The sequence below is a fragment of the Rhinolophus sinicus genome, linkage group LG14 (assembly GCF_036562045.2).
Source record: "Rhinolophus sinicus isolate RSC01 linkage group LG14, ASM3656204v1, whole genome shotgun sequence".
NCBI classification, from domain to species: domain Eukaryota; kingdom Metazoa; phylum Chordata; class Mammalia; order Chiroptera; family Rhinolophidae; genus Rhinolophus; species Rhinolophus sinicus.
Genome location: NC_133763.1, coordinates 52,576,007 through 53,093,997, shown reverse-complemented (window position 1 = coordinate 53,093,997; position 517,991 = coordinate 52,576,007). Strand labels below are relative to the sequence as shown.

At 49.3% G+C, this 517,991-nt stretch overlaps 28 protein-coding genes, 4 long non-coding RNA genes and 5 other non-coding genes across 130 annotated transcripts; 18 read left to right on the top strand and 19 right to left on the bottom strand.

Moving 5' to 3' along the window:
* Positions 1-9,277: 9,277 nt before the first annotated feature.
* Positions 9,278-53,273, bottom strand: IL6R (interleukin 6 receptor). Its single transcript, XM_019713304.2, has 10 exons — positions 52,846-53,273; positions 36,061-36,303; positions 34,973-35,096; positions 32,217-32,398; positions 31,776-31,942; positions 31,139-31,280; positions 21,144-21,196; positions 19,980-20,049; positions 17,929-18,019; positions 9,278-12,993 (listed from the first exon to the last, which is right to left on the bottom strand). The coding sequence occupies exons 1-10, from the start codon at positions 52,928-52,930 to the stop codon at positions 12,747-12,749; spliced, it is 1,404 nt and encodes a 467-aa protein (XP_019568863.2). The 5' UTR covers positions 52,931-53,273; the 3' UTR covers positions 9,278-12,746.
* LOC109435411 (uncharacterized) lies at positions 50,991-55,829 on the top strand. The gene is made up of 4 exons (XR_012491731.1): positions 50,991-51,389; positions 51,819-52,264; positions 52,527-52,732; positions 53,448-55,829. It is a non-coding gene; the product is annotated as an uncharacterized LOC109435411 (transcript).
* A 3,469-nt stretch (positions 55,830-59,298) lies between these two features.
* Positions 59,299-59,405, top strand: LOC141568704 (U6 spliceosomal RNA). Its single transcript, XR_012491929.1, has one exon. It is a non-coding gene; the product is annotated as a U6 spliceosomal RNA (small nuclear RNA).
* A 17,344-nt stretch (positions 59,406-76,749) lies between these two features.
* Positions 76,750-97,554, bottom strand: ATP8B2 (ATPase phospholipid transporting 8B2). Of its 5 annotated transcripts, none has more exons than XM_074318363.1 (29): positions 97,364-97,554; positions 96,417-96,526; positions 94,970-95,037; positions 92,761-92,819; positions 92,335-92,448; positions 92,109-92,207; positions 91,853-91,914; positions 91,685-91,757; positions 91,381-91,451; positions 91,063-91,142; positions 89,806-89,964; positions 89,470-89,558; positions 88,008-88,204; positions 84,967-85,175; positions 84,105-84,148; positions 83,173-83,338; positions 82,826-83,014; positions 82,557-82,672; positions 82,310-82,474; positions 82,114-82,225; positions 81,877-81,982; positions 81,654-81,798; positions 81,278-81,461; positions 80,894-81,117; positions 80,549-80,632; positions 80,000-80,245; positions 79,711-79,849; positions 77,824-77,954; positions 76,750-77,507 (listed from the first exon to the last, which is right to left on the bottom strand). In XM_074318363.1, coding segments are annotated over exons 2-29 (3,612 nt in total). In that variant the 5' UTR covers positions 96,419-96,526; positions 97,364-97,554; the 3' UTR covers positions 76,750-77,228. The 5 variants fall into 5 exon arrangements, with proteins under 5 accessions (XP_074174464.1, XP_074174465.1, XP_019568845.1 ...); XM_074318364.1 differs by having other exon boundaries at positions 96,465-96,526; XM_019713286.2 differs by lacking the exon at positions 96,417-96,526.
* A 181-nt stretch (positions 97,555-97,735) lies between these two features.
* Positions 97,736-101,253, bottom strand: AQP10 (aquaporin 10). The gene is made up of 6 exons (XM_074318776.1): positions 101,095-101,253; positions 100,594-100,720; positions 99,942-100,079; positions 99,711-99,829; positions 99,241-99,458; positions 97,736-98,780 (listed from the first exon to the last, which is right to left on the bottom strand). Exons 1-6 carry the CDS (start codon positions 101,185-101,187, stop codon positions 98,636-98,638), a joined length of 840 nt encoding a protein of 279 aa, XP_074174877.1. The 5' UTR covers positions 101,188-101,253; the 3' UTR covers positions 97,736-98,635.
* A 5,013-nt stretch (positions 101,254-106,266) lies between these two features.
* On the bottom strand, positions 106,267-110,818 carry HAX1 (HCLS1 associated protein X-1). Of its 7 annotated transcripts, XM_074318918.1 has the most exons (8): positions 110,367-110,504; positions 109,980-110,076; positions 109,404-109,663; positions 109,038-109,225; positions 108,533-108,584; positions 108,279-108,385; positions 108,069-108,159; positions 107,658-107,932 (listed from the first exon to the last, which is right to left on the bottom strand). In XM_074318918.1, exons 3-8 carry the CDS (start codon positions 109,636-109,638, stop codon positions 107,847-107,849), a joined length of 759 nt encoding a protein of 252 aa, XP_074175019.1. In that variant the 5' UTR covers positions 109,639-109,663; positions 109,980-110,076; positions 110,367-110,504; the 3' UTR covers positions 107,658-107,846. The 7 variants fall into 7 exon arrangements, with proteins under 7 accessions (XP_019568828.2, XP_074175022.1, XP_074175019.1 ...); XM_019713269.2 differs by lacking the exons at positions 107,658-107,932; positions 109,980-110,076 and adding an exon at positions 106,267-106,568 and having other exon boundaries at positions 110,367-110,531; XM_074318921.1 differs by lacking the exons at positions 107,658-107,932; positions 109,980-110,076; positions 110,367-110,504 and adding exons at positions 106,267-106,568; positions 110,195-110,328.
* Positions 110,809-114,169, top strand: LOC109435401 (uncharacterized). Its single transcript, XR_002135956.2, has 2 exons — positions 110,809-110,918; positions 113,725-114,169. It is a non-coding gene; the product is annotated as an uncharacterized LOC109435401 (long non-coding RNA).
* Positions 111,644-150,422, bottom strand: UBAP2L (ubiquitin associated protein 2 like). 38 transcript variants are annotated; one of them, XM_019713239.2, is made up of 29 exons: positions 150,294-150,422; positions 145,372-145,501; positions 144,055-144,132; positions 143,390-143,500; positions 139,432-139,633; positions 138,984-139,079; positions 138,600-138,645; positions 137,959-138,071; positions 135,991-136,050; positions 134,095-134,147; positions 132,411-132,496; positions 130,396-130,567; positions 127,824-128,031; positions 126,976-127,253; positions 126,650-126,822; positions 125,455-125,644; positions 124,693-124,747; positions 124,108-124,282; positions 123,697-123,769; positions 122,473-122,668; positions 122,284-122,372; positions 121,329-121,382; positions 120,762-120,843; positions 119,865-120,082; positions 119,347-119,452; positions 114,580-114,647; positions 113,532-113,729; positions 113,097-113,147; positions 111,644-112,277 (listed from the first exon to the last, which is right to left on the bottom strand). In XM_019713239.2, exons 2-29 carry the CDS (start codon positions 145,459-145,461, stop codon positions 112,182-112,184), a joined length of 3,417 nt encoding a protein of 1,138 aa, XP_019568798.2. In that variant the 5' UTR covers positions 145,462-145,501; positions 150,294-150,422; the 3' UTR covers positions 111,644-112,181. The 38 variants fall into 38 exon arrangements, with proteins under 38 accessions (XP_019568798.2, XP_074175003.1, XP_019568797.2 ...); XM_074318902.1 differs by having other exon boundaries at positions 127,833-128,031; positions 139,465-139,633; XM_019713238.2 differs by lacking the exon at positions 150,294-150,422 and adding an exon at positions 149,566-149,664.
* On the bottom strand, positions 120,924-121,061 carry LOC141568724 (small nucleolar RNA SNORA58). The gene has a single exon (XR_012491944.1). It is a non-coding gene; the product is annotated as a small nucleolar RNA SNORA58 (small nucleolar RNA).
* Positions 149,914-157,782, top strand: LTAP1 (lipid transport auxiliary protein 1). Of its 2 annotated transcripts, none has more exons than XM_019713270.2 (7): positions 149,914-150,197; positions 150,580-150,681; positions 153,980-154,097; positions 154,305-154,358; positions 154,969-155,135; positions 155,218-155,276; positions 156,865-157,782. In XM_019713270.2, exons 1-7 carry the CDS (start codon positions 150,132-150,134, stop codon positions 157,058-157,060), a joined length of 762 nt encoding a protein of 253 aa, XP_019568829.1. In that variant the 5' UTR covers positions 149,914-150,131; the 3' UTR covers positions 157,061-157,782. The 2 variants fall into 2 exon arrangements, with proteins under 2 accessions (XP_019568829.1, XP_019568830.1); XM_019713271.2 differs by having other exon boundaries at positions 155,218-155,230; positions 156,865-156,916.
* Positions 157,783-158,064: 282 nt separating this feature from the next.
* CFAP141 (cilia and flagella associated protein 141) lies at positions 158,065-161,231 on the top strand. The gene is made up of 4 exons (XM_019713272.2): positions 158,065-158,229; positions 158,548-158,588; positions 160,106-160,235; positions 160,806-161,231. The coding sequence occupies exons 1-4, from the start codon at positions 158,194-158,196 to the stop codon at positions 160,905-160,907; spliced, it is 309 nt and encodes a 102-aa protein (XP_019568831.2). The 5' UTR covers positions 158,065-158,193; the 3' UTR covers positions 160,908-161,231.
* Positions 161,232-167,888: 6,657 nt separating this feature from the next.
* Positions 167,889-192,506, top strand: TPM3 (tropomyosin 3). Of its 17 annotated transcripts, none has more exons than XM_019713290.2 (10): positions 167,891-168,048; positions 168,647-168,772; positions 178,382-178,515; positions 179,752-179,869; positions 179,983-180,053; positions 181,332-181,407; positions 182,044-182,106; positions 182,291-182,360; positions 183,350-183,428; positions 191,171-192,506. In XM_019713290.2, exons 1-10 carry the CDS (start codon positions 167,935-167,937, stop codon positions 191,172-191,174), a joined length of 855 nt encoding a protein of 284 aa, XP_019568849.1. In that variant the 5' UTR covers positions 167,891-167,934; the 3' UTR covers positions 191,175-192,506. The 17 variants fall into 17 exon arrangements, with proteins under 17 accessions (XP_074174777.1, XP_019568850.1, XP_019568849.1 ...); XM_019713287.2 differs by lacking the exon at positions 181,332-181,407 and adding an exon at positions 180,725-180,800 and having other exon boundaries at positions 167,896-168,048; XM_019713288.2 differs by lacking the exons at positions 181,332-181,407; positions 191,171-192,506 and adding exons at positions 180,725-180,800; positions 184,159-184,348 and having other exon boundaries at positions 167,896-168,048.
* On the bottom strand, positions 168,784-172,576 carry LOC141568517 (uncharacterized). Its single transcript, XR_012491672.1, has 4 exons — positions 172,462-172,576; positions 172,124-172,217; positions 170,669-170,765; positions 168,784-170,204 (listed from the first exon to the last, which is right to left on the bottom strand). It is a non-coding gene; the product is annotated as an uncharacterized LOC141568517 (long non-coding RNA).
* A 145-nt stretch (positions 192,507-192,651) lies between the features above and the next one.
* Positions 192,652-249,114, top strand: NUP210L (nucleoporin 210 like). The gene is made up of 40 exons (XM_019713312.2): positions 192,652-193,766; positions 195,301-195,437; positions 201,219-201,350; positions 202,264-202,357; positions 202,934-203,084; positions 204,289-204,421; positions 205,096-205,254; positions 205,766-205,834; positions 206,347-206,453; positions 206,541-206,681; positions 210,875-211,012; positions 211,484-211,639; positions 214,455-214,653; positions 216,073-216,218; positions 219,166-219,387; positions 220,619-220,792; positions 221,493-221,685; positions 224,486-224,574; positions 224,777-224,881; positions 225,184-225,285; positions 226,314-226,442; positions 226,777-226,904; positions 227,521-227,653; positions 229,217-229,279; positions 229,662-229,841; positions 230,209-230,289; positions 230,383-230,514; positions 232,639-232,797; positions 233,664-233,755; positions 234,599-234,773; positions 235,976-236,151; positions 236,652-236,869; positions 238,340-238,476; positions 241,175-241,301; positions 243,056-243,205; positions 244,972-245,222; positions 245,651-245,852; positions 247,860-247,961; positions 248,516-248,590; positions 248,679-249,114. The coding sequence occupies exons 1-40, from the start codon at positions 193,567-193,569 to the stop codon at positions 248,777-248,779; spliced, it is 5,658 nt and encodes a 1,885-aa protein (XP_019568871.2). The 5' UTR covers positions 192,652-193,566; the 3' UTR covers positions 248,780-249,114.
* On the top strand, positions 219,941-220,047 carry LOC141568711 (U6 spliceosomal RNA). The gene has a single exon (XR_012491935.1). It is a non-coding gene; the product is annotated as a U6 spliceosomal RNA (small nuclear RNA).
* A 97-nt stretch (positions 249,115-249,211) lies between the features above and the next one.
* On the bottom strand, positions 249,212-250,895 carry RPS27 (ribosomal protein S27). Its single transcript, XM_019713314.2, has 4 exons — positions 250,768-250,895; positions 250,358-250,466; positions 249,655-249,765; positions 249,212-249,297 (listed from the first exon to the last, which is right to left on the bottom strand). Exons 1-4 carry the CDS (start codon positions 250,771-250,773, stop codon positions 249,269-249,271), a joined length of 255 nt encoding a protein of 84 aa, XP_019568873.1. The 5' UTR covers positions 250,774-250,895; the 3' UTR covers positions 249,212-249,268.
* A 3,383-nt stretch (positions 250,896-254,278) lies between these two features.
* RAB13 (RAB13, member RAS oncogene family) lies at positions 254,279-258,262 on the top strand. Its single transcript, XM_019713212.2, has 8 exons — positions 254,279-254,537; positions 255,792-255,852; positions 256,702-256,762; positions 257,004-257,081; positions 257,164-257,253; positions 257,372-257,437; positions 257,538-257,588; positions 257,722-258,262. The coding sequence occupies exons 1-8, from the start codon at positions 254,414-254,416 to the stop codon at positions 257,794-257,796; spliced, it is 606 nt and encodes a 201-aa protein (XP_019568771.1). The 5' UTR covers positions 254,279-254,413; the 3' UTR covers positions 257,797-258,262.
* A 2,565-nt stretch (positions 258,263-260,827) lies between these two features.
* On the top strand, positions 260,828-263,563 carry JTB (jumping translocation breakpoint). Its single transcript, XM_019713330.2, has 5 exons — positions 260,828-261,862; positions 262,014-262,051; positions 262,260-262,342; positions 262,768-262,847; positions 263,241-263,563. Exons 1-5 carry the CDS (start codon positions 261,783-261,785, stop codon positions 263,395-263,397), a joined length of 438 nt encoding a protein of 145 aa, XP_019568889.1. The 5' UTR covers positions 260,828-261,782; the 3' UTR covers positions 263,398-263,563.
* A 415-nt stretch (positions 263,564-263,978) lies between these two features.
* On the bottom strand, positions 263,979-270,654 carry CREB3L4 (cAMP responsive element binding protein 3 like 4). Of its 9 annotated transcripts, none has more exons than XM_074318671.1 (11): positions 270,523-270,654; positions 267,780-267,954; positions 267,303-267,549; positions 267,028-267,149; positions 265,678-265,743; positions 265,465-265,560; positions 265,237-265,343; positions 265,046-265,114; positions 264,859-264,943; positions 264,583-264,679; positions 263,979-264,420 (listed from the first exon to the last, which is right to left on the bottom strand). In XM_074318671.1, the coding sequence occupies exons 2-11, from the start codon at positions 267,951-267,953 to the stop codon at positions 264,230-264,232; spliced, it is 1,254 nt and encodes a 417-aa protein (XP_074174772.1). In that variant the 5' UTR covers position 267,954; positions 270,523-270,654; the 3' UTR covers positions 263,979-264,229. The 9 variants fall into 9 exon arrangements, with proteins under 9 accessions (XP_074174772.1, XP_019568898.2, XP_074174767.1 ...); XM_019713339.2 differs by lacking the exon at positions 270,523-270,654 and adding an exon at positions 268,384-268,606; XM_074318666.1 differs by lacking the exon at positions 270,523-270,654 and adding an exon at positions 268,384-268,606 and having other exon boundaries at positions 265,465-265,557.
* An 820-nt stretch (positions 270,655-271,474) lies between these two features.
* Positions 271,475-275,450, top strand: SLC39A1 (solute carrier family 39 member 1). Of its 2 annotated transcripts, none has more exons than XM_019713328.2 (4): positions 271,475-271,592; positions 272,283-272,501; positions 272,646-272,776; positions 273,844-275,450. In XM_019713328.2, the coding sequence occupies exons 2-4, from the start codon at positions 272,315-272,317 to the stop codon at positions 274,498-274,500; spliced, it is 975 nt and encodes a 324-aa protein (XP_019568887.1). In that variant the 5' UTR covers positions 271,475-271,592; positions 272,283-272,314; the 3' UTR covers positions 274,501-275,450. The 2 variants fall into 2 exon arrangements, with proteins under 2 accessions (XP_019568887.1, XP_074174774.1); XM_074318673.1 differs by having other exon boundaries at positions 271,511-271,742.
* Positions 275,451-275,944: 494 nt separating this feature from the next.
* CRTC2 (CREB regulated transcription coactivator 2) lies at positions 275,945-285,200 on the top strand. 2 transcript variants are annotated; one of them, XM_074318827.1, is made up of 14 exons: positions 275,945-276,208; positions 278,914-279,015; positions 279,087-279,205; positions 279,714-279,773; positions 280,385-280,453; positions 280,598-280,701; positions 280,802-280,831; positions 281,003-281,067; positions 281,168-281,223; positions 281,346-281,590; positions 281,922-282,325; positions 283,521-283,790; positions 284,247-284,433; positions 284,564-285,200. In XM_074318827.1, exons 1-14 carry the CDS (start codon positions 276,056-276,058, stop codon positions 284,782-284,784), a joined length of 2,085 nt encoding a protein of 694 aa, XP_074174928.1. In that variant the 5' UTR covers positions 275,945-276,055; the 3' UTR covers positions 284,785-285,200. The 2 variants fall into 2 exon arrangements, with proteins under 2 accessions (XP_074174928.1, XP_074174929.1); XM_074318828.1 differs by lacking the exon at positions 275,945-276,208 and adding an exon at positions 276,356-276,492.
* A 978-nt stretch (positions 285,201-286,178) lies between these two features.
* On the top strand, positions 286,179-300,471 carry DENND4B (DENN domain containing 4B). 4 transcript variants are annotated; one of them, XM_074318826.1, is made up of 28 exons: positions 286,179-286,683; positions 288,494-288,833; positions 289,401-289,653; positions 289,902-289,971; positions 290,172-290,341; positions 290,413-290,657; positions 291,071-291,137; positions 291,232-291,290; positions 291,431-291,575; positions 291,835-292,010; positions 292,159-292,259; positions 292,641-292,856; positions 293,371-293,516; positions 293,854-293,993; positions 294,082-294,208; positions 294,588-294,794; positions 295,077-295,205; positions 295,958-296,129; positions 296,375-296,542; positions 296,790-297,178; positions 297,318-297,440; positions 297,603-297,772; positions 297,857-297,998; positions 298,185-298,421; positions 298,915-299,032; positions 299,122-299,287; positions 299,371-299,435; positions 299,534-300,471. In XM_074318826.1, exons 2-28 carry the CDS (start codon positions 288,517-288,519, stop codon positions 299,677-299,679), a joined length of 4,464 nt encoding a protein of 1,487 aa, XP_074174927.1. In that variant the 5' UTR covers positions 286,179-286,683; positions 288,494-288,516; the 3' UTR covers positions 299,680-300,471. The 4 variants fall into 4 exon arrangements, with proteins under 4 accessions (XP_074174927.1, XP_074174926.1, XP_019568867.2 ...); XM_074318825.1 differs by having other exon boundaries at positions 286,180-286,687; XM_019713308.2 differs by lacking the exon at positions 286,179-286,683 and adding an exon at positions 287,593-287,747.
* On the bottom strand, positions 296,108-305,836 carry LOC141568571 (uncharacterized). Its single transcript, XR_012491732.1, has 3 exons — positions 305,312-305,836; positions 300,824-301,907; positions 296,108-296,243 (listed from the first exon to the last, which is right to left on the bottom strand). It is a non-coding gene; the product is annotated as an uncharacterized LOC141568571 (long non-coding RNA).
* On the top strand, positions 304,307-378,646 carry GATAD2B (GATA zinc finger domain containing 2B). 3 transcript variants are annotated; one of them, XM_074318830.1, is made up of 12 exons: positions 304,401-304,529; positions 333,089-333,130; positions 361,620-361,955; positions 366,791-366,920; positions 368,144-368,275; positions 368,585-368,716; positions 369,176-369,346; positions 369,867-370,182; positions 371,202-371,404; positions 372,115-372,225; positions 372,379-372,496; positions 373,127-378,646. In XM_074318830.1, exons 3-12 carry the CDS (start codon positions 361,621-361,623, stop codon positions 373,258-373,260), a joined length of 1,782 nt encoding a protein of 593 aa, XP_074174931.1. In that variant the 5' UTR covers positions 304,401-304,529; positions 333,089-333,130; position 361,620; the 3' UTR covers positions 373,261-378,646. The 3 variants fall into 3 exon arrangements, with proteins under 3 accessions (XP_074174930.1, XP_074174932.1, XP_074174931.1); XM_074318829.1 differs by lacking the exon at positions 333,089-333,130 and having other exon boundaries at positions 304,307-304,529; XM_074318831.1 differs by lacking the exon at positions 333,089-333,130 and having other exon boundaries at positions 304,380-304,529; positions 369,870-370,182.
* A 117-nt stretch (positions 378,647-378,763) lies between these two features.
* On the bottom strand, positions 378,764-384,861 carry LOC109435373 (uncharacterized). The gene is made up of 8 exons (XM_074318637.1): positions 384,439-384,861; positions 383,842-383,967; positions 383,627-383,756; positions 382,820-382,906; positions 381,167-381,354; positions 380,966-381,073; positions 380,297-380,416; positions 378,764-380,207 (listed from the first exon to the last, which is right to left on the bottom strand). Exons 1-8 carry the CDS (start codon positions 384,859-384,861, stop codon positions 380,178-380,180), a joined length of 1,212 nt encoding a protein of 403 aa, XP_074174738.1. The 3' UTR covers positions 378,764-380,177.
* A 1,398-nt stretch (positions 384,862-386,259) lies between these two features.
* Positions 386,260-391,009, bottom strand: LOC141568640 (uncharacterized). The gene is made up of 3 exons (XR_012491829.1): positions 390,702-391,009; positions 386,739-386,908; positions 386,260-386,613 (listed from the first exon to the last, which is right to left on the bottom strand). It is a non-coding gene; the product is annotated as an uncharacterized LOC141568640 (long non-coding RNA).
* A 3,712-nt stretch (positions 391,010-394,721) lies between these two features.
* Positions 394,722-399,242, bottom strand: SLC27A3 (solute carrier family 27 member 3). The gene is made up of 10 exons (XM_074318993.1): positions 398,488-399,242; positions 397,936-398,145; positions 397,507-397,665; positions 396,915-397,039; positions 396,446-396,640; positions 396,243-396,333; positions 395,937-396,135; positions 395,611-395,708; positions 395,355-395,485; positions 394,722-395,050 (listed from the first exon to the last, which is right to left on the bottom strand). Exons 1-10 carry the CDS (start codon positions 399,101-399,103, stop codon positions 394,874-394,876), a joined length of 2,001 nt encoding a protein of 666 aa, XP_074175094.1. The 5' UTR covers positions 399,104-399,242; the 3' UTR covers positions 394,722-394,873.
* Positions 399,243-400,378: 1,136 nt separating this feature from the next.
* Positions 400,379-433,239, bottom strand: INTS3 (integrator complex subunit 3). The gene is made up of 30 exons (XM_019713280.2): positions 432,376-433,239; positions 425,708-425,791; positions 424,829-424,912; positions 420,277-420,390; positions 419,999-420,083; positions 418,578-418,644; positions 416,285-416,429; positions 415,246-415,375; positions 413,911-414,008; positions 412,382-412,573; positions 411,635-411,722; positions 411,156-411,235; positions 410,715-410,806; positions 410,302-410,408; positions 409,515-409,634; positions 409,148-409,277; positions 408,670-408,724; positions 408,363-408,466; positions 407,875-407,919; positions 407,564-407,683; positions 405,869-406,022; positions 404,905-404,973; positions 404,032-404,107; positions 403,545-403,658; positions 403,229-403,277; positions 402,118-402,285; positions 401,764-401,864; positions 401,563-401,635; positions 401,224-401,380; positions 400,379-401,124 (listed from the first exon to the last, which is right to left on the bottom strand). The coding sequence occupies exons 1-30, from the start codon at positions 432,517-432,519 to the stop codon at positions 401,047-401,049; spliced, it is 3,123 nt and encodes a 1,040-aa protein (XP_019568839.2). The 5' UTR covers positions 432,520-433,239; the 3' UTR covers positions 400,379-401,046.
* Positions 433,240-441,614: 8,375 nt separating this feature from the next.
* Positions 441,615-454,547, bottom strand: NPR1 (natriuretic peptide receptor 1). Of its 2 annotated transcripts, none has more exons than XM_019713318.2 (22): positions 453,350-454,547; positions 452,462-452,661; positions 451,942-452,055; positions 451,446-451,581; positions 450,986-451,077; positions 450,112-450,247; positions 449,813-449,897; positions 448,909-449,029; positions 448,416-448,490; positions 448,199-448,276; positions 447,688-447,792; positions 447,371-447,442; positions 447,112-447,268; positions 446,698-446,853; positions 446,268-446,436; positions 445,470-445,616; positions 445,264-445,387; positions 445,070-445,138; positions 444,622-444,796; positions 444,420-444,518; positions 442,715-442,806; positions 441,615-442,561 (listed from the first exon to the last, which is right to left on the bottom strand). In XM_019713318.2, exons 1-22 carry the CDS (start codon positions 454,062-454,064, stop codon positions 442,505-442,507), a joined length of 3,174 nt encoding a protein of 1,057 aa, XP_019568877.2. In that variant the 5' UTR covers positions 454,065-454,547; the 3' UTR covers positions 441,615-442,504. The 2 variants fall into 2 exon arrangements, with proteins under 2 accessions (XP_019568877.2, XP_074175093.1); XM_074318992.1 differs by having other exon boundaries at positions 447,371-447,445; positions 453,350-454,377.
* A 4,503-nt stretch (positions 454,548-459,050) lies between these two features.
* Positions 459,051-459,122, bottom strand: TRNAM-CAU (transfer RNA methionine (anticodon CAU)). Its single transcript has one exon. It is a non-coding gene; the product is annotated as a tRNA-Met (tRNA).
* A 235-nt stretch (positions 459,123-459,357) lies between these two features.
* On the top strand, positions 459,358-465,956 carry ILF2 (interleukin enhancer binding factor 2). The gene is made up of 14 exons (XM_019713327.2): positions 459,358-459,459; positions 460,174-460,233; positions 460,423-460,465; positions 460,930-461,034; positions 461,917-461,994; positions 462,282-462,384; positions 463,000-463,065; positions 463,372-463,488; positions 463,965-464,043; positions 464,298-464,385; positions 464,741-464,802; positions 464,875-464,989; positions 465,190-465,280; positions 465,429-465,956. Exons 1-14 carry the CDS (start codon positions 459,455-459,457, stop codon positions 465,587-465,589), a joined length of 1,173 nt encoding a protein of 390 aa, XP_019568886.1. The 5' UTR covers positions 459,358-459,454; the 3' UTR covers positions 465,590-465,956.
* Positions 465,957-466,435: 479 nt separating this feature from the next.
* On the bottom strand, positions 466,436-468,271 carry SNAPIN (SNAP associated protein). Of its 2 annotated transcripts, none has more exons than XM_019713203.2 (4): positions 468,067-468,271; positions 467,744-467,790; positions 467,391-467,554; positions 466,436-467,048 (listed from the first exon to the last, which is right to left on the bottom strand). In XM_019713203.2, the coding sequence occupies exons 1-4, from the start codon at positions 468,207-468,209 to the stop codon at positions 466,947-466,949; spliced, it is 456 nt and encodes a 151-aa protein (XP_019568762.2). In that variant the 5' UTR covers positions 468,210-468,271; the 3' UTR covers positions 466,436-466,946. The 2 variants fall into 2 exon arrangements, with proteins under 2 accessions (XP_019568762.2, XP_019568763.1); XM_019713204.2 differs by having other exon boundaries at positions 467,391-467,509; positions 468,067-468,269.
* Positions 468,272-475,701: 7,430 nt separating this feature from the next.
* Positions 475,702-485,016, bottom strand: CHTOP (chromatin target of PRMT1). Of its 6 annotated transcripts, XM_019713273.2 has the most exons (7): positions 484,708-485,016; positions 483,671-483,752; positions 482,189-482,342; positions 481,489-481,572; positions 479,455-479,641; positions 478,507-478,644; positions 475,702-476,879 (listed from the first exon to the last, which is right to left on the bottom strand). In XM_019713273.2, exons 2-7 carry the CDS (start codon positions 483,733-483,735, stop codon positions 476,674-476,676), a joined length of 834 nt encoding a protein of 277 aa, XP_019568832.2. In that variant the 5' UTR covers positions 483,736-483,752; positions 484,708-485,016; the 3' UTR covers positions 475,702-476,673. The 6 variants fall into 6 exon arrangements, with proteins under 6 accessions (XP_019568832.2, XP_019568837.2, XP_019568835.1 ...); XM_019713278.2 differs by lacking the exon at positions 478,507-478,644; XM_019713276.2 differs by lacking the exon at positions 481,489-481,572.
* A 955-nt stretch (positions 485,017-485,971) lies between these two features.
* Positions 485,972-489,571, bottom strand: S100A1 (S100 calcium binding protein A1). 2 transcript variants are annotated; one of them, XM_019713201.2, is made up of 3 exons: positions 489,419-489,571; positions 487,294-487,446; positions 485,972-486,296 (listed from the first exon to the last, which is right to left on the bottom strand). In XM_019713201.2, exons 2-3 carry the CDS (start codon positions 487,432-487,434, stop codon positions 486,153-486,155), a joined length of 285 nt encoding a protein of 94 aa, XP_019568760.1. In that variant the 5' UTR covers positions 487,435-487,446; positions 489,419-489,571; the 3' UTR covers positions 485,972-486,152. The 2 variants fall into 2 exon arrangements, with proteins under 2 accessions (XP_019568760.1, XP_019568761.1); XM_019713202.2 differs by having other exon boundaries at positions 487,294-487,457; positions 489,419-489,533.
* A 1,241-nt stretch (positions 489,572-490,812) lies between these two features.
* S100A13 (S100 calcium binding protein A13) lies at positions 490,813-500,447 on the top strand. 6 transcript variants are annotated; one of them, XM_019713323.2, is made up of 3 exons: positions 490,813-491,158; positions 492,075-492,253; positions 499,410-500,447. In XM_019713323.2, exons 2-3 carry the CDS (start codon positions 492,101-492,103, stop codon positions 499,551-499,553), a joined length of 297 nt encoding a protein of 98 aa, XP_019568882.1. In that variant the 5' UTR covers positions 490,813-491,158; positions 492,075-492,100; the 3' UTR covers positions 499,554-500,447. The 6 variants fall into 6 exon arrangements, with proteins under 6 accessions (XP_019568882.1, XP_074174578.1, XP_019568881.1 ...); XM_074318477.1 differs by having other exon boundaries at positions 491,978-492,253; XM_019713322.2 differs by having other exon boundaries at positions 490,829-491,158; positions 492,071-492,253.
* A 2,196-nt stretch (positions 500,448-502,643) lies between these two features.
* Positions 502,644-504,859, top strand: S100A14 (S100 calcium binding protein A14). Its single transcript, XM_019713326.2, has 4 exons — positions 502,644-502,813; positions 503,179-503,288; positions 503,718-503,864; positions 504,085-504,859. Exons 2-4 carry the CDS (start codon positions 503,259-503,261, stop codon positions 504,220-504,222), a joined length of 315 nt encoding a protein of 104 aa, XP_019568885.2. The 5' UTR covers positions 502,644-502,813; positions 503,179-503,258; the 3' UTR covers positions 504,223-504,859.
* Positions 504,860-505,720: 861 nt separating this feature from the next.
* S100A16 (S100 calcium binding protein A16) lies at positions 505,721-511,470 on the top strand. 2 transcript variants are annotated; one of them, XM_019713331.2, is made up of 3 exons: positions 505,721-505,886; positions 510,241-510,417; positions 510,704-511,470. In XM_019713331.2, exons 2-3 carry the CDS (start codon positions 510,265-510,267, stop codon positions 510,860-510,862), a joined length of 312 nt encoding a protein of 103 aa, XP_019568890.1. In that variant the 5' UTR covers positions 505,721-505,886; positions 510,241-510,264; the 3' UTR covers positions 510,863-511,470. The 2 variants fall into 2 exon arrangements, with proteins under 2 accessions (XP_019568890.1, XP_019568891.1); XM_019713332.2 differs by lacking the exon at positions 505,721-505,886 and adding an exon at positions 509,465-509,605.
* Positions 511,471-517,991: the final 6,521 nt, after the last annotated feature.

Here is a 517,991-nt window from a genome sequence, read left to right as displayed (position 1 = left end):
ATTTTACTATTATGATTTAGAGGCTAGAAAATATTTGCTTCATTATTCAGTTAAGATTACAGCCCAAGAGTTGTTTGATCTTTGATTTAAAAAAATTTGAGAGGAACTTTTTTCCACTGGATCCCGATGATTTTATGAATAAAGAGTGTTCTGTTCCTTAAGTGCTGATAGGACTTTGTTTTTCTGATAGGATTTTCTAAATGTGTATTGGTTCATGTACTATAGCTTGAGTACAAGTTTTTTATTTTTTTTTTATTTTTAGCATCCATAGTTCCAGTTCCATTCTACAAATATTTATTATCTTGCATATACAAATAATTCAGTTAAACTTATTTTTAGTTCAATATTCTAGAAATGAAACCTTATGTTTTACTTAAACGTATTCCACAAAGGAAATACAGCAGTTATCCCTGTTTTAATAAATACTAAAAAGCTTTGCAAAATTTTTCTTTGTGTACTAAATGATTTTTGGCCCATACCCAGCAACTGTGATGAATGTATAATGAAATAACATTTTGAAAGCAGACTTGATACATTAAGTATTTATTGAGCTTCTAGCAAATGCTCACTATTGTGCTTTTTCTAGACTGTTTTTCTGTGACAGTCATGCTGTTTTCTTTGTATAATTGGAAGTGGAGATGTGCAGTTTATTTATAGTCTAGTTCCTTTGCAATTGTACAGGAGGTTATAATAAGAAATAGAGTAAATGAGTAGAAGGAAGGTTAAACTGCTGTTTTCTTCTTCAGGTTGTGGCACAAGGTGACAAAAGCCAGGAAATTCACAGCTGGGTTGTGGCACAAAGAACCATATGTTCTGAAAACAATTAGGGCTAGTGGCGTTCCCCAGTGGCTCCCTTGGTAGCTGGTCTGAAGCCCTCTGACAGGTCTCCTCCCTCAGCTCCGAGTCACTTTGTTTTGAGACAAGTATTTTCCCCTAGTTCTCACTCTTGTGCATTAATTCTGTCTCCCAGACTATTTTCTGATTCTTTCTGGAGCGAATAATGTCTTCTGGCAAATCTGTGCTCGCTTGAATTTTGCATCCATCGAGCCTCCCATTCGTTTCTCTCTATCACACCCTTTTAAAAACTGCTCCGCTGCAGGTTACTGGGTGAGTTTATTTAGTTGGTTTATTTCAGGCCGTAAGAACAAAGGGTAAAGGGACTTTGGTGTTTACTTTGCTACTGTAGCTATTTCCATCAGGATGGATCCCAGCCTTTGGAGTTGTGTGTACTTAAATAAGTAGGACTAAAATAATGGAGAAATGTTAATAGCTGTACCAAAGGTAAATATTGATACACCTCCTCTCTGCTGGGGACAGACGTGTCCTTTCAAGTTATCCAAAGTACTTTCTTAAGAGGCATTTGTAATAAAAAGCCTTTATTCCTATTGTTTAAAGTCTCCATACTTGGCTAAATTGTTACTTCGTTTATTGGCCTCTGCCACAGAATAGGGACCTGAGTAGATGACGCTTTCTGACACAGATGGGAAAATAGTTCTAATCAGTTGCTTTTGAAATTAGGGTAGCCTTTCTATTCTGTTAACATGTCCTTTTAGTCAAAGGGTAATGCCTCATTTTCCCTTCTGTCCAGTGGGGGGAACCAAGATGTCGAGATATCATTTACTTTTTCCTCTGCGTCCTTCTAATACTCAGAATTTCCTTAATATTTTCTTCATAGAGGTCGCTCATTCATTAGTTGTCTCTCTTATTTTCCATAAAGAGCAGTATTTGGGCCTTAAGATCTCTTTAGAATTACTCTTCTTTATTCTCATCTCCAGTTTTTGCACCCCATTAACTTGGACTTGGAGAAGCTTGGCCTGCAGGGGACCTCAAGGAATCCACCTTAGTTTGTGGGCCTGTAGAAAGATAGCGATGGAGTGTTACTGCCATCTAACGGAAAGAGAGCAAACTGCAGTGGGAAAACGCACACATTCAAGGGAGGGTTTTCTAGAGCATTTCTGATACAGAGCGTCAAAAATGATGACACGGGCAGCAGCCGGATGGCTCAGTTGGTTAGGGCGCAAGCTCTGAACAACAGGGTTGCTGGTTTGATTCCCACATGGGCCAGTGAGCTGCGCCCTCCACAACTAGACTGAAGGCAAAGAGCTGCTGCTGAGCTGCCAGAGAGGCAGCCAGATGGCACAGTTGGTTAAAGCGTGAGCTCTCAACAAGGTTGCCAGTTCAATTCCCACATGGGATGTTGGACTGTGCCCGCGGCCACTAAGATTGAAAACAGCAACTGGACTTGGAGCTGAGCCGCGCCCTCCACAACTAGATTGAAGGACAACGACTTGGAGCTGATGGGCCCTGGAGAAACACACTGTTCCCCAATACTCCCCAGTAAAAAATTAAAAAAAAAAAAAAAAAGATGACACAGCAGTTGCCATCTTGAAATCTGTCTTTTCCCGCGGAAAGGGTGATTTGCAGCCTAATACAACTATCGTCATGAGGCCCCAGGACTGTGGCTGCATCATGTCATTTAGAATCTTGAATTATATTTTAATGAACATGCTGGCAACAGGTCACTGAGACGAGCATCTCATTTTGTGTAGTTCTTCCCCATTCAGTTACTTTGTCAGGGGGCTGCAACATTCTAAATATCAACTAATACATAGTTTTAACTTTTGAAAGTATTTGAAGGTTGTATGTAATACAGGGGCCTATCTGTAGAGCTTAGTAATTTATACCAGAAAGATTTTATAAAATGTCTGGATGTGTCGCAGTAGCCAGTATAGGCGGCATGGCCTCCTGAAGATGGTTTACTCTGAAGTGTAACTTTAAATAAACATTATTCCAAGAAAACCGTGTTTTTACTTGATCTGAGTTCTGAGAATCACCTCCCTTCGTAAAAAAACAAACAACAACAACAAAAAAACAAGAAAAACAACTTCCTGTGGTAATAGCTATAGCAGAGAGGGTCAAAAATGTCGTCTGCAATCATTGTTAATGAAATGTATAAATAAACCATGACTGAACATAACCAGTGGACCCGCTCGTAATCTTTTTCTCAATTTACCTTTAGAGCCCTTCTGTTATGTTTTCATTCCCAAATAAAAGAGTTACATGGTGAAGTTGTACTCTGTCTCTTTGGCCATCTTCTTCCTGAGTGAATAGACCTTGGTTGCTTTTGTTTTCGTCCCTGACGTGGCATCAGAGTTGTGCCTTTGGTTTTTGTGTGTTTTATCATTTGGTATTCCTACAGAGGCCCCAATCCCATCCACAGGATCCGATGCTGTCACCTGTTGTGAAGCTTGAAATCTGTATTTTTTTAAGCCTCTTCCAGGTGATTTTAATATCCAGCTATGGCCGAGAGTCACCCTTGGAAGTTTCCATGTAGTATAGAAGTACACAAATTCATTTGAGAGTTAGTAGGAGGCTAGAGTGTTGAGCTTTTGGACATCAAATGTTTAATTTCCGTTGAACATTTATATAAATTGCCACCAGGTGGTACAAGTACCCAGTGTTCTGCCCCATCTGTAGAAACGAAATAGGAAGTTTGCATTGACATGTTCACCTCACCCCTCCCAAGCGACTGAGTAATGGTTTTCAGAATTCAGGTTGAATACATGTTTTTCAGAGCCCAGGGTTTGGGGTGTTGAGTGTTGGATTCTGTCCCTGCAAAAGGCCGAGAGTTAAATAATGAGACTAGGCTCTTGCTGCCCACCAGGTGTGTTGCTAGACACATGCTTTGCCTACTGCGTTCTCTCGTTTTCATCCTCCACAATGCAGGGGGCCAGGTGGCAGCCTCATTTTTCAGACAAGGACACTGGTCCTGGGAACAATCAAATAACTTGTCCTGGGTCAGTCACAGGTAAGTGGCAGGTCCCAGATACAGCTGGCCTAATTCTAGAATGGCTCTGAGTGGATGATGCACCTATACCTTCCCTTTGAGAGGTGTACCTGGCCTGCAGAATTCTTCACATTGGAAGAATATAATTGGTCAAACTCGGGGGGTGAGGAGTAATAAACTAGCCACTTAGTTTTAGTTAGCAAGTGAAAAATAAAAAATATTCACAACAGCCAAGACGTGGGAGCAACCCAAAAAGCCCGAGTTGGGTTCACATAAGAAAGAACTTTCTACTTAAATCGACATTTCTCCAAAGAAGATACACAAATGGCCAATACGCACATGAAAAAATGCTCAACATCACTAATCATTATGAAAATGCAAATCCAAACCACAACACGACACCCATTAGGATGGCTATTATAAAAAAAAATAAGTGTTGACAAGGATATGAAGGAGTTGGAACCCTGTGTATTGCCAATAAGGATGTAAAACGCAGCCACTTGGAAAACAGTATAGTGGTTCCTAAAAAAATTAAAAATAGGAATTCCTCAAAAAGTTAAATATATTATGTAGCAATTCCACTTCTGGGTATATACTCAAAAGAACTGAGGTTGGCCGGTTGGGTCAGTGGTGAGAGCGCAGTGCTCGTAACACTGAGGTCGCCCGTTCCATTCCCACATGGGCCAGTGAGCTGCGTCCTCCACAATTAGATTGAAAAGAATTGAAAGGAGGGACCTGAACACATATTTGCACACCCCGGTTCACAGCAATAGCCAAAACGTGGAAGCAACCCAGGTGTCCATCCACAGGGGATCAGATAAACAAAATGCAATCTACACACACAATGGACCATCACTCAGCCTAAAACGGGAGGAAGTTCTGACACCGGCTACAACATGGATGAAGCTTGAGGACATGATACTGAATGAAATAAGCCGGTCACAAAAAGACAAACCCTGTGCGATTCCACTTACATGAGGTGCCTAGAGCAGTCACGTTGACAGAAACAGGAAGTAGAACCGTGGTCGCCAGGACCTGGGAGGAAGGGGAAATAGAGTTGTTGTTTAGCGGGTATAGGGTTTGAGCTTTGCGAGATGAAAACATTTCTGAGGTTCTTTACACAGCAGTGTGACTGTGCTACTATTATTGAACTGCACACTTAGAAAGGGTCACGATGGTAGATTTTAAGTTATGTGTCTTTTACCACAGGTAAAAAACAAAGCAGAATGCCAGTCTATTATTATCTTACAGTGAGAACGCATCTAGCAGACTGGACACACAGGTGGCCGTGTGAGCTCTCTCCCCAAAGAGGAACCTCGCAGACTTGGGGTAAAGGGGCAGGAACCAGGTTTAAGGGCTCCGTCTCCACAGCCAGGACGCCTTGTCTGAGGCCTGCCGGGCCATGCCCGCAGGCCTAGCATCCTTCCCCCCGCTTGGGAGAGGCCCGACGGTGGATCTGGGTAGTCTGGAGTCCTGTGGGACAACTGCAGCTCTGATAATCACATGATTATACGTTAAGGAGACTCACCCTGAGACAGGCGGCTTTTCATTTCCAAACTCCATCATCAGAATTCGTCTCCCACCTGGTGAATCATGCAATGTGAGTCACGCTCATCTTAATTCGAACTCGGAAATGCTTCCTACGTGACTCAAATGGCCTTCGTGATTCAAATTGCCTTCTGATTTACGTGCATAAGTAAACAGGATTACTACTTTGGATTAAGTGAGGGGAAGATCTATTACTTGTGCCTGTAAAAGCCAATCAGTTTATCAAGGTATCCATCAGTGGGTCGTTGACGGGTGAGAACCGTGGTTTACATTAAAGGATAGTGAAGAAACGGGCGTTTATATTCATTTTGGATTATTTCAAACGGTATGTTTGCAGAGTGCAACATTCCCCTACAATCCTTGCCCATTTTAAACTGGAGAACACCAAGCCTTTTTAAAGACGACGGCAATGAACCATTCTGTATCCAGCTTCAACAATGCCTGTTTCATAGCCACTTTCGTTTTCTCTGACCCCGACCTACTCTTGGCACTTTTTAATAAACAATTTTTCATAGGCAGTACAACATGGTTGAACTATTCCAAAATAGAAACATTATAACTGTTTTTAAAAAAAGCTTTCTTTAAGTGTGAAAACATACATGCTCATAAGAAAATATACACATACGCACAAAAGGAAAGAAAAAGAAGGAACCAATCTGGTCCTCAGTGGTTTCCCAGGGCTCTTAGAATGTTGCAAAATTACTCAACAGAGTGGGAGTCCGAGGCGGGGCCTGTCCCCCAGCCCCTGCCAGCATCTCTCCCTGTGTGTCACTCTCCACCTGGAATCTTCCTCCTCCGTCTTCACTCACCCACAATTCTGTCCCTTTCTTCCCTGAGCCGCTAAGACTGGATTTGTCATTCACTCCCAGGAACAGCATGTCCGCCTCTGCGTGGCTCCCGAGTGGACTGCCAGCATCTTGGGGGAAGGACCGGTTTCTCTCACACCCCACAGCAGCACTGGGGTTCAGAAAACATTCCTTGAATGACTCTCACCACCCAGAGAGAACCAGCACCTATGTGGGCGCCCCCGGGCACGCCTTTGTGAGCACTGACGCCCAGGGCTCAGCTTCCAGTCCCTGCTCACCCCAACAAGAGTCCAGGTCCATCTCCCCTTAGGGGCGAGTGGGCCAGGCCCCCACCCAGCGCAGGGCGAGGGCCCCTGGCCTGGGAAAAGGCTTGGAAAGAGAGGCCCACCCAGGTAGTCACTAGTGGCTGGGGGGCCTCTTGGCAGGGTCAAGAGCACCAGCCTGGGGGTCAGGCAAACCCATGTTTGGGGTCTCGTTCAGCCTCTTAAGTAGCTCGGGTGCCTGGAGCCCCATCTTTACCAATATGAGCCTCAGTGGCCACAAACGTACACAGGTGAAAACACTTACCTTGTTGTTAGGGTGAGGACGATTATCGTGTTTGCAAAGCACCCAGTGGAGGGTCCACAAATGGTAGCCATTGTTTTTCGCTAATTTTCACAGACCATCTTTACCCAAAGGGGACTGTGGACTCCTAGGTAACACAGTAGGCCCGTGGGGTAGCTCTTAGCTGCCCACAGGTCCCATTCCCAGTTCTGTGCCGCTGTAGAAACTGACTTCCAGCCCTGTGGCCTCCAGCACAGGGACCCTCAAAGCTGGCTGCACAGCAGGATCACCGGGGGGGGCTGCACCCTCCTGCAGACAGATATCGCAATTGTGATTCAAACAGACCTGTTCAAGGAATGACTCACTGAAGTAGCCCCAGTCCTGAAGTCTGAGGCCCCCCACCACACCCAGCTCCTCACAGAAACCATCGTGGTTCATAGCTACCTGAAGGGGTCATCACCTGGCCTGCCCCACATCCATCTGGGTGCTTACCTAGCTTTCCGGGGTCCTCACGAGACTGGACTGGAACCCCTGCTGAAGTGGCGGGTCCATTGTACACCTGTGTGTCTGTGCACCCTGCGGGATCCACATGCTGCCCGCATAACAGGACGGCCGTCCCCACTTCTCGCGTCATCAGTACTGGGCACTGCCCCACGCGTGTCCCTCTTACATGGCTCATCATTTAAACACCAGGGTGGGGGGGTGTGCAATGGGTGAAGGGGGTCAAAAGGTACAAATTTCCAATTATAAAATGACTAAATCACGGGGATGTGATGGACAGCACGATAACTATCATTAACGATGCTGAATTGCATATTTGAAAGTAGCCGGGAACGTGGATCTGGGCAGTTCTCAAGAAAAAAAAATTTATTATACCTGTGGTGACAGATGTTAACTGGGATCATTTCGCAGTAATATAAATATTGAATCATTATGTTGTACACCTGAAACTACATAATGCTATAGGTCAATTATACTTCAAAATAAAAACAAAAAATTAAAACGAAATAAAAACCAAAGACTACAATTGTCTTCCCAACGAATTCCGTTTCTTTAAAAAAATCATAATGAACTATGAAAATGCAGCTTGCCATCCCTCAGGAAGCTATTTTCCTGCGGATATTGGACGGCCTTACTAAGCAACTTGAAGTTCTCTTTGAAGAAACAGCTTTAACTGACTTGATTACGCACACCCATCGTATGCAGGTTTTATGATTTTACGGACAAACTTAATTTGATTCATGTTGGGGATTGTCACCTGAAACGGTTGCTATAAAAGAGGACAAAGTCGAGGGATTGTTACTATTCCTGTTTTGCTTTGTTTCCTACGGGGCGCATATCTGCAGAAGATTGGGACTTTCATAAAGAAACTAGGGGTTGGTCAGTATCAGGATGGTGCAGGGCTCGCTGTCACTGCTCACGATTGTTTTAAGCACCAGGCCACACAGCCAGCCCAGCAGGCCACTCTGCCTGTGGCGCTGCCCTGAGCCCAGCCCAGCCCCTGCACACAACACCTAAAGGCCTTTCACCAGCATCTCTCTGCTACTGCAGGGTGGCACACGGGCCTGCCTCTGGCCTGTACGCCCACAGAATTGTTGAAAGGTTTGGTCTCCTGCGCCTCAGTAAATATGGAAAATGCTTCCGTAAGTGACTGTTCCGGTAACTGCATGTTCCTGACCATCCTCTGCCAGATTCACCATCTGCTCTCCCAAATTCTTCTGGAAAGAGCGATGTCACCATGTCACCCTAAACGTGATGCTGTGGAGAAGAGCGAGCCAGCCACCTTCTTCCATTTGCTGCTTCTATGGCCACTCCTGAGCCCCCTCGGCACAGCCTCACCCCACGGGGGATATCTGTTTCCTGTGTTGCTTTCTGCAAGACAGGGACCCACCTCAATAAAAGACCCTCAGGGAGACAGTGAGTCCTGTAGGTGTGATCCTGTGGCCTTCCTCCAATGACCCGGGGTGTGGGGCCCTCACGGTTGGGACCTCACCTTCAACTTGTAGCCGGAGATACACAATTTCCAAGTATCGCTGAAACTTCCTCCACCACAGCCCTGAGCCAGAGGTCTGCACAGCGCATCTCACCCACACAGCTGCCCACATGGCTTCACTCTGTCTGGAAGATGTGGGCTGGCTGTGGCCCAAATGTTTCCTATCTAAGACCCTTTTCAACAGGGGACAGACTCTGGCAACCTGACGATCGAGAGCAGAGGGTTGCCTCTGTGATACTGTTAACCAGTCAACAGTCTTCCGGTGAATGACGGCCTTTCCTTTTCCTTCTTTCCTTCTACACGCCCCTCAGCTGGTAGTGATGGTTAACATAGCAGAAGCACCCACGCCCCTTCCAGAAACCCTAAGTCTCATTTTGGGAAATTCTTTCACAATTAGTGTCTTTTGAGAAACGGCTACTTATTTTTTAAATTTATCTGATATTTTCCAGAGGTAATTTCATCCTGCATTAAGGGGAGGCCCACCCCTAAATAGTCCTATTTAATTTTCAACCCATCTGTCCTCACTCCCATCCCTGCATGATTCAGGCATGTCTTTCCTTTAAATAACCCAGGTACCCAAAGCAGAATTATAATCTCAAGCATATTTTAGAAATTATTTATTTCAAACATTTACAATTTTCACTTTAAATGCAAAATAGCTGATACAAAGAAAAAATATTGAAAAACATACCATACTGACCCTTTGCCCCATATACAGACATTAGACTTTGGTATTTGCTTTTAAGTGATTAGGTAAAAACAAAATAAAATAAACCTAAAACTATTATTTCTCTCCAAAAAAACTAAAGTTGAGGTATTATATTTAACAGATATGTGACCCCCATCCAAAAATGGTTTCTCTATTAATTAACAGCCTTGCTACATGCTGTTCCAATTGTTCCCTTCTAAATAGTTCTTCGCTTGAGCATATGTTCATAAAACTGACAATGCTCCTTAATAATCATTAAGGTTGTCATAGAGACGGCTGGCGCCAGAGCACACCGAGGACACAATGCTGGAAGGACCTTTAGGGGTCACTCAGGAGCATCTGGCACAGAACCTGAACCAGCTGGCCTCCCGGCCACGGCGCCACTGCCCACAGTTACATGGGAAAGCTGGGCTCCATGCTCATCATCTAAAGGACACCAGTTGTCCCTGCTTCTCCAAGGTAAGACAAAATTCTCGTCAACTCCACCTGGAGCCAAATCCCACACTCCTCCCTGAGTCAACCTTAGATGAAGCGATATAGCTTAGCACCAAAGCAGCCAGGCAAGATATTCCTGAACATTCTGCAGAAAACCACAAACCATGACCACTCCCAGCCTTGCCCACCGGGCTCTGTTCACCACCAGGTGGGCTCCCACTCCCATTCCAGCAGCAGATTCCACACCTTGTAATGATGTCCCCCCAGCCCCGACAGGACGATAGGGAACCAGACACAATGTGAGTTCAGAGCCTAGGGTGCAAACCGCAGGGGCTCGGGATCCATCACAGCTAAGGGCTCTCAGAGTTACCACTGGCTTTGTGGACACAGCCAATGCTACCTCCTTGACATTTAAAAACAAACATTTCATTAATGCTACAAGAATTAATGACCACTTTCGACCTTGAACCAGCCTATTTTTAACTTTTCCCACCCAGCAGGATATGTTGTCATATTTAATATAAATTGTCGCCATCCCAACATTTCACATCTGGCTGCGTGGCAGCTTGCTACAGGTATTAGGTGAGTAACATCATCGTTGAGGATAAAAGGCAGCATGTGAACTGCAAAAACACAGGTAAGCATGACCTGTGGCCTAAAACACGTGGTCACGGACCATAGATTCCAGGACAGAGAAAGCTTAGGGTGTATACCTGTGTACCTATAGACCTGAGCAAGGTCTACCACCCGGAGAGGACAAATACCTTTCCTTCATTTACACTAGCTTATGAAAAAGAAAAGGGGAAAAAAACCCTCCTCAATACAAAAAAAAAAAAAAAAAAAAAGCAGTTCCGTAACAATAATAATGAAAGCAATAACAATTTGGAGATCAAAGCTGCCTAGCTCTCAGGGACCATGAGCTATCTAGATTTCACATCTCCCACTAGCACGTCTCCACCTGGCTTTGGTAATATTACATGTGGGTAAAACCTTATAAAGAGTTAAAGAACCGGGGATAGAGAATCACCCTTTCTCATGCAGATTCTTTTTTTTTTTTAAATATATATTTCCCTTTAACAGCAATTTTGCTGTTGTCAAAGAAACTTTAAAGAAAAAATTACCACCTGCCTGACTTCTGTCAACTTGAAAGTTGCCCACAGCAGCCAAACAGGGCCTGAAACTGACAGACAAAGCCCACAGTGAAAATCACTACTTGCTCAAGATAGTAACAGTTTGAACCCAGCAAACAGTAACTAAGACACGGGTGTCCATCTTTTTGCCACCTGTCGGGGGCTGATGGTTGTTTTCCTAAAAGGGCAGACTACTAGAAAAGTTTGTGATCTGGTCAATTTTGGGTGTGCGGTTACATCTGATTTTAATCAGAGCTTTATTCTGGGACACCTAGTAATACTTGAGGGTACTTGTCTGGGTAACCACTCACATCATTGAGTTTTCAAAGCCGAGGCAGAAGAGTGAACTGAAGTGGTTAGTGGCAGAGTCACAGCCTGGACATTTAGCCGGGGCTGCCAACCGAGCTGAGCTGAATGAAATACGAGGAACTAAATAAAAAGAGGAAGGCACTAAGGTGAGGGGTTTTTTGTTAATGAAACTCCCTCTGATAACCGAGCTGTCGGGGTGGGGATTTTCAACTGACCCTGCTGGGTAGTCATGGGAGGTCTGCTTCCCAGCAGCCACCGTCACCACCGGGAGCTGAGCACCATTTCCTTCACAGCCGCCTGGGGGAGTAGTGACAAACTCCTTTTCCCCTAAATTAGAGAAGAAGCAGACAGTTTTTTCACTTCTTAAGACAAAAACAAAATTTAGAATGAAACCAGAGTCTCTTCTCTAATAGGGGAACATTTTTTTCTCCTCCTCCTCATCACTTGACTCAAGTGTGTGCCAAGCGACTGTGCTCTGTCCCCTCCCACCCTGTTATTTATATACTGACTCTCAGCTAATATTGGATGGTCCGCCCTCACAAGATAAAAGCCAGTTCTTTAAAAACCAAATTAAAATACATTCTTGCCGAGTTCTTTTGTCTTTTCACATAAATATTATCTTCCCTAGTTTCTCAGGCTCAGGTGAAAACAAAATAAACAAACCCTAAGTAAAACGTTTTGATCTCACCAGTAGCGGGAGTCCTTCCCAAGCCAGTTCTCCTTTGTGGGGTGGGGGGAGGCACGGAGAATATTGGTTTTCAGAGGCTGCGTCCCCCTCAGCCTGGTTACTAGGAACGTGGAGACCCTGTCTCCACACCCCTCCTTCCTCTCAAGGGATCCAGAGAGGGAAGCTGAGCCAGTCTGTGGCTTCTGGATTCAGCAGGCGCCTAAGGTTAACTAACATTCACATTTAACAAAATGCTAATGAGGAACTAATTACAATTCCACTTCAAACCAGCAGGTCCTGAGATACTATTCACCCGCATCCCTGCAGCTGATTTTCAAGGGTGGGGAACAAAAGCAGTGAGAGCTGCCTCAGTCTGGGTCGTTGAAGAAAAGCTGTCCTTGGGCCCTGAAAAGTTGAACTGTGAAGGCACTTGCATTTCAAAAGTCTGAGCCAACAGGTGAAACCGTGCAGGTGGCCAGGAGATAGGCGACCGGGAGTCTTGGGCTGGAAATCCATCCCAGCTCCTGAGGGAGCAGCTTGTGGAGATATGTCCCCACCAAGCCCAGGGTGTCCAAGGCCTCCACAGCTGCTCTCCACATGGGACCTGAGTTCACTCTACCCCTTGAAGTAGGGCGTTCGGGGAAGGCTGGTTCAAGGACTCCACCACCTCTTCCTTCTGAACAGGCACGGCCCGTGTGGAACCTTCTGTAAGGCTCCATGCACCTGAGATGAGCTGGAGTGGCAGTGAGAAGCCAGCTCGTGTCCCTCACACAGTTTAGCAGGTCTGACACCCCAGGCGGCCCGGTGCCACCCGACTGGCTATCTGGGGAAGAAGTAATCTGTGTTGCTGACATCATAAGGGCTCTGGGGGCCCCTGGCATCTGGTTGGCTGTTCCTCGACGTGTTGTCCGACTCAAGACTGCTGGGCGACACTGGCGGGGAGATGAGGGGAACAAGCACCGGCGTGGGCTTGGGCCTCTCGGGGACCAGCTGACCCAAGGGGTACGGCGTGTACGTGCTCGTCCCACCTTCCTTCAGAGCCTGCAGCTGCCACATCTTCCTGAACCTTCACAAAGACACACAGAGACAAACCACACAGATGTTTAGTTCCCCCCGTGACGCACCCCAGTGAAAAACACTAACAGCTGTCTGGTGGCCTGGCAGCCCCCCGCTTTCGGGGCGAGACAACGTTCACGATGGATTTCGTCAGCTGTTTGTTTTTTTGTCACCAGGAGTTACAAGTACACGATGTGCTGAAGAGTTGGGGGTCTCAAAAACACCTCCAAGAGACTAGGGATGTATTGTCGGTCCAGTTTACAAATGGGGAAACTAAGGCATCAATGGCCGTACGTGTCCCTTTATGGAGCTGAAAATTACATTTGCCCTGATCCACATCAGCCCCAAATCCATTTGCTTATGAAAGAGAGAGAATTCTTTTAGTGGGGAAGGCAAACGGGCCTCTCAGTCCAACTGAGGCTGGCAGAAGGCAGCTAATTGGCAACTGCCATTTAACAGAGGGAGAAGGGCTGACCGCTCCCTCAGCAGCCCTCCTGTTCCTCCTGCTTCCATCATTCCCATCCTCCCCAATCCTCCCCCCACACTGGCAAGTTCTCACAGCCTCAGCCATGGGCACCATCTGGGCACAAGTGACTCATCTGACAGGAAAGTCTCTGTTCAACAGGAAGGAGATAGGCATCTCTCTGATCACAGCTTCGCTCACCCTGCTCGGCTCTGGGCCCAAAGCCATGGCTCAGTAACTGAGAAAAGTCACTTGACAGCCCAAAGAAAGATGAGATGGTGATAGTTATCTTCAAAGGTACAATCAGGTCTCCTTCCTGGAGGGGCCCTCCAACTGCGACTGTGCTAGGAGCCACTGCCTCCCACCGGGTCACTCCTGACTCACTTGCTGCCCAGTAACCCCACAGCGGGAGCGAGGGGGTCTCCCTTGGTCCCACCGAGTGTCAGTGACTCCAGGAAGGGCTGGGAGGGAGGAAGGGAAGCCAGTGTCAAAAACAAGAGTTTGGGGGTTTTCCTTGGCTTTCTTTTTATATCGACAGGCTATTCCTGTCCTTGTTATGATACATAATTGATAGTGGACTCCAAACCTGGCACTGGCCCTTAGCCTGTTATCCTAGTAGAATAAACAACCTGTCGAATGTTCCTGAGGGCTTCACCAGGCAGGCACTGCACAGCAAGGAAGCACAAGGAAGGGTCTTACTGGAGCTATGCTGGGTCCTTGGGTGGGATTCTCCTCCCACAGGAAAAGGCAGAGGACAGAGTCATTACACTCTGGATTCTGAAATACTCAGACCCTCCGACCCAGGAATTCCACTTCTGGGAATCTGCCCTAAGGAAATAACATAGCGATGGGAAAAGATTTATGCACAAAGATGTTCGGTGCAGTGTTATTTATAAAAGCAGAACCACCACCCAAATGCCCCGTGACAGGAGGCTGGTTAAGTGAACTCGGGTACACTTGCCTAATGGAGAAGTCTGCAGTTAATTAAAAGTGAGACTTACAAAGAATTTGTGATAATATGGGAAATGCTCATGTTATAATTCATGCTCCGTTTAATAGGCCAGACACAGAATAAGCATGGCTACATAAAAACAAACAAGAAACTATGCAGAGGAAAAAGACTCAGAGGAAATTCGTTAACTGTCACGTGCTCTTGAACTTGCTGCTGACTGCACGGCGGTGTTCACCTTGAGAAAAGCCATGGAACTGCACGTACACATAGGACGTGTACAGTTTTCTGAGTGTTCGTTGGACTGGTAACTCATTTATATTTTAAAAATTAACAGTGGCTGTCTTTGCACAGATATTTTTCTTCTTTCTGTTTGTACGTAGCAGATTGCCAGTATTTAGCAAATAATCATCTACCGAAAAAAAATTTAAGTCTCTGTTGACATTAGTTAACCCACAGGGAAAGTTTTTTCTGAAGCAACTGGATGGGTAACTGAGAAAGATGGGCTTTCCTCCTTTTGAAATACCGGGAGTAACAAAAAAATGTAGACACATGGCTTACATTCATCTTTTGTTATCAGTATATGTTGAGTATTACAATTTTAATACGGTTTTTTCCTTTCCTAAAATGTGTATACATTTTTTTTTGGCACCCTCTGTATTTTGAGGCGTGAATGAGACACTTTCTGAAAATCACTAACCTGAAGGGGCTTTGATACCATCCAGCCTGGGGGTGTCCACACCTGGCACGGCCCTGCCCTAGGTGGGGGTCTGAGCAGGGCCTGGGGCCCAGAGAGGCTGCCGAGCAGGTAGAAGGAACAACAGCTGAAGTCCCAGATTTCACTTATACCTCAGCCTCTTCCTTTGATCGACTTTGCATTATATGGGCTTCAGGATGTTTACTTAAAGAAAAGCGTCTACAGCTGAAAGAAATTTTTAAAAACATGCATAACAACCCTCACTTTTTTTTAGAAAATAAGACATAGAAACCTAGGGAGAGGAAGTGCTCCCCACTCCCAAGGCCACATGCTCCCCACTACCCAGGATGCCATGAAAGTCCCCCTGGCCTCCACCACGAAGGTGAGAGAGTGTGTGATTTTAAAATACTGGCATCAGATGGTACAGTCAATACAAAACGACTGAAATCACTGGCATATGCACATAGGACGTCCTCAGTCCGTTCTAGATAAATGTGCACAAAAGTCATTCTCTGCTATGAGAATCCTATTTTCCCAGGGCAGGGGAGCATCAAATAAAGAGAGACAACCGGTGGTGGGGCTTAAGGAGGAGAGTGGGGACAATTAGCCCCTGTAAGTCAGGACATCCGTTAAGCCGGTGGCATGATTTTTCCAACGGCACACTTCTATTGTTACCAAGTCTCAGTGACACTGGTGGAAAAATATTGAGGAAAATACTACGCTTTGCTTGAAACACCGAATGAATGTGTTAAAAAGAAAAACATGGCATCGTGGACGGGAAGGATGTCCCTGACGCTGCCACTCGTACTTGCCTCTGGTCATGTGGCCACCCCGATGGTGGCTGTGTGGCGGCCATTTTCACTCTCCCTGACTCCCACGGGACCCCAGAGTTTATACCCTGCTCGTGACGTGAGGGACTTTGGGAATAGAGGGGATTTTCATCACTTGAAAGAAGAGGCCTTTTCCCAAACAAATTTGCCTTATACGGGAGAAAATGGAAATTCACCAGGCTAGGAAATAAATTCCTGATATGTTCTCCGCACAGGGCACTGAGCCTCGAGGGAGTCAGACTGTGTAGCAACCAGCCAGTGTCACATCAGCAAACCAGGAGCGACGTGGCGCGTTCCCAACCTGACGCTTCTTGGCTGGTGGTTAACAGCCCAAGACGGCAGCACTTGTAAATGGTGCCATTGGCCAATGGTGGGCCTGCCTTTTAGCAGACAGCAGGCTAGCATGGTGGGCAGGGGCTCGCAGGCATGGCTTCCAGGCCTGGCTCTGCTGCTAACAGACCGTGTGTCCTCAGGTGAGTCACGTTAGATCTCAGGGCTGTTTCCCTTAGAAGGCAGGAGAAGACCCCTGAACGCTGGCAGGACTCTCTGCCCCAAAGGTATAAAAGACAGTGAGTTCTCAGTTTCTCCAAGGAGCCACGTCCACTCACTGGGAACCTCACCTTCTACACACCCTTTGGACACTTGCTCACTACTCCGCTGGGAAATCAAAATGGAAATAGCCCTGAACACAGCTGCATTGTCACCTTGCTAATCCTCCAACCAGACCACCTTGTGGTCAAGCTCTCCTAGGGTGACTGTGAGGACTGACTGAGCTAACGTGCGGAAATCTGTCTTCCGCCCCAAACACCGTCCAATACCACCTCTTACAGTCACCAACGAGTCTTGTGAAAGTTACACACAAGGTAAGAGAAAGGAAGCACAGAGTGACATTCCTCCAGTGTGTTACCATTGTAATTAACCACCAACCGAAGTCGGGGTCCAGCCTCACTCCTTTTAGGGCCTCAGCACATGCAAAAGTACAAGTTGCCACAGTAAAATCATGAATGCTGGAAGTTTCTTTATTGCCCATTCATTGGGAGCACTGTTGGCTGGTTTTTCTGAAAGCTTGGGAGTAAATGACAAAAAACAGTGACCAAACAGAGTGGGTGGGGGAGGAGAGATAGAGAGACTGGGAGGAAAGGGGCATGATGCTACAGCAGCCAGAGAGCCCACTTGGCCTAAGTGTTTCCCAACCATGGGCGGAAGAGAACACCACACAGAGCACGTAAAGGTGATCCACTACGTCTGCTTGTTTTGAGATGGAATATTCCTGGGGAGGCCTGGCCAGGCACCTCAGATCTACCTGGGCACACACTGGTACGTCTCACATGGCCCTTCAGCCATTGTAGCTTGTGGCTTTTGGAGGAGAGGCGAGGTTACATCCATGGCAACCCCAGCATGGAAGGGCTTTCTCCAGCGTCTTACACACACTCTCCCTCTGGCTTTTGCAACCAGGTTTTCCTGGTTCTCTGCCTCCCTCTCCGGCCGCTCCCCCTCCTCCTTCTTCTCTCCACCACGTTTCTGTGCTGGAACCCCGGAATGCCACAGGGCACGGGCATGGTTCTTATCCCCGTCCTCTGCCACGGCTCCAGCTACCCCCGACAGACAGCAACAATCAGAACTGTCTACCAAATGTGCCCACTGGGGGTTGTCACAGGCACCTCACACCCAGAGGTCCCCGAGTAGAACCGTCGTCTTCCCCTCAGTGGTTCTTCCTCCAGTGTTTCCAGTCGTAATGACACCACCTTCTGCCCAACTGCCAAAGCCAGAAGCCTGAGGGTCAGACGTGACTCTTCCCTGGCCCTCCTGCTCCTCACCTAACCTGCCATCAAATCATGTCGGTTCTACCTCTAAAACATACCTTGAATCATTCATGGCTCTCCAACCCATTGCCACCATCCTATCCCAGGCACCTCGAGCTCAGTAAGAAACGTGATGACAGCACAGGGCCACACCCTCCATTCCCCGCCCTCCCCCCCACCCCCGCCCCCCAGGACCCATCTCACCTCAGGATGACGGCGACACAGAGGAATGTTCCGAAGGCCAGGCTTCCTCCAGCCACCAGGAATGTGTACAGTGGTACCAGAGAAGCCGGCACTAGAAAAAAAGTAAGAGGAGGAGAAGCAGAAGGAAAAAACCACTCAGCTGGTTCTGTCGAAAGTCCCAGAGGAACCTCACCCCTGGAGGGGAAACAGCTCTACTCAGCAGCAGGCCACGGCTCTAGAACAGTCAGCCCGGCCTCATCTGACAGACCCCGGATTCTGCCACTTGGCAAGAGACACACCTCAAGTTCACAGCTTCTGAGCACCTGCGGCCAGCCACAGACTCCCACTAACTTTCAGAGTGGCTTTTCTAGTGGTGTTCAGCCTGCCCCCACAAGGCACAAAGGGGGGCAAGAAGCAGACAGCTTTGGGGACCTCACTGATGTCGGGGGCTCAGGAACTTTAAACCAAGTATTTGGGTGCAGTGTTCTCCATTGGGCTGTCATCTCTTGCCTGTCTCCCCACATGGTCCTCAAGCCCCAGCTGTGACCTTGACTGGTTTTTCCATACACCATGCTCTCTCCTCCCGGGCTCAGCACACGCGTTTCCCCATCTCCTCTTGAACACTGCCCACCTTCGCTGCACCCCTTTTCTGTCCAGTCCCTACTTGGCCTTTGGGTCAGCAGAAGAAAGGTCACTTCTTTTGAGCCGTGACCCCTACTCCAAGCTGGGTAAGTGCCCTCCTGGGTAATTTTCCAGCTCCATCTAGCATCAGAGCCTGCTGCAAGCAGGGACCAGGTGTGTCTCTTTCACTGTTCCTCCCGGCTGCTCACACGGTGCCTGGCCCAAAGCAAGCTCACCACCTTATCTCTGAATGAATGAAAGGGCAAACGAGCTTCCCAAGCAGCCATGTCCCTTCACAAAGGAGTCCTTCCTGTGGCTGCCAGAGAGGCACCCTGGACCGGACAGAAAGTCCATTTAAGCAAAACCAGGGACCCATCAAGAGCTTCATTGGTCATTCAGAGATTTCTAGGAGGTATCCAAGCGGACAGGTCAGCCAGGCAGTGGGTACGTGAGTCTGGGTCTCAGTGGGAAGGTCAGGGATGGAACTACAACTGTCCATCAACCCACAGATGCCCTTGAAGGACGTCTGGATGAGGTCGCCAGGGAGAATGGCTGGAGAAGACTCGGGGACCCCTCCTGCACAGTCACCCCTGAACTGCTGCCCCAACCTCCTGCCATTCCACCCACATCATTGAAGGTTCATTTCAAATGGCCTTGAACTTCCTGTGACTCCCCCAGCTACACATGCTCTTGAGTACCTATAGTTCATGTGCTTTAGCGAGGCCTCCCCTTTGGTTGGTACCGCGCTCTGCTCTCTGTCACAGTTACTCCTTTACCTGGTCAGCAGCGGGCCCGGGGACTGCAGAACCCTGGGGAGCGGGAATGCCTCAATTCTCTGAGTCCCCAGCCGAGCTGAGCTTAGCCCTGGGTACCTAGCAGGTCCGCCCTCCGTGCTCTACATGAGGGAGGGCTTTGCAGCCGGAGGGCACAGCTTGGGCAGCCAGCGCCAGGCGTGGAAAGGAATCTGCCCAGGCAATGAGGCTGAGGGCTTCCTCAGAAAGCCCATCAGCCGGCCATCAGAGCTGCACACAACTGCACCTTCGGGACCCCGTGAGCCCCGTACACATAGCAAAACCAACACAGCGCCTGTGGGCTTGTTCTCGTCAAATGTTGCTAAGTTTTCCTTGTCAGGCAGAGGGAGTCAGGGACACTGAAATCAAGGGCTCCCCAAACCAAGATTCCCCTCCAGGTGCGTTCCTTTTCCGATTCCAATCATGTTGTTTGCAGCACCTTCATGTGTGTCCTGGGCCAACTGTGACACAGGTCGCTGATTTGTCTCACCCTTCGTAGGGCCCACTCGTTATATCTTAGCGAACAGCACCAAACTTGGACAATGAGGTAATAAATGAATATTTCTGCCATTGGTCCTTTCCATTAAGCAGACGGGCCCTTTGCCAACATTCCCAGATCAGAAAGGACTGTCTGTGGAGACAAGCTTTCGTGCTCCTTACCTGGGATGCTTGTCGCATTTATAAATTCCTTGAAGAGAGTGCTTTCCTCCTCTTCATCAGTAGTAAGTGCCTAAAAAAGATATTCGTCAGCGGAAGCCCGGTTCTGCAGATGTCACAGTCTTCAGGAGGCAGCTCAGGTACCACCTCCAGCCCCTCCCTGACCCCCGAGGCATTCCTCTCGCTCTCTCCTGTACCCTCCAGTCCTGATCTGTCACTCTCAACTTTTGCACTATTATTCACATCATTTGCATCTACAGCTCGCCTACTCGAGGTGGGCATTTCTTCCCACCTGCCTCTCCACCAGGAGCTTCAGGGCACGGCACCGTCCCCAGTTGTCCTATGTCTGGTGCCCGGGCGCAGGAGCCACCACTTCCTGGATCCAAGCACAGGACTAGGTCTGTGACCTTGGGCGGATTTCTCAGCCCATGTGGCTGTCAGTTTCCCTCCCGCTCGGCACCGTGAATCTCAGTTCATGTGAGGACCAAATGAGACCGCGCGTGCTAGGCGCAGAGCCTAGCTCACCTTGCAGGTTCTCAGTCAGTGTCGGGTCCCCTATGCCCTGTTTCGGGGCTCTCTGGCCCCATGGGCCTGGACTTCACCCTGGGGTGCTCCCGCCATCCCGGACAGTCCGGCATTGACGGTGGGTAGGGTGCAGGACCCCGGATCCTCCCGGGAGGGCCCAGCTTCAGGAGCCGCTGAGCTCCCAGCCTAGCATTTGGGAATAAGGACCACAGAGGGGATGCCCATTGGGTGGGAAATTGGATTACTCAAGGATTTGTTAAGCAGTTTCAGGGGTAATCCTCTTTCCAGATCATTATGACACCAGGAGGCCACAGGAAAGCACTGCGCTCTGAGGAACTGAATCTGAGTCACACGCACACTGAGCCTAAGCCGCTAGAGCATCCTGAAGCTCAGAGCAGAGTGAGCAGCTGTGAGAGCCAGGCCAGCATCACCCCAGACTTCACAGGGGCCACAGCAGCCCTGGGATGGGGCAACGCTATCACCCCATTTGCTGAGGCTTAAAAAAGGATGTGTAACTTGCCACGGCCACATTTCTAGTAAGTGGCAGAGCTGGGGTTTGAACCAAATTCTGTCTGTTGCCAGCCCACAGCGCTAACCACTAGATGCTACTGCCCTGACCCTTTTACTAGAAAAAGAGCTCACCTGTGTGGAGGGGGACGCCTCCATCTTGGTCTCAGCTGGAGGACTGCTGGATTCTGGGGGGAGAAGAAATGTCATTATTAATGATTCATGGACCCCCAAGTCCTTTCTGATGGGCTGCAGATGCAGAATAAAGTTCATCACATTATTTAAAAGAGCATAATGTTTTGGGCCGGCCCAGCGGCTCAGGCGGTTAGAGCTCCATGCTCCTAACTCCGAAGGCTGCCAGTTTGATTCCCACATGGGCCAGTGGGCTCTCAACCACAAGGTTGCCACTTCAATTCCTTGAGTCCAGCAAGGGATGGTGGGCAGCGCCCCCTGCAATTAAGATTGAACACGGCACCTTGAGCTGAGCTGCCGCTGAGCTCCCAGATGGCTCAGTTGGTTGGAGCGCGTGCTCTCAACCACAAGGTTGCCGGTTCGACTGACTCCCGCAAGGGATGGTGGGCTGTGCCCCCTGCAACTAGTAATGGCAACTGGACCTGGAGCTGAGCTGCGCCCTCCACAACTAAGATTGAAAGCACAATCACAACAACTTGACTTGGAAAAAAGTCCTGGAAGTATACACTGTTCCCCAATACAGTCCTGTTCCCCTTCCCCAATAAAATCTTTAAAAAAATAAAAATAAAAGAGCATAATGTTGGAAATAACCAAATATCCAACCCTAAGGGATTAGCTGTATACATTATGATATAGACATATATTGCAATAGCCCCTAAAAGTATTTCAGAAAAATGTTGAGGATGTGCTGTAATGTTAAATAAAAAAATGCAAGGCAAGAAAGAGTTCACATAGGGCGGCTGGTTCGCCCAGTGGTTAGAGTGCAGTGCTAATAACACCAAGGTCGCTGGTTCAAGTCCCACTGGGGCCAGTGAGCTGTGCCCCCCACAACTAGATTGAAAAACAACGACTTGACATGGAGCTGATGGGTCCTGGAAAAACACACTGTCCCCCAATATTCCCCAATAAAAAATAAAAATAAATAAAAAGTTCATACGGTTTGAACACTATTGACAAGTTAATTACGATGGCTGTAGCTGCCCCTGCTGTATGACATATGGGACTGTTTTAAAAGAATAAATCCTGAGAGTTCTCATCACAAGGGGAACAGTTTTTTCCTTTTTTCTTTTACTCTTTCTTTTTATTGTTTCTATATGAGAAAATGGACATTAGCTGAACCTATCGCAATGATTTCACAATATATGTAAATCAAACCATCATGCCATATGCCTTAAACTTATACAGTGATGCATGGCAATTATTTCTCAATAAAACGGGGGAAAAATAATTAAATGAAAAATAATAAATATTTTGAAAAAACATTGTAATTTCCTTCTCTGCACCTTTTTGCAATAAAAAGTGTTTAACATAAATGAGTTCTTATCTGCCTGGGTGGGTTTAGTACACACTGACCTGGAAGGGATGTGGATCGGGCATCCTCCCCAGGCCCCTCCCCCTCCATGGGAACAGTGTGTCTACAGAAACCCCCAAGTCAGCAGAAGGCCAAGCATCAAAGTAAGAGTGTTGACCCAAAGACAGGCACAGCGGCAAACACAGGCCCAAGGGACCGGGAGCTGAGCTGTGACAGGCAATGGGGGCGGAATGCTCTGGATTTTAAAATATTTTCTGAAAAGTTCATCATTTTTCCATCAAGAACTTAAAAATACCAGAGAAAGCCTCCCTGAGCCAGGAATCGAATAACCAGCAACGGGGGGAGGAGAGGGTGACCCTGCTTCTGCTCCAGACAGAATTTCCAGCAGGAACATGCCATCCCCAGGAGGGGAGAAAACCACACACTGGCAGCCCTGGTGGGGACATGAGAGCTTGTTCAGTCTCCCTCCCCATCATACAGAGAAAACACAGAAGACCAGAGAGGGAGGGCAACTTGTCTAAGGTCACACAGCAAGTTAGCCCCGAATCAACTTAGAATCAAAGGAATGGAGCCTGTCTCTCATTCCTCTGTGTTCCTCCCAGCTGAGGACACTTCGACCCAGAACAGAAGGTGACTGAAGGATGAACAGAGGGTATGCAGGCACTAGAACGAAAGCTAAAACCAGGACATGGGGCAGTGCTACATAGAAAATATTGCTGACCTTGGAAGGTCATGCAGTCCAGTGGTTCCCAAACTCAGCCATGCTTGGCATCATTAGGTCCCATCCTTAACCTACGGCCTCATTCAGAATCTTGGGGATGGGACCCAGATATCAGGGTTTTTAAAAGCCCCCCCCCCCCAAACCTAGAGAGATGTTCCAGGAAGAAACAAAAACCTGTATAGTTTCTACCCTCAGCTCTGGCCCCCACCATGACAGGGGGTCCAGAGAAGGATGCTTAACCTTTGGCGGTAAATTTTATTCTGGTATTATCTCAAATAACCCAGGAATGTTACCAGAATGAATAAAGGTTTTCTAATGTAGAATAAAATGATATTCCATGACAAGACTTTTTAGAAATCTCCCTAGATGACCACATTTTGTCCCTTGAGATGGGAGGGACAACTTTTGCATCATTATTAATAATAATCATTTCCATTTTCCAGGTGAAGAAACTGGGTTTGACAGAAATAGCTTATAGGTTAATAATGCTAATAGCATACTAATAAAATATTACTAATATTTCTAGCAGCAACCTTTTGAGACTTACTATACACCAGTTCTGAGGGGTTTGTTAGCTTGTGCTATCATCTCATCTCACTCTCACAGCCTCTTGTGAGGAGGACACAATTATCCCAGTTTTACGAAGGCATTCTTTTCTGTTTAGGCAAAAGTGTTTTATATTTCTCCTCACGTATTTCACATTTCACTTCCGCTGGTATGTTGGGTGAAGAGGGGAAAGAGAAATAATTACCATTTCACTGGCCCCCTGTGCACCCAAGTGCCAGGGGACAGTGGTGGTGACAAAAGAACAGCCACAGTGATTGCGACACCTAACATTTATCGAGCACTTACTATGTGCCAGGACCATATTTACCACTTAATATGAATCGACTCATTTGATCCTCATAACAATACACTGAGATAGGTACTGTCATCATCCCCACTTTACCGATGGGGAAACTGAGGCACAGGGTGGTTCGATAACTTGTCCCAAGCTTTGTAAGAAATAAATGGTAAAGCTTTCTGGCTCCAAGAGTGATTATTTTTCCCCCTTTATTTTAAAAATCTTCTCTCGATTGAACGTTTCTAAAGATTCAGGGGCTGTATCTTCCTCATCTTGGTAAATTGAAAAGCTGCGTAGTCAGTAAAATTTAATTATGGAAAATCACTTGGGAAAAAAGACTATTGGAAACATTAACAGTGGTTGCTGTTATGTGTTTTCCTTGTATTAATATTTCCAAGGTTAGAAGATGTATTTTTATATTATAACAAGACAAATGAATAACCACTCCAATAAATGAGATTAATGGAAAACCACATGTGAGTTATGGTTTGTTTGGTGTTTTTATTCCCCACACATGAGTTTCTAAAACAAGAAACTTATGTCCCTTAGTTTGAGAATTGGTTTGGGTATGCTTGCTTGGGTTTTGGAATAGAGAAATCCAATATAAAATATGGCAGAGGCCTACCTATAAGATGTGTCACCTTGGTCAAGAACTTAACCTCTTTTAAACCTGTTTCCGCATTTCTTAGCATTCCTCCTATACGAATCACCTCGATCACATACTAAAAGGACCTAGCACTGACCCAGTACACAATATTTGTATAAAAACCGACCCAATTCTCAAGATTAAGAACAGAGAACATAACTTGTAATGTACAGCGGTGACCATAGTTAATATTGCAGTGTATATTTGAGTGATCCTAGTTCTCACCACAAGAAAAACATTGTGTAACACGTGGAGCAATGGATGTTAACCAAACTCACTGTTACGATCATTTCACAGCACACACAAATATCAAATCATGTTGCACACGGAAACTGCTACAATATTACATGTCAATTATATCTCAATAAAACTGGGGTGAGAGAGAAAAAGAACAGAGAACATAAAACATTATTTTTCTAAAAAAAAAAAGTTTAAAATTGTATATGATGACGTGAAGATACGGGCTACTGGGCGGGGCTGAGGGATTGGAGTACAGAGAGGAAAAATAGGGGTGGATTGAGAATTAAGAGGAAAAAGAAGGAAAAAGGAAGCCAGAGGGTAGCAGACGCATGAGGGAGCAAGGAGAGAGGGGTGAACCACAAAGCCAGACGCTCACAGGAAGTGGCGGGAGGACAGACAAGGAGACCCAGAAGCTGTGTGCCAGGCAGAGCTCCTGTTGTGAGTCTGCTCCCTCCCTCACTCGACTTTCACACCTCTCTTCACAGCCTGTAAGCCACTAAAGAGAAAGTGAACCACTGTTCCTCCATTTGAGCCAAAAAAAAAACCCTAAAACACCAAGAAACCTCATTGAGCAGCTGACAGTGTCCTGGGGAGACCGAACTGGCCTGCAGCTGGGGCCCATCGGACTGGGATGGTCTATAGACAAGTGTACAGGGGTGAGGCAGGGCAGTGTGGACTGCTGAGGGGTATGAGGTGCCACAATGGCCTTGCTTCGGGGCTTCTGCCCTGGCTTCATCCTCTCTCTTGTGAAATAATTAACAGTGATGGTAAATGACAATCGCTATGTTTTACTGAATTGTTTAATTTTACGTCCTTATTTAGCAAAATTAAACGTTGGTGACCTTATTTGGTCCCCAAAACTCTTTGTGAAATTTTACACACGTGTGAAATCCCACAGTCTAGGGACCTGTGAGCTATGCAGAGAGGTTGGGTTGGGCAGCGAGGACGTGGGAGGAGGTGACACGGAGATAAGCTGGACAGAAGACGTGGCATGAGGGCTGAAGGACACGCGTGCGGAGGTGCTGGGCCAGGTTCAGTCCAGCTGGAGGGAACGTGGTAAATGAGGGAGAGCCAGGCACAAGGGCCAGGGAGCAGGCAGCTGAGAAGGCCCTCTGCGCACGCTCAGGAGTTTGAACTTCCCCGGGGAAAGCCACGGGAGGCGTGGCTGTGGGCTGGGGAGTGACGGACAGGTTGGCAGTGATTTAGAAAGATGCCTGCAGCACTGGTGTGGACGGCTGTGCTTGCACACAGAGACGGGGGTCAGTTAGGAGGGGGTGTTGTAAAATGAACTCCCCCAGAATGGGATGGTTTGAGATGACAACATGTAGCTGCAGGGATCCAGACCAGGGAGACCCACCTTCCTGGAGGGTCCCTTAACACCCCAAAGGCCTTGCAAATGCAAACATTTAGCACCTCCTCCAGCCAGTGTGATTCCCAAGAATGGGTCTGCTCTGCTCGCCATCTGCCATCTGCCACTCGCGGTGCTAATCATCTTCTGGGCGTAGGTGAGCAGGGTATGAGACTGAGCGACAGGGATTTGTGAGGACCAAGGAATAACCCTCTCATGCCCGACGGGCTTTTCCCAGGCACTTTGCCCTAAGCTCGCTTTGCAAAGGGGCTCTCGGGGACCCCAGACTCGCTCGATGCCAGCCCTGTCCATACTGTCAGAGAGGATAAATCAGGGAGACCTACCCTGGCCAGGGCTGCTGACCAGCTGCCCTGCCGACATGTAACCCCTTCTTCCTGCCCTGACATCAGTGGCACATTCTCAATCAGTCACTGCAGCACGGCTGTCAGCAGTGGCCTGGCCCTGAGGGCTGGCAGGAGCCCCAGAGGTGGGACTCGGGGCCCCACCCTCATCCAGGGAACATCGCTGAGACCACAACATGTGTAGCGGCGGTGCCCCCGCCTCAAGGGGGCAGCACCCGCTGAAGTCCAGGCTCGTCAGCCCCCTCCCCCCACCCCTGTACCTCACTGGCAGGCAGGCCTTCCAAGGTGCCCAAAAGCCCTTCCCAAGGCCTGTCCCTCAGACCTCCCCCGCATACACCTGTGCTCCAGCCTCCCCTTGTCCACAGTCCATGCCTTGGCAGCTGCTGTTTCTTCTGCCCATAATCCCCATTCTAGCTGGGACACTCCTACACAGCCTCCAAGACACAACTCAAATGTCACCTCCTCCAAGAAGCTTTCCTGCTCTCCCTCAGCTGCCCAAGAACTGTCTGTTCCACAGCCTTATCACACTAGGTTACAATGAGATGCCCCCCAGCCAGCCCCCAGCACATTCTGTAACCACTGGGAAAGCTTGCTCAAAATACACACTCCACACCCCCCTCATTTCCAATTCAGCAGACCCAGGGTCATGGTAGCCAGGGTAGTGATTCTGGGGTGCTCACAGCCCCACCCTCTTCACCCCAAGCACCAACCAAAATGGCACTGTCATTGCTAATCCCCTACATTTGCAGTATGGGTTATTAGTTCTAAAGGACGTTTTTTCACTGGACTCCTAAAAACTCTCCGCAGGGGATCACATAGGCCATGTCCTGCCCACTTTACAGATGGCAAGACTGAGGCTCTGGGAGGTAAACTAACTTGACCAAGGTGATACAACCTGATTCCCAGGTCCAGTGTACTTCCATGACCTGGGCTGAGAGGCAGGGGCAGCCTGTCTGTCTGGGCAGCCAGAGCTGGAGGTCCTGGGGATCAGGAGACCCACTGATGCCGTATGAAGTGCACACACGTGTCCCAAACATCCAGGTAACTCCAGTCAGTAAAACAACCTAACCTTGTATCCTACCCTCCCTCTTATTTTCCAGAAGTGATCCCCAATTTCCAACCTAATCCTTCTTGCATCAGAGTCACCCAAGTTCCTCTTGTTCTGACCTCAGGGGAGAGGGAGCAGCTGGTTTCTCTCTCGGATATATCCACCACCAGCATTTTGAAGACCCAACCCCCCAAAACCACACATTACAGGATGGAGAGTTCAAACACTTTAGCTGCTTATGTGAGAAGACGCCAAGTGTTTGGCGTGAGGTCACATGGTCACTCTAGCAAGCACAGTGACCAGAGGCTGAAAAGCCACAGACTGTGCCCCTTCTGCTCTACCATCTTCCACTGGGGGTGGGACATCAACAATTTAAAGAGCAACATCCAGAAATGAGGCCAGGTGCGGGACAAGGTGATCAGACAGGTGAGAAACCCACAAGCCAGCCCATAAACAGCCTGGGAAACAGGTGCAGGTTCTCTGGGAATATTCCAGAAGCATTCAGAGAGCGCAGACTAGCAGACTTGTCATGGGTTACCCCAGAGAGCAAGACCCAGTGAGGCCAGAGTGGGTTCAAATAAGAAAGAACTTTCTACTTCCATAGAAATTTCTCCAAAGAAGATACACAAATGGCCAATATGCACATGAAAAGATGCTCAACATCACTATTCATTATGAAAATGCAAATCCAAACCACAAAACCACACCTTTTAGGATGGCAATTATAAAAAAAAAAAAAAACTAAAAAAAAAACCCAGAAAATAACAAGTGTTGGGGGCGATATGAAGGAATTGGAACCTGTGTATTGCCGACAGGAACGTAAAATGCTGCAGCCACTTGGAAAACAGCAGGGTGGTTCCTCAAAAAATCAAAAATAGAATTACCATATGATGTAGCAATTCTGCTTCTGGGTACATACTCAAAAGAATTGAAAGATGGGACCCGAACACATATTTGCACACTCCTGTTCACAGCGATAGCAAAAAGTGGAAGCAACCCAGGTGTCCATCCACAGGGGATCAGATAAACAAAATGCAGTCTACACACACAATGGAACATCACTCAGCCTAAAAAGGGAGGAAGTTCTGACACTGGCTACAACATGGATGAAGCTTGAGGACATGATACTGAATGAAATAAGCCGGTCACAAAAAGAAAAACCCTGTGCGATTCCACTTATATGAGGTGCCTAGAGCAGCCGAACTCATAGGAACAGAAAGCAGAATGGTGGTTGCCAGGGGCGGGGGAGGGGAGGAGGGCACCGTTAGTGTTTAACGGGGACAGAGTTTCAGTTTTGCAAGATGAAAAGAGTTCTGGAGATGGACGTTGGTGATGGTTGCACAAGGCAGTGTACTTAATGCCTGTGAACCGTATACTTCAAAATGGTTACGATGTAAAGTCTAAGTTATATATATTTTACTACAATTGAATTTTTTTTTTAAGAAAGAAAGAACTTTCTAACAAACACCGGATTTCTGGAAGCTGTCTGTGACCATCTAAATAAAGCGGCTGAGATAAAAGGAAAAGAGGTGTCAGCCCGTATCCAGAACATTCCCTCTGCACAATGCTGTCATGATTTTCTCCCCTGGCAAAGACTCCCAAGGCCATATTAATGTTTGACATTCAGCTAGTGTGTGGGCTGTGGCTCAAAGTGCATACAAATCAAAGACGACTAGGGACGAATCTCACGATCTAGCCTGAGATGTTATGATTTATTTAAATGGTCTTCTAAGTGAGATACAGTAGTTAGGCTTCCCTTCTCATCCAGGTCTTAGTAGGAAATAAGCTTTTGGGAAGAGGGTCCAGGAGAAAGCTGCCTCCACTCTTGATGGACAGGTGATGGGGAAATCACCAGCAAAGACCTGAGCCTGCACTTGACACTGTGTACATCCACTGAGAAGGACATCCTAAGCCCCAAGCCTGCTCCTCTGGCTCTCCTGGGACCAGACAGACAAGGACCCCAGACTGCAAAGCCAGGTTAGAGGAAAAGCCATCCCATCACAGCATCCACTCATCCATTGGGGGGTAAAAATGTGCAACCTACATAAAAGTCTTCTCCCCGGGACCACGGGTGGCAGAAAGGCCTGGACAATGGAGGTCATTTTTATCTTTTCCTTTTTATCTACACGCAGTAAATGGGCATTGTCATTTATTTTTAAATTGCCTGGTATTAAAGAATGGCCAATTTGGTTCGCTTCTGCAGTGCGGCTAAGGGGATCTGACACTGAAACAAGCCTGGAAGCCATTCTACAGTAAGAATAGTGGGAACCATGGAATGGGCTGCGACAAGGGGTAGTAAGCTCTCCGTCTCTGGAAGCATTCAAGCAGAGGCTGGGTGACCACAGTCTGGGTTGAGGTGAGACAGATTCCTGCACTGGGTCTAGGTCTGATCAATCCTAATTTTTCAGAGGAAGGAATCAAAAGATAATGTCTCACATTGTTTTCTCAGAAAAACACACAAAACAAAATAAAACAAAAACAGCCATTTTAGGCTGTTCGTCCGAGTTTAGGAAGGTACCAACAGAAGAAACAGAAACAGAAAGTCCAGCCACTTCCTTTAGAAAGCAGGACTCCAAATGGGACAGGGTGGGGCAAGCGACACTGGCTGTTATAAGCCCTTCTTTGCTTCTTGGCCTTGGGCTTGTAGTAATTGGATGAAAATTTGAAAAGTTAAAAAAATTCCCTTGGGGGAGAAAACATTCCCATGGGTTAATAAAAACATTAACCATGCAGTTACTAAACAATATATTTCCAAAAAATATTTAATAACATGGGAATGCTCACGATATTTTATATCATGTCTATAAAATCACACACACACACACTCACACACACTCACAGTACCTAGAAAAACTAAATGTTTACTAAAATGTTCTCACTGGTTTTCTCTAGGTGGTAAAAATACCGGTGATAATTACTCTTCATATTTTTTCTGGAATTTTCCACGGTCTATAACAGACTACTTTCAACAATTCCCCAAAGGCAATTATTATTACCTTGCACATCTTTCTAAAAATAAAAAGCATTAGTAAGTGTGATAAATTAAATATAGCTACACACTCTTTGCAACTTCTCCCACCAAGTTGTGAAATGACTTCCCGCAGCCGTGTTTCTGAGTTGGCCTCCTGGATGGTGACAAGCCACCCGGAGAACTGAGGGCCACAGCCACCTGCCGGAACCACCCGTCACACATGTGAGTGAGGCTGTCTGGGACCACGCAGGCCTGATACAGCTGCAGGGGGGACTCAGGCGACACCAGCACAAGAGTTGCCTCGCTGATTAATTTTCAAAACCTTGACCAGATCAATGGCTGCTATTCTCCCCGCCCCCGGAGTTTGGGGGTGACTTGTTACAGAGCAGCAGGTAACTGATACAGTAACAGAGCTAAAACATCCCTCCCACACCCTGGCACAGTACCTGTCCAGGGGGTGCCGGTGACCTCCGGGCTCCACTCGCTCCACTGACCATGGCCAAACTCCTCCTGGGCACGAAGCTGTACCACGTGCCTCATGCCGCTCAGGGCATCGTGGATAGTCCACCGATACAGAGGGTCCGTGACCTGAGGGCAAAGGTGCAGTGACTCTGGCTGGCCCCAGTGAGGCAGCTCCACAGAGCATAGATGTCACCCTGCCCTTCAGCTGGTCCAGTGCTGCCTCAGCTGGGCACAGACGCTCCAAAGGCTGACACCACCCCTGCAGCTCAGAGCGAGACAGGGTGCCCTCGAGGCCAGCACGGGCAGAAGCTGGACGTCACTGCCCCGCCCCTTGTGCTGTAGGGTGCTGCAGGCCACACCTGAGCCATGCTCGTAGTCCTACACTCCTCCCAGGCCACTGTCACCCTCACAAACAGCCTGTGAAGGGGAGGCTGACCCGGCATTATTATTCCCACTTATAAATGAGGCCACCAGAGTGCAGAAAGGCTCAGGAACTTCCCCAGCGCCATGCAGGGAATGCAGGGCAGGACCCCAAACCCAGGGTTTTCTTCCCAGTGCCCTCTCTACCAGCCCTGAGTGTCCAGGGGCACTGTTCTGTCCAGAAGGAAAAGGAGACTTTACCAGCAATGTCGTGAATGTCTTTGACCTCTCAGGCCGGTATCGGAGCTCAAAGTGCAGCCTGTAGAAATAGGAGTTCCAGGAGGGGGGGTCTTGCCAGGTGACACTGAGCCAGTGGGGGTTTTTGTCCACGAGGGTGACCTTGATGTTGGAGGGTGGGTCAGGTTGCACTGTGGGGAAAGGGTGCATGGCTTCTATGTGGCAGCAGGTGTGCTGCTGAGGAAAGACCCCCGGAAGCTATGCAGACCCCCAACAGCAGGACGACCCCCAGCCGCAGCCCACGGCCCTCATCAGACCTCTGGCATGGAAGGAAAGCCCCCCAGGCCCTCCAGCTCACCGAACCCCTGGCCCAGCCCCTCCCTGCCCCTGCCTGAAGCCCTGAGCAAGCAAAGGAGAGGGAAACAGCTGGAGGGTACAGAGGGCAGCCTGCAAGTGCGTACGTACAAATTTCGTAACCCTCAAATGATTGAGGTTTGCTGGTCTTGCTCCCAACATGGTTGGCGACGCACAGGGATACTATGTAGAAAGAGTTGTCCCCCTCCGGGACCAGCAACTGGCAGGAGAACTTCTTGGACTCCTGAGAATACAGGCATGGCTCCTGGAAGACCTTCAGAGGTGGGCGCTGACTGAAGGACACAGAAGAGCATGCTCTCAGCTTCCGCCCTTGCTCGGGAGGGGAGGGGAGGTGGGCAGCGGGGTCTGACCACCAGGGTGAATCCCGGCTCCACACTTAGCAGCCCTTGTGACTTTGAGTACATTATCTCCTGTGGGCCTGTTGGCTCACGTGAAAATGGGAATATGAACAGTACCCAGCTCATAGCGGGGTGTTAGGATGAATTGAAAACCGAGTGTCGAGCCTCTCGCTTAGCGCCTGGCACAGCGGGGCAGACGTACACTCAGCCAGGGCATGGGGGTCTGTGATGCACCTGGCTTCCTCCAGCTCCTGTGCGCTTGGCACGGCGTCGGCTGCAGAAATGAACCAAGACGCCCCATCCTGACCCTTCAGGCCTGCCTCAGACGACCAGGACAGCCAGGAGAAAGGCCATTCCACAAGCACACAGTGCTGAAGGGGTTCGTGAGGAGGTGGGAGCATTTCCGGCAGGGGAGCCCAGAGAACAAGTCTGGGTGACTGATGATATCTGAGGTGAGTCAGATGCCGTCCCACCTGGCCTGGGAGCCTGCGACTTCACCCACTGTGACAGGTGTGGGCATGTGAAGCTACGCAGCCACTCGCTCTCTGCTTCGGCTTTGAACACGAGGCCCAGGACCAACTCCTCCTGGACCTGCTCCAACCTTCGGGTAAGAGTTAGAGCCTCCCTCCCCCTCTCTCCCTCCCTCCAGTGCCATGCAGGCTTCCATCCCACCTAAGCCTAGGGAGGTGGGGTCCTCAGCCGGCTTACAGGTGTGTCCCCCTGGGGGGTTGGAAGGCAGGGCCCGTCTTGTTCGCAGGTGTGTCTCCCTCAGCCCTGGTACAGCACCAAGCCCAGCTGATGCTGACCTCAGCCAGCACGTGGGGAAAGCAGCACGGCCGTGAGGGTATGAACGTAAGCACACACCCAGCGGAGGAAGGCAGAACACGCAAAATCTCTTTCCAGGGGCCCGTTTCACCCCCAGCCTTCCCAGGGCCGGAGTGCGTTCTGGGGTCCCTGGGGCTCTCGCAGTCGCTCCCCACCCCACTTTCCTCACAGCTCAAGGCAGAGAGCCCAGAAGGAGGACAGAAGTGTCCAGGCGGCCCTGCGGCAGGAGGAGGGTGTGAGCCGAAATCCCCTCATCCTCCATCACTCTGGCTGTCAACACTCACTGCTCAGATTTTTTGCTACTCTGATGATTGACAGGTCAAACTCAAATAGAAAGATCTGGACTGAGGGCCCACTGACTGGGATGGAGACAGACCAAACTGCAGAAGCGTGTTGTTTTCAGCACCTCCCACCTGCACTACATCTGTGCCGAAACTCATCCCAGGTTCCCACTGTATCCCTGTCTCCTGGTGCTGCATTGACCCCAGACAGGTCTGACTTCCTGCCCACCCACCCCATCACTTCCTCTGAACTGCCATTGTAATGGGAAGAACCTGATCAGCTCACTGGGTCAAGATTCAGATTGCTCTTCCCCTCCCAGGCATATTTGCATATTCTTCAGAGCAACACCCAAAAGCTTTGTGTCCTCCATGAAATCCAAAAGACTGGATTGGATTCCTAGCAGAGCCACTACCTGGAGGACCTGAAACAAGTTAATCAATCTCTTCGAAGCTCAGTTTCTCTGTCTGTGAAAGGTGTGGATGAAAAAGGGGCCACAGACTGAACCCGACAAGCTCAGGGGAGACCTGCGTGGTGGGCCCTACAAACTCAGAGACAAAGAGTAACCAACCACACAGGATGGTCTGAACATCAAAATTCCTCACTAAGAGTGGGCCGTGGCAGGTAGTCCCATCCTAGGCCAGCAGCTTCTGTGACAAAGGTCAATCTTTCTTTACCTTTGAAACTGTCTGCCGTCTGTGCACCTAAGGTAACATACCATTGAAATGTCAGTCATCTCCGTCGGAGCAAAACCGCAGGCACCAGAGCACGAGACCACAGGGCCCTGCATTGTTATCTTTGGCCCCGCATGCCATCTCCATGTGCTGTAAATGGTACTAACTATCCTGCACTCACCATGTGAAAGAACTATGTGTCTCTCCCTTTTACTTTTTATCCAGTCCCAGAGGTCCCCCTTTGCTTTCTCCCGTCTCCCTAATCTACCGCCCCTGGATTCCACGTAACCCCCTCAGTCTCCTCCTTGGATTCTAATGCATGAAATATGCTGCAAAACTGCCATTCTCAGAACGTTTTCTCAATCCCTTGAGATTTTGCTTCCAGGCGATTGTCCTCAGATGGGCTCCGACAAACTCATAACAATTCTCTACAGGTTTGGACTTAGGATGACAAAAAACCAAGATAACACACACTTCTCCAGTAGCTATTGTGATAGCTAATAGGACACATATCCCAGCATCGTGACAGCACCAGCAAGCACTCAATGGACGTCTCAGTTCCTTCTCTCATTCCCTCCTCCTCACCCCTCAGCAATTATTTTCTAAGGATAAAACTGTGGAATCACTGGCTGGCCAGTCAGTCCCACTGGGCTCCTTTGAGAGCCCCACGCTCCACGGCCTCAGTACGGATGAGTGGACGTAAACACACAGCCTGGGCCAGGATACTTACAACTTCTTCACCAATAGCACGGCCTTGGTGGACGGGGAGGGGGCGCTGCTGGGGCTCCACTCACAGCTGACCTTGCTGATGGGGCTGCTCCGGAAGCAGGAGAGCTTGGGCTCCTCAGGAGGGGCTGGAAGAAGAGCACAGCAGGGGTGAGTAAGCTGCCTCACCTCCCTCTCCCTTCTCAGGGGAGCATTAGACTCAGCAACCACCACCCCACCCCCTTCCCCCAAGCCAGCAGTGACCCAGGACACCACAGCCACACACACATATAATTGTGGCTGGGAGATTGAAGGACCTCGGAGGCACCCAGGGGCTAACGTGTCTAAAGGGAGAGAGAAGCACCAAAATAATGGAGGCTTTGGAGTCCCACGGGCCTGCTTGTGTGGCCTGGGGCACATCCCAGCTTCTCTTCAGTGTCCTACTATAAGATTAAAGGAGGATAAATCATAATACTAATACTGCTTTCCCGCAGAGGCAGGGTCACTGGAGGGTGACATGAGACACCATGGAAGAAAGTGTCTCGGCAAACGGCCTGGCACGCAGGACATCTGGCTCTGACGTCTGCACTCGGATGGGGGGAGCCAAGGACCTGCTAGTTCTAAAGATAAAAATAGTTTGCTTGAGAGCTTCGTATGTGCTGTGCAGAGTTCTCAGTACCATACGTACATGTGCGAGTACACACACACACACACACACACACATGCACACACACACGCACACATGCTCATTTAATCTTTGCAGTCACTCTGAGATAAGGTGATAAAATGAACCTTATTTTACCAAAGAGGAGACTGAGGGACAGAGACGATAAGCTATGCAGGAGGTCGATTCAAACCCAGGCCTCCTCACTGGGAGCCCCACGCTACTAACCAATCCACCTCAAGTCCTAAGTGCACAAGGCCAGCTGGACAGTGTCCCCACCAGCCCAGATGTCACACAAGCAGGAAACTCCGCCAGTCTCTCTGGGCTTTTCCCCAAAATCCCGTGGCCAAGGAAATCATAGGAGTTTAAAGGGTCAGGCAGGGAATGTCTCCGGAATGCACAGAGCCTAGCAGGAAGCTGTCTCCAAAAGCTCGGAGGATGCAATTCACCTTCCACCAGCAGCTGCAAAGTCCCGATTTGGCGGCTGTTGTAGTAGCATGAATAGTTTCCAGAGTTGTTGGGCAGCGCAGACTTGAGGACAAAATTCCTTCCTGAGACAGACATTCCGTTGTGGGGAAAGATCGGGTAAGGACTGTCAAACCCCCAGACGACGCTGGCGTCCTCCTTCTCCACTGGGCAGGTCAGGTTAACGCGGACCCCAGGCCTGCTGACTATTACGTCTGTGTCCGCCTCTGTGGAGAGAGAAGACACTCAGTAAGGCCACAGCAAGCCGAGGAAGGAACTTCATTTCTGATTTGGGGAAGCCGCAATGGGCTTCAGTACTAAGCCTCTGCCTAGATTACGGCGATGGCCTGCCTATTGCCTCCCTGCCCCGGCCTTGGTGCTCTCCATCCAGCTGCCCCTGTGAGCCTTCGGAAGCTGCGATCTAACCATCCCACTCCTTTGATGAGCAAACCCTTTAAGGACCTGCCACTGTCCACAGCATGGAGCCCACGATTCAAAGAACAAGTACAGTTTTTTGGTTTTAGTATGGGTTATAGATTCATAGGTTGTAAGATATAAATTTTCTCCAATCCCCTTGGACTAATTTATGAACCAATCAATTAAATTAGCCTAACCAGCGGAGGGCACTGAGACCAGGGAATACAGCCAGTTTCACATGAAGCACAAATGGTCCTCTGGTAACAAACACACCTCTGGTAACCACAAATCTGATCTCTTTTTCTATGGGTTTGATTTTTTGTTTGGGGGAGTCTTTTAGATTCTACATATAAGTGAGATCACACAGTATTTGTCTTTCTCTGTCTGACTTATTTCACTTAACATAATGCCCTCAAGGTCCACCCATGATGTCACAAACGGCAAGATTTCCTTCTTTTTTATGGCTAAGTAATATTCCACTGTGTGGGCGAAAAAGGGGGCCACATACTAAACCCGACAAGCTCAGGGGAGGCTGCATGGCAGGCCCTACAAACTCAGAGACTGATAGTAACCACACAGGATAGTGTCAACGTAAAACGTCCTAACCAAATCGGGCCATGGCAGTAGCCACACCCTAGGCCTGCAGCTTCCTCGACAAAGTTCAATCTTTACCTTAAGTGAGCCTGACTATTGCCTTTTTGCATCTAGGATAACATACTCGTACCTTTGAAATGTCAGAGTCATCCCCTTTTCCAGACCCCTTAGGGCACAACTGCCAGCACCAGACCACAGAGCCCCTCACTATTATCTTGTCCCCCCATCTCCATCTTCTGTAAATGTTACTAACTATCCTGCACCCACAATGTGAAAGAACTATGTGTCTCTCCCTTTTACTTTTTATCCAATCCCAGGGGTCCCCCCTTGCTTTCTCCCGCCTCGCTAATCTATCACCCATGGATTTCATGTAACCCCCTTAGTCTCCCCTTTGATTCTAATGTATAAAATAAGCTGCAAACTGCCGTTCTCGGGAGCGTTTTCTCAATCCGTTGAGATTTTGCTTCCAGGCAGTGGTTGTCAGTGTGGTTCAAATAAACTCATAAAAAATCTCTGCAGGTTTGGACGTTTCTTACGTGGACAACTATACCACAAATACCACAAATTCTTTATCTATTCACCAGGCAATAGACACTTAGGTGGCTTCCATGTCTTGGCCATTGCAGTTAATACAACACACCTTTTGTACACAATACTGAAGAATATATTTCCAGCATTTCAGATACTGTTTTGAAACGTATTGTATACTATTGAGCACATGCAAATTAATACACCTCACGTACGTGAAAGTTATGAAGCACAAAACAACCCAAGCTGCTACCAACCTAACAACTAGCACAGTCATTGAAATTCCGCCTGCGTCTGCACCCTCCGCCTCCCCACCTACACAAAGTTACGTTCGGGATTATCACTCCCTTACTTTTAAAATAGGTTCACTACTCACAGATGCCTAATTTTTTCTTAATTTTGCTTGATTTTCAAGCTTTCTATAAGTGGTTTGTGTATAGTCTTCTGTGGCGTATTTTTGTCATTATGTTTCCACTGTCCATTTATGTGCAGGGATAGTTCATTCATTTTCACCACTGCTATGTGATATTCCATTGTGCAAGTCCAGTCGCTCATCCCCCAGTGAGCATGGTTTGGGCCATTTCCAGTATTTTGCTAATACCAAAGAGTGTGGCTATCAGCTTTCTCGCATGTGGCTTTCGGTGCATTTGCCCAAGTTTCCCTGAGTAGAACTGCTAGTCCTAACGTGTATGTATATCACACATGTTCCTTCATAACTGAACACACAGTCCAGTGTGTTTAAGCCTGATGGTGGCTGAGGCTCGCCACATCCAGTCCACATATGGATTTCCATCGGTGCCTGAATGGGGTTAAGTTTAGAGGACCCACTGACATATCTAAACACTGTATCAATAGTTTCACTTTTCCGTTTTCCACTTGATAAAGCAATGACAAGGATAAGACCTAACAAGGATATGAAGCTCATGCCCAAGTGGCCACCACTATAGGAACAAAGATGGAGACGCGGCCAAAATAGGACAGTCTACCGTGGAGTGGTCCCACCGTGCAGGGCTTCCAACATCCCTCCATCACCTGATGAGCGAAAATCAGAATTCACACGGCCGTACAGGAGCATCAGCAGACAGCGAACACAAGACAGGTCACATGAGCACGCAATAAGGGTCAAAGGGCATGGATGGCTCATCCCTCCCTTGGTACTTTTCCCACGGCACCGGCCTCGATTCTATATATCTCCCCATCCCCAGCTGACTACCAGACTGTGAGCGCCCGCTAGCACTCAGAGCTCAGCAGGTGGTCACTAAGTGTTTGTTTAATGTCAGGTGCCTGAAAGGTGCCCAGAGTCACGGCCTCCACATTGAAAACTCCCAGGAGCATGGTGGTCTAAGTGGGGTCCCCTCTGGTGACACAATGGACCGGCCCTAAATGGAGAGCAGAGAAGCCAGCCTTTCCCAACCAGGAGATGCTGGGGGAAAGAAAACATGCGCCTGGAGCCCAAGGGAGCTGTCTCTCTTCTGCTTCTGCTTTTGCCAGCTTCAGGAAATATGCTTCTCTGGTCACTTCCCTTACCCCTAGCTCAGATGGAAGCTCTTGCCATGTTTAGTGATGGCCTGAACAATAGCAGGGCTTGTTCTGCTCCTGCACTCACTAACAATGGCCAGAGCCTTCGGGTGGCTCAGAAAAACAGCAAAGAAGAGGACTTCATTTGTGTTCCACAAGAGCAGAGCTGCGGGAGCAGCAAAATGGCCACTTCCTCTGCCAAGAAAGTTAAGTAATGGTGTTCTCCAAAACTGAGTCATTTCTTTTTTAATGGAGAATGATTAATTATAAACCAGCCATTGGCAAGTATTGCCTGTCCCAACCCTTCTTCATAATATATTTCTTCTAGAGCCTGTGAACAACACTGTGTTACCTATGCTTTTAAAGCCACTATATGAAGGACGGTCATAAATACTCAGAGCAAAGACCACAAGAAAATAAATTTGCTAAAGTCAGAGTGGGCAGTGCTATCCCCTGACCCAAATCTCTGAGTCAGACCCCATGACACCCTCATGGGCAGATATGTGAAGAGAATGAAGTGACGTTGGCAGAATACCTCCTGGTACCTCTGCCCACCTGTCCGATGATGGGACGACAGGTATCTTTCTCTTCCTTTCAGCCTTCTGTAATTTTGAATTGTCTATAAGTTGCTTATATTATTCTTACAATGAATCTGTATATTTCAAACAAAGAAGCCTGGGTTTGTCCAAGTTATTACATCTAGGGTGGAGGGCGGAGGGCGGAGGGCGGAGGCAGAGCACAATGAATACAGGGAATGGGGGTGGGGTGAGGGTGTATTTTTCAGGACAAGCAGCTTCTGAGAGCACCTTCCAGGCCAGAGAGGGGTCACCGCCCCCCCACCTCCTTACCCCCACCCCCGACGCGCGCGCACACACACACACACACACACACACACACACAGCCTTGCAGCTCCGTGTTGTCACTTTCTTTGCACTCTACACCCTTAGCCCTCAGCTCGCCTGGCGTGACCCCTGGGGGGCACAAGGTCATTTTCACACTCCCACCCTGGGCAATAGGGGCAGGGCAGGGAGTGGCGGGCCCTGCACTCCCTGCCATTTAGCCACAAGCACAGTTTCCCATATGCACTTGAGCAATTGCGCAGCCGTCTGAGGCCAGGGTGGCAAGCCCGTGCCTGTCCCCTCCGTAAGAATTCAAGAATGCTTTCGTGCACCCTTCATGCTCAAGGCTGGAGATTCCTAATCCAGGAGAGAACCGATACCGTGTTTCCTCGAAAATAAGACCTAGCCAGACGATCAGCTCTAATGCGTTTTTTGGAGCAAACATTAATATAAGAGCCGGTATATTATATTATATTATATTATATTATATTATATTATATTATATTATATTATATTATATTATATTATATTAAAGACCCAGTCTTATATTACAGTAAAATAATAGAGCTCCAAAAGATGTATTAGAGCTGATTGTCCGGCTAGGTCTTATTTTGGGGGAAACAGGGTAGTTATTGAACATCAACTATGCACCGACTCTCCCGCTCACTTTTTCCATATTGTAATCTTGTTTAACCCCCCACAAAACCCATGGAAAACTTAAAACTACCTACACTACAGAGCACCCTGTGTCTCTGACATGTTGAGGGAGTTATGGGGCAGGGGGGGAGGGTGTAAATCATTCAAAAGGGGGAGGATCCTAGGGAACAGAGATTTGAGTTGGGCCTTGAGAAGTGAGTGGGAATTTGATAAATGGAGCCACAGGGAATGGCATTCTGTGAGGAGGGAACAGTGTGCAAAGAGAAATGAGAAGCCCAGGGAGGGCAGGTATCTGGTATCCTCCACGGGGTCAGGCCTGACTGCACACAGAGGTGTGTGCAAGCTGCCGACAGGATGTCACTCTGCTGCTTCCTTCTGTTTGTCTCCCAGGCACCTTGAGAATGAGCCAATTGCCCCCTGGGGCTTAGTACATCCTAAAGCCACACAGGGACAAGAGAGAGGGGCGAGGAGTGGGCAGCCAAGGACTGTGAGCCTTCTTCATTTCTACCAAGGCCAACGTCAGATGCAGGGTGGCAGTGCCCTTCCTCCCAGGCTCCCACAAAGCAGTGGGATTCAGCTGAGAGGACGAAAGCCCCTCACCTGGGACTGAGATCAGACCGTCTCCCTTCCTGAAACAAACCTCCCAAAAGCTGCTCCTGGATGGTCAATGCACTTGCTATCCAGCCTTGGGTTAGCCACTGGCTATTAACCAGGGTGGGAGTGGGGGGGTCGAGGTGGGGGGTGGGCTGACACCAGTGTGTGTCGTCAGAAGACCCGAGTTCTCTTGACTCGGGCAGCCCTGTGCACGTCACAGCCCCTGGCACAGTCCCAGTCCCCTCTCTGTGAGGTGGGGGTTCAGACTGTGACGAGAAGCGCCCTGCTGCCCCCTCCCCCCTGCAGCCTTGCATCTGCCCATGCAGGTCAGTGGTTCTCAAACGGCAGAAGGCACGTGTGTCTGTTCATCTCAGACAAGAGCCCAGCTTGAAAACATGATTAATCTATGGATTTATTATTCTAATAGTTAATGACGCTTGGAGAGAAGTGACAGCCAGGTCATCCCAGTGGCCTCAGACAAAACTATCTCCTACCCCTGGTGAGCTCCGGGGGAGAAATTCCCACAACCTCCCCGGCCTCCCATTCCTCAAGGGGCAGAGGGCTTAGGTCCTCATAACCCCTGGCAACCAATCCCACCCCCCCCCCACCTCTGCCTAATGCCCACAGAATTCCACTCCCTAGGGCACTAGGCCCCCACCATGGGGACGTCTTTCAAGCAGCCCAGCCCTGGGAGTGGGGTGCCTTCCCACTCTGGACCCAAGGTTGGGTGCCAGAAACCCAAACAGCTTTATTGTTTTTCTACTTTTTTCCCCTCCTCAAGTAAACTTGAAATGTCAACAACCAGAGAAAAACACGCACACAGAGACATATTTCTCAACTCTCTTGCAGCTTGCCGTGGCTCTTGCCAGCAAAAACAAGTTCAGCTTCCTGGTGGCGTTTATGTAAGTGGTGAACCAGCAGCCCAAGCACCACTGGGGACACGGGGCTTAGCGCACGACCGCTAATCCCCCGCCCTGGTTTCTGAGCTGGGACATGGTCCCGCTGGCTGCCGGCAGCTCAGCAGCTGGCAGCATAGGAGGTCTGCAGCCTGTTGGGTTCCAGGGACACAGGATTGCAGAAGGGGTCACAGAGGATGTAAAGGTCCTTTCTCAGAGAAAAGGGCCTTGATCTGAAAGGAGGTGACTATTGAGAAGTCTGCAGAAGAATGTGGGCACCTCATGTCCAAACGGAAACAAAGGCAGAATGGGCACAGGACAAGTTCCCAGAGTGCGTCTCCTCTCCCTACCCCCCCTATGGAAGGGCTGAAACCAATCCCCTGGCTTCCAGTGTAATCATCACAAGAATCACTTTCACTCGTTAGCAAGTATGGCCACATGCCCTGCGCTTTACTAGGAGCTCTCCACCCCTCACGACAATGCTGCTTGTCCCCCTTTCACTGTTGGGACAAAGAAGTTCAGAGAAGTTGAGGCACTTGGCCACATGCGCACAGCAGGTGCGGGAGGGAGTCTCATTGACTCCAGGTGAGCCTGGCCCAAGCCCCTCTCTCTCCTGGGGCCAGGTGCCTCTGTGCCTCACCCTCAGGCTCCCCTTTCTGTGCTGCCCACTACTCCCCCCCTTCCCCATTTCCTCTCCTCACACCTGTCTACCCTCCAGAGGCCCAGGTAAGGGAGTGAGCGCTGGGGGCGAGCCCTGCCACACCGAGCAGTGCCTTGGCAGGTTCTCTTATAAGGAGCCAAGAGCCAAGCACCCTGACCTTTCTCCCTCCAGCCTACACCAGCAGCACTCATAGGAAGAGGTATATTTTCCAAGTGCCCCCATCTCCGACTCCCAAAGTCACATTCTCACCATGTCACCCCTTCACGTCTTCCCCAAATCTCCAGAATGCCTTCCTCTGCCAATTAGGGAGAGGCCAGTCCACAGGCTCTAAGCCATGGCCGCTGCCAAGTTCAATAGCTCAGCACCACCACCGCCACCCCCCCGCCCCACCCTCCCTCTAATGTGTTTGTACTTCTGTACCTGCTTGTATTTGCCTTGTATTTGGTGGTGTCAGTATTTACCTTGGCGCTGCCTTCCTCTCCTTCCACACAGTGGCCTAGATACTACATGGAGACAGGCAGCCTTGGAGGCTCCTTTGGACCCATAAAAAGGTAATGTTGGCCTCTGACTCAGAGATCAGTGTGTGACCAACTCTTCAAGAGAAAAACATTTAATTCTCCCCTGACAGCATCAGAGACAATCAACTGGCCCGGACCCAGAAGGTCTAGCCTGGGTCACCTCTCAGAGATTATAAACTAATTAGAGGAAAAGATATCTAAGGCGGGCAAACAATCCAAGTCCCCCACCCCCACCACACTCCAGGAGCAGACTGAGAAATGGAGAGATTAAAGCACGACCGACCCACCGAGCAGGGCGCGGAGGAGGCACCATACACGGTCACACACAAGACTTGCATCCAGAGGGGCTGAGTTGGGGCTGCCATCACAGAGTGGGTGCTGAGCTAAGGGTCGCTCTTCTGGGACTGTAAGGACCCACCCATTTTCACAGATGAGTAGAACCAGGCCCTGAAGTCACACAACCAGTGTACAGGGTAGGGGGACTGGGCCCTGGGGCCATGGGACTCAGCCATGTTTACCCACAGCCTTCCCAGGAGAACAGCACGAAGGGGCCTGTCTTCCCCTCCGAACTCGGCCTCAGAGTCTAACCAGGAGCCTGACCCACATCAGGGACTTTTCTGTGATTGGGGGTGGGGGTGTTCAGGGGAAGAGTGAGAAGAAGGGACCTGATATACGCCCCCCCATCCCACCCCAAAACACCCCCTGCCCCCAGCTTTCAATCACCTACCCCTTTAGATATGAGGATGCAAAGCTAAAGATTAAAGATGCCCCAAAGTGGAGGCGTGGGAGGGAGTGACTGAAGGGAAACAAAAGGGGAGGTGCTGGGGCCGGTCCACTTCTGTTCATCTGACTGGTGGTTACGCAGATACACTCAGGCTGTGAAAATTCATCAAGCTGTCTGAATTTTGCTGAGCGCACTCTCAGCAAGTGTGCTACACTCCAGACACATTTTTACAAAGGGCCCAAAGTCCCCTTTCTCACAACTGCCTGAGCTCAAGCCCATGCCCCCGTGACTCCCCCCCACACACATGTGACCATGAGCTTGTGGACAAGCTTCACCATGAAGGCAGCAGCTCAGAATGGAAGAGCAGGTAGATACTTCTGGCCTCGGTGAAACTGGGAAAGCCAGGCTGCAGCCTTCCTGTCATTTCAGAATATGCCTTAAAGCTTGGTCAGGCTAATTTCCCTCTCATTCCTCAGCTTTTTCAGAATTGTCCTGGCTATCCTTGCTTACGTACTTTTCCATTTGAACTTTAGAATCAGCTTGTCTAGTTCAGGGGGGAAAAAAAAAAAGAAAAAGAAAAAAAAAAAAAAAGCCCTTTGGTATTTTTATTCGGATCAAGTAAAATTGAGAGATTAACTTAGGGAACACTAGCCTATTTATAATGCTGGGTCTTCCTATCTCAGAACGTGGTCGGTCTGTGTGGCTCATGATAAAGCCCCAGTAATTAAGAGTGCGGCACTGGCCCAAGAATAGACAAACAACACGATGGAAGAGACTAGAAAGTTCAAAAATAATAGTAACCAAAAATAACCTCGTCTACACCATAGAACTGTACACTTTAAAATGGCTAAGATGATCGATTTCACGCTATGTATGTATTACCACAATTAAAAAAATATATAGCTTAGTCCAACATACAGGTGCTATTCCAAGGTGCACAAGTTATGGATTACCTAACTTGATGTTCCCAACAGTCTATCTCTCAGAAGAGCAGGCTGGTTATACAGCCAATGAGGAATGAGCCTGGTTTCAAACCCAGGCAATTAGGCCCCAGAATTTGGGCCTTTATTCACTCTGCCGAGAAACAGTATAAAACCAAGTACATACAGTAATTTGGCAGATTTTAAAAGTGACTTTTAAAATCAGTGGGGGAAAGATTCAATAAACTATACAGGAACATTGGTTATCACTATGGAAAAAAGCTAGAGCCATACCTCAAACCTCACTCCATGATAAATCAAAATGGATCAAATATTTAAATGTAAAAAACTTTTAAAAGTACCAGAAAAAGGAAGTATCTTTCAAAATAATATTGGCATAAGGAAGACCACAGTAAGTATAATACGAAACCTAGAAGTCAGAAAAAAAACTGATAAATCCAACTACATTTTTTTAAAAGCTGCATGGCGAAAACTGTCCTCCACCAAAAAAAACACACCAAAAACAAATGACAAACTAGAAAAAACATTCACAACTCACATCATAGATAAAGGACTAAATGCCTTAATATGTTAAGAGCTATTAACAATAAAAGACCAATAATCCAATTTTTTAAAGATGAGCAATGAATAGAAATAGGCGGTTCACAGAAACAGATTACGCAAACGTCTCTTAAAAAATGGAAAAACCTGTACAGTCTCACGCAGATAAGATAAATGCAAATTAATTCCACACAGATGCCATTTTCTGTGTCGATAGCAGTTTAATAACACACTTTTGGCAATGATGTGGGACCATCCATTCTCTCTCTAATGGCTACCCCGAGTATGGGTTGGTGAAATTCCATTTTCTCCCCAAATTACAAACGCACGTGACCTTCAACCCATAGATGTCCCCTTCGAGGAATTTATCCCTCAGATGTGCTCGCACTCATCATACAGCAAGCGGCATATGCCAAGTTATTCCCTAAGTTTTCCCATTATGGAAAAACAGGAGACAACCAGATACCCAGCAAAAAGGGACCGAGTAAATAAACTTGGTGTGTCCATGCAACGAAATACCAAACCAATCACAGAACAAGTTCTTTGTTTAATAGAAAGAAGCAAACTCTTTCCTTAGTCCATTGGGTACAGTGGTCAATAGTTCAAGTCCTGGGGAGCGGCCGGTTAGCTCAGTTGGTTAGAGCACGGTGCTCTTAACAACAAGGTTGCCGGTTCGATCTCCACATGGGCCACTGTGAGCTGCACCCTTCACAACTAGATTGAAACAACGACTCGACTTGGAGCTGATGGGCCCTGGAAAAACACACTTTAAATAAAGTTAAAAAAAAAAACAGTGAGCCCCTGAAACTCCCTCTTAAAAAAAAAAAAAAAAAAGAGTTCAAGTCCGGGATTCAGACACACCCAAGTTCCAACCCTAGGTCAGCCATTTACTAGTAGCTGTGTGACCTTGGGCTACTTTTGCAACTTTCTTGGGCCTCATTTTTCCCATCCACAAAATGGAACTAATAATGATACTCACCTCAGAAATGTTGCTGTGAGGATGAATTAGATAATTAATGTTAAAACCCTAGACCTGTTTTCAGGACATAACTAATCGCTCAAAAAATGTAGGGATGGCCACTTGGCTCAGTGGTTAGAGCGCAGTGCTCATGACACCCAGATCTCAGGTTCGATTCCCACATGGGCCAGTGAGCTGCGCCCTCCACAACTAGATTGAAAACAACCACTTGACTTGGGGCTCATGGGTCCTGGAAAAACACACTGTTCCCCAATATCCCCCAATTAAAAATAAATAAATCAATAAAATAATTTTAAAAATTGAAAAAAAAGAAAAGGCCACGGACACTTCCAGGGGCAAAAGCAGAGCTGTCTGTGCCATACCAGTGGGCACGGTATTGGTGAGTATCTGATAAGGACACTTGGCAGAGAGATGACCTTGACATCCCTGTGCTTTGGGAAAGGTGGGAGTTAGTGACAAGATGTAGTGGAAAGAGCAAGGTTCAGAGCCTGGTCTGTGGTTTCCTTGCTGTGCAGTCTTGAGCTAGTTACTTCACCTCTCTGAACTTGTTTCCTCTCGCCTACTCAGAGACATTGCTTCAACAATTCTCACCTCTCTCTGTCAACTTGTGGTCTCTACTAGAGCATTTCCATCAGCAGACAAACATGCTGGTATTGCAGTTATCGTTTTGAAAATCCCGTTTCTTGACCCGACTCCTGCAGCCAACAAACACTCCATTTCTTTACTCCCCTTGACAGCTGAAATCCTCAAGAACAGCCAATTCCTGCCATCTCTGGTCCCCCTCTTCCCATTCTCTCATGAATCCGGCCTGTCAGCCTTTGGCTGCCACAGTTTCATGTCAAGGTCACTTCTGGTCATGTCTCAGTGGCCCTCTTGCCTAGCCTTGCGGCAGGTTTGCTCCCTCCCTTGTTTCCTCCCTCCTCCTGACACACTGTCCCCACTGGGTTTCCAGGACACCACCTCCCACGGTTTCCCCGACTTCACTGGTCTCACCTCGTCAGTCTCCTCCTCCTCTTGCAGCCTGAGGAGGTTAGGGTACCTCAGGGCTCAGGCTGGAGACCTCTTTCCTTCTCCCATCTACACTCTAGCCCTAGACGATCTCAGCCACTCTCACGGCTTGAAATGCCATCGGCCATCAGGTGACTCCCAAAGTCACGCCTCAAGCTCAGCCCTCATCCCCAGACTCCGGCCTCCTGTACCCAATACCTCAGCATCTTCTCTTGGTCGTCTCAACATGTCCAAACCTGACCTCTGACCTCCCCCTTCAACAAAACCTACTGGCCCTACAGCCTCCCCCATCCATGCAATGGTTCTGACACCCCCTCACACAGGCTGCTGTGAGGAGTGAATGAGACCACAGGTGCCCAGGCACAGACCCTAGCACAGTTTCATGCACACCCTTGGCACTCAATATGGTAACAATGTAACCATCATGTAGAGAGGTAAGACGGAAGGATGCTTTTAGGGGGAGCAGGAGGGGAACTGGCGACAGGTGCTGGGAGACCTCCTGGATGTGGGTGTCAGGGGCACACTCCTAAGGGCAGAGCCACAGGGCTGAGCTGGCAGGGGCAGGTGGGAGTGGGCGACCCTGCTGAAGTGCAGCTGAAAGTCAAGTCTGAACCCAGGAATGTGCCAGAAAAACCCCTGACTCTTGGGACCTCTTTGGGTCTCAAGGCCAGAGGAGAGAGTAAAGCACAGATTAACTACCCAAGAAAAGCTCCCCAAGTTTCACCAGCCAGCGGGTCTGAGAGTTATAAGGCTTTCTTTGCAATCTTCCCCTTGCACTCCAGCTCTAGACTTGTGGCTCAACCGCAGTTAATGACATTTAGCACTTTCTCATCCAGCTGGTGGAAGCCCAAGGGTGAAGTCTCTCCAGAGACAACCCAACATTCACCACGACGGGGGCACCTGTGTTCCCACCGAGGACTCCAGAATCTAACAGACCCTCAGGTAGCACCAGATTGTTAGACAAGGCAGGAATTTTCCTGTCCAAGACGGGCGAGACAAAAACATTCTGAGGCCTCCTAAATGAAACAGCAGGAAGAGACAGGAGAGGTTAACCAGCTAACAGCGACAGGGCAAAACCAACAAGACTGCTCACCTTCCCGAGTGTATGTTGGAGCATTGAGTTAACTTCCAGGTGGCTATTTCCACGATCATCTAAAAGGAACAGCCAGGCGCCAGTGACCCACTCGCTTCTGGTTGCGCACGAACTTTCCAGACTGTTGCCCACAGCCAATCCAGAGGCACAAAGCCTTCTTCCTCACCGACTGCGCCTGTCCCAGAACTAGCCCCGCCTTACCTTCTCCCACCCCCTTTATCGATAGCCAGCCTAAATTCCTCCAAAACAACTCGCACCTTTTTCCCCCAGACCTAGGGGATAAAAGCACCTGTGGAGGCCGGGATGGCACACGTGTTACCTGCTCCACCAGCCCCGCTGCCGGTGGTGCAGACGGTGCGCCCCGTGGCCTACGCCTCTTCAGGCTAGCATTTGGCTCAATAAACACTTTCAGAACAACTTTCGGCCATGAAAGCTTTTTGCTTAAAAGGCGTATAAGGAATCCCTTCTATTTCCTACAGGCCTTTTTATATATCATCTTCTCCGTGAGAACTGACTGGAAAACATCAACTCTACATGTCCCCTCAGCATATACACACGCAGCTCCTATCTCCCTCCCCTGCTTTAGTTTTCCTCCTTAGCATCAGTCACTATCACGTGATATATTGAATTTACGTCCCCACCAGAGTGGAGTGCCAAGGAGTGTCTGTCTTGCTCACCGCTGTATCTATAGCTCTAGGAATAGCGCCTGGAACACAGGAGGGGCTCGAAATAATGTTTTTCAAAAAAATGAATTCTAAGTTATACCCATTTAAGCACTTGCTCTGTGCTAGGCTTTTCTACACGCTGTATAATACCTTACTTAGCTCATTCCACCCTCATAACCCCCCGGGAGGTCGTCACCCTGTGGGGCAGTGTAATTATTTAGTTTTCCAGGCGAGGACAGTGAGTCTCCGAGAGGTAAATTCACTCACCTAAGCTCACATTAGTTCTACGTGGCAGGGCTCCAAAAGGTCTGCCTGGCTCCAAAGCCTTAGCCGTTACCTGTACAAGCTGAGCGTTGGTCAGGTGGACAAGAAAAGAAGGTCTGGAGAGGCATAAAGGAAGGAGCAGCAGAAAACCTCTGGACGCTCTAGACCAGCGCTGTCTAATAGAACTTTCTGCAATGCTGGACGCGCTCTAGATCTGTGTTGTCCAATACGGAGGCCACTAGGCATATGTGCTATTTAGCACTTGCTATGTGGCTGGTGCAACTAAGGAACTGTACTTTTAATTTGATTTCATGTTGTTTCCATTTAAATAGCCACACTTGGTAAGTAACTACCATTTAGAGAACAGAGCTGTACACTTTAAGACTGACTTAGAAAAGCTCAGATTGGTGACAGGAATGCTCTGGCTTGCTGCGTTGGTGGCCTTCAGGCCTGGTGGGACAGGGGATGAGGGCAGGGGTGCCTATTTACAGCTTTGAGTACCCGAGCCACTTTGTGTAAGCCTTACAAACAGCCCATGAGGGGAGGGTTTGTTTACTCAGTTCCAGGGGGAGACACTGAGGGTCACAGATGAGGTAATGAGGTCAGGGTCAGCGTATCTGCTGCCTTGGGGTCCTGGCCCTCAATCAGAGGAGCTTCCCTCCTCCACTCCCAGCCCCAGACCGTTTGTCCTGGGTAGTTGGTACTGAGTGGGACGGGTCCGAGAGCTGGGTTTCCTCAGTCGTCTCAGGGACTTACACTTGACCATTTTCAAGTTCCTTTAGGGTGGAGTCTGGGTGGCTGATCGCAGCTAGGCCCCATAGGCTTTTTCATGACCTCCATCAGTGTTCGCTGCAATGAATAAACAAGGGGTGGAGCCAAAGCAAGGAGAGGCTTCTGGCAACTAGAAGCCCACTGGGGGAGGGCCTGCGTTCAGTTCCTCAATCACACTGCCTGGCCAGTTATCCTCAAAGTTGCCAACCACAAGGGCATTTGTTGAAAAGGACATTTCCAGAGCCTCACTCCCAGATATTTCTCTTTGGTAAATCTGGGGCCAAGAATCGGCATTATTGTCAAGCCCCCACCCCCACCCCTAACACACACACACACACACACACACACACACACACACACACCAATTCTGATGCAACTAGACCCAGAACTACGGTTTGAGAAACACTGATTTCGAGTGCGGCTAAGAAAGCACTAAGCCCTGGGGGCAGGAGGAGGTGGCCCTAAAGGGAAGGTCAGAAGTTGAGACAAGATTGAGAGACCTAGAGGTGGCGCCGTGCATTGGAGAAGGCAGAAGGGACCTGAGGCACGCGTGGCCAGCACGCCCAGCTCGAGTCCCAGCTAGTCCAGGCCCCTAGATGGCAGGTCCACCTGAGCCCCTGGCCTGTGGGCAGGCAATGATCTCCAGGAAAGTGGGCCTCGGGCTCTGAGAGCCAGTGGACTTCCCCTCTAACCCAGCTCCACCGCTGCTACCCCTCGGCCCCTCACTTCTCCAAAGCGACATCGCATAGTCATTTGCTCCCATGCTTCCTGTGCAATGTCTTTATTTTTACTCTCAAGTTTGTGGGCTGAGTCTGTGTGGGTGTGAAAGGGGAGCTGGGTATTTTCTACTTCTCTGCATTTTCCTTCTGTACTGGGAGGGCTTTCACTTCCTCCCAAGCTCTCAGTTCTGCCTTTCACGGGCTGTCCAGGCCCTGAGACCACCTTGCGCGTCCCTCCGGAGCACCAGGGAATGGAGAACTGATGGCAGCTGCTGCCCCCCCGCCCCCCTGCCTGATGACCACTTAGGAGTGAGTGAGAGGAAGCGTCAGCTGCAGCAGTAACGGCCCTGGGGCAGGTGCCCTGGGTGTGGTGTGATAGCAACAGAGGTGGGCAGGGGAGTCTTACTCCCTCCTGGGCCATCCCTCGACCCCATGGTGGCCAAGCCCAGGCCTCCACTTCCCTTCCCTTGGATTCTTCTGCCTCAGGACTCAGCCAGCCAGGGGTGACCCTCAGCCTGCACCCAAGCACCCCCAGCTCTGACTGCGGGGCTAGTTCTAGATTTGGGAGTCTTGGGGATCTACTCCACGGCAGCTCAGGGCCACGGAGAGGTGAGCCTCCACCAACGGGGCCTACCAACCTCCAATCACAGCCTCTCGGAACCTCAGTCTCCTCTTTGGGACAAAGAATATTTAGATCCAGTGGCGAATTAGAAAACGTGTAAAGCACAGGAGGCCTCAAGCAGTTACAGCAGCTATAACTGGCAGGACTCATAAATGTGTGCCAAGAAAAGGAATCCCTTTACTTTCCTCCTCCAGGTACAAAGAACACAAACGTCCAGAAAGCTGAGAGTGGCAGGCACACCAGCCCTGGAGCATTACCTCCCAGCAGGAGATCAGGCTGGGTGATGGCCAGGAGGGCAGAGCTGTCTAACACTAAAAGCCAGAGCCACCGGTCTCCCCAGCCATCCGTTCCCAGAAGCCTACTGGCTGCCCCCTTGGTTTTCCCGCTATGTCTTCAAAGACGCCCTCGGACCGTAAAATAAACCTCTGGAGAAGCAGCTGCGGGGCTACACTGGAGGAGAGACTAGACATGCAGCTGGGCGCCTGGCCAGAGCCCGAGGAATGGCCTGGCTGCCGGGGCAGAGTACTGCCAACGGGAGCCAGTGCCCCCTGCCCTCTGCCTCACCCTCCTTCTCCCGCCTGGAAGGGGGGTCCATGTGTGCCAGCCCCAAGATGTCTCACTCTCTGGCAAGCCTCCCCAGGTAGGTTAAAAAATCCCAGGGCTGGGCACACAGCTTGTAGAGCTGGTGTCTGTGACGGGAGTGCAAGCAGAGGAGGGGGGTCGTGACTCAGCGCCGGTGATGTCAGTCCCTTCAGTCAGGGCACTGTCACCCACACTTAGAGCTGGGGGCTGAAGGGTGAGCCAGGCGAGGTGGCCCCCCCCCCAAGAGCTCGGGGTCAAGAGGGGAACCCTGGGCGGGAGCTCCACCCCGCTGGAGTAACCTGGGACGCAACTGTGTAAAGGCTCCTGGAGGCACTGGAAGGAGACCCGCGAGTCAGCTTTCGGAGAACACACCAAGACCGCAGGGAGCTTCCCGGCCACGGGGCAGCCACCAGCAAAGGTGCGGGACGCAGCAGGGGGCACGCGAGCCCCCGCCCGCGACGGCACAGCTGGGTCACCCGGAGCCCTCCCCTGTGCCTGCGGGGACCTCAGCTAGCCACAGAAAAAGGTAGCCGTCACCTCTCCTTCCCTCCCTCCAGCTGCCCGCTGTCTGCGGCGGCCACAGCGGTTTCCCCCACCCGCCAGCTGGCGCGGCCCTCCAGGTGCGCGCGAAGCCCTTACCCAGCACCGGGCAGGGCCCTGGGCCCACTGCCGCCCCAGGCGCAGACAGCAGGGCGGTGAGCAGCGCGCAGCGGACCGCCAGCATGCTTCCTCCTCGGCTAGTGGCCCGTGGTCCCAGGGTGGCAGGCGGGCGGATAATCGGCCGGGCGGCCGGGGCGGGGCGGGGCGGCGGGCGGGTTCAGGCCGGGAGAGCAGCCCCCATCCCCGGGGGGCCAGCGCTCGGCACGCCCAGCGAGTCCCCGAGCCCCGCGCCGCGCTCGGCTTGGCTCCCTCTGGCCGAGCTCGGTGTCAGTGCGACTTCCCACTTGCACGTGACTCAGAGCTGTGGACCGTCCTGGCAACGCAGGAAAACATTTGAGGAACTCGCGCTGAAGTGTCTCTCGGCCCCAGGGTGCTGTTACGAAAGCCCGAGCGATGGCGCAACAGCCCCGCGCCCCGGCCGACTGCAGGGGTGGCTTCCTGCCGCCGCACCTGAGCCCCAGGGCAGGCGACCCGAGCCGGGCGGGGGCGAGCTCGGCTGGGGCCCCTCGCCCCCGTTATTTTGATGAGAGGAGGAGACTTAGCCACCACTGGTCGGTTTTGATTTTTGGTTTCGTGAACAGGGTGAGTATTACGCTGCGAAAGGAACACTTGGAGAGCCCCGGAGGAGGCGATGTGCCTCTCCCCGTTACTGTACAGCAGCGCGTGCAGCCCGGTTGCCCCCCGGAATCACTCTCCCCCAGAGATCCTGATTTAATCGATCTGGGATGAGGCTTGTACCCTGGAAGACTGACTGCGGCACGGGCACCTTCCTTCCCGGTGCCCACCTGTGCCACAGGCTGCAGCACCAGCAAAGATCTGGGGGCTCTGGAGGCCAGCAGAGACCTGGGCTCCATTCAGAACCCTGCCTACTGTCTGTGACTGCTCTTCCAAGTCCCTGAGTTTTAGTTCCCTCATCTGTCAGAGAAAGAAAAAAAGTCTCTGCTCAGGAGATGGCATGGGTACACCTGACACAGGTCTGGGCCACAGGTGCTCAATCGACGTCAAAACCTGCGTGTCCACCCTCCTGATTTGATAGAAACTGGTACTTGGCTCACAGCCATGAAAGGGCCTACAAGGTTCCCCAGGGAGCCTGAGGCTGACAGGACGGCCTCAGAGCTCAGTCTGAAAGGAAAGAAAAGCACTGAAATAAGGTCTAGCCTGAGAAGCGTGTGGACCAGCCGCTGCTTAATTAGCACCGCGCTTTTCCATTTTGGGCTTCAGGCTGGTCCTCACCAGAATCAAGGTTCCTGGGGCAGCTGGAATGGGTGTGGCCTGGCAGGGGCCCCCACGTGGATAGGACCTGGCACCTAGGGACAGAGCTTCTGAAGTGCAGCTCTCAGACCTTTGCCTCTGGGTCTCTCTGTGGTAACCAACCATCAGCAGTGCCACACAGAACCAGGCACATGGCATGATACTCCCACCCCAAGAAGGCTGGTCTGGGTGGCTTTACTCCAGCCACGCCTGTGGAAGGCACCCGGGAGGGCAGTTCTTTGGGCTACCAGCAGCTCTGTCCTGCTGTTTAAATGGGGTTGCAGTTGGTTATATTTTAATAAAAATCTTTTTTAAAAATAAATTAATCAAATAAATTAATAAAACGGTGTGGCAGCAGGGCTGGAAGCTGGTTCCCACTGTGGTTGCTCCCTTCCCCTCTATTTGTGGCGGATGCAGACCTGAAAAGAATCAAAGGGGGACCACAGGTTGTCAACCTGAAACCAGAAAGCTGCAGAAATCCCTCTGCTCAGATAGGAGAGATTGAAAGAGAGATGTTGAAGGCCAAAAACAGATGTCTCAGTCCCCACCTGGCTGACCCCACCAAGGTGGGCCTCCCCCTGTCTAATCCCCTGGTGGGGAGGCTGTGTTCTGGAGTTCCCATCCCAGCTCTGCCACTTGCTGGGCTGTGTGACTTGGGAAAGCTACCAAACCTCTCTGAGCTCTATTTCCTTATTTTTAAGATAAGAGGAACACTGTGCAAATTATCGGTGTTGTCGTTCCAACGAGAAGATAGGGCCCATCTTTTTTCCTCAGCCTCATTTTCTGTATCTCCATGCTTTAAATATAATTGCCGTATTTTACTATGTATAATGAACACATTTTGGCCAAAATTTGTGAGGGAAAAATAAGAACGCGCATTATACATGGGTAGTACTAATTCCGCATCTACATAAATGTTAATTCTTTTATTTATGCCTATGAGTTAAAAGTGTAACTCTAGAAATCAATAATGATATCTGTGTGCAAAATAATACCCTGGGGGCAGCCAGATGGCTCAGTTGGTTACAACGTGAGCTCTCAACAGCAAGGTTGCAGGTTCAATTCCCCCATGGGATGGTGGGTTGCGCCCCCTGCAGCTAGGATTGTGAACAATGGTTCTCCTTAGAGCTGGGCTGCTGTGAGCAGCCGGAGGTCGACGTGACCTGCAGTGGGCTACCATGTGCTGCCATGAGTGGCTGGTGGACAGCGTGAGTGGCCAGCAGCCAGCGAGAGCTGCCGTGAGGTCCTGTGAGCCACCGACTAACAACTGGCAACCGACTGCCTCAGCCAGGGGGGAGCGCAAGGCTCATAATACCAGCATGGGCCAGGGAGCTGTGTCCTGCACAACCAGACTGAGAAACAACGGCTTGAACTGGAGGTGGGGGATGAAGGAAGGGGGAAGAAAATGGCAATTGGACTTGGAGCTGAGCTGCGACCTCTGCAACTAGATTGAAGGACAACGATGGGCCCTGGAGAAACACACTGTTCCCCAATATTCCCCAATAAAAAAAAATACTTTAAAATAATACCCTGGAATACAATCATCCGTTTCAGGTTACAATGACCAACTTGCAACAACAATGAGTTCTTGGCCTTCTATGAAGCATAAATATCGTCCATTTGTGACCAGTACATAAAATTTCTTGGACCATAATTATGTTAAAAAATAAATGCTAAAATTCCTCTATAATACAAAAAACAAGGACCTTAATGTACACAAATACAAATTTGAATTAAAACGAAAGATTTTTTTCCCTGAAGGTTTGGGCCAAAAACATGAGTGCACATTATACACGGCAAAATACGGTATGTTCCTACACTATTATTTACGGCTTCTCACCTCCATGCCTTTGTTCGTTATTCTCTCTGCTAGAAATTCCCTTCTTTGTCCTACACCCTACTCACCCTTAAGACTCGACTGGCATGACTTCTCCAGGAAGGCCCCTGGTCCCTTCCCTACTGCCCTGCCGCCCCGTCATACACAAGATCGGATCAAGTGGTCTCTGTGCTCCCTCAAAGCCCCTGCAGGTTTTGTTCACCCCATCTTCCCTGCCACACCACAAAGCTCAGCTCTGCTCCCCACTGCTGAGCAGGGCCTGGCACAGGGCAAGGGCCTTTTTGGGGCGTGTGGCCTCCCCATGGAGGACAGTCTGAGCAAGCTCTTGACCTCTGTGGAGCCCCATTTGAACTCTACACTACGTGGAGGTTTCAAATCCACGGGCCAACATTCCAGGCTTTGTTATGAAAAACACTGATAAGGAAGAAAACGTACTTGCGTGCAGTTCAGCCCGACCTGCCCTTGCCCAGACCTGGTTCTGATACCAGCACCCTTGGAGTCCCCGAGTCTCATACCTGGTTCCTTGTCCCCATGAAGGAAGAAGACTCAGGACCTGGATTTGGCTAGAGCCCCAGGGTGATCAGAGTGGAAATGAGAATGTCAGTCACCAGAAAACAGAACTGAGAGCCAGACCTGGCTGAAACCCCTGGGGCCGTGGATTTCCCTCCATGCATATGACTCCTCAGCCAGGGAACAAGGACTTTCCCCAGTGCCTTCTCTCGGGAACTGTGCTGTTTACCAAGTGCTTTCACACACGATCTCCTTTAAACTTCTTAACCCTGAGGGCTAGGAGATATTGTCTCCAATTTTCAGATGAGTAAACTGAGGCACGGAGAAGTGAAGTTCAAGGCTGCACAGCTGGGCACTGGCAGTTGTAGAGTGAGGTCTGGCTCCTGGCCCGGAACTCTCACGGAGGGAGGGGCACAGTGGGCACAGGACCAAGGACACTGCAGGACAGCTGTCTGCCCATCACAGCAGGCACTCCAGGATAGGTAGGCTGGGAGGGAAGAGCAGAACCTGGCACTTGCGAGGCCCTCTTCGTGGGCGTCCCAGACCCTCTGCCCTCAACCAGTGTGTGTTCCTGCAGTTGCCCTCTGTCTTCCCTAGAGGAGGAAACTCCAGGCTGGCATGGCTTTTTCTCGGGCTCCTTCCTGGCAAGCAAGTCCTCTGTCACCTTTGACCTGAAGAGATTAAGCCTCTTAAAGTCTGTGGCAGTCAGAGGTCTATTGGAAGCCCCATGGATACTTGTGTCCATTGTTTGAATCTCAAAGTACTTATTTATCATCAGCTCCTCATCCCTCCAGCCTCGAGATGAAGTGATTTGCCAAAGGTCAAAATCCCAGCCATACAGACTGAGCAGAGTCCTCTCTTTTTAATTCCCGCCCCCTCCAGGGTTGGGCTGATGAGTTAGGGCTATTCTCAACTGGGAGATTTAAAAACAATACATGGTGTTCTCTATTCACCGTTAGGGGCCATGGTAATCCTAAAAAGTGCAAGGGGTGGGGTGAGGTGGGGTAGCCATGCAGATCCCTCCCCTGGCCTCGGGCCCTGACTAATCAGTAATTACTAGAAGGTGCTCTTTATTCCCTGAAATCTTCCCCTTCTGTTCTCATCAGCCTGGGAGGAGGCCCATAGCATATGGCCCAGCTGAGGTGTAATATGGGGGCCCCTCAGCTCAGCAAAACTCAGTGTCCGAGGCCGCTGGCAACCCCCAGAATCAAGGCCCAGCCAGGGCTGGCACCCTCAGTCTGCCTGGGAAGACCTGTCCACTGTCACAGTGAGGGTGCAGCACCTCTAGCCTGGGAGGGCAGCGGTCAGGCCCCACTTGCCACCTGCAGCCCAGTTCCATCCCCTTTCTGCTCCATTTCCCATCACGTCACCAGCAGAGTTGACCCCCAGAAAAGGGGGATTTAGCACCATCCTCAGAAAGTGGTTATAAAATTTCTCCACTTCTTGTGATATTTATAGAATGTTATGATTTCGTAACTGTTTAAAAGCACTATTAAAATTAAATGCAGAATTACCACGTGATCCAGCAATGCCTTTTCTGGGTACATGCACAAAAGAATTGAAAGCAGGAGCTCAGACAGATATCTGTGCACCCATGGTCATAGCAGCGTTATTCACAACAGCCAAAAGGTGGAAGCGACCCCGTGTCCATCTGTGGATGAATGATAAAATGTGGTCTATTCAGCCTTCCAAGGGGAGGCAATTCTGACATATGCCACTGTCAACGTAAGAAACTTCCAAACCTGTAGAGAATTGTTATGAGTTTGTCTGAGACCATCTGGTGACAATCGCCTGGAAGCAAAATCTCAACGAATTGAGGAAACGCTCCCAAGAATGGCAGTTTTGCAGCTGATTTCATACATTAGAATCCAAGGAGAAGACTGGGGGGGGTTACATGGAATCCATGGGCGGTAGACTAGGGAGGCCAGAGAAAGCAAAGGGGGACCTCTGGGATTGGATAAAAAGTAAAAGGGAGAGACACATAGTTCCTTAATATTGTGGGTGCAGGATAGTTAGTAACATTTACAGCACATGGAGATGGCATGCGGGGCTCTGTGGTCTCGTGTTCTGGTGCCTGAAGCTGTGCCCTGACGGAGATGACTCTGACATTTCAAAGGTATGTTATCCTAGGTGCAAAAAGACAACAGACTGGCTCACATAAGGTAAAGACTGACTTTTGTCGAGGAAGCTACAAGCCTAGGACATCACTACCTGCCATGGCCTGCTTTTAGGTTAGGAATTTTTACCTTGAGACCGTCCTGTGTGGTTACGCTCAGTCTCTGAGTCTGTAGGGCCTGCGATGCAGCCTCCCCTGAGCTTGTTGGGTTTGGTATATGGCCCCTTCTTCATCCACACTACGACATGAATGAACCTTAAAGACATGCTAAGTGAAATAAGCCAGACACAAGAGGGCAAATATTGTATGAAAAACCAGAGTAGTCAAAGCTCACAGAGACAGAGGGCAGAATAGTGGTTGCAGGGGCCCTGGGGGGCAGACAGAAACGGGCATTAGCATTTAATGCATGGAGTTTCAGTTTGGCCAGATGAGAAGCGTTCTGGGACTGGATATCGTGGTGACGGTTGTACAACAATGTAGATGTACTCAATGCCACTGAGCTCTACACTATAAAATGGTAAATTTTACATTATGTATATTTTACTACATTTTTACAAAAGCATTACAATTATAAGATTAAAAAAGCTAGGAGCTTGAAAATTCAGATACACAAAATAGATGCATTATCGACTAGCTGGGGAAGGGGGAGTGACTCAGGTTATTAAAGGTTATAATATGAAATTCCTTCAGAGAGTAGGCTTTTAAAAATGCAATATACGTGCTCGCTTCAGCAGCACGTAGACTAAAATTGGAACGATACAGAGTAGATTAGCATGGCCCCTGTGCAAGGATGACAGGCAAATTCATGAAGCGTTCCATATTTTTAAAAAAAAATGCAATATACGATTTAATTCTAGGTACACAGACTCTGGAGCCAGACTGCTTGGGTTCAAATCCCAGCTCTACCACTTACTAGCTGTGTGTTCTTTGACAAGTTTTAACACCTCTGTGCTTCAGTGTCTCCATCTGTAAAATAAAGGAAATGAAAGTACCCTCAAGAGATTCTTTGTATAATTAAATTAGTTAACAGGTAACATGTTTATAGAATGCCCAGTGTATGGTAAGTCTTATATGAATGTTAAATAAAGGTAAATAAGGAAATTTTCCCCAAACACATTCTCTCTAGACAGAAGAGTCCATCTGAATATGTTTCTTTTTTAATTCTGGCTTGTGATATCACCCGTAAAATGAGTAGGTTGAAATAGAATTGGGTCATTGGCTGCTTTTGACGGCCACTTCTAGCTCAGTGGGTTTAACTGTGTTCTGATTAGAGAGCTGTTTACTAACAGACGTAACAGTTCCAGCTGCTGGGTTTGCTTCTGCTGTCAGCAGCAATCTCTTGTCCAAGCTGGGGCCGCTGCAGCAACTACCCCTATCTGCCATTTCATCTTTCCTGGAAGGTGTTCTAAACTTGGACTTCACGGGTACGCGTGAGCTGTTTATTCTTGCACTTCCCAGCAGAGGCTGCGTTACACTCTGGATGTTTGCAGAATGAGGGTTGAGTAATGATTACCCTTCACATCGCTGATATTTGCTTCTTTGCAGCCATTAGCTACTCTTTAGCAAGCATCTTTGGATGTGTAGCTATATATGTGTAGACACACGTGTATAAGCAGATTCCCGAGCCAAACTGCCTGAGTTCAAATCCAGCTCGGGCATTGACCAGCTGGGGGGACCTTGGACAATTGCTCAACCCCGCGGGTCACTCACTATAATTGACCTTGGAGCAGCCTTGGACAGGTTCATCATTCCTTCCTTCTTAATCCACTCTTGCCTTTTTTTTTCTTTTTTTTTTTTGCCATTTTATTTATTTTTTATTTTTATAATTTATTTTTTAAATTTATTGGGGTGACAATTGTTAGTAAAATTGCATAGATTTCAGGTGTACAATTCTGTATTACATCATCTATAAATCCCATTGTGTATTCACCACCCAGAGTCCGTTCTCCTTCCATCACCATATATTTGATCCTCTTGGCTTTTTTGACATCACACTTTCCTCTCACCTTCCCAGTCTCTTTTATAAGTTCTTCCTCTTCAACCTGATGTCTTAGTGTTGGAATTGCTCCCCAGGCCGCCTTTTCCTCCCAAACATTCTTTCCCGAGTCCATTTCCTCATTCCCACTGACTCTCAAATATTTCTCTTCAGCCCAGGCCTTTCTTTGGCACGTGTGGCCAGCACATACACCTGCCTACTTGGCACCTCCAATCTGAGGTCTCGTGCGTGCGTCTCAAACTTAGTGCGCCCAAAACTGAATCGTCGCCTTCTTCTCACTACGTGATGTCCCTCCTACATTCTCTGTCTCAGGGATTCGCTCCACCACTGGCCCATGTCACAAACTTAGGGGGCATCTTTAACTTCCTTCTCCTCTCCTGTCATCCAGTTCATTCAGCATCACTTCGACCTCCAGAATAAATCTCAAATCCATCTGCCTCTGCGCATTCACTGCTACCACACTAGTTCTATGCTACCATCTCTCTCGGACTTCTGAAATTGTGTCTTAACTGATTTCCGCTGTCCACGATTGCCCTTTCAATCTATCCTCCACACAGCTGCCAGAATGCTTTTTTAAAAAAATGCAAATTCAGGAGTCGGCCCAGTGGCTCAGAGGGTTAGAGCTCTGTGCTCCTAACTCCGAAGGCTGCTGGTTCAATTCCCACATGGGCCAGTGGGCTCTCAACCACAAGGTTGCTGGTTCGATTCCTCGAGTCCCGCAAGGGATGGTGGGCAGTGCCCCCTGCAACTAAGATTGAACACAGCACCTTGAGCTGAGCTGCCGCTGAGCTCCCAGATGGCTCAGTTGGTTGGAGTGTGTCCTCTCAACCACAAGGTTGCCGGTTCGACTCCCACAAGGCATGGTGGGCTCTGCCCCCTGCAACTAGCAGCGGCAACTGGACCTGGAGCTGAGCTGCGCCCTCCACAGCTAAGACTGAAAGGACAACAACTTGAAGCTGAACGGCATCCTCCACAACTAAGATTGAAAGGACAACAACGTGACTTGGAGAAAAGTCCTGGAAGTACACACTGTTCCCCAATAACGTCCTGTTCCCCTTCCCCAATAAAATCTTTTTAAAAAATGCAAATTCAATCAAGTCATGTGGCTGCTTAGAGCCTTCCATGCCTGCTCATAAGCACTGTTTTTGTCTAGTTATCACTGTACCTTCGGTGCATAAGGCAAGTTCCTGGCACAGAGTAGACACTCAATAAATATTTAGGCATGAATAAACAAATGAACGGTCACGACCTCTTTCAAGGAATCTTCGTTTCCATCAAAGTGGAAGAGGGAATGAAGGCCATCTATGGAAAGCCCACAGCTAACAACATACTTAATGGTGAAAGAATGAAAGCTTTCCCCCTAAATCAGAAACAAAACAAGGACTCTCACTTTTGCCACCTCTATTTGACATGGCCCTACATGTTCTAGCCGAAGCAATTAAGCCAGGAAAAGAAACTCAAGGCAGCCAAATCAGAAAGGAAGAAGTAAAGTTATCTCTGCTCAAATAAGATACATGATCTTATTTGTTTAGAAAATGCAAAAGAGTTCACCAAAACAACTGTTAGAGCTAATAAGTGAATTCAGCTAAGTTGCAAGATACAAAATTAACCCACAAAAATTGGTTGCATTTCTATTCACTAGCAATGAACAGTCAGAAAAGGAAACTAAGAAAACAATTCCATTTACAATGGCATCAGAAATGTGAAATACTTACAAATAAATTTAACCCACAAGGCAAAAGACTTGTACACTGAGAACTACAAAACACTGCTAAAAGAAATTACAGCCATAAATAAAGGGAAAGACCGCTTATGTCTTATGGTCCTGGACTGGGAGACAACATTGTTAAGATGGCAATACTATCCAAAGTGATCCACACATTCAATGCAAGCCCTATCAAAATCCAAATATCACTTTTTGAAGAAATAGAAAAACTCACTCTAAAAGTCATATGAAATCTCAAAGGATCCTGAATACACAAAAACAATCTTGAAAAAACAGGACAAAGTTGGAGAACTTTCGCTTTCTGATTTCAAAACTTACTATAAAGCTGCAGTAATTCAAAAAGTGTGGCACCAGCATAAGGACAGACATATAGACCAATAGGATAGACTACAGAGCCCAGAAATAAATCCTTACACATATGGTCAATTGATTTTTTTTTCAGCTTTATTGAGGTATAATTGATAGCTGCAATTGATTTTTGACAAGGACGGTCATTTTAACAAATGGTGCTGGGAAAACTGGATATCAACATGCAAATGAAAGAAGTTGGGTCTTTACCTTAGAGCATATACAAAAAAATTAACTCAAAATGTACCTAAGACCTAAACATAAGAGTTAAAACTATAAAACTCTTAGAAGAAAACGTGGAAAAATCTTCATGACATTGGATTTGGCAATGATTTCTTAGATATGACACAAAGCAAAAGCCAACAAAAGAAAAAAATAGATAAATTGAACTTCGTCAGATTTCCGTGTATCAGAGGACAGACGTATCAAGAGAATGAAAAGACAACCCATAGAATGAGGAAAAGTATTTGTAAATCATATATCTGATAAGGGATCAACATTCATAATATACTGTCTAAAGAACTCCTACAACTCAACAACAACAAGAAACAACCCAATTCAAAAATGGACAAAGGACTTAAACAGACATTTCTCTAGAAAAGATATACAAATGGCCACCAATGAAAAGACGCTCAACATCATTAGTCATTAGGGAAATGCAAACCCAAAGCACTTTACACCCACAAGGATGGCTATTAATAAAAAACCAAAAATAAGTGTTGATGAGGATATGGAGAAATTTGAGTCTTGGTGCACTGCTGACAGGAATGTAAAATGGTGCGACCTCTGTGAAAATGTGTAGGGGTTCCTCAAATACTAAACATAGACTTCCTATAGGATCCAGCAGTTCCACTCCTTGTATATACCCAGAAAGCTTGAAAGCAGGCATTTGACAGCTCCTTGTGTACCCATGTTCATTAGCAGGATTATTCATAATAGTAAGAGTTGACTGATGGCCTTCGAGGTGGATTTTTTCCTGCCTTTGGACTTGAACTGAAACTTTGGCTTTTTCCTTTGGCTTTGAGCCTGCTGGGCTTTGGACAGAACTGCCCCACTGACTCTCCTGGTTCTCAGACCTTCAGATTTTGACGGAACTACACATTGACTCTCCAGCGTCTCCAGCTTGCGAACTCACCCTGTGATCTTGGGACTTGTCCGCCTCTGTAATCACATGAGCCTATTCCTTACAATAAACATCTATTATGTATTATAATACATATATACGTAAAGAGATGTATTATGCACACATGTCGGATATATACGTCCATCCATATGAATATACCTATTTCGGAGATATATGTACATATATCTCCTGTTGGTTCCATTTCTCTGGAGAACTTTGACTAATACAGGCAGGAATGGAGGTGAGAAAAAATGACCATCATTAAAGGTGTGAGAGTTTGGGAATTCCTATTCACTTGAAAGGCAGCAGGGTCCTAGTGGACTTGACGCTAGGCTAGGCCTTCAAGGTACCGTCTCTATAGGTAGGTGTGGAAGGGTTAGAAAGGTGAGGGGGAAAAGGTAGAGAAAACTCCAGTATGAGCAAAGACCTGAAGACAGGAAAATTCGGGCGGCTTTTGAAAAACTGCACATCACAGCATAACATTTCATAGTTTTTTGCTTGTCTGCACACACCCTATTGAGTCATCACATTGGAAGGCACTGAAAGCTGGGACCCAAATGGATAATAAACTTGCCAAACATTTCACACAGCAAGTCATAAGCTGTTAGTTCCCACCCCAAACCCACGGCTTCTAGAGTTAAGTACAATCCATTCAAGACACTTCAAAATGCCTTTCCTTTCTCTTTCCCATAAGCCCTCCCCTGACATACTGCATTTCGTCCAAAGAAGGCTTGGGGTTTCCAGACAGAGCCCAGAAACATGGGTAGGTGGCAAATGACTTAGCCAAGCCCCAAAAAGCCAACTCTTAAGCTGCCAGCAGGAAAAGCTGAGAAGCAACCCCACAAAATCTTCCAAAGGCTCATGAACTGGCAGGTCTAAGGACCTCTGGAACTGAGGGTGTGTGTGTGTGAATAAGGAGGGGCAGCTGAAAGCAGTCTGAGAAGCAGATCTCCAGATCTCCTCCTTCCACTCTGTTACTGGGTTACTGTCCCCACTTACCCCCACAGATATCTGCAGGTTTTATCCCCTGGCAAGGGGAAAACAGAGGGTCTGCGAAGCGGGGGACACCAGGCCCATTTGGGATCAAAGGTGTGGTTTCTGAAGTGGAGGACGGCTTTTTGTGCGCAGTGCTGCACGTTGAGGCCACAGCTCTCTGCCTCCTTCCAGCAACCAGAATGCTGGTGGCCAGATCTTCTCTCTCCTGGAAGGAGACTGGTAGATTCTTCTCCAGGAAATCTGACTCACCAAGAGGAGAGACCTAAAGATCCAGACATTTGGGGATTCTCCCAGAAACGGCCCCATCCAGATACCCCGCCATACACAGAGCTTCCCACCAGCATTTTGGTTCCTGTGTCAGGTATCCCCCCCTTTTTCCTCCGTACCCCCCTCCACCTCACCCCTGCACTGGGAGGCTCCCAGGTATATGCAAGGTCCCGCACCCTCCAACTCCTGGTTGGTTTGGCCAGTGTGGGGCCCAGAAAGAAAACAGGAGGAAGGGAGGAGGTGAAGTCGGGCATTTCTTTTTCTGTTCCTCTCTGATGGGTCTCCTTAAGCTTCCCCTGTCTCTCAACCAAAGTTACAAGCCCTCCTCCCTACACTCTGCCTTTGTAAGCAGGCATTTTGTAAAAGAAATCCTCCTGGAATTATCTTCCTCTGAATGAGCCATATGTTTGTTTACTATTTATGATTGGGACCTAACTGATAGAGCCCCCCACCCCTCATAAGTGATCAGATAGCCAAGGGTTACCAGACAGTTGAGAAAAGCCGCAAGCATGGATGATAAAAACAAACAAACAAAAAACAGAATGAAAACCAACTTGCAGAAACAGAGTCAGTTTAGGAAGAAGACTTTTTAAGAAAAAGTATCATTAATATCCTCAGAGAGACACTAAAAGATAGTGAACCAGAAGTGGGATGCTATTTAAAAATAGAAAGAACATTAGGAGATCAAAACAAGAGCTCTTGGAAATGAAAACCATGAAAGCAGAAATTACAAACTCAGTAGAAGAGTTAAAAGATAAAGTTAAATGTTCCGAAAGATAGAGCAAAAAAAACAAGGAAATAGAAAGCAAAAGGAAAAGATAAAATTAGAAAAACAGTCCAAGAAGTACGCTGTTTGCATAATAAGACAGAGAAGAGAAAACAGAGAAGGAGAAACAATTCAAGAAGATTTCTCAGAAGGAAAGAACATGAGCTTTTGGCCTGAATGAGCCCACTGAGTGCCTATTACAGGGATGAAACCAGGGCCCCCCATCAGGGGACACTGAAGACAAAGAAAGAATTTGCAAACTTCCAGAGAGAGACAAAAAATAATAACCACAAAAGGACCCATGTGCCAGTTGTTCATGTATTGTTTCTCAGCTCCAAGTTCACCTTTTAAAACCTTCTTGGTGATCATGAATGGGGCTCTTTCAAGCATTTCTCCTTTTCAGTGAGTGCAATGTTACCCTTTTAGGTAGAAGTTGCTGGAGGGCCATTGCAGGAAGCAGGGGCTTTGCCTGCCCGCTCCAGCAGCTGCGCCGTAGGTCACAGGTGTGTCTCTGCCCCACCTCAGCGTCCTCCCACTGCTGTAACCCTCAGACAAGGACAGGGAGCCCGCCATGCCTACTGCACCAGCGCCCCCTCTGTGTGCCAAGCCATCGGCTGTGCTCACCTGTGCCCTGAAGAGTTGCTTCCTATTCTGGCCATCCACTGGGCTGCAGACACCATTTCCAGTGAGGTCTGACCCCCTGCTTTGGAGAAGGGTCCCTTCCAAGTTTCCTCTTCCTGAGGGAGAGCCCTCAGCCCTCGGGTACCAGAGTTCTCTTACACTTTATAACGATCCCTGTGTCATAGCCTAATACTTCTTTAGATTACACTTCCCTGTTTAAATCATGGTGCGGTCCTATGTCCTCATTACACCCAGACTGATACAACCAGGAATCAGAATGAGTTGGTCTCAATAGCGACCCCAGAAGAAAGAAGGCAACGGAACCATGCTTCTAGCATTGTGACGGGAAAGTATTCTCAACCTAGAATTCTATACCCAGCCAAAATGTGGATCATATATGAGGGTAGAATAGGGACACTTGAAATAAACCCTGGAGAGTTTGACTCTTCACACACAAATGAGGCCAACAACAAACAGAACAGGCCCATGGATTTGTAGGAGGGAGAAAGCTGCAGGAGAGGGACTCAGGCCCACCTGGGTGTGAGGGGGCTCCCACAGGAAGAACCAGCCTGCACACACCTATGTACAGAAACGCGTGGAGGTCTGCATCCACAGACAACGCGCAGCGGGACAGCCAACCATTTCCTCCTTGCTTTCAGAACCAGGCTCAGTCCTCCAGACACGCTTAGCTGTGGTTTATGAAGGGCCAAGATCACGGGGACTTTCCAGGGCCTTCCTTTCCCCTCCCCAGCCCTCTGCTCTCAGGGTCCCCAAGTCAAACAATCAAGATGCACATTTCCGCTTCCAGGCACCACACCCATCCCGTTCCTGAGGTGATGGAGGGGAGGGGGAGAACTCCCGAGTCATCGAATAGCTTGTGAAATGAAACAATCATGAACATACACAGTCATACACAAGTGGCCCTGTAAGATTATAATGAATTAAAAGCAAAAAGTCTGTTTGTGATGCTGAAAGAAAGAGCTGGACTTACTGCTAGCACTGGGTGGTTTAAATAGATGAGGAGACTCAGGGTCTGCTGCCCCCCACCAGGCGTCTGCCCGCAACTGGAGCCGCCTGAAGTTGTGCTTGTGGAGGGAGCTAGATAAGTGGGTTGGGGAGGAGGGGAGCCCGGGATCCCGCCTCCTCCCGCCCCTGCACGCACACAGGCACACACACTCACTTCCCTCCCTCCATTTCCCTTTCCGTTTCCCTCCCAGTCCTGTTCCCTCCCCACACCTCCCTTTCTCTCCCCTGCCCTCTCCCTTTTATTACTTCTCATCTCAAGCTTTAGGTCTCTGGGTCTCCTGCATCTCTGCTCTCCCTTTCTTTCCTCTTCTCTGCCTTCCCTCTCTCCCTTCCTCCCTGCTCTTGACATCTACACTCCTTCTTGTGGGGCCTCCCGCCACAGCCCACACCCCAGTGTCCCCGCCCCCCACCCTGTGATTTGACGTGAGTGTGTGGGGCTCTTGCCCTGCGCCCCACACTTCAAATGCCCCACGTTACACACACACACACACACACACACACACACACACCCCGGGCACTTGCCTGGTCGAAGTACTTGGCGAAAGGGAAGGAACGTGGTTCAGCTTGAGGACGTGTGCTGGGTGGCACAGGGGACACCTCTGTCTTGCTCCAGGTCGCGGCTGAGTAGGGGCGTGAGGTCTGGGAAATGATACAGCCATTTTGCTGCTCCGGGAGGAACCAACCTTGGGACTTTGCCCCCGGCACTACCACCACCCAAATGATAACCGGAGACAGCTGAGCTAAAGCCTGCTCACACACGGCTGTTTGGGTTTTTCCAATCCTCTAACCCAAAGTCAGCAAACCCTAGCACTTAGACCATGACAATCGCACTGAGCATTTGAGTACAGCATGTGATGGATGAATCTCACGAATGTAAAAGAAGCCAGACACACAATAGTACAGACTATATGATTCAATTTATAAAAACCGGCAAAACTGACCTATGGTGTGGGGGTCAAGACAAAGGCTACCTTTGGGGCGGTGGGGGGATAGTGTATCAGCCGGGCACAGGGAGATTTCCTGTGGTGCTTACATAGGTCGTTCACTTATTGGAGTTATTTCTAGATAATTGTTTTTGGAACTTGTTGTAAGTGGTACTTTTCTTCTTTTTAATACCTTTTTGTTGAAATATATTATCCACAGCCATGAACTGTAGTAATGTTAAGTGTATAGTTCAGTGAACTTTTGCACAGGCATGTATCCGTGAAAGCTCCACCCAGATCAAGATATAGGGTATTTCTAGCATCCCAGAAGGTTCTTGCCAATCCCATTCCCACAAAAGAGAAACCACTGCTCTGAGAGTGACTAGTGTTCGTTCTGCCTCTTCTTGATTTGGGCACAAATTAAGTCGTACAGAGTGTGATCTGTGGCGTCTGGTTTATCTTGTTCATCATAATGTCTGTGAGATTAATCCATGTTATTGCGTGCATCCACAGTTTATCTAGAAAGAATAAACTCACTGTGTGAATGTACAGTTTGTTTATCCAGTCTGTTGCTAGGCCTTGAACTGCTCTGATATTTTAGCTATTGTGCATAAAGCTGCTGTGATGTCTTTTGATGGACATATATGCATGTGTTTCTCTCACCTCGGAGTGAATTTCCTGGTTATCAACTCGGCGTACCATTAGCTTTCGTAGCTAGCTAGTTGTAGATACTGCCAAACAGTTTTCCAAGAGTACATGAGCCCGTTTTCAATCCCACCAGCAAGATATGAGAATTGCTTTACACCCTTGCCAACGCTTGGTATCACTGGTCTATTTAATTTTAGCCCTTTGTGTCGTTATGGTTTTAATTAACATTTCCCTATGGTCAAATATCTTTCACATGTTTATTGGTATTTTGCATGTCATCTTCTTTGAAATGCCCCCTCAAGTCTTAGGCTCATTTTTAAGTTGCATTATTTGTCTGTTTTCTTAATTATTTCTAGTTCTTTACATATTCTGACGTAAATTGTTTGTTGGATATGTGGAATGCAAATGTATTCTACCAGACTGAACATGAATTTTCACTCTCTTAGTGATGTCTTTTGATAAACAGGAGCTTTTCATTTGAATAAAATTTCTAGTTTATCAATATTTTAATGTTATGGTTAACACCTGCTTAAGAAATCTCTCTCTACCCCAAGGTCATAAAAATAGCCTTATTTTCTTAGAGAGGCTTTATTTTCTTTATTTTGGCCTATGACTCATTGTGAATTGATCTATTGTATACGGTGTGAGGTAGAGGTTGACATTTATTTTTTCCATACACATCTCATTGCTCCAGCACTATTTATTTGAAAGAACATCTGATTATCGATTGTACATAAAAATAGAAGCAATTTTTGTTTGACCTTGCAGTTGTAAACTTACTACTTCATTTATTATTAATAATAGTTTATCTGCAGATTCTTTTGGGTTTTCTGTGTACACAATCATGTCCGTCACAACGGGTTGCTGTCTTTCTTTCCAATGCTTGCAACTTTGCTTCTCTTTTTTTCATTTCTTGCATTGGCTACAGCCCCCAGAACAATATCGACTGGAAGTTATCACGGTGGCTAACCTCGTCTCATCCTCAACCTCAGAAAGAAAGCTTTCAATATTTCCCTATCAAGCGAAGGTGTGAGGTATAGGGTTTGTATCATACCCTGGATCCGTGTTAGGAAGTTTCCTTCTATTCCTCGATTTCTAACAGATTGTATTATGAATGGTAGAGCATTTTATCAAACACTTTTCTGTGTTTACTGAGCCAGCCATGTGCTTTCCTCACTTATTCTGTTAATGTGATGAGTTCGCGTGATATTCAACTCCTACAACCGTCTTGCTTTCCTAAAATGAACTGAAATTTGTTGTGATGGAGTAAGCTCCTCATATACAGAGGGTGCCCAAAAAATGTATACGCATTTTAAGAAAGGAAAAAAACTATTGGAATGGTAATACTCAATATATACAGATCACGAAAGATGAATCCAAGTCATGTGTATATGAATACATTTTTTTTGGCACCCCCGGTAGTGTTGGGATCCATTTGCGCCGTAAGTGACGAGTCAGAGGGGCCTAGGGACTTGCCTACTTGCAGTCCACAATGGCTCCTTCGAGACCAGTGCTACTCAAAGGCTGGTCTTCCCACTGCTGCCAGTCAGGAGGCTGGCTGCCTCTTGCAGGCCCCTTTGCACTCCCGTAAGTATGGAAAGCAAGCGCTAAGAAACTCTTATCACACCTTGACTCTGCTGCACCATCCAAGACCCTGACCATTCTCCATTTTCCAGGAATGCCCAGGTAATACATTGTGTCGCTTGTCCTAATGTGACTGAAATACATTGTAATTACAAAAGTATCAAGCTATCGCAGATTGAAAACTTAAAAAACTGGCGATTCACCAGAAGCACTGCTTAGATTCTGCCCTTTTCTGCCCCGATAGCTCCAAGCCCATCTCCAGTGTGTCTGCAGGCTGTGCCTCCGGCGTCCTCAGGTGGGCAGACCCCTCTGCCTGTGTGCACACCTGGCCCCATTTAGGTGGCCAGGAACTACTGCTCCGCCACGTGCAGACAGAGCTTTGGACTTGTGGCCACTTGTGTGCATGGACGGGGGAGGGGAGGGAGTGAGAAGAAGAAGGCAGCAGACTGAGGTTCGGGGAGCCACGGGGGGTTGAATTCTAAATCCTGGCCTTCCAAGGTGTTACGAAGATATATCTGTCAGGTAAGGGGACAGAGCACACTTTCACAGTGTGTTAACCTGACGGAGCAATGCCTCCATGCTAGGCAAGAGCTTTGCGGGCCTCTCGGTTACTTGCCCTGGGAGCCATCGATGTACCAGACAGGCCTGCCCCAGGCATCCCTGGATGGACCGCTGAGGAGCCCTTTGAACTGCACGCACTTTGTCAACGCGCATGAACATTTATTGCATAGCTTTCAAGGGGACCTGAGCCAATAGGATTAAGAACCACCAGCCAAGAATTTGCAAAACATCTGATAGAACAAGTTGGTCCGTCCCACTATACTAGGTCCAAAGACAGGGTCAAGGGCTGTCCTTTCCTCTTCTTGGTGTGGCGTTGGACCTGGAGAAGGTCGTCATCGGTGGCCAAGGTCTCCGGTGGTCTTCCTATATCTCCACAGAACAGACTTTGTGCGTTTCTAGGAGCCGCCCGCTTCCCCCCCCACCCCACCCCCGCAAGTGCTGTAGAAGCTGTTGCTTCCAAGCGTGGGCAGCAGCCCGCTTTTCTACCAATCCAGCGGGTAGGAGCCGAGGCCAGGATCGCCGCGCTCAGGAAGGGCGCCCCCTGCGGGCCGGGCCTGCAAATCCCGGGCGGTGGGCGGCACGGAAATCAGAGCCTGGAGGTGTCTTCCCGCGCGCGGTTGCCCAGGTCTGAACCCCTTGCGCAACAGCACCCCCTCCCAGGAGGCCAAGGTGGCGGGTGACAGGGAAGAGGTCCACCCCGGGCTCTGGCCGGCGCACCGCGGGGCTGCTGAGCGTGGGGAAGAGCGCAGAATGCGCAAGGAGTGGGGAGGGGAACGTGGTCCTTGCCTCCGCCTGGAGCCCCTCCTCACCGCCTGCAGGTCCTCCACTAAACCCGGGCGTCCTCTCCACCTCCGGCCAGTACTGGGCCCACGCAAGCCCCTGCTGGGCCCTGGGAGACAGAGAGGGTCCTTTCCAGGGTGGCGCGGCCTCACCCTGCAGTCATGGCAGCCTTGCAGATTTCTGCAGGCCTCAGGCTGTCCTAGCCTCGGGGACCTCCCATGTTATCTGTCCAGACACACTCCTTTCTTAAGGAGAAACACCCCATAACAGGTTTGTTGGTTGGTTGGTTATAGATCCTAGATCCTGGAAAATGGACCCAAAAGACCTCCCTTTCTCACTTCAACAGGATGAAGGTAGCACCACACCCTCCCCAGGGCCCAGCAGCTACTCTGCCCGGCAGCTCCCCGCGCCTTTCCGAGCACTGCAAAGCTTTCCAGTAAGTGTCGGGAGAGTCAGACAGGAGGTCAGCGGCTCCCACTGGGGTCAGGACACAGTCTTCAAGACAGGACGCTGAAGCCCCAGAGGACACTCTGCCTGAAGCCTAGAACAGACCGCCCTTTCTTTCGCTGGACATCGTCAGAGCCACCCCGCCGCCCCCGCCCCCACCCCTGACCTTAGCAGTAGCTCTCCAACCCCAAACTCTCCCCCACACAGTGAGGGAAACAGGCGCCGCCTTCCCAACTTTGTTCTGAGAACAGATAAGGGGGATTTCAGCTCCTCCCTTCGGCTACTAGCGCAGGGAACCTCCTAACAGCTGATCCCTCCTGACTGGAGAGCACAGTCCAGAGTCCTGGCTCCCTGTCCGACCCCAGCACCCTCGGCTCCTCCCCTTTCTCCTGCAGGACCGAGGAATGTGGGATGATTGAGTCTTTCTGGCAGAGGAACTGCTTTGTGTTTTGGTCCCAACCTAAACGGCTTCTCCTTGGGGCCAGAAATCCGTCTCTCATGACCCTGCGTGGGTCACAACCACTGGCTCAGGAACTAAATTGAGTCATTTAATTCATTTCATGCTCAATGTCAAGGAGGATGAACTACGTGACACGGAACGTGATGACGTCAGAGCCGTGTGCGGCTTTGCATCAGGGAAGACAGTGTGACGCTCACTGAACCAACCGGAGGACCGGGGAGGAGGCGCAGGCATTGGGGGAATAATGTTCACCTTGGGGCGCATTGGGTGTGAGGTGCCGGGGGTCGGCCACGTGGACGGGGCAGTGGGTGGCTGAATGCAGGGTCTAGACCATGGGGGAGGGGCAGAAGTCCAGCGTGGAGGTGAACAGTGGTGACTCTCCCTAATCTCATTCAAACCCTGGGTTTGGATGGGACCAAAGACCTGGCACAGACCAGCAAAGCCAAGATGGAACCTGATGGAGAAGGGCAGGGGAAGGTGCCCCAGGAAAGAAGGCTGAGAAGCAGCCAGAAGCCGTGGTCACACTAAGAGAAGGACTTTTTGTAAAAAGCCAGTGAAGGGCAGTTTCCAGGAGGAAGTGGCCAACTAAATCCAATGACTGAGGGACTGCAAGGAGGATCAGACCTGCGAGTGTCTGCTGGCTGGGGCCACACCGAGGTCAAAGGTGACTTCAGTGAAAGCGTTTCGGGGGTGGGTGAAGAAGGCGGCCTTCGGGGAGTGGAGTGAGAAAGACGATGGGGACAGGGACACAGCTCAGGAAGCAGTTTACAGGGGTGAGGAAGGGGGTAAGTGAGAAAAACCCCCAAGCACACAACTTGGTGAAGGGAAGCGAAGGGAGGACAGTGATGGAGCCTCGTGGAAGGAGCTGAGGTGGGAGGAGGGGCCCGGACACCAGCCGGCAGGGTGAGACTTGCAGGTGAAGGGGAAGCTGCAGAAGCTGTCTTCTCTGGGAAGTAGAAACAGAAACGTCCACTGGGCCGGTGGGCGGCGGTGGGGGGGGCGCGGAGGGAAGTGAAAGTGAGGAGTCAGGACTCAGTGAGGGGAGGACGTGCTGCTGGGCATGGAGCTTGGCTTCACACCCGACATCCTCTGAGCTGAGTTAGCAAAGAAATGAGGGCCCCAAGGAGCCAGGTGGCCGGGAGAAAAGGCAGGAGGCCGTAATATGTGGTAGGAGTCCCGGTGAGAGGCAGAACCGAGGAGAGGGAGGCTGAGACGCGGGACAGTGATGTTGCGGAGGTGGCACCGCTCCCAGGACACTGCTGCTGTCACAAGGAAGAACAAAGCAAGGGCATCGGACAGACCTCATCCACCGTCTCAGGAGGCACCGGAGTGATGGCGGAACAAGGGACCGAAGACGGTCAGACAAGTGCCCAGGTCCTCAGTGAAGGAAGGAGGAGATCGAGAGAATAACACGGGGGATGTGAGTGGCAGGACACTCAGAGGAAGCATGTTTCCGCAGAGATAGGAGAAAAAATGTCTGGAAGTGGCAAGGAGCATAAAAGCAATGCTGGCCCGTCCCCAGGTCTGTGCGGTGGGATCCTGGGTGAGCGGAGAGCTTCGGGGCTCGTTTCAGCAGGAGCAGGGGACAACTTTCGCTCCATGGCTGACTAGCATTTCATCTGTCCTCTGAAACCTATCTTGTAGGTCAGCTGTGGGGGGAAAGAGGGGACAGAAGCACAGGCGGTGCTGAAGGAGGGTCTGTCACTGGGCGAGAGAGGTGTCAGCACTCTGGTCAGGGAGCAAGATGGCAGGGACAAGGCTGGGAGACTAATCAGCCTCGAAAGATTAAGGCCCGTTTCTATGTCCGGGGGTAGGGGCCTGATGCCGGGTGCCACTTGCTGCCTGAGAACCAGGGTTCCAGAAAGACTCAGGCCAAAGGCTGGTTTGCACCCGGAGAGGCTCTTCCTGTGTGGAGGCAGGTCCCTGGTTGTGCCCTGGGGCTCTGTGATGTTGTCCCAGCCCTGGACCCTTCTCCTTACCAAGAAACTGATCTCTTCCCCGTGTCCGAGTTGAGCACCTACTTGGAATTCTAAAGAAAGAAGGGGAAGGAGAGGACTTGTCACTGTGACAGAAAAGACTGGTTAGGTCCGAGGGAGAAACCAGGCTGGGGGGGTGGGGAGAGTCAGCAGAAGCCCCTAGCCCCCAGCTGTCCTCACCCCACTCTCCCTTCCCTGGAGGGGAGCTCACCTTACCCGCTAACCTTAAGTCCTGCAGTCGTCTTTCAGACTCACCTCTATGAAGCCAGGAAGATGCATCGGTGAAGCCCATGCCAACGGGAAAGGTACAGGTGAAGGCAAACCTTATGTATTTACCTGGGACCTCCCCTCACACACACACCCATCTGGCGAGTGTTTTGAATGAGGTTGGCTTGTGTTTGGACAAGACAAACTGATCAAGGTCTTGAGCGGCCAGCCATCAGCTGAACACAACGTCCCAGTGGGGCCTCCCAGCACTGCCCACTGGCCCGTCTTCTCCCTGACACTGGGTGGGGCAGGTGTGCAAACAGAGGAGGGGCTAAACCCACCAGCCAGACTCCGTTTTCTCCACTCAATCCCATGTAACAAACAATTTCTGCCTTTCCTTTGACCATGACGCTTGGTTAAACATCAGAAAAGAGACAAATCACACACTTCTCAGAAATTGAAATTTTATAAAAAGGCATTTTTCTCTTATATCCATAAAATGATATAATTTTTGCAAGTATAGAAATGTGTCATAAATTATACAGAATGTTCCTTACTTACAGCTCAATGCAACTTGGTACTTTCCTCCCTCCCTAAAAAACGAGAGAGAACCAAAAAAATAATATATATAACTGTATATATATATATATATGTATATATATATAGATTTGTATTTATATAATATAGACAAACCAAATATGAAAAAAAAATCATTTCCTCTTTGGTATAAAAATCAGACTCTCCCCTTGAGAGACACACAAACAGACATGATGTTGGGTTTGTAAACTGTGGCCAAAGGGGGTTTCCCTGTCAAGCTTTCCCCTCCCCCATCCCCATCCCACCCACCCCACCTCACCACAGCCCGCCTGCTAGAACGTTCCAGATCTCTACACCCCATTCCCACCTCCCCACCAATGCTGCAGAGCCCCTCTGCTACCAAAGACCAGGGAAGAATTCTTCCCAAGACTGATCTGGTAGCAATGACCTTGGGAAACGCCTAATTTGGGGGAGAGCTCGCCTGGGGTGCACGATGATGAGCCCGGTCCAGACCAGGCTGGGCACTGACTACCCAGCACATGGACCCACCACCTCCTCCCATCTGCCGGGCAGGAGGGGTGGGACCCCTTGTTTACCAGAGGGGAGGCAGAGGCCAGCTTCCCCCTTCAGCCTGCCTCGGGTCCTGGGCTGTAAGTGCAGGAAAATGCCAGATGAGGAGGGGGAACGAAAGTCAAAAGGGACTCAGCAAGTGGTCTGGGGTCTAAATTTAAAACTAAACCAAACTTGTTTTTAGGACTACATTTCATACCCAGTTTTGGGCCACTGCAAATGACAGGGCCACTTGCCCCAGGCTCCAGCCCAATACCAGCAGGACTTATGGAATCCAGGAGTTGATATAGGAGCGTGCTGGGGGAGGGATAGCTCTTCACTCTCAAGGTGAGGAAGGAGACGGGACCAGACCCTCCTTTATACTCTCCCAACACCCTCTGGCTGACAGGCAGGCACCTCCTGCCTGGTCAGCCTCACGGTCTCACATCGGGACCTGCCACTGGAGGGCCAGCCCCAGCTGTGGCTCCGCCCAAATCACTCCACATCCAGCCAGGTGGGGGCGCCTGTGCGCCAGCGTCCTCTTCCCCAGCAGAGTTAAGACACCCACCACCACACAGAAGTCACACAGAGGCCTCCTCCACTTGCCAAATAAAAGACGAAACCAAAGTGGACACAAACACAAATCATGGAGAGACATACACAATGTGAGGGGCCCAGCGGCCCCAGCAGGCCTCTGGCTTCCCGGCGTGATACATTCTTGTGTAATTCAGGAACGGGGGCTCGAGGGCCCCTGGGGGGAGCGGGAGTAAAAAAAAAAAAATACAGAGACTGCAGTCTCCCCGTGGGTTCCCAGGCAAGGCCGGGACAGACCCAATCTCTCACAGTTTTTTCTCATTTTTGGTTCCACATCTGGTCCCCCACTGAGGCAGGTTCCTTCGGCCCAGCCCCTACTCTGCCCTCGGGGCCTGCCCCTTCGGCCCTCCTGGCTACTGGGAGGACCCTCGGTGGGGGACCAGCAGGACAGAGTCCACCAGGAAGATGGGACAGGCAAGGGACGAGGCCCGCAGTTCTTAGACGCGGTCCTGTCGGCGGCCGGCCTGCCCTTGGTGTTCTGAGCACTGGCGTTAGGCGTCCCATTCCCAGCCTTCACCCCTTGAGGGGCTTGTCGGCCCCTCCACTGGGGCTGCTGGCACTGTCACTCTTCTTCCGGCGCAGGCTCTCGATCCAGCTGGAGCTGGAGCGGGCGGTGAAGCTGGAGAGAGCCAGGGAGCTGAGCCGCATGTTTTTCCCAGACATGATGAGCTCCCCGAAGCCCTCCTGGTGGGAGAAGGCATAGCCCGAGCGCCGGGACCCTGTGCGCCCCACGCGTCGCAGGCAGCGGTGCTGGGCCTTGTGCTTCTTCCTCACCAGCTGGGTGTAGCGGACCTGATGGAGGGGACACAAGAGGAACCACTGTCAGTGTGGCAGGGTCACACACCACCATCATCACCACTGCCACCACCACCGCCACCGCCGCCACCACCACCACCACCGCTGCCGCCATCACCACCGCCACCACCGCCACCGCCGCCAGCCGCCACCACCACCGCCACCGCCACCACCACCACCGCCACCACCGCCACCGCCACCACCGCCACCACCACCACCACCACAGCTGCGAAGGGGGCTCGGAGCTCCAGGACGGAACATCCGGCCGCATGGGGTATCTAAGCCGGGGGCTGTGACACACCCAGTGTCTCACCGTGTCGGAGAGGTCCGGCTTCAGGTTTAGTTTGAGGAATCGAAAGGCAACCACAGGTAGGATGCAGACGACCGTGGTGAGCGCGATAGTCAGCCATACTGTGGGCTGGGCCAGGGTGTTCTGCGCGTTACCTGGGGACGCAGACGCATGGGCTCAGAGGCCTCACAGAGCAGACAGTTCATTTTTATCCCTGCCAGCCCGGCACACCCAGCCTCACAACCTCAGTCACCCTGGCTTCCTGCTCCTCCCTGCTCCCCAAATGCACATCTGACTCTAGCTCCAAATCTGACTCGAGCTCCAACTCTCCCCAGAACGTCAGACCTGCTTCTGGAACTGCCTCACCTGACATCTCTGTGGCACATCCAACAGGCATCTCATTCCACAAGGCCAAAAGCAAAACAAACGATTGCGTCCTCCACCCCAACCTTCCCCAGCTCAGGAAATGCCCCCCTCACTCAGCTGCTCCCATAAGAACCCTGACTTTGAATTCTCTCTCTCAAACCACTCATCCAATCCATTGGCTCCATTTTTCAAAACACCTACGGAATTCCAGCACTTTCCACGGTATTCCAAGCCATCGTCGTTTTCACCTGGATTACTGCTATAGCCACCTTTCTCTCTATACTTTATCATCCATAAAACAGTAAGCGTGATCCTCTAAAAACATAAATCAACTTATGGCATTTCCTTGCTCAAACCCTCCAATTGCTTCCTACCGCATTTAGATTAAAATTCCAAGTTCTTCCTTGGACCTAAATGGGCTTGAATGATCTGGACCAACTGTCATCTCCCTCTGCTCCACTGCCCCGGCCCTCCTCTCCCACCTCCACTTCCTACACACATGCACACGACACACACACACCACACACACTCCTCCACTGCCGACATCTTCGCAAGCCCCCACCTAAGGCTTCTGTATCCCTGTTCCTTCTTCCTAGATCACGCCTTCCCTTTATTCCGATTTCTCTGTGCCAGTGTCCCTTCTTCCAGAGGTCTTGGCTGACTACTCTTGTCCCTCTCTACCTACCCTGCCTGATGTTTTTATAGGACTTATTAGTTCCAGACGTTGTATCTGTTAACTTGTAAACTGTGTGTCTTCGTCACTGAAACATGAAACCCGGGAGGGTGAACTGCTACATCACAGCATCCGGAACAGTGGGACCAATAGCAGGGGTTCACCAAACACCCACGGGACGGAGAAATGAAAAGGTCTAAAGAAAAGGCCAAGACCTGCAAAGGCATCTCTCACCTCATGCTTCCTGCCAGCCCCACTGCCACCCACCACGGCCGCCCTGGCACCAGCTCCAAACAGCTATACACTCAGTCATACAGTAGCATCCTCGCTGGCCACCCACCACTGCCAGGTTCCTTCTTCTAAAGTGATCCTTGGATGCCATTCCCTCTCTCTCCTCAGGGTAAAAAAGAGAGAGAGAGGGAGGGAGGGAGACAGAGACAGAGACAGAGACAGAGAGAGAGAGACAGAGAGAGAGAGAGACAGAGACAGAGACAGATTCCTGGCAAGTCAGATGCAAAGCTCATTCTGGAATCTCCCTGCCGGATCCTGGCTCCACTCCCAGCAGCCTCCTGCGTGGGACGATCCCTCGCCACCCCACAAGCAGTCACTTTGCTGACCGTGACACCTGCCACCCCTTGCGGCCCTGACCTCACACAGCCTGGCAGGGCTATTCTTCACTCTTGGGGACATGGCAGCTCTCTGGGGGCGGTGCCCGGGTCACCTGCACCCAGCTGTCCCCCGGCCCCTTGAAGAATACCTGGCACATAGGAGGGTTGCACACATGTTCACCACATGCGGACTGGCTGCCTCCCTGCTAGTCCCAGAACAGGTGTGACTCCTCGGTGATGCAAGAGGAAGCCCCGGGGACTCACCCACAAACCGGAACTGGTTGGGAAACATGCTGAAGAGCCCGTTGCTATGCATGGCGAAGAGGATAGTGAAGTACACGGCCAGGCTGCCCCAGATGAAGAAGTGGTTGATGGCCGTCCAGTAGCCCGTGTCCAGCCCAATCTGCACAGAGCAGCAGCTGTCACGGCCAGCGGGGCTGTCACCCCCAAACCCCATCTCCTCCCAAGAACAGCACGCCGCGCCCAGAGCGGCCCCGGGGACAGAAGGCTTGCTCCTGGCAGAGGGGACGGCGGCCCCTGGACTGCTTCGTACCTGCACGCTGACCACAATGACCAGCGAGGTCGCCACGGTGACGGCGAAGGACTGGTAGTCAGCCAGCTGGGTGCCGTCATCGCGGGTGGCCTCGGCGAACACCCCGTAGGGGATGAAGAACATGAGCACGGAGGTGTAGATGCCCTGGGCGATGCAGATGAAGAACTCCCGCTTGTTGAACAGCAGGTTCAGCTGGCCAGGCTCGTATAGCTTCGGGTACTCCATGCTCCGCTGCTCAGGGACGTCCTGCCAGGGGAGGGAGGGCCGGGGGCACGCGCGGGGCTCAGACGCTGCCACTGTGACCCAGGACGGCGAAGGGCGGGCCCTGTCCCTGCTTCCTCCTTTCTACATCATTTGACAGCCAGATCCAACCTCCAGCAAACTGCCCCCCATCAGCCTTTGTCCAGCAGCGAGCGGAAGCAGCAGCCACACACTGCCCAGCGGGAAGAGCCGCCCCTCAGGGCACGTGTCACATGCTCACCGCCATCACTGTGACTCCTTCACAGCGGTGTCCTCCCCAACCCACGTGAGCGTCAAACACCCCCGTACCTGATCGAAGACCCCCATTGCCAGGACCGGGAGGGAGGTGTACACGATGTTGTAAAGGGTGATGAAATACTGGTCATAGACGGTCTGGAAAGAGAACAGCGAGCGACAGGAGTGAATGCTGGGTCCTCCTTCACCACAAGTCAGGCAGAGGCAGGCGGCCAATGTGCAGCCCCAAGGAATGTTCTGGAACTCCCTCTCCACTCCTTCAATGGGCGTTTTTATTTGTTTTTAATGCATGAACCTGACAAGAGCTAGGCCCCAGGGACTGAGCAGGGACCAGAACAAAGGCAGTCGCTGCCCTTCAGGAACTCAGACAGGCCCACCCGTGGGCCAGGAGCTCCGTACCTGGGCCGAGAAGCCGCAGAAGAAGCCGAACCAGAAGTGGACCATGGTGAAAGCAAAGTTCTTGTAGAAGAAATAGCAGAGGAACTTGCACATGCGCAGGTAGGACCAGCGCCCGTGCACCAGCAGGAGGCGCTGCAGGAACTTGAACTGTGAGAAGGAGTAATCTGAGGCCAGGACAGCCTGGATCCCTTCTTGCCCGCTGATACCCACACCAATGTGGGCCGCTGCAGAGACACGAGGGGACAAGAGGGTGACAACGGCCGCACACTTCAGAACAACCCCACCAGCGTACAGCCGCCCTGCCCCTCTAGACTGCCCTGATCCCCTGGCCCTTGTGGGCCCCTGTCCCCCACCCTCCCACCGGCCGACGCAGCCCACACTCACTTTTGATCATGCTGACATCATTGGCTCCGTCCCCGATGGCAAGTGTCACGGCCTTCTTGTACTTCTTCACCAGCTCCACCACTTGCGCCTTCTGCAAGGGGGTCACCCGGCAGCAGATGACAGCTTTACAGGCACAGGCCGTCTCCAGAAACTCCAGCTCCATGTCCGCCTCTAATGCGTGGGCCTGCAACCCAGAGAACCCTGAAGGAGCCCCGGCCTTCCGCAGGAGACCTGGGACTGAGTGCCACCTGGTCCCCTAAAGACCACAGCCCCTCGGAGGTGGAGGGGAAATGAGAACAAGACAAGACAGAAATGCCATTGAGAGAGAAGTGCTCTCCAGAAAGACACCACCCAAGCTGAGGATGGCGACACTCACCAGGCTGTGCCCGTTGATGACCAGGGCATATTCCCCAGCGACGGCTTCCAGGACAGACGTGAGCTTGGAAGAAGAAAGCTTCTCCTGGTAGGTGAAGCCGTTACCTACGGAGCGGGATGTGTCCATCATCTTCTCCCGGGCTTTCCTGTGGGGCAACGAGACCGTGGTCTCCCAGGCCAGGAGCGGGGACTCCAGCCCAACAGGCCCGGGCAGCCCCGCACACCTGAGCTCCTCCCGCACTTCCAGGACGGTGTGGCCTGTGACGATGAACACCTCTGTCATGTCGTCCGTCAGCATCTTACAGGAATAGCCGATGTTCACAGCCGTCTCTATGTAGAGAGGATGCACGTGCTATGGGCAGGCCCCCAACAAGGCCAGCACGCTGCTGCCTGATGGCCAAGGCTCACGCGGAGCCAGAACCCAGCGGGGCTGCAGTTCCCCGCGCCCTGGCGGCTCTCACCTTGCTTGTCTCCAGTCAGCACCCATATCTTGATGTTGGCCAGCGTCAGCAGGGCGATGGTCTCTGGAACCCCTTGCTGCAGCTTGTCCTCGATGGCCGTCGCACCTAGCAGCTGAAATACCCCACGGGTCCCTGGCACGAGAGTCCCAGGCACGAGCCGTCCTCTCCCACCCGGGACCCGCTCCACTGCCTGTACCATCATGTCGCTCTCGATCTCCTCGTAGACACTGGCCAGCCTGTCCTCCCGGTTGTCCAGGGCCAGGCTGGCCTGCAGTCGTCTGTCAGCCCAGTCTTCATAGTATTCTTCATCCAGGTCCTTATAGGCCAGTACCAGGGTCCTCAGCCCGTCCCCTGCATACTCCTGGGGGCAGAGCCAGCAGTCACCCCTGCCCCCACAACATGACAGCAGCAGAGCCCAAGGCCCCGCCCATCCTCACACCTACATTCAGGTGGTCAGTGGTGGTGTTGAGCAGCTCTTGGGTGGAGGGGTGCAGTCTATCCAGCAGGATGGTATCGGCCCCTTTGCAGTACAGTCGGATCTTCCCCTCTGGATTCCGCACTGGGAGCGAGGCAAGGGGGGGAAGTCCCAGAAAAACGCAGCAGGTCAAGACACCAACCTCAGCATATCACCAGGGCCACCCAGCACCCCTCAGCTAGCCAGGCCTGAATGCGCCCCGAGCCCCAAGTGCTGGCAGCCAGGTCCCGGCCTCACCTATGACCGACATCCGCTTGCGGATGTTGTTGAAATCCAGGATGGCCAGCAGCTGGTACGTGATGGCTGTGCCCATCTCGTGGACAGTGATGGTTTTGGGGGTACGAGAGCGGAACACGAAACCAAAGTTCCTGGCTGCGGTGACGAGGGCCCCCTCGTCCGGGGACTGCGCTTTATAGTACAGCTCCCCTGGGTGGGGAGGAAGAACACGAGAGGCTAAGTGGCCCTCCCTCAGCTCCCCCCGCGCCCCGTCCGGGAAGCCCCAGGCCGGCCGCACTACACAGCAGAGTCCAAGTTGAAAGGCACGGGTCAGGCAGGGGAGAGCACAGGCCAGCTCCGTGGCTCACCTTCGTTCTTTTCTTCTGACATGACAGTATGACACAGGGAGAGGAGGCGGAAGAACTCGTGAGTGTGGGGGTCCCCCGCCTTGACAGCCTCCAAGAGGGTGGGGTCCCAAAATAAGAACTTGTTGTCGGCCAGAGGATTGAAGGAGAAGTCGACGGGTTCAGGCCTCTGGGGCAGGTAAGAGGACAATTAGGAGAGTGGGCGGCCGGGCGGCCTCCCAGGGAAGGGCTGTCCCCGCCCTATTGTTCCCTGTCCTTCCCACTCTTGGTAGGCGTCTCCACTGTGGACCTCAACATTCCCACTGCTAAGTTATAGAAATAGTTTAACCACTATGCTGTGCGCCCGAGACTAATACCGAATGTCACCTGTCATTGAAAAAGAATAGAAGTAATAGTAATTAAAAATAAAAATTTTTAAAAAAACAAGGATCTGCCTAAGACAGAAGCAGGAAGTCAGAGTTAGAGAAGGGGACTGGATGATGGCGGCCGCGGCTGGAGCCATGGGGCCGGAAGCCAAGGACGGGGGACAGTTTCTAGAAGCTGCCGTAGAGGGGAATCGATTTTCCCCTGGAGACCCAGAAGGAACCAGCTCTGCAACCCCCGATGTGAGCAGGGGGAGAAAGTCCCAGAAAAACTCAGACAGGTGGCGACCCCCACCTCATCATATCACCAAGGGGCGCCCAGCACCCCTCACCACACACATATGACTCATTTTGGATTTTTGACCTTCAGAACTCTAAGATAACATGTCTGTGTTGTTTTAAAAGAAATACGTCAATTAAAGTGAAATTAAAAACAAAAACAAAAACAACTCCCTCTGCTCCCATCTCCTGACCAGACATCAAACACATCACTAACTCCACTGCTTGTTTCTGGTCAGGCGTCCGTTCTATGGTTAAGTGACACACAAAATATCAGTGGAGGCTGGATCTTACCTCTCCCAATTCAGCTTTGTGTCCCAGGACATCGAACACGTCCCCTACACACAGCAAGGACAGAGGAGAAGCAACATCAGGGCCAGGGTCCCCTCAGAGCAAGGGGAGAAACTGCAGCACAGAAACCCGCAACCCTAACCACTGAGCAAACGTCACACTGCTGAGGGGTGGGACACGCGGCACCAGGCACCCTGGATCCTCAGAACCCCAGAACTGAAAGTCACGGTCCCAAGACCCCCCAACAGCTCTCCTCCCAGGGAAGCTGCTAGTCCGCACAGGCTTCCCTGGGCTTCCCGCAGTGCCTTTCACCCCGTGGGCCTCCACAGCGACATGGCCTGACACACTGGCCAGAAGGCCCAGGTTAGTACAGAAAGCAGTTAGGAGAGGGACTCACTCTGCACAAAGGTCAGACGCCACACCCCCTGCCCCAAGCCATCCCAGCAGCTCAGACACAAGGCCATTGCCGCAGGGCCACACTGGAAAGACCATAGTCACATTCCAGAGACTCACAAGGCCCCTGCACAGCAACACAGGGAGATTCTAGCACTCCACCGGGGCAGCCAAGGTCCAACCTGGCCGTGACGCCCAGAGGCCAGTGTCTGGGGCTTCAGGTCAAACAGCCAAGGCGCTCCCCTACTGCCCGGAGCTGGGACCAGGGTGAGGGCGTCAGCAGAGGACAGGGAAGCTCGGTCGGTGTCTGCGTCTGGACACGGGATACAGACTGGACCCTTTCAAGGCCCCACGGAGCCCAGCAGGAAAGAAGTCAAAACCCAAATGTCAGGACAACTGTGGGGGCCCCAGTTCCTCTCTCTTTCCAGGCAAACTGCGAGCCGTCCCTCCCGGTGCCTGTGGCGCCACGTACCGTAGCTCCGGCCGTTGATGGAGCACTTGTTGAAGACCATGATGTTCTGGGTGAGAGTCCCCGTCTTGTCGGAGAAGATGTGCTCTACCTGGCCCAGCTCCTCGTTCAGCGTCGTAGTGCGAGCCTCTGCAGGCGTCCGCTTCTTTGCACAGAACATTTTCTTGTCCCAGTTGATGAAGTAGCTGTGGCCCAGGCGAATGACCTCCACACTGCACAGGGGACAGGCAGTAAGGCCGGGCGGGACGCGGAGGAGGTGCCCCCCCTCCCACGGGGCCTCCGCTGCAGGCCCTCCAGCTGGGACAGACGAGGACAGAGTGGACACCTAGGCTCAGGAACCTGGGGGGGTGGGAAGGGTGAGGGGAGCCTGAAGGTGGCCCGGCCACATACAGCCAGCACAGGAAGTCCCCAGCCCCGACCCTCTGATGCGCTCCAGATAAAAAGGTGCAAAGGACCTGGGCAGGTGGGACAGACAGCACAGGTGGAGGAGGAAGAAACAGGGACTGCAGACAAGGTACTTGACCACGTCTTACCTCAGGGCTAATAATACAGAAACCATGCAGAGAAAACAAGAGAAAATGCGAGAGGGAAGGGAGAGAAAAAAAGAGAGAAGTAATGAGGGTGCTGCATCTGCCACAGCCACACAGGCGCCACCACAAAGGGGGCCCCCAGTGGGGAGCGGAAGCTGAGAGGGCTCGAGTCCACCCTCCCTCTGACACGCTCCTCAGGACTCCACACCCCACTCTGTGGCTTTCAGAAAGAGCACGTGGCAAACTGAGATGCTGACTCTGGAAGGGGGGGACCTGACACTCTGGGAAATGACACCAATTCACAAGGGTGTGGTGCTTTCAACACCTCAGGGTCTGTTCACACCCTGCTTTGCCAGGTGATACCTTTGGGAAATGGACTGTCAGCGTTTCAGAAAGGACCCTGTGTTTAGGTCCAGTACAGCCAAGTGATGGGACCACATCTGGAACCCTGCTTCTGACCTGAGGCTGCTGTCAGGCTCCATCAACCAGGCAAAAACTGAGCTGGCTGGAAATAGCTCCATCGTCTTCTACCACTGAGCTGATCAAGCAGTTCCCCGCCTCCCCCAGACACACATGCTGTTCCCTTGATGAGACATAGAAAGAAAACTTTCTCAGGCATCTACCACTGGCTTGGACACAAAACACGCAGAGCAAAGCCCAAAGATGGAGAAAAAATTTGGCTGTGGGCAAGAAAGCATTTAAATAGTAAGGAAGAAATCATTTACAATGATAACAATACCTGTGCTATCACCCAGCACTTTAAGTTTTAAACTATTTTCTTTTTTTTTAAATAATTTATTTTTTTAATTTATTGGGGTGACAATTGTTAGTAAAATCACATAGATTTCAGGTGTACAATTCTGTATTACGTCATCTATAAATCCCATTGTGTGTTCACCACCCAGAATCAGTTCTCCTTCCATCACCATATATTTGATTAAACTATTTTCCAATCTAGTATCTTATATCAAGATGTCCCTTTGGAGAAGGTGGGCCAAGTATTATTATTCCCATTCTATATGAGAAAACCGAGGCCCCCAGCAACTGCGGAGTTGCCTGAGGTCACACGACTAATGAGAAGGCAGGACTAGCCCCCATCCTCTGAGTCCCAATGCTCTAGAACAACCCAGTCTGTACAGCCTCAGTACAGAAACACCATCTTCCATCTCTGCCATCAGTAGTACCGTGTTTCCCCCAAATAAGACCCAGCTGGACAATCAGCTCTAATCCGTCTTTTAGAGCAAAAATTAATATAAGACCCGGTCTTATTTTACTATAATATGAGACCGGGTCTTACATAATATAATACAATACCGGGTCTTATATTAATTTTTGCTCCAAAAGACGCATTAGAGCTGATTGTGCAGCTAGGTCTTATTTTCAGAGAAACAGGGTAAGATTCGGGGGCTAGTGGGAACATTGCAGGCTACCTGGGGAAGCTGTATGAACAAAAACATGACACGTGGGAAGAGTTCTGAGCGGCACCATAAAGCATTTCCTTAAAAATGTTGCAGGTCCCCTTGTCTCACTGCAAGGCGCTAAGTAGGAGAGAAAATTTCTCTCTCTGGCCAGTTCTTCCTCCCCCTCTGGCATCCCCACCATCCAGTTCAGCGTCAGTGGCCCAGGCCTGCTAACATCTCTTTGCCACAAGCAACCTTGAACCTATTCACGCATACCACTGCCTGCCAACACTTCTCAAAGTATCCTTTAGATTTTCTGTTTTTGTTTTTAAAGAATCCTTTAATGGTTTACTAAGGACGAAGGCCAGAGGCAAAGACGTAAGACCAACCACTAGGTTTCCAGCTCCCTACCCCACAGCCAAACTGTTCCCGCCCATTCCTAGGTCCCTAACTCCAAGCCTTTGTTCCTGGGCCTCTCCCCGGCTCCACTTGCACCCAACCCAGACACCACTCAAAGCCCGTGTTACAGACACCTCTTCAGAGATGTCCTCCCTGATTAACTGCTCCAGAACACATGCGCTTCCATCTGTCAGGGCACTTTGGGCCTCCCGCCTGGTATTGTGGTATCTCATACCATTTGTACCCGACCCCCCCCCCCCACAGGCCTACTTTTGAAGACAGAGGCCTCGTTCCACATCCCCGTATCCCCTTGCTGTCCACGTAAGTCTGTAGGTAGAATGACTTCTACAGGCCTTGTCCCCACTGTTTTACAACGTGTTGAGATTTTCCTTCCTCTGCTAGACCGTGGCTCCCGGAGGGAAAGCGAGCCATCCCAAACACAACTTCGTGTGTGACACGCACCTAGCGTGCTTCTCTGCACAAAGCTGGCATGCCATTAACCTGTGCCAAGGAAACCAATACGGTTTTCGTTCCCATACAGTCCAAAGGGCCAGGAAACCGAAGTGAGCTCTGCCCACGGAGATAATCAGGGGACATAAAGTGTTCACAGCACAGGAAGACGAGCACGTTGCGTTCCTTCCCCAGAAGTTCACCTTCCCAGACAAGGGACGCCGGCCCGCGGCCCACGCACGCTCCAGGCAGCGAAGGCGCATACCTGACATACAGCGATATGGGCACGACGGTGTTCAGGATGATGATGTAGGACCAGAAGGAGAGGAAGCCGGAGAAAAAGGCACTGTCCACGGCCTCGTCCCAGGGCAGGTACACCTGGAAACGCATCCCGACCTCATGCTCCCAGATGGCATTGCCAATGGCCAGGATCACCCCCATGCAGACCAGGAACCCAAAAATCTGCGGAAGAATGAGAAGCAGAAGCGAGCTTCCTACCTGAGCCGTCCAAAGCTCAGGCATCTTTAACAGGGTGGCACGCTCGAGGGGGAAGCGCCCAGAACTGGTGACAGACAGGTTCTAGTCTGGCCCCGACCCTCCGCTAGGGCTCCCGTCTGCATGACGGGGAAGCTGACACAGTTGTGTAGCTCCCAGTGCGACATCCTAGAACCCTTACGAGGCCTCAAAGTAGGGTGAGCTACTTTCAACATACCAAAGCAGCTTCCTGGATGGAAGTCACCCATCTACCCGACCTAGGCCTCCACAAGCCAACAACGATGCCAAGTGTCGGTCACGTTCACCATCTCATCCAGATTGCCCCTCCCCCTCCCCCCCGTTTTTTTTAAAACCAGAGAAACAAATTGTATTTCCATAAATGTATACTTCTTGATAGCCAAAAATCTTATAAAGCTTGGAGTCCTTGGGAAAGGATCCTAAGAAAGTTATGGAGGTTAAAAGAAAAAATTCGAGACCAGTCTGATTTCACACATCTCTTTGCAAACCGGCCTCGGCTCTTTAAGCTCTGGAACAAAACAGGAACCACCCTGGTGCCCAAGGACCAGCAGGGGGCGATGCGAGCCTCTGCCTGACACACACCAGCCTCCCTCAGGCTGGGTTTCTGCAAACCCTTTAAAGCCAGGGTGGAAACTGGCCCCCCAGCCTTCGCAAGCTGGCATGTAGGGGGCAGGCAGCAGGCAGTGGGGGTGTGAGCAGGGGAGGAGAGGAGGGAAGAAGAACCCGACAAGGAGCTCAAATTTCTAGCCAAACAAGAGAAGGATTCAGGAATCGCCAAAAAAACGAAAACAGAAACTTTTCCTTTGGGACCCTTCGCTCTTAGAAGTCAGGGGAAAAGACCCCATTCTCCATCCTCCAAATGGAAATTTTTCTTTTAACTCCCTCTCCGTCCCCGTGAAGGCCTCCTTGTCCTGGGCAAAAGCAAACAGGAGGTCACATGCTACACGAAGTCATCGTCGGAACTGGAATCCAGAGAAGGGAAGGCTTGTTTTAGCTTTCTTTAAGTTGTTGACTGACGCATGTTCCCAAGGTGTTTTAAAATAATATCTCCCAAGGCTAAAAGGAGCGTGAAATAAACACTGCCTTTGAGGGGCTGACCTGCCGGTGGCTTTAAAGCCAAAACCTGAAGCTTGGCTACTGAGCCGGGAGGAGAGGTGGGAGCAAAGGGAGAAACAGACAGGCCGGGCCAGAGCCCACGGGCCGGGAGGCCTTACCCAGAGCACCAGGGTGTTCATGAGGCGGTCAATACTTGTTCTCTTGAATTTCGTCCTGCCGCTGTTCTGCATCAGCTTAGTGTCAGGACCTAGAAAGGAAGCAGAAGGGCTGGGAAAGCCAAATAACCCATGTGCCTCCGGGCTCCTGCTGGGGTTCCCAGACTCAGGACATCAGGGTGGAAAGAGACGCCGGCTGGAGGAGAGGTTTGGTTTCAAGGCTGGTGAGTTGTTACCCCACACGCTGCACCAGCCCACGCAGCCTCCTCCCACGTGCCTGAGGACACCACGGCTGAGGCCAAGCCTTGCTCTTCTTTCTTTGGACCCCAGGAGGCTCACCTGCAAAGATGACCAGGCCGAAGCACCACTCGGTGTTTCGCAGCACGCAGCCCCGCAGCAGCATGTTCTGGTTGCTCAGAGGAAACTTGTTCTCCTTCCAGTAGAGGGCGCCACTGAATTTGTCCAGCTTGTTGTTGGGAGGCTCGCAGATCACTTCGCCTTAGGGAAAGGGAGACAGGAGTGCCTGGGGTCAAGGTGCAGTGTAAGCTTCACCCCAAGACGGCAAGACACAAAGAGCCCCTAAGGGAGACGGTGCTGGCACACGGCCCGTCCACACCCTGATGGTGGGTCTGTGGACTGACGCCACTTTGGAGGAAAGGAAACAGGCAACATGAACTGATACTAAAAGTACACACACCCTTGGACCCAGCAATCTACAGAAATAACGGCACAGATCACAAGGGTTTTTATTGAAGCATTATTTAAACAGCAGAAGACTGGGAACCACTGAATGATCAGGGAACTGTTGAATAAATTATGACATATCAATCCTACATAATAGTATACAACTATTAAAAAGACTGAGGTCAGGGGCGGCCGGATGGCTCAGTTGGTTAGAGCATAAGCTCTGAACAACAGGGTTGCTGGTTCGCTTCCCACATGGGCCAGTGAGCTGCGCCCTCCACAGCTGGATTGAAAGAGCAACAACTTGGACTGATGGGCCCTGGAGAAACACACTGTTCCCCAATATTCCTCAATAAATTAAAAAAAAAAAGACTGAGGTCAACTTCTTTAAAGTGATATGAGTGATAAGGTAACGGTGATGAATTTCATAGGTAGCGAAAGGCAGGTTGCAGAGATTTGGTTACAGTATGCTCCCGCTGATTTCTGTTCACATGTTTGTATCAACACAGAAAAGTGTAGATGAAAATACACCCAACTGCCAGTCGAACCGGCTCCCTAAGGACGGCAGAACTGGAGGGTGGGCGGGCGTTTTCCTATACGCACTGTACAGCTTGTCTTGTTAGATAGAAGGAGCATATATCACTATTCTGAACTGAACAAGAATAAGAAATAAAAAGCTGAAATTCTCCAATATGCACAATAAGGATGGAGCTATCAGCCGTGAAGATCTCTGGAAATGACCATCAATTCAAAAATGAGCGGTAGCCACCAGACATTCCTGACCCCCGCTCCCCCACCAAGAGTCCAGGACGCTGCATAAGCACAGCTACAGGCCAAAAGGACAGAGTGCAGTTTAAACCCCCAACCCAACCACTTCCTCTACCTGAGAGCGGCTTCTCTGAAGTTACTCACCATCGAACTTGGCAAGCTTGCTGATGTCTCCCAATTCCGAGGTGACTGCAATTGCCTGACGCACTTTCATGTTGGTCTCTCTGCAAAGGACAGTGTCCCTGAGTCCTGGCTCCCTTCCCTTCCTGTCCGTTCTACCTGGGAGCCCCTGACCATGGGGCATCACGGCCCCCATGCATTACTGGGTGAGCAATACTTCTACACACCCAAAGTCTTACCTAAAGTTTTCCAAAAGGTACACCCTCCACACCTTTCAAAATCAAGCTTTTTTTAGCCCTAAGGAGGCCGAAGGAGAGATGTGACACGGAGCACGCCACTTACCCATCGAGTTCTGCTGTCTCTATGTAACACAGCCCATGGGGCTCACTGCTGGAAAGGAGGAGGAGGTCCGCCTAGAGAGAAAACCCAGTGAAAAGCCAAAGACCCCGCCCTCCACCCCCCAAAGGCGTCTCTGATGAGCCCTCTTTCCACCAAGCATTCTCGGTTTGCTGAGCCCCAAGCACGTGAATGGCTAGAAAGGAGCCCGTGGCAAGCACACTAATATGACACGCAAGCTTCCCACTCAAAGCTTCCTTTCATGGGTGTTTAAGGGGCAACAGTAAGTCAGGAGACACTCATCCCTTACCGCCACAAACTGGTTATTTTCCAGCTTGATGATGTCACCAACACAGACATTCATCCACTGCTCCTGCTGGAGGCTGAGGCAATGAGAATGCGGGGAGGAGGTTGTCAGTGGCTGCAGATGCTCCCAGAGGACCCTCCCCAAAGCCCTCAGTCTCTGACAGACACTCACATTCCATTTATCAGCACCTGAGACTGACGGTTATTCACCTGGTTATCACTCTTGTGGCGGAACTGAAAAGAAGGAGACTAAGAAAGGTTAGGCACCTTCTCCTGCTCCACGGGACTTAGATGGCCAGTGGCAGGCAGAGCACGCTGGGTACCACCTGTTCACAGATCTGCTCTCCCCCTGCCCCGCCCCCCCGCCCCACTTCCCAGCCAAGATGTCTAGCTGGATGGGGTAATGGACGGCCGTGAACACAACTCACGTAGTCATCAGTGGCGTCTTTAACAGCTGTGATGGTGAGAACAAGGACCAAAGGCACGATGGTGGTGAACCAGGACAGGGAGGAGATCTGTGGGATCAGCTGAAAAGAGGAAAGAGAAGGCATGCCTCTGAGGCCCCATCCTGCGCCCTCTCCCGCCCTACACCTTTCTCTGCCTTCACTGTCTTTGGCTTTGTGAGTTGCCAGCGGTCAACCGTGGGTCACGTACCTGCAGAATGAGAAGGAACAGGAAGTAGGTGTTGGCAACTTCCTGGAACTGCTCAAACAGGTTGACAGGCAGGAAGGTGAGGATATTGTACTTGGAGGTCTTGATGCAGTTACTCTGTGGCCGTGGGAGAGAAGACAACGAGGCTGCCTCCTCCCCCCACGCTGCCCCAAACCTCTGCCCCCAAAGCCAGCAACCACAGGTGTGGGAGGGGGACCAAGCAGGAGAGAAGGGAGTCTCACGGGTCAGTCCGCTTCACTGACAGGTGAAGCCATGAAAAATTCAGCACGGTAGCAGATGGAGAGGGTGGCGAGGCCGCCTTCCCCTCCCCCAAGCAGGCTCCCATCCAGCCCCTCCCCCCAGCCTAGGCTGTGCCTCCCCTTTCCAGCTCAGGAGGAGGGTCCGCACAAGGAGTCTGGGGCCGCTCACCGCGTACTGAAATTTCTCGTTGTACTCCCGGTCATTGGCCCGCGCCCTCCTTTCTTCTTCTGCAACAGAACGGTGCTGCACTCAGGAGAAGCAGACTGAGGCCTGGCCTGGCACCGTGTCAGGCCCGCCCCACTCTGGGGGTCTTCCACTGGGGGCCCGTGGTTCTTTCCACCGTACACAGCTCTAAGGAATCAGCGCCACACCTGAGGTGTCACTAAATTCTTCCACCTCTCTCCACCAGCCTGACGGCTGGGCTCTGCAGGCATTACTCACAACACAGGACGCCTTCTTTCCTCCCCAATAACCAACCATCAAGGTCTTCCACTGGGGACACTCAGTTCCTCTCCCCATCCCTTTAATTAATACTTTAGGTACTCGTGGTCTTGGGAATCCCCAGAGGAAAGCAGCTGGAGCCACACAGCTTCCTACCCCTGGGAACCCCTGCAATTCCTGCCATAATGCTACCCTCCCCTAACCTGGGGGTAGGGTGGGTGGCAAGACGGAGGGTCACCGTGCCCTGGGACTGCTCTGCGGCAGCATCCCAGCCCCATGTGCGGTCCCTCTACAGGAGCCTCTGCTTGTCACATGTCGCCAGCAGTGGATTCTGACTGGCCCACAATGACATCACCTTATTTTAAAGCTCATCTTCAAGTAGAAGGGGGGGTCAGGGATATGGGTCATGCAGACTGAGACAGAGAGGCAGGAGGGAGGAATGCGATGCACTTGAAACAGTTGCTCTCTAACTGTAACCTTTCTCGCACCATCTGCACACATTTCCCCTACACAACACATTTGTCACTAACTGAGTCACAAATGAGCTACACCTGTCCTGAACCGCCGCAGATCTGGGACTGTAGGCCACCAAGTTCTGGGACAGAACACGGGGGTGTCCTGTGAAGGGTTCTCCGGCCCATCTCCCGAGGTCACCATGACCACAGGCTGAGGAAGGGCCCATCCTGGTTAGGCGGCCAACACAATGCCTTAAACCCGGCCTAGAAGCAAAGGCAGCATTTCACACGCCTCCCCTCACCCCCTCCGAAGACCCCTGCAGGGCACACTGCAGTATCAGAACCTGCCACCACAGCATCCTCTGCCTAACCAGAGAACTCCCTCCCGGCACTGTCACTTCACTCCCAGAAACTTCTCCAGAGGGAAGCCCTCTGGCTGAGACCCCTGCCCAGTCATGCAAAGGGAGAGTTAGGGACGGGACCCTTCGCAGCCAGGACCTCTGGGTCTGGAAAGGAGAGGTTCAGGGAAGGTTGGGGGAGGCTGAGGACAAGCGAATGTGAGGGTAGGCGAGGGAGAGTTCTGGGCTCGGGAGAGCTGCCTGTCGCTGCCTCCCGTTACCTGTCCCCCAAGAGGGTTTCTTTCGGCTCCAGGAGGGGGGCGCCCCGGCCCGGGCCCACTTCTCTGGCATCTCCTTGGGGACCGTCATGATCCCGGTTTGAGCGGGGGAGAGCGGACGGTCTGTCAGTCCGTCCTTGGGCTCAGCGGCGCCGATCGGGCGGCCCCCCGGGGAGGCACAGGAGCTGCGGCCGCTCAGAGGGGAGCCCCGGCCGTCGGGCGCGCGCCCCACCTGCAGCCCCGGCCATCCTCGCGGCCGCCCTCACCCGGGACGCCGCGCGCTCAGCTGCGCTGCACCCACCGCCCCCGAGTCCCGCGGACACCGCGCACTGAGCGGCCCCGAGCGCGGCGCGCACGCCCTGGGCTCCGCCCCCGCCCGCTCCGCGACTGCAGGGCCGCCGCCAGCCAGCGCCGCGTAGGCGAAAGCCCGCGCCCAGCCCCGCCTCCGCGCCCGGCCAATGCGGGTGAGGGGACTGCCGGCGTTGTCGGGGGCAACCGCTTTCGTCCCACCCCCACCCCCGCCCGCAGGAAGACCAAGACCGCGGGGTGATGAGAAAAGGAGGGGAGAACGGAGGGAGGAGACCAGGAGGTGTGAAGACGGAGGGGCGAATGGAAACACAGCTCCCCAGGGTTCCCAGGCCAGGGTTCCCCGGTGCGGGTCTGCGTGTTTGGGAGTGAGGGGCAGGTACTCAGCACCCGCCGGGGAAACCCAGCTCAGGGATCCAGGGGAAGAATTCGGTTTCCCAGGCTCCCCTAGGCTGGGTAGAGATTGCAATCTATCCTCCTTCAGACACACTCCCTTTGATCCCTGAGCCATAACACCCATTCTTGATAGTCCCAGAGACACCCCCACCTCCTGTCTTACCTGGGGGGCGCTTTTTTGCACACAGTGCCATCTCACCCAGCAAGGTCCCAGCAATCCCATGGGAGACCCTGCAGGAAGGTGACATGTGCGTGAGGTCAGGAAGCTGAGGGTGACCCTTCAGTCCCCTCTTCAGACTCCTCCTGAGTGCCCTCTTCTTCAGATCTGACCTTGCCCTCCCTCCCCGGCCTTCCCCCCTACACCCCACCAGCACTATTCTTACTGCCCTGATGGGCCCCTGAGAAAGACAGGACGTCCCCACCACCTCTCCCCGTGCCTCTTGGAGAACGTGAGAGGACTGACCGTGTACAAAACCCAAGATGTGCTGGGAAAGGCGGGGGCAGTGAGAGGAGGCCAGATATTGATGGGAGGGGCACAAGTACCCATCCCAGGGACAGGGGATGCCCCCGCATGCCCTCTTGGTGGCAATGAGTGGTGCCTGTGTTTGCTGGAAAGCAGAATATGCACCACAGGGTGGGGTTGAGGGAACACAGCCAGGAAACACCTGGCAGAGCATCAGGAAACAGGCTCCACCCTTCTCAAAACTTTACAATCCTCCCATCCCCCCACGACTGGGGCTCCCACTGTCACCTCCTCCAGGGGAGCTCACATTAGAATCATGGCCTTCACTTCCTGCATGCTGTCCCCAAACCACTTCCTCTAAGTCTGGGTCAGCCACCCTCTGGACAAGAAGAGGGGTCTTCCCACCCCCAGCGGGAGCTGTCCCTCTCCCTCCCAAGCCCAGTCAGGTCAGCACGGCAGTGGGTGCAGGCGCAAGGAGCATCAGTCAGATGGACCTCTGCTTCCTTCCATCTTCCCAGGTCCTTCCTTTCACCTAAAAAGGTAAAAGGTCTGGCTTACAAGACAGAGCCTCAGCCTGGCCCAAAGGAAACTGCCAGCCAGGTCTTGGGTTCTCTTGTCACCTCCTCTTTCTTTGTCTGGGTGGAAAACCTTCCTCCTCTTCGGTTCCCTGTCTCCAGCCTACTGGGCACACCCCACCAGCCTGTCAGCTCCAAGAGATACTAATTGCCTGTCTGCTCAACCTCTATAATTACAGACTCTGGCCACAACCAGTCACCCACACCAGTCCTCTCTTCACAAGCTCAGACGCTCTTCCTGGACCCCAGATCAGGCAATCCTGAAAGCCAGAAGTCCGTTTCCTCCCTGACCCTTCCCAACCCTGGCAGGCAAGGGTGCCTGTCTCAGGGAAAAAAACCTCATCCACATTTTAGAGATGCCAAGCCCTCCCTCAGGGCCCCCAGCCAGGGTCTCCACCCAGAATAGAGTGTGAGTCATGGAAGGGTGGGGTGCGAGGGGAGAGGTCAAAGGAGAGGATGCAAGGGTGGGCTTCTCAAGTCCCACAGCCAGCCCCACCCAGCCAGGGAGGCAACCAAGAAACCACAGATCCGGCCTTGGGTCCTAGCAAAGAGTTAATGAAGGAGCCACACACATGTTCAGGAGTCAGGAGTCTGGACACCGACCAGGAAAGTTCTTTTACCTCCAGGACCCTGGGGAGACTGAACGCTGGCTTGGCCCCAGACCTCATCCCCTCTGGGGGCCCTGGGAGGAAGGGAAAGGGAGGGCGAGACCTGAGAACAGGGACCCCTCTCACTTCTCCTTCCCAGTCTCACATAGTCTGTCAGGGCCATTAGCCACGTCGCCCTGCCCCAGCCCCCTCTGCAGCCACATTTGGGATAAAAATAGCTGCTCTGGGAAGAAGGCAATGGTCCACGGAGGAAAAGGCTCCTCCTGGAGGCCAGGCCCCTGCTCCCTTCCAGCCCAAACCCAGGAAGGCTGACCCCTCCTCTCAGAGGAGGCTGGCAGGGCTATCTGTGGGCCGCTCAGGGAGACAGCAGGCAGTGCAGTCCAAGACCCCCAGCTCACCTGCCACCGACACCACCCCGGGCCACCTTCCACGGCGAGGACAGAACCCAGGACTCACTCCCCAGACCTGAGCGCCCAGAGCTGCACCTCTCCGGCCCAGAGACGTCCACCTCACAGAGACAAAGCCTACCAGCCCCCAACTCCCTCTCCAGACACCCAAACCCTGGGACCCCAGTTACTCCTCTCAACCCAACTCTGTGGGCGGCTCTCCCCCCTCCGCTGCTCCGCTAGCTTCTCTTCCGCACGCCCGCGCCGCTTACCTGGTCTCCACGCGCCCCTTCAGCACCCCATCCTCCCATCTTGCAGACAGCCTTCCAATCCGCCCATGCTCCGGCACCCGGACACCCCCTGCTCTCCAGTCACTCCCTCCTCCGTCTCACTGGCTGCCGACTCCCTGTCCGGTCCTCCCCAACCCACACCCGCCTCCCGGCCCCTCCGGCCCCGAGCCCCAGTCCGCAGCCGCATCTGCCCTCCGCCCGCGCTCCGGGGCTGCCCCGCCTCGTCCGGCCTCACCTCAGCGCTCAGCGCTCGGCGCCCGCCCCGGCGGCCCCGTCCCGGCCATGCCGGGGGCTGGGGCGGGGGGCGCTCGGCTCGGCTCCCCGCGGGCTCCCGCCCCCCAGCTGCAGCCCCGCTCCCCCCGGGGCCTCGGCCCGCTACTTTGTGTCAGTTTCGGCCACGGCGGGGCGGAAGTGACGGAGATGGCGGGAGAGGGCGGGGGGCGGGAGGGGGTTTTGGGGAGAAGGAGGGGAGGCGGGAGTCGCCATCTTTGTGCGGGGCAGGGGGAGGGTCTTAACCCTTCCGGGGTCCCCACGGCGAGGCCGCGTGCCCGCCCCACCCACTGCCACCTCCATCCCGCCTCCAAACATCAATCAATCAAGGAGGCGAGACGGCTCCTGCTTTATTCGGCAGAAAGGGAACTGGAGAAAGCTGCCTTCCCCGCTAAAAGAGCGTCTTCTTCGGGGAGGGGCGCAGCGCCGGGGCAGCCGGGGCCAACGAGCATTTCCCTCAGCGCCGTCTCCCCTGAACCCCACTCAGTCCCCTCGCAGCCCTCTGTGTCTTGGCCTTCTCCCCTCGCCCTGGCTCATCTCGTCGTGCGGCATCGTCCTTGAATGACAAAGCCCGGTGTGTCTGGGACTGGGTCGTGCCTCCGTGTCCTCCGCCCTGCTCTCCGGGTCTCTAGGCGTTTGCACCGCTGTGTTCCACGGCCGGCCCTGTCCCGTCCCCCCCACCCCACCACGCCCCCTTGGTGGAGGCAGTTTCCCCACTCGTTCCTACTACCTGGGGGTGGCTGAATCTAGGGGCGGCGGCGCTAAGGTTACGAGAACTGGGACTCAGGCAGTGGGGACCAAGCTTTGGCGAAAGTCCCCGGGGTTATGCTCCCCCACAGGATGGTCGGCCCCCGCACCCTGCAGATTCCCACATCCTTCCCAGTCCGGCTTCCAGGGTGAGCACCCTCTGGCGGCTACTTTGAGGAAGTACGTTCCAGGAAGCCCGCGGGCTCCCAAACCCGGCTTGGGGAGCGGGGGATGAAGGCTTGGGTCCATGGACCATACCCTCCTCCCTGCGCAGGCAGCGTTCCCAGTTTAGTAGGAGGAAGCGATGCCTAGATGAGTAAACAGAAGCTGCGCAGGGCCTGGTGTCTTAATAAAGAGAAAGAATGTCTTGTCACCAAGCCTGGGTCTCTGGCCCTCCTCGGGGTCCATGAGGGAGGTGAGGGCTGTGGTGCCAGAATCATGGCTTACACTCTGGCATCTAAGCTGAGGCAGCCGTTTCCCAGTCTGAGGCTTAATGTTGCACCAACTCTAGATCCTGAACTGAGTCTGAGTCCTCAGGGTGATGCAGAGCCACCAGCAGCTGGTATGTCGCTGTGCCAAGGGTGGCCCCCACCAGAGGGGCCACCACAGGCACCCACCACCAGCCATTACCGGCACTGCAAGAGAAGGACAAAAGGGAGGTTATCAGGGCTGACTCCCTCAGACTTCCCCTGAAAGACTGGGAGCAATAACAAGCGCATCCCCTAAAGCAGTTCCGGGGGTGATCCACCCCAGGAAGAAGGTGTCTTGGCATCAAAACATAGTTCTTAGAGAGGAGCTGCCCCCAGGAGAACTTGGTCCAGCCTCTTGCCTTAGGGAATTACCTGAATATACCCATTTTGTTGATGAAGTCACTAACCCCCGAACAGCTAATATGAGTCCAGGAACACAACCTCTAAATCGTACTGTTTCAGTGAAAAAGGTGGAGGGGGGAAGAGGGAGTCAGGAAGAAAGGGAGAACTGGGGCTTAATGGAGAGTCCCAAGAAGCCAAGAGGAGAGAGCTGGGGACCCAGAGACAGCGCCCTGAGCAGGGGGCGGTGAGTGGAGGGACAGCACCAGGGGAGGCCATCACCCACCTGAAGACTTCAGGGCCCCAACCAGCCACGTAGGTGAAAAGCCGTGGGCCCAGGTCCCGGGCAGGGTTGAGTGGGAACCCACAGTTGGCACCCATGGATAGTCCGATGGTCAAGATCAGCAGCCCCACGGCCACGGGCTCCAGGCCTGCAGGCACTCCCTTGTTCCGTGTATCCAGGATGGCCAAGAGCCCCACCATCAGGACCCCGGTGCCCAGAACCTTGCAGGTGACAGAGGCGCAGGGACTCCCATCAGCTGCCCAATGCTCTATCTGCCCTCTCTCACCCAAACTGTCTGGGCCACCACCCCATGTCATCCGACTTTGTCCAACATAGGCAGCTGGGATGGGGAGGGGGTGCAAAGACAGGCCCAACCCTCCATCCCCTACCACCCAGAGCCTGAACAAGAGGCTGGGGCCCCAGAGGTCAGGGGCAAAGTTCTAGTCTCTCCCAGGTGTCCCCCTCACACGTACCTGGTCCAGGAAGCCGCCACTCAGGGTAAGATAGGGCGCAGGATAGGTGGCAAAGATGGAAGCTGTCTCCTTGGGGCCAGTCACTGTCAGGTTCCCACCTGTATAGTTCTGTAGGGCATCTGCAGGGGCGGGAGATGGGGGAACACCCAGGATTTCCATCTTTGCTCACTCAAAACTGTTCCAAGGATCCCCTGCCCACACATCGATGCCCTCACTGTTGTTTCCTGTTACCATAGTAGAGAGCATAGGTGGCTCCGGACGCACAGAAAGCAGACAGTAGCTGCACGAAGACGTAAATGGGGAGCTTGGCCCAGGGGAAATGTCCCAGGAGACAAAAGGCCAGGGAGACGGCTGGATTCAGGTGGGCCCCTTCAGGGATCAAGAAAAGAAAATCAGCATCCATCAAGCATCCCTGCCAGGCACTCACCAGGTAACACTGCTTCTCCTCCCCACTCTGAAGGCAGATGCTACTATTCCCATTATATAGATTAGGAAGCTGAGGCTCAAGGTTAAGCAACTTGTCAAGGTCATACAGTGAAGCCAAGGTTTGAACCTGGGACTGTCTGCTCTTTCCACCACAGCCCTTGTGTCTCAAGGCTCCGGGCAGGGGCAGCTGGTGGGGTCCTGAGCAAAGATGAACCCCAGAGGGCTTCAAGTAGGGGACACAAGATAGTGCCAACCCTTACTATTTTGTCATAGATCTTTGTCTAGGAGGATGGAGACACATAGAAGGAGGAGGGGCTGGATGGGGCCAAGTGCATAGCTCAGTCCAGGGCACCGGTCAAGCTCAAGGAGATAATATCCATGAATCACCTGTCACCGTACACCCACACTCACAGGCACAGTCCTACCCAGTCTAATAAGCAGGCCCCACCTTCCTCACCTGAAACGTTACCACCCACGTAGATGGCCAGCATAACGGCCAGAGAGCCAGCCAGAAACATGGTGAAGAAATTGCCTTTGGTTTCTCCACTGGTGACAGCCTGGGCCACAGCCCCCTGGGTGAAGAGCTGGTGGGGAGAGGGAAGGTGAGGAGCCAGAAATAGGGCGCCTGGTGGACCAACGGGGGACAGAGACTGGGAAGGCCAGGGGAGGGCCAAGAGAGACAACTTATGAATAAATTTGAGGGATCAGCACAGAAAGGAGAAAAGCAGAAAGAGGGAAGGGAGAAGAAATGGGAGAAGTGGAAGGAAAGGAAAGAAAGGAAAGGGGGGGGATGGAAAGGCAAAGGAATAAAGCTGAGGGAGTAGGAGAGGAATGCAAGAGACTGGAGGGGGGAAAAGAGGAAAGATGGAAGCAGGACACCCAGAGGAAGAGACAAGAACACCAGGAGGCACCCAAAACTTTTGCCCACTCCGTTTCCTTCCCCCATCACCCTGCCTACCATGAGCACAAACACGCCCAGAAACTCTGCCAGACACTGTCGGGCCAGGAGGTTTCGGATCCGGAGCCGGCCCTTGACTCCCGCTAGGGCCATGGTGAGGACACCTGTCTCTGGTCAGCGCTCCCTCGGTCTGCACAGGCACTCTGCTGCTACTCAGATACTGCCTGGCAGGGGAGAAGATAAGGAAAAGACTTTAAAACCAATTAATGAGCTCAGCTCTTGAACAGCAGCTCAGTGTATCCACATGAATCTAGGGAGTCTAGATAAAGGGAGAATGTCCACAAGGGCAGGCTCTGGGCACACGAAAGCCTGGAGTGCACCCCGCGCTGTCTCCTCCATCTCCGCTCCCCCTGGGAGTGGTCTCCTGCTGTGCTGACAGGTTGGGGAAAATCCCATGCTGCACACACCTGAGTTCTCTTGGTCCTTTTGCTCCCAGCCTGCAGATGAGGGTGTTGAGAGAGCCCCCGAATTCCCCAAGCCCACGCAGCTAGCTAATGGCTGAGTCTGAATTCAAATCCAGGTCTTCTGTCTCTCCATCTGCTATCCCACAATGCCTCTGATGTGGAAAGTGAAGCCTTTCCTCCAACTATTTGGAGGTTTGGAAAACTCAGTAGGCATCCAGAGAGACTGGGCTGAAGGCCGTAGGCTGCAGGAGGGAACCCCACGTGAGGAACACCTGGACATCCTTCACGCAGGTGCTCACCTTGATGACAGAATGACTGCTCTGGCTTTGTCCCCTGCCATGGCTCCAGAGGGCTTCGCACCCACGCGGAGCCCCCCCTGCCCTTCTCGGGATGTTGCCACTCTTATCCCGCATCCCATCCTAGGGCTTCACATCTCAAGCCTCCAACTAGATTAACTCAACTACCAATGGCGTTCTAGACACTGGAGAAACAGCGATGAACAAGACATAGTTCCTGCTCTCCCAGAGCTTACATCCTAGCAGGTGGAAACAGACAACATACACATGTTGAAAATCCTGGGTACAGTTTATGAGGTTCTTGAGAGCCGGGCCATGAAACGCCGTGGGCTCTAGCACAGTTCTGGGTGCACCTGTGTGCAATAATACTTCTTTACTGGGTTTCATGGCTACTGTGGTGCTCCCCCCAGGTCCCCTCTATGGGGCCAATGGACCCATTCCCCAGCGGCTGGGAATCTCAGACGCTGAGAGCACACAGCTGCTTCCCTCAGGGCAATGCTTTCTGTGGCAGGAAACTGTCTCACCCAAGGTTATTGCCCTGCTGTAGGGCCCATGACTGTTTGGTGCAGGGACCACTAAGATCTGATCTCGTCAGGATTTTTGGACAAAGGATTTGAATTAACACTGATAGCTGAGAACTCAAAGTTGGCAGCAACCAATTGCAACTCAAAGGATCAGGACTCACTTTACGGTGATACTCGCTTTATTGCACTGGCCTGGGACTGAACCCGCAATGTCTCCGAGGTCTGTCTGTATAGGTTTGCCTTTCCTGCCCAGAGGGTCTCAGCTAGTCCCATTCTGCAAGGACTCACAGTAAAAGGGGTGTGGCCGTGGGCATGTAACCAAAAAGTCTCCTGGTCTATGCTGCCCCATTCAGAGGCCACCAGTAGGACAGAGCAGTTTAATGGCCTCTTAATGACATAGATATGGTGCCAGCTTCAAGACAAAACCCTATGCGGATGGGGAACCACCCTCCAGGACACAACATATACCCTAAATCAATGACCGCTGTAAGATTCTGTGTCCCCAGGAAGTAGATTATGTGGGTCTGGGAATTCATTGTATGGGTCTAGGATAGAAATCAAGTAGCCTTCACTCACCTTCACTCACAGTGAACCAGGGGGGGAATTTGAGGTCTAGGGGTCCTAGAAACCAGACATGGAATTCTTCCTCGAAGGATCACAGTAAGAATCCTTTTGAACTTTGGAGTCTTTGCAGCAAGAGACAAGCAGGCAAGAAACAGAGTCGTCATACCTGTGACGGAGGACGGGGAACTGCAGCTACATGGGAGGCAGGAAGATTCTTGTGGCTTTCAGGTCACCCTCTCATGCTGTTCCCATGCTCAGTTTTAACAACAAAAAGGAGAGCAGCCAATCTGAGAAGTGCAAGGTAACCAAGGGCACCCTCCAGGGTGAAAGTCTGGAAGTCTGGGTTATCTGACTACCCAGCTGCCTGATCAGCAGAGGCACCTGCCAAAGGTGAGGGAAAGCTAGAACCACTGATACAGGATGGGGTAAGAGTCCACCAGAGGCTCAAAACCAATTGCAGCAGGAAAAGCTGTACTTTCCCACCAAACCTTCTCTTCAAGTTCCCCCAAGCAAGAAAACCAATCAGAATCCTAGAGGGGCTTTCCCCTCTGGCTAAACTAACCAATGGAGTATGGACCTGAGCAGTTCAAGTGGTGAACTGTAGTAGACGCCACAGTTCTTTGCCCAGACCCTCCTTTTAGGGTTGAGAGTCCATCTCCCAGCTGCTAGGGAGATACCTCAGCCACCTGGACGGGTCTCGCCCTCAGCAGGTTTGCCACAGTCAGTGATTGGCTGGTTCAGGGATGCAATGTCCTGGCCCCTTTGCCTTAATTTGGGACAACCCAGAAGAATGCTCTCTATCCAGATCTCCCCGTAGAATCCTAGGATCAGCTGACGACTGTCGCAACCAGTGTCAGTGACTCCCTCTGCTCAGTCCTGCTTTCTCCACGTCCCTAACGGTAGATCTCCCAGGGGCACTCGCAGACGGACCTTCTGCATGAAACTCTTCACTCCAGACTCGATGTCCAGGGGGACCCAATCTATGACTTTGTCTTCTCAACCCTACACACTTCCTTCCATCGGCCACGCTCCTTGAGCCCTTCAGGCTGAAGAACATCAGTCACCAGATCCCTCCTCTTCTCTCTCCTACCACTTTAAAGATGAAGGGTTACTTTTATTTTTGTAGTTACTAAAGTAATATGTGTTCATTATGCTTATGCCACACCCTCATGTCTCCAGGTGGAAGAAATTCTACTAGACCAGAGGTTCTCAACTAGGAGTACTATCCGAGAGAGAATTTTGGAAATTTGTGGAGGCAGGATTTTTGTTGTTTCACAGTGACGGTGGGGGAGTTCCATATAATTACCTGTCAGAAGCTAAATATGCTAAACATCCCACAAGATACACAACAGACTTAGATTCTATGTCCTATGTGACTTGAGAATGTCCCGCCACATGTACATATTGGTGAAAAGCTTGTTTGTAACGATGTGAGCCCAGATTCTGTTATATATAAACACACTGTGAGGACAGAGCCAGGAGTGCAGTTTCCAGGCTCTCGGCCTCACATAGAAAGGTGCTTGGCTCAGGTAGTAGACGGCCATCGACTGTGATTGGATGGCCATAAGCTGTGGCTAGTTGGCCGTCAGCTGTAACCAGTGAGCCATTGGCTACTAATATAATTGCTGTGGCTACACTAGCAGCAAAGGGAGGCTAGCAAGAAGATGGTGGCTGGGCTGGCAAGCGCGGATGCAGTTAGCATGGCGGGTTGCAGATCGTGTGGCTCCTGCCTCCTGTGTCTCCAACCCAGCTGCCAGTGAGAATATAGTGGTATGACTCCCCTACCTATGGCTCCATGGGTTTTCCTTTTTGGCCTCACCATATCCTGCATTCTTATGTGGGGAGCGGGACCAGAGATCCCACCTGACACCCTGTGTGACACATGGCATAGCAAGCAGGGTCCCCGCATGACACACAGTATTTTTTAGCAGCTTTAATGTATAGTGAATCTTCTAGGCATGCAATCATCATGTAAATTGAGGGAAGACAGTACTTAATTTTGTTTGGAACTGTAGCAAGGACAGGGCACCATTTCAGAAAAACCTGTTTCCATGGTTTTTTAAGGCCACGTTTTCTTGGTATTCGGGTGACCATGTGATATCTATATTGGTCAAGATGTTTCATTATGAATCAATTTCAGAACAGCTGAAACTAGCATGGATTTTCTCCTCCAATAGTGGGTGATTTCAAGAGGCCTATAGATGGTCTAAAGGGGTGTGGCAGTCAGGTCCTCAACTTTTAAAACTGACCCACCTGGTCTCCCTTCCAGAACAGGGCCCTACATTGAGGAGACACTGCTTGTCGATTTCCACAAAACAAATTTCCTAGCATTTTGATAGAAATTGTATTAAACCTATAGATAAATTTGGGCAAATGCTATCTCAACAATACTAAGTGTTCCAATCCAGGAACATGGTGTATCTCTTTTATTTAGATTTTATCTCAGCAATTTTTGTAGTTTTCAATGTTCCGCTTTTGCGCTTTTGTCAAAATTATTAAGTATTTTATTCTTTATTATGCTATTATGAACGGAATCGTTCCTTTAATTTCACATTCAGATTGTTGCCTATAGAAATACCAAAAAAATGTTGCATAGCGATCTTGTATCCTGAGACCTTGCTATACTTTTATTACTGCTATTAATTTTGTTGTTGTTGATTCCTTAGAATTTTTTTCTACACATACGGTTATGGCATCTATACCTAGTTTTACTTCTTCTTTTCCATTCCCTATCTTTCCTTTAATTTTCTGGCTTTATTGCACTAAGCTAGAACCTCCAGTACAATGCTGAACACAGGTGGTAAGAACAGATATCCTAGTTTTACTCCTAATTTTAGTTGGAAAAGCATCAATCCTTCACCATTAAATATGATGTTTGGTATAGGTCTTCATTGATACCCCTTTCATATCTAAAAATGTCTATTATACTCCCACATTAAATTCATAGTTTACTTGGGTATACAATTCTAGGTTGGAAAATAATTTCCCTCAGAATTTTAAAAGCAATGCTCCGTTGTCTTTTAATTTGTATTGCTGCTCAAGTTTGAGAACATTCTGATTCCTTATCCTCTGTATGTGATCTCCCTCTCTTCGCTCTCTCAGCATTTGGATTCTCCTGTGTCTCTAGTGTTCTGAAATTTTGTATGATGAACCTTGGGGTGGGTTTATTTTCATCCTTGGTATCTAGCATGTAGAGGGTCCTTTCAGGTTAGATAGTATCCTTCACTTCTGAGATATTTTGACTTATTTCATTGATGATTTTTATCATTCTGGTTTGGATGATTTATTTATATCATTTTAGTTTTCTTATCCGCCCCCCCCCCCCCAAACACACACCCCATTTTCTTGCTCTGTTATTAGGACTACATTGTTGGAGATCTCAACTTTGTCATTCAAGCCTTTTTATAGTTTTTCAATTCTGCCATAACATTTTTTTTTAACTCCCAGAAGTTTGTTCTGTTTCTCTTTTGTAGCATTCTGTTCGCGTTTTATGGATATATCATCTTATATTTCTAAGGACATTAAAGATTTATGTCCTTGCTGAATTTTCATCTTCTTGCACAGTCTCTGTTTCTTCCAAGTTGCTTCTTTTGTTTGTATAAGTCTCCATCCTTCATGTCGGAGGCTGTCCACAGAGGTCTGGTAATCTCTGGCTCCATTTATGTTTACAGTGGTACTCTAAAAAGCTGATTAAAAACATCAGTTGTATTCTTATATACTAGAAGAATTAAGAGAATTTTTTTTTTTAAGGTGGGAGGACTTGTTCTACTAAATACAACTTTTAAATAGTATTTAAATAGTATTTTTAAATAGTATTTAAAAGTGTGATATGGGCACAAAAATAGACAAATAGATTAATAGACGAGAGTAGAAAGACCAACACAGGGATATATATGTTGTGCGTGCGTGTATCTGTAATATCTGTACATCTATATTTGAATGTATTTTTCCAAGTGGAAATAAAATTGGTCCCCTAATTCATACCATACAGGAAGATCAATTTCAGGTGGATTTAAAAACCTGAACGTAAAAGGCAAAGCTATAAAAATTACTGAGAATAATAAAGGAGAGTATCTTTTAACCTTGGGTTAGAAGAGATTTCCAAAAGATATAAAGAGCACTAACCATAAATGAAAAGATTCATTTGAATATAGTAAATCAACTTTCGTTCATCAAAAGATGTAACAAAGGGAATGAAAAGACAAAATTTATTACTGTATCTTCCCTCCTTTGTTCTTCTTAAATGCCTCTTTAGAAAAATTTCTTTGTCATTTTAGTAGGATTTCCAGAGGAAACAGGTAAATAAATTTGTAAGATCTGCCACTCTAAACCATAGTGTTAAAAATTTTTTTTTAATGAGAAAAAGATCTGATAATGTTTGAGTTTAGTCATAGTTTCCCTAACATACATAAAAAAATAATAGCATAGCCAATAAAAGAAGAACTATTTGCTCATGTACTTCCTTAAGTTATCTCATGAACTATCCAATCCCACGCCAAGGGAGGCAGTTATCCCCTACACTTCCACACATCCTTTTTTTAGGAATCTGATGATGCATTGCCATCTAGAAATTCTCCTGGACTTACCTTTAGTTATCTTATCTCCTCTATAAGGAAAACTATTTTCTACTGGCACCTGACCTTTACTTATCAAATCAGGTTTTGGAAGTGGAATAACAAAATTAAACAAGGAGAAGGTTGTGGGTCAAGATAATTTGTGAAACCCTGGATGGTACTAAAAAGTGGAACAGTCTTGACAAAACCAAGATTGAGGAATTAGCATAAATAAAGGTTTTATTGGTCAGTTTGGGTGAGTGACATACTGACATACCCACAGTTCTACAGTTCACTATTCCACACACCCAAGAACCTGAGGTGGCAGGAGGAGAAGCTAAATAAGCCCACTGATGGTGAGCAGACAGTGGGAGGTGGAAAGAACCGGAAGGCCTCTGAGGGGTAACAAGGTTACTGGGACCGGAACCAACGGCCTAGGAATAAATCCAGGATGGAAAAGGCATCATCCAGGGCTGGAGGTGTTGGTGATTCTGGATCTAAGGAAGAAAGTGATACATACAGACACTCTAAATGAAAGAGACAGGGCAAATGAGAGGAATGATATTAAAGGGCAGAAGAATAAGTACCAAGGAACTAAAAGATGGACCACTTTGATTCACACTCTTCACTTACCATCTCTAGGGCTGCCGTCTGCTTCCTGATGGGTGACTGTGGTCTCTGTCCGGCCTTCACTGTCCACCACAGTTCGGCGCTCCTCTACTGTCTACAAGGAAAAGCCCCCACCATGTTTCTAACATCACTAAGGGTGAGTCTGCTGGTTTCTTTACTTAGATCACTCTTTCCAGGGCATCCAGTTCCCTTTACCCTTCTCTCCCAACTCACCCCATCTGGCCTAGTGATCTTGGTCACAGAGACGCTCTTGAAATAGGATTTGGGCTGGGGCTGCAGAACTGGGCCGAGGCCCTCCTGGGAAACCTTGGAATCAAGATCTAGAAGGGCAGAGAGAGGAAACAGGAAAGAAAGCGTCTAAGAAAAAGAAGGGGACAAGTGTGGCAGGAAGAAACTTCAGGGAGGGAGAACAGAGGGAACTCCTGAAGAACAGAGGGCTGGTAAATGTCCTCTCCCTCCAGACTCACCCTTATCCTCTCTGGCTCTAGAATGGGGGGTCACGGGCCACATATCATCAAACTGCAGAAGAAGCCAAAGTAGGTGATATGACACCTTTCACTCTGAAACTTGAGGAGTCACAGGAACCCAAACTATTCTCAAGTTCCAAAACCACCTTTCCCCAGGAGAGAGAATCCCATTCACAGCAGCTTTATTTACGCATCCCTTTCTCCTTCCTAGCTCTTTTATTTATCCTTCTTCCAAAAAAGGCTTCCTGAACTGATACTTTTCTGTCCTCCCCCCAACAATCCTGCCTTGTCCAAGAATCATACGGACCAGTGTTGTTGTTGTTTTTTAAGAAAAAGCAGAACTCCCATTTTCCATCAAAGAAAATCCTACAAGAAGCTTAGTATAGAAAACAGATAAATACACTAAGTAGAGGGCCTAGGATTCCAACCCAAGTCTGTCAGATTCCAACAAGGACAATTGCAGTGGTCTCCCACAGGGTCTCACTTCAAGCCCAGATGTACTCACCCTATGAAAAGGTCTCTGGGATCCCCAGTCTGGTGCTGCTTTGGGGGAGTCAGTTCTTGCATCACTCTCCAAGACCCCCCCAAAGATCCTGGGCTGGTGACTATCTGGATACTTAAGCATGGAGTCCCGAAGCGTCTGGCCCTCCTGCCGTCTCTCTCCAGGTATCTCTAACTCAGGACCTGGGAGTTCTGCAGAAAGGTGGCAGGTGGAGGCATGCTGGGGTGGGGAAGGACTTGAGACCTTTTAACTCCCCTTGAAATCATCAGTATTCGCTCACTTCCCACCCCCCAACTACTTTGCAGGCTCCTTATTTCACCCACCACCCCAGTAGAAACCACAGGTTCTCCCTTGGGGGCAGCCACACACCAGGACGACGGGCAGGCAAGGTCCAGGCCCCCATCTCACTGAAGATGTTATTGAAATCCCGTACAAGGTCATCAAAGCCGAAGTTATCGTGGAAACGCATTCCTCCTCCTGGGCTGAAGCTGAAGCCGAAGGCAAATTCCTCGGGGGGCTGGGGACCCTCAAACCTCGAGCTCCCATGGCCCCAGGAGGCTCCTTCTTCTTCCTCCTCATCATCCTCATCTTCATCTCGAGTCATCCCTCCGAAAAAGGGATCTCTGGGGCTGGGGGTGGAGGCAGATTAGCTACCAACATTTCAGCACTACTTAAACCATAAAATCAACTCATGGGTGGCAAAGTGGAAGGTAACAGGTGCCTAGGAAGCTGAGGTGAGGGTCAGAAGACTGGCCATCGGGGTTTGGTTTGATTTTAGTTTTTAATCAAAGTCAGTCCTCACCTGGAGGCTGCCCCCAGACACCTCCCCTGGCTTTTCTCGGGCGTCCCCCAGCTCCTCCCCTCTCCCAAGGTCGTGCTCACTTGCTCAGTCTTCTTACCCAGAGCCCCATCGTCTGCCCCCCGCCCCGGGCCCTGTTGCATCACCCCAGATGGGAGAGAGGCTTAAGCTGCCGTTTCTCCTCCTCTTAACGGCCGCTTGGGCTACTTCTCGGGGCGAGTGCTCAGTGTTGTGACTTCTCTCCTTTCCGCAGGAGTTGAAGGAATGGGGAAGAGGATGTTTTTCCAGAAATAGAGTATTAGGGGTCAAGCGCCGGTCAGAAGGGCCCCCCCCCCCGCGTCCGACCCAGACCCAGTCTCACCTCCTAGGTCTAGAAAGGCCGCAAAAGTCCCGAAAGAGGTCAAAGAGGCTCGTTCCCGCATTGGGATTCAACCAGCAAAGCCCACCCGAGGTCCATTCACACCTGGGGGTAGCTTGCGCTACGCTGTCCCCCGAAAAGACCACCCCCACGTCCGACCCAGACCCAGTCTCACCTCCGAGGTCCAGGAAAGCCGAAAAAGCCTCGAAAGAGGTCAAAGAGGCTCATTCCCGCCTTGGGATTCGAACCACCCACACCCACCCAGGGCCCATGCACCCCTGGGGGTAGCTTGCGCTACACTGTCGGGAACAGGCGCGTCAGGCTGCGCTGCCGGAAAGCAGGCCCGCGATCAGGACACTGTCGTAAAGCGACCGTGAGCGGCCGCGGGCGGGGGCGGGGCGGGCCTCGCACACGCGAAAGGCGCTCTGTGCGCCGCGCCTGCTTCCCGGGAGCGGCGTGGGCGCCGGGAAGTTCCGTGTCCCCGACCACCTGCCTTCTAAGCCGATTCTTCTTGCCGACGAGCCCAGGAAGGTATTTCGAGGGTTTGCCGACAGCCGTTGCCGGGTCGAGCCGCCAGAGGGCAGCCCGTCCGCGCACACGAGCGGCCCAGTCCCGGCCTCGCCGCACCGGGGACCGCCCGCCCGCCTCCCCTCGGAAGCCACCTCGCCCGTTTCCCGACTGACGCGCGTCTGAGGGGCGGACGAAGCATCGGGCCCAGCTCCCTCTAGTAAGCAACCCCCGGAGCGGAGGTGGACGCGGGGACGCGCACGCACTGCGCCGCTAAGGACTTTGTCGCCGAGTTTTCCTCCTCGTAGGCGCCACGCACCCGCAGGGGAAGGCTTGTGGGGGAGCGACGGACACTTAGCGCAGTCTTGGGAGGGAGAACCCGGGCTCGCGGTGTCCCCTGCCGTCACTGACCTGCGACGCCTCGCCCACCCGCCTCCCTTTCAGGGGGTGGACGCACCGGGGAGACGGAAGCGCCGGGCAGGCGGGAACCGCGGGCGCCTCCTCCCCCGAGAACGGGCCCCGGGCTGCTCTCCCAGCCAGCAGCCCGTCACCCTCCTTTCCAATCCGTTTGCCTGGACTCACCCATTATGCTTGGACTCTGCAAAGCCGTGTCTTGCAGCTCCTCCTCAGTCCTCTCCCTCCCGCCATCCCTGTTTACTGCCTGAAACCTGCTACAGGTGCAGCGGTTTGGGGAGGAAAGGAAGGTTTGTGCTGCATCTTTCCAGGCAACAGGCTGTGCAGTTCTTTGGGGAGAAGGGAAGGGAATCCCCTCGGGGCCAGACACTAGCACATTAAGGTCGGGAGCTCTGAAACGGTGAAGATTTCATTTTATTCCACTGCCTCCGGGGCCTGCTAGAGGCCTGGACGGGAGAGTAATGCTTATTCACCAGGCTGGTCCTCGAGGAGACTGAGGATGCCCTAGACGGAGCAAGAACGGGCAGAGGCTGAAGGTAGAGGTTTTCTTTTTATATATACAAGACACATTAATCCATTAAATTTGAGGACACAGTACAAAAAAAAACAAAACAAAAACAAAACACTTCAACTAATTCTGACAATGCTGTTCATATTCATGACGCCATTTTTTGTTGTTCTGTTTTGTTTCCTAATAATAAAGGAGGAGACATAGGGCTGTTGGGCTGATATATATTTGGGGGTCCCCCTCCCCACCTCACCCATACACCACCAGGGTGAACAGGAGAACGAAGGGCAGGGCCCACAGCAAAGTTTCATAATCTTGAATGCAAGGGGGAAGGAGAGGAACCCAAAAAAAAAAAAAGAGAGAAAATACAAATTCTATAATACATACAACAGAGTGGGGATGGTATGGGAATGGACAGACATGAAGCTGAGGCATGGGGTGGGCCACGGGGGGTGGGGGGCCGCAGAACCCCCCCACTCCTTTCTCTCTGATGTTGTTTCCACAGTTGCCAGGCTGAGGAGCCCTCTCAGAAGATGGGGCCAGGAGGAGAGGGTCAGGGCCTCAGTTGGCCCCCCAGCTGTAGCTGTTGTAGGCAGACTTGTTGCTCTGGGGCTTCTGCGGGATGGAGCTGGTCTGGCTACGTTGCCCGCTGCCCGTCTGCAGGGGAATGGGAGGATGATGGGGAGGAAAAAGGTGTCTAGTTAGTGGGACAAATTTGTGACATCTTCAGGTGGAGGTTTGGCTTCATCTTGCTCTCCCATTCCCCCTGCTTAGAAACTACCATGAAGCCTACTTCTCAACCACAGAAAATGTGGTTTGTATAACTGCTAGCGCACCTGACAACACAGCACTTTCAACCTTTAAATAAGGGAAAGGGGAAAAGAAGGGCAAGATACCTTTAGAGATGAGACAGTGCGTCAGTTCTACTCATTTCAATACCCGCCCACCCCGCCCCGAGAAAAGGCTGCTCTCTAGAGAGAATCGGGGCCTCTTGGAGATGAGTGATCACAGGTGATTGCTTTCACTTTCACTGATTCCCACAGGAAGGCCTCCATTTGGAAAGTTGTCTTTGAGAGCAAAGCCCTTATTCCAGCTCCCCAGCCACCACGGTGGAGGAGAGGTCACTCCCACCACCCCATGGCTCCCCACCCTACCACGTTTCACATCTGTGAGCCCATTTCAGGCAAGGCAGGAGAGACAGTCTGAGGCCCCAGGCTCCAGATGTTGCCCCAAGAATCCTTTCCATTCCGGTAACCAAGTGTTTCCAGAGTCAGGGAAGGGTGGAAAGAAAAAGAGGGCATTGAGGAGGGGAGGACGAGAGGAATGGGAGGCCAGAGAGCTCAGCAAGGTGTTTGTGTGTGTGTGTCCCGGTGTGTGACTGTGCAATCTTTTCTCTTCAAGTTCCCTGAGGCTGTGGTGGTGAAATGGGGGCTGAAAAGGAGTGGGTTCAAGCATATCATCATTCAGTTTCATTACCTGCTCCTCCTGCTGGCGCTGGCAACAGAGAATCATCTGCAAATATGGTAGCTGAGGCAGAACCAGGATATATGGAAAATAAAGGGACAAACTTTGACAAGAGAACTCCACCATTAGAAGGGAAAGCTATAATGTGAGGGAGGGGGAGGGCTGGGAGAGGTAAGAGGGGAGGTGTGACCCAGGTCTGACGGGAGGAGGACAAAGGCCCCAAAGGAACTGGGCAAAAAGGGTTTCACTCTGGCCCCTTCTCTGCTATCTCCTTTGCCGGCCACTCGTGTTATGTGCGCTTGTGTCTGTATGTGCTGTGTGCCCATGGCTGGCGCTGGGGAGACTGGGTGGAGGGTGGTGGTGAGGAAGGGTGAGAAAAGGAAAGGGGAGGCAGCTTTAAGGGATAGGAAGGAAGAGGAAGGGAGAGGAGAGAGGGAGGGTTATTACCTGGCCATCCTGCTGCAGGTGGTGGTGAAGGATCTGGGAGTGCGGCTGCTGATGGGGGGTCAGGATGTGCATAAAGGGGGCCGGTGGATAGGCAGCAGCTGTGGCCGGATTGATGGGCCCCCCACTCCCTAGGGCTGAGGGCAAGTTGAAGGAGGCAGCAGGAGTACCGGAATGAAAACCTTGTTTCTCAAAGGACTGCTGTCCGGGAGGACGGGAGAGAGAGCAGAGAAGGCATCAGCCGATGGACCCTTGGAATTTCTGAGCCCAGGCTCTCCCACCCTCAGCAAGCAGCTCGGTGTCACAGAACAGCGACCTGCCCTGTAATAGCTGTGTGAGCTCTCAGCCCTCGTGTTCTCGTACATAAAGCAGGTGCTGCCCACCTCTCAGTTGTAAGGACTAAACGAGAGGATGGAGGTGACAGCACTCTTATCGAATCTAATGTCACGTACGGGTACACAGTGAAATCTGCTGACTCCTCTTAGCACCCGCGCCTCTGGAGTTGGGCACAAGTGAGAACAACCTGGAGGTATTCCTGAGCGTTAACGGTCTTGGCCACGAAGCTCCACTGTAACTCCTGATACATTCTATTATTTATGGTGGCGGGAGAAGAAAGCAACACAATACAAATCTGTGGGTAATTCAACTGTCTCCCTCTACTTATTGAGTCGTCTCCTTTCCCACTCAGTTGTAGAGAGACTTACAAAGAATGCAATGAACTAGTTTCCCTTCATTCCACTCGTTCTCTTGGAAAATTATGAAAAGGCTGGGAGCGGGTAAGTAAAGGGCCAGGACAGTTGCACAAATCACATGACACAATCACCACGATTTTCCACACCTCATGCCTCCCTATAACATTTCTCGTTTTTTCCCCAGATGGCTAAATTTAAACTTTCTCAAGGAACTGAAGTCTAGACCATCCCTCTCTAGTAGGGTGGGTGTCCTGACGCCTCTCCTAGCGCTGTCCCAGCTCCCTGGACTTGTCATCGCCACTCCACCTCCTCTGTATCCACCTCTCTTTTTCCACTTGTACCCAGAGCCAGGCACCTACCTGGGTTTTGGAGTACACAGAACCCGAGATATCTGGCACGCCCGTGTTACTGGAGGTGACTGACACACCTGGGGGAGGAGGAAACAGACAGGAGGATTAGCTCACTAGCTGCCTGACCCCTCTCCCTGCAGCCTTTCTACCTCTAGCACTGCAAGGGGATTTTGGTCTGTTTTTCCAGCTTCAGGTCAGTCCTGAGGGATAAGAGCTCATGACACAAAGGCTCAGGAAGGGTTCTCTTTCCCTTTCCAGGTGTGTACTGGGTGTATGTGTGGGAGTGAGGTGTTTTTGGGGGGAGCAAGGGGATATAGCCAAACTGCACTGGCATATAGCTTTCAAAATATCTCAGTGGCAAAGCCCGACACGAATGGATTACACTTTTAATGTCCACATCAAATCAATCCACCCAAACTTCACTCAGTCCTGCTCCAGGACAGGTAGTCTGGCTCTTTCTGTTCACGAAGAGATACTTCTGGGCTCAAAGCCAGGATCTCACAGCCTAAGTACCAAAGGCACAGTCCAAGTCAACCTCAAAGAGCACCTGGCTTCGCAGAGCTTCAGCTCCCTCAGTCCAGCCTCTCCAGCCGTGGAGGTTCTAGGCTATATACTTAGGATTTAAAGAGATGGCACAGAGTGAATTTCCATTCACGCATTTTAAGGGGGAGGGGTAAGGAAGGCAGACAGGAATAGGCTATTTCCTACAGCCTAGGTGGAACACAAAATTCAAGTTATTCTAGTTTACCACTTTAGCTTCTCCACGAGATAAACACTCTGATCCACACTCTAACAATTTGCACAATTGTTTCCTGTTGAAAAACTCCCTACCCGCACTACAGCTTTAAGGAAACCAGAGTAATACAATCCCTCATTTTAAGCTGTACTCCTTAAACTGAAACACACATCCTCTACCTCCTGGGGTATGTGGCAATAGGTCAAGAAGATAGGAAAAAGCCAGCAGGTGAAGTAATCCAGCATCTTACTAGAGAAATTTTATGCAGAGATTTGAGGTGAAGTAATTCAAATTTAACTAGGAATTTAAAGCATGTTTTTTAAAGATAATATTCCGTCTCATGAAGTGAGATAAAATGAAACTTCAGAAAATCTTTCACTTCAGTCTATGTCCTTGGATCCTTATATGATGTTAGGAGCACTTTGACGGAAGAGTTTTCTAGAAGCACTAAAGGGACCAAACCACAAATGAGGAATCCTCCATTCACCCACAATTCAACAGCAACCCCCTTTCAAACTCCAGAACCCACGTCCTCCCGACGCCTAGCACAAAGGCAGTGGCACAAGCTAAGCCCACCTTAGCATCTTCCCAACAGAAGTGGAAACCCCTCCCACGTCAAAAGTCCACACAGTTCCAGGGAGGGGCAAACACCAACTAGGAAAAAGAAGAGAACTCCAGAAAGCAAGCACGAGAAAAGACTTCCCGTCGCCAGAATATCAACTCCACACTTTCAAGGAAAAGACTGGACAAGACACGAGCTAACGGAGCATTTTTCGCCCTTCCCGTTTCAAACCCCAGGTGCCCGTTTGGCATATCACTGGTAATAGGCCTAACTTTAAAAATAGGAGCTCTTTATGGAAAAGTCTAAGCTGATAAGGTTTGTATGGAAGGGCGGGGAGAAAGGTGGAACAGATGGTGTAAGGAGAACATTTCTGAGGGAAACAATAGACGATCGCTGTCTACTGCAAAGGCTCGGCCAGCTTGGTCATCCCACACAGATGGGAGAAATGGCTAACTGGACGCCCCGGGGGGTGGTAGGGAGGAATTGAGTTCCAATGTGCCCCTCCCTGGTCTCCTTCTTTCTATAGGCTGGACTAGCTAAAAACCAGCTTCTAGGCCAGAGGCCTTAACTTGGGTATTTGTTGAAGGGACTGGAAACGCAGGACAAGCGAGAATTCTTTGTGGTAACAGCCGTACTGGCCTTTGGGACACAAGGAAATAAAAGGTATTGGTTTCCCTACCTCCCCATTACCAGTTACTAGCTCCTCACACTAGAGTTCTCTTGCTTTCCTTCCCAATCAACCCCGTACCCCACAACCCCACACAGTGATACCAACACGATGGGAAGAAGCAAGAACCAACCTCTCCCAGTATGGCAGCCCCTGGAAAGTTGGTCACCCTCACGGGACAAAAATTACTCCAGAGGGCTGGGGACAAATAATAAAGTGGCACGCCTGGGTTCCCGATAACCACGGACACTGCTGTCACTGTCCAAGTTAAGTGTACGCAAAGGGCTGGTGTAAAGCACAGGAGTTGGACTGGGTGCGGATGAGAAGTCCCAGGCAAGATGTCTAACCAAACCTCTCCCACGCGTCTTTAGCTACACCCACAAGTGCACGACGACTAATAATCCACAATGCTGAAAAGCCATCGCGGGACAAAGAACAATGTGCCAGGCTAGCAGTTTCCACAGCCTGAGTCAACTAGCTGGTCTCTCAAGACTTTATCAGACCTCAAACAGCCACTGGTCTTGGGGAACCAACCAGATGTGGGAATGGAGCCTTGGAAGACACTTCCCCGACAACAGCTCTGAACACCATCTCTTCTGCCTTTCACCATGACATGACACTAAGCTGTTTTGTCCTTTCCCTTCTGCTTGTGTCAGAGGCACGGGGAAGATCTAAATGGAAAAGTGAAGAGCTACAATAAGCATGGAGAATCGGGGATTTTCTACAAATGGCTTTCTTTACCAACCAATCAACAGATTGGAAACAGACTATTTCCCCTCCCACCTCATAGCATCACCATACTGAAAAGTTACCAGTTCTGTGGCTATGCTGGGGTCTGATTGGAAAGGCCACCCTCCACCCTTCATCAGCTCAACATTGGCTCCTAGTGTCCAGAAAGACATGCACGGAAAGAACGCCAGAGTTAGCTAAAGAAATACCACAGTTTATTGAAGACTACAAATATTTGTGTTACAAGTTGGAACTACATGCCTTCCAGAATCAAAAGCAACAGCAGGTGTGTGCATTGATGCTTCGGAGGTGCTGCACCGCTTGAACTCGAAATGGGTAAGACAGGGCCAGACACATGGGGGAGAGGGAAACGGGGGGAGGGCAAGTTCAAAAGCCCAGAAGGAATCCACAACTCATTTCCCCAAGCCACGCAGGCCATGGCCCCAGCTCAGCAGGCTCTCCTCAGTGGTCTGGTTTCTGAAATAAGACTTCAGTGCAAATTTATACACACACACAAAACACAGCCCCCGGCCTTGGGCCAAATTAGCTCTCTGCCGTCCAGAAATGCTTGTAAGGGGGTGGATATTTTCTTCCTAAAAGGAATCAAATACATAAAAATAAATGAATTTAGAGGTTGATGAGGAATGGGATGACAAGAACCCTCTGTGGGGCTGGGAACTGGGGGTTCTCAAAAGGGCTGTTACAGAAAGTTTCTGAAATCTTAAGGGAGGTAAGGAGCTAAGATTTCCACAATCAGGTATGCTGTTCTCTTACGTTATCAGTCACCTGCCTCTGAAAATTCTTGAACCTGGTCCAGCTAAGACTTAAATCTAATACTCTCAGGATGGGGCCACTCCAAGTCAAAATGCTTCTAGTCCTTCCCACCAAGGATGAGGGTGCTTTTCCTCAGGGAGAGGGGTGGCCACAATCAGAGTGGGGCGGCTCAGGATTTCTCTGGTTTAAATCTCGCCCTGAGTCCTGACAGTTCCAAGCTCCACCTGGCTATTAGTTCCCAGACCTACTGCCCTCTGTTCTCAGCTCAGAGTTTCCCTATTATTGAAAACCTTGGGCAATTTACCCACACAGCCCACCCAAGGGTGAAGAACACAGATGCAGCTCTTTTGAAATCACCATGAAGCCATCAGTGAGCCAAGAATTTTGAAGGACAACCCTCCACCCCAAGCAACTGAACCACCTCCTCCTCATCCATGTTCATCTCCTGGTCACCGAGAAAAGTAGATGGAATTGTTTCTTCAAACTCCTCCTTCCTCTGCCCTCCAATAGTGGAGAGCAGGGGTCAGGAATGGGAGCAAGGGGCGGGTGAGCATCGTTGGGGTCAGGACCCATTCAGATGATTCCTACATTGCCCTCCTTGCCATCAGATGTGCAAATGGATTTTGCAAAGAGACCAGCCACACAAATGAAGGAACCTGAAGGTCCAATGCTCCCAGCCCAACTCTCACTCTACTGAATACAGGCCGACCTCGTTTTATTGCACCCCACAGGTGTTGCGTTTTTTAAAGAAAGTGAAGGCAAGACCCTCCAGCAGCAAAGCTTACGACCACTTCATTAGGGCGGTCTGGCAGCGAACCTGCCCCTCCAGGGTTCGCCTATACCCCCACCCTAGTCCTCCTCTCCATACCTTAGGTCTCCTAGCTAGGGAATGCAAAGGGGCTTCAGCCGAACACAGCATGCCAGCTAAGAACCCACCCGACCCCCGTTCAGTATGTTCCCTTCTGCACTGTCAGTACCATACACGGTAACACTTACCCCCACTGACCCCAGGAAAATCTTGGGGCCCCTTGCCCTGCTTTACACCCCAAGACTGGCGAGCCTGCACATGCGCATAGCCAACCCAGGGCATCCCTGTCGTGAGTGTGGACACGTGGTCTAGTACCAAGCTCCGCTGTCGGTGCTGCTCAGACAGCCCCCCCCCCCCCCCCCCAGTCGTCTAACTATCGCACGCAGAGCAGCGGCACACCCTCACCAACGCTGTTTTCTCAAGCACCACGTCTTCCTCCCTGAAACTCCTTGAAAACATCCCACAGACACCTCTGACAGCCGGGGTCAAGGTCAGCTTACCAGTGTTGTATCCATGAGACCCATATCCACTTGGCTGTTGGAAAGGGGTGGCTGATGCGTTCACACTGACATTCACACCATGCTGCTTGGAAGAGGTAGGAGCCACCTAGAGAGCAGAAAGGTCAGAGCGCAGTGAAATGGCAGCACACACCATCCACCCACCCCTTCTCCTCCAGGGGCTGCGCATTCAGAGGGCTCCCCATCCTGATGCAGGCTGACCAGTTTGCTTGGTGAAATGGGCTCCCTACTGAGCTTTCTGAAATCAACAGTGAGGGCAGGCAGCAGAAGACTGGAGGAAGGGAAAGGGGCAGTGGTGGCAGGGGACGAAGGACGTCTGAGGGAGCCAGCTGCACGCTGGCCTATTCCTGTCAGCTGATTCTAATCCCCATCCCAAGACCTCCACCTCCAGCCCCACCTCCAGCCCTGTTCTGCCTCAGCCATGACAAAGTCCTGGAAAGCAGCGGGGCCAGTTCCGGGCCAGGGCTCTCACCACAGAAAGACCACGGCCAGGTACTCACAGGAAACACCGCGGGCCCGTACTGGAAGGTGCTGGGGAGGCCCGGCACCCCCGTGTAGTAGGGCAGGCTGGTGTAACTGTAGCCAGGAGGCAGCGCCGGGTTCAGGAATGTCTGCTGCGTGGTGTGGTGAGTCTGCGTCTGGTTCTGCTGGGGTTGGGCCAAGGTTGTGGCCGGGGCCGGGGAGGAGGCATCCCCACGGCCGAACTTTGTGAGGTCACCTGTGACAGGAGAAGCAAAATGTACCTGCCTCTTCCACACACCAATGAACAATGACTACTTCTGCTTTCACATGATTCCAGGAAATCCTGGTAAAGGACCGTTCAAGTTCGATTCTTGGCAGCTCCACTGAGCACTGCAGCGCAGCGTCCAGCACTAGGCAAGCGCCATGGCTGAGGCGCCCAGAACCAAACTCCTGCGTGACTTCCCTGCCTACGCGTCTTCCTTCATCTCCCCACTCTTCCTCCACGGGGAACAAAAACAATGACCAGTCAGGACAAATAATGACAATAGGTCAGGCAACAAAAGGAGGCCCGTGGCCTAGTAAGGCAGCGAGACTGCCACTGAGAGTGGGGTACAGGAACAGAGAGGAGCAGAGGAAGCGAGGTCAGTTCAACCACTGTACTTCCTGGGAAAAGCTGAGGAAGGGCTGAGCAAAACCAAGTCAGCCCCCTTCCGACAGAGAAGATGTCATCTGGAATCCCAGGGAAAGTGAGATGAGCAGGAGCAAGTGCCCCAGACCCTTCTCTAGCAGGATTCTGAATCCACCAGTCCCGACCTCACAGCCAGTCGATACTGCTGCCCAAGACCTTAACTGAACTGGCCCCTCCTGCACCTCATCAGGTCTCTGCCACCAATGTCAACACAGTCCCCCTCTATTGAGCCCCGCCCCAGTCCTACCAGAGTAAGGGTTGCTGGCCAGGCTACCATCCCTCCCAGTCAGTGGCGTGGTGGGTGTGGGAAATGGGATGCTGTAGTAATCCTGGAAGAAAGAAGGAAAAGAGCAGAGACTCAATGTCACTCACTCCCCAGCATGACACCTCCACAGGGTGAGAAGCAGGAGAATGTTCGAGTAATGCCACTCATCCAGCCACTGAATAAGCTGGCTAGAGCTGGCACAAACTCCAAATGACTCTTGCATACACTGTCCCCCCTGCCTGGCCACGCACGAACAGTCAGGCAGGGTCTACGGGTATGCCCACGGGAAAACAGCACGGAAATCAGGGCCAGCAAGAGTCTCAAACCTCTAGACATCATCTCAGAGTCGGCTACTACTGAGAAAATCATCTTTCTGGAATTTGAAGTTTTGAAACATCCAGAAAGCATCCTGAGCGCTCCAGAGTACTCTGAGTTATAGATTATGTTAGAATGTGTTTACTTCAAAGATGCCCAAGTCTGACTTTTAAAAGTTACTTTCTGTTAGAACCACTCCCCAACCCCCTATATTCTGACATGTCTTAAACTTACCAATGGAAATCTCGTCTGAAGCATCTGCAAGTCATCATAGCCATATACTTGTGGCTGAAAGAGACAAGCACACAACACTCATGGGGACTGGTCGTGACAGCAGCAAACCAAGTTGCTAAGAGACAAGGTAAATCACCAGAACATTCACCCTCATTCTTAGAAAGAGCAGGAGATCATGGGAGGTCTTGGCGATTTCCCTGAGCTACACACTGATCCCACCCAGCGGGCCTCTGGGCGGCGGCGGCGGGCAGACACAAGTCACACACGAAAGCCTGCTGTTTCCTAGCCCGCCAGTCTCTCTCTTACAGCCGTCAATCTCCGGCATAAAATGTATCTCCCGCAGAACGGATTCCCATTTTACTCGTTTTCTCTAATGTCTGTCTGGGTACTAAGGGAGTGTTCTTACTCAAATGTGTAAAGTACTACTGGATGTTTCATCTGTACGATATTCATCTAGACTCTCTGAGAACAAGAACAAAAACTTAGTAATTCCCTTCATGTTAACAGGCACTGAATACACGAAGCTGACAGAAAACATATCCAGACCAAAGCTGTCACTGTCAGCCACCTGTTCGCAGATGGCCATAGACTGACCAGGTCAGAGCCAGCCAAGACCCTGAGACACAGGGAATCAATGCAACTAGAAAAAACAGTTGTCTATGAAACTGAAAGGGATTCCAGCTGGACACTCTGGCCTTTGGCTTCTGAGGCCCTGAATAAGTGTTTCAGACAGAAAATAAACAACAGGGAGGCTGGCCTCGGTTTAGTCCTTCCTTTCTAAAAACTGTCATTTTCCCCACAACTACGAAGATTAAAAACCTGTTTGCATTCATGTAACAAACCACTCATTTATTCTGTGTTTTAATGAGCCTTCCACCTGAAGCCAGAGCTGTAACGAGCAGCCATGCTATCTTCTCTCTTCCCCTGGTGGAGAAGGCCCTTCAGTCTCACTTACCGGGTAGGCATGTAACAGCCCCGGAGCCATGATATACGGATTAGGCAACAACGGCGGGACCCCAGGCGGGAGATTAGGAGGGGCTTTTCCTACAAGAGAAAGCACACTTTCATCCTGTCCCCCAGTTCCGTCGCCCCTTCTTCGCCCCAGGGGATGCCATCCATCCCGTTCGCAGGGAGGGAGGGCTACCTGAAGTTGTAGCGACTGAGCTTCGCGTCGAGGCCGTGACGGTGGAGTTGCTGCTCAGGCTGAGGCCCAGGCTACTGCCACTGCTGAGACTGGAGGGGACGCTGACCACCGGGGGAGGTGCAGACACTGTGCTGGCCGTGGTGGAGAAAGTGCTGGAGGAAGAATGGAGGTTCGCCTCGCTCTCCACGCTTGTGTGCTTCAAAAAGGGGGAGCGGTGCAGGAGAAAAGAAGGAAAACAGCCATTACCTAACAGGTCAGAAAGGACAGGCAACCCCTTCTGCTGCTGCTACCAGCATGAGGCAGAGGCAGTAACCAGGCTGCCCGTTGCCGTTAGTTAAAAGAAACCACTAAATCCTCTCTGGGTACACATCTCCCCAAGATTCATCTGGCAAGGATGGTCACGAAGGACCCACTGCATGTCATCTCCGTTCAGAAAAGCAGCAAACTGGGGACAAATTCCCCAGAAATGAATGCTGGCTGGCCAGCGAGGACACATAGATTGCATGTGAAAAACATATCCTAGCCGCCCCTCCTACACTCGTCTTCACTAGTTCAGCACAAGAGAGCAGTTCATGGGCTAGAAAAAAAGCACAGTTCTAATGAATTCAAACCTGAAACAGTGTATTTGGACAAAGAGACTCCTAAGAAAGCCTGAGCCCCTCATTATCTCCCCCTGGGCTTTTGGCAAACCAGACAGCGTTGCCCAGAATGGGTCCTTTTTAAGCTAGTTGTCTTTCTTACCATCTCAGAGTAATTCCACAAGTAGTTATTGTAAATCACAACAGTGAAACTAATTCTTTGACCCAAGTTCTCATCTGGCCTCTACTTTCACAGGATGCGCAGACTCACACAGATTATTTTCAGGACTCACGTTTAGCACATCCCAGACCAAGGGATGAGAACGGTTGTATCAGTTAGAATGTTCTTATAAAGCTTAGCATAGCATACAAAGCCCCAGACTCATGTTTTAAAAAAATCACGTAAAGATTCAGGAAAGTTACTTCCAGGGCTTTGAAAATTGGCCCACAGCTGTGCAATATTTCTGGGATTTTTCTGCCTCTTGGCTTCAAGCACCCTTTTTACTCCTCTCCTGCAAGCTCACATCAATGATCATTTTGCCACTTCATGAAGAGATTTTTCAAGAATCGCTTCTTGGATGAATCTTACGGCTGGATAGTTATAAGTATAGAAAGCACGTTTCCTCTTTTACAGCACGGTGCTTACCAAAAGAGTGGATGTTGAACTGCGCCCAGAAGATGTTGACGACGAAAGGGTGTTCTGCTGAGTAGATAACGTGCTGCAAGGAAAAAGAGGTTGCCATCAGCCACAGCGTTGGGCCGCCTGAAGCTTCTTCAGTCAAGAACACAGGCAAGGAAATTAGGCAGAATATGAGACCAAGGAGATCTGAGATCATCTGGTAAGCACAAGGGCCAGCCGGGATAGTAAGCAGTTAAAGCAAGAATGGATGCTGAAAAGGGAAAATAAGCCCCTTCTGTCTTCATTTCCCATAGCTTTTAGGTCATCCTCCACTTAACTAATGTGGTCTCTACCAGGTGGAGGGGATGAGATGGAACCCGAGAGCTCACACCAACTGCTACTCACCAACCCCAACCTGCAACCCTCACCCCAAATCACCTGCTGTGTTGTGTGGTGGTAGTATTTGGAATCTCCTCACTGTGGCTCAAGCCACCCAAGGAGGATGAGTGCTGACTGGTTGTCGTCAGTAAGGAAGCTGCAGATACCGTTTCACTGAGAGGAGGGATGCTAGATGTGGAAGGTGAGTCAGATTTCACTGCAGAGCTTGTAGCACCTGGAAATAAGGAAAGGAATCCACCTCAACAGAGGAAAAGGAGCATCTATGAGAAACAAAGAGATGACTACAGTCCTACACTGCCCCAAAGACAAGACTGTGAGCTACTTAATAATGGATCATTCGTGTTTAGGCAGAATCTTTTCTTTTTTTTTTTTTTAAACTCCATGCATCTCACAGCACTGATCTCATTTGTTCAGTGCAGTGAACCAAGGGGATCATTTTAAGAGAGAGAACCTGAAACTTAGGCTGGTTTGAGATTAAACAGCAGGGCAGAACCAAGCTGAGACCGGAACCAGAAGTTCTGATCACTGAGCCCGAGCTCTTTTTACTATAATCCAGGAAATGCATAAATCTTGAAAGAGGAGGAAAAACAAGACAACTGAGGAAAAAGCCTTGAGTACACTCACCTTCAACAGATTGCGTGGTCTGTAACTGTGTGGCCTGCACAGAACTGAAGCCATTCTGGTATAAAAAACAGGAATAAGAAACAGACAAACTCAAATAAATAGGTCAAGTTAGCACTGACAGACTCAGCTTGATTTCTATCAACAAACCTTTTAAACTCTACAAGTCAACCAAAGGCTTAACACGATGCAGACTATACAAACAACATAAAAACAAAATTCAAGAATAAGATAAACCAACTCTGTGTGACCGAAGGCAACAGATGGCAACCCCCAAATGCTGAAGAGACCCCGAACCCAAAATAGATACAGGAAAGGTCCATCTAGTGATCCCAGGGGGAGGGTGTGGGAGTGAGACCATTCAGCCAAGCCACCTACTGTGCTGGCTGCGTCTGAGTCACCCCACACCACCTCGTGCTTATTGCTGGCCCCTCACCAAGCCAAGACAGCGAGGTGGGCTCTACTGATATGCACCCAGACCGCTAGCAGTCACATCTTCCAAGAAGAGAAAACAGGTACTGAGACTGGTGCTACGAGCAAGACTGGATCTGCAGAGCAGAGAGAACAGTTTCCCAGCTCGGAGTCTCCAGGCTTGCTGGAAAGAACTTTTATTTATTTCACCAACCATGGAGATGTGTTTTCAGCTTCTCAGTCAGCACACTTCGAGGTGTCTCGGTACCATTTGTCAAGAAGTAAAATGCTCACATGAAAGGGACTTTGCCACCCTTGTCCTAACCACCACCCAGGGGCTTGTGAAGCCACTACCTTTGCCTGAGTCAGGTCCTTTTGGGGTGATGAAGAGATGGAGCTGGGGTACCGCCGAGTCTGTGTGGATCTCTGTTCATATAGAGGGCCCTGAGCGTTGTTTGGGGAGGTATAGGTTGTCGACTGAATTGGGCCACTCTGATAACCGGACTCCTGACTCTGGTTGGATGAAACTGTGGATGAAGATTCGCTGTGGGAATGGAGAAGGAAAATCTCAGAGAAATGAAATAAAGCAGATCCACTGACACTAAGGGAACAGTGGAAATCTACTACTAGACTACAATCAAAAAGAAAATTTCCAGCAACAAGTAAAAGAAACTGCCACCATCTCTTCCTAACAGGAGACATTTCCACATCCTAGAGCCAGGGATCTGAGTAAGAGAGGACTTCAAACACATTTTCAACTCTTAAAGGGAGAGCAATCCCTGTCCCTCTCCAGTCTGCTGTTACAAGAAAAGAGGCTAAACGTCAGTAGGAAGGCTACACTGCTCGGTCCCTTCACCATAACACGAACCCAAAGAACAGGAAAATCATCTCTTGCTCTTATTCCTTCTCAGGAATTCTGAGCTCCTGGCTCTCAAACACCCATTAAATGTAAGGCTACTGGCAGAACTCTCCTGAGAGAAACTTTTAAAATTCTCATATTCATTAATGACAATTATAATTCAGTAGATCTAGGCAAGGGCCGGACAGCTATATTTTTAAATTCTAAGGATCGAGAAGTATAGCCCAGTGCCCTGAAATGCCTCTAGGATTTTCTAACGCTGAGATGGCCCTCCCAGAGCAGTAGGAAAGGTTCCTTTCAATCTGTGTAATACTCGTGTATCAATGCTACCTCCTTCCTAGGAGACGCCCGTCATACCCTTCAAAGGCATGAGCCCCACACCAAAGGGCCAAAAGTATTTCCATCTGTGGAAGATGCCAATGTGCTTTCCATTAAGAGGCGCTGTACACACTGCACGAACTGTTCATGGCTCTTCTAGAAGGACCCAGGGGATGCATTTCTGTTCAGTTACAGATAATCCTAGTAAAATATTTTACAGTGCTAAAAAAAAAAAATGCTATAGTTGTCTACTTTTCTCTCACTCAGTCAGAGACTTGACCTCCCCCGAGTTCTAGAAACCATTAAGAAACTGAGAAAAGTGGTCAAGCCGAGTAAAAGAAGCCCTAATTATGACTGACGTTTCCTCTATACCTGGCCGTGCTGGTATAGAGGCTACTTGGAGCCTGGCTTGAAGAGGCGCTCGTGGTGGGGGTGGACTCATAGTCAGAAAGGACAGGCTCTGACCCAAACTGCAAAGCCCCAAACTGCAGGTTTAGCCCTGAGATATCTGCTGAGCCAGGCATCTCCACAGCCAGAGCAGGAATCTGTCAGGAAGAGGAAAGCCATGGATTACTGCAACCTTAGTGTGAGATGAATACAACTTTTGCTTCAAATTCTAAACTATACCCTTACAACTTCAATTCCCAAACCCTTCAGCCCTTTGCCCTAAGATAGTATCTATCAAAACGTTCAAGTACCTTAGAAGTCAAGGAGGCTTTCTTCTTCTGCTGTTTCAGTTTTTGCTGAGCCGGCTGAGGGCTGGAGGACTGGTTGTCTGAAGATCCAGGAGACATCTGTGGAGCCGAGGTGGATTTACTTGGCAGGGGAGAAGAGGGGGGCGGAGGTGCAGCTGTGGAGGTGGCCACAGCAGGCGGCTTCTCCTGAAGGAACACGTCCATCATGGCTGAAGATGGGGTGAAAGCCTGGCGCTTTGTAAAGGGGCTGTGCACTGTTGAATCATTTGGGTTCTTCAAATCTGCAAGACAAAACCCAGTAAGTATAAGGCCAGAGGTGCTGGGGAGCCGCAAGAAGATGCTCTTATCCTGCTCTAGAGCTATGAACTAGGCCCTCGGGAACCAGAACCTTGTGTGAACAGGTCCTTTTAAGGCTTAATCTCATTTCTATGGCGAAAATCACCAGATCATATTTGTTCTTACATACAGCCTAATTGCACCAACACTATTGCTTCGCTTGTGTAAGACAAGAATTCAGGAACCATCTGTGTTTGGAGTATGAAGTCCTGAAAGGGCCAAGTCCGTGAACCTTTTCAAAGGCACTATGCTGTTTTCAAACCCTAAAGATAAATCTAGGGCATCGCAAAAATCCCCAGGTCAATGGAAGATGGCAACTACGTATCGAGCTAGATTTGATTAAAAAATTTATAGCCTCAACCTTTTATCATTTCCCAGCTTTCTGAACTCAGCCTTTGTGACGAGGGGAGATCAGTGTGGGAAACTGTTCCCTTCTCCTCACGTGAGGACTGTCTCTACCCCCTACTCCTGCAGCAGTACCGCTCCCACACCTGGGAGTCCATCCCACTGCCCACCTTCCTCACCGTACTGCACCAGCGACGGGGACTGCGTGGTGGAGCCCATGTCCCAGGAGGATGAGGTGGGGGCTCCAGGCTGAGAGTGCTGCGCTGCCAGCTGAGCCAGGGCCTGGGCCGTCTTGAACTGCTCCAGGAACTGGGAGCCTGTGGTGCTGCCGCCCTTGGCTTCGCCGACATCACCAAATCCTTTCCCCAACATGCTCACCTGCAGAACAACACAGGATTAGAGACATCCACGGCCAGCTACTCAAAAAGACACTTATCCAGGGTGAGGGCCAGAGAAACGAGGTGAGTCAAGACTCATGTGTGTGTGTACAGCACAGTCCATTCAGAGCACAGTGTGTAGTCAGATGTCTAGATTCAAATCCTGGCTATGTAACTGCGGAAAAGTAATTTTCTGTACCTCATTTTCCTCGTCTGAAAACAGAAATAAAAGTAGGACCTTATAAAGTTGAGGGAGGATGAAACAAATAATGTATGTAAAGCATTTAATATGTACGTGGGACACAGCAGGTCCTCAAAAGCTATGAAAACTCATACTTATCATCACCACTTCCTCCTCCCTCCATCTCAGGGAGGCGCTCTAATGACCACAGGAATTTTCCCCCTTTTAAAGTTCTAAGTCAACCAATACTTGATTATTAAATTAACGTGAAGATAAAATTTCACTCAAGCCACTAAGGTCCTTGCCCTTTCCACTAACCAGCTCAAAAGGAACCAAAACCACAAACTGGAGCCTCACCTCAATGCTGCCAATAAGGAGCACAGAGGCAGACACCACCTTAGGGGCCGTCCCCACCTCTGCACCAGCCAACTGCACGAGTCCAGATGACGTGATTGTTTGCTGTGGGCATCCAAGTTCCACAGGGCAGTCATTGATAAGAAAGCAAATTTACTCTCAGTGCTTTTGGGGGATTCTCTCCATTCCCTACCACCAAATAAAACTACCGGCCCGATCCAGATGAACCATGAGGCCTTGACTCTTCTAAGAAGCCTCCAGGAGATTTAATCTCGTTCCTCAATCATATCAACATGATTGAGCAGTGCTTTCTTACACAAAACAAGTCTGTCCAACTCAAGGTAAGACAGTTTTCCTCACTTCAATCTATATCCTGAGATGAGACAAACAAAAACATGGGAAATTTAGTTGAAAGTATAGGATTGTGGCAGATGATTAACAAACATTCTGCAAGTGCCAAGCATTATATTAAAGACGTAGAAAATTACCCAATGTTCACATGTTGTACACAATAATAGGGGGCTCCTGTATTATTATTTACATGTTACATTTTAAGGGAAATTAATCCTCTAACGTTTACCATCAATGGAAAAGAAACATTAAATAGCATAGTGATTATATAGGTAATGAGAAAGAACAGTATAACACTATGCTTAGTTTAACATACCACATGACACACATTAAATAGAATACTGGGGTTAAGTGAAAGTAAGTTGAAAACTTTTAAAAGGCAATTAACGACATTTTCCAGTCACTTCTCTCAGGGGTTGATAGTTATTTCCTGATCTTCGTTTCACCCTCTTACGACCTTTGTCCCATTTTTAATCCCAACACTCTCCCTTTCACCTCTCCTACTTTGTCTGTCACCTTTCATATTATGGCAGAACATCAAACACCAAATCATTAACACAAAAAAACCACTTGAAGACAACAGTTAAAAACTGACCGAATTCTCCATTAGAGACTAGCTTAGCAGTTTTCTAGTTAAAATAATTTTTAATACTATAAACCTACTATTGGAAAAATAAAATTACACGCACACTGGGTCTCTTACCTCTTACAACTATAGTATCCCTCCACTAAAAAATAAAGACAGAAAAAGAAAGGCAAAGAGAAAAAAAAGAGAAAAAGCAATACTTCTTAAGATTTACTGACCTATAAGAAAATTGGTCCTTGTTTGGCTTAGTTAATGACCTTGAATTTTAAAAAATATTCTGAATCAACAAGTCATGTGCGGTTAAGTGTCCTAGGTTAGTTAATAAATACTACTACTGCCACCACATCCGCGTAGCTCTTATCCATTACCTTATCTTCCTACAGCTCTGTAAGACGGGCAGAGCCAGCACTCATGCCCACCTACAGAGAGAGGGACAAACAGCTAGGAAGTGGGCAGATTCCAGAAGACTGAGGGTTTTGAAAGCCTAATCCAGAACTGTCTGATCTAAATGAAAATATATGGCAACTCTGCTCTATCAAGAAATACGGAAACGCAACTCCCATCAAGGTTTAATTAGGACGACAAAAGGATTAAAATTGTTGATGTCATGAATTTTCTCTCCTCAAGTATAGCCAACGGTGTTCAGCACCATGAATGATGGAAACTCCTTCTTACTGGATTCAGCATGTCAGCAGCTGAGCCCTTAGAGGCTTAGCGCAGGGGCTCGGAGCTCTCCATGCCCTACTACCCAACTCAACGTCTCCACATGCAAGGCCGTTAGGACTGAGAGCACGCCCTCCCCTGCCCCAAACCTCTGACTGTCACTGGAATTGCTGTATGTATGTGCAGGGTGAGCAGGAAGTTTGCTGGGACGCGGCATGTTTCCTACTCACCATACTGTGATGAGAAAATGTGTTCCCCGAAGCAGGCTGAGAGATGGTACTCTGCTTCGAGTTACTGAACACCAGAGGCTGGGCAAGAGAAGGAGCCTGAGATGGATCCAGATTAGATGAATCATTCTCCATGGACGAGGGTGTCTTCCCCAACAGAACAGCAAGGTCAATTCTGGTGGAGGACACAGGGTCTTGATGAGTAATGAACGAACATTCTAGCACTCCTCAACATCCAACTCAGAGTTTGGTTAAAGCGAAGTCACTCCCCAAAAGCAGAGCCCTGAAATGCTTAATTTACTGAAAATAATCGATGTGTAAGAACCACTATAATATCTATGTTCTAATGATGTTGCAAACCATGTTAAATATTTTATTTTAGTAAAATGAATTTAATGAAATATCAAACGTTAACTTTAACATAGCAGCCCAATAATTGAACCAAAATTTACTAATTTTTACCCGATTTTTTAATACTGAATACCTGTCATTACGAGTATTTAATATGTAAAACCATATACTAGAATGCTGGCACCTTCAAGTGGCTTTGGAACAAGAAAGGTTTCGAAAAATTTTTCCCAACTTCTACAGAATTTCAAATTACTTATGCTATAATAAAAATACATATTTGGGCTTTGCTCCCCGTTTTTGGCATAGAGCTCCTGAAGCCCTGAGAATTTCCTGAGTGATAGCCTTTTGTAAATCATCAGCCCCTTTCAACCATGAGGTCACTCAAGGTGGGGCCTCCCACATGGCTGCAGAAGGGGATCTGGTGACCAGAAACACTAATATGATTAGAGGGTTGGAACGTTCAGCCCTACCACGCGCCACCCACTTCTAGGGAGGAGAACTGTGGACTGAATTCAATCACCAATGACTTAATCGATCATGACTATGTAACGAAACTTTGATAAAAAACTCTTGTACAATGAGACACAGTGAGCTTCTGGGTAGGTGACATATCAGAGTGCTGAGAGGGCGGCACACCCAGAGAGGGCATGGAAGCTCTGTGCCCTCCCCCCAGACCTGGCCCCTATGCATCTCTTCCATCTGGCTGTTCCTGGGTACTACTTATAATAAACAAGTAATAGCAAGTAAAATTCTCCTGAATCAGGCATTCTAGCAAATTTCTGAACCTGAGGAGGGGGCTGAGAACAGCCCAAGTTTGCAGTCGCTGGGAAGGTGTGTGGGCAGCCTGGGCATGCATTTGCAGCTGACCTCTGAAGCCAGGATGGTCCTGTGGGGCTGAGCCGTTAACGTGGATCTGTGCTAACTGTGGATAGTCAGTGTCAGAATTGAACTGAATTGTTGGACACCTAGTCGCTGTCAAGAGAATTGCAGAACTGGTGTGGAAAAGCGACAGTTATTTGGTGTCAGAAAACAATACACGTTACTTCCAGTAACGACATCCCTAGCATCCGAGCCCTATCACACTTCTGTTCAGGACCTTCTGAGTCAACAGCTATCATACCCAGGCGGAGACATAATCCAAGAGGTTTTCAGGGGATAGAAATATTCTCTGATGAATGAGTGCATCTTCCTCTACTGACGCCAATACCTAGGTTCAAGTTCTAAAAAGTTCATTAGCCAGATCCTAGGAGAAAAAATGATCACTATACTCAGTGGGCTCAGTGCACAAGTATCATTAATTATAAAGCAAGAGAAGAAACTATTGAATAGTTTGTAAATTCAGAAATAAGTGAAAACATTTCCACTGTAGTTTTCCTTTACCTGACTTACTGTTAAGATAATGCTAAGTTTTAATCAATGCCTGTGATGCTGACCTATGTAAAGGACTATTTTGGGGGAGAATCTTTAAATTGTAAAATATGGACTTCCATTCAGATTAACTAGTATCAACTCTGATAAACCTCTCAATCAACTAAAGAGGCACTTAATGTGATTTGGTCATCACTACCAACACCCTGGGAGCTTGGACAGGCCCAATGCCACTCTTCCTTACAGCTATGTCAGCAGATCCCTTTGGGAAAACATACTGAATTTTACCACACACTTGCCTCTGACCAGCAGTGATTGTCACATTCTCTGCAGGCAGAGGCACTGAAGACACATTAGAGGCAGTGAAGATCTTGGTCTCAGAAAGCTGGAAAACAGAGGAATTAGTCACTCCTGGTGTTAGGTAGGTTACAGTCAGAATCCTGGCATAGGTAAGGGGAATTCATCAAGAAAAAGGGAAGACCCTTAGAAGAGAAAACTACTCTGAGGAGTCCTGAACAGACTGACAAAGTATATGTGCTCTTCTACATATGCTCAATGATTTTATTGAAAGAGAAGGCAGAATTAAGAAACCCCCAAAAATAGTGGAGTCACATAATATGCACACTAAGCTTTACAGGAAGGTGAACACACCCACTAGACAGAGAAAACCCCTTTATAGTTTCCCATGAGTTCCCCATTCCCACATCTGCCCAAACCACACGTTTTCTTCCACTACCCTCTCAAAGAAAGGCAGATGACAGCCAAGATGAAGACGGAAATAAAAGAAGTTCATTCTTGGCTTTTGAGCAGTAAGGGTCCAAGTGCTGTTGAGTCAAGGTCTTTTCAGAGATCATTTTAACCACATGCAATTTTTGCCTGAATACTGACTTTATTACACCTAGTCTCTCCATTATAAAACACCAAAATTAGGTAAGCAATTATAAGGAATAATTCTTCACACTATTCAAAACCTGATTTGGTTTTGTGCTGACTTTGACTAAAATCTCTTCTCTGAAAACAGGAAACACACTCTCCCAAATGCATCATTCCCAAAAATGGCTTACACAGATGAGCCAAATCTTAGAAAACATTCACAAGGAAGTCCAGCTCAGCTACAACAGAAAATAACCATCCTCTAACGCTCATGCATCTGAAATTTTAAAAACTCAGGCGTAGCAACCAAAACAGTTTGACATATCATTTCCTCTTTCCATAAAAGCTGTCTTGCCTGAATATATCTGAGCATACGAATGTAGATTTAGAAAACGTGCAAATGGGAGTTCCCCCATGATTACTGAACACTTAATTCACAGCAAAAGCTTGACTTGACCAGGAATCAGCCAAGTTCTCTGACTTAGGTACTACCAGGGAACTCAGAGCTTGTTTACGTGCCCCGTGTGCCACGCATCAATGAGGTTGCCAAGTCGTGTCAAAGCTGGAAGATACCCAATTCTACATACTCATCTCAATCACAAAGTTGGGCTTCGAGTAACTTACAAGGGTTCCAGAGCCAACCAGATCATAACCTTGAGGACTTGGCGATTTAACTCTCACTTTGTACCCACCTTCAGGCCAATGACAGAACCACAAGCAATGCTTCACCGGGAACCAAACAGTCCAAGTGTTCCCAGCAGAGCCGTGCACAGCAGCAGCTGCACGCAACGCACTCCCTAGCTGCCTGCTCCCTGCCGCGCCCTACCCAACCGCCATCTCTGCCTGGGGTAAATCCGACAATCAGGTATTGGACTTACACAAGCGCACTTGCCCTTTCCATAGTCTGCTTCCACAGAGTCCTGTTCATGCCCAGCCTCCTTCATATAACATATGTGAAATGTTCTGGCTCAGAACACTATTTTGGATGTAAAAGTTTTGGATCAGAATCTTAAGGATGAATTTTGAGGTGTAGAAACACCCCCACTTTCTATCCCTAAACACCACTTAGGGATAGAAGGCACTAAAAAAAAATGACGTGGAAATACCTACATCTTCGTTCCAATCTTCAGTTCCCCACTCCTCCGTCGCCGTCCTCCATGCACCTGGGAATAAAGGAGAACAGTGGCTTTAAGCGCCAGTACAAAGTATGTGCAGAAAACACCGATCTATTAACATTTTTGGCAGCCAAAAGTGTAACCAGAATTTAGTAATCAGAAGGGATTCTTGGGCTTCAGAGGGAGGACAAGACTATTTAGAAAGGGATACCTGAGAACACCAGCGTTGAATTAAGATTATGCTTTCACAGCTTCTTTCAATCTTTGTTACATAGCTATACAGCAAAGAGCCAGAGCAAGACAAGGCGAGAGCGCGAGACCGCAAAGAACTCCCTGCTCCAGGCAATCTCCTAAGACACTCGGCCCTCTTAGTGTCAATTCAGTGAAACGGCAACAGCTAATTTAAACCAGAACAAAATTCCACCCATTTATCTGTTATAAGACAATACTACAGCAGAGATGCAGGCTGAAGATAGACGGCAGCAGTGGCAGAGGAACACAAATGGTTGCACACGATCGTGAAAGGGCAGTGAAGAAGGCAGGCTTGAAATCCATACTGAGGGCACTGAAAACTATCTGCTTCTGGAACTGAATTTCAAAATGCGTACTCAGCGCAAATTGATAATTCTCATTGGTTTAACTATAAGGCATCCCTCTGGACCTGCTCTTTTCTGAAGACACTGGACGAGACTGAAAAATCAAACGTGTGTGACAGTTACTGTCCTAACCACAGAGCAGGTGCAGGCTGACCTGTACACTCCCTCACGCTGGCAGTAATGAAGCTGGGACACAGTTTCTACGGGAGAAATCTGTAAGAATCAAACCCCCTTGCTCACTGCCCTTGTTGTGCTTCTCGTATACAGATCGCCTCAGACAGGGACACTGCCCTTTCTTAAGGAACGTGGGAGAGAGTTTCATTGAGAACTGGATTCTTCCCTTTAAGCAAAGGAGCACAGTAAGAAATCAGACCCTATCTATCTGTAGACAGGACAAGAACACTCCTCACTTATTTCCTTCTCTAGAACAACAGTATACACTGAATAACTCTTTAAGTCTTCTCTCCAAATGGAAAAAGCTTCTGACAAAAATGAAAGAAAGTCTGGCATTCAGGTATTATTTCATTGTCACTGAAGAGAAGTATTCTAACACCTACAAAATCCATCTGAAATTCTTCTAAACACTCAATAATGAAAAATCCTATTTCCTAGAGAAAAATATGATCATTATAATGCCGTTCCCAGTACAATGCTAAAATTACACCAGGGACATTCCAAACTACCTAACAATGACAATGTTCTTCAAATCAATCCGAAGGCCAATCTCAGTTTAGACAAGTTACAAACCACGTTCTCCTCTCCCTCTCCAGTGACACGGCTCTTCCTCCCTGCTGATATCCATCCCGCCCTGGCTAAATGGAACCCAGTATCTGGGTTAACACATACACACAATCCTAGAGCTGGAAGTGACCTGAGAATTTATCGACTATTGAAAGGCTACCTCTAAATGCAAGATTTTTTTCCTGCATTCTGGCAACTGTACCTGGGGTGGAAAAGAGCGTAAATTCCTAGCTGCTATTTTCCCATACAGGATATATGAAAACGACTGAGGAAGAGGTCTATATTAAAGAAGCATTATGGAACAGAAAGAATGCAAACGCTCTGAACAACAGATTAGGGTTTCCATTCCATCAGCAGAAAGCACAGTCAATGGCAATGTTAAATATTCATTAAATGAACAAAATTTTTAAGAAGCATAAACGGCCACAGAATATGTGAGAAAGAGCAGAAAGAGAAAAAGCAGGAAGACAGAAAAATGACATATCCACAGATATTTCAGTTCATAAAAATCTATAAAAATATCCGGGGCAGTTAGGCGCCTGGATGTATCATACCAGGAGCAGTCTGAAATTTTCGGGGATAATTTGACCCCTCAACCCCAATGAAATCATGTCCTGAAACAAAAAAGAAAAGAAAAGAAAAAACAACCAGTGAAATTTTGCTTGTGAATGAGAACATCTGCCCCCAATACACAATGCCCACTGTACCTGTGGATATTTTAAGGGTAGGTTTGAATTTCTTTTTAAATTAAAAAGGGAAATTGAGTTTTCTATCATGAAAACACAAAAAGAGATCATGCATGAAGGCAAGTTCGTATTGTGAAATTAACGATGATGGGAATGAAACTATATCCAACAAGATGACAGGAGCATTGCATAATTTTTCATTAGGTCACAAATCAGATTTCTGATTCTAGCTTCCCAAATCTGCTCAGTGGAAATAAACACACACCTCATCCATTCCTGTTTTTCCAACCAAATCCTGCTGAAAACAGCTACGGCTTGCAATCCAGGACTGGGACTCCATGCCTAATCCACAACTGAAAACAAATCCCTTAACTTCCTTCTATCATCATTTCTGCCAATGATAAAAAGCCAAAATAACCAAGAACAAAATAGAGCTCAAAAAACAGTAACTGTCATTATTCAGAATGCTACCACTGCCTCTACAAAGCCCTCAAGAGATGCATAAAGAGCAGTTCTAATGCCTCCAAAGTATATGAAGTTAAAACAGAAATGGTCAAGGGAACTCAAAAAATATCTATCTTGCCAGTAACTCAACTTTCGCCTCCACCAATGGGAAAGTTGGATTCAAAATGAATTTCTAAGACAGCTTGGTAAATAAAAAGCAAGTAACACTCACGACCCGAGGTGTAACATCTTGTGGACAGTAGATGAGAAGCTGTTTGTGCCAAAGCCCCTCCTACAGACAGAGTTAAAGATCACTGACCTTTAAAGGAGGCACGGCAAATTCAAATGGAAAAGGAATCAAAGAGCCAATTTCATGCTCTACTATTAGCTCACCCTCCTTTAGAAGAGAAAAACAGTCTGACTGTGTGTGTGCTGGCACAGCCAGGAGGTAGGTGATGTCTGACTGTGTGCTGGCACAGCCAGGAGGAGGTAGGTGATGTCTGACTGTGTGCTGGCTCAGCCAGGAGGAGGTAGGTATGTCTGACTGTGAGCTGGCTCAGCCAGGAGGAGGCAGCTGATCTCCTAAGAAGAAAGTACTCTGGAACTCAGAGGCACTCGTATTTAAAGCAGTGAAAGTATCTTTCACTCCCAAACCCATCTTGGTGCATCTCACAAGACTGACAAATCCTTCAACATATACAACCTATCGAGAATAAAGGCACCAAAGTCAGCTAACAAAAAAAGCAATTTTATTAAAATCCCATTAACACTCTACCACACCCAGAAGACTGTCCAAAAAAGAGAGTTAGAAAGTCTTGAGATTTCTTTCTTGCCCAGATATTGAGATTTCCCAAAAATGAAGGGAAAAAAGAAATTCCTAACTTGGTACCAGAAACAAACTGACAGTGGGCTTTAATTCTGGACCCTCTTCATCTCTACAAGTAGTGGCCTGATTAATTAATTCAAGATATCTTTTCAAAAGGCAAAGCTAGCTACCCTAACAGAAACACTAGGAAATACAAGTGAAGCTGATGGCAGCCACACAAAATAATGGGAAGAGCATGGGCTTGTAGAGTCAGACAATTCTGAGTTCAAATACTAGTCAATTTCATAACCATTCTTTCAGTTTAAGTTTTGTCATCTACAAAATGATGATAAATAATGTCTATTTCATAAAATAGTGACGAAGAGCAGGTGAAATAGCTTGTACAATGTGCCCACAGGCACATAGCAAGAGAACACACAGTAATTGTTATTTCTTTCTCCCCCATCTCTGCACCCAAAAACTTTTTCTCCACTTTTTAATGTGACTATAATCTCAAAAAAATAAATAAAAAATAAATGTGCTCAGGTTCCTAAGAGACAAGAAATGAATAATAAACAGTCACTCACTCGTCCCATCATCTGGCTCGAAGTGGCCAGTGTTGTTCCACGTACTGCCGCTATTATTGCCATAGTTATCATCAGTATTGGCTGGCTCTGCATAATCCGCTGGGTTAAAGGTTCTGGGGACGGGGCAGAAGTGAACAACAAAATAAAGTTTAAGAGTCTCTGACATCTAAGCAGCATCAGCAAATCTTAACTCAATCAGAATGTTGACTGTCTCTTTTCTAGTACAAATCAACCACGGCCCCTTTCTAGAATCCTGTATGTTGTCAACTTTCTCACTTGCCAGCCTACCTAAAGTTTCACAGCATAATCTCTCATTTTGGGTTAGAACACCAATAATCACAACAAAATCCACGTAAGTATTTTGGGAAGATAGCAGATGTATCATTCAAACGAAGCTATGAAATAGAGATAATGATCTGGTGGTAGATGCTTATCCCTAAAAAATAAGCCCTAAGTCTACACAACTTTAAATAGTTGTGTAAGTTGTGTAGATTAAATAGTCTAGACACCTTTCTGATCACATTTTGGTTAAGGCTGCCTACTATTATTATCCTCAGGATGTCAGGATATTAGCCACGCTATAATATTACAGTGATCCTTAGGGGAAAAACTTTTTTGGACAGTGGATCAATGAAACTTACCCCATCCCTTGAGCAGAAAACCTTCCTCCCCGCCTACCAGAGCCACCTAAGGAAAGAGAAAAAGAAAGAATTATTTTAGAACCCGATACAAAACTACCTTGCCAACTGAGGAAACTCTGGAATAGTGAGTGGCTGATATTGTCAGATGTTCTTTCTCTCTGTAGTGCATCAGTTAATATAACACAGTAGGACAATCATTACTCTTGACAGATTGTTCCTTTGCTGATCAAACTGCTGGGTCCTCAAGCAAATACAGTAACAGTAAAGACTAGAAGAAATGACACCCACCTTTTCTTCTCACTGCCCACTTAGCAATCTCCAGAATTTGCATGACGCCTCAACAATTAAAGTAACCAGACTCCATGTGAATTACAAATTAATCACCTCTGCCTCGTCCACGTCCTCTTCTCCCTCTTTCCGTGCCTCTTCCAGAAGGCCCTCCACTCTTGGTGCCATCTAATCCATTTTCCTGACCCCGAACTGGGGAAAGCAAAACACAGATGGTCAGAGCAGAGTCAACGGAACATATATAAATATATGACTGGTATGTATGTATGTTGGTGGGAAGGCGAAAACCAAAGAGAAAATGACTGGAAGGAGGGACAAGATGGTCACTAGGGGAATGGTGATAAACCACAACAGAGAGCTATCAAACAACTTCACAAATGACTACAGCATAATTTCAGGCCAAACTGGCTGTGGCTAGAAAAGGCTACATGTCAGAGATGCTAAGGTCTCAGACGATGGCAAGAGAAATCAAAAGGGTGACATAACGGTTATTAGGTCCAGCCTAGCAGGGCCCTGACATCCCTGAAATCTAGACATTACTGACCCACAGCTGGTTTTGTTAAAGCCCCATGCATACACTCTCGTCCACGGCTGGCACCTCTCCCGCGTCTTGGTGGCCCACCACGTCGCCGACTATAGTCTCTGTCCCGGTCTCGATTTTCTTTGCCTTCCTCGTTGGATTCCGTTTGGCCACCATCCTTCTGTCCTGAGACTCCCTTCTTCTTCCCGACCATCTCCCAGGAATGCTAAAGGAGGGCAGAGCATTCATATCCAGTCAATCCGGAGTGCTAGCAGGAAACCAGAGGCAAAAGCTGGGACAACTGTTAACCACTGTCCACTCAGCATCCACATCTCAGACACCCCTAGTTTACTTTGGTTTAAAGGGAGGGCCCAGATAGGACCTCAGGACTAATTTGATACCGATCACCTCAAAACTGAAGTCCTTTTTGTGGCAGAGGCGCTTCTAGCTAAGGGACGATTTCAGAAAGGCTCACCAAGATCCCTATCCAGTTCAGTCCCTTTTCACATTAGTCAAAGGACCTAGTTACTCATCCCTCGCTTTCAAATGTTTCCTGAGCTGAAGAAATGAATTTCCTTTGGTTTCAGTGACTTCCAACTTTTTATAGTCTTATTCATGACAAAGAAAAAAAAAAAGCTAAAAGTTTCTACAAGTTAACTTTGAATTCAGAATGTATAAGCAGCATTTGAGTCCTGGGCACATCCTCTAATCAAGCAACCAAGAATTTAGGAGGAAAACAACTACACCCACTTCCCCACCTTACCGCACCTCCAAATTTCCCTTACTTAAAAGACCAAATAGTCAAGAAGGCACAGCCCTGGGCCTGAGACACCTGACTACAGGAAGCCTTCCATTTCCGTTTCAAGTTTAATCCACTGCTTTCCCCTATACTTCCTAAACGATATAATCCAATTCAACTTTCCCCAATGCAGAACAATTTGTGATTCATTCCAGATTGCAGGCAGGAAAACTTGTGGTAAGGCAAATAAGCTCAACAGTCTTGCAAAACACTCATTCCTTAAGAAAATTAGTTTTATAAAGTTTTAAGCAAACATATAACTTGATTTACACTATTTTTTCAGAAGATATGTACAAATAAAAGTTCCAGGACAAACACCAACACTAACAAATCTTTACTAGTTATCATCTAACTCAAAGAACAACGACCCTGGTGATCAACAACAGCTATCTAATATCTAGTAACTTGCAAAACTACGGACCAGGTTAATATGAAATTAATGTTAATTTTCTCAGGGTTAATAATATTGTGGTCACATAAAAGAATACCCTTAAGGGAAGCATGCAGAAATATTTAGGGAATAAAATATTATAATGCCTACAACTTAATTCCAAATAATTCCAAGTGTCCATTAATGGATGAATGGATAAACAAAATGGGTATATACATGCCATATTTTGCCATGTATAACGCACACTTTTTTGCCCAAATTTGTGAGGGAAAGATAAGGGCGCGCGTTATACATGGGATAGTACTAATTCCATATCTATATAAATGTTTTTAACTATTTTATTTATGCTTATGAGTTAAAAGTATAACTCTGGAAATCAATAATATCCATATGTAAAACAATATTCTGGAATACAACAATCAGTTTTGTTGAACTTATGAGCATCTTGCAACGATGTAGTTCTTGGCCCTCTATGAAGCGTAAATATTGTAAATTTGTTATCAGTACATAAAATTTCTTTTATCTTGTATCTATTCTTGTGTTTTGTAATTATTTCATAAAATTTCTTGTACCACAATGTTAAGAAACAAATGCTAAAATTCCTTTATAATACAAAAAACAAGTACATCAATGTAAACAAACAAAAATTTGAATTAAAAAATTAACACAAAAGATTTTTTTCCCCCTGAAAGTTTGGGCCAAAAACGTGGGTGTGCTTTATACACAGCAAAATACAGTATATTGGATTATCCAGCCTTAAAAAGGAGTGGAATTCTGATACATGTCATAATATAAACCTTGAAAACATGCTAATTGAAATAGACACCAAAGGACAAATATTGTATAATTCTACTTATACAAGGTACCTAGATTAGGCAAATTCCTAGAAATAGGAAACAGAAGTTATCAGGAGCTGGCGGGAGGGGCAAATGGGGAATCACTATTTAATGGATATAGAAAATCCATTTTGGATTCAGTTTGGGAAAGGAGAAAGTTCTGGTAATACACAGCACTAAAGGTAGCACAACTGTATCAATATACTTAACACCACTGAATTATACACTTAAAAATGGTTCAAATGGTCAATTTCAAGTATATTTTACCACAATTTTAAAGTTTTTAAGTTCAAAAAAGGTAAATTTAAAATTATAGTAAAAGCGTATCTACGTATTCTAAAGTCTATAATAGTTCACGGAAGTAACAAGTTTTTAAAGAAATTAAGTATACACCTAGGACTCAGCAGCTCCCTGTTGCTTTCTCCAAACCCAAGCTGATTCCATATTATAGCTAGTGGGTCATTTTATGCTCACAATAGTTTCAATTCGTAAGTGATAGTAAGCCAAAGCTAAATCTGCATCAGAAATCCTGGAAACCAGACTTGAAACAGTCAGCCTTTAGTTTTTGCTAGTTTGTCTCAAACCTTAGCAAGTTTCAGAAACCTGTCACTGTCTCCCTCTACTTGTGTATGTCAGCTGCGGGCACTACATGAGTTCTACAAGGAAAGTGAATTACTATGATCTTCCCAAAGGTACCGTTAGTTTTCTGATATAATCTCGTCCACCCAAATACATCTAACATCCTTGGCAGCTGACTTTGCTTCCCGTTGGTTTCACTAGTAGCTAACTTACTAGTATGCAAAAGCATACATTCTCCAGTTTATTTTCTTTTTTGATACCGTGGAAGGTCAGACTTGTAGCACTAGGCAGAAGATGCTGGAAGGTGAAACAAAATGTGACTTGGGCAAAAAAATTCAGACATTTAAAAAGTAGGAGTAGTCCCCATCTCTTCCCCCACCCCAAAAATCTTGGGACAATTATGCTAGTGAACTCAAAATGAACTAAAGGCACTGTTACCTGATTATCTAGGCAATAATTTTCAAAATCAATGTCAAATCTAACCTAGGACCATACTTTTAAGAGAAAAAGCCACAAGTGAAAATTCAATGATTAAAAAATGTTTTCCACTATTATTTCCCATTATTCAAGGAAACTGACAAACCTCCACAACATTTAGCTATAAAGTGACACTGTAACATCAGTAAGTTGATCACTCTAAGGATAAACTCTGGTTATCTATCCCAACCAAAGGTTCCCACTGTAAGACCAAAAAAAATAATAAAGTTCTCTACTAAGCACTGCAGGAACATCCCAAAGGTTAGTAAGGCAGAATCCCTGTTATTAAGGGATTTACAATTTGGTACAGCGGTAACACAAGCACAAAAATACAGTATTCTCATTAAGTGGGAAGAGGAAGCGATGAAAGCAACTCTAAAGTCTAGGCCAAGACAGCCCCTATCATCTCCAGGGATGGTCGACAGGCTGTAAAATGTGTTTCTCTGCTACCTCAAAAAAATAAGTTCACACGACGAAAAGATATTGTAAAATGTAAAGATATTGATGGGACCGTCCTGAAATCAGAATCCAGTAGTGTGTGACTTTGCTCAATAGCAATAAAATAGGTGAGCACAAATCTTCCATGATTAGTCACTAAGGCTATGAAGTAGCACCTGTAATTCGGACTAACCCAGTCTTGAAAACAGTCACTAGCTTGGAATGAATAATTAATTCTAGGCCAATTAGAAGAGACCGATTTTATCTGTTTTTCTCCTGTTTATTGCTCATAAATTTTAAGTATTTGCAACCTGCAGGAAACAATATCCAAGGTAGTTCCAAGTTCTATTTGGAGAATAAGGTACTCTGCCTTAAGTTGAGTTACCCCACTTGCTATTTTTAGAGTATTACTAGCCTCTCAGCCAGGGACCCACTTTCTAGAACATTTTATTAGCACTCTACCGTATCTGGGTTTCCTTCCAGCAGTACATTGATGGCTCTGATGACATCTCCATTGCAGTCATGCAAAGCAATGACACATTCATCCTGGTTCTTGCCTGTGATATCAATCAACTGAAAGAGAAAGATCAGCAGCAATCATGAACAAGCTTGCACTCCCCACAAAAGGAAACTAGGTGAAGAACAGAAAAGAGAAAAAATACCAGCTAAGTTTGAAAGAACGAGGTTTAAAAAAGCAAAATATGCAGAATTTTGGTGTTCCAGTTCCAAAAGCAAAACATTAACACTTGTGCTCAAAATGATTTACATACAAAGCATCAAATAATAAAGCATCTAATAGAGAACCAAACGCAGAAACACATGAGCTTCAGCATACCATAAATTTCTACATTTCCTAGATGCCCCAACTGCTCAAAATTGCTATAAAATGGCATCAACAAAGTCATTCATTAAACAAAAAATTAAGACAAAACCTCTTTGAACAAGGTATCTGTCCAAAGGGGTACGGGAAATGAGACAATAAAAGCACTTATTAGCTTAACCTATCATATTTCAGGCCATAATTCTTTTAATACCTACAGTAGAAAACACCCTGGTAGGCAGCTATGTTATTTAACGATGCTTTTGTCCTGATGCCTTTTCCCACAGCTTACAGAAAATATACTCACTTGTTTCACCTTTTCCTCAAAGTCAGCATCATTATGGTCCGAAATCATCTGTGCAAGTCGAATTTGTTCTGCAGTAGCCTAAGAATTGAGACAAGTTGAAGAAAGTATGATCAAAAGACAACAGTTTAGAGAAATAGGAGGGACCTATACAGTCAATACCCACCCTATCTCCCACCCCAATTTCCTTCTTCTTCTTACAAATGACCAAGTAACAAAAGACTTACACCATTTAAGATGTTTAAATCAGCAAAATGATAAAAAACAAAGAGCAAAGTTGTCACTATCTCACTCTATAATCCCTTTCTCACCAATGTTCACCACGAAAGAGGCTTTCACACTGGGAACCACAGCACCACTTTGAAACATCTGCACTGTAATTCACATCAGTGTATGTGCAAAGTCACATGTGAACCATGTTCCTGTTTCTGCAACGACCAAAGCTGCCCTCCTCCTCTTAGACTGAGAATACCACAAGGTTTAGTCTGAGGATAAACTCAGCATATCTTCTGAGTATCCAGTCTGTGTTTGTAAGATACCACAAATTTTACTGTTCCAATTGAGACACTAAAGTACGTAAGTACTAAAAGTGTCCTAGAAATTCACTTGGAAGGAACAGTGAAAGAAAAACGAGTAAGAGAAAAGTTCTAGTCTTACATTTTCAATTTACCTGCCCATAACCAAATGGGAAGTTAATTCATTCACATTAAGTACTAACTAACACCAAACTGGTTATAGAAAATAGATCATATCTGAATTAAACTTAAAAACCCAACCCATAAACTTCAGTACCCAGGAAGCTAATTTACCCCTTAAAACTGAGCAATACTCTAGGGTGTCTCATTTGTTAATTCTGAGGGAACAGAATAAAGATGCTAACTCCTTGTGGAAAAGGGAAAATCAGATTAGGCTCAATGAGACCAGAGAGGAAAATAAAAGACAAGCTAGAGAAAAGAGCAAAAAAAAGGAGGAAAAGTGGAAAGACAAAGGTGGGCTAGAGAGATGTTAAGGTGGAAAGTCCAGGAAATAAGACATATGTTGCTAAAAAGCCCCGGATGAAAGAAGGGAAACGCTGTATTAGAGATACAAAGCATAACACCCATTCTTTCCAAACCTCATTAATCCAATATTAAACAACAAAAAGCAAGCGCGCTGTATCGCTGCATCCCAGCACGTCATTAACAATTATCAGGACCGAAGTAAAAAGAGGCAAGGACAGAAAAATAAAGAACCCAAATCAATAATCCAAAGCACAGAATGATGTTGCATTGGATGGAAACCAGTTATCAACCAGCAAGGTATATCCCTTGGGTTCTTTACCTGTGGCCGCTGCTTGTGCTGTGTCTGGTTTTGGTTTTGAGGTTGTTCCCAGTTTCCCCGGGCTCGGTTAGTGCCCACCGATGTCATCATTTACAGTATATACAAATAACAGTATTTACAAGGTAGAGTACTGAAAGATTAAAATAAAAAGAACAAATTTAGATGTTAAATGTGGGCAAAATGTTTTCAACCTCTTTCATCAGCACCTTCACCAAATACTTTCATTTCTTCAAAGAAACAAACCAGAGGATTCACCTGTTCTTCAGACGTGTTTAGCTTGATAAATTGCTTCAGGAACTATCGCTATTAATTCATTTTTGTATAACAAGAAATGTATAAAGCATATGTTAAGTGATGGCTTTATTTTTTTTTTTTAAAGTTATGGGCCCATTTTTATTACTTTTAAGCAGGTTTTGGGAAGTTTTGCTATCTTGATAGTAAGCAAAACAATGTTAATAATCAAAAGTCTTCTATATAGGTGGAAATATCTAAAGTCCCTTTGAAAGAAGGAAAGATAATCAGCAAAGCCTGTAAACAAAAGCCTTCCAGGAAGGGGATTAGTCTATACTCCAAACAAAAGAAATTTTAACTACTCAATCCACCCATGAAAGCAGCCTTACCTGCCTTACAACCATTTAACATAAATTGCATGTGACCTTCATCACTTGGAAAAGGACAAGCTCAAGTCTAGCCTCTTTCTCCCTCGTTTCTACCTCCCAGCATGCTATGGGGGCTTCCATAGTATTCCACAAGTCATGTATTGGCCCCAGTGATGCCCAGAATCTCAGTTCCCTGACTAGTAACTCCAACACTGCTTTTGCAGCTGCTTCTTTTGGTCCCCTAATCCACAGTTCCAAGAAACCAGAATTGCAATTACCCTCCACCACTCACCTTAATATACAGAGAATCCCAAATCCGCCCCAAACCCAAAGCATCTAGCACACAGTTTTATTTGGAAGAAAGGACTGCTGGGAAATCATTTTATACATATTATTGCTGGGCAAGATGACTTTGTTGAAGTCTTTAAAGAGACACAGAACACACAGGAGCTTCCCCAAACCAGAACAGGTTTTGTCATGACACTTTTAACAAGCAAGGGTTCTACTGAATTTTAAGTTCCCTTCATTCATACTTTGCTTTATAATGCAATCTCAGCTGCTGCATTTAGTAAATAAAGTCATTCACCACATGAAGCACTCAAAATAAGAGGTTACTTTGCACTGTCTTATGCCCTTCCAAAGAGTACAACTTTATACTTTTATGTTCTATATTTAATTTTTTTGGTTAATACTTTATACAGGGTAATTCTAGGCTGCCCAGAAGATACCGCTATATTTGAGGGAAAGGTAAGGTGAGCTTCTAAAGAAATATGCAAGGACTAACTATTAGGGAAGTAAATTTCACCTGTTTCTTGGGTCACAAGAAAGCTGACTTCCTTATGGATAAATTCTTTACCAAGTTGGGTTAACAGATTGCATAGGTCTTTGTTATTTGATGCCGTCATTAAGATCTAAGAGTTCTACATCCTCTGTCACCAAGAAAGTTTTCCAAAGAAACTTCAGGACTAATTTTTAACCATTACCTCTCCCCCTACACACATGTGCACACAAAGGCCTATAAATATTTCTAGCTAGTACAGGATTATTTGCTACATAGTCGACTATTTTCCCAGGCTGGCATAATATAGTCAAGTTAACAATTTACCAAAAAACAAACAAATAAAACAAAACAAAACACCAGTGTTGTTTAACCAAGTACTGCTGCATTCAAATCAAAGAGAAAAAAAAATTAAAACTAGAAGAAAACCATTATACATCCTAATTGGCTATAAGATGTAGTTTCTAATATGGGAATAACCACTCCTATAACTTACAAATATTGACTGCTTTCTACTCCACACGACTTCAATTTGTGAGCATGATTTATACTACAGATATGAACTGCATGAGCTATACGGACGATTGCATATACTGTACCAATCGATGTAAATATACGAAAAAGTCATCTTGAAAAGCCAGGTAATTAATCAGGAAAGGAAAAAAATAATCCTCCTGATTACTCTTGCTATAACTTCCATTTCTCTCTTACAAGTGCTTTGAAATGTGTGACTAAGAAAATGTTACCACCTCGATAGTAACAACACTGAGCAACAGGTAAGTTATCTGGGATGGATCACTGGAGGACACAGAATTAGTAGCCTTTTAGTAGCAAGCAGAGACACATACCCAGAGTTATCACAGTGGAGGCGAGGAATCTTGTTAGGTACTCTTTCTTAGAAAATAAAAATATTTAAGGGAAATAGGTGAGAAGTATTGGAGACCAAGGGAATAGTGTGGGAACAAATACCGGTTTCAACACAGGAGTGCCCTTGACCATTTTCTGAAAACCAGCTACTTAAAAAAATAGCCAGAGAAATTTTACAGAAAAAAATAAACAACACATATTTATTGAGTATCTACTAGGTGTCCAGTACTTGAGGAAATACAAAAGCAATTATGACTTGGTTGCTGCCCTCAGGGAGCTTACAATCTAATTTGAGAAACAATTCAGAAACTCTGAAGCTGGACTGGGGTTGGTAAGACTTGCTACCTCTAACAGAGCAACGAGTTCCCCTAAATGCTTCGTGGTAATGACCCCTGGGTCCCCTTCCCCATCAACTTGAAAGCAATTTTAAAAAAGACTAGTTCCCAGTTTGGACACATTTAACAAGGAGAGGCTTGAAAAATCAAAAACAAAACAGTGTATGTGAAGGCCTTTCACCATTAGTTTACTTGCCAGAAATACTTCCTGTTCACAACGGAAATAATTACTGGCATAGTCTAATCTTTAAGGACAATGGTGTGGGATCTCCAAGCAGTTTGATCACCCCGTACGCTGCCAAAACGGTTCAGTTCCCCGGTACCGCGGGTTGTCACCGACCCTCAGACCTCCCAGCAAGTCGCCTCAGATATCCCCAAGGCAGGATACGGGCGGTGGGAGGGGGATGGAGAGAAGACAAAAAGGGACATCTCCATCTAATGACCAGGGACAGGCAAAGGCAAAAACGACAACAATAACAACAAAAAGGCCTGTTACTGTGGTGTTTTTCTTTCCACAACATCCTACACCAGCGGTGGCTACATTTCAAGAACGGTGGAAAAGGAGCAGGCTCCTGCGTGTGACATCAGTTCGCAAAGCAATGGAGGGACTGCCCACAGGGTGCAGAGTCTTAAGAAATTTGGAATTCCTGTCCCATTATGAGAAGAGTGAACAAATACCCCAGGGCTCCGGTGACGTCCCCGAAGGCACAATGCACCCGACGGGGGCCTCCATGCCCAGCTCCCCGAAATAACAGAATGGCTGGGGGTACCCAGAACTACAGCGCGGACAACAAGAAGGGGAAGACAGCAGCAAAACAGACACTCCAGGAGCTGAAGCGGTGGGGAAGGAGGACGGGGACGAAGAGGAGCTGACAAAGAGGCTGGGAACGGAGAGGGGCCGCGAGCCCACGCGCGGAGGATGGGAGGCTCATCCCGCTCCGCGCCACATCGGGAGCGCACCGGGCCAATCGCCTCCTTACCTCCCACCCGGAACAATTTAATCCTCCGCACTCCAGACTGAGGGCCACATGGGGGAGTTTGGGGCAGCTCCACCCCATCGCCCGCCCTCCCCCACCCCCCGCCACCCCCAAACCAGGCCGGATCCGGATCAGAGGAGGCCCGCAGAGTGTTGGAAAGGGAGGAGGCCCCCTCGTCTTGTCCACAGACACCGGCCGGGGTAGGGAGACAGGGCCCCTACCTCAGGCGGGGCCCAGGCCTCGCTCGCTCGCGCTCTTTCTCGCTCTCCCCCACCTCAGGCTCTAGCCGCATGGCCCCCCCCTCCGGCTGCCCCAAGCCCCGCCCCGGCCACGCTCCCAAATCGAGGCCCCGGCTCTGGCGAGGCCCACTAGGCCGCGAACCCAACCATAAACAAAACCTCCGGCGGCCGACTCGAGGGGGGGGGCGCCAGGGCTCGCACGATTTGGGGGGGTGTACAGTGAGGAAACACGGTGTGGGGGGGCCTACCGAGGGTGGGGGATACGGCGAGGGTAGGAGAGAAAGGAGGGAGGGTAAAGGGGGTATCGCGGATTTAAAGGGGCCGCGGACAATACCCGGCCCCGCCGCGCTGCCGCTGCCGTCGCCGCCGTCGCCAACGCCGCTGCGCTCCCAACTTTACCTCAGTCTCCTCCACACTGACACCCCGGGCCGCGCCGCCCCTGTCACGTGATATAAGGTTCCCTCCTCCCCGCCCCCCTCCCTTCTTTTTCCTCTCGCGCTCGCTCTCGCGCCTTCCCCCTCCCACTTGCCTTCCTGCGTCCCTCAGCACGTGACGCGGAAAGGGACGCGCACGCAAGCGTGCGCGTGCCGCCTCGCCACGAGACACCTCATTCCGGCTCCGCGCGTCAGCCCCGCCTCCTCCGCGGCGGCCACGCCCCCCACGTGACGTACGGATGGCCTCCGCTTCCTCTCACTGGCGTAGTTCCGCGTCTCCGCGCTGGCCGCTCGCGGGTGCCATTGCCTGCCTGAGTCACGTGCTGAGGGGAAGCGGGAAGGCGTCGTTCTTCTTTCCTAGGCCCCCTCCCATCCGCCATGTTTTCCGGCCGGGTCAGCCTTGGTCTTTCCCCGTAAGGAAATGGCCGGGGAGCTTCAGAGAACCCAGGCGCCGTTGCCTCGGCGGAGCCCGGGCTGACGAGGCAGGGCAGCAGGGTACAGCGGAGCAGTTCTGCGCGGGGTGGGGCGGCCATGGCGTCCAGCAGTAACTGGCTCTCCGGGGTGAATGTCGTGCTGGTGATGGCCTACGGGAGCTTGGTGAGGCGATCCCCCACCCCTGTCCTGCTGTCGCGTCTGACCCAGTAGAGACCCTCCTCCTGAGCTGTGCCCCGTCTTCGTTCTCCACCCACTCACCTGCGCTTTTCTGGGCTTTGCCTGCCGTCCCAGGAGTACCTGGGAGCGTGTCAGCGACTCGGAGGGCCCCGCCCCCAGCCGAGAACCCTCCCTCCACACCCTCGGCGCAGACCCCCACGCCTCCGCGCTTCCCTGTATTCACCCCATTTCCGACCGCCTTGCTTCGCCCCACGTTACGCCCCTGACGCATCCCGGAGAGCCCGAGTCTGGGAATTTGAACTGCAGGCATGTGTTGTTTTTGTTACTGTTTTTGTACTCAAGACTTCTCTCATATTTTTTTGGACAGGTGTTTGTACTGCTCTTTATTTTTGTGAAGAGGCAAATCATGCGGTTTGCAATGAAATCCCGAAGGGGACCTCATGTCCCTGTGGGACACAATGCCCCCAAGGTAGGTCCTCAAGGCACGCGATAGACCTGGTTCTCCAGCTCTGTTAGGGCCCAGAATGAGATTTATTTTTTTTTGCCTTTAGAAGTGACTTTTATTCCCCCTCCTATTCCTTCCCCCCTTTCCTCGACCAGTTAACCACGTACTTACCTTAGTAGATTGACCAATAGCATCAGCTTAGGCCCAGGCTTACCTGCTCAGTGCTGTAGTTTACCCAGGAACGTGCGTTTTTGCATTTGCAGAATGAAAGGCTTGGATTAAGATTCACAAGTTTTGTGGTTCCCAGTTCAGCTTGAACTACCCAGTGTTTTCTGGTTTTTTTTGTTGTTTGTTTGCTTGTTTTTTAGGGTTTTTTTCAGGATGGGGTTAGGGTGGTTAGAATTAGCCCCAGCTCAATGAGAAGAGTTGCCTTTGCAAAACTTTAGATTTATAAGGGCTCCATAAACCAACGAGTTCCTACATCCATGTTAGAAACAAAGGGAAGTTTACCCAAAGACACATGGAAAGTGAATAACCAAGTGGTCTCTTTGTACTCTCTTAGGTAATGGCCTTCCTTTCCTTGCTGGAGTTATTTATCTACTGATGAAGTTTTATCTCTATCCCAAACTCCTTTCCAGAGTTCCATAATTATACATCCAAATGCCCACCTAACACTTAGATGTCTGTTAGGCATGCCAAACCTAACATGTGTAAAACAGAACTCTTGATGACCCACCACCACCTCCATCTTGCGGTTTCTTTCTAACATTTCTGGGGAAAAGGCACCTGTTAACTTACCGGTGTCCTTTTGTATGGCTCTCCCTTGATCTCTGGGATCCAGCTACACTGGTTGAATTTCCCGCTTTTACGTGTGTTACTGTGGCCTGGAATGATGTTCTGCTGGTCTTCACTCGACTAGCTCATTTGTTCTTTAGATCTTAGCTTAAATATCATGTCCTCCAAAGAGGAGTGCTTATTACCTATTTAAAGTACAGAGGTTCTCTTTGTATTCTCAGTCCCTTCATTTTTTCCTAGATAGTATTTTACCACGAATTGGTTTAATTTTCTATTTGCTTTATGCCTCTTGTCCTAAACTGAAAGCTTCGAGAAAGCAGGTGCCATACCAGTTTTGTTCACTGTAAACCGAGGGCCTACACATAGTAGGTAGTCAATTCCTTTTGAGTAAAAAGCAGCTTAGTGGGAGACCTAGAGCTAGTACCCAATTCTCTCAACTCCTAGACCAATGTTCTTTCATTAACTGGTGCTGTTAACCCTCCTCTCGTTCTTTGCTAAAATATTTCATGGAAAACCTCAAGGAAGATGTCATGGCCTGAACCATCCACTGTGCTCCTTCCACATTCCCACAGTTCTCCAAACGCCTGCTGCCTCCCATAAGGGGGCCATAGGTTTGGCTTCTAGTACATCATAAGCCAATCAAAACTGACTATGTAGGAGCTCCCTGGACTAGATGAGATCATGGTTCCTTTTGCTTTTAAAAATTTTCTCATCTAAATTCTCATCCATTTTTGGTGGAAGTATGAATTAGTTAAATCACTGTGGAAAGTAATCGGGCTCTATCTAGTAAGATTACTCATGTACCTAATCCACAGCCCAGCAATTCCACTGCTACCACAGAGAAATTAGTTTTTGCCCATGTGTACCAGAAAGTGTGTGCAAGAATATTTATACGTTGTAATATTTTAAAAAGAAAATCCAAATGTCCATTTGAAAATGGCTGTATGATATACAGAGGGTGCCAAAAAAATGTAGATACATTTTAAGAAAAAACTATTAAAATTGTGATATTCAATATATACCAATAACAAAAGATGGATACAAGTCACGTTTGACTTCTGCAACTACAAGAGGTGCTCAGAGTGCTTACCATCAGCGTCCAGACACTTCTGATTACGGTGAACTGCTTGAGAAACGACCAGTGTCCACTTGCATACGTTTTTTTGGCACCCCCGGTATTTGTATTCTGGAATACTATAAAGAATGAAAATAAACTGAAGATAAATATATGAACACAAATGAACCTGTAAAATATTTGTGAATGAAAAATTCAAGTTGCAAACATGAATGAATCTCAAAAACATGCTGAGTGAAAAAAAGCCATTCACAAAAGTGTATATACCGTATGATTCCATTCCATTTATGTGAAATTCTAGGACAGGAAGAGCTATATTGATAGAAAGCACATCAGTGTTGCCCAGGGCACAGGGAGAGATTGACTGCAAAGGGGTACGAAGAACATTTTGGGGCAATAGAAATATCTGTATCTTGATTGGAATGGTGGTTGAGTGGGTATATTCATTTGTCAAAGTTCATCAATCTACACACTTAAAATGGATGCAGTTTATTGCAGGTAAATTCACCCTCAAAGTCTATTTAAAAATTTGAAAGACAGGTTGCAGAGGAATTCAAAAAGTATTTTTTCATTTGTATAAAGTTTAAAATCAGGCAGAGTTAAGCATTTTGTTTAGGGCGATGTAATAAAACAAGAAAATTAAGACTTGACAAATTAAGATTAGGGGATTGCATTCCATCAGAGATAGGCACAGACGGCTTCAAAACCATTGGTAGTATTTCCATTCATTAAGTAGATGGTGGATTCAGGTGTTTATCTTAATGATTTTGATAACTAAAATGTATACATACATTGTATGTATTCTGTGTATGATCTGTTTCACAATGGAAGTTCCTAAAAAGTTACAAGGAGAAAGAATCTACTTGGTGTTCTGGCAATCATTCCTCTCAAGTAAGAGGTGAATGTGACAGTGGCTGTCAATATTACTAACAGTGGCTGCTTCTGGATAAGTGAGAGGTAACACCTTCAGTACTTTTTGGAATTTTATACCCTGGATGTGAATTACCTACTTAAAAAATTAAGTATACTCCACCAGGTAGGATAAGTCCCCAAACTATTAAAAGCCCTATGCAGGCCTCTGTAGGTTTTTAGAGTGGACCATGACTTCTGATTCCTGTCGATTTTTTCCCAGCTCAGGAAGTTCTTTATAACACCTCACCAAGAGTCCTCTAAATCCAGGTGAAAGTCAGAAACAATGTTGATGCTGTAGAGCTTGAAGGAATTCTGGCAGTTTAAAAGATCTGGCCTAGAGACACAGTTTGGAGAGGTTCTTAGAGAACCCAATCCCAGTCTTCCTTAAATTCTTGATTCTTATCTTGCAATTACATTAGCCAAATGAACATGTTCTCTGCTTGCCTTGTCTTAGTTGCTCATTAGCTCTGCTCCACTCCAAAGTGATGGGAAGCAGAGCACAGGGGAAGTGATTGTGTATTCTCTTCTCTACTTGGACAGGACTTAAAAGAGGAGATTGACATTCGACTATCCAGGGTCCAGGATATCAAGTATGAACCTCAGCTCCTTGCGGATGGCGATGCCAGGCTGCTACAGCTGGAAGCGCAGGGAAACCAGAGTATGTGGCCTGCTCTTGGAGAACACTGCAGGGAACAAGCTCGGAGTTCCTTTGCTCTCGGAGCTGTCACACAGCTGCTGGCAGACCCAGCAGCGGTGGTTCCTCTTCCTGGGTACATGACAGATGTGGGAGGCAGTTTGTGGGAGCTTGTGGGAGTTTGGAGAGACTTTGCAGGGCTATGCCTGAGACCGTTCTCTTTCTCCACAGACTGCTACAACTATCTGTACAGGATGAAAGCTTTGGATGCCATCCGCGCCTCTGGTGAGGGCTGCTTGACGGGGATCCCAAAAGATCAGCCGGGGAAGAGGGCGGAGCCCACGTCACGTGTGTTAGAATGTGTTCTTTCCACACATCCCTGGCTGGTGGGAATTTCCTAGACTCTCAATACGAGAGTCCTGTGTAACTCTTTTGCCTAAGAACATGATGTAGACAATTTACTTCTCCAGAGCTGGTTTTGTTCTTTATTTTCACGAACTGGATGGTTATAATTTGCTTGTTTTCCCACAAAAGACGAGTGGCATCTGCTTTTTCACTCACCCAAGATAGATGGTTCTTGGACTTTTTTTTATTTTTTTATTCTATGACCATTGTTGTATATGCTCTGTCTCTGCCAGAACAGCATCTTAAAGCCAGGATGGGAAAGTAGGAGGGTAAATAGGACGAAGACACTATCATGTGTCATTGGTATGGTTTACAGTTGTGTTACCACCACTAAATGATGATTGAGACACAGCTCTATACCTCTGGTCTTCTTAAGTCTTCAGAATTTCCCCCCCAGCTCAACTCATTGGACCCATTTCTAATTTTGGGAAATTAACTAGAAAGACTAACGAATGGGAGAAGGGGTATCATTGTGCTATTATCTCCTCAGAGATCCCATTTCATGCCGAAGGCCGGTATCCTCGTTCCTTAATGGGCAAGAATTTCCGCTCCTACCTGCTCGATCTTCGAAACACCAGTACACCTTTCAAGGGTGTGCGCAAGGCGCTCATTGATGCCCTGCTGGATGGCTATGAGACAGCCCGCTATGGGACAGGGGTGAGTGGGGGCCACTTGGTCCTCCAGGGCACTAAGGGGATCCCCAGACTGACAGCCTCACTGCTCCTTCCTCTCTCCCCAGGTCTTCGGCCAGAGTGAATACCTGCACTATCAGGAGGCCCTCAGTGAGCTGGCCGCTGTGTGAGTGCGAGGGGCACGTGTCCCGGCCTGGGGTGGGGAGGGCTGGGCTGTACAGCGCGGTGACCTTCGTAAGCAGTGTGGTCACCATCCAGAGATGTCAGCTCCTACACTGGCAGAGTTGCCTCTCACTCCCAGTGGAAAGCAGGTGCTGCTCTACAAGCCAGGAAGGGGGGCTGCCCCTGCCTTTGTGCTGCTTGGGTCTTTGGGGCCAGCTCAGTAAAGTGTCGGGGTCCCTGTGCCCTCCTTTTGTGGCTTGCTCTGATACAAGTAAGAATTAAATGCCACCCGTTTTTATTACCATTTAGAGCATTGGTAACCACGTCTGAAACGGGTCGTCGCTATAGAGTCAGCTGTTGAGTGTCTTGTTACAGGAGAAGAATCATGACTTTTGTCTGGGAACGTTTTAAACATGTGCTGACACAGGTAGCTTCATTATGTCGTTCCCTCGTATTAAGATGAAACGGTAAAGAGGAAAAGCCAATCTAGAACAAAAAGTTAGTTAACAGCCATGAAAAGAATACATCTGTTTCCTGCTGTGTTGAATATGAATCTTTCTCAAAAGATGAAGGGTGTATCTGTCCCGTCATCTCTCTGTCCCTAAAAATAAACCACCTTGTTCCTGAAGACCCAAGGTCCCAGTAAAAACTACTTAGAACACATGGGGAGAGGATGGAAAGGGGCATTGGGTCTAGAATTCAGGCAGGAGGCCCATTCAAAATTGTTTTCTTGAAAGGCAGATACTGTAAGATTCTACTACGTGAGCTGCCTAAAGTAGTCATATTCGTAGCGACAGAGTGATTATTGCCAGGGGCGGGCGGGAGGGAAGGGAGAGGAGGGAGTTGATTAATAGGTGAAGAGTTCGTTTTGCAAGATAAAAAGAATTCTGGAGACTAGCAGCACGACAGTGTGGATGTACTTAACACTACTGAACTATAAATATTTAAAAATGGTTAAGATGGTAAATTTTATGCTTTTATCACTTTTTTTTTTAATTTAGTCTCTTTGATTTCTAGTTACTAGAAAGGTTTAGTGGATATAATAAAAACAGTATAGGCTCTGAAATCTGACAAACTGAAGTTTGAATCCCAGCTCTCTGTCACTTGCTAGCTTTGTGACCTCAGGCAAGTTACTTAATGGACCCTCAGTTTCCTAAGCTGCAAAATGGGGGTGATACCACCATATAGGAATACTGGGATGTTAGGAAATTAGGTGTTAGTAAAGCACCAGATTTAATGTCCGAGTGTGGTAAGTACTCAGTAGTTCCTTTTATTATTATTTTTGGTATTCAGTTTCCAAGGGACTCTCTGGAGAGGACGTTAGTGGCATACACACATTAGGTGACTCAGCAAAATTAGAAGTTGTCTTTACGCATAGGGAAATGAAGAAAAGATTGAGCAGAGGCAGGGACTCTGGGAAAATTGGTTTCTCTGCTGTTTCTAAGCTACTAGGTGGGAGTTTAGTAACTGGTTTACAAGATAGGACAGAGACCGTTTATGGCTACAGCTGCATTTATGGAATGGATGAGCCTGGATTTGTATTCTCCCATTAGTCCTCACTCTGTCCATAACCTGTCCTCTCTATTCTTCAGGGTGAAAGCACGAAGTGGGAGCTCCCAGCGACAGCACCAGTCAGCAGCCAAAGACCTAACCCAGTCTCCCGAAGTCTCCCCCACAACCATCCAGGTGACATACCTCCCCTCCAGTCAGAAGAGTAAACGTGCCAAGCACTTCCTCGAGTTGAAGAGCTTCAAGGACAACTATAACACCCTGGAGAGCACTCTGTGATGGAGCCGAGGGACTACAGCGGCAGCCTGCCCGGTGGCCCTCAGGTCAGCTGGCTCAGCAGGCCCAGCCTGGATCAGCCGGACTCCCGTCGTCCAGAGCTCTTAGCGCTCATGCCCAGGGGTTCATTCTCCAGCCTTTCTTAGGGCCAGTTTCCAAACATCGGATAAGACTTTACTTGCCCTTGGTAGTACTTCTTTCTGGAGTTGAATTCAGATGTTTCTCTTAATGTTTCTGTCAAAGCTCCCTTAAAAATCCTCACTTGATTTTGATCGTAATTCATCTGCCCTTTTCCAAACTATAGATAATCCCAAGGGTGAGAGTTAGGGTGACATGGCTTGGTGTCTTCCGTATTACCCCTTTGTACATGGTTGAATGGGAGCCATTTGGGCTTGACACGTCCTAAGAGCTGATTGGTGGGAAAGGCAGACAGGAGCTGGTGGGGGTCAGGTGAGGCCTTGAGTGGCATGGAACACTACCTGTGCTGCACTTAAACCAGGACGTGTTCAACGTGAGCACAACGTCCCTGGCTGGCACGGCTCGTCCCTTCCACTTGCATTCCACACTGTTGTGCGTAAATTGAAAAGGGAGCGTTTTGACACCTGACATAATTCCATCCCCCCTCCTTTATTGGGGATACTGTGGGACAATGTGAAAAAATGGTCAGACCAACCAGTGGTTTGACTTTATAAATTGTTTAATAAAAGGATCAATTAGAAAATAAAGGCTCATGAGTCATTCCTTTACAGTTGCCCTATATAGTAAAACAGACATATGGTATGTTCTCTGCACCTGCCTGACCAGGTAGGGCGTTAGGATCCACCTCCAGAGAACTGGTAGGACTGTGGGTACCCTGGACCTGGGATCATATAAATACTCCTTGGGACCCCAGCAGAAGAACTCCTAAAATTGGGACTGTGGTCCTTGCTCCTAGAATTGCCCTAATCATTGATAGGCTGGAGAGCCAGGATTCCCTTCAGGTCTCCAGGGCAACGGGCCAGCTGACCAATCAACTACTAGGTATTGGGTCATTGTTGGAGGAGGGAATGTTGCTATGACTACTGAAACCTTGGTGACAACCAAACAGAAAAGAGCCTGCTCAGCCTCCCCAGACTGATTCAAGCAAGTCTGTAGACATGTCTGAGGAAAAGATAGCAGAGGTAGAAGAAGAGGTATGCAGAGTTGGAAGGAGGAGCTGGGTTGGAGGGGTTCCCTTGATGAAGTTTCGAGATCAGTTCACCAGGACTGGACCTCTTCCTGAGAGGCCATGGGAGTGGGAGACCACGTCTGGCACGTAATAGGTATTTGTGCCATCCCAAACCCTGCCTTTACTGTGACCCATTCCGAAAGGAGTAGCGCTCTCTTCCCACCTCCCCTAGGAAATTGGCCACTGCCTCTCAAAAGAGAAAGGTTGTATGTCCCCCACCAACAGGGTACTGGGGTGAAGTGCTGGAGATAAGGCAGATCAGCAGAAAGGCCTTTTCTTGCAGAGTTTTCAGAAGGCCCGGGGACTTAAGAAGATGGCTGACAGGTAATCTCTGCTTCTATTTCTCCCCTTACCTTTCAGCTTGACCTTTTCACCCTCCTGCTCTCCCTGAGCCACCTGCCGGCTCTGCTCTATCTTGGTAGGGGCTCATTGAGAAGGAAATGACTGGGGCCGGAAGCAGCCCTTGTTCTCACAAGCCCAGGGCAGCCTCCTCCTGCCACTGGGTTAGGCAACGTACCCTGGTTTTTACTGCCCCTTGCTGGACCATTCTCTGAAGGAAAATTGGAGCAAATTTTTGTTTTCATTTTTGTTTTTTTGAGGAGGATGCACATATTTGTTGCCTGGCATTGTACTAATCGCGTGGTAGGTGTGCAGTAAGGATTTGTTGGTATTTGTTGAATGAGGGAGAAGATTCCAGACTAGGCTGTGACCTACACCTGGGGAGCTTTTGGAAAACACATACTTAGGTCTTAACCCAGAAAATTCTGACTAAAATGGTCTGGGATTGGATAGGATAAGCCTGTTTTTTAAGGTTTCCAGGTTATACCCAGAGCTAGCAAAGACTGAGGTAACAAGAATGTGTATAGTTTTAGCGGGAGTCAAGACTGACGCAGCCTTTTTTACAAAAGCAGTTTGATGAAATCTGTGTAAATTTCACATATCCTTTGAACTGGCAACTCCTAGGAATTTACCTTAACATAATACATATCTTGAAAAGCACTAGTATATGCATACACAAGAGTGCATACACATGACAGCGTTGTTTATGAAAGTGAAAAAGCTAGAAACCACCCAGCTGGTTCAATGATGCTACAAAAATGCCCGGCAGCCTTTGAACAGAATGAAGCAAATCTCTGTGTGCTGATAGGGGAAATCCAAATGATTAAGTAATACTGCTTATATAAATGTATGATTTTATGTTTAAAAAAATTAAAAGCTATACTTGCTGGCATATGATAGAAAATTGTTCTGGAAAGATACACAAGAAACTAATAACTTTTTGAGAAGGATGGGGGCAGAAGAATGAAGCTTTCCCTTGCCATTTACTGTATTTCTGTATGTACTTAACTTCGTAGTCACCTGTCAAAAAAAAAAATACCTGGGTTTTGTTTTTTCAATCTCAGTAGGGTTTATCTGAGTGGAGGATACATACATACGGATGTATACATATGAATAATCCTTTTGCGTATTGAAAACCTTAACAGATCATTCCGGAATGTGTCTAGCCAGGGTTGAGGCTCACGGGCATAGTGGAAGGAATTAACCCTTAGACTGGATTTGATACTCAGGTCTGCCATTAAGTGACCTTGGGCAACTCACCTGAACTTTTAGTTTTCTTGTTTGTATAATGCAGAAATTAACATGACACAGTTTTCGTGATTAAATCACATAATGTACTTAATATATACAAGGTTCCAAGTCACTTCTAGTTACCCTTTCCTGGGGCTTGCAGTCTTCTGACACTGTCACAGAGGCCCTGATGAGGAAACAGCCTCACTGATGGGGTTTTTGTCTCTGCTCCTAACTAACCTGTTCAACCCCTCCCTCTACACCTGGGGCAGGTGGCGAAGTTCACACATTCACTGTCTGTGGCAGATGACATTGAGCCAGAGGAGAAACCCCTATGCCACCCTCAGGATGCAGGTCACCATGGCACAGGAGTTGGCCCTGGCCAACAAGCAGCTCTTGATGGTGAGTTCTGGACGGTAACCTGGAATCTCCCCACTACTGCCCGGACCTTTGCACACCAGGAGTCCCGAGCTCTTAGTCTCTGCCATTCCTCACCCATCTTATTTGCCTCTGCGATTTTCACTGTTACACCGGACAATAACTCCAAATACCAGAGCTCTTTTTCATTAAGTGATTCTTTGCATCCAGCTGCAGGTGGAACATTCCAGAATCCTAAAGTGCAGTCTAGTCCTTGCTCCTTTCATCTTGGTGAGACATAAAACTGCTTTAGTGCCCTGCCCCGGCCTTTCAGAACCTCTCCCTGGGGTCCTCAGTTCCTGTCATGTCACCATCTTTGTAGAGTTCCTGGTTCATGGGATGTTCTCTGCAAGTATTTGCTGAAGGTGGGGCTTCACCCCTGGAGAAAAACTCGGGTAGGCTTCTCCTCCAGTGTTCAGCCTGTACGCTACTGCCTAGCTTTATGTCACAGCTAAGTCCAGAGCCAAAACGGCAGTGATGGGCACGCAACCAGGGAGAGAATGAGCGGGTTACACAGAGGGCACGCGTCCCACTATATCCCGCCCTCCCCACCAGGTCCGGCAGGCCGCCCTGCACCAGCTCTTTGAGAAGGAGCATCGGCAGTACCAACAGGAACTAAATCAGATGGGCAAAGCCTTTTACGTGGAGAGACTCTGACGGCATCCGAAACACTGCCCTTCCCGTCTCACCGCGCCTGCTCACCTAGCCTTCTGGAGCCCCTACCACCTTGAATGTCCTTCCCAAAACACACCTGGGTCTAGTGACCTGCCCAGGACTTCAGATGGGACTCCCACTCTTAGCTTTGTCAGGTCAACCCCCTGATGCTATTAGGAAACAATCCATGACACAATGGTGAGAACAAGAGTGGCGCCTTGTGGTCAGAATGAGCTAAGCAGTGTTGATGTGAGTGGGGGGAGGTGAGGCGGAGAGATGGACAATGGGAGAGAATCCTGGTTTAACAAATAAAGAAAGCTAGCTTTAGACGTTCCAACTTAGACCCCTTGGCCCATGTTTTCCGCCCTAAGTGTTGATTTGCTCCAGCAGTGCTTATTCACAGCTGCCATAATACAGGTAGCTTTCTGGACTTGGCTCACCCCCTCTCAGATCTCACCTCCACTCATCTGTTCTGAATGTGGCTGTTAATCCATAGGAACTGGGGGGTTTGAGGCTCAAGAAGCGTGGATGTGAGGTTTGAGTCAGCCAGTTACTGGGAGACTTTGAGGTGGGTCTGAATTCCCACCTCTGCAAAATGACAGGGTTCCAAACTCCTACGCCTTCACGGGTCAGGCAGGTAATATAACAGACATAAGGAGTTGTAGGATTTATAGGGGACCAGAAAGAGCGTTAAATCTAAAGGCATTCAAAATTTGAAAACTACTGCAAAGGACTGACTAATCATATGCATCTACAGGCCACAGAGAACCTTCCTTTCCACTTTACATTCAAATGACATCCCAAACCAGAGAGACCCCCATTTTAAAAAAAGATTCCCATTCCCCAACCCCGCCCCTTTGGCCACCACCAGCTGCTTCTCTATAGCTGTGGAGAGACGCCATTTTGCAGCCTGTAACAGTGGCAGGACTACACCATCGTTCGATGTGATCCCCAGCGTACACACTTCCATGTTCTCTCACTTTGCCGTCTGCATCCAATTGGTCACTCATCCTTCCACAATGATCTTGACGTGCCCTCAGCTCCATGTGGCTGTCTCCACTGCAAAACACACTTTTTCTTTTACCCTTTCCCAAGTCCGTCTCCATACCTTAATATATATGTTTCATCTCAACTGTCAGGGCTTCTCCTTCCTTCTCTCCCTACATAACCCACAGATGAACAGAGAGAGGGAACAGGGTCCAGAGAGAACACGGGCTTGAAGTCAGGTGTGGGTTCAAAGTCGGGCTTTTCCGAATCGTGTCACCATGTGTAAGTTGCTTCCCTGAGGCTCAATTTCCTCTTCTGAAAATGGGGACAGTAATACCCATCTCATAGGATCATTAAGAGAATTAAAAATAACAAGCACAGGCAAGGATGTGGAGAAAAGGGAGGCCTCGTGCACTGTTGGTGGGAATGTAAATCAGTACAGCCACTGTGGAAAACAGGATGGAGGTTCCTCAAAATATTAAAAATAGAACTACCTTATGACCCAGCAAGTCCACTCCTGGGTATTTATCCAGAGAAAAGATCTGTGCACCCCTATGTTCATTGCAGCATGAGTTATACTAGCCAAGATGTGGAAGCAACCTAAGTGTCCATCAATGGACTATTGGAATAAAGAAGACGTGGGACATATGTACAGAGGAATATTAGTTGGCCATAAAACGAATGAACCTTACCACTTGCGACAACATGAATGGACCTAGAGGGTATTATGCTAAATGAAATAAGTCAGACAGAGAAAGACAAGTACCATATGATTTCGCTTAAATGGGGACTCTGAAGAACAGGATAAACAAACAAAATAGAAACAGACTCATAGATACCGAGAACAAACTGATGGTTGCCAGAGGGGAGGGGGTTGGGGGGCTGGGTGGAAAAGGGGAAGGGACTAGAAGTACAAATTGGTGGTTACAAAGTAGTCAGGGAGATGTAAAGTACAGCATAGGGAATATAGTCAATGAAATAGCAAAAACTACGTGTGGTGTCAGGTGGGTACAAGACTTATTGGGGGATCACTTCACAAATTGTATAAATGTCTTAACCACTCTGCTGTACACCTGAAATACTCTGAATGTCAACTGTAATTGAAAAATGAAAATTAAAAATATATATAAAAAAGAAATGATTATGCGATGTGAATAAACTCTTTTAGCAAACAACAGAAAATGAGGATTAAGTCACCTAATGCATGTAGAGAGGAAGCCCAGCGCTGGGCACACAGGATCCTCCCTTTGCCCCTCAGGAGATTTCTCAGTGACCCAGGCCCTTCAGACCCCCAGGTTGGCCCCCTTATGCCGTTCTCCATCCCCTGCCTGTCCCTCTCTGTCCCATATATCCATTCATCCTCCAGCCCCTCAGCCCTGCTTCCCAAGCCCTCTTCCCTTTAGTCGGTAACTACTCATGAGTTCTTACACCGAACAAGACGTGGCGCTCACAGGCTGGTGGGGAGCAATGGCAGGTATGGTGAGAGTTTTATAGGAGACAGAACCACGTGCATGCGGCCTGGTTTCGCCCCACAAACCTGAGACCAAGACCTGTTCCTTCTGCCTGTTCCCCCGCCCGCGGTGCCCTCGGTTCCTGCAGGTCCGTCTGGCTTTCACGTCTTTCGTCCTCCCTGTATCTGTCCCTGGCCGCCCTCCCCTCATACACGCGCAGTACGGCGTCGGGGGAACAGGCTTTCCCGCGACTGGTCTGGGCTGGACTCCTGGCTCTGTCACGTACTGCCTGTGTGGTCTTGAGCAAGTGGCTCTAACTTTCTGGTCGCAGTTCCTCACATGTACAATGGAGGTAACGTCTACCTGGTCGGGTTGCTGTGGGGATTAAAGAAAGCCTTGGCAGACAGGTGGCATGTACCGCCCATAAACAGTAACCCATTGATGTTTTCCTGCCGAAGGGAACCAAAGTTTTCCACTCAAATGTGCCTTTCAGGATATTGATTTTAAGCTGATTAGCATGAAACAAAAGACTCAGAAAGAACTTTTCACCCTCCCATTTTCCTACCTAAGAGATTCAGATGGAAAGACTGCTCCCGGAGGGAATTTTAGCATATTCACTTTAGCTTTCCATAGGGAGGACCCCAGCAGCTTGCCAGCTAGATCCCCCCCAGCCCCCCCCCATGTCACATTGTTTCTGGTTGCCTAGCAGGAATTTGTTTGTCACGTGTGGCGTGTGTCCCACGCTTTTCAGGGACCTGTAAATTGCCTGTTTTCCCATAGGAAATCCCAGACCCCTGCCTCCTTTTCCCCTTCGTCCATGACGGCATATAAACCTCAGCTGCCCAATGTTTCTGGTCTCGTCCTTATGGCATCCCCCACAATGCGCATTTGTATAATAAACTTTGGACATTTTCTTCTGTTAATCTGTCTCTATCAATTTGATTATTAGCCCAGCTAGAAGAACTTAGAAGGTGGGAGGAAAATTGTTTTTTTAAGCCCCCACCCTGCCCTATAATAGTTCTCCCTTTTATTGCGTCTCCATTACCTGACTGCCCCCCACTTCACACCACACTCCCTCATCAACCCCTTTTATTCCTCTTTCCTCTGTTCATTTGGACCCACGGCCTGATCCCCGACCTTGGCCTGTCTCCGCCCCCTCCCCCGGGCTTGTCAGTGCCAGGCTGGCTGCAGTATTGGCAGGCTGGCCCCCTACAGAGCACATCCCGCTGATCTTTCCGCCTGTCTGCCTGCTCTCATCACATCAGCTGAGGACTTCACCCCATCACACCCATCCAGTCCCTGTTCCCTCAGTGGCTGTGTCTTATGCAGCTCCCTGGCTCAGAAGGGCTTGCGTGGTCTTGTTGGAAATGGCTGCCTACAAGGTACTTCCAGGAGAACTAGAAAGCGTGCATCCGAGCCCATCTGATGTGTCTGCCTAGGTATGCCGCCAGTCCGTGTCCTAAGAGAGCTGTCTCCCCCACATCAACATCCCCGTCTCTGCCTCTGTGCCCCTCGTGCCCTAAACACTAAAGCCTCTCTCGTTTCTGCCAGTCCTGTCCTCCCAGCCTCTGGTTCTCCAAGGTGGTCAAGGGCTTGGAGGGGAAGAGTACGAAGGACAGTGAAAAAAATGAAAATTACACACTGAGAGCCCCAACGGAGTCAGGACACAAGACACCACCACAGGTGCCTTCCTTGGGGCTTGTGCACGTTTGTTCGTCTGCCCCTAAAGGCCAGGAACCACACACAGTAAGCGGGGCCTGGGGTGAGCGATCGATCTCTGTCAAGGGCACTGGAGTGGTACGTGTGTGTGTCCAGGCTAATGGGGACAAGGACACATGGAACGGGCCTGGGGGCTAAAGCAGAGCGCCCTCCCCCCACCCCCACCCTCCCCCCACCCTCAGTGCAGCTATAACGCCGGCTTCTTCCTGCCCCAGTCGAGGGAAGCATCTGCCTACCACATGACACCCAACAGACCTCATTCTCTTCAGAAGAAAAACCTCCCAGAAGGGAAGCAGCCTGGATCCCTGTGAGGGAGACCCTTCCTGAAGCCAGCCAGGGAGTTCTCGCTGTGCAAAGCCTCAGAAGAACAGGACAGTCCTGAGGACTGCAGGTCACTTCCTGGCAGCGGGACTTTCCTCCCTGACCCTCCATCTCCTAAAGGCTTAGTTGCAATTTGCCAGACAGGTGAGACCATACGTCTTCTGGAGCCTGGCCGTGCGACAGGTGGTGCTTCTCTTCTGGACATCCAGGGGTGACTTTAAAGACGGAGGCTGCCCAGAGGACATGGGCAGAAGGAGAGAAGGGCCAAGACGGTGGGAGGCAGCAGCCAAATATTCTAGACGTTTCTCATGCTACTGATGTGCCGTAAGAGGAGCAGGACCAGGATGGAGTCCGCTGGAAGGCCCTCAGCTGTCCTGTGGGGGTGCTCTGAAAAGGTTGGGGTTCTGTTGGAAGATTAAAGTAGGACGTGCACGCCCCCGCCCCCACCCCACCCCCAAAAAGCCTTGGGGCAGCTGGAAGGGAGTTGAGGAGAGCAGGTGGCACGGCTGACCGCTGACACGAGGAGCTGACACAGCCGAGCCTCTGGGTCGGGGCGTGACCTCAGGGGGAGAAGCTGCGTGGGAGCTTCTGGAAGGATGGGTGCCCGGACGTGGCGACCGGCCAGATAGTCTTCCTGGTTCAGGCCATCATGACCCAGCAAAGGCCAGGCACTGGTAGGAGACGAGCTGAAACACGATGGCACGAAGGGCAGTAGAGTGAGAGCCCGCCGTCTTAGGAGGAGCGAGCAGGGGTCAGTGCCCTTCTCCAAGGACACAGCTCTCCACCCAGCCGTGCTTGCTGTCTCCTGTCTCTGCTTTGGCCTTTCTCGGCCGTGGGGAGAAGCTCTCCTGCCTGCTTCTGTGTGATATGTTTGATATTGGGTTGTTTACTTAGGAACCAACTAAATGTCAAACGTATTCTTACAGCAGTGGGCAATGCGGCATCACACTCTTTCCAACCGCAACCTCTGGGGCTCTGGGGCGCCTGTCTTTGTTTCTGAACCTCTTCTTTCCAGCACCCCTTTGGGGAACAACCTCCATGGAGTTCAGTCTTAAGCTGGAGGGCTAGTGTGAGAGCAGGAGAGAGCTGGCATTTGAGTAGCAAACCTTCCTCTATTTCCCTTGTACTAAAAGGGATGTATCCCGATCTTCTTTTGTCCTTGTATTTTTCTCCTCCTTAGTCAATGCCTCCTCACGTTATTATCCGCTGCTTCCTGACCCTGGGAACCTCTCCATCCCTAGTCCCATAGTAGGGTCTTTGGTGTCTGCTTTCCTTCAGGAGTTCGCTGATTATCTATCTGCCTATCTGCCTCTAGCGACTGGGAGCTCGCAAGAGTGAACTCCGGTTTGGGCCTCTGCCCTGCTGGGGGTCCCAGTTACCCCATAGCCGGAGCTTCGTATTAACACTACCCATCTATCCTTGACAGAATGACTAATTAGAGCAATTTATATTCTCCCCTGATAGCCCTGGTCACCTTGAACAGTGCCCCCATCTCCACTGGCACATTCTCAGATGGTGTGGTGCTGGTGTACTGGGATCAACTGCCACCTGTCGGTAACAAAACTGTAAGGAGAAAAATGCCCAAGGCCTGGAACTAAGCTGGGGAGAAGAGCTGGTAATGATGATTTGGATGGGGGTGGGGGCGGGGGCCAGGATAGAGAACATGAAGGGAGCAGAGGGTGCGGAGAAGAGTAGAGAGCAGTACAGACCCTGGTCGGTGTGGATATCGACGTTCTATTCCCAGATCACTGTGGGGAAACTGAGGGCACAGTCCTGTCTGGATGACAGTGACTCGGCCTTGATTCTCTCCCCCACCCCACTTGAAGCTCTGGGCTGGCCTTCCAGATCCCAACCTCCCCCCTGTGCTCCGTCCCTGTGGCTCTTAAGCAGGAGGAATGATGTGTCCCTGCCAATTAGAGACTCTCAAAATAGCTCAGTAATTTGATCTGGGGATCGGGGGGAATTGTCAAGGATCATGAGTGACCTCCCGTCTAAACCGTTGCGCAAGCTCCCTGAAGACCAGGAATCAAAAGGTGAAACCCAAGCAGTGGGGTCTGACCAGCATCCAACACTGCGCAGGTGAGAGCAAGGCAACCGCTAAAGAGCAGCTAGGACCCTCAGGGCGAAAACTCTCCTAGGATGGCCGGAGTACCCTCTTCTGTTTCAGTGTTCTCCCTGCCCCTCTCCCTGCTCTTTTAAAACACCCATAGACCTTCCTGGAGTGAGTGTAAAATTTCAGGGTCATGGGGAGCCTCTCCCCTCCCCCACTTTCCATTGTCTAAAATCAGCCTCAGCTGTTCCCACATGTTTTCTCTGCTGGTGATGTCAGCCCATCAAAGTGTCTCACCCTGTGTCCCCCCCAGGAGAACAATGATGGGGTGGAGGCAGCCGGAAAGGCCATATTTGGAACAAGAGGTGGGACCATGAGCAGAGATAAAGGCTCAAGTCTGGGGGACTCCTCGTCACTCCGCAGCACCCCCTCCTTTCTCACTTGCCCTCGTCTCCAGTTCTCCAGCGTTCACAGGTGAGCTCACCCTCAGCCACTGCTTGCGATGGAGGCCATCAAGAAAAAGATGCAGATGCTAAAGCTGGACAAGGAGAATGCTCTGGACCGGGCAGAGCAAGCTGAGGCTGAGCAGAAGCAGGCGGAGGAAAGAAGTAAACAGGTGGGCCCTGGCACTGGTCCCCCTCACCTGTGGGGAGCAAGACTGGGCAGTGGAAGACAATCTTCATGGGAAAGGCAGTGACCACTGGGGCCGGTTCCTTTGGGTGGGAGGGATGTGTCTTCTGCACCAGCCTTGCTGGGTAGGCAGAGGACAACTAGGGTACCTGCCTCAGACTGCCTGTGTGACCTCGGGAGTCAGCAGCCCCTCCTGAGTCAGAGTGTGTCACAGTGGGAGTAGATCAGGTTTGGGGAGAACCCTTGATTTCTAGAAGAAAAGGTAGGGGCCTGGCATGCAGCATCTCTCTTCCCTTAAATGGAGCCCCAGGCATCTACGTCCTAAGATATTTACCATCCCAGGGTCTTAGATGAAAATCCAGCATGGCCTGATCATCTGAGGGTCAGAGATCACAGGGACAGGCCAAGGCCATAGCGTAACTCCTGGAGCAGCTGGCTGGAAATGACTGGACAGAGAGTGTGTCTTTCTGGGGAAGGTAAGATAGAAGCTTGGCTCAGGGGTCCGTCAGGGTTCGAGAGCCCAGGGTCTGAGCCTGCACTGTTGTATATGCATGTCTTGTGTGTGACTCTTGGGGTCCCTATAGCTGGAAGATGAGCTAGCGGCCATGCAGAAGAAGCTGAAAGGGACAGAAGATGAGCTGGACAAGTATTCTGAAGCTTTGAAGGATGCCCAGGAGAAGCTGGAGCTGGCAGAGAAGAAGGCAGCTGATGTGAGTATTAGGGAGATGGGGGGGTGGTTTCATCAACACACATAAGCTCTTCATGTTAATATGACTAAATTCCAAACACACTTGGACCCACACACACTTGTGGATTCACAGAACACAGACATAGATACACACATACATGTTTACATATAACTACGTGCTGGCATACCCTTGTCATGGCTTATACTTTCTTTCTTAAAGACACGTAGAAGTCTTGTTTTTGTCTTACCCCCAGCAATTTCAGTATCTTTCCCAAGACCTGGACAAAGGGAAGGGACTCAGGCCAGACTGCTATCACTTATCCCACCTCCTCCCCATGCCACATTCCTAGCTTTTGTGTCCCAGGCTTGGCACGTAGATAGGTGTATTAATAGGGAAACTCTCATCTCTCAACTGCCCAGCAAAGCCAGCTCAGGTTTCCTAATGGGACAGAGGAGGTCATGTTGACCTTGACCCTGTATGGGTTTATTTATCTTAACCAATGTGGACATCTGTCCTGATGCCAAGGAGATGCCATAGGAGCATTACCCATGGGGCAGCAGAGAAGACCTGCAGACAATGATAGACTGTGACAGAAATAAGAAGGACTCTTAGATGTTGGGTCATCTCAGAGGGTGAATATATCACCAACCACACCTTACTCTGTGACCGTGACTAAATTACGCAGCTTCTCTAGAGCCAAATTTTCCCATTTGAAAATGAAATCAATTCTCTTTTTCACTGTATTTTATCCCCTAATCCCCTACTTTCCTTCATCTTCAACCTTGAAGTTTCCCACAAAGATAAATGAGAGACGACATAGGGAAGCTTTTTGGAAAAAAAGTACCATAAGAACCTTCACAGTCACAACAGTGTGTCCTGCTGTTGATGGAAATGGTCGATTCGCAGCACTGAGTTAACAGGAAAATAGGGCCGTGTGTGTCTTCAAACCACCTGTGGCTTTGGAAAACAGCTGGAGAGACAGAGTGGGCCATTCACAAACATCTCTGGAGCCTCACATTTGGCCTCTCTGCTCTTAGGTTTCTGATCTCTTTGGCGTTGCACCTCTTTCGGTGGCCTGGGGAAGTGGTAAGAGTTGTTAAATGTTCCATGCCAGAGGTCAGGGACACAAAGCAGCTCATATGCATCGTATGTAGTCATAGTTTCCGAAAGGGTAGGCCACTGCAAATGATGAATTCTCCCTTCTTGGAAAACTGCATAAAACACAGGTTCCCCCTAGGGCTTTGGGCCAGTGCCTGATAGCCTGCTGGAGTGGCCTCACCTGGATTCCAGGTAAAGACGGATAGATCTCTGCGGGTCTAATAAACAGGCTTGGGGATCGTTACTGCTAACTGGCACAATGTCGGGTTAATAACAGTTCTGTGAGATGTTGGGTAACATCTCTGGGAAAGTCCTTGGGCTGAAACAGCTCGTATGTGGGCTTGAGGAGGTGTTTCTAGGAACAAAGAAGAGATCAAACAAGTCTAACCTGAGATCTTAGAAGAGAGAGCTCTTACACATAGAGGCTCTAAACAATATATAAAAGTTGGAAAGGTACAGGAATTTCCTGGGGATGAATTCCTGTCTGTCCTAAGCTGTTTTACACACATACACACACACACACACACGTCAACCCCCACCTAGGTTTACTCAGTATGTTCATTTATATATAGTATATCTCAAGGGAACATATATATGTTTCATGTATATATATATATACATATATATGTGCTTTATATGTGTTTTATATATATATATATGTTTTATATATATATATATATATATATATATATATATATATATATATATACACACATTCACCTAAAAGAAACTTCTCATATTTATATAGGAATCCACCAAAAACTATTTAAATATGTAAAGTGTGAGTTAAAAAAAAAAAAGCCATTCAACTTCTCTCACCTTTGTTAGCTTTCCCAACAAGTAAGTACCCTCAGAGATGTGCAGAACAAGAAACAGGAGAGGAAGGTTGAGGGCAGGAGGCACCAATCTGTTAGGCCTGGTGGGAGCAGGAAGAAAGGTTTCTTATCGCAAAGCGGGGTCAGCAAACTACCGCCTGTGGGGTAAATCCCGCCCAGCCTGAACTTGTGGAGTTTTATTGGAAGACTGCATCTTATTCATTACCATATTGTCTACTCTCTCCCTACAAGGGAATATTCTCCACACCCTATGGCCCCTGCACTGCCAGAAATATTGACTATCTGGACCTTTATAGAAAAATTTGCTGACTCCTGCCTCATAGGGTCAAAGAAAGTAAGTGAGGTGTTTACAGGAATTGGGGAAAGCACTGAATAAGGAGGAGGCAACAAGATTGAAAGTAGAGAGGAAGGGTCAAAGTCAACAGCAATGTAATATACGTATCTTTAGGGGGAGGGTGTCACAGCTCAGATTGTGCTCTTGAGATTAATAAACAGGTAAAGACAGCATTATTACTTTGATGTGGATTTAAAGGGCAGAGACGGGGGAGTCAATAACCACATGTTTACACAGGGAGTTCTGGTTATGAGAAGCCTTGCTGGAAAGCCTAGGATTGGCTAGGACTCCTTGAACAAAAAAGGTCAAGGTTACGGCAAGGTTAGTCCAAACTTCGTTTTTTTCCTCCCTGAGTTCGTTGAGGTCCTTTTTTTTTTTTAACTGTGGAAAAATATACATACCATAAAATTGACCATTTTAATTATTTTAAAGTGTACAGTTCAGCGGCAGTAAAAACACGCGCACTGTTGTGCAACCGTGTCTAAGGTCCTTTCAATACAAGATGAAATCAGAAGCTGATTAGGGTAAAGGAAGGGGAAAGAGGAATGCAATGGTTAGGGCAGAGAGTTACCGCACCTTTTTTAAGTAAGGGAGATGGGGAGAGGAGGGACGGACAGATACACCTGTCAATTTGTTGTATTGTTGGTTACCAGGAAAACAATAGCACTGGCCCCTATTCCGCCCACCCGTCGTGCTTTTAAGCTCTCAGGACTCAATCCACCCGTTTCCCGGGATCAAGAGATTATCTGTTCCCAACTACCAGCCTCAGGGATGCAGTGGCGCTCTCCACACTCCGTTGGTTTGTCTGAGACAAGGTCTGCTTCATCACTAGGGCAAAGGGAGGTACAATAGTGCCCCCTGCTGACCAGCACCCAGATGACAGTCTCATTTCTGCTTCCATAGGCTCTCTGACCAGCCTTTTCCAAAGACAGTTGGACAAATTCTTAGGCCACCAGGGTCGAGTTTCCTGAGGCTCAGAACCCTGCTCTTCCTTTCCACTTAGGTCCATAACTGATGCCACATAGAATAAGCATGTTGCCAATCAGCCCATCTCTTCCACCCCCATACTTGCCTTCATTGACTTTGAGATGGGAGAGAATCTACCTGAGCGGACTTTGGAAGGAGGTGGCAGCGTGGGGCTCTTTTGAAGGCGGCCCAGAAAGTCCAGGCTTTTCTTAGCAGCACCTGGTGTTGGAGCCTGTGTGGAACGGATGGAAGCAGAGGCTTGTAGGATAGTTACATTACGGAGGCTGCAGGATGCAGGATGACCCAGTGGCGGGTCAGCACTGGGGGAGTGAAGGGCCAAGGCGGGAGTGGAAGGGCAGCGCACGGGTAGCCAACCCTTAAGGGCAGCCTGCGGGGTTGGAGCGGCTGGACCGCCACGCGCCTTCCGGTTGCCATGGTAACCATCCCTCTTCCCAGCCCCGCCCCCCTTTACTGACCCCAGGGAAAGGCGCAAAGCCGTCGCCCGGGGCGACTGGGCGGCGCCGCCCTCGCTGCCCGCCGGGCTCCCTCCAGCGGCCGGCCTTCCCGCCTGCCTGGCGGTGCAGGGCGCCGCGGCGGCGGCGTCACATCCGGGCGGGCGGGTCAGTTCCGGTATTTCAGGGCGGAGCAGGCGGAAGTAGGGTGAGAAGCGGCTGCGGCGCCGAGCGGAGGAGGCAGGAAGCCGAGCGCGAGCAGGAGCTGGGTGGGCACCATGGCCGGGATCACCACCATCGAGGCGGTGAAGCGCAAGATCCAGGTCCTGCAGCAGCAGGCGGACGATGCGGAGGAGAGGGCCGAGCGCCTGCAGCGGGAGGTGGAGGGAGAAAGGCGGGCTCGGGAGCAGGTACGGAGAGGCGCGGCGAGGCGAGGCGCGTGAGAGCGGGGCAGGGGCTGGCGCAGCGGGGACCCGGAACGGGGTCCCTTTATTTGCCGTGGAGCACGGCCCGCAGGGGCCCGGCAGACTCGGAGACGAAGCTGCTGCCCAGAGGGTGGGTGGGGCTTGGCCTCAGTGGGACCCCCAGCGGGCGAGGGGCCACTGGGCGCTTGGGCGCGCCGGCTGGACCTCCGAAGGAGTTGAGCCTGCAGGGGCCTGGGGAGTGGTTCTCCTCCTGCTCTTCCAGCTCATTCATTCAGTGCTTCGGAGCCGGGCGCGGCCGGGGGGAGGGGCTCAGCGGCCTTTCCCTCCCCCACGTCCCCGGGCAGCGGGGGCGACTGCTTTCGTTTGAGGTTTCCGGCCCCAGGGGTAAGAGTAGGTAGGTGCTTCTCTGACCTGGGAGGAACCGGGCCGAACACACTGCGAATGGGTGGGGCTTGGGGGTGGGTGCCGCCGGAAAGCCCCCGGCTTGGCCTGCGCGCAGCTTTTCCGCTCCCTCCTCCTGCTCAGGAAATGAGGCAGCAGTCGGCCGAGAGGAAGCGCGGTGCCCTCCCTGGAGGGGTTGAGGCCACAGCACCGCCTCCCATCCTCCGGCCTGGGGCCCCTTCCTCTTGCGGGGAGCCCTTGCAACTGCTAAACCCCACTCTCTCGGTGGAGATGAAGCGAGAGGGGAGATGGTACTTCACTCCCTTCGTTGGTGCAAATGCAGGAGCCAAGCAAAATGTCTGACCCTACCCATGAGGACCTGGAAGGCAGGAATTCCTGCCACATTCAGGCCTTTATTGCTGAACTGTGATTGATCAGTGCGAGCTGAACCGGTTAAGGACACTTCTTCCAAGCAGAGCTGATAAGGGAGTGTGTGTGGCAGAGAATCGGATGGAGTGCCAACTTCTGTCCAGGTTTCTGATTGAGCAGCCGCACTGTGGTTGATGAAGACAGAATGCGTTCCCAGGGGGCTCCAGTTATCTTACTCTGCTACTTTCCCAGTTACCCACCAGTGTCTTTTTTTAAGTTCAGTAAATGTTTGGTCAACGGAAAGTTGGAACACAAAATGTTGATGGAATGAATGGTGATTCTTGAAACCACTTTCTGTTTGGAAGTGGTGGAGAGGCGTTTCAGTGAGCCATAAGATTTTCCAAGGTCTGGGGTGCAGTCTAGTGGGTGGAACTGATCTCCTGAGTTGAGGCTTTTTGGTTTTGGAGGCTGGAGAAGAAAGTAACTGCTACTAAAATGTGAAGACCTAATGAAAAGAACTCTTGTGGTTTGTTGGTATTCCCTGTTCTTTCCCTTGGTAAGTTTTTTTTCCTCCTTTTTGGCAGCTCCTCTGGGGAGTGGCTGAGAATGAATGTTTGGGGAGGGGGAAAGGTGGTGGGGGCAGCTGCCTTCCAGGTTAATACTTAAACATTGTTAAAATGTTCATTTCTTTTCATAACTGGGCTTGGCAATGCTGGGAGCTTGTCTGCCTCAGTCACCTTTTTCTCGGTGGACGTTTCCTCTGTTCATTATGCCAGTAACTTCTAATTGTCAATTCAAGTGAGATGGACTGGCTGGGTGACTGACTAGTGACACTTTCTCTCCTCCTTTGTTCTGGTGACCAGATCCCCTTAAAGGGGAAGACAGGATGGCTGAAGGCACTGGGGGTGGAGCTGCAGAGTCTTAGGCTCAACATCTAAGTATGGGCATCCTAGGAATACTTCTAGGATGGATCGATGTCGTGTGTGTCCCCCGACTCCCAGGGTTTGGTATTTGCCCTTGTAGAAAAGTCTGGTTCCTTTTTTCCACCCTTGGTGACTCTGGAATGATAGGCAGCAGAGAGAGCAATTTCAGTTTCTTAAGCTACTCCTCCCTCATTCAGAGCTTGTCATCTTTGCTTAGTGTGCTGTGGTCTAGTGAGGAAGTCCTCAGATGGGGAAGTAGGGTGATGGTTAAATATTGATGAAACCTAGTGTCTTCTACTCCCCAGCTTGAGGGAACCTAGTCTTTTGACTCTCTGCTATAGTGAACTTTGAACCCCCCCCCCAGGAGGGGGGTGTTTGGGCTACCTGTTACCCTCTTAAGACGCCTGGAATGTGGGTTTTGCAGGCTCCACCCTCTGGCACTCAGCACTCCCTGATGGTATCACATGCTATTAGTGGGATTGTCACTTAATGATTTCTTTGGTTGCTTTGTGTGAACATCCAACCCTGGTTGGGAAGCTGAATGAATCCAGAACTGAGACTGGAGTTCTGGGATCCATCTTTCCTGCTTTGGCCTGGGAGCTTGACCTTTTATAATGTAGCACCTTGTCAATTCCACTTTCAATTTTGGATCTCCTTTGTCGTCTTGCTAAATTTAAACAGCAGTCAGCAACATAATATTTAAATGCAGTCTTTTCCCTTTTTTTTTTTTTTTGATGTAACAATGGTGGTGGTCAAAATATGGATCACATAAAACTTACATTGTAACCACTTGTGAGTGTATAGTTTACCTTACCGCCTCTCCTATAACCTCTCTTCCCCTGGTGTTTGTCTCTTCTTTTTCTGGTCTAAAGGAACACGTTTACTGAGGGAGTGAGTGGGTTTCGAACCTATTCTCATATTCCTAGTCTCTGGAGGGGGTTAGGCTGCCTGACCATTGTGTGGCTCTCTCCTATATGTGGGGTCTGGAGGACTAAGCAGGCTTTATCACCTTTCCTTTGGTTTAGATTTGCTTTCCTGCTGATTACCTTTCTTTGCCTTCACACTGGAACACACACCTAAGGGAGAGGCAAATGGCCCTTTGCTCCTCATGCCTACGCTTAGACTCCACCTTTGTTTACTCTGGGGCTGATAGCTCTGCTTCCTTCCAGCTGGCCTCCCCCTTGTGAAATTTAAAGTCCCCAAGGGCACTGTATCTCGCTGGGTAGATACGTTTGTGAACACTGTGAAATGGAGCAGTCCTTCACCCACAGGGCTGAAGCCTAACTTCCATTACTCATTTCCTTTGAATTTCATCTGTGGCTTTTGTCTAAAACGAGAAACCCCAGGGTGGCAGGATGCCAGGTTTAGGCTAATCCCCTTCTGTCCTTGGCCCTGATCTGCCTCCAGTACCAGTGCCCTGTCAGTTTCTTGCCTTGAAGGGTGTGGTAGGCTTGGGGAACTTCCGCAGCATGAGGGATGGTAGTATTTTATAAAACCCAACTCATTTCACAGCTGAAGCCGTTGCCAGCCATCTTCTCATGCGACCGAATTGCTGCTGTTTCCCCTCCACTTGGGATCTTGGCTTCTTGAGCAGTGGAGAATCATATCATTACCGAAGGAAGGAAGGACCTCAGGGTGTATCCTCTAGGCTGGGCAGAGGTGGGTGGGCAGAAAGATCAAAACCACATCTGGGCATGCTAAATCTAGGACGATTAGAATCGCTGAAAGCTTCATGTTTCCCTTTCTGGTTTGCAGAAGTTGGCCCCACTCAATCTCTTGACACCACTGGTTCACAGGCCAGTTGTGTAGGTTCCGGCTAGAAGGGAAAGTCGGGTGTCTTCCTTCTCCCTTTAACCTTCCGCAACAAATCTTGGTTCTGCAAAGCTTCTGTTTTGTTGTAAAGAGAACTTTACAACATGGGAAGAGTTAAAAAAGAGAACAGCGACCACCCCCCCACCCCACAGGGTCTCAAGGCTTTTGCTGGGACTCCCGTCTTGGGTTCTGCTTTGGATACAGGCGTGGTTAATGTGTGCGTGCTCTTGTGAGGGCATCAAGATGTGCTTTCTCCTCCTCCCTTTTCAGCCTTGCGAAGAATTCTATTGTAAATGCTGATTTGTGGGAGAAACCGCCTGGGCCAGCTTGTTGCCATGGAAACAGCACCCCCTCCCCGCCCCCGTAGCCTGTTATCTTCTACTCCATTTGGGTAACTTAACTGGTGAGCTGGAAGGGGACTGAGATTTCATGAGCTTCCTCCAAATCTGGTTCCATTCTCTCTCTCTCTCTCTCTCTCTTTTTTTTTTTTTTTAAGTTCTAGGCATCTGAAGGGGAGGGTAAGACAAAGCACGCTGGCAGTGTCTCACAGTTCTTGCCTGATAGCCTGGCTTGCTCTTGTGAGCTTGAGTTTTTGAATTTGTGGGGTGAAGTGTGTGTTGTCCTGGGGACGGATGTCTGTTTTCCTGGAAGAGACAGGGCCAGAGAATACTTGTCTTGGTGGTATTTTAAATAGTATAGAGACACAAATGGTTTCGTCGTGATTTCAGCTTGTATGGATATTTTGATTTTATTTTCCTGTAGGCTGGTGGTTATAGCTCCCCCCGCCACACACACACACACACACGCACGCACGCACACGCAGTCCTTTGGACCTCCTATGTTTTTATGTGGATATTTTTGTGCCAGATAACCTGATTCTTATGGGCTATCCCCCTCCCCATAGGGGCTAGTGGCCCAGATTATTTCTATAGCTGCCCCCAGCCCTGACTGCCAAGGGGAAATCAGGGTAATAGAATTCAGGCACAATCTGGGCTGGAGAGGAGAGATCGTGTTTACCAAGCACTTGGATAAGCATCTGAACTGGGGAGCGTGCAGGCAGATTAAATTCTTCTATGGTGGCAGTCGGCGGACTTGCCACCAGGGAAGGTGTGGGGAGCGGAAAGGCTGTCATAGGAGGGAGGCCCTTCTACGTGTAGAATTCCTCCCCACGCGGCCGCTTCCTTTCCTTGTTTCTTATTCCATTAAGGCGTGGGATTTCTTGGACTCTAGCCTGTGTTTGATTGTGGGGTGCAGGCCAGGGAGAGGGTTGTCCTAAGCTGTACTGGAGGGTGAGGCTAATGCGGGGATAGAGGAACAGAAGAATCACAATTCAGAAATGTGGAGCCATGGACGAGACGTTCTCTTCCGCCCCCAGGTCTTTTTGTAATGGCATCAAAGCAAGTACCTTTAGCCAGAAGGAGCTCCTTGTCGTCAGCTTTAAAAGGTGGGGGTTGTGGGGAGCCAGTTGCAGCAATGGAGGTGGGCATCTCAGTGCACCAGTCTTTGGCTCTCTGGTCATGAAGCCTCTTCTGGAAAACAGTCTCTTGGCTGGTTGTCGTCCTGGTGTGTGAGGGTCGGGTCACCGGAGGGTTGACAACTTGAATTAGGCGGCAAATTAATGGATAACGCAAGATTGCCTCTTTAGGAAACCTGGCTTATTTATCGTCCCACTTTATGAGACACTTAGAAGAAAGCAGCTGAAGAATGAGACACACCTCCAAGCCAGAGCCCAGGGAGGAGTCCTTCCCTGGTCACCTTTTCTGACACTTGTGTATTCAGGAATTTGAACTGGGTCCAGAAAGGGGGTGGTACTAACTGACACTGGGCTGGGCAAGGAACTGAGTTTTCAGACGCTCTTCCTGTGGAACATAGGGGAGTTGGTTGATGGGAAAAGGGAGGAAGCGCGTGTATCACCACATCTGCTAGACTTGGGCCTCCTTCATGGTAGCCAGCCTCCGTCTTACTGTCATGGTTGGTCCTGCTCCTTTTCACTGGGTCTCTGCTTCCTTTTTTCATCCTTTCCCCCCCACGCAGGCTGAGGCGGAGGTGGCGTCCTTGAACCGTCGGATCCAGCTGGTTGAAGAGGAGCTGGATCGCGCCCAGGAGCGCCTGGCCACCGCCCTGCAAAAGCTGGAGGAAGCTGAGAAGGCTGCTGATGAGAGCGAGAGGTGTGTCCAGGGGCCTGGTGAAGTGGGCATGTCAGGAGGAGTCCGGAATGGCTCTGCTCAAGACTTCCTCACAGACCTGGTCTTCTCAGCAGTTACCTGTGTGACAGGGTCCTCTTTCCTTCTGTTCCGCCTCATTTCTCCACTTGAAGACAGACAGGGGAAGGGGCCTGGACCCTGTGACCCTTTTGTAATTGATGTTTCTGTATCAATGGACCTCCTGACTGATCCTTAAACAGTGCCATCAGGAAGGCTTCCACTTCGTGAAGCATCATAAACTTGTGAGATCAGTGCCCCTGCAGCCGTGGTTCTCAGAGGGAGACCCCAGACCCGCAGTACCTGGGAACCTGGGCGGAATGCAAGGTCTCCGCCCCTACCCCCGATCTAAGATCCAAGAAGCAGAAACTCGGGAGGTGGAGCCCAGCAGTCAGTGTTTTCTTTCAGAAGCTCGCTTGAGCCGGGCTGCGCCGTTAGAATCATGCGAGTGAGGAGTGGGGATCGTAAGGGAGTTGAGGAACATCAGAATGTCTGGATCCCACGCCAAGTTCCGAATCCACTGCAAGAGGGGCCTGGGCGTTGTTTTCTTGGAAGGTTCTCTGGTAATTTTAATGTGTGCCCATGTTGAGAACCGCAGCCCTCAAACCAAATCACAGCTCGTCTGTTGAAAATAGCCAGTTGGCTCCGTGCCACGTGTGAGCTAAGCTAGAACAAAGGTGTATGCCGACGTGCCTGGGATCACACCGAGGCTTCAGAATTCAAAATGCCCTGCTGGGCGGACGGTAACAGTGAGGAATTCATCCCGCTATGTGTGTGCTATGACAGAGCGGGTCTCAATCGTGGGAAGGGAGGGAAAGAAGCTGCAGAACAGTGCATATGGTTCCTTTAGGGGGTGGGAAGCGCGGGTGTGAGTGTTTGCATTTTATCTATAGATTACATTTCTGGAAGGGTTGTGAAGTATATTAACCTCTGATAAACAGGGCTAGAAGTGGAGAGACTTTTTGCTTTATGCCCTTAGACTACACCCTGAAACATTCAATTTCGTAACAAGTATGTATTATTTTTATAAGCAAAAGTTTAAAAGAAGTAATGGACGAGGGGTGCTGTGGGCATTCTTTTCGAGTGGAAAGCAGAGAGGAATGAAGGGCATTTTACAGGTGCAGTCCCGGGTCCCTTGGCGTGGAGCTGATGACATACTCCTCAAAGTGTCGCTGCCACATTTGTCCTTATTGTTTCTGACAGAGGTATGAAGGTCATTGAAAACCGAGCCTTAAAAGATGAAGAGAAGATGGAACTCCAGGAAATCCAACTCAAAGAAGCTAAGCACATTGCGGAAGAGGCAGACCGGAAGTACGAGGAGGTGAGGCACCGTGGGTGTGTTCCTCTCGTCGTGACACCGGCCTCCTGAAAAGACCCGTGAGAGGGAAACGGCTCCTTGGCTCCGCTCACCTGTACCTGCGTCTTCTCCCGTAGGTGGCTCGTAAGCTGGTGATTATTGAGGGAGACTTGGAACGCACAGAGGAACGTGCTGAACTGGCAGAGTCGTGAGTATCTCGCTCCCCAAATCTTGCCCTACACTCTGTCCCTTCCCCTTTGGCTTGGGCACTAATGCGAATGAGCTGGCATCCCTTCAACCTTGTTAAACAGAGCCTGGAGAGCGGGCATCACCTGTAGTGATTTTTTTTGGCCCTCCAAATGGCTTTGGGCTTTCTTACGCTCCCGAATGGTGACAGATGCCCAATGAGGTTGTCTTCTATCTTGCAGGGTGGGTTTTATAAGTTGAGGGGAAATCCAGACTAATAAGAAACGGTGAACCGTGAAGTGGAAGGAAGTGGAAGGCTCTACTGGTCCTTCCACCCGGGTTCTGTTTGTCTTTGAGGCATTGAAGTGGTTGTACTGACTTAAGATCTCCGTCTGTTTTTACCACTCTGCCAGTCTCCTGGGGAACTTAACTTAGGGCACAGGCAGGTGTGCACTGCCCCCCGCTGCCACCTCTGGGCCTTGTATAACAAAGTTAGTGCTGAGGCGTATGTATTTGTGCTTCCCTTGCGTTCTCTCCCAGACATGGCATATCACGACCATTGGTGTTCTCTTCCCATTTTTTGAAATTTTTTTTTTTTCCCATTTTGCTGCTTGTTTTCTTGCTGTGTTCCCTTTTGACCTTTCTCCCTCCCCGCACCCTGGCTTGTGCGATCCCCGTGACTTTCACTAACAGCCGTTGCCGAGAGATGGATGAGCAGATCAGACTGATGGACCAGAACCTGAAGTGTCTGAGTGCTGCTGAGGAAAAGGTACTAACCGCCGACCCCACAGAGAGGTTGTGTGTGTGGCGTGGTCTGGTTTTTGTTTCGCAGCTGCCTCCCCTCCACTGGTGGATTTGAATGCTTTCTCATCTCTCCATGGAATGCTCCACTCTTTTTCCACTTCTTGGCGTCTCTCATGTCTTCTTTCCTAGTTGCTTCCCTGCCTCTCCACAGGGTCTCTCCTCCCCTGGGGCAATTGGGGGGACGGTTGGGTTGGGCAGCCGTTCCCACCTGCCCCCCAGGTAGCAGTTACGACTCGTTCTGGTGATCTTTCTCAAGTGTCTCCTTCATTGGCCTCCAGACGTTGAGTCCCAGCCCCCAGGGTCCAGCTGCGGACGAAGTCCGAGGCGGAGGGAGGCGGGTTTCGGACTCAGGTCACCCGGGGCCTTCTCTTTTCCCCATGTACCTTTCAGCTCTCTCTACATACAGGCTCAATTCACGTCTGCATGTCTCTCTCCCTTTTTTTTTTCTCTCCTCTTCTTCCCTTTTCCTGTCCTGCGTTACGTAAACTATTCACAGTAAGTGTTCTGAGCTGGAGGAGGAGCTGAAGAATGTCACCAACAACCTCAAGTCTCTTGAGGCTCAGGCGGAGAAGGTAGGGGCTGGCCCCGCCCTGCCCTTGAGGACAGGCTGGAGAAACCCGGTCCTCCCAGATCCCTGAGAAGTGGGCTCTGTCTGTCTCTGCCTGCCTTCTGGGGTGAATGCTCATCCCTGTGGATTGCTGTAGTGAAAGTGACTTCCTGCCTCTCAGGCCTGGGGTCTCACTGTCCTCAGGTGGATTGTGCTATGCTTGTACGGTCCCCATGGGTCCTGACGGGGTTTCTAGCAGACAGATGGGGGCAACAGGTGGTATCAGGTCGAGACGTTCTGAGCAGTCGAGACATGACGTGTCTTTATCATCACGCGGGACTGTTTCAGCCATGTGGCTTTGGGGGTTCACTACAGCTACTGGTTCAGCAGGACAAAGGAAAAATGCCTCCCTGAGTTGGTCTGACGGAGCTCAAAGCTGAGGTCCCTCTTTAAAATGGGGGTATCCGGGTCCCTAAGGACACTGGTTTGTGGGTTTTAAGGACCTGTTGTCCAGAAACAGGCCTTGCTGTTTCTCGTGGACCTTTCGGCACATTAAATAAATGCAAGAGGATGTTCAGCGGAAGAGTAAACGTGGGGAGGGGGAGGTACTGTCTGTGTGAGTCATTTCTACTCTGACGTTTCTATTATGCTTCTCTTACAGTACTCTCAAAAAGAAGACAAATATGAGGAAGAGATAAAGATTCTTACCGATAAACTCAAGGAGGTGAGCTGAGGGGGTTATGGGGGGGACCCGGACATTTAGAGGTGTACAGGCCTTAATGGAGGCTGCGACTGGCTGGCTCTGGCCCTGAAAGGCGTAGAAGCAGGAGGTGGGAGAAATAGAGATTCTTCTCTTATTTGTCTTGTTCGTCTCTGATTCTGACTGGTTTCATATGTTCGTTCCGCAGGCAGAGACCCGGGCAGAGTTTGCTGAGAGGTCGGTAGCCAAGCTGGAAAAGACAATTGATGATTTGGAAGGTATGGAGCCTGGGAGAGGGATGAAGATGAAGACGTAGAGACCGTTCCCCTTTCCCTGGACACCAAAGGGAGTCAGTAGGGACTTGGCTTGCGTCCTGTGCCCTGTCCTCTGCCCCAAGTAGCTGAAGTGGGTCAAACCCAAGAATTGGGTTTTTACATTTCAGTCTTCTCCTTTTTAGAGAGAAGGAGGCTTTACCTAATATTCTGGAATTTGCATCCTTCCCTCGGCGGGAGGTCACTGGTCATGGCTGCATTTACTTCCAAGTGAGGAGTCTTAAATCTTGAGACTCTGGGTTGAGATGCTAGTCATGCTTTCAGAAGGCTGCAAGAACACGTGTCACCCCATGGCTGTTTGGCAGTTCCGTCCACCACTCAGGTTGTGGGGGGCCTCTCCAAGAGATGCCTCAGAACTGGCCGACGCCAGGCTTTTCTAAATACTTCCCTTCCCCACAATTTGGCAGTTGCATCCACTCTAACCAGGGGAAATGTACTTGGAGAACTCTGAAGTATGCTCCTTTGGTATACTCTGGGTAGCAGGGTAGTCTTACTGGGGGGGTGGGGGGGGCAGCCTGTAGAGCAGAGGGGCCAAGAATGCTGGTCACGCTTGGTAGCTAGTGAATTGTAGGAGTAGTGATGTGTCCTTTCTCCATTTTCTAGTTTTGTTCAAGTCAGCGTTATCACTGCTAGAAATTGGGTTAACTGGGTGGCAGTGGTCAACTCTTGAGTGCCTTGGTAATAGGAATTTCCAGTCATGACTATGCCCAGGTCCTCAACCCTTGTTGCATTCGATGAGAGGAGCAGGAAGTGGTCCAGGGGACAGTGGATCTGAAAGAGGCCAGTTATGGCTGCCAGTGTAGATACCCTCCTCACCATGGTATTAGACCCGCGGTCACACTTTCCCTATTTCTAATGATTCCCTCTTTTCATCTGCTTCTGATACCTTCCACTCTGTCCCCTCGTTCCTCCCTGTGGTTCCTGTGCCCGTCCAGATGAGCTCTATGCCCAGAAACTGAAGTACAAGGCCATTAGCGAGGAGCTGGACCACGCCCTCAATGACATGACCTCTATGTAACTATCTGACAGCCGAGCGGGGCTGGGACGTTGGCTTGTGGGTGGCGGGGGCAGAGCCTGCCTATTGTGCTTTGCGCTGACCATCTGGACACCAGGTTCTCCTCCACGCTTCTCTTTAAAATGTTGGTGCTGGTTACTTGTTGGCGAAAGCTGGAAAGGCAGTGAGTCTTAGATCAGTGGGAGAACCCTGATCTACATGTAATTTTTATTCCTAGTCCCTTCATTCCAACACTCTGATTTTTCTATTTGTTTCTCAAATGTAGTTTTCTCAGAAGGGATCCTGCCAAAGGCAGAATCATGTCATACAACGGAGGAATTAGGGCCCAGAGGATCCGTGTCTTGGGCCCTAACACTCCATAACAAAACTCAGACCTCCAGGGTGTGATTTCTGCCCTGATATTAAAGTTCAGGGGAATCACCCATGATTGGAAATATCAAAGTCACTGACGAATTCAATTTGATGCCCATATTTCAGCCCCAGAGCAAGCCAGGTAGTAAAAAGCACCCAAAAGAGTTGGCGACTTGACCTGTTTGCTGTGCACCCCGATCCTGGTGCTAACCTGCCTCTATCTTTCCCACTAACCCTGAAAAGAAGCCAACAGTTAGGTGGGCGGTCTGGCTCTTATTCCTATGCCGGCTCTTCCGTTTGCTCCTCTTTCTCTTCCAAGTTGCTGTGCAGATTGGTGCCGGTCCTTCTCACCTAGAGTCTCCTTACTTTTTCATACAGATAACTTCCCAGCGTTTCTGCTCTGTCCTGGATCTGCCCCTTTCCTCGGGGACCCCAACGCCCCACACTCGCTCTGGATTCCATTTGGGTCGGCCTGGCTGATCCCCAAAGCAGTAGGATGGGTGGGGGGACCACAAAGTAACTTATGTGTTCTCTTCCACCCCTACCCCCAATTAAAATGTTAAGTTGCTGGAAGCCTCATGCCACCCGGCATTTGTGTCATTGACAAAGCTGCTGTTTGTCCCTAAGAAGGAGCCTTGGGGGTACGGCGTGGGGAACAGCTATCATAGGCTCTCCCTCCTCTGACTTACGTCATCAAAGCCACTTTTGTGTGTGTCTGTTTTTTTCTTGACATTTAAACTTAACTGGTCTGAGTCTCGGTGTGGTGGCTTAGTCCTGGTTCCTTGGAATGGGGGCGCCAACCCTCCTACTCCAGCTGAAGGAGAGCATCCGAATCCTTTACTTCCAGGTTCTTGAGTTGTCCTGCCTGGAATGGCCCCACCCTCTCTTCAGGTTCTCCTGTGAGACAGTAGGATTGACAGACCAGTGAAGGGCCTCCCAGTACACCTTCTGTGCCCTCCTACCAGGGGTTCAGATGGGGCGTCTTCAGGACACCCTGTGGACCCAAGTACATTACCACTGAAACGGACTCATTATAGCATCCCAAGTCACAGGAAAGTACATACCCCAAGTCACAGAAAAACTTCATGTTTTCTTGGAACCTTTCTCACACATTTGAGGCTTACTATCATCTCCCTCCTTGTATGTGCTAGTGGGGTATTAAGTGATAAACGATTGTTGGAAAAATGAAAGCAAGCATGCCTATTCAAATGTGCACGAGGTGGTATTGGTGTAGTACACGCATTGATATGATAAATTTCTGCTAGTAAAATGGTTCCTGGTTTATATTATGGAATTAAATATCAGCGTTTTGGAAACTCCTATTCCAGTTTACACAGCAAAGATGGTGTAGGTGTCAGCTGTACTTATCTACCTAAGTACTCCTGTTTCTCACTAGAGTGCATATTTATAATTTTATTTTAAACTACAGGCAGGTGGAGAAGTTTTCCCTAATCTAAAACTTTAGGTCTCACTGAATTCAGGTTTATTTCTGTCCATAATATTTCTTCCTGCCTCGCAGCCTCTGAGATGACAGAAGTAATCAAAGATGGGGACACCATCCCTACTCTGAGGTTGCTCAGAATCTCATCGGAGAGAACGTATATATGTGTAAAGTTAGATGACGTGTGATGAAGTGCCACAAATAATAAGTAAAGTGTTGTGGGCACTCGGAGCGGGGAGGAGAGTGATTACGGTGGAGATGATCGGGGAAGATTCACGGCAGGAGGCACGTAATAGGTGCTCAATAAACATCCCAAAACTCGCCTCTTCGTTCTTTTTGGTTCCAGAAGATTGGATTTTTGACAAGCAGAGGTTGGTTGCGGTATAGTGGGTATTGAGTATTTTGGTCAAAAAGAAGCAAAAGGATAGCAGCATAGATAGAGATGGGAAGGGCACAGTAGCTGTAAAGGTAGCTTTAGGTGGACTAGGGGACAGACGTGTACTGAGAGCAGGCTGGGAGCCTTTATTTTGTAGGTGACGGGGATGCCACTGGAGATTTAGGACAAGGATGTGTTCTGGGCCAAGTAGCATATGAGAAGAGTTAATTTGGCAGCTGAGTCAAGAATATATTGGAAGGGGAGCAGATTAACAAAGTGACCCGTTGAAACCGTGATTCCCAAATTTCAGTCATTTGCATACCACTTGGGGGCTTTTGCCATAGTCACGTGCTGTCTCCATTCTTGTTTTCTTCAAATTTACTCGTTTTCAAATTTGTTTTGTGCTTACTCTACACAATGGTAATTTGGAATCAAAAGTTGGATGTGCGCTCAAGTTCACAAATATATACTGCTTGAAATCTTCTCACCTTCCACGGGCAGTGACTGGGCCACACTTTGGGAAATGCTGGGTTAGTTGACTGCAGTTTTCCCAGGGGTGGTAATCTGAACTAGGGTAATGGTGGAAGAGAGATGGCATTGAAGATGGTGTTTTGAAACCGTCTTCTCCCCCTTCCCCCCCTGCGAACCCCACATGTGAGGAGGACTGATTTGGAGCCCAGGAAAAGGGTATTAAAGGTGTTAGTGGGGTCATGTGATCCTAGTCTGGGGAGACAGGAAGGTAGAAAAACATATAGGTCTGAAAAACTGGCAGGTATCTAGCTGAAATAAAATCCTAGGGCTGGAGGAAGAGAGGTTGCTGTCAGATTTGGGGAGCCATAGGGCAACAGGCAGTTTAGGCCATGGGAGTATGTCAGAACCCTAAAAGACAGTTTCAAGTGTAAAAAGCATTAAGCAAAGGAAAATCTGTGGAGGGCGAAGCCAAATGGAACTGGTTGGAGGCCAGAAGAATGGGTGGCTTTGAAACTAAATGAAGGTCAGGGGCTGGATGATTTCCAGCGGTTCTCAACTTCAACAGGTTGAGAAGGAAGATGAGTGAAGGCGGGACATTGTCATTGACATTTTATTGATTTGAGGGGACATCTTGAGCGTTAAGATCAAGGGGAGGAGGCAAATTTCAAGGAGCTGAAGAGTGAATTGGTGGCAAGGAATAAAAGGCAAGAAGTACAGCCTAGAATTATCTGTCCAGCAGAATGTAGGGCAGTGACGTCTAGCACAGTGGCTGCTGGCCACATCTGGCTGTTGAGCACCCAGAATGAGGCTGGTATTACCCTGTTACTTACTTTTAGTGCATCTAAATTTTACAAGCCACATGTGACTAGTGGCTATTGCATTGAATAGTACGGGCCTGGATGTTTCAGGATTTGGGCAGAAGGAGTTGACAGAGAAAGGCTTCTTAGAGAGGAAAGAAGAGAGAATGGAGGAGAAAAATGTTAAATACTTCTGGTAGCTCCTGTCTTTCTTTCCCCGTGGGCATGACTGGTGTGAGCAACGGTAGAGACCAGCAAGCCGGGGAGCTGAGTGAAATCGGAAATACCATGTCATGTTAAATTCACTCTTTCAATTCAATGCCCTCTACCCCTGTACAAGCCGTCCTGTGATGCTTGAACCTGGACCAGCTTTGGGGATGGGGTCGAGTATCATTGGTAGTCTCAGTAAAATGTTGGACCTCTTAACGTTTGCCCCTTTTCTTAATTTCTAAGAAAGAACCACAGACCGATATGTCTATTTTTCACTTCCTCATTACTGTTGGAATGAAGAACAAATGTGGCTGGACCCCAAGTTACCCGATGGGTGGAACTGACCTGTTAACTTTGGGCAGCCTTATCTTAGCCTCACCCAATCTCTTTTACATGGTATGGGTTGAATACTCCCCAGCCTTAACATTGGGGGAAAGTAAATAAAGAAATGAAAAGCAAAATCTGTTCATTCTCCCTAATTCTTTGAGGCTTTAAAGCTGATGTACTTCCCTTTACCCTGAGGCCCTCCCCCTTTTCCGGTTACAGAATGAAATTGACCTGATTCAGACCAATGAAGCCTAAGCGATTGTTCCATGAGTTGTTCCCTAATTAATTAGGCAGGAGGCATGGCTAAAAGGAACATCAGACCCAACAGATTCTTTGGATTTCCTTTTTTTTGTTTTAGTTTGCTGTTATCAGGGAACCAAGAGCTTTAATGAGCTGGTATCTGATCCTGATACTTTAGTCACTAAAGATAGCAGTTAGAAACTTGACTTACTAAGTTCAAGGTGAGAGAACAACCACGTTTCTTTCCGACCTCATACAATTCTTAGGGAACTGCATTCTGGGATTTTTGAGGCAATGAAATGCTCCCACTTCTCTGTCTCTTTCTTCCCTAAATGGAACAAAACCCTCATTGATGAGGCAGTTTGGAGATGTAAGGTTCTGATTACACCTCCTTTCCAAGACAGTAGTGGGAGTCACACTAACTTGGATGTGGTTGCTACAGAGGCATCAGGCTGCTCATGGACTCTATGTAATATGACATCAGAAAGTTTAAGAAACGCAACACAGAGTTGAACCTCGGCTATTTGTCAGTTCCATTCCCAGGCCTTATGAATCTTAGGGACTAGTATAGTATTTCTCAATCAGTGGTAGACTTTTGTTAACATAGTCCAGGGTAATTCTGGGGTGTACAAAACAGTCCTACTTAATTGCTGTCACCTGCCTAGTAAATATCCGTAGGGCCCTCTAATTATTGTGACAAGTAAAACCTGCCTCCACACGTTTCCAAATTCCCCTCTGGGGCGAGAGGAGGGGCAGTATCATTCAGATTGAGGACCACTGGTTTAATAGGCAGTGCAATTTTTTAAAAGTTCACTCTTAATTTTTATCCCTTAATACAACTCTTACTTTTGGGTATTCCCTCCCAGGATATTTTTATCCATATGTGCTTTGTTTTGTTAGTATACATAAAGTGGCAAGTATTATTGGGACCATACGGGCCCCTGCTTCCAGGTGGAACTGGGGGAAAACCTCAGCCCAGAAGGCAAGGTGCCTGAGCAATGCCTACAGTCAGCCCACAGATGCAATTGATTTTAAGACAAAAGTTATTTTCATATTGAGGTCATGAGACCAATTCGAAACAGACTGTAAAACATGGGAAGAAACTTGTTTGTGAACTTCAGAGGCTTATACAGTAGTACTAGGGGTAGACTAGAAAGGAGTTTAGCCTCCCTATCCCCAAATTTCCATGACCCATGTGCTGGTCAGATGGATTTGGATTCTCCATACTCCCTTTTTAAGGTGTGCTCCAAGTAGAAAATCTTAGACAAAGCCAAGGGCATTGAGCACTTAACTACCTATATCAGGAATATTTTGGTTCTGAGAAACAGCTTAACAGTAGCTAAAATAAATACAAGGTTTATTTTTCTCACATAACAAAAAGTCTAGACTTGAGCGAGTGTGGCCTGATATAGCTGGATTTTCTGTGATTCTTTTGGCTTTTTCTCTTAAGGTTGAAACATGTACCTCTAATCATCACATCCATGTTCAAGGCAAGAAGGAAGGCTAAAGTTTTCCCAGACGCCCCCAGCAGGCTAGCCCCTGTATCTCATTGGCCAGAACTGGATCACGTGATCACCCTAGCTGCAAGGGAGGCTGGAAAAAAATAGGCTAGTCTTGATTGGCTTGTACCAGTAATTCACCTCTGGTGCTGGGCACACTGTTGACCCTAACAGGGTTGGGGTTCTTTTAGAAAAGGGGAAGTTGGATTTTGATTGAATAGGCCACTATGATGGATATATCCCAACACCTACAACAAGAAGCATTAGAAAGTGTAGGATTCAGTGGGTGGAGGCATGTTTGTCCCACTCTACCATTCATAATGCTGTATTGAGCGCTTTTACAGAAAAAGCATTCAACTGTTCACTTTGGTTCCTTTCAAATCCCGATTATTATATATGTATTTCTTATACGCCAACTGTATTCCTTCCTTTGCCCTGTTTCACTTGTCTCAGTTTCTCAACTGAGGGGATAAATGCTGTGAGGGAGATGTTTTTCCTCCCTCACAATGTCCTTCCAACTTGTCAGGACTTTTTAATTTTGTTCCTCTGTTGGTTTTTCCATCAACTGATTGACTCTTAACTGCCCTCTGTCTGAATCCTCCTAGCATCCATTCTGCCTTATAGATGCATGTTATATATGCCAGCTAGCTGAAATTCTCACAATTTTCATCTGGTACTCTACTAACCTTCCCTTTTTCTCTTTCTCCTCTTCTTTTTCCTCTTCTCTTGTTTTCTCTCCTCCCTGTTGCTGCTGCAGAGCGTCTCTACAGCCAACTTGAGCGAAACCGCCTGCTTTCTAGTGAACTGAAGCTAACGCTGCATGATCTGTGTGACTGATGGCAGGGAGCCCTGGTGCCCATTAAACCGAGCTTATTGCTCACACCACTGACCTGGACCCCAGCAAAAAGCTGATTGTCTTTTTAAAAGTTACTAAGTCGCCCTAAGCAAATTGCTTTTTAATTGGGGCAGTTAGAATATTGACTTCCTAAGAGCACCGTAAAGTGGGAGTTAGGTTAATACTGCTTTTCTATCCTTTTCCAAGAGATCTTGTGGGTGATGAAGGGAGGGACTTGAGTTTATAGTGAGAAAATCGGGGAGTGTTTTCTGTTATTTGCTGCTCTTGTGCACTGACTGTAGGATACGCTCCCTTGCATGGATGTTTTCTAACAATAAAAGGACTAACTTGACAAGATGTGGTAACTGCTTCATCTACTGGCCCAGCGATGGGCCCTTCTGACTGGGTGCACAAAAGGGAAGGAAAGGAAAAGGTCTGTGTGCCGTCACTTCCGAGTTGAAGATTTGAGTATTTTCCCCACTTCCCTAGAGCAGTGGTTTGATTGCTGGGTGGATTAAATTCTGATATTCAGCTGCTCATTTTCTTCCTGGCATTTTCCCTCTTGCTGCTTTTTCCTGGTTTTATGTTTAATTGTAAGTAACTGGCTAGACTGGACAATAACTGCAAAAATCTAATTTAAGGTTTTGCTTTACATGTATGTGTTTGGTTGTATTCTTGGCTTTGTTTTTTTTAGAGATGCTTTGACATAACGGGGGGAGGGGGCGTCATAGATTTATCCCACTAGTTCCTTTGCTCTACTTTTTGGGGAAAGCCTGTAGCACATGAGGCTCCTCCTGTACTTCTTTCAGGTTGAGATCTGACGTGTCTATCGGTAGAAAGATACCCACCCCTGTTCTCAATAGTCAAACCCCACGTAGGTGTGTCCTCGGGGCAAAGCCTAGAAGAATGGATGGATGTCTGATGCTTAGGAGCAGAACACCTCCGTCAGGCACTGAAAGCTGAAAGGCTTGGTTGGGTGAGGGAGGGAGAAGAAAGGACTGATAAGGTCCCCAACTCCCTCCCCCAGAAGTGTAGCAGCATCTGCAACTTCAGTAGGCGGGCTGGAGGCCCTGCAAACCAAGTGCCGCAATAGCTCACTTCTGTGGGTGAGAAGGCAGCTTTCCTGCAGTTCTCAGTGGGTAGACCTTGAGCTAACTTCTGGGTTTTGTAATGTTTCCCCTTTACCCCCACTAGATAAACTGAAATGCACCAAAGAGGAACACCTCTGTACACAACGGATGCTGGACCAGACTCTGCTTGACCTGAATGAGATGTAGAGCGCCCCCGTCCTGCCCTGCCGCTGCTCCTCCCTGTGACCCCGACCACCTGAGGCCAGCCTGCCCGAAGCTGACCTTTAAACTGAGGGCTGATCTTTAACTGGAAGGCTGCTTTGTCCTGTCGCTGCCTCCCACCCCTACCCCTGTGTCTTTTTCGCCAAACTGTCTCTGCCTCTCCCCAGAGAGTCTGGTTGGGCTAGAGGCCGAGTACCTTTGGGAACAACGTTGAAGGGAATGTGAGCACAATGCAAAGTGTCTTTAAAAGCATGTTGTGATATACACGTTTTATAATACCTTTTTTGTTGTTGACGTAGCCACCATTTGTAAAACATTCCAAATAATTCCACAGTTCTGAAGCATCGGTCTCACTTTTAGAAGGTAATTTTTCAGCGTAATGCATATTGTCTTCTCCGTAGAGAGGGAAAGAGGTATGGGCCTGCCTTGTAGGGAGCCAAATAGAACCCAGAGAAAAACTCTACAGTGGGGTACCTCATTGCTTTGTACAGAGTACCAGCCAAACCAGAAGGGTGATTCCAGGAGTTAGCAAAACAAAAGTGATGTTCAGGTTTTCAGCTTTAAGGTGTTTTGGGGCCTTTTTTTTCCTTTTTCATCAGAAGTGACCAAACAAAACAGTGTGATCTCTGTCTGGGACCAAATCCTTGTCCATTTCTACCTTCCCTTCCCAACAGATCACAGAATGGATCATGTGCCCTTTATATTGAGGGTGACCAGTTACTTAACTCTACTGCCTCCTTGAAAGAAAGAAAACAAAAATTATGTTTTTCTGCCACTGATTTAGCCATATGAAACTCATCTCATTACCCTTTTCTGGGTCTGAAGCTGCTGTCTCTAAAAGTGCCATCTCATTCGTGCTTTGTATCAGATAGTGCTGGAGAAATCTTGAATAGCTTATGTACAAAACTGTTTTTAAATTTTATATTATTTTGAAACTTTGCTTCTTTGGGGTTGGAGCACACTGGCTACCCCATCTGGCTGTGCGAGCTCTGCATACAGTTTGTGGTCTGGCCGTGCGCTGATCTTTAAAAGTTTGTTTCCGTACCCAGCACCCCTTTTTGGTGAGGTTTTGGTAAAGTCTGTTAGGTGTGCATTCTGCAGCTTATTGGCTTAAAATGTACTCTCCTTTGGTGTGGTCTCTTTGGGGGCCGATGGGAGAAAGAAAAACCAATAGTGCAACTGTTTTGATACTGAGAATTGACACGTGTCTTTTTAAAATAAAGAACCAGTCCCTCCAACCCTCAGACCTACTTGAGTTTTATTTATTAATCCAAATGTGCTTTTTCCGCAGGAACTATGAGGTTTGGGTTAAAAATCAAGATCTTTGTGGGTGGCAGCAGAAAGATTTAATGTAGAGCTTTGGAAGCAGATCAAAAAAACTGGGTCCAAAACTCGGCACTGAGATATTTCTAGTGTGTGTCCCGATATAAAACCATTTCGTTGCATCATCTGTAAAATGAAGAAATCATGTTTTATCACATAAATGTAAAGATTAGAAAGAATACTCATGGGCCAGCCCCTTTATACGTTACTTAATTTAACACTGGCATCTTTAGGGTGAGCTGTACATTTTTTACAACCGTATTCGTATAAACCAAAGTTTTATTAGGCTCTGTGCTCCTTAAACAACTTCAACAATATGTGATACTGATATATTCTATATGTGTGTGGTTTTAGTATACTGCCCCGAGACAGCCTTTGAGGTAATATTCTGTTGGATACTTGGAGAAAACAAGTTAATTTAACAAAAAGTGCACTCAGTATTTGCTTAGAGACGGGCTGTGTGAGGATAGCTTTCAAAGCTGCCTTTGAGACACCAATGCCTGGCATTTCCTGCACTCTGTCCTTGAGGCTGGACGTGAATCTGACATCGTAGTAAAAATGACAGCTCCCTTTACAACGTCCAGTTGTTTATACTCGAGACTGGAAAATTTTTCCGTTTGTAGGCATGGACCCATGCTGAATGGAAATTACTGAAAAAAGATTTTTGGCGGGGTGCGACCAGCTGCCAAATAAGGTAGGCAACAGGAGAAATGAAACTGGGAGAATTTAGTTTTGTTTTTTTTGCCTGCTTGTTTCTTACTATTAAAAAGATCTGCCATCCAATATGTAAGTGGGTGGCTGGGTTTGTGCCTAAAATTGCCGTAATGTTGGCTTGCTGGGGCATCGCATGAAATTCCCACAATTCCGAGCCAGGACGAGGCCCCGCCTCCTGCTGACGTTCCGCTCGCGGATTGGCTGACATAGGGGCTGAGGGCGTGGCCGTGGTTGAGCGGGAACCTGAACCCCGCAGTCGCCATGACTGGCTCTGGAGCCCCAACGCCCCGAGGCTCACGGCTGTTGTTGTGTCTACCTGTCCACCGCCTCCTGTTGCCGCTTCTGGGTTTGCTGGGGACCGTGGCCAACAAGCTTAACGTGCCCCAGGTGTTGCTACCCTTCAGCCGGGAGCCGGGCCGGGTGCCCTTCCTGCTGGAGGCGCAGCGGGGCTGCTACACCTGGTGAGGGGTGGGCGTCACAAGGGTGGGCGCCCCCACCCCGCCCAGTAAGGATGGGAGGGGCTCACCCAGCGTAAGACGCCACGGGAATGCTGCGTGGTCCTCGGTGCGGAGGGGCCTTCTCTGCAGGGAGGCGGGTGGGGTGTTGGGAGTGGCGTGGCCAGACCTTCCCGATGGGGCTGTCCTCGTGTGGGAGGGCGTCGGGTGATGTGGGGGCCTCATGAGGGGTGGCCACGATGGGACCCTGGCCTTGTCATTGTGTGCGTGTGTGTGTGTGTGTGTGTGATGGGAACGGTGGTCACTGGGAAGCAGCTATCGGGGCCCAGGGAAGCCGTGTGTTGGAGGCCGCAGGTGCTGGGGCTCCCCAATGTGGGGAACTTTCAATGTGAACAACGAGGAGTTCTCAAGGTCAGAGGAAATATATTTAGGAGCAGAGAGGCTCGGGTGTGAAGGTCCCCCCTAAGTAAGGTGGGGATTTTTGCTGTGATGGGATCTCAAAACCCAACTAACTGTTGTGTACTTAACTAAACACTTTGCATGTATCAACTCACAATTTTTGCAGTCTTGTGAAGTAAGTACTCTTACTCCCATTTTACATACGAGGGAACTCATACGAGGCTCAGAGACCATGAAGGATAAACTTCTTGTAATAGGAGAAGATTAATGTTGGGTGGAGATGAGGTCTGCCTAACGGAGGAGATGTTTCCGCCTAAATGAAGGTGCCCTCTGGCAGTGTGAGGACAAGGGCATGACTCCTCTCTGGGGCATGACTTTCTCACTGAGAATGGAAAGACACGATTTTCTGGTGGGAGAGGACCCAACAGTAGTTTGCGTGGTTACCTAAGGTGTGAGCAAACCTAATTGAAGTGGGCTCCAAGCTATCCGAGGGTTCATCCTACATGGAGTAGATTGTCCTGCACCATCTCCTAAGAGAAGCACTAAGGTTTGTTCAGAGTGGAAGAAGGTCATGTCCCATTTTATGAGGAAGTATAAGGGATTCACGCTTGTGAGATGACCCAGTGTGATGTTATTTCCTGACTGAGAAGGTGACGCAAGGAATCTTTCTAGCATGGAAAGCCATTGCATTCATCCATTCAAAAATATTAGTGATTTTTTTTTTAAATTGGACTCACACCTCATAATTTTGACAACGTTTCCATCTTAGATATCAGCAGCCCAATTTCTAGGATTAAAGGAAATTCATTTCTCGGTATGAGAAAGCCACATTTTCCATTATTGGAAACACAACTTCCATCCTATTTTTACACACTGAGGGAAGAATGTAACAATCTAATTTTAAATATTGAGGGAGGAGTGTAATACTCCTGTAACTTTGCTCATGGAATCATTGGGGAAAGATTCCATCTGATCAGTCTCTCCCACTTAAATCGAGTGGCTCTAAGTAATGTTTCTATTAAAGTCATCTAAATACACCTGGTAGTATGTAACATGAACAAACTGAAAGAATCTGTTCCACCAAAAGTTAATTTAACTCACTTATTCTCATTTCATACTCTTAAGCACTTTTTTCCGGCAGGCACTCCAGCCATCGTGATGCAGTAACTGTTGAGCCTTTGTACGAAAACGGCACCTTATGTTCCCAAAAGGCTGTGCTTATTACTGAATCTACCCAACCTATACGCCTCAGCAGTGTTATTCTTGCTCGAGAGATAGGTATGTTGAGAGAAAACACATTATGTAACAGTAAAATAATTGTGACATCCTATTCTGTGGCTTTTTTTTTTTTTTTTGAGAGGGTATATCTAGCACCTGGCATGGTGCCTAATACAGAGTGGAAACTCTAGTTGTTTGAATCGAGGAAGAAAGGAAGGAAATATTTATCAGAACTAGCTACGGTGTTGAGGTCTGAGATTGGTCTGGAGTGAGGCAAAAGGCAGCACAAAGAGCAGTACTTCCCACAGTGTGGTCTGTGAATATGTATCATCAGCATTGCTTGGGAGCTTGTTAGAAATGTAAATTTTCAGGCCCAACCTTAGTTCTGAATCTTGGGTGGGCCCAAAACAAGCTCTCTGGGTGACTCTCATACCCACTAATGTCTGGGAAGAACTACCCTGGTCTGTTTTAGAAATGCTATTTGTAGCCAAAACCAAAGCAGAGCTCTTTGTGTCTCTGAGTTTCTGGCACTTCATTGCCATATTTATGGGGCAGAAATATCTGTATGGCTTTTACATATTTTGGTAAATGATATACCTATACTGTTATTAAAGAGAAGAAGGTCAAGATGTTTGGTGTACCATATTTCACATGATTAAAGATGCCATCTATTGTAAAGCTATTTTTTATGTACCACTGTTATTTTATGTGACAAATTATGTTTTTCTTCATTTAGAATTTTTACTGTACACCTATTGAAGTCTTTGACTTAATTAGATGTTTATTTTTATTCTGCATCACTCTCGTGCCTAATAAAAAGGAAAGTATAAATAAGACAAACTGGTTAAGATATTCCTGAAACTACCTTAACATTTCTGCTTTATCTGAATCACTTTTTGCCTTGGAATCATCAACGTCTGTGTTTATTCCCACAGTATCTTCCTCTGTGCCACCAAGACTGTTTGTGATGCAGCATTTCTTAAAAGAATCAATTAAAAACAAAAACGCCTGAAAGCTGTAAGTATTGGACTCTTAATTGCAAATGGCTTTGCAGTTATATAGAGCTGATCTGTTTTTGTCTCCAGCTTTGGAAAGGATCCTAACACCACCTTTCCCACCCTGTCTACTTAACCATTTGGTTCCTAGGAGATAAAAAAAAAAAGTGTTTCACTGTTGTGCACCAGGTTTTCTTCCAACTGCTAATACCCATTCTACAAGTTTTGATGCTGGCCCTTTTCATGTTCTCACAACTATGTCATGATTCCTGCCTGGCCGACAGCAATTATAAGATGTCATCAGTCATAAAATCCCAATTTCAGGATGGTAAAATGTCAAAAAAATGAGTGTCTTAGAATCAATGAAATATGGTATAAGCTTCTCAAACATGAGATTCTTTGAGGACCACGTCATGCAGGCAGCTGCAATGGATAGAAAAGAATACCAAGGCCAGAAAAGAAGCGTTGCTTTGGTCCATTCCATGTGCTATTTTCAATGTAGTTACTCAAGTACATGAATTCATTCTGATGTCAAACGATTAATTCACACAATTGCTAGGAAAAATGTCAAATTGCGCTGTCAGCCTAATTTCATCTGACTTGTAAATATTCCAGAGTTAAGTATCTTTTAAATCAACCTTCCCAGTTTTGCTCTTAATACAATTGTGTACATAGATGATGGACTCTCCCAATGGTCAATGCCAGTCTGTCCTACCAGGTGCGTTTTTCACCTGATTGGGAACAGGTACTCTGGCATGGGAGTGGGGTGGGGGCAGGGAGGGAGGGGACAGTTTGAAAGGGAAGTGCCCACCTGAGAGAAATTGTCCATTCATTTGACAAATGTTTATGGAATTGCCTAGTAACTATAAGGCGTCTATAAAGGTAAAAATGTTGAAGCACCCCAGTGGTATTTAGGTACTTAGAATTGTGTTTGTTTGTGGTGATAGTGTAGTAAAGAAAATCAGTGGCTGTGACAGAGATGATGGATAGAGGTGAGAGACTTGAGGTGGGTGTACTCTATCTGGTAAGAGTGCTGGGTTTCTTTGGATTTTATTTTTGTTAGTTTTGTTTGGTTTTGACTAGGCGTTACCGCCCTTTGGTAAAACCTGCGAACAATATAGAAGCTTATAGACTGAAAAGTAAATCTTTCTCCAGTTTCATTTCTCCAAGAGGCAACCACTTCTCTGTATCCTTCCAGAGGTAGTCTATGAATATATGAATATGCCTTTTTGCAGTGTGAAATCTAGACTTTCAACCTTACGTACAGGACGGTAGAGGAATATTGGAGATAATTGTAGGTGGAAAAGCTCACATCGAGGATGAAGAATGGCTTTGGACAATTGGATGTTTCTTTTGGGGAGAGTGAAATGGGATGATCGGTACTTTCTGCACTGTGCTCAGCGTGTGGTTTAATAAACACTGATGGATTAGTTGCTGCAGTGGATTATAATTGTATTAGCAAGGGAGTTGATTTGGGAACTAGGATAGATATGAGAATCAGGGCCGCAGGAAACATTTGTCCTTTCTGCTCCCTCTTTTTTGTTGTTTTTGGCTCTGCATTCGTTTGGGTCTCTCAATCCCTGCTTCTTTCTCCTATTTTTGTTCTCCTTCCTTATTCATCTTCCTGGATCAACTCTCCTCCTGTCTATTTTCTTTCTTTGTTACCTCACTTTTGTATGGACCAGAAGTATACCCGAAGGAATAGACATATACATAAGAATATTATATTATTTAATAGAGTTATGTATTTCTTTAAAAGCAGGTAAGTAAAAAAAAAAAACACAGGTAAGTCAAGTGTTTGGTATTTTGCCTAATCACTCTCAATTTACTTATAAATCTCCCAGGTAATTTTTTTTTCTTTGTGGTCAGTGATCCTGTGTTGAAACGCTTTCTGCTATTGAAGTTTTCAGGTGGGTCAGCGCTGGTGCACAGAGCTTTTCATGCATGTGTTATGTAAGGTCATAGCTGTTTCTGTTCTGCCATTGCCCTATATATTTCTCCACAAAAGAAAGGGATTTAACTCCCCATTTAATCAGTGCTAGATTCCCGAATGCCTAATTCTTTAGTGTTTATTATCTAAGCTCACCCTTTTTCCTTCCTTTGCCACCCATGCAACACTTCCTAATAGTATATTCTACCAGCTGATCCTATGAGAGGTTCATACGCCTCTCATATTTTGGTCTTCAATTCTTTTAACGTCAGGTTCTATTCTTCAGTTGAATATTAATTCATTAGAATATTAATTTAAGTTGTTAAACATTTTATTTTAAAATAATTTTAGATTTACAGAAGAGGTGCAAAGATAGTACAAAGAGTTCCTGTATACCCTTCACCCAGTTTCCCCTGATGTCCCACCCAAGTCCCTCTTTCTTCTAGGAGCCAATCCAAGATACCACATTACTAAGCTAAGTTGTCACGGTTCCTTTGTCTCCTCTGATCTGTGACAGTTTCTGTTTTTCTTTGTCTTTCATGACCCTGACACTTTAAAGAGTGTTGGTCAGGTATTTTGTAGCATGTCTCGCAGTTTGGGTTTGTCTGATGTTTTCTCTTGATTAGACTGTTTTCTCTTGACTAGATTTTTAGGAAGAAGCTCATAGAAGTGAAAAGCCCTTCTCATTGCATTGTTTCGTGGCTGCCATGATATCCACACGATTGATCACTGCTGATGTTAACCTTGATCCCTTGGTTAGGGTTGCGTCTGTCGGGTTTCACTGTGAAGTCACCATTTTTCTCTGTCCACGTGCTAGTCACTAAAAATGATCACCACTTCCAGTCCACATTCAAAGGAAGAGAAATTAAGCTTCAGCTCCTGCAGGGAGGAGTGTCAAAGAATTTGTGGGCATAGTTAAAACCACCACAGTAATTAATATATATTTGGGGAAACACTTTGATATATCCTGTTTCTCTTTAAAGTTTCACCCACTGATTTTAACATTTCTTCATGAACCTTGCCTGTAGAAATTACTACTGTGGTATTTTAATGGTGATTTTCTTTTTCCCTCATTCCTTCCATACTTGTTAAATAGCATTCTTCTGTAAGGAAGATACCTTACATCTTACAGATAACTTCTCAATTATGTATTCATTCATTATACGTGAATGGATGTTTGTTTTGCTTTTGGTTTATAATCCAATACAATCATAATTTATTTTGTTAACTCCACTTTTTCCAGCCTTGGCAGTTGGGCGCTCTTTCATGTTGGCCCCTGTGTCCTTTGGATTTGCCCTCGTCTTAATTCACTAATTAACTCATTCATTCATTCATTTTAGTGCTTTCTTCGTTTTTATCACTGCAAGATGAGCCAGACACATCTTGTGTTTTCCCTGCCCAGCCATTTCCTCCAGGAATCCTGGTTCTTTTTGTTAGAGAACTATGTTTACAAAGCAAGGTGAGGATGGCAGTGTGCCTGTCACTACTGGAGTGTCACTGCCCTCTCAGCAGGGCTAGGAAATACACGTATATATACTACCCCACATAGACACACATGTTGGTATTTATTTCGGTATCTGTCTACATATGTATTAAAATAAATGTGAGCTAATACTGATTTCTTTGGTTCTAATCCTGCATCACAGGGTAACTTCTTTCTCTGACAGTGTGAAACCTGGCACTTATCATCTATAATCTATATTTTCTTATTTGGTGAAACCTAGTATAAATCTCAAGTGATTTCAGGATAATTGATTCCGTTTTTATGTTTCTTGTGAAAGTAAGTACAGCTTTCACTGCAGTAGCATATTTTGATGCTCCTTAGCCTTTTTTGAGGGGCATTTACCTGCATTATCTGATAAACACGCTCCTTCAATTTAAAAATTCCATAAACGCAGATTCACAGCTAGGGACAGAGTTTACCCCTGATGTCCATTAGTAATTTTGGGTATTACGGTGGTAGTTAATTTGCTTTTTGTTTCTTGAAGGTGAAGCTACAACTGAAAATGTATAATTACAACAGCAGAATTGGGTGGCTATGTAGTTCTCTAATACATGGTAAACGTGATAGGGAGGGAGGGAGAGAATATTGTTAAAAGACAGTACAAAACAATTTTTATTTCATCCTCATTCTGTACCATTTCAGTTTGTGTGTATGAATTTTGTTATGGCTTTATTGACTAGAACTCTAGTTGGGTCTAATACATGGTTCCCAGGCTTTTAAATCTCATGGTCCAGAGGGAAAAATAATTGAAAAAATAAAAATTTTTTGGCAGGACTGACATATGGTTGCTATCATTTTACTTTCATAAATACATTTGTAAAACTCTATTACCATAATTTCATAAAAGGAAAAACATTTTAACACTTCAAAAGATAGAATGTAAGCATAAAATATAGAGGGTGGGGGGGTGGGAGATGAGGGTAAGGGGGATCAAATATATGGTGATGGAAGGAGAACTGACTCTGGGTGGTGAACACACAATGGGATTTATAGATGATGTATTACAGAATTGTACACCTGAAATCTATGTAATTTTACTAACAATTGTCACCCCAATAAATTTTTAAAAACAGAAAAAAAAGAATAAAGTATATTCCATTAAAGTGGATAAGTTTAGTTACTCTCTATTTTAAAATTATTTTTCTCATTTTTCCATGGATGAATGAAAACATCATTCTAGACCAGTGTTTGGGAGCCAGTGGTCTAGTGTTTCTTATTATAAACAGAAGTTCTTGCATTTTGTTATTATGCTGTTTTCTTCCACAGGTTGAAAGCAACTGTTACAGCCTTTCTTTTTTTTTTTTTTTTGCCTTTCTTTTTCATACTATTTAGAATAAGCTTCTGAGTGTTTGAGCCATTTAATAGATTCATGACCCGTTGAATTAAATTCTCAGTGTTTGGGTTCATTGTAGTGACCGACCATGAGCTGCGCTGTGATGTTAAGGTTGATGTGATAAACAGCATTGAAATTATATCTCGGGCCCGGGAGCTCTATGTAGACGACTCACCCCTGGAACTGATGGTGAGGGCGCTGGACGCTGAAGGTAAAGAACTTCAGAGGATTCCACAAAATTACTTACAACACAGTAAAACTCCTTTGTGTTTAGTACCGGGAAACAGCAACCTGAGAGATAAAAATAGATTGGAAATGACATTTATTTTCTCAGATGAAGCTCATGTACATGAGGAATTAATAACTTTGAATGTAGTTCAATGCAATAGCTAATGCTTTCATAAAATTGTCCTGCTACCATTAATTGTTGGTTATCTCAGAAGTGTTCTTAAACATCCAACTTCTGCCATTTAGCTTCTGCTGATGGTCCCTTGATCAGCAATTAACATTTTTTGGAATTTATTGCGAGCCCTGTTTTGGTCAATCTACTTCCTATTGGCCAGGAGAATGAAATGTAAACCTGTGAAAAAGTTTCAGAATTTTATCTTTCTTGAGCCTGATTTTATATTGCGTTTAATATACTGTGCTAATGTTGTAATATGATATTCCAAACATTTAAATGTAGTGCCTCTTTCTAAACTATTTAGTAAAGAGTAACTTTTCAAATCTGAAAAATGGAAGTATTAGAAATATTCTAGAATCTCATTTTTATAAAAATTGTTGTTGAAGGGACCAGGATTTCGGCATTCCTGTCAACCCTGAGGTAGACTGTAAGCTGGCCTTTACGTAGAAAGAAACAGCAGAAGTGGCATAATTTTTGTCAATCAGAAATCAATCAGCTTGAGTCCTTTTTAGTTTCAGAAGCTTGTGTAGCACTAACACTTAGACTGTTTGTGCAGGGATCTTCTTAGTATATGTTTTCATTCATTACAAATTCATTTTCTATTTGTTAATGAAAGAGGCCTAAACATACTTTTCTCGTTAGGTTTCCCTTTCTTGTTAAAGATACCTGAATGTTTTTGAATATGTGATTCTGTCTTGTCTGCTTTCGGCTTGTTCTGCAGGAAATACTTTTAGTAGTTTGGCAAGAATGATGTTTGAATGGAGCGTTGCCCAGGATAACGAATCAGCAAAAGAAGAGCTGTCTAGCAAAATTAGGTAACCTTGAAACCAAACAAACCGTGTGACTTTGAAGGGGGCGTCTACCTTTGGGGCACACTGAATGGCAACTGTTTGTGTGGACCTTGATGCTCCTGTTGTCTGGACTTTTTTGGAGCAGTTAAATTCACCGTGGGGAAATGTCTTCAGTATAGTGTGGATATAGGCCACAGTAAGGTCTGGATGTAGGTACCTTTATGGTAGCTTCATTTGAGCCACTGCAAAGGAGTTCATGAACTCAGGATTAGACAGCTATTTGAGTCAGGTGTGTTTTCTGGCCGTTTTCTTGTTCAGGCTGTCTGCACAGGCCGAAATACAGTGAGTGGAAAATAGTGTGAAACTTTTGTCTTTAGTACCAAGAAAAAGCTCTTCGACGTTCCAGTTTTTAGTCCCACAACAGTTTTAGCCACAGGCACATTAAATATTTTTCTTCTGTCTAGTCCTTGGGAAAACAAATTTTAGAACTTTTTACATATATAGACATTTAAAGAGACTCTGCTTAAAGTCTCCCAGGGTCTTTTGGAAGAGGACTGATTGTTTGATTCTACTAGAAACAAACTTATTTTATCTCTTTAGGATTCTAAAATACTCTGAAGCAGAATATTCTCCCCCAGCCTATATAGCTGAGATGGAAAAAGAAGAGAAACAAGGAGACATAATTTTGGTGTCTGGGATTAGAACTGGTGCTGCTGTAGTAAAAGTTCGAATTTATGAACCATTCTATAAGGTAAAAAGTTTGTGCTATAAACTTTCATTTAATAGCCTCACCTACAGGAAATGTAGTTTCTTATGTTTATCTATAGTAGAAACCCTCTAACCTGATGTGATTTGGGCCAGTAGTTGATCGTTTAATTGAAAAAGTCAATTGAGGTAAACATACAAAAAAAAAAGTTTTCTTTCTTAACCATATTATTATCTAATTATAATTACAAATACAACTGGTGTTTTCTGTTAAAACATATAAATGCATTTTATTCACCAATCCTTTGGTGTAGGTCTAAGACCTTTCTTTGACCACGCCTTTGCTGGAAGAAATATGCATACTCTTTCTTACATAGATTACAATTTCTAGTTTCTCTTTTCATTTTCATTTTTCGTTTCATTTTATAGTCAAGTGAAAAATTAGACATGTGAAGCAATTTGAGTACGGACTTCTGTATTTTTCAAGGATTTTTTCCCCAATCTTTTACATTTTTCACCTACACCTAATTTGATAGCCGCACATTTTTGCAGCTTGTCTTGAACTCCTTTTCAAAATGTTTTAGAGTTTTTTGTAGAAACAACAGCTCTCTTTTTGCAATCATGGTTAATTTTTTTAATGGAATTATCATTAAAAGTGTAACTGGCACAAATAGGTTTGGGGAAAACAAATGTCTTTTGGTGAGTATTTAATGCAAGTATCAGGGACACCAGCGTGTAGACATCCTAGAGATCAGCTGCTCACCTTGTGTGGGTCAGCCTTCACAAGGATCCCTGTTCAACGGAACAGAGAGGAACATTCTGCAAAGTCCATTCGCTGGAGGTTCATTAAAAGAATTTCTGGCACAGCAATCGTCTTACCTTTTCTGTCATTTCAGCATACTTGTCTTTTTATTTACCTCCTTTTCTCCTTTAGGAGACTTGTCATTTTCTATTCTTGGTTTGAGTGACTTAGAAAATTAGTAAATGATTTAGAAAGTTAATATGGTATTCAGATTGATGATCATTTTTCTTTTTTTTTTGTACTTTTTTTCTTGCTTTTCTTTTTCATGATCATTTTTTAAGGCTAATTGAAATTATGACTTGTGATTAGGAAAGTATTTTTTAATCTTTATAAAATATTTTAGAAGAAACTTGTAAGAGATAAACTTTTAACAAGGAAGGTGGCCTTGAAGATTTTGCCTCAAGTTTGGAAACTTTGGGTTTTGTTTCTTTTTCCCTTCCTCTTTTAGAAAGTGGCAGCAGCATCGATCCGTCTGCTTGTTTTGGAGAATATATTTCTTATACCATCCCATGATATTTATCTCTTAGTAGGAGCATATATTAAATACCGAGTTGCAAAAATGGTTCAGGGAAGAGTGATAGGTAAGGTGATTTATCTTTTCCTAAGACTAACATTTCTCAAATCCTTTCTGCTGACAAAAGAAGCAACTCCACATGTATGCAAACTACTTTTTGTGTGTTTTCAGATTGTGTGGTATTCTTGCATTGCTGTACTAGAGCTAACAGTGCGCAGAGATGGTCCTCGTATCTTAATCAGATTAAATGCTATCGTTTGGCTGTGTAGCTCCCGCGGCCATAGACATCTGAATTCTCTATTAAAACAACAACCAAAAACTTACTAGCTTTTGTAGGGCAAGTGAAGAAACTTTACCGAAAGGGACTTGAACGATCTTTGCAAGGAAACTCAGTTCCTTAACTGAAAACCTAATACTCTATTGACCCCAAAAGTCCCATTGAGTTTAAAGAGTGTGCATTAACATGAATCCTTTCCTAACTTTCCTGTAGGGCTTCCTCCTGCTACTCTCAGTTCACTGGTTTGTAAGAAGACAGGCAGTGCCAACAACAAACTCATATGTTATCCCCAACTCCAAATGGCTGGCTACATGTAGAAATGCATCATAGTGGGAAGAAAATGAGAAGCAGATCATACTCTCACTTTGGCTTGCTTCTGATTTTCCTCTTATAATCCAACAATGCATCATTGTCTGTGGGAACGGTTGCTCACATTACATGTATGTATCTTTCATGTCTTACAGAGGTGGGATTTCCCCTGGAATATTATACACTGGAATTGCAAGACCATAGAGTTGCATATACTGAGTCTCTTTCTGGGAAAGTGGCTTTACTGGATGAGAAAACAGCCATGGTGACTGCCGTCCAACTGGGCCAAGCTAATCTTATCTTTGTCCATAAGAGTATCCTTTTGTTCACATTTGAGCTGCCAACCTGCCTTTCCCTGAGAAAACAGTTTGGTATTGAAGATTTGCTGCAGATAATAGAAAATGAATTAGTGGTTTTAAGAAAAGGGATGGCACGCTGTGCCCCTCCTTCCCCCTCGTCACCACTGTTCCATCCTTCAGCCAGAGACATGCCCCTTTGTCCTGCCTTCCATAGGGCTCCTATGTAAGAATTGATTCGGAGAAAAGATTCTGCACCTAAATGAATATTAAAAGCATGGAGCATGATCTTTTTTCTCTCATTCCATCTTCGTCAAATTTGAAATTCAAGAATACCTGATTCCCGTGATTACTGAGTCCCTCAGACTTTCCTCAGAAGCTTACACATTTAAGTTTTTCCTTTTCAAAGGATAGCAAAAGATAGAATTTTTTTTGGTGGGTTGTTACTATTTTTTTTTTTCCTTTCGTAGCTCACCGTTCTCTTTTCGACCAACTCTGGCTCATAAGATTTCCTTAAGCAAAAATGAAGATGTCCACATGCGATCTGTGTCCGGGCTCCCAAACTGCACCATATATGTTGTAGAACCTGGATTTTTAGGTATTTTGAGAGAATGGTTTTCTGAAAGCTAAATAGCTTAAACTATTTCACTAAAATGAATGCACTAAAAACTAGAGCGCGTCTTTAACTTTCATTTTAAGACCTAATTAATTTTTAAACTCACCCGTTGACATGTTTTCTCACATTGTTCTATTTAAATACTATCTGCAAAAGTGAAGCATCTTGAAACAGATTGTGAAAAAATATAAAGATCCACGTAATACAGTGTTAGGTTAGGAAAAGAGACTTGATACAAGGAAAAGGAATCCCGATGTCCTCAGGCCACACGAAACAACCAGTGTGACTGAAAGAAGCTAAAATCTTGCCTGACACGTTGTGAATGAGCACAATTGGGGTTTGGTTTTGTACAGATATAAGTGAGAGTGTTTATACCCGAGCTAAGTGAAGCCAGGATCTTTGAAACCCCAAATTATTATGCAATTTGATAGAGTGAACTAAAGGACCTACTTTGGAAGCTTTTCTAATGTTTTTGTTTCTTGATGTGTGTGTAGGTTTCACCGTCCAGCCTGGAGACCGGTGGAGTCTAGAGGTGGGGCAGGTGTACACCATTACAGTAGAAGTGTTTGATAAGAGCAGCACAAGGGTCTACATCTCAGATGTGAGTCTCTCGTTTGTATTTTCCTAGCCCCTTGTATGAAAAAAAAATCTCTTCAGGTTTGTTGTTGCTATGGGGCTGATTTTTCAGAATCTCAGGATTATGTCCCAGTTCCTCGCGGAGTACTTTGAAGAGCAGCTAACCACTGTGAATGGATCTTACCATGTAGTGAAAGCCCTGAAAGATGGCGTCGTGATGATAAATGCATCCTTGACCTCCATCATTTACCAGGTAGGACTTAAAGGGACGGTCTTGGAATCCTGAGGACACTGGTGAGCCTGGGCTGACTACTTGATTTGCAAGCAGACTGGTGGTATATCTCACCTTTATCTTTCACAAAAATAAAAAAGAAACGGATTGACAGGACACTTAGTTCACACCTCTTACATTTTCCGTTCCGGCCTTTGTTATTGCACATAGCTGTGTTTGTGGTCGTTGTGTATTTAATATCATTTGAGGTTCCTTTAAAAAATTATTTCATATGCACATTTCCAGGTGTCAGCAGCTCCACAGAGTACTTCCTTTCTATTCTAAAAACCCAAAGGGTTAATCCTGCCAATTTATTTAACCATGGCATCAACACTGAATTTTTGCATTATTTTCAGTTTTTTACTATTGCAAATGACATAACTGGGTATTTTTGTGTAACTTTTTTCCTTTTGATTAATTTTCATACGGTATGCTACCAGAAACAGAATTAATGAGTAAGGAGATAAGGAATGAATCAGTTTCTAATACCGCTAAAATATATTTTAACAGCCTGCCAAATTCGTTTCCCTCTCCCAAGCCTCCTTTTTCTCCACTTACCCTTTCACCCCGTTGTTTAAGACAAAAATCCCGAGAGTCGCCCTTGACGTTGCCCTCTCCCTCACCTTCTGTGCCAGGCCGGTTCTTCTAACAGTCTCTCAAGCCCGTTTCTAGCTGTCTCTCACCTGGACTTCCTCAGTAGCTTAACTGGGTATTCCTACCTCGAGTAGTGCCCCTGGCTGGAATGATATTCCCCACATCTTACAAATTATGTGTTTACTGTTTCAATTCCTTTGGTGGCTTCCCGTTGGCTTGAAGGTAAATGTTAAACTTCTCAACATGGTTTTATGAGACCCTCTTTGACAGATCACAAACTGGTGACCTGCAGACTATCTTGATTTGTAGTCTGATTTTTTTACTTTGTCATGTTTCTTTTTAATTGGGAAGTTTCAAATAAAACTCAAGATTTCTGATTCTTTATATTATATGAAAATGTGACAGTGACGAGCTAGAATAGATAGTAGCTATGCCATTTAAACTACACTTTTTAGCCGGCTGCGTTTCCTGACATTCCCTGTTATTTTCTACTTAGCTGAGTAAACCTGTTTCGGTTATCTGTTTGGTACCTGCAGACCTTTGAGTTTGTCACTCTACCGAAATGACCGGCCCCTGCCAACCTCTCAGACTCAGGTCTTGTCACTTCCGCTTTCTCACAGTCCAGCCACACTGAACTTTTCGTTTCTCGAAATGCCTTGTTCCTTTTTACCTCTAAGTTTTATTTTCATGTGTTTATTTTCATTTTTATAAACACATATAGTTCCTCTTTTGTCTGCAACACTTTCTCCCTACTCAGTGCATAAGTCCGGCTTAAACATCAGCTCCTCAGGCAGGTTTTCCCCTTTCGTATGTTCTCAGGGCTCCCTGCACTGCTTGGGTCATACTATTCATCATAGTTTATTGTTCTTATTTGCTTCCATCATCACATCATAAACTTCGAGGGCAATGACGTGTCTATTTTGCTCACCACTGTTGCCCTCACATATAATAGAATGAATGACATATAGTTGGTACAAATAAGTATTTGTTAAATGAATGGTGTTTGGCTCAGTTATGGTCAGGTATAGATCTACATTCATTATTAAAATAGATCCGTTTTTTTCAATAATATTTAACACGCAGTGATTTTTTATTTTATCCATTGTTATGGTACTTCTGGCAGTTCGATCTTATTCTGGAATCACTCTTCAATCCCACAGGTCTTACTCTGTAAAAAGTATTATGTTTTAAAAGCTGAACTCACCCTTACTCCTTTAAAAATTGTTTTTATTTTTGATATTTTTTTGCCTTAGCTCGACTGTTTCTCAAATTCAAATTTGGTCCGGAGATTTTAATTGACATCTATCATACTCTTAATTCAGTGAGGTTAGAGACAAGTCTTGAGTTTTACTAGTTTCCTTGGTATCTAGTCAAAAGTTCTCCCAGTTCTCCCAATAGTGACATCTTATATAACTGTAGTACAATAGAAAAATCAGAAAATTAACATTTGACCAATGCTATTGGACTTCAGACCTTAGTCAATTTTTTTATTAGTTTCAGGTGTACAAAGCAACATAATAGTTAGACATTTACATCCCTCATAAAGTGATAACACACCTCCCCCAATCTACTACCCCTCTGACATCTTATAAGGAAGTTATTACAATACAATTGACTACCTTCTTTATGCTGTACTCCACCTCCCGTGACTACACACACACACACACACACACACAGATGAGGTCGGACATTTAAGTACGCAAACCTCTCCTAGAAAAAGTGCTACATACCTCATTGCTGAATATCACTATGGTCACCTTCGAAGTAACTCCCCTTGGGAACCTATGCACCGATGCCAGTGCCTAGTCCACCCTTCAAAGCAATTTTGGAACTCTTTTTCTGGAATGGCCATCAGAGCTGTCATCGTATTACCCTTGATATCCTGAATGTTATCAAAATCTCTTCCTTTCAATATTTCCTTTCTGTTTGGATAAAGAAAGAAATCGCTGGGGACCAGATCAGGAGAGTAGGGAGGGTGTTCCAATATGGTTATGTGTTTACTGGCTAAAAACTCCCTCACAGACAGTGCCATGTGAGCTGGTGCAGTGTTGTGATGCAAGAGCCATGAGTTGTAGGCGAAAAGTTCAGGTTGTCTAACTTTTTCACGCAGCCTTTTCAGCACTTCCAAGTAGTAAACTTGGTTAACTGTTTGTCCAGTTGGTACAAATTCATAATGGATAATCCTTCTGATATCAAAAAAGGTTAGCAACATTGTTGCGACAAGTTTGCAAATTTAATTGTCAGACCTTGTGTGTGTGTGTGTGTGTGTGTGTGTGTGTGTGTGTGTGTATTACAGTTGACATACACTATTATTCTACATCAGCATCAGGTGTACAGCATATTGGTTAAGCATCGACACAGCCTATGAAGTGATCCCCCTGATAAGTCCAGTGCCCACCTGGCACCTACATAATCTATACAACACTGTTGATTATATTCCTCATACTGTATTTCACATCCCCGTGACGATACTGTGCCCACTAATTTGCTCGTTCTAATCCCTTCACATTCTCCTCCATCCCTTCCCCACTCCCATCTAGCAACCAGCAGTTTGTTTTTTCTATATCTCTGAGTCTATTTCTGTTTTGTTTGCTCATTTATTCTTTTCTTTAGATTCCACATGTAAGTGAGATCATATGGTATTTGTCTTTGTCAGTCTGAGTTATTTCACTTAGCATAATATTCCCAAGGTCCATCCATATTGTTGCAAATGGTAAGATTTCATTCTTTTTTACAGCTGAGCAATACTCCATTGTATAAATGTACAGTTCCTTTTTCCAGTCATCTATCGATGGGCCTTTCAGTTGTTTCCGTAGGTTGGCTATTGTGAATAGTGCTGCCACAAACATAGGGGTGGACCTTAGTCAGTTTTTACATATACTCGTGTGTGTGTGTGTGTGTGTGTGTGTGTAGGAGGTCTGTGCAATTTCTGCCCATGGATAGATTCATGTAACTGCACCATCATCCTGATATAGAACTGTTCCATCACCACAGAGGAAATCTTTGTACTATCCTGTTACAGTCACACCCATTCCTCCTGCCCCTTCCCTGTCCCCGGGCATTTGATCCCCCAAACCCTGCTCTTGGTTTTCAGCAGGAGAGGAATATCTTACCCCAGCATCTTTCATTTTTTGTATTTTTCAATTATAGTTGACATTCAATGTTATTTTATATTAGTTTCAGTACCCCAACATCTTTAAATGTTCTCTTTCTTTTCTTCTGAATAGCTGGTAACATCCCTTTGCCTTTACAGTTCATGTACTCAACTGATGGATGTCCAAGAGCCTTTCTGAAACTATGATTTCCTTCCCTGTGTTGATAAAACTCTTTTATTTCAGGAAATTTTACCACTTTCCCTGATTGTGATACTTATTTTGGGTCTAGCAAAATCCCTTTCATTATTATTGAACCATAGTAGCTTTGCTCTTTTAATGGATAGGAACATTTATTGTTTCTTTTATAAATAGAAACTGGATGAGTAATTCATTAGCACGCCATTTTGCTGATGTTTTTAATATGAACGTGTATCGTAAGAACAATCCTTATAAGATCTATTTTGCTCCTTTTCTCTGCTCTCATAGAATAAAAATATTCAGCCTATAAAGTTTCCAATCATACATCAGCAAGAAGTGAAGATTTATTTTCCCATCAAGCTTACACCCAGCTTTCTGACTTTTCCTCACCATCCTATGGGAATGTTATATCGTTATAAAGTGCAGGTATGGTGTCCTATAATAGGAGAATTCACAAAGAGGCAAGTTAGTTTCTCTGACAGCTTAATTTATTGAAATTTGGCTAATGTTAAATTTTATTTCCCCCCAATCCTAATAGTATAACTCAGTTTTGGGTGACAACCAGATCATGCTCTTGCATGCTGTCATCCCAATAAGGCTTAGTTTACGTTCTGTCGCTCTTCCGTATAGCCTTTCCTTATGAATTTTATAAAGTTTTTTCAAGCTCCCTTGTGCCCCTTTTTTGAATTTTGTGACATTGCCATTATTACAGAACCTCCTTTTAGCATTTCCCTCGCCCATTTCTACTATAGCTTCACAGTTTCTTCATGTGTCCAGAAATAATTTATTATATATTGTTGTTATTTTTTAAATGTTATTTTACCAGATTTTACGGCTTCACTTAAATTACATTTTTCCTCTTGTAGTAATTAAATGTAAGGCTGTATTTTTTCACAGGTACAAGGTGGCAGTGGCAATTTCACCTGGACCTCTTCTAATGAAACAGTGGCCATGGTAACCACAAAAGGAGTGGTAACGGCAGGTCAGGTCAGGGGCGACAGTACTATTTTGGCCCGAGATGTACAAAATCCCTTTCGATATGGAGAAATGAAGGTAAACAACTCTCCAGAGCACCTTCTTATCCCCCGAGACACTGCTGTCTAAATTTAAGTACAGTAACACATTTAAAAATTTTTCCTGGTCCAAACTGGCTGTTTAAAAATGATGCTCAAATTCAGTCTGGAAGTACATATTCCTTAAATATTCCTAGACCTGGGTTGAGTCCTGCTTCACTTAATAGCCAGTTATTTAATGTCTATGTTTCTTTATCTCTAAAATGGGGGTAATGATAGTCTCACCTCAAAAAGTTATTATCAGAATTAAACTAGATAACATTTACCCCAAGGCTTGGAATATAGTCAATAATTAATGTTATCTATTTTTATTATTGTATTTTGTTATTATTATCATATATATGACCTTTACAATAACTTTATTTCTAGTCTCATATTTTTGTTTGTCAATCTTGTTCCTAAAAGATTGAAAACTTTTTTTTCTGTATTATATAACCATTTTTCTGTTTTTCTCCCACTTTTGATGTATGTTAATATATATTATTCCCTGCAGGACTTAGCATTTTGAACATTTATTGAATAAATGGGCATTTAACTCCATACTAGGTATCGTAGGACATTTAAAGAAATATAATAACATATCCCTACTTTAAAGAATCTAAAGTCTAACTAGGAAGATATATTCGCGTGAAAAGTTAAGTAACATTTTAAGGAAATGATACGTGAGGTATTTTAAAGAAGTATATGATTGAGAGTTACTTGAATTGTGTAGTGAAAGTACTGTTAGTTTATAAGAGAAAAATCCTGTGGATGTGACTGGTTGGAGACTATCATGAAGAGATGGGAATTCAAACAGTCTTTGCTGGAGCCACACGGAGCCCTAAGGGTCAAACTCAACCTGCTGCCTTTCGGTAAATAAAGTCTGATCAGAGCACAGCCACCTTTGTTCATTTACGTATTGTCTATAGCTGCTTGCAAGTCCCAACTACAGAGTTGGGTAGTTGCCACAGAGACCTTGTGGCCTCCGAAAGCCTAAAATATTTGCGGTCTATCCTTTTACGGAAAACATTTGCTGACCCCTGCTGTAGACAGTAGGGAACCAACACAAGTTTTTAATAATGCCGATAATGTGGTAAAGTCTGTGTCTAGAAAGATACCTATTTTTACAGTCAGACGATAGCTGTGTTTCACACAAGGAACAAGAGATAGTTGCTGCTGCTGTATACTAGTAAAGTAAAAGGGACTGAAGGGGAAAGTGAAGGCACAGTGACCAGTTAACCTGAGCTAATGACATGGGATTGAGAAGAAAGGGGAGGGGACAAATTGAGGGTTGTTTTAGACTTAGCTTTAGTGAGATTTGATGCCCTGTGGGGTGGGAAAAAGTGAAAGATTTAAAGACACAGAGGTTTCTAGCTCTGGCAGCTGGGTGGATAGGAAGCACAAAAACAGGAAAAAGAAAAAGGATGGTGGTGAATCCAGCTTGGGGTACATTTAGTGTGATTCACCTGTGGAGCATCCAGGTGAGTGTTTGTAATTGGAAATAGGGGCTGAAGTACAATTGAAAGATTAGGACTGGAGAGAAATATTTCGTGTTATCAGCATTTGGTTGGTCATTGAAGTTTTGGAACTGGATAGATTTCTCAGGAAGGGCGCATAGAGTCAGAGGAAAAGATGTCACTCTAAGGGACATAAGCAGAGTAAGAGGAACTCACAGAAGAAACATGGAACGTGACAAAAAAGACTGCCTTAGTCTGTCCGGGCAGCTATAACAACATACCATAGGTTTATAAACAACAGACTTTATTTCTCGCAGATTTGGAGGCTAAGAAGTCCAAAATCAAGGCACCAGCAGATTCAGTGTCTGGTAAGGGAAAGCTTCCGGGTTCATAGACGGCTGTCTTTTTGCTGTCACCTGACATGGCTGAAGGGAGCTCTGTGGAGTCTCTTATAAAGGCAATAATCCCATTTATGAGGCCCCCCGCCCCCATGACTTATTCACCTCCCAAAGGTCTCACCTCCTGACACCGTTGAGATTTCAACATATGCCTTGTGAGGGGACACAGACTATCTTTAGGAGAGACAAAATAAAAGATATTTTCAAATATCAAGAAAGAGGAAATGCCAGCAAGTTTTTTTCTGCAAAAGGCCAGATAGTAAATATGTTAATGTTCATAGGCCACATGTAGTCTCTGTCTTATATTCTCCTTTGTTGTTGTTTTTTATCTTACAACTCTTTAAAAATGCAAAAACCTGGGTGGCTGGATGGCTCAGAGTGCAATCTCTGAACAGCAGGGTTGCCGGTTCGATTCCCCCATGAGCCAGTGAGCTATACCCTCCACAACTAGATTGAAGACAATGAGCTGCCGGAGGGGCAGCCTGATGGCTCAGCTGGTTAGAGTGCGTGCTCTTAACAGCAGGGTTGCGGGTTCAATTCCCGCAGGGGCTGGTGGGCTGCTGGACTTGGAGCTGTGCCCTCTGCAACAACTTGACTTGGAACTGATGGGCCCTGGAGAAACAGTTTCTCCAATGTTCCCCAATACATTTTTAAATAAATATGCAAAAACCATTCTTAGCTTTTACAAAAGCTAAGAAAATCTTTACACTGGCCATAATTTTCCAGACCTCTGCTGTGTGGTGTTAGATGCTCTAGAGAGATCGATTGATTAAGGAGTGAAATGAGTGACATGTTCAGTACCTCCCACACACACACACAAACACACACACACAGTATATAGTATGTTTTGTACATAAAACATACACATGTTCATGTATGCGTGTATTTAAATATTTAAGGAATGCTTTCTTCTAAGACTTTCCTAACATAATTTTCCTGAAAGATGAATTTCTCCTTCTAGGTTTATGTCCTGAAACTGAACAAAATGGAACTGTTACCATTTCACGCTGACACGGAGATTGGCCAGCTTATAGAAATCCCCATCGCCATGTACCATGTAAAGAAGGAGACCAAAGAGGCCATTGCATTCACTGACTGCTCTCATTTACCCTTGGATGTGACCATGGATAAGCAGGGAGTCTTTACTCTTCTCAACGAAGGTAAGAGGAGGCTTTTTATTTTCTCCTTTCTTTGCCTTGAATGAAAGAATGAATCATCAATTCAAAAACTACAAATTATCATCTAAATTCACATACTACCTTTCTTTACAACACTTTCATGTATTCTGTCAGCTGCCTTGTGGTAGATGTCACAATGTAATTTAGAAACAAAGGCACAGAAACTGAATAACGTCCCGAGTTCACTGTGGCGAGACGATGGCAGCTTTTAGATCATATTAAGGGCTTCTGTTTGCAGCCTCAGCTCTTTTCCTCTTCCTTCTTTAATATATATACCATGCTACTTTCTAAGAGGCATGTAGTGCTATTTAATATATGTATATATTAAATTTATTCAAAAAAAAGAAAATATATTTTTAATAACTAAAGAATATGAATAAGCTATTCATGAAGACTGACAGCATTTCCTGTTGTTGAACTTCATATTTGACCCTGATCACCATTTTTTTCCATCAGTGTTAATGACAGTAGTAGCAAGTCACATTTACTTAGCATTTACTATTCGCTGGGCTCTTGCCCGGAAGCCTTTTACCTATTAACTCATTCAGTTCTCGCCGTCCATCTGTAAGGCTGCCATCAACGCGGACTTCTCCCCTTGTCCTTGCTAATTATCCTGTACAGTAGCGCTCGCGTCTCTGTCCTCTCCCCTGTTCTCAGGGCATCTCCTAACTTTTAGGCCCCCATTACCTCTCACCTAGACTATAGCAATACCCTCCTAACTGTTCTTGCCTTTGATAGTCGCGGCTACCAGATGGATCTTCATGAAGCTCAACTTCAATATTACTTTTCCTGCTCAAAAATTTCGAGAGGCTTCTCATTGCCAGTGGAGTGGAGCCGAAATGCTTTTAGTTGAGTGTTCAAAGTCCTCCACAATATAAACCAACCTACGTTTCCTAACTTCATACGATGGCTTCTCATGTGCCTCTAGCTGAACCAGTTCCTTTAGTTTCAGTTTCCCATATAACTCCCTCGTGTACTCATTTGTATTTCTTTGTTCATTTGTCCGTTGGAGTTCCTCTGTTCTGCATGTCTAAACCTTCCTTGATCTCTCCAGCTAGAAGTAATCTTTGTTTTTTCCAGATTTTGTAATGCTTATAATTTTCTAATATTTCAGTTTCTGTAAATGTCCTCTCCCCTTCTAAACTATAGATACCTTGAGATTGGATCTTTGCTCGTATTTATATCCTCACTGTGCATAGAATTGTCTTACATGATATATGTCTGTTAATAAAAGGAACCGATTTTTATATCAATTTGATGTAAACAATTGGGGCCTAGTACTTAGTGTGTGAGATCAAGTTTTTTTTTTTAATGTATTAAAATCCTTTTATTTATATAGACTGATTTCCTTGAGAACTGACTGTCTATCACCCTACTGAAGTCGTGTTATTTGACCCACAGGCATTCAGAGACCCGGACCAAAGCACTGTTCCAGCACATACATAGCAGCCCAGTCTCTGGGCCACACTCTGGTGACAGTGCGTGTGACTGAATATGAAGAGTACTTAGAGAGCAGTGCCACCTTTGCTGCTTATGAGCCCCTAAAGGTGAGCTGTTTCGTGGTAAGGACCTGGCGTGTATTTCCACGGACCCCACTGTGTCCACTTAGACCTTCCTACCGCTCTGTGATCTCTACTGAAGATCAGTGATGTTTATGTTCTCCTCACTTACCACTCTCTCGTTTGTAGATCTCCAGCTCTCTCATCAAATCTGAGTGTCAGGAAGTTTACTCCCTCATTTTCTGCCCAGGAATAGCTTTACGTTGTATCAGCAAGGTTTCGATATTCCCCTTTCTTCTTTTTTAATGAGGTATATAAAATATTTAGAGTAAGGTACATAAAGTACACTAATCTTAAGGTACTATTTAAATTTTTACATATGCATATATTTCTGTCAGCACCAACCTGAATAAAATATAAAATAGGAATATACTCTCTTTTGAAGAACTCTGAAAGAAAACATTCTATCCTAGCAAGGGAAGCCAGTCATTTTTTACCCTTTGTACTTACGGATTTTCAGCACAATAGTTATTATTTTGGGCCCTAAGGATTGGTCCATTATAATTGGGACATTAGGACAGGTGATGGTTCAAAATAAAAGTAGACAGAGCCTGATATGCTTTTTACATATTTGATTCCTTTGGGAGATAAAACTTATGTCTACGCAATCGTGCTAATAGATACCGACAAATCCTATCTTAATACCACTTGGCATAAGGAGGCACCCATAGGGGGAAAGGTAGCACTAATGAAAGAAGCAAGGTAAGTTATTAATTTTAAAAAGACAACTTGCTCATTAAAATGTGCAATTAAGTTAGCCTCATTGCACATTGTGTAGCATAAGTGTTAAACAAATGGTTCAAATGTATTTCATTTGTTCTCTTAATTAATTGCCTAATTAAGTGAAAGTACTTGGCTGTGGTTCATTGTCATTTCATTAGTTTTTTTTTGCTTTTATCATTATCCAGAACCTTATTTCATATGTTGAGTGTCCACAAATCATCTGTCCCTTGAATAAAAACTAACCTTAAAGGAAAGGAAGTAAGATGACGATTTTCTTTTTCTACCTAGTATTTTAGTTAAATATTTCCCTTTACCTGCTGAAAAGAGAAATATATGTGCTACCTTTGTGCTCAATATTATGTTTCGGTACGTCTATGTATAGTTCTCAATTTGTCCTTTCACATATCACTCCAATCAGTGGATCTGATTAGTTTGGGCCTGTACATCTAGGAAAAGGGAGTAGTTTTTGTTCTGCTTCCTCCGGGAGGCCATCAATGCGCCTCTGACTAGTTTCCCTTTTTCAATTAGAGGCTCGTATGACTCTCCTCACTTGGCTGTGACGGGCCAGCCGCCACAAGTCGATCGGTTCCCGAATGGGGGAGTGGGAATGAATAAAAGACACTCTCACATATATGATGATGGCGATCGCGGACCTCAGTGATGCTGAAGCCACTAAGTTTATTTTACTGCACCCATATAAGCAGTTTGAGTATGTGCAAGTATGTATTAACATAACAAATGTAAATTCTTTAACTTTCACATAGAGGATACAAAATTCACTGAAACTCTCACAAGTAATTATCTTATCAATTGCCCTGATAGGCATCAGCCTTCTGTGTCCGGGAACTGGCCGTTCCCACCACATTCCTCAGCAGCTTACAAGCTCAAGCTCCCCCCAGGTGCAGGCAGAGACAATTGCCTCAGGGGGAGGGAAACAGATTAAGCATAAATGGAGCCATTCTGTAAAGCTTAGAGTCACCTGTAACCATGGCTCCCCACACTTGGCCTTTTTGTAACTCACACACTCTGCATCTCCTCCAACTCTGTCTTCACTAGACTGTGAGCTCCACTGTGAGACAGGACCTTATTTTTGAAATTTATTTTTTAATTATAGTTGACACACAACATTCTATTAGTTTCAAGTATAGAACAAAGTGATTAGACAGTTATATACAGGCAGGACATTATCTGGCTTTCTATTACCATATCCCAATGGGCCATCAGTGAATACTTGTTGAATTAAATTATATGTACGTTGTTTAAGAGAATACTGCCATTAGACATAGGAATGTTTAATTTTAATAGTATTCAATAATAAATATGACTGATTAGTATAGGAAAAAAATACTAAAGCATGAGCTGCTTACATTTTTAGAATGATTGCTTCAACTCTGTACTGTATTTTGTGACTTAGTCACTGTTGTAAACACTGTGCCATGCAAACATAACTCTGAGAACACTCTCCTTCCCCTAAAAGCCATTTCCTCATCCATAAATTGTATACGTACAACTCCTGTCTATACTGGAGTGAATAATGCCTGTCTGACTACCTCTTAGGTGAGAGTTCTTTGAGAAATAGCATGAAGTGTATGATGTATTATTTTTATATTTTTAGCGCAGAATTTCTTTGATACTTAGTAAAATACTCATTTAAATGCTTATTCAGTATTTATTCAATACCTTTTATGTGCACAGCATTGTAGTAAATCCCACTGAGGAATAGAAATTCTTTCTTCAAATTTAGGAATAAGATACTCTCTTCTCTTAAGAAGTTTGCATAACTAGAGAACGTAACAAGAATTATTAGACACAGACATATGAAACATTTGACACATTTCAGTAGCACTGAGAGATGAACAAGTGTACAAATGAGTGATAGAGACAAATACTGTAAGAGCTTAGAGGATGCAGGAGTGGGTGTGGTCTGGGATGACTGGACATAAATTAATGGATAAGGTGACAGATGAGTTAGGCCTGAATGATAGGTGGGATCTAACTTAGTACGGAGAGAGGAAAATGAAAGAAAAAAATTAAAAAAGAATTAGTACGGAGGGTAAGAAGCATTCCAAGTGAGAGGCATGATGTATGTGTGTCTTAGTGTGGGAATTAAGTCTAATGTCATTTTCAGTAGAGTCAGATAACCAGTTTTTCACTTTAGAAAACTGTTGAATTCCATAATCAATCAGGGATTAATTTTTTTACATGTCCTCAGGCTCTAAACCCTGTTGAAGTGGCCTTGGTGACATGGCAGTCTGTGAAGGAAATGGTCTTTGAAGGGGGCCCTCATGCATGGATCTTGGAGCCCTCCAGATTCTTCTTGGAGTTGAGCATGGAGAAGACAGAGAAAATTGAAATAACACAAGTCCGGCTGCCAGCTAAGAGAAAACAGAACCAGTACACCTACCGGGTTCTGTGCCTGGATTTAGGAGAACAAGTAGGAAGATGATATTTTTCTAACATTTCTTTTAGCAGTAATACTCCAAGTCTTTTGTGCTTCTAGCCATTCCTTTTCAGATTCTAACGGATTTAGTTATGGACTAGATAGGAAAATTCTAATTATTGATTAAAGTGTGTGTGTGTGTGTGTGTGTGTGTGTGTGTGTGTCTGTGTGTGTATCTTTTTTTAAAAGCTTACTGTCCTTTCAGTATACCCAAAGGTTTTGGTTTGCTCATCTGAAAATTCTAACAGTTCACTCACTAGAAGGTTCAAGATCTTTTTTGTAGCATTGAGCTTATTTTAGTCACTTTATCACTATAATTCATTTCCTTGTTGTCTAGACTGGAGGATATTTGGTTCCACCTCCAAGGGATTCGAGAAAGGGAAATTTGGTGTCAACTGTGTTTAGCAGTTGTTGTTTTTTTAAGATTTATTGGGGAATATTGGGGAATGGTGTTTCTCCAGGGCCCATCAGCTCCAAGTCGCTGTCCTTTAGTCTACCTGTGGAGGGTGCAGCTCACTGGCCATGTGGGAATCAAACCAGCAACCCTGTTGTTCAGAGCTCACACTCTACGCTAAAATTAGAATGATACAGAGAAGATAAGAATGGCCCCTGTGAAGGGATGACATGCAAATTCATGAAGTGTTCCATATTAAAACAAAACAGAACAAGACAAAACTAACAAAGGTTTGCAGTTTGACTGGTGTTGAGAATTCAGGGTATGACTGCAACACAACCCCACTAACCAGCCCACAGGGAATCAGTGAATGATTTTAACTTAATGAAAACTGCGTTATAACCTATTGAACTTCTTTAGTGAACTTTATTGTACATGTGGCTAGCTATTAGTAATTTCAGGCCATATTACCCCCTTTTGAAGCTCTCTAACTTCTTTTTATTTCCACATTCCATTATTCCTTAGTACTTCCACCAGACAAATTAGTTTTTCTACTCTTACCAATTGGTAACAAAAGATCTGGTGGAGAAAAAGATTGAATTAATCGGTCAGTTAGATTCTTTTCATGTTCCCTTTGTGTTCAGATTTCCATAATGCCCTGGTTCCTCTTAGCACAGATACTTAAGAACAGTGATGTCTTCAGGAATTTGCCTGATTATAAAATCCAAAGGGACTCGACACCAGAATTTGAATAGTGAGCACGTTTAGATTGGCGCGACTGATATCAAGTGTCTGCCCACAATTCTCTCCTGCTCTGGTGTTTCTTTAAAGGTTCTGACATTCCGAGTTGGGAACCACCCTAGCGTCCTGAACCCTAGTCCCGCCGTAGAAGTTGTGCAGGTCCGCTTCATATGTGCCCACCCTGCCAGCATGTCAGTAACCCCAGTGTACAAGGTGCCAGCTGGTGCCCAGCCATGCCCTCTCTCGCAGCACAGCAAGCAACTGGTAAGTTAGTTTCCACTCACTTGGCCCTTTTGTCTTCCATGCTTTAGAGAGAAATGGTCTGAAATACATCTTTTGTCTTATTAACGTTAAGGAAACTGTTTTATTTGTTACTCATTTTTGATAGTGTCTGAGAAGAAGTGATTAAACTCGATTAGAGTTGACAACAGTTAGTGACACTTAGTGACTTTGCTCACTGTACCTAGTCAGCTTATTGTTACTGCCATAGACAAGCGGATCTCTCTAAATAACTTCCAAGTGGTTTGGCTAATTTCCTTCCCTCCCAGATCTTTCATTAGCATTGTCAATACGTAGTAGAATTTACCTCCAGTTCAAACCCATCATGAAGAACAATGATCAGCAATAACACAGCTCATAGCTAGGTGCTTAGTGGGGTGTTCTCGTTCTTAGGAAATGCGTGCTGAAACATTCCGGGGTAAAGCGCCGTGCTTCGCAAAAAAAAAAAAAAAAAAGACACACAGAGGGTGGGAAAGTAGAGGGAGAGCTGGAGAAAGTAAATGGTGAATCTGGTGTTCAGTATCCTATTCTTTCAACAGATCTGTAGGCTTAAAAATTGAAAAGAAAAAAATTGGGAGAAAACATGATCCCTAGCTTCAGGGTTTTCTTACCAAGCTCCTTAAGCTATTGTTCTTTTCTTTTCTTTTCCCTTCTCTTCCCTTCTTTTCTTTTTATTTTAATGCAGATCCCTGTATCAAGCCTAAGGGACACAGTCCTAGAACTGGCAGTGTTTGATGAACATGGGAGGAAGTTCGATAATTTCAGTTCACTAAGGCTAGAATGGAAATCGTCAAATGAAACACTAGCCCATTTTGAAAATTATAATTCAGTGGAGATGGTCGCAAAGGGTGATGGTAGTGGGCAGACCTGGTTACACGGTATTGTGAACATTTACACATCCTTTCATATACATGGTTGTGTACTAAGTATTTCCTTATGGGTGACGTTTTATTTTAGATTTTATCTTACTCACCTTTCATCTTTGAGCTTTGTATTTTTTTAGAAAACATAAAGGTAGATTTCCTTGTTTGCAAAGCTAGGGTCTAAGGTCCAACAGTTCTCACAGAACATAAAAGTAAATTAATTTTTAAATGTATTGATTGCCTATTATTTGCCTATGATTATGGGAATATTATTCGTTTGTCAGCCTGTATTTATCGAGTGACTACTACATGTAAAACCCGCTGCTAGGCACTTGGAGATACAATGGTAAATGAAGATATAAATACTGTGACCACAGCCTCTGCCCTCACAGGCTTACAGTCTGATTGGGGGAGCCAGACTTTAAACATTCCAGCTGTGTTAGGTGTTTTGAAGGGCAAACGTGGGGTGCTTTAAGAGCTTGTAACAGGAGCACCTAACCTACTTCAGAACAGAGAAGGCTACCCTGAGAAGATAAGCTATGTGCTGAGGCCTGACAGGGCAGGGCGCTGGAAAGAGGAAACAGAAAGAACGAGCTGAGTAAGGAGAGAGGCTGACCGAGAGAGGAGGCCAGAGGCCTGGTGAGGTTCTAAGAGGGCAGCGAGGCCTCGTACACAGTCGCTCATCGAGCCTCTGCTTGTGTCACGTTGGCTGATGTCCACTCACCAAAGCTAGTCACCGGGCCAAAGCCAGCGTCAGGGTGGGTGAGGACCACTCAGGACACGGATACCAGCAGGTGTGCTTCACTGTGGGCCCTTAATTTAACAACCTACAACAATCAGTCCCCAAAGGGAAGACAGCAGTGGTACAGAGGGTAACAGGTTTCTGGCGTGAGCATTTAGATGGGTGGTGTAGCCAGCCGTTCGACGCAATAAGAAACCCCAGAGAAGGAGACATAAGATTTCGCCTTTTCCTTACCCACAGGGAACTTACACAGAACAAGAGCTTAGCTAGAGAACCTGACAACGCAATACTAATATGTAGATAATGCTGTAACAGTATAACACCAATGGTATGTACAGTTAGTGTAAAAAGCGATACAGAAGAGATGCTCCCTATATATATGTACCTTCTACCAATCAATTACCAAATACCATCAGTGTTACCTTCTGAATACTTTCTGGGTTCATCTCTCCCTCTCTAACTTCATCACTGATGTCCTCCCCACCTCCTCCTGCCCCCCTGCAGCAGCCGTCTGGCTGATCTCACTGTCTCTGCTTCTCTCTAAGCCTCCCTCCACACTGCTGTCCAGAATCATCTTTCTAAAATACTAATCTGCATCTCTCTCAAAATGATTCCTATCATTTTTGGCTACTATTTACTGAGCTCTTACGAAATGCCAGGTACTGCACTATGTACATCTTCTCATGTAATCCTTATAACAACCATGAGAGACCCGCATTATTATCCCAATTTTGTAAGTTTACTCATTCAACAAATGCTTATTGCGTTCTTACTATAGTCTAGGCACAGTTTGAGGCCCTGAGGTTATACGGTCAACAGATGAAGCGGCAGGCTCCCTGACATCAAAGCCTATGACCTTGATCACTGACTATACTGTCACCATGTTGTCTTCAGGGACTCGCGGTGTCCTTCAGGATAACAGTCATGTGTTGCAGCTCAACATACTGACCCTGCCTACATCTTTGGCTTCACCTCTCGTTACCACCCACCTACACTCTACGTTTTCTCATATTCACTGGCTTTAGATCCTTCACCATGACGAGGCTTGTCATACCTTTTTCCTTGGCATATGTTGTATGTTCTCTTTTCTTGCATCTTCACTGGATCACTAAAATTTTCCTCTAGTGATCCTAGGAGTTTTCTGTCCCTCTGTCGTCCCAATGTAAGGAAAGCATTCCTTCTTTTTGCTCCTATGTACACCGTGTATATGTGCTCTGTTTATACTTCTTTAACAGCACTTCCCACACAGTTGCCTGGCTGGTCTCTCTCTCAGTTGCCCTGTTAAATTGTGGGTTCCTTTGAAGGCCAGGATTGTGTTTCCTTCTTTCTCTTTATATCCAAATTACCTGGCATACTACCTAGCATATAGCAGGCCCTCAATAAATCTCTGTTCAGTGAATGAACGATGGAATGGATGTAGCATCGTGAGAAAATGCTTCACACTTTTAGGCATGACATCATATGTTGAAGATAAAATCAGAATTGACCTGCATAAAGTGGTGGGTTCATGTTAGTGACATTTTAAAAAAGAAAGGCAAAAAATGAATGAGTAGAAGCAGGGTCAGCTTACAGAAGGCTTCAAAAGTAGTTTAAGGAGTTTGAATTGTTCTAGTAAGGAATAGTTAGCCATTTAAAATTTTTGAGTAAGGGACCGACATGACATTTACATACACAAAATAGTTTAGGAGACTGAAAGTTCCCAAAGGACTCTCTTAATTTCTCACTTCCATTTTTAAAACAAACAAAAATTTCGCTATACATCCTTCTCAGCCTATTTTTGGACTCACAGACCCTTAGAAGTGGAATAATTATAGATTTTGCCTGGCCCCATCCCTCATTTAATAAAGGAACTGAGAAATAGAGTGATTGCCCAAGGTCACGTGGGAATATAGTGGCAGAATCAGCAGAAACACCCAGCTTTCTGGTTCTTGCGTATTTTCCCACTCAGTCCTTTTCTGTCCCTGCAATAAAACACCATTTGAAAAAAACTAAGGCAGAATTTGGTTTTCTGGAGACGCTTCCGTGCTCTCCGTGACATTGTTTTTCACAGGGTATTTTTCTGCATGTCTCCAGGTCATCAGCTTCTCAGAGCGCATCAGATAAAAGGGACGGTACATATTGGAGTCAATTTTGTGGGCTTTCCAGAGCAGAACAGTCCAAAGGCAAGTGGACATTGTTATATAAGAAACAACTGAAATTTAAGGCTCTTCTTCAGAAGGCGTTTGCAACTAATATAAATCTGGGCACTGAGCTCCTCTATCATTCTGTTGTCTTCGACACTTGAAAGAGTTCTGGAAGCTCCTCTCACTGAGCTGAGGAACTGGAAGTATATATTCACCTCTGTGGTTCTTACTGCCTTTCTAGGAACTTTCCGACTTGCCCAGATCTGCAGCCGTGGAGCTGCTCCTGGTGGAGGATGTCACTGTGTTGCCTCAGAATGCTACTATCTACAACCATCCTGATGTGAAGGTAGGAGCTGAACGGGTCTGCTTAAGTGGAATCGTGTCAGACGGAAGTGTGCTCAGCTATTAACATTCACAGTATAACAATTAACAAGCTCACGTACGTATTTAAAATCACGGATACGCGTATGCACATGAAGTAATTACCTGCAATATCCTTAGCAGTTATACTTTAATCATATTTTGTCTTTGGTCCATTGACCTGAATCTTCTAATCCCATACTCTTTCTTAGGTAGATAGAAGTTATTTTCTTTGAATTATTTATAAACCAAAGGGAATGGAATATTGTGTGTCTGATTGTTCCATAGGAAATATTTAGCCTTGTGGAAGGATCTGGTTATTTTTCAGTCAACAGCAGTGAGCAGAACGTTGTCACCATCACTTCCATGGAAGCAGAAAGTTCTGTCCAGGTGAGTTCGAGAGACATTCCCAGACTGGTGGGCTCAGGCCAAAGCCATTTTTAGGGGAATGGTCGGGAAAAATCCCATTATATGTCTCAAACTAGTTACAAAAGTAACATTTGTAAAAAAAAAAGTAACATTTGTTTCTTTTTCTTAACCTATATAGATTCTGCAACTAAAAATGAGGGTTTTTTGTTTTTCGTTTTTTTGTAACTAGCTGCAGTGCTGGGCAATTTTTGGTTCTGGTTGAGTTGAGACAGTAGGAGACATCTAATTATAAGATTTCCATTAAAAGAAGGTTCATTTCTATAAATTTCAAAGCACAAACTGTGCAGATAGTTAGATGTACTATTGACTTTATAACCTGAATATATGGTGTTTTCAGCCAGGAATTGACAACTCAAAGTTGTAAGCTGACTCCATACTCCGTACGCCAAGGGATTTGCTTTTAGTTGACTTGTAGTAATAAAAGTAATACATTGACATTTGTGAATCTCTCCTTTCTTTCTAAGAGCTCAGAGGAATTTAACTTACTTTAGTCATAATGTTTCTTTTTAAAAGGGAAGACTGAGGCACAGTGTGCAGGCAGAGCAAGTGAAAGTATGCTGTTGGGTGCTCGCTGTAGCACAAGAAGGAAAAACAAAAATCAGTCTGCCTGAGCTTTCTCCCTCACTGGCACCTGCAACAATGTAAATGGACTTGATTTTCTTCATGAAAACCTTTCCTTGGTCATGGTTAAGAGGCTATATGCATGTGTGGGATTCTGCTTGAATTCTATAAACTTAAATTCTGTTCCTTCTCAGTTAATACTTGTTAGGGGTGCACATTTTGCCATTAGCTAAAACATCACATTAGGGGGATATATACGAGTATATATTGTGCTATGCCTGAAACATGTACTGTGAGCTCATCAGAATTCTCATCACAAAAGAAATAAGATACTGTACTTTCTGCTTTGGATGAAAACAGTTGCTATGATTATGCTTGGAGCATGTTTGCTTCTCTACCCAGCCCAACTACCATCTCCTTCCTTCTAGTTAGTTCCGGTCCATCCTGGATTTCTCACCTTGGAGGTCTATGATCTGTGCTTGGCTTTCTTGGGTCCAGCAGTGGCCCATCTCACTGTGTCAGACATACAAGAGCTAGAGCTTGATCTGATTGATAAGGTGAGAGCTGTGTGCTTTGTCTCATGAATGAAGGAGGCCTCATTGCTACTCTCTAGTGTCACTTCACATAGTCTCTGCTCAGCTCCTGTGTATGTGTGTATACCAGGACCTTTGGTGATGGAATTGGAAATACCTGCCCTTAAAGAACACCAGTCCAACAGTAAACATGGTGAAGATAAAAATACAGTACACATAGATTAGTCTTCGTTGAACAAAGGCTGACCAGGAACATTTAGCACAAACAAAATAGTTTGCCAGCCTCCAAGGGTTAGACTGTCCTTGGTGAATGAGACGCCTCTACTAAAATTACCTTTTTTCTTCTTTTAACTACGAGGTTGAAATAGCTAAAACTGTGTTAGTAACTCTGAGGGTACTTGGCTCTTCCAAACGCCCATTCCAAAATAAATACTTCAGAAACATGGAGCTCACACTGCAGTCGGCTTCTGCCATTGTCACCCTGACGTGAGTACCAGTCAATGCTTCTTTCTCCCTGTGTTTAACACCATGAGAACCTCCCTCCTGGGCGCCTGGTCCGCTCTCCCTTAGGTTATTTCAGATTTTCCGCTTTCCTTTTTTGTCACAGAACCTTTCACCCCGTACTCTCTCTTCCCATGTTCAGCATCTAGAAAATTCCCCTTCCAGATTGTCAGATGTCTTGTTTTAGGGCTAAAATCACGGGTCTCATTAGTATTTCCATTTTATGAAACTTCTCCCTTGGAGGATACCCTTTGGGGGTGCTTCAGGCTGGTGGGCCTCACAAACCCTATGTAGAAGCAGAGGCACTAGTATTCCCCTCTGAGAAGGGAATTACAGGGATCCCAAGGCAGGGTAGTATTTGCAGTTTTGCCAGCCTGCATTTATATCAGCCTTATGCCTTTGGAGCCCTAGAACAAATTGTCCTTCGGGAGAGTCCTGTCATTGCTCTGAACTTTGTCTTGACTTCGGAAATTTATTTTCTGGCTGTTCCCTCAAACGAGAGTGAAAATGAGCATAAAACATTAGGTATCTTAGAAAGATGCATAACTGGCCATTCTTAAAACCAAATCTTTCTCACCTAAAAACATGTGGATCTCGGCAGGCTAATGGAGGAACAGGATGAATACTCTGCAAATTACATCCTTCGTGCCGTCACGATCGGGCAAACCACCCTTGTGGCCACGGCCAGGGACAAGGCGGGGAGAAAATTCACATCAGCTCCTCGGCAAATTGAAGTAAGGAAAAGATCTCATCCCAAAGTGGTGTACTTCATCTTATTTCACATTATTTATCTTTTTGTTTTCCGTTTGTACAAGTTGAAAATTATTTGGTTGAAAAAAAAAGATGTATTGTCTTAACACCTGCAGCAATATGTAATTTGGTTTTGGTTTTGGTTTTTCTGTATAAAAGTAATACCCTTCTTGTAGAAACTGGAAAGCAGAAAACAATATAAAGATGCAGAATGAAAATCACCTATAATTCCACTACTTATAGGCAACCACTATTAAGATTTCAGTGTATTTCCTTCACTTTTCTTCCCGATGCTTTTTTTTTTTTTAATTGGGGAAGGGGAACAGGACTTTATTGGGGAACAGTGTGTACTTCCAGAATTTTTTTCCAAGTCAAGCTGTTGTCCTTTCAGTCTTAGTTGTGGAGGGCACAGCTCAGCTCCAGGTCCAGTTGCTGTTGCTAGTTGCAGGGGGTCGAACCAGCAACCTTGTGGTTGAAAGGATGCGCTCCAACCAACTGAGCCATTCGGGAGCTCATCGGCAGCTCAGCTCAAGGTGCCGTGTTCAATCTTAGTTGCAGGGGGCGGAGCCCACCATCCCTTGCGGGACTTGAGCTGTTGAACCGGCAACCTTGTGGTTGAGAGCCCACTGGCCCATGTGGGAATCGAACCGGCAGCCTTCGGAGTTAGGAGCATGGAGCTCTAACTGCCTGAGCCACTGGGCCGGCCCCCGATGCTTATTTTAACATGGATGAATCATAGTGTTTTTTTCATCTTCATCTTCTATCACAAGTATTTTCTTGGGGCAGCCGGTTAGCTCAGTTGGTTAGAGCACGATGCTTGTAATAATACCAGGGTTGCTGGTTCGATCCCCGCATGGACCAGTGTGAGCTGCACCCTCCACAACTAGATTGAAACAATGATTTGACTTGGAGCTGATGTGTCCTGGAAAAACAGACTTAAAAATAAATAGAATTATGTCAGGACTTTTTTCAGTTGAATTTATTGTCTGTGTTTTATTCATATTTGGCTTTTTGAGACTTTAAAGATGATCAGCCTGCATTTATGTAACTTTTATAATTGATAATTACAATTTATTGTCAAGTCACAATAATAAACGTCCTTTTTCTCAGCAAAATAAATAAATAAATAAATAAATAAATTGTTTTTTAAAAAAAAGAAAAAGTATTTTCTTATGTCCTTAAAAACTGATTGTTGGCCATGTGTTGGTAATTGTTGAAGCCGGGGAGTAGGAATCTGAGAGTTCTTTATACTATTCTCTCTACTTTTATATATGTTTGGAAAAAGTAAAAGACACGTAATCGTAAACATTTTAATGGCCACTTTTATTCCAGCGAATGGATATGTAATCTTATTTAAGTATTCTCATTTAAGTAACATAATTTTTGGTATTATAAATGTATATTTATAAATAAAACAAAACACATGTGTTGGTGTATAATTGCATTGTACGTAATTAGGATTTTCCCCTTGGAATAAGCTGCATGGTCATTTGTTATGAAACTAACTCTAGGTAGTCACTCTTGTTTCTTTGGTTTTCTCCTTCAAGGTGTTTCCTCCATTCAAACTTGTTCCAGAGAAAATGACACTGATTCCAACTAACATGATGCAGGTGATCTTAAAGATAGAAACACAAGACTTCGCCTTTCTCCCCACCCCCCCTGCCCCAGCACGCACGCACACACACACACACACACACACACACACACACACACCTCTTCCTGTCACGTCCTCTCGTCTACTCCCAGTCAAGTACAACGATACAGAAGAAAAGTAGTATTTTCCCATTTCCATGATGAACGTAATACAAACCTCTTCGAGTCCCGTGGATCATTTGTAGCACTTCCGCTTGTTCTGCGTTTGCATTGATGGGGGATAAGCCTGTAGGGAAGTGGGGGAAGATGAAGATGGCAAGTTGTTTGGACAAAATATCAGGAACAGAGGTGTGACTTCTCCCCGTACTTCGGGCATTCACCGGTCTGTTTTAATTCCAGGTAATGTCTGACGGTGGCCCCCAGCCCCAGTCCATCATCCACTTCTCCATCAGTAATCAGACAGTGGCAGTTGTTAACAGGAGGGGACAAGTTACAGGGAAGATGGTTGGCACAGCTGTGCTCCGTGGCACGATCCAGACAGTGAACGAAGATACTGGCAAAGTGATCGTGTTTTCCCAGGTACTGGTTCTTTGTTCTGCTTGGCTTCTCCTCTTCCGTCTGGGAGCCATACTGGGAGGGGGGAGGGAGGAAGGATGAGGGGCGTGTCACCAGCCCAGGAAAGCCCTGTGAGTCTCCTCACCTGGCGTGCTCTTAACCAGGCATGGACATGGGTAATCTTCAGGGGGAAACCCACAGAGTTCTCGGCGTTGTCATAAGACAGAGTCTGTGTCCTCAGGGAATTGTCTAAAGGGCGAAAGCAAACCTGCTGTGGCAGGATTTCTGTTTGTCTTTGAGTGCCCCCCAACAATGCCAGACTAGTTATCCCCAACACCTCTGTGCAGCCAACACCCCCTCTTACTAAGCCGCTCCCCACGCTGTTGAGCAGGATGAAGTCCAAATTGAAGTCGTTCGATTAAGGGCTGTTAGGATCCTGGCAGCTGCCACTCGACTCGTCACAGCCACCCAGGTTGGTCTGATGACCCTGCTCTAGGTCTGGGTTTTGGACAGAGCCACGTGGGCAGTGGTCAGGGGACAGAGCACAAAACCTCTTTCTTTTCAGATGCCGGTTTACGTCATGGGGGTGACCGGTACCCAGACCCCTTTCTCCTTCAGCAACGCCAGCCCTGGGCTCACGTTCCACTGGTCCATGAGCAAGCGCGATGTACTGGATCTAGTGCCCAGGCATTCCGAGGTGGGCCTTCACCTGTGTGTTACGTTACCTTAGGGATCTTGTCATGACATTTATTTCATCAGAAGTTTTGGACTGACTCGCTTTCTAACTACATAACATTAGTACTTATCTCCTTTTTCTACTGTTCTATGAATGCTGGAAACATGTAACTCATAGGAGGCATCTAAGTGTGAGTACTCAGGCAGTGCTGTTGATTTTTAATATACTTCGCTAGAAAGAGCTCTTGAAAGCAGTGTTTCCTTTAAATAGTGCATCTGTTGGTACATGTGTGAGCAGATGAAGAGTTACATGAATGACACCATTATGAATATAAAATAGATGTACATAGAGTTTAAATATTACTATAATCTTTGGACATGTTCAGACACTTGATTACATTCAGAATCATGTTTGTGATGCATAATGAGCGTCGACATTACCAGCATGAAAGGGGGGTGCTGGGCACGCTCCCAGGCGCGCGCGCCGGGGGCGCTGTGGGTGCCCTGGGGCTGGTGTGGGCTACCCGCTGGCCTCGGAGTGTAAACTGAGTGCCTTGTGTCAAGAACGAATTTCAGAAGGTCCTCCACGGCTGCCGTGGGTGGTGCCGGCTCCTCCCAGCTGCGCGCCTCCCGCATCTGGATTGGCTGCAGCCCTCACGATAGACATGGGGGGGGAATCCGCAGTGCAGCTGAAGGCTCTGTGTTTGTGCAAAGGGCTATGCTGGGTAATACACAAAGCATTAAGCCGTCCTCTGATGCGGGGACAAGGAAAGGTGGGCCCTGCAGACAGACTTTGCCTAGTTCACACTATTGTTACCTGATCGTCAGCTTGGAATCCACCCATGGTGGTGTGGGGACAGTGGCAGCCACCTATGTCTGGGCTTTACCTTCAGAAGAAGGAAGCTGGGGCCAAGGTACCCAGTAGGTCACAGCTCAGTGGCCGTGAGAACAAAGAATTTGACCTTGGGAGACAACAGAGCAGTTAGAGGAAACTGGAATGAGGGCATATCTGGGGCCAGCTAACAGGAAAAGAGGGGGTCTGGGGAAAGTAAAGAATCTATTTGCAATCTTTCTAAGACACTCGAGATCTGTCACCTAGGGAAGGTGCGGTGGTTGGGTCTGCCTGCCCTGGGCTGCCCAGGCCTGGTCCTACTGGGCACCAAGGAGACATGGGAGAACTCTGCTCTGCGACTGGCCTGCGTTTTGGGAGCAACAAATAAGGATTGTGTGAAAGCGGGACGGTCTAGGCCTCAGCGAATGTTCTACCTCTCCCTTCCTCCAGTGCTCTTGCTAAAGCATCACTCTTTTCTCTAGCAGAAGAAATGGCTGGGAGCCACACAGAGCTCTCCCCTGCTCCAGGTCTGCATGGGCCACCTGGGTCATGACATAGGCCGTAGAAAGGTCTCCAGTGCCCCACGGTAGAGTTCCTGGACTGTGGTGTCACCATGTAGAGATTCACTTGGATCACACAATTGTAAACCTCATTCTTCTGCATAAGACTTTCTTCCAGACAAGTGGTTGAGATCTGTTGAGATTCCACAAAGGCAATGGAAACGTTTCTGGAGGGGAGAAGGGAAAGGTGATTTTTGGAACCTGGACTCTATGTAGAGTCAAGAGAGCGAGAAGGAAGGTGTGGGCTCTGGACACCAGGAGGGCAGGGGAGGTAGGACATGAACTGTGTGCCCTCCCAGGCCAGGAATGTGGCCAGGCCTAATCCTCATCCCGTCCAGACTAGCAAGGCGGGGCAGCAAGTGCGGAGAGGTCAGCGGGTTTTAGCAGAGTCCTCAAACAGGAGCTCCCTTCCTTTCTTGCTGCCCCTCTGAACTCCAGGAGTAGATTGCCCCGCTTCTCTCCCGTCTCAGGCTCTACTGTCTGCAAACCCCTTTCTTCATTTCCATTCTTCTCCTATCAATGAACTGACTCCGAGATAACAAGACTCTTCCAGAGGCTTGCTGGAAGTAATCAGGCCCTGCAAACAGAGGTTTGCATGAGGGGTGACCGCGTCGCTAAGATAGGAAAACAAGCCCTGGGACCCCAGCTCTTCTCAATAGCTGTCTCCAATGTACATTTTCCTTGCTGTTCTGACACAGAGGGAGGGGCAGTGTCCGTTCATGAGTGTTTCTCCATCCATCCCCTCGCTGTCTAGGTTTCTCTGCAGCTCCCAGGAGAGAATAACTTTGCCATGGTGATCCACACCAAAGCAGCTGGTCGGACCAGTGTCAAAGTCACCGTCTGCTGTCGGGACACTTCCTCTGGGCAGTTTGAGGGGAATTTGTTGGAACTGTCTGATGAAGTGCAGATCCTGGTAAGGTCCCCAACCGAAATCTTGTTTTTGTAGATCAAGGAGAAAAAGGTTGTATTCGCTTATCCTCCATCAAGAGCTTAGCCTGAATAGAGATTGGGAAGATGCTAGCGGGATCCCTGGTTTACAGTTTATAGGTTTATAGTTTCTAGATATTTTTCATTCCTGCTAATTGCCTCCATATAAGTATTGACATTAGAAACTATAGTACGTGAACACAGGATATGAACAGCATAATAACTAAAGTATGAATTCATGAGCCATTCCACCTAATACAGATATTATGATGCAGTCCACTTAGCTGGTTCATCAATAGAATGAAATTAAATGCTAACTTCCGGTAGGTATAAAGAATGTAAATAGTTTCTACGGTTGTTCTAAGGCTGAAAGCTAAATGGCCCTATTGTTTGTAGCATTCAAAAGAATAATGTATCTTTCGGGTGGGGCAAAAAATTTCTCTCCCTCTGAATCGGGGGCTGATTTTTTTCTTGGTGGGAGACCTACATAGTGCCCCTTGCTAATTTACCATTATAGGTTCTTTGTTCTCAAATCTCTTTTTGGGTACAGGAGATCAAGTGAGAAATTTCAAAATGATCTTATACTTAACATCTAAGTAGCACAGAGGCTGTATTAAGCGTAAACTTTGTCACGTGTCCAGTCCCTTGTCGTCAGAAGCAGGGCTAATATTAGGTTATATATTTTAGAACACCTGGATATGTTCTAAGTGCCTGACGCATTTTGGAAAGGAATGTTGTGGGACATTAGGCTAAACAGAAGGTAGGCAGACTGTTGATTTGTAGTTGTCCATGTGTGAGTAGAGGTCATTTGTCTTTTCCAGAAATGAGGAAAAAATTATTTTCTCATTATAGGTGTTCGAAAAACTCCATCTTTTCTATCCAGGGTACCAACCTGAGCAAATTCTAATGCCCATGAATTCTCAACTCAAACTTCATACCAACAGGTAAGGAGAGTGGAGAAGGGCAGGCCAGGTTCTAACTTCACCCTCAGTAAAACATTGCACATGAAAGAACTATTGCCAGCTAGGTGATTTTTCTAACTCACAGAGGTTTTTTTTTTCCAGTTGACGTGAAATTCACATAGCATACAATTATCCATTTCAAAGGGTACAATTCAGTGGTATTTAGCACATTCATAAAACTGGGTCACCGTCACCTCTGTCTAGTTCCAAAATAGTCTCATTACTACCAAAGGAGACTCATACCCATTAAGCAGTCACTCCCCGTTTCCCCTCCTCTCAGTCCTGGCAACACTAATCAGCTGTCTCTATGAATTGAACTCTTCTGTGTATTTCATATAAATGGAATCATACACTGTGATCTTTTGTGTTGGCCGCTTTCACTTAGCATAATGTTTTCAGGGTTCTTCCATGTCAAAGAATGTATCGTCACTTCATTCCTTTTTATGACTAAATTATATTCCATTGTATGGATGGACCACAGTTTGTTCATCCATCGGTGAACATTTTGGTCATTTTCACCTTTTGGCTACTGTGACTAGTGCCACTATGAACATTCATGTACAAGGATTTGTTTGAATCCTGTTTTCAGTTCTTTTTGCCGACTGTTTTTCAAATGATAAGCATATGGTAGGATTTGATTTTTAAAGAGAGAAGCATAATCCAAAGGCAGGCTTCTGCCTGAGGAACAAATGAGCACACAGCACAGGGAATGGCAAGCGTTGGCTCAGAGTACAGCCTCGAACAGTGGTCCTGGCAATCTCCACTCCTTTCTTCCTGGTCACACAGAGCCCCCAAGAGATGCCACTTGCTCCGTTTGTTCCCTAGGGAAGGGGCCGCCTTTGTGAGTTCCCGTGTTCTCAAGTGTTTCCCTAATTCATCTGTCATTGAGGAGAACGGCGAAGGGCTCCTGAAAGCTGGTTCCATTGCAGGTACTGCCGTGTTGGAAGTCACTTCTGTAGAACCTTTTGGAGTCAACCAAACAACCATAACTGGGGTTCAGGTGAGTTCAGGGATTTACTCATAAATAAATAGATGGAATGGAATGGCATGGCATGGCATGGCATGGATCATGGACTTCATAGGCAGATTTCCTGTTTTTAGGAACTAGAAACTTCTCTGAAAGTCAGAAATGAACTGTAAGATAGGAGAACAGTCTTGACATGATTCTAACCCACCAAATTAAAGTCCACTTTAGAGTCCTTGTTATAAAAGGAATTAGCCTCAAAGTGGTACGATTGTCTTCTGAGCAGCTTTGGCAAGATGATTGAGGTGGGAGAAGGGTGGAACTATTGCTATCAAAATTAGGCTTTGTTTTTACAACAGAAAAATTTAGAATTAGGAGATACCTCAGAGGTAAGTTTGTCTAACACAAGAAAATTTTTTAGGCATTAAACATCTAGTGTATTCCAGCCACTATGTTCGTCCTTTTATATATGTTTTCTCTTTTAATTACCACAAAAACCCTATGAGGTAGGTATCATTATCTCTATTAAACTGATGAGAAACCTGAGACCTGGAATGGTTCTATGAAGCTATGAAATGGTGAAGGTAGAATTCAAAGCTGGACTTCCCTTACTGCTATCATGGCTTATCTCTTAAAACAGTGCGAAAACACAATCTATGATATTCTTGATAAATGATCAACTACTTAACAATAAATATTGAGCACTGTGCACAAAAATAGATGAATTGCAGTCCTTTCCCCAAAATCTCCAGCTAACATTCCCTTAGCTTTAATAATTAAAAAGCTATTTCCTGGGTGGCCGGGTGGCTCCGTTGGTTAGAGCGTGAGCTCTTAACAACGGGGTTGCCAATTCAATCCCCACATGGGCCAGTGAGCTGCGCCCTCCACAACTAGACTGAAGGCAGCGAGCTCCCGCTGCACTTCCAGAGGGGCGGCTGGATGGCTCGGTTAACGGCCACTGGACTTGGAGCTGAGCTGCGCCCTCCATAACTAGATTGAAGGATAGTGATGGAGCTGATGGGTCCTGGAGAAACACACTGTTCCCCAATAAAATTTTTTTAAAAAAGCTATTTCCTATACTGTCGTATTTCTTTTTCACTCTGATTTAAGTCATCTCAAATCAAGAGCTAACTCTTTCCTATGAAGCACCATTTTGATCACTGATTGTCTCAGAATTTGGTGACAGCTCCTCTGCCATGCATCCTTCTCTGGACCAGGAGGTTTTGTCTCCCATACAGGTAGCACCAGTGACATACCTGCGCGTGAGTAGCCAACCCAAGCTGTACACAGCCCAAGGAAGGACCCTGTCAGCCTTTCCCTTGGGCATGTCTCTCACCTTCACTGTTCAGTTTTATAACAGCATCGGAGAGAAATTCCACACACACAACACCCAGCTTTACCTGGCTCTGAACAGGTATGGAAGTCAGGAGTGGTGCTGCCACTGGGGTAGAAACCCTGCCGCCTGCAGGTCGGGCTAGTGTTCCAAAGCAGACCCAGAAAGTCCCCCTCGTGTTCTGTCCTTGGACTCGGATCTGTTTCTTTCATTAAGATGGGGGGCGGGGGGAGGCAGGGAAGACCAGAATGGTATTAGTTGTTCAATGAAGAAAACTTCCAGCATATTTTGAATCTATCAAGTTCCAGTTCACAGAAAGCTCCCATATGAAGCTACTGGAGTATTATTATCAAAAAGCTGTACTGGGAAACATGTTTCCATTAAAAAGAAGCCTTACTGGGCACTATATACAGGAAGCTGATGGACTGGTCCCTGGCCCCTAGTTGCTTACTCTCCATTGTAGACTTCCTTCTGAAGTTTCGAGCTGTTGAATATAAAGTGTTGTAACAGGGTGTGCCCCCAGAACTCTTACCAACTGTTGTCTCTTTTCGGAGATTTGTGCCTTTCATGTCTACTTTCAGAGATGACCTGCTGCTTATCGGACCCAGGAATAAGAACTCTACGTACATGGCCCAGGCTGTGAACAGAGGGGTGACACTCGTGGGGCTCTGGGACCGGAGACATCCAGGCATGGCCGATTATATTCCTGTTGCTGTTGAGCATGCCATTGAACCAGACACCAAGCTGACCTTTGTCGGGGATGTCATCTGCTTCAGTACTCACCTCCTCAGCCAGAATGGTCTGCATCCCCCCTTCCTCGGCCTCAACACTGACAGAATTAGAACCCAACTCACCCCCTGGAGGACTTTTTCCAAATTAGTGAAAATCTGAGGGCCTCTCTGAGAAGGAAAATGTCTTTGTGTATTTTATTATTTTTCATGTTAACTGATAATTCTCAGTTTAATGCCCATTTCTCTCAGTAGCCAGCCAATTTATTATAGAAGTCAGCCAGGCATATTAATCAAGTGCCTATTGAATGCATAGCTCTATGCAATGTATTATGTAGACAGTGTAGGGTACCGTGCCTTCTCCACCCTTTCCAGCTTCTGAAGGAGGGTAATTGCTGAGTTGAAGAGCAGTAAAGGAGGAAATAAAAGGAAGGAATTATGTATATACTGTTTTGTGGGGCCCATTTGAACGCCTGACTCCTACGTATATCATCACGGTAATAAGGTTTAGCCTTGTACTGAGCTAAACTGTACTCTTGATCAGCAAAGCATTTCTGTCCTAAGAAGTACTATTGAGTTCAAGAAAATCAGCCTCTGGTTGCAAATGAGTGGCAATTCTCTGGACTTCCAGATGGCATATTCCAAAGCGGTACACACTGGCTGCGTGTATGCATCCCAATAATCCATACGTCCAAATAAGGCTGGCTTTGTCTTTGCATCCCATTCTGGGAAATCTGGGTACATGTGTTTGGGTTCAGTTATGTAATGTAGGACCTGGCTTAAACTTTAACTATACATCTTGGACTTGATGCACGGGAGCTCTGTTCCGCCTACGTCAAATCCTCCAGTCCTGTTACTTGCAAGCAACCACGACTAACATGTAATCTGGGGCCAGGGAGCTGACTCTGCTGTAAGGTTGCCAGAACTATAAGCCCATGGTTGTTAATCCCTTATCACTGAAGCAGAGGCTTTTTTACTCTCTTTTGCTGGGTTTTGTCAAGATTGTCCCTCTGTCTTTCATTCTGGAATTTTGGGGCGTCCCAAGTCCATGCCACTTTGGATGAGAAAGCAAAAGGGCCACATGCCAGGGTCAGTGATCTAACCTAACCTTCGGCATTCCTCTGCCACCTTAAGCCAAAGGAAACAAATCCTGTCTCCTGCCAGTTGTCACTTCCTTGCAGTCTTCCTGCTGGTGTCAATCCATAGCTCGAGCAGATGCATCCATAGCAGGGTCCACACAAAGGTTAATCAGACAGTTATCCCTATGTGTAAAGTGAGTTTTTAAGGAAAACGGGTACATCCTCCAATTAAGTGGCTCCTTGCATGATTCTGAAGGTCAGCAGTTATTTTGTTGGCATGATATGTGGAGGGGAACCGACCAGTCAGAAAACAAAGTTATCCTCAAAGCTGGGATTTCCTCCTGGTAAGAGATCTATCTCTGTGCTTGAATGGTCACTGGTTTGGAGTCTGAGTTAGGTTAGAGTGACCATCAACTTACATCAAAAGGTTGCAGCCAAGTGCTTTCTCTTGTCTTTTCCTAGGTGAACCGGGGACATGGATGATTTCCTCTGACAGTATTCTACAAACAGACATTGTCACTGGGGTGGGAGTGGCCAGGAATCCAGGGATAGCAACAATCTTTCACGACATCCCAGGAGTGGTGAGAACATATCGAGAGGTAAACCTAACACTACCAGGGCTGCAGAGACATGGGCAACTATTTCTATACATGGGGATATGCATATAGAAAACACATCCTAGGGAAAGAAACACATTCACATATCAAATATAAAGACAGCCAACAAACTTTATCGGGACATAAAGCGAAACAGTGATTCTTAACCAGAATGACTAGTCTGACTTATTTTAAAATATAAGTGGCATTGTGGCTACTGGTTGGTACTAGACTGTCGGACAAGGGTAGAAGCTGAGAGACCAGTTGGGGGGCTATTATTGCAGTGACCCAGGTGGGATACGATGGTGGATCAGGGTGGTAAAAGAGGAGGTAGTGAGAAGCTGATCAGATTCTAAATATATTTCATAGGTAGAACCAATAGAATTTACAGATGTTACATGTAGAGTGCGAGAGACTCAAGAATGACTTAAGGTTTTTGAACAACTAAAAAGTCAGAGTTTCCATCAACTGAAATGGAACGATTTTGGAAAGAAGATCAGGAGTTTTGGACATGTAAAATTGGGTATCTGTTAGTCAAATGGTTGGGGTAGATGGATATAAAATCTGAGATGTTGGCATAGAGATGATATTTAAAGCCATTAGATCACCAAGAGAACACGTGTACCTAGAGAAAAGCCTCCAGGACAAAGCTCTGGGGGCACTCCAATATTAATAGCTCTGAGAGAAGAGGAACCAAGAGACTTGTAAGAAATGACCAGTGAAGTGGGAGGAAAACCCAGAGATATTGGTGTCCCAGAAGCCAAGTGAAGAAAATTATTTCAAGAGGGAGGGAGTGACCAACCTTGTCAAATGCTATTGGTAGGTCAAGTAAACTGAAAACTGAGAAATGACTGGTTTTTTGCACTATGGAGACTGGTGACTGATGAGGAGCTTCAGTGGAGTGATGGGAGTGAAAGTTTGGAGAACTGGAAAAGAAGACTTGGAGACAGTGGATATAGGACAGCTTTTCGAGAAGTTGGAGTCAACAAACTCTTGTTTGTTGATGGTTCTTTAAAATGGGAGAAATAATGACTTAGGAATGTCCAGTGGAGAAGAAATATTTGATGTAGGAGTAGAGAGAACTGCTGACTGATAGTGACATGGGAGAACAGGTGGAGAAGTTGGCTTCATGAGGCCTTTTCTATTTCCCTCTTAATGCATGTAAAGTCTCTTTCCTCTGTGCTCGAAGAACTTGTTCCTCTTCTCAGTCCTCATATGTAACAGCTATCATTCTGAGTATCTACTATTGGCTTGGCATCTTTTTTCTTTTTTATAACCAGTACAACTATCATTTTTAATCTTTACAAACTCTGCAGTTAAGTATTGTCCAAATTTTATAGATGAGTAAATTGCCAAAAGAAATCTGCTTTCTTTTAAGAAGGTCACAGTCTAGTGGTGACATAATTACAGATAGATGGCATAATTACAACATAATTGATCCTGGCTTTATTAGTGGTATGTCAGAAATGCTCTTAGAATATGGAAGAAAGACACTAATTACACCTAGATATTGAGGCTAAATTTTTCAGAGGTGATAATTAAACGGAGTCTTGAGGATTAGGAATTTGTCTGGCAGGAAAAAAAGGGAGAAGGCTTTTTAGACTAAAGGCACAGATTGCAAAAGCAAATAAAAGTATATATTGTTTGAAGACCAATGAATAAATTAGGGTGGCTTCAGTTAAGTTTATAAGGTAGAAAGGGGAAATTGGATAACATCCAAAAAGAGAACTTGCATCAAGAGCAGATAAGAGGGTTGAGGACAGAGATCCCATGAGAGAGAGAACAAGTAGAAAGAGACTGAGAAGGGTCTAGCAAGGAGAAAGGGTGTCACAAAAGGCAAGAGAGGGAATGGGCTGTGGTGTCAAGAGGCTACAGAGAAGTCAAAAGGTCGTTTATATTCCAGTTTGTGTACTTTGCGGACTTTGTAAAATCCTCACTTCCTTATTCACCAACTAGCAGACACTCACTGAGGCCTGTTCTGTCAGCGATTGTGTCAGTGTTTATGTGTCTCATTGAAATACAAAGATGAGAAAGATAAAACTTCTCCCCTTCCTGAGCTCTTAATATAACTAACTTGGTTTTAAGGTCCTTGAATATTTGAAAAGTACAAAAAACTATGGTATACTGAGGAAACTGGACAGTATATTGCATTTAAATTGAAGATATTTGGGGGAAAAGAGTCATTATTATCACCATGTTCTCTGTAATCATTAAGCACTTACCTTACATACAAGACACAATACAGGATGCACAAAGATTAATTAGGGTTCTAAGTTAAAGAAATTTGGACTAATAGGAAAGATTTTAACAAGTATAAAAACACCTAAGATATAAGGCAAAAAACATTAGAGGTATCTTGAAAGAAACCAAAGTACTTTGAAGTTTTAGAAAAGGTTGAGATTATATGCAACTAAAGAGAGAGAGAAAACTTTCTAAAGAAGGTTGCAGTTGTCTTCAAAAGCATTTTAATAGGGAGTTATACAAAGAGAAGATATGTCAAAAGGAATAATGGACAAAGACCTCCTTTTAGAAAAAACATGTTATTTTCTTCTCATAAATGAAGATTGTTGTGGTTCTCAAATATGTGGTCGCTAGAAGGGTGACATGTGTGACAGATGCTTTTGGTTGAGTAGGTTACAAGGGAGGAGGAGGGAAGCCGTCTCAGGGCTCAGGCACAGATTTTCCTCTGGTTTGCTGACAGGTGGTTGTCAATGCATCATCAACGTTAACACTCAGCTATGACCTCAAGACTCACCTCACCAGCACCCCCAATTCAAATGTGTTCGAGCTCTTCATCACCATTGGCAGCAATGACGGCAACCTCAAAGGTCAGGAATCTCTTTAGAAGCGTGGGGGATCGTTCCCACCTTTCCATCCTCCAGCGGTGCATTTACCACTGTATTATTTCAAAATTGACTCCACCTTAATAAATAAATCATCTCAACCTCAGAAATTATAACTGGATTAAGGCTTTGAAATAGGCTCAACCTGGTCCCTTTTATCTTTCTAGTTATAACCCCGAGAACAGGAGGTGGCCTAAACCAAGCATTTCCAAACATGGCTCATGTTCAATGTTACCCAAGGAAATTTTTAAAAAATACACATTCTTAGGCTCCATCCAGAAATTTAATAAAGGTGGGATAGGGCCTAAGATACAATTCTTTTAAAGCTTCCCCAGATTTGTAAATTGGTGGACTAGGTGACACATCAAATGTTACTTGCTCAGCAAATTTACCTAGTGTGTTTTTCTTTTTTCGTTCTGTATTGGGCTATAATTTACTGTCAAAAAAAAAAAGGCAGAGGAAAGAAAACTAACTGAAGTTCCTAACTGATTCCAGTTGCTATGTTAGAAATTTTTATATATTTGATCTCATTTAACAATCTCATCATGCAGTAATTATCATTATTTTAAAGATGAGAACACTGAGTTGAAGAGCAAGTAATGTACAAGGTAAACAACCAGTTAGGGGCAAAAACGGTAGGAATGTCCCACTCCAAAGTCCATGTACATACTTTCATTCCTTGTTTTCTCTAAAGAACAAATTCCACATCTTTTCTTTTTTGGCCAAAAGAACATTCAAAACTAAGCAGAGAAGTCCAGAATATAATTACTGAATTACTGTCTATAAAACTTAGGATAATTGTCTATTATGTCAACTATAATTGAAAAATTAAATTAAAAACCTTAGGATAAATTTAACTCTAATTGCCTTTTTGTCCTTCAATATTTAAGCACTGAATGTACTTTCTTTTCACACTAGGTATTTAATCTTATAATCTATGCATAAATAAGAACATTCGATCTTGAAACTTTTCCAGGTTTTTTTTACAAAGTACTAAATGTTTCTTCATAGAATATTCACTTATTGCAGTCTACCTTATGATTTTAGACCGTAATATTTATTCCCACAAAATCTTTCTAAAACTACAACTTACTATGAACCTCATAAAACCATTCTTTTGATATTGCTGATAGTCTCCAAATGATGAGAACGGTCACTGGACTGCTGGTAGTTGCAAAAGAGCTTGAGCAAACTGAAACCATTAAGAAACTGTGCAGGGGGGCAGGTCCTGCTAATGGGATGCCAGGATGCCATCCACTGCAGCTGACCCAACCCTGGTGCCAGTCTATTTCTTGCTTGCTGTGTGGCTCCTGTGTAAGGCGTCACTTGTGATGAAGTTCTAGAGATCTTTGAGTTGTATTTAATCAGTTGTGGAAAACAAACGTTCTAGGGAAAAAAAGCTGCGTCCCAACTGTAGAGCTGTATTTGTAATAGCTGTCCAATTTCCCTGTAATCTTATTCTCACCGATGAATTCCAAAAACCTTTGAAAGACGACACCACCTCTCATATTGGTAACAGAAGCCCCACTATTGTCATCCACGAGCTGGCAGAGGCAAGGGTCTACTCTACTCCCACCTTGTTTGTAGCTGGAGCCAGCAGAGCTGGCAGGTAGACAGCCACAGCAAGTCAAGAGGAACTGACCCTTGTTTAGGGGGGGTTCATACCATATTGCCTCTATATACCGGTCTCTTTTTAAAATCCTTGTGACAAAGCTATTTACCTCTTTTCTGCTTGTTAGGATCCTGCACCCCAAGTCAAGCCCTGGCCATTACCACAGTACTTCTCCCGGAGACCCTCATGCTTTGCCATGTACAGTTTAGTAATACTTTGCTAGACATCCCAGCAAGTCAAGTCTTCCATGTCCATTCAGATTTCAGCATGGAGAAAGGTGGGTTCCACCAGATGAATGTTTCCCCCTTGTTTTCATGTTTGTACACTTGTCACTTTCGTATTGGATTGCATTTGTACTTCCCCCTCCCTCTAAAATTTATATATATGGAGAAAATGACGTGGGGATCTATAAGCCTATTAACCACAGGAACCCATAATTATTTTTTGTGAAAAGTTACCTAAACGATCATCAACACCATCACAGCTACCACTGCTACAGAATATGGACTCTCAACATTTTTGTTCAATCCATTCACTTTTTTCTTTATTAGTTTCCAGTGTACAAAACAACGTAATAGACATTTACACCCCTCACAAAGTGACAACCCCCTACCCCCAATCTACCACCCTTCTGACATCGCACATAACCACCAGTTCCACTGCACAGTGCAGCGGTCAGGCACATACACCGTCCATAAAGTGGTCTCCCCAATAAGACAAGGGTCCTTCAGATACCCCACAAAATTTTTACTGATTATACTCCCCAAACTGTCCATAATCCCATGGCAATTTTGTGGCCTGTTCATTTATTCTGCTCTTTAGTCAATCCATTCACTTTTACGGTATCTCTGCAATACCTTTCCATTATGTATGCTTTGCTCTAATTTAGTTTTGTTAGTTCCTATTATCCCTGTCAGGGCTTGGCTTAGTCTCATTCATCTTTTATCCCCAACAAGTAGCAGAGTGTTTGAATGTTCACTGAACTGAAGGCTAGTCCAAGCAGAATAGCACTGACAAGTGGCAAGTAGAGACAGACATGAGTTGGGATGACTTTATATAAATCACCTGATCTAAAGTGAGAGGATTCATGTCAAATGTAAATAGGACCGTGCTCCATCGTGAATTTCTACTCCAAAGCCAGGCAGTGTGAACGGCATGGGTGGTGAGGCCCACTCAGCAAACTGCTGAGCACCTAACAATGCCTGGGTGCAGGGCAGGCACTGGAGGTAGAGAGGAGCAGGGCAGGGCTTCCAGCCCTCACTGTCAGTTACACAGGTACCCATGGGACGGGTCCCAGCGCGGCAGAAAGGAGGAGTCTCCACGTCAAACCTGGGAGTTTCCGTAAGATTTTACAGAGGAAATGACCTTTGAAGGACGACTAGGCATGAGCTGTGACAGAACAGGACACTTCAGGCAATACAGACCCCGGAGAAGTTTTCAAAACTAAGATGAAAGCAGTTTTAATAAAGTATTTACTGGCAGCACATAGAATGGACAGAGAATGGGAGGCAAGGAGACTAGTAAATGGGGCCATTGCAATAATCCACGCATGAATTAATGTGGGTTTAGACTAGATAAGAGAATTAACAGCAGATGTCAGAGGCATTTCAAAGGTTGAGTTAGCAAGATTTGGAGAAATGACTGGCTAGAAGAATGAAGGAAAGAATGTCAAGACAGCTGAGATTTGAGCATGGGTAACTAAAAATATCACAGAAATAGAGGTGGTTTGATAGAAAGGGATGAAATCATGCTCAAAGCTTGCCTTTCACAAACCCTTTCCTGATGGAACCAACTACGTTCTGTCCCCTTAATTTCTGTTTGGACTGTATTAATACCCCGACCCGTTGATGTACCAATAACAGCATTCTTAAGAAGCAAGTTCAGTTGTGGGTTCCCTGAGACCGTTTTATTTGGTGGCCCAGTGTGTTAATACTGAATACTCAAACCCGAGCTCCCAGGTCTCCCTTTTTACTCCCTATCCTAATTCAGCTGGCTCAGTCGAGGCTCTGAACCTCCCTGCTCCGTTTTCCCGCTTTTCTTCAGGGGGTTACATCTGCCTCATCCAAGCTCGACCCCAGTCGGAGCAGCTGCTGCAAGGCCTCAGCACGGCTGACACCTCTGTCTATGTGTGGGCCACGCTAGTCAGTGAACAGAGCACGACCGGAATGCAAAGGGTCCTCATTCCTTTCATCCCAGCCTTTTCCATCAACCAGTCAGAACTGGTTCTTAGCCACAAACATGACATCGGGGAGATAAGAGTCCTGGGAGTGGACAGAGTTCTCGAGAAGCTTGAGGTATGTTAAGAACTGAACTGAAACAGATCAGTTTTGAAAAGATTTTTTTTCATTTCCAGTCCAAAAGTAGAGGAAGTTTCTGAATGACTTGATAAAATTCACTAGAGGAAATTCTTAAACAAAAGAAAATCTGTCCCTTTCACAATGCAGGACTCCCTGAATCCAAAACCTAGGTCATGAGCTGTCAGTCTGGAAGACAAGACCACAGCTCTTAAAACAATCTTTAGGATTCCAGCTTAAAACTTTTTTGAAGCTTATTCTCAGATCCCTTTTTTTCCCTTATCATTCAACACATCTAAGTGTGAAAAAGTAAATGACTTGTCGGTTAGCAGAACTAGAAATCAGGTGTCTTACTGGGTATAAGATTGTAATGTATTGATACAAAACTGGGTTTTCTTCTTTTAAACAAGTTCCCTTTTTTCTCCAAGGTCTTCCCCAGCTCCCCAGTTCTAGTGGTCTCTGGCCATCGGCGGTCTTCCCTGGCGCCTGGCCTTGCCATCTACCCTATAAGAGTGGTCAACTTCACTTCCCTCCAGCAGATGTCATCACCTGTTTTCATCAACATTTCCTGTGTGCTCACCAGTCAAAGTGAGGCTGTGCTAGTAAGAGCTATGAAGAAGTCTGGTGCAGGTGAGCAGTGGGGGCTCCTATTTTTAATCTAGGAGGAAAGAAGACAATGTATTATTCACAATTTAATGGGAAACAGCCACTTGACCGAGGCTACTCAAACTAACTGGGGCATGGATCCATTGTCCAAGCCGACCCAAAATATAATCTGCAGGTAGTTTTTATCACTAGGTATTTAACGTATATTTAATAGGCATGTTAGTTTAAGGCGAGCCTGTCAGCTTCATAAGTGTACCACTTATCAAACCTCTTGATGTTTCCTTTTCCTCAGAACTGTTTAGCAGAGCTTTTGGCATCAGGCAGAGGGCAAACGGTGGTTAACAAGTCTAGAACCAGGACTTACATAGATACCCGAGTCCCGATTCTAGTCGTCATTACCCAGCTTAGGAACAATGCCAAGTTTAGACGGGATGGGAACAGTTAGAGATGGCAGGAAACCCAGAGAACCAACCTCCTGGCATGTCACTCCCACTTGCCCATCTCTCAGGGGATACAGTCCTTAGTTATTGGGAATGACTTAGGCTGAACCCTTGTCCAGCTCCCAACAGGAGAATGGTGGTTTGTAGGAGCACCTGGTACGTACTGGTCAATATCCTAAGTGTATTTACATGCACTTTAATTCTCATAACTCGAACGGGCAGGTGTTCTTCCTGTTGTGAGGAGCTGAGGTCCCACGACTAGAAAGTGTTCGACTCCAATCTGTGCTCTATTTTAAATCTCGAATTCAGTGATTCTGAATCAACTCATTAGGAATACAGGCAACACCCATAATAGTATCAGCAATATGTGACTGTCACCAGTGGAATCTGCAGATCTTTTCATGTTCGAATTGTTACATAATTTTTCAAAATTACAGTAATCAGACCTGAAGCTAGACCTTTTTGTTACTAAAGCACGTTACTGTGTCACAAATGAGATTTTTCTATTAACTTTTGATATAATCGGTTTCCTTTATTCCTAGTATTTTTTACATTTAAAAACATTCTGATAGGCTTCAGATTGGCAAACAAAACAATGGTTAAGAATCCCTGTGGGTGGGACTGGCCAGACACAAACACCCAGCCCAACCTCCAGCTCCTTCACACAAGCCGAGTGCATACAGGCATATGCCAGGCATGGTCCCTACCACAAAAATCATGTGTAAGATGGGGCTCAACTGGGGAGCTAGGAATTAGTTCAGTGCAGACAGAACAGTGGGGTGTGAGAAAAGCTGATAATGTGCCTGTTTTATTCCGACTTTCAACAGTGGGAACTGACCATGGATTAGCAAGAGAATCTTTTTAGTATTCACACCTCAAGCAACCTCCAGTTGTTCAGGGTGAAGCAGTGTGTGAACAGTGTGAAACTGTGAAACAGTGGTGAGAGGTTTACGCAAGACTAGAGGGCCTACACTGGAAATGCAGACTAGGATCTAGATGAGGGCCTGGTGACAATTTATACGGGAAGGCCCAGAAACTCAGGCTGTTTGACAGGGAGGCGAGTTCCAGACACTGAGGAATTTGAAATAACCAAAGGCAGATGCCAAGCATGCTTCAAAGACGCGAGACTGAAGTTTTACAATGTGCCCCAGAAATCACATTCTGAGGGAAAGATACGGGGCCCCCACATTTAAGAGGTCATTGGGGACCCAAAGAAATGTTTCACAATAGGATTAGTCAGAAACACCATAGCTTGTCATAAGTTTGGTGAAGGGAAGCATGTCACCTGGACTTAAGAGTGCAGGCAAGGTAACAGGCATTTTAAAGGGGCGGAGGATTTAATTATTCTTTCCTTAGCTGAGGTGAAGAGGTTCAAGAATTGGGAGTTGATTACTTTGGAGACAGGAAAAAGCCAGAGAGGTGGAGCCAAGTATCATTTCTCTCTTTATTCTGGTTAAGAAGCTAAACCATTTCCTGGAAGGCTAGGTTCTGAGTGCTTCTGCTAGATGCTCTTAGGAGCACACAAGCTTTCAAGTGCAGTGTCTGCCCTGGGCGTTACTAAGTAACTGCCATCTCGTTCTGGCCAACGCAGACCAGTGTGAAGATTCAGATGTCCGGAAGTTCGTGGGTTCTTACCAGATCCTCCTCTACACCCTCTTTGCAGTGTTGGCATCAACAGCTTTCATCTTTCTAGGTAAGGAGTCCTTATATTCAGCACCGTGGACTTTGGACTTGGAAACTGCCTTCATTTCACAAACTAAATAAGGATGAAAATTAGTTGTTTATCACATCTGATTTGGGACAAGTAGTTGAAACTGATTTTAGCTGCCCTAGTTAGTCACCTGGTAGATTAAAGGTCCTGCTCAACTGACTATAACCAAAGAGCAGTAAACTGAAATGTGGCAAACAAATACCACTCAGAAGTGGAGGTCACTGCTAACCCTTGATAATGGCTATTTTTACTCATAGTCCCAGCTAGAGATGATTCAAGCAACGAAACACATACTGTTTTGTCCACACCTGCAGTTTCCCTATCTTTTAGCCAGAATGCAAAAGAAAATACCTAAAAAAAAAAAAAAAAAAAAACACCACTAAAAATAATTGATAGAAGTTTCCTAAGTATATTACTATGAAGTTATTTGAAGTATTACTCTCTGAATTTTAGTTGGCTTTGCCCCTCCCTCAGGGCTTTTCTCTAATGGAAACACATTGGCCTCTTGAGTGACTGCTCCCTTATTCTTTTTCCAGCCTACAATGCCTTCCTAAACAAGATACAGACAGTTCCAGTTGTTTACGTACCAACTCTGAGAACACCACAGCCAGGTAAAGAATTACCATCCTTATCACCTCAAAGCTCACATACCAGCATTTTATTCACCCATCACCTATCTCCCTCCCCATTTATTTCTAGGTTCTTACACCTCCCCCCATTCTCCCCCTCCCTTCCTGAGTCCACAACCCCCACCAGGCCAGAGTCGGCTGCAACACTGGCTATGGAGTATAAGGCACTGACCTCCACTTGGACAAGTCCCCGTAACTGTAGGAGCCTGGAGATTTCTAGCCCCAGGCCAGGAACCTAGCAACAACCTCTATACTCATAAGCAGCCCAACAAGGCTTCTGAGAACCAGAGATAAAGGCTCCTCAAACTGTTTTGTATTAAAGTGCTATGTTGGATTGTGTTTCAAAGATCAACTGTCAGTTCTTGTTTTTAATTCTAAGAAAACATAAAAGTGCAAGTATCCCACTTATATGGTAGATCACATTTTTTACACAAGCTTCGAAGAATTTACTCAGTGAGCCTAGGTGGACACAAATGTCCCAAATGGGCTTTTTAAAGTACTTGGCTACTTACTTGCCCCAAACGACTAGCAGTCCACTCTTCTGCTTGCCCTGAATACTTGAGGTAGGACCTTCCTAGCAGTAAAACAAGACAATAAACAGGATGTATCCAAAATGTGTTTATTGGGATGGGTCCCCACTCATCTTGACTCAGGGTGCTTTTAGTGCTGCTTCCTTCTGAAGGAGCACCCTGGAAGAAAAAGGTTCAGAGGTTAACTGACAGCAGCCTGCTTACCCTAGCCCACCCCCACAGATCAAAACACTGCCTGCTGGTACATTCACAGGAAAGCGACACCTCTTTCTCATCCCTTTGGCTATTACCTGGACCTTATTATCAGCTTCAGCTCATAAGAAGCCCCGTTTATCATCTTTTCATCCCAACTTTAGACAGTAGTTTTGAGATTAATATGTGGTTTCTAGTATTACTTTTGGGGGAAAAAACGATCAAATCCAACCCTCCTTATACAAGTCTGATTAATTTACATTGCACATGAGCCCTCTCACTAGAAGATTCAAAACCCAAAATGACATTTGTGAAACCATTTACCTTCTGTAAGCCTTGCTTTTCCTCCTGTAGGCTGACAGAGGACCGTGGAGCAGCCAACACACAAAACTACTGTTTGTGCGTGGCTAAAGACGGTGGTGATTTTATAGCATCCTGAAAAAAACACCAAGGGTTTTTTTCCATGCCTTTCCTCACTTGAAAGCATGCGATCATGTATTATCTGTTAAGACATGCATGTTACGTAAACTTTTGAAATTTATTATCCTAGTCTAAAACTTGGTTACCCGGCTCTAAGTCTACATTACAGCCAACTCAGAAGCCATCCGGACTACCTGCCCCCACCTATGGATTTTTGGTTACTGAGTGAGCGCCATCCTAGCGCCTTAAGAGAGAAAGGAGTGGAACCAACAATTATTCAGGGGTCGAAACCCAGAATCGTGGAAGAATGATCAGTACTAGGCCAACATACCCACCCCTTGGCTCCAGATTCAAGTCTATAAACGACCAAAGCAGAAGCCCAACACATCATCCCAGTTTCCTAACAACAAAACGTTAGGGTTTGTACACGGAGTTTCGATGGGGACTCACTCTGGATCGAATCTCCTAAAATGCAAAATTTTACCCATCCCGTACATCCGAGTTTTAGAAAATCGGGGCTTCTTCAAGGATACGGCACAGCTCACACTACACCCTTCCCAGTTCTCGGGTCCAGTGCTTCGCCGACCACCGCAAGCGGCGTCCTCACCTGGGCACTTCACGTCCATGAAGTAGGAATTGGGGCTCTGCACCAGGCGCTTCTTCTTGTGTTTCCTCTTCTCCTCTTCCGGAGACGGATGCAGCAGATCCTTAGCGAGCTAGGAAGGGCACAAACGCAGACATTTAGAAACCGACGGCGAAAGCGGGGAGTTGGAAAACAGCCCCCGCTGCCACACACCGGGGACAGCTCGCCCCTCGGGGCCCCGGGCGTCTGCGCAGCTGGGCCGCCATCTTATCTCCTCCCCGCTCCCGTCTACGCGGGGCCCCTGCGCGCCCCGCGGTTAGTGTCCCAGGAAGTGCGGGGGGCAAAGGAGGGCCCGCCGCGACCCGAAAGCAGCGGGAGGGGGGCGTGCGGACAGGAGAGCCAGATCGCCGCCGAAACCTGGCCGAGGAACTCACAGGCATGTTCTCGTGGGGAGGTCGTCACCGCCGGAAAGGAGCGAAAGCGGAAATCCTGCCCCTTATATCCGTCATCTGCAGGAAGTGACGCCTGGGCGCGCGGCCGCCATGTTGGGAAGGTCCTCGCGGGCCGTCTGCGGTGGGGCGAGGCGCGCGCTGCCATTTTCGGAAGGTCCTACACGATGGTCGTGACACAGACGTGTCCCCACGTTGACAGAACGAGCTTGCTGCCTTAAAAAGGAGAGCATTTGACCTCCATCAAGTTTCGTGCTGCCCTTTGACAGTCGGAACCTAATAAATAGGAACTGCCGAGGGAAACAGACCCAGCGATGCCGGACTTTTCAATTGGTTTAGTTTGCCTATTTTAAACAATTCAGAAATGTAAATATATAATAGTTCTCGTATTTCCCCCATCCCCAACTGGGGTTAAATTTATTGTCTCCTTCCCCATCGTTCCCTCTAATAATAATTACATCAGGCACTTAAAGGGCTTATTAGGTGCAGTGTTCTGACTGCTTTCCGTGTTAATCTTCACAACGACTCATCAGGTTGATAACTATTATTATGCACATTTTACAGATCAGGAAAGTGATGCACAGAGAAATTAAATAAATTATCCAAAATACTACTAAACTCCTTCCAAAACGGTTGTGCTGACTTACATCCCCGCACCCTTTCCCCCACGTTTTCACCAACACTGTCTTCCCAAGATTTCTCATCTTGGCAGCACTGACACCCTTGACAGGGAATAAGAAAGGAAAACTGAAGGTTGAAGCATCATCTTCTACAACAATAACCAAAGGTCTAGAATGTCCATTTGTCATAAAGGAGGAACGAGGGTGACCGAAATGGCACGGAGGGGATCTGGTTAATTCCGAAGGAAAGGGGTAGGGCGAGGCTTGTGAGTTCCGGTCAGGGACGAGCTGGTGCAAGTTTAACAACCGGCTCTGTGGAGGAAGGAGGGCCCTGATTTGTTGCCTTTGCTAGTTTCAATGGTGTAAATATTCCGGATGTGGCTGATTTCAAACTGCTAAGGTGACATCGTTAAACACAGAGTTGGTAAGAGGTATCCACAATCTGTTTTCACGAGCAGTTCATAAGAACTGGTTCCAGTATGTCAACAATTATTGGGGGAAAAAAATTTTTTTTAATTAAAAAAAAAAAAAGTTCCAACTCACTACTGATGGGCTGGTAAAACCTCTGAGAGAGTGACATTTAAGCTGAAATCTCAAAGATAAGGAGTCAACCATGCAACAATCTGGGGGGGAAAGCATTCGAGGCTGAAGGAAGAGCTTATGAATAGAAACCCCAAGGCCAGAATGAGCCTGCCACAACTGGGGGGGAAGCATTGCTGCCAGAGCTCCGAGAGCTATGGGGAGAGCACTACCTGGATGCCGTTCCGGTGGAAGCAGGTACACACCAGGGTGCGTTCATTTCAGGGAGGTGAGCGAGAATAAATCGCGGAGGGCGAACAGTTCCAAGCAAGATGAGAAGAACAAGAACTGATGGATTTTTATCCGAATAATCCATGAAAATTGAACAGTAATTTACAGGACTGGTGAGAAATGGTTTGGCCAAGTGAGGAGAGACAGAGAAGACTCAAGACTTGTGATACAGTTCGAAGACCTAATGGGATGTTCGCAGCTGCCGCCCTCACTCTCTCACACCAGACAACGCTACCTCTAGACGTAGATCCCCCAGCTGGAGCCAAAGGAGAAGAGGGCTAAGTAAGAAGGTCTCCATACCACGGCTCGTACAAACCGACTGCCGGCAAATCCACCAATGGAAAGCACTCAGGAAGCAACTGGCTCCAGGAGCCGCTCTCAAGAGTGCGCCCTCTACTGGAGGGGTGGAGAAACTTCATCGTTACGAACCTGGGACCTTGGCACTCCGTGAAATTAGTCATTGTCAAAGGTCCTCTGAAAGGTCTCTTTCGCACACTTCCCTTCCAGCGTCTGGTGCAAGAAATTGCTCAGGACTTCAAAACGGATCAGCACTTCCACAGTGCAACTACTGGTGCTTCGCAGGAGGCAAGTAAGGCCTGTCTGTTTGGCCTTTTTGACGACACCTTGTGCAAAAAAAACAGCTAGCACACAGCGTAGACAGAAAACGTGCTTAAGAATCCTCTATGATGGGAAATATTTCATTCTCTACAAAAAAAAAAATTCTCTTCTTCCTGTTATTGGTAGTTCTGAACGTTAGATATTTGTTTCCCATGGGGTCAAAAGATAACCTAAGTATATGATTGCAAGTGGAAAAGTCGGGGACAGAAATCAGATATTGGCAGTTTTTCCATTTTCATTTGTTTATGAATTTTTACTATCAATGCGGGGACATAAAGCATTGATGCAAGTCAAAATGTTTCAGTGAAAAGTTTCAACAGTTCAACTTTATAACAATTATAAATAGACCTGTTAATTTTTCCTGGACAATGCCAGCATTTGGACTTTTTAAAAACAAGTAAATTTCTTATTGATGGCAGCTAAAAAAGTAAATAAATAAAATAATGGGAGGTGAGAGAATGGACAAAAAGGGATTGAATACCCTTGTTTAAGAAGGAACAAACATGGGCACATAAGGTAATAGAGATAAGTGACAAAAGATACCTTCTCACAACCAGCGCACTATCTTTATACAAGGACGATTCCTCTGACCCCATTGGAAAAGCAGATATTCTGACTAATTTTTTCCAAAGGCAGAGATAAACTTGTTTCTTTATAGCCATGTTCTGCATACTTCAGCTTCCTGGTTGCCAAGGCTACGCATTCACAGCCGGTTCAGTAGGGTGCCAGGAGTGCCCCGGGGCTGTGTTAAAAGATCCACGTGTCATCGGAAGAATGAGACCAGACATTTGTACTCCTAATCTCTTTCTTTCTGAGCTGGCTTGTCAGAGAAATCACACACAGGGTCCCAGAAGGAGGAAGACTGTGGGGGGCGGGGGGGGGCGGGGGGGGGTAGGGTGCGGCTGATTCTATGGTGTAATTGTTAATTTTCATTCCGTTCCACCAGGGGGCAGACTGACTCAACAAACAACCTCCTACTCCCCGGCATCCCGCTTCTTTTCAAAAGGAGCTGGGATTCTCGAGCTAAGGGCTCGGAATTCTAACACCAGAATTCTAGAATTGTCCCCGAATGAATCTATCTTCCTTGACTAGCCCTCCCAAAAATCAGCCCCCAATTTTTGCCAACTCCCAGCGCCATCCCTGCCTTCACCTTTATCCCCCCCAAAACCTTTCCCTTCCTCCTAATTCCTCGAAAATTCCTCTTCCCCTGGTCATCTTGGTTAAACTTCTACTACCCTTCACCCCAGCCTCTCTGGCCTCAGACGGTAAGAATGAGGTCAAAACATAGAGGGGAAGGAGAGTAAGCAAAAACCTGTGGGAAACGGCGAGGGAGACAGGCCGTCCCAGGCTGCGAAGGGAAAGCCCAGGACGCAGAAGGCTGGGCTGCCTCCCCGGCCGGCCGAAGGGTGGGCGGGCAGGGGGTGGGGCCCAGAGGAGTGCCGCCTCTCTTTCCCGGAGCCTGGGCGGAGAGGCAGGAAAACTTCCTGGCCCGGCTCCGGGCGACTCTGTCTGCCAACCCTCCACTCCCGCCTACCAGTGCCCGGCGCTTCCCCACCCCTCCCCCGGCTCCCCCAGTGTCCGCCATGGCCAAAGCCTACGACCACCTCTTCAAGTTGCTGCTGATCGGGGACTCGGGGGTGGGCAAGACGTGTCTGATCATTCGCTTTGCAGAGGACAACTTCAACAGCACTTACATCTCCACCATCGGTGAGCCCGCTGGCCGTACCCCAGACCCCCCACGCCCTCATCCCCAGGCTCCTGGGTTACTAGTGGCCCCACCTCTCAGCCCTCTTAGAGTGAGGCTTCTAAACTCTGGTTCCTCTACCCCTGTGTCAGACCCATCCCCCATACATGCCTCTGGTTGGTACCCAAACCCCTCACCTTTCTGCAGCCTCCAGGCAACTTGGGTTGTGGTTCTTGGTACCATTCCTGTCCCTCGTGTCCCCAGATCCACGTGCACCCTTCCTTCTCTATGTCCCTCTCAGCTCCTCTTCCCCCACCCCACCCACCTAGAGCTCTTGATCTGCTCTCCACATTTCCTGTATTCCCTCTCCCTGACCATCTCTCTCCCAACTCTGCTCGCCTCTTTCTGCCCCGCTGACGTTCAGACTTGCCCACTGCATCCCCACCTTATCACGTACTCAGTCTCCTTGCCCCTCAATAGGGGGCGGGGAGGGTGGAACGGAGTGGTTGGCTGTGCGAGAGGGTGGCCCAAGGACTAGGATCATGAATATGCAGTTTGCCTGGTGAACAAGGTGGGGACGAGGGGACTTTTGGGGTCTCTGAGTCAGCCTGGTGACTCAGCCTCCTCTGTAGGGCTCCCAACAGGCTGGGGGAGGTGCCCAAGTTTCCACTAAGAACTCTGTCCCCTCCTCCCCTCTCATCTTTCTTAATCTCCTCTGGTCCGGGAAATAAGACCAGGAGAATCTCAGGACAATTCTGGTCAGAAAGGGGAAGGGAAAATGCCGGTTTCCTAGTTCAGCCTCAGGAGGGATCTTGTTTAGCTCCAGACTTTCTTGGTTGCAAGCCTGGCCTCCGAGTTAATTCACATAGACCGGCATCAGCTCGCTTTTTCCTCACTCTTTACCGGTGAGGACCAGGACAGTGGGTGGGTACTGAGAGTGAAGGGTTCTGGGAAAACAGAAGGGAAAAGGGGTCTGAAAGTAACACTTCAGGAGGACATGGACTGACTTGAGAGAGTTGTCAGCCTGAATGGCTGAGTGGACCCAAGGGCCTTAAGGACCTTGACTCTCCCTGCAGAATCCATAAAAATCTAAGTAGAAAACAGTGTGCTTGCTATACAAACACAGTTTTGAGAAGATTCTCCTGGTTTTACACTCCCACCAAGGTTGCTGGTCCGTTCCCCCCTCCCACCACACACGTCTGCGTGTGCACGCGCACACATACATATACACACACACACACTCATACACACATGTTAACTTCTGTGTTCACTCCCAGGAATTGATTTTAAGATCCGCACAGTGGAAATAGAAGGAAAGAAGATCAAACTGCAAGTCTGGTGAGTGACTCCCCCAGACTCCTAACCAGACTTTACCGTCTACCACCTACAACCCTTTTCTTTCTATGCTGCCTCATTCTCTCCTGTTCCCCATTGCTCCTTCCAGCACTTCTAATTATTTCTGTCATCTCACTCAGCTGTCCTTCCATCTCTTTCTGCTCACTCAACTATTGTTTCAGCTTTTTTGGTAACTGTTGCCTCGCCCGGCTCCAGAGCACTCTTTGAACTTGACAACGAATGTCTGTTGAACAACAATGTGCGGACAGGCTTTAAGCAGCTAAATAGCAAGTCACAGAATTAAGACTGTGAGGCTAGTGCTCTGTGTAAATTATGGAGAGCCCAGCCAGGCAGGTGGAGAAGGGAAGCTGGAGACCCTGAAGGTGTTTACGTGCTTCCAGGCTTCACGGTGGCATTACGATGCCAGAGATAAGAACAGACTGGTACAGATTCTGCTTCTGTCATAGGCTGACCTTCATGAGTTATTTAGCCTTCCCAAATCTGTTTTGTCATTTGTAAAATAGGGGCAATAAAACCTGTCTCACAAGGGTAGAACGAAGATTCCACAAAAGGACACATACATACTATACATATGAAATGACGCGTACACAGTGCTTGGCACAGAGGAAGCGTCCAAGGACTAAACCGGAGAGACCTTGTTTCTTAGGCCTCTGTCATCTCCCGTATTAGCCCGACTGCTGCATCCCTTTCCTCCTTTACTGTTTCCCGACTCTATTCCTTTCAGCCCTAGCATGTTGCAAAAGCTAAATTCTTAACTGGCGGGCGTGAGGGGAGTCTCTTTGGGAGAGCCCTTCCCTCTATGCTACCCCCTGAAATATTCCACCTTCTCAGGGACACAGCTGGCCAAGAGCGATTCAAGACGATAACTACTGCCTATTACCGTGGAGCCATGGTACGAAGTGTGGGTCTGGCCAAGGGATAAGGGCACGAGGCAATAAAGTGTAGGTTTATGAGTACCGAGAGGCAGGGGTTGGGGCAGGGACAAATGGGGGTGCACAGTGTGGGTTGCAGAGGGCCTCACATGGCCTAGTGGTTTGATTTGAGGATAAAACTTAGAGGGTCACTTAGAGGGCAATGGGAAGCCCAAAGGGGACGAGGGTCCCAAGCTCCTCTGTGAACTCTGCCATCCCCAGGGCATCATCCTGGTATACGACATCACAGATGAGAAATCCTTTGAGAATATTCAGAACTGGATGAAGAGCATCAAAGAGGTGAGGGCAGAACCTGGAGCATGACGGGCATTGTGAAGACGAGCAGGACCCAGCTTTACTGGTCTTACCCTTTTGCTCCCAGAATGCCTCCGCTGGGGTGGAGCGCCTCCTCCTGGGGAACAAGTGTGACATGGAAGCCAAGAGGAAGGTACAGAAGGAGCAGGCCGATAAGGTAAGGGCCAGCCTGGGCAGTGTTCTAGAACTGGCCTGGGAGGGCCACGATGAGGTCGGATGGCGGACGACTTGGCTGCTGCCCTTATCCAACTCTTCTTCCCATGTCCCCCCTCTAGTTGGCTCGGGAGCACGGAATCCGATTTTTCGAGACCAGTGCCAAATCCAGTATGAATGTGGATGAGGTGAGACACCCCCCCTCCCCACCCCCAAAGAGATGGTGTATTTGAAGACAGACTTATCCTTTTCTCCCGTCCGATCTGACCAACCTCCTTTCCTCGCTAGGCTTTCAGTTCCCTGGCCCGGGACATCTTGCTGAAAGGAAGCCGGAGATCGGTGAGTGGGTTCTGCTGGGCTGTGTTGGGTGGGGAGGGGGGGCAATGCTAAGACACCTCACGAGGGTGGGTCCCCTTCAAAGTCTGTAGCCTCAGACCCTGTCACCCTGACCCCTGTGCCCTTCTGCCTGTAGGGGAGCAGCAGCAAGCCCTCCACCACTGACCTGAAAACCTGTGACAAGAAGACCACCAAGTGCTCCCTGGGCTGACGACCCCTTGCTGCTGCCGACCCCGAGCCTGGAGGCTGAGCCTCAGGGAGGCGGGGCTGAGGGGCTGGGCGGGGAGAAGTAGCAGGTGGGGCTTGGAGGAGGGGAGATGGTACCTGGTGAAAGAATGGGGAGACAACGGAGAACAAAAGGAAGGGGAAGGAAAGAGGAAAAGAACAAAGGAGGTAGAATAGAGAGGGAAGAAGCCAAAAGGGAAAGAGTTGAGGAAGTGAAAGAAGGTGAGAAGGAGGTAGGAAGAGAGGGAGGAGGGAAGGAAGGGAGCCCTGCGCCTCAGCCCTTCCCTGGGTTTCCAGGGCAACTGTAAATGTAAACAAATGATTGATTCTGTTCTGGGATCAGGTTTTAGGGTCCTGTGAGAGGCTGGCTCAGCACCACTCTCTGAACATTTGGTCCTATCCTGTCACTGCCTGGTCTTTCTCAGTATTAAAGGCCACCATTTGCACAAGTGTCCCTGGTTTGGGTAACTTTCATCAGTGTTGGAGTCACTCTCTATTCATAAACCTAATTCCTGCCTCTAAGATGGCTGGGCTGCCTGAGTTCCTGAGCTGTTGAGGACTAGTCAAACAGCTCTCCCTTCCCCGGGGCTTAATTGATGAGGAAAACAGCAAGGAAAAGACTCTCTTGGGGCCGATCTAGTGGCTCAGGTGGTTGGAGCCGAGCTCCTAACTCCATGGTGGCTGGTTTGATTCCCACATGGGACAGTGAACTGCGCCCTCTACAGCTAAGATTGCAAACAACAGCTCTCCTTGGAGCTGGGCTGCCCTAAGCAGGCTCAGGTGAAGGCGGAAGGGGAAGAAAAACAAACAAAGAAAAAACTATATTAAAATTGTAATACTCAATGTATAGTGATAACAAAAGATGAATACAAGTCATGTGTAGACACTTAAAAAAAAAGATTCTGAACCTAGAATGGGGACATACTCTTTCCTTTATGGGGTTCAGAGGATCACTGTGGGCAGACCCTGGCCCAGGACATTCCAGAAGGATTTTTTTTTTTTTTTAAGAAGGACTCCTTTTTGGGCCTCCCCAGGGGGGTGACATCCCTAGCCTCAGCGCCATCGCAGAACCTAGTCTTGTTACCCAGTGATTTGTGCAAACATCTTTGATTCTGCAGCTGGTAGGCATTATTATCTTTTATAGATGAGGAGAATGAGACAGAAGAGGTTTACTTATTCATAAATACTTATTGAGCATCTACTATTTGCCAAGCACAGTGGTCGAGTTAACACAACCTTTGGGTGGCACTTACCCAAAGGACAAGTAAATTTGAACAGAAACAGGCCCTAACTACTGAATCACAGAGACAGAAGTATTGGCATGCAAAAGAACCACCACCAAAAAACTCAGGACACAGCCCCCTTCATCTTACACAATACTTTGTAAACAGCGGAATGATCTGACAGACTTGATCTCTTGTCAGGATAATGAAAATGTCAGATTGGTTCAGACATGATTCTGTGAGAAGTTTTATTCATGGATATGATGTCCCAGGTATTTCAGAAATCCCCGAGCCTGCCGTGTGGAAGTGGATGGCACAGCCCTGGTTAGTGCAAAGCCTTTTTCGTGCTGCTGTTTCTGCTGGTAAAAGACAACACTCAGAAAGAAGTCTGATGTTCTGGGAGAAAAACTTGCACATGGATTTGATAAATGTACTAAGCATCCAAGCTTTGGTGGGGTAATGTCCTCATCTGTGGCTTACGTTTGAGCTCTGTAGTCAACTACCCAGTGAGTTTCATTTGCTCGAGAGATGAGGAAAGACTTGCATTTTATGAATCCCAGGAAACCTGACATCATCATCATACCTCACAGCAGATACTGTAAAATTCCGTTTCAGCATCGAGATCCTACGCAGTTGCTCGGTATGGCTGTTGGATGTGAGATCTTAAGAAGATCTTGTCATGAAACAAGATAGAACGGGGTGAGGAGTAACGGAATACTAGATTTCAGCCCAAACTTTTTTTTTTTTTTAATTAAGTAGGAAAAGTCAATGTTGCAGTCACATGAGCCACATTTCTAGCGTTAGAGCTCACTGGTCATGTGTGGCTCATGGCTTCTGTACTGGATAGAGCACATATAGAACACTAAAAACATCACACACACTCTCACACAAAAAATCACAGAACGTTTTATTGGACAGCACTGGTGTTGGGGTGAGTTAGGAGGCCACTGCAGTAGTCTGGGGGGAAACAACAAGAACCGTAACACCGGCAGTGGAAATCGAGCGGGCGTGACATCTTGTCTCTTTAGAGCACTGTTTTGGTTGGCTTCTCACTGGTCAATTCAACTGAAGTCTGCTGTGGAAATCTCACTTTCATTGCGTGTTTGTGCGTGTTTAATACATACATACTTTTTATTATTAATTTCAGGTGTATCAAAACTTTCATTATAGCTAAAAACTACCGAGGAAAAACCCACACCCTACTTTCTGTAACTACAACTATTGACACATACACAGACAAACAAAGGAAAAACAGTCACAAGCAAAATTAAAGCTCAGCCTCAACCCGTTGTTTTTTTTTCTTCAACTCTCACCCAGTGATCTTTCCAATCTGATAGTTCCCGCTCTGAAGAAGCCAGCTTTAAGTCTGATGGGAAGACGGAATTTATGGGAAGTAGCATTAGATATACTGGTAATTCCAAAGTGCCCTCGCCCTTATGGCGGTGGGGGAGGGCAGCAGCTGTGGTCTCTGGGCTAGAAAGGCTGGTGGGGCGAAGACGAGCCGAGGTAAGAAAAAAATATGGGGAGCAGGATTACTGAGGATCAAAATGAGCTAAGTTTTGGATTTAAAAAGTATAAGAGGCGAGGCAATACGATTAGAGGAGAATAAGTGGTTTCATAAACATTTCATCTGCATCTCGACCAAAAAAAAAAAAATGCACGTTAGCATTTCCATTTTACCGGAGAGCCAGGTAACGTTCTCAAGGCACGTGGCTAATAAGCCCGAGAACCGAAGCTCAACACTTGCTGCGACTTCAAATCTCAGGCTCTCCTCATTGCACTAAGGATTATTCCATTACGTAGGAGCGAGGGAGAGCTGAGAGCGTTTGCGGCGGCCATTCAAGCACCAGTTCTGGGGAGTCACTTAGCCATCAACATGAGGGGTGACATCTGAGCAGAGCTGAGTGGGAGCCCAGAGACAGGGAAAGGCTTCACGTTCACGGGGGGGCTCCGGTGTTCCTGCTCCCGGAGGAAGGAGCAAGTCCCTGGACCGCCAACCCAGCTTCTCCCCTTGACCATCCGGGACGGGAAGGGTGCAATGGGTTAACAGGTCAGAAAGGCTGAAGCTTCGTGATAAATCTAAGGGTTTTACGGAAGGAGCCAATCCTGGAGCGCGACGTGTGGTTCCTTTTTACGTCTCGCTGCTCACCTAGCCCACAGGGGCAAACAAGGCGACAGCCCAGGGACAACGAACCGAGAACACAGCTCCGCCGCCGCCATTTCCTCAATTCCCGCAAGACTGCCAGGACCATAACACAACAGGGCACCGAGCCAACGGGCCGCAGCGACAGCCGATTCCCGGGAAGCAGCGCGCCGCGCCGCCAAGCCCTGAAGACTACAAAACCCAGCAGGCAACGCGCGCGCCTGCGCCTCCGCCGACCCCTCCCGGCTGGAAAACCTGGCCGGGGAGCTGGGCCCCACGCCCAGGAGCCGCCGCGGGGCAACATGGCCGCGCCGGGAGCGGAAGCGGAGGTGAGGGGGTTCTAGGGCCGCAGAGCCTCTCGCGAAGACCTGCGGGCCCGCACGAGGGAACTCACGGCCCTCGCCAACAAAGGCATTGGCTTTTCTCGCCGTGGCCATGGGCACGTTCCAATAGGGCCTGGGACCCGAGGCAACCCCAGCGTTTCGCAGCCTGACCTGGAGCCTCCCGGGCGGCTGCAGAGGAAAGCGCCGCTTCTGCGCTCAGACGGAGGCACGAGGCCAGACACGCAGGCCCCACCGTCCCGCCTGGTGCGACCCCGAGCACCCCATGCCTGCGGGCGCGGACACGCGTGGCCTCCCCCAGGGCCGCTACCTCTGGCTGCTCTGCGCTTTCGCCTTAACGCTCTGGTGAGGCGGGGATGAGGGCAGGGAAAGGGAGGGGACAGAGGTCCCGCCGTACCCGCCCCCGGGGATGAGGGAGCGCTTGTGCCTCCACCGCGGGGGGCGAGGGGTTCCCTCTTTTCTGATTTTTGCCCCCCTGTCCCTCTCACCGCTGCAGCCAAGCGGACGCCCCGGTGCAGGAGGAGAAGCTGTCAGGTGGGTGATGGTCTGGGAACCGGACGGCCCCGTAGTTTTGGTTGTGCGTTGTGGTGACATCCTGCCATATGTCGGGAGCGCAGGGAGCGCCGGGCGGCATCACGTGGAACGCGGGCATTCGGTGGTGCTGGGAAGTGCGGTGGGCAGAACCTTGGGGGGAAACACTTTCCGAATGAGGTCTGGGGCTGGCATGTCTCTCCCCTTTTAGTGAGCACCTCAAATTTGCCGTGCTGGATGGTGGAAGAGTTTGTGGTGGCAGAAGAGTGTGCCCCGTGTTCTAGCTTCCAGGCTGTGAGTATCTGTTTTCTCTCCCTTTTTTCTCACATCTAATCAGCCCCTACATCTGACGAAGTATGTCGTTGCATTGTCTTGCCATCTTTTTCCTTGCAGTCTCGGTGTGTGTCCAGATCTGAACCTGTCTTCCCCCCCGAAAATGTGCCCTTTTCTTTCCAAATTCGCGGCAGCATTCAGCTAATACCCACGTCCTGTTCATTTTGAATCCGCAGGCTCTGGAATCTGTCCCTGCCTCTCCTAGACCATTGCCCCTGAAGTAGTCTTTCAAACACATGTCCTAGTCACGCGGCATCCCCATCAGAACTCTCCCTTAGTTCTGTGGCCTGACAGCTCTGAGCCCCAGCATGTGGGCACCTGCCTGTTCTGAAAGGCAGTCTTTCTGCTTCTTCCTAACATGCGCTTTGGTCCTTTTCTCCTGGCAGAAAACCACCCCTGAGTGTGGTGCCACAGGCAATGTGGAGAAAATCACATGCAGCTTATCTAAGAAGAGTGAGTTCAAAAGGCAAGTGCTGTGTCTCTTCTAGAAACCTCTTAGGTCACCTTTGCTCCTATGACCTTAGGTAGACAGTTCCACCTCTTCCTCTTGGAGGTAGTGTGGCATATTGGAAAGGGGAAGGGATTTGGAGCCAAATTACTTCAACCCACATCCCACCTCTACTCCTTAGCGCTATGTTGTTGGCCATATTTTCTCATCGGTAAAATTGGTTAATACCAGCTCTGCTGATCTCACCAGAAAATAAGTGAAATGATATATTTGAGTGGGATTTATGTACTGAAACACATTAGAAGACTGCCTCTGGTTTCCTCTTTTCCCCTGGGATGTATCTTGGTTAGGAGATTGGAAGGAGAGGCCGTCTGGCCTTCCCTGGGAGTAACTGTTTCTTCCCGCCCCCAGCTGCCGCTCAGCTCTGATGGAACAACATTTATTCTGGAAATTTGAAGGGGCTGTCGTGGGTGTGGCCGTGGTCTTCGCTTGCCTTGTCATCATTCGTCAGCGACAGCTGGACAGAAAGGCTCTGGAGAAGGTCCGGAAGCAAATCGAGTCCATATAGCGACCTTCTACCGTTTTATATGGGTTTTAAAGACCTTCCCTCAGACAGAGAAGGTGGAACAGACTGACTCGTGCCCTTGGTTTTGGGGAACCTTGTGGTGGCACTCCTTGCTCCTGTCTTCGTCGTCTAGATCATTAATGAGCAGAATAAAAAGTATGAAATCGTTTCCTTCCCTACTGTAATTTGGTTTGAGGCAGGAAGTCATGGGGGCAGAGAGGGAAAGAGGGTGGTGGCTTTCAGCCTCAGTTTACCAAGTACCTGTGTTCCCCCTCTTCTACTACTTATTTAAAACTTCGGGGGCCGGCCCGGTGGCTCAGGCGGTTAGAGCTCCATGCTCCTAACTCAGAAGGCTGCCGGTTCGATTCCCACATGGGCCAGTGGGCTCTCAACCACAAGGTTGCCGGTTCGACTCCCGCAAGGGATGGTGGGCTGTGCCCCCTGCAACTAGTAACGGCAAGTGGATCTGGAGCTGCGCTGTGCCCTCCACAACTAAGATTGAAAGGACAGCAACTTGACTTGGAAAAAAGGCCTGGAGGTACACACTGTTCCCCAATAAAATCTTAAAAAAAATACTTCGGGGATATGATTTCAGCAAAAAAACTTTATTTCTCAGCAAAAACTTCTGTTTCCCCTCAACCCTATCTCCAGAGAAGAAATAAAGTCACAGATACATAAAAGTATTTGAGGTGCCCTCTCTCATAGGCAGACTGGGCCTCAGGGTACAGACATGTAGAGCGTCCGGATGTCACTCTGACCCCTGAGGCCTGAGTGGGAAGCTAGGATTCCTCGTGATGGGCGCTGGGCCAGGAGGTGTTCAACCCCCGTGAGAACTTCACATCTCATCTGCAAGCAGCACAGTTCTCACCTGCCTGCCGGGGCTGGTCTGCCCTCCCTTCTCAGGCAGTGTCCTTGTTGAGCCATTTGCACCCTTGGCCCCAGGTGGCCCCCCCAATCTGGACTCTACAACTGAGGTCTCCCAATCTTCTGTCATGTCCTTGTGAGTCAGGATATTTCGGGAAATCACTGTGGGATGAAGGAAAGGGCAGTAGTAGAGTGCTCCCTTGGGTGGGGGGCCTAGACAGCAGCGGCCGGCCCTCCCTCGCTCCCTCCCATTCCTTGAGGACCCTGGGGAGCAGACCCCTATTTGCTCACTAGATAAACAGGCTTTCCCTGCCCTCGCCTCACCTCCGCCAGGCTGGTAATCCTTAGGCCCGGCTTCTGTTAGACCTTGAAAGGGGCTGAAACTGGGCAGGATGATGAGAGCCAGGGAAAACAGAAGGATCTGGGAGGAAGCAAAGAGACACTTGGGCTGCGGGGACAGTGACAGTGACAGAAGGGAGCAGAGGGCAGCGGGGGTCATCAGGTGGGAAGGTCGGTATGGCTTAGGAGTGGGTACGGGGTCGGGGTCGGAAGTGGCAGCGGGTGGTGGAGGTGGGGGAGACGGGACTAGGCTGACGGTACCAGAACACATGTGCTGGTCTGGGCAGCTTTGTTGGAGGTCTGCGTGATGACCATCTGCAGCTGGCGGAGCTGAGTGACCAGGGAGCTGGCACAGGAGGGAGGCTGGGTTAGACCTGGGACCCAGGGCCCTCGCGAGCGGGGAGCTGGGTGCTGCACCTTCCCCAGCGCACACAATGCTTTCACTCACACGTTGTGCCTCTCCAGCGCCTGGACTTTTTCCTGTAGTTTCTGGTTCTGTGCAGAGCAGGCAGCCACCCTACGGAGTGTGCAAAGGTGGGACGGGGTTCTGCCATCGTGTGAGTCCCTGACCTTGCCTGCCTGCTAAGGAGGGGCCCAGACCTGGCCCTCGCGGAGGCGGAAGCGCGAGCCCAAGCGCACCTGCTCTCCAGTCCGTCGATGTACTCTTTCTTGCGCCGCCGACTGTCCTGCGCCGACTGCTTGTTGCGGATTTTCCTCCTGACCTTCTTCAGGACCCTCTCCTCTGCCTGGGGGCCCAGGCTGTGTCAGTCCCAGCCCTTAACCGCCCCCACCTTCCCTGTGATCCTGGCTCCTCAGAGGCCACGGTGGGGCCACTGGGTTGGAACACCCTTTGGGGAAGCCTGTTACCTTGGTGAGGGGCAGGTGAGAGGGCAGGGAAACCCCTTCCTGAACCAGCAGACGCTTCTCCTCATCCGTCAGGAACAAGGCCTGGCAGGGCAGCTGCTGGGGGACCGGAGCAGATGAGAGTGGTGAGAGAGTCACCCCGTTTCCAGCACCCAGGCCTCTCCCCCTGCATGCCTTCTAGAGAGTGTTTCCCATTTGCACTGAGAAATAACTAACCATGAAACGAGGTGAGGGTGGGGACCTGAATTCAGGCAGGCTCTGGATGATGCCCAAAGGGACCTCCTGAGGCGGAGAAGGGAGAGAGGAGGTGGTTTTGTCAGCCTTTGCCCACCGACTGGACCTCAGCACACTGAGCAAGCTAGGGAGAGCCTGTCCCCGGCCACATCTCCCCGGACCGTAGGGGTATTTGAAGAGGACGTGGAGTAACTCACTAAGGTAGGGTTTGCTTATGCTTACCGCAGGCAAATCACTCACTGTCAGCCATTACCTTCATTTGGCAGTGTGTTATCCCGACCACAGGGCGCTCCCTGGGGCAGCGGCCCACTCTCACCTAGGGGCTGAGCCCCACATTTCAGACGAAAGCTCTGTCCCCTCCCAACTCCCTAAGGGTAACCAGACTGACCAACTTCTCATAACAGAGCACTTGGAGAGGTTCATGGGAGCCCACCAATGGAGTGACTCGTTCTTTTTGGAAGATTTATGCTTCACCTTGTGACTTAAGAGGAATTTGCTTTTGCTTTTGCTTTCACTCCCTGAACCATTCCTTCTGCCTCTGCCTCTGCCTGGTCTCCCTTCTTGCCCTGTGACTATTTGGTGGAACTGTTAGAGGGGTGTCCCTCCCAAGCCTCCTAGTCAAAACCTCTGAGAATGAGGCCTGGGGTTTTTTTTTTTAAAGGACAGAACTATAAATTCCCCAGTGTTTTCAACGCACACTCAAGTTTAGAAGCATCAAATGTTTTAAGGTCCCTCAGCCCAAGATTCTGAGATGCTGGGCTCGGCTTCTGATCCCAGCTTCAATCCCAGATCGGCAGCAAGCCTAGAACCTGCTCCCTGCCTTTTGCACACAAGGAGTTCCTTCCAAGATAAAGGCAAGGCCCCCTCCTGTCTCCCACTGGAGGAACCAGCCCAGCCAGCCTTGGGAAGGCATGTGATATGTTCCCAGCTGCCCCAGGCAGAGGGTGCCTGCCGGACAGTGGTTCCAGTGGAAAGGTATTTGCAGTTGCTTCTCTGACACCCTATGCCCAGTGACCAGTTGGATTCCCAGGCGGCCTGTCCCATTTCCGCATCCTGACCCGAGGCTGAGACAATCCATAGCCCTGGCTGAGCAAACCACACCGAGTCCAGGCTTCTCCCTCACCCCACCTCCTGAATTGAGTCCTCGCCACCTTACCCCCCCCAAAGGTCTGTCTCCCTAGTCCTTTCCTGCTCTTAAATTGCCCACATCTCCCTGACCTTCAGGCCCAATGCCACAGCACTCAGGCATCAGTTTTCCCTCCCTGACCCCCACTGCGTGGGTATGTATGTGTGTATCAGGCAGGACTGGATCCAGCCAAGCCCGAGACTCACCAGGGTTGAAGGAGGCACTGGGTGTACAGCGCCTGCTCTGGGCATGATGTGGGCATGGACATCAAGGGGCAGCTCGCTGACCATGCAGGCATCCGGCACCATAAGTGGCGGGCTCCACTGATCTGAGGAGACAGGTGGCTGGGAGAAGAGTTGGCGGGTACACCCTGCTGGCAGCAGGGCCTGGGGAGTGGCACAGGCTGGGGAGACCCTCTTAACCGCAGGGCTAAGGCAGGATCTGAAGGGTCTTGGTCCCCTTCCCACAGAACAATACTGACCTAGCTGGATGGAGATGAGCCCTACAGCTGGCCCAGCTTCCCCCTGCATCCTCTCCAGGGCCCCGGCCTCATAGACAACCTCATAGAGGGTAGGGGAACTGGGAGCCTTGGCGGCAGGTGGACTGTCTGGGTGACCAGGGTCCTCGGAGATTTCACTGTCGCTGCCAGGAGATGCTTCTGAGCAGTACACTTCATTGGGGTCAATGAAAAGCTTCGGGAAATCTTCAGGCTCACTCTCCTGAAGACCCTGTATTAGAAGAGGGCATATGTGTGTACAGGGAAGAATTCTGCAAGTCCTTCCTGATATCAAACCTCGATCCTTCATACTTCAACTTAGTCCCTCCTGTTCTTGAACATGGAGATAGTTACTAGTTCACGTCTATTGTAGGAGCACTGTCTTCAGACCTCTGTCCAAGTGTGGGCTGAAACCTCTCAGAGCTGTGTCTTAACCCACACCCACTTCCATTTGTCACTCACACAGCCATGGCCCCCACTGGACTCCCAGGCTTGCAGCCCCTGTTCTTGCAGCCTAGTTACTGGGACCTCTGAAGGTGGACAGTGGAGTCCCCGCTCCAGGAAGGGTCCTGTTGAGAAGACATCATCCGGGGGCTCCAGCCACACATCCAGCAGGTCAGGGGTTCCGAAATCCATCCTGCGGGGAGGCATGTGGAGGTGTGGGGGAGAGCTGCAGGAGGATGATTGCTCCCCCCACAACAACACACACACACACACACAGATTCTGGGTTCCTCTCGCTCCCTCTTCCATTATCCCCCTTCCTCACCTGTGCAGCCCCTCACCTGTCACCTGGAGATTTCGCCTCGGGCCTTATCTCTGTGGTTCAGATGAACAGGCCCCCGGGGTATTACCTGTTCCGAAGAGCCCAGCCCTGCCAAGCCAGTCTAGCCCGCTGACCGTCCCAAACAGTACACCTTTTCTTCTCTCCAGGATCTCGCATCCTGGACCTGCCCAGCCAAACCCCGCCCCCAGCCTTACACTAGGAACATGGGTTGCACCTAGGCGGGAACCACGGTAGGGGCGCTGACTCTGGGGGTGAAGAGGCTGAGCGTCCAGGAACCAGACCTGAGGAAAACGTCTATAGACAGCCTCGCCCTTTCTGCCTCAGTTTCTCCTAGTGATAGCAAATCTTCCTGAGGGTTTGGTGTCTCTTCAGGGAAAGATAGAGATGGCTGTGACTGGAGCACAGGACGCTTGAGAGCCTGTTCTCCGGCCATCAATTTTATAAGAGGGAGACCACCGCAGGAATGAAAACAAAGGAAAAAGTCAACAGGATTGCTCAAGATTTACGGAGGTACGCCCCCTCCACCCCGCACCCCGTCGCGCCCTGCCCACACTTGAGTCTGATTGGAAGATGAAGATGTAGAGGTTTTGATGGGCAGGGCATTGAGCCAATGGAATTACCCTCTCGAGGCCCGCTCCGACGTAACTGGTCAGAATAGGCTGCCGGAGAGGGAGTGAGGCCAATCGGGCCGGAGCATTTATTTGTCCCGCGGGGATTGGGTTCCGCGGGACCAAACGGAGGAGGGGAAGAGCCAGATGACTCGTAGGGAAGGGGAAAGTTTCCGAGAGTGTGGGTAGCGGCTTGGTTTGGTTTCTCTTACCACGTGACTCGGAAGCCCAGGTTATTACCCAGGCGGGGAGTAAATAATCTGTTGACCCAAGTTAAGTGACAGAGCTTTGACTCAGCCGGCGGAAAGTCGCGCAATCGCGGGGTGTACAAATCCGTAATCTGTGCATTATGCTCTTAATGAAGAACAGCGGTTACACATACTCACTCACAGGACTGTTAACTAACGCAGGGACGCGGGTCTGGAAAACTACAAAATGTTAAAAAATCATTGGGGTGTGCTGTGGGAATTTGTCTTGTCGTTTACGTAAAATTCCCAACAACAGTGTATACCCTGCATTTGTATAGTTTACAAAATGTTTTCATACACATTGTTCTCTCATTTAATCCACAACAGTTCTGAGCTAGAGAGGGCAGGTAGTAGTTTACTAATTTTACCTATGAGAAGACAAAGATCTGTGACTGGAATGTAGTAATACCAAAACTCAAGATTTAAAAAAAAATTTTTTTTGCCTTGGTCTAGTGACTGATGACCCAGGAATTCACTTTAAATAAAATAATGGAGTTGTACTGATACAGGTATGATTTTCATCTGCCTGCCTCCCAGGTGTCCTTCAGATAAAAGGGAGCTGGGTGACTAAAGCAAGAAAGTTTGAGGTGTCGATCTGGAATTCAAATTGGTATCCTGTTGAAAATTTGAATTGGCTGAGAGTAATGACAGGAACAGGATCTAATATTTACTGAGTAGCTATTGCATGTTACTCAGATAATTCGCACAGAAAGTCACAGCTGGGAGAGAGAAGTTAAGTAACTTTCTCAAGGTTACTCTGTAAGTAGCTGAACAAAGATTTGGATGCCTGAGCCCATATCCTTTGTACTAAGCTATCTTGCTGGAGTTTTCTCAAATTTCTCAGCTCTGTCTTTCCTGCTCATCTCCCTGCGTCTTGCTCAAGTAATGAAAAGACAAAGCAGGCTTGGTAGATCAATGCCGAGCTCTGAGGAAAGGAGAGCTGTCCTTGATTAGATTTTTCCTAGAGCGAGAAAGGTTTCAAACTGCTTCCTTCAGGCTGCATGTGCAGAGATGATTAAGTGGAAAATACAGTCAGCTTCCATTAATGTTAGAAGTGGAAGGAAGCTTTGGTTATCATCTGCTAGTCTAACTTCCCTCTTCCAACCAACTTATCAAGCTCTGAAGAGGGAACATGATTTGCCTAAGATGAGACACCAAATTAAGGTATCGCGGGGACTAGTAGTACCCAGGTGTCCTGGCTCCCAATGCGTGATTCCTTGTTAATGTTACCAGTTATCAATAATCTGTCACAGACAGAAAGCATAATTTGTCACAAACCATAGAGCACACAATATTCTCTTAAATACTCTGGAGTCGCCTCTAACAGTAATTTTTATCTTTTAATTAAGAGATTAGAACAGCAATGATAATTATGACTAACTGATGAGACACCAGTACCCCATGTCACTTACATCCTGATCTTAAGAGTCCTATATGATTCCTTTCTCCTAGACCACCTCCCTCAAGACTCCCCATATTCCCCCTTTTCTTAAGGAAGTTACTTATCAGAGTCTTATCAGAGGCATCACTCTGTCCCTTCTTTAGGCAATGAGGCCTTTTTCACCTTTGCAAAAAGAACAGGTTGAGCCCCCTCCTTATGTTCCTCCGTTGCAGCCTACCCTCCCATGAGGCTAGAAGACGATTCTGGTAACACAGGATGTGGGCCAAGAGGATCCAGGTGAAAGAAACAGGGAAGGTCCTGGGCTGAAAATACCTTGGCACATTCAAAGAACACAAAACAGAAAGGAGGCCAGCAGGGCTGGAGGGAGAGGCCTTGGAGAGTTCTTGGAGATGAGTTTGGAGGGAACCCAAGCCAGATGCCTTGAGGCAACGGTAAGGATGGTAAGTTGGAGTGCGCTGGGGGAGAAGCGTTTCACTGACAGGGGTTTCAGCACCCCAAGAGCTGGGTCCCACCCCTTCTTTTCCCACTTCAAGAAGGCTGAAGGCTGTAGAGAAGTCAGCTCAGGCCACTGGCAATCAGGAAGGGATGATTTTCAAGAGAAGCCCTCTCTTTGCTGTTTCCCTTTTCCAATTCTGCCTTGTCTTTTTTTTCCTCTCTTGTGGGTGCTGGCGAGGTAAGTCAAGCATGGGAGTCAGTCCTAAAAAGGGAACGCTCTCCCTTTGGCGCCAAGGAGCCCAGAGGGGATCTTGGAGTCTTCCAAGAGATGGATAAAAACACTTCGGTCAAGACCAGGCAGGTACACTCAGAGGAGCAGGGCGGAAGACCTGCGAATGCGCGGTGGGTATGGGGCATCAGCCTTGTCCGAGGGGTTTCTAGCTTCCTCTTTTAGAAGAGGAAGGCCTGGCCTCTACTTTCCTACCGTCCAGCTCCGGCCTGTCGGACCCCCACCACAGCGCCCCAGGCCCGAAGCCTCTAAATCCTCTCTCCAGCCCCTTCCCTTGCTTTCGCGCACTCCCCGCTCGTCCCCGCCTCCGCCTTGCTCCTGCTGCCCGTCTCTGATTGGCCCTAGATCACGTCATTCGTTGTCTGGCCCCGCCCTCCAGGCGCAGTCATTGGCAGCAGGGGGCGGGTACGCAGAGGCTGTAGGGGGAGGAGGAGCGCTGGGGAGGGGGTGGGAATTCCCGAACGTAGGCCGGAACCCAGCGGGTGCCATGTAGTGAGACCCTCGCGAGGTGAGTGTGGCTCCCTGGGAGTGGGACCCGGGTCGGACATCCAGGCCTCCCGGGAGCCGGAGTTCCGGATCCCACATTCTTGTGCTTCGAGGGACGCTGGCGGCCTCGGACCCCGCCTCCCGAAGCCTGGACTTGCAGACGCCGCCCTCAGTTGGGTGTCAGCCGGTCCCGGGACCCCAGACTCCTAGGGCCCTTCTTTAGTTTTCTACCCCGACGTCCCAGCCTGTGGCCTGAAGCGGTCGCTCTCTCTTTCGGGGGAATGGCGCTGGGGAAACGGGAGCGGGAGAGTGATCCAGCACCCGACCTCGCCTTGTTCAGACGGTCCACGAAGCGCCCCGCGCGACATCTCTCCACAGCCCGGCACCCCCTTAGCTTCATCCGTTCCTTCCTAGAGGGGGCCTGGCCTGTACTTTCCTACAGGACCCCAGCTCCCTGGTTCTCGGGGCTCCAGGTGAAAGGGTCCTCGTGCCTCAGTTTGCCCCTTGCTAGGCCCCTGAATAAGTCACTTGGAAGGGATCAAGCGAGAGGGGAAAGAAGAATGTTCCCAGTACAGGAGTGGATGAGTCACACCGGGTCGGGGAAGGTCAGAAAGTGGCCGGGGTGAGGGAGCCGCATTTGGAGACCAGCTCTCCCCCTTTCCTTGGCCCCATGTTTCCTTCCATGACCATTCCCGCACTCCTGTCTTCCCAGGTCTGAGAGTCACCGGAGCTGCCGCAGCCACCATGGGGCCCTGGGGAGAGCCAGAGCTCCTGGTGTGGCGCCCCGAGGCCGTAGCCTCGGAGCCCCTAATGCCTGTGGGATTGGAGCTGAAGTTGGGGGCCCTGCTGCTCCTGCTGGTGCTGACTCTGGTGTGCAGTCTGGTCCCCATCTGTGTGCTGCGCCGGCCAGGAGCGAATCCTGAAGCCTCAGGTAAGCTTCTCCTTTCCCTGCTGCCATGGGGCTGAGGAAGATGACCCGAGGAGGGGAGGCAAGAGTGACCATTGCTTGGGTTGGGGTCGTGGGGTTGGGAGGGGTTCATTTGCTCATTCCCCTCTGTGCTTCACTCCTGCCCAGCCTCCCGCCAAAAAGTCCTGAGCCTAGTAAGCTGCTTTGCTGGGGGTGTCTTTCTGGCTACCTGTCTCCTGGACCTGTTGCCTGACTACCTGGCTGCCATAGATGAGGCCCTGGCAGCCCTGCACGTGACGGTGAGTGAGCATTGGCTGGCTGCACGTGGTGTATTCAACTGCACACCTCCAGGAGAGGTGGTGTGTATGGATCTCTTCTTGTGTCACTCCGTGTCATTGGCGTGTGACCCTATGAATTGTGACTTTTCGTCACAGGGCATAGGTCTTTCTGTGGGTTCCTTCCCCTAGTCCCTATGTGACCCCTATGTACCTTCTGAGACCGTGCAAGGAACCTGATGAGCAGGTGTGTGACCTAGTCTGTGGGTTTCTCACTTCCGGCCTCCAGGAAGTTATTGGCACTCCGAGAATCATCTTCACCCTCTTGCCACTTCCCCGAACGATTGGAAATAGAGGTCCCTACAGGCCTGGGAAGGGGAAGAGGCAACCCCAGGGGCCTGGCTTTGCTGACCAAAAAGGCTCAAGGAAGTAGGATGTGGGCAAGAGCAAGTCCAAAGTATGGGAAAGCGTCACGGGAAAAACGGAGACAGTTGGGTGGCGCGAGGCTCTTCCTCTAGTTCCCTAAGACTGAGGAAGTAACACTGGATGTAACCCTCTATGTGTCTGTGACTGACTGACCGGTGCCTCCTTGTGACCATGTGTAAGCCTGAGTGTCCCTGTGACAGTATGTGGCTCCATGTGTGGGCATTTGGGAAGGTGGGCCAATGTGTGACACTCTGTGTACGTCTACCTCAGTGACTCAACTGGGGATGGTTTTGTCCCTCACCCCCTGAAACATTCAGTTATGTCCAGACACATTTTGGTTGTCATATCTTAGGGAGGGAGGGCATTGCGCTGCTACTGGCATCTACTGGGTAGAAGCCAGGGACACAGGACAGCCCTCCCCAGCACAGAATTACGTAGCCCTAAATGTTACTAGTGACAAAGTTGAGAAATCTTGGTCTACATGTAACACTTGGGTGACACCAGAATCTGTGTGATTGTGTATCATTCTGTGTCTGTGTCACCAAGTGACTCTGAATCTTTGTGTGACTGACTGGCCCTGTGTCTGTGTGGGAGCCCAGGTCTAACGGGCTCCTCCCCATTCCTGGCCTGTCTCCCGAACTCCCTGCTGCCCGGTCTGCCCACAGCTCCAGTTCCCCCTACAAGAGTTCATCCTGGCCATGGGCTTCTTCCTGGTCCTGGTGATGGAGCAAATCACGCTGGCTTACAAGGAGCAGTCGGCGCCACCACCTCGAGAGGAGACGAGGGCTCTTCTGGGGACAGCGAATGGTGGGCCGCAGCACTGGCACGATGGGCCAGGCGTCCCCCCAGCAAGTGGAGCCCTGGCAGCCCCCTCTGCTCTGCGTGCCTGCGTCCTGGTCTTCTCCCTGGCCCTGCACTCGGTGTTCGAGGGGCTGGCAGTGGGGCTGCAGCGAGACCGGGCTCGGGCCATGGAGCTGTGCCTGGCTCTGCTGCTTCACAAAGGTGTCCTGGCAGTCAGCTTGTCCCTGCGGCTGCTGCAGAGCCACCTGCGAGCAAAGGTGGTGGCTGGCTGTGGCATTCTCTTCTCATGCATGACACCTCTGGGCATTGGGCTGGGTGCCGCTCTGGCAGAGTCGGCGGGGCCACTGCACCAGCTGGCCCAGTCTGTGCTGGAGGGCATGGCGGCTGGCACGTTTCTTTATATCACCTTCCTGGAAATCCTGCCCCAGGAGCTGGCCACTTCTGAGCAGAGGATCCTCAAGGTCATTCTGCTCCTATCAGGCTTTGCCCTACTCACTGGCCTGCTCTTCATCCAAGTCTAGGAGGCTCCAAGAGGAGCAGGGGAGGTTGGGTATGAGGTGCCCTTGACCCTCCTCCCCTCTTCAGGACTGGGGAAGGGAGGTATTGAGAACCAAAGAGTTCTCTGGGAGGTAGGGATGCAGCCTTTGCAACTATCTGACCAATGGAAGGGAGGTGGGCAGACGAGAGCCTGGCCCTGAGGCCCAAGGGACAAGGCATGGTCGAGTCACTAGAGACATGATCAAGGGACATTAGTATTGGGGAAGACACTGAGTGCTAGCTAGACTCGGGCAGACACTACACATAGGGACAAGCTGACACGGGGAGGCTGGAGGTGGGTACCTAGGTGTGGTGGGATGCAAGTATAGAGAGGCCAGAGTCAGCCATTCTGTGGTTCCTAGCCCATTTCAGCCCTGGCATTTGGAGTGGACCCCTCCTACTTTTCTTAGCTCCTATGCTCATATCTGTCTCCCTCTTCCCTTCTCCCAGGACACTAGTGCCAAGTGGCCTCTTCCTGCCAGCTTTGGTACCTTCTCTGGCTTCTCCAGTCCTGCTCACTCCTCTATTTTTAAAGTGCCAAATAAAATGCCCTCCGTCTTTCTCAAAGCACACTGATGGCACCTGCCCAGCACCTCCGTGAAGGGGGCCCTCTTGGTCTTTTAGTCCCAGGGCCTGGGGTGCTGGATTTTCTGGGTTGGGGTCGGGGGAGGGTTGGCAGAGCTGCAGGCCCCCATACCACTGCAACACCCTAGAAATACAGGACATGGACATGGTGCCCCTACCCAGATGATAAATACAGAGCTGCCAAAACTTTTTTATACCAGAGGAGCCCAAGGGGGAAGGGAAAGCCTCACTCTCCCGGGGTTATTTTTTGGGGAGGTAAGGCTGTGCATATGGCCATATTCTCTAGAATCTATTTTACTTACTGACCTGTTTTGGGACATGTTACCCAAATAAAAGATGTTTCTATACATTTGTGCAGTATCTGATTCGTTTGTCTTGGGAAAGGGGTGGGCATATGGCCAGCCTGGGAGGCCTGTCCCAGATGTTTACAGCTGTTTTTGTATCCCTGGTCTCACTGTTTTCACTAGGCCCTTCTCGTCCCTTTCCCCGAAGATGGACAAAATTTTCCCTCTTTCGTTTCTTCCTTCTTCCCTCCCTGTCTCCACCCCTTCCATTTCCTCCCGTTTTCCTTTCCTCTCTCCTTAATACCTCTTCCCTTCGCGTTCCTAGGCTCGGGACCAATTTAGAACTACTTTTCCCAGCTTGCCGTGCGCCGGGAGGAGCTAAGAGGGAGGAGCAAAGTCCCCAGTTCCCGGGGTCCACAGGGCTGCTGGGAAGTGGTGTCCGTTTCCTCTCCGTACTGCGTGACCGAGGCTGTGAGAGAGTCACGTAAACAAACTACAATTCCCGGCAGTCCTCGCGCGCCACAGGTCAGGACTAGGCTGGGGCCGGGTTCGCGGTGCTCGCTGAGGCGGCGGCGGCGGCGGCGGCTACGGCTGGAAGAGCCGGGCGGGAGCCCGCGGCAGAGGCCGTGGCTTGTGTTGGGAGGGTGGCGCGGGGGGACGGAGGAGGAAGATGGCGACGTCGGGGGCGAACGGGCCCGGCTCGGCCACGGCCTCAGCTTCCAATCCGCGCAAGTTTAGTGAGAAGATCGCGCTGCAGAAGCAGCGTCAGGCCGAGGAGACGGCGGCCTTCGAGGAGGTGATGATGGACATCGGCTCCACCCGGGTGAGGGGCCGCGCCGGGGAGCGGAACGGAGCGGAGCAATTACGGAGCGGGGAGCTGAGAGGCGGGGCGGGGGCGGGAGCCGCGGCGGAGGAGGCGGAACGGGGCAGCGGACGCCGCCGTCTGGGAGGCGCGGGTGGAGGGCCGAGGGGCAGGAAGACGGGTTTTGCGGGGAGAGGCCGGCACACCGGAGGGGCTGGGGGCTTGGGGACGACGGGGGGCTGAGAAAGTGAGGCGGGAGTGGGCAGAGAGCGGAGCGGTCCGCTGGAGCCCGGCGGAGGTCGGAGGTGGGTGGTCCTGGTGCATCCCTGAGCCCTCGGGGCTGCGGTGAAGCGTCCCCGGTGTGGGTTACGGGGCGGGGGGTGGCCTGCGGGCCCTGGCCTGGCTCCTCCGAGATGGCCCCTCCAACCTGGTCCCTCTGCTCTGTTGTGCCACTGTCGGCACTTCAGTGCCTCCGGGAAAGGGCCCCTTGAGTGGTTTGAACGGCAGCATTGGGTCTAGTGGGGCAGGAAGTCCCCTCCTGCGTCCCGTCCCTTTGCTTCCTTTTTCAAATACTTCTTGTGGTTTCCTGACGTGAATGAAGGTGAGGTCCATTGCTCACAGCCTGGTGGTGCTCGGTGTTTTGCTCTGGGAGCCTTGGAGAGAGAGAGGTAGGGCTTTGAGTCTCCAAAGCAAGACCCACTTGGCTACAGGCTGTGTGGAACCCGATGGTTTGCTGAGCCTTCTAGGGCAAGGGCTGCTCTGTGGGTCAGTTATGGGGTGGCCGGGAGGGTCTTCTCTGTGTAGGGAACATTCATTCCTAGGAGGTTCCAGAAAGAAGACATCCTGGCAGAGTTGCGTCTGAATCCCCTCTGGCCTTGCTTTCTGGCTCCCAGGACTGGATGTCAGAGGGAGCCAGGGGTGGGAGTTTGCCCAGCTGGTCTGCGGTCCTAATTTAGGGCCGCATTGTTCTCAAAACAGCAGGTGAGGCTATTGCAAGGATCCCGCATGGCAGGGAGCTGGAAGGAATTTCAGGGGAGATGGTGGAACATAAATACCACATTTCGAAGCGCTTGCTCCTGGTTTGACACCGATTGCATCTGTCTATGACTGTGACTGTGGTTGTATTTTTGTGTGATTCCCTTGCCTGTGTGAAGTCTTTTTTGTGTTTGTTTCCCCTTTGCGTCTCTAGAGACCATGTGTCCTAGTTTGTGGGAGTCAGAGCAGAGCGAGTTAGGTGGGGAAGCAAATTGTGTGTGTGTGTGTGTGTACACACGCGTGCCCCTAACCCCCGCTAACTGCCAGACTGGATCTAACTATTGACTGCTCCCCTGTAGGACCTTGTGATCATGGTGGGGGCAGAGGCAAGAAGGTGGGCCAGACACTGCCCTCCAGCTGACAGCAGAGGCCGGCCTGCCCTCTGGACTGTGATTCCAGCAGAGACCTGGTGGGGTCTTAGGGCTTCTTTGTGCAAACAAAGAAAGGCTGGGAGAGACTCAGAGCTGAAGCCTTCCATCTGTGGAGTGCCTTGGTCTGTCAAAAGGTCCCCTTCACCTACCTTGCCCCTAGCTTCTCCGCTGCACATAAAAAGCCATGGACTTACTTGGGTAGGACCTGGGGCCCCAAGAGTCTCAAGCCCTGGGGCTCAGCCTGTTTGGCCAGCTGGGAGGGCTCACGTGAGGAAGATGGTCTTGGGGGCCTATACTGCTGCAGACTGGGGTTGTCATATATATTATTAGCAGTCCTGATGTGGCCCAAAGGTCAGCAGAGCGCCCACTGAACTCACTGGGCTGGCCTCCTGGAACAGACAGTTCCGATGTCGGCCTATGCACCACCATGTGTCCCCGGGAGCTCTTAGAATTTACTCCTCATCAGCTGCCCTGGGTCTGTTTGGCTGATGGCAGTGGCTGAGCCTCTCACAGAGGGACATGAGATCGGTAATCAGGCTGAAACCATGCCAGGCTGAGGGATGTGGTGTCTCTCTCCAGTGCCAGACTTACCTACCCGAAGTGGTGATGAAACTAGGGAGCGGGCCCTGGCCCAGACTGGAGTGGGCTTCTGTGCCCTCGCCCACCTCCGTCCTCAGGCTTCCCTGCCCATTCAGGGGCCTCAGGACTGAGTAGAAGTATGGGCCTTGGTTTTGGCTCTGTTGTTCTATCTCTGAGAGCCATCGTTCCTTAGACGTTTAGTTCGGGAGGTGTGGGCTCTGGGTAGCCTTCCCGCGGCTGGGCAGAGCCAGAAGCCTGTGCCCTCCAGTGTGGGCAGGAAAGAGGCTCGTAGGAATGGCTCTGTGGCATCCACCTGTGGCCTTTCCCTCCTCTTCCAATTAGCCCTGGAAGTATCTGGAAGGGACAGCAGAGGTGCCTAATAGACATCCCTCCCAGGAGTTAACTCATGTGACTAGCCTGGGGGCTCCTGGTGGCCCCTGAGGGACTCTGTTGAGGCTGATGCCAACTGGGCCAGAGTGCCAGGCTCTGCCTGGCAGGGTGGTGCAGGCATTAGTGATGTGGATGAGGGTAGGCTGCAGAAGAGCGAGGCGGATCGCTTGTGCCAGGTCTCCGTGGACCTTTTCCCCAGCACTGTTTTCTTGTTTTTCTTTTTCTGGCAGATCTCTCAAAAGCAGCAGCCACAGTAGCATATCCTGGAGACAGGGATGGCGAGGGTGGCCAAAGGAACAGGAAGAGTGCTCAGGCCCTCCCTGACATTCCCATTTGCCCTTCATGTCTCAGTTGCAGGCCCAAAAACTGCGGCTGGCATACACGAGGAGCTCCCATTACGGTGGTTCTCTGCCAGACGTGAACCAGATCGGCTGTGGTCTGGTTGAGTTCCAGGTGAGTGGACAGCAGCCCGGGGGGCGCAGGCCCTTTGGCTGCTCCCCATTGACTCACCTGTGTTCTGGCAGAGCCCCCTCCACTCACCTCTGGACTCATCCCGGAGCACGCGGCACCATGGGCTGGTGGAACGGGTACAGCGAGACCCCCGAAGAATGGTGTCCCCCCTCCGTCGCTACCCCCGCCACATATCCTTCCCTGAGGGTTGGGGGAGTCTGGAGGGTGGTGGGTCAGGGGCTTTCCTTTACCTAGCCTCCCAGGGGTGACCGCTTGGCCCAAGTGTGGGCGCTGGGTCCTGTGCCAGGGAGCGGCTGCTCTGGGGCCGTGCCCTCCATCTCTGGCTGGTTCTCACTGTCCTTACTCAGCTTGCTCTTCACTGCTGGAGGCTGGGCTCCCTGACACGTCTTCTGCTAACGAGGGTTTGGTTCCCTCCCCCTTGCGTTTCTGCCTTAGCTTCCGGTCTCGGACCTCCTTACACCATCTCCCCAAGCTCTGCCCAGATACGCTCCTATCTTTTTCCAAATCTGCTGGGCCTGACTCTGTCCTCTTGCATTCTCTGACATGATTGTTGCCCCTTGTCAGGAGGAGAAAGGTATTTGTTACTTGAAACGCCCCATCTGGTGCCTTCCTTCTGCTCCTCCGGTCTCTCGCCCACCCAAGCTCGCCTCACTCTCTTCCTTAACTGGTGCTGTTCACATTGACAGCTCTCCCTACAGCCCTGCCTACTTGTCGCCCCCCCCGGAGTCCAGCTGGCGGAGGTGTGTGCGGGGCAGGCACATCCCCGGGCTGCTGTCTGACATGTCCTGGGTTGGGGTTGGGTTCGCTGCGCTAGGCTTTCCACAGTACCTCCTCCCCTAAGGGCAGGGCTGGGAGGGGTGGGGGCAGGTGGAGTAGGTGGTCAGAGTCCAGTCTTGGCTGTGTTGACACGGGTGGCCAAGCCTCCCAGTCCGACCAGGACAAGACCAATGGTAACTGGCTAGCTGGTGTGTGTATGTAAGGGGCGGGGGGAGAATGGCCGCCTCCTGTCACGAGTGGGTGCCAGATGTAGTGTCCTGGCACTCAGATTCCTGCCCCCTCCCCCTGTTCCTCTCATCCCTAATGCTCATACCTGGCCGAGCTGCTGGGCTTCCAAGATTCCCATTTAGCTTGTCCTGGCAGATAGAAGTTGAGAGTTTCCAGATCTGCTAGGTGGATTGGGGGAGAGGGTTCATGGGTCACAAGTATTAGGAGAACCAGAAAGAAAGAGACCTGGTCCTGGGTGCCCAGCCCTGCCCACCTCCACCTCGGCTGCCCCACATTTTCCAGCCCCCATGCCTGCCTTCTGGTCTGTTGCTGGCCGCCCTCCTCATGACTTTGTTTTTCACCCCAGGACAATGCCCTGGGGCAGTTTCCCTGCAGAGAAGGGGCAGTTGTTCCGATTGCCATCAGCGCTTAACAGGTGACGGCCCTGGCTTTCTTTAGGCCACATCCCTCCTGTCCAGTTCCTGGGCCCTCCTCCCCCACCTCCACCCTGGCCCAGCCCAGCTCATCTTTCCCCTGGTGAGGAGGGCATGGGGCCGGCTCACCTCCATTGCCCCCTCAGGACAAGCTCTGACTCTGCCCTTCACACGAGCGTGATGAACCCCAGCCCTCAGAACACTTATCCAGGCCCGGTACCCCCCAGCATCCTGCCTGGCCGCCGTGCAGGTAGGTGCCCATGTCCCAGGCTCGGGAGTAGCCGTGGAGCTTCAGTTTGAAGCAGGTGGGCAAGTGGGCACTGCAGCCAACTCCACTGCATCCTTTGCAGGTTATCTGGACGGTGAAATGGACTCCAAAGGTATGTGCTCCTCACCACTTGTGGGTACTAAGTGCCAGGGAGTTTCGGGGCTGGTGCTGGTGGCTTTGTGTGGGGCCAGGGAGCGGGGCTCCCTCCCGCCTGCCTCTGCCGCCTGTCCTGCCTTCCTGGCGCCCCCTCCATCTCTCTCATGACTGGTCTTTCTCTTTTAAGTCCCTGCTATTGAGGAGAACTTGCTGGATGACAAGCATCTGCTGAAGCCCTGGGACGCCAAGAAGGTGGGCGTGGCCCCCTCTCCGTGTTCTCTCCTCGGGCAGGTCTCCAGGGGCCTCCGCCGAGCCCTGTCCTCATTGTCCACGTGCTTCCTTCTCCCCTCAGCTCTCCTCCTCCTCTTCCTCCTCCCGACCTCGGTCCTGTGAAGTCCCTGGAATTAAGTAAGCACCTTTATGAGGTTGGCTGGGGGGTGCGGGAGGGAGGGGAGGGACCTGGGAGCTGAGCTCCGCCCCCTCGACCACTGCCCCTCCGCTTACGTCTTCCGTTTCCTCTCCTTCCCCAGCATCTTCCCATCTCCTGACCAGCCTGCCAATGTGCCTGTCCTCCCGCCTGCCATGAACACGGGAGGCTCCCTACCTGACCTCACCAACCTGCACTTTCCGCCCCCTCTGCCCACCCCCCTGGACCCAGAGGAGACAGCCTACCCCAGCCTGAGTGGGGCCAACAGTACCTCCAATCTGACCCACACCATGACCCACCTGGGCATCAGCGGAGGCCTGGGCCTGGGCCCGGGCTATGATGTACCAGGTGAGCGGCTGTCCTGGCTGGAGAGCCCGCGGGACGGGGGGCGGGAGCACCTGGGATCATCCAGGGACGGTTGGTACCTGTCCATCAACTGCACCCCAGGAGTCTCTCCCTTCATTGTTCTGCCGGTGAGCACGGGTAGGTGTGGGTTTTTCCTGGAAAGAAAATGGAGAGCAGCCCCCAAGTGGGCAGGGCCAACCTCACCGCCAGGGACAGTGTAGGAAGGACATCGTGTTGCCACTGCCATGGTCTGGTCACTGCTCCCCACGCTGGGCAGACGGGGCCCCATTCCCATAGTAATGTTGGCATCTCTGGTTTTTGTCTGTGCCTGCAGGACTCCATTCACCTCTCAGCCACCCGTCCTTGCAGTCCTCCCTAAGCAACCCCAACCTCCAGGCCTCCCTGAGCAGTCCTCAGCCCCAGCTCCAGGGCTCCCACAGTCACCCCTCCCTGCCCGCCTCCTCCTTGGCCCGCCACGCACTGCCCGGCACCTCCCTGGGTCACCCCTCGCTCAGTGCCCCAGCCCTCTCCTCCTCTACCTCCGCCTCCGCTTCCTCTCCTGTGCTGGGTGCCCCCCCTTACCCAGCTTCTACCCCTGGGGCCTCCCCCCGCCACCGCCGTGTGCCCCTCAGTCCCCTGAGTTTGCCCGCGGGCCCAGTCGACGCCAGAAGGCCCCAGCAGCAGCTGCCCAAACAGTTTTCGCCAACAATGTCACCCACTTTGTCTTCCATCACTCAGGTATGCGTGGCTGCCTTCCCCCGTGTCTGTCTCCTCCCCCTCCTTTCCTCCAGCACCTCTTCCGCTTCCCTCTGTCCTCCCCGTCTCGTCTGTCCCCTCCGTGCATCCTCGACCTGCCCCATCTCTTACCCAGCCCGTCTCCCGTTGGCTTCAGAGCGCAAACCCTGAGGCTGAGCTTTCTGGTTCGCGTCCTGGCTCCGCCTCTGACTAGCAGTGTCCTTGGACAGGGGTTTAGCTTCTGAGAGCCTCAGCGTCCTCCTTTGTAGAACAAGGATGGGCTTGTCAGGAGCCGAGGAGATCACATACGTCAAGCGCTCAGCACTGGGCCTCGCCCCGGCGCAGGCCTGCCGTGGGGTAGCTCGTCCTTTCCCTTTGCTGCCTTTCTTGTTCCTGTCCTTTTCTTGTCTTTGTCTCTCGTGCCTCCATCCTGTCCCATCCCCTCTCCCATTTCCCTTCCTTCCTTCATAGCTTCATGGACTCAGACGCTCAGATCATGGAGCCCAGTCCCTTCATTTTACACACGAGACGGGCCCAGAGGGAAAGTGACTTTCCCAAGTTCACACCGCGTGTTAGGGAGACTTGGGACCAGAGCGAAAAACTCTTAGTGTAGGGCTTTTCCTCAAAGTTAAAATTTTTGGCTCTTTCCTCCTTCCCCATCCTTTTTTTTTTTGCTCCCTTTGTACCCCCTCTCCTCTACCCTCCTTGCTCCTCCTCCTCCCCCATTGCCCGTCCCCGGAATGTGTGTTCTGTGTTCCATCTGACTCAGGCCCCCTTTTCTGGAGGAAACACTGAGGCCAGGCCAGCAGGGCTCTGCGTCGTGGAGCCTGGAGTGAACCTAACTTCCCTGCTTTCCTCCTTTTCCTTCCTTCCTCTCGCGGCCTCTGGCCTTTCCCGGGCTTTAGAATAGCAGTTCTCAAGTTCAGTGATTACTAAGAATTGTCAAAGCACCGAAGTGTAGGCATAGCTGACGTCTGGCCTGGATCCAGAATTATTCCTGTGTTCGCCTCACTCAGTCGCTTTCATTCTGATAAGCGGCATTCAGTCTTTGTGCCCAGTTCCCGGGATGCCCATGGGAATGTTGGCAGGTTTGTGTTGAGGATGGTTGCAGCTTCGGAGGGTGGGAAGCCTGACCAAGAGTTCCTCCTGGGGGCACCCCGAAAGGTAAGCTTCCCCCTTTTTCCTTGCTTCTCCTTAGGGCGTCCCCCTGGACACCAGTAAGCTGCCCACTGACCAGCGGCTGCCTCCATATCCGTACAGCCCCCCAAGTCTGGTTCTGCCTGGCCAGCCCCCCACCCCAAAGCCTGTACAGCAGCCAGGGCTGCCCCCTCCTGCCTGCTCAGTGCAGCCCTCGGGGGGGCAGCCCCCAGGCAGGCAGCCGCACTATGGGACACTGTACCCACCCAGCTCCAGTGGGCATGGGCAGCAGTCTTACCACCGGCCAATGAGTGACTTCAGCCTGGGGAACGTGAGTACCCGGGTCCCTAGCTCTGAAGCAGGGGAGGGGCCTCGTGGTATCGCTGGTGCCATCTCAGTTGGGACATCCAGGTGGGTGGGGCAGCTCCTCCCTCCCCCTGGGAACACAGCACTGCCGACTCAGGGCTCCTCTCTTCTGCACTTGAGCCCTCCTCCTGCCCCCGTCCCCCAGCTGTCTCTGCACAGCTTGTTCTTTGGGGCCTCCGGCTCTGACCCGTTGTCTTCCTCGCATGCACATGCTCGGTCCCAGCAGGTACGGTGCCCACACCCACTGGGGCCCATGCTTGCCTGTCACTCTGCTTGCTGCCATCTCGCTCGGTCTGCTTTTGTTTTGGGGGTGGGTTGGAGATTGTTGGGCCACGGGGATGTGTTAGCTGGGCTAGGCAGGGGCAGGCAGACACCCGTGTTCCAAGGCCCACTTCCTCAAGGTCTGTCTGTGTGTCCATAGCTGGAGCAGTTCGGCATGGAGAGCCCATCAACCAGCCTGGCATTGGATCCCGCTGGCTTTTCCGAAGGGTCTGGATTTTTAGGGGGTGAGGGACCAGTAGGTGGCCTCCAGGACCCCCATGCCCTCAACCACCAGAACTTGACCCACTGTTCCCGCCATGGCTCAGGGCCTAACATCATCCTCACAGGTGAGAGGTGTGGGTGGTGATGCAGGATGGAGGGAGGGAGACCCACATTCACTGGTACAGCAGGAAAATGGAGGGGTCCTGGCAGCTTCCCAGGGCATGAGGTGCTCACCCGTCTCGCCTGCCCACACAGGAGACTCCTCCCCGGGCTTCTCTAAGGAGATTGCAGCAGCCCTGGCCGGAGTGCCCGGCTTCGAGGTGTCAGCAGCTGGCTTGGAGCTGGGGCTGGGGCTGGAGGCGGAGCTGCACATGGAGCCCCTGGGCCTGGAAGGGCTCAACATGCTGAGCGACCCCTGTGCCCTGCTGCCCGATCCCGCTGTGGAGGACTCGTTCCGCAGTGACCGGCTGCAGTGAGGGCACGCGTCCCCATCCCTCTTCTAGGCCCCGTGCCCCATCACTGTCCCTTCCTCCCTCCCCCCGGCCAGTAGAGACTCCACTCTCTGCCCCCAGACCCTCTTTCTAACATGAATGAGACAAAGCAAGGGGTTGGTCCAGGTGGCCCCTGAGTTCTGCACAAGGGGTGGGCCTGGGGGAGGCCAAGGGGGGGTCTAAAGCACTTGTAACTTTGAACCGTCTGTCTGGAGGTCAGAGCCTGTTGGAGAAAGCAGGGGGGTAGAGGGGAGCCCCGGAGGCAGGGCTAGTCCGGATGCCTAGGGGTGGGCAGTGCCAGCCCCTCCTCACCACTCTTCCCCTTGCAATGGAGGAGAGAGCCAGAGTGGATATTATTTTTTATTAAATATATTATATGTTAATAAAAAAACCGTATTAAACTCGTGTGTGGTTGGCTACTGTTTTGGATACAGCTGGGGGTCTAGGGAAGGCTCGGGGCACAGGTCCTTTCATCTGTTAGGCTTTTTGCATCTTCTCAGCACCACTGTCATTTGGGGAGGGGCCCCCAGACTCAGAATGTAGACCGAGCTGTGGACATGGGGGTGCAGTGGATGTAAGTCCCCGTGGCAGCAGGGGTGCCCTCCCATCTGTCCAGGGGCTCGACTGGCCAGACAATCTGCTCTTCCTCAGCGCTGTGACCTGGCAGTGAGTCGGGTGAGGCCGCGACTGCTGGTTTGTCACAGGTCTGGTGGTGGGACCGTGACCCTGGCTTTCCCCTGGGGTAGCTGGCCTCAGTGCTCAGGCTCCCAAGGAGAGAGGCATTAACAGCTAATGACACCACGGAGACCCCTTCCTTCTGGCTCTTTCAGCCCAGAGGACCTAGAAGTTAGACAGGTGAGGTGGTACCTGGCCAGCCTCAGGTCTCAGGGAAGCTCGGAGGTCTCATTCCTGCCCGTTCACGGGGCTGGAATTCACCGTTCCCACTCCTCCACTCAGGCCTGGGGCAGATACTTGAGCACTAAGCATGTTCGGAAGAGGTTTCTTGTCTGGCTTGGGTCGCGAGCTCTCGGACCGGACCGTCGGAGCCTTGCCGGCGTCTCCCACTCCCAGCATAGTCGGAGGGTCGTGCCCCTCCTCAGTTGCCCCAGCTCTACTGCTCTAACACACCCTCCAGTCCTGGCCTGTCCTCTTCCTCTTTCCAAAGCGCTTGTCTTTTACAGAAAAGAGAACTGAGAGCTTCTGGCTTAGCCCGAAGGGAATGCAGTGTGCCCCAAACCTGGAAGTAGGGGGAGCCACCTGGGTCCCCGCAGCCTGGGCCTTCAGGGCCTTCACCCAGGCCTGCAAACCACATAAGCCTAGGGCCGAGGGCGGGACGGGGGCGGCCTTGGACTTCAGGGGCCGCCCCTGGTCAGTGTCCTGCTTCATCCGCTGAGCGGTGAGAAGCTGCTGGGGTGCAAGGGGCCCTCCCAGCCGCCAGGGGTCGCGCTGCAGGCGGCCGGGCGCTGGGCAGGCGCTGCCAGGGTCAAGGCGGCCGGGGAGGGGGGTGGGGGTGACTAGCGGCGCCCGCGGCCCCAAAGGGGGGGGTAGTGGGGGGAGCGGAGAAAGCGGGGCGCGCGGAGGAGCACCCGGTCCCCAGCGCGGCGGGAGCCGCAGCCCGAGCGAGCGCGCGGCCCGAGCGAGCGGCGCGGCAGCACAGTCCCCGCGTGGCGCAGCGCGGCGGGGACGCTGGGATCGCCCGGATCTCCGTCCACGGCTCCCTGCGTCCCGGCGCCCTCAGCTGCCTCTTCTTCCTTCCCTGGCCGCCCGGGCGGGAGCGGCGCCCAAGTCGGGTGCGCCATGTCCGGGGCCGGGTAGCCTGCCGCCCGCCAGCCCGCCCTCCGAGCCGCCCGCAGTGGGCCGGCCGGCCAGGGAGTCGCTGGGCAGGCAGGTAGGGGCCGGACCGGGCGGGGCGGCGGGCGGGGAAGGAAGGGAGGGGGTGCGGGTGGTCAGGGGAGGTCCCCCAGCTGTTCTCCGGCGCAGCACATCTGGTTCCGGTTCCTCTCTCCTGGGGAAGTGAAAGTGGAGGGGAGTTCGCTAGCTGTGCCCGGTGCCCTGCACCCCCTTGCTCCCGCGGGTCTGGAGCCCGAGCCCCCCTCCCGCTGACTCGGGTCACGCGGCGGCCGGCGCTGCTGCCGTCACGTCCCCAGCGGCCGGCGCACCCGTCCCCCGCGCTCCTGCCCCTTCCTCAGCAGCCTCCCGCTCGGCGCGCCCTCTGCCCCAGCCCGAACTTCCCTTGTGGGCTTGTGGGCGTTGGGACCCCGAGTGGCGCCCGTGCCCCTTGCCTTCCCCAGGGAGCAACGGCTGCCTTGTGCAGGGCTCTTCCCTGGCTGGGTGACGGAGGCTCGGGTGCACAGGTCCCGTGGATGGGGCCCACCTAAGGGCTCCTTCCTGCTGCCAGGGGCGTAGGGCGCCCATTCTCCTGCAGTGGATGAGGGGCTGTGCCCCAGGGCTAAATCAGGAGGCTGACGCTGACGCCTGACTTCACCTTCCAGACGTGGAGGCTAAATTTAGCTGGTGTCGGTGTGTGTGTGTGTCCAGAAGCCAGGTTAAGGAGAGAGCCAGCCTGTCCATGAGGTTCCTTTGTGACCCCTTCTCTGGGGAGGGTGGGAGTTTAAGTACATCCTGGAGCCAGTCTCAGCCTCCTCTGCTCTGCTTGGGGTCCTTCAGTCTGGTGTTCCACGTGGCACGATGCTGTGTTGGCACCAACACTCCCCACCCACAGACACCACCACCACCACACTTAGCACCATACACACACCCATAGTCTGACTTCCGCTGAGTTGTAGCTTCCCCTCCACTGTTCCAGGAAGTCACCTCCCTTCCCCTCTGAAGCGCCCCCCCCCCCACGCCTCCGCTGCAAGCCACCCACCAAGCTCTATCCCAGCTTCCGCAGCCTGGGACTCCCTGGGACCCTCGGGCTCCTCTCTGGGGTTGGGCCATGGAGGCAGGTGAGAACTCAGTTACTGAAGGCCTGTGGGGGGCCTGTTTCCATCTTTGGGCTCTGTGGAGGTCGGCATGGGGATGACGGGGACTGTCCCTCACAGCCAATTTTGTCCCCACTGGGGACGCCCAAGGATTGTGGAGGTGGGTGGGTTTTTGTCGGGTTAGTGGAATCAGGTGAGGAAAAAGGCCACTTGAGCCTGGTGTAAAGACACTAAAATGGATTTTGCAGGCTTTCCTGAAAACTTGTGGGGTCCTCCCAAAAGCCTAGAGGTGGGCTCTTTGAGAACGTTAGCTGGCTCATGTAGTTCTTAGGAGGTCATAATTACAGCAGGAAGGTCCGAAACCATTAAAAAACTGTAAGGATGGCATTATGTCATGGTCAGAATGAGTGATACCACTTCAGGCCGATCTGTTAGGACTGTGTAGGGAGTGAGGAGGGGTGGGGTCTATAAAAGGGATACAGAACCAATGGGACATCAGAGCCCAGGTTAGCTGTGTGTGGTGGAGTGGAGTTGGGGTTCTTTGAAGGGAGGGCTGGTACCACTGGGAGAGAGAGTCCTGGTCTCTCGGGAGCAGTGGGGGGCTGGGAGGGCCTGGTGATGTCACAGGCGGGAGAGTTCAAGATTGGCTGACCATTGATCCTGTCTTTCCTCGAAAGGACTAGGAAGAGGAGGGGAGTACCAGGCACCCTGGTTGCCATGGCAATGTCAGCCTTCCTTGGTTTATCTCACCCCCCACTTGACCATTCCAGATGCAGTAAATGAGGAAGGGGCCATGGCGGAGGAGCGGCCGCCCCGGCTGGTGGATTACTTCGTGATAGCTGGGCTTGCAGGGAACGGAGCACCCATCCCTGAGGAAACATGGGTTCCTGAACCCAGTGGGTCCCTGCGCCCACCCCGGCCGGCGGAGCCCATCACAGATGTGGCAGTCATCGCTAGGGCGCTGGGCGAGGAGGTGCCCCAGGGCTATACGTGCATCCAGACTTCCACCGGGGGCCACCCCTTGGAACTCAGTGCCGGGCTCCTGGGTGGAACCCAGCCTGTTGTTTGCTACCGCAGGGGCCGTGACAAGCCCCCCCTCGTGGAGCTAGGGTGTGTGCCCCTACCCGTGCTAGCACCAGGGGCGGCTGGGAGGGACTGTGGGGTGAGGCAGGGAGAGGTAGGGGTGAGGATAGGCAGTGGGAGTGGGAGGGCAGTGGGCTGGCTAGAGGCCAGGGAGAAAGGATGGAAATTGTATGTCTTAGTCTTCACACCGATTTGGGCTTGTGTTACTACTTACCAGCTGTGTGGTCTTGGACGGGTTCTGAGCCTCTCTGGGCTGTTTCCTCATCTGTAAAGGGGAGGAAATTATACCTCCTCATAGGGAGGTTGAGAGGTTAAATGAACAGACTTGGCCCCGCGTCAGGAAGTGGTAGCTTTTTTCTTAGCATTTATGAATGAGTATGAGCACATGGATGGCGTGTTGCTGACGGAGAAGCAGAGCCAGGGGCAGCCGGGGGCCAGGGTTCTGCAGGCAGAGTTCTGCCAGAAGTGGGCCGTGGGGCCAGGGTTTGATGAGGCTGAGGGTGCCAGGTAGGTGGGTAGCGCTGGGCAGGCAGGTCTAGCAGGTCTTTCTCCTCTGCCCCAAACGCGACATGTCTCTCTGCTCTGTGTGCCCAGGGTGTTGTACGAGGGGAAGGAACATCCCAAGCCTGGCTTCCAAGTGCTAGACACGACACCCTACAGCCACTCTGCCAACCTGGCCCCTCCAGGCCCTGGGCACCCCCGCACCTACCTCACTTACCGTCGGGCAGCAGAAGGGGCGGGGCTGCATGCCTTGGGCATCACTGACCTCTGCCTGGTGCTGCCCAGCAAGGGCGAGAGCACGCCTCATACTTACTGCCGACTGCCCCGCAACCTCAACCCTGGTATGGTGAGTGGGCTGGGGCCAAGCGCTGAGACCTGCACCGTCGGTGTGAGGGTGTGGGCACTGGGCACAAGGGCATCCCAGGCCCAAGGCCTCTAATGGCAGGGGTGGGCCCAGAGGGGGGACTGGTCTTGGGGGACTGGGATTAGGGGGAGTGCTAAAGACAAAAGGCCACTGAGGGGTGGGGGAGAAAATGGACCCTGGACACCTATGTTAGCTGTGTATCTGCTTGTCTCTTGCCATTTCCGGGGCAGTGGGGCCCAGCAGTGTACCTGTGCTACAAGGTGGGCCTGGCCAAGGCCAACACGCTGGTGTACGAGGCAGGTGAGTAGCCGTCTGGCCCTCCAAACCCTCGGCCCTCCCGGTGCTTCTGCCCTAGTGCTTTTTGGCCGGCACTGCCGGCGTCCCCAGAACTCACTTCCCTCTTGCCACTTGGCCCTTCTCTGGGATCCCCTGGTTCCTTCCCCTGGAGTTGATGGACCCTTCTCCTTTGGGGTTCCCGCCATGCTGTGCTGGGGGTGCAGAGCTGCTGGGCCGCTACCCAGAGAAGGACAATGAGACGTTCCAGCTGCCGGAGTCGGTGCCTGTCTTCTGCCTGCCCATGGGGGCCACTATCGAGTGCTGGCCGACCCAGACCAAGTACCCCGTGCCGGTCTTCTCTACCTTTGTGCTCACCGGCGCAGCTGGTGACAAGGTGGGTGTGTGAGTGTGGAAAGGGGCCTGGGCTGTGCAGGACCCGCCTGACGGCCCCTCTGCCCCCACCAGGTGTACGGTGCCGCCCTGCAGTTCTATGAGGCGTTCCCGAGGGAGAGGCTGTCTGAACGGCAGGCGCGGGCCCTGGGCCTGCTGAGCGCTGTGGAGCGGGGCCGGGCGCTGGGGGGCCGAGCGGTGCGCACGCGGCGCGCCATTGCCGTGCTGTCCCGCTGGCCTGCCTTCCCCGCCTTCCGCGCCTTCCTCACCTTCCTCTACCGCTATTCGGTCTCAGGCCCCCACCGCCTGCCCTTGGAAGCGTGAGCACGGCGCCCCGACACGGGGCGGGGTCACAGATCGGGGGAGGGGTCAAAGATCGATCGGGACGACCGGAGAGATGGAAGACACTAGGATGGAGCCTGGTGGGGGTGGGGGGCGGTTTACAGTCTGTCCATTGCCAAAGTGCCACTGGGCGAGGGGGCAGGGGGTCTGAAATCCAGTCTATAACTTGCTAGCTAAGTCCTGGCAAGGGCTGTGCGCGCCTCCGGGCTGTGCGTGCCCGGAGGGGATCTCTGCTGATCTGCATGAATTCCATCGGCGCTGTTGGCTGACACGGGTCTGGAGGCAGAGGTTGGGGAAGAATAAGGGCAGGTGACCCAGGAGAGCACATGTGGCGGTTGGAGAGGGGTAGGTCGGGGAGTCTGCCTCTGACCCGTACCCCTCTCTCCCCCAGGCACATCTCCCACTTCATTCTCAACGTCCCCTTCCCTTCCCCACAGAGACCGCGAATCCTGGTGCAGGTGAGGGCTGAGGCCCGGCTAGGGCTGGATGGGAGGAGGGCAGTTGGCAGGGGCAGCCTTCGTCATCCTGACCCCTGGCTCTTCTGCCTCCCAGATGTCTCCCTATGACAACCTGCTCCTCTGCCAGCCTGTGTCCTCACCCCTGCCCCTCAGGTAGGTGCCCAAGTCGGGGGAGCTTTGGTGACCAAAGACTTGGTAGAGGCCAGGCAGCGGGCATAGCTGTTTAGGACTGTGCCCAGGGACTAGGGAAGGGTCTCCTGGTGACCCGCCCCCTGCCCTGGCCTTGCCCACAGTGGTGCCAGCTTCCTGCAGCTGCTGCAGAGCCTGGGCCCTGAGCTGGCCATCACGCTGCTGCTGGCCGTGCTCACAGAACACAAGCTGCTAGTCCACTCGCTGCGGCCGGACCTGCTCACCAGCGTCTGCGAGGCCCTTGTCTCTGTGAGTGCCCCCCCAGCCAGCCTCCCCTAGGACGTTCTTTCGGGTGCCCCCACCTCTGCCTGAACCCTTCCCTGGGGCGGATCCCCCAGCCTTCTCCGTGGACACAGCCTACAGGGACATACAGCTTCCGTCCTGGGCTCTTCTTTGGAGGTCCCCTCCAGCAGGCACCCTCCCACCCAGGGCCATGACCTACCCCCCCACACGCCCCCCGCTGCTGTTCTGACCCCCTGCTCACGGGTCCCCACTCCTGGTGCCCCAGATGATCTTCCCGCTGCACTGGCAGTGCCCCTACATCCCGCTGTGCCCACTGGTGCTGGCTGATGTGCTCAGCGCCCCCGTGCCCTTTATCGTGGGCATTCACTCCAGCTACTTCGACCTGCACGACCCGCCTGCCGATGTCATCTGTGTTGACCTGGACACCAACACACTCTTCCAGTAAGAGGGTCCTTCTCATTCAAGGGGGCTGCCGGGAAGGGGCGTGAGGGCAGTGGATGGGGAGCTATCTGCTCTAAAGGAGCCTTGGGCGAAAGGTGGGGAGGCTGGTGGGAAGCCCCACAGCCCCTGCCTTCCACGTCTCTCACAGGATGGAGGAAAAGAAGCCCCTCTCCCCTCGGACCCTGCCCCGCAAACCCTACAAGGTTCTGCTGTCTACGCTGACAAAACTGTACCAGCAGCTGGATCAGAGTGAGAAGCCTGGGTGGGAGGCTGGGAACTGTCATTGACCTTAAACCTCCAGTTTGGGGGGCCCGTGGAGAGCTAGACTTTACCTGAGGGTTAGAGGAGTTAGGGTTTCGTTCGGTGGGAGTGAGGGGAATTCAAATCCCAGTGCCAGCAGGAGGGAGTGGCATACAATATGAATATTTCTGAGCATGTTGGGAAGGTCCAGCCTGTCACTGGGGAGGCTTGAAACTGTCAGCTAAGGGTAGCGTCAGTCCATCAATAGTGGTGCACGGTCAGTTAGCAGCGAGAGGTGGTCAGGCGGTGGTGCAGACGTGTGTGTGCAGGGTAGGGTTGGGGCAAGCCCTTGGGGCCTGGCCCTGAGTCTCAGGCCGCCCTGGTCCCCAGCCTACACTGGGCCCGAGGAGGAGGCGTCCCTAGAGTTCCTGCTGACAGATTACGAGGCTGTGTGCGGCCGCCGGGTCCGGCTGGAGCGCGAAGTGCAGGGAACTTTCCTCCGCTTCATGGCCTGTCTGCTGAAGGGCTACCGGAACTTCCTGCGCCCTCTCACCAAGGCACCCTCTGAGGGCTCTCACGATGTGGACAACCTCTTCAACCTGCAGGGTAAAGAAGGCCTGTCTCTTCTCTGCTTGGGGAGGGTGTCATGGGAGGGCTGGCCGGGGGCCTGGGACCACTCAGTTGCTTGTCTCTTCACTCAGCACACGTTTTTATGAGCACCAGCTTTGAGCCATACACTCTTCTGGGCTCAGGGGGAGTGAGGATACAAAGATAAAACGGCTGTGGCCCTGTCCTCTGGGAGCCCGGGCTTGGGTTGGGCACAGGGACGCCTGGGGTGAGCCACCCCCATAGGCAGAGGTCTCTTCGGGGACACGGGCCTTGGAGAAGCCCTGGTCTGAGGGAACGGCTACAGACAGATACCAGGAATCCCATGGGACATGGTGCTGGAGGAGCTGAGCCGGTCGGCTTGCTGTGGGGGTAGTTGTGCCAGAGGGGCCCAGGGATGATGCTTTGGTGGCCCAGGATACCAGCAGGCAGGGAGCAGGGAAGGGCTTCCGGCAGGGGTGGCTGTGGTGCAGAAGCCTGGCAGCCTTTGCCCTGGCCGTTCTCACCCCCTCAGGCTTCCTCAAGTCCCGGGAGCGCTCCAGCCACAAGCTGTACTCTCAGCTGCTGCACACGCAGATGTTCTCGCAGTTCATCGAGGAATGCTCCTTTGGCTCGGTCCGGCACGCCGCCCTCGAATTCTTTGACTCTTGCGTCGACAAGGTTTTGGGCATTGTCCTTTTGCTTCGTGCCCACTGCCCTCTGCTCTCCTCCGGGCTGTCTCTCTTACCCCAGGGCCACTAGAAGCCCAACTTTCCATCTCACTGGGGATGGGGATGGCGCCACTGGGGTTCTGCAGAGCGTGGCCTGTGTAGCCGCACCTGGCTGGCCTCCTCTGCGCCCCATCTCCCCCTGCGGACTCCCTCCCCCTCTGCATCTCCAGGGCCCGCTTGCTCCTGCCCCTGGGATGTGCCTTCTGGGCCGATGCCACCTTCTGGGTGCCCTGGCCCTGCTCTGTGCCCACTGCGCTGGTGCTCACAGTCTTCCCATCGTGCCCCAGGTCCACCCAGAGCAGGAGAAGCCAGAGCCCACGGCCTTAGTGGAGCTGGAAGAGCTGTCGGGAAGTGAGCTCACTGTCTTCATCACGCCTCCCGAGGAGCCCCCTGTGCCGGAGGGCAGCGAACCCTCTCCCCAGTACTGGTGAGAGCATCTTGTGCCCTCACTGGTCCCAGGCCACCCAGGCTGGCTTAGTGCCGACGGCTCCTGACGTGGCCTCTCCACCCTCCAGCTATGATGGGTTCCCTGAGCTACGGGCTGAGCTGTTTGAGTCTCCCCAAGAGCAAGCCGGGGCTCTTCCGGTGCCGGGCGTGTCCCGTAGTGCCCCCAGCAGTCCTGCCCCTCGCCGTACCATACAGGTAACCAGCAGGTGGGCCCCACAGGCTCCTGGCTGCCTGACGGCTGCTGCTTCACCTTCTTCGTCTGTCAGATGGGTTTAATAGTACTCAGCCCGTAAGGTGGTTCGGAGCTTTACGTGTGCCTGGCACAGGAAGCATTGGCTGTTGTACCTCTGTCACTGAGCGTCCTCGTCCTCTAAGCACTCTGGGGATCCAGGGCTGTGTCGCCTCTTCCACGGCACCTGCCCTGGGCTCTGGGGCTGATGCCTGCGTACAACAGCATCCCTCCTGCCCCTTCCAGGCACAGCCCCTTCCTCAGGGAGGGGGCTGCTTCTCACCATTTTAAGAACCCCCTGCCCTGGCGTTGTCGTCACCCAGGTGTGTCCCCTGCCCCACCTAGGAGATGAAGGTCGCTCAGAAGATGGCGCAGAAGTCGGCGGATGTGCCTGAGCTGTGGGCCCGGTGCCTGCTGGGGCACTGCTATGGCCTGTGGTTCCTGTGTCTGCCTGCCTACGTGCGGTCGGCACCCTCCCGGGTCCAGGCGCTGCACACGGCATACCACGTGCTGCGCCAGATGGAGAGCAGCAAGGTGGTGCGGCCCGACGAGGTGGGCCCCACGCTCGTTCCTGGGGGCTTGTACAGCCGTGGGGGCCGTGAGAGCGAGACTCACTGGAGACCAGGGGAGGCAGATGGGGGGGGGGGCACGGGCACAGGCCCCGGAGTCGGCAGGCGCCCAGGACACCCACTGAGCGCAGGGGCGTGGTGGGGGACAGCATCAGCGACTGGGGGGTGGCGGGGTCAGCAGGGCCCGGCCAGGCCTGGGAGAGCCGGGGGCTGCGGGAGGTGCCCGCGGAGACTCGTGCCCGCAGCCTGCGCCTGCCCCGCCCAGGTGTGCTACCGGATGCTCATGCAGCTGTGCTCGCACTACGGGCAGCCGGTGCTCTCTGTGCGGGTGATGCTGGACATGCGGCAGGCAGGCATTGTGCCCAACACCATCACCTACGGCTACTACAACAAGGTACTGCACTGGGGGCAGGGCGGGTGGCCGCTGTGCCAGCGGTGTGGGGGAGCGTGCCGATACCCGCTGCCCGCCCCTCCTCGGAGCTCGGCCGCGCGACCCAGCCAGGTCCTGGAAGCACTGCCGTCCGTGTGCTCCTCTGCTGTCTGAGCGCCTGCAGTGGGTTTTCTCACGCGCGGCTGCCCCGTTCTCGCAGCAGCCCTCACGGGGGTGGGCAGGTATTGCCACCTCCCAGGCAGAGCTGACAGATAGCCTGTGTGCCCGGGTACCTCTTACCTCGTTTTATCTTCACTGCAGTCCCCATCTTACAGACGCAGCGATGAGGTTGCAGAGTCAGTAACTTGGCCAGGGTCACAGGGTTAAGTTAGGAAGATACGATCATAGGCGTATCGGCGTCACCTGAATTCAGAACCTTAACTATGGCACTAAACCCCCTCCTGTTTTTTAGGTGAGGAAACTAAACACCAAAAAGACGAAATGATTTCTTCCAAGCCACGTAGTTTATAAGTGGCAGAGTCTGGATACAAATGAGCTCCCCTGCTTCTCCCCTTCCTCTAGACCCCCACAGAGGTGGCCACGGCCAGCCAACTGCCTCTTCTGGCCTTTAGCTCCTGACTGAGCCATTGGCACGATGGTCCTAGGCAGGAGGTCTGGAGGGGGAAGTTGTCCCTGGGGCTCCAAGACAGGCAGCGGGTGTCAGGCTGGGGTCAGGGTGTGGAAGTCGGCCATCCTGATGGGCCTGTGCTTGGCAGGCTGTGCTGGAGAGCAAGTGGCCGTCTGGTACACCGGGTGGGCGCCTGCGCTGGGCCAAGCTCCGGAACGTCGTCCTGGGGGCTGCCCAGTTTCGCCAGCCCTTGCGAGAACGGTGGCAGCAGCAGCAGCAGCAGCAGGTGGCAGCACGAGAGGCAGGCAGCTCCCAGACAGGTGGGCAGGGCTTGGTGCCACAGGCTTGGGGTTCAGGCAGGGAGAGGCATGGAGAGCTGGGGCTGGTCTAGTGTTTGGCACTGGCTCTTCTGGGGATGGATAAGCTACACGTGGCTGGTAACGAGAGAGGGGAAGTGGTTCCGGGAAGGAGCCCGACTCACCCAGGGCCATGCAAGGAGCTCTGTTTTGGAACAGGGGCTGGGTTTTGGGCTGGCTGCCTTTCAGCCCCTCCCTGGCCTTTACAGAGCCCTGTGTGGAGCACCCCTCCCCTACCCGCCCCCTTCAGCGTCAGACTACTTGGGCTGGCCGAACCCTGCGGGACCCGGCCTCACCCATGGGGCGCCTGGTGAAGAGTGGCAGCCTGGGCAGTGCCCGAGGGGCACAGCCCACAGTGGAGGCTGGCGTGGCCCACAGTGAGTGCGCTTGTCCGACCCATAGCCCAGTCAGCTTTCCTAACCACTTGCCAGTGCGAGCGGGGAAGACTAGAGCCAGGACGGAGGGGTGGCCTGTGGTGGGGACTGCAGACTCCGAGGGAACCTTGCCCACAATGCCGTCATGGTGGGGGTTGTGGTGCCAGAGTTTGTGCAGCCAGGAACCGCGTTACTCAATTTCTGGAGGACGGGCTGGGCTCCCTCTGCCCTGAGTGTTTTCTGCCCACAGTGATCGAGGCCTTGGGGGTGCTGGAGCCCCGAGAATCCCCTGTGCCCTGGCACGACGGAAGCCTCTCAGACTTGAGCCTGACTGGGGAGGAGCCGGCACCGGGAGGCAGCCCAGGGGACTCGGGCTCAGCCCTGAGTACCCAGTCCACTGAAGCCCTGGAAGGGCCAAGTGGCCGGGTGCCCAAGGCTGGTGGCCGGCAGGATGAGGCCAGCACCCCCCGACGAGGGCTGGGTGCCCGCCTCCAACAGCTGCTCACGCCATCCCGCCGCTCCCCTGCCTCTCGAGTTCCCCTACCTGAGCTGCCGGTCGACCTGCCTGCCGCAGCCCGCTGCAGCCCCTTGGACAGCCTGCTGCACCCCCGGGAGCGCCCTGGATCCACTGCCTCCGAGGTAGCCAGCAAGGGGAGGGGCCACACACTTCAGCACCCTGAGGCCTGGGGAGGGGCTGCTAGTGGGGAGAGTGCCAGGGAGGGCTGTGCGGGGTGGCTGAAGCTGGCATCCTGGTGACAAGACCCTCCTGTGATGGCAGAGCTCAGCCTCCCTGGGCAGTGAGTGGGACCTCTCAGAATCTTCTGTCAGCAGCCTGAGCCTTCGCCGGTCCTCAGAGCGCCTCACTGACCCCCCCGGATCCTCCCAGACACCTTCCCTGGAAGTGAGCGTGACCCCTGCCACACAGATGTGCCTGAGCCCACACACACACACACACACACACACCCTCCCCTGGGTCCAGGGCCCTGCAGGGGAGGTGGAGGGGGGCGGGGCTGGGGAAGGAGTCCCGGTGGGGACTTGCTTCCTGGGCTGGTCCTGCCTGCAGATTCTGCTGTCCAGCTGCTCCCTGTGCCGTTCCTGTGACTCGCTGGTGTATGACGAGGACATTATGGCTGGCTGGGCACCTGACGACTCCAACCTCAACACCACCTGCCCCTTCTGCAAAGGCCACTTCGTGCCCCTGCTCAGTGTCCAGACGTTTGACTCCCGACCCAGGTGCCAAGGCAGAGCAGGTGCTGCGGGTGGGACGGGGGAGGGGGTGGAGGTCCACGGGCCGACCCCTCCTGCTTCCCCCTGCAGTGCCTCCAGCCCCAAGCCTGCCCCTGCTGGTGCCAATGGCAGCAAAGATGCCCCTGTCCCTGGGGGCCCAGGCCCTGTGCTCAGTGACCGCATGTCCTGCCTTGCCCTGGATGAACCCCAGCTCTGCAACGGGCACATGGGGGTAAGGACTGGGCCAAAGGGGCATGGGAAATGGGCACGCGCTGCACTGTGGGAGACTCGGGGGTGCTGGGGAGAGATGGGCACGGAGGGCAAGGTGTCGGCCATGTGACTCAGTGGGAAAGAAGCGTGGCTCTGCAGATGGGCCACGGCACGTGCCCTCCGCTGCCCTCCCGTTTGTGCCCCACAGGGTGCCTCCCGGCAGGTGCAGGGCGGGGCGTGGGCGTACCTGAGCCCCCTGGTACTGCGGAAGGAGCTGGAGTCGCTGGTGGAGAACGAGGGCAGTGAGGTGCTGGCATTGCCTGAGCTGCCCGCTGCCCACCCCATCATCTTCTGGAACCTGCTGTGGTACTTCCAGCGGCTGCGCCTGCCCAGTATTCTGCCATGCCTGGTACTAGCCTCCTGCAATGGGTCCCCGCCCCCCCAGGTCAGTGCCCTCACGTGGTCCCTACTTCCGAGTGCTTCCCTCCTTGTCTCAGGCCTCTGTCCTTGCCGCTGCCCTAGAGCACAGGCTTTGGACTCGGGTGTACCTGGTCTGACTCCTGGCCCTTTCACGTCACTACTGAGCCTCAGTGTTGTCATCTGTAAAATGGCACAAGTGCTCCTCTCACAGGGCTGTTGTTAGCCGCCTTGTGTGGTGCCTGGAGCCCAGACAGTGACTGGTTATTGGTCGTCTGTCTGGCCCACCGCTATCTACTGAGCACCTACTAGGCTCCAGGCACAGCCTTTAGGTACTAGGAGTGTGGCAGATGACGAAACACGGGCCTCGCTCCCAAAGCTTGCGTGCTCGCGGGGTTCAGAGTGCCTTTCCCGCTTCGCCTCAGCTGTGTCCTGTCATGTCCCTCTGTCTCTGGGAGCATGGCATGTCCACGCCGTGTCCTCCGTGAGCCTCACTGTCTCCCTTCCCTCGGCCCCCGCAGGCCCCAACTCCTTGGCTCACACCTGACCCAGCGTCTGTGCAGGTGCGGCTGCTGTGGGATGTCCTGACCCCTGACCCCAACAGCTGCCCCCCTCTCTACGTGCTCTGGAGGACCCACAGTGAGTCTGCTATTCCCTAGGGTGGGGACGGGTGGGTGCCACGCCCAGAGCACTCAGTACTGCTGGCTACCTTCCTTCCTTTCACGCAGGCCAGACCCCCCAGCGGGTGGCATGGCCGGGCCCAGTACCTGAGTCCCTCAACCTGGATTTGCTGGAGTTGGTGCTGCGCTACGTCGGTCTCAATGAGGTGCACAAGGCTATAGGGCTCCTGCTGGAAACGCTAGAGCCCCCGCCCAGTGGCCTGCACCCCCAGAGGTATGCGGCCGCCCTGTGGGAGGGCGCCGGCCCTGCTGGGCTCTGCACCCCTTTCTCTCGCTCATGCCCCATCTCCACTCTAGGGGCATCTACCGTGAGCTCTTATTCCTGACGATGGCTGTCATGGGCAAGGACCACAAGGACATAGGTGAGGGGCAGGCAGGGGGCTGAGGCGTTTGGGGATCGGGGGCCAGGTGTGGGAGGTGGAATCCTTACATACTGACCTCCCTCCACCCTCTTCCGTAGTGACCTTCGACAAGAGGTACAAGTCTGCCTTTAACAAGCTGGCCAGCAGCATGGGCAAGGAAGAGCTGAGGCAGCGGCGGGCACAGATGCCCAGCCCCAAGGCCATTGATTGCCGAAAATATTTTGGAGCACCTCTGGAATGTTAGGGACCCTTAAGCTTCCCTCTCCGGCCTGGGGTGGGAGGCGAGGGAGAAAGGATTCCAGAGAGAAGCTGCTTCCCTGTTCCTTTCGTGAAGGAGTTGGGAACAGGCTGGGAAGCGTGCCCAGCCACAAGTTCCCCGTGGGGACAACCAGAAGAAGGACCCACTATTACCACAAATCCCAATCCCCTGTCTCCAGCCTGTCCGATATGCTTAAGCTGACGCTGGAGGAGGCCTGGGCGCAGTTGGCTCAGCTCTGTTCCTCCCCATCCTAGACCAGGAACTCGCCTCCAGGGTACCCACAGGCCTGCACGGCCCTGGTCGTTTTAGAAGTTTTTGTTTTAAAAAACAACTGGAAAGATACAGAGTGTCTGAGCCTTTGCCCTGAGTGGGGAGGGAGGGATGTCATTCCCTACCAAGGGTGGTCCCTCTCCCCTGGAATTGCTGAAGGAGTCCAAGGCTCCCCAGGCCTTTCTACCTTAGTGTTTGTATTTTATTTTAAATTATTTATTCTGGAGCCATAGCTCCCTTGCTTATGAGGTTCTGGATGGTGACAAAGAGAAGGGAGATGGGGCCCCACCGTCCGGAGGTTGGTAGCTCCTTGAAAGTCAGGAGGTGGGAGCTAGAGGCACCCTGAGCCCCCCTTAGGAAGGACTGGTGGCCCTCTCGTGCGAAGCCTTCGTGTCCACTCCTCCGTGGAAGGCCTCGGCCACCCAGGGCCGTGACTGTGCAATAAGGATGGTTCCTTGTGAAGTCTGGTTGGATGTAAAGACAGTAAAAGCTGCTTCTGTCTATTTCCTTCTGTCTCCTGATTCCTGGGTGTGAGGTAACGGGGGTGGGGGATTCCTTTTTCTCCCCTGGCTTCCCTTCCACCTTTCCATCCTGTGCAGCCTTCGGGCACACCCTGCTTTCCCCCACCAGGTCTGCTACGGGTCCCTTGAGGCACAGGGAGTTCTCAGAGCAGGAGCGGGTGAATCAATCCGGTGCTCGCTATGGCAGTGCCAGTCTGTGTGGCACTTCCGGCCCTCCCATACAATCACCCCTTGTCCCTCATCTGTACCCCACACAAAGGCTCCATTCTCTGGGGGCCCTGAGCTCATCTCTGCCTTCCCTCCTCTCCCCGGCTGCCCCCTCCCAGCTTTTCCAGTACCTCCACAGGGATGACGGCCCTCTCCCCAGTAGGTGGTGTTAGTGGCCCTCACGCGTGTGGCCCTGGCAGTCATCGGAGGCTCCTTGGCTGCCCTCACTGCAGTCAGTACTCTTCCAACCAGGGTCTGAGCCTGAGGACAGCACCGGGAAGATGGGGACAAAGAGTAAGGTCCTCGCTGCATGTGCTCCCCACGGGGACAGCCATCATTCTCCTAATTCCTTTGGCCTTTCTTTCCTGGCTAATGAAATAGACGCAGGAAACAACTCCTCACAGAGCTGCAAAACCAATTCCCAAAGGGAACTGGCCAACAAAACACGCCTGGGGAAGGAGGGCGGGCGTGTCAATGGAGGAAACAACTTCCAGGGGCCTTTCGTGCACATTCCTGAGGGTGAGGGCAGGACGAAGAGAGGTCCTACTTCTGAATTCTGGACCCGTCTCTGTCCCGTCTTGAGCATGGCAGGACACTTTTCCAGTGTCCCCGAGGAGCTGCACAGGAGGGAAGCAGGGGTTTCAGAAATGCTGTTTGGCCAGGGACTGGGCAATGCCTTTGTCAGAGGGGGACCCTCATGTCCCCCCAGGTTCTGGTCAGACTGCATTTCCTGGAATCAGCCACTGCCTTCCTGAAATCCTACGTTTCTGCTGAGTGTGGTGTACCCAGCAATAGGCTAAACCATCTAGAGCTACAACTGGGGCTCAGTCCTCACCTTACTAGGCCACAGCCTTACTGGGCTAGAGTGCCGCTTGGCTCACAAATAATAACGATAATCCTGCTCCCGGCTTATGCTTTCATCTTGGGGTTTCCTGCTAGAGGTCTACAGTCAGATGGACAGAACTACAGAATTCTTTGACCATGAGAGGATCTGGGAATTCTAGCAGCAAAGGACTCACCGTGGCATCTGACATCCCTCTGTCCTGTGGCCCAGGGAGCTGCATGAGGGGAAGGAAATGCATAGATTACCTGGCCCCATTTCTCTCCACGGACTTTAGCATGTCCAGGCTCGAGCATGATAAATTTGAGTTACATCTTGTCTCTGCCACTTCCAGTTTCACAACAGCTGTGCCTCAGTTTCTCCTCATCTGCAAGCTGGGGAGGTTGTTTAAAAGTTATATACTCTGCATGCAATGTGGAGCGTATGCAATACATGTTAGCTTCAAAAAGAAGACGGGAGTGGCCGGTTGGCTCAGTTGCTTAGAGCATGGTGCTAATAACACCCAGGGTACCGGTTCGATCCCCACGTCGGTCACTGGGAGCTGCACCCTCCTTAATAAAAACAACAACAAAAAGAAGACAAACACGTAGAGACTGCATAGGGCAACGGTCACATCCATTACCACAGGGGCTTCACTTGTCTTCCTTGGAGCTCAGTCACACCAGACTGAAAGTCTCCCTCCACGGCCTGACTTTAATTTTGTTGAAAGACATTTTCTCAGGCCTCACTAGCACCTTCCTGGGGCTGGACTCTCCCACCACGTTTCTCAGCTCTCCTTGCCGCCATGGAAGAGTGGCCTTTCAGACGGCAGAGAAACGACTGATGACGGGCAAAGCAGCAGGTTAGGGAAGGAGGACTGGACCTTCCACGAGGGCAGTGACTTCGTCTCATTTACTGTTACCCCCCAGCACACAGCCTAACACAATAGGCCCACTAACGTGTGTTCAATGAGTCAGTGAAAGCAGTAAAATTAGGGGTTCGCAGAGAACTGATTTTCAGTGTAATACAAGACAGTCCTAGAGGTACAACACCCATAGACGCTGACTTTAGAACTAAGAGGGTGAAACTTGGGAAAGTTGGGAAAACTCATAATAGTACGATTATGTTTATCGAGTATTTACTATCCTTGGCACTGTCCTGAGCATTTTAAATGGACTATTGGATAATCCTCGCAATGACCCTAGGAGCTAGGTACTCTTATCACTCATTCCTATTTCACCGATAGGGAAACTAGGGCACAGAGAATAGAGGTTAAGTAACTTGCACCCAAATCACACAACTGGGAGGAGGTAGAGCCAAGATCCAAACCCAGGCAGTCTGACTCCAGAGACCATGTTCTTCACCTGGACGTGATACTCGAACGAAACAGGTTTTTCTTTTCACACACGGACAATAAGAACTGGGGCCTGCCCCCGCATGTGTGTGTTCAGGGTCTCCCTGTGTCTTTATGTGGCCACGTCCTTCATGGGTTTCATGGCCATTGCACAGCATGGCTTCCAAATGATGTGAAAAACACGTCTAGGGCTTCTGGAACCAGTTGTTTCTGGGTTCACACCACTGCTGAGTCACTAATGAGCTGTGTGACCTTTGCAAGTTACCTAACCTCTCTGAGCCTGTTTCTTGACCTACCGGAGTTCAAATTACAGCTCTGCCATGTATCTGGTGTAACTTTGGGCAAAGTCGTTTGATCCGTGCCTCATTTTCCTCATCTGTGCAATGGGGAGAACAGTAATGACTCCACAGTGATGAGGAGTCAATAAGATAATCCACGTAAAGCTCTTAAAAGAATAAATAATGTACAGCAGACAGCCTCGCAGCCTCGTTCCCAAAACGTTAACTATTGTGATTCCCGCAACACACTCTGTGCTACTTGCTCCTTATCCTCGAGTTGCTGGAGAACAACACTTGGGGTAAATGCCCCGGAAACGCTAAGAAAGTTTAGGTGGGCCTGACTGCCTCAGGGAAGCAGGGGGCTGGCGAGGAGTCGGGCCTTGCGTGGATCAGGCGGCGTGGGCCGGGTGGGGGGCTGTTTCTCTCCCTACGGCTCAACCAGACCGGGCGGCCCCGGAGGAGCTCCGCGGGCTCTGCCCGCCGCCACTGCCCAGCAACCCGGCCGGCTGCCTTCTCCTCTGCTGTCGTGGTCTGGTCACGACAGGACCGCGCTCGGGGTACGAGGGAGACCAGGAAGCTCCCGGCCTGTGGCAGACGGGGACAGGCCACGCCCCACACAGACAGCAAGGCCCAGGCGCCTAAAGCTATTTCTATCGTGAAATTCAGGGGTTCTGTCGCGATGCAACCCCACCTAACGCAGAGCCCAGCGCCGCCCGCCAGTCTCCATCTTTAGAATTGGAAGACGGAGAACTGGCCAAAGGGGAATCCCGGTTTGGGGATACTGGGGTACGGCGGCTGCCTGGGGACCAAAACGTCTCTAAGGTAAAGTTGCAGCCTGAAGCGATTTTTTGACCCCCGACACTTAATGGGCTGCTGAAGACCCGGATGTGTCTGGGACTGGCCGAGGTACCCATTAACGCGCCCCCGCTAGACCATCCCCCTCCTCCGCTTAGGATTGGGTCTAAAGTACGCCAATCATCACTTCTCCAGCCACTCACTCTTCAAGGGTGGGGTGTAGTCCCGGCATCCCCTCTCTTATTGGTATGGCCGAGAAAAAGAGGGCGGGGAGGCCGGCTTAGGTCGCCCAATGGGCGTCGTGGCGTGTGGGGAAGGCGGAGCCGAGGCGCTTGGCAGCTGCCCAATCAGCGTCCTTGTTTGTGTGGTGCCGCCGCCGCCGGTGCAGCCGCCGCCGCCGCTGCCCCCGTCTGTACCGCAGTGTCTGCTCCGCCCGCCCGCCCCGGTCCGGCCCGCCCCCCTCCCCCACCCCCGCCCCTGGTCCCGTCAGCGGGGTCCGGAACCCACTGTGCCGTCGCCTCTTCCTTTTTCGACGCCTCCGCCGCCGCCTGAGGAGGCGAGCTCGCCGGGAGTTACACCGCCACCGCCAGGTGAGGAGCTCTGGCCTAGGCCAGCCTGGCCGCCCGCCCGCCCGGGGGCGGTGAGGAGCGAGGAAGGGAGGGAGGCTGGGAGGAGGCGGTGGTGGCGGAGGTGGGGGAAGGGAAAGGTGGAGGGGCGGGGGGAGGGGAAGCGCCCGCGAGCCGACGCCCGCCCGCGCGCCCCCGCCTTGCGTCCCCCTCCCCCCACCCGGCACCGCGCGCCCCCGCCTCGCGCTCCCCCTTCACCTCATCCCCTCCCCCCGCTCTGCGCGCGCGCCCCGGTCTTTCACTTCGGCCTTGCGCGCCCCCAGCTCGTGTCCCTTCATTCCTTCTCCTTTCACTCTTTCTCCCCTCCCTCGCGCCCCGTTTCCCCCGCCATCCCCGCTTTCACTCCACTGCCTCATGCCCGCCATGCTCCCCTCCTTTCCTCTCTAGCGCGCCCCCCCGTCAACTCTCTCCACCCCCAGTGGTGCCCTCGGGGTGCGGGGGCCGCTCCCTGCTTTCAGTCTTGGGTTTGGCGGCGGTTGGGCCACGCGGGGGGTCCCGAGGATGAAGGCAGCCCGGGGTGACGATCTTGATGTGGGAGAAGGGATCAGGAGCGCAGCGCCCGACCCCTTTATTTCGTCGTCCCCCGTTCCCCCGCCCTCCCGCAGGAGAAAGGGCTGGTCTCGGTCCGTGGGGGTACTTCTTCCCGTGGTGACGGGACCCCCCCGTCCTCACTGGGCTTCTGGGACACAGCGGGTCTGAGCCGTATCCCAGTTCAGTACCTGAGGGTCGATGGAACTAGAACTTACCCTTCCCTGACCAAGCCGGGACGTCGAGTACTTTTTGCTTCCCTGCTTCCCATTGAATCGAGGAGGTAGCCACTCCCGTGAGTGCGGCGGTTTGGGTGCCGTCCGCCGGCCCGGGACACCCCCCCCCCCCCATAAGGGTATGGTGGCTTCTTGACTCTTCCCCGGCGCCAACTTCCCTCCAAACACAAGTTGCGGGCTGGTGGGGCTGGCACTGAGGTGGAGAGGGAGGCGTTGGTGCTGGGTGGGGGGCCAGCTATCGACCTTCTCTTCTGCTGCTGTCACCTGGAGGACCAGGTAGCCTCCCAAGGACCAGTTTTCTCCTTTCTGATAAATGGAGGCTTGAAGGCCTTTTGTGTGCCTGTAAGAGACCCGGGAGATACTTAATAAATTTCCGCAAAGCACAAGAGCGGTGCTTTCAGGCCAGACTGCAACAGAGAGGTTGGGACTTGGCAGCGGCTGGAGTGGAAGCAGGTTTAACCCATCTCGGTGGGATGGGGGAAGAGCTGATGCTGTTGAGGTCTTGAAACGTTTTTCTTGGTAATCACTTATTTTTTGAATAGACAATGCACGCATGTGAGGCAGGTTGAAATCTTCCCCTCTCACCTCTGTCCTCCAGCCAACCAGCCCCCTCCCAGTGCAGATGGATTCCGATTGTTTTCTGGCAGCCGCATGGTGTCTATATATGTTGTTGTCTATATGTTGGAGATGAACCCATTTGGGAGTTTAGCGCTAACTTTATTGCTCTTTCTCTGATAAACTGACTCTTCCTACCAGTCTGATAACCGCTTGGAGTCATATTTTTGGTGCCAGCGCAGTCTTGATAGAGTACTGTCCTGGAGGAGCATTCCTGCTGATGCTCGGTGAGGGAGGAGGCTGCTCTGGAGCTGCTAACGGCGCTGCTATGGAGGGGTCAGTATATTGAGGGAAGGCCCACACCTGTTGGAAATGGTGCCGCTGCTTTTGTGACCGATACCCAGTCTCGGACTGTTCTGGGATGGGCTGGGTCAGGTAGCTTTCCTTGGGCTCTGGGGAAGATCTGAGTAGGAAGTTGATAGGAGCACTGATCTGGTAGTGCTGTCGCCCGTTCTCAGTTTAGTGGCAGTGATAGTCGTCTCGGCAGAGAGAAGTCGATCGGTACTAATCAGCAGGAATCAGAAGGCTGGACCTGGGGGCCGAGTGACCCAGTTTGAGAAGAGGTGAGGCTTGTGGACTTTTGTCCTGCCTGTTCCTTACTTGAGAACACTTTCCATGAGGTGAGGGTGATTTGTAGCTGACAGCAGCATCCATCTTTATGACGCTGTGGTTTGCTTCCCCTGTGTGTGATGTCTGTTAACTTCCTGTTTAGAGGCAGTCCGAGTAGGGTCTGAATAGAGACTGCACTGAGGTACTTGTCTGGGAACAGTGTTAACCAGGTTCTCTGAGCAGCCCTTCCCATCTGAGTTCTGGTGGTAACTTTTACTCTTGTGTTTAGCATAAGGCCACAGGGTGGTGGGGGAGGGAGATGGGAGAATTTGTTCTGAACTTCGTAGTCTTAAAAGTACGTTTAAGAAACCTGTGTGCTGCCCCCCCCCCCCGTTTTTTTTTTTTGTTTTTTTTTTTTGTTTTTTTTTTTTGAGCAAGTGTCTACTCCCCTCCACCTTTTCTTTTTCTGGCTGGGCCTGGCCAGACCTCCAGGTTGGGTTTTGGTTAGAGAACAGCAGTGTGGGAGAAGAGTCAGTGTGTTGGTGACATTATAGTATCCTGATCCTGTGCTAGGACCTCCGGATTCCTCCCAGCTTTAAACAGTATCTTGTATGTTGTGTGAAACCAGGCCTCTTGTTTCACTTTACTGACTTCTTCTTTCTTGCATCCTGCACCCCCCAAACTGGAGGTGCATGTGTAGGGGAACAGCACCTGTGCTGTCCTGGTCGCTGGACTCGAGCAGATTCTATGTTAGCCACCCCATCAGGAGTCATGCTGACAAGCACCCCTCTGCCCTCGGCTCAGAATGCTCATGTTGTTTGGCTCATTGAGAAAAGCCAAGCCAGCTTTGGTTGATTAAAACAGCTGCTGTAGAAATCGTAAGATCTGAACCACAACTGGGACCGAGAGACTTTGTTTTCCAGCTCCTTTGCAGTACTAAAAGCCCTGCATCATTACATATCAAGGCACTATAATAGCCAGGCATTTTCTGAGGCACTTTGGAGGGGAAGGGGAAAAAAAAAAGACACACACCCAGATTGACTATAAATCTAGTTCTGGCGTAAAGCTGTCCACCTCTTGCTCAGAAAAAAATCCAACCTATCAGACAATGCCACACAAAGTTTCAGTTCCCCTGCATTGGCTAAGCCTGGGAAAAGATAACATCAGGATGTTCAATTTCTGTTGAAAACTCCTGGCTTTTGGGGGGGAGCTTCTGTTAGCCGTATTATTTGGTTTATCGTCAGTAATCGCCATGATGCTTTTTCTGTAGGTACTGGTTGGGGATTTGGGTGGCTCCAGGGTCCATGAAGCAGAGCCTCCTACATTTGTGTAGAAACGACGAAAGCCCCTGAAGAAGAGTAGATCTGATTTGAAATGCTCCCTCCTCATGTTCCATCTTTTACTTTCTGTCTTATGGATATGTGAAATATTCCTGTACAGTTTAGGTTCATCCAGAAAGAAAGGACTGATCAGGGCCATTAAGGGCTTAACCTGTCTGACATAATTCATAGATGGTGTCTCCCTCAAAATTCTCTAATCTTTTCCATTGCCTTAAGTTGCCATCAACTGGCAAGAAACTATCCAGAGTTTTGGGTTATAGTACCAAAACCTACAGATGAGTAAGAACACATATTTTTATTACTTTTGAGGTATGAAGAGGTTGAATCCCAGACGTCAAAGAGTTGTAGTAATTGCAGAAACTTCTTTGACAGCGTAATTGTTATTAATACTAACCAGTAAACTATTAAAGGAAATGACATGACTTCCACATTTCTGAGCCATTATCGTGTTACTTTTGTATCTGGCTAGTACACATTTTTAAAATAATTCAGGTTACTGTTACTTGAACCTGAAAGTCATGCTTTAAGCCTTCTGATGAAAGCTTTCTTGATCTTGTCTCATTTGAGGGGAAGGTGGGATTTGTAATCTCCTGAAATATAGGTTGGAATGTCAGTAGGGTTTAGATTAGACATCAGGAGTAGTAAATTCCCATTATGGTTGTGAGGGGTTAGAATGGTAACTGGAGAGCGTGTGCATCTCTTACCTAGAAGGTATTTACAAAAATTCGCTTTTTGAGAGTATTTAAATTCAGACTTCCTAGGAGGGAGGTTGTGAGCTAGTAAGTGGAAAACTGGAATAGTAGAGCACAGGTGTAGAGAGTCTAGAAATCCTAGGTCAGATCCTAGCTTCTTTGGCACTTATTGGCTTTATGACTTTGTGTCAGGCTCATAGTTTTTGAACTCTCATTTCTCCCAGTCCTTAGAGTGGCCTGTAAGGTCTTACCTGATCTGCCTGCCCTTCCCCATCCCTTCTCTTTTTGATTATCATCCTCCCATTTGCTCACTCCATTCCGGTCACATTGACTTGTTTCTTAAATGTATCAGCCACACTCTTTATCTTAGGACCTTTGCACTAGCTAGTCCCTCTAGTGGGAAATAGCGAGTTTTTCCCACAGAGATAATACGAATGACTGATTTTTTCACCTTCAAGTTTTTGCTTAAATGTTATCTTTTCAATAAGATCTTATCCTACCCGTTTAAAATTTTACCTTCAACTCCCACCCTCACTCCTAATCCTTCCCTATTCTATTTTCCTTTTCATAGCCCAACTTTATAACATACTTACTTGTTACATTTATTGCTTTTTGGTTCCCCTCCTATTACATAAGGTCTATGAAGGCATGGATTTATTTTGGTATTTTGTTTAATGGCCAGTATAGTGCCTGGGATGTAGTTAAGACTCAAATATTTATTGATCACATAGGAATAACAACTGTTTTCCTAACCTCATGTTTGTTTATAACAAAAGTATGAAATGGGATAAGCATAATATGGCATCTTAAAATGTTTTGTGAACTTTAAAGCATTATACAAATAATGATAAAACAATCGCTTTCCCATTGACATAGTCAATAATACTTGGTTATTGAAAAAAATGTCCATGTATACAAATATTAAAATATCACTCCTAAATTCCAGCCCCTTATTTCCAGCTGTCTACTATGTGCTAGACAGAGCCACTTCTGTATTCCATTGGTACCTCAGACTCAACGTTTTTATGGTCTCTTCCCCTTCTTTGATTCACTGAGTCACCTAAGCCAAAAATATGAGCATCACTACCATTCTCTCTTCCTAATTCAGGCCCAAACAACTCTTACTTGGAATACTGCCATGAACTTAATAGTTCTCTCTGTTTTTGGTCTTGTTCCCTTTTAGACTCTTATCATATTGTCTTCAAAATGGTCTAACACAGAGATCTGATTATTGTCCTTCCCCTTCTCAAAAGTATTCAATAGCTTCCAATCACTTAAAGGTAAAATTTAAACTTTACATGGTATTCAATATTCAGAGGCCTTTACAATTTTGGCCTTTGCCTTTCTATCCAGCCTTACTTTTCTCGCTTACAGTTTATACATGAGAAAATAACAGTTCTTTTAGTTTCCAGATCAGCTTCCAAATTTCATTTCAAATGCTACTTTCTCTGGGAAGTCTTCCTGGCTTGCCCAAAGAGACTTAGTTATGCTTTCTTCTGTGCTCTCACTCTTAATTTATACATATTGCTTGTCTCCCCCCAGTGGTCTGTAAACATCCTGAAAGAGGATACTGTGTCTTTTTACTGTTGTGTCTCCAGTGCCTAGCGTGGTGGCTGTCTCCTGAAAGATATTTAAAAATATGAATAATCCTATGGGTTCAAAAATACTGCATACATTTAGAAGATGCCCCTTTTGTTATTTTCTGGGCACAGAAGAACAAGGTTGGAGTTTTCGTTCTGCCATTTATCATCTGTGTGACCTTAGTTGAGTCACTTGAAGTCTCCAAGCAGTAGTTTCCTGAACTCAGAAATGAGGACCAGTAGCTGCTGTATCTATTTCACAAGGTTTCTGTGTCAGTCAGAGGAGATTATGCATGTAAAAGGTGCTTTAGAAACCGCAAAGCGCTGGGCAGTTGTTAGTTATTACGAGCTGACGCAAGCAGAGCTTTTCTCACAATTCATCTTTCCTCATTGATGGGAGGCCCTTTCTATCACTGGAGCCACAAGTAGTCTTCTCCAATATGTGTCTGTTCATGCTGATCTGTTTTCATCAGCAGTGTAGTATACTCCTGTATGTCGTCTTAATGGGGGCAAATTTAGAGACTTTCCCAGCATCCCAGTGGATAAAAAACGTTGCAAAATTCTGAGAAGTTACACTTCTCAAGGAGTCTCCCAGTCATGAATTCTGTAATTTTTTATCCTCAGATTTCAAAGACATTTGCAACTTTTAAAACTTAAAAGGAATTTAAAAAATATCAATGTGAACTCATTTGTCCAGCGCTTTCTTTGTGTAAGGCTTTTGACTATTTTAATTCTTGCAGTAACTCTGGGAGGGAGTTTTTTTATAACCATTTTACAGATGAAAAAATTCAGTTCTTAGTCAGGTTGTCGTTTTGCTGGACTCTCACAGATTAAGAAAAGTGGTGAATCTACTATTATTTGGACAACTCTGCCTGACTCCAAAAGTTGTGATCTTACCATTCTCCTGACATTTCTCATAGAGTTTTGTTTTGCCTTTTCCAACAACAAAACCCAGGATGGTTCTCCTTAGTATTAATAGGTTTTACGTAGAAGAAGTTAATGTGGTCCAATAAGGCTTTGAACAGTCCTGGGCTAAGTTAACGTAGATTTCTTTACAGCGTGACACTTCCCAGAGCCTAGCATGTCTAAATATACAGTGTACCTTGGGAGTGGTAAAAGGATGGCCAAAGGATGCAGAGCTTCTCAAAATTACGTGACCATGGAAGAGCATCTTAGGGTACTAGCCATCTCACTGCGTGCTTTGAGAAGGCTCTGCTTGCTGTTCTGCTTCCCTGTACTTCCTCTGTGGGTTGATGGTTTTTAAAGGGTTGCAACTCTGGAATGGGGGAATTGACTGCTTTTGTGTGCTGGTTTTCCAGGGAACTAGTGTGGTGGCAGATATTTTTTTAGAAACTTCACTGATATGGAGGCTGCATTTCCCCCCCATGAATCTTCTAAGGCAAGTGGCACAGCTCATCCGGCTTGGCCCTCACCTTCATTGAGTTCCCAGGAGGATAACTGTAACTGAGCTCTGCCCCCCATCTTTCATCTAAGTGCTAGAAGCAGGGGAGTAAGGTTTCAACTTTGTGAGTGAGCAGAAACTCTTGAGCCAGGAGCAAGAAACCCTTCCTTTCTGTAAAGATGGTAATATCACACTAAGAAATCCGTAAAGCCCATCATTCTTTTTCTTCTGTGAGGCGTGCAGACAGACCTGGGGATCAGAGAGAAGAAACAGTACCTTTGATTTTTCGGTTTTTTAAAGGTGATATTTTGGTCTTAAAATAAAAACAAAACTTTGAGAAATCTGTATCACCTAAAGGCATAAAGTTTACCTGAATGGCATTCAATTCTGAATTCCAAACCTTTAGCTTGTAGTTGGAGCTCCCAGTGAAAAATACTAAAAATAGTTCCCCAATAGGATGTAACATTTTTTGGAGGGAGGGCAGTTTTCTAATCACTCTTTAACACTTATATGACTAGATTGATGTGTTGCTATTAAAGTAATCGCTGCTGCCCTGGGCAGGTTGGCTAGAAGACTCTATATTATGTTCTGTGGAAATTTGACGTGAATAGCACGACACTCTTCACATGTACTAGAGCTTGATCTGTAAGTGTCCATGAATAAATTAACGTTACTCTGATGCCATTCTTTCTCATTTTATAATTCAGGTAGTAAAGAATGCTCAGCGCCTCAGCTGAGTGCATTGTGAATTTGAAAGTTTTCTTTTTTAGAGTATTTTAAATCGAGATTTTTTTTGTCAAATGAACGGAAGCTAGAATACGGGTCTCTTGCTGCGCTAAGATACAATCCTAAGTTTTTATAGCCTGCATTTTTAACTCTTCATCTTCTTCTTGGAGAGCTGTTTCCCCGTTGATTTCTGTATAATGCATTAGTATTGAACTGCAGGCTTTCCAGGAATATAGGTGACTGCAAACGGATCTTTTTAGCTGGGTTTTACAGTGGATAGAAACGTCTTAAAAATAGCAAGTGCATCTTTAAAAAACCTTGAGGATTCAAAGGAACAAGATCTTTTTAGCCTAAATAATGATGTAAAATTTTTTTTGAGATCTAATGAATTATTATGCATAAATAGGTACCACCTGTTATGAACTTTTTTGCTTGTTGAGTGACCTTGGTACTCCCAAGGCCTTGATGTCTATCTGGTGTTAAATTGTAGCTTCCCAATTTTGTCAATTATAGGGTGGTAGACGTCACAAAGGGTATAAATAACCAAGGTTAGAATCTGGGCAGTCTTTATTTCCAAATTAAACTTTCTATTCTGTCTGGCTGAATAGCTGGTAATATTCACAGGAGAGAGTGAAATGCAATGTGATAAAGTTGTTTCAAAAACACAACCCTCTTTAAAGGGGTCTGTAGCTGCGTGTGACTTGTGCTGTCTTCTGGGTTCAGTTGGGTTGAGGGTGTGAAAAGGATGTATGAGGGGTGCTGTCCTGATGCAGAGAGTTACTAGAAGGCAGCGAGGTTTTTACTCATTGTTTTACAGCTTTATAAGTGTTTTACAGCTTTTATAAGTGTGCTGCCTAGACTGTCACATTAGCTTTTGCGGGGTATTCTGTAAAGCTGCGGTCGGTTGGTCTCTCTCTCCTTCCCTGTCTGTCTGTTTCAGAACCAGCCGTTCGCAGTGTTTGCATAAATTGAATTTTGGTGTCTGGATATGAGACAGTAGTCTAGTACTGATACTACGCTTAGTGTATATTTTTCACTTAATTGCTTGAAAGCTGTTCTTTGGTTAAACTATAATGACTTTTGGTTACTGGAAAAGTATAGCTCTGCAGTCACAAAGTCCTGGGTTCAAATTTCTACTCTACCACTTATTTGTTGTAAACCTTTTGCTTCTCTGTGCCTGGCATGTAGTAACTGTTCAGTAAATGTTAGACATTCTTATACAAGATAATGGTAAACCCAGCACATAGTTTGTGTGTGTGTGGTAAAATGTACATACATTTACCATTTCAACTATTTTAAGTGCACAGCTCCGGGGCAGTAAATACGTTCACATTGTTGTGCAAACATCACCACTATTCATCTCCAGAACTTTCTCATCTTCCCAATTTGAAATGCTGTCCCCATTAAAAAGTGCCCGTGTTTCCCTCCCCGAGCCCCTGGCAACTGCCATTCTACTTGCTGTGCAGTTGACCACTCCAGGTACCTCATATAAGTGGAATCATACAACAGCTGTCCTTCTGTGTTGTCGTCCTGGCTCAGTCCTGGCTCATTTCACGTCGCATGATGCCTTCAGGGTTCATGCGTGTTAGAGCCCTGGTCGAATTTCATTCCTTTTTAAAGGCTGAATAATATTCCAGTTTATGTACGAGAATATACCACATTTGGTTGATCTGTTTATCCATTAATGGCCACTGGGTTGTTTCTACCTTTTGGCTGTTGTGAGGAATGAATGCCTGCTATGAACATGAATGTACAGGTATCTGCGTTGAGTCCCTGTTTTCTGTTCTTCGGGTATATACTCAGCGTTGGAATTCCTGGACCAGATGGCAATTCTATGTTTAATATTTTGAGGAACTGCAATGCTGTGTTCTATACTGACTGTACCACTTACATTCCCATCAGCAATGTACAGGATTCCAATTTCTCTGTATCCTTGCCAACACTTATTTTCTGGTTTTTCGTTTTTATAAAAGCTATCCCAGTTGGCGTGAAGTGGTATCTCGTTGTGGTTTTTGTTTGCATTTCTCTAATGATTAGTGATGTTGAGTATCTTTTCATGTGCTTGTCATTTGTGTATCTTCTTTGGAAAAACGTCTATTCAAGTCCTTGCCCATTTTTTGTCTTGTTTTATTTTTTAAATTAAATTACATTTATTTTTATTTTGCAGTACAGTTGCCATTCAATATTATGTTAGTTTCAGGTATACAGCAGAGTGGCTAGACATTGATATAACTTAGAAGTGGTCCCCCTGATAAGCCTAGTGCCCACCTGGCACCACACGTGGTCAGTCACCACAGTATTCTTGACTATGTTCCTATGCTGTGCTTTACATCTCTGTGACTGCCAAGTTGTACTTCTTAATCCCTTCACCTTTTTCAGCCCGCAACCCCCTCCCATCTGGCAACCATCAGCTTGTTCTCTGTATGACTATGTTTCTGTTTTGTTTGTTCATTTATTTTGTTTTTTAGATTTCACATATAACTGAAATCATATGGTATTTGTCTTTCTCTGACATTTCACTTAGCGTAATACTCTCTAGATCCATCCATATTGTCACAATTTTATGGAGGAGTAATGCTCCATTGTATAAATGTACCACGCCATCTTCCCTTTTTTTAAAGATTTTTATTGGGGAAGGGGAACAGGACTTTATTGGGGAACAGTGTGTACTTCCAGGACTTTTTTCCAAGTCACGTTGTTGTCCTTTCAGTCTTAGTTGTGGAGGATGCCGTTCAGCTTCAAGTTGTTGTCCTTTCAGTCTTAGCTGTGGAGGGCACAGCTCAGCTCCAGGTCCAGTTGCCCTTGCTAGCTGTAGGGGGTGCAGCCCACCATCCCTTGCGGGAGTCGAACCGGCAACCTTGTGGTTGAGAGCACGCGCTCCAACCAACTGAGCCATCCGGGAGCTCAGTGGCAGCTCAGCTCAAGGTGCCATGTTCAATCTTTAGTTGCAGGGGGCGCTGCCCACCATCCCTTGTGGGACTCGAGGAGTGGAACTGGCAACCTTGTGGTTGAGAGCCCACTAGCCCATGTGGGAATCAAACTGGCAGCCTTCAGAGTCAGGAGCATGGAGCTCCAACCGCCTGAGCCACTGGGCCGGCCCCCCCCTTTTTTATTTAAAGAGGGCGCAGCTCTAAGTGGCCTATATGGGAATCGAACCCAGCAACCTTGGTGTTAGTAACAACGTGCTCTCACCAACTGAGCTAACCTGTACCATGCCTTCTTTATCCAATCATCTCCCATTTTTTACTTGGGTTGTTTGGTTTTTTGTTGTTAAGTGGTAGTTCTTTATGTATTCTGGATATTAATCGTTTATCAGATAGGGATTTACAAATATTTTCTCCCATTTTGTGAGTTACCTTTTTACTCTATTGACAGTGTCCTTTAATGCACAAAAGTTTTTAATTTTGATGATAGCAAATTTGTTTCTCTTTTGTGGCCTGAGTTTTTTGGTGTCATATTCAAGAAATTGTTGCCAAATCCAATGTCATGAAGCTTCTGCACCCTTATGTTTTTCTCTAGGAGTTTTATAGTTTTAATTATTACACTTGGTCTTTGATCCAGTTTGAGTTAATTTTTGTATATGCTGTAAGGAAAGGATCCAATTTCATTCTTTCATATATGGATATCCAGTTTTTACAGCATTATTTATTGAAAAGACATTCTGTTCTCCATTGAGTGGTCTTGACACCCTTGTTGAAAATCATTTGCCCATATACGCAAGGGTTTATTTTTGGGCTCTCCATTCTGTTCCATTGACCTGTATGTATGTCTTTATTACCACACCATTTTGATTATTGGAGCTTTGTAGTTAAGTTTTGTAATCAAGTAGTGTGAGTTCTCTGACTGTTCTTTTTCAATATTGTTTTGGCTATTTGGGGTCCCTTGAGATGCCATATGAATTTTAGGCTGGGTTTTTCTGTTTACATGCTTTTTTATATTGGGCCAAACAATATAAAACTAATCAGAATGCAATTCTGTTATTACATTATGGCTGCTCATTCCTGTCGTAGTTTTTATTTCACCTAGCTCCTGGGATCACAGTATTTTATGACATTAGAATCAAGGTTACTCCAAATATCTTGTTCTTGTAAATGAATTATATTGTTGTGGTTGGAACATTTTATTTTTGAAAGTTTGGTTCAAATTTTTTTTTTAAAGTCAAGATATACAGTGAAAAGTTTCTCATCATTGTTTCTCACCTGCCTAGTTTTAAACACCATCACTGTTATTCCTTTTATCATTTCAGTGTACATACACACACACACACACACACACACACACACGCAAATACGGATTTATTTTTAGTTTTTGTTCTTTTTACACAAAAGGTAGCATGGTTTTCCACATACTGCTTTTGTCCACTTAATAACATAGAAAAAAAATTCAAATCTGTATATAGAGAATTTACTTACTCTTTAAATTTTAATGGTGAAAAATCTTTTAATGGATATCAGAACTTCATTAGGAATAACATTTGGGTTTATAGCTGTGCACCTTTCATATTGCCTACAAGTCTTGCTATTTAGTGACTTTTCATTGCTGTTACTCGCTAAGTCAACAATAAATAGCATAATTTGAGTCCTACTGGGTTATTAAACTTAATTTAGGAATGCTGATTACTTAGTTCATGAATTCTGTTTTGTAATTTCATCTGTAGTCCTAACTCCCAAATTCTGTCAGAAAATCTGATCAGTGATAACGGGGTTATTTTTTCCGATTCCTGAGGTACAGAGCGGAGATAGTTTTCTCTGTCTTAGGCTGCTTCAGACTAGGAAAATGACAGGTAATTGTTCTGATAAAGAGAAAACTTGGGTCTCTAGTCTTGTGGTGTGTTCCCCCCCCCATTAGTGCTCTGTTTACTTTGTATCCACTTAAATCCACTGATATTGGGAACTGAAAAGGCCTGACCATTAATCCTTTCACAGAACATTGGTTGTACACTTAACTATGTCAAAAACATACATAGGTGTTGTAGAGTACACGAAGATAAATGCCAGCCTCAGTCCTCAAGAAGATACATAATCCAGAAGAGGAGAGAAGACATATATCAAAATAACTGTAATACTAGATGCAATATGTTTATAAATTAAGTAACCGGCATATTAGGAACCAGTGTCTCTTAAGTAGGAATGGTATCTTTATTTACCATTTTTTACAACTCGGGTTGGAGTGAGAGACACTTACCAAATCCTGAAAATTCTACTTTCAAAATCTCTATTCTATTCATTTGTTTCCCAACTTCTCTTGCTTTAATTTTAGCTATTGTGATTGCTTGCCCATATCCTTTTAATATCTTGGGTATGTTTTTAATAATAACTAACACTTAATTGGGCTTTTCTATGTGCCAGGCACTGTTCTCAGCACTTGACATTAATTAACTTCTTTAATCCTTAACAAATACTCTAAAGGTAGATGCTGTTATCTTTCCCATTTTACAAATGAAAAAAAACTGAGTGGCAGAGAGATTAGCCTAAGGTCACTCACATATCTAATAAGTACAAGTGCTAAGATACAGTATTAGGAAGTCTGACTCTTAAGCTCAAACTCTCGCGTGTTATTCTGTACTCTTACCTGTGTATGTGTGTATGTTTATACATATACATGATACATGCGTCTGTCATTGTTTTAACAGCTGTATAGAATTTCATTGTATGAGTATAAATTGTTTAATCTGTTCCCTCTGAGGAACATTCAGGATGTTTTGTGTGTGCGTGCACGCGTGCTGTAATAACCAGGGTTCCAGTGAAACATCTTACTTCTTGTTGATGTAAGAAACGTCCAGATCTGTCGAGAATTTTTATAAGAGTTTATTTGATCCAAAACTGACGACAGTTGCCAGGGAGCAAGATCCAAATGCTTTGGAGAACGACAGTTTTGCAGTTTCTTTTATGCATTTGAAATTAAGGCGGGAATGTAAGGAAGATTATATAAAGGTGGGAGAAAGCAAGGTGGGAACTGGATTACAGGATAGTTAAGAAGATGTGCCCTCTTGAGGGTGGTTATTTCAATGGTGTGTTAACCTAAATACACAGAAAGGATGGACAGGGATAGCTTAAGGCAAAGATAGCCTTTTACTAAAGAAGTCATATGCCTGGGGCATGACAACCCACCGTGACCTGCCGTTAGGAATTACGATTAGATCACTCTGTGAAGTTTCTTTCCATAGAACTCCTTTTTTTGTCCACAGTCTTTATATATTTTATTATATATTATATCTGTAGGTAAAATTTCTAGAAATACAATTACTGGAGCAAAGGGCTTGTACATTTAAAATTTTGTTAGAGTATTAAATTATCCTCCAAAAATTTGTATCAATTTATATTCACACCAATACGCTATGAGTTTCTAATGCAACTTAATTTAAATCTAAATTTGAGGGAAATAGTCTGGCTGGACAGTGATAAGAACTGTCTTCCAGAATCTTTAGGAACACTTACATCGTACCTTATTAGCATTTCCTTTCTTAAAAGCAAGTATCTTGGAATTTTGATTATTGGCCTTGTGACTATAGCTAATTGTTGGAAAGAGGAGTAGGCATCTTAACAGAAAAATTTTCATCTTTAAAATGTCCCTCAAACCTCTCAATTGTTAATCTAAATGTAAAAATTTGGATAAATTGATTTCTTGTCACCACAGTCTTTATGAATCAGGACAGCAGCAGGAGTGGCGCGTGTGCAGGCCTCAGTTGACTGCTTCCACGGAAACTCCGTTCTCGAGTGGTGTTCACTCCCGGGAGGCAGAGCAGAGAGGCGGCACTGCCACTCGCAGGGTCCTGTTGTCAGGGAATGGGGGTGTTAAGATGATGGTAAATGCCTTCTACGACTTCAGGCTTTCTTTCTGACTAGTTTTCCTTAGCAGTGGGTCACTTACTTATATTCTTCCGTATCCCCTTTTTCTGCTTTTACAATGGAGATGATTTGTTTTATTCAGTAGATTGAAATTTTGTTTAGTGAATTTGGAACTCACTGGTAGGATTCACCTGCCCTGAGTAGGGGGGTGGGGTTACCTTTGATGATACCGCGACCCCACACACGTTTCTTCTTTTATCCCATATTCAGGGCCTACTGTCAGGAGTAAAAGGAAACACACTTAGTTTTCATAAACATTCTTAAAGAGTGACAGGAAATTTGACTAATTCAAGGGCATGAAATGTGTTCAAAGTTACCATCTCCTTTGAGATTAGTAAAAGAGCATTGGAAGCTGTTTCATTAATTTATTGTTGGTGGTATTGTCTTGCTTAATTCTTATTCAGGAAGTCTGTCATTTTTACTTCCAAGGAGCAAAGCTTGACTTCTGGGCCTGTTAATATCAGTTCTCTGAAGTTTCGGTTTACTAAGTAAGGTATTTCCTTCTGTTGACTGACCAATAGAGTTAGACCCACTGCTCATCTTTGCTTTCTTTCTGCTTGACACTGGGGTTTTGGAAAAGAAACCGAAAGCTTCACTTGTCTTATCATCACTACTGACCTGTTTGTAGTGTAAGCCTGGATGAAGGAGCTTCTAACTTTAAAATGTTGAAAGCTTAACGATTCTGACATTTGGGGTGAAATTTATTCCTAAGAGTTTTTCTTTATTTTTCAGCTTAACAAGAAGTATCTTGGAATAAACCTTAATGAAGGGGAAAGGATTTCTCTTCCATTTACTTAAATTAAAGCCTTCACATTCGCCATTTTTTGGATACACTTAGGGTCACTTTTGAGACCTCACTAGAGAAAGAGAGATAACATCAATAAAGAGAGAGTCCTAGAGTCCATGAAAGTAAAAACTCCACGGAGGGAGGAATTTTGTCTTATTTGCTATGGTAGCCCTGTATTAAGAACAATGCTTACTACATAATATGTGATTAATTTGTTGAGTGAACAGGGAATTGAAAACCTCATGTGGTGTGTACTCATACTCGGCATTCTGTACGTCATTTCAGGTGACTGTGTCAACTTGGATAAAAATCAAAGGTAATGTTGAAAAAAGGGAGTTGCAAAGGAATCTATATGTATAATAGTACCATAATTTTTTTAACTTGCAAAACAATACAGTATTTTTTTATATAGACATACCTGCACACAAAGTAAAAGTTATTTGAAAGAGCGTGGCAGTGATAAGCAATCGAGCTCAGTAGAGGGGTTACCTTTGAGGAGAAGAGGTAGGGAACTGGGATTGGAATAGTTACTAAGAGAATTTCAGTTTTATTTGTGATGTTTTATTTCTTAAACTAGATAATAGTAAGTGGTTGTTATAATACTCTGAATACTCTTTTGTAAATTTGAAATGTTGGGTAAAAATAAATGAGAGTTTAGATCAGGGGTCAGCAGATAAGGGCTGATGGGCCACATTTTGCTTGCTGCCTGTTTTCATCCAGCCTGTGAGCTAAGGATTATGCATGGCTTTTATAGTTTTAAATGGTTGAAAAAGCACCAGAAAGATATTTCATGATACGCAAAAATTATACAAAGTTCCTATTTTGGTGTCTATAAATAGTTTCATTGGAAGTAACCATACTTATACTTTACACACTACCTACAGCTGCTTTCACAGTGCTACAGTGTCAGGAGTTAGTAGTCACCACAAAGCTAAGGCCCCCAGCGCCTGAAATAGTTACTATCTGGTCCTTTACAGAAAACAGCCAATCTATGGAGTAAGTGGATTCTGGTCCTACGTAGATTAATAGTAGTGTAACTGGACAAATGAGCTATTATATGGTGGATACTTTTAATAAGTTGGAGACAGTTAGCCCCAGAATTCCCCCCCCCCTCTTCCTCCTCTCCAGAATGTTTTTTAAAAGAACTTCTTAATCAGAGGAAAATCAGCCAGATAGGGACGTTCATGGAAGGTGGTTGCCCATTAGTTGTTTCATCTTGTTGAATAAGGTTACATCTTTAACTTGCTTGTTTTTAAAGTTCCTGATTGTAATTTGACCCTGGGTATATGACAGTTTTAAATACTTACCAGAGCTGTGTAATTTGGGATTGAGATTTTATTAGCTTATTTCTTTTTTCCCAACAATTTTCAGCTAACTAGCAGCACTTTAAAGGAATATAATATTTGAATGAGCAAACACACAAAGTCACTGAAGTAAGGGCATCTGTTTCAGCAATCGTTGTTTTAGTTTTAACATGTATTAAACTTTGGCCAAACACTTAGCTTTGGGAACTTAACATACGAGTAGTGATTTGAATCCATTACAATAGAGCTGGCATTTTTTAAAGACATAGGGCTGGGTCCCTATAGAAGAAATTTTTCTTAAGTAGATACTTCCACTTCAGAGCAACATAATGTAGTTTTGATTATTTGTAGAAAAATACTGTATTTCCCTGAGAAGCACTAATCTCTCCCGTGCGCTCCGTTGGGTAGCCTGAGACCCTGGGCGGCAGCAGTGGAGGAAGTGATCCTGTTTGAGGTAGTACAGCTGCCTTCTGTTCTCCGTCTCTCTGGGCTGTGTGAGATGGTTCTGTTCTTATCACACTAGAAGAAAAGGAAAAGGCAAAATCCGATGATTTGAGTGCTCTTTGTCTTTTCTTTCTTATAAAGTGTTTTAAGAGATATTTTAGTTTTGAAAGCCATAGCCACAGTATTTTAATGAGCTGAAAGTGTTTGCTTAGCCACTTTTCTCTTTTTAAAAGATCCTTCAGAAAGGTATCTTAACAAAGTTGCCCTGGATTTAAAAAGCAATGAAATGTAAACTATCTAGTCAGATGACATTTTTTTCTCTAAGAAATTTATGGCTGTGTAAGTAGAACATCTGAAGAGCTTCTAAGCTCCTCTAGAGTTAATGTTTCAGTCAATAGGGGAACTGCTTTCTTGGCCTGCAAACTTTTCTATCCACTCTCAAAGACCCACAAGCCACTCTCGTTTTTATGGTCCCTCGTATTTTTTTTTTTTTTCCAGATTATCCCCTTTATCTGTCCTACTTGTTGGAGTAGAGAATTCTGTTCTTGCTTGAGTGGTGCTTTGGCTTGGGCATAGGCGACTGTCTTGCTATTATATTACCGTGCTTCCCCGAAAATAAGGCCTAGCTGGATCATCAGCTCTAATGCGTCTTCTGGAGCAAAAATTCATATGAGACCTGGTATTATATTATATTTTAGTATATTATATTAATTATATTATACCTGGCCTTACATTACGACCGGGTCTTACATTAATTTTTGCTCCAAAAGACACATTAGAGCTGATGGTCCGGCTAGGTCTTATTTTCAGGGAAACACGGTAGTAGCTAATACATTTTCATGCCTGATCTCATGCAGACCTCTTTAATGCTATGCAGAGATTTTCTTGTTAGAGAGGTTTTCGAAGAGTCTTTTTTAACTTCCAAAAGGTATGACAGTCTCAGTGAACAGGATACGTGACCCTGACCTCAGATGTGCTTATCAGTCTTAGAAAGCTTTATGGGTAAAAAGGAATGGCTAACTAACTGGAGCTGCATGGCTGAAGGAAGGACCTGAATACTGTCACGTATCTCGAACTCAAGGGTGAATCGTTTCAGTATCAAGAAGTATTTAGGGACTTGTCTCCCTGCCCCTCAGGTGTCTTGGTTCTGCACCTCTTGCACCTGATTTCTAGCAGCATTGAGGCAAGGAATACCAGTCTGTTGCTTATCAGTTTTTGTTTTGTTGAGTTTTTTGGTAAACTTTTTTTTTTAAACTGAGTTATGATATACATACAGAAAAGTTTTATACGGTGACATAGGCAGAGATATAGAAGATTACCTCCACCCAGAAGCTCTTTTCATGCCCCACTCCCAGAGGTAACCACTATTCTGACTTCCTCTGGTGGTGTTTGTTCAGCTACAGGCCTGAAACTGTTTGTAATCGCCCCAGACCTCCTTGTGGGCGGTCGTGTTGTTGTTTACTCTAATGTGATTGTTCGCAGCTGGGAGGATTTTGCCCCCCAGAGGACAGTTGGCTGTGTACCGGGACATTTTTGGTTCTCAAAACTGGAGGGTTGAGCCGGCCCGGTGGCTCAGGTGGTTGGAGCTCTGTGCTCCTAACTCCGAAGGCTGCCGGTTCAATTCCCACATGGGCCAGTGGGCTCTCAACCACAAGGTTGCCGGTTCAACTCCTCGAGTCCTGCAAGAGATGGTGGGCAGCGCCCCCTGCAACTAAGATTGAACAGGGCACCTTGAGCTGAGCTGCCACTGAGCTCCCGGATGGCTCAGTTGGTTGGAGTGCGTGCTCTCAACCACAAGGTTGCCGGTTCGACTCGCGCAAGGGATGGTGGGCAGCGCCCCCTGCAACTAGAAAATGGCAACTGGACCTGGAGCTGAGCTGCGCCCTCCACAACTAAGATTGAAAGGACAACAACTTGAAGCTGAACGGCACCCTCCACAACTAAGATTGAAAGGACAACAACTTGACTTGGAAAAAAGTCCTGGAAGTACACACTGTTCCCCAATACAGCCCTGTTCCCCTTCCCCAATAAAAAAAAATCTTAAAAAACAACAACAACGAAAAGAAACTGGAGGGTTGGGGTGCTACTGGCATCTAGTGTGTAGAGGCCAGAGGTGCTGCGAAGCATCCTACCGTGCCCAGGACAGCTTCCTGCAACAAAGAATTATCTGGCCCCAAGTGTTAGTTAATAGTACGGAGGTTGACAGATCCTGTTTTGATAGCGAGGGCCTGTTAAGTGATCATGACAAAAAGTGATGACGCATTAAATTGTTGTAAACCTGTTCTGCTTCTGAAAATCTTGTGAGAAATCATCACAATTCTCTCTTTGCAGAGAACTTTTTCCCCCCACTATTGATATTTTTTAATTTATTGGCGTGACATTGGTTAATAAAATTACAGATGTTTCAGGTATACAATTCTTTTTGTTTCTCTTTAAGATTTTTATTAAAATATAGTCACAAACAATTTGTCTTAGTTTCAGGTACATCATAGTTATTCAACAGTACCCGCCTGGCACTATACAGAGTTACTACCACAGTATTGATTATATTCCCTATGCTAAAGAAGTGATCACCGTGATAAGTCTGCAGGGAACTATTTTTTGTTGTTTTTGTTTGTTTTTTTAAGGAGGGTGCAACTCACAGTGGCCCACGCAGGGATCGAACTGGTAACCTTGGTGTTATCAGCGCCACGCCACCCCTGCAGGGAACTCTTAAGGGCAGATTTCTTTTTTTTTTTTTTTTTTTTAAGGGAGTTTTTTTTTTTTTTTTTTTTTTTTAATTTTTACTGGGGAATATTGGGGAACAGTGTGTTTCTCTAGGGCCCCTCAGCACCAAGTCGTTGGCCTTCAACCTGGTTGTGGAGGGCGCAGCTCACTGGCCCATGTGGGAATCGAACTGGCAACCCTGATGTTCAGAACTCACGCCCTAACCAACTGAGCTATCTGGCCACCCAAGGGGCAGACTTCTTAAGGTGAATATGTACTGCCTGGTAAATGATAAGCCTCTGCCTAGTGTACCAGATCCTACCAGCAGTCCCAGATCTTTGTCCCTGAATTGAACAAAAGTGATACCTTTTGTCCTAGAGGCAAATCTCAGCTGATGGCCTGCAAAAAGCTCCCCTAGGTGAAATCCTGACCAGGCAAATTTTCCCCTTTGGACTGTTTTTTTTTGTGTGTTTTTGTAAACTTTGTGTTTAATTTTATTTTGTTTTAAGTGTGTTTTTCCAGGACCCATCAGCTCCAAGTCAAGTAGTTGTTTCAATCTAGTTGTGAAGGGCACAGCTCTCAGTGGGCCATGTGGGGATTGAACTAGCAACCTTTTTAAAAGAGCACCGTGCTCTAACCAACTGAGCTAACTGACTACCCAAACATACAATACCCTTTTTTAAAAAAAGTAGACTTTATTTTTTTAGAGCAATTTTATTTTTATTTTTATTTTTATTTTTTTAAATATATTAAGGAGAGCACAGCTCACAGTGGCCCATGCAGGGACTGAACCAGTAAGGACTGTTTTTAGATATAGTTTCAGAGCACTTTGTCCACTCTTGCATGAATATGTTCTCCTCTCATTACAGTAAAGAAGGTTCTTTGCAAGTTACTGGATGAAATACATATCTTATCCTGGGCCCACTTTGATGCCCAGATTCTTGTTTTTGTTGCTGTACAGGAGTGATGAGTGTTCAAAATGCCCCCATTGGAATATTCCATCCATCAATTCTGATCTTAAACGTCTTGATTATTTACAAGTCTGAGCACATATGTTAGTGTAACCCTGTACAGTATTGACAATTCTAGGTGAGTAGTATTGCTTTGACCCTGAAAAACCCCTTTAACTTTTAGTATATTTGGTATTTGCTCAGCTAGGTCTTTTTTCCTAAATCTCCCTAGGGTTTCCAGGCGGGAATTCTTGCCCGTTCTCAGAAATTTTTTTCGCTTTTCCGTTCCCGAATCCCGAGATATAAACTGTTCTCTGTTCTCCACGAAGAATCATTTCCACGAAGTGACGGCCGAGACTACCAACCACCTGGATTCAAGGAGCCGATTTTCCCACCAACTTTTCTCGGGATTCTGGAACGGGAAAGCAAAAACAATTCCTGAGAAAGGGCGAGAATTCCTGCCTGGAAACCCTAGGTCTCCCATCTTCCACCTAAAGGTTAAATGTAGAACCTCTGCATACTATTGTAATTGCCTGGTCACTGAGCTTCCTGTTGAGATTCCTGCTGATCCTGGGAGCCCTGTCTCTTCTTTTCCTTGTACAGATACGTCTTTTAAAATTAGGTTAAGTTCAACTAGTATATTTATTTTTAAAGTTTATGAAATTTTTGGATAGGTAATGTGTGTACATAGTGCAGTATTCACAGTTGAAAAAAGGATTTCAATAAAACAGGAATTCTCTGGAGGCAGAACTTAGATCTGTTTCTTGGTACCTTTCTACAGATAATCCAGGCATTGTAAATTTAAATTGACTTTTCTTCTTTTTTTAAACTTCTTTATTCTGAATAATTTAAAATGCACACACAAATAGAGTATAGAACGAGCTTCCAAGGACCTACCAATAAACTTCAAACATATCAACATTTTGCCATTCTTTACAGTTAATTTTAATGTTGAAAATAGGGAACATATTTTGAACATATGTAAAATTTAGTAACATGAAAGTTTATTTTAAATTTGACAATCACACATGTATCACTTTTCTCTTTCCAGATCTTTCCTTTTATATTGGCCTCCATTTTTCTCAGTGTCATATGAGGAGATAATTGTGTGGTTGTCCTGAAGTTCTGGTAACTGGATGCCTCCTGAGTCAACTAAGATTGTCACAGAAGTCTGAGTGAAGTGAATTCTGAACTTGGCCAGTCAGGACAGTAGGCTAGATTCCAGAGTGATGTCTCCGCCTGTGGTCATCAGTAGGGAGATCTAGTTCTAGCATAGCCTGGTGAACATAAGAAGCCAGTGTAATTATTAAAGTGGGGGATAGCTAAAAAGGTTTATGGAAGTTATTGACTGTGTAGTTGTGATAATTATTTTCTTAGAGTCTCTCTCTCTTTTTTTCTGGTTGGAGACTTTTTAAAGTTAGAAATTGAGTGGAATATCACCAGCATACAGAGGTAGCTGGCTTTTTTGCGGGGGAGGTGGGGGGGGCTTTGTTTTTTATTTCAGAGGACCATGAAAGTTCAGAGCAATCTTCACAACAGAAATGAAAGATGAGAAGCTTTATGTAAACTACCTGAAGCTGTGAGTGAGGCTGCTCATAGACCAGGGACTCTATCAGGGAAGCTAGACAAGGAGGCACACTGCTGGGCACTTAGGGACAGCAAAAAGCCAAGTGCTTAGAAAGCCTGTGACGGAACAGCAATATGACTACTAAAACACGACTTTCTCTGCTGCTTCTGTGGCACTTAGTTAATGACAGGTGTTAGCCCATTGAGATGTTCGAGTTGACTTTTGTTTTTCAGAAAAGTATGAACATTTGTGACTTTCCTGAAAAGAACTTGCTGTCCCTACAAAGATACAGGAAAGGTACCAATAGGAGAGAATGAAAATAGTCAGCAGTCAGGTATTACCAAAGAAGATGTCCTCAGGCCTGATGGCTGGGAACCAGCAGCATGCTGCTGATGCAAGGGTGGGACTAGGTTAGGGATTCAAGACTGCCCTGGCTGGGTACCTGCTGGAGTCGCTTTGTCCTTTGGAAGAGAAGAAATACAATTTTGTAGATGTTAAAGACTGATGATCTAGATGATTTTCATGTCGCCTAGGGATACGCAGTGGAATTCTCCAGTGCCCTTGGGAAAGTAAACCACCCTTCGAGGAAAGACTGGTCTAGAAACATTTTGTGCCACATCAGAGATGAAATAGTTGATGTAATTTACTTCCTCTATTTCTATATGGTGATTAAGTCAGTGAGAGTAGGGTATTGACGGTAATTTTTTATGCTTATTTGCAATACTTGAGTCAGTACAGGTCTTTATGGCCTCTGTAACAATCTTACTTCCTGTAAACCCAGAAGTAGTGAACACATTGAGGAATGCTACTTTGAGAAAAAAGTACGTACTCCCTAATTTAAATGCTGTCTCACTCAGGATGGGGAGTCTCGCTCTCATTTCCTCTTGTACCTGTTTAAGACCCAGTCCATATTCTGCTGTGTAAGGCAGTGTACTTAGTTTTTATTTTACTTTAACCAAAACTTTAATAAATACATCCTCCTAATTAGTGGTAGATGCTTTAGTATCAATCAATCGGTCACTAATTTATAACTCCCAAGAAATTGAAGATTGATTTCCCCCACTTTAAAATAGAAGTTATTCTATTTCAGCTAATGAGCACAAATCACCTGTTTCTAGAGACTAATCCATACATTATTTTGGAAGTACCGTGTTTCCTTGAAAATAAAACCTAACAAGACAATCAGCTCTAATGCGTCTTTTGGAGCAAAAATTAATATAAGACCCGGTCTTATTTTACTATTATATAAGACCTGGTCTTATATAATAATATAATATAATATATTATAATATAAGACCATGTATAATATAATATAATATAATATAATATAATATAATATAATATAATATATAATAACGGGTCTTATTTTACTGTAAGACCGGTTATAATATAATACAATACAATATAATACTGGGTCTTAAATTAGTTTTTGCCCCAAAAGACGCATTAAAGGTGATTGTCTGGCTAGGTCTTATTTTTGGGGAGCACGGTAATTCCCAATTTGTGTATAATGCACTGGGAAAGCAAAATGGTGTTCTTTGTAGAACACTCTGATTACATGGTGTACCATTTCTAAATATGTGGAGAGGAACTCCCATCTCCTAGGAATTAACTTCTTTTAACTAGTTGAGCTTTTCTGCACTTAATGAAGAAAGGGAAGCTTATCGATCATAGGAATGGGGCCCTGCTGTTCTATGACCTGCTTTGTTGTAGCAATTTTGAGATGTCATGAGCTGAGTTCTCCAAATAGCCCCATTGAAAACAGAACTATAGGGAGTTTGCAGGAGAGCACTGAAAGGTAAGCTTCAGCTTTCTCTGGGAGGGCAGGGGAGCACCAGGAAATAGCTTGTGAATTGTATACGAAGTAATCTAAGTATAGGTGATAATTTTTAAGTTGGCTTTTTGAAAAATAGATTTAATTTTTCAATAGTGGTTCTTACTTTGATCCACTTGTTCTCTGAGCCCAAGGATATATGTTAAAATCGGCGCAAAAAATTTAGCAAGTTACTTACAAAATTTGTGAGGAGCAAAGGGGACTGACTGTATAGTTTTTGCAAATTTATTTCTGCTATTGCTGAGTTGTTTTTAAGTTTTTGATTCAGTGAAGTTCATATTTCTTTTGTAGGACCTTCAAGCTTTTAATTATAATTAAATTGAGTTCTGTTGCTGAGCCCAGGTAGATAATCACCTCCTTCCTTATGGTGGTTACCCTTTATGATTTACCTTCCCAGACATCTTATCTGTCAGATCTCTTTTTTACATATCTTGACTGTGTATATTTATTAGCCTTTCAAAAGAAGTCTTGGATGAAATCTTTTATGAGTAGAAATCATGCATGTCTGTCAGAGTTTATATTTTTGACTTCAATTGTATTTGGCTAATATTTTCTTTAATCCAGTGGGTTAGAGTGGAGATTGGCAAGGCAAGTCTAGTAAACTGGGCTGTGGACTTTGGGCCAAGAAATACTTTCGTCCTCATGATTCAGCCCGCGTATACAATTGTTAGCTGAATGAGCGACTTAATGGTAGTTTGCCGTGTATAATGTGCACTTTTTTGGGCCCAAATTTGTGAGGGAAAAATAAGGATGTGCATTATACATAGGATAGTACTAATTCCTTACCTATGTAAATGTTTTTAATTCTTTTATTTATGCTTATGAGTTAAAAGTATAACTCTATAAATCAATAATGATAATCCATATGCAAATAATAATACCTTGGAATACAATCATCGGTTTTGTTGAATTTAGGATGAACTTGCAACAACGAAGAGTTCTTGGCCTTTTATGATGTGTAAATATCATAAATTTGTTACCGGCACATAAAGTTTCTTGTACCTTGTATCTGTTCTTGTGTTTTGTAATTATTTGTTACATAAAATTTCTTGTACCATAATATGTTAAAAAAATAAATGCAAAAATTCCTTTATAATACAAACAACAAGTACCTAAATGTAAACAAATAATATTTTGAATTAAAAATTAAAATGAAAGATTTTTTCCCCCCTTAAAGTTTGGACCAAAAACGTGGGTGCGTGTTATACATGGGACCGCATTATACTTGGCAAAATATGGTAATTCAAATTTCTTTTTTTTTTTAAAGATTTTATTGGGGGAAGGGGAACAGGACTTTATTGGGGAACAGTGTGTACTTCCAGGACTTTTTTCCAAGTCACGTTGTTGTCCTTTCAATCTTAGTTGTGGAGGGTGCCGTTCAGCTTCAAGTTGTCCTTTCAGTCTTAGCTGTGGAGGGCGCAGCTCAGCTCCAGGTCCAGTTGCCGTTGCTAGTTGCAGGGGGCACAGCCCACCATCCCTTGCTGGAGTCAAACCGGCAACCTTGTGGTTGAGAGGACGCGCTCCAACCAACTGAGCCATCCGGGAGCTCAGTGGCAGCTCAGCTCAAGGTGCCGAGTTCAATCTTAGTTGCAGGGGGCAGAGCCCACCATCCCTTGTGGGACTCGAGGAGTTGAACCAGCAACCTTGTGGTTGAGAGCCCACTGGCCCATGTGGGAATTGAACCGGCAGCCTTCGGAGTTAGGAGCACGGAGCTCCAACCGCCTGAGCCACTGGGCCGCCCCCTGCTAATTTCTTAATACCACCAAGTTAATTTTCATATCTATAAAACGGGAAAAGGACCTACCTTCCTGGTTTGTTGTGTGGATTAAATAAATGTTTAGTGCATCAAATGCTTAGTAAATGTTAGATATTCTTTTTCTTAAAGAATTTTATATCCTTTAGAGCAGAGGTGCCCAAACTTTTTTCAACGTTTTTCACCAAGGGCCATATGTGGTAAAATACACAAACAGCCGGGCCACTCACTAGAGGTGAAGTACATATTGCCTCACCTGGTTTATTTAAGTAAACTAAATATATTTTTGGAATTTGCTGCGGGCCAATTAACAATGGATTGCAGACCACAGTTGGCCCGCGGGCCACAGTTTTGACACCCCTGCTTTAGAGCATCAGCAGTTTTCAGGTCACACAATTAAGCACCTTTGATTTTGGATGGTGATGATTTAGCTGAAAAGAGCAGGGTTGCTGGCTACCATATAGTTCTTAATTTCCCAGGATCCTGAGGAAAAATACCTGTTGGTCTGAGAGCATCTCCGGTGCCTACGGACTGCTAATTACTCTGCGGAGGCAGGTAGTGTAGTAAACAGACAGTGTACTGCCTTAGCCTGTGTGACGTTGGAGAATTAATCATGCGAATGGTAATCGCTACCGACAGCATAATTGTGTTTCATATTATCTTAAAGACTGATAAACATTGACCAGTGTTTAAATGCAGTCAGATGTATTTAGTGGACTTAAGTGGGCATGCTCTCGGAATGATTGTAAAAAGATAATCTTCCTTATCCTGATTAAACATAGAAATATTGAGCTTCAGTTTGAAATTCATAGTTGGTCTCTTGTGGAAATATTTTGAGTAAGAGGAAAATGGATTATTTTCTTTGCCCCATTTATCACAGATGTCATGTTTTCCTTTATCTCCTGAAATGATAGCAGTACCTAGGTCTGAGGCCCTGATGCAGTCCTACTAAGTGCAACTTGCTGTGACCGAGGTGGTACGGCATGAACCACTTGAAGCTTAGCTTGGGCATAGATGTAGGGTTTCCTTTGTAGTTTTAAATTACTGACTGCCTTATGCCAGCGACCAATACTGGCTATTTCAGGTTTAGCTCAGTATTCGTTTTCTTAAAATTGAAGTTAATAGTAGATTGTTCAGAAAAACTTTTACTTACAAATTAATACCTTCAGGTAAAGTGTAGATTACTTTTCTCCATATTTTCTAGACTTAGAAGCTTTAAAAGCAAGTGTTGTGAGAGATTCTGATGGAGTTAGTACAATTATTTGAGTTTCAGAGGTTTGGATGAGGCAAGCATTTGGGGTGGTATATTGATAGATACCAATGGAAAAGTAAGGAAATCTCCCCTGCTCCTTGTTATTCAGTGATACTGTTTATAAAGAACTTATTTCCTAAAACAGACAAAGATTCTAGTGCTAAAGGTCCCCAGCCAATAGGTCCCCAAAACAGTTACCACTGTCTTGCCTCATTGGTTTGCTTGGATTTCTTCCCCCCAGTTTCTGACTCTTATTCAGTACTTTTGGGAAATGAAAACTACTTATGAAGTGATTGGAGACATTTGCTCTAAAAAGAAAAAGGAAAGTTAACCAGGAGACCAGACTCAGATATGTCTAGAATCTTGATCTGTCTGTGGAATGGCATGTAGGATGTGTGTGGAAAATGGTTCCTGGTGGGTAAGGAGTTTGCTGGAATATGAAAAGGGAAGAAGTTCTAGCTGGGACACAGAAAGGTGTAATGATACTGTAACCATACTATGGCTGCTATGGCTGGGCGGAGGCCATTTAAAAAATTTATTAATTTTTATATTGTGGTGAATATGTACTTAATAGGGGCCTAAGCCGTTTGTATCGAGTGCATCTACTGTCATGAGTGCTTTGCTGTGAAACCTGGCTGAGTTGTGTTACATGTGGAGTCAGCTGCCCTGCCTGAGTGGAACGGAGTCAGATACCTACCTGTGGGACAGCTTCGGGAAAAAAATCTTTAGGGAACACTGTTCCATGGCTGTCTGTTCCTTAGCACGAGCAATAGGGATCAAGAAAAGGAGCTTGGTTGGCAGTAGGTCTTCGTGGTGCACTTTTTTTTTTTTTTTTTTAATTTAAAGTGTGTTTTGGTATTATTGATGCTGTGATTTCCTGTCTTGGATGTTGGCTTTGGAAACTAAACAGTTAAAGCATCATGATTTGAGAGGAAACTAGCTCACATGAATGAAGGCAAAGTTTGGCACTAGGCCAGAAAAAATGGGGGGGGGTATAGTTAGGGTGGGGAGACTGACTTTTGTACCACAAATGACTTTAAAAAATTAAGAGATAATTCCATGTCCTGAGGTTATAAACCGGCTACAACTGGTTTTTCTCCCCCCCTCCCCTGCCCCCGCTAGGCATCATGGGTAAAAGTAAGCATCCCCCTGTTTCTTTTGTTTAATATAACAGTACGCCATGTGATTGGCAGGGCAGTGCCCGCTTGGAGACTGGGTTTGTGCAGGTCTCTCAAGGGGGCTGGCACGTATGGGGCCGCCCCTGTGTCGTAGAAAGAGCTTCTCTTACGATAGAAAAGAAAAAGGGAACCTCCCCCCTCCTCCCAAAAAACCTCCAAACCAAAACCTAAATCCATCTCTTATTCCTTCTTTTCCTTCTTTTTTCTGTTTCCCCCCTTTTCTTGTCTCCAGCTTTCCTGGCAGCTAGAGGCGGGAGCAGAAAAATGTATACCTGTAAGTACTTTTAACTGTCTTCCCCACCCCTTTCTTTTTCTAAAAGCAGAAACTCAAAATTGCTGAGTTCTTCACAGCCTTTTTCCTGACTATGTGTAGGTGATGAGCTGAGATTTCTGATGGGATTGAAGTAATAAATGCTATTGCTTTTTAAAATTTGTTTTCGAGTAATTGTGTCTTGTACAAAGCTCTTTTCCATTCGGACCCTCGACCCTTCTGCTGCATCCTTTTGCTGTGATGGTCTCTGGCTTCTAGTTTTCTTCGAGCTGAGGCTGTAAGAGGAATGTTACGCTAAGGTTTTCTTTTTCTCTCTCTCTCTTTTTTTTTTAATTTCTTTTGTCTGTGGCAATGATGGTTCTAGTTCCCGCTTACCCTCACTAACCCCCCCCACCCCCTTCTCCATGTCAGCTCCAACCCTGCTCTGTGAATGGAGTCAACCAGCTGACTGAGTGCTGGCATCATGCCAGGGGCTGCAAAGCAATGAGAATGTGCGCGCGCTCGCGTGTGTAAGTATATACAGAACACAAAGGGAAAGGCCTGCAGTCTAGGAAATCACAGGCTATTATATAAGGAAGTCTGCGTCATCTCTGCTTACTTGGGCTGATGGACAAGGGAAAGGCTTAGGGCGAGGAAAATACCCTTTTGACACGCACACTTTTTTCCTTGCTGTCTTTAAAAAACACACCATATTTGTGTTGTGGCAATATGAGAGAGCGCGCGTCGGTTCCAGTGGGAGTGACCGTGTTCCTAGTGGAAGTGGTGGTGACTCTTGGGAGCTGCAGCAGTGCGTTCTGAGCTGCCCCCCTTCAGAGCTGGGTTTGCTTGACGAAGAGGAGGAGGGGTGTCGAGAAGAGAAATGCCTCCTGGATTTAACAGCTGTAATTTTTTTAAGATACTTTTTTTTTTTCTCCCCCAAACTGTTTCTAATCATTCAGGGTTGCTAAGGGTACAGGAGTAGGTGGGCAAGGGAGTGCTCTTACCGAGAAGCAAAGAGCCGGAAAATAGAGCAAAAACATATCTCTTAGTTACCCTTTGAGTTCCCCTCCTTTTTCTCTTTTCTTGTTCTATTTAGTATGTTGTAAAAATGCCGTATTCTCCCCTGCCGTCTGCTGCAGAGTTAGAGATGTACAAAAGGTAAGTCAAACAGCACGTGGGAGGAAGGGAAAATTAGAGACCTCAGCTTCCAGACGTTGCATCTGTCAGAATGTTGGGATTCAGTTGGAATGATTGTATCTTTCATTGGTCATTAGGAGCTCAACATTCATTTAGAAATTATACTTCAATTTACCAGGGTGCCTTTTTTCTTAACTTCTCTTCATGTGCTTCCCAGGTGTGGTACATATGTGAAGCAGCTCTTGTGTTAGGTGGAAATGTGAAATAAAGTATATTAGTGGGTAAAAGAGGGTCATACTGTACAGTTGTTCTACAAGAGTTCATTTTTGCCCATGTCTGACCGTTGAGAATAATGGCGCTGATACGCAGTGATTAGGTATGGGGAGTTTGGGGTGGCAGGGAACTTTTTTGAACTAGTTTATCCTATAGTAAGAGATGTCAGGTTGTAGTCTAGAGGTAGCTTCTTAATTCAGTCTTTTGTAGCTTGTTGTTGTAGCCTATGAATTTGTGTTCTGGCCACATTTTCACAAGCAAAAATCATTGAATATATGTATATTTTCCCCTTTGGTATGTGTGTTTTGGTGCAAGTGTTAGGAAGTGTGTATGAGGTCATGCTTTCTAGAAGGCTTGCTGGATGGGATTTACCAGAGTGGCTGGCCTGCTCATTCCCTAGCTGCCCAGTTATTTCCCCACCCCCAGTAGCTAGGGCTCATTTTTCCCAGTTTCCTTTGTAAGCGAATTCAGGGAGATCATTTCTCAGTCAGTTAAATACTAGAAGACGACAGCGACAGTCCAGCCTAGCTCAAACCTAAAGGCTAGATAAAGGTACATTGCGAGTTGTGAGATTCCCTAGTTCTTGGAAGTAATAATTATGCTTTTGAGTTGCTATTATCTTCTTATACTGTTATTTGGTAATGCCATGGGAACCAGCCATTTTACCTGTATGTGTGGTATTGTCATGTTTAACCGCTTACACTGGTTTACATTAAATACAAAGGGAAGGGAAGATGTAAGGCTTATTTCATTCCTTAACCTTCAAAGATCTTTCACAGGATTTACTTTCAACTTTTCTTTTGGTGCCTGGAAGCAGATTAGTGGGAATAATTTTATGGTTAGATAGTTATAATCAGTGAGGCATAAATTAGCACATTCTATTAGTGGACAGATTTTTCTTCTTGTTTTCCTTTTTGCTTAATTCTCATAGGCCCTTGTTACTGTTTAGGAGTGTTTGAAGAGTAGTTTTGAAGGGTGCATGAAATCTGCCCTTTGACCACCTGTGTCCCCTTCACTGTGGTATCACCTGTTTTAAATGATGTCTGACAGATTTCCTTTGGTACGTGTCAGAACTTTTGTACTGACTTAGATTGTTATAATATGCTAGTATAACAATGTTACATTTGTGCTGACCTCTAAGGTGACAGTGGGGAAGGGCCGCGTCCCTCCTAACTCGTTGGCTTTGCAGGCAGCACGTCTTGTCACATGGAAGCATGGCCTTTCTGGTGCGTGTTCCTAAACAGTATGTCACTTAAAGCAAGATCACCTAGGCTTTTCCATTCAAGGATGTGAGCCAAGGTTTGTGTAGTAACCTCAGTGATACCGAAAAAATACTGTAAGAGCAAGTAAACAACAGTGGTCTGCCTGTTTTTATTTAGAATTACGATCTTACCAGCTTGGATCAAAAAACCAGAAGGACAGAATAGGTAGATGGTGTAGTGTGATGGTTAAGAAGATGGCCCTTGCAGTAAGAAAGACCTGTGTTTGAATCAGACTTAGCCATTTACACACCATGAGGCCTTGGAAAGTTACTTATTTTATTTGTTCTAAAGGAAGAATTATTTAAATTATTAAAGCCCTTTTTCAAAAGGCTTAAATAAGATAATGTGTTGTAAAGCACTTTAGCACAGTTCCTAGCAAATAATAAGAGCTCAGTGAATGTCAGCTGCTGTTAGTAATATTGCTCACTGTTGGGCTTGTTTACTGCTGTTTTCAATGTTCTTCTCAGTGTCTTTTGGCCAGTCTGTGGCTGTCTACTTTTTTTACTCTTGGGAGATCTTTTTGAGTTAGACTGGATTGATTGACCTATATGTTGGAAGAGTCTGTGTCAGGAATCAACAAACTACAGCCACGGCCTGGTTTTGTAAATAAAGTTTTATTGGAAATAGCCACGCTCATTTGCTTATTGAGTAGCTTGTCCACAAAGTCTAAAATATTTACTATCTGGCCTTTTACAGAAAATGTTTCCAGACCCCTGATCTAGATCAAAAGTCTTTTTCCTAGAGGAGTGAGCCAGGAAGCAAACTCTAGAAATCAAAAGGGAAGTAATTAAAATAGACCAGAAGGAATTAATCATTTCAGATTTGTAGGAATGGGATTTTGTCGCCTGGGGAGTAGTAGAAAGAGGGTCCACTGACGTAGCTGAGACCAGTTAGGTGAGGAAAAGTACGTGCCATTCGGAATTGGTTAGGCGGTAATAGTCCTGTGTAGTCTGTCAGGGGCGCTCCATAGTAGTGGGCACTAAAGAGAAATGCAAAGAGGAAAGGTGCACTGCCAAGTAGTTTACATTAAATCTAGAGAATAGTATTAAGTGGTGGGTTACCTGTTAAATAAGTGTATTAGACTGGGATAGCAGTTTTCAAAGTATGGTCTGTGGACTCCCGGGGATCCCCTAGCCCCTTTCAGGGAGCCTTGAGATCAAACTACTTGAATACAAAGGCATTATTTGCCTTTTTCACTATGTTGACATTTGCACTGAAGATCCAAAAGCAATAGTGAGGAAAACTGCTGGTGCCTTAGCACAAATCAAAGCATTAGCACCAAACTGTACAAATAGTCATTGTACTTTTCATTGTCATGCAGTTTAAACTTGCAGTTAAAAAAGATCCAGTTTCACTAGGAATATTCTTGATGAAGTTGTAAAAATGAATTTTATTTAATCTTGACACTTCAGAACATGGTTCTGAATATTTTGTGTGATAAAACGGGAAATACTCATTACACACTTTAGTGCTACATATTGAAGTAAAATGGTTGTCGCAAGGAGAGTACGAGTGCGTTTCAGGCTAACCAGCTGCTTTCTTCGCAGAGCACTGTTTTTACTTGAGGAAAGAATAATCAGTGTTGGGGCGGCCGGCTAGCTCAGCTGGTTAGAGCGCGGTGCTCTTAACCACAAGGTCGCTGGTTCGATCCCCACATGGGCCACTGTGAGCTGCGCCCTCCACAACTAGACTGAAACAACTACTTGACTTGGAGCTGATGGGTCCTGGAAAAACACTTAAATAAATAAAACGTTTAAAAAAAAAAAAGAATCAGTGAGCTGTGGTCTTTAGCTTTAGGTATTTGGCAAACATATTCTTGAAAAATTTAAAGGAAAACAACTGACTGTGTTCGTGCCCAGTGGTAAAATTCAAATAAATATTAAACCATGAGTTTTACAGCTTCCCAGGACTTAAATACTTTCCTGATGAGATTAGTGGTGATATCAACAAATGTGATTTTTTAAAAAATATTATATAATAAAATGGGTCAACATTTGATAACGACATGACTTTGTGGACCAGAATTTTCCAAATGGCCAAAGCTTGATGTAACAAAATCAGTTTTGGGCAAAAGAGCCATTCAAAGTGTAAGATAGACCAGTGGATTTTAATGTAACGGTATGATATAGTTTCACATTGCATGTAACCTTTAGAAAGTACTGTGTTGGTTTTTAACTTGAGGTAAAATTCACATAACATGTAATTAACCAATTCGGTGGCATTTGGTATATTCACAATGTTGTGCCCCCACCACCTAAATCAAATTCCAAAACATTTTCCTCTCTCCGAAAGGAAACCTGTACGCAATAAGCAGTCACTCCCTAGTTCTCTCGGCATCTAGCAACCGCTGAGCTGCTTTCTGTCTCGATGGATTTGTCTGTTCTGGACACTTCACATTAAATGGAGCCATGCAACGTGTGACCTTTTGTGTCTGGCTGTTTCACTTAGCATAATATTTTTGAGATTCATCCACGTTGTACCATCTATCAGTCAGTACTTTATTTCTTTTTGTACCTGAATAATATTCCACTGTAGGAATACAGCAGTCCTCGAATAACAATGTTTCACTATAATGTTGATGAGGAAAAAAATTGATTTTGATTTCCAGCCCGGGCCACTGTGTGGAGTTGGCATGTGTGGGTTTTGTCTGGGGACTCCAGTTTCCTCCCACATCCCAAAGATGCGCACGTTAGGTGAATAGGGGGGTGTACATTGTCCCCCCCGAGTGGGTGTGGGTGTGAGGGCACCCTGCGAAGAAGGGCATCCTGTCCAGGGTTGGCTTCCGCCATCCCGGTGACCCTGAACAGGAGTAAGTGGGTTGGAAGAGAATTATCTTGTTTTTATTAATCTTTCTTAAATGTACATATAGCTCACATCTATTTCAATGTGTAATATTAGAAGTGTTTTGGGTCTTAATTTAGAAGTTTGGTGATGTTTTTGTGACCAGAAATACGCCATAGGAACTTAATTCTTGTTTATATCAATTAGCCTGAAGTAAAATTGGTTTTGTTATAAGGTTGCAATTTCCAAGAACCTATTGATAATAATGTTAAGTGAGGCCTTACTAGATGCCACATTTTTAAAATCCATTCATCAGTTGATGGACATTTGGGTTGTTTCTACCTTTTTGTCTATTGTGAATAGTGCCGCTATGAACCTTTTTGTATAAGTTTTTGTTTAAATACCTGTTTTCAGTTCTTTTGGGTATTTATTAATGGAATTCCTGGGTCCTGTGATAATTCTGTTTTTGATTATTCTAACTTTTTGAGGACCCACCAAACTATTTTCCAAAGCAGCTGTACCACTTTACACTTCTACCAGTTGTGTACTAGATTTCCACTTGGTCCACATCGTTGCCAACACTTGTTATTTTCTTTCTTTTTGATTACAGCCGTCCTAGTGGGTGTGAAGTGGTAGCTCATTGTTTTGATTTGCTCTAATGACTAATGAGGTTGAGCGCCTTTTCACATGTGTGTTGGCTGTTAGTATACCTTCTTTGGGTAAATGTCTGTTAATGTCCTTTGCCCACATGTATTGAGTTTTGAGTATATCAAAGACAAATGATCATTTGGATCATTTGAAAAGACATGATCATTTGAAAGGACTATCAGAATACCCATCTCTGGTATCAGTATGAACTCATGAGTTTTAATACATACACATGTTTCTGCACACATATGCACACACAGATACAAAAATAGGTACGGAGTGTGCGTGCACATACTCGTACATATGTTTCCTTGTTCTGAAGGACTTGGGGGCAACGGCATCACCATGACAGTGAGCACACTTGGGTGGCACCAGGTCTTGGTTTTCAAATGCTGTTCTCCTGTAAAAGGAAGCCAAGCTTGGAGAAATGACTGGGAGAGGAAAAAAATCGGATGGACCTGAAACATGTGGGTGCAGAAAGGAATGACACGCTAAAAAGATGACGGGGGCCAGGCCAGCCTGAAGGGGTCCCAGTGACGAGATCTGGGACAATTTTAAGAACAAAATAAGTAGTGATAGTAATGGGTTATAATCCATGGGATAAAATAAATATTCACAAGTCCATGCGGCTATAAATAAATATTTGAATGAATGAATAAATAAATGGGAGGAGAGGGACAGCTGTTTATTACAGTAAAATTCAAATTAATAAATATAGAAGGAGTGATGGAAACATTAATCAATACTACAGTAATAACTCCCGGCAGGAATTGTCCATGGATGCTGAAATTAGTGGGTGGAAGCTTGATACAAAATGGTATGTTGCACAGCCTCAAACTGTCTTCCCATAATAACTTTTCGGTGGAGCTGCCTGGCAGACACGACCTTGGTCAACTGATTAAACTTAGCATAAAGCACAGTGCAACATAGTGATAGCATGTACTTCCTGAAATGATTCACCAGGAGGGGAACATTGTGATCTTCTCGCCAAAAATACATAATCTCATTCTAATCGTGAAGAGACATGTGGGAAACCCACATTGAGGGGCATTTTATGAAAGAACTGACCAGTACTCTTCGAATTGTGAAGGTGAAGAAAGACGAAGGAAGTCACAGATTGGAAGAGAGCAAATAGACATGACAATTAAATACAATGTGGGATTGTGGCTTGTATCCTGGGTCTGAAAAGGATATTAGTAGGAAAACGGGCAAAATTTGAATAAGGCTTGTAGAGTAGTAGTAAATATATTGTATCGTCGCTGTGTGTTGCCTGGTGTCAGTGATCGTACTGTGGTTATATACGATGTTAACATCAGGGGAGCGGGATGAAGAGTGTGTGGGACTTTTCTGAACTATTTCTGCAGTTTTTCTGTAAGTTTAAAATTATTTTTGAACTGAAAAAGTTTTTTAAAATAATGAGTTCAATCATTAAAGACTTCAAATTAAAAAAATACTCTTCCTTTTCTAACTACAGTACACATCAGTGTAAGACCAGATTTTTTTCCATATACTTCAACTAAAACAACATATTGCAGCAGATTGAATGCAGAAGCAGCTATGAGAATCCAGCTGTCTTTCATTAAGCCAGACATTAATGAGATTTGCAAAAATGTAAAATAATGCCACTCTTTTCACTAAATTATTCTCTTTTTTTGGAAAATAGTTATTTTTATAAAGGATATGTTATTTATGTTAACATGGAATGTGGGCTTATTTTTTTAATGAATTAATAGTTTTAAAATTCTGTTTTTATTTCTGACATGCCTGCTATTGATAGCTCTCGCCACAAACAAGATCTCTTTGGAGTCCTTGACTTTTTAGGAGTGTCTTCTGAAAGGGATCTTGAGACCAGAAAGTTTTGAGAACTGGGAGAGGGTACCCAACAGCTGCAACAAAAACCCAAAATACAATGACTCCAGCAAAATAGTGCTTTTTTCATGTAATTGCCTGAGGTGAGTGGTTCTTCTTCTCCTGTGGTTCCATGTGGTGATTCAGGGATTCAGGTTCTTCTACACTGATTTTTCTGCTGATCCCTAGGACAGTGGTTCTGACACTTGCGTGTGCATCAGGGTCACAGGGCTTGTTAAAACACAGTTCCTAATCCCTGTCCCCAGGATTTCTGATCCATGGGTCTGGGGCATGGGGCTCGAGAGTTCTTTATTTCATTGGCAAGAGTTGAGCCTAACAATCAGCAAGGGAAGCTAGGAAATAAATATATAGTATAACTGAACATCTGTGTGGCCAGCACTTCAGTACTACAGAAGAAGGGGAGAATTGATTTTTTTAAATTGGGGAATATTGGTGAACAGTGTGTTTTTCCAGGACCCATCAGCTCCAAGTCTTCGTTTTCAATCTAGTTGTGGAGGGTGCAGCTCACTGGCCCATGTGGGAATTGAACCAGCGACCTTGGTGTTATGAGCACTGTGCTCTAACCAACTGAGCCATCCAGCCTCCCGAAGGAGAGTTTTTTTCTTTTTTAAAGATTTTATTGGGGAAGGGGAACAGGACTTTATTGGGGAACAGTGTGTACTTCCAGGACTTTTTTTTCCAAGTCAAGTTGTTGTCCCTTCAATCTTAGTTGTGGAGGGTGCTGTTCAGCTTCAAGTTGTTGTCCTTTCAGTCTTAGTTGTGGAGGGCGCAGCTCAGCTCCAGGTCCAGTTGCCGTTTTCTAGTTGCAGGGGGCGCAGCCCACCATCCCTTGCGGGAGTCGAACCGGCAAACTTGTGGTTGAGAACCCACTGGCCCATGTGGGAATCAAACCAGCAGCCTTCGGAGTTAGGAGCATGGAGCTCTAACCTCCTGAGCCACTGGGCCGGCCTGAGAGTTAATTTTGATGGGCAGTGAGCAACAGGTATCATCAAGACATTGGAAGAGTAAGTACGTGGATAGGATTAATTAACTAGGAAATAGGTTTTATCACGTAAAGAATAGAAATTTACTTAGAAGTGTGGCAAGGGAAGTTCTAGGAGGGTGGTATATGCAAATACAGAAATGAGATTGTCTTTGGAAAATAGGGACAGTAACTGGGTTAGGAGGGCAGAGTAGAGGAGGCCAGGCAGTAAGTAATAATGGAAGGTACTATAACATATTGCAAGAAGGCTTATTAGATTTATATGATAAAGTGAAGCAGCAAGAAGCCAGCTAAGAAGCCGGTCTCTCCAGTGTACGGGTGTTCAGGTTCTCTGCTGGTGATGCTCTGTGTTATTTTCCCACTCTAAATTATCATCCCCAAATCCATTTTAGGGGTTCTTCGTGCCTTGGTGTTTGTTAATTACACAAGTATGTGTATCTCATCCACAACTTGCCCTAAGACCTCCCTTGGACCACAGATCCAAATGAAAAATGGGAAGCCAAAACTTAGCTGAGTACCTGCAGTAGGGTGGGAATATTGTACAGGATTTGAGGCTTCTTGCTTTAGAAATGGGAAGATGTTTATGTACCGAATACCCATCAGAAATTTCCATCTAGCAAGAAGGCTGAATAATCCTGAAATAGTAGAAATGAATCAGTTCTGCCCTTGAAATTAGAATTCTGTAGCATTTGCTCCATCTTACGCCCCTTCCAGAACAGCACACAGATGAAAGGTCCAGATGTTCATTGAACAAATAATTATTGAGTGATTGTTTAAGTGCTGGGAACATATCTGAGAACTCTGGATATGTCTGTCGGTGAACAAAGTGGACAGGTCCCTCTTTAGAGTTTAAAATGTAGTGGGAGAAGGAAACAGACAATAAGCAAATATATATACACTATGTCAGAAAAAAGAAGTTAGGGTTTAGGTGAAAGGACTAACGTACCTTTGTTTTCAGTATAGGAAGTCAGTTTAAATAGAACCTAAGAAGGGCTTAAAACAGATTTTAATGCAATGTGTCATATCTAATTTTTTACAGCTTTAATTTGGAGAAGTAAGTCTTGGCTCAGCAGGGAGTTGATAAAAGTGAATTGTACTTTTTGGGGCCCCTCCTCTGCTTTCTTTACAGGCTCATTAATGCTTTGTAGCAGCTTTAGTGATGCTCTGGCCAGTGTCTTCTATAGTTGTGTCTGGTTTTCTCTGATTTGCCAGATTGTTTCTAACCTTTGATTGATACTCTTGCCAGATACATTGTAGTATAATGAGCACTTACTGTAGCGTCTGGTAAGCCCTGCAGGTTTCTATCCTGGATAGAGGTCAGGGTGGTCCCTCCTGGTTCCATGTTATCTAAATCTCCTCTTAATGAGAAATGGTTACTAGAGCTTAGATAGCTGCAGGGATTCATACTGTCTGGAGCCCTAGCCACACCCTTTTCTATTCCAGCAATTGCTGAATGCCAGAGATAGCTACTTTTCAGAGTAGGGAAGCAGCCTCTAAGATGACCCAATAAAATGGTACATTTGGAGATACTTTCACTCTTTGTAGCATCTAACCTGAAACCTATTCTGTAGCCATTTTGTTTTCCCTTGGGCTTTAACTCCCATTTGAGAAATTTGTTTCACAGTTTGGTTTGCGCATGTGTGAGTTTCTTTAGGGAACTGAAATAGAGAGCTTACATGTTTGGAAAGTCCAGTTAATCGCTGGGACCGATTGGCAGTAGGAAGCAGTAGGTAGCTTGGGAAGGAGCTCAGCTGTCGGGCTTGCACTGGGGTAGGTCAGAGAGGAGCAGACAGGGCCGCAGCTCCGCGAGCTTTGCCAGTACCGGAAGTGCCGTCTGCAGTGTGGTGGGAGGCAGAGCGGGGCGTCCCGACACGCAGTCGCGGGTACGGGGCACGAACCCACTAGTCTCCGAAGCACTTTTGAGATAGAAATTTGTTATGATTGTTTTGTGCCTTTAAAGTACAGGAATTGGCATCAGAGAAACTTTATTAGGCCTATTCTTTGTGGAATAAATATCTAGCTAGGCTGCTACTTATAACAGTCTCCCTTCTCTGTTATGACTAATTTAGTACTGCACAGAGCTATGAATATTGTTGAGGGATGTTTTGAAGAAATTTTTGTGAGGCCAAAGACTTGTGTGAAATTTTCCTAAGGCTTGTATTGTAGATCATTGCTGTTTCCCTGTCGTGACCACCTCCCAGCTCTTGTTTCCTCAAAGTACAAAAATGTGATTGTCCTCACAGGCCACTCAATTCACATGCCTCCGGCTTTATTAGTCTGATTATGAGAGTATGAACCTGGTAAATGGTTGGTTTATGTGCTGCTGCTTTCCTGTGGCAGACAGTAATTGGGTAAGTCTCTACTGACAGGACACTACGCTACAGGTGACTGCCGCCAATAAAATGAAGCTGGCATGAGCATTGAAACCCAGTTACCATCCTTGGTGTGGGGAAAGCGGCGAGACCTGTTTCAGTCATGACTCCTGTTTACTGTGTGACCTTGGCCAAGTTTATTTCGTCTTTTTGAGTCTCAGTTACTTCATTCCTAGGATGGAGTGATATGGACTCCATAGGAATGTTCTGAGAATTAAATGAAATTCTGTGGTTCTTGGCCACAGTTTTGGTACTCAGCCATCACTTAAATGTTATTCTCCTTTTTCCTCTTTCCTCTGCTCTTTGCCCCCAGTACACACCTTATTACTTTCCTTCCTGTTGAAGTGCACTTCCCACAACGTTTTTCACATTTGTGTGATGAATGTATCCCTTGAAAAATGGCTTATCTGAGAAGAGGCTCTCCTGGATGTGTCTGTATGAAATGCACCTAGAGAGCGTGTTTACAGAGCAGTGAGAAGGGTCACAACCATGCAGAGCTCTGCTCTGCTATTGCCCACTGGTATTAATGCCCTGGTAGGAAACAGGAAAAGGAATTATTTGTTCTCTCTTTATCAATACAGTTAACCCTTGAACAGCACATGGGTTGGGGCACAGTCAAACATCCAAATATAACTTTTGACTCCCCCAAAACTTAAGTCGTCCTCGATATCCCTGGAGTTTGGTTCCAGGACCCCCAACAGATACCAAAATCTATGGATGCTCATGTCGCCTGTATAAAATGGTGTAGAACAATGCACACAGTCAGACCTCCGCACCTGGGGTTCCCAGCTTTGGATCGAAAATGCTGTTTTCAGCCCACAGTTGGTAGAATCAATGGATGCGGAAACCTGGGGACATGGAGGGCCAACTGTATGTTTATTGAAAACAATTCACGTCAAAGTGGACCCATGCAGTTCAAGCCCATGTTCAAGGGTCACTTGTACTAGTTTAAAAGTGTTCCTAAGGAAAGCCTATGTTTGTTCCACTTTGTATAAAGAAAAATGGACAGTTAAGTTCTGAAGGAGGTTGGAAAAACGTGGTGAACTCCTATGCCCTTTGTTTAATATACACTCTGGAGATTGCTTACTTTCCTGTTTCTTTTGTGAAAGTTTGAAGCAATCATTCTTAAACTATAGAATGCCTGATAATCACCAGGAAAACATGGTAAAATAAAGATTCCTTGGTCCCACTCTAAGAAATTCCAGTTTATTTGAGATGGACCTGGGAAGATGCATTTTAAATACATATCTGAAGTAATTCTGATGTAGGTGGTTTAAAATGATACTTCTAGAAACATTGGTTTAAAGTAAAAGAAAAACGACGGAACTAAACTTATTGGGCTCCATCCATGGGTCACACATTCGTGTACATCGTCCTCCATAGCGGCACTTCTCTAAACTTGCTGTGGTGAAGGACCAGTTTTTTGCTTTGTTTTCTAATATAGCAGAGACCAATACTTTTGTAAATACAATGAAATGAATTGCTAGAGAAGAGAATAAAAAGGATACACAAAATACAAGCCCAGTATTTTTTGTTAGATTTAACAGGCATAAAATGGCCCTGTCTAATTAAAAGTATCTAAACGCTTCCTGTCAACTTCTGTGCTTAGTACCAAACAGTTCATGGACCAGCAGCAACAGCCCATGGGCCACACGTGCAGTAACATTGCTTTCTGGAAAATGAAAATGCTTTTGTGCTGAAACTGGCAAGCTGGCAATCTAGTCTCTTCCGCAAGACCCAGGAAGGCTGATTTCTTCATCAGTAACATTGAGACAGTTTTCCTACTTTGCCTATCTTATAGGGGTGTTATGAGGATCGTATAAACTATAATGTATGTGAAAGTACTTTGCAAACTAAAACAACGAATGCAAGTTTTACTAATCATCACAAACATTCATTGAACATACTATTGAGCAGGGACTTTGTCAGCAGCGCGGGATGTAGAGCTTCACTGTTCAGTTGCGTATTTGCCACATACGGTCGGCAGTCTGCAGAGCTGGTTCAAGTCCAGCTTCGTAGACATTTTTCTAGACTCGTGCAGTCTTGCTCTGAACTCCAGTAGCAATCGTATATTTTTAAAATATATAACTGAGTAGTGTTTCTTTGTAATGTCTGAAATAAGAACTGTTTGAGGGTGTATAGCGTATTTCTCTAAAAAAAATATGCTGGAAGCATCTTGGAGGCAGGCACCCTTTTGAGTTGAAGTTCTGGGTACCCCTTGTGTGTGGGTCCTTTCCTGTTACCCCTTCTCCCAACTGGCTCCCCGCTCAGGCTTGCCACTCCACTCCATACCCTTCCTCTCCTCTGTCAAGCTCCTCTTCTCAGAGTGTTTGCAGGAGTTAGAGATCCTTCAAGCCAGGAGGGGGCATGGAAGTTTCATAGATAGGGTGACATTTACTCTCCGGACAGACACGAGTAAAGGTGAAACGAACATTGTTACTCACTGTGAGGGGACAGCAGGTATAAACTGGGACTGTCCCGTGCAAACTAGGGTACATTGTCACCCTAGTCATAAAAGAAGTGTCTTTGTATAATCTTAAAGCAAGAGCTGGAGGATTGACTACGTAAAGAAAAGGGTACCTAGAAAGGCTTGGAAGCGTGAAAGAAGACATCGGTGTGCCTCGCCCTGAAATGCTTGGTGGCAGGAGTAGCAGAAGGTGAGGCTGCAAAGGCACATTGGAACGCGGTGATGTGGGGACCTGTCGTAGGTGATGGGAAGTCTTTGATATTAACGATGGGATGGCATGATGTGCTTTTTTTTTTAAGATCTATGGAAGATAAATGGGGGTGGGGGTGGGGTGGACCTGACATACTGAGACCACAAAGTCATTTAAGGTATTTGCTATAGATCAGGAGAGAAAAGATGATATCCTGAACTGAGGGATGGTGGAAAAGGTTGGCAAGAATCCAGAGGTATTTCCATCTTTAGAGATACTTAGATTCGTGGGAGAAGAGGCGCTTGGCTTCCAGAATACCACACACAGCTGGTTTCTCCCTGCGTCACGGACCTTGCCTCAGACTTACTTGCCAGGTGTTCTCTTCACTTTGTAAAAGTCGGAGTAGCCACAGAACTCAGTCCTCAGACCGCTTCTCTGTTCACTCACTTTTTAAATGTTTGTCTGCCCTCACGACTCTAAATTCTGTCTGTATGTTTATGGCTCCTGAGTTTGTATCTTCATCCCAAACTCTCTTCTTAACTCTAGGATTATGTCTGATAGGCATTTCAGACTTACCATGTGAAAACGCCCCTTTTCATTTTCATTCCAAACATGGCAAGTTCACCATTTTCACAAAAGGCATCACCGTTCACGGGTGCAGAGGGAAGAGCCCCGGGGTCATCCTTGCTGCTCTTTCTCAGGTTTCACGTCAGGACGCCAGCATCGCTTGTGGCCTTTCTTTCAAGGCATATCCGAACTGAGTCTTGTGATTCAAGACCACACGTGATCCGGCCCTGGGTTCCCTCTCCTGCCTCATTTCCTTCCGCTGGATGTGTCACTTCATCACCACCTTTTTATTGTCGTTCTGTACATACTAAGCACAGACTCAGGCAGTGTTCTTGCTGGTCCCTCCTCCTGTTGTGTTTCTCCCGGATACATGCATAGCTCACTTCCTCGCTGAGCTCAGATGGGCTCTTTACACAGGACTTTGCAACTGCCTTTAAAAATAGGCTTTTCCCATATCTAATACTCTGTGTCTCCTTCCTAGGCCTGTTTTCAAGGTGTCTGTCACTACGACTTCACGTGTGTGTATTACTTACTGTCTTTGCCCCACTAGAATATTAAGTCCATGAGGATAGACTGTTCGATATTGTATCCTCAGTGCCCAGAATAATTCTAATAATAGTAGTAGGTATTTCATAAATACTGTATTTTATGGAATCTGAGATGGCATTGATTTTAAGATGCATCAATATTTTATGAGCTAATACGAAAGAAAAGATGCTGTCGATTGTTAGATGCTATTGATTACAGGATAAAGCCTGATACCAGGTTAAAATCGGGGAAACTATGTATAGTAGAGTCTATGAAAAAATTGTATGTGGAAGGAGTCATCTCACATGACTTCAGGGTTTCTAACTTGGTCAGAGGGAGTGATGGTGTGTATTATAAACATGGAATGCAAGAGAAGGAATGAGATTGGTAACGGAGAGGGTACCTCCTCACGTTAGTGTAACCCACGAGGCAGAAGCGAGAAGAGTCATGTAGGAAGGGGAAGAAATCAGACCTGCCTCGTCTGGGACCTAGATTCTGCTCTTGAGCGCCTCCGCGTTTAGCTTCTTACTACTAGGCCCTTCTCTATTTGAGGGTGAACACACCTCCAGGTTTCTGGTTACTCTGTGGTCCGTGCCTTCACCCTCGCTTTACTTGTATGTCTTACATGCTACGTGCGGTGCTTCAAAACTGAGTGATTTGAGGAGCTTCTGCCCTTGACCCCTTCAGTGAGACAGAGGTTCTTACTTCCTCCGACCTCCTTTCTGTGTTGTTGGATTACCTAATTTGGAGTTATTTAAAGTATTACATGGGAGTGGATAGGTTTTAGACCTCTCGCTGATTGATACCTCCCAGTGGCAGAAAGCAAACCAGGAATTCCCTTTTCTTCAAGTATAAGACTGGGTGACGGTTTTAGCGTTTCCTGTTTGCACATGTCAAAAGGATTTATTTACCAGGACTATCCTATTCTGAACCCCGTAGATTTCTGTAGTCTGAATTCCCTATCTCTCTCCTTCCTTTGTACCACTCCACTTTCTGACTTGAATAGAGTGAATTCGGTGACTAACCTTTACACATTTTATCAACATGAAAATGTTATCAGGTGCAGCTAGTTTTATTAATGCCTGTGTAGAAGAAGGGATCTTTCTTCTCTGAGAGGACAGACACTGTGGCAAAGGCAGCCAGAGCCACGTTTACTTTTTAAAGTTGTATTTATAAAGAATTATAAAGCATACTATTTATTCCTTTTTAAATGTAAAAACAAGACACTGAGGAGTCCAGATTTCTTAAATGATGTGCTTTTCCCCCAAGGCAATTAGTAGGATTGTGACAACTAACATAGAGAAGGCTCTCACTCTTCAGGTGAGACCCGTCATCAGCACGTATAGAGCAGCTTCACCCCCGGCAAACAGCAAACCCAGCAGGTAACCAGATCCGCAGCGCCAGGCGGGCTGCATGCGCCTCCCTATTTAATATTGCTGCTCAGTTGAATGTCACACATTATCCTGTTCTTCCGCCACATTACTGTCCTGTTCTTTGTGGTCAAATTTAAAGGCTTCCTTTTGAGAAAGGAGTCTGTTCTCTTTCTTTCTTTCTTTTTTTTTAATGAAAAAAATAACTTTTCAATTTAAAAAAATTGAAAATGTTTAACTATGTAGCATATACATATTTTTCCTGAACCATTTCAACAAAAGTTTTATATTTTACCTCTAAATACTGAAGACGCCTGTGTTAGGCAGAGTAATGCCCCTCCCCCCAAGATGTCCACATCCTAGTTTCCAGAACCTGTGAACATGTTAGTTGCATGGCAAGGGGGAATTGAGATAGCAGGTGCATTTAAGGTTGCTGATCAGCTGACCTTAAAATAGGGAGATTATTTGGGATTATCCAGGTGGGCCCCGTATAAATCACAAGGGTTCTAAAAATGGAAAAAGGCAGAAGAGAGTCAGAAAGATGGCAGCATGAGGAAGAGTGGGCTTTGGTTTGAAGATGGAGAAATGGCCAAGAGCCAAGGGAAGCAGGCAGTTTCTAGATGGAAAAGGAAAGAAAATGGATTATCCTCTAAAAACTCCACAAGGAATATGGAAGCCTTGCCGATGCCCTGAATTTAGCCCAGTGAGAGCCATTTCAGCTTCTGACTTCCACTGTAGGATAACAGATTTGTGTTGCTTAAGCCAAGTTTGTGGTCATTGGTTAAAGCAGAATACAGTTGCTTCTCCATAAAATGACAATTTCCTATTCAACCACAATACCATTATCACACCTAACAAAATTAACAAGTTCCCTAATATTCTCTAATATAGCCAGTTCACTGGAAATTTCCCCAGTTGTTCTCCATAATATTTTTTGTAGCTTTTCTTTTTAAACCGAGATCCAGTCAGATACAATGCATTGCACTTGGTATGTCTGTAAATGTCTCTTAATCTACAACAGTCTTCACTCCCTCTGCCTTTTTTATATCAACATTTGAAGAAACCAGGCTCATTGATTTGCAACATGTTCTACATTGTAGATTTGTCAGATTGTTTCCATATGGTATCAATTAGCTTGTTCTCTGATTCTCTGTATTTTCTGTAAACTGGACTTCAGTGTAAAGGTTATGTTTTTGGCAAAAACACCTCATGTGGGGAGATACTGTGTACTTCATACTATATCACATGAGGAGGTACGTAGTACCCAGTTGTCTCACTGTTCGCACTGCCAAGTTTAATCTCTGGGTATAGGTGACAGCAAGATCTCTCCATTGTTGAGGTATATTTTCCTCTTTGCAATTAGTAGTCTGTGGAGTTATTTTGTTTATTTTAAGCTGGGATACCTATCTGCTCTGAAAAGATACTGAACTAGTTATTATGAAAATAAATGGTAAGCTTCCAGGCCATCATTTTTGAGTCTGGAGTATGACAGATCAAATAACCTTAAAACTTTGCATTTTCATTAAAAGGCACCTAGTAATACTGGATAAAATATAACAAACTTAAGAGAAAAAAAAACAAATTTCCTTTTAAATGCATATCTGAGCCTGAAAGTAGTGAGGAAAATCCTCAGGGGCCACAAATGAAAGGGTAACTGAAAATGAGCAGCGTGCATGTGATTTAATGCTGTGGCATGCGTGGCGCTTCTGGAAGCCCTTCTGGTCTTAGTAACCGAAAGACTTGATTCTCATGCTCAGGAGGGGTCCAGAGACCACGCATTAGGCCTGATGGAGCCGAGGCAGAGAGGAGAATCCCGTAGAAAGCTGGGAGCCTTACAGGCTCCTGCTCAGGGAAAGGAGATGACCATAAAAAATTCCATCCCGGGTGGCCAGTGAGCTCAGGTGGTTAGAGCGCGGTGCTGATGACACCACGGTGGCTGGTTCCATCCACACATGGGCAAGTGTGGGCTGCGCATTCCTTTAAAAAAAAAAAAAATCCATCTCCTAGTTCAAGGAAACTTTTCTGTCTCAGCCTGGGCTCTGACTAGGGGTGACTGGGAATAGCCCCTGGAAATGTAAGTATGGGCCTGCTCACATATGGGTTTAAATTATTTTCATCTGAAATTCCCCAAGCCAAGAAATGAAAAAAAAATTATTCAGAACCCTTTCTACCCTTGGGGTAACTGGCAGAAACATATGAAAAACTGCTTTGGCGGAACAGATCCACAATCTGAGCCACACAGGATTCCCAGTGAAGGCAAGGCTCACAATTAAAAAGTGACCAAAAGCACAGGAAAACAATTCGTTTACCATGAACAATAGTCACAGATATAAAAAGCAGCAGGAACTGAGAACTTCAGATAATAGATCCATCCACTGTAATCCGTAAAATAAGTATATGAAAACTATTAAATGCAAGAATTTGAAAAGAGAAGAAAAAATATTTTGGGGGAGACACATTTTTAAAAAGAACCAAGTAGAATATCTAAAAATACAGATTATGGTCCTCTGTTCAGGTATTTCTGTGGGACATATTACGGGCCAAGCGCTGAATAGAAAACAAAACAAAACCCAAGGAACATACATTTAGTGGGTGGGAGACACCAACCAATCCAAACATAATATACCATGTTTCCCCGAAAATAAGACCTAGCCGGACCATCAGCTCTAATGCGTCTTTTAGAGCAAAAATTAATATAAGACCCGGTCTTATGTTAGCTAAGACCCGGTCTTTAGTAAAATAAGGTGGGTCTTATTAACTTTTGCTCCAAAAGACGCATTAGAGCTGATTGTCTGGCTAGGTCTTACTTTCCGGGAAACGGTATCAGGTGGTAATAATTACCATGAAGAGTAAATAAAGCATTTTAAGGGAGTGACAGAGTAATGATGAAAAGTGCTATGTTTTGGGTTGGTTTGTTATGCATTAGGGAAAGGCTCTCCGAGATCGAAAGAAGGGAGCAAACCATGTGCTATGGGGGAGAACGAGGAGGCTAAAATGACTGGGAAGTGTGTGATGGGCGGGCAGTAAGGAAATATGAAGTCAGACTGTGTGGGGCCTTACGGACTGTGGTCAAGACTCAGGATGCTATTCTGATGTACAAATGACCCCAACATTTAGTAACTTAGAACAGTGTTTTATTGTGCTCTTGGATTCTGTCGGCCAGGAATGAATTTAAATCAGGCACGGCAATGGTGGCTTTCTGCATCACAGTGTCTGGGGCTGCACTGGAGAAGATGCAAGAACTGGGAAGACGTGTTAGTGGGGCCCTGGAAGCATCTGAGGGCTCGTTCACTTAATTTCTGGTGCCCGGGCTGCAGTAACTCAGCCATCTGAAGGACTGCCATCTGAAGTGTCCACATGTGACCTCTCCCTGAAGCTTTGCTGGCCTTGGGTAGGTAGGTGTCCTTCTCAGGAAGCAGTTCAGGCCTCCAGCCTTCAGTGCTCCAGCAGATGAGGCAGAAGCTGCGTGGTTTTTATGACCCAGTGGCAGAAGTCAGCCGGCACTGCTTCTGCTGTCCTCTACTGCTTGAAGCAGGCACAGACCCGCCCCGCTTCCGCAAGAGGACATTGACCCCCACCTCTTGATGTGAAGAGTTTCAAAGAATATTGGGGGACATTGCAAACCACCACAGATGCCATTAAAGCATTTTGAGGAAAGGAGTTGAAATGATCTGACTTAAATCTTAGAAAGATCATTCTGGTTTCTGTATGGATCATAGACTGAAGAGGAGCATGCGTGGAAGCAGAGTTTAAAGAAGGATGTCAGTGGTCCAGGCAGGAGACGATGGCTTGGGCTGGACTAAGATGATGACGTGAACGTGGTGAGAAGGGGTCAGATTTAAAATCTACATGAAAGATAGTGCTGACAGTTGACAGGTGGAATGCGTGTCCGGTGTGAGGAAAAGGAACCAGGAATGACTCCAGAGTGTTTGGTTTTGAGCAGTTGGTTGCATGGTGGTGACGTTTACTGAGGTGGGTAGGAAACACTTGTGGAAGAGAAAGTTTTTATCTGTGGAGTTCAGGAATTCAGTTGTGGACATAATTTCATAAAATGTCTCTTAGACACCCAAATGGAGGTGTCAGGCAGCTGAATATAGAGAGAGAAGATTAGAGGAGAGATGAGGGCTCGGAACATACATTTGAGGATGAGCGTAGCGAGGCTATTCCAAGCCATAGGAATGGAGTAGAGGAGCTGATGTGGGGAGTGAGTGCAAATGAAGGAAAAGTGCAAGACTGAGCCCAAGGGCACTCCTGCAGTTAGAAGTTAGGACGATGAGAAGAAACTGGTCAAGGAGAGTAAGACCATATGGCCATGAAGATACACAGATGGCCAACAGATAACAGGAAAAGGCCCTCAACATCACTGATTGTCAGGGAAACGCAAATCAAAACCACAGTGAGACACCATCTCACACCCTGTCGGATGGCTGGTACCAAGAGGACAAGAAGTGAGGGCTGGGGAAAAGGGAGCCCTCCTGCACTGTTGGTGGGCTTGCAAATTGGTGCAGCCACTGTGGAAAACACTATGACGGTTCCTCAAAAATTAAAAATAAAACTACGATACGATCCAGTAATTCCTCTTCTGGGTATTTATCTGAAGGAAACGAAAATACTAACTGGAAAAGATGTGCCTGAGTTCTTTGCTGCAGTATTTACAGTAGCCAAGACATGCAAGCAACCTAAGTGTCCACGGTAGATGAATGGGTGAATACACAACAAACACACACGAATATTAGCCATAAAAAAGAAGGCTGTTTTGCCATTTGTGACAAAACGGATGGACCTTGAGGGCATTTATGCTAAGTGAAATAAGTCAGGAAGAAGCACAGAACAAGCAAGGTAGTACAATGAACAGAATACGGTAGAAATAAAACCAGATATATTAGTAATCGTGATAACTGGAAATGGACTAAACTAGCCCGCAGAAGAAACAGGTTATCTGACTGAATGGAAAAACAAATCCAGGTTGATACTGTCAGGAAGGCAGGGATGGTGAAGTGAAGAATGGAAAGAAACGTTCTAGGCAATACTAAGCAGAAAGTTGGTGTCCCGATACTAATAGCAGACAAAATCATCTTCGAGGCCGTAATCAGGGGAACTTTTTAGATACAAATAAGTACAAATTGTAAAGGAGAAGATTGGTAAACGAAGTTTAAAATGACTTGTTTTTGAAAGACATTTTGCCAGGTATGGTGTTCTAGGTTGTCAGGTTTTTTTCTTTCAGTATTTTAAAGATGTTGCTGTCTTCTCTTGTGCATTGTTTCCAACAAAAAATCTGACGTGTTGTTCTTATCTTCATATAACGTGTTACCACCCCCACCCCTTCCCCAGTGCTTTTAAGATTTTGTTGTAGTTTTGAGCCATTTCATTATGACATCCCTTGGTATAGTTTTCTTTGTTTCTTGAATTTCTTGGATTTGTATGTTTGTAGTTTTCATTGTTTATTCATTTTTGGCCATGATTTCTTCATATATTTTTTTGTCTACTCTCTCTCTCCATTCTTTGAGGGACGCCAGTTACCTGTGTATTAGGCAGCTTAAAGTTGTCCCTTAGTCCCCTGATGCTCTTCTTATTTATTTATTTTTTTGTTTGATTTTGGATGATTTTTTTTGCTGTGTCTTCTAGTTCACTAATCTTTTTTTTCTGTAATATCAAACGTGCTGTTAATAACGTCCATTGTATTTTTTAAACATCTTTATTGAGATATATTTCACATATCATAAAATCCACCCATTTAAGTGTACATTTCAGTGGTTATAGTATATTCATTCACAGAGTTGTGCAGCTATCACCACAATCTAAGATTAGAACATTCTCATCACCCAAAAAAGAAACCCTCTACCCTTTAGCAGTTATTCCCCATTTTGCCCAGCCCCTCAGACCTAGGTAACCACTAACCTACCTTCTGTTTCCATTCTATTCCAAACCTATTCTAGACTCTTCATATAAACGGAATCATACAATATATTGCCTTTTATGACCTGGCTTCCTTCGCTTAGCGTAATGTTTCAAGGTTCTTCTATGTTGTGACACATATCAGTGCTTTTACTTTTCATGAATGTAGAATATTCCACTGTATGGATATACACCACATTTGTTTATTCATCAGTTGATGGGCATTTGGGTTGTTTCCAATTTTGGCTATTGTGAATAATGCTGCTGCTACGAACATTCATATACAAATTTTTTCAGTTCTGTTGGGTAGATAGCTAGCAGTGGAATTGCTGGGTCATCCAGTAACTCTGTTTCACTTTGTGAGGAACTGCCAACTTCAGCTCTTTTCCATTTTCCATTCCCACCAGCAGTGTGTGGAAGATTCCAGTTTCTCATCATGCTCCTCAAAACTTATATCTAGCTGGCTTTTTAAAAATTATAGCCATCTTTCTGCATTCTCAGGTCTGTGGTATTCTGTCATTTTTGAAATCTAGCTGATTTGTCTCTCAACACACTCACCTCCATCTCTTCTCTTCAGTTCAGGAACCTGCCTGGCTCCACCTCATTTCCCCCTCCCCACACCATGTTCTAGAAGCTCTCTTAAGGCAATAAACGAGGGTAGTTGTAGGACTCATCTCATTTGTTTCTTGTCCCTCTGGGATCACTGTCCTTTGTTGCCTGATGTCCATATCCAGTGTCTTGAAACCCTTGGTTCATGTATTTTGTTGGTTTTGTTGTTGTTGTTGTTGTTACTTCAGGTGGGAGGGTAAATCCAGCCTGTGTACATCATCTTGGCTAGAAGTGGAAATGGCAGCATTGATTTAACATCTATTAGGTTGATGCAAAAGTAATTGCAGTTTTTGCAATTATTTTTAACCTTTTAAACAACAGTTACTTTTGTACCAACCTAATACAAACTGATGCCTAAATGTTGAACTAGAGGATGGATTATTAAATTGTGTATTTTGCTATGGAGTTCTACACACCAGTTAAAAAAAATGAACTAGAACGTTATGCATTTATCTGGGTAAATTTTAAATATTAAAAAATTAAATATTGATAAGCAAAATAAAAAAGGATGTGTATAAGAGCTACTTAAAAAATGTAATTTATAAAAACACAAACTATACTGTATTATTTATGGATATATATGAAATAAACTTATAAAAATATTCATGAGAATGATAATGCCTAATAATGCCTTTCTCTGGGAGGGAAGGAGGGAAGGTCGAGAATAGTTTGAGGGTGAAGTTATACAGGGTTATACAGGGTGCTTCAACTGTATCTGTAATGTTTAATTTCACTAAAAATAAATTTGGAAGCCACATATATGACAAATGACTAGTGTCTAGAATATGTAAAGAACTCTCAAGATTCAACAGTAAAAAACCAAACAATTCAGTTAGAACATGGGCAAAAAACTTGAACAGAAGTTTCACAAAAGAGGATTTACAGATGGCAATAAACACAGAACAATGGTCACATCGCCAGCCATTGGGGAGATGCGAACTAAAACCACAGTGAGGCATCACGATGCACCTGTCAGAATGGCTCAAGTGAAAAACAGTGACAACGGCAAATGCTAGTGAGGGAGGATATGGAGAAACTGGACTTTCTAAACATTGCTTGTGGGAATGGAGGGTGGTACACTACTCTGGAAAACAGACTGGCAGTTGCTTACAAAACTAAATATTCATTTGCCATATGACTCAGCAGTCACACTCTTGGGCATTTATCCCAGATAAACGAAAACTTACGTTCCTATAGAAATTTGTGAATGTTTGTAGCAGCTTTATTTGTTACAGCAGAAAACTAGAAACACCTCAGTTGTCCTTCAACAGGTGAGTAGATGTGCCTCATCCATATACGGCCCACGCATCCACTGTAAAAAGGAACAGACTTGGTACAGGCCACACAGGGTGGCTCTCAAGGGAGTTACACTGAGTGGAAAAACCAGTTCCAGAGTTGTATACTGTATATGATTCCAGTCATATAATAGTTTTGAAAAGACAGAAATTTAGATCTGGAAAACAGATTAGTGCTCACCAAAGTTTGGGGTGTGCTTGGGTGGCTGGGGGTTGGGGAGGGAGATGGGGTCATAGAGGAGGAGCGTGGGGGGTCCTTAAGGTGATGGAACTGTTCTGTATGCTGCCTGTGGTGGGTAGGTGAGCCTGCAGGTGTGATATTGTGGAGAACTGAATACACACGAATACAGGTAAACTGGGGCAATCGGAATAATAGCTGTAGATTGCATCCGTGTTAATGTCCTGCTCATGGTATCGTGATTGTTTGGCAGGAGGTTACTGTTGGGGGAAGGAAGCTAGGTAAAGGGTACATGGACTCTTTCTGTATTATTTCTTAAAACTTCATATGAACGTATAATTATCTCAAAATAAAAAACCAAATTAAAACATAAAATAGGGACAAGATATTAAGATTTGACCTTTGTTTTTTATCCTCTGTACTTACTTCCATGCTTGAACTATTTTATAATGAGGAGAACACGCAGTCCCTTCAATGTGTACAGCAATAAAACTCTCAGCTGTCCATTGCAGCCATTCGGAGGATGGGTCAGAGGGAGAGAAATCGGTAAGAAAAAATAGTGGAAACAAGAAATGAAAATATAGTGGAATCTTTAAGGAACAGAATAAACAAAACAAATAGACTCAGAGATATAGGGGGAAAAACTGCTGGTTGCTAGACGGGATGGGGGCATGGGGGAGAAGGTAAAGGGATTAGAAAGAGCAAATTAGTGGCCACAGTATCGTCACGGGGATGTGAAATACAGTATGAGGAATATAATCAACAGTGTTGTATAGATTATGTAGGTGCCAGGTGGGCACTGGACTTACCAGGGGGATCACTTCATAGGCTGTGTAGATGCCTGACCACTGCGCCGTACACCTGAGGCTGAAGTGGAATAACATTCAACGTCAGCTGTAATTATATATATATAGTCACGGGATGTGGAGTACAGCGTAGGGAATAGAGTCGGTGGAATTGTAACAGCTGTATACGATGTCAGAGGGGTAGTAGATTGGGGGGGTTTTCACTGTGTGAGGGGTGTAAATTTCTAGCTATTACATTGTTTTGTACACCTGAAACTAATAAAAAATAGTTTTTGCTTATTAATTTTCTGAGAAAGATGTATTTTTTTAACGCAAGTACTTTTATTGCTACTTAGAATTTTGAAACCAACATACTTTTTTAAAACTCATTTTTTATGTGTTAAAGAAATACTGTTTTGCTTTGTAAGGACTGCTTTGTCTTGTTCAGTATAAAAACTGAGAACTCCTCTTGAAGTAACATGGTTATTAAGACTATTGCTACTTTAAACTTTTAAAGTCATGTTTTATTATTATACGCTTACATTTCATCTTTTTTGAGGATTGGAGGATTTTTATCTTAGCTGACAATTTAAATTTCTGGTACTCCTCTGATGTGATAAGGTGAGAACAAGTACAAAGCACCTTGTACATTGCTTGGTAAATAGCAGGCAGGCAGTAGGTGAGAATCCATTTTGCTCACGCTCTCTCCCGCCACTCACTTCCCTCAGGCTCCCCTGAGGGTTTTTGCAGACTTGGATTTTGGTGTGGCAGCTAACAGAGTCGAAAACGTGGCAAGCATGGGTCTAGAGCTGCGTTCCCACCTGGCCATTCTTACCTTTTACAACAGTCGACAGTACATGTGAAACTGGGCATGTTTTTACTGTAATTGTTAGACACAATTAACTACTCTCTCCTTGAAACTCTGCTTTGATGTGTTTACATGTCATGCTTTCCTAGTTTTTCCTTAGCTCTCTGACCAGCTAACCCTTAAATGTAGGTTTGGCATGGTTCTCTCTTTGGCCCTTTTCCTTCTGATTATATATACATCTTTTCCTGGGTTGTTTCACTCATCCTCATATATTACTTGAATTACCTCCTTTTCGTGTTCAAATATTTATCTCCAATTCTGGCCAGAGCTTGAGCTCTTTTGCTTGTGTGCCATGTATCCACCTTTCTATCGGACAGCTTCACCTTGATTTCACAGTGGCACTTCTAACAGTTTTCTGTTAGCATATTTTCAGTTAGGGAGCAGAAAACCCAGCTCGCACTGACGTAAGGGCATTTATTGGCCTATGTAACAAGAACCCAGAGACTAGCTTTAGGGTAGGTGGATCTGGTGGCGCAGCTGTATAATTAGCTCCCATCTCAGTGCCTGCTGCAATGAGCTGCCTTCCTCCTGGTCACAAGGTGGCTGCCAGCAGCAACACGCCAGGGCTGCATATTTTCTCCCTCACGCTCGGAGGAATTGTCTGGACTTGGTGACTTAGGTTTAAAAGTCAGGAAAAGTCGAGGATGATCTCCAGGCTTTAGCTTTTGCCTCTGGATGAGTTGGAGTCTCTTCACTGAAATACAAGGAAGAGAAGCAGAATATAGGAAGGCAGAGAAAATGCGTTGTGTGAACTTCCAGGCGTGTAGTTACCTGCGTGCACATCTATCTTCTATCCCAGTGAAGTTGTTTAAAGTCAGTTACCTAGTCTTTTTTTCACCTTTATTCTTAGCACCTAACCCGGAACTTGGCATATAGTATGTACTTAATATTTGGGGTTGTGGGGAATGCAGGGATGGATGGATGTGTGAGCACGTGACTGTACAACACTGCTTCCTAAGGTTGTCTCCCTCTGAGCAGGGAGATGTACTGAATCGTAAGTTTTTGACATGAACAGGACCAGCGCTGGAATTCTAGATTCACTATGTAAAGCTTTGCAGTCTTGGGATAGTTGATTTGACACTTTTTCCCACCTGTTAAAGTAGGGACAATACCTCTTAGTAATTTGTTGAGAAGAAGTTAAAGAAGAACACATGATAAAGTGCCTAGTAGCATGTTGGGCTTTTAAGTAGCTACTTAAGAAATGTTAGCTGTTACCACTGGTAGCCCAGAAGAAACCAGAAAGGTTGGCGAGGCTTTAAAAGACAACATACAACATTCATTTTACAGAATTTTTGTTTTGCTTCTTGTAGAGGAATTTTCGTGTGACAAGTTTACCTCGAATATTATTTTTACAGCTTTATTGGAGTATAATTTAAGTATGATTCAGTGATTTTATTTTTTTAGTAAATTTACAGAGTGTGCAGCTATCACCACAGTCCAGTTTTAGAATACTTCCGTCACCCTAAAAAGGTCGCTTGTGCCATTTTTAATCAGTCTCTGCTACACTGGATTTTTAAAAAAATTTTATTGTGGCAAAATGTATGTAGTACTTTCTAAGCGCCCATTTTTACAGATGAAATTGAGACTTGGGGAGGTAAAGTAACTTATTAAATATTTGTCCTTGTAAAAGTAAGTAGCAGTTTGAACCTATGTTTCTATGACTCAAAAATTTTTCTTTCCACTGCCTCATTGCTATTTCCTACCAGGAAAACAGCCCTGGATATAAAAGTGTTGCAGAAATTCTGCATTTAGATTTTGTTAGTGTAAAAAAACAAAGTGAGAAGGAAGGGAAAATAATAATTAGCTTGCCTTTAATAATTTTGCTGCCTGAGTAAATATTACCTCGTATCAGCCTAAGCACCTGAGTTCTTCATTCAGCAAAGCCCAGTATCTCATGATACTGAAGCTGGATCTGTATACAACAGGTCAGACAACAGTGGGCCCCTCTGATCCTTGCTGTGTCCAGACAACTGAGGCTTGCTGTCAGGTGCCTTTGTCTGATCATCTTTCTCATAGTTCTCCATTCGCAAGATGGGCCAATTTAAGACAGTGTGTGTGACCGGAGGACCTTACCATTCATGAGTCTTTTTCCAGGAGACAAATTTGATCTGAGAGTAAAACCAAAGTGTCTGACTTTGAGCATGCGTGCACAAAAAGCCAGTCACAGAAGAATGTTTTCTTTATGAGAGATATAGGCTCTTAATGGACCATCCAGGTGAGGGTGGTGTTTGGTTTCAGGAATCTATCCAGTAAAGACCTCAGCGACGAGGCAGTGTTTGTAGTTTCAGTTTCTAGGAAGATACAGGGAGGGTGGAAAGTTAACTTTGAACGTCCATGTGTATGTCTGTGATTCTTCGTACCTTTGCCACTCCTGCTCTTTCTCTGCGGACTGTGTAAGGGACTTACTCTGCTCTGACGCGTCGTTTTCTTTCCGCAGGATGGATAGAATGACAGAAGATGCTCTTCGCCTGAACCTGTTAAAGCGGAGCCTGGACCCTGCAGATGAGCGAGACGATGTCCTGGCCAAGCGGCTGAAAATGGAGGGGCACGAGGCCATGGAGCGCCTGAAAATGTTGGCACTGCTCAAACGGAAGGATTTGGCAAATCTTGAGGTGCCGCACGAGTTACCCACCAAGCAGGATGGCAGTGGCGTCAAGGGCTACGAGGAGAAGCTCAATGGGAACCTGCGGCCTCATGGAGACAGCAGGACGGCCGGACGGCCCGGCAAAGAGAACATCAGTGATGAGCCCGTGGACATGAGCGCCAGGCGGAGGTAGGGCCCGGCCCGCTGCCGCCAGCGACAGGGCTGCTCGCAGCCTAGGCCTGGGCAAGGGAACGCATTCCCAGGAGGGGGTGTTTCTCATCCTAAACTTTCTTGAAAGAAGACATATCTGTGCCATCTGGCTTGACCCTGAATTCCTCTCATTCATTTCCTGTTGAAACCAGGTGCTTCAGACATGGCTTAGCACACAGAGAAGCAGCGTTCTCACCCGTAAGATAAAGTGGCCGTTTCTGGATAGAGGAGGCACGTAGAGCTGATACCCCAATTACAAGGGAGTTAATAGGCGCGTTCACTGTCATCTTAGGGCTAGATCATGCCAGGAGTTTTAGGATGTATTTATTGTGGAGTCCCAGCTTCTATTACATCAGAAAACATGGGCCCAGCTTTTCTTTTGTCAACAAGGAAATTATCTTCATGTGGTAATTCTGCATAATCTTGCTTCATTTGTGCCACTTTCCCCAACCCCCACATATGCATACACATTTGCTTGTGCATGTACAAGGTGTGATCAAACAATACGGTGAATGTTTAAATTAAAGAAATGATTACAGTAAAAGACACACTGCCATTAATCCCTCTCAAAATACTCCCCCTCACTTCAAACACACACACCCATCATTCTTGCCACTTTCTGGAGCAGTTCTGGAAGTCCTCTATCATGAGTGTCTTCAGTTGCTCTGTTGTGGCTGCCTCGATGTCCTGAATCATTTTGACTTTGGGGAAGAGCCAGAAGTCGCATGGTGCCAGATCTGGTGACTAAGGTGGATGAGGACACACCGTAATGCTTTTATTTGACAGAAATTGCCAAACCAGAAGCGATGTGTGACATGGAGCTTTTCTGTTGTGATCACAAAATACAGTGAATGCTGCTGCCGAGTGCCATCCAACGGAAAGGCAGGGATCTTCCACATGGGAAGCAGCACGTGGAACCTTAGTGACAGTGTGTGACAAGTTTCAACTTATTTGGTGCAGTCAGTCGGGTGTGAGCTACGGTTGAGAGAAGGTGTGTTTTAAAGTGTGCTGTAAATCGTCCTCCATCATGACAACACTCCATGTCACACATCACTTCTGGTACGGCAGTTTCTGTCAAAAACATTACAGTGTGTCCTCTTCCACCTGATTCACCGGATCTGACACCCTGTGACTTCTGGCCCTTCCCCAAAGTCAGAATGATTCAGGACATCGAGGCAGCCAGTTTCATGAGCAACTAAAGACACTCATGAAACAGGATTTCCAGAACTGCTCCAAAAAGGGGCAGGAATGATGGGATGAGAGTGTTTGAAGTGAGGGGAGGGTATTTTGAGGGGGATTAATGGCAATGTGTCTTTTACTGTAATAAATTTTTTTTATTTAAACATTCACCATATTGTTTGATCACACCTCGTACACTCATGCTTGTGTTTGCTCTCACGCACACAACACAAGCACACATGTTCACAGGCCTTTTTTCTGGTGTCTGTCAAAGTCGAGTACTTGGAACAGCGGAGCACACACTAAGAAGAGGTTCCTGGAACTGGCTGAGGGTAGAACCTGCCTCAACCGTGAATCCAGGATAGACAAACCTTAGTTTTAAGAACATTCAGTTTATTACGGTTCAGAAACAGCTGATAGGCGTGAGAAGGACTCTTCGCTGTTCAGTTGCTCTCCAGTGGACTTGGTCCTAGAATTTTTCCAAAGCAGGATCTTTAAGGAGCTGGACTGATGGAGAAAGAAGAAGAAAGGAGCAGTGGCTTCCTTTACCCACTTTTTAATGTTTACTGGCTAGTATTATCCTACGGTTAGCTTTTAAAAAAAAACAACAAAAAAAACCCAGTGAGGGAACATTGTTCTTGGTATAGCATTAAAATCCCTTAGGACATTTCAGATACATTCCCTAGTGGTCCTGGAAGAAGAAGAAAATCTTGAAAGCTGTAGGTGGTGTCGGCAGAATATTGTGAAAGTAGATTGATCCTTAGGTCCTTGGTGCAAAGGGAGTAGATGAATGAGATCACGCACCTGCAGCCCTCTTGCCCCAGAATTACCCTTTCCCTTTGGGGGTTAGTGACTCGTTTGGCTTTGTTGGGGAGGAAGAGGAGGAAAAATGTTAGGTGGAGTCCTCATGTCCCAAATTGGAACTGAAAATGCATTTTCATAGAAAAATTGTTACACAGTTTGGTAAAAGCTCATTAGTGCTATTGGAAGTGTGCAATATCACAGATAAATTCTGTGTTAAAGAGTCAGACTACCCTGAAAACCCTACCATTGCTTTTATTTTAGAGGGCTAAACTTTTGAAAGTTGATCCTCTAGAAACTGGGAGTTGTTTTTAAGGGTCACCAGGAAAAGAGGCTTTATGTAAACCATCTAGATCCCCATTCTACTTGGAAAAATAGGTCTATTGGCCCATTGTAGGTCCTCTTCTTCCCTTTCACCAGCTACACGGACAGTTATTTATTTCCACTCAGCTCCAAGCTTTTTATAAGAGGCATAAGATTGATAGACCGCTCAGAAAGAACAGCAGTGGCTTAGTTGATATGGATAAAAGGAGGAAAGAATTTAAAAGCAGAAAAAAGGAAGAGCTTCTGACATGATAGCTATATCATAGCCCAACTATCATTTCCCCCCCTCATTTGGGCAAGTTATATCTGTGAAATAAGGTATGGATGAAACCAGTACTGCTTATATTTTGGAATGCTAGAGAGAAACGGCAGTTTTCTTTCTGTTTTTACTACTGGGTTAAGGATTAGGCATTTTACAGCTTCTGGGGATCTGCCAGTCTGAGTCACAAGTGATGTCAGCAGCAAGTGCGGCTTTTAATAATGTCTAACAGGTAGCGTTTCATACTTAGGAACACCAAATATTGTAAGTCAGATGTATGTTAAGGAAAGTAGCCAAATAATTTCTATCCTTGGAAAGTTTGATAAATGTGGCCAGAATCCCAGATCAAAGTTTTAAAAAATCGATGAATTAAATTTGACTTGGGCTTAGTTTTACCTGTGCTGTCTATTTAATGTGGGTCTGATTATATCTGGGAATGAAATATCATTTAGGGTTGTTCTCAGATGCAGCTTCCGGAATAAAGGCCACACCAGAATCTCCATCCAGGTTTGTCTCTGCCTGTCCTGTTGCTGGGCACTCTCTACGCAGTAGGTGGCACTCATTTGAGCAAAGACGGATTCCTTAGCTTACAAGTAATCTGTGACCAGAGTGGTAAACATTAGGGAATCAAGTAGAAGGAGTAGAAATCTACCAGAACTCAAAATTGTTCCCCCATGTCAGTGGTAGGGATGGTGGGGGGATGAAGGGGTACGGAAATGGTGAAGTCACCTAAGAAATGAAATCAAATGCTTTATTTAGGCCTGACCATTCCTCTGGGAGCTTGAGGTTAGAGAATAAATGGTTCTTTTCTCCCTCTAGTGGCTTCTTTTTCTGTAACCCCACCTTCTCAGCCTGCTGTGACCAGTTATAAAGAAATTCAGATGGATTTAATAGCTCCAGGACAGTCTTTCTTATTATTCTGTCCCCTTCTTCTATTTCCTCAGCTAAATTTGGTTGATTTTCGCCCCTCACTTTTACCCTATTGAGAAATTGAATGCCTGTCCCAACCACCCAGGGTGCCTTGTTTAAAAGGTGCATGTGCCAACAGCAGCTGGGCTAAGAGGCCCTCAGAAGTGGTAAAGAGGCTCTCAGGAGTCACGATCTGTGCCTGTGAAGAGTTTGAGCTACATGTTTAAATAAGACCTAAAACACAGTGCTTTAGACCCATGTAGTCCAAGCTACTGTGAAGCTCTCAAGGAAGTAGGGTCTGGGAAGAAGACAACTTTGAGTTAAGAAATTAGAGGAGACTGAGTGTTGAACCCCAACATGATACATAGATGATGTGTTACAGAATTGTCTGCTTGAAACCTATGTAACTTTACTAACAGGGGTCACCCCAATACACTTTAATTTAAAAAATAAAGAAAAAAATTAGAGGAGATGAAGAGGATATGGTCACTGATTTGGGAACCTACGTCAATTAGAATTTCTAGGATTCTTGTTACCCAGGCCTTAAGCAGTGAGTGCCATTTTTTATCCTCTTAGAGTTGTTTACTAAACAGGCTCTGGAAAGCCAATGTGGAGGCATAGATTTCAAACTCATTTCTAAACAGTTTCTTTCGAGGGAAGGTGCTAAGTAGAACTCTGGCAAGTAGATGCAGATTCCGTATATTTAGTCCTGGAGTTTCAGTCCTCCAGAAGGTGGGAGACACTCTGCGTGGCACTGTCCATCCCCTCAAGCCCATGGCAGCAGGACCTTCTTGTGCCTTAACCCTGAACAAGAGAGACTCCCAGTGGAGTTGTCATATAACCTCCTTTCTTGTCAGTCCTCAGGTAGCCGGGACCAGGCTACTGGTCTAATGAGCTGCCTCCTTAGCAACAGATCACCTGTACCGGGGTGGGCAGCTTAGGCTTTACTGCCTTTGCCCTCTTCCCGGGCCACTCTGGCCATTTTCTCCTGGAGCCCCTGCGTAACTAATGAGACAACCCAAAGCACAGTGAGCTGAAGGGAAAACACTTAGAATTTTGATGTTAGTGTGATAAGAGCACTCATCTCTTATTTCCATATCTGACACCAGTGTCTTTGTCGCCTCTGTGAGGAATTTAGATGGGAAACGTACTTTTACTGAGGTTTCAGCATCACATCTTGGTGTCTTCTTTATTCCAGGACTTGAGTTCTCTGCCTTCCCCTGGGTGAGTCGGGACAGACCTAAGCTCCCTTGGATTTCTTTGTCCAGTGTAGAAAAGTCGTTTCTTAAGCTTTTCTATGAACCTTCACAGTTGGTAATAACTTAATTTTTTCCTTGTCTAGTGAGCCAGATCGAGGAAGGCTAACTCCATCCCCCGACGTCATTGTTTTGTCTGATAACGAAGCTTCCAGTCCCCGTTCCAGCTCCCGAATGGAAGAAAGACTCAAAGCAGCCAACCTAGAGATGTTTAAGGTAAAGGAAGAAAGACAGATGGGGGCGGGGGGGTTCTTGGGCCTCCTCTTCTCTTTATTCTGTCGGAGTCCCAGTCTTTTCTTTATGGTTTACTTTTTGGATCTAGATAACTACCCATTGATGAAACTTTATCAGTAACTCTCAAGCTCAAGGGTGTGCTCTTCCAGAGGAACTGTTAGAATCCAGTGCAGAAGGTCGTTTGGAAAAGCGTATTCAATATAGTGTATCTTTGGAAAATGAAAACAAGACTTCATCATTCAAGTCACATGAAATAAACTCCTGGCTGGATGGATTCCTTCCCTGTTCTCCCAGGTTTCCGAATGTGGAGGGATGCCTAAATTTTTATCTGTACCTAGAGGAAACATGGCTGAAAAAGATTTAGAAACATTACTTTAAAGGAAGGAAATGTCTTTCTTTGGCCATTCTTATATTTTGCCAGGAATCTGGTTGATGAGCATTTGTGTGGTCTCGTTTCATTCTGTAAGCATTTTTTGAGTATAGCAAATCCTTCAATAGCATCGTTTTGTTCAGTGTCATTTCCTTACAGTGTTAATAAGGGGGGAAAAAAAACTTCCGTTTCCATCCGGGGCCAGTGTCTATGTGGAGTTGGCATGTCCACCCCATGTCTGTGTGGGTTTTCTCCAGGGATTCCAGTTTCCTCCCACACCCCAAAGATGCACGCGTTAGGCTAAGAGGCGTGTATACACCGTCCCCTCTGAGTGGGTGTGGGTCCCACTGTCCAGAGATAGACTCCGGCCACGTGCAGCCCTAAAGTGGAATAAGCCAGTTGAAAATAATGGTCTTATTTGTTTGTATTAATCTTTCGTAAATGTATATGTAGCTCACATTTCTTTCAGTATTCAATATTAGAAGTGTTTTGGTATTTATTTAGAAGTTTTGTGATGCTTTTGTGACCAGAAATATGTCTTAAGAACTTAACTCTTGTTTATATCAATTAACCTGTGGCAAAATTGGCTTCATTCTATGTCATTTCACTTAAAGTCACAGTTTCCGAGAACGATTGATGACTTTAAGTGAGGACTTACTGTGCCTCCTGAATACCAGGCCCTGTGCCAGACCCCAAGGACACAAAGATAACAGTGCCATCAACACTTGTGCTTCTTGTGGAATATGAAGGTTTCAGACCTAAAAGAAGGGGTCATCTTATGAGACGGGACTCCGGGCACCTGCTGCCCTAGCTGACCGTCTCCATGTTTCCTTAGGGGAAGGGCATTGAGGAGCGGCAGCAGCTCATCAAGCAGCTGAGGGACGAGCTGCGGCTGGAAGAGGCCCGCCTGGTGCTGCTCAAGAAGCTGAGACAGAGTCAGCTGCAGAAGGAGAACGTGGTACAGAAGGTGAGACGCCCAGTGGTAAGGGGCTGGGGGAGGAGAGGAAACTGCCTGGAGAAGGGGCTGCTGGGGACGCGCAGCTGGGTGGCTTAACTCTTCTGTTGTTTCAGGGTTCTTAAGTCTAGGAGTAGCGAGTTTCTAATCTTCAGCCTTAATTGTGGAAACTTTGATTCTTTTTTCTCATGTTTCCTCCTGGTCAATAAGAGCTCACACTGACAAAGAATTTGAAAAGTCTAGAAAGTCTAGAAGTACACCAGATTTCTACCTCTGACTATTAGCCTTTTCCACTGTCTCATTTCCTCTTCTCTCTCCCAGACTCCAGTTGTACAGAATGCAGCATCTATTGTTCAGCCATCTCCTGCCCATGTGGGACAACAGGGCCTATCCAAGCTTCCCTCCCGGCCTGGGGCCCAAGGGGTCGAACCTCAGAATTTGAGAACATTACAGGTATGGGACCCATAGTGAGATCTCAGCGTCAAAGGGCCCTGTTTATCCTCTCTCTGTGATGGGGCTTCTGTGAAGATTCTAGAAGAACCCAGCTATGACAGAGGGGTTATCACTACAGATAGTCCTGTTGGTCCTTTATGGCATGATGCAGTCTGCAAGAGAAGGATGAATAACCCTCATCTCGCCAGTGTGGTTTTTCTTATCTAGAGAGTGTTTCCAGCTTAGCCCTTTTCTTATAGGGTCAGATAGCTTAGACCAAAAACAGCCCGGGGATTCCAAGCCATTCATAGGGTTACAGCGACGGTAGAGTGATCTCGTAGATCATTAGACAAAATTACTAAGTCTGACTGTGTTTCTGTGTTTCTACTTAGCTATGTATTATAGGCAATGCTTTCTCTTTAGCATTTTGAGGGGCATTTACCACTTAGGACTAGTTCTTTTCCTCTTCTTCCCCTTCAGGGTCACAGTGTTATCCGTTCAGCGACCAATACCACCCTCCCACACATGCTGATGTCTCAACGTGTGATTGCACCAAACCCAGCCCAGCTACAGGGCCAGCGGGGCCCGCCTAAGCCTGGCCTCGTCCGCACCACAACACCCAATATGAATCCCGCCATCAATTACCAGCCGGTAAGAACAGCCCTGAGTGGAAACAAAGAAATCCTTTATTTGCTTTCCCTGTTGAAAGGACCGTAGATTTGACAGTTTCGGACAAAGAGATGCTCTAGGACAACAGGCTAACTTTGGTGGAGCTTGGACAGCTGTCCCCGAAGTCGAAGCATTGAGAATTCTAGGAAAGTAGCAGTGGGAAGAGAGGTTGCACAGCAGACAGCAGTGAGCTAAATCTGCCCAGAAGAAAGCGATCGAGGGTCCTAGGGAATAAGAAGTAACAGATGTGTGACAACAGGCAGCCCCGATCTTTATTTTTCCCTTAGCAGTTTCAGCTCAGAGCTGCTAGCATCCTCCTTTCCTACATGCTGGAGTTTGTTCCCTTACAGGGAAGACGTGAAGACGTTGCACACCTCCTGTTTCTGTCTGAGTTTGGGGACACTCAGCAGTGCAGACTAGGATCAAACAGTTTTCTGCTGCCAAAGCCAAGAATCAGTCCTTCCCACACTCCCCCACTGACCCCACACTCCCTCTGTTTCAGCAGTCAAGTTCTTCTGTCCCCTGTCAGCGCACGACGTCCTCTGCCATCTATATGAACCTTGCCTCCCACATCCAGCCAGGGACCGTGAACAGAGTGTCCTCACCACTTCCTAGCCCCGGCGCCATGACCGACGCAGCCAACTCGCAGGCTGCGGCCAAACTTGCTCTTCGCAAACAGCTGGAAAAGACGCTCCTGGAGATTCCACCCCCCAAACCTCCTGCCCCCTTGCTGCACTTCCTGCCCAGTGCAGCCAATAGCGAGTTCATCTACATGGTGGGCTTGGAAGAGGTCGTGCAGAGCGTCATCGACAGCCAAGGTAGGCCGTGTCTCCTGGTCCATCTTCGTAGCTTAGCAAGAGCTTGGCAGGCCTGATTGCTTGATGGCAGAGCATCGCAGGGCACAGGTCCTAGTAAACACCTCTCCTTAGGTGGCCACACTGCCCCTCACTTCTTACCCAGAGGCTGCCTGGGAGCAGCATATCAGCAGAGCTGTGTATCTTCTGTGTGTCTTCGGCTTAATATTTTTATTGTGAATTTTGTATATCTTGTATAGTTTTTGCAGGATATTGTTTAGTTTTTTAAAAATGGTACTTAGCATGATGCATGCAAAATTTGATGACTAGGACACTTATTTTTAATGTCAGTGTTTATGGGGCGTTGTGCTGCACTGTTGTATTCATTCCCTGCCGTTGGCGTGAACTTGTAGGTGAGAAAATAGACATTATATTATGACTACGTAAAAGCTTGTAAACCAGCACTGCACCAGACAACGAAGTATTAGCAGCATACAGTCTGAACTACCAGAAGTTACTGTGCCTGAATTTCCAAACGTACGGACTTAGGGGAACACCTGACAGTAAAGTGCCGAAAGGGCTCGGTATTGGCTAGAAACAGATCCCAACGTGAATAATTTAGACACTGATAACTCAGATTATTAACATGTGTGACAAGAATGAGTGTGGTCTGAGGTGGAGATGCCAGGAAGCTAAAGTATTGGCTGAGTCAGGCGGAGTCCTTGAACTCTGAATTGACACTTACTCTCTTCTCATTGTAACACAATAGGAAATCAGAAAACGTGGGTTCTTGTCCCAGCTTTGTCAGTTAGGAGCTGTGTTTCTTAGACTTAGTTTCCTCATTTGTAAATGGGGATGGTACTCTCCAAATTCACTAAAGTAATGTTGTCACAATCAAAGGAAATAAAAGGCTTTTATAAGCTATAGAGGGTTCTTTTTGTAATACAGCAGAATAAACTCCAGGAAAAACATTCATTTGGTGAAGAGAAACGAGAGAGGGAGGAAATGTGAAACCGCTGACTATTCTTTTTGTTGGCATCTAGGCAAAAGCTGTGCCTCCCTTCTGCGGGTCGAACCCTTTGTTTGTGCCCAGTGCCGCACAGACTTCACCCCTCACTGGAAGCAGGAGAAGAATGGGAAGATTCTCTGTGAGCAGTGCATGACCTCCAACCAGAAGAAGGCGCTGAAGGCCGAGCACACCAACCGGCTGAAGAACGCTTTTGTTAAAGCCCTACAGCAGGAGCAGGTCAGCAGTCGGACTTCTCCCCAGCTGCTTCCAGGGGGGCTTTGCCCAGAAGGTGGTTCCCTGTAGCTCAGAGGAGTGTGTGTGATCCCACAGTCCTGGGGAGCTCGGCTTCTAGAACCTGGAGGCTCGGTTCCGGTGTCTTCCTCCTTACCATTCTGTCCTTCCCGGTTCTGTGTGATTGTTTCTGATTGGGTAAAAGCACACTGAGTGCTACATAGTGGCCGAAGTTAGGGGAGAGCGACAGAGGGCTTGATACGCTTGGCTTTTCCCGAATAGCACTGAAGAAATCCTTCTACTCTCGGCCTCATTTCCTCCTCAAACAAACAGATTTGGATGGAGGGGTTTGTATTTGCATTAGAAATCTCTTTGAGAGAAGGAATTATCTGCAGTCCACCTATGACAGAAATGACAAAGAAAAGGGTAGAAGCCTCAGTAACTCCTTAGCCTGAATGACACAGGTAGCTCATCGACTCCCCAGGTCTCTCGCCCACGTCTGAGCGCTCCCTTCCCTGGAGAGAGGGACTCCTTAGCCAGCGAAGCATGTTGGCTGCTTGTGACAGAGCTCTTAAAGCACCTACCCCACCAAACCCTTTTGCCTTTCCCATATCCTTGCAACTAGCTGGCAACATTAGAGGCAAGACGACCTCTAGGTTTTCTGGTTAGGAAATTGGGTCCTGTCCTGCCCACCCTGACCTGATGACTCCCAACAGGAAATTGAGCAGCGACTACAGCAGCAGGCAGCCCTCTCCCCCACTACGGCGCCCGCTGTGTCCAGTGTCAGTAAACAGGAGACCATAATGAGACATCACACGCTTCGACAGGTGAGCATTTCTCTCGAAGGTTTGTCAGCCATTTATCCCAACTTGGTTTTTCTCCTGCGGGAAGTCACCCCACCCTTCTGCCTCCCGTGACCCTGCTGCCCCTAAACCTTCCTCACGGCAGAGTCGTGATACACTGTCTCCTCGTCACTGCAGGCTCCACAGCCCCAGAGCAGCCTCCAGCGCGGCATCCCCACCTCTGCCCGGTCCATGCTTTCCAACTTTGCACAGGCCCCCCAGCTGTCTGTGCCAGGGGGCCTCCTCGGCATGCCAGGTAAGAAGGGCGAGGCAGACGCGCTTCTGTAGTAGCCCCTCTAGGTGAATCGTCCTTTTCTTTTGTTTCATGCTTTCTTTAGGTCCTGCTCCTCTCACTCTTTTGTTATTGCCAAATGTTCGCTAAATTCCTGTTACACGCCAGGCACAGTGCACTAGGGTTTTGGTGGTGAAAATGACACAGTCGCTGCCGTTAGAAGTGTAATGTCTGATCTGCCCCCCCGGTGGGCATCGGTTGTTGATCGCTTCGGCCAGACCAGCAGTTCCCCTGTCCGTCCGTCCTCCGGGGCCGCTTCTCCACCGCCAGCAGCCCCGCAGCCAAAGCAGACACAGTGGTTGCATCTGTTCGTCGTGGTTATTTCTCTCGCCATGGTTTTCTCTGACTCTCCTGTACCCTCAGGACGCCATGTTCGTTATTCCTGATGGGATCATAGTTGATTCCGTGATTCCACATAGGAAGGCTGCTTTCCCTGAAGCTCGAGAGCAGCAGTAAAGCCTGACAAGTGTAGACAGGAGGAGGCCGCTCCTGGCGTCTCCTCCCACCTCCAGCCCTGCAGCCCCAGGCGAGTGCAGAAGCAGGCTGCGTTTCCTCTCTGAATACCTGCCCCCCACTTTTGTCTCCTGGGTCTAGGTGTCAACATTGCGTACTTGAACACTGGCATCGGAGGACACAAAGCCCCCAGCCTGGCAGACCGACAGCGGGAGTACCTGTTAGACATGATTCCTCCCCGGTCTATATCGCAGTCCATCAGTGGGCAGAAATAACGCCTGGTCCACTTGTGCTGCCCCAACCCGAATCCTGTACCCCACCCACCCCCATTGCCCCAACTTCCGTCGCATGCAGTGCCTGTACTGGTGCCTACCATACACGGAAAACAAAACAGAAAAACAGAAGACAAAAAATAGGAATCAACAAGAAAATACACGCCCCGCCCCGCCCCTCCCGCTGTTCCGTACCGCCTGCCGTCTGTCTGTCTGCACTCTTCACTTCGGTTTTCTCTCTCAGTGAGGTGGAGCTTCACCTCTGATAGATGAGGTCCTGGGGAGACATCTAAGCCCTCTGACGTGTGTTTCCAAAGTTTGTTTTTACGCTGTAATTATTATTCTCGTTTTTAATGATGTGTGTGTCCTCCCTTTGTTTTCAGTGGACGGTTAAACCTTTTTATTTTCCCTTTCCCCCAATATTTTTCTTCTTCGCTTTCTTTTTTTCGTAGACACAAATGACATGCAGTTAAATGATAGCGTTGTAGTAGGGTCCCCAGCTGCCACGTGGGGCGTGACTAGGAGTGTCAGGGCGGAAGTTCTTATGCACTTAACCTGGGGGCAGGGGTGGGGGGAGGTGGTGGGATCAGCCGAGGAGGAACAGCACAGTCGCTGTGGGGTCTCTGGAGGCAGCGTTTGGCATTGAAGTTGGGCTCTAAGAATGAAGGGAGAGAGCCTGGAGGGAGAAGCTTTAAGACTTACCCACCCTGGAATTGACCCGGAGAGAAGGGGGAGGAAGGGGCTCGTCTTCCGGTGATGAGCGGACATTGAGCCACTGCGACCGAGCAGGCCCTGGCCTTCTGGACGCCGGGGGAGGGAGACTGGTCCTGACCCCAGGGACAGACGGACGTCTATTCCAGGCCAACTAGCCCAAAAGAAGTCTTTCATCTTATTTTCTTGTAAACATTTCCCCCACCCCACTGCTTTGTTTTCATCCTAAGCTGCTCTGGTGACGCAGCCCCTTTGTACCACTGAGGGTGGTGCTCCTGGCCGGAGTGTGCTGGGCGTCCTCGCGTTGGATGGACGTGAGTGAGTGAGGGAGTTAGATAAAAAGGCAGGATCCAGAGGAAGCAGGGGCTGTTCTGTCCCGACAGCTGGCGCTCACATCTGTCCCTTCACCCTCTGGGAGCGAGGAGGGCCCACCCTGACTGGCTGCAGACTGCCTCTGCCAGGAAGGCGGCTGTCTTCCCCCACCCTGAATTCTAGTAATTTTGCTTTTTTGTTTGTTTTTAGTTTTTTCTTAAGCGCTACTAATGTAGAGAATGAATTGAATTGTGCAATGTTGCTGTTCTGGGGGTGGGGGACGTCAGCCTCCCGTTTGCCCACACTGCGGGAGGAGGGGGCCGGGGCTGTTTCTGAGGCAGGGGAGGCCCCGAAAGGCAGGGCTCTCCTCGCTGTGCTCACCTGCCTGTCCAGCTCTAGAAGCTGCCGAGGGCGAGGGCGGCGTAGTCTCGGCAGAGAGGCATGAAGAGGAGTTGAACGTTTGGCCCTTGAGAGCCACCTGGGGAAATTCCCTCTTTTATTTTTTAAAATGAAATAATTGTTTTAAAGAAGGCACTTTTAAAACGAACACACACAAACCGCACACCCTCCCCGTGAAGTTTGGGGAGGGAGGAGGAGCTGCAATCAGGCTCAGTTCTCCCCACTCCGGCCTCTGCTCCCCGGACCGGAGCCACTGGGGGTGATTTATACTGGCCCTACGGGCCTTCCTGGCTTTTCTCTTTCCTCCCTCCCCAATTCATTGAGCACTTAATAAAGGAGCAGAGATGCAGCCTGCGTCTGGCTCCCCCAGTGGCGAAATGATCTGGAAGCTGGACACCAGTGACAGGTAGTGATGGGTCGTTTGGAGTATTTTTCTGGGGAATGTGGTGCCCCTGACTGTAAGTGGTGGGACAGGGAGGGTGGGTTAATGGAACTGGGTGTGGGATTATTTTAAAATTATATATATATATATAAAGATATATTCTTACATCTTTTCTTTGCCCTCTGTGCTTTGAAAGCACTGGATAAATCGTTTGGTTTTGCTTTTCTCTCTTCCATGAAATTGGAAGCTTTTTTTAAAAAATATTTTCCCTATAAGTCATCTTGCCTTGTGGCATATCTGTCTAGCCTCTTCTCCCCTCCCCCATGATGAAGTGCCATTTCTGTTACGTCTCTCCTCCCCCAGCTCAGAGGTGCTCAGAGGTACGAGGTCCCCAAGTTTGTCAGTTGAGATTAAAAGTAAGGAACAGAGAATGTGCAATACCGTCTGGCTGGGGCCGTCCCTGCCTGGACCTGAATCCCTTCCCTGGGAGCCAGGCCCCCTTTGAATGGGGTTTGGAGGTAGAGGTGTGAGAGTCGGCTGGTGGGGAAGGAAGCCTGCAGCTGCGCACCTGCCAAGGTGCCAAGGCCACGGGCAGCCGTGCGGCCTTCCCTGTTCTAATCCCCTCAGGGTCGGTGACAGGCTGCTTGTTGATTAGTAGAGCTCCGTGACCTTTTGCTCAGTCGCTGAGGTTTAATTTCTTAGCCTCTTTCCCCGTTTTCGTATCCTTCCCAGGGATCAGTGATGGGGGTGAGGTTTCCCTAATCATGGTAAAGTATTCGCCTTCCCCCTCCCTCCTTCCCTCCCTCTCTCTTGTCCTTTTGTCTTCCCATTTCTCTCCTGTTTCATCACCGATTGCCTTGTGTCCCCAAGTCTATCAGTGCTGCCCATCCCCAGGCCTCGGGCCCCACAGACACTAAACCTTATGCTCTAAAGACAGGAGGAAAGAGCCTCTGTTCAGAGGTACCCTTCACCCCTAGAGCTCTGAAGCTCGGGGGGATAGAGCGAGGACCCCACTATTTGCCTGGCCTCCTCTATCCCCAGAGGCTCTGAAAGTAGCAGCTGTGGACGGTGGCTGACTCCCCAGAGGCCTGACGCGGGCAGAAGCGTGGGAAGGTTGGGTACAGCTGCGGGACACGGGTCCTCATTTGTCCGTTGTGTTTGTCGTTTGACCAGAGCATCTGGACTTCCTCCATCCATGGAATAAGTATTTTTTCTACATTTTTGGATGTATGTATGGTAGACAATTTTTTTTTAAGACACAGATAAATGTTTTCCTGCTTTGGTTACCTTTCCTTTCCCCTTTAAAAGGAATTAGCTGTAGAACTGCTTTGTAAAGATGCTTCTTGATATTTTACTTTTGTTCCTTTCCCCCAACCACCCCCTTTTCTCCCCGTTCCTCCAGAAGGCATAACCCTTCTCTCCACCCCACCCCCACCCGTCCTAGGCTCCCTCCCCTTCCAACAAGACCTTCATTAGCTTATGATACTTGCTGCCGAGATGTTATAACAAGGACTCATTCGTGTATATAAGCTATTTCTTGATCCATTTAAAAGGAATTGTACATTGTGTAGAAAAAAAAAAAAAAAACTGAAAAAGAGAAAAAAAAGCCCTAGCCATGGATATTGTGAAACTGTGTTATGTCATTTTGTAATGTGCCCGTTTGTGTATGATCCGTGCAAAAGGGTTTCTGGGGAAGGGGCGGGGGTAGGGAGGCAGGGCTGTGGAGGGTGGGTGGGGGAGTGGGCCGGGCCCAGCACTGAGACGGGCAGCTGCTCCAACCCCACCCTCCTTAGAGATGCCACCTCCCCCACCACCCACCCCTCATTTGTGCCTTGCCTCCCCACCCTGGAGAGTCCCTCCGGGTCACCAGCACTGCCTTGGCAGAGCCCACTCCCTCCCCTAACCTGCCCACCCTCTCTGCCCCCCAGCATTAGGTTGATACTGTGGGGAAGTGCTGGGGGGAGGTAGCCAAGGAATGGGGCAGCTCCCGGGGGCATTGAAACCAAGTATTATTATGAATTGTAATTGTATTTGCACTGTTTTTTTCCTCTGATTGCATCAGCATATATACAATATACCTATATAACAAAATTCAGTGTCAAGCTTTCTTATGCAAGGGATTTCCCCCACCCCGCCCCTCACCTCCCAGAAAAGAACCTAGTTCCCTGGGCCTTCGAGGGTGGATTGTCAGGGGATGATAGAAAGAAAGGACTTGAACAAGTCATTCTAAGACACCCTCACCAGCTGCACAGTGTGAGGCTTCGTACGCTGGGGTGAGGCTGGGCTCTTGTGAAAGCCAAGGTTCCGAGTCCAGACAGGAGAGGAGAAAGAACCACGACCTGGGGGGGGCGGGGGGGCCACAGTCTGGAGACTGAGCGTCTAGTCTCAGCCTCTCCTACTAACTGGCTATGGTAGGCTTAGTGGGCTGGGTCTGTTATCTGTGAAATGACGGTGGAAATCATCTGGCCACCGAGTTAATTCTGTCCTCCCTTCCCCAACCGACAGACCTGAACAGCTTGACATGAGAAAAGTGTCGGGAGGAAACCGGGGTGACTGCCGTGTTTCCCCAAAACTAAAACCCAGCTCTAATGCATCTTTTGGAGCAAAAAATTAATATAAGCCCCGGTCTTATATTAACTTTTGCTCCAAAAGATGCATTAGAGCTGATGGTCCAGCTAAGTTTTATTTCTGGGGAAACACGGGAGCGCTGAGGTGCTTGCAGTGTGACGTGCCCTTGGAGAGCCGCCAGGCAGGCCCCACCGTTCCGCTTGGGGGAAGGCAGCAGAGTGATAGCTAGGACGTGGGGCAGGCCTGGGACATCTTTGCCCTCACACCTCCAGGCGGGCATCTGAGGGCAGGGACCAGGCCGCAGCCCCCAGGCCCCCCTCACAAGCAGCCACCGGACCCTTAAGGGTGGTTGGCCAGTGAAGGCCCAGGTTGGTGGTTTAGTGACGTCCACCCTTTGTGAGCTACACGATGTGGGACTTCCCTGTCACCTTGGTGACACAGTAGGAGAGCTCAGATACAGTCACATCTTGTCTCCTTCCCTGTATCTCATCTGAACCCCCTAAGGCAGCTGTCACACACGGCCTGTCTCCTTGAGGGGCCCCATTTCCCCACAGCCTGAGCCGAGCACCCCCACTTACTAGGTTCTTGGCTGCCAACGCCTGGAGAGGAGGAGACGGTGAAGGGTGAGGCCCTGGGAGGGTGGAAGGACAGACGGGTGGGGGTGGGGAGCAGGGCGGGGTGGGGAATGGCCTTCTCGGTGGGGTGGGTGGGAGGGGACAGACCCTTTTGCACAACTCTCTTTTAAGTTTCCTTTTTTTTTTTTTTTTTTAATTTAACTCATTCTAATTTTCTGCATTGTGTTTGGGAATTAAAATGAAAAAACTAAGACCAATAGAAACTGGTTTTCAAAAAGGCAGATACACTCCCATCTGTTTCAGATGCTGCTGCGCGTGTCAGCAGCAAGCGATTCAAATAATAAGCTAATTTTTGGAGAAAGGATTAAAAGAAAAAAAAACTTTGTAATATTTATCACTTGCAAGCTATGTTTAATAAAGAAAGGAATGGTTTCTAAGCTTCCCTGTGGCTGTGCTTCAGTGGTGGTGTGGTGGGGGAATTGCAGGGGTGCTGTGGCTCGTGCTCCCTACCGTCAGTGGGGTCCCTTTGGTTTGTACCCTTTTTGTCAGTTGTGATGAAGACTTAAAGCCCTTACCTGCTTCTGTCTCGTCCCCTCCACCCTGACGTGGAGCCAGTGTCCCCACTCTGGTGACCTGCTGACAGAAGGTCTAAGGTAGCAGGAAGGAGGCCGGCTGGCACCGCCCTTCTCTTAGCAAACTGCAGGTGACAGCCTTGCCCGATGCGGCACCCCTGGGAGACCTGCAACTCCCCCCGTTTTCCTTTCAACCAGAACATTCACCAGACCCTACTTCCTTTTCCATTTTTGTTTTTTATTTCCAACAAAGGCCAGGCCCACAGAGGAGAGGATGTCCTTTTTTGCAGGCCTGGAGTTTGGGGCTGCCCTAACCTGTCGGCCCCCTGCCACCTCCTAAAGCTGCTGCTGCCCCACAGGCACAGCAGCTGTGCAGGGGCAGGGCCCAGCCCTGCTCCAGTCATTGGTACTAGCTTCGCCCCACAAGAGCGCAGGGGAGACAATGCTTGGGGCCCCCTAAGCCCTGGGTTTTCCTTCCTCCAAGATCCGTCTTTTTGGCACAATACTGGACAGCCCTGGAGGAAGAGGCTGGCTGAGGGAGCGCCTGGGGCTTTGGCTTTAGGGGTGGTAGAGCTGGGCGAGGAGGAGGCGGGGAGGTGGGGGTCTGGGTGCCATGGGCTGGCAGAGGGAGGGTTGGGGGGGAGGTGTTCCTTGGACACCTAGGATTGAGGGGAACAGATGGCTAGGGTGCTCCACAGCCCCTGTGCTCGCTCTACAAGGGATTCAGGCACCAGAACCCCAACTCAGACTAACACATTTCCTTTCAAAACAGCAGTCAAATGGGGGGGTGCCCCTGAGCAGGGCCATGCTGTGGGTCAGAAAAGGGCAGGCGGGTATTTGGTTGCTCAGAGAAGCAGCTTTGCAAGCTCAGAAGTTCAGGGCTCTTGTGTTGGGACAAGGGGACAAGGAACTAGGTGCCCACCTGCCCACAAGGAGTGCCCGTTCCTGGGCCAGACCTCAGCTTGGGCATGGGGAGAGACAAACGGATTTCACATGAGGGATTCTGGCTGAGGTGGAGGTGGTGACAGAGCCCCCTGCCCTGCCTCCCCCTTTGGGGGGAACCCTTAAAGCTACAGACCTTTGGGTCAGTTCACATTTGGATCAAGAGAACATACTGGATGGGGTTATGACATGGCTGGAGTGATGGGACGGGTAACTGCCCACTGAGTAGGCTCAGTTTGAAGTTATTTGGTGTGAGGAGGACACACCCCCCCCCCATTTGTTGTGGAGGGAAGAACACACCCTCTTCTCTCTCCCTGTGCTTAGGCCCGCCCCTTCCCCGGAGAGGCGCTAAAGGACCTTTGGTTCTTTCCTGACTCTGGGGTGGCAGGGACAGGTGAGGTAGGTACTTTGGTGGGGCCAGAGATAGTGGCACCTGGGAGGAAGCCAGCTTGGAGGGCCCTAGGCCGAGGGTGGCTGCTCCGCGGTCACCTGGGGAGGATGGCGGTGGTCAGGCCCGGGCCCCAGGGCCTCGGGCACACCACTTTCCCACCCGCTCCCCTCACGTGAATCCCCCTCACCTGGGTGATGAGTTCGATCTTCTCCCCCGGCTTCCCTCTGTTCACAGCCTGGCCTCGACAGCCCGCAACTCTGTCCGAGGCAGCCTGAAGCACTGCCGGGACCCCTGTCTGCAGAGGACGCTGCCCAGACAGGAAGAGTCAGCGCCACGACCTGCCTGGGGCCTCCAGCCCGCCATCCCGCTCCATTGTCCCAGGGATGGAGAGGCTGGGCCCACTTCACCTGTCCTCTTCCCGCCAGGCCTCCGGGTCCTGGTACCACAGCTCTGAGGAGAACTGCCCCCCCTCGGCCTCAGTCTCCTCATCTGTAAAGTGGACTCGTGATGGATAAGGGCGTTGGCTTGCACAGTTGTGCAGGCTGTCCTTCTAGCACTTTCTCCATTAGCCATCCTGGCCCTTACCTATGTCTCCAGCCCAGGAGGAGGCAGAGGAGGCAGACGATGATGGCAGCCAGGCCCACATGCACGCCCACCACTACCCCGGGCAGTGGGCTGCTCTCATCCCGGCTGCATGAGCACTCAGCTTGGGACTCTGTGGACACAGGCCCATCTGTCAGAGGAGCCATGTGGGGCAGAGCCTAGCCCCTCCTCCCTGAAGCCTGACAGCCACAGGTCTTAGGGGAGGGACCTCCTCCGACCCAGGCCTATGACCCTCTTACTGGACCCCACTCACCAGTGGTGACCAGGGGCACATCACGCAAAGAGACAAAGCATGCACTGCTGTCACCATCGCCATTGCCATTGAATGCTTGCAGCTTGATCTCGTAGAGGGCGGCTGGCTCTGTGGGGAGCGGGAGAGTGAAGGGAATGGGCCTTCCCGGGCCAGGAAGCTCAGTGCCTGGGCCCAGACCACAGAAGAGGGTTCAGGCCTCACCCAGATGTGTGTAGAGGAAGGAGCTGACATTGCTAGGCAGGAGCAGGGGCCCCTCAAAGTGGGCAGCCGGCAGTTGCGGTGGAAAAGTTTGAAGCCCTGGATGGGCCCCGGCTGGGGTGGCGGCTGCCAGGAGGCCTGCACGGAGGTAGCATTGAGCACCGTGGTGGAGAAGCCCAGCGCGGCGGGGGCTGTGGAGGAAACGGGATGAGCCGGTTGGCAGCCCGTCTGCCCGAAGCCAGGGGCTCTGCAGGGCCAGAGGGGCTGACTCGCCGCTGCCCGTGGTGGAGGCGTGGATGGACGCGCCTTCGCCGAGCAGGCCCGCAGCTGGATGGAGGAGGCTGTGTCCGGCTCCAGGCTGGAGAAGACATGCTCAAAGGTGCCTCTGCCCACAGCCTCTTGGCGCCTCGGGCCGGCTGGCTCTAGGAGCAGAGTGGCTTAGCGACTGAGCAGCCCTCTCCCTCGTCACGTCCACCCCCACCCCGCGCAGTAGGCATGAAGCCCTTCCTGGTGCCCAGCTGGAGAGCAGGCACGGGCTGCAGAAGTTGGAGCTGGGATGAGAAAGGGCCAAGGAACACAGGAAGCATCGGAGGACCAGAGGCCAGCGAGCGTCCCCACAGGCCTGGGGCCACAGAGTGAGGGGCTCGCCCAGGGACATAACAGCCCGGGGGGGGGGGCTGGGACCAGGGACTCCTGCCCAGCCACCCACACCCACCTCCCACAGGCCGGAGGGGCAGCGCATAGCCCATGACAGCCCTGTCGGAGGGGGGCGCTTCCCAGGACACTCCAATGGCAGAGCTGGAGAGAGCCATTGCCTGAAGGCCCCTGGGGGCAGGGGGTGGCTCCGGGTCCCGTCACAGCCAGGCGGGCACTGGCCTGGTTGGAGCCCGTAGAGTTCTCTGCCACACACTGGTAGATGGCCTCGTCCTCAGTGGAGACCCTCACCAGCATGAGCGTGCTAGGAAAGACCTGGCAGACCTGCACACCTCTCCCGCCACCGTGAGCAGCTTGCGATCCGGGCGGTTCTGTCTCCCGGGGCCGCCCCAGGGAGAGGCCAGCCCCAGGCGAGCGCTTTAGGAGTGGACGGTTTGCATCCTGGTCCCAGCTGCTGTCCCTGGGGAAGAGCCCACACTGACTCCAGCCCCTTTCTGCCAACCCTCTATTACTGGTGGTTCCTCTGCTCTCCTCCTGACCTGCCTGAAGTGCTCTGGCCATTCATTTCCCTGCCTCTGTGGGCAGCGGGATGGAGGACCATGCCGCCCAATAGCCCGGCATCCGGCCCGGAGCGCAGAGCGTTCTCATCCCGCCGGGCCCTCCTGCCCCAGGTGGTTGATGGGAACCGGAAGTGGGGGCCGGAGGGACACCACCCCCACCCCCACCCCCACCCCCGGGGCTCCCCAGCTCTCAGGGAGGAGCCCCGCATCCCCACTCTTTGCTTTCAGTTTCTAAGTCGGTTCCAGGTCAGAGACACGACAGCTCCCGCCCCTCCCCTTGCAATCTTCAATTTAAAAATTGTACATCCTTTGGTGAAATTTTGTCAGAAATGTTTTGAAAGTGTGTGCGGGGGCGCCCTGATGCTGCCCCAAGGCTCACTTGTCATGTCCACTCCGGCGCCCTCTCGTGGTCGGTCCCGGCTGCGGCGGCCGCGCGCCTCACCTGTCCCCTGCCAGGCACCAGCTCCCAGAGGCTCTGCTGCGACGCTCACTCTGGGCACGAAACTCTCCTGCTCCACTCGGCCTGCATCTGGGGTCGTCTTGGGTGTTTCAGCTCAGGTACGGAGCTATTTTTGTCCTCACCGCAATGAGAGTTGCACACGCACACTCACGTGTACACACACGTGCACGTACACACACAGAGACACGCACACTCACACACACACACACAGCCGCACCCAGGCATCCCCTCCCAGCCGAGACACAGGCTGACTCTGAGCCCCCCCTACTCGAAACCCATCAAGGGCTCTGGCTCAAGTCCCAACCCCTTTTCACGCTGGGCCTGGCCCCCACGGACGCGGTGGTGCCAATTCTGCCCCGTGTGCGCTCCAGCAGCATGGAGCTGCCTGCATGGGCCGTCCTCTCTCACCCTGTGCTCTGCACAAGGAAATGACAGGACTGCCACCCCCTCCACCTTCCCGGCCGTGGCCACCTCTCTCCACTCACCTTCACCACCCAGCATGGGTGAGCTTCCTCGCAAAGCCCCAGACCACCGTGGCCCACAGGCCAAGGCTGGGTTAGGGGCCCTGTCCCGGGTTCCCACAGCCCCTCCGTCTCTACTAGCATGGGAGCTCCGGGAAGCCAGGGGCCCGGCCTACTGGGTCGGCTTACTGCTGCCCTCCCCCACCCAGCACAGGGCCTCCAAATGTCTGCTTCACAAAGTCTCTGGCCACTGAACACCTCATCGGCCATACCCCCTCCCAGGGCGCCAGCTGCCCAGTGCCCGCTGGTTGCCCTGGTCCTTGCTTACCGCTTAAGGTCAGCCGGGCATCCTGGCTGTGGCGGGTGTTAGCCACGTTGTGGGCCATGCAGCGGTAGGTGCCCACGTCAGCCGGGCTCACGCTGGTGATGAGAAGGATGCCACCAGGCAGCAGTGTGACCTGAGAATGCAGAGGTCAGGGCTCCACGCCGTGCCCTGGCGCCCAGCCTGCCACCCCGCCACACTCCCGGCTGGTGCTCACACACCGGCGGTCGGCAGTGCTCAGGGCTGTGCCGTGCTCCCAGGAAATGGACGGCTCCGGCACCCCCCAGATCAGGCACTGGAAGCGGGCGACTCCACGGACTCCGGGTGTCGGTGGAAGCGGGACAGACCTAGGGCACAGGGACCAGCTGAGCCCCCAGAGCCCCCCCTGGGCTTTGCCCCAGCAGCTCTGTCCCAGAGCCCCGCCCCCCCTTGGTGCCCACGTCTGCCACTTCCTATGCAATCCTGCAATCTCGTGTCTGCGACTTTTGTGGGCCATAAGCACTTTGCCTTCCTCCATAAAAAAGCATTTAAAGTATCATTTTACAATTGCATTGGTAAAGGACAAATATAATCCAAGCTAGACTCCTTATTATATATACATCACTTTGTTTATTTTTTTTCCTGCTGGTTTTAAAGAAATTAGAAGTGAAACATTTCTGTGGGCCCCTGGAAGACCCCTGGGCCCTGGGCACTGTGCACGCGGTCGAATGGCTAAGTCGGCACTGCCCAGGCCCACAGCTTGATGCCCCGTGGGTGCCTTCTGTGGGTGCCCCTGTGCACTCTCATCCCCCAACCCCAGAAGCAGCCTGGTCACTTACTTGCCAGCTGGACCCGGGCCCGCCGCTCACCAGCAGCCCGCAGCAATTCTGGACCACACAGTGGTACTCCTGCGCAGGGGAAGGCAGCGGCGTTGGGGGGCCCCAGCGGCCAGGCGCAGGGAGCCATCCGGCATCAGGGTGGCGCTGCTGTCCTTGGCCAGGGCCAGCCCGCACGAAGGCCAGCTCAGAGCCTTTAGCACAGCCTGTGGGGACAGCCAGTGAGGCCTGGCCATGGCAGCCTCCTGCGGCCCACCGCCTCCCCCTCCAGCCTGGGTGAAGGGTGAGAAGGCAGCACTTCACTTTGGGGGACCTTGGGGCAGCAAGGGAGAAGCAGGCAGGGGAGCAAGGCTGGCAGTCTGAGGAGCACGCCCTGGCGGTCACTGTCCGGCGGGGCTGGTGGCACAGCCCCTGGCTGGCCACCATGATTGATGGTGTCTTTCAGCCAGGCCCTGGCCACGGGGCGGGGGCGGGGTGAGCACAATGTGGAGGTCAGGGGCCCAGGCGTGGGCATTGTCTCCCCGGGGACAATGGGGCTGCCCCCTCCCTCCTCGCCAGCCCTCCTGCCTGTGTGCCCGCAGGGTCAGCTTCCCAGGACTCCTGGCTCTCCCCCTACCCCTCCTCCTGCCAGGACCCCGGCCCCTGAGTAGGGAAGGAACCTTTTTACGTACACACACTCATTCCCAGACACACACACTTACACTACAAATCCTAACCTCACACACCACCCCACCTTCTAGACACAGACAGACAGGTTCCATCCCAGACACAGAGGACACAAACTCATGTCACATACTGATGTCCCTACAGGGCTCAGTCACAGATACACAAACACAGGGCAACAGGCCCAGAAATGCCTGGGCAGAGCCGTGAACCCAGAGGCATGGCCCTCAGGCCAGTCACACTGTATAACAGCCTGTGAGGCCGGGACCTGCCCCACAGGTAGGGGTGGATGGGTGGGCAGAGAGGGGCCTCAGACGGGCCAGAACCCACAAGCTCAGGGCTTCCCCAGCCGCAGTACCTCAGGGACTCTGGGGAAACAAATGTCTTGGTCCCTTCCTCTCCAAGACCCTCTTCCCGACAGCCCCTTGTTGGCGCTCAGAACATGACCTCAGCTCCCCTTCCAGCTGGCACCGCCTGGGCACTGCAGCCAGTCCCGGCTCCCCAGCGGCTGTCCCCCCACACAGCTCTTTCCTGCACACGCATGCCTGCCCCCTCGCTCCCCCACTTTGCTCCCTCATTCTCCCCCCCATGGCTTCCCCCTTATTCTCCCATCTAGTCTCCCACCCAGTCTCCCCCAGTTCTCCACCATCCCCCGCAGGCCCCAGCCCCTTACCCCAATCTCGGAGCAGCAGTGGCAGAAGCAGCAGCAGCCCCATGTCCCCACGGGCCCAGCCCCCTCAGGCTGGGCTACTTCCCAAGCAGCCCTGGTCTTCTGCCTTCAGCCTGGGGGGCCCCTGGACTGTGGGCATTCCCCCCCACACCCTGGGGGCACAGTATGGGGGCTCTGACCTTGTTTTGGGGAGCCTGGGATCTGGGGGCCTGAGGTGTGGGGTAGAGGCTGGAGCCTGCTGCCCTTCGTCTGTCCTCTCGGGAACTGGGTCTCCCTCTGCTTTCAGCCTGAGCCCCTCCCCAACCCCACCCCCTCTGTCCCCTCCTCCCAGGGCCAAGACCCAGACGCTGAGACAATTGGGGCGGGTGAAAGGGAAGGGGGCGGGGGCCAATGAGAGCAGGGCAAAGTTGGGGGGTCAAGCCCGCCCCTTTCCCAGCCTCCAGAATCCTCTCCCAGCCCATCAGACCCACCCTGACTCCCGCTCTAACTGAACGCATGAGAGTGAAGTTCTAGGGCAGTTGGGGCACCTGCTCCCCTGAGCCCATCGCTGGGGATCCAGGTCCTGGCCAGGGGTGGCTTGGAGTCTGATTTGGGCGTCTCGGGGAGGGGCGCAGATCCCACCCTCCTTGCAGGGTCGCTGTCCTAGGTGCTGAGCCAGGGCCCAGTGTGTGTGTGGGGGGGCACATCCCTTAGTTTGGTCATGGCCCTGGCAGCCCCCTCACCACTCATAGTGTCACTTTCCAAAGCTGTTCTCTCTATTCTTGTCAGGACAATGGATTGGGGCCAGCAGGGACCGGGAGGCGGCCAGCCGGTGGGAGATGGGGACCCAGCCTCCACGCCCCATCCTGCAGAGAAGAAAGAGGCTCAGACCCCTCCCCTTACCCAGTTGACCATCTAAATCATGCAAAAAGGGGGGCTCCTTTCGTCAAAGGAGCCTGGGACCCAGAAAGGCACTGACTTTAAGACTCACTATTTCTGTAGGACCCCTTCTCCAAATGGCTTTGAGAATTTGATGAAAGCCTCCTCCAACCTCCACCAAGGAGACAGCTGGTCCCGCGAGCACTTGCATATGGCCCTGAGCCCCAGGCTGGGAAGTGCTGTCCCAGGGGTACTGTCCTGCAGGGACTCAACTCCCGCTCCCTGCACAAGAACGCAGGATATGGTCAGGCCAAAAAGGAACAACAGAGCCAAAGATAGGGGTTCGTACCACTATATTCTCAATGGCGGCTGATCAAAATGCAAAAGCAAACACCTGCCAGTACCCCAACGAGGGGTCTTCCTGCACCTCAGTCTCACTGACGGCAGGGTGAGAAAAAGGAAGTATGATCCACAGGAGCTGCAATCCACCATCCGCACTTGCTAACCCCACTTGCTAGCTGCCATCTATGGCTAGCGTAGCCACGGCAGTTATATCAGTGGCTAATGGCTCACTGGTTACAGCTGACGGCCAACTAGTCACAGCTGATGGCCATCTACTACCCGAGCCAGCACCTTTCCACGTGAGACCAAGAGCCTGAAAACTGTTCTCTGGGACTCTGTCCCCACAGGTACAGTCCCTAGTAGCCTTGAGGGTCAGGAAATGCTGACAGAAAAGCGTTGCTGAGAGCTGCCTCTCTATTCTTCCCTCCCCAACAATTAACAGCGGCCTGACCCTGAGCAGCCCAGGCTTTTCTGGAAGGTCTCCCAGGCAGATGAAATCCTCCCAGCACTCCCCTAGCACACCTGGGCGTTGTCACAGCTCTCTCTCCTGGGAGCTAGATCTCTCTCCATACTCTTTTTTTCAACAGCATAATGGCCCCTGAGCGGATCAGCCCTGGAACCAATGACTAGGTTAGGTTACTTGGCAAAGGAGGGGGTGGGGGGGGCACCAAGGTTGCAGATGGAATTACGTTGGTTAATCAGCTGACTTTTTTGGTTTGTTTTTAATTTTATTGGGGAAGGGGAACAGGACTTTATTGGGGAACAGTGTGTACTTCCAGGACTTCTTCCAAGTCAAGTTGTTGTCCTTTCAGTCTTAGTTGTGGAGGGTGCTGTTCAGCTCCAGGTCCAGTTGCCGTTGCTAGTTGCAGGGGGCACAGCCACCATCCCTTGTGGGAGTCGAACCAGCAACCTTGTGGCTGAGAGGATGCGCTCCAACCAACTGAGCCATCCGGGAGGCAGCTCAGCTCAGCTCAAGGTGCCATGTTAAATTTTAGTTGCAGGGGGCGCTGCCCACCATCCCTTGTGGGACTCGAGGAGTTGAACCGGCTACCTTGTGGTTGAGACCCCACTGGCCCATGTGGGAATCGAACCGGCAGCCTTCGGAGTTAGTAGCATGGAGCTCTAACCACCTGAGCCACCGGGCCGGCCCCTCAGCTGACTTTAAAGTAAAAGATGATCCTGGGTTACCCAGGTGGGCTCAATGTAATCACAAGGGTCCTTAAAAGTGGAAGAGGCCGGCAGAAGTCGGGGAGTGGGGGTCAGAGTGATGTGATACAAGAAGGACCCATCTGGCTGCTGCTGACTTTGAAGGCGAAGGAAGCAGAGAGCCAAAGAATGGGGGTGACCCCTGGACTGGGAAAGGCAAAGAATGGATTGTCCCCTAGGAGCCCCCAGGAGGACAGCAGGCCTGCCCACACCTTGTTTTCACCCAGACACCTGTGTCTGAAGTCCAACCCACAGAGCTGTGAGCTAATATATTTGTGTTGCTTGGAGCCATTCCATCTGTGGTCATGTGACAGCAGCAAATAGAAAACACTACATGGTCCCTCTCTCTTCTCTCTGACATTGTCACTCCGTGACGTTTGATTTCACATCTGCTGGTTTGTGGTGTGTGTCCCCTCCACTGGAATGTGACTTCCACGAGGACAGGGCCTTTGTGTGTCCCCCGCTGTGTGCCCAAAGCCCGAAGCATGGGACATTTGTTAAGGAGAAGATGGAAGAAGAGCCCACCACCTTGCAAACTGACGCCCAGATCCCTCTCCGCTCTGTGCCTCGTCCCTTTTCTGAATCCCGGAGCGGCCGCCCCACTGCAAACCCAAGGCCACAGCCTTCCTGAGGGTCTTAGGCCCCAGGGCTGTCCCTTTGCCTCTTCCCTAAGGCCACCTGAGCCTGCCCTCATCACTTGTCACCCTGCACAGTCCCTCTGGTTCTCTAATTGAGAACACCCCCCTTACATGTCACTGAGTTGCTGGAGAGGATGGAGACCTTTTCCAGCAGAATTACCGGGACTCTGGGTCATTTGCTTTCTCTAGTGTTGTTGGCTGTGTTCCTTACAATTGGATGGTGGCCCTGGGGGGACTCAGCGTCCTTACAGGGAGGACAACTTCACAGGTGGTGCTGTGTGCTGCACAATGCATCTCGTCAGGAGATATGCCATATCTGGTGGTCCCGCATTAGTGACACTAAGACAGAGTGGGGGCTTCGGGTGGTGACACCCTGATCCCTCCATTGTAAAATTCATCTAATCATTTTATTCAATGATGATAATTGCCTGACTCAATTATTTCATTAGGGGACACAAAACGGTGATTTCCCAGTTCTATCATTCCTTTCTCATGGGTTAAATGAAAGTCTTTTGTAAAGAACTTTCCCTCATCAACTAGGACAATTTGGTAACTCTGAAATACAAGTCCCACAGGGACAAATGCTTAGTTCTTTGCTTTAACTGCTGGCGTTGGTGCTCTATGCGTGAGTGTCTCGCCCTCTGTTTCCCTTTATCCTCATGCCCTTTTAGTACCACTCTGAAGCCCTACATGTTCTCTATGCAATGTTTCAAGTGCATCCATTAATCCTTTTTGACATTCAGCTTCCTAGGCAGTGGGAGCTCTGTGTCCTTTTGATATCCTGGCTTTCTGGCATGAGATGCCTCAAGGCTTATCCTGAGTATTTCCTGCTCCAGACCTGGAATCAACCCTTCCTCCCAGGACATCGCATTGCTGTTGATGGGCCCTTGCTTCTAGGCTTTTTCAGTGAAATACAAGATTTTTACTCCACTTATTTTAGACTTATAGCTTTTTTCTTGCTCTGGAAACAGTGACTCCTAATACGTGTGTTATTATAAAAATATCCCGTAACATAGTTTCAAATAATAACACCAATATTACTAACAAGTATACTACCCAATGAAATGTAACACATTTTTATCTGCCCTTAAGGAAAAACTAACTCTTGCAGCATTCTCCTTGAACAAAAATAGATAAACTGTACTTCAACATTTAAAACCTTTGTGTTTCAAAGGACACTATTGAGCAAGTGAAAAAAACAACCCACAGAATGAGAGAAAATATTTGCAAACCATATATCTGACAAGGAACTTGAGTCCAGCACATATCCAACAGTAAAAAGGCAAATAACCCAATTACCAAACAAGGAAAGAATTTGAATAGATATTCATTTCTCCAAAAAAAATAAATGCCAGTAAGCACAAGGAAAGATGTTCAACCTCATTAGCCATCACGGAAATGCAAATGAAACCCATAATAAGATACCACATCACACCCACTAGGATTGCTATAGTCGAAAGACAAATAATTTGAGTGTCGGTGAGGATGTAGAAAAATTGGAACTCTTGCACGTTGCTGGTGGGAATGTAAAACGGTGCAGCCACTGTGCAAAACAGTGGCAATTCCTCACACAGATAAACAGAATTTCTGTAAGACCCAGCAATTCCATTCCTAGCTACACACCCAAGAGAACTGAAAATCTATGTCCACACGAAAGCTTGTGCATGGACGTTTGTAGAGTATTATTCAAATAGTCAAAAGTGGAAACGGCCCAAATTCCATTAGTTGCTGAATAGACGAACAAATTATGGTGTGTACATTCAAAAGAATATTATTCAGCCATGAAAAGGAATAGGGTACTGATTCCTCAACCGGGGTGAACCTCAAAAACATGGTGCTACGTGAAAGTCACAACACAAAAAAGTTTACACACTGTATGTTCCACTTACATGAAAAGTCCAGAACAGATAAATCCATAGAGACAGAATGTCGCTTGGTAGTTGTCAGGAGCTTGGGGGGAGGGGACAACGCAGAGTGACTGCTAATGGGGTTTCTTTTGGGTGTTGCAATGTTCTCAATAGATAGTGGCTATGGTTGCACAAATGTATGAATCCACTGAAAACCGAACTTTAAATTTTAAAAAGGTCAGTTTTATGGTCTATGAATTAGCTCCAAAAAAAAATTACTAATCTCCGCCCCCCAGTTGGCCCTAGAGGCCGGAAGAGGAGAAGCCAGGTACCGGGGCCTCGCCCCCCCATCTTTCTTTTGGTTTCAGCGGGAGCCGGGAGCGCAGCGGCGGTGCCCCAGTGCGCAGGCGCCGTGCTGGTGGGCGGCGCGGAGGCTCGCCCCGCCCACGCAGGATGACTCCTCCCACCTTCCCGCCTCCCTCACACGCGGACGTGGCGGCGCGGGGAAGGAGTCGGCTGCTGGCGGGTTAGGGCCTTTCCCCACCTAGTGGTCCCGAGCGGTGCCGGGCGGCTGGGAGCGTCCTGCCAGGCCCCGCGGGAGCGGTCACAAGCGTCCCCCGGGGCCTCCCCGCGCCACGGGCCGAGGCGGGCTCCCTCCCCTGTGCGTGGGAAGCTGCCGCCGCGGGCCGGAGGGCCCGGGCCCGAGGGCAGGCGTCACAGGGGTTCCGTCCAGGGCCACCCACTAACTAGTTCGTGCTTTGGAGGCCATACGGACTCTGTCACTACCCATCTCTGCTTTTGTAGCACAGGAGACAACATACGATGGAATGAGTTTAACGTGTCCTAGTAAAACTACCCGTGGACGCTGAAATCTGAATCCCATATAATTTTCACGTGTCTTGAACTATTCGTCTTTTGATTTCTTAAACCATGGGAAAATATCAAACCGTTCTTAGTCCTCTGGCTGTAAAACAAAACAGGCAGCGTTTTTGTGACCCCAGTGTCCCTTTTCCGGCGCCTCTATTTGTTGAGGACGCGTGGACTAGGTACCCTAGGGATCCACAGACAGAGCGGAGAACACGGCTGTGATTCCAGGGCAGGGCAGGGAGACAGAGCTCTCTGGTCCGCCGCCCTCCCACCCGGTGTCCCAAAGTGGTTGACCAGTCTCCTGAGAGGGAACTGACCCCTGAGAACCAACCTATTTTATCTTTGCTGACTATCTCATAATTCCATTTTAATTTACTTCCAATTTTTTGTTTGTTTTTTGTTTTAAGCAAAAAATCCTAATTCTTTGAAAATTTATTTTATTTTTGACTGTGGTATTTGGAAAACCGAATTCTTTTGGATCAGAAGTGTGCCTTCGTAGCTCTCAATTCCTACCACTATGTAGCTGTAGCCTCTGTGACAAAGCTGGTTCAGAGAGCTGAGGGTCGGCCTGCAGGACGGAATGCCAGCCCCCCACCTGGCTCCGCTCATTGGACAACAGTCCCTCCAGCAGGCCTTGCTCAAGCGCTGCTGTGTACGGATCAGGCGTCATATAGCACAACTGAAGCGTGACACCTGGTATTTGTGGGTCAGTAGAGTGAGGAGTGGGGACAGGGTGTAGGCCAGCACTGTTCAGCAGAAATAGAGCGTGGCTCATATGTAATTCTAAATTTTCTAGTAGCCACGTTTATAAAGTAAAAATAAGCAAGTGAAATGCATTTAGATATATTTATTGAACTCAATCCATCCGAACTAATATTTCAACACGTAAGCAATAGAAAACAATTATTAGAGAAATATTTGGATTCTCTTTTTGGTACTAAGTCTGTACTGTGTCGTTTATACTTACAGATAAGCCACATTTCAAGCACTCGATAGGTGCTGTGGTTAGCGGTTGCCATGTTGGATGGTGCAGATTTACAGCAAATGAAACAAGAATTGTGGGGGAAAGGACTTGGTGTGTGATTCCACAAGGGAGGAGGTGGCTGCTGTCACGCAGGGACTCAGATCCCGCTCCCCGCACAAGAACGCAGGACATGGTGAGGCCAAAAAGGAACACCCACGGAGCCATAGGGGAGTCATATGCTCCCTGGCGGCTGGGTTGGAGACACAGGAAGCAGGAGCCACACAATCTGTAACCTGCCGTCCGCTTCTCCGCCAACCAATCAATAACCAACCCCCTAGCATAGCCATGGCAGTTATATTAGTGGCTAATGGCTAACTGGTTACAGCTGATGGCCAACTAGTCACAGATGATCTACTAGCCAAGCCAGCACCTTTCCACGTCAGACCGAGAGCCTGGAAACTGCTCTCTGGGACTCTGTCCCCACAGCTGCTCAGCTCAGTCCTGGGAAACCTGGTGAGTTAAGGTTGTAAGGGGGCAGCTGCAGTCAGTAGCGTGCCAGCCAAATGACAAAGCTACGCACCCCACCCCATGCCAGCCACCCCCAGGCAAACCCTGTTAGACTCTTCCTGGCAGATTAGAAGTGAGCAGAATGAGCTAAATCCCACATTTATGGGTGTGTGAAGACGTCACCTACACCTCACTGTGTGTCTCAATTATCGTGTTTCCCTCAAATAAGACCTAGCCAATCAGCGCTAATGCATCTTTTGGAGCAAAAATTAATGACTCGATATTTATGTTACATTACATTGCATTACGTTACATTATATTATACAGACCCGGTCTTATTTTATTATAAATAAATATTATAAATAAGACACCGGGTCTTATACTAATTTTTGCTCTAACAGACGCATTAGAGCTGATTGTCCAGCTAGGTCTTATTTTGGGGGAAACCCTAGTCTGTCGGTGACACAGCACTGGGGTTGTTGGTGGAGGTTGGGGCAAGGTGTACGTTTTGGAAGAGGAGGGTTTCCCATAGGGATTCAAAGTTGGTGGTGGGGTGCATCCCCCCGACCTTGGAAGGGGAAAGACAACCCAAGGGAAAGTAGGAGAAAATGTCAGAGTTTCATCATTTCAAGCTTTTAGATGATTAACTTTCCCCCCCTTTCTTCCGCCTCCCCCCCCACTTGGGTTCAAGCCGTTGTTTCTCAGTCTAGTTGTGTAGGACACAGCTCCCTGGCCCATGCTGGTGTTATGGGCCTCGCGCTCCCCCCCGGCTGAGGCAGTCAGTTGCCGGTCGTCAGTTGGCCACTCATGGCAGCTCACGGCAGCTCTCGCCGGGCTGCCGGCCACTCACGATGGCTGCCGATTGCTCATGGCAGCCCACGGTAGCCCACAGGCAACTCACGCCAACCTCCAGCTGCTCACAGCAGCCCAGCTCCAGGGAGAGCTGTTGTTCACAATCTTAGCTGTAGAGGGCGCAGCTCACTGGCCCATGTGGGAATGGAACCGGCGACCTCAGAGTACGGCGCTCCACCCACCTGAGCCACCAGGCACACCCTGATTAACTTTTTTGATGCCTTCTTCCTTTGGATCCCACCATCCCCCCTGCTACCGCACACACACATGCACTCTGAGCCCTGCTCCAAGGAGAGGGCTTCAGGCAAACTCTTCCCCAGAACCTGGTGGGCCCCAACCCGAGCAGCTGCTTCTGGGAACATATGACTAAGATTAGGTAAAATTGGAAACATCTGAGTTGGGGAAGCTACATGGCCCGCCCTCCCCTCGCTGTCTTATCAGACACAGCTGTGAAGGAGGACTTTTAGAGTACCCTTTTCCCCAAAACCAAACCTTTGTTTTGCCTGGTTGAGACTTTTCCCCCCAGCCCCACCGCCCCTGAATCAGTGGAGACGGTTTGGCTGACCAAGGGAGCAGCATTTCTGTGCCTTGGTCCATCTCTGCCACTTGAGCCAACCCCTGGGGGCCTGCAGCTCCCCAGAGAGCAGTGGGGGCCCTGCATTCAGGGAGTAAAACCGGGACCGGATACACACAAGCACAGACAGACATCAGTCACCAGGGTTCTCCGAGGACAAGGATCACCCGGGGTCACCTGAGAGGAAAAACACTGAGGTCCAGGCACACGCAGTCAGGGCAGGAGGGCCCGGGCTCTGTGCCAAGGGCAAGCGTCCGGGGGAAAAGCAGTTCCACAGACAGACACAGAAGACCGGTACTGGAGAGCAGAAAGACAGAGCGAGACTGGCTCCAGCGCCATTTATTACAAAAGAATGATTACAAATCTGGTAGAGAAAAGATCCCTGACAGTCCCGGGGCACCTGCCCTGTCCCCACCCCAGATGCCCCTCCCTCAAGCTGGGGCAGGGCTCTTAGATGCGAAGGTCCCCAGCCAGCAGGGCTGTGTACCGGGCAGCCGTGAGGGGCAGGTAGGCGCCCCCGGCCAGGTCCAGAACGTAGAGCGGGTCAGACAGAGCACTGGGGTCAAAGCCCTCCTTCGCCATCCGAACCTTCTGCTGCTTGAAGGTCTCTGTGGTGGCCAGAGACTCCTGGGGAGGGCGCATCAAAGAGAGGTGAAGGAAAGGGCACAGCGCTGGTGGGTGGGTGGCTGGGGGCTCAGGTAAGTTGCCTGAATTTTGTCCAGGGGCAGGTACGAGGTCAGGGTCTAGGGGACAGGGTGACAGGGAAGGCTCAGGCTGAGAACGAGGGGTGGGCAGCAGGTGTCTGGGAAGGTGTGAAGGCGCTGTTCTTTCTCTTCAGAGTGTATTATGTGGGGGGCCCTTTCTGGGGTCAGGGAGCCATTAACTGCTGCGTATATGTGGGGTGGGGGTCACAGAAGGAGTGGCTGGTTACCTGCAGCCTTAGGAACCGAGGCCAGGCATAAGGTGGCAAGTTCTCAGAAACATGGGTGTAGAGCTGCCCAAGGTCCAAAGAGTGGGGGGGACGCGGAACCAGGGCTGCCATTCCAGCTCTGCCTTCGTGTCCTGGGTGGGGGGTGGGGAGAGGCTCAGCGGCAGTGGCTGACCACGAGGCCTCTGTTCCCTGTGCCCGTTGTACCAATTCAGGGAGGCAGGATGGGTATCCCCCCACACCTCCCACGCCCGGGCACCTGGCACGGTGACTCCATAGACGTTCACCTCCTGGAGAAAATCCAGGGCCTCCAGGGCCTCGGCCACCTCGGTCGTGGCCACGTTCTCTCCCTTCCACCTGCCAGAGAGCAGAGATTTGAAGGGAGTCAGGAGTTAGGGTCTCGTGACGTGGGTGGGGAGAGATAGGTCAGGGATGAGGGCAGGGTGCCTGGGCCACAGGGAGGCAGCAGGTCTGAGAGTTTAGATGAGGAGCTGGGCTGGGGCAGGCGATGAAGGGGCAGAGGTTTAGGGGGCTCGGGTCACGGAGGTCGGATGCCCAAGGAGTGGGAAACGTAGGGACAGATACCTGAAGGTGTCCCCAGTGCGGTCATGGAAGCGAAGGAAGCCTTGGTCATCGCAGACCAACAGGTCCCCAGTGTTGAAGAAAACATCCCCCGGCCGGAAGACGTCCTTCAGCAGCTTCCCCTGGGCCAGCTCTGGCCCCCCAGCGTAGCCCAGGAACGGTGACTGCTGGGTCACGGGAGCCACCAGCAGCCCTGGCTCACCTGGCAGAGTCACGGGGGTCAGGGGTGGCCTTGCCTGGAGCCCTCACTTCCCAGGGCCCATCCTCCCGTGCCAGCCTCACCACCCCGTTCACCACACGAGCACGAACCTGGAGTTGTGGCCACACAGTGCCCTCGGGTGTCCCGAAACGGCTCTCCTGTGGTGACATCATAGCGAATCAAAGAGAAGGGGAAGACATGCTGGGGAAGGGAGGCCCACGCACTGGGTCATTTCGGTTGCCTGAGCCCCTCCCCAGCAGCCCCCCCACACACACTGTTCCACAGGGTTCCCAGTTTCCTCCCTGCCTCTCACCTTGTAGAGCCAGGAAGCACGGCCCACGGCGCCCTGCTGTCCTGTGTAGTTGAAAGTGGCCACGTTGCCCTCTGTCAGTCCGTATGTCTCCAGCACCTGCAGGGGCCCGAAGCGCCGTATGAACCGCTCCCAGGTGTCTGGGCGCAGCCCGCTGCCCACCGCCAGCCGGACCTTGTGCCCACGTTCTGCCTGGTTCTGAGGATTGCAGAGGGACAGGGGCTTCAACATCAAGATGCCAGCTCCCCAAAGGAATGGCCCATTTTCCCGCTGCCCAGAAACCCTCTCCACTGTGACCCCTCAGACGCCCCAGTCATCACAGGCCCCACTGTCCCGGCCCCAACCCACCCTGCCATTTTCTTCTCTTTGCTGCCTCTCCCTCCAAACCCCAGACAACTGTCAGCGTCTCTGTCAACTACTGCAAGCCTGCACCCCCGCCTCGGTGGCTCTGCCCAGCGTGGTGCCCACGCACCGGGGGCTGGTTGACAAGGTAGCGGCACAACTCTCCGATGTACTGGAACACTGTCACCCCGTGCTCCTGGCAGTCCTCCCAAAACTGACCAGCCGAGAACTTGGACTTCAGCACCACTGTGGCCCCTGCCGGAAGCCGGGAGGGAGGGGAAGGAAGGAGGTGAGGTTAAGGGCAGCTGCCGTGTGACATTCTCTCGTTCAGGGGGCTGGCCAAGGGGGCCTCTTCCTTTCCCACCTGTGCCTCAGAGGTGAGTGCCCCTTCCTCTCTCCATCCCCAAACGGTCCACCCTTGTCCCCTACCCCAAGCCCCCACCCTGTCCTGCATTTGCCTCCTCCTGGGCGACACTCCCAGCCCTCCCCACCCCCTGCCCCCGCCCCTGGAATGGGGAGTTCCATGAACCCCGTGGCCTCCTTAGTCTGCAGGCCCATTGCACCAGGGGCTCCTGGAGAGCAGGGCCTGCCTGCTCCTTGCTCGGGGGGTTCTCCCAGAAGGACTCAGGAGCACTCCAGGTGAGCACCCCGGCAGGTGCTTACTAACTGCTTGCAGGAAGAAACACCTGCAGGACTGAAGGGGGCTGTTGGGGGACACTGACCGATGCCCAAGCAGCCCACTATGCCCAGCAGGGAGCCAGACATGTGGTAGAGCGGGAGGGCCAGGTAGATCACGTCCTCCTGCCGGGCGCCACACAGCTGGTAGAAGCCCTGGCACTGCAGGACCTTCAGGTGACTGATCCGAGCAGCCTTGGGGAGGCCTGGGGGCGGGGGAGACCAGGGACGGGGCTCAGCTCAGAGCCCTGCCTCCCTCTTTGCGCCTGCTGGGTTTCCTACAGAAAGAGGCAGAGGCAAGGCTGTCCTGGAAACGTGGGAAGTCCGGGGAGGTGGGAGAATATATATGGCCGCTGGGATCAGTATCCCCACTGGGGGTTTTGCTGCGGGGTGGGGCTGGGGGCTGAGCAGGTCCCAGGTCCCTGCCCTTCCCCTGTCTGAGTTTCTGGGAGGTAAGCATGGTGTCCTGGCCTCACCGGTGGTGCCCGAGGTGAAGATGTACAGGCACGTGTCCATCACACTCTGGGGGGCAGACAGGTACCCAGGCACCGGCTCATCCACTTCGGCAGACAGCTCAGCCAGCAAGTCGCTGATTCCCGCAGGATGCGTCTCCGGGCCTGCAGCCCACAGGCGGAGCCCCATGGCTCTTAAGGCCGGCAGATCTGCTTCCAGGGACTCCACGAACTCTGGATGCGGTGGGAAAGCACAGCTCCGCTTCTCTGCCTGCCGCCACCCACAAGCCTTCCCCACCCCTTAGCTTATTTGCACCGCCCTCCCCCCACCCCGCGGCCCGCCCCACTGCTCTTGGATGCGCGTGAAGAGTATAAACATCCCATCACGGGCCTGGGACCTCAAGCCCAGGGAATCCTTGGGGCACCGAAGACCCAGCTCCATCCATTCGCAAACCAGAAACGTATCCCCACCCTTTGCGAACCCCAGTGAGAGCTCTGTGCCCAGCCCTTCTGCCCCTCGGACACGCCCCTTTCCTGCAGGCCCCGCCCCGCCCCGCCGGGGCGCTCCGGCCTTACCTGGCGCCAGGACCAGCGCGCGAGCGCCGCAGCTGCGGAGGCAGTGCAGTAGGGGTCCCCGGCGCAGGGCGCTGGGCACAAAGGCCGTGCGCAGGCCGGCCTTGGCCAACCCGAACCACAGCCACAGGAACTCCGCGCAGGCAGGGAGAAGCAGCGCCACGGTGTCTCCGGGTGCCAGAGGGGCCGCGACATCCCCTTCCCACGCGGCCCGCGCCGCGCCGCTTCCGGCCGCCCGCTCGCCCTCCCGGGCGCCACCCGCGCCGCCGCCGCCACCCGGGCCCCCGTCCCAGCCCCGAGCGCGCAGGAAGGCGCGCGCCGCCCGGTTGCTTTGGCGCTCGGCCTCGGCGTAGCTGAAGCGCCGCGCGCCCTGGATGAGGAAGGTGTGCGCGGGCCGCTGGCGGGCCAGCTGTGCGAGGCGCCAGGCCAGGCTGCAGCCCCCCTCGGGACTCTGCGGGTCGGCCGCGGCCGCGGCCAAGGCGCGCGCTCGGAGCGTGCGTTTGCAGCGTAGGGCGCGCACCGCGAAGGCCACGTCGGCTGCGAGCCAGCGCCACTGGGGCCAGAGGCGCAGCAGCAGCGGCAGCAGCAACAGCAGGGGCAGCAGCAGGAGAGCAGCCATGTGCCCTGTTCCGCGACCCGGCGCCGTCTGGCCCCGGCCGCTCGCAGCCAGTCCTGATACTCGCTTCCGAAAAACTGGGGCTGCTCGTTCTGGATCTGAGACTGCTCCTTCCCGGGAGCGCGCGTGCGCTGGCACACGCCCCTTCCCCCCTGGAGCAGAGCGGCGGGGCTGGGGGCGGCCCCCGCACTCCCGGCCTCCCCACCCCTACGCTCCGCCCTGGGCGCGCTCCCTCCTGACTGCTCGCGCCCGCACCCCTGGGCGGTGCGCCTGCCTCCCCTCGATCCCGGGGTCATCTCCCGTTTTAGGTTCCTTCGCCTCAAGGGCGGTGTAGGCTTCTGGCTGGACTTTGGCGTCCAGGTCTGCGAGCCAGGGCGTTTGGATCGAAGTCCATCCTCCTCCTTCTATCCCTTTCGCCTCCGGGGCTGGAGGGTGCCACTGTCGTCTCCCAAGAAACCAAGAACTCGGCCCCTTGCCCGTTTGACGCTGCAAGTCCCGGCACGGTAGCCAGACCCATGCCCGCCCTCCAGCTGCCTGCAGCCAGCAGCAGCAGCAGCAGCCCCAGCGGATGGGTGGGGGCCGCGCGCTAAGTAGGGGAAAGGTGGAGGCCCAGCCAGCCAGATTTCTGGAGGGGCCACGCGGAGACTCCTCCCTTTGGAAAGGGTGCTGTAATCGGGCAGGCCGGCCAATGCTTTCCATCCCGGTTTTAATTGGGGCAGAGGAAACGGGAAGGAGAGAGGAAGGAAAGGCCGCCTCCAGCAGTTTACTTTCAAAGGAAGGAGAAGGTTTGAGGGAGGGAGAACCTGGATTCTGAGACAGATTTGCAGGCTGAGTAGGCGCTGTCTGCATTCAGCCCTGCTTCACTCGTCTCCTCAGCTGGCCACGCAGCCCCTGGGTCCGCGTGGGGACAAGGGCCTAGCCAAGTTCTTTCTGCTGGTACAGACTGGAAGAGGGGCCTTCTCCCTGGTTGCTGAACTCGCCCTGCACTTGGTCCCCTGGTAGCTGGCAAGCACACGGCCTTACTAAACGGAGGTTAAGTACCAGTTTGTGGAAGCCTCGAGCTTCTGGAGAGATGAGTAAGGACAGACCTTGGCATCAATTTCTGCCCGGACAGGTCAGTGCCTGGCTGTGGTGGCCAGTGGCAGCTGGAAGGACAGGGTGGGTGGCAAAACCAAGCCCCCGCCCCCACATTCATACAAGGGGGGTGGGCCACAAGGGCAAAGGGGGAAGTTGTGAAGCCACAGGGGGTGCCAATGAAATTGAGATGAACGCAAAGGGTACATGGGGGCAGCAACTGACACAAAACAGATGCTGGCTTGTTTTATTATCATTTAAAAACAACTTTTAAAACACGATTATCTCTGCCAAAAAAACAAAAAACAAAGTGGGACCATTTGACAGTTCTGAGGAACATGTCTGGGACTCTGGCCCAGCTTGAGGTGCCCACCTCAGGCCAACACAAGCCTCCAGGGCACAGCAGGTACCAGGGCACAGCAGGTAGGGCTGTGGCCTCCCTCTCACGTTCCTTCCTGAACACTGTGGCACTGGCCCCAGGGAGAGGAACAGGCACCCGGCCATTCAATGCCCATTTCATAAAATGCCTGTTCAGAGCAAATCAAGACCTGGAGGGGAAGTCGCGAGGGACACCCACGCACTCGAGTCTTTCCTCTCATCCCAGGATCGCTGCCCCTTTCCCATTTCTCCTTTTGGTTGAAACAGATCTTTGGGAGGCGGGGGACGGGGGCCTTGCACAGCCTCTGGCTCCCGGGGAAGCCAAGCAGCAGTGTAACGGGGCGGGGCCCCGGGGGGGAGGGGCGGGGGCTGCACGGCAGCTTTTCAGGCTTCCCACCAGTGAGTGTTGGGTGGGGGAGGCTGTTTCCCTAGCAGCCCCCCAGCCCCTGGGGAACCTGATTCACCGAGGAGGGGAGGGCAGTCCAGCAGGGGCCTCAGTCACTGTCGGAGCCCACCGCAGAGGACCCCTTCCGTTTCCGCTTGGCGGGCTTCGGTTTTGTGTCTTCCTCCTCCTGGAAGAGATGGAAGGGGTCACCAGCCGGGACGAGCGCTGCCCCATTCCACCTGCACCCCATGCTCCCTGTGCCCCTGTGCCCTGGCGGGGGTCTCACCGAGGCACTGCTGGAACCCGACTCTTCCTCAGCGTTGGGGGGCTGTGTGGCGTTCTTTCGACTTCGGGGGCTGGACAGAGCCGCTTTTCGCCGGCTTTTGGGCGGCTTGGTGGAGGAGTCCTCGTAGTCCTCGGCCAGGGAGAAGAGGTCGCTGAACCTGAGGGAACGGAGAGCGAGCTGTCGGAGTGGGGGCCTCATTCCTCTGGTGCCCCCATCCTTTTCTCGGTCCCATGCCCGGGTCTCTCTCCAACCCCATGGGCTTGCTGGTCATTAAGCTTGTGTCTGGAGCAGGCCCCCCCAGGCCTTCCCCCAGCACTTCCCAAGGCCAAGGAGCCTCACTTCATCTTGTGGGCTTCGTCACAGCTCGCCTGGACGTGCTGCAGAGCCTGGAGAATTGGGGTCTGGCTGAAAACTAGGGGGAAGGAAAGGAGAGCAGTCAGCTGTCTGGGAGCACACAGCGCCCAAAGGGGCCCCTCCCGCCCCGTCCCCACCGGCTCCAGCGGCCGGCGGAGCGCGGGCAGTCCCGCCGGGAGGGCGTACAGTTCTGCTTGGTGTTGGTCAGGTTGAGGCGCAGGCTGTCCAGGTGCTCCAGGATCTGCTCCAGAGTCAGCTGGGCCAGCTTGCTGCTGGAGCTCCGCAGGCTGTGGGCAAGTCAGAAGCGGAGTGAGGGCTCCGGAGTGCAGGACCCCCCCCCCCCATCACCACCACCAGGGTCTCTCCTGAAGACACAGCCCTTACTGGGAGGAGAGCCAGGGCAGGGACCAGCCACAGGGCACTGGGAAGAGGGCAAGGGCCAGTGGTCCTGCCCGCCAAGAGTGGCAGGCCACTAGATGTCGCCCACAAGCCAGGTGGGGCGGATGGATGCGTGGGGGGGCTGGCGGCGGAGGGTCCCACCTCTGCCTCTTGCGTGGGAGGCTGTTGTTCTTGATGAGAAGGGACTTGATGTGCTCGGCCAGCAGCTCGTCGTGCCTCATGCACCAGTGCCGCAGGATGCTGGTGGTGAACTGGTCGTCGGGGTGGCAGGGCCGGCTCAGCACCATCTTCACCATCTCCTCGCTGGGCCTGGGGAAGTGGCAGGAGCAGTGGGCACCGGAACCGCAGGCGCTCTCCCGGGTACTCATTTCCTAACGCCCAGCCTGCCCCACCCTTGCCCCACGCGAGTCCTGCAGCAGCTTCCTGCTCTCACATCCCTCTCCCTCTTCTCTGTGGGCCCAGGAATGCCTGGTTTCATCCTTTGCGGAAGCCAGGAGACAAGAAGTGAGATTCTTTAGTTTCTGTGCTAGAAGGTGCGTGCATGCACGTGTGGGGAAGGAAGCCACCGAATCTCCCCGCTTTGCCCAAAATAGTCCGGAAATGGGTCAGGGAGGCAAAGGGACAGCACGTGGTGCGTGAGCACGGCCCTGCCCAGCAGAGCTGTGGGCCACCCTGGCACGGGAAAAGGGCTGGGAAGACCCAGCCCGCACGGCCCCCCAACCTTCCCCTTCCTTTAGGACGCTCTGTACCATTTCTAGTGTCTCAGGCAAGAGGAGAAAAGGTGGAAGGAAGGCGAGAAGGTAGGAAGGAAAAGACACAGCTGTTGCCCCGTTTGTGTGGGGCTGTTGGAAAAGTGCCAGTGATGGGGGGAGGGGCCCTACCCCTGGCAGGAAGCACAGCAGGTTGAGGGAGGAGGTGGTGGTGAGCCCTGGGCTCTAACCCCTTCTCCTCTTGGATTAGCCCGTGGCCCCAGGAGTATGGGGGAGGGGAGGAGGCAGGAGCCACCGGGATTAGAACTGCTGCGGCAGCAGGAAGCAGGGATGTCCGGTCCCCACCTCCCAGGGCAGCTCCTGGTGGGCAGGGGGGTAAAGTCGAGAGGAAGCCCAGGTCCCAGGGGAGCTGCCTATTTGTAAATCACTTTGGGGGAAGGGCAGAATGAGCCCACGTCCACAATAGAAGAAACCACGGCCAAAGGGGCGGGCCTGAAGCCCTTTACGCGGCCCATCTCTTGGCGTGCTGGACTGGAACTCACTTCTCTCTCCGGAGCTGAAGCAGAAGGCAGGACAGGGCCTCTGGGTGCTCTGTGGGGAGGGAGACGCCATTCAGGAGAAGGTGTACCTCCAGGAAGGACAGCCCCTCCCCAGCCCTATAGACAGACCCCCAGCTCCTGGCTCAGAGGGCCTGCGGCCTCAGCTGAGAGCAGGAGGGCCACAGGGAGCCCGCCTTCCCGCACGCACGGCCCTGTAGTGAGAAGGGGGGCGGTGGCTCTGGGCTCATCCAGAAGCCTAGAGGCCTCCGCTGGGCCGGGGTGTCCCACCCCCAGGCTCCCCACGCACAGCCCCACTCACCCTTGTACTTGAGGTGCTGCAGGATGGGGATGATGGTCTCCAGGGGGATGTTGTGCGCCAGGAAGAGCTGCCAGGCACAGTACTGCTCAAAGGTTTCCCAGTCCAGGCTCTGGACTGTGGGCAGAGGAGACAGTTATCTCCCCCGTCTCCCCCCTCGTCACCCCCCCGGCTGATCCACTGCCCACCAGCTCCCACAGCAGGGCTGGCACAGAGATGCTTCCGAAGCCTCCCTTTCCACACCGAGCACACCCAAAGCCTCCACATGCTGCTGCAGTCAGTCCCATCCGCCCTCCGCCCTCAGGCTGCAGGTCCAACGCTCTCTCCGTATCGCAGAACAAGAAACAGATCGGGGAGACGGGGCCCAGAACCACACAGCGGGTGGAGTGCCGCTCTCGCCCCTCAGCCCCAGAACCAGCTTTCCTGTTTCTAAGGAGTACACAAGGCTGCCCCCACGCCCCCAGGGGACCTGAAGGGTTTGCTCACTCACTGAGGATGTTGAGTACTGAGTCTTTGCGAAACATGACCAGGTTCCCCATCATCACATGGCAGACCAGCTCCTGGAGCTGAGGACGAGGAGGCAGACCCATTGATTATAAAAGAGACCAGGAAACTCGTATGGAAGGAGAAGCAGGAGGGCTTGTACGGGGAAAATCAGAGGAAGTGAAAACCTAGTTTAAAGGGATAGGGAGGAAATGGTGTGTGATGGATGCTGGGGTCTCTGAAGGATAAAGCCGTCTGAGTGGTAACCACAGGCCTATTTGGAGCAAACATAGTTAGGGAAAAGCACCTGCCATGCTCTGACGGCAGGAGAATGGACAACCTGGCCATAGTCTGGGCCTCTGACCCATCCCAGGCTGTGCCCAAGGAGGAGGGAAGGGCTATGCGAGGCCGAGCTCTGGCCTACAGGTGTGAGGAAGAGGAAAGCAAAGGCAGGACTCTGGAGTGCTCGACTTCCTCCTTCAAGGACGGGGCCGCTGAGTGGAGAGGAGGAACAGAAATGGGTGCCAGTTCAGGCCTGAGAATGGGCCTGAGCAGAGCTGCTGCTTCTTAGGGACCTCTGCGTGGTGGAAAGGTCACACAGAAATGGTCTGGCCATTTCATCCTGAGTCAAGGGAAAGGCTGGTTGAGAGCAAAAACCAATCCTTTGCTGTCGCCATGGAACGGAAGCGCCCAAAGACTATGGAGAAGGGGGACCCCCAGAGGGACTGGCGGCCCAGCGTGCCTCTCCGGGGTTCGGCTGTGCTTCCCAGCCCCTGGCCTAACGCGTTCATAGCGGCTCAGGAGCGGCTGGGGCTCCCCTTCTGAGGCCCCATTTCCCCAGTCCTGCCCCCAGGCCTCGGGATGACAGCTGGGCGCTCACCTGTGCAGAGTCGATGACGGCCACGATCATATTCAGCAGCTCCCCACTCCGCAAGGTCTCATCTGGAAACTGGAGAGAAGAGGGGAGGTAGGGCAGGGGCCAGGGCGCAGCCCGTGCTTGCATCTCACATGCTCAGGGGGCTGGGGCAGCTGGACAGGGCCCGAGGCAAAGGCCCAGCAGTCCTGAAGCTGGGCAGCTGGCCCGTGAAGAGCCGGGCTGTTATCGGTGAGTACAGCAGGGGACCCAGGCAGGGACAAAGCTGGGGCCCCAAGGGAATGGATGTGACCATGAGTCCTGTGTGGGTGAGGTGACGACACGCATGGCAGCTCTAAAGGGGGTGTAGAGAGTGAGTGTTTAGGGCGCGTGAGGGGTGTGGGCAGGACCCCTTCTGGGGAGGCCAGTTCACCGGGGAGGAAACTGCCATCCTGGGCACCGGCACCCCTCCTCCCTCCAGCTTCTGGCTGAGATCACAGTCCCCCGGTCACGCCCACACCCCACGCCCTGATTTCCCAGTTCCTGGGAACTTTCGCCAAGAGGAGGAAGAGCTGATACGTCCTCTTCTGTCCCAGTTCCTAGAGAAGACTGCGAGTGCGCTGGGGAAGCAAACGCTGAGTCTGCGCTCGAGGCCCTGGGCTTGGGCAACCAACCATTAGAGAGAATCTAGGGTGAGCCGTCGGCTGGCCCTGGGGCTCGGATCTGTGACTGCGGATCTGGTTGGGGGACCCATCCTGGGTTCAGAGGAGCCGCGCGAAGAGGCCCAGACCCAACTCACACCACAGACAAGGCACAGCACAGGAACTTGGCGGGTTTCAGACATTGTTCCCCTTTAGTAAGGAGAGGTGGAGGCGGGACGACTGTGGTGTAGGAAGAAATGACCCTCCAAGGCCATGGGGGGGTGAGGGGGGCTGGCTGTGGGCACTGAGACGGGAGCACCCTGCCCCCGCCACGCAGGCAGAGCGCTGACCTCGGTGTAGATGGAGGGCGTGAGATGGCACAGCAGCCGGACGTCGTCCTCCTGGCAGGCCTTCATGTCCATCATCAAGCACGTGTGCAGGTCGCCCAGCTGGGTGGCCTGGGCAAACGACTCGTACAGGTTCATCTTCCCTGCGGCAGCTTTGCTGCAAGACCAGCCGGACCTCAGGCAGCAGCCGGGCCTCAGGCCACAGCCGGGCCTCAGGCCGCAGCCGGGCCTCAGGCCGCAGCTGGGCCTCAGCACCCCGCCTCCCACCTCGCCATGGGCCCCCCGGGAATCCCTCTGCTGCCTGAGACCCCGGGGCTGATCTCTCTCTCGGACGCACTCTCCTTCCTGCTGGTCCTTCCCCAGTGCCCCTGGCAGGGCTCTGACCGTCAGGAAGCTACTAACTGGTGACAGTCAGCACAGGAGACGGGGCTCAGGCGAGGCTGGAGAAAGCGTGCCCGCCTGCCTTCTGGGCCATGAGCGATGAGGACACCTACGTCACAACATGTACAAAACTTAACTCAAAGTGGGTGAGAGGCCTCCACGTAAAAACTAAAACTACACACGTCTTAGAAGAACACCAAGCGTTCATCTTCATGACACCAAACGCACAAGTGACAAAAACAAAGGGAAGTGGACTTCATCAGAATTTGAAACTTGTAAGTTTCGAAGAATGCCACCAAGAATGTGAAAAGACAACCCACAGAATGGGAGAAAATACATGCAAACCATATAGTTGATCAGGGGATCTGTACCCAGAATATGTAAAGAATTGTTAAAAATCAACCATTAATAGGACAAATAACCCAATTAAAAACAGGAGACAATTTCAACAGACATTTCTCCAAAGAAAATATGCAAATGCCCAATAAGCACGTGACATGAGCCACCCACATCATGAGCCACCAAAACCAGTGAGACACCACTTCACACCCATGAGGATGGCCGTCATCAAAAAGCCAGAAACAGAGAAAGTGTGGAGAAATTAGAACTCTCACACGCTGCTGCTGGTGGGAATGTAAAGTGATTGCGCTCACTTTGGAAAATATCTTGGCAGTTCCTCACAAATTTAAAAACAGAGTTACCATCTGACCCACTGCTAGGTGTATACCGAGGAAAACTGAAAACATTTCCATGCAAAAACTTGTACATGAATATTCATGGCAGCTCTATGCACAACAGACAAACAAGTGGAAACCTAAGTGTCCATCGTTGAGTGAATGGGTAACACACACGACGGTGCGTCCACACAGTGGAGTATTACTCGGTCCTAAAAACGGAACGGAGCACCGAGACATGCTACAAGGGCATAAACCTCAAAAACACGCTAAGTGAAAACAGCCCGTCACGAAAAATCACACTGGTTGATGCCAGTGATATGAAACACCCAGAATGAGTAAATCTACAGACAGAAAGCACATCAGTGGCTGACAGGGCTGGTGGAAGGGAGAACGGGCAAGTGACTGCTAATGGGCACGGGTTTCTTTGCAGGCTGATAAAAATATTCTAAATTAGAGCACGGTGACAGTGACACAACTTTGTGAATATTCTGAAAACCACTGAATTGCACGTTAAAGCTTTTACTAAAAAAAAGAACACAGGGAAGGCCCTGGTGATGCCAGCCAAGGGTGAGAGAGTCAGCGTACGCTGGCCACGCTCTCCAGGTGCTTCCTGAGCCTTCTGGCATGTGGGGACCCTCACCTGGCTCTCAGGTAGTACAGCAGGTGGTAGCCAATCTTGGGCTGCTTCTGATACAGCTCGGAGAGAAGGTCCAGGAGCAGAGAGAAGCTGCTGTTGTCCTCCTGCATCTGGCACAGGTTCCTGGAGGTGGGGATGGGGCAGGCAGCTCCCTAGGGCACATGCTCCTAGGCAGCCGGGGGAGGCGTGGCTCTCTGTGCCCGCTGCACACCCCGTCCTTCCTGGAAAGGGAGTCCCATCACCAGGACAGGAGCGTGTGTGTGCCAGAGGGAGGAGGGGTGGCAGGGCAGTGCCCCCGACAGCAGGGCGCTTACCTAAATATCAGGTAGAGAGGCTTCCCCACAGACTCCTCCAGAGACCTGCAAGAGGAAGGTGATGTGAGATCCCACTTAAGGGACAGGCTGGGCTGCAGGCAGGCGTGTGGCGACCCGCACGCGGCCATGTGCTGGCCGGCTCCTGTGTGAACCACAGGTAAGCGCCCTGTGGCCCTGGAAACTGGTTACAGAGGAGGCAGTGTCCTAGTGTGGATCCACATCCGGGCTGTCACTGTCATTTCAAGGGAGATGCCTGCCCTTCGGGGCGGGTCCAGGGCACAAGACATGGGGTGCTAGCCCCCTGCCCCAGGATGCTCGGCGCTCAGCAGGCCACAGGAAACCCTTGTTTAAATGGGTCAGTACATGGGAGAATAAAAATATGCCAACAGGTTCTTCGTCTCAAGTGCACAGCAAGGGGCCCACTGGACTGGACTCTAAGAGCCATGCTGGCTCCGCGAGGCCGGGGTGGTTGGGGGGCTGAGCCTTACTCCTCCGTGAGCTCCTCGGGCAGCACCTCCCCCCGGAAGTGGGCCTTGAAGAGCTCCTGCAGGCAGGACGCCAGCACAGACAGCTGCTCCGCGTCGAAGTCTTCCTGCGTGGAGGACACCGGGGGGTCAGTGCCGGCCGGGCCCTCCTGCCCCGCTGCCTGGGCCCCGTCAGCGTCCACCTCAGGGTCACCCCGGCCCTCCCCAGCAGAGGGGCCCATGTGGGTGGGGGAAGGAGGGGCCAGCTGCCTGGGGGCTCGCAGCTGGGCAGGCCGGCTGCTGCCCCCCCGAGGCGGCGGGGGGTCCTTACCTCCAGGACCTGGTCCACGATTTCCTGCATGACCTCACACTGGGCCTCCGTATCACTGCACGCAGACGTGAGAGGAAATGTCAAGGCCGTAAGGGACAGCACAGGGCAGGACACATGCCCAGGAGAGTGTGCACACACACCAGCACACGTCACACGGCCAAGCCAAGGGGCTCTGTGGGAGGCCGGGCTTGGGGCAGACCCTGCTGCTCTCTGGACAGAGGCCCATAGAGAAGGGGCATCCCCCCATCCTGCTCCGGATCTCAGAGGCTCCTCTCCTCCGAGCCTACCGAGTGAGAAGCCGGGGTGCTGGGGAACAAGGCGGCCCCACTCCCAGCCCACACCCCCCAACCTAAACTGCGGAAGGCACCTCGCATGCAGCTTCAACTATCAGTGCAAACGCCAGCCTCCGGCCCCTCAGCAGGCACCAGGTGGAGAGCCCGGCTGGACCTCCCGGGTGGGGAGCAGGGGCCGCACTCACCTGCCCTTCTGCAGCTGGAGCACCTTGTCCCTCAGGGACTCGTCCAGCTGGTCAAGGAAAGGGGTGATATCGACCGGCTCCTCCACCACCGTCTCCTTGATAGGGTGGAAGCGAAACTCTCTCTTCTTTCCTGAAGGAGTAGGTAGGAGAGAAGTCACTGCCCAGCCCTGGGCGCCGGCGGCCTTCCCCTGGGCGTGTGCCTGGCCGGCCCAGGGGCCACCCGCTCCGTTCCTCGGGCCTCAGAGCCAGATACAGGGCTCTGTGCCCTGGTGTTTTCCAGCACCACCAACAAAGCTCACTGACAGGCCGCCCCTGCCAACAGGTCCCCGGGCCCGACGCGCCCTGACGCCGGGGCCGCCAGCCTCACCTTTGCTGTTGAGATCCTCCTCGTCGTCACTGAAGGCTGCCTCTGCGTTGTCATAGCAACTCTCATCCTTGTCTGACATGTGGTTGTCCATTTCCATGGAAACTGGCTCCTCAATTTTGACTTGGGAATAAAGAAAGACAAGCCATCTGACGGCCTGCTGCTCCTCTAACCCGCCCCCCGCTCACGGAGGAGGAGGACGGGGGGCAGGTGAGAGACCAAGGAGTTCACGACCTAAGTGGAGTATGGACCCTGCGGGGGCGAAGGTCTTATGCTCAGGACCCTCCAGGATTGGGGGGGGGGGCGGTTCTGCCGGGAAGAACACGGCACAGGCCACAGCTCCTCTGTGCTCAGCTCAGAACCAGCGAGGAGATAAGACCAAGGACAGTCCCACGTGCCCTTTACTTTAAAACCAAGTCGGGACGTTTGGCTTGGCTTAACCCCTGCCCTCCAACAATAAAAAGTGTGTGTCTGGAATTGGAGCAAGACCTGAGAATGGTCACCTTCCACCAGGGCCAGGGCCGAGGGAAGAGGCGAGGGGACAAGGCTAAAGGGAGGTAAACACATTCCACGGATGCCTCTACCTACTGGGGTTAAGACAGTGAGAGATTAGCGAAAGGCAGGTAAGATTAGATGGAGAGGGAGAAGCGAGGAAGATGACACGAAAATGCACACTGGGGAAGGAGCACCAAGTGGACGGTGTCCGACAGACGGAGAGCTGCACAGAGACGGCTCAGCCCTGACGGTCGCCACCCTCTCGCGAAGCCGGCGGAGTGGGAGGGCCCCGTACCTTCCACAGGGGGGCTAGGCGAACTGCAGAACTCAGGGAACTTCTCCCTCAGCATTGCCCGCAGCTCCTTGTCCAATTTAGGGTTGTCAAACAGAGGAGCCAAATGCCTGGGGGGCAGGAATGAAGGTGGACATCAGAGCCCCTCAGTCCGAGCTCAGCAGAGGTACAGCAATGGGTCTGAGCCTGACCGGTACACCGGGCTGCACACAGATCACCGCACAGGGGCACCGGGGGACAGAGGCGTTTGAAGCCCTGTATAATGCGGTGGCAGGAAGGACAGTCCTCTAAGAGGCAAGAGTGCTTTTCCCTCCTCTCGGGGTACAGGGGCAATGGTGGTGCGGCAATGTCTGGAAAAGCCTGAGCCACCGAAACATGAGAAAACAACCCGCCCCGCTCACAGACACAGTGCTTACGCCAACACGCGTTTCTCCACGATGTGGTTGAGGGAGGAAAAGACGCCATGCCGCACGTGGGCCTCCAGAGGCGGGGAAAAGTTGGGGATGATCTGGAGGGGCGGGGAGAGAACACAGCGCTTTCCATCCAGAGTTCTGCTGAACTAGGGCCAAAAGCTGCTTTGGTTTTGATTGGGAACAGCGGGGAGTGAGGCTGCAGAAAGGACTGGAACGTTCCTGAACATTCCAGCCTGAAATGGGAAACCGAGGGGACCCAGCCGTTCCTCAGGGCGACTGGATTGTTGTCAGCATCACCCCTGAGGCTGACAAGCTCCACGGAGACATGGAAAGACGCAAGCGCAGCAGTGGGACCACGTCTGCTCCCCGTCAAGGGGCACTGGTTAGAGGGGACACTCGTAGAGGCTCAGTCAGGCCTGAGGAGGAGAGGCTGGTGGCACTTACACGGCACATGAAGTCCAGGAGTGTGGCGGTGATGGCTGGGTGGGGCTTCATGGAGTGATGCATGACGAGGATGGCCGGCTCTGGGGACATGGAATTAAGGGCCCCCGCCTCAGAGTCTGTCCCCGCTCCACAAGCCAAGCCATCGTATATATGAACGGCTGAGAACATGTGTGTCCCGGCCCCCATTCCCACTGAACCAGCCCCAGAACAGCTGGAAGCGCTCGTGCCCGCCCCCCGGTCCCCAGCGCTCAGCCTGGAGGAGGGAGGCAGCAGGAGAGGCCGCATGTGCTGCAGCCTGCCCACCCCCACTGCGCAGCCCCCTGCGCCCCCAGCCCGAGCACCAGCCCACGCGGAGGAGAGGGTGCAGGATCGCTGGGCCTCATCAAAGCAACTTTCCTTCGAGGTCAAGGGGGCAGGGGCAGGGACAGGGACAGCGGCGCTGCCCCATGACGTACGGCGCGGCCGGCGCGGGCACACACCTATGTTCATAATACTGTCCTTCTCCGGGCTAAAGAACAGCCAGTCGTAAAACAAGGCCAGCTTGGCGTTCGAGGCGGCGACGTTTGACTGGAAGACAGAGGGCGCAAGGACGGGCTTCATCACCCAGCTCCCTTCCCTGCGGCCCCAGGCGGCCCCAGCGCCAGGACACTGCTCCATTTACGAAATCCGGTTCCGAGTGACCTAGGGTGGACCCCTCAGCGTGCGGGGCACCCAAGTCTGTAAACAAGTGTGAGGCCCCTGTGGTCTCACCAACCCAAGGGTCCGCACATCCAGAACACACCCTGGTCCCATAAGGGGGCACACCTGGGCCTGGGGGTCCCTGGTCACCCCTGAGCTGAGACAGCACTGGTCTGAGCCCTTGCTGGGCTCCCCAGGAAACTCCTGAAGGGGAGACCCCAGGAAAAACCTGTTGTTACAGCTGAATCAGCACATTCCAGGGACCCAGTCAGGAGGGGGAGGGGAGCCTCCAGAGGAGGTCAGAGGGCAACTAGATGCCAGAGTGCAGAGTGTCCCACCCCGCTGCTGATTCACTACGAAGGGACGTATCCAAAGCTGATGCCAAGGGCATGGCAGTGAGACATCTGAGGAGCAGAGCCCATGTGGTTTCTGGAAGCGGGGACGCCTAGGAGCCCAGGCTTGGGGACTGGCAGTAACAGTGCAGACGAACCTGTTCAACCCCAAACCCAGATGGGAAGTAGCCTCGACCCCACGGCCCTGCCTCTCACCGTGCATGTCGTCAGCAGCCAACCAATGATGGCCCAGCGGGGCAGGATGTCTGAACTCAGCACTTCATTTGAAGGGTGGACCACCCCACAGATGTAGCGGATGAGGTCACAGCGCAGAGACTGGCTGTCTGGGGTTGACAGGTACTGGCGCTGGAACCAATCCTGGTACCGCTTCTGCTGACCAAACCGCACCTGGGGGAGTGGACGTGGGAACAAGAAACGTGGAAGGGAGGCTGGGGTCTCCGGGCAGAGCAAAATGAGCGCCATTCAACTCGAGGCTTGACTAGACCTCAGCTTCTCCCCGCAATTCAGCCAGTAACTCAGTCTCTCTCAAGACTTCCTGATTCAAATATCCTTTCATTATAAAAGGTGCTGGCAGCCACGTGCCGGTGGTGCATTCCGTCTTGCCACCGACCTGATGTGACGTTTACCCCTGCCCACTCCTGGCGCCTCTGCTAACTCTCCAGGCACGAGCACAGTCTGTTCCTTTCTCGAGCTACTTGTGAACAGCAAGGAATGTTCCTGGAGAACGAGAGCTGTGCCCGCTCCCCCCTCAGCACCGACCGACGGCTTTCTGACACAAGTAACCTAGCAGGCTCACTGCCCGAGGTCCACGGACTCTCCCAACCTTCCCGCAGCAAGTCCTCCACAACGGACGCGACGTGGTTACAAAGGGCAGCACGAATGAAGGACCCCAGTCTGGGTTTCCTCTTCTGATGCCCAAATTCAACCAACACAGAGAGCAGAAAGGTGTAAAAAAAAACCCCAAAAACATCTAGACCAACACCATCCAACAGAACTTTCTGCAAATGTAGCGCCTGCAGCCGGGGTACTGCATCTTTCATTTTACTTAGTTTAACTATTTCAATCGGCCGGGGGCCACCACGTGGGACAGCGCAGGTCCCATGGTTCTCCTGCACGACCTGGGAAACTGGAAGTCGGCTGGAGCAGGGGTTGCCTACTGCCAGACTGGCTGCAGAGCTGCTGCCTGGAAATTCTGTGAAAAATACAGAACTGCCAGTGTGTTTCTCTGAAAGAGGGGGACCCAAGAAGAGCTATTTTTCACATGCTCTGCAATTCTGACACCAGTCAGCCACGTTTGGAAACCAAAAGGCAGCTCTTCCTGAGAGCTCATGGTTCACCTGGAGAAACTGGGTTTCCCAGAATGGACACCCTCACTGCCCCTTTTAGCACAGTTCGCAGTCGTCAGTTACATTATTTGTACACAGCTACTGGTTTAATGGCTGCTTTAGACAGACTGATGTTCCACAAGAGCTGGAATTGTCTCTCTCTTATTCAACACTGTATCCCCTGCTCTTTTTTTAAAGTAATTTTTTATCTTGCAATTGCAGCTGACATACAATATTCTATTAGTCTCGGGTGTATGTGCCCCCAACCTGAGCACCATGCCCAATGCCAGGTGGAGCGGGGTGGGGCGCCCCCCTGACCTCGATGGGGACAGGTGGGCAGGCTGAAGGCAGCAGCCCGGCCTGCGCCTGTGACTCCGCCTGCTGCACAGGCGAGCTTACCCTGGAGGTCATGAAGAGGAGCTTCGTCTCCATGTCTGGGGTCAGACGACACGCTAGGAATTTTCGGGATGTTCTTGACTGAAGAAGCTGCAGGATACCTGGACCAAGCGTGGAAAGGAAGAGAAAAGTAAGCAGCCTGAGGACCGGGAGGAATGGAAAGCAGGGGCCTGGGCCAGGTACTGACGGCCAGTGGTCTTGCTCATGAGGAAATTCTAAGACCAAGAGAGGTGGCGCCTTGGTGCTGCTGGGGCGCTAAGCAGCAGATGTGTCTGGTCCAGCCGCCTCCTTCCTGGGGCCCACGGGTGTTCGTTCTCTTCTGCTGGCCAGCCAGGGCCTCCACTCGGTTATTCCCGCTGGCCACATGTGGGAGGTGAGGGGGATACGGGCAACCCTCGCCTCTCTTCCTGATGGTCCTCACTGGGTCCTGGGATCAGTGCGGGGCTGTGGCCCAGGCCCGAGCTCTGGAGTCCATGTCCTGCCTGACACTTACTAGCTGTGTGGTCTTGGGCCAAGTATTATATTACACTTAATCTCCTTGAACCACGTTCTTTACCTGCAGACGTGGAAAGTAAAACGTCCATCTTACAGGGAAGCCTTGGGGATTAAATGGGTTAACACACACGTGCCTAGCACACAGTAGGCCCTCAAAACAACTCAATCACATTGAATTTAAGAGCATGTAAGGGAGAACTTGGCCCTCTTCTTTCCTGACTGCCCCGGTCCTAGACTGCTGCTACACACACACGCGCACACACACGTGTTGGAGGTGGTGTGGGGAGCAAAGCTACAGTTACTGCTCAGACCACAAGCAGGACCCGGGGAGGGGGAGAGGGAGGTGGGAAGGAGCTTGTCAGGGGAGGCACACTGAGCCTCCTTCCCTCCCCCAGAGGGGATTCTGACCCAGCTGGACCCTTGGAATCCAGAGGCAAGACTGCTTCCAGAAGGAGCATTCTCTATGGGACTAATTCCAGCCCCTCTGCTGACTCAGGCTCACGAGCTGACCTCTCACTCCCCTGCTGGAAAATGGTCATTAGCTCACCTCCGGAGCCAAACAGCTGCCGGCGAGGAGGAGGAGGTCCCGTTCCCTGCCTCCCTTTTTCTTAGGAGTACTGACGGCTGGAGCCTGCCAAGCAGGGGCTGTCTGGGAGCCACATGGATTGTTCTGCACATCTGCCATTCCCATGTACAGCTGTCCTTGGCAGAGCCTGCCCGGTCCCAGGCTTCCTATATTTGACTGCCAAAGCCTCTCCTACCCAGCATCCTCTGCCCTCTTGATTCGAGCAGTAAACACACTGACCTCCCACCTCTCAAGGACAGGATGCCTCCCTTCCTTACCTGTGAACTGAGGACTCAAGGCCTGAGGGTTATGGATGATATCTTTCCAAAGCAGCTCAAATTCTGGTATCCTGGCAACATTCTGAAGTAGCCTTACGAGGTCCCGGCCAATCATCAAACATTCCATGAACTTGATTGGGGGAGGGGGCACGGACAGGAAAGGGAATGAGAGCACGGACTGTTACCTGCTGCAGGGAGGGCAAAGCACAGCGTGTTCTAGGGAGGGGAGGACAGAGGGGCGAAGGGATTATACGGCTTCTTCTGGAACCAAAGGACTGGCTCCTAGCTGTCCAGGGGAGAGAGGCTGGGGACTGGCGACAGCAGAAGTTACTGGACAGCGCTGAAGCCCTGGGCTTTCCACATTAGTCTACTGCCCTCTCCTCCAGAACTGTTTCCAGCCAGGTCAGAAGAGACTAAGATTCTAAAAGGAAAGGACTGGCAAACTGAGCCCCAGACATCTTACCCCCAAACTCACTCAGTCCAATGGAACATTCTGTGGTAACGGAAATAATCTGTATCTGTGCTGCCCAAAGGGCTAAAGTGGCTCATAAGCACTGAAAATGTGGCTCAGTCAGCTAAGGAACTAAATGTAAAAATGCTATCTAATCTTAATTAGTTTTCATTTAAATTGCCACATGTGGCTGGCGTCTACTGCACGAGCCCAGCCCTAGGGTCGTTTACCCCTGGGAGATGTGGCAGTGGGCCATTCATAAGGTCACCTGACCAGGGCCATTACCCAGGTGGGTAGGTGCAGAGGAAGACCACACTGGGCACGCAAGGACAGCCTGTGCCTGTGGTGACAAGTGTCCATGCAGATGAGCAGGACAGTCCCTAGGTAGCCAGAGCAACAAGCGGCATTTCTGGGGAGTAGCCGGTTTCACACTGATCCCCCACCCTTCCGCCCCCATCTGTCAGGATGATGGAAAACACCGGCCCCTGGCCCCTGCGTCTCGCCAACGTGACCTCACAGGCGCAGGTGGCTGCACAGAGCGTCCACGGGGGGCCGTCCTGGGCTGCAGCCCCAGACGCTCGTCCTCACCCGTTCCCGCAGCAGCGAGATGCAGAAGTCCACCTCCTTCTGCCGCAGGGACTGCAGCTGGGCGGTCCCGTGGTGGTCCACGACCAGGCGGAGGTACGTGTACACGGCCATTGCGATGAGGATACTGCTCTTCAGCACCCACTCCCTGCGGGGACGGAGGAGCCACCTGCACGTCGGCCCTGCGCCCCTCCGCGCGCCCGGCTCAGGGCCTGAGGGTGCTGTCGCCATCTAGGGCTATTGGCTGGCTGGGCAGGGGACGACTTCCTGCTCCTGCCCCAGGTGCCCAGGAAAGGTCAATGCGGAACGGAAGCCTTTCTCTTTACCACACAGCTCCTGGCTTCCACTGAAACCGCTCTGTTTGTGACTCACGCTTTCACACACTGACAGAGCGCTTCTCAGGTGCCACACTGTGTCAGGTACTAGGGACAGAAATAAACCAGAGCTTCCTCCCCGGTCAGACAGCGGGGGTGGGGGTGTAAGTGTCCCGAAGTCAGCGGTTCCTAAGTGAGGTCCGCGGACGGCTGGGTACCCTGGCGGTTTTAAACACACTGCGCGGGCCCTCCCACCATGCTTCTCACTCGCAGCCACCGTGCCACAACGTTCCCCGGGCTCTCTCCAGCCACGGGTTCCACTCCCAGACTCTGAGTCACCTGCCCTAAATCACAATCTGAAAAGAACAAGATTTGGGACGCAAAGCCCATTTTCCCAGGAGTTGCAGATGTCCCTGGGGGAAAGGGGGCAATGAAAGAATTGTGTGTGCCCTGCTGCTTTACAAGGGGAGAAATACACAGTGGGGAGAGTCCGAAACACCAAGGCTGTCACCAAGTGCCCAAACTGGGGCCTTGTCTCCCCCAACAAATAGTTTGTAATGGCTTTGGCACCGCTGCTGGAAGGAGGGAACCAGAGGAAGAAAGTTTAATTAATCCAACCAGGCAACATCCTGATTCCGGAAAAGTGCTCAAGCCACCTAATTAAGAGACTTTGGCCCTTTCCTTTCACAGAAGGAAAGCAATAGCCAGGGACACTGGGGAGGGTCCCCCTCCCCCGCCTGCTACCCTGTAATTCCGTAGCCCTAGAGACACTGGGGAGGGAGGGAGACGGAGGGCGTGGCAGAAGACAGTTTTCAACTTCCAGGGACTCAGTGGCACCCAAGGATGGGAGGGTTTTGGAGAACAGGTGGGGCAGTTCCCTGACACTCGTACAGAGACTGCCTAAGGGAGGGAGATTCAGCTTTAAGGTATGGGACAAGTATCCGACAGCAGGAACAAAGTGAGAACAGTCACTTTTGAGGATGATTGCTAGCAGAGATGACGAGCATATCTGACTCCTGGGGTGGGATAATGAAGAGAAACAGGAAAGGGAGACCCTCTGAGCCAGGACGCCAGAAAGGCACAGCGACCTCAGAGAAGCAGAGGCCTGGCAAGAAATGGCGAGGCTCTCGTGCTGAGCAACGGAAGACATGTCCCCAGCTGCCGCGGACGTCCATGCCCAGGGCACTAGGTGGCACTGCACAGCACACCTGGCACAGCTCTCAAGCTGGGGCAGAGCACAGAGCACAGCCTCCTCTTCCTCGAGTGTGACTAAGGAGGGGGGCCATTCTGCGGAAGCGCAGGAGACTGGTTGCTATTAGCATCTCGATCCTTTGACCACTATGGGGTCCCCCCGCAGGGCTGGACTCTGAAACCACGCATCTGGAAGTCTGAGGCCACGAGACCAGGAGGAAGGCCTTACCCCCACCCAAGTTCAGCTCTCATCAACTTTCTGGTCCTCTGATGGGGAAGGGGCTAAATCAGCAAGAAAACCCAACAGGGCCCCTTATGCCCCCCTCTCCCCCACTGGAGCCTCCAAGCCCCACGTGCAAACTCGAGCAGAAATCCATTACCTCCTCACTCCCACTGCCCCCCGGGCCACTTCGACAAAAGGGGAGTAGGGGACGGATGGAAAGTCTTGGAAGGGAGAAAAGGGGTACCTGCCAGGCCTGGGCACTTGGCTGGCCCCACTCTGCTGAGCTCATGCTCCCCTCGCTCCCCCCAAAGACAAACATTCCAAGGAGGTCTGGATCAAAAATAAACCCTTATCAGATGAAACGCGTTTTTCCTGGGCTCTGAGATATTTCAGGAAGACCTTCGTTCCCACTCCTTCATCCCTGGGGCCACACTAGGCACTCACTCCTCCCCTCGTCTCCCTCATCCGCCTCCGCGTCTCCACCTAAGGTGTTTGGGGCCACCGAACGTCCTCACACACCCGTTTCACCCGTTTCCCACCCTCACCCGCCTTCCACAGGGCGCTCTACCTCTGCTCCGTCAGGATATCCAGAACACTCTCCGCCAGCCAAATATTCTTTGCTGTAACATCCCCGCCTGGTCAAAGGGGGAGAAAACAGAGAATCAGAAAGACTAATTAGCAACTCCAATCATCCAATCCATTTCTGCACCCGTCCCGCTGGTCAATCCTAACTGGTGTCCCATCACTGAGGTTCTGAGTGCTGGAAAAACTGCCCATTGTTCTGCCAGGCGTTCAAGTTTCCCCCTTGGCCTCCAGAGAGAAGAGAAAGGAAGGTTCTGGATTTTTCCAGAAACCAAAGCTGCAACTTTTCCACAGACTGGGGTTGGGAGTGGGACTACTGCGCCCCTCGAAAGAGAATGTCTGTGAAGGAGACATGAAAAGCCCACAGCTGGACAGAAAGGATGCTTTCCGCACAGGCCTGAGAGACGCAGTTGTCTGGTTACAGCTGCACTGCAGCCTCTGCACGTCTCAAATCCTGTGTCAGGCTCATGACAGGCCGAGGGTTTCTTGTTTCCAGGCATCAGTCTACGGTGCTAGCTAGGGCACTTCCTGGGGCAGGATTAACATGCAGCAGCGCCAGCCCAAAGCCTTAGGATGGGAAGTGGGGACTGGCAGTGCCAAACAGGGAAGCAAATGCCAGCAGAGTGGATAAAAGTAGCCAGGGCAAGGCTGTGTCTTGCCCCAGGTCCTAATTTAAAAATTCCATGTTCACATAGTCACACATCACATACATTAAGGTTTATACGCATCAAAACAGGCGTATCAGCGTTATATAAAACAGAGGAAACAAAGAACCAGTGGGCAAGGGGAGACAGAGAGACAGGGACATTTTCAAACACACGCATGCGATCTGGTGCGTAGGCGAGGCGGCAGGGCCAGGCCTCTGGGATTCGCCGTGGCTCCAACAGACGCCACCAATGCCAAGAAGATAATAAAACCTAAATGTCAGGGTCTGTTCTCTGACATGGTTCGTCCCTCAAACTGGCCCTAATCAGATGTCATAGTTATTAGAGAGCAAGAGCTCAGAAACGGGGGTGGAGGCAGGGAACATGTCTGGGTTTCTGAGAGCGTAATGTGATGAGAACTAATTATTTGCCCTCACTTCTCTCCCCATTCTTTCCAGACCCTTCCTGATCCAATACACCATGAAACCCCACCCACAGTGAGGCCTGGCGAACACAGGCCAACTATTGTACGTCAGGCCCCGAGTCTGGCAGGAAGGAGAATGAGGCAGGGCCCACTGCTTCAAAAGGCCCCCAGTGATTTTCCAAGTTCTATCTGCAACGTAAGTGGCCAGGAGGCGCCTGCATACGGAGCAGAGTCTACGTGACCCAGGAAGGGAGTCCCTCGGGCACCCAGTCAGGCCCATGGCCTGGATTTGGTCTCTGGGCTCCTCTTTCTTCTCTGAGCTCTTGTCATCAAACTCACCGGCAATCTGCTTCATGAATGTCATGCAAACACCATCGGCTCCCAGAACCCCACTCTTCACTAGTTCCCGTACCAACCACACCAACTGAAGGAGAGAGGAAAAGACAGATGAAGAAAAGTGCCTTGGAACCCGAGAACGGGGCTAATCCAATCACATCACAGCCCAGGTGCACAAAGGCAGGGAGAGCTCTGTCAGCCCCGGTCCTTCCATCCGGGTCCCCAGGAGAGGCTCCGCCCTCTGCCACACCTCTGAGCTGCTCTCTCTGCTCTGGCCTTACCTGGGTACGGCAGGTATCCTGCAACTTCAAGTACTTCTCCATGAGGACCTGGTTGATTTTATTCAGGACGAGATTCATGCCGTCGCGACTCACCAGAGCCAAGTCCCGGTAACACTGTGAGGACAGAGCTTTGTGAGTGGAAGGTGGGCTCTGGTGAGTCCCAACTTGCCACTCTGGAGGCTGTCCTTCCACGGGGCTCCTCCGCCCCAAACCTACCCCTTGCGCAGTGACATGGCGGGAGGGGCCGAGCTCCTCTAATAGGCAGAAAAGCCTGCTAAGTAAGAAAGGCGCCCTGCCCCCCATCTCCCTTCGTAGGAAGTACCACAGTGATGCCACAAGCTGAGCAGAACCGGGTGGAGGCCGGCCATCTGCTTTTCATCTGCTAGTAAAAGGTCACCGTAGAACGGGCTTGGTTGAACAGGCTGGAAAGGCCCCCAAAGAAGTGTTGAAACCTGCACTGACCCAGCCAGATGAAGCAAAGGGCTAGGAGTAGGAAGGGAAGACGAGGCCCCGGAAAGAAAGGGCAGAACCGCACTGAACTTTCTTAACTGAATGTCTTCCTTCTTTTCTCTGGGCTGCCCTTGGCTTCTGCCAAGTATTGGAAAAGGAGGGGTCCTTAAGCATCCCCACCCCTGGAGGAGGTGAGGGAGGCAGGCCAATTCCCTGCGGGTTCTTGCTTCCCCTCCCCCCAGAGACCAGCCTCCTGGAGAGCACCTTAGGGGCCTCATTAGCAACCTCCTTAGCCTGCTGTGCTCTGTGCTGTCAGGGTCTCGGCACCAAGGGCAAAACTAGGGAGGCAGCACCCCACGACCTCAGACGGCCGGTACAGGGGGGGCACCAACCAGAACAGCAAGTGCAAAGGCTAAACGCACTGGCATCGTGTGGGCACTTCGTACTGTACGCATTGTCACATTTGAATCATGTGACAACTCTTTGAAAGAGCTACTATTTATTCTCTATTTTTACAGATGAGGAAACGGGCACAGAGAGGGTCACATAATTCGACGCAGGCCACACAGGAGATGAGAGGAAGACCCAGGATTCAAGCCCAGGCGGCCCAGGTCTGGATCCCGTGCTCTTAACCTCCCTGCACCACGGTTACAAACAACCCAAAGGACGGATGCAGGTTTCCGGTGGCCTTGAGCGCGCTACATTTCTAACCTCTTTCATCTAAGTGCTCAGAAGAGAAGTTGTCCTCAAGACCAGCTGCTGCCTGGCCTTGGCGTGACAAGGGGCTACGAGCAGATTAGCTCCTGTCACTTCCTCTAGCATCTATTGTCCTTGAGTCAAACTCATTAATCTGATGAAAATACCCACACTTGAGAATCTCCCAGGTGTCACAAACCTTTCAGATGCTAAGGAGAAGTTCATTACCGTCTGACTCCATGGGGGGAGGGCTGGGAGGTCAAAAGTGTAAGCAGGGAAACAAGGAAGAGATAAGGGAACCCAGAGTGTTGGGAGCTCCTGCAGAGGCGTGACACAGAATGGCAGGGACATGAGGGAGGGAGAGGCAGAAGGAAAATCTTATGTCGCGCCCAAGAGAGACACCACGGATCAGAGGAGAGCCCCGTCTGTTCAAACAAAGCAGCAATCCAGAAAGGCAGAAGAGAACCAGGACCCGGAAGCAGGACGCATCTCTCGGAGACACAGGGTCAGGTGAGGGCAGCAGATACCGTCCGCGTCCGCCCGATGTCCTCCTCCAGCTGGGACCCTGTCAACCACAACTGCTGGTAACACGTGGCAGCTGGGTACTAGGGCTATCATATTCCTTACGTTGCCAGTGGTCTCACCAACCTGTGCCAGTTTGCTGACCGGCTCGGAAGGTACACAGACGGGGAAAGAAACTCAGTGGGGAACAGAGAAAAGAAGCAGAGTCCCCACAGAAAGTAGGGTGGCAGGATGGACTGAGCCAGCACACCTGTTCTGACAGCGACCGCCTGGGGAGGAGGGGCTCCAGCCTAGGCCCCCACACCCCCGCCTCCTTTCTGGAGCTGCTGCGGAGGGAAGTACTGGGTCGAGAAGGATCAAGAAGGGCCAGGGCCTGGGTCCTGAAGCCCTGGATGGAGACCTTGGCGAGAATGTCAGGCCCTTCCCTCTGTGTGCGGACTGCGAGAGCCTGCGTGGAAGCTACGGCCTCCAGCTTAGCCTCCCTGCTCACCACAGGCCCCCGGCCAGGCCTGCTCCCAGCTACTCAGACATCAAACAGGAAATAAATAAGCTCAAAGAATATAAACATTGGTAGGACTTGCCAAGAGGACACATGCCAAGTCAAGAAGGTACAAATGGAACAAAAGTCACTCTCGGCCAATACCGGACCTGTCTCCTGCTGGGTTCTCTTGCCCAATCCAGCCTCGTCCCACCCACAGGAGTCCCGCTGAGCCTGCCTGCCAGTCCTGAGCACACTTCTCATGTGTTCCAGACTCAGTTTCTGCGAGCACCCTCGGCATCGCCCCCCCCCCCCCCCCGTGAAGAAGCAGGAACAAACAAATCTCCATCCATCCTGAGGTGTCAGTGCTAGAGACAGAAGTAACCCCAGAGAAACCCTTAGAAGCACGCCCCTTGTTTCAGCTGCCGCCTAAAACAATGATTAGGACCCATCCTCATCAGCAGCGCCACCTAAACTCCTGCAGGACACAGGTATTTTGTGACACCACCACCCTTTGGGGGAAAAGGATCAGCGCGCAGACCCCACCATCCTGACCTGGCTGACGGTCTCTCACTCAGTCACGGACACTTCCTCACTCGCCTAAAACTGTGTCTCCTATTTCCCCACCTCCACCCCCTTCGTCTGAAGGCCTGACCTGGGAGCTTGACCCCCAGGAGGCTCCCAGGTGGGGGGTTTACTTGGAAACCTGTAGCAGGTGAACATAACCCTGGTGCAGCCGTCAACAGCAACGAGACCCCAGGTGAGGCCTCGGGCCGCCATGATGAGGCTGTTATGGGACAAGAAGGAGGCGAGGGGCTCCGGCGCCTTGGCGTGACTGGATGGCCACGTACGGGACGTCATCGGCACGCCCAGGGCAGAGCCCTGAGGCCTCTCACTGCCAGGCCAGAACAGCCCACACCCCGGCCCCACTGGGCTTTACCCCAGCTGATTCCAATGCCACCTGAACCAAAACACCAGCGGGCAAGGCCACCTCGCAGTGACATGACTAAATGAGGTGTTAACTGCATTTATAAAAAGTCACCCTAGAGAAAATTAAACCTCAACCCCCCACCTCTACACCCCCATCTTGGTCAACAATTTCTTTAAAACGGGCTGGACTGGCTCGCATCCCTGTTTACCACCACCAAACTGGAGGTCGTCGTTTGCCTTCGAGGATCCTGCTGGTAAATTCAGCATAAAATTGAAATGCCAATTCAACAAACGAGGTCCCAGCCCAGAAGTGGCCTGTGAAACCAAGGACTGGTGACTACTGGCTGCCCCCATCGCCTGCGCCCCCCACACCAGCTGGCATCAGAGGAGGACAGACACATCAGCTTGCGACGCCTGCAAGTGCTTGCCCTGAGGTCACGTCAAGCAGCTCTGCCAGGGGGCCCTGGGTGTCCTGTGCTTGTCCTGAGAATGCGTCTTCTTTGGTATTCCTTGTACAAATGGCAACGTCTCTGACCGCCAGTCACCTGACAGGTAAACGGGGAGCACGTGGGGAGAGGGGCAGAGCCACCCGTCTCATACGGCTTTGTGGGAGGATCAAATGACAGCCTGTCTGGACAGAGCCTAACACAACGCTGGGCACAGAGCCCACGTGTCCCCTTCCGCACCCCGTTGCCCAGGGAAGGGCCAGAGAGAATATGGAACCCCCACTCCGAGTTCTTCTCTCTTAGTGCCGCACCGCTAATGCCAGAGACCACACGCTTCTAAACCACCACGCCAAGACTCAAAGGGCACAGAATGGCTGGGAAGGGGAAATGTGGAGGCGCCAAAGGCAGAATTTTGCTACGTTATTACAGAAAGAACAGAATCCAGAGAGCTCGTCCCTCACCTCAAGGAAGGACACCACTGAAAATATTCCACGTGAAGGAGACTCTGTCTGTGGAGCGCCCCACACGCGCTTTCACACCGCTCTCCTCGGGGGCTCTGATCCGGGTCCTCCAGTGTCCCCTCGTCACTGCACTGTCCCTGCAGCCTTAGTGAACGCTCCGCTCGCTCGCTTGCATCCTATCTGCAGCTGTGCTAAGCCTGCCTTCTCTTGCCCTGCCAGGAATGGGCCCTGCAAACTCCTCTGGATACGAACCACCATCGGACTTGGTCACAGTTGTTCCGTTCTCTGGATTAAATCCCAACTCTTTTAGCCTGGACGCATACATCTAAAATGTGAAACTCTTTCAGTGTTTTTTTACACTGGCAACTGCCTTCTCTTGCCCTTTAGCACCAGAATCCAGAGAGAGAGAAAGGAATTCAGTCAGAGTGACTGCTCACTGCGTAGACAGGGAGCGGTAACCACCCTGAGAGGACCAGGCGGCCCAGCTCTGGTCACAGGGCCAGGTACGAGGCACCACGTAGTCCCAGCTCATACTGACAAGGCCGGGGGTCCCCAGCAGCGCGTCTTACCTTCTGCGCTTGGGCAGGTTCAGTGAGGACCAGGGTGAAGAGGCCCAGGCAGACTTCCTCGTGTTGGGGGGGACCTTTGCACACCTGGGACACAGGGAAGGAAAAAAAACGAGTTGTCACTCATAGGAGCAAAGCTCTTGAGGGCAGTTTCCCCCAGAAAACATGGGCCTCCTGCCTAACCTGCAAAGGAGAATCATCAACTCCAAAATCTGATAACTTCCTTCTCTTAACAGGGATGGGACATGTTTCAGGGGCAAGGAGGAAGGCAGGACGGACCCGTATTGGTTTCTCCAAGGCTGGATGCAGGCCAAGGGCAGACAAGTGTAAGTGTTTAAAATGGAAGAAAAATCCTCCTCCACCCCTTGACTAGACTATAACAGCCCTCGGCAGAGAGGGAGCTGCAAAGAGTCAGTCATGGAGAACCACGCACACCCACGGCCAAGACCGTGGGCAAACCACTGAACCGCTGCCACTGGTAAGGTGAAGACACAACAAGAATAGCTGACTACTGGTAAGTAGGTAACACTTACCAGACATTCATCACGTACTATTATTCTAAGTCCTTTACACGCACTCTTTCAATTCCTTTCAACCTCACAGACTGATTAGGAAATGTAAAATATGGGAGGATTGGCAAAGAAAAAAGTCACTAAAGTCACTAGAGAACTGTGAGTTACTTTGTGAAGTTGTTATTTCAAGACGTCTCAGGCTCCAAGAGATGGACCCCACAGGGGGAGACAGGGGCCCAGAGGCCTGGCTCAGGGAGCGCAGACGCTGACCTCAGTCCCCTCACGCCTAGCCACTGCAGTCTCCATCCAGCAGGTCATGTCTCAGAGCTTTCAGAGAAGCAGCCGTGGGACGGGGGAGCCTCATACTCACATAGGCATTAAGGGCGTCATTGGCCTCTCTCTCTGAGACCCCAGTAGTCATCGATGTCACAATGCTCATACATCTTTCCAACCTCTGCGAAAGGGGGAAAAAAATTAAGAGTATGTCACACCAGTAAAGTTAGAAAAGAAGTTCCACAAAGTAAAAAAAAAACAAAAAAAAACAGTATCTCACGCCACTACCTACGAAGTACTTCTGGCCCCAAAGAAGTTTTCAAAAATTCCAACCTCATCATATCTCTAGATCTAGCTCCCAGTTAATAAGTCAGTTCAGGGACATAATCAGCAAAACCCAGAAGGTGGAAAACACGACAGGTGGCTTGGTTTCTTTGATACATAAATTGCAATGAAAAAAAGCAGGGAGGGAGAAGCCCACATATTAAAAGATAAATACCTACGTAATAAACAGAGAAAGGAAGGCCCCTCCTTACAGTGGCATGTCAACTAATAAATGCAGAAGGAATGACAGGGGTGGTAAAGAATGCAGGCAAATATCATCAATGGATGCTAAAACCAGAAGTAAAACTTACACAAGCAAGAAGGTATGTACATAGGTTCAAAACACTTATTAATTACAAAGGGAAAACAGAACCGCAGGAAATCCTGGAGGACACCACCTGAACCAAATGACCAAAGCTAATGTCCCCAAGAATGAGACAAACTGACACCTGACACTACACGCCTCCAATGGGCGGCACTGAGAAGGCTGTAACACCGCTTCTACGGTTTTCTTGACAAAAATGCGTCTCAGTCGCATCATGAAGAAATTTCAGACAATCCAAACTGGAAGATATTCTACAAAATAACTGGCCTGTCAAAGTGTTTAAGGTCATGAAAGACAAAACTGGACTAAGAGCTGTTTCAGATTAAAGAATGAAAGAGACAGTACACAGACTAGGACTGTGATAGACATTTTTGGGATAACCGCTAACACTGGAGTATGTGCTACAAATCAGACAATAGTAACATACCACTGTTAAAACGTTTAACCTTGATAGTAGCACAGTGGTTAGTAACAGAAGACCCTTGTTCTTAGGAAATCCACACTAAAGTATGTAAATCTCAAGTGACATTGCGGCTGCGATTTACTCCCAAAAGGCAAAGATAATATTGTACACAGAGAAAGACGCCGACAAAGCAAATGTGAGTTACTGGTGACTCTGGGTGAAGAACACATGAGAGCTCTATACGTTATCATTTGTCTCTAAGCTTCAAATTATTTTTAAAAGTTATTAAAAAATTAAACAGATGTATCAACCGAACGCAACGGGTGGTCCTTGTCTGATTACTGATTTCAACAAACCAATTATAAAAAGAACTTACGAGACAATCAAGAGAAATTCGAGCACTGAATATTACATTGAGGAATTATTGTTACTATTTCGAGGTGTGGTCTCGTGGCTGTTACAGAAAAGTCCTCCTCTCTCAGGCACATATATGAAGTGCCTACAGATGAAACGATGTATCTTGGATGGGCTTCGACACAGTCCAGACTGGGGGAGAACACAGATTGCCACCTGCCGATAAGCACTGAAGCAGAGTGATGCTTACACAGCAGTTCTACTATTCTCTCTACTTTTTAATGTTTGAAATGTCTCCTCAAAGAAGATAAAAACAAACTTAAGGAAACTGGAGTGTGAGGAAAGAAAAGGACCAATGGAGAACAAAAGGCCAAAGCAAAAAGTGCCAGCAGTGTCTCGTCACACAGGGTAAGGGGGCAGCTGCATTCCAGCCCGTCCAGCAGCCACTCCGGCTGCACAGGCAGCTCTCACACGGCCTGTGCTCCACATCCGGTAGACACGCGTCACTGGTCCCCGGTCCCCGTGCCAAAGCCGTACTTATGCTAAATACTGACAAGATGCTGACAAAATGCATCTCATATTAAGTCAGTGGGCCTCTCTGTGATCACCACCTAAACTACTTCCTGAGTCTTTTATCTTGAGAATAAACCCAAAAACCTTTCAAGGAAAATCACTTCCCACAACGTAGCTACTGGCCAAACAGGGCCAAACAGGGCAGCGGTTTGCTTCCCCCGACCCTCCAGGTCATCCCACAAAATCTTGCTGAGACCTGGTTCTACTACAGCCCTCGGAGGACAAATAGGATGATGGAAGCGAGACCCTGGGACGAGGCAGCCACATTTCTCCTGGGACCCTCACCCCTGGCGAAGAGTGCAGGGTGACACGGGGCAGAGAGGCTGAAGGCAAGGCGCTGCCACAGCCACACCTCAACCTAAAGCAGGCCCGAAGCCACTGGGGTTTGGCGGTATCACAACTTCAACACCCGGCAGCAGGTCTGACTACGCCTCCAATTAGGTCAGACCAGCTGCCTGGCCTCCTTCACCGGCACCTGCCACCTGCGTACTTGTGAACAGGAGCTGTGAGGTGGGTCACAGGAAAGCTGGGCTGTGACTCTCAGCCCACCCCGCCCACAGCGCCGAGGTCCATCATTACCCAGGCTCACTCCTGTACGATAAGGGGAGGGAGGAAACCCCCAGGTTGCATTTTCTCTTCTTAAACTTCAGCCCTCAGCACCCACGATATCGACCAATGATGGGGCATCAGTGCCTGCAGCCACCAGGGCCGCACTGTTTGTGCTGGCAGTTCTGGGGCGCCCTCCTCGCCCTGCCTGGGCTAACAAGCAGTTTCAGAGCGGAGGGAGACGGGCGAGAAGCAGCAGTACAGCATCCCTGAGTTCCAGACGGGGCTTCCTCCTCGAAGGAAGGAACCTGCCAACCGATGCACCAGGCAAACAGCAGCCAGCCAGTGAGCAAACTGACAACAGAAACCGCCCCCCCACTTGCCGGCCTTGGGCTAACCCTGGGGAGTTTCCCAGCCTCTCCAAACTCGGGTTTTGTCATGTGCACACAGAGATAAAGCCTGTATCAGGAGCTTGCTCTGAGGATGACAGGAGGTAACCTCCGTGAAAGACGGAACACACGGCCTCCGTGGGATCAGAACCGATTCGCTTGGTGAGGAGGCTCAGCAAGGGCACAGCTCATCTGTAAGGACCAGAGCACCCCACAGCCTCCACACTCCTGAAAACAGCCCTGCTCCTGCCGGGCGCAGGTCACTGACCGGCCAAAGAGCTCCCCCTCCCCCCTCCCCCCTGTAAACTCTTGCCTTCTAGGAGAGGAAAGGGGAGAGGAGAGGGAAGGAGGCCTGACCACCGCCTGCACCCCGATCCTCGTGCAGAGCCAGCTACACAGCTCTCCCTGCCGGCTGGCTGAGTCTCAGCTGTGACGTAACAGACCCCGGACTGAGGCAATTCTATGGGTCACTGCCCAGTCAAGAAGTGGCCTCCTGGAACAGGGAGGCCCAGCTAAGGAGGTGGGAAGTGGGAGAGGCCAGAAGTTGGACGCGTGGATGAAAGCAGTGGGGAAAGAAGCACGAGGGCCAGTCCTTCCCAGGCAGCAGGAGTACAGAAGACGTGCTCTCCCCCACTACAGGAACGGCTTTTCCAAACGGGGATGGGAGAACCAATTACAAGTCATTTGGGTTGACAGAAGGACTGCACCCCCTCAAAGAGGGCCAGATCCCCACAATCAAGGAGCAGTACCCCTCGCCCCCGAGTCTCGGGGCTCTTAGTAAAGCTGGAATCGTGTGTGTAGTTGCTGACAGCTGCGTGGAATGGCCGTGCTCCGAGTAAGCCCTCCACACAGCACCTTGGGAGCTGAGTAAATATTTACCATCTCCAGGAGCTTCTGAATTAATTTTTCTAGTACTAAGAGACCTGGCCATGGTTTCCATGACAGCAGCAGCAGGTGGAGTAGCAGCGGAGGGGGAGGTGGCCCTCCAGTTTGCCAGTATATATACAAATACACGTCCCTGAAGCTGGGGGGCTGATGTCAGAGGGCGCCCGCTCACCTCTCAGTTCCCCCTCCCTCAGCCAGGTGAATACACAGTCTGGTAAAAAGTGTGTGTGAAATACTCCCCTCTTACGGGAAGTCAGTGATGGCCTTGAAGGACTAAATTCCTCCATTTCAGAAAAAGATACGATCCAACCTGCAAAATCCCAAGGATCCACGTTAGCAAAGTTACTGAACACACTGCGTTCCAAGCATTCTACAAGTTAGAGACACCTGTGCATGAAATGAGGCTTTAAGGGGGGGGGAAGTTAGAGATGACGCAAAGCACATTCCCTAGAGATCTGGCCCCGACAAGGTAGGAATTCCTCCCTGGAGAAAAGCTGGGAGGGGCATCCCTCCAACCACAGGCAACCCTGAGGCCTGTCCACAGCTTAAGAGCAAGTGCTGGCTTGTTGGGGCCACAGCTCCCGCCTTCAGCTGACTCCCCAGTGGACCAGGTCCTTCTCGGCAGAGGGACGACCAAGAGCTGTGAAGACTCGTGAGACTAAGAGCTACGTGTCCTAAACGCCTCCAATCGGGCACTATTTTTATCTCATTCCTCACATGGGGATGGGGATGGACAAGACGTCCCTCTTCAAAGAGAGGAACAGGGCCAAGGAGAAGAAAGGCGACAACACGGTCCCTTGGGTAGAACTCACGGTCCCCCACCCGTGCTTCGTACTCCAGACGCCTAAAGGGCCTTTTCTCACCATGCCAACTCCAGGTTCCCCAGTCTCATCACTACCCTGACCAGCTTTTGTTCTTTTAACCTTCCAGTGGGTGTGTTAACTGAGTCTTTCCATAGTAAGCTCTGGAAGGCAGACCTTGGGTCTCCCTCATCCTACCTTCCTATTACACTCAGCGCACAGGAAGCTCAGAAAACTAGCTCTGAGCTCCTGGGCAATAGATAGGCCTGCGTTGGAAAATAACCAAGCCAGAACAAGCCGAGATCAGTCAGTCAACGTCAGGAGTTGATAACTTCTGTGTGCAGAGCTCTGTGGGGAGACACGGCGGAGGAAGCCAGTGAGTCCTGCCCTTAGAGACACTCTGGTCTAAAGGGAAACACACGTAGGATTAAAAACAGAATGGCAAGGCTTGCTGGAAAATTCAAATGCAAAGGACAAAAGGGCAAAGAAGGGAAGGGAGAGCCCAAGACATGCTGGGAAAACTCAACACCAAGGATAGCAGAGAAAAAAAGAGACCCTCTCTCGCCCTTCTCCCTGGAAACAGTTGAAAGTTCACGCTCAGACAGTCCAAAAAAGCAAGAAAATAAATGCTTCCTCTCTTTTGTGGTCCCCTCCTGCCCTATCACTTCGTTTACTAGCAAACACGTCACTGCTCAGAGGAACAGGTTGCTGTACTGCTCTGTGGCACAAATTAGAGCAGCGGCAGGATGACCCTTCGGGCCATCAGGGTGGGAAATCCAACCTTTGGGGTCTCTTCCCCTCCACGCAAACTGGTAGAGGGATCAAAGGCAGTCAGCTGCTTTCTTTCTACAGTTCCAGAGCTCCAGTACTAGAACACAGGGCTCAATGAGAACTTTGACAATGACCGTGGCCATTTCCAAAAAAGTGGGTAATTGAAACTGCCAGGCAATCCTCAAGTCATTTTTACTTGTTTTGAGAATACCTTATTTTTAGAAGCGCTGTGTATGTCCCTAATTATATCCACCTTAGCTGATAAAAACAACAGCAGAAAACAAACTGATGCATCTGAAAGCACACAGAATTATGGGGGAGACGCAGGATGGGAAGCCAGTCTGCCAGTAGACATCTGCTGACAGATACTCTGCAAAATTGCTACCCAGCCACCTCTTAATCCACTAAGTTTGTTTTTCGTATGTTCCACCATCTTCTGACTGAGCCAACATTTTTTTCCAACCTAAATGATGAATTCCACCTATCTGCCTGCCCACGCTCTAATATCTGATGAGGGCAGTGACAAAGTTAGAAACAGGGAAATGGCCAGTGAACTTACTCACCCTGCCCCTGCACAACCACTGAGTTGAATGTCTTAGGTCTTAGAACAGTTCAACAGTCCCGACCCGGCTCTGGGTCACATATTCCTAAGTGGGTCTCTCGGTGTGTGGCAGTGAAGACAGACACATGATCAACTCTGGGTTGTCAGGGACAGGGCGAGGGGAGGGTCGGCGACCTCCTAGTCTGAAATCCCCGCTCAGGTCCATTTTCATGGCCTCGCTGCACCCTCTTTCTCAGCATCTCTGTGTTTGTGCCCCCTTTTGTGTTCTGAAGGACAGTCCCTGAGGGCCCACTCACGCCCTCACCCACTGATGTAGTTGATTCTAACTAAACACCACTCACTTTCGGTAAGACTGCAATCATTCTAAACACCCAGGTGACACCACTGGCAGTTGACTGTGTCCACATGGGGTCAAGACTGTAACCGGGGTCCAAGGTCTGCTGCGAGATCCTGTCCGCCCCAAACACACACACACACACACACACACACAAATACATTACTTCTCAACTCAATAGATGACCTACATCTGAAACATTAAGGATAGCTGTGGCCTGTGTGTGGAAAAGAATGTGAAAATGAATCCGGCCGACCTGGATGCTGCACCCCTTCCTCATCGACACCCCCACCCATGTTCACGCGCGTGGCTGCTGTTGCTATGACAACCTGTCCAGGAAGTTGGCCCACACTTCTTCCTCCAGGAGCAGGAAGTCTGGAGCAGTGTTTGTGCTGCCTTAGAAAAAACGTGAAGGCCTCCCCCCCCCCACCCCCGTATCCGCTCCAGCATCCCTCCTCAACCCAGTTTCTTAACTCCCTTCCCCACCCCCCACACCTACCTCCTCTAACTCATCCTTGGCATCCAAACTGGTGGAAAGTAGCAGCCTCCCCCCTCCTGGGGCTCCTGCTCCCGCTCCTCCTCCACCTCCCGCTGCTCCCGAAGCAGCTGCTGCTGCTGCCCCCTTTCCCTTCTGTAACTCCATGGCTGCGGCCGGGAGACGGGAAAGGGCCGGGGAGTGGGCCGGTGGGAAGGCCTGGAAATGGGGAGCTCTGGGGTGCCAGGGACAGGGGGCGAGGGGCTAGTGGGGGCGGGGAGGGAAAGGGCCCCGGCCGCTGCGCTCCTCCCCGCTCCCCGCGAGGCCGCGCCGGTGGCGGCGGCGAAGGCGGACGGCCTCCGGTCCTGCCCCCGAGCGGCAGCGCCGAGGAGAAGCCGCCAGCTCCTGAACACGCTGGGGAAGGGTCTGCGCCCCTGTGGGCCGGGCAGCAGCGGCCTCCGGCCCCGGGGAAGCGGGGGGGGCCCCTTCTGGCTCTGACCCTCAGCGAAGTCGGGAAAACCTTAAGTTTCTGCTCAGGAGGTGGGCGAAAGAGGAGTCCTGCCCCGAAGTACGGGCTAGGACACCTTCCTGGTTGGTGCCTCAAGGCTTGGGCTGCGAGGTTCCTTAGGGTCCGGCCCCGGGGGGGAGGGGGAGGCAGTGAGCGCTATGGGAGGGCACCGAGGACCAGCTTCTCCCTACACCACACAGAGGCGGCCATGGTGGAAGGGCGGGGGGTGGGAAGGCTGAGGGCGACGGCGGGGGAGGGGAGGAACCGCGGAGCCCCGCGCCGGAAGTGAGCCGTCGCGGTCCCCGGCCTCCGCCAATGGCGGCTTCCGCGGTGGCGCTGAGTCTCAAAGCACTAGGCGGACGACGGCCTTTTCCTCGGCTGCCAATGGTATTGAGGCGAAGAGACACCGATCTGATGGACAGCTAGGATGCCCAATCGCGTCTCTTGTTTGCTCGCGGGGGCGGGACGGGCCGACTTCCCGGAGGTGGGGTGGGAGTGCGAGGTGATGGGGAGGAGCGAGGCTGCGCCTGCGTGCGCTCAGGCGCACGCGCGGTGCTGGCGTTCGCCCTTGTTTCCTCCCTCCATCTGGAGCTTGGGTGGGTAGAGAAATCCGGGAACTGTCCCTGGGTGGCTTTGGGAACCCCCAAGCCCAGCTACTAATTGGCCGTGTAGGGCGAGAGAGCGGCGCTCTATCCCTAAGCAGCCCCGGAGCAAACGCCATCAGATGTTACGGAGCCAGTTCCCAGAGCTGAGGGTGCATCACACAAGTGTATCTGCTCACGCGTGCAGTTGTTAGCTAGACGTTGAAAAACAGAAATGCATGGACCCACTTGTCCAAATTGAGTTGTGCCAACACTAGATCTTGCGAAATGTCACTAAGTGACGGAGTATCTGTCACTGAAGACATTCTACTCTCAGCCGTAGCCCAGATCTATTTTGAGTGCAGTGTAACCTTGATTGCATGAGTCCCTTTATACTTTCTGGTTCCCCATCTGTATCTCAGTAGCATTTTCCATTTTTTCAGGAGCACTGTAGGATTGTCTTACAGATCCAAAGACATCAAATTTCACTATTTAAAAAAAATCCATATCTCAGACTTTATATAAAATGGAGACAAGGTCTTTGAGACTCATGGGAGTGAGCTCACTTTTTAAACTGGAAAACACTGTACAGATGTTAGCACCACAGGTGACCCTATCTCTACACTTGGCTTAGCATTTTAACTATACATACACTTGCTGAAGTGGTCCTTTAAGTTGACTCATTCATTCTTTTATTATATATTAGCATAATATATACGTTAGACAAGTCATTTTGACTTTCTGCAAATTATTTTACCCTTAAATTAGGAAGGGGCTTGGCTGATCTCTAAATACCCTTCCAGCTCTGGAAGTTCTGTTGAGTATGCTTTGAATTCCTTCAAAGTCAAAGCACTGCATTAGCCATGAAGAATATAAACTTAAGTCATTACAATAACTTTACTATGGGTCACTGGAAACACAAAGATATATTGTGAAAAAAGAAAAGTAAGGCTTAGAACCCCATATCTGTGCTTCTATTTATGTGTGGGTTTTTTAAAGTGGGAACTGGGGGAATGTATAAGTATACATTTGTAAATACAGAGACTGTCTCTGGAAGCATACACAAAACCCCCTGTAATTGTTGTCTCTGGGTAGGAGACTGGATGACTGGGAGATGGAGTGGGAAACTTACACTTTATATGCTTTGATGGTTTAAGATGTCTTGTGAGCAACATGGTGGTGGCCTACAAGCCGAGAGAAGGGGCCTCAGAATGAAACCTTTGCTAGCACCTTGACCTTGGACTTCCCAGCCTCCAGAACTGTGAGAAATAAATGTCTGTTGTTTAAGCCACCCAGTCTATGGTATTTTGTTATGGGCGCCCAAGCAGATAATACAGCTAGGATCTGAGACCCAAGGAATCTGGTCCCAGGGCAAGCACACTTCACCCCTACATCATACTGCCTTTTTATTAATACAAAGTAGAAAATGGAGTGGTGATTTGGAAATTTTTAACGTTTATAATTTTGTAGTTGTTTTTGTTAAACTCACTACAATGTACATGTATTATTTTTTAAATTAAAAAGTCCAAACGGGTGGCCGGTTAGCTCAGTGGGTTAGAGCACGGTGCTCTTAACAACAAGGTTGCCGGTTTGATCCCCGCATGGGCCACTGTGAGCTGCGTCCTCCACAACTAGATTGAAACAACTATTTGACTTGGAGCTGATGGGTCCTGGAAAAACACATTTAAAATAAATAAAATAAAATCCAAACAGGTCAAGAACAAAAGAAAAGATTTATGGATAAATAAAAGCATCTTTACTGTAATAAACTCCAAAAAACTGATAACGCTTTAATTCAAAGCACCTAGTTCTAAACCTAACACACGTGAAATCTTAAATAATCTAAATAATTACAAACAAGTGAATAAGTATTTGGGAATGTTGATTCACTACTCATTATTAGAAAGGCTTCTGGAAGCTCTAGATTGTCCTCCTAATTGCTTTATCTGGGTTAGTGTCAGTATTTGTCCCCAGCAACCCAAGAGCAGAAGCTTGTTATTTTTGACATTCATTCTTCTTTTTTTTTTTTTTTTTTGACATTCATTCTTTTTTTCTCCCAGATTCAATGAGTCACTAAAGGGCTCTTGAGTTTTTCTTAGAAATGTCTCTGGAATTTATCCCTCTCTCGCCAATACTATCTATAATATATATCTCCTTAGGGATTACAATGGATTTCCAAATCATTCAACATGCTGCCACTTCTCTAATTTTACTAAACTATCCTCTCAGATACCTTCTAAATTCTCAAATCCTCCCATCTTATCTGACTCATCCCTACCTAAGCAACATATTCTCCCAAGACTTATTTTAATTTCTGTAATTTAAAAAGAACTGTGTAAGTAATAAAAACTCATTATGACAATTCAAACATCAAAGTAGAAATGAACCCTCTTTTTCCCCCTTCACCCCATTCTCACTTCTGAGTCATCAATGTTACCAATATGTTGTATAACCTTTTCTATTTTTTCAAACATGCATAAACACACATCCACATGTGCATAGTTTATTTCTTTGGTTGGTTGTTTTCATTTGGTTTTTGAACAAAAATGAGATTATGTTCTACAAATTCTGCTTCTTGCCTTTTAAAATTAACATTTATATCCTGGCCTTTTTTTTTTTTTTCAAATCAAAACATGGAGCTCTACTAGCTTCATAATAGTTTCCTCCTGTCCCCTGGAGAACTTCAGCTCTACCCTGATTCTGTCCCTATCCAGTTGAGTTCCATAACAAAGGACCTTCCAGGTCAAAATCCAACCTGTCTAGAAGACAATTGAGTTTACAAATAGCAAGTTTTGGGGGGAGGGAGGCTACAGTTTTATTATTAATAAGAATAAAATAATAAGGCCTTAGAATCAAGAAGAACAAAAGATGCACAATGCCACAGAAAGTTCCTCCATCAAAGAACAATCCAGTGCCCAGTGATCCTGAGTGGGTTCGGGTTGTGACAATGGTGGAAACTCCCTGCCTCAGACAGAATGAATTAAAGAAAGGATTAGGGTAAAGACTAGAAAGCTAATGCTTATAAAATCTACAGAAAAGATAAAGCTGAGACTACCAGCTAGTAGACTGAATTATCAGATAGCATAGAAAAAGTTCTTGATGGGATAACAGAATTAACTAAATAACTAAATATAACCAGAAGACATTTATAGTGATACATGTGCTTATTTACATGACATGCCTAGGCCTTATTCCAGAAAGGATTGAAAGCAAATGGGGTTAAATGTGAGCTCCTGGAATTAATTTTTAAAAATTAGTGAAGTGGGATAGGCAAAGATTTCTTAGATAAATTGGACTTAGTTAAAATTAAGAACTGTCCATTTAAAGACTCCGTTAAGAGAGTAAAAGACAAGCCATGGACTGGGAGAAAATATTTATAATGTACATATCTAACAAAGGACATGTAACCAGTGTGTGTGTGTGTGTGTGTGTGTGTGTGTGTGTGTGTGTGTCTGTCTATCTATCTATCTATCTATCTACATAGAGAGAGAGATTGAGAGAGAAAAAACATAGTAATGTGTAAACTGGTAAATACAGTCAAAGGGTGCACAGTTCTTTAGACACTGTCACCAGCATTCTCTCTGCCCAAGCTTCAATAAAACTTTCCTCACTTTCCTACTTTTCTGAGTCTTGTGAATTCTTTCCCATTCTGCGAATGACCAGGGGTAATTCTACACCAATACAAGACATGGAAGTGACCTCTGTGTCAATTGATCGTTGAATGGATCAACCCAATCTGATACATTTGGATACTTGTCAGCTTTTTGAAATTTGTTGTAATTTATTTTCACATTCTAATATTTATTTCATACCTAATTTTGTATTCTTTTTCTTAAAGAGGACCCACCACACTGTATAAGCTTCAGGACTCACAAAACCTGATCCACCCTGGGTGGGGCCCAGCGGGAGACGGACACTGAGGAGATAGTAAACCGGTGTCATGGAGTTTTTAGATAGAAATACTGTGCTTTGTGTGACATAACCCTCCTCTTCCCCATCTCTTGTATGAAATCTTTAGTAAAATAGGTATTTTTCACTTTAGAATTTAACAGAGACCAGGATGGGAGAGGCTTGGATTCACAGCGGCAATGTGAGAGAAACTGTGTGAAAGTGAGGGGGGTGGAGGTGCTGTATGTGTGTCCACAAGTTCCACAATAGCCCATTGTGTGACAGAGGCAGGGAGGTGACAGGTACCTGCTCTTTGCTGTCCTCAGATGGCACCTGCACAGATTCTGCTCCAGATGTGGAAGCAGGTTGTCAAAGGGACATTGACATACTAGGGCGAACCCACAGGAGTTCACCCAGGATGAATGGTAAAGAGTTTGTAGTCAGATCTTGGAGAAATCTCTAAAGAAACTAGTGATGTTACGTTGTTGAGAGTCCAACAGGTGGGGGTGGGGGGTGGGATGGGGGGAGAGTGCAGCAGGCACTGCTGCTGGAAGAGAGCGGAGACTTGTGGGTAGCTAGAAGGGAAATCCTAGGACGAACAGAAGCGGTGAGAGGAGGACTGGCATTTCAATAAATGTAAAGGGAGTTTATATTAAACACTCAAATCAACCAATATACAATTCACATTGGAAATACGTTCATCAAATGTTAATATTTCAATGGCAGAATTTTAGGTGACTTTTATTTCTTCTCTGTACCTGTTTGTATAAGTGTGTGTCATTTCTAAAAAAACAATAAAGACATTAGTCTTTAAAAAAGTCTCTATTCAATATATCTGGTCTCCAAAGCCCCAATTCAGCTACTGAAATACCTCTTCCCTTGCTTCTTCTCTCGACTATCTCACAAGTGGGTTTAGTTCATCCTGAGCTTCACAATTTCTATAAAAACTCAGTTCAAAGCTCAGCAAAACAAAGATGCACCTTCCTTAGGTGGCAAGCCCCATTGTCGATAAACAGAACGATTCCCTCAAAAGGAATTCTACTGATGGAAATATCTCCATCTTCTTGTCAGGAAGAATATTCCAATTACAGCCAGTGAAAAATAGAATGGTCTGAGTTCTAAGTCCCTGAAAGTTTCCCAGTAGAACATGGAAGAATACACAGATATTTTAAAAAGATTTCGGCCCTGGATGGGCAGCTGGACGCACAACCTCTACTTTTTCTTCTTAAGATTTTTAGTTCTCAAGAGTACCTTTTATCAAGGGGTCTGAGCATGAGCTGCGTGTCACTTCCAACTTTTTTCCGAACAGCAGGAGCGCCTTATATGTAGCATTATGGTTGCATAATGGTCTTGATAACACTAGCAAATACTTATCTCGTTCTTAATGCCTGCCAGTCAGCATCCTAAGCATGTACTGGGAAGAATTGACTCACGTAATCCTCAAAGCGACCCTATGAGGTAGGTCTTCTGATCATTTCCATGTTACAGAGCAGAACACTGAGTCCTCGAGAAGTGGAGGGATTTGCCCAAGATTACGCGGATTACGAAGGGCACAGCTGAGATTTGCTTCCAGGCAGGCTGTCTCCAGAGTTAGCCTCTAAACCAACATCACACCGCCTCTCACTTGATAGAGGTTTGAAAGTGCTCCAGTTCTGAACACAGAGATCTCGGTGGTACCCTGGCCTGGCTCCGGCCTGCTGGGACTCGGGTGGGCTGAGGCAGGACAAGCTGACCTTGACCATGGGACATACCAGCAGCCAAGGTATGCCATGTGTGGGCCACATTTGAAAGCCCAAGGCAGAGAGTAATGGTGGATAGTTGCATCACGTGCAGAAGGGCTGCCACAGGGATCACCAGATGTACTTGATTGTGGAATCTTTGCTATGGGTATGTTCTTAAATGGCAACCAGCTCAGCCACTCACGGGTGGAGCAGTGTGTAATAGGGACCTGGGTGGGTGGGGGTGTTTCCTATCTGGACCCCCTCACTAAAGCTGGGGTTAGCAGCACAACCAAATGGGTTCCTGCCTCCCCACCTCTCCTCTTCCTGTGGTTTCCCCTTTCCCAGCATCCTTCCCTCTGCTTTGTGCGCCACCAGATTCATCAGCATCCTAACCCTTCATCTTGGCGATAAACACCTCGTCTGTAACCCTACTTGCCTTCCAACTCAACGAGATTAAATCTCCCTGGACAGCATTAGGTATTGTTTTTATGGTTAATTTATTTATTTTTATATTTTTACAGCTCTTGAAATTTAATTAAAAGATGACTTTCGGGCTGCAAAACGGGCCCCCGCTGCTAATTCGATTCCACGGATCTGTCCTGAAAGGAATAAATCATTTTTAAAAAATTATTACTAAATGTACTGCTATAATAAATAAATTATCCAAGCTCTTGACGTAGAAAAAAGAGGGGGTGAGGGAGGCTAGTTGTCTTCTTCCCTTAGCTCTTTTTCCAGGCCCGTCTTGTGCAAGGCTGGTTGGGCTGGGGTTCCCTCCACACTCGTCCACAGTGGGCCCTCCTACCCACAGCTGGGCCTCAGCTGGGCCCTCCTACCCTCAGCTGCCCGCCTGCCCCCACCTCCAAGGGTGTCACGTGGGCTGATGAGATAACGTATGTGAAAGCCTTTGTCAACTTCAAGGCACCATCGAATGCCAACGATGACTGTTGTTATTATTCCTATCATACTCCAGGGAAACCCCCGTTGACCCCCCCATGCCTCCCAGACCGACGAAGCAGGACAGCCGGGAAACTGCGAGGCCAGACTGCCCCTCCCGCGTGGGCGCGGCTCCTGGCGCAGACCCGGCTCCTCGACTTGCAGGGCAGGCGCGATGGCTGCCCTCGGACCCCGCCACCCCTCCGTAATGGCTTTCCCAGTTCTTCCTGGCTTCAGGGGCCTTCCTCCGGAAGGAAACCTCCTCAGGTCCAGTGAAAGTTCTCGAGCTGTGAAATCATCCAGTCCGAAGGCCTCTCCTCGAGCCCCTGGCCCAGCGCGCCTTCCCACCCCCTACCCTCCACCCCAGTCTCGGCTGCAGTGGAGCCGGGCTGCCCCGGAAGGATCTGACCCGCAATTTCCTGCAATTGTCTCACTGAAGCTCCCGCCCCCCTTCCCTACTTCGGGCCTCCCCTCCCCAAAGCCCCAGTCTGGCCAGGCCAGCCCCCAGCGCCATCTAACTGGCTAGGCCCCTCCGTTCACTTTGGCACACCCACTCTCTCCTGGGGGGCTCTCCAGTAGCCTTGGGAGGAAGAATGGGGGCCTGGGAGTCAACATGGCCACCAGGGTCCCCCAGGAAGGTGAGCGTGCTGTGGTTACCAGGGCAACCATCCCTGCCTTGGGCCTACCGAGTGCTATTCGGCTGAGGAGGGCGAGGACTTGACCAGGCCAGCTCCCTTTCTCAATAAATCAAATCTGACTGAGGCCAAAAACGGGGGACAGGGAGCACAGAACACCAGGAAGGGTCACTGGACAAGAGAGATCCCCCGATATCCTTTCTTCACCCCAGACCACCTCTTGCGCACCAGGGAGCACAGCCCAGAAGGCAGGCCTCCCAGCCGCCCACTCCTGCCCACTCCTACCTCGAGGTCCTACTGGGTGTGGACTCCAGGAAGAGGCTTGGGGAGGTGGGAGGAGGGGCTTGTCTGCACTTGATGGATGGCACTGAAGAAATGTCTGGCACTTTCTTTCCCCATGGGGGAGGTGAAGCTGTAGCCACCTCTCCCCCTCTGCATTCCTGCCTGCCTGCTCAGGAAGGGGGTGGGGTGGGCGGCTGGAGCGGGGACAGGACGGCCCTTTGCCCGGCTGGCTGAGAGTCATTTTGCAAAGATCACTCCCATTTGTCACCACTGGCATGGGAATGGAGGGGCGTGTGGACAATCACCAAATCTCAACTGAGGTGAAAAGGGATCCATATTTTCCCATCCTCATTCCTCCTTCTTGGCTCCCAGGCCTCCTAGGACGGGAGGTGCCAGAACTCTCCATTTGGTCCACACCCCCTTCCTGCTGTATGCCAGGCATTGGGTAATACAGCCATCCTCAAAGTGGGGCCACAGACCCTGGGGGTCCCCAAGACCCTCTCGGGATGGGTGAGGCCAAAATGTTCATCCTTCCACTAATACGTGATTTGCCTTATTTGCACTGAGGACACGAAAGCAATGGGGGTAAAACTGCTGGTGTCTTAACGTAAATCAAGGCAGCAGACCAGACTAGTCACTGCAAGCTTCATTACCACAGACTGGCAGTTAAAAAAAAAAGCCAGTTTCTCTTAAGAATGTCCTTGATAAAGCAGTGAAAGGTTATGAACATGATAAGTTTATTATATCAATCGTTACTTTAAATGAGTTAATAGGGCTTGTTTTAATTTGTAATGTGGTCTATAGCGATAGATACAACCCATAAACAAAAGCTCTTTGGGGCCCTCAGTAACTCTTAAGGGTGGAAATGAGTCGTTAGCCCAAAAGTGCCGGCACTGCTGGGGTGATTCCTAGGCTGTGACACTGGGTCCTTAGGGTTGAATGGGAATTGCAGCCCTTTCAGGTACCGCTTTCTCAGCTTGAGAAACTGTCTTATCTGACGTAGATGGTGGACACCATGGCTGTATCTCCCGGCAACCCTCTCTCCCTCCAGAAGAGACACTGTCACTGGAATCAAGATTTTAATGGTGTCCGTTCACAGGAGAAGCAAGGCGTACAGGCCTGCAGCCCCTGCGTGGCACCCTCTCCCCTGAGCACTGTATCCAGTGTTGGGTGGGGAGACACAGGGGGGTGTTTGTGCCCATGGGGGCCAAGCCAGATGTGGACTCCCTCACCCCCTAGATTCACCTCTACTCCCCTTTCCTATTCCCCCTAAGGTGGCTCGTCCCCCTCCCCATAAAGTCACAGTATAGCAAGGCTGAGGGAGGAGGGCCCAGGCATCCACACCCCAGCCTGGCCCGAGTCGGGGCAGACAGTGGGTTTGTGGGCCTACATGTGTGCCCCGGTCCTGAGCGCCTCATCTCCCCCACACCAGTCCTCTTTCAGAGGTAACAGGTGGTGTGTCCACTGAGGTCAGCACACCTGACCTGCTCAAACCACTTCCCCGAATCTTTGGCAATGGGGGGGCTGCTGGGGGTGAGGCGGAGGCCTGGCACCTCTGGCACCGGGAAGGGAGGTGCGGAAGGCCAGGAAGGGACGCGGTCAGCCTCAGGTGCTGTTGTCCCGCTCCCCCAGGAGCCAGTAGGTGCGAACTCTGCCTTTGCCCTGGAAGGAAAAGAAGAGGAAGTTGGCATGGGAGCAGAACGCCCACTTTCCCAAATGATGGGAGTGGGGTTGGCTGCTTGAGGAGGGGCCTGGGGGAAGGGAACCCCCTCTGGGGCCCCAAGGGGTGGTGAGGGCAGGGGCTTCCTTCTCTACCTTCATTTCTACATCCCCTCGAAGCTCCAGCTCGAATTCACCAAACTCTTCCAGGACGGCCTTGGTCTCAGAAGACAAGTGGATCTTCAGGGCTGAGTAGGACAGGGAAGAAGAAAGGAAGGTGAGGGATGCAAGAGAAGGGAGCAGGGGAAATCTGGGACTGTGAGGGTAGAAAAACGCTCTCCCTTCCTCCTTTTGGCCCAGGAAGCCTCCTAATTCAGAGTCCAACCCCTTCCACGTGGTATTTGACCATACTAGCCCCTCCCTTCGAACTCGAAAGCTGTGCCCTCCATCCTGGTAGAGCTATTTCAACTTACATGAATTCAAACTAAGTACAGTTAAAAATCCGGTGCCTCAGTGACACGACCCCATTTCCAGTGATCAATAGCCTCCTGTGACAGAGGCTACCACACTGGACAGCACAGATGACCGGATATTCCCATCGCTGCGGGAAGTTCTGTTGGACAGCACTCGAGAGCGTGTCACCAGGCTTTAGACAGACAGTGTGGCACAGCGGTGAGGGGCTCAGACTGGATCCTGCTCTGCCTAGTACGAACCACAGCTTGGGCACTGGCGTAGGGCAGTCACGTACCCTCTCTGTGCCTTGTTTTCCTAGCCTGTAGAATGCTGATAGCGACAGTGCCCATCTCAGTCCGGCACGCGGGAAGCATTCCATCAGTGGTGGCTGTCACTGTAACTTAACTCACTGCCCTCATTTTCTGGCCTTGGGAGTGGGGGGTGGGGGTGGATCTCAGACCCAGGCCTCTTGACTCCTGACCAGGTGGCCCCACTCCCCTCCACTGACCTCCCTCTGAACTTGTCCCCACCTCTCCTGGGGTCTGCAGCACAGTGGCCTTGCTCTGTCATTGAGCATGTTTCTGAGAACATGCTCCTTGAGGACTGGACCTCAGTGAGGGGTTTTCTCCTACCCCGATGGCCCCAAACAGTGCCCAGGGAATCTGCTGAACCAGAGCCCTTCTCCTGCCATGAGGCTTGGATGGGCTCTGCATGGCCCCTCAGCTAACTGGGGGTCTGGGACGCTTTTGTGCCCCAGGGCCTGGCTCTTGGTAGTAGCTCAGTAAATGTTCACTGGATTGAATTGTGTTGAACACAGCAGAAGGGTGGGAGAGCAACAGGAAGTAAGGCCAAGGGAAGAGGTGGGAGCAAGTGTTTATTAAGTCCCTACTGTGTGCCAGGGGCTGTGCTAGGTTGTTTACAACCTGAGAGAGGCACCACCTTGCAGATAAACAGCAGAGGCTCAGACAACTTGAATGAAAATTATGTGCTCCTCATATAATTGGGCTTTCTCACAGCAGTGAGATAGATACTTCGTTTCGCTTGTGCAGGTGAGGCTCAGGGAGGTGTAGCAAATTGACACCCCACTGGGTCAGCATTAGAGCTGAGAGTCACGCCCTTTCCACAGCCAAGAGGAGCACAGGGGCCCAAAAAGTGGACTTCCTGCTGGGAACTGGTGACCATTGCCCTGGGAAGACTTTCCAAACATCTGTCAAGAGAAGGCAGCTAGGGTCTGAGTCAATGATTAGATTCAAGGCGATCTGGCAAGGTTGAACGCTTAGGAGCAGGAGCCTGGGAGGGGAGAGGGCTAGGAGCTGGGACAGGTGCTGCACAGACACAAACGGGCCTTGGGAGCTTTGGGCTCCGGCTACTGTGCCCTCCCATCCCGTCTAGGGAGCGGCCACCATACCTTCCCCATTAGACTCCATTCTCGAGGCGGTGTTGACTGTGTCCCCAAAGAGACAGTAGCGGGGCATCTTCAGCCCTACCACACCGGCACACACAGGTCCTGGAGGGGCGGGAGGTGGGACCTGAGGCCGGTGGGAGGGGCCAAGCCTCCTCTCCTCGGCTCCAGCCTTGCGGAGCCCCTCCCCGCGCCGTCGGCGCCGCACCTGTGTGGATGCCAATGCGCAGGCGCAGCTGCTCCTGCGGCCGGTGGCGGATGCGGAAAGAGCGCACCGCGTCCAGCAGCGCCAGGGCCATGCGGGCCACCTCGCGGGCGTGCAGCCGCCCGTTCCGCACGGGGAGCCCCGACACCACCATGTAGGCGTCGCCGATCGTCTCCACCTGTGAGGGCGGCGAGAGCTGGAACTTTGTCTTTCCTGTACCGCCCCCAACACCTGTGCAATGTCATTCTGTCCCCCCATCCGCTTGCCGCTGTCTCTCCTCACGTCCCATCCCCTGCGCGGTTTCTCTGCCTGCTCGGTCTCCCTTGACACGGTCTCTGTCCATGTCCCTTGGTCTCCTTTCCTAAAGATTCTATGTCATTCTGCCCTGCACCTTCGTCTGACCCTGTCCTGGAGTCTGTCTGTCCCTTCGCATCCCCATTTCCATCCTCACCTTGTACACGTCGAAGTTGTCTATAACAGCATCAAAGCACGTGTACAGGTCATTGAGTAGGGTCACCACCTGGAAGGGAAGAGAGCCAAAGGGGCAGGGAGTTAGGGACCCCCCCTGGGCTTGGGTGGGAAAAGTGGAGATGCTAAGCCAAGCACACCTGCCTGAGCTTCACCTGCGGCTGCGCCCCGACTCACCTGCATGGGCGTGCTCTCCGCCGACAGGGCTGTGAAACCCACAATGTCACTGAAGTAGATAGTAACACTGTCAAAGGCTTCGGCCTGGACCGTCTCCCCACGCTTCAGCTGCTCAGCCACTGAGCTGAGGGGTCAGGGGTCAGAGGGTGAGGTGGGGCCGCACGGGGCATGAGGCAGGCCGGGCAGGCAGGGGCAGACGCACTCACTGAGGCAGAATCTGGTAGAGCAGGGCCTCGGCCTTGCGCTTCTCCTCCAGGTAGGCCTGGGTGCGCTCCTCGACCAGCTCCTCCAGGTTGTTGGCGTACTGCTCCATGCGGGACAGCAGGTTGTCCAGGATGTTGGTGCTGTGCTCCCTGGGGGGGGGAGGGCGTGAGAAGGGCAGCGCACCCCGCGCACCCAGGCGGAAGGTCAGCCCCCCAGCTGCCCTGGGGACCCTAGAGAAGGTCGTGTTGGGGGCACAGCAGGATGGGGTGGCAGGGGAAAGGGTAGCAGGAAAGTTGGGTGCACCTCCCAGACATCACTGCGAAGCCCAAATCTTCCCGCATCCTGGCTCTTTAGTTCAACTTGGTTGAACACGGTAAGTTGGGAGGAGGCTCAAAGGGACAGGGATCAACTGAGAACAGCGGGAGGGAGGCTGGCGGGGTGTGTGGAGGCCCTGGGCCTCAGGGGGACTCATGGGGTGGGGGCTCAAAGAGGGGGAGCCCCTGTGGGAGGCAGAGAGGCGGGAGGGGAGGAGGCCCCATTGACTGCACACCACTGAAGTCGTGGGGGGCTGGGCAGGGAGGGTGTGGGGTGGCAGGGTTGGTGGAGGAGAGGGTTATGCTATGTAGGGGGTTGCGGGGACATCTGGGTGGCATGCTAGTCCCAAAGGGGACTGTGAGCCTGGTGGCTGCAGTAGGCTCGGTAAGGGGGACTGTCAGTGGCTCCCTCTGCCACTGCCACATGAGACTTAAGGGGGGCATGCGGTGGTGGAGGGGCAGGGGAGGCTGGGGGGCTCCAGCCACCTGTTAAACCTGCGCAGCACCAGGCGGATCTGCTGGAAGGGCGGCCGCTCCTGGGGGTCCTCTGCCCAGCACCACTGCATCAGGTGGCCCAGGTCCTCCAGGTGATTCTGCAAGGCCACGGAGGGCCGGAAGGGGGGCTGCTCACCCCGCGTCACGCGCTCGATGATCTCTGTGTGGTGGGGAGAGGGGCTGAGGGTCACAGTCAGCCAAGGGCCTGAGAGCCAGGGTGGGGAGCCCAGGACCAGCACGGGGCAGGCGGGCCCCGCAGGGAACTGGGCCAGTCACGTGTCAGGACCACTGGCCGCAAGGGAGCCGTGGGTGGGGGCTGAGCTTCCCACAAGGAAGGTGTGGCATTTCCACGGGTCCCGCTCTCTGGGGATGGGGTTAGTTGAGACTGTGGTGCGGCGAGGGGACAACATGGCCCTCTCACCTTTGGGGCTGAGGTCCAACCCTTCCACGTGGAAGACGCCACACCTCAGGGCAATCTCCTGAAGGATAATCCCAAAGCTGTACACGTCCCCAGCCTGGGAGCCCCGGGCAGGGGGCGAGGCCATCCGAAGGAGCTCAGGGGCTGTCCACAGCTTCTCTGCGGGGCAGAGGTCGGGAGTCACAGGGTGAAGGGCCCAGAGCTAAAGGATGTGGCTAGAAGATGTGACGGGCACAGAACTGGAGACAACCACACTGCGTGGTAGAGCTGGAAGAGGCCTGGAGACCCCTTCATCTGCATCCCCATTCTACTGATGAATAAACTGAGTCAGGAAAGGTGCACCCAAGCCCACAGAGGCCAGGCATGGATTGGTTTCCCGGCTGGGCTGGGCTGGGGGCAGGGTGGGTCTGGGCTCACTGGCGTAGAGGGTGTGTCCTTGCTCTGTCTCGGGGTTCCTGAAGCTCTCCAGCCCATAATCAGTGATCTTGAGTACAAAGCGCCCATCGACCACGCAGTTGGATGACTTGAGGTTCCCATGGGAGCAAATGGCCCCGTTGTGTAGAAACAGCATACCCTGGGGAATGTGGGAGTCAGGGGATTGGCCATGAGAGGGCCCTCCGATTCCGGCCAGAGGAGAAGCACGCCTACGCCCCACGCATGGCTCTCCTGGACATACCTTAACGATGTCATTGGTCAGGGAATACCGGAACATCCAGTCCAGATTGATGCTTTCATTCTCCAGAATGTCCTGCTGGGCGCTGAGAGTCAGACATGTGCCCTGCAGTCCCCCGAGGAGGAGTGCAGGGGTCCTACTGCCAGAAACCGGCAGACCAGGACAAAGCTTTGGATTTACTCTAAAGCCACCGCGCTCGCCCCACACAGGCCACATAAAGGTCAGGAAGAGGGAGAGGCTTGCCTGGGTCAGACAGCCAGGCAGGGTCAGAGTCAGGGCTAGACCCAGGCAGGTTTCCTGACACCCGTTTGTCCCCTCACCTGTAGGCTCCCACGGGGACAGTACTCTGTGAGGATACAGATGTTGGGGGGATCGGTGCAGGCACCCACAAACCTGGTCAGGTGTTCATTCTGCACGTCCCGCATCTGTAGGTGGGAGCCAGTGTCAGGAGCCTGGCAGAGACCTCACTACTCACCAAGTGGTCCCCCTCCCTCAGGGACCCCCGCACTCTCCTTATTCCCTATTCATTCTCCATAAGCATTCTAGGACCTTTCCTGGTGATTCCCACCCACGTCCTTTGGCCCACCTTCCCCCAGAATCTGTTCCCTGCTCCCTCTGCCTCCTAAGCCCTCCATCGCCGGGGGCATCGAGGATGGACCCTGGAGGACCTTCCTGCAGGATATATCTCCAGTCTTCCCCCCCTCACCTGTGCGCCCCTCCTCCCACCCACAATATGCAAGGGCCCATCCCAGGGTAACCAGTTCTGGTGGCCAACCCTCTGTGTCCCCCCAGGACCCCTTGGCAGGCCACTGCCTCACTCCCCAACATTACATGCTTCAGTTCAAAGAGGACTTTTCTTGTCAGCTCAATGCGTTTGCGGTTCACACGTTTCACAGCCACGAGGTTGCCCTGGGCAAGGAATGGAGCCGGTCACTGTGAGGAGACAGCCCAGTGCCCAGGGGACTCCAGCTGCTCCTGACCCCCCACCCCTGACTCCCAGATCCTCTCCAGTCTGTCAGAACACACCTGCCCAGGTCCCTATGCCCACCTTATAATACGCTGTCTTGGCGAAGACCTGGAACTGGCCCTCTGTGGTGAGCAGGGAGCCATAATTGGAGCCTCTCTGAAGGAGAACAGGAGGGATGGTCAGCCCAGGGGCCCCACGTGAGCCCAGCTCTCCCTCCTGCTGCTCTGAGCTCTGGTCCTCACTACCTGCCTTCTCTCTCTGTCATCCTGCCTCTCGTTCCGCACCATGAAACCCTCTCATTTACTTTTTGTTGTTGTTGTTTTAAATGTAGTTTCTCATATACTATCTTCAACCTTTGAAAGAGCCCTGAGGGAGGCTGTATAGATGTAACCACTATCTGAGGTCGGCTCAGAGAAGGGCGGTGACTCGCCCAAGGTCACGCAGCAAGTGAAGGCAGAGCTGGGACTAGAACCCTGCTCCCTGCTCCTTGTTATAAGAACACACTCCCCGGCAGGCACTGCCCCCTCCCCCGTCCCCCGCTCTCCCCCATACCCCCCAACACCAGTGTCCTTACCCCACTCAAGGTCAGCCGGCTGCCCGCACTCCGCAGGTGTCTCTCCAGGCTGGTCGGCTGCAGGTCCTCCCAGCGCACCCGCCACAGCTCCGAGGCCAGTTCCTTCTCCAGCTGCATCTTCCTGGGGCATGAAACCTACGTCTGAGCAGGTCTGCGCCCCTGACCAGGCCAGGGGTGCTGTGCCCGCAGCCCCTTCTGGGAACCCTGGGACCACTGCTTGTGCTGAGACAGCCCCACTGCAGATGGGGGACTGTCCCCTGCGTTGAGAGTCAGGCGGCTTGGGTGAAATCCTGCCTCCCTGGGACCTTGGGGTAGTTACTTCATTTTGCTGAGTCTCACGTCTTCATGTCCAATGTCCTCATTTGGAAACTGGGGACCTCAGTATTTATTTTAAACCATTGTTATAAGAATACACTTATAAGAAAAGAAATGCTGTGCGTGGAGGTGCCTGCACGTGGTCTACGCTCGACCAGCCCTGATTTTCTCCCCTCCCTCCTTCCTTCCCTGTGTCGGTAACTTTTGCACTTTCGTTTCAGCCCCACTGGAAGGCAGGAACGGGCTCCTTTGTCTCTCTGGAGGGCTCTCCATCCTGCTCAGCTAACGGGCCCAGCCCCAAGGGGTCTGAATGAACCATTGCTCCCATCCAGTTGGCAGAAGTAGGAAGGAAGGATGAGCCAGCCCACTGCCAACCCACAGCCCCGTGATGCTACTCCCCCAAGCGCTCTGCTCCTCTGGTCCCCACGCCCCGTTTCCTCCTCCTCTCTTCCCTGGTTCCTAAGGCTTTTGAGGCTCTTGTCCCCCATCTCCCTTGGCCTTGCCTCAGCTGTCCCCTCCCCCCTTCTCCCTTCCCCGCTGTTGGTTCTCCAGGTGTCCCCGCCTCACTCACCCTCACCCGAAGGCTCACCTGTAGATGAAGATGGAAACGATGAGAATGCTGAGCAGGGAGACGCTGCCCACCAACGCCAGCGCCTCGAGGACGGAGAAGTGGGCTGTGGGAGAGAGTTCGAGTTGCAGCAAGAGACATTTTGGTTAGACAGCAGGAGGGAGAACCTTCTCACAGTCCACCAGTGAACTAGGATGATGGACAAAGGGAAGACAAGGGCAGGAGGAGGGAGTCTCTCTGGAAGATTCTCAGTGCGGGACAGGAGAACCTATCTGACGCCCCATGGGTGGATGGAGGCCTGGATGGCAGGGGGCAGGCACCTTGGTTGCAGTCTGGGTGCTCGTTGTCAAAGCCGCATTTGGGGATGTCAGGAGGCGGGTACCCCAGGGGCCAGTTCAGTGTCCGTCCTGACACAGCCTCCAGCTCTTGAGAAGCCCCATTGTAGTTCAGCACGACCTGTGGGAGGAGGGCGGCAGTGGGGGCAAGGCAAGGCCTGTTGGGGTCCTCCTGTCCAGTGGAGCAGTCCTGCCTCCTACCTGCCCCACCTACCCGTCTCTGCTTCCAGGGCCCACATGTGGGCTGTCAACTATTTACCAAGCCCCTGCTGTGAGTGGATACAGACCTCATACCCATGCCCCATGTCATCAGAGTGGGAAAACTTGAAAACTCCTCAAGGGGAAAAAAAAATCCACATGGAAAAAACTCCATATAGAACCCAGCCCTGCCCTCAGGGAGTTTATACTCTTGGGCTGAAGTGGATAGAAAACAGGAAAAGGCAGTGTTCTCCGTCCACATTCCCGGGGCCTAATCCGTGTACCCCTCCTCCAGGAAGCCTTCCCTGGATCATCTGCTCCTTGGCGCCTGTGCTCAGCCGCTTCCTGTTCCTGATTGCAGTTACACGCATAATGTGCGTCCATCTGGGCCCTCGGTTGCCCTGTCTCTGCTGGGATGCATCCTGCCTACCTTAGGAGACACCGGACTTCCTGAGGCTGAGCTGTGCTCTTTTCTCAGTCATGGGGTTCCCTAAGGATACTGCCTGTTAGTCCCTATGGTCTGGTTGGTCCCCCAGACAGGAGTGGGTCTCTTTTATCCAGGGGTCTCCGTAAGATAAGTGACCAAGCACGGTAGGGTGAGCACAGAACAGACAGAGGCCCAGGCTGTGGGGGAGCACTGCCTTCTGGGGCACAGCCTTACCCTGAAGGTGGCAGTCCCAGGGTCCATATCCCAGAGGGAGAAGTCGGTCTCTCGGTCTCCATTGCTGTCTATTTTCAGGTATCCTGTCACACCTGGAGGCATGGAGGAAGGTGGCTGTGTTTTGAGGGAGTGGAAGGAGGTTCAGGGACAACCCCCCACCTCATCTCCATCCCTTGATCGTGGCTGCCTTGCCCATTCCATATGGAATGATAATAAAAGGGACAGACACTTCAGCAGCAGGAATGATGGGGGTTGGACACTTCGAAGGACTTCTCGAGGGAGCTCGGGAGAAGGGAGGGGCAGCTGGGCCTAAAGGAAGTTGTGGTGGCTCCTTGTAGAAGAGAGGAAAGGACTGGCGTGGGCCGTGGGCGAGCCCTGTGCGGCAGGACAAGAGGCTCCTCATGGCCTCCTGCTTGGGGCATCCCAAGGCGGCCCATTCTTGTCACCTCCAGGCCCTGACCTTGGAAGCTCCGGTTCCACATCCGCTGCGTGATTCCCTCCCCGTCGGTGACCGTTCCCCCATGTGCCAGAGTCTCCGTCACTGCCTGGATATAGAGCAGGAGCCCGTCGTGGAAGGATGCTGGGATGATATTCACCTGCAGGGGCGAACAGAGCCTGGCTGGGGTGGGACACGTGAAGGGCACAGTGGGCGCGGTGGGGAAGGGAATGGAGGTGCTGGAAGCCGGGAGGAAGAGGATGGGAGACACTGCCTGACGGATTTTACTACTAATGAGATGCCTCCGCCTTTGCCACCGCTTCTGAATCGCGTGAGGCAGGTAGGCAGGACAAAGCACCCCCATGTTACTGATGAGGACGTGAGGTTCAGAGGTTGAATAACTTGTTAACCCCCCCCCCCCCAGAAACAATGGGAAGGGAAACCTGGGACTACTGGGATGGCAGAGGGCCATGGAGAAGGGGCTGGAGGCCCACTGGAGGGTCCCAGGACCTGCTCCTACCAGGCCATCCTCCACGGTGAAGTTGAACTGCTCACGGGCCACACGCTTCAGCTGCTGCAGGAACTGCAAGTACTCGGGGTTGTCTGGCTCTTTATACGTAATGATTTTGGCAGCCTGAGGAGGGGTCAGTAGGCACGGGTGAGCTGGGGGCTGACCTGTTCTCCCAGGACCCTGGGACCCACTCCCGGAGCGGCAGCTCTGCTTAGCTCAAGGTCACACTGGACCCTACGCCCGCCCCGTGAGGTGATGCCTGCTCTAACGCAGGAGAGCCAATGGGACGGCTTCTCCAAGTCCTGTCGGTCTGCAGGACTCGCACCTCCTTCCACCGCAAGGCCATTCCCAAATCTTTTTTGCTTCCTGGCTCTGAGTCCCCGGCCCCCTGTCCTTTGTCATCCAACTCCCTGGAGCATCAAGAACCTCTTTTTTGGGGATCCTTTTAGACACCGAGGCACCCACTGCCCAGACACTACGTGCCACCAGCTGGGAGTCCCACAGCCCAGCTTCCCACCTGGACACTCACCTGAAAGGCCTGGTGGGCTCTGACATCCTGCCCGTCCCCTCTCTCCCAAGGCCTGTGGGGGTCAAGGCCATGTGCACCTTGCAGGCTTTGCCCGAAGAGGTCCAGGTGGAAGAAAACATAGTCCCCCCCACTCAGGCCGGCTTCCACGGCCATGAGCATCAGAGTTCTGAAGGCGTCTGGGGAGCTGCAGACGTAGATAACTGGGGAGGAAGAGGACAGTCAGACAGCCGCCGAGGTCCCGGGGGCAGGGGGTACTCTTCCGGTGGAGAAGCTGGGGCTTCCAGGGGGACGTTCTGAGACCCTGGGGTAGTTCAGTGAACTTCTGTCTCAGTCCAGGCTGTGGCAGGCGAAAGAGGGCGATGGGTGGGAGGCGGAGGTGGGAGGCGAGAAGGAGCAGAGATCGGGACAGTGGGAACAGCAGAGCCGAAGGTGGGGATGGTGGGGTCAGGAGGGGTGGAGGAGGGAGAGGAGGGCCAGCTGGAGAGGGGACTGGAGAGAAGCGCGTGTGTGGGAGTAAGTGGAGGAAGAGATGGAGGAGGGGAGGAGGCCGTTGGGAAGAGACAGAAAATGGGCGAGAAAACAGGGATGGGAGCTAAGCCAGGACCTACTAAGTGCCAGGGCGGCAGCAGGCATCCCCCCCTCCTGTTAACTCCGGAAGAACCGGTGGGCAGGTGGTGGGGCAGTCGGGGAGGTGAGGAGACAGGGAGCGTGGGAACGACAAGAGGGGGATGGAGAAAGAGAGGGAAATAGCAACTCAGAGGTGGGACGGGCCGAGGAGGCTGAGACCGGAGTGAGGAGCCGCGAGGAGGAGGAGGAGGAGGCAGGCAGGCGGGAGCAGAGAGGGCTGCAGGCGCTGGGGCGCCGCGGCGGCCCCGGGGGCGCTGTCACCTCGGCCCTTGTGCTGCACCGTCTGCAGAAGCTTGGCGTAGTGGTCGAGGTCGCCCTCGGCGAACTCCATGTGCTCCACCGTGATGTTGAGGTGGCTGCGGAGCCGCAAGAACAGCCCCTCCACGACGAAGAAGCAGGGCTGGTCGTCGCCCGGCCGGTAGCCGTAGAGCACGAGCGCGCGGTGCTCCCAGCCCAGCCGTCGGTGCAGCGTCGCCACGCAGTCGCCCAGCTTGGCGTAGGTGGGCCCGGCGCGGGTGGTCAGCGCGTACTCGTCCTTGGCCCCGAAGCCCTGCGCCGGGGCGCCGGCCGTCAGCAGGGGCACCCGCCAGTGCGCGGTGAAGCGCCCCACCGGGGCGGCGGCGTACACGCAGCCGGGGCCCAGGAACACCGCCGGCTGGTGCTCAAACTTGAGATCCACGGCGGTCAGCGGCGCGGCGGTGTCGGAGCAGACGCCCCGCGCGTCCTCGCTGCTGCCCAGCACCGTGCGGACCGTCCAGCCCGGCAGCAAGTCGGGCCGAGCCTTCACCCCGGCCAGGGCCAGTGCCACGGCCGGGCCCACGCGCGCCCACGACCACGGATACGACGTGTTGACCAGCGGCAGCAGCACGGCCACCGTCAGGTTGCTCGCGTGGCTGCCCGGGAGCAGTAACAGCAGCGGCGGCAGAAGCAGCGGCAGGAGCCGGCGGGCGCCGGTGGGGTCCGCGGGGCGCTGCATGACCTCAGCGGGCACCGGGGCAGGCAGGCGCTCCCACCATGGCCTCCGCCGTCCGCTCGGGCTCAGGGCGCGCCCCGGTGGGAGGGGGGCGGAGCGGGGCGGGGGCGCCCACCCGGGAACCCGCTGTCCACTCCAGCTGCGACGGTCACGGCCCGGAGCGCTCGGGGCGCGCGGCGGGAGGGAGGGCGGGCGGACCCCCGGCTGGGCGCGCGCAGGCGGGGTGCGCCGAGGGCTCTGCGGAGCAGGTGGGCGCGAGAAGGGGAGCGCGGCAGCCCAGGGGACCCGAGTGAGCGAGAACGTGTGCGTGTGCGTGTGTTAGGAGGGAGAAAGAGAGAGCGCTTGCTCGCGCTGCGGGGAGAAGGTGGGAGAGGGCGCGAGGGAGGGAAAGGGGAGCGAGCGTCGTGAGTGCGGGAGCGCTGCCCCAGCGAGTGAGCCAGAAGCGGCGTCCGGCCGGCCCAAGTCTCCGGCGGCCCGGGGGGAACTGGGGAGGACCCGAGCCAAGCTGCGAACCCTCCCTCCCGGCCGCTTCCCCTCCCAGAAACGGTGACAGCAGAGCCAATCCCGGATCTTTAACTCTTTCCTTCCTGCCCCCAAGTGGCGGGCTCTCCCCTGCCCACAGCCCGCGCGCTGCCCCGAGACTCTGTCCCCGCTTCTGGGCCACCCAGTGTCTGCCCCCCTCAGAGAGGCGGCCCTGGCCGACCGGGCTCCGGGATGGGAAGGAGAACTGAATAGAGAAGAGTTTGGGAGCCACCGGGGGCGTCTTGCGCCCACATCTTGTCCTTCTTTCTTACCTGGTCCCGTCGGGGGAAGAGAGAAAGACTGTTGGTTTGGGATCTCTCGGCAGGACAAGGTGTGAGTGTGTGGATGTGTGTACGTGGGGGTGGGACAGGAGGGTGACGCGTTTCTGGAAAAGACGTTCAAGCAGGGGAGCCCTGGGACCCGGGGATCCAGGCCATCTAGGATCGCCCCACCCCACCCCGCCCGCCCCAGGGAGCGGATCCGCGGAGTAAAAGGACCCGGTGGAAGGATGAAGTTAACTCTTTAGTTCCCAAATGGTTGTAGGCAAGGGAGGGAGAGCTTGAGGGTGTCTGGAGGGGGGAAGAGGTGTGACCTCAGGGCCGCTCCGGGAATGTGACTGTGTGCGTGTGTTTTGTGTTGAGAAGGATTGTTAAAATGGGGTTCGTGGTGGTGGTGGGAGATGGTGTTGAAAATGACCAGGAGAGGCGTAATTTGGGGAGAAGGTTTGGGGGCACTTGACCGCTGGGCCGCAGGGCGGGACCGCTGTGGAATCCGTCTGCCCTCTAACGGTCAACAGGCGTCATTGACAGTATTTTGCCTCCAACCTCGCCAAACCTGCGCCTGGGCAGGACCCAAGGTCCCCAAACTTCCTTGGTTTTGCAAACAGTTCCAGGGGACCTCGTACGGGTTAAGCACCAGCTAGATGCTGAGGGCAAAAGAGAGAAATATATGTAGTCCGTACCTTTGAGGAGCTCTATTTGGGATAAATAACCATAATGTAATATCGTTAAGCACCAAAACAGAGAGATGGGATACACTGCATTGAGGCCCAGGTGAGCATTATTTTGCCTGCATCGGAGCCAAGAAAATCTCTCAAGAGAAATAATTAAACAAGGGTAGAAGAATGAGAAAGGTATTTTGTGTAGAGAGAGAAGAATACTGAAGTACGTTTTCTGTATATGGAATATTAGGAGAATTTTGAATATAATTATGGTCTAGAGCAAACGGTAGCCATGGACCAACTTCAGATGGCGGGCATGTGTTGTTTGGCTTCCATTCTCATACACACACACACACACACACACACACACACACTTAATTTAGTTGCCCACGCTTAAAAGCCAGCGTATGGTACATGAATATTTGGAGTTCTGGCTTGTCTTGAAATATTGCAGAGCTGGTAAGGTAGGTCCTGCATCTCTCCCTGAATCGTCAGCTGGAACCACGTACCCCTTACCTCCTTGAGATGTTTAGTTTATCACGGTTCTTATCCACCCTGTTTACTCATTGTCATTACTGGCTGCAGTTTCTGTTTACAACCCTGATGTAGGATGTAAGATGTTGGAATGACCTGGGAAGAGATGTCTTTGTTCTGTTAGTGGGGCTCCAGATTCCATAGACGTAGATAGGAGATTGGGATATATATATATATATATTTTTTAAGAAAACAGTTTTATTGAGATATAATAACACAATAAACTGTACGTATTTAATGTATCTACAATTTGATGAGTTTGGACATGCTTACACACCCATGAAACCATTACCACAATGTCTAGGTAATAAACATACCCATCACTTCTAAAAGTTTCCTTGTGTCTTTGTGTGTGTGTGTGTGCATGTGAAGAACACTTAACATGAGGTCTACCCTCTTAAATGTTTAAACGCATAAGACAGTATTATTGACTATAGGGAGTAGTTTTGTAAGTAGAATCAACGGGACTTCAGGAAGAGAAGACAGTATACAAATAACTGAAGTCTAGGTGACATTGACCCATTCGTTGAAAAGCTGAAGAAGCAGGTTTTTGGGGAGATTGTAATGATTTTAGTTTACGGGGTTTGAGGTGCCTATAGATACCCAGGTGGAGGTGTCCAATAGGTCCTTGAATTAGTGGAGCTGGAGCTCAGAAGAAAAGACTGGACTAGAAATCTAATTTAGTAATTGAGCTCCTCCATCAGCAATAGTGGACTAAATAATGTGTCTAATCCCTGAGCTGAAGACAACTAAAATGTTGGATGAAATCTTTTAAAAATCAAAGCACTAGTAAGATAGTGAGGAATTATTGGTGTGAGAGCAGGAAAGGACAGGAAAATAGAGAGGTGAGCCCAGCAGTGGGACTGCTTTTATCCTGGGGCCATTTTCTGGTCCGCATTGGTGGCGGAAAATAGGCTGTGTGGGGCAAGTGAGACAAAAGTAGGCGTCCAAATGTCCCTAAGGGTGAGAACCCTGGTAAACCACTGTCCTATTTGGGGTTAGGTTCCTGGAAGGCTGCACTCCTAGGGAAAAACTAAGAGTAGGTGGAAAATCCAGCTCCAAAATATTCAAAAACCAAAATTCAGAACCAATTGATGAGTTTCACAGCAAGTTAGACCCCACTGAGGATCGAGTAATGAATCAGAAGGACAGAAGAAATGACCCAGAATGAAGCGTGGATAAAAAGGAATGAAAAACATACGAGAGAGTTAGAGGCATAGAGGATAGCATGAGAAAGTCTGAAACACCTTTATTTGGAGCCCAGGACAGAGGGAAATAATAGGATAGAAGTCATATGTAAACAGATAATGGCTGAGAAACTTGAAAAGTGAGTGAACTACATCAAGCCACAGATTCAAGTTCAACAAACCTCAAATAAGATGAAAAAAAAATCCATATTTAGATCCATTGGAGTGAAACTGCAGGAAATTAAATAAAAAATAAAGCCTTTAAAATAGAAAAACGTATTGAGTACCCTCAAAGGTGCAGCCATTAAGATTGACAACTTTTTTTCCACAGTAAAAATGGAAGCCATAGACAGTAAAAGAATATTGTAAATGTGCTGAAAGAAAATTAGTCCCATCTAGAAACCGATACCCAGAGAAAAAATGTCCTTCAAAAACAAAGGTGACATAAAGACATTCAGACAAACCAAAACCAAGAAAATTAGCCACCGGCAGAGGGGTACTTATTGTCAAGCAGAAGGAACATTATTCCAGATGAACGGTGAATGGTTGGAGTTGCAGGAAGGAATAAAGAGCGTTAGCAATGGTAAATCTAAAGGACCACAAATTTAACTAATAAGCGTTAATGCCTTGTGAGATTGAAAATATATAATTTAAATTCTGTGCACATATACCTTACACCTACCAAGAGAAACGAATGCATCTGACCACAAGAATCTTGTACACAAATGTTCATAGCTTTAGTCATAATGGCCTCAAACTGGAAACAACCCAAATGTGTCTGCCTGTGTCTCAACCAGTTGGAGGTCCTGAATTCATCAAAAGGAGAAAGGACAAACAAACTATAGTGTATTTATGCTACTCATAATGCGACTCATAAATTAAAAAATTAATTGCTGATAAATGCAAAACCCTGGAAGAATCTTGAAACGTGTCAAGCAAAAGAAGCGAGGCAGAAAAAGAGTACAAACACTCTGAGTCTATTTAAGTGAAGGTCCAGAACAGACAACATTCATCTATGATAATAGAAATCGGAAGTGATTGTCTCTGTGGGCGGGGCAAAGGGGTAGGAACCAACTTTCTGAAGGGATAAAAATTTCTTTATGTTGATCTGGTGGTGGTTACATGGACGGACTACATCACTCAAAGTTTCTCGAGCTGTAGGCTTAAGATCTGTGCATTTTGTTGTAGTAAATTAGACATCAATAAAGTACCTTAAAGAATTACACAACAGCAATAGTATATAATTCTGGAGGGAGTAATGGTGGTAAATAGAATTCAATTATTCCTGCATTTCTCACGAAGACGGTAAAAGTATTACATAAAATTAGACTTTGCTAAATTAAGGATGCACGTTGTAATCTTTAGGGTAACCAACTAAAAGAGTAGAAAAAGAGTGTGTAACTTTCAATGAACAGAGACTGGGAGGTAATAATAGTGCAAAAGAAGGAGGCAAGTAGGGAAGAGAAAGGTTACAGGAGGGACAACGTACATAGTAATATGACTGATTTAAATGCAAATACAGTATCTACGTATATGTGGCGGTTAAAACCTCCTATAAGGGTGAAATCCGTCAGTTTGTAGAGAGAGGGAAGAGAGATGGGGGGAAACTGGGCAACGGGGATGGGTCTGGCCCTTCCGTCCTTAGTAATTCCCTGCTCTTTTTCTGAGACCTGTATTTCACTTGCTAATGGTAAGAACAGCTTCTCCAGGCTGATTTTTAGAGGCAGAAAAAAGTAGAAAGTGGTGTTTACACTTACTGAAGAAATTAAAGCTTCTACGGTATATGAGGGGGGAAAAAACATCCGATAGCAGAGGATGGTTTCGATCCATCGACCTCTGGGTTATGGGCCCAGCACGCTTCCGCTGCGCCACTCTGCTATCTGAGAACTTGCTCGCTCAAAACACTTATAGAAAGCGCTCTGCGTGGTCTCTCGCACAGCTTTTTATAATGCCATCTAGCGTCTGGTGAGAAAAATTGTCTTCCTTTATCAAGTCTACTCTTATTGGCTAGTTCCTGACACACAGGCGTGTTTTATTGGCTCCTAGGGCGGCTTGCCAGAGTACACCAATAGGCGTAAGCGGAGGATTAAGGCGGGAGCCAATCACGCCGCAGTTTGTTGGGACACGCCGGCGAGCCGCCTCTCAGTTCTCGGTTTCTCCCCGGCGAGGGGCGGTTGGAGTGGTCTCCATTGTTCGGGGTTTGGGACGCCATGAGGTGAGGGCGCTGGGTTCCTCTGGGAGCGTTTGGGGTATTTGACCCAACTTTGGGGAGGTGGGCCGATAGGAGCCGGGGGACCTGGAGGGACCACGTGTCTGGGGGCTGCCCTAACACTGAGAAGTCGGGGTCGGGGCGAGGGGGAGGTCGGAGGCCGCGGAGGCGGGGAAAGCTGGCCTGGGATGGGGGTGGGGCCCAGGCGTGGGGGGCGGGATCGACGCCTGTCGCTGAGGGCTCAGGGGAGGGGGTGTCCTCACATCCCAGGGGAGCGCCTCGCTTCCCCCCATCTGGGCTGGGAAGGCTGGGACGTGCGCCTTCATCCTCAGTGCCAAGTGCTTGACTGCATATGCCCGGGGAACGCTTTGCTACGTTGGTGAATAAATGAGCGGTCCCTCGAGTCTCAGAAGCATTAGGGTTGGCGTGTCCCAGGCATCATGGGGTATTTCTCACAGGGGTCGATGTGTGAGCCCCGCCATCCTTTGGTGTCGGTTGTGATTAAATCATCCAGAACGAGGGCACGGGGGTGAGGCTGGGCATGTGGAGTGGGGAGAAGTCAGGCGGGCGCCAAGCACGGAGGGGGGGGTTCTTGGCTCCCAAAGGAGAGTTCAGGGCGATGGACGCAGGCTACCTTGAAATGATATGACCGGTCGTATGGTGGAGTGACATTTTTAACGAGGCCAAAAACAAGTTCAAGTCTATTTTTGTGTCTTCTAGGGGTGACAGAGGCCGAGGTCGAGGTGGGCGCTTTGGCTCCAGAGGAGGCCCAGGAGGAGGGTGAGTGCCAGCTTTAACCTCTTTGCTCTGGTTACTTTCTATGACAGTCACCTAAATAAGGAGTTTGGGGTGGCCTAATACCTGCTTTTGTGCTGTGTGGTTCAGAAACAAAGTCAAAGGAGTTGGGCCCGTTATGCTAAGTCGCTTGATTTCTGTGGTTCCTAATTTGGGTGGTTTTTCTTGTTTTAGGTTCAGGCCATTTGTGCCACACATCCCATTTGATTTCTACTTGGTGAGTACCATAGCCCCTGGTCACCCGTTGACATAGAAATGGAGCCTGGACACTTTTCACTTGTAGTTCCCTGGAGCCCAGCATCTCCCTGTAAATGAAGTCAAATGGTGGTTGCAGTAGGAAAAAAGATTAGTGAATGGAGTTGGGGTGTTGAGTCAGCTGTGTGTTGCTTACATGCAAAAACAGTGTAGCAGGGTGGGTAAGATCTGTGGCTACTGTTGCCAGTGACATGATTGTAGTCTTTGTTCTGAATGTTAATTGTATCTCTGGCTTATCTGTTATTATAAAAGTAGTGACAGCTTCGATTATGGCTATTCCCTCCAGCTTGTATCCTTGTTTCAGCATCTTAAGGAGTAAAAACAAGTGTTGTAGAATTTCCTATTTTTATTCTATTGTAGCAACAGAAAAACCACCTCTCCTATTGGTTTTGAGAGATAGCACATAGTTGTTTATTTCTGATTTAGTGTGAAATGGCCTTCCCCCGGGTCAAGCCAGCGCCTGATGAAACTTCCTTCAGTGAGGCCTTGTTGAAGAGGAATCAGGACCTTGCTCCTAATTCTGCTGAACAGGTATATTCTTTTGGCTTCTTCCTGAGATTTCACTAAGAAAGCCAGAGAAGTGAATAGCTACTGGTGAGGTTACTGTGATCAGAGCCCACACTCCACAGAGGGTTCACGGCGGTCCCCTCTTACACTGGGGATAACTTCCAAGACCCCACTGGCTGCCTGAAACCATGGATAGTACTGGACCCTATATACACCATCTTTTTTCCTATACATACATACCTATGCTAAAATGTAATTTATAAATGAGGCACAGTAAGGGGTTAACAATAATAGAACAGCTATAATATACCATAATAAAAGTTACATGAATGTGATATCTCAAAATACCTTATTATACTGTTCTTACTCTTCTTGTGATGATGTGAGATGATACGCGCCTACATGATGAAGGCGAATGGTGAACGACTGAGGCACTGGCGTGGCCTTAGGCTGCTATGGAGAGGGCTCCTGGCCGGGAGCGAATGTAGTGTGGATATGCTGGACCAGGGATGATTCACAGTGCGCCATTGAAAACTTAGGAATTGTTTGTTTGTGGAATTTTCCGTTTAATATTTTTGGACAACAGTTGACTGGGTAACAAACCACATAAAGCAAAACTGGATGAGGGGGGAGCAACTGATTGTTCTCCTTCTCATTGTGGGTGGAGGGAGAGTGCCAGATGAATATTCATATAAACAGTTACAGATGTGTTCATATTTTTATTGGGGAATCTATGAGATCAAACAGTTGTTGTCTTCTGCAATATTCAAGGCCAGAGAGTCAGTGTTTTGAAAGCACAATGTGGGAACTGACTCAGCTTGCATGGAAAGGATTAGGAGGAAGATTCAAACTGAGAAGTAGCTTGTAATTTGTCACCGTAGCTTATTTTTGTTTCCTGGTTTTCAGGCTTCTATCCTTTCTCTGGTGACAAAAATAAACAATGTGATTGACAACTTGATTGTGGCTCCAGGGACATTTGAAGTGGTGAGTTTCTGATGACCCAGTCTAGTTGTAGGGCAGCCTTGGTAGTATGGAAATTTCATTGGCTCCTAAGTGCAATGGAATTCCTTTGTGGGACTGCTCTTGGGACAAGACTTACATCGTTATCAGCTAGCCACGATGTATCAGGCTTTTCTTGTGGTTTTTGGGATATGATTTGGCCTCTGCAGCTTCTAAGTCTGGGTGATAAAATGCTGTGTTGTAGTTGAGTCTGGAAAGGAAGTAGGCAGTCTTTTCACTTCTTTTTCCCCCTGAAATCCTTCTTCCAACAGCAAATTGAAGAAGTCCGACAGGTGGGATCATATAAAAAGGGAACAATGACTACGGGACACAACGTGGCTGACCTGGTGGTCATCCTAAAGATCCTGCCGACGTGTGAGTGTGTTTCTCTGGCCACGGGAGCAGACACAGTGGTCGGGCTGGAGGCAGAGGGGTCTCTAAAACCCCAATTTCTTTTGAGAAAGGCTGGAAGACAAATGGGAAACTTCTTTTTTTTTAATGTATGTGGGTAATAAGGGACAAGCTGGAGTGTGTGTCTGAAAGAATGTATGGCCAGTTACTATCAGGCAGTGGTTCCCCACGGGGGGTCATTTTGCTGCCACCTTGCATTCCACCCCCCACCACCACCACCAGGGACGTTTGGCAGTGTCTGGAGACGTTTTGGGGCTACTGGCATCAAGGGGATAGAGGCCAGGGATGCTGCTGAGCATCCTACAGGGTACAAGGTTGACCTTCCCCCTCATTCCCCAAAGAAAGACTGATCCAGCTCAAAATGGCATTAGTGCCACCCCCCTGTAGAAAAGGGTATGGGCACAGCAGGAGCTGTGCCGTGCCTTCCAATTCCTCCGTCCAGGCTAGCTTCCCCTTCTTCTGTTGCTTGCCCTTACTCCAGCCTTGAAGATGGGGCAGAAATCAGTGCAGAGTAGCTTAAAGATACATAGAAAGTCTGTGTAATAATTATTATGTTCGTTACCTCTTTTTCTCTCCTAGTGGAAGCTGTAGCTGCCCTAGGGAACAAAGTCGTGGAAAGCCTAAGAGCACAGGATCCTTCTGAAGGTTTGAGTTTGTTGCTGAACATGTATTTAGTGGCCATAGGAGCCAGGTGTGTAATTATTAATGTAAGTACACGCTTAACAGTCAGGTCAGGCTAGAAGGAAGCGTGGATGACGTTTTCCGTTGGGGAAGTTCTGGCAGCGCCCTCCAGCATTCAGAATTATCTGCCTTACTTTTCAAACTCCATTCTAAATCCTCCCCCTGGACTCATGCTGCTTTTTAAAAACCTCTCTGTACCCCCAGCCTGGATTTACCTGTGGTCATCTAATGGAAATGGGAGAGCTAGAGCTTTTGGTTTTTCGTTTTCAGTTTTGACCATGCTGACCAATGAAACTGGCTTTGAGATTAGTTCTTCTGACGCCACGGTGAAGATTCTCATTACAACAGTGCCACCCAATCTCCGAAAACTGGACCCAGAACTCCATTGTTAGTCCTTTTTTTTCCATTGCTGGGAAATTTGGGGGAAATTCAAAACATAGTATAAAGTTGCTGTTGAGTTTACTTAGCTTGTTGCTACAGCACGTGAAACCTGCTGGGGCCGCCGTTTCCCCAGACTCTGCTGTCTCCTGTCATTCAGAGGCAGCTTTGCCCGCTTGCTAGTGAAATTGTCAAAGACAAGATGGCCAGGAAAGCAGTTTAAGGATTTCAGAAGGATTGAGGAAATGTTTATGGAGGGCGTAGGCTTTGGGCGAAAATCATGGATCTTGTATGCTTCTAGATGTGGTTTGGGGGAGGCGTGAGTTTTGGACAAGTGATGTGCTGATCTGAGAACATGGGGAGGTTTAAGGAATTACATTATCCTGCCCTTTTTCCAAAATACTGGACTACAGCAGGGGGGTTGAATTGCTTGCTTCGTAATAACAGTAAGTGTCTCGTCGTGGCCTGTTGTGCTTCTCCCCCAGTGGATATCAAGGTGTTGCAGAGTGCCTTAGCGGCCATCCGACATGCCCGCTGGTTTGAGGAAAATGCTTCTCAGTCCACGTGAGTCCCTCCCTCCCTATTTCCGGTAACCTAACCCTTCTAACTGCCGTGCATAGCAGGGTACCCTCACACTGCCTGTGACAGCCCTTTTTTGGCTCCAGTCTTCTGTCTGGATTTTGAGTCTCACCTTAAGCAAACAAATTTAAATGGAGAGAAAGGAGAGAGCACGGAGTTAGAAATCGCTTCAGCCCTGGCGCTCAGGTGTGCAGGCATCTGACCGAATCCCTTTCCACTGCTGGGCCTCTTCCCTGCAGAGTGAAAGTTCTCATCAGGCTGCTGAAGGACCTGAGGATCCGCTTTCCTGGCTTCGAGCCCCTCACACCCTGGATCCTTGACCTGCTCGTAAGTAACGGAGGCAGTGGGGTTCCTGAGCGTCCCTCTGGGTCGTTCCTCTGACGGCTGCCAGAAGCTGAAGCTCGGTGAAGCTTAAAAGCAGTCTCATGGGGGGGATGAGTAATCCAGTCAAGACTGAGTTACCCCCTCCCTGGGTTGTCGGAGTAGGCCCTGAGTAGGCATTACTGCCCCTTTGCGTTTTCCTTAGCGCTGTCGTTTCATCAGTGTGATGATGGAGAGAACGGGCTGGGTGAACAGTCACTCGGCGAGCCCTCCTTGACGTTTCCCTCCTGATGTTGAGCTTTTTGTTTGTTTAGCGATCGGTTGCCACTCTGTGCACGCCGACAGATCTGCTCTCTTCCAGGGCCACTATGCTGTGATGAACAACCCCACCAGGCAGCCTCTGGCCCTGAACGTGGCCTACAGGTACAGCGTCTTGGGGCTCGGGGCGGGGTGGTAGCTGTCGTGTGTGTCCTTTACTACCTCCGTCTGTTTCAGGCGTTGCCTGCAGATCCTGGCTGCAGGCCTGTTCCTGCCGGGGTCCATGGGCATCACGGACCCCTGTGAGAGCGGCAACTTCCGAGTACACACGGTCATGACTCTGGAACAGCAGGTACTGGGACAACTCTCAAGTGCTGTGTGGTGCTCCTGGTCAGAAGGCAAAGGGAATGTGCTCTTCAGGGGTCCAAGATTTGGGGGTTCTCACATATTTTGGCCTTGAAATTAAAAGTTGTCTTCATCTCTGTTTTCATGAAAATGTTGTTCAAATAAAGTATTTAAATTCTCATTTACCCTCGCTTTGCTCTCCTTCAGGACATGGTCTGCTACACAGCTCAGACTCTGGTCCGAATCCTCTCGCATGGTGGCTTTAGGAAGATCCTTGGCCAGGAGGGTGATGCCAGCTGTGAGTGACCGCTGTGGGTCGGGCTCTGTAGGGTACTCGGGTCTACCAGGCAGCTCGGCACTAGTCAGATGGCTTCGTGTTTCTCCTGTCTTCATCGTGACTTGTACACTGGGCTACTTGTCTGAAATCACCTTTTTTCCTCTTCTAGATCTTGCTTCTGAAATATCTACTTGGGATGGCGTGATAGTGACACCTTCAGAAAAGGCTTATGAGAAGCCACCAGAGAAGAAGGAAGGCGAGGAAGAGGAAGAAAACACAGAAGAACCACCTCAAGGGGAGGAGGAGGAAAGCATGGAGACTCAGGAGTGACCGTCCCTGCTCTTCAGCCCCTTTCGTACCCAAGGGGAAGACTGGAGCCTAAGTTAACTGCCACTGGGCTTTCTATGGTGGCAATTCCGATGGATGGGGAAACAGGAGGGAAAGTGAAAGTAAACACTATGGAAGGAAGTGTCACGCCACTGAGTTCTGATACTGGCTTAGCAGCCAGAAGTCTCCCATCCATAGTGAAGCAGGATACCAACTTTTCCTCCTAATACTGTAGTAGAATCCCGAGCTCTTGGAAACATCAACCAGTACTTTGTTGTTGAGATCTTGTGCACTGTTCATGTCTGAATTTTTTTTTTTCCTAAGAAAAATTATTAAAGTACTTCCTAGTAGGGTTGTTTTTTCCTTGGCATCTGGTCTTTTTTACTTTCTGTACTCTTCACTGAAAATGATGCTCGAGGGCCAACCCAGTGGTTCAGGTGTTTGGAGCGCTGTGCTCCTAATGCCGAGGTCGCTGGATCAATTCTCACATGGGCCAGTGAGCTACGCCCTCTACAGCTAAGATTGTGAACGACAGCTCTCCCTGGAGCTGGGCTGCCGTGAGTGGCCAGCTGCTGTGAGTGGCGGACTGAGACTGGCTGCCTCAGCTGGGGGAGAGCGCAAGGCTAAGCATGGGCTAAGGAATAGCATGGGCTAAGGAGCTGTGTCCTACACAACTAGACTGAGAAACAACGGCTTGAACCGGAGTGGAGGGGGGGAGGCGAAAGGGGGAAAACTAGTAACTCGAGTCTTCACTGTAAACACTAGATCACAATTTGAAGTATTTTAATTAAAGTATGAAAAAAATCTTGGAACCTTTCCGTTATACCAGAGTCGACTAGAATACTGTAATACTGTTTAAGCATTTATTGAACGAATGTAATGGTTCTAGCAAGACTGCTACTGTATTCAAGCCAGTGAAACCAACAAAATAGGGTAGATGGGTCATTCACCTTGACTGCCTACCCTCTCCAAATCCTCAGTGTAGACAGGAAAATGAGATCACAGCGGACACGCTGCCCAAGCCCCAACAAACAGCCATGTAACAGAAAGCCCCTCCCTGGTTAACTAGGCTTGAAGAAGGTAGAGGTGGGCCTTGAGCACGTAGCTTTAAAAAACTCAAACGTAGCGGCCTCAGCTCATTCTTGGAAGCAAGAGCTGTAATAAATCCTTTAGGATCCCGAGTCCTGTACACAGGTTTCTTTGGATCCCGACATAAATGGGTAAGACCCTAAGTGCTTCAAACACAAACCATAGGACTGCCTTTCGATGTTCCAAGGTTTGCAGGGTGTCCTGGAGGTACTGAGGCAGCCAGGAAATAGTACTTGTGCTATCCTGAGGCCATGGGCCCACTGCTGGTCTCTTACTTGCTTGGGGAACCAGGGGGATAGACTCCTGAATCCAGCATTGCCCTCCTTCGGGCTGTTTCCTTGGCAACACTGTGGTTTAGCCGCCTCAGGCGTTCCTACAAGACAAGATTTGGACTCTTACTAACTGCTCTGTGAAAGGCTTTGGAGCTCACTGTCAGCGAGATGCTGGAAAACATTGTAGGTTTGTTCCATCTCCACGTAGGTCTTCTAACGTATATAAGAATGTAAATAACGGCATGGTCAAATGGGTGTTGAGAATCTGGGGTACTATTATGGCAGACACTAATTTAGTCGATAACTCCTTTTCCCCAAGACTTAAAAAATTACGACTTTCATTGTGTTGGGGACTTCAAGAGATCCCTTGAAAATGAGAGAAAAACCCTGAGAGCTTATAAAGCAGAGCAAACAATCACACTGTCGGTAGGAAATCCTTTTACCTGGGCATTCTGTAGAATGTTGTTGACCAAGACAACTCGTCGCCGGGCATTTAGGAGCTTCTTCACATACGGGTCGAGATCCAGGGCCACTTTCTGATCCTCATTGATACGGCACAGTTCTGGGGATGGAAGTAAGGGGCGACCAACACCTACTGGCTCGTTTGCTGTTCTTTGGCCAAGGAGGCTAGTTAACGGGATGGAAAACACTCTTGCACCCCCACGGGCCCGTCACCAGAAACCTGAGTCAGCCAGCAGCGCTGTGCTGGAAGGGAGTGACAGAAACCCAGCCCAGGATGGCAAACACAAGGTCCTGAACGTGAGATGGCGGCTTCCGCGTACGCGGGGATGCTTACCGGTAGCTAGGTTATCGATCTGTTCCCGGAGCTCCACCTGGCTCTCCCTGCAAAGAGGCACAAGGCCTAGACGGTCAGCCAATGAGAACGCAAGAAACCTGTTTCCCTAGGGTTTGCCCAGCGCTGAGAAAAGCCGGCCCCACGCCCCAGCCCACGCCCCTCCCCGCGGCTTCCACCGTCCGCCAGCCGCCAATCAGGTTCCCAAGTGTATTCCGAGTCCCGGCAGAACGCCCGCAGGAAGCCACCTTAGCCCCGCCCCCGCCCCGCCCCTACTAAGCCGAACCGAACCGAGTGGCCCCGCCCCGATCTCCCTTTTCGGGCACCTGACGGCGTGGACGTGAGAGTCTAGCTGCTGCACCGCCGGTCGCAGGAACTCCAGGAGCCCCTCGGCGAAGAGGTCGCGGCCCGCGGGCCCTGCCACCGGGGTTCCAGCCCCGGACACAGCGGCGGAACCAGACCCGGCCATCACGAACTGCCCTGACGCCCGGAACCTGCCGCGAGGGCCGCCGGGAACAGAAGCCCCGCTGAAGTGCCCCGCGAGGGGGCGCCCGGGAAATGCCGCTCCGGCCCAGGCTCTGGGGCTTCTGGGAAATGGAGTCTCTGGAGCTGGGTGGGGGGGTCCTGGGCCTCAGCGCTCCCAGGAGTTGTAGTTCTTCATAGGCCTTGAAGTGGAGGGGTTTGAATATCCCGACTTAAGGAGCTGGGGGAAGGAACCGTTTTGTGGCGAGGGTGCTTTTGTTTTCTCCAAAGGTGAAGAACAAATTTTTTGTTTGTTTAAGATTTTATTGGGGAAGGGGAGCAGGACTTTATTGGGGAACAGTGTGTACTTCTAGGACTTTTTTCCAAGTCAAGTTGTTGTCCTTTCAATCTTAGTTGTGGAGGGTGCAGCTCAGCTCCAGGTCCAGTTGCCGTTGCTAGTTGCAGGGGGCACTGCCCACCATCCCTTGCGGGAGTTGAGAAGTTGCACTGACAACCTTGTGGTTGAGAGCCCACTGGCCCACATGGGAATCCAACCGGCAGCCTTCAGTGGGAATTGAACCAGCAGCCTTCAGGAGTTAGGAGCATGGAGCTCTAACCATCTGAGCCACCGGGCTGGCCCCAAACAAATTCTTATATCCCCAGTTGTCCATAGCCTTCCTATGTAAACTTCATGAGAGAACCAGATTATATTCATAGTATAGTTTTATATTTCTAAATTTTTAATGGCACTAAAATGTGTACAAAACTGCATGAATATTAGCCTTAAAAAGGAATGAAATTTTACTACTTGTTGCAATATGGATTAACCTTGAAAACGTTATGCTAAGTGAAATAAGCCAGACACAAAAGGACAAATACATTTTGAGTCCACTTCTATGAGGTACCTAGAGTAGTTAAATTTATGGAGATAAAATATGGTTTTATCTCTATCAGATCAGTGTTGCCAGAGACTGTGGTGAAGGGGGAATGGGGAGTTACTGTTTAAAGGGTAGTTTCAGTGTGGGGTGAGTAGTGGTGACGGTTGTGCAATAAAATGAATTTACTTAATGCCATACTTACACTTAAAAATGGTTAAAGAGGTAAATTTTGTTGTGTATTTTGCCACAGTAAAAAAAAAAAATTAAACCTGCATGTATTTTCACTTTTTCTTCCTTCAAAAAATTTCCTTAGTTTTGTTTCATTTTTATGGCTTTTGAGTAAGTTTACATCGCTTGTTGAATTATCAGCAAGGGGCACAGGCACAGCCCTCTGTGTTCCAGTGGCTCACAATTCTGTGCATGCAGAAATGCTCCTGGAGGGCAAAGGGGTCCACAGAGATTGCTGACCCCAACAAAGAAGACACCTACTGTGGCTAACCGGGCTCAAATCTGGAGTCCAGCCACCAGTGATAGTTATGCTTTAGGTAGAAGCTTGCACTAAACTGCCTGCCTGTACTGTGTTCTTGCTTTCTGAACCAGCCCTTATAAAAGAATTGCTGGAATTATATTTCAACCAATAGGACTGAGGTTTTTCCTGTCCAATCAGAACTGTGCAGCTATCTCCTCCCCACCTCAATTAGCATGTTTACTGACTAATCAGAGCGGCTCTATTCTGACCAATCGGGACAATGCCTTTTGGACCAATAGAACTGTGCAAATTTGGAGTCTTCATTTGCATGAGGACAGACCAGTCAGGGACCAGGAGTGGGGACGTCTCTCTATATAAAAGTCAGCTCCCCTTTGGCTTGGGAACTCTCCCTTGCCACAGAGAACTGGAGACTCTGTTTGCCAGCTTTGAGCTGAAACACCAAAGACATCTCATTAGAACAGAGCAGAGCTGTCCAGCAAAAGAGGCGCCTTGCCCAAGGGCCCAAGGGCCTAAGGGCCTAAGGGCCATCATACTATTCCACAGTCATGCTGCCTTGTAATTGAGCTGTTCTGTAGCAGCCACGCTGTGCCACAGAGCTGTTGGCACCCCAAGTTGGAGATCCCTGTTGGCTTTGAATTGGTGCCAGCGACCATTGCTTGACAAGATAAATGGGCACCAGAGTGTTTAGCCTTGAGCTTCATCCTCAGGAATAAAGGACATGTTTAAATCACTGGAAGAGTGGTGGTCAGCAGCTCTAAACCCCAACTGTGATACCTTTTAAAGCCTTGTACAGTTGTTTATTGCGTTTGTTTCCCTGTGTCTTTCAGGTGATTAGAGGTGGAACTCTCAGGAGAGGCTGGGAACTTACGTTGGGAGTAAGCAAGGAAGCTGGTAGCTGGGCAACTGCAGCCAGCGTCACAGACCTTTAGAAGAGGTAGCCCAGGGGATTGAAGGCGGTGACAGCGTTGAAAGAAAAAGGGCCAAGTCCTTGAGGCCTGTGTTAGTGAGAAAGAAAGAGGGATGGCCTGGGCTGGGAAAGGAAGCTGATGGCCCCCAAGTTATGCCACAGTCCTCCCTTTCAGGTCTTTGAAATCGGGCTGTCAGATTTAGAAAACAAAAAACCCTGGAATTTGAATTTCAGATAAACCATTTTTTGGTATAAGCATTTTATCTGGTAATCCTACTTAGAAGGCTAGTTCTCCGAGGAACATTGTTCTGTTCTGTTTTATTCTTTTCACTCCTTATCACCTCGCGTTAGCTCTTATCTCTCATGAAGGCATCACAGCAGCCTCCTGACTGATCTTGCTTCCAGTGTCTACTCTCCAGGTCCGTCTGCATTCTCAAATACCAGTCAGATTACATAATAACCTTGCTCAGAGAAAGTAAGTGCTGAAGGGACTTTCCTTGGTTCCTTGGACCACTCCGTGAGAGACACTGGGCAAGGGTCTTACAGAAACCCTGAGGTTTGATAACAGGTTGAAGGCCAGTGCTGCCTCAATTATTCATTCTCTAAACACTTATCAAATTCTAGGCATCATGACACAAGGTATTCAGTGCAAAACGCCCCTCCCTCCTCCCTGCTGGCACCTGTATCACATTGCAGTGGCCCTCTACTCCTTGGCTTTTCCAGAAAGGCTGAAGGAGACGCAGGTCGTAAGAACTCCCCTCTCTTCTGCCTCCCATCTCCCCAGCCCCTGGGTGGTGCTTAGGTTGCCCTGCCTGCTCCTTGCTGGTGACCTGAAGGTGGGTCCGAGTAGGTCCAGGCGGAAACTGTAGAACAGCTGTTCTGCCTCAGACAGTACAGCCACACAGTGCCCTCTGCCCGGCAGGCTAGCTTTACCTTACACCCAATGAGGAGCCTGGGTGGGGCAGAGGGTCCTTCCCGTGGTGGTGGGTGGGGGGGGCACAGAACGGTTATCTGGTAATGGCTCTAACTGGGGAGGAGGATCTGAGAGACTTCTTAGGGCCTGTCAGGTCCAGGTAAGGGACATGGATTTTCTGGTCCAACCTGCTTTCTGGGAAGTCTGAACTTTGGGGAGCCCTACAGTGTTTTAGTGGCAGAGCTGAAGGGGGCAGTAGTAGTGGAGGGAGGGGGGAGGGTTGGCAGGTGGGAGGCCTGAGATTCCAGCCAGTTTAGCAATTGGTACTCTCCACCTCCGCCATCGGCAGTCTCTGGTCAGCAAGGGAGCGGAGGCTGAGGGTGGGGCCCTGGCCTGGGCAGCACTGGAAGCGCCTCTTTTATCTTTCTTGTCGAGGTTTCCCCATCTTCTCTATTTGCTGACCTGGCTTTCCCCGTGTTTTTGGTTCAAGTCCCAAATTCAACCAAGTAAATGTGAAGATCTAACTGGCTTTACTGATTCCTAAGTCTAATGAGTCAAGCAACACTCCATCTAGCAACTGAGCTAGAACGGCGCCTCCAGGGCTTGTACAAAATGGAGGGTTTTATAGACAGAAAGACGGTGGGACAGGAAAGGTTAAGAGTGGATTATTTCAGGCAAGGTCACCTTCCCTGAGGGGATGGTAGGGGTCTCAACAAGCAGATTATCTCACTAGTGTGGACCAGCGAATTCCAGACTGACTGGTTTAAACTTCCACCCCTGGGAGAGGCTGAAACTGCAATTAGGTATTAAATTGTGGTTTGGTGATGTGACCTCACAAAAGTGAATCCACTCTGGCCAGTTTTTTTTCCAACACCTCCAACAAGCAAATCTCAGACACCAGCTGCATGTCTGAGAACGCAACTCAATTCTGACATTATTTACCTGGGAGCCCGCCAGGCAGGAGCAGCAGACCCTACTGGGCGAGGGTTCCGCCCTGTAAGACACCCCCTCACCCTCACTCCACTGCAGATGCCAGGTGAAAGTCCAGGTTGTTACCTGTGCGTCTAACCTACTGGCTCTGTCAGAGGTTCCCATGACCCCCTCCTTGGGTTTCATTCATTTGCTAGAGCAGCTCACAAAAGTGAGACAAACATTTTACTCACTAGATGACCAGTTTATTGTAACAGGATATAACTCAGGAGCAGCCAGATAGACGTGCACAGGGAAAAGAATGGGGACAGGGGACAGAGCTGTCATGCCATCTCCAGCGGCGCTACTCTCCTCAAATGTCCATGCGTTCACCAACCGGAAGCTCTTCAAGCCTGTCCACTTGGGTTTTTATAGAGGCTTCATTACACAGGCACGGTTGACGAAATCATTGAACGTGGGTGATTGAACTCAACCTCCTTCCCCTCTCCCCTCCCTGGAGGTTGGGACTCCAAGTCCCAACTCTTTACTTGCAAGGCTGGTTCTCCTGGGAAGCAGCCCCCATCTTTAGGAGGAGTCCAAACGCACCTCCATCTCTAGCCCCTTCCCCCTCCCCCGAGGTGTGGGGGTGGGACTGTCAATTCCAACCTTTCATCACCAGGTTGGCTTCACTGGCAACCAGCCCTCATCCTCAGGTTACTGCATCAACACAACGCAAACACCATCATCCCCTTGATCAGGACATTCCACAGGTTTTAGGAGCTCTGTGCAAGGAACAGGGCTGAAGACCAAATATAGACGTGTCATAAGCCACTTATCACACCATAGACCTGTTTAGATCTTAAGCTGATAATCACCTTACACTAAAGGATAAAGAAATAAATCAAGCCCAAATGGAGAATCGAGTGGTCAAACTTGAGGCTCTGCTAGAAATAAATACTTATTAAAGGGTCTTAGAGTTTGCACACGGGGCACACAGCGAGGCAAGAGAAGACTTCTCAGAGTAACAAAGTACCTTCCTGAAAATGATCAGGCCTGCATTCTTAGCCCTAGGATTGGTGCAGGGTGGCTGTCAATCAGACTGACGTCAGGCGGCCTGCAAGGTGGGCACTAGGAGGGGTGGATAATGGATGCCAAGTGGTCTGCATGCCTGAGTCCATGGGGTCACCAGAGGGCTACCTGGAGTCCACGTGTCTATCCAGGCACCTGCACAGGACTGGACAGTTCAAAAAGTTCAAGTTCCCAGGCTGGCGAGAACAATGGAGTCTTTCCTCAGGCCTCGCCCGTCATGATGTTGATAATTTCAGCAGCTTGATTAAAGTGACTCCATTTTCTGTTCCCTAGTCTCACTCTTGCCTCCTGAAGCCTCCACTGCCCGGGCCGGCTGGCTTGCCAGCCCTGTGAGGTAAGAGGCCTACGCCTGGGGGCCGCTGCCACCACCACAGCTCCCAGAATATTCCTGGGACTGTCTCCCCTTCACACTCACCCACTTTTCCCTGGTGTCCACACAACCTGCTCTTTTAGGCCTGGGTACTTTTCTATTTGCTATGCTCCACTCGGGGTATTCTTCTGCCTTCTGTTAAGCTTTCCTTTGACTTTCGAGGCCCATTTGTCAGTCCCTTCTCTATGCTCCCAGTGCCCTTCCAGCAACGCCTTGTTGGTGCCTGTACAGCAAGCCCTATGCAGATGACGGCTGGCCCAGGAGCCAGGCCACTCTCTTTCCCACCCCACCCGGGACACACCAGCCTCTGACGCTGGAACTGCAGTGAAGCAGGTGGGGCTGGAGGGCACTTGCTCGTTCCCACTGCTGGGAATGGATTCTAAGGTGAGGGAGCAGGAATAGGGGAGAAGGGGGAGGGGGCTCAGACCCCAGTGGCCACCGCGTGCCCATCTCCACCAGGTCCCTCCAGCCCCCAACCCGCCGGATGCCTCAAGGTCCCCTAATCAGCAGGTGCCTCAGTGTTTTCATAGTAGATTCAGATTCTAGAAACTGCAGCCCCAACGTGGTCTGCGCTCACTCCATTGCCAGTGGAGTTAGTGCAAGGCGCAGGTGTAGAGGACACGGGGCAAGTCCTTTTGGACAGCCCCCCGTGGGCGCAAGAGGAGGGGGTGGGACCGGACGCACCTGGGTAGGGGGCCCCTGAGCTGGAAGAGGCTGCCCTAGCAGAGAACAGCTAACGCACACCCAGCACCTTGGGGAGTCCTTCTCAAAGGCCCCCCGGATTCTGGCCCCAGCTTCTCCTCCTTAGCCTTGGGGGTAGAGGGTGTCCTGAAATAAATCCCCCCCAGAATTCCACCAGTGGACGGAGAGGTGGTGCTGGGAGGGAGGCTTCAGTGCCAGACAGTGCCCCACCTTTTCCAGACCCCCTCCTGGAATCTTACCAAGAGTAGGGCGATCTTCACATCAGACAGACCGGACTCCTATGGCTGGGTGGCCCCTGCCCCCAAGCCCAGTTAGGTCCTTTTCTTACAGAGGATCTAGCTGCGGTGGCCCCAAAGCCACCAGATACAGAAAGGCTAGTGCTAGGTAAAAAGGTAAGTTATATTTGGGGGAACATACTCTTTAGGAGCCTTGAGGGAGGGGAGAGGGCTGGAGGGGGACCCCAGGGATGGGTCACCCCAGGTGTGCGCTGCAAGAGGCTAAAGACCGCAATCACCTGCAGCTCCGTCTCTTCCCAAAGGTTTTCTGGAGGCGCTGGATGCCTGATGTAAGGCAGCCGCGCAGAGGGCGTGAGGTGGCACGGGAAAGCCTGCCCACTGCCTCCCTCACAGGAGTCTGGGGGCTGCTGAAGATACCTTCACAACAGGCATTGCCCACACAAAAATACCTTTCAAAATTCCTTCTAATGAAAGGTTATAAACACCAGCTGGGGCTGCAGCCCTGCACCCGCACAGCCCGTTCTTGTAGGAGGTAATTACAGTACCGACACACAGAGGCCGGGTCAGCTTGGTTCCGGCCTCTACCCCACTCGGCCTTCCAGGCTCTCCCTCCTACGGGACCAAGCACAGCTCTTGCTGCACAAGCCCACGGTGAGCACAGCAGCCTGCACGACACACGACCTCCCCGCAGCGCAGGGTCAGGCAGCTAGCTAGCTCACCGGAAACTGGCGTGGTTGCAGGTGGCAAGCTTCTTTGCCCTTTAACAGCAGAGGGGAAAGGGAAACCACTGCGAGGGTCCAGGACCCTGAGCTTTAATGGGCCCAAAGGTTGACACATGACTGGGGTTCGTTTTTCTGCAAGCCTTACTCGAAGGCACCATCCTCCCTGCTCCGAATTTTAATATAACCCATGAAAAGGATCCAGGTCTACGAGGGGTATATCAAGATACTGTTATAATGGCGACAGCATTTCAAAGAGCCCAAGAAATAAAGAGAAAGTCCTGGCTGGATTTGAGAGAACGATTTCTTGTTATAATAAACCAGAAATACAAGATTCCACTGAAACTGGAACAGCTGACAGAATATGGCTGAACTTAAACCTTCAAGAGAAATAGGGTCAAACAAAGCCAACGTGCGGGGAAACCCAAGACTGGTCTGAGATCAACATCAAGGGCAACCGTCTTCGCATGGGTCTCTCCTGACCCCGCCCCAGCAGGCATCTGCCATCGTCCTCCCACCCCGTCCCTTAACCAATGACGTTCCCCCCAGCGCAGATGTTCATCCAACCCCCCGGCCCCCCAGGACACCATGCAAAGACAAGAGGCGAGCGAGCAGTATTACTCTAGGGCAGGAAAAGTGCACACCCCCAACCCAGCACACGTCATTGCTGTCAATGGACACGGCAGCCACGTCAGTCCAATCACAGCTGCTTTCACGGGACCTGCTGCGTGGCCCTGTAACCAGGTCCACATTCCTACTTGACTACAACATGCACAGGGCGGGAGGCACTTCTGAACTCCATTTTCTGAACACTTCCATGAGGCCTAGTCTGCGATGTAGGTAGAACAGAAGTGTAGCTCACGGAACCGGGGGATTAGGGCGGGACCCTGACGGGCTCTTTCTGGGACTTTTCCAGAAATGTTAGAATGTCAGAACAATGACAGGTGAGGGGAGGCAGAGGGGGGAAAATGGTGTCCTAGCCGCAAGGCTGACATACTCAGATTCAAAAAGAAGTGTGGGTGAAGGGAAAAACAAACAAACAAAACCCCCAAACAACAAAACAACAATCCAAGTCGGGGAAAAAAGGGTTTCATACAACATAGTATCAAAATGTAAAAGGAACACGCTAAACGCACAAACTGGTGGCAAGTCCACAGCCTGTTGTGGTAGGTCCTTCCAGCGTCAGTCGGGGTCACCTGGAGGTTACGTACAGCCTGGTCACTTGAACAAGAGTCTCTCACAGGCGGGCAGACAGGCTTCAGTCATTGGCTTCAGGGTCTGTCTGTGCCATGTAGGCGTCCAACTCGGCATCCAGGTGTCCTTTCGTCTTCGACATGTACGCATCCAACTGGTTGTCCAGCTGCTCCTTCGTCAGTACCGGGCGGGCCAGGCCACCTCTCCCTCGTCCACGTCCACGTCCTCGGCCTCCAAAGCCCCCTCTTCCCCGACCTATCACACCCCGACCTGGCCCAAGGGAAAAAAAGACAGTTACCAGTAGGTTTAATGGGTGCTCTAGCAAACGCCCCTCAGAGCAGTGGGGCCTAGCTGAGAGGCTGAGGGCAGGGCAGAGGAGAAATCTGGAGAAACAGGAAACACGGGGTAGCAAGCAACACACGGAAAGCACACAGTGAACCCCTCGTGTAACGCTCATCTCTAAATGCCACTTCAATTTTATTCTATCAACAAAGGGGACGGACATTTAAAAAAATCTCCATCTTTCCTAAAACAAATTATCTGAAGTTTGAGACCCACTATAAATTCATAAAGTATATCACAGATGGGTCACCCACTTAGTAAGATAGGGAGGAGACAAGAAGGGCACAGAGCAACAGGGACGTGAAGCGAGACAGTTTTCAAATGAAGTTTTACTGGAGATCTTTTTGGAAAATTAGCTCCCTTCCCCTCCAACTTATCAAACCTAATGAGCTCGTGAGCTGACCCCACGTCAGGAGTTACTCTGACACAGGGACAATGCAGGCAGATGGGGAAAAACATTCAGTAATCCCAGCCACTTCCATTTCTGATTCTAGTTGCGGCGTAACAATCAGGGTGATCTGAGAGGTGGTTTCAATTCACTTAAGAAAACATACCCAGCTTTCTGAAAAGGGACTTTAGACCCTCCCCCCCCGCCCCACGTGTTGTCTCTCAGAAACCAAGTCAAGATAATTTGGAAACATACTATTTCATCCTGAAACCCCAACTAGCTTGTACTTCACTCAGTACGGCAAGGAACATATAAGGGGAGAAGAAAACAAGCTCTCGGTTAGCCAATGTGCTTTCCTAACAGCTGTTATCCCTGGGCAACTTCAAGGTCATAAATTATGGAAGACCCACCACACACTTTAGAAGGACCAAGCCAGTATACACAGGGGCTAAGAGAGTAAGCTTTCTTTGTCTTGGACAGGTGTTGTTGGGAATTTCCCACTAGGCGCCAAGTCAGAAAATTCCCAGGACATTTGGCGTTTTAACAGCAGCAACACCATTAACCTCTTCCAGAGGGTCCTGAGTTCACCAGACCAACACCACTGAGTCTCAAAGGTAAGCCTATCAGCCAGTCAGTCAGTGAAGTGACTCGGCAGCATCTTGCTTTCTGCCTTCATCAGTCACTTCTGGGGCTCCAAGGACACCAACTTGACCTGGCATTTACTTGGTTTCAAAGTCAATACCCAGCTCCAAGTCTCACCATCCCCTGACGGCTTCACTTGTGCACACCTCCTTCTCGATTCTTAGACTCAAAGTGGGGCTTGGAGTTATGGGGTGGGGGGGGTGTGGCGGGGGGCGGGACAGAGCGTGGTCAAATGCCAACTGACCACTGGCATTTTAACAGTACAATTTCAATTCACAAGAGCCTGGAAGATGACTGCATCAAACCTGGCTCTGTAACATGCACCTGACTAGCTACTGGAAAACCCACGACAGACTTTCGCACTATCAGCACGTGAATTTAGGAATTAAGCCAGTTTCAAAAAAACAAAACAAGACAAACAAATAAGCCTGCCTGTGACTTGAAGCTGTGCAGAAAGGTGGCTCTGAGTTTTGAAGGGAGAGAAATAAGGGGGAAGCTCTTCTCTGAAGTTGGTGGCTGACTAACCTCTACCACCGATTCCTCCACGACCCATAGCTCCACGCCCTAGGCCCCCTCTCCCAGGACCTCCACGACCTCGGACACCACCTCTTCTTAAGCCCATTCGGGGAGCTACGGCTCGTCCACCTCGGAGCAGGTTTTGACCTTGGAGAGGAGGCATACAATGTATATGCAGGTAAATCCAAGAGAGACAAAGTAGATTCTAACCAAAGGAAGGCGGTGAGGGTTAAATGAGTTAATTCAGGTAATTTTTAGGTTGGGTGGGGCAAGCGGCACACTGGGTATGAACAGATCAAGGTGGCTCTTTATTCAATCAATTCAGTTAAGTCTGATCCAAATCTTTTCGGAAGAAGCTGGGAGTTAAGGTAATTAGTAAATGCATACATTTAATAAGTATCTATTGAACAATCAGAGAGGTGCCTAACATGGTAGACTTAAAACAAATGATATGGTTCCTGCTCGATACATTCTTGCAAGGGACAAGTATACAGGGTAACAATGTAACAGTGCCCCGGATGTAACAGAGCTCAGTGCTAGGGAACAACTTGTCCTTTTTGTTTTTTTAAAAAACAGATGTAACGGTATTTCACTAGCACCAGGAAAAGAGACGACTGGTTAAGATACAGGCCAACAGGCCAAGTTTCTCAGGTTTGACTCATTTCTAGAACTTGAATGTGCTGTGATTCAAGCAGCAGCAGGGTGTTTTCACGTGGGATGGAGATGACATGAGTTACCTGTTCTTACGCGGGTCACACAGCCTTTGCCCACTGCACATTATCAGAAAAGGAATGGTGTTGATAAGGACATGCAGCACTATTAAAACATGTGATTTCCACAGTTATCAATATATTTTACAAGTCCAGGCTTAAAGATGTTAAACAAATGTGTCCGTAAGCAGCCCGAGAGAAAAGGAAAGGGGTGGCACCTGACAGTGAGCAGGCACACAGCACTGACCTCGGAGCGACATCCCGCCCCTAAGTAGGGTTCTCGTGGCACGTCCCCCACGGAGTCCTCCTCTGGGCAAGCCTCTCTGGATTATGGGCAGGCCTCGTCCTCCGATCGCTCCCCTGGCCAGGGCCCCTATGGGCCGGCCTAACCGTGCCTGGATGTTACTCTTACCCAGGCGTTGCTTTAAGCTCTTCTGGAAGAAAAGGTGTTGGGGATTGAGATCAAAAAAGCAATCCAGCAGGGTTTGGCATCTCAAAGTGCAGAGAAAAAGAAGCAAGTGAGATGTCTACGTGGAGGCAGGTAAACTTGCTGCAGGTGTCATAGGATCCTAAACTGGAAGCGAGCCTTCGCCTCCGAACATGGCATAAAAGCAGAATTCTGATCCAGAGCTTCTAAGAAGCTTGAGTGCGGTCCCATGAAATTGGCGTCACCATAAAGTCCCTCACTAGTTTGGCTACAGAAGTCACACACCACTATTGGGAACTCGATTTTAGTAAGAACACTGTGTATTTCACATCCTGGACTCGGTTGCTTTTGAACCACAGGTCGACAATGACACGCCTCGATCCATACCTGCCCAAGGACTACCACTGTCTTCAACGGCTTACTCAACCACCACAGGAAGTTCATCACTCTGGGCCAAATTTAAAGTACAAGTTCATCTGAATTCTTGTGACTTAAGAACAAGATTTGATTTCTCAAAGAGGCCAGTGTGTTCCATTTTTCCTCTGAGTATCTATCTCCAGATGGTCCACTTTTTACCTTAAGATGTAAATAAACACAAGAAAGTCAAACCTCCTTTCCTTGCAGTTCATTAAACAGCCACACTTCTTTGTCTACCCTTGCAAAGGGCTCCATTCAGCCAGTATCATGTCCTTTAATTCAAAATAAACATGTAACTCAAATGTATTTCCATAGAGCGCCAGCCAAACTTGCAACAGAATTAAGACAGGTGAGCTATAATCACAAAACTCAGGGCCACGCTTGAGGACAAAGACATTTTCCAATAATCTGTCCCTCAAAGAGAAACTATAAAGACCACGTTCCAAAGAATCAAATTCCTTCAAAGGCAAAGGTGACTGCAGCCTTGAACACAATCAAGGTCTCAGCAAACCTGTTTCTCCTATAAAGCCATCAGTCGCTATGAGTGAAAATCCATTCTGTGTATCCTGAGGCTTCACTGTAAGTGACCGCTAAGGGCTTCTTTTGCAACCGTATTAAGTTACCATTAGTCTTGTAGCACAGGATCATAAACTGCTTCCAATCGGGGCAGGCTCTGAACGTTCGACACCTCGTGTTGGTGTAACCAATCAGAAAAGCCTGTCACATCTCTCCCGGTAGCACACAATTATGAGGTCAGGACTTCATTCTACATGTCACTTGCGTTCAGTATCCTGACTATATTCTCCCAAGATCGGAGCTCTAAGGGGACAATGTACAGTGCTTAGAAGTGCTTCCTTCCCAATCCTGACTTGCCACCAATACTGGCCTCTAACATTGACAGGAAGCTTACGGATGTCCACCATACCATCCAGTTTCCCCTCCAGAGCTACGCTGTATCTGCTAGTGACCAGCCACTGGCCACACGTGGCTCTTCAAATGACAAGTTAAAAATAAAGAAAGAAAAGCTCCATTACACGGGCCAGGTTTTGAGTGCTCACAAGTGCCATGTGGCCAGTGGCCAGCGCACAGATACAGAACCCTTCCACCATTGTAGCAGGTCACACTGGATGGCGCTGCTCTGCAAGCTACTTTTTGCACAGCACGTATTTAAAGCTTCTTGTTGAAATGAAAGGTCCTTTGGAATGATTTCTCAGACATCTTCAGCAATTTCTTATATTTACTCTTGGAAAACTGTGGTGCCTTTCACTGCTTTCCTAACTCAGGACGAATGCAGGCACTCCACGGCTTAAGGAAGCTGAAGCAGACGACCGTGTTTATTTTTGGTCAGCGAGCCCAGTGGTTCGGGGTGGGGGTGGGGTTATATTTAACTGCCGAATTGATGCACAGCCATGCAGTGCTACCAGGTCAAGTCCTTACAGTTGCATGGCACCGCCCTCCAGACGCCCAGCCACAGCGTGGACATATCCTTCCATAGCCACTGTCCGCACTTGCATATAAAGTCTATGAATAATAAAGAGCAGGTTTTATTTCAGGTCTGAATAGGATTATCTCTTACCGGAAATTTGAAAGAGAACCCACTAACTCTTCAATTAATTACTCAGTGCTCTTGCTCTACTTTACTGACAAAACTCGAGGTGCTGTGGAGATGAGGGTCACCTTACTTATTTTAGCATTGAAAACCACTGATAAGGCCATTCATTCAGACTCCCTAGACTAGGGGACAAAGAATAAAATTATTTCTCTAATTTGTAAGTCATTTAACAGGGAATAAAGGATTTTTTTTTTTTGAAGATCATTTAAAACAAACCAGAATTTCTTTGTGGAAAGAGGCAGCAAATTTACTCTATGGGCGAAGGATCAGAAAACAAGAGATTAACACTCATTGATAACATAGAAACAGGCCACACTGATGGCAAACCCCCTAAAAGAGAAAGACAACAAAAAGTTACTCATTGGTACCTGCCAAATGGGAGTTCTCTGAACTTCTCTCCCCCAGAGAAGTTTCAGCTTTTGCCCTGAGCCACCTTGTAACCATCCATCAGGTCCTGAGAGGCTCAGGGAACTGCCTGTCAGAGCTCACCAGCTGCTTCTGGAGTGGTATGACCCATCCTCTCACCTGCTTAAGTTTTAATGCTGCCTGGACAGAGGGTCTATTCTCCATCTGCTGGGCCAGTCTTCTGTTTCTGGCACTGGCTAGCTGCTGCTGTTGCTGCATCGAAGCCCGAATATTCACTGGCATCGGCTGTTTGTTCTTCAGCATATTAGTAAAGCTTCAAGGTCGAACAAAATGGATGTTTAAATAAAAGCTTTATTACAAAACATTTATTGGCATTTTCATGGCTTGCTAGACCAGGAGCTCCAGATCCCACGAACTTTTAAGTAAAGTGGTACTTAGATCAAGGCTGATGTGGGTTAAAGACTCCTCTGCTTCCACAAACTTGCAAGAATCAGAAACTGAGAAATGCAGCTAAGTGCAGCACATTCAATCAAGTGATAACAAGGGCTCAGGTAACGGCTGAGAGAGGTGGAAGGTATGAAAAACACGCAATAAGCAGATATGATGACAACATGAGACAGAAGATGGAGTTTCAAAGACAAACAAAGAAAGCCAAAACCTTGGGAGACCTGAGGGTGCATTTTAAGGGCAAATATATGGGCCTAGAGCACCTTTGAAGCCCATGGGAATAATGCACTCATAAATTACATGAGCACACCACATGCTCCTGTTTGTTCACTCAGTAACATGTGAACATGCAGAATTAGTGTATCATACCCTAGGAGACAAGGCGAAGCACATATGCTTCAGAAAAGGAAAACATAAATATTAAGTAAATCTTTCTGTGGTCTAATATCAACTTAACAAATCACTGGTCAAAGGCACTCAACGAACAAAGCTCTGAGACAGAAGCTGCCTTTTAATACCTTCATCTTCTTAGTCTCAAGTGATTACTTTTTCTAATTTCAAGTGTTTACTTCTGAAAAGTTAGATTTGTTCAATTGTTCAAGAGCTTGTGAAGACACTCTTCTATTATTCTTGTACAGGTAAGTTTAATGGCATGGAAGAGAAAACACTTAACTGCAAAAGAATCCAAAACAAAACAAACTCAAAGCAGAATGCAAAGAAGGTGAAATGGAGCAAAAGCAAGTGCCTCTTACAAGGCCCAAGAATGGCGTTCAAGGGCCTTTGGACATATTCACGGCTTGCTACCTGCCTCTTACAGGCCAGACACAACACTGCTGGCCTTGGACGGGGCAGCAAGCTGGCTGCAGGCCGCAGCCTGGGTACCGTGCTACCGAGCTGCACCATCCCTGTGTCAATGTTAAAAACGTGAAGAAAAGGGAGGGTGTGAGGAGTCTTTTTAAAATACATCCCACCAGACAAATATTTCAGACAGCTTAACATGAAAATCTACTGATAAGGGGTTTTGAAACAACCGCCCAATTTGCTTTGTGTAGCACATAAGATGCAACTAAGAACAGAGGTCTGTAGCCTTCTGTTGGTATTTAGTTTAAAACCGGCTTTTGTGCATTGGACCCCAGGGCCAATTTAAGTAATGTTTTCTTATGAACGAGCTGAAGTTGCTGTTGGCTGCCTCACCGCTCATTTAGAGACATCTTGGTGGTGCTTTTTAGCACAACTTTCGGCGCTGACGGTGCAGCCATCTTCAAATCCCGGTAATCTACAAAGGACAATGGGCAGAATGAGCACATCACAGTAACAACGACCTCACTTCTGCGAGGGCCAAAGGGCCCAAAGCAACAGCGGCTGAAAAGGCCCGTATCCACAGCTATTTAAGAGCACACGCCCAACGCATTCCAGGTGCTTACATTTGTAAATGATCTCAAACCACCGCCCTCAAAGACCACACAGGACAAGCAAGTACCAGCCAAAGCCTCCAAAATGGCAGACCTAGCTCAAGGAAGTGGAAGACTTTGGCTTTTCACGTCGCGTGGGCCTTCTCGCCCTTGGCTGCAAGGAGCGTTTAGAAACATTTAGAATCCTGGGCCCAAACCAATTTAACCACAATCTCTGGTGGGAAGGTCTGTGGATCAGAAATTGGAAGGGAAGAAAAAAAAAAAGGCCACCTCCGTGCTTCCCATGTGCGGCCAAGATCGGGTACCACTGATCTAGAGAAATGATACGGGCAGACCTAATTCCAAAACTGGCTTTCGGCTCCAAAATCAAGCAGGGGCCTTAGCAAGGGACTGGGGACCTGGAAGAGGGGGCAGGGAAGGTTTCCTAACTGGGCCTTCCCCCGGGACTCAGCTCCCAGAGAGCGCGCTACAAACATTAACCCCAAAGCCGCCGTTGCTTTCCCACGACCCCCCAAGTCCCGGGGTCCTCAGTTTCCATCTCCCCACCATCTCACAGCCCTGGCAAGGCAGCCGACTGCTCAGCCGGCCAAGCCATCCTGCTTTCCATCGCTACCAAACCCCGACCTTTCCCTCCCAGCGCTCCCGCCACGAGGCTGCAGCGCAGGCCCGCCCCCGCGCGCTCCCCGCGGCTCCGCCCCCTCCCCGGGGCCGCCGCACGCCGGCGCCCCATCTGCTCCCACCTCCCACGGCTGCGCGGCCGCCGGCCCCTTCCGCTCCGCTCCCCAACCCCGTCCCCTCCTTGTCACCGCAGAGACGTACCGAGGGCAAAGGACGCCAGTGCTCCTCCCGGGGCTGCCACCACGGCTGCGGCAGGCGGGCCGGGGGCCGGCCGAACCTGAGTTGACGGCGGAGGGGCTCGCGTTCGCTTGCTGGGCGGTTGGTTAGATGCGTAAGCGGTACGTTGCTAGGTTAGTTCGTTCTTGTTGGCCGGCTGTCTGGTCGGCTGCTCCGCCTGCTCGCCCGGCCTGCCCTTCCCTGCCTTCCGTCGCTACCACCGCAAGCCGCTGCCGCCAACTCCCGCTCCGAGTCCAAACAAAATGGCCGCCACGCCCAGTGCGGAGTGGGACCGGCTAAAATGGCGTCGACGCAATTACGTCAGGCGACAGGCCGACGCACAGCTAGTGGGCGGGAAGATGTGTGTTACGCCTGCGCGGGGGTCGGGGAGGAGCCCCAAGGAGAAGGCGGGGCTTCAGCCGTCGCCCCTTCCGAGAGCCCGCAGTGCTCCGCCCACGAAGGGGCGTGGCCAACGGCCTCGCAGTTGGGTCCTGCGGGGCTTTGCGTTCGAGACGGGGTTGCCGGTAACCTCTAGGTCCGCTCCGAGCGTGTTCGGTGCGGATGCAGCACATGCTCGTATTGCCTCGCGCGCCTGCCCGACCCTCAGTCTAAGGCAGACCGTCCAAAATGTTTTACCTGGGACTTGTTAAATCCTTATTTGGTGACGACCTTTGCGTGCCTGTTGCCCCTCCCACGTGCTCCCTCCCCATCTGCCATCCATGTGGCTTTTGATGATGACATATATGGGACTTTTGTAATGCTTGCGTACACAATAAAAGGATAAAATGTCTGAAGAATGAATGAATGAATGAATGAATGAATGAATACATCTTCAGCCCTCCCTCCACCCCGCACACGCCCATCAGGGTTCTTTCCTTTTCCTTCCTAGCAGCATGTGTGCGTGTTTAATGGTCTGGCGTCCTCACTGGACTTGAGGAGAAGGGTCTGTTTGTTCTGTCCACCGTTGTATCCCCAGTTCCTACTCAATATCTAGCACATGGCAGATCCTCGAAATACTCTTTGAAGGTTGAGGGAAAATTCTTTTTCTGGCTTTGTAGCCGAGAAGCTAATGTCTCCTCCACTTCCAGCTGGTATCTTGAACCCCTGGACCTTCCCGGGGCCTTGAATATTCCTCGAGTAGGAAGATGTAATGGTCCTTTGACCGCTCTCCAAATAAGATCCAAGCCCGAATAAGGCAAATTGGGAGGGATCACACCCCGTTCCGGAGCCCAAAGGAAGGACAACAGACTGGCGAGAGAGAAGCCTTTAATGAAAGAGTCGTAGGCCTGGCCCACTACTCTTGCGCCCTTGTTGGAGGGTAGGCAAGGGTGGGACTGTGGGGAGCGGGGCGCGGGGTGAGGGGGAAGCAGAGTACAGGGGCAGGGGTGGCAGGGGAGAGGGGAAGGGCGCTGCCCACTGGGGCTGTCTGCTCAGCTGTTCTCCCAGAAGAAGTTGTTACAGGCCACCGTGAGGGCAGCCACCAGCACCACGTACTCCTGGAAGTCCACCTCCCCGTCTCCGTTCTCATCCAGCTCCTTCATCACCTTGTCCACCGCGTCCGCGTCCTTCTGGGCCTGTGAAGGGAGATGGGCAGGCAGGTGTATAGAGATGGATGGCACCGAGTTAGAACCAAGGGGGGGTGATTGATTGGGGAGCAGGCGGCAGAGCTGAGCAAGAGGGAGTGCTACATCTAATTAGGGGACGCTTCTGCTGCCTTCCTCAAAACTAACAAACACTGTGACGTCCTGTGGCCTATACAGTAAGCACCTCAACGAGGCAGAGTTATATCAATGTATCATCTGTTGAGCGCCTACAGTGGACAAGCACTACACTAGGAGCTTTATAAGCATTGTCTCGTTTAATTCTAACACAAATAGCATGAAGTAGGTTTCATTATTCCCGTTCTAGAGAAGAAACAAATAGACAGTTGGTGGTTAAATAATGTGTCCAAAGTCACACAGCTAGAGTGAGCGTGGCAGCGCCCAAGCTTGAGCCCAGGTCTAATAAGACCTCAGAGCTGGTGCACTTGCTACCGGCTTCTCCTTCAGCCTGTTCTTCTGCATCCTTCCCTGCAGTCGGAACTACTGAGCTGCTCCATACTCTTCTTTCTGCCGTGCTTTTATTCATGCAGACGCCTCCACCTAAAATGTCCATTTTCATCCTAATCATTTTCCACTGGAAACCTATGGCTCAAGTGTCGCCTCTGTGGAGAAGCCATCCCACTTCAGTCAGGTTACTGTTCTCCCAGAATCCTTCCTGGCACCTCTGTCAAGGCTCTGTGTGTTTCCTGGTGTCCAAATTTTACTTTCAAGTGTCAATCTTCCCTTTCTAGACTGTGAGCCTTGTTATGGATGTATCTACACAGGCCCTGGTCCTTGACAGATGGTCACTAACTCGGGGCATTTTGGCTTGAACCAGGAGTAGGGGAGCCTGGAAAAACCCAGGAGAGAAGCCTGGGAGAGGAAGGAGATGGTTGGGCTGAGCTGGGGTGAGGTGGGGAAATGGCAGGGAGGTGCCCGCTCTGCCCCCAGCCCTTGCCCGCTCCACCCGATACCCCCACCCTGCACTCACATCCAGGAAGCCGGAGAGTTCCGTCTGCAGCAGCTCCTTCAGCTCCTTCTTGCTCAGCTTATACTTGTCCCCTTCCTTGCCCGAGTGGGTGTGGAACACGTTGATGAGAGTCTCCATCGCCGTCTCCAGCTCAGACCCCATCTCGAAGCTCACCTATGCACCCCCCACCATGGAAGTGAGCAGGGGACCATGCTCAGGATATCTGGGCTTGGGGTGAAGGGAGCCCTCAGGCCTGGTCCAGGTCCCACAGCCCAAATAGCCATGAGATTGGAGCTCCATCACCATGTACCTTTCAGTGGGATCCTAAAATGTAGGGGACCCCAAACAGGTCTAAGTCCAGACCTGTTCTGTGTGTCCCTCCATCCAAACCCCCACCAGAGGGAGTCAGAGTTTGGGGCATGGAGGTGGAACAGCTGGAGCAGGGCTGGCTCTAGAGGCCTGCAGTGGACCCTGCAGAGTCTCCTGGCTGGCTGCACAGATTCTGATGAGGGTGTGGCAGGCAGGCAGGCAGGCAGGGGTGGTCACAGGACCCAGCCAGGCTTCCTCTGGCTCTATTTTTACCCTGAATCTTGCCTGCCTAGTATAGCCAAGCTCTGCGGTTGGAGGTGGTGGGCTGGGCTCCTGTCTACAGACTTGACTCTGTTGCCCACTCCTGGCAAGGAGTCAGTCTGGTGCCCTCGGTCAGCCTGATGGAGAGGGTGGCAGCCTGAGTGGGCGGCCCAAGGGTCATGGGAAGGAGGTCTCATTGCCTCTGAGCTTCCTATCAGCAAATGGGGCATCTTTTGGTACCTCAACTCTGTTCTCTCCTGAGCATGGCCCTTCCCGGGGGTATGTCTCTAGCTTGGTTCCTTTTACTTTTCCGCAGAGTTAGCCCTTCCATTGGGTGGTGGTGGGAAGGGACAGGAATGTCTGAGGCTTTTCCCTGGAGCTAGAGCTTCTGGGGAGGGGAAGAGACCCGTGAGGCCTTGTCGCTGCTGCTAGCTACTCCCACCCTCCAGGCCCAGCCTGGTTGAAGTGGGGACAGTGGCAGCAGGGAGAACGGGGTTGGTACGTATTGGGGGAGACAAAGGGCCGAGTGCATGAGTCCTCTGAGTTCAAGGGGCTGGGAGAGAGGGGGAGAAAAATGGAGGGGTCTGTTGAGGAGAGGGGACTGCCAAGCCAGGGGGCCTCTTTCTCTCTGTCTTGGGACATTCAGCCCGACCATGGCCTCAGGGGGCAGCTCAGGTGTCTTAGATCAGGTGTCCCCATCCTTCCCCAGGCCTGAGGGGCTGGACAATGGGCCCTGATCAGATGACATCCCAGCTCTTCAATGGGGCCCTTGTGAGTGTCACCTGAACTCCGGACATGAGAAGTGGTTGTCACAGAGACATGGGGGAGATGGAACCCAAGCCGGGGCTGATGGAGGGGATAAGGGGCCTGCGAGGGAGGGGCGCTGGTGGCTCAGTTACCGGCCCCATCCAGGACGGGCACCTGGGGGTTGCCTGGAGCGCTCCAGCAGCCAAGCATTTCATGTGGGGGCAATCCTGAGAAGACCTCGGTCGGGAGGGGGCAGGTGGGAAAACAAAGAGAAAAGAATGGGGGAAAGAGGAGTCTGGAGGTCTGGGCCAAGAAAGAGGAGGAGGAAAGAGTTGGGAGTGGGTACCATACCCGAGTGCCCCTCTTCCTGATGTCACATGGCCCATGCTCCACCACCCCCAGACCTCCCTGGGCCCTGAGCTCTTGGCAAGGCTGGGTGGGGGAGGCAGAGCAGCTGCTCCATTTGTCCTCTCAAGCTTATCCCACCGGAAGTGAGCCAAGCGCTGAGACCCTTCCCCAGCTCCTGGGAGGTTGAGGGAGGCTTGGGAGGGCACTGGAGGGCTTCGTGGTAGGAGGGCCTGATCTGGGAGCTTAGTGGCTGGGCTCCTCATTGGCTTCCTCATTCACTGAGTTTCTAGATCTCTCTGACCTTTACTTGTCTCCCCTCACCACTTTCTAAACCCTGTCTCCCCCAAGTCCCATATTGCTGTCACTCGAACTCATCCCAACCCTCAGTATACCACAATGCCATCGTCCCCAGATTCTTGGAGCCCCGCTGAAGTCCCTTTTCCCCCAGGCTGGCCAGGGCAGGATGGGGTGGGATACTCACTGTCAGCCTGGGCCTGAGGTGGGAGCAGGTTCTGGACAGACAGACGAGGCTGCAAATGTGGCTCCCAGAGCTGTGTGTGGAGACCTGTCTTCAGTCGTCCTTCCCCCGCTGACCCCCCTCCCCACTGGCTCCACCCCTTCACAGATAGACACCCAGTGGGGCAAGGGGCCAGGAGTGGACAGAGGCGCCCTCTGTCTCCTGGGCTGGAACAAGCTGCCCTGTGTCCTCTTCTCCAGCCTCGGTTGCCTCCCCCCTACTGCTGGGCCCCAACAGGCAGGCCCTGGAGGAAGGGAGGTGGGAAAGGTCCTGGGAAGGGCACTGAGACACCCCCTACCCCCCGCAGTACCCGGCTGTGGCCAGCTAGGCCAGGAGGGGTGGAGGCCGCTGTGAGCTCTCAGTGAATAATTCAATCTTGGGAGTCACCCTTAGAAGTTTCAGTGTGAGACCCCACTGAGGGATTTCAATACAGGGTCCCCTCGATGGGGATGGAGATAAAAAAGGGGCGACAGACTGAACCTGACAAGCTCAGGGGAGGCTACATGGCAGGCCCTACAAACTCAGAGACAGGGAGTAACCACACAGGATGGTATGAACATCAAAATTCCTCACTAAAAGCTCGTCATGGCAGGTAGTCCCATCCTAGGCCTGTAACTTTCTTGACAGAGGTCAATCTTTACCTTAAGTGAGCCTGACTATTTCCTTTTTGCATCTAAGATAACATACCTTTAAAATGTCAGCGTAATCTCCTTTTCCAGACCCCCAGGGCACAACCTCCCACCAGGGCACAGACCACAGAACCCTTCACTGTGTTACCTTGTCCTTCCCCCCCACACACATACCGTCTCCATGTGCTGTAAATGGTACTAACTCTCCTGCACCCACAATGTGAAAGCACTATGTGTCTCTCCCTTTTACTTTTTACCCAATCCCAGAGGTCCCCCTTTGCTTTCTCCCGTCTCCCTAATCTACCGCCCATGGATTCCACGTAACCCCCTCAGTCTCCTCCTTGGATTCTAATGTATGAAATAAGCTGCAAAACAGACATTCTCGGGAGCATTTTCTCAATCCGTTGAGATTTTGCCTTCAGGCAATTATCAGTTTGGTTCAGTTAAACACATAAAAATGCTCTACAGGTTTGGAAATTTCTATGTCAACAGGGGTCTTAAGTCTGATCCCCCTATTTGTGGGGCCTTGGTTTGGGCTCCTCTGAAGGGGTCTTGGGCTTCAGGGTCCTTTGAGAGATCTCGTTCAGTGATGTGGTGTTTCTTAGCCTGGGAGTCTCAGTTCTGAGCGAGCTCGTGCAGTTGGCTCTTTCAATCAATCTGCAGTCACCTCCTGCAGGCCCCTCCCGCGTCCCCATCACACACACTCCTGATTAGATGTTGGGGTGTGGTGGGGCAGAGGCTCCCCATATTGGGAGGGATAGGACTCTCGGCCCTGGCTGCGTGGAATCTGGCCCGGCAGCTCCAGGCAGATCCCCACCCCCACCTCCCGACCAAGTGGGGGCACATGCGGGCTGGGCTGAGGGGCTGGGGTTCCAGGCGGGTTTCCGGACGCTGGTCGCTGGGAGCTGGGCGGGATGGGGGCGCCAGGCGAGATTGGGCGTCTCCTCTCTCCACAATCAACTAGGAAACCTGAAACCTCCGAGCTTGGGAGGGGCCCTCGCCTCCCTGCCCAGCGCTTATAAACCTCAGCCCTGCGGCAACCGCGTGTTGCACCCCATCTCTGTGACTTCCCGTGGTGAGTCGTGTCCCCCTAATTCTGGGGGGAACCCGGGGAGCCCTTTTCCTCCCTGGACTCCCAGGTCCCGCCCCTGGAGCCAGCTCAGACTGGGATTCAGGAAGTAGTTTGGGGAGATCCGACCGCAGTCCCCGGGGGAGTAAAGTGGGGGTGCGGTGGCGGGAGGCAGAAAACGGAGGATGAGTTGGCATGTCCCTTTCCTCCAGCCTGTCCCCTGGGGCTGTGTGTGCCGGGACCAAGCCCTTCCTGGGTGCCCGGTGCCGGCTGTCGGCAAGGCCCAACCAGGACCCGTGGCGCAGGGAGACAGGGGCGGGAGGTCTGCAGGATCCTGGGCTCAGCCCCGGCCCTGCTGGGAGGGAGGCGGGGAAGGACCACCGGAGGCTGTGTCTGTCAGACAGAGCCAGCCTTGACCACGGCTGGGCGTTTGCCAGACCACGGCTGCTCTCCTGGGAGGAGCAGGCGGGTGGAGACCCAGGTCTTCACACAAACAAGCTTTGGAGACAAACAACCTCCTGACCCTTTGAGGCTGGGTGAGATTCCAAGCAACGGCCCTGTTGCTGAACCCTACAGAGGGGCCAGGAGACTGAGAGGCTTCCTAACGGGACCCTCACATTGAAAGCCTCCTCCCGGACAGAGGGGTCTCCAGAGTGAGGGACCATCACAGAGGGGTCCCTAAGACATAGGCATTTCAAAAGGACCCCTAGATTGTGAGATCTAGAGAGGAAGGGGTTTCTGGAATGAACACTCCTTTCCCCACCTGCACTGAGGTACTCCCTGCCCCAAGCTTCAACCCTGTCCGCTTGTTCCTTCTCCATAAAGCCTTCTCCAGGCAGAAGCCGGAGGTAGCAACCCAGGGCAGGGGCACTGTGGCCTGTCCTGAGTCTCCCTTTCTCTCCTCCCCGCTCCCGCAAGTCAGCCGGTGAGGACATCAGCTCCACCCTAATGGCAGCAGAGCCACTGACTGAGCTGGAGACGGCCATCGAGACAGTGGTCACCACCTTCTTCACCTTTGCAGGACGGGAGGGCCGTAAGGGCAGCCTCAGCGTCAATGAGTTTAAGGAACTGGCCACTCAACAGTTGCCTCACCTGCTCAAGGTAGGTGGGGGCCCCTGGGCCCGAGATTTTAGGAGACAGTGGCTGTGGGACATTGTGTACGTGACGTGATATTGCTGGGGACGATAATGTGACCACAGGTGTGTTGTGGAGAAAGGTGTGGGTGGCTGCATGTGTAAGTGGTTCTGGCTGTTCTTGCCAAGTATGTGTGTGTACATCTCGGTAACAGTGTCTGTGTGAGGGGAAGTGTGTTATTGGGCTTTGTGCTCCATCAGATAATGCTGTTGGGTTCCTGTGTCTGCTCTGTGCCTCTCTGATCTCATTTGCCTAACAGAGGACGGGACCCAGAGCTGGCTTCCAGGAGGTTCGTAAACCATCAGAGCTAGACGGAGGCCGAGAGAAAACATATCCACATTCCCCATTTCACATATAAGGAAACTGAGGCCCCGCTGTGGGAAGGGATTTGTTAAAAATAAAAACACGGCCAAATGTATGGAGTCAGGATCTCAGGGTGGGAGAGACCTGTAAATGATCCGAGGTTACGTCCCACCCTCTCTGGGAATCCCCTCAGTGCGCCTGGCTGGGTCCCCCCTTCTCTCCTCGGGGGACCGAGTAGGGATTTAAATTTCATCCCCTTTGGGTTGGGCATTATCCCAGGTGACTAAGTTTCTTTTACATCCTTCCTGAACATTCACAGGCACATAAAAGTGTGTGAAGATGGGTGTAAAAACAAAAAACAAGTGACTCTCTGAAACTCAGTCTTTTTCATCCGCAAAATCCCTACCTCCTTAGGCTTCCCTGACTTGTCCCATCCTCTCCTCACAGGAAACTCCAGGCTCTCTCCTGAAGGTACAGCACTCCCAGTAGCCTCGTCAAATAGTGACTGGTTTTGAATAATATTGAATGTCAACTATAATTAAACATATATATGTGTGTATAGTCACGGGATGTGGAGTACAGCGTAGGGAACAGTCAATGGAATTGTCACAGCTGTATACGATGGCAGACGGATAGTGGATTGGGGGGTTATCACTTTGTAAGGGGTACAAATGTCTAACTATTACATTGTTTTGTACACCTGAAACTAATGATACTATTCAAATATAGTGACTGTTTTATCTTCCTCTGCGTGTTGAAATGCAGGAAGTGACCTCTGCTTTTCATTGCTGCTTCCAGACCTTAGTTTTTTTCTTCTTCCTAAGATGCCCAGCTCCTTGGAAGCTCAGGTACCACCTGCCTTCCTTATAGCTCTTCAGTTCCTGGCTTACGGTTTTCCTTCTCATCACTGCTGCTCTCACTATCCTCAGCCTTCCACACAGACAGCTCAGCCAACACCTGGCCCTTTCAATTTCTCAAACTCATCACTTCCAAAGATTGTCGTCCTGCATCTCAGCATCCCACTCCTCTGCTCATGCTCCAGATCTTGGTATGACCAAAATAACGCACCTCTTCCAAGATCTCAATTTCTAACCTCGTTTTCTCTATCTTCCATGTCATTCCAGTTCTGTTCCTCTGTAGGGCAGTGAAAAGGTGAAAATGAATTTTCCTCCTACCTTTCTTAAGTTCAGGCTGGAATCATAATCAAATTGACATGAGACCGATTGACAGGAGAAAATACCCACACGTATTAAGCATGTACACACGAGGGTTCCATAAGAATATGGGTCCCAAGGACACTTTGGGTGGTTGATGCTTAGATACCATTCTGGAGCTAAGGAGAAGGTGGCGGGTGTGGTTTGGAACCTAAAAGGGCAGGAAGGCAGTTCCCATGGAGATGGAAGAGCAAATGAATGTCTGTTGGGCCAGCTTTCACATGGGACACAGTCACACACTAGTTCATATCCTGGAGCAGGTCTTCCATCTAAATTCTTCTGGGAAGCAAGAGGGAAGGCCAAAGGTTTTTCCTGAGTCTCGTTTCTTGAAAAGAACCAGCTTAGATACTCAATATCTGTCCCAAAAGGCATATTTTGGAGCGCCAACTCTGCTTCCCTCACCTCTTTCTAGCTCCTCCACTGCAGCATTTTCTTGACTCCCTATTATTTTTTCCATCTTCTATCTTTATGTCTCGAGTTTTCATTTCACCTCTTACTTACCTGGGTTCTAAGGCTCATCATTTATTATAACCACTCCCACAACTCCCTTGATTCGGTTTTTTTCTGTCCTTGTTTTTTGGCACAATCCCAACCCAGCTTAAAGCCAACATTTCACCTCCAGTAACTTGTTGGTTGAATCCACCGTTCTGTACCTCCACTTCTAGAGCTGAATCTGGCTGGAGAAAAAGGCACCGCCGTGTTCATTTGTCTCACTTTAAATCTATAACCACAAACCCCTCAGCGATGCCTGCCAATTCTACATTTCCCTGGTCGATTCATTGACCAGCTTTTTCAGATGATTGTTTCACAACTTTTCCTTTCTCCTCAAACTCTAGTACTTCTTTCCACATTCTCCCTCTCACTGAGAAGAAAATAAGAGCAATCAGGAAGCTTCTGTGTTCCTTCACCCAAATCCACCAAACACATACCCCGCCTTTCATCCCTGTCTGCTGCCAAGGCCATACCCTTCACTGGTGCCCTGGATCTCATCCCTTCTCACCTACTTAAAGACTTTAACCCTTTCAGTTCTTCCCCCCTCTCTTGCATCATCAAAATTTCCCTCTGTACTGGATTGTTCTGATCAGTTTCCAAATACACTGTAATATCTCCCATCTTAAAAACAAAACAAACAAACAAAAAAAACTCCCTTGACCCTGTAACTCCCTCTAGCTATGCCTTATATCTCTGCTTCCCTTTTGTAGCAAAACTTCTCAAAAGCATAAGAGTTATTTATACTGACTGTCTCCACTTTTCCTCTCCTGGTCCAGAATGCTCACCCCTGCCCCTAGCCTAGGTGTTTGCTCGGCTTATTCCTCATTTAACTCATCTTTTTGCTCAAATGGCAAATCCTTTGCATGGCCTTCACTACTGAATACAAATACCACCTCCCTGTGCTCTATTCCTTTACCTTACTTTATTTTCTTTCAGAACACTTCCATCACAACTTGACCTCCACTATATACATATATGTTACCAAGAATGTAAGTCCTGTGAGGAAAGGAGTCTGATCACTCTTTTATCTGTACTTAGAGCAGTGTCTGACTCTTAATAGGTGCTCAATAAAATATTGAAGGGTGAGTGAGAGAGTAAAAAAGTTGTAAGAAAAGCATACGTTGTTGAGTGAGAGAATGAATAAATGCATTTTACCTACTGTTCTATAAATAGCTTTTTAAAAATGTAACAGTTGTTGGGAGGGGAAAAGTTCCCATTTCCCCCTCTTAGTTCTTTTGGTTGTTCTAATAATCACATTGACATGAGACAGATAAACAAGAGAAAAATGACCGGATTTAGTTACGTATGTACATACGGGGGGTTCTATCAGATTACGGGGCCCAAGTTCAAATTGGGCAGTTAAAGCTCAGGTGCCATCTTGAGCTGAAGAGAAAGTGGGGGTTGCAGTTTGGGACTTCAATGGGAAGGAAAGCAGTTAACATGGAGCTAGAAAAATAAATGTTTGGTAAATAAGTGTTTGCTGGGCCATCTCTAACCATGGGACATAGAGGACTTTTACCCAATGGGCCTTGCTCGGTTCCTCCCTGTCTGTCACACACTAGTTCATATTAACTATAGTTATCTATGATGACAGCTCCCTTCCTGAAGCAGGACCTCCATCTAAAATCTTTTAGGCATGTAGGGGAATAGTCAAAGGTTCTTTCTCGGTCTTTTGTTTCTTAAAAATAACCAGCTTAAAATAATCAATATCCCTAAAAAGGCACATTTTGAGGTGGCCGACTCTGCTCCCCCTTACAGGGCATATAGGATATTTTTCCCTTAAAAAAAATGAAGCACCGTATTCCAAGATAGGTTAACACACATTTATGTAGCCTATTCTCTATTGATGGAGTTTTCTCTTATGTCCATTTTCCCCATTTTGCAAACATCCTTGTTTATATATTTTTACAAACTTGAGGGAAGCTATCTGCATAGGGTAAATGCCTGAGAGTAGAAATACTGCCTCAAAAGGCGTGTATATTTTTAATTTTATGAATGTCTGTTTCCCCATGTCCTTGCCCAAACTGGGTCTTATCAAGCTTTTAATTCTTGCCAATCTAATATGTGAAAATGATACTTTTTTCTGAGTTATACTATTTCTTTAATTCTTAGTGAAATAGAGCATTTATATATATATATATATTAATTGGGGAATATTGGGGAGCAGTGTGTTTTTCCAGGACCCATCAGCTCCAAATCAAGTTGTTGTTTCAATCTAGTTGTGGAGGGTGCAGCTCACAGTGGCCCATGTGGGAATCGAACCAGCGACCTTGGTGTTATGAGCACTGCACTCTAACTAACTGAGCCAACTGGCTGCCCTAAAAAATATTTTTGATGGACATGTATATTGGTTTCTCTGGGAACTGCTTGTTTATTTCTTTTATCAAAGAGTTTTTCTTTTTCATATTGATTTATTATAGCTCTTTATAGAATGAAGAAATTAGCTTTTGTCTATTATGTGTGTTGCAAATATTTTCCCCTAATTTGCCCTTTGTCCTTTGACTTTGTTTTTTGGTAGTTTTTACCATACAGAATATAAAACATTTTTATGTAGTCAAATTACCAAACTTTTCCTGAATGGCTTCTGTGTTTTATGCCATGCTTAGAAAGGTTTTGCTCAATTTAACATATTAAAAAAAACAAAAACAAAAAAACCCAGAATTGATTTCATTGTTAAAATTTTCCTACTGATGTGAAATACCAACTTGAATATTTATTCAATTCCCATGTGTATCTTGGGTCTCTTTATTCTGTTTCATTCATCTGTTTATTGTTTATTTAGTAACAACCTCATTTACCATTGTTTCATAATATGCTGTAATACTTGTAAGGTTGTTTCTTTCTCATTATTCTTACTTTTCAGAATTTCACTGGTGGATTTCACATGTTAATTTTTCACGAAGAATGTTAGTAACATTTAATCATGTTAAAAAGAATCCTGTAGATTGTTAATTGGGATCATGCAAATTTATTTTAGGGAAAATTGACATCTTTATAGATGTCAATTTCTCCCTGAAAAAACAAAGTATGTTTTCTTATTTCTTCAAGGATTTTTTTTTGTATTAAATAAGTGGCCTGAGAGCCAATTTCCAACATTGAGAGTTTGCCTCATTAGCATAACAAAAGACGTCTTCATCATCACTCTCAACACTTAGGAAATTCCAAAAGACCACATATACCAGGGGCGCCAAAAAATATATATACGCATGACTTGTATTCATCTTTTGTTATCAGGATATATTGAGCATTACAATTTTAATACAGTATTTATCCTTTCTTAAAATGTATATACATATTTTTTGGCACCCTCTGTCTATATATATATATAAGAATTATATGTTGGTCGTCTGAATGACCAAATATATTTCTTATAAATCATAATATTGCATATATCCTTCAGTTCAGTTTTCTTCATAAAAGCTTAATAGATTTCTACATTTATGCCTAAGTGCTTTATTTTATTTTTTCCTAGTTTAAATGGGATCTTTCTTCTTATGGTCTCTAATTGATTGGTGCTCATATACCTAAAAGGCATTGGTTTTTGTGAATTAATATTGTAACCAGACACTTTATCGTTTCTACTAGTTTTTTTTTCTTTTTTGGAGAGGGAAGAAATACAGAATAGTGGTTAAGAGCATAAGCTCTGAGTCAGACAATATAGTTCAAGTGCAGGCTCTAACTTGTCATCCCTAGTTAGTAATTTAGTCTTTGAGAGCCTCAATTTCTCATCTGTGAAATGGACCTGTAACAATACCTCTGTTGTTGAACTGGTCTTGCATTTATTCAATCAATATTTATTGAGCACCTACTCTTCCTGTCCTGATGCTGTCCTAGGCTTTGGGTGACAGTGGTGACCAAGCACCTGCTACGTGCTGGACCTTCTCCCCGGCAGTGGCATTATAGTGGCGACCAAGATGGACACCGTCCCTGCGCTCATGGAATCTTTCATTCCAGCAGATTCTGAACATTAATGGAAGTCCAGCGTGTACTGTGTCCCAAGCTTAATGCTTGGACCAGTCAGCGTCCTTAAGTGCTTACACTTGTTGAAATGTTAGCCATTGTCCTTTTTGTTTTTTTTCCCCGGGTATACAACGATATACTTGCTAATAAGAGATTAATGTACCTCTTCTTTCCTAATACTTGTACCTTTTATTTCTTTTTTTTGACTAATTGTAAGTTTTTTTCTCTCTCCCAATACAAGGCTACACTAGGCATCTTTGCCGCCACTGGCAATGCTTACAGGATTCTACAATTAAGCATGACTGTGGCTTTAAAAAAGTTCTTTAGCTCTTCTATGAATTACAGACTTGGCAAGTCTTCTCTGCCTTCATCCAAATGTTGATTCAAATTTTGGCATCAAGCTGTGCCTGAGGCTCCCCTCCCTGGTTTGACATCTCTGCATTGTTCAACATTCAACTTTTTGGTTGTGCTTGTTTATCTGGCAACAAATCCTTTGATCGTGATGGTCCAGCTTACAGTATCCTTTGATTTCACAGGCCTGTGTGAGAGACTTCATCAAGGGACCCCTAGAAAACCAAATACCTTGTGTCTTTGCCATTCCCTGGATCTACCAGGCTAGTGACCCAGCTGGAAAAATGAGAAGACATCAGGGTTATGCAAACAAATAGCCAAGTGCTGTGAACTTCTGCTTTCTGTGAAGGAGGAGGGTGGCCTGAGAAGGCGCTGAGCGTGGTCGGAGTGGGTCCGTGCCTCCAAGTGTTGTTGGGCAAACCCCAGGGCTGGCATAGTGGTGTGCTGGAGCCCACCTGTACTTGCGTGCAGGTGAGGGCCCGTCGTGTACATCTCTTCCAGCTCTGCATTCAGTGACATGTTTGTGATTCATAATCCGCCTTGGTGGGAGTATTTACACCCACGAGTATTTACATGGTGGCAAACACTACGAATCGGGTCCCCCTCCTCCCTGTGCTGTTGTCCCTTGGAGTTGGGTACCACGGCCGCACTGTGTTGGGGCTGCAGCCTCGTCCTGAAGGTGTGGGACAGGTCCTCGTGTTCTCTGAGGGAAGGGAATGGCGACTGGCAGTTCTTCCCTCTCTCCCTGTCTCAAGAAGCCTTGTGTCTGTCTAACCCTACCCTTCCCTTTGGTGTCTCCTCAGGATGTGGGCTCCTTAGATGAAAAGATGAAGAGCTTGGATGTGAATCAGGACTCAGAGCTCAAGTTCAGCGAGTACTGGAGACTGATTGGGGAGCTGGCCAAGGAGATCAGGAAAGAGAAGGCCCACGAAATCCGGAAGAAATAAAGCCAGCAGGCCAGGATGGGGCGGGCGGGGCAGGGCAGGGCAGGGCCCCACTCTCCCCAAACACAGCCTCATCCTTGAAACACAAATGTTTCTTATTCCCACCCCACCTCGATTTCTTCTCTTGAGACTAGCGGGTGGGAAAGCTCTGCCCTGACCTGAGAGTGGGCCCGAAAATTACGAGCTCTTTGAGGACCACAAGTGTTGTTCATCTTCAAATATTCTGCAGCATCTAGCGCTTGGTCTTGCATAAGGTAGGTGCTCAATAAATTGTGGATGAAAAAAGGGCCACAGACTAAACCTGACAAGGAGAGAGAGGCCTGCATGGCGGGCCCTACAAACACAGAGACAGAGAGTAACCACACAGGACGGTCTCAGTGTAAAAACTCCTAACTAAAAGTGGGTCATGGCAGGTTGTCCCGTCTGAGGCCTGTAGCTTCCTGGACAAAAGGTCAGTCTTTACCTTACGTGAGCCTGTCTAACGCCTTTTTGCATCTAAGAGAACATACCTTTGAAATGTCAGAGTCATCCCCTTTTCCAGACCGCTCAGGGCAAAACTGCAGGCACCAGACCACAGACCAGAGGCCCTTGTTATTTGGTGGCCCTACATGCCATCTCCATGTGCTGTAAACGTTATCGTCTGTCCTGCGCCCACAATGTAAAAGAACTGTGTGTCTCTCCCTTTTGCTTTTTATCCCATCCCAAGTCCCCCTTTGCTCTCTCCCGCCTCCCTAATCTGCCACCCATGGATTCCACGTAACCCCCTCAGTCTCTTTGATTCTAATGTGTGAAATAAGTTGCAAAACTGCTAATCTTGGGAGCATTTTCCTAATCTGTTGGATTTTTGCTTCCTGGTGATTCATCAGTTTGGCTCAAATAAACTCGTATAAGACTTTTTCTTAGGCTGGATGTCCTTTCTTCGACAAATGAAATGGTTGATGAATGAATATATAAAAGGTAGAGACAGATCTCTGGGGCAGGCGCCTCCTGGGACTCGGGGCACGGTCTTGGCTCCCACTTCTCTGGCCCCTGGGGCTTGTGTCGTTGGATGATAATGGTCGCAGTGAGCCGCATTGAGGGCTTGCTATGTGTCAGGCACGGTGCTCAACATTTTCTTGCATTATCTTAGTTAATTCTCACAGCCCTTCGAGGTAGATTCTATTTTTAAGTCCTGTATTAAAGAGGAGGGAACATATTTTAGGCAGGTGAAGTCACAAAGACAGGAACAGGTAGGACTGGGTTGAAATTCCAAAGCCTCTGATGAGCTGGCATCCTCTCTGGATGGGCGCTGGTGACACTGAACCTTCCTCCCCGCCCTCCCTGCGGTGCAGGGGTGAAGAGAAGGATGGACACAGGTTCCAGGACTGGGGTGAGGGTGGCGGAAGTGCTGCAGGAAACAACATTGGAGCGCCTTGGGGGTGCTGTCCCTGGCCTCGGCCTGAGGGGCATGTGGTTTGCGCTGCCCGCCACCAGAGGGAGCAGGGGCAGGGCAGCCCCAGCCCAGTGGGTGCTGCCTTCCAGGGGCTGGCACTGCCTACCAGCAGGTGTGCATTTGGGCAGCTGTTACTCCCCAGGAACATTTAGGCTGAGACAAGCTCCCCACCTCACCCCATGAAAGGGTCCTCAATTGAGAGGCCACACAGGGGCCTCAGGATGAGGCGCTTTTGGAGAAGCCCTCAGACAGGTCTGTCAGAGGAACTCTCTGAATGAGATACTCTTGGAAGGACCCTTCCTTGAGACACTCACAGATGCCTCTCGTTGAGACCCCAAGTGCAGGGGAGCCCGAGAAGGAGACGCGGAGAGGGGCATTGGGAGGGGTCACCTCAAAATAGAAGCACAAAGTGAGCGGCCACAAGCCTTTACTGGGGATCCAAAGAATAGCTCTTCTGGAAGCACCGACTTAGGCAGAAACCCAGTGTTCTGATGGGGGTGAAGGCAAAGCGCATTTATGAGAAAGGGAAGGGGAATAATTACATGACTGGAAGGAAAGAATTTTTATGGGTGTCAATAAGCCGAGAAGGAATTTCCATCGGTGCCGATACGCTGACACAGAGATGCCGATTACAGGGAAGGCCTTTAATTTTCAGTCGTCAAGGCTGCTTTCGTGCCATCTTTGCAAACAGTGTCTGTGATACAATGCTTGCTGCTTTAGGCCCAGTCCAAAGGTTATTTTGCCCTGTTTTAACATTCTGAAGGCTCAAGGAGTCAGACAAACGAGGCAGTTCCTCTGGGAAGGCGGCTCCCAATCAGTTTTGAAGTGGCTCCATTTATGGGATTTTTTACAGGAGGTATGCTCTGGTCTCAGAGCTTAGAAAAGGAGCCGAGGAGCCCCACGCCCGCCCGGCCTTGCCCTGACCCCCTGCCCTTCTCCCTTCCTCCTTCCCATCAGGTGAGGAGGCCGGTGGGGTGGGGCAGCTGGACCTGCCCCCTGGGATGTCGTCCTGTGTGTGCTGTGGACTGGCTGGGTTAGGGAAGCCGTGGGGCTCTGAGGGAGGAAGGAGCAGGCAGCCCGACCAGTTTGGAGAGGTCATTAGCTGCCAGATAACTCGCTGGGCTCGCGCATGTGTGCTCTGGTTGAGGGGAGCCAAGGGGAAGCCAGGACAGCGCCCAGCCCGGCCCCTTCAGCAGGTTGCCCTGCTCAGGCCCCCCCCCCCCCCCCCCCCAGTGAGTCCTCGTTCATCTCTTTGCCATCAGGAGTGAGCAAGGCTGGGGTCGGGGATCTGGGCAGGCTTGGTTGTCGCTATCCCAGTCGGCCTTGGCGGAAGGCGTGTGTGTGTGACACATCAAACTACAGAGAGAGATCCCTGGGGACGTCTCTCGACCCACACACATGTCCCTCATTCCCTGTGCCACACACCCTGCCTTGATCAGCTTCTGCTTCTTTCTGGTTGTTGACTCAGGGCCCCTCCACGTCCCTGCCCTGCAATTCCTCTAGCTTGCCCCCACAGCCCTCCCTTTCTCCCTTCCCCACCTCCCCTCCCCTCTCTGTCCTCTCAACTCTGCAGGCTGGTCCGGAGCCAGGGTCATCCCAGACCCAGCCCTCCACAGCTCCCTTCTCCCGTGGTAGGGGTGGGGGCGGGCTGTGGAGCTCTGGCCAGTGGAGGGTGGGGCCTACTCAGCTGGCTCACAGCCCAGGCGGCTGCAATCGCAGGGGTGGCTTAGGGATGAGGCCCAGCCCCCTGTCTCCCCTCCCTTCCCCCAGGTATAAGTGCTGAGCTCAGGTGAGCTGGCTCCTCCTGTCTTGTCTCAGCAGCTGCCGGCAGGTAAGGAGACCCGGGGCTTTTCCCCCAAGTGGGCTGCCCCCTGTTCAGGGGGCGCGCTTAGCCTTCCCTACCCTAGTCTGCCAGGGAAAGGGCTGGGGGCCAGGCCCTGGAGGCTGGCGTGTGTGTAGGGGGTGGTTGGAGGAGGACGAAGAGTGAAGCTAAGGTGAGGCCCAAGAGAGTCCCTCTGAGTGGGTTGGCCTGGGGGTTGTGACTTCAGGTCCTGGAGCCTGGGTGGGGATGGGGCCTTGTGTGGAGTTGGCCCTGATCCCTCGGATAAGGCCAGAGTATCTGGGGTGGGGCCAAATGGGGTAGTTGAGAAAGAAATGCTGAACTCTCCCCTCACCTTGGCCTCCCGGCTCCTCTAGGCAGATCATGAACCATCGGCCCCTCCTGGGCAGGCTGTAGGACACCACAAGTCACCAAAGGACCAAGCACGCCGGGCACCATGGGACAGTGTCGGTCAGCCAATGCCGAGGTGGGCCCATTCATTCCCTTCCCACACTGCTCTCCTCCACCCTAAGCGTCGTCTTCCCCCATTGACTTCAGCCCCTTACCTTGGCCTTGGCCTGTCCCCCAGACCCTGCCTATGAGACCTGAACCCCCTTCCACGCAGGGTGATGCAGATGGAGCCCTCCCAGGAAGAGATGCCTGGGCCACGTGCTGAGACCTGCCCTGCCCGGGGAGGGGAGGCCAGGGCTGGCAGGGAGAAAGCCTTGCCCAACCTGTGGCTCCGGGCAGAGGCCAGCGGGGTGAGGGGGCTGGAGTCTGGGCTCTGGAGTGGGCGGGAGCCCATGTGTCTTGCAGCTGCCTTCCGCCCTGTTGGCCCGGCCAGGCCCCTGGGGAAGCAGGCTGTCATAGGGCGGGGTGGAGCCTCCCTGACCTGGGTGATGTCCCTTGTCCTCAGGATGCCCAGGAGTTCAGTGACGTGGAGAGGGCCATTGAGACCCTCATCAAGAACTTCCACCAGTACTCGGTGGAGGGAGGGAAGGAGACGCTGACCCCCTCCGAGCTACGGGACCTGGTCACCCAGCAGCTGCCCCACCTCATGCCGGTACTGAGGGGGTGACCCTGCCCCAGGCACAACCTGATTTCCCAAGCAAGTGCTCCAAGACCCCTCTCACAGGGCCACGGACCCTGGCACTAGCGACTCCTGGCCCTTCCCCTCCCACTGCCAGCGAGGCTCGGGTCCTGCTCCCTACCCCTGGGCAGGGCCGGGTGGGGAGATTGGAAGGTGCCGTCTTGCTGAGCTGTGGTGTCTTCCCTCCTCTCAGAGCAACTGTGGGCTGGAAGAGAGAATTGCCAACCTGGGCAACTGCGAGGACTCTACACTGCAGTTTGGGAGCTTCTGGGAGCTGATTGGAGAAGCAGCCAAGAGCGTGAAGCTGGAGTGCCCCACCCGGGGGAGCTGAAAACCTTCCCCTGCAATTGTTGGGGGGATGTTGGGAAAAGGGGACCTTACAGACTGGGGGCCTGGAAATAAAACTCCTCTCTCCACCACCATCACTATTCCCCAGCCCACACCTGCCTCACCTCTGCAAGGTTCAGGTGCATCGCAGCCCTTCCTGGGGTCCCTGCTCTTCATCCTGGGGACCTCTGTGAACCCAGTGGGCTCAGGAGGCCCCACCGGGGGGGAGGCTCAGGGGGCGGGTTGGGGCCTGGGATGCTGGAGGGGTGAGGACGGTGGAAAGGCCACGTCATTTGGTAGTGGGGCCAGGGCAGAGAGGAGCTGGGCTATGGGAAATGATTTGATAGGGCTGGATATTTGGTATTAAAAAAGGTCTCGGAGACCCTACCCCTTCTAATCTCTCCCCCAACCTGAACTAGCTGTCTGTCCAGTGCTATGTCTTCCTGCCTTCAGCTCTGCCCCTGCCACCTCCCAGGACTGTCCTTGGGCTAGGGCAGGGGACGTGAGACAGCAGGGGGGCGGTGGGACAGGCTGAGGAGGGTGTGACCTTGGGAGTGAGAGGACCAGCTGGGTGCTTGGGCATTTACAGAATGATGGTGGTTTTGTATCATTTGATTAATAAAACAATGCAAAAAGTGAAAGATGTCTTGACACCCCCTACCCCCCCACCCTGTGTCCATGGTGAGGGGTGGTTTGGGGTGAATGGCAGAGTCATCAGGTGGCCTGAGAACAGTGCAAGTGAATAGGGACCTACTTTTCCCCATGGCTTTGGGTTGAGGATAGTACCAGGCCCAAAAGGTGGAAGATCTGGTCCTCTGGGAGGGACAAGCTTCTCTTCACCGGTGGGCTGACCTCTGATAGGAGACGGCATGAGTGCACACCTGGGGAAAGGATGGGAACTCAGCTGTGCTGGAGCCTGGCTAAAGCAGGTCAAGGGGAATGGAGGCTGATGGCCTGCGTGTGAATCCCAGCTCTGCCACTTAGTGCCTTTGGAACCGTGGGCATGATTGAATCAGTCTCCTCATCTATGAAATGGGGATATTAATAGCACTTCCCCTACAGGGTCCATTGCTGCACATGACAGGTCCCAGCGATGGGGGTCAGGAGCTGGGCTGGCCTGGAGATGGAAGCCCAGGGGCCAGTCTGGTCCCTGGTGTCTGCCTTCTGACTCGAGCCCGCAGAAATTGGGCATTACTCCTGAAATCCCAAGGGCAAGGAAGTTTTGTGGCCAGCCAGGCTGGCCTGGAATGCTAACTGAACTTGTCTGTTTGGGGTCCCTGAAACTGAGCTCCCAGTGACCCAGGTGAGAAGGGCAGGTGACTGTCCTTCCCTTCCTTTCTCCATGGGGTAGGTTCTGTCAGGCCCTGCGGGGCTAGGAGGGTGGGGTTGGGGGAGTGCCAGCTTCTACCACTCCCTCTGGGGTGGGGGCGGAGGGGTGTTAAAAAAGGTGTGTATCCCTTTAACAAGGGCCCAACCCCAGGGCCAAGTCAAGAGGGAGCTCAGTCACTACCTCCCCACCGAGCCAGCTCAGCCAGGCAGGGAAGGAGGGAGTGGGACACTGGGCCTGCAGGGAGGAGTCCTGTCTGGGCTGAGCCGGGGTTGCAGCTTCGTGGTGCCAGAGCCCAAGCCCCAGAGCCGTGCTGGAGAGGAGGTGGACCGAGGAGGCAGGTGAGCACCCCAGGCCCGCTGGAGAGGCCCCACAGGCTTGGGGGGCCAGGAGAAGGGGCAGTGAGGGGGGCTGCCGGAGGCCGGGCAGAAAGGTTTCCTTAATTGTTAACTTTCCCCAAAGATCGGTTTGCCAATGGAGAGTTCTGGTGGGATTGGGGGCGGGAGAGGCCTGCAGAGGAATGGACGGAGTGGTGAGACCCCCTCCCAGCCTAGCAGCTGCCTGGGCTCCTCTCCAGGGGTTGGGCCTCTGGGCAGGGCTGTCAGGGACTTTGCCCGCAGCTGCTCCGATCCCCAAACAGAAAAAGGGTAAACGTGTGCTGGTGGGGGGTGAGGGTGGTCAGACCCTGGGCACAGGCCTTGCTGGGCTCTGGGAACTGTGTCCTGGGAGAGGTGACGGGGTCCAGGAAGAGCCAGGGAGGACCCAGGAAGCCTGAGAGCCGGAAGACAGGCACTGAGGTGGCTTCTCTGCACCTCAGGACACAGGGAGGTCCCTGGACGCAGGCCATGTGCTCTGAGAGCTGTTTCCCTGGGAGGGCGGACGAGACCCAGAGGAACTGGATGACACCCCGGGGGAGCCTGGGAGCTCCGGGAGAGGGGCCTGGAGCCTGGGCAGCTTCCTCTGTACCCCAGGACCCAGGCAGGTTCTGGCTTGACTGGCTTTGTTTAGTGGAGCATTTGCCCTATAGAAGCGTTCCCTGTCGGCCCTACAGGGTGGGGGTGAGGACCGGGGTGCTGGTAAGTGGGGCTCAGACTTTCCCCATCCACAAGTAAACAGGTCTCTAGGTGCTGGGGAGGCCAGGGGCTGCCGTATGTGTGTCTACACCAAACTCGGCTGGAAAAAAATTCCAGACAACTTCACTTGTCTGGAAAAAATTTCAGGGGAGCAAGCTTTATCCTCCGAAAACACAAGGGGTGGAAGGTAGTAAATGGGTTACCCAAGCAGGGGGGGATCAAGAATGGCAGAATTCCTCGCTTTCTGTGTACATCAGGAGTCTTGTGAGGGTCAGGAAGGGTGAGGCAAGGCCACTTGTGTGAGATAGTTGCCTCTGGAACGGGGAAAAGAGCATGAGACGCAGAAGGAGCAGAGACAGGGGCTGTGGAGGCTGACAGATGAATTTGAAATAGCCTTGCAGATAGAGAGTGGCGTTGCCAGCCCACTTCGGGTTGCACCTTCCCTGCATATCGAAGGCAGCTGGGACAAGCGAGTGAAGAAGGAAATGAATGGACGTGAGCACATGAGTTAGTGAATGAGTGAGTAAGCAAATGAGTGGTGAATAAATGAGTGAACAAATGTGTGGTAGATGGAAGGGACCCAGCGCATGCCAAACTGAGGCTTGAGAGAGGGCTGGGTGCTAGAGAGGACGGCGACTAGGAGGGCTAGGAGAGCCCAGGGACATACCCCAACACTTGGAAACAATGGAAGACTCGGGAAGCACATGTGGAGGTGGGAAGAGACGGTGATTTTTGGAGGGTGTGCTGGATAGTCAGGGCTCCAGGTTGAAGTGGATGAGAGAGTCGAGATAGGGGCTGGTTGGGAAGCACTTGGAGGGGTGGGGCCCAGAAACTGGGGGTGGGAGGGCAGGGCTGGCGTGGCTGAGATCCAGGTGCATGTTATCAGGGCAATTTGGGCTTTTGGAGAAGTCAGCAAGCTGGGCTGAGGTGGGCGCAGTGGGTGGGCTGGGGATGTGGGGATGGGGGCCTCTTGACTACTCGGTGATGAATCAGGCAACGAGAAGACAATGAGAGCTTTGGGGGAGGGTTGAGGGCTCCAGGTGAGAGGGCCCCTTGGAGAACAAGTGTTCCCCCCATTCCCACTTTTTGGGAAGGCTCCAATGTACATGTCGGGCACCTGTCCCCAGCTCTCAGGCCAGAATCTACCTACGGCTAAGTCAATGCAGGGCCTACCCCCTGATAGGACAACACGTTGTCCCCCCACAAACCCCATGCTTGGGGACCCTCTGGCCTGGTTGGTGGGAGGACCAGGCAGCTGGCTGTGGCATGGATATAGTGGGAAAGCTTGTCTCCTGGTCCCAGGGGAGGGAGGATGGGCTGGAGAGGGTAGGGACACCTGACCATCCCACTCTGACATCCTTGTCCAGGCGTGTTTCTAGCGGTGTCCATTTGACTAGAAGGTGAGGGACGGACTATTGGGGGGCCTGGGAATGGAAACCCAGAGCTGTAGAAGCTACCTCTCTGGGGTGATCACACAGCTGACAGCAGGTAGCTGACTGTCTCCTGGGTGCTCACCTGGGCCTTGCCTGCTTGACCACCAGAGGCCAAATAGGGGCTGGCGCGTGGTGTCAAGGAAGGGCGGGAGGTTCTCCTGGTCAGAGAAACAAGACTTCAAGAAGGCAGGTGGTGGGAGAGTTGGGTGGGCCTGGGGCAGGCGCACGTGTGGCACACCACCCCCAAAACTGCTCTCTTTCCCTTTTTTCTTCCTATTTCCCACAAAATTCGTCACTCAGGGAAAGGGCAGGGATGGTTAAGGGTGGGGGTATTCTCTGAACTCTCTCCCCACTTGCAAAGCTTGGTTGAGAGTAGACTTGGCACAACCTTTGCTGAAATGCGTTCAGCTTTCAAATTCCCAGGAACGACTGTCATGACCCAAGGGCAGCAGAGCAGACAGTTCAGGGATTGAGAAGAACAATTATCTGTCCTCATTTGTGAATGTTAGAGTGTTTGTATGAAAGTCTTACACACGTACAAACAGTGAACCACACGGCTACACACTTGATAAATAAAGAGTAGGAAAAAGAATATGGTTTCCTGTGATACTGGTTCCATGCTTATCCTTCTGGCCACGGACCAGGGGAGAGAAGGGCAGGATTCTTCGTCAGAAATGCCCCAGCCTGCCTCCTCTCCCTCTCGGCTCTCCTCCCTTCCTGCACCCTGGCCTAGTCTCATGCTTACTTCAGAAAATGCTTTGCAAAAGAAAAATCTTAGAAGGCTGGTCAGGGGCTTTGGACACCTGGCATCAGGGCTGGCAGGAAGTGGAGCATTAATAGAAACCTACTTTGAGCAGAGCTTTGGGCTGGGCCATGCAAGGTAGGGGAGATGCAGAGATTAAAAGCAGGGAGGTGGTACAGTCAGGATTTTAAAAAGATGGTCCCAAGGCCGAGAGTCTTTCTGTTTGTTTAGTTCAGAAAACACGATGACTGTGTCATAAACCCTCTCCTTGCTTCCAGGAATGTCTGGAGTCTGGGGAGACAAGACCCAAGAAGACCAGTTAGTGGGCCCCAGGGAAGGAGGGCACCGAGGGCAGGGGTCAGGGCAGGCTTTAGCAGGCGGAGAGGGCAAGGCAGCGGGCATGGGACGAGGACAGCCACGAGGGGATTAGAGAGCAGGGGGCAGGGCAGAGGCTGCCGTGGGGCCTGGCGAAGCACACCTCCCTTCCAAATAGAGCTGTGGGCGTCCGGGCCTGGACGGCGGCTGTGCCTACCTTCCCTTGCCAGGCCCGGATGGGCAGGGTGGCTGCAGCTCATTCCTGGGCTTGGGGGCGGGAGGGGAGGTTCATTTGCCAGGGTTCACTTGGGGGGGCTCTGGGCATGGGCGGCGACTCACAGTGGATCCGCCTGCTCCCTCATATCCTGTTGTTCAGAAGGCTGTATCCGCTGGGATGTGAGTGTCTTTGTCTTGGGGCCAGGGGGTGACTGTGGCCTTGGGCTGGCCGCTGGCTGGCTGTCTCCAGCTGGGGCAGACCGGGCCTGGCTCCTCCTTAGGTAATGGGGTGAGGGATTCTTGGGTCCTGCTGTATATTTCAGGGTGGGCATGAGGGAGGCGAGGCTGGGGGAGTGTGACTGGGGGCCCGCAGAACGTCATACTCAATGGATAGGGCATTGTCCTGAGATGCTGGCCTCGTTGCCCTGGTGCCTGGCTGAAGGGACTGCGGAGGGCTGCGGTCTCTGCCTCCTGCTTTGTTGCCTGGCGCTGGGGTCTCAGCCAGTCTTGGTGGGGGACAAGGGCTCCGGCCCCTCCAGCCCCCTGGCTCATCCTAACAGTTCCTGGCAGTTTGTCCCCAGGGCCGGGGACCTGGGTGGGCCAGGTGTGCAGAGGGCGGAGGGCTGGGCACTCACTCTCCTCTTCCCACGGGAGCCTCTTGCTCTCTCTGGGACTCTGACAAGCCCAGTGCCTGGGGCTGGGGAAGGACCTGGAGAACCTGTTAGGCGGTTGAGCTGGGGGACACCTGCATTAGAGGAACCACATAACTCTCATTCCAGGGCCACCCCCACGCCCACCCTGACCCTCCCTTTCCTTGCCTCCTCCCTCCAGCCTGGGGGGGCCACGGGGGGTGCGGGGGTGGGAGGAGTTTGGGCCTGTGGGGTCTCTTCTCATGTGGGCTTCTCCTGGGAGCCAGGCCCCGTGGGAGTCAGGCAGTGAGATGGAGGACAGCTACACGGAGCTGGAGAGGGCGGTCGTGATCCTGGTGGAAAACTTCTACAAATACGTGTCTAAGCACAGCCTGGTCAAGAACAAGATCAGTAAGAGCAGCTTCCGAAAGATGCTTCAGAAAGAGCTCAACCACATGCTGACGGTACGGCCCCCACACATGCCTTGTGTCTCCCAGGCCCCGAAGCCCTTGTGCTCTCAGGGCGGCCTCTGTCCTTTCAGAGTTACACACACTATAGGGCCTCGACCTGGCCCAGGCAGCTGTCCTGGGGGGTTCGTGGAGGGGGGCGCAGGCCGGAGCCAGTGAAGACTCGGCTCCCATTTACCAGGGGCAGCAGCTGCCAGGCCCGATCCTGGGCCTCCGCCGAGGTCCTGCCTGGGGCTCAGTGGGGCTGCCGCTCTCAACATTGCTGATGCTGCTTCCTCCCCAGGACACCGGGAACCGCAAGGCTGCTGACAAGCTCATCCAGAACCTGGACGCCAACCACGACGGCCGTATCAGCTTCGACGAGTACTGGACCTTAATAGGCGGCATTACCAGCCCCATCGCCAACCTCATCCGCCAGCAGGAGCAGCAGAGCGGCAGCTAGAGGACCCGCCACCGTCCCTTCAGGGCACTGTCCCGATGCCCAGCCCCTCTTGCTCTCCCCAGGATCCTTCCTCAGCCTCCTGCCCACCCAGGCCCCACCCTCACTTCTCCCTCCAGACCTTCTCCTGACCCTTGCTGAACAGGGGGAGGGGGTGATGTCAGGGTCCCTTTGTGAACATCTCAGTCTGGGGGTGCCTCCCTAAGGGTCTCAGTCCCTGGAGCCAGCAGGCCCTGGGGGCCCCTCTGTGAGATCTCAGTGCTGTTTGGGGACCCCAAGAATTTCCTCAGTTCATCCCCTCTTCCAACAGCTGGTGTTCCTGCCTGATTCTGAGTTTCTCCAACCTCCAGAGGTCAGCTCGCCGCCCTAGGTTTTCCTGCTCCTGGCGGCAGCAGCAGACACCTCTCCCCTCCCGCCCCAGCCCCCGTGCTCGGCAGAGACTTCCAGGAGCTGCCTTTCGGCTGCCTCTGGGTCTGGGAACAGCTAAGCAGGGTTGAGCCCCCTCCCTCCTGCTCAGTCACTGAAGCATGGCAGTAAAGGCTGGATTTGCAATTTGTATCCCTCACCTGGCCCCTATGTGATGCTCATTAAAACCTTTCCACTCCCTGTCACCTCCTCGAGCTTGCTGGTCTTTTCCCTGGGCCCCTGAAGCAAGGGAGACTCTCGCAGAGAGACCGGAGGACAGAGAAAGAAAGAAGTAGAATCCCTGGATCTCAGCAGGTGCTGTCAGCCCTGGGCCAGCAGCTCCCTCCCTTCTGGTCCAAAAGGCCCACCATCTCCGGGGCCTCCTAGCCCAGACTCAGACTCAATCAGCTTCCAGGCACACAGTGTGTCTCGTTTAGGCCTCAGTGCAATTCTGTGAGACAGGGGCCCTGACGGTCAGTCTTGAGCCATGAGTTATGCTGAGGCCCTGAATCGTCGTCACCAACAGATTATTCTAACACACAGGGAAGGTGATGGGATGGGAAAGTGGGTACAAGGAGAGCAGTGTGGGAGGCCAGAGTTGGAACCGGGCGGGGAAAGGAAAGCATGACTGGTAGCAGCTGGAGGGAACCATGCCAGCTCCTCTGTGTCTCCCCTGCTCTTGCATGGCTCCTTGGGAAGGAGAGGAACGGCAGCAAGCCCAGCCTGCAGGGCTCTGCACCCCTGGTTTCCAACCCAGGGCAGTGTGTCCCTCAAGGTTGCAGACTGTTCAAAAGATGCACAGAGAGTTACGGGAATCCATTTGGATCTCCTGAACCTGCTCTGCCTCAGCACAGGCCTGCGGTTACGGCAGCAGGCCGGTCTCCCCACCTCCTTCACAGCACCCCTTCTCCAGTTAAAAGTGACTGAATGGTGAAGAGCTCCTTCGTCCTTAGGGGAGGGGGGATGCATGTTATAACTGGGGTAAAAAAGAACCATCACAAGTTTACTCTCTTGTGGGGGCAGAGCCCCAGAAAGTAGTTTACAGGCTCTCGGCCTCACGTGGAAGGGTGCTGGCTGGGGTAGTAGATGGCCATCAGCTGGGGCTGGTTGGCCGTCAGCTGTAGCCATTGAGCCATTAGCCACTAATATAACTGCTGCGGCTACGAAGGAAGAAGAGAGAGAGAATGGGGGCTAGCAAGAAGATGGCGGCTGGGCTGGCAAGTGTGGATGGCGGTTTGCGGACAGTGTGGATCCAGCCTCCAGTGAGAGTATAGTGCCGCCAGAGAGAATATAGTGGTATGACTCCCCTACCTATGGCTCCGTGGGTGTTCCTTTTTGGCCTCACCATATCCTGCGTTCTTGTGTGGGGAGCGGAGACCCCGCAGGCTGCCCTACACGACACTCTTCACACATTTTAAGTGTATGTTACAGTGTGGTTAACTATGTTCGTTGTACAGCCGAGCTCCAGAACGTTTTCGTTCTGCACGACTGCCCTCCCCCAGCCCCGGCAACCATTCTACTTCTGTTTCTATGAGTTTGACTGTTTTAGACACCTCATGTAAGTGGGATTACGCAGTGTCCATCTTAGTTTATTTCACTTCAGCTGAATCTCAGCAGGTGCCTCTGTAGTTTACAGATTGTTTTGAGCTACAGACCCTGGACCCTGTGAGCTCAAGAGAAACGTCTGCCCCTCCCTTAATTACCTAGAAGAACTTGAATTAGGGGTCTTCCCATAATAAGACATTATCACAGAAAACCTCTTCTGGCGTATCTGTAGGGCAGGGCAAACTTCTATTGATGAAGCATCTGCTCTTCTTACCAACCTGCAGTGACCGTTTGATGCCCCCAAGGCCTCTTACCCCATCTCTAGCTCAGGGTGTCTTATATACTCACGTTCCTTTTCTGTCTCTGAACCTTTTGTGCATGTGGGACCTCTGACTCTCGCAGGAATGCGGGGTTCCCATACCCACGTGCATATTAACTTTGGTTATTGTATCTTACTAATCTGTCTCGTGTCTATTTGGTTACTAGACCAGCCAAAAGAACCTTGAGGTTGGAGGAAAGTTTCTTCCTCCCCCACATTATCACATTTATATTATATACGTTTAAATGGATGAGGGAGGGCATCAAACCATTGTGATGTTTACATTTCATCAAGCACACGTTTAAAACAGTCCTAATGATTTTATTTAAAAATGTCACAATAGCAAAAGCAATTCAGAAAGTATACCCTCTGCCATGACTTACACTTACCACAAAAATCTTAGTTGCCAACATGAAATACATGCGAGGCAGTACATAGTTTTGTTTTATTTTTCCAAAATTCCTTTAGGGAGGACAGAAGCAACCCCCAGGAAGACAGACCATTGCCTTAGAGAGCCCCAGAGTCGCCCTGAGTGAAGGGTGAGGTCACCTGGGAAAGCTGTGGAGGAGGGATGAGCCATCCCATGGAGGAGGTGTGAGCGATCCCATGTGATATCCCCGAGGCAATTCCTTCCTGCCTCATCCCTTCCAATGACTGGCTCCTCATTTTCCAGTCCTCCACACTGAGCCCCTCTTAGAAAGGGTGGGGGGTAGAGGGGGAGCGGAGTGGGGAGTCGGTGGGCCAACCCCAGCCCTATTCCTCAGGACCTGCTCCCTGCCTCCTTGAGAGAAGGGGCTGTGCTCCCTTCACCGCTCTCGTCTGTGTCCGGAGTCCTGCATTCCATCTGCCAAGACTTCAGCACAGCTGGCAGGAAATGAAAGGTTGTGTGACCCCCATTAGAGGCCTGTTTCTAGGCGGTCTAAGCTCAAGCCCAGAGAGCTAGGGAGGACACTGCACTTGGGTAGAGGTCAGAGAAACTTAACAGCAGACAAGGCTTGGGCTTCAGGGCCTAGCGCCAAAGAGGCCCCAAAGGGACGAAAGCTGCCACTGCAGGGTCAGGCAGCTCAGCCTGAGGCTCCCTGGGGAGCCAGGGGGGGGGGGAGGGCAGAGAAGGGCAGCCTTCCTCCCTCACCCTGGAGACCAGGGACCAGACAGCCTGAGCAGAGCAGGGGAGAAGGAAGGGACCGGCAGCAGATCTCACACTGGTCTGAAAAGGGTCCCTGTGTCTGGGGTCTCACGCTGGCCTGGCTTAGTATCTAAACCGCATGGCACTGAGTGGTGGGTGCCTGATACCTTGCACCTGTCAAACCCATCTGTAGCCAGACTTGTCATTCTGTAGTGTGAGAACCTGGCTTGTTTAGTCACATCAGGGTGACTAAACCACCTGTGTCAGCCTTTGTCCTTCCCGTACTTTTGGATTTTCTTTCTATTTAGATCCCTAGTACTTCCTTTTAAAAACTATACAATCCTTTCTGCTTGTTCAAGGTTAAAAGTTTAAAAAAAACGCTTTCTCATCTGAGTCTCATTTAGTCCTTCTGACAACCCTGTGAAACAGGAATGACAAACAGCACGTTATAGGTGAAGGCAAGGAGGCCAGAGAGGTGATGTGACAAGCCAAGGACGTACTGCTGGTGACCTGTGACTCAGCCCTCATCTAACTCTGTGGGGACTGCACAGAGGGCAGAGGCTCTTGTCCGAGTCTTAGCCCCAATAACTATGGAGGGTCAAGAGTGCCCCTTCCAGACACTGTGTGGTGGCTGTGGTTGCCTCTGCTGCAGACCCATTCATTCATTCATTCATTCATTCATTCATTCATTCATTCAGAATATAGTACCTTGTAGGTGCCATTCACAGTAGATGCTGCAATAAAAATGGTAGAAACAGATTTAGTTTCTGATTTTATGGGGCTATCACAGTTTAGAGAAGATCACAGCAAGTGATCACATAAACAGGTGGATAACTTCTAACGGACAGACTTACAGAAAAAAGTTATAAAAATAGGACAATAACACACGTTCTTTATAATAGAAAGTGCTATTTAAGTTTTACTTGGAGATAACAAAAGAGAAAAATATCACGGAGGAAATGAACAAGTTACTGAACTGCGGATACATTTTTGTCATCATGAGAAATATTAATTTGTAAAAGATTTTAGAGATAAATGTTAGAGATAAATGTTAGATTCATGTTAGAATCTTTGGATTGTGCCCAAAGGCTGAGAAACATAGTACATTTACACTTAACTCCCGTTCCCCTGTGTCAATCTACCAATTGCTGATAGTTATATAAATTCACTTTCAAATGTCCACGTACACAGTGTTTGCATTCTGTTTCGTAAGCATGGCTTCCAGTGCAAGTTCAGTCTTAGTTCTATGAATTCGGTTCTCACTCGCAAATCCTTTAGCCTGGTTTCTTCATACCTGCCTCCTTTACTTGATTCATCATCTGCTTGGTTGGATTTCAAAGGGCTGTTGGCTTAGATATTCCTGGAGCGCTTTCAACTTCAGCCTGTTGCTGTTTGGCAAGGCATACAATTCTCTGGTCATACATTCTTTCTCTCTGAGCTCTGTAGACATGGCTCCACTGTTGGCTTCCATTGCAAGGATCCATGGGACAAATCTCAGGCTGACCGGATTTCCCGGCCTTGTTTTCTCTTCGTGGATGTTCTCTCTTCGTTTTTTACTTTTTCCTTTCCTACTATTTTAATGATGAAATATTTCAAGCGTAGAGAATAGAAAAGTATAGAAAACAGCACAATATTCAACCATAAGCTTTGTTGAATTTGAACACTTTTTAAATATTTGCTTTAGGTTACTTAAAACAAATAGAACTTTCAGATTTAGTTACAGGACTCCATGTGCAATCCTATATTATACTGGCTCTCTCCAAGCCATAGCCACCATCCTGAATTATGTGTTTATGGCTCCCTTGATTAAAAACATAATAATTTTGATCACATATGCTCATATTCCTAAGCAATGTACTATTTAGCATTGCACATATTTGCACTTTACGTGAATGGTGTCATGCTGCATAGATTCTCCTGCAACTTCCTCTCTGTTTCAAATAAGAGATTTATCCATATTGATGGAGTTCATCGCATTTTAGTTACTGTATCATACATACTTTAGTGCTTGAAAATGCTCTAATTTGTCTGTATTCCTGTTGAAACACATTAGGGCTGTTTTTAGGGGTTTTTGTTTTGTTTCGCTGTTTCTGTGTAATAACGATTCTTTGGAATTTACTGAGATTTCTTTTGTGCCCTAGAGCATATTTAATATTACATGATTCACACGTGCTAGAAAAGAATGTGTATTTTTTCTTTGTTGGGCATAGCATTCTATGTCTACCAATAGCTGGAATTTGCCAATAATGTCATTCAGCTGTTTTATATCTCTGCTTATTTTTGTTTCCTTATCAATCAGTTTCTGAGAAGAGTGTGCTAAAATCTCTAACCATAATTTATTTATTTTTTATTTTTTCCAGAAGTGTTGTTAGTTCTTGCTTTATGTATTTTAAGGCTATGTTATTGGTATTTTTACGTTCATGATGTTTGCATTTTTTTATATTATGTTTCACTTTGTCTCTTACATTTTTCATCTTGAGTTCTCTTTTGTCAAATATCAAAATTACTTCCGTGATGTTTCTTATGCTTCAGATTTGCCCGGTGTACTTTCTCCTATTCTTTTATTTTAAATATTTTAAAAAGAGTTTTTCTTTGAAGTGTTTCTCTCGCATGCAACATATTGCTGGAAAAGAAAAATTTAAACCCAATTTGGGAACATTTGCCTTTTAAGTAATGAAGTTCCTTTGTTCATCTTTATTACAAATACTATTATATTAGGACTAATTCTGCCATTTTATTTTAATTTCCCATATACTCTGTCTTTTTTATTTTTTTTTGCTTTCCATTGCATAGAGCCAACTTTTTCCTTATATTTTAAGTTACACATTCTGTATTTTTTAAAGGTTGTGATTACTTTAACTTAACGCCATGTTACTCCTTTGAATAATTTCTAAGTTTATCATTCGTTTTATATTTCCCTTAACAGGAAAAGTGCTTTTTCACACCCCCACTGCCCTTCATTCTTGCTTTTCCTCTCTCCTGTATTTCCTCATTTTACAATTCTTAAAATTCAGGTTGATGCTTCTTTTTTGCAAGTCCCCAACCCAAGGCTAGCTCTCTTGTACTTTATGTACTTTTCCTTAGGCCGATAATAAAACCCTGTGCCAAGACCTTTTTGCTTTCAGCTTATCTGCTGACAGAGTCCAGCTGCAAATACAATCTTCAGCAGCTGGAGACTGTTCTCTCACCAATCATTCCATTCCCATTCTCTCTCCCTCTCTCTCTCAATCCCTTCTTCTTTGGCCTTTACAAATCATCAGTTTTATTATATTATTTAACCAATTTTACTCCCCGTATCTCAGGCATCATCCTGATTTGTTCATCTTCTTATTTGAGTACTTTTTTGAAGAGTGTGAGTCTTCTTGCATCTAGTGTTTCTGTTGAGAAGTCTGACGCCATCTTGTTATTTGTCATCTACTATCTGGAAGTAGGTGGCTTATGGATGGTTTGGTGGATGGTTCTGCTCGACCCTACCTGGTTTGTATGTTCCCAGTGTCTCATCCATTTTCTAAGCAGCAAGATGAAGGAGTGGCATGTTCTCTGCTATTAAGGGCATGAATCAGAAGTTGCATATATCACTTCTGTCTACTTCTTTTGGCCAGAGCTTAGCCATGTGGCTATACCTAGCCGCAAGAAAGGCTGGGGAGTGTGGCCTTCACTTGAACTTACAAGTAAGGGTTCTTTTGCTATGAAAGATAAGGAGAAAATAGGTAATAGACCACTAGCAGTGTTTACTA

Bases quoted from the DNA above. Each gene is read 5' to 3' on its own strand.
- IL6R (XM_019713304.2), bottom strand. From the start codon at position 52,930: ATGCTGGCGGTCCGCTGCGCGCTGCTCACCGCCCTGCTGTCTGCGCCT. The intron at 36,304-52,845 runs GTAAGGGCTTCG...CTCTCTCCACAG, and splicing joins AGGGCCCTGCCCGGTGCTGG to AGGCGGACACAGACGTAATA. The intron at 35,097-36,060 runs GTGAATTGCATC...CTCTTCTTCCAG, and splicing joins TTTGCAGCTGCTGGTGGAAG to CCCCTCCTGAGGAGCCCAAG.
- ATP8B2 (XM_019713282.2), bottom strand. From the start codon at position 94,195: ATGACGGTCCCCAAGGAGATGCCAGAGAAGTGGGCCCGGGCCGGGGCG. The intron at 92,820-94,107 runs GTAACGGGAGGC...GTTCTGTTGCAG, and splicing joins GAAACCCTCTTGGGGGACAG to AAGAAGAAAGGAGGGCGCGG. The intron at 92,208-92,334 runs GTACGTGACCCA...TCCTCTTTTCAG, and splicing joins TGTTCCTTCTCATTCTGCAG to CTGATCCCACAGATCTCCTC.
- AQP10 (XM_074318776.1), bottom strand. From the start codon at position 101,187: ATGGCCCTAGCGGGAGTCAAGGGCCGGCTCCGGATCCGAAACCTCCTG. The intron at 99,459-99,710 runs GTACGTGTGAGG...GTCACCTGCAAG, and splicing joins GTGGCGGCTTCCTGGACCAG to GTTCTGGGCACCGGGGTCCT. The intron at 98,781-99,240 runs GTGGGTGATGGC...CTTCTCTTGCAG, and splicing joins TGGGGCCCTGAAGTCTTCAG to TGCCGGTAATGGCTGGTGGT.
- HAX1 (XM_019713266.2), bottom strand. From the start codon at position 110,419: ATGAGCCTCTTTGACCTCTTTCGAGGCTTTTTCGGCTTTCCTGGACCT. The intron at 109,664-110,366 runs GTGAGACTGGGT...CTCCACCCCCAG, and splicing joins GGCTTTCCTGGACCTCGGAG to CCCCAGAGATCCCTTTTTCG. The intron at 107,933-108,068 runs GTAAGTGAAGAG...TTTCTTCCTTAG, and splicing joins AGACGGCAGCCCTAGAGATG to ATCCAGAATCACCAACACCT.
- UBAP2L (XM_019713239.2), bottom strand. From the start codon at position 145,461: ATGATGACATCGGTGGGCACTAACCGAGCCCGGGGAAACTGGGAACAA. The intron at 144,133-145,371 runs GTAAAGAACCCA...CTCAATTCTTAG, and splicing joins AGCACAAGCAGCGGCCACAG to GCTACTGCAGAACAAATTCG. The intron at 128,032-130,395 runs GTGAGTAGGAAA...GTTGTTCTGCAG, and splicing joins CATTTTCTCATCACAGTATG to GTGAGCATGTTGGGGAAAGG.
- LTAP1 (XM_019713270.2), top strand. From the start codon at position 150,132: ATGGCGTCCAGCAGTAACTGGCTCTCCGGGGTGAATGTCGTGCTGGTG. The intron at 154,098-154,304 runs GTATGTGGCCTG...CTTTCTCCACAG, and splicing joins GGAAGCGCAGGGAAACCAGA to ACTGCTACAACTATCTGTAC. The intron at 155,136-155,217 runs GTGAGTGGGGGC...CTCTCTCCCCAG, and splicing joins CAGCCCGCTATGGGACAGGG to GTCTTCGGCCAGAGTGAATA.
- CFAP141 (XM_019713272.2), top strand. From the start codon at position 158,194: ATGTCTGAGGAAAAGATAGCAGAGGTAGAAGAAGAG. The intron at 158,589-160,105 runs GTAATCTCTGCT...CACCTGGGGCAG, and splicing joins CTTAAGAAGATGGCTGACAG to GTGGCGAAGTTCACACATTC. The intron at 160,236-160,805 runs GTGAGTTCTGGA...CCTCCCCACCAG, and splicing joins CCAACAAGCAGCTCTTGATG to GTCCGGCAGGCCGCCCTGCA.
- TPM3 (XM_019713290.2), top strand. From the start codon at position 167,935: ATGGAGGCCATCAAGAAAAAGATGCAGATGCTAAAGCTGGACAAGGAG. The intron at 180,054-181,331 runs GTGAGTATCTCG...AACTATTCACAG, and splicing joins CGTGCTGAACTGGCAGAGTC to TAAGTGTTCTGAGCTGGAGG. The intron at 182,107-182,290 runs GTGAGCTGAGGG...TTCGTTCCGCAG, and splicing joins TTACCGATAAACTCAAGGAG to GCAGAGACCCGGGCAGAGTT.
- NUP210L (XM_019713312.2), top strand. From the start codon at position 193,567: ATGACTGGCTCTGGAGCCCCAACGCCCCGAGGCTCACGGCTGTTGTTG. The intron at 220,793-221,492 runs GTAAGTTAGTTT...ATTTTAATGCAG, and splicing joins CGCAGCACAGCAAGCAACTG to ATCCCTGTATCAAGCCTAAG. The intron at 234,774-235,975 runs GTGAGTTCAGGG...TCTCCCATACAG, and splicing joins CAACCATAACTGGGGTTCAG to GTAGCACCAGTGACATACCT.
- RPS27 (XM_019713314.2), bottom strand. The intron at 249,766-250,357 runs GTGAGGACGCCG...TGTTTTTTTCAG, and splicing joins CATGGACGTGAAGTGCCCAG to GATGCTATAAAATCACCACC. The intron at 249,298-249,654 runs GTAAATGGTTTC...TTTTTCTTCCAG, and splicing joins AAAAGCAAGGCTTACAGAAG to GGTGCTCCTTCAGAAGGAAG.
- RAB13 (XM_019713212.2), top strand. From the start codon at position 254,414: ATGGCCAAAGCCTACGACCACCTCTTCAAGTTGCTGCTGATCGGGGAC. The intron at 255,853-256,701 runs GTGAGTGACTCC...CCACCTTCTCAG, and splicing joins AAGATCAAACTGCAAGTCTG to GGACACAGCTGGCCAAGAGC. The intron at 257,082-257,163 runs GTGAGGGCAGAA...TTTTGCTCCCAG, and splicing joins GGATGAAGAGCATCAAAGAG to AATGCCTCCGCTGGGGTGGA.
- JTB (XM_019713330.2), top strand. From the start codon at position 261,783: ATGCCTGCGGGCGCGGACACGCGTGGCCTCCCCCAGGGCCGCTACCTC. The intron at 261,863-262,013 runs GTGAGGCGGGGA...TCACCGCTGCAG, and splicing joins GCTTTCGCCTTAACGCTCTG to CCAAGCGGACGCCCCGGTGC. The intron at 262,848-263,240 runs GCAAGTGCTGTG...TCCCGCCCCCAG, and splicing joins AAGAAGAGTGAGTTCAAAAG to CTGCCGCTCAGCTCTGATGG.
- CREB3L4 (XM_019713339.2), bottom strand. From the start codon at position 268,535: ATGGCCGGAGAACAGGCTCTCAAGCGTCCTGTGCTCCAGTCACAGCCA. The intron at 265,744-267,027 runs GTGAGTCTCGGG...TCTCCGCCTCAG, and splicing joins CAGTGCCTCCTTCAACCCTG to GAGGTCCCTTTGGGCATCAT. The intron at 265,115-265,236 runs GTGCGCTTGGGC...CACACTCCGTAG, and splicing joins ATCGACGGACTGGAGAGCAG to GGTGGCTGCCTGCTCTGCAC.
- SLC39A1 (XM_019713328.2), top strand. From the start codon at position 272,315: ATGGGGCCCTGGGGAGAGCCAGAGCTCCTGGTGTGGCGCCCCGAGGCC. The intron at 272,502-272,645 runs GTAAGCTTCTCC...ACTCCTGCCCAG, and splicing joins AGCGAATCCTGAAGCCTCAG to CCTCCCGCCAAAAAGTCCTG. The intron at 272,777-273,843 runs GTGAGTGAGCAT...GTCTGCCCACAG, and splicing joins TGGCAGCCCTGCACGTGACG to CTCCAGTTCCCCCTACAAGA.
- CRTC2 (XM_074318827.1), top strand. From the start codon at position 276,056: ATGGCGACGTCGGGGGCGAACGGGCCCGGCTCGGCCACGGCCTCAGCT. The intron at 280,832-281,002 runs GTATGTGCTCCT...TTCTCTTTTAAG, and splicing joins CGGTGAAATGGACTCCAAAG to TCCCTGCTATTGAGGAGAAC. The intron at 281,591-281,921 runs GTGAGCGGCTGT...CTGTGCCTGCAG, and splicing joins CCCGGGCTATGATGTACCAG to GACTCCATTCACCTCTCAGC.
- DENND4B (XM_019713308.2), top strand. The intron at 289,972-290,171 runs GTGAGTAGCCGT...CTGGGGGTGCAG, and splicing joins CACGCTGGTGTACGAGGCAG to AGCTGCTGGGCCGCTACCCA. The intron at 290,342-290,412 runs GTGGGTGTGTGA...TGCCCCCACCAG, and splicing joins CCGGCGCAGCTGGTGACAAG to GTGTACGGTGCCGCCCTGCA.
- GATAD2B (XM_074318829.1), top strand. From the start codon at position 361,621: ATGGATAGAATGACAGAAGATGCTCTTCGCCTGAACCTGTTAAAGCGG. The intron at 369,347-369,866 runs GTAAGAACAGCC...CCTCTGTTTCAG, and splicing joins CCGCCATCAATTACCAGCCG to CAGTCAAGTTCTTCTGTCCC. The intron at 372,226-372,378 runs GTGAGCATTTCT...TCGTCACTGCAG, and splicing joins GACATCACACGCTTCGACAG to GCTCCACAGCCCCAGAGCAG.
- LOC109435373 (XM_074318637.1), bottom strand. From the start codon at position 384,861: ATGGTGGCCAGCCAGGGGCTGTGCCACCAGCCCCGCCGGACAGTGACC. The intron at 383,968-384,438 runs GTAAGTGACCAG...CCTGTGCCCTAG, and splicing joins GGCCCGGGTCCAGCTGGCAA to GTCTGTCCCGCTTCCACCGA. The intron at 382,907-383,626 runs GTAAGCAAGGAC...AGACGACCCCAG, and splicing joins TGCCCGGCTGACCTTAAGCG to ATGCAGGCCGAGTGGAGCAG.
- SLC27A3 (XM_074318993.1), bottom strand. From the start codon at position 399,103: ATGGCTGCTCTCCTGCTGCTGCCCCTGCTGTTGCTGCTGCCGCTGCTG. The intron at 397,040-397,506 runs GTCAGTGTCCCC...GGCTTCCGGCAG, and splicing joins AGTGGGCTGCTTGGGCATCG to GGGCCACAGTGGTGCTGAAG. The intron at 396,334-396,445 runs GTGAGAGGCAGG...TCCCTTCCCCAG, and splicing joins GTGCTTCCTGGCTCTACAAG to CATGTCTTCCCCTTCTCTTT.
- INTS3 (XM_019713280.2), bottom strand. From the start codon at position 432,519: ATGGAGTTACAGAAGGGAAAGGGGGCAGCAGCAGCAGCTGCTTCGGGA. The intron at 409,278-409,514 runs GTGAGGCTGGCG...CTACTCCTTCAG, and splicing joins GGAGGATCTCAACAGCAAAG to GAAAGAAGAGAGAGTTTCGC. The intron at 401,125-401,223 runs GTGAGACCCCCG...CATCTCTTCCAG, and splicing joins CGGGTTCCAGCAGTGCCTCG to GAGGAGGAAGACACAAAACC.
- NPR1 (XM_074318992.1), bottom strand. From the start codon at position 454,064: ATGCAGCGCCCCGCGGACCCCACCGGCGCCCGCCGGCTCCTGCCGCTG. The intron at 445,388-445,469 runs GTGAGTGCGTCT...CTGACCCCTCAG, and splicing joins CTCTACCAGATTCTGCCTCA to CTCAGTGGCTGAGCAGCTGA. The intron at 444,519-444,621 runs GTGCGGCGCCGA...CCGCCCCTCCAG, and splicing joins GCGCATTGGCATCCACACAG to GACCTGTGTGTGCCGGTGTG.
- ILF2 (XM_019713327.2), top strand. The intron at 464,803-464,874 runs GTACAGCGTCTT...CGTCTGTTTCAG, and splicing joins GCCCTGAACGTGGCCTACAG to GCGTTGCCTGCAGATCCTGG. The intron at 465,281-465,428 runs GTGAGTGACCGC...TTCCTCTTCTAG, and splicing joins CCAGGAGGGTGATGCCAGCT to ATCTTGCTTCTGAAATATCT.
- SNAPIN (XM_019713203.2), bottom strand. From the start codon at position 468,209: ATGGCCGGGTCTGGTTCCGCCGCTGTGTCCGGGGCTGGAACCCCGGTG. The intron at 467,555-467,743 runs GTAAGCATCCCC...GCCAAAGAACAG, and splicing joins GATCGATAACCTAGCTACCG to CAAACGAGCCAGTAGGTGTT. The intron at 467,049-467,390 runs GTAAAAGGATTT...CTTGTCTTGTAG, and splicing joins ACATTCTACAGAATGCCCAG to GAACGCCTGAGGCGGCTAAA.
- CHTOP (XM_019713273.2), bottom strand. From the start codon at position 483,735: ATGGCTGCACCGTCAGCGCCGAAAGTTGTGCTAAAAAGCACCACCAAG. The intron at 481,573-482,188 runs GTGAGAGGATGG...TATTATTCATAG, and splicing joins CAGCATTAAAACTTAAGCAG to ACTTTATATGCAAGTGCGGA. The intron at 478,645-479,454 runs GTCAGTGCTGTG...CTCCTCTCCAAG, and splicing joins GGGCGGGATGTCGCTCCGAG to GTCAAAACCTGCTCCGAGGT.
- S100A1 (XM_019713201.2), bottom strand. From the start codon at position 487,434: ATGGGGTCTGAGCTGGAGACGGCGATGGAGACTCTCATCAACGTGTTC. The intron at 486,297-487,293 runs GTGAGTGCAGGG...CTCCCTTCACAG, and splicing joins AACTCTCCGGCTTCCTGGAT to GCCCAGAAGGACGCGGACGC.
- S100A13 (XM_019713320.2), top strand. From the start codon at position 491,896: ATGAACACTCCTTTCCCCACCTGCACTGAG. The intron at 491,926-492,070 runs GTACTCCCTGCC...CGCTCCCGCAAG, and splicing joins CTTTCCCCACCTGCACTGAG to TCAGCCGGTGAGGACATCAG. The intron at 492,254-499,409 runs GTAGGTGGGGGC...GTGTCTCCTCAG, and splicing joins AGTTGCCTCACCTGCTCAAG to GATGTGGGCTCCTTAGATGA.
- S100A14 (XM_019713326.2), top strand. From the start codon at position 503,259: ATGGGACAGTGTCGGTCAGCCAATGCCGAG. The intron at 503,289-503,717 runs GTGGGCCCATTC...CCTTGTCCTCAG, and splicing joins GTCGGTCAGCCAATGCCGAG to GATGCCCAGGAGTTCAGTGA. The intron at 503,865-504,084 runs GTACTGAGGGGG...CCCTCCTCTCAG, and splicing joins AGCTGCCCCACCTCATGCCG to AGCAACTGTGGGCTGGAAGA.
- S100A16 (XM_019713331.2), top strand. From the start codon at position 510,265: ATGGAGGACAGCTACACGGAGCTGGAGAGGGCGGTCGTGATCCTGGTG. The intron at 510,418-510,703 runs GTACGGCCCCCA...CTTCCTCCCCAG, and splicing joins AGCTCAACCACATGCTGACG to GACACCGGGAACCGCAAGGC.